General features: G+C 38.0%; 4 protein-coding genes across 11 annotated transcripts; 2 read left to right on the forward strand and 2 right to left on the reverse strand.

Moving 5' to 3' along the window:
* Positions 1-22,527: 22,527 nt before the first annotated feature.
* QRSL1 (glutaminyl-tRNA amidotransferase subunit QRSL1) lies at positions 22,528-51,843 on the reverse strand. Its single transcript, XM_079149043.1, has 11 exons — positions 51,711-51,843; positions 46,037-46,196; positions 45,641-45,739; positions 44,526-44,622; positions 37,786-37,962; positions 34,500-34,675; positions 34,305-34,417; positions 32,183-32,375; positions 31,308-31,425; positions 25,785-25,990; positions 22,528-23,594 (listed from the first exon to the last, which is right to left on the reverse strand). The coding sequence occupies exons 1-11, from the start codon at positions 51,732-51,734 to the stop codon at positions 23,374-23,376; spliced, it is 1,584 nt and encodes a 527-aa protein (XP_079005169.1). The 5' UTR covers positions 51,735-51,843; the 3' UTR covers positions 22,528-23,373.
* Positions 51,844-51,929: 86 nt separating this feature from the next.
* RTN4IP1 (reticulon 4 interacting protein 1) lies at positions 51,930-94,502 on the forward strand. 2 transcript variants are annotated; one of them, XM_079149048.1, is made up of 9 exons: positions 51,931-52,656; positions 58,058-58,209; positions 59,056-59,124; positions 60,021-60,145; positions 70,078-70,126; positions 76,954-77,090; positions 80,367-80,550; positions 84,036-84,128; positions 94,371-94,502. In XM_079149048.1, the coding sequence occupies exons 1-9, from the start codon at positions 52,383-52,385 to the stop codon at positions 94,476-94,478; spliced, it is 1,191 nt and encodes a 396-aa protein (XP_079005174.1). In that variant the 5' UTR covers positions 51,931-52,382; the 3' UTR covers positions 94,479-94,502. The 2 variants fall into 2 exon arrangements, with proteins under 2 accessions (XP_079005175.1, XP_079005174.1); XM_079149049.1 differs by lacking the exon at positions 84,036-84,128 and having other exon boundaries at positions 51,930-52,656.
* Positions 94,503-97,938: 3,436 nt separating this feature from the next.
* Positions 97,939-324,125, reverse strand: CRYBG1 (crystallin beta-gamma domain containing 1). 3 transcript variants are annotated; one of them, XM_079149028.1, is made up of 22 exons: positions 323,655-324,125; positions 245,109-245,217; positions 146,736-148,309; positions 140,076-142,398; positions 137,148-137,195; positions 136,950-137,068; positions 135,156-135,321; positions 132,555-132,694; positions 124,624-124,750; positions 123,198-123,233; positions 122,293-122,441; positions 121,361-121,487; positions 121,121-121,266; positions 116,345-116,471; positions 116,121-116,153; positions 115,003-115,115; positions 113,297-113,426; positions 110,487-110,626; positions 108,408-108,531; positions 107,843-108,001; positions 105,732-105,894; positions 97,939-99,473 (listed from the first exon to the last, which is right to left on the reverse strand). In XM_079149028.1, exons 1-22 carry the CDS (start codon positions 323,894-323,896, stop codon positions 99,385-99,387), a joined length of 6,384 nt encoding a protein of 2,127 aa, XP_079005154.1. In that variant the 5' UTR covers positions 323,897-324,125; the 3' UTR covers positions 97,939-99,384. The 3 variants fall into 3 exon arrangements, with proteins under 3 accessions (XP_079005154.1, XP_079005156.1, XP_079005155.1); XM_079149030.1 differs by lacking the exons at positions 245,109-245,217; positions 323,655-324,125 and adding an exon at positions 210,930-211,122; XM_079149029.1 differs by lacking the exons at positions 245,109-245,217; positions 323,655-324,125 and adding an exon at positions 164,528-164,723.
* Positions 324,126-359,883: 35,758 nt separating this feature from the next.
* Positions 359,884-475,297, forward strand: ATG5 (autophagy related 5). Of its 5 annotated transcripts, none has more exons than XM_079149054.1 (8): positions 359,884-360,145; positions 371,156-371,321; positions 380,323-380,450; positions 393,987-394,065; positions 409,833-409,995; positions 433,477-433,571; positions 458,868-458,985; positions 472,255-475,297. In XM_079149054.1, exons 2-8 carry the CDS (start codon positions 371,214-371,216, stop codon positions 472,389-472,391), a joined length of 828 nt encoding a protein of 275 aa, XP_079005180.1. In that variant the 5' UTR covers positions 359,884-360,145; positions 371,156-371,213; the 3' UTR covers positions 472,392-475,297. The 5 variants fall into 5 exon arrangements, with proteins under 5 accessions (XP_079005180.1, XP_079005182.1, XP_079005183.1 ...); XM_079149056.1 differs by having other exon boundaries at positions 433,481-433,571; XM_079149055.1 differs by lacking the exon at positions 359,884-360,145 and adding an exon at positions 360,280-360,496.
* The last annotated feature ends 59,505 nt before the right edge of the window (positions 475,298-534,802 follow it).

Genomic DNA, 534,802 nt, shown 5'->3' on the forward strand with positions numbered 1-534,802 from the left:
CTTTTATAAAGGGCAGTTTAAATTAAATATTTGAAAACATTATTTACTAAAAGGGAAAAATAGTTTGAATTAAAGTCAGAAAAAAATCTTAAAGAATAAATTTATAAATTGTTCCTTAAAGCTTCATTTTTGGGGGCTGGGGAGATAGCTCAGTTGATAAAGTGCTTGCCTTGCAAGCACAGGGCCCTGGGTTGGATCCCCAGCACCACAAAAAAAAAAAAAAGAGCTTCATTTTAATTTATATTTCATCCTTCTGAATTCATAAAACTCCACCATCCTTATCTTACAAAGGTATGACAAAGTCTTTCTTGAACCAGAGTGATTGATTCTTTCACTTAATTTTAATTTTTTTCCTTCACAGGGAAAGTATTAATTTCCCAAATTCCATAGAAAAAATAGCAATGATAAACCTGTATGTCCTTCCTTCCTTCCTTCCTTCCTTCCTTCCTTCCTTCCTTCCTTCCTTCCTTCCTTCCTTCCTTCCTTCCTTTCTTGTGGCGGGGAGCAGGGGGTGAATTAAACCCAGAAGCACTATACTACTAAATTACATCCCTAGTCCTCTTTTTTTTTTTTTTTAATTTTTTAAAATTTTGAGACATGGTCTCACCGAGTTGCTGAGGGTGTTGCTGATTGCTGAGGCTGACCTTGAACTTGCCATCCTACTGTCTCAGTCTCAGGATGACTGGGATTACAGGTGTGTGCCACTGTGTTTGGCAATCTACACGTTTTTAATGCTATTTTCTACTCTAGGGTAATTTCTTTCTTTGGTGCTAAGCACATGTTCTACCATTGAGCTATACCTTCAGCTAGAATAAATTTTAATTGATTTTCTAAAAATAGTTTTTATTCCATTGAAATAAAGTGGGTTTATTCATGTGTTAAGTACTTCATACAAGTATTATAACTTTTTTTGTATGTGTGTGGTGCTGGGGATCCAACAAAGGTCTACTGAAGCCAGGACCTCACACAAGCTAGGTGAGCACTCTACCTCTGAGCCACACCCCAATCCCAAGTGTTATACTTTTAAGTGAGATGCTGTAACAAAATGCCAAAATACATTATATACCCAGGGTAAACTTTCTGTGGTCACATAGAGCTTTTAGAGAATGATGGGTTCTTATCTCTGGAAGGAACGGAGTCTCTGAGCACAAGCTAAACAGTCTCCATGCTGCATTTTTAGACTCAAGCTGCTTAAAATTCTCTTTATTGGTGACTTACGGGGTTTCTGTCTTAAGATTCAGGGTAAATGCAGCAAGTCCCTAAGTAATCTAGCTTCATTTTAAGCAAACTCCACTGACCAGGACAAGCCAACGAGAAATACCAATAACTCAGAAAAGTGTGGTAAGTTTAAACAATGATGTACGGAAGGGCAGAAAGGGTTACCAAATGTCCTGTACAGAAATTCTGGCCAACTCCTATGAAGACTAAAGAGTATTTTTACATGTCAACTGTAGGTATTGCTGTCTGCAATTTTCGTTTATGGGTTTAAATTTTTTTTTTAAAAATTGCTTTATTTTTTTAAATTGCATAAAATATTACAAAAGATACAAAGTCTATTTCTAGCGAATTCCATGTGCATTGTGTTTAGTTCTTTGGTTAATACATTCTTTCTAACACTAAACATTTGCCTATGCCACTACTGGAGACAGAATTATCATACTTTCAACAAATAGAAATACAAATATCACCACATGAGTTCTGGTTAGATGCATTAGTTAAATGATTGTTTTCTATCACTCCTTCTAGAAATAACTGTTAGATGACAGTAAAGGATTTAAAAAGGCATACAAATCACAAAAACAAAAAGAATGAGAAGAAAAAAATGAGGTAGCATCAAAAAACTGGAAGCTGGAAGTGTTTGCACTAATGATTAGGGCAAGATTTCACAGCCTTGGTGCTACTGACATTTGGGAACATATTTTTTTCTATTCTTTTCTGTATGTGCATTGTAGGATGTTTAGCAGCCTACATTGGCATTTATTGGGCCTGCCCTGTACCCACTAAATGCCAATGGAACCCTCCCCACCCACCAGTTACTGTCAAATGTCTCCTGGGGGCAAAACTGCCCCTGTTGGAGAATCATTAATTCAGGGAATAAGAAAAATCATGAAGTATTCCTAGGGAAAATCCAGAAGCAAACTTATGCTGGTGAAATAACCTCCCATAAGTTCAAGGGCTAGAGAAACTAGGCAGAAATAAGACTGGCTAAACCTCTGTATAAAAGGCAGGCTGAATCCTCTGTATCCCTTCTGCTAGAGAATCCTTCTTTGGAAAGGCTGAGTCTGGGGGGCTCCAGACTTGAAGGTGCAGTTGAGGGTACAGGTTCCATACTGAACGTATTATATGAAATCCAATATGTGAGCGGAATCCCAGGTCCTTGTTCCAGTCAGCTCTAAGAACATTGGTTCCCAGATCCATATTTTCCAGGCAGGAGACTGGAACATTTTTGCAATTAAAAAAAAAAAAAAAAAAAAAAAAAACTGACCAAATCACATAAAAGTAAAAAAGATCTATTGTTATTCAAACTAAGTGAATTGACCAGATCACCCTAAAGCCTTAAGGTTCATGAATCATCTCTCCTTCCCTTCTCCACCCATATCTTCTAATCAAAGATTGCAGGACCTCACATTGTGCAGACAGTCAGCCAAGGAAGGCCAAGCACTCAGAGAAAGCCTCCAGTACGAAAGGGAAAAAAATTTAAAAAACAAGAAGGAAGAATAAACTTAGAGAAATGTTGCAGGGAGCCAATGAAAACTTCCAACAAGTTTTAAGTAAAGCTCTCCTTTCCAGATCTGGTTTCTATACCCTTCTCCCCTGGTTGGGGGCATAGACGCAGCCTCTTGTGCTGCAAAAGAAAGAAATCCTCAATGAATGAGGAGGCCATGAAAAGAACACACTGATAGCTTGAATGGGTGTCCCCTGGCCAAACTGAGGGCAATTTGAGCATAAAATAAAGGGGGAAAGTATGACATTGTAACTCTTGATTAAATTGGAATCCACGAGTCCACAATGATGTAAACAAATAAGGCAAAGGAAAAGAGATCATCAGTGGATACTATGGCCAGTAGGTGGAGGTTTGGTGAGGAACAGGTCACGGCAAAATCTCAAGATGTTCTGCGCAAAATACCAGTCATGTACAGAGGAGAACTGGTGACTTTATGGTGGGCAAAAATAGGTAGACACAAAATAACAAGTGATAAAGGTTAATATTACCAAAATGGGATAGGTTGGCATTATATGCATGATGTGATGCTCTAAGAAAGGGCACAGTATGTTGTAGAATCCATGGTGCTGGGAAGCATTGAAAACGTAGGGTGGATGATCATCCTGTGCAGTGAAAAAGCTTTGCACTCTGAAGATATTAGAGGCAGGGAAAGACTGCAGAACTGTTTTACAATGACCATCAATGCAATGTATGACTCCAAATAGGAACCCTAAACCTTAAAAGAAAAAGAGGTTAGGGTTAGAATGGCATTATCAAGAACACAAACAATGATAGATGTGACATGGATTTGGGGAAAAGGCACACTTTTACATTGCTGGTGAAGTTGCAAATTGGTGCAGCCACTCTGGAAGGCAGTATGGAGAATCCTCAGCAAACTTGGAACGGACCCACCTTTTGATCCAGTTATCACACTCCTCGGTTTACACACAAAGGACTTAAAATTAGCATACTACAGTAATGCAACCACATCAATGTTTATAGCAGCTCAATTCACAATAGCTAGATTGTGGAACCAACCTAGATACCCTTCAACAGAGGAATGGATAAAGAAACTGTGGTATATACACACAATGGAATACTATTCAGCCATAAAGAATAATGATATTATGGCATTTCCAGATAAATGGATGGAATTGGAGAATATCATGCTAAGTGAAATAAGGCAATCCCAAAAAACCAAAGGTCAAATGTTTTCCCTGATAAGTGGATGATGATATATAATGGGGATGGGGGAATGAGAGAAGAATGGAGGAACTTTAGATTATGTAGAGGGAAATGAGAAGAAGGAGGGGTGGGAATATGAAAGATGGTGGAGTGAGACAGACCTCATTACCCTAAGTACATGTATGATTACACTAATGGTATGAATCTACATCGTGCACAACCATAGAAATGAAAAGTTGTATCCCATTGTGTACAATGAATCAAAATGCAGTCTGAAAAAAAAAAAAGAAAGAAAAAGAGGTGTTGTTTGGACAGCAGGTAAGTTTAAATGGGGTCTTGCAAAGATACCACATTTGGCACAGCTGCAAAATCAGAGCTACTTCTTGGATGACTTTTTGTTCTTCTTTTTTAGTTGTTGTTTTTGTTGTTTGTTTTGCTTTTTGTGCTGAGGATCTAACCCAGAGCCTCATGCATGCTAGGCAAGCATTCTACCACTGATCTACACCCCCGCCCATCCTTGATTAAGTTTAAGTAGAAACCTGTTGCTCTTCAAATTCTGTTTTTTGTTTGTCTGTTTGGTGAATTAAGTGGAGATAATATAGAGTCCACTCCTCTCTGAATTCTTGAAGTTTTTAAGGGTGACACTGATTTTTGCCAGACCCTCAATGATACAGTATTGGTTGTGATTTCTCATCTTGATTGTGTGTGAATATGTGTGTGCATTTGATGGGGTGTTAGTTTCAGAGGTATCCCCTTGGCCATTTAATTCCTGTAGCTTTACCCTTCAGGCCAAGGAAACAGTGTGGGATGTGTCAGTTCCAACTACATTCAGAGACCGGAAAATGCTGTGCATGGGTCTGCAGAGTCAAGGGACTCACTGTCACCAAGGCAGAACTCCATTCATTATTGAACTCCATTGCTTTGAGTCCAAGGTGAGGCAGAATATCATGGCAGAAAGGTGTGGTGGAGGACACTCCTTCCATCACGGTGGCCAGGAAGCAGAGAGAGAGGTAGGGACGGGGCTGCAGGGGAGAGAAACCTTTCCAGGGCATGCCCATGGTGACCACCTCCTTCAGCCACACCCCACCTGCTTACAGTTCCCACCCAGTCAGTCCATTCGAACTAGGGTGGACTGATTTAAGTTGCAGCTATCACAATCCAGTCATTTCACCTCTGAACATTCCTGCATCAACACAGGAACCTTCGAGGGACGCTATATATCCAACCGTAATAATAACTCTCTGCAGGTCAAGCCCTTTGCCTGTCGCTCAAACTCTACCACTCATGACAATCACTGTACCCATCTGGCTTCTGATGGTTACATACTAACCTGGACTTTATTGAGTAAGAGAGGCTGGAGATGGGGTGGGGTGATAGGCACTATCCTACGATCTTCATTACTGTCAGGGAGCCCAGTTGTGTAAAGACCAGAACTTCATCCCTGGCCTCCAGAGGGACGTTACCGCTGAACTCTTAGAGATGGTGGTGCTACCCTTTCCAGCACATTCCCTACTGCTCTGGTCAGTGATGTTTATTCTGGTGTCCCCTGACCCTGCATAGAGCAGTCATCTGGGTCTTGCATGGTCTATCCACTCTGGCATGCCTGCTTCTCTGAGCCTTGTGGTCCTGCTTTTGCCACCTGCTAAGACAGTTCTCACTGAGTGGACCACTGCTGTTCCCTGGCTTCTTGGAGCCATCCTAACAGCACATTTCACCATCTCCTGGGGACCCCAGCCACTCACTGAGTTCATGATAGCGCTCCCAGTAAGCATTCTCATGGAAAGTGATGTTTTGCCTGCCTTCATCCCACGCCTGCAGAAATCCCGTGCCATGTGTTCCCTACTGGCTCCTGCCAGTATCTGCTGCAATTCCCTTTGTGTCTTGTCCCTTTCCTCTCCTGATGAGTATGTTGTGACTTAAACCTAGGGACTGGCCTAGGGGCCAGGATAGGAGGTTGGGGCAGATCTGAGGGGTATAGCCTCTGCATCGTCTTTAGAAGTGGAGCGTACTGGCCCAAACTAGAGGAAGGATACACCAGTTGTGCCAGTTCAGTTCTGTAGGTGCCTTAACCCAGATGCCCCCATCCTATCATCAGCCTCCTACTTGTCAACCAGGGCCCTGGCCTTGGCATAGCAAACCTGCCTAATCTGGGGACTAACCATTTTTTGGAGCTACCTTCACAATAAGTTCTGAGTCTGGTTCTCAGCTTTCTCTGTCTCTCTGCTACAGGAGAAAAGATTTATTATATGCAACCCAAGAGGCCCTCTTGTTTTAACATTTAGCTTTTGAAAGTCAATTAATCACTCTTTGTCTTTAATTATCTTTTTCCAAAATATCAGTTTAGCATAGCAATCATCACTTTTATTATTCTTGTAGTTATGTGCCCCACATTGCCCTGCACTTTTTATGACACCCCAATTAGACAGAGCATTTACTGCCACAAAGCAGGTTTTAACATTTGCGCTGTTGCCTTGCGCTCTCCGTCCTCTCCCCTCAGCCTTCATCAGTGACATCTTCATTGCTGACTAGACAGCATAGGATGCAGCTCCAAAATCTCATCTTAGCATTGCATTGTCAGACCATTGCTGGTACCAGATTTTCACCGGCTGGATATTGGCAGGCAGGAGATTGACTAGGGAGAACTCTGAGGATCAATACTTGTGGTAGAGAAGGAAAGGCAAAGAAGCAGGACTGGACAGAGAGAGAATGTGGCTGATTACACAGGGGGCTCAATAACTGAGCTGGCCCTCCAGAATTGTCCCCAGTTGCAGAAAGGGCCTCTCCAGCTCCCTGTGTCCAAGAGTCACTGAATCATGGCCGCTCTGGGAGGGGGTCTTGACCATCTCTGAAGCTAAAGTAATTCCCAAGCAGGCAGATGATGGACAGCTGTCTGCCAGCAGCACTTCAGCAGATGGGGGGACCAATCTCTACTCAGGAGGGACTTGGTGGCTCATCCAAGCATCTACCTCATCATATGTGTAGTAACAGGAACACTCAATTTTGATCTCACCAAAATGCATGCTGTGATTGGGAGAAGAAATGTGTTTGTTTTATGTGCATGTGTATATGGGGTTGAGGAGTATAAAAATGAAAATCCTCTTTTTTCATGATTAGTTCTCAAATATTGTCCCCCAAAATTAAAATAAAAATCTGCTATGAAATAAGTTGCACAGATGGTGTAATTTACTCAGGTGTTCCTGTCTTCTCTTCATGAAGGACACTACTTTTTCTACCCACCAAGAAAATGTTATATTTCTAAAAAAGTTTTTTTTTTTTCCCCAATAAGTTTTTAATAGCAAAGAAAAGCATTTTGCATTGAGTTTTCACCTTTTTGTCTTCCTGGACAGGATGCTAAACCATCAATCCAGAGCTGGTCCTCTCACAACCTTAGTATCGGTGAAGATGGAAAGCATTCACTGGTTGCCTCTTTTTTAATTTTTTATTTAATAAACTTTTCTTTTTTCAAATGTGTAATCAGTTTGACCTGTTCATGAATCTCCACCAGCAGCTGGGCATCTCCACCCTTGCTGTTTTTGGTGTAAATTACTTGAGCTTTGTGCTTCCAAACCAGTTTGATGAGTCCTTTATTAAGAAGCTTCTCAGGGCTGCCCTGGCCAGGGAACCATGACACTTCTGTCTCTCAAAGATCACAGCTGGGATTATAAGCTTATATTTGGGAACTTCCTCATAGCACTGGCCAGAAGTAGCTTTGTGGGTAAGCCACACAGATCCCTCTTGATAAGCCTGTTCTGAACTTGGCCTTTGGCCTTCAGCCTTCTTTTGGTCCTTGGTCCCAGAATTGTTCATTGAGTCTTTTTCTTTTTTTCTTTTTTTTTTTTAAACTTAATTTTTATTTTTACAGACTACATTTTGGTTCAATGTACAAAAATGGGGTTCAACTTTTCATTTCTATGGTTATACATGATGTAGAGTCACACCATTCGTGTAATCATACACATACATAGGGTAATGATGTCTGCCTCATTCCACTGTCTTTACCTCCTCCCTCTCCCCTCATTTCCCTCTACACAATCCAAAGTTCCTCCAATCTTCTCTTACTCCCGACTTATCAGTGAAAACATTCTGCCTTTGGTTTTTGGGGATTGGCTTATCTCACTTAGCATGATATTCTCCAACTGCATCCGTTTACCTGCAAATGCCATAATTTTATTCTTCTTTATGGCTGAATAATATTCCATTGTGTATATATACCACAGTTTCTTTATCCATTCATCGATTCACCTGGTTGGTTCCATAGCTTAGCTATTGTGAATTGAGCTGCTATAAACATTGATCTGACTGAGTTATTTATAGTATGCTGATTTTAAGTCTTTTGAGTATAGGCCAAGGAGTAATATAGCTGGGTCAAAGGTGGATCCATTCCAAGTTTTCTGAGGAATCTCCATACTGCCATGTGCCACCTCAGGACCCTGGCCCTTGATCTTTTTCTTGTTTGACTTTCCTGAATTGCCTCCTGGTCCTCTGTGAGCAGCACTGGGAAGCTTAGAGGGCAGTGGTAACCACTGCAACCTTGCTAAGATGATGGGCAAAAAGCAGTTGCCTCTTTTTAATAAGGAATGATAATGGTCAGTTTAAAACTGTTTGACATATTTCAAATTCCATTCACATCTCCAGTTCTCACAGTAATTCTCCAGTGTCAATAGAGCAGATGTTATCCCCATTCGGTGGATGAGGAAACTGAGGTTCAAGGGGCCTATGCTTTAGAGGTGAGATCTGTGTCTAAATACTGGACAATGAATTCAATTAACGACAGAGTTCCTTTGTGTTTCAGTTGGTTGTATAGAATCTTAAAATAACTGCTGATAAAAAGAAATCATTTAAATGTTAAACTGTGTTAACAGGGAAGATATTTTTTCTACCCAAGGGTTTTCTAAGGTACTTTTTGATAGAAAATAAGCTTATTCTAGAATAATTTCATCAGGCTTGAAGAACTTCATGTTAAATAGTTATTCTGCCTTTTAAAAGAGCTACATTGTCAAACAGTGAATGAGGGAATTAGACAATTCCATCCCTATTGGCAAATAGTATATGATTTTTGCTGGAGATTGTTGGATGCAAGTTTAGAACCTTTAAAGCAAAACAGAAATAGTGAGGAAGGTGGAGGAGGCTCCCGAGGCTGAGCAGGATCTTAGCAGTGGTCGTTGTGGAAAACACCATCTACACGTGTTCCTTGGTATCCACCGAGGATGGGTGTCAGCATCCCCCCAAAATCATGCTGAAGTCCCTCCTACACAATGGCATGGCATGTGCACATAACCTGTGCCATCCTCCTATAAACTTCATCTCTGTGTTATAATACCTAAAATGATGTAAATGCTATGCAGATAGTTTTGCTATATTGTTTAGGGATTAGGGACAGGAAAGAAGTCTGTACATGTTCTCTACAGATCCATTTTTTTTCCTAAATATTTTTGATCTGTGGTTGATCAAAGCCAAGCTTGATTGAATCTGGAACTTGTGGATTCCCAAAGCTGACTGTGTGCTGTGTACAGGGGAAAGCACTGGGGAACATTTGAGTTTCACTCTGCGAAGCACTCCTCTGTGTAGAATTCTCTGAACTGGTTCAGTAATTTGTCATTTCACTCATTTTTACTTTTACACTGCAGACCACTTTGGCCCTTCACTTTTGCTATAAAACAAAGAACCCATTTTTATTTGCTTCCTTTTTTGTCTGTCTTCTTTAAATAATATAAAATTACATCTGAGCAAGCACTAAGTACATTAATGTCAGATCTCCATTACTTGCTGAACGCTTATTAAGTAGATTGCCAAATTCTAACCTTCCAGACAAGTTTATTGCACTGAAGCCTGAAATCACTGCCCATAGACTTTTGACAGCTCTTACATAAAAAATGACAATGAATTTGGAGCAGGGTGGAAATAAGATAGGGAAGATACAACATTTTCTATAAGTTTCAGGGTTTGGTCTTTAAAATAAACTATTTGACTTGTTTTTAAAATAGTTAATTCATATATATTGTGTTAATTCAATGGCACAAAAAGTTATCACTGAAAATCAAGTCTGCTTCTATGAAATTATAATATATATGTTTTTGAACATGGGTCCTGGCTTATGCTCCTTCCTCAAGACAGCTGTGGGAACTAGAATTTCCCTTCATCAAGACAGGTCATAGAAAACCTCCCCCTCCCCCGCCCCATAGTCTCAGAGCTGGTCATAAAGAAATTCTCTCATCTATCCTTGTCCAACGATCAGAAGAGAGAACTCAGGGATCCTGCCCCATACTCTAGAGGAAGGGAAGCTGCTGCCCAGAGAGGCCATGGATAATTGAATAGACAGGCTTGCTGAGTGCCCCCGTCAGGACTCTCAGCAATCATTCCTATGCAATGAAGTCTCCATAAGAACCCCACATCAGAGGGTTCCGGGACCTCTGGACAGCTCAGCACGTGGAGGGTCCAGGAAGGAGGAGTGCTTCCATCCCCCTTCCCCATGCCCCGTCCTGTGCAAATGAGCCCTCAACTTGTGGGATCCAACTTGAGCTCTGTTGTCAGAACTGACTTGAATTGGACACTAGCTGGTGTCCACTACTGCAGAATTAATTGCTTGTTTGGTATGTGGGAAAACTCCAGAAGTCCTTGTGTTGTGGTGTGAGAGTAGATGAAAAATAAGACCCTGGTTCTTACACACACATCTTCTCATCATTTCCCAGAGCTCAGTTTTCCTCTCTAGTGGAAGCAAAGTTTTTGCATTTCCCTTTTCAGAGAAATTCTCTGTATGCATAAGCCTGCACATAGACCACACACAAATGTCAGCTTGCTAAATCTACTTTTCTTCGATCCTTATCAGAATATAATACAGCTAGAAAATTCCTTTCCCAGTGGCTAAGTTGTATTAAGTGGAAGGGATATGCCATAATGCACTTAATTATTAAAGGGCGCCTAGGTTGTTTTCAATCTTTGACTGTTACAAGCAATGCTGTAATATCCAGTTATGTGCCCCAGAATGATACTTAGGGCAATGATGATCAAATATATGACAATAATCCCATAAAGTTATGTTGCCTAGTAATGTCATACCTATCTTAGTTTGTGTAAGAATGCTCTATAATTATGTTTGCAGAACAAAAATACTTCCCTAACAATGCATTTCTCACATCTCTGTTATGGACACATGCATCTCTCTTTGCTACAGTGAAACTTATTTTGGAGTAAGGAGTAAGGTAAGTTAGTAACAGAATAATTCATCTTTTACCATTGATTTAAAAGACCTCCATCACAACTAAAATTTTTATGTGTTGGAATAAACTTCTGAAATTTTTATTGCTTTATTTATTTCTGCCTATGGAAAGGTTTTAATTATTATTGTCTTATAATGTGTTTTAATATCTGTTAGGGTGGTCGCCCCTTATTATGATTATGATTTTTCAGAGTTTTCCTGACTTTTACTATTTTTTTCATATGGCCTGTTAAAATTTCATTTAGATTACCTATTTCCCATCAAATTTCAAGTGTCTATCAAGGATTTGAAATGTGGTTAATGTCGCTAATGAAACAAATATTAAATTTTATTTAATTTTAATTTTTTTAAAGAGTTAGATGTGGTTAGTGGGTACAGTGTTGAGACAAGGGAACTCTAACAGGTTCTTGTTTGCATATAGAAAGGGTATTAATTTCTGATTTCTGAATACGAATTTTGTAACCAGCCATTTATTCAAGTCCTCTATTAATTGTAATCATTTTCAGTCCATTCTCTTGGCGTTTCCAGGCACACATTATATAATCAGAAAGTGACAACCTCTTTCTTTTTTTTTTTTTTTTTTTTTTTTTTGTGCTGGGGATTGAATCCAGGACTTTGCACAAGCCAGGCAAGTGTGCTCTACCACTGAGCTACACCACTGGACCTTTACAAATTTTTATTTTGGGACAGAGTCTTCCTGCATGGCTCAGGCTGGCCTAGGCCTTGTGATCCCCCTGCCTCACTCTCTGGGATTACAGGAATGCACCACAATCCCAGTCCCAATTAAAGTAACTTCTATTTATTTATTTATATCTTTTAGTTTGATTGAAACAGTGGTACATTGACTTCATGAAATTAATTAAATCATTCAACAAACATTAACTGCCTTTTAAATGTTAAAGAACTTGGAAGATACAAAATAACTCAGACATTTTCATTCCCTTGAAAAATTTGTTTAGAGTGTGGTAGATAGGATCATCTTACAGGAAAATGTAATACAAGCCAGGCATGGTGGTACAGGCCAATAATCCCAGCTACTCAGGTGACTGAGGCAGGAGGATCACAAGTTTAAGGCCAGCCTTGGTAATTTAGCAAAACTGTTTCAAAATAAAATAATATAGCTCAGTGGTAGAGCACTTGGCTGGCATGGATTCAATTCCTAGTACTACAAAAAAGAAAATCAAAAACTAGAGAAGAGTAATACAGTACAATAAAACCCACAAGAGAGACATGTAAGGTTACGTGTCTTTGGGGAAGTAATAGCATAAGAGAGGAGTTCTTTAACTGGTGTGTGTGGATTTGTGTGTGTGAGATCAAAGGTGGGAGAGAAGGCATGGATTTTGGACAAAGGAGATGACAACTGATCTATATGAAATATCTTAGTATTATTTTTCTTTTTGATTACTCTTTATATGTGGTATAGACATTTGATAAAATATTCACATAAGATTTATCAAGCCTTTTGAATATTATATATTGTATAATATAAAATATTATGATAGATTATATTTTGAAATAATATATATGTTTGGAAACTCAGTTCTCATTAAAATGGCACATGATAAAAATAAAAGTGATATTTTCAACTAAGGTTTTAAGCTACCTGCATATAAGGGTTGCAGTACAATTTAGCTGGTAGGTTAATTTCAAAGTAAATTTTATAGCATGCTTAACTTTTCACTAGTAATTATTTCACACTGGAAATTCATTATACCTCAAAATGTATGATCTCTTCTTAGGAAAAGTGCCTTCACACCAGGAGGTTTTGTGTTTCATACAGAGTTGAAGAGATGAACTTATATTTCTTTTGAAATACTTAGCTATATTGTTTCTTCAAGAAATGCTGAAATTCTAATTAATCATTCCAGCAAAACAAAAAGCCAGTGTGCATTGGAACTCTTTGATACATGATGTTAATCCTCTCATTCTCTAATATCATCTGGGTCCTGATCATAAAGGCTCTAGTATTATAAAAGCTCTAGGTTAAAATGTCAACTTGTAAAGTGACCAATTTATCAAGTTATATACATACTCATTTTTTTAAATATTAGTTGCTTATAAACTGTGTACCAGTGTGCTGAGGCTTCGATGTTCAGTGTATTTGGAGGATGGATGTATCATGATTGTCAGGAGCTGTAAACGTCTAAATAGAAGGCCATGGACTGAGTTGAAAATGGTATATATCAGTCATATCTGTCAAATTTATCAAGTGAATCCCACACATTCTTTTCTTTATCTATTTTTTATTTTCAGTGCTGGTAATCAAATCCAGGGACTTGCGCATGGTCAGCAGCATTCTACCACTGAGTTACATCCCAAGTTCTCACATTTCTTTATGGGGATTGTTCGAGGCTCAGTTGAAGGTTTTGCCTCCTACTAAAAAATGTTGTTATTGTTTTCCTTCTCTGTAAGTTGAGGATTTTTTTTTCCTTTTCCTTTCTTTCCTTCTTCTTTTTTTTTTTTTTGGTGCTTCGGATGGAACCCTGGATCTTTTATATCCTAGGCAAGCACTTTACTACTTTACTATTGTATTATCCATCCAGTCTCTTCCTCTGTAAATTGTGGATTTTCAACGGACCTAAATAAATATTTCTCTTATTTTTTATAGAAATATTAATTTTCCAGGCATTTCACTAAACACTAGAGCACTTCTGAAACCCTCGGCTTCTACATAGGGCTTACCCTACCATGTAGCTGAAGTTATGTCTCTGAGAAGAGTGAGGATGCCAATGTAGCTCTCTTCCAGGCCCAATTTCTTCATGCTCTATCTGAAACTCTTCCTTTACTTCCCCCTCAAGAAAGCAGACCAGTTGGGCTGGGGATGTAGCTCAGTGGTAGAGCACTTGTCTGGCATGCCCAAGGCCCTGCAAAACAAACAAATAAATAAACAAAAACAAAGGAAGATGAAAGGTCAGCAAACAAAGAGATGTAGGAAGGATGGTAACAGGCTTATTGGTCAGGACAGGCACTATGCTATGCTTCATCAATATTCAATCCCAAATTTCAACAGCTTAAAACAAAAGTTTTAATTGTCTTATTTCTTGGATGCTACTTATCCATTGGATCGACAGAGGAGGTTTGTAAACTTTAGTGACTCAGGAACTTGGGCCAATGAGCAGCTAACATTTTGAACATTGCTGGAGAAAAGAAAATTCTAAGGCATCAACCCACAACACATGACTGGAACTAGGCCCAAGATCCCACCTAACTATGGATGATCTCAAAGTGGAAAGAACTCAAAATATTTGATAAAGGAAACTAATAATTTCTATGATTGTATTGAAAATGCGGAAAGAGAAGTTTGGGCAAGAGCAGAGGTGATCTCAGCACAAATGGAAACAATGTGAATGAGGAGAGATCACAGCGTTGGCTGGTCTGTGTTAGTCACACTTTCCCCTTCGACTCTTTTCCAATTCAATTCAATTCTATCAACATTTACTAAATGCTTTAGAGTGCAAAACACCTGCTTTGGTAAAGATGGCAGAAGCAAAACTGTGGATATCACATTTCTTTTAGATGTTACACTCAGGCTACTTTGAGGTTACCTTAAGAAAAACCAACGAAGATTGAACAGTGCCCCCAAATCAAACTTAAGTATACATAAGCATTTGGACTATAAAAATAGTGTGGATAGGTATTGGGTTAATTAATACTTCAAAAGGAAAGTTAGATTCCTTCTTCATATCATTTACTAGCATACATTACAGACATACCTGGCACATGACATCAAAGGCAAGAGCCACCAAAGGAAAAATAGATCAGCAAACTTCATCCAAAGGAAAAACTTCACCAGCTTCTAAGAGTCATCTCATAGAAAGAGAGATAATAATTGCAAACCATATATCTGATAGGGAATTTGTATTTGAAACACACATACATCCACATTCTTCAGCTTAAGATGGGGTTGTATCCTGATTAAGCTCATTGTAAACTGAAAATATTGTTACATGGAAACCAAACCTACTGAATATCATTGTTAGCAACATAATCCTTCTCTTAAATTACTGGCCTGAAGCACAAGACCCTGGGTTCAATCCCCAGCACTGCAAAAAAAAAATGACTGGCTTGCTTTCTTTTTTTTGGTACTGGGGATTGAACTCAGGGGCACTCAACCACTGAGTCACATCCCCCGCCCTATTTTTTGTATTTTATTTAGAGACAGGGTCTCACTGAGTAGCTTAGCGCCTTTCTTTAGCTGAACTCTTGACACTCCTGCCTCAGCCTCCCGGGTTGCTGGGATTACAGGCGTGCGCCACCATGCCTGGCTTTCTTTTTCATCTTCCTGTTTTTTGTGGTGCTAATGATAGAACCCACGTGCTCTACCACTGAGCTACCCAGTGCTACTGGTTTGCTTTCCTGAGTGGAAGGTAGAGTTTCAGGTAGACATGAAGAAATTGGGCCTGGAAGTGAGTTCATATCGGCCTCTTCATGCACCCTTCTCATAGGCTTCACTTCAACTACATGTTAGGTAGGTCCACCAGTTGTATGCAAGTTGGGTTCCAGACAGAAGCACTCCAGTGTTTGCATGGCTGACATTGGAGGGGGAGTTGCAGCTCGCTGCCACTGCCCAGTGTTGGTGGTGGTGGGGGAGATCATAGTTCATATTACTAGCTCCAGGAAAGATCAAAATTCAAAAAAAGATTCAAAATCAGAACTCAAAATTTGGTATATCTTTTACTGAATGCATATCATCTTCACAGTAAAGTTGAAAATCATTAAAAGGAACCATCCTAAGTTGGGAGCCATCTGTATTTAAAAACCTCTTTAAACTCGATAGTAAAAAGACAAACCAATTTTAAAATGAGCAAAGGATTCTCTGAAGAATATAAATGGCTAGTAAGCATGTGAAAAAATACTCAACTTCATTAGTCATTAGAGAAAAGCAAATCAAAACCACAGTGAGATGCCACTTTATACCCCATAGGATTGGTAGAATCATAAGGTCAGACAACAAAAGTGTTGACAAGGATGTCAAGAAACTGGGATCCTCATACATTATTGGTGGGAATGCATGATGCTGCAGCCAGTTGAAATAGTTTGGCAGTCCTTCAGAAAAGTTAAATACATGGACCAGGTGATGTATCTCAGCAATAGGGTGCCTGCATAAGGTCCTGGGTGCCATCCCCAGCACAGGGGGAAAAAAAGATATAGCATTACCATATGATCCAGCAATCCCATATCTAAGTATGTATCCAAGAAAATGGAAGTGTGTTCACAGAAACACTTGTACACACATGTCCATACTATTATCAGCAGCAAAGTCACAGAAACTGCCTGGTTCCCTGCTGACTGGATTCAGCTGCCCAACTGCATAAGAAACAAGCAAATGACATAAAAGGAAAAATGAATTTAAGGCAGTTTGGACAGAACAGTCTCCATTGGTCTTAAAAAAGTGGTTACAATTTATAAAAACAAATGTTGGAAAATATACACATGTAGACTTTAGGCTGTGCTAACCAGAGATGTCACAATTCCTGCTTTTCAATCCTTGCTGCCACCATCTATACTTCGTGGGCAAGTTTTGTTTTGTTTTTTAAAATCTCCTTTTAAGATGGAGAAAATAACAGCCAGTAAACTGAGGGAACAAACAATGTGAGGTTTTTAATTTTACCAGGATGCTGTTACAACAGCATTATTATTATTATTATTATTATTATTATTATTATTATTATTATTATTACTATTTTGGTACTTGGGGAGTGAATTCAGGGGAACCTATCCACTGATCACATCCCCGGTCCTTTTTTGTATTTTATTTAGAGACAGGATCTCACTGAGTTGCTTACTGCCTTGCTAAGTTGCTGAGGCTGCCTGTGAACTCTCCATCCTCCTGCTTCAGCCTCTGGAGCCACTGGGATAATAGGCATGCAAAGCCACCATGCCCAGCAGCATTATTCTTAATAGTGAAAACATGGAAACAACCTAAACGTCCATCAACTGATGGCGAATAAACACAATGTAATACTTTTCCACATTGGAATATTACTCAGCCATAAGAAATGAGAAATTGATACATACTATAATATGGATGGACCTGGAACACATTGTGCTAATCAAAAGAAGCCAGGCACAGAAATTCACAGGTTGAATGATTCCATTTGAATAAAATGTCAGGAATAGGCAAATCCATTGAGACAGAAAGTAAATCAGTAGTTGCCAGGAGCTGGGAGGAGAGGGGCATGGGGCGTAACTGTTGATGTGTATTGTTTCCTTACAGAATAAGGAAAATGTTCTGGAATCTAGTGGTGATGGTTGCACAACTGCTAAGTCTAACACCAGTTTTATTATTGAAATACATATAACTACATTCATATATACACATTATTAAACAAAGTAGGAGGTCATTGGCATGAGGTTGTTTCTATACGAAGAGCTGTTAGGTAAGCATATAGGAACCTAACTTGGAAACATTTCTTGTAACTAATCCGATTTTTAAAAAGACCTCAAGCCAATTGCAGGCAACCTGTCAGTTGGTTCCATATCTAGGGACCTCCCCTCAGAACTACTCCAATAAGACAGAAGCTTCACCTTACCAAGTCCAAATAAGGCAGAAGCCTCGCTGAAGGTCGTCAGGTGATTTCCAGACTTTGTTTCTGCGGTCAGCCTATGGAAGCCAAATGTTCCGCTGTGAGGTGGAGCCCTCGAAACCTCTTCCGGTTCCAAGTGCTGCTTGATTCATGAACTGTTCTTTTCTTGAATAAATTCTGTCAAATTTATTTTGTCTAAAGTTTTAACAATGTACTGCATGGCAAGATAAAAAGTGATTTTTATCTTTTCTTTCTCTAAACTTGCAACATACCTTTGTAATTAGTAAAAGAAAATTCTGTTAAACAATTTAGATCAAATTCAAAAGCTGAAATCTTGCATTTCTCTAATAATCTTTTAAGTGATCTGAGGCAGATTATATATCTATACAAAGTTCTAGAATAAGCAAAACTAAATTATGCTGGGAAAATTTTCTGGAAGAAGTGGTTTCCTCCAGAGGGACAGGGCAGAGATTAATAGGAGTGGGCATGAGGAAATTTGCTGGGGTGACAGAATTGATAGGGCTTTGGGTTATATAGATGAGTGCATCTGTCAAAATTCAGGGAATGTATGTTTAAGATTTGTGAATTTCATTGCATATAAATTTCAGATAAAAACCATAAACATTGAATTCAAGTTAATGATAGGAATGCCACACCATTTGGGGAAATGTACTTTAAGGTATATATTTAAATAATAAAGTAGGTTAATGAATCAATAGAGGTGACAGTTACATGATAAGGCAAATATTTTTAAATGTTAATAGAATATAAGTGGATGTGTGAGTATTCACTGCCTTATATTTGAAACTTCTGAATAAAACATTGTGGAGAAAGAAACCCAACACTTTATATGATAAGTCTTTACTTCATTATCTGTCCCTTGATTCCCCAAACTCCATCTTACTTAATTGCCTATTTTCCCTGTTGGCATTTCCATTGGTTATAGAATTCATCTTTAGCACCTACAAATTATTCGTGCTTTCTTCCCCTTTTTATTAATGGCAACATCATTCATCAAGTTGTGAACATTTCCCAGGATAAAAATTATTCTTTTCTCCTTTCTCCCATATCCTCCAATCCAATTAAGCTCTAATTTTTTCTGTTTTTTTCATTTTTAGTGTCTCGCTTTTACCATTAGCACTATCTAAAATACCAATTACCAGTATTCTAGTGGCTGTTTAGAAATAAAGTAGCATCCTAAGAATATAATTTGCACATAATTTAAAAAGACATAGATTTTTTACATGCTTGCCTGTAGAATGGTTCTGATACAGTATTAGAATATCCTGGATTCTTGGTAAGTCTTCAAACTCTGAATTCCAGTCTCACTTCCTTTCAGTTTGTATGCTAATGACTTGAAGTCAGTTTTGGATAATTTAGATGTGTGAACCTGCATTACAGAAAGCAGAATGATAAGTATTATGAATGAATGGCCTCTGCAGACAGTTGGTCCTGCTAAGTGAACTATGCTAACATTGTCAGTTATCATTTTGGCGAGTATGTTACCTCAAGGCCCATCTTGGACAGAAATTATCTAGGAAGATTCACCAACGAGTGAAATTGCTTACAATTAGATGTCCCATGGGCACTTCATTAACTTCTTTTTCTTGATGGATACACAAGTGGGCTGTTGGTAACATCTACCTTACAATTTTCCCTTATTAAAGTAATTACAGCTGAGATACAGTATTTGGGAACCTTAATTATCTGACTGTGTGTTGGAATGGAACTTATTTTTATGAGGAAGAACTTGGCTCTGTCAAAAACATTTTCCTCTCAGGCATGGCTGCACATGCCTGTAAACCCAGTGACTCAGGAGGCTGAGGCAGGAGGATCTTAAGTTCGAGTCTAGCCTGAGCAACTTAGTGAGACCATGTCTCAAAATAAAATTAAAGAGCTGGACATGTAGCTCAGTGGTATAGCATCACTAAGTTCAATGCCCATTACAAAAAAAAAAAAAAAAAAAAAGCTTGATTTTTGCAGAAACTTCTTTTCTTCTTGCAGTACTGGGGATTAAACCCTTGCATAGTCAGGCAAACATTCTACCACTGTACTACATCTTCAGCCCAACAGGGCCTACCTTCTTAAAGGAGTAGGTCAGTCAGTCCTGTTCTTCATTTGGTTGTCAGAGTACAAAGGATGTTGAAGACCTCCAGATTTCTGACTCTGTGGTAGCCAATTTTTAAAATCAAAAGTTCATGGAAATTACTTTACAAATATGCAGTCCTTCAGTTCTTCCAGATATTTTAAATTTTATCTTCAGAGGAAGCCACAGCATCAGGGAGACATATCACTGTTCTCCAGAAAAAGCTTTTAGCAAATTACAGTTGTGCCATATGTCATTAGTTTACCATGAGGTCTCTAAAGAAAATGAGCTGGATTTATGATTGCATGCATTGCTGTATAGCTTCAAATTACTGACTGCCTATTCTGTCAGGATCATGCCAGGTGCTTCGAGTGCACCATTTAAGTTCAATCTTACTCCGTGGAAGAGATGTCATGATTATTTTACAGATCAAGGATACTGAAGCTAAGTTATACAGCTCACAAATGGCAGTAAAAGGACTCAAACTCAGGTTTGTTTGAGTTTTAAATTTGGTGAGCTTACCCCACTGGAAATTTCCCACTTTATCACACACTCTACAGCCTTGAGCATCTGCATTGGTACCTTCACAAGCATTTTTGCCTTTCATCTTTTTCCTGGTTTTATCCTTCTTTCTCACCTTCTATCATTTTTGCTTCACTGATTTCCTCAATTGTTTAATACTTTCATAATAATATATTTTTAAGAAAGTGCTTAAAATTCTTGTGGATTTATATCCCATGTAAGTATAAAGAAAAGTAAATTTTAAAAACCCCTCTAAAACCCTGTAATAATTGCTTTTACCTAATGTTGTCTGGGGTTTTCTTGTATTATTTGCTTTTATTAAAATTTCAGCTTTCTGTTCCAGTGTACGTGTTGCTTCAGTTATGAAATAACGGAGGAAGGCCTTCTGTATTAAACTGCTTCTGGTGTTTCTGAACAGTGAATAAACTACCCAAGGCTTACACAACAACACACATTACACTTGGTATAGACAATTACATTTGAGGAAGGAAGGGAGGTTAAAGTAGTTAATGAATGAATGTTCACAATAAAAGCCAATTTTAAGATTGCATTATTTGTCACTGGGTGCCGGGGTGCACACCTGTAATCCCAGGAACAATGAAGCCTGAGGCAGGAGGGTTGAAAGTTTGAGGCCCTCCTTGGCAACTTAGGGAGACCACATCTCAAAATTAAGAAAAAAAAAAAAAAAAAAAGGCTGGGGATATAGTTCAGTGGTGAAAGACTCCTGTGTTTAATCCCCAGTAAAAAGAAAAAAAAAAGTATTTTACAACAAGTATTTTACTCCCTTGTTTCAAATGTGACAGAGCATGACATATAGCTTGCTGAGGTCTACTGATTGGTAAACCGGAACCATTTCTCTTTTCACTGTACTTCAGATTGTTCTAAACTTCTGAGGGTACTTGTTTAAAATAGAAGGTACAGGTTACTTTCTAATAGAAACTACCTTTTTGTTTTTTTTAAAAGAAATTCCTCTTCTGTACTACCCGGCCTTTTTCTAGATGGCCCAAGTTCGTTGTCATAACAAAGGACATGGTGTCAAATAGGCATTCAAAGGGAACATTCCGCCTTCCTGTTTTCAAGTGGTTTTCTTGGTAACAGCTAAGCGTGGGCTGACACGGAACAATGGTTTTCCCATTTGCTCCTCTGGCTCTATGTGGCATCAGGGTGCCAAGTTCTGTGACTGCATCACATTTTTTTATCCTGGCATAACTTTTTCTCTTTTCTGTTTGGTTGGTTTGGTCTTGCTGGGTCTTATAAAAATACTCATTTTACACTTGAAGCCACCTTTGCCTTCCAGAATCTCTCTGCTGCTGACAAGTTCAGGGGTTAATTAGGTGAGGCACAGAAAATGTCACTTGAATTCCCAGTGACTTAGCAAAATGAGGTCTACTAGGTTTAGGGTAAAGATGGAGGAGAGACACAAATTAGGTATCATTTCATGCTAGTCCGATATTATTTCATGTGAATAGTAAATGTTGCACTTCCCTGTTTACAGATTCAAATCATAGTGCAGCTCAGGTTGAGATACAGGAACAGCAGTAAATATTCTTTGGAAGTTTTTCATTTCAAATTACACATACATTAAAAATAGATTGGGACAAAGATTATTTGCTTGCATTTTACATCATTCAACTAGATGACTTCCTACTTCCTTCCTACCTCTGGCGGATTGGCTCCAGGATCCCCACAGATACCAAAACCCACAGATCTCAAGTCCTTTATATAAAATGTCCAAGATTTGCACATAATTGACACACATCATCCTACATACATTAAATCATCTCTAGATTAGATTCATGTCTAATACAGTACCTACCTACCACTTCATTTGCATAGATTCAGTGTCGTACTCAGTGCAAGGCAAAGTTTCCAAGTTCAGCTTTTTGGAACTTTCTAAAATTCTTTTTTTCTGAGCATTTTTGACCCATGGTTAGTTTTACCTGGCAATGTGGAACCCATGGATATGAAGGGCCAACTACAATACAATTTTCTCTGTCATGGATTTCTTCTTTTAGGGATTTGGAGTAAAATTTGTAAGAATATAGAGAACCGAGCTCATAAATGTGTGTGTGTGTGTGTGTGTGTGTGTGTGTGTGTGTGTGTGTATATATAAATCAGATGATTTGATAGTGGGAGGATGTCGGGAAGGGGGAAAACTATTAATAAGTAACAGGCAGATGAAATTCCTTTGATAAAACATTCCAGTGGTTCTCTTATTTTTTTCCTCATATAATATTTTATATATATATATATAAATAATATATATATTTGGGGGGGGGCATGGCATCCTCACCAGATTGTCTGCAAGTGTTTCCTTTCTCACTAAAACCATGCTCCACCATCTACCAACTTTCCAGTCCAATATAGTCTGTTAGGTTATAACAAATGTTTCTAAGACATCAACGAGCTCATGTGTGATCAGTAAATAGAATGAACTCAACAGGAACACAGAGTTGTTCTGGCTCCTAAGCACAGGCTCTGGGACAGCAGAAGTCAAAATTTAACCCTAAGGAGGAAAGGAAAATAATTCTCAGTCATTTCAGTTCTATTCTTAGAGAAATAAAAGGAGCATCTGCACCTGGGGCTCCTCCCTAGAGAGCTGTCCCCTGAAGTTTTGCATGACTCTGGGCCCTGGCAAGTTGCACTTCCTCCTATGCTCAAAGCTTCCCTCCCACTTGCTTTGTGCAGCACTCAAAAGAGAAAATACTGCTTGACTGCTTTCGTGTGGTTTTTAACATTCCCTCAAGCAGCTTCTACTGCTTGATGAGAGGTCATGCAGGTTATCCCTGGAGATACAATTACTGTTTTTGTTAGTGCTTTAGTTATAAAGATATATGTTTTGAGACTTTTTTCCTAAGCCTATTTTTACTGTAAATTCTGTTATTTTTAATGAACATTTTTGCAGAATGTACTGTTTTTCAGGAATATATATATATAGCATTATAGTAGAAAGTCTGTACTTTATACTTATCAGACAGCTTATTATAATTAATTGTATCAGAGGAATTTTAAAAATGATTCCAAGCAATGACTGTGTTGACAATGAACCAAATTGCAAGAATTGAGTAAGATCATTTGACTCTCTTGAGTTCAGAATCTTTAAGTCATTTTAATTTGCAGGATACATTTATTGTTACTGTTTTAGAGAAACAGAAGCTAACTTTTCATTTTCAAGGCTTAGTGAACAATCATCCAAGAGCTGTGGAAGTTGAATAACAGGAAACTGCACTTGTTTTTCAAACCATTTGGCGACTGTAAGAAGCTGCTGGTCACAAAATGCCCGTCCAATAAACTGTAGTCCTACTGGCAACCCTTTGCTTGAGAGGGATACAGGGATACTCACTGCTGGCAATCCTGAAGAAAAGAAGATTCATTAGTTGATTAATTCTCCGTCTTAAGAAACAGAGACCTCTTCTATTTTCTAGTGCTAGGAGGTCAAGGCAGAATAAGGTTTAAAACAATGAATAGTATACTATGTATTTTGCACAATGTTTTGTTTACATAACAATGTATCTTAGAAATCACTATCAGTTCACAGAGACCTTCATTTCTTTTTTATAGCTATATAGTACTCCATATTATGTGGTTTTGCCATAATTCATTCAACCAGGCTTTTATGGTTGGGCATTTAGGTTGTTTTCAACATTTATCTATTTTATATAATTCCCCATTGTACAATACTTGTGTACATGCTTTTTGCTATTCTTGAAAGTTTTTTAGATGAAGAGAGATTGCTTCATCAAAGGATAAATGCATACATAATTAGAAATTCCACTTCAAAGTGGCTGTACCAATTTGAATTTCCACCAGAAAAATGAGTACTTCTTTTCCTACAGTCTTACCAACAGAGTATGTTGTTGAGATTTTGAATTTTTTCCCATCCATTAGATAAATAGGAAGTAGCTCTGAATTTCAGGTTTGAGGCAGGGAAAGCACAAGATCACAGGACATCTTGCTATGCCATTAAAAATAGTTTTCAAAAATTAAAATGGGAACAGGTCTAAAGGACTCATACAATTTGAAGGAACTTCTACTGGCCAAAATTAGGACGATTCAAGTATCAAAAACAATGACAATAATTGTTTATAATAAATTCAGTTTTGTAAAAAGAGGAAAGATTTCATTTAGAGAAATATGCTCATTAATAAATGGATGCTAAAACTGGGTTCAAGATTACTGGGGAAGAATATATTCACATGGTCCCAAGCATCACTTCATAAATTGCTTACAAACCATAAAAGGAAAAATGTACCTTAATAAGGATATTCTGGCAGTTAGCTCCTTAACTAAGTGGGACAAAATGATAGTAACTGTTTCGTGACATGAAAAGTATGTAGTATTTCTGCCAAAAAATGTTTAACTCAACCCAATTAGGAAGAAATTATGAATGGGATATTCTATAGGACAAGTACACAGAACTCTTCAAAAAAAAAAAAAAAAAAAGAAAGAAAAGAAAACAAAAACTCAATGTGATTTAAGAGAAAACATTTTAAAGATGGGTGATTTCTCATTAAAAATTAAGCAGGACGGAAGAAAATGGCATGGCATTTTTTTGTGCCAAAGGTAAGAACTGTTGAACCAGAATCCTAGACCTGCAAAAAGAGTCTGACTCTAAAAGTGAAAGGGAAATCAAGACATTTTTGGAAGGAAATCTGAGAAGATTTGCTGCCAGCAGGAACTACCCTAAAAGAATGGCCCCAACAACTTCTCCAAAAGGAAGGAAGTGATAAAAGCATCTTCATATTTTAGGAAGGAAGACTAAATGCAGAAAACAGAAATATGGGTAAATAAAATAGACTTTCCTTCTCCTGGAGTTTTTTACATTATGTTTGATGATTGAAACAAAAATTCTAACAGCCTGATGTGGTTCTAAAAAAAAACATCAGAGACATGGGGGGTGATATTCTAGATCTTAAAAAGATAATCATAAATGCAATATGACTGGAGAAAAAATAACACATAAAAGACATACAACTAAGAGAATGTGAACATGAAGTATAATCAAATTATTACTGAATTATTATTTTCTTAGTTGGGACAATGAAATTGTGGTTATGTAGAATGCCTTATTCTTAGAAGATTCATGCTAACTTATTTAGGCATGAAGTGTCATGATATCTAAAATTTTCAAATGATCCATCCAGTTAAGAGGTGTGTGTGTGTGTGTGTGTGTGTGTGTGTGTGTGTGTGTGTGTGCATGTACAGAGAGAGAAAGAGAAAGAAAATGAGGTAAAACGTTAACAAGGATGAATCTTAGCAAAGGGCATATCAATGTTTGCTATAGTATTATTTTTAACTTTTCTGTAGGTTTAAGTATTTTCAAAGTAACAGTCAAAAAATACTAAGTGTATTAATTCAGAAGGTGTGTGTATGTTTGTGTGTACACACTTGTGCACATAAGAATACATTCACACACACTCCTAAGTATTCCAGAAGGATAGGCTATTTCTTTGAGGGAACAATCTATCTAGAACCTAAATTCAAGACCAGGGTTCTGCCTAAAAATTTGAAGAAAATCAGAATATACTCTTGAGGGATTCTCACCTGCCATATTTACAGCCTGTGTAAAAATATCATCCTGGGCACTTCGTGTTCTATTGTCTTCTTTGATAAACTCCAAGTATGGTACTGCCTCACACAGGGTGGTGGGGGTTAGCAAGACATCCACGCCAGAGTTAAAAACATTCACAAAATCATTTGCAATGAGGCGCCGCACCTTCTGTGCTTTGATGAAATAATTCTCATAGTTTCTGTGGGAAAAAACATAGACAATATTTGAGGGACTTTATTTTTTTTAATAAATTCTCTTACATTAGGCTTCTTAGAGAACCACTGGATTCTTGGCTTTTATGAGTAGGCACATTAAGACTTTTTGGGCCGGGGCGTACCAGGACACTCAACCACTGAGCCATAAGCCCAGGACTATTTTATATTTTACTTAGAGACAGGGTCTCACTGAGTTGCTTAGCACCTCGTTTTTATGTAGGCTGAGTTGAACTCTCTATCCTCCTGCCTCAGCCTCCCAAGCCACTGGGATTACAGGTGTGTGCCACCATGCCCAGCACATTAAGATTCTTAATACATAAAGATGAATTGTGTTCAACTCTTTTGTTTCTTTGAAAATTCATTCATCTGGGCACTTAATTAATCAGAATTCACTACTAGATGCAATTTTACACATACAATCGCAAAATATTAATTGTTCTAGAGACACTGCTAATCAAGAACATTCATTTGGGAGTGAAGAAGATTGGATGCACAGCCATTAAATAAGATTTCAAAAATCATAAAGCTAGGCAGTGGTGTAAAGCAGGTAAGAACATAGGTTTCTAGAGGCTCATCCAATATTCTTTCTATTATAATGTCTTATTTCATCTATTGTAAAATGATTCATTACAAGGACCCTCAAGTTTTGTAAAATTCTTATGTGCTATCTGAATTTGACACTGGGAAAGACATCTAGGAAGAAGGTTCTACAAACAGAAACTGGGAAAAGCATGCAGTGTTTGTAATTTTGAGTTTCATGGATAGCATAGTTTGAGAGTGGAGATATGAGATACAAGTAAGGATGCTTACTTTACTAAAAGATTAAGAGAAATGCTACACATAAAAGTGATCATGTGTCAATGATGCAAAGAAAGGGAAGAAAACTTCAGATCTTTCTGAAGCTATTAAAGAAGGCTGTCAAAGGAACTAACTGTTCTAATCCTCAATTTCCTCTACTGTAAAAATGGATATAGTATCTCCAGTCTCACCAAGGATCAAATAAAATGAGATAAAAATGTGAAATCTTTCTTATCCTAGAAAGATTTAGAGTACTGTAAAAATCGGATTCCTTACTACCACCATCTGACTACAATGTCTATGGAGATACAAATGAAGGCATCACATGGAATTTACACCATATGTTGGGTATAGTGGCACATGTCTATAATCCCAGTTACTCAGGAGGCTGAGGCAGGAGAATTGCAAGTTCTGGTCAGTTGAGCAACTCAGTGAGACCCTGTCTCAAAATAAAAAAGAAAAGGACTAGAGATATAACTCAGTGGTAAAGTGTCCCTGTGTTCAATCCCCCGTACCAAACCAAACCAAACTACACAGCAACAACTAAAGTTGGTATTTTAAATATTGTATTTGGGTTGGGGGTACAGCTCAGAGATAGACCTGGATTTGAGCCCCAGCACCAACTCCAAATATACAAAATAATAGCATTCCCCAAACCTAAATTTTATAAAACTAATACTTTCTACTAATTTCCTTCCTATTTCATTTCTTTTTTCTTTTTCTTTTTGGTACTGGGGATTGAACCCAGGGTGTTTAATGACTGAGCCACATCCCCAGCCCCCTCTTTTTTTCTAAATTTTAAAATTTTGAGACAAGGTCTCACTAAGTTGCTGAGGCTGGCTTTGAACTTGCCATACTCCTGCCTCAGCCTCCTGAGCCTCTGGGATTACATTACAGGTGTGTGTCGATATGCCCGGTCCCTTCCTATTTTAAATATGGTTGAAAAATAGAACTTCTGCTTCCATACATGATAGAGTATAGGGATGAGACTTATCCTGTCTTCTTAAACAACCCCCAAACTGAACAAAATATGTGAAACAACCATTTTTGGATATTAGGCAAAAGGCATCTGGGAAATAGTATACTTACGAGGAGAGACAATGACGTGAACCCTATCATTTCCCCAGCCTAATGCCTGGAGGTACTTTTTCAGCCCTTCATCCAGAGAGGAAGGATGCATACACAGTTGGGTAGTCTGAAGTTCAGGGAGAAAAAGATGGCAGCAATTTTCAAGGCAGTACTGAAAGGGAGAGTGGCACACACAGAGCGCAAGAGATGTGCAGAGAGATCCCTCAAGTCTCTGGCTCAGTATTGACCTGTGCATGAATAAGAAGACATCCCCAAGGTTGAGGAAAGAATCCCAAAAAGCAGGTCAAACATTTCTAAGCTCACACAGGGCTGGAAATAGTGCAGGTTCCTAAAAGCCAAAGTAGAAAGACCTCAAAATGCACAAAGCATCTGGGAGAGTCTGGAGGATATGGCCTTAGAGTTAAATTGCCCTACTCAAAGGTTTTCTGAATTCACACTAATGGAGCTTAAAAGAGAGGTTTGAAATGATCAAAAAGATTCCAAGCAACCACACCTTAACAAAGTGTAACACTGTTTAAAAGAAACAACAAAAACCCAGCACATGACCATGTGAAATTCGATGTTTGGGTGTACAAATAAGCAGAAATATGATTCATAAGGGGGGGGAAAGCAATTCATATAAAAGGGAATCTGAATAGAAATAACAGAATGTTGGAAATAACAGCTAAGAACATAAAAAGGTATGTTCTATATGTTCAAGATGTTAGAAGAAAACAAAATGATAAAGAAACTGAAGAGATAAGAAGACTTATTTGGAAATTCTAGATCTGAAAAATACAAAATATGATATAAAAATATACTGGATGGAACTGACAGAATATTGATACTGCAGAAGAAAAGATCAGTGGATCTCAAGATAATAATGGAAACTATCCAAAAGGAAGCACACACAGAAAAAAGATTGGGGGAATGAGCCATGAGACAACAGCAGCAGATTAATATACATACAAACGGTATTCCAGAGGAGGGGAGAAGATCGAAAAAAATATATTAAGAAATAATGGTCAAAATTTTCCCAAATTTGATTAAAATTATAAACACACAGATCCAAAAAGTTCCAAAAATACCTAAGCAGAAGAAATATTCAAGAAACCACACCAAGGCACATCCTAAATTCCTAAAAACCAATGATAAAGAGAAAATCTTAAAACTAATCAGAGGGACAAAGTCACATTATACATTTGAAACTAAGATAAGAAAAACAATAGACTTCTAGAAACTAGGCAGGCCATAAGACAGTGGAACAAAACCTTTAAAGTACTGAACGAAAATGCTTAACATCAATTTAGAATTTTAGATCCAAGAAAGTATCTTTTTCCAAATTAAAGGCAAAATAAAACCTTAACATATAAACAAAAGCTGAAAGATTTCACTGATAGCAGGACAACACTATAAGAAATGTTAAAGGAAGTTCTTTAGACAGAAAGAAAACTATAACACAAGGAAATCTGAATACACACAACAGAGTAAAAGGCACCAGAAATAAATACGTAGGAAAATATAATGCCTCTTGGCTGGGCCTGGTGGCACACACCTGTAATCCCAGCGGCTCAGAAGGTTGAGGCAGGAGGATCATGAATTCAAAGCCAGCCTCAGCAACTTAGCAAGGCCCTAAACAACTTAGGGAGACCCTGTCTCTAAATAAAATATAAAAAGGGTCAGGAATGTGGCTCAGTGGTTTAATCTCTGTTACCAAAAAAAAAAAAAAAACAAAAAAACCAAAAAAACCTCCCTTTTTCCTTGTTTTAAATTTCTTTAAGAGCAAATTTTATAGAAAAATGAAAGGCAGGAAAAGAGATTAGGAGAAAGAACTAGAAGACAGGTAACAAGAAGAAGACTTAAATGTGGTTAAAAAGTAAATATTTATGCTAATTTAAAAAAAAAAGATAAGCTGGGTAAAATGGTACATACTTGTAATCTCAGCTACCTCAAAAGCTGAGACAGAAGGATCGTAAGTTTGAGACTAGCCTGGGCAACCTAGGGGAAACCTATCTCAAAATAAAAAGGGATGGGGGTGTAGCTCAGTGGTACAGTGTTTGCCTAACATGCACAAAGCTCTGGGTTTGATTGCCAGTATTGCAAAATAAATAAAGAAATTTGAAATTCCTAACTCAAAGGTAACAGAATGATAAAATTCAAACAGAAGTAAATAAAGAAGTAAAAATGTTAAGACCTTTTCTATTTCTGGACATACAAGTTGACTTTTTAAGATAAAAAACAAGTATCCCAAATCCCATTTTTCTAATCACTCATGTTCACCCCTACCCCATCACAAAACAAAACAAAAAACGAACAAGTTGACCCAAGTTGTAACTGCATCAGAAGCTAGGGAAACTATCAGTAATTCTTCCTTTTCCTAATAACCCCAGTTGGTAATCATGGAAGAAGCTTGCAAACTCCTCTCCTTCAATTTCTTTTTATGCTGTTACAGTGACCTATATAATCCATCAACTTTTGCCCTGACACATTCAATATGATTCTAATCAGTAATACATAGCAAATGTAACATCTTTAGCTTAATAAAGTCTTTGCTTAGAAAACTTCTTTACAATATTTCACTTTTCCTACTCTAAGTCATTACAAGTACCTGGTCAATATGGAAAAGTGTCTTTTAATATGGCATATGATTAAATAATTTGGAAAAAAATGTTCCTAACTTTGGTCCTGAGGGGATGCACAGATGAATAAAATGCTTTCTGCCCTTGAATGCACAGAGTAAAACTTCAAAAAGTTACTCATTACAAAAACCATTCTTGCTTTTTCATATTTTTCATGTCCTCTAGACTCATTTAGTCTAGAGAGAAATGAATCCTATTCACAAGATCTTGAATAAACTTATATTAGAGAAAATTTAAGTAAGGGTCTCAGTAACTTGGAATTCTTTCTTGGAATAAACAAATACGTAAAACAAAGGAAAACAGTTGATTCACTAAATTTTTCAACAGATCACACTATAACTCCATGTTTAAGGCTGTAAAAACAAGCTAACAGGAGCTGGGATTATAGCCCAGTGGTAGAGTGCTTGCCTAGCACGTGTGAGGCACTGGGTTTGATTCTCAGCACCACATATAAATAAATAAAATAAAGTTCCTTTGACAGCTACAAAAAATATTCAAACAAACAAACAAACAAAAAACAAACAAGCTAATAGGCAATAACAGCAAGAGAATAAGTAATGAGGCTAAAATCTTCCAGGGTTTTGTTTAGTTTGTACCAATCATTCAGCTAGAGCATCAATTAAAAAACATTTTTTTAATAACTAGCAACTGAAAGTGCCATAAGTAGGCCTTTTCTAATTCAAATCACAAGGATTTTATTTTAGTAAATATCTTGGCTTATAAGACCTGATAGACACACTAATAACTTATTCTTGACCTTTCAAGAATGGGGAAATGCTTAAACTAATTGTCTTACTCTTTTAATAAGAAAAAGTTTCCCGAGAGAATTCTTCCTCGCACCACATCATTGAACCCTTCTCTTCTGGTTGCAGCATACATGGCTTCAGTAGACACATTAATGTCACATCGGTGACCTGCAAACAAAAAAAGAGATGTATGATACTTGCAAAAAGAAGTAAAATTTTGGCTAAATACTGGCAAAGATTCAGACTTTTATGACCAATATTAAAGTTTAGGGAACATAATTACTAGTTCCTTTTTTCTATCAGTGACAGAACTGATCATGGAGAGAAAAGAAAACAATCAAGAAAGAAATTTCATTTGCTTATTCCCTCATCCATCCATCTACCCACCCATTCATCCATCATCCAAATATTCAAACATTTACTAAGCTCCTACCGTATTTCAGGTACTACATTAGATGGGTTTAACACACAGACAAGATACTATTCATTCAAAATATTCAAAGTCCAGAGAAGTGAAAAGAACATCCTGAGACATTTAAGATGAATAGCATATGTACAATGTTAAAATGATAAGGTAAAACGATTCACTGATTTACTTTTCTGAATCATTAATGCTATCTCAGGCAATAATTCTTTATTATTGTAAGTTAAAATTTCAAATGTCATAAGAACAGCTATGTTAAAAATCCAAAAAATTAGCTGGGCCCTGTGGTACATGTCTGCAATCCCAGCTACTTGGAAGACTGAGGCAAGGAGGATAACAAGTTCAAGGCCAGACCAGGCAACATATTGAGACCCTGTCTCAAAATAAAATTAAAAAGGGCTGAGGATGTAGCTCATTGATGAAGTGGCCCTGGGTTCAATTCCCAGTATCCCCCCCGCAAGGAAAAAAAAAAAAAAAAAAAAACAGAAACAGCCATCTTACCATATTCTAGCCCATCAAATCTTGCCATATTCGATGCCACTTCTGATGTGCACAGTACATGGTAACAGATAATTGAATAACAGGTGTGGGGCAGGGATACTTCTATCACTTTGGCTCCCTCAGACTCAAAGAGATCAGCAGCTTTGGACCAGAGAGATCGTACTTCACTTGATAATTCTGGTACAAGATATTCCTTACAGGAAAAAATCAAGATACAGAAACTGGAACACTGATACAGTTTTATAAAAATTTGTATACCAGGACTTCTGGCAATACCTTTGAAATATGGATTGTATTGCTGGCAGGTTGCTAGAAAGACCAAACTAAGATTGTTTAAGACATGATTAACCTGGTACTAAATATTATGAGCTGGATATAACAATTTAAAAATTGGAGATCTGGTTGGGGAGACTCATATCTGTTAAATGTACATTATGTACCAGAGATGCAGCTAGATGCTTTTTAAACATTCTCTCATCCTTTTATGAATTCATGAAGGAGAAGAACTGAAACTAGAGAAGTTAAGTAACTTTCCTAATGTTATATAGCAGGTTAGTAGAGGATTCTAGGATTCTAAACTAGGTCTGCTTCTAAAGCCTATATGCTCTCATTCTTTTAAAAGAAGGTAACCTCAATGGAAGACTTTAAAGAAAGTAGCATTTCTCAAAAGTACTGGTCACCTGAGGGCAATTTTTGTCTCCTTTTCTCAACCAAGGAATATTTGTAATGTCTACAGACATTTTTGGTTGTGAGGTTGTGGTGGTGGTAAGAAATGATATTTGGTATCCAGGGGTAAAGACCAATGACGCTGTTAAACTTCTTATAGTGCAGTATAGTCTCCCACAACAAAAAATTATTCAGCCCCAAATACCAAATGTACTGAGATTGATGTTTGGGGGTAATTCTAAATGATTTCTGAAAGGTTTTAAGCATTATTATATTACTAGGTTTAATTATTTTTATTTTTAAAAGGTCAGTAATTTAAAATTATATCTACAATATAATGACTTATTTAACTATAATAGGTATAGTAGTAGTAATACTAGTAAAGATAACATTTAATAAGCTTTACTATGCAAGGTATGTTTTTGGGCTACATCTTTTACATTAGGGATTAGCAAACTGTGGCCTGTGGGCCAGATGTGACCAGTTGGCTATTTTTTTTTGGCAGGCAGGGGGGACATTATTGGGAATTGAAGCCAGGGTTGCTTTACCCCTTAGCTATGTCACCAGTGATTTTTATTTTGACACAGGATCTAAGTTGCTAAGGGTCTCACTAAATTGCTGAGGCTGGCCTCTAATTTGTAATCCTCTTGCCTCAGGCCTCCAGAGTCTCTGGATTATAGCTACTACACCTGGCCAGTCAGCTATTTTTGAAAATAAAATTTTATTAGAGCTGGTTATGGTGATACATGCCTATAATCCCAGTGACTCAGGAGGCTGAACCAGGAGGACTCCAAGTTCAAGGCTAGTCTGGTAACTTGGTAGGATGCTGTCTCAAAATAAAATCAAAAGGGGTAAGGGAGGTAGCTCAGTGGTAGAATGCATGTCTAGAACATGCATAGTCCTGGTTTCAATTCCTAGTATCATAAAAAACAAAAGTTTAATTAGAACATAAACATACTCTGTTTACATGTTTTCTGTAGCAGCTTTTTCACTATTTGTTTTTTATTTTTCACATCTGGTTCTGCTTTTGCATTATAATGGCTGAGTTAAAAAGACTGTCTAAAAAAAGATTTGATTTCAAGATTTTATGTTTATGGTAGTTTTATAGCTTTTATAGATAACTATTAAAGGAAAATATGTCATAGTTTTTTTAAAAAAAAGACTGTCTAGTCCACAATTATCTACTTATTATCTAGCTTTTGACAGAAAATGTTTACAGACCCTTGTTTTACATGATAATCTAATTTAATCCTCATGACTCTCTGAGGTCAATATTTTTATTATCCCATTTTGCAAATGGGGAAATTGGGTTTAGAGAGATTAAGTCATGTGTTCAAATCACATGGCTAATAAAAATGGCAGTATAGGGATATGAAACCAACCAATTGCCTCCCAAGACTGTGCTCTGTATTTGACTTCACAGTTTTTCTGTGGAGTAATGAAAGAAACAAGTTACCTTTGGAATTCCTATACATAGCTTGCTCACATCTGTCAAAGTGGGAAGAATAAATGATTTAACAGGTTCCTGTACTGTGGTAGAATCTTTGGGGTCATGTCCAGCCAGTATATCTATAAAGGGAAACACTTATGAGTGACAGATATATTATTCAACAGTAAGAAAATTTCAAGTGATAAAGAATAAGATAAATACCCAACACAATTGCTGTATCATCCACATATCTGGTTAAGATTCCTGGCACATCCATTGAATTTACCAGGGGAATAAGACCATGACGGGACACTAATCCATAGCTTGGTTTGAAACCAACAAGCCCACAATGGGCAGCAGGATTTCTGGTTGATCCTCCAGTATCTGATCCTAAAGCCCTAGAATTTAAATGGAAGAATGACATATCTCTAATTATATTTGGTATGTATGCTTTTAAATGTATATTTTTAACATGTCATTTCCCTTTATTATAAAAAGTAACACATACTCAGAATTCATAATGTATAGAAAACGGTAAAGAAATAATGAAATATTCTGCAAACAATGTTAAAATTTTGGCATATTAAACTCTTTTTTAAAATACATTTTTCTTTCATAGCTGAGATCATTCTATAGTCATAAGTTTCCATCTTTTTTTGCTTATCATGAGCTTTTACTGTCATTAAAATTCCTTCAGATTTAAAGTATATATAATATTCCATCTTATAAATTGATGATTCTCAGTATTTTAAAGCACAACCTCCTATTGATACACATACTAATTTTATATCTTCCTTTGATGCTACTTGATATTTAAGATAAATCAAATTAAGGCAATTTTATAGTATGCTTCTACAACCTAAATTCAGATAAAGCCCTTTTCCTACAGAGATCAAATTTATGTAAACATTTATATGGGTTCCAACTGAAATAATAACTATGTAACGAACGACTGTAATGAACATCTTTAAACATAAATATTTGCCCATATGTCTGATTACTTTTAGGCTGGCTTCCAAGAAGCAGACTTAATGGATGAAAGGATCTGTTTCTTGTTGTGAGAATTTGTGATATATATGATCAAATTAGTTGTCAGGAAAATTCTGCCAATTCATATTCTCAACTGGAATGAATCCAAATGTTTTAATGTTTCAGTACCATCACTAAATACTAGTAATTCAAAATTTTTTTGTTAACTCAATAACCAAAATTTTGTATATGCACATTTCTGAATAATTTTTCACATTTACTTGTATTTGCATACCCAACTATGAAAAAGGACTGTTCATTACTTTTTTTCCCCCCATTTCTTGCAGTACAAGGGATTGAACCCTGTGGTGCTCTACCACTAAGCTACACCCCCAGCCCTTTTTATTTTGAGATAGGGCTTTTATTTTGCTAAGTTGCTGAAGGTCCTCCTGCCTCAGCCTCCCAAGCAGCTGAAATTATAGGTGTGTTCCACTGTGCCTGTTCTTTCCTCTGTCCACTCACCTACAAAGTATGTGCTATTATTTAAAAACAAAAACCAAAAAAACTACCCTTGAGGACATTATGCTAGGTGAAATAGTCCAGTCACAAAAATATAAATGCCCATTTACACGAGGTACCTACAGTAATCAGATTCAGACAGCAAGTAGAGGGGTGTTACTAGGGACAAGGAGGAGGGTTAATGGTTACAGAGTTTCCATTTTGCAAGATGAAAGGGGATTATTTGTCTATTACAGAACTGCACATTTAAAAATAGTTAAGATGGCATATCTTATATGCATTTTACCATAATTAATGTAACATTTTAAACAACTGTTTCAGGAAAAAAAAAGTTTTTTTTTTTTTTTTTCAGTAGAAAAATAGTACTTATCTACTGCAAAAATTAAAATGTAACTATATGATAGAGAATAACATTTCCCTTAACACAGTCCCCATAATGGTCATGTTACTACTTTTAACATACTTTTATCTAGACACTTCCAGGTAATGACTGATATCCATACCTGTGTGATTATTATTTTAATAGAAACAGGGTCACACTGTACATACTGTTCAGTAACTTGGTTTTCACTTAACAATGCATCCTGGATCACTTTCCATGTCACTACATATAGCCCTATCATTCTTTTTAGAGGTTACATAGTATTCCAAGAATCTTTCTGTTATAAAAACTATGATAGAAAGTTGGGGAACAAAACGGAATACTTTACAGTTTGGAATACATTCAATCCAAAGTTATCTTTGGTCAGTGCTTCTACAGATTATATTTAAAGTGAAGTGTTGGGCTAAGTGACATTCCTAAAAATAACATGACACTTGTGCTCTATAGAAAATGGAATTTACATTTCCTCTCTCACCAAGTCCATTTAAGCCACAAAATCAGACTGTTGCTTTAACAATTTAAAAAGATACATTCTCTTATTAGCATTCACTGACGGCTGTGTAAAAGTGAAACCTACATTTCCATAGGAATTATGTGTCAAAATGCCATCTTCTCAAAGCACATTCAGAAAGATGAACACTAAGTGGGCTGATGAGGATAGGGAAAAAAAAGCACCTAATCCTGCAATTCTAACTTGTCAGAACTCTCATTAATATTAATGCAATGCTATAAAATTCCACAGAGATAAAATGAAATGGTTTTACTTGTTAACAAGATTTCAGGAAAACTAAAAAAAAAAAAAAAAAAAAAAAAAAAAATATAAGAAACTAAATCTCTGTAGCTAAAAGAATAGAAATAATTTATTGGATGCAATGTTTGTGAAAGAGCTTAGTTTTGGTGGATAATTAAGGAGAGATAAAATACATATAGTATTACTGAAGAAACACATTCAATTTGGTTAAACTGAGATTGATAAAATAAATAACAGCCATAATTACTTACTTTTATTTAGGTGGTTAAGAAATGCTTTAAAAATGGGACTTAAAATACAATGGATGGATTCTTTACTAAATACAAAATATGACAAACAGAATCAGCAATTAACAGGGTTAAAAAACTTTACCTAATGATAAATATTTTTAGTTGCAGATTTATGAAAATATTTTAAATATCCAATTGATACATATTAGGATTTTTTTCTTTTTTAAAGTCAGATTTAGCTGAAGGATAAACCATTTCTAAAAGCTCAGCAGCCCTGACCTAAAACCATGGAGTACCTAAATATCTGCAGTGAACAGACATTAAATTATTTCAAAAGTAAAATTCAATGTGGTTCATTTATGCTCAACGCTTAATTCTGTAAGATCCATAAAATCTGTTTTTAAGAAAACCGGATATTATAGAGGAAGAGTTTAAATATTATTTTAAGTTAAAGTTAAATGTATAAAGGAGCACATAGTGTGAAGGACAGTTGAGTATATGCAAAAGATATAATTTTGATATATGATTGAGCACAAATAACTGACTGAAAAGAAATTCAAATGCCAGGGTATGAACTGCTCCGTTGTTGGGTTTTGCATATGGTTTGTGACTATTTGTATTTGCATGGGTCTTAAAGTACAGATGAAAGCATCTTACGCAAAGCATGTGAATGTTGATACGGCAGCCGCGCTCCCGCCTGAGCTTCCTCCAGTTATTAGCCAGTTTGAATCCTCACTCTCACCACGGGGATTCTGCTGCTTCTTTTCTCTATATTGTTTTGAGTAACTCCAGGGGTTTTTAACTGGTCCAAATACACCATCTGTACTTCCAGATCTGAGATGAAAAAGTGAAGTGATTTACCTTAGAAGTTCATTTTATGTGAAAATCTCATCTTCTGAGACAATTATTTGTTTCTGACACTCACTGCGCTTTCAGTTATCCAGTGCAGCTTGAACTGGAAAGGTAGGAAGTCTGCTCAGATGTAGCTGTCACTAATTACAGTTGAGTTGGGAGATAGGAAAGGAGAACACTTGTGGTATTGAGAAAACTAGTCTGCTCAGAAAGAATTTTATCCCAGTCAACTAAAAATGATCTTCCTTGTAAATTAAGGTCTTTCAGTTGAAAAGAGACACATTCAAATAGTTAAGAAGTTTTTTGAAGGGATCCCTCCATTAATAAGAAGTTTTAAGGAAAGCATTAGAAGTGGAATATTAACTTATTTTTAAACAAATTTTATTCTTAAATTACAAAAATCAATATGTGAAACACTTTGTACCCTTGAACCAGATGCACCTATTGTTAATATTTGGTCCCATTTGCTTTATCACTTGCACACTCTGTGTACATAAACACTTTTTTTTTTCTGAACCACTTAGAGGTAACGTATAGATGTGACCTTGACCTTTAAATACGCTAGTATGTATTTCCTATGCATTTCCTAAAAATAAGAACATTTTGTTGTACAGTCACAGTACAGTTAACAATCACATTAAAATTCATATCTACAATAATCTACTGTATGTAATCCAACTGCCAGTTGATTCAGTAATGTACTTTATAGCATTTTATTCTTTTCCAAGATCAAGTCTAATGGCAGGTATTATATTTAATTATCACTGTCTCTTTAGCCTCTTTCAATTTTCTTTTAAAAAATCCTTTATCAGTCAATAGACATTGGGTTATTTCCAGTTTGGGACATTATCAATAAAGCTACTATAGATACTATATTGAAAGGTCCTAGCCGGTGCTTTTGTGTACATATATATCTTGGGTAAATTCATAGGACTGAGACCACAGGGTTGTATAGTAAGTGTATGTTCACTTTTATTAGAAACTACTGAACTTTTCCAAAATGGTTATACATTTTGCATTGCCTACCAGCATATGAGAATAATTTTTAGTTGAATGGGATGATCAATTGGGATAAAATCCTTTCTGAGCAGGAAATTGCTCTGCATTCTGGTCAATAATTGATATTGTCATTTTTGTTAAGACAGTCTAATAGGTGTATGTATCTCAATGTGATTTTAATTTGCATTTCTCTAATATCTAGTGACATTAAGAATTTTTTTGGGCTGGGGAGATAGCTCAGTCGGTAGAGTGCTTGCCTTGCAAGCACAAGGCCCTGGGTTTGATTCCCAGCACCGCAAAAAAAAAAAAAAAACAATTTTTTCATGCATTTGTGAACTATATATCAACTTTAATGAAATGTCTATTTAAATCTTTTGCCCATTTTGTAAAAAAATGGATTTTTTTCTTATTGTTGAGTTGGAAAAGGTTTTCTATAGTTTGGATACCATTTCTTTCTCAGACATACTTTTTCTTTTGTATAGCTTTCACTATATCTTTATTTATTTTTATGCGGTGCTGAGGATCGAACCCAAAGACTCACATATGCTAGGCAACCGCTCTACCACTGAGCTACAGCTACAGCCCTCAGACATACATTTTCTCTGTTGCTGATTTTTCATTCTTTGGTACTATATTTTGAAGAACAGAGATTCTTAATTAATTAATTATTATTATCATTATTTTGAGTGCTGGGGGACCAAACCCAGAGCCTTATGCAAGCACTGACCACTAAATAATATTCTAGACCCATAAGTTCTTAATTTTAATAAAGTCCAATTTATCAAATTGTTAAATGAATTTGGTCATTATGTGCCTTTAAAAAATCTTTGTATACCAAATTCATTCTACAAAGCCAGTATCACTCTGATATCAAAACCAGATAAGAATACATCAAGGAAAGAAAACTACAGACTAATATCCCTGATGAACTTAGATGCAAAAATTCTTAACAAAGTATAAGCAAATTGTATTCAACAACATATTAAAAAGTTTGTACATCATGACTAACTTGGTTTTATTCCAGGGTTGCAAGGATATGCAAATCAATAAGTATAATTTGCCACCTAAACAATAATCACAATCATCTTAAGAGATGCAGAGAATATCTTTGACAAAATTCAGCATCCATTCCTGATAAAAACACTGAAGAAATTGGGGATAGAAGAAACTTACCTCCACATCATAGAGGCTATATATGACAAACCCAAAGCCAACATCATAGTGAAAGGGGAATTCTGAAAGCATTCCTTTTAAAATCTAGAAAAAAGACAAGGATGTCCACTCTCACCACTTCTACTCAATATACTACCAGAAATTCTAGTCAGAGCTATTAGGTGAGGGAAAAAATGGGAAGGAAGAAGTCAAATTATCACTATTTGCAGATGATATAGTCCTGTAGTTAGGAGATCTAAAAAGCTCCACCAGATGACTGCTAGAGCTAATAAACAAACTCAACAAAGAAGCACATAACAAAATTAACACAAAAAAAATCAATAGCTTTCCTATACACCAAAAATGAATCTGCTGATAAAGAAATCAGGAAAAAAATTCCATTCGCACTAACCTTAAAACAAACAAACAGACAAATAGTAAAAATAACAACAAAAAAATTAGGAATAAGTCTAACCAAGGAGGTGAAAAATCTCTACAGTGAAAAATATAGAACACAGAAGAAAGGAATTGAAAAAGACACAAGATGGAAAGACCTTCCACATTCATGGACAGAGGCAGAATCAATATTGTTAAAAACGGTCACCCTACCAAAAACAATATATAGATTTGATCCAATTCTCATTGAAATACCAATGCCATTCTTCCCAGAACTAGGGGAAAAAAAAAACCCAAAACAGTACTTAAAAATTCATTTGAAAAAAATAAAAGACCCAAAATAGCTAAAGCAATTCTAAGCCAAAAAAAGCAATGCTGGAGCCAGGTGTGGTTGCCCATGCCTGTAATCCCAAAGGTTCTGGAGGCTGAGACAGGAGAATCTCAAGTTCAAAGCCAGCCTCAGCAACCACAAAGCACTAAGCAACTCAGTGAGACCCTATCTCTAAATAAAATACAAAATGGAGTTGGGGATGTAGTTCAGTAATCAAGTGTTTTTGAGTTCAATCCCTGGTACCAAAAAAAATTTAAATAAATAAAAAGCAATAATGCTGGCAGCATCACAATACTTGACTTCAAATTATATTGCAGGAGTATAGAAACAAAAACTGTAAAACTGCATGGTACTGGCATAAAGAAAGATACATAGACCAATGAAACAGAAACAGACAAACCCAAAAATCTACAGTCAGTCATCTGATCCTTGGAAAAGGTGCCAAAAATACATAAACAATGGTGCTGATAAAACTGGATATCCATATATAGAAGAATGAGACTAGATCCTTATCTCTCATCCTACATAAAAGTCAACCTAAAATGGAACAAACACCTAAGAATTAGATCAGAAACTATTAAAACCCTAGAAAAAAACATAGGGTTCACACTCCAATATTGAGGTACAGGCAACAACTTTCTCAATAGGATCCCTACAGCTCAGGAAATAACACCAATAATCAATAAATGAGATGGCATCAAATTAAAAGATTCTGCACAGCGAAGGAAACAATTAAGAATGTGAAGAGAGAACCTACAGAATCAGAAAAAAATCTTTACTAGCTACTTTTCTAACAGAGGATTAATAGCTCAAAGAACTCAAAAAACTTAACACACACAAACACACAAAACCCTAATTAACCCAATTCGTAAGTGAGCAAATGAACTAAAGAGACATTTCTCAAAAGAATACAAATAGCCAACAAATACATGAAAAATGTTCAACACCTTTAGCAATCAAAACTACACTAAAGCCAGACAGGTGGTATATGCCTGTAATTCCAGCAATTTGGGAGGCTGAGGCAAGAAAATTGCAAGTTCGAGGCCAGCCACAGCAAATTAGCCAGGCCAAGCAACATAGCACCACCCTGTTTCAAAATAAAAACTAAAAAGGGCTAGGGAAGAGGCTTAGTGGTTTAGTGCCCCTGAGTTCAATTCCCAGTACCAAAATCAAAACAAAACAATACTAAGATTTCATTTCATTCCAGTTAGAACAGCAGTCATCAAGAATATAAACAATAATAAATGCTAGAGAAGATGTGGAGAAAAAGGAACACTTTTACACTGTTAGTGGGATTACAAATTAGTACAATCACTCTGGAAATCAGTATAGTGGTTCCTTAAAAGAGTAGGAATGGAACAGCAGTATGACCCAGCTATACCACTCTTTGGTATTTATCCTAAAGAATTAAAGTTGGTATACTATTGCAATATATGCAAATACATGTTTATAGCAGCACAGTTCACAATAGCCAAACTACAGAACCAGCCTAGGGGTCCATCAATGAAGAATGGAAAAGACAATGTGATTATATATTATATTTACTGTATGTGTATAATATATATATAATTATACATATATATACACAATATAACAATATAATTTAGCCAATATCATTCCCCAATATTTTCCCTTTCCTTCACCTCCTCCCACCCTCTGGTCCCTTTCCTCTGCTCTACTGATCTCCCTTCAATTTTTTTGAGATCACACACACACACACACGTTCACACACATACACACATTTCATTTCCTTTTTCCTCTCTAACTTCCACATATGAGAGAAAACAAGACCCTTGATTTTCTGAGTTTGGCTTATTTCGCTTAATTTAGTATTCTTAAGTTCCATCCATTTTTCTACAAATGACATAATTTCATTCTTTATAGCTAAATAAAACTCCATTGTGTGTGTATGTATATGTATGTATAAGTGTGTGTGATTACACATTATATATTATATATTACATGTGTATAATATATATATTAAAAAAAAAAAAAGAAATATTTGCCTAACTCAGGGTCACAAAAATTTTCTCCCAAGTTTTCTTCTCTAAATTTTATAATTTTAGGTTTTACTTTCTTTAACCTGGAACCTTTTCACAACCTTTGTTTTTTATGATATGATGCTTTAATAGACTGCTTTTCATTATGGATTTGTCATATGTTTTCTTGTTATCAGATTCATTTACATATTCTCAGCTGGAATATTACATAGGTGATAGTGTGTCCTCACAGAATCACATCTGGAGGCACATGAAGTCCACTTCACCTTTACTGGTGAGGTTAATTTTGATCAGCTGATGAAAGTAATGGCCTAAAATCCTATGTTTAAGTTTATTCCCAAGGATTAGGTCATTAAACATATATCTACTTAATAGCAAGAGGCAGCACTGTAAACATAATAGTCAAGGGTTCTGTTTCTATGAAACAGAGCACATAGAGCAAGTTAATATTATAAATGTGACAAGTATAATAAAAGGAGAAATGTAAAGTGCTTTTGGTGAAAGATTGAATACTTTTGCCCCAAGATTAGGAATAAAGCAAGGGTATTTTCACCACTTCTATTCAACATTAAACCCAAGGCCCTAACTGGTCCAATAAGGGAAGTAAAAGAAATGAAAAGAAATAAAGCCATCTTTACTTATAGACTACACGATAATCTACATAAAATATTCTGAAGAATCCACAAAGATCAACTAAAACTGAAAAGTGAGCTTTAATAAGGTCATGGGACATGCTCAGTGGAGAAAAATCAATTATATACCTACATACAGAAATAAACATTTAGAAATTGAAAAATACACCATTTTCTATAGTATTAAAAAACATTAAACACTTGAGAAAATTAAATTATATGCAAAATTTATATTAGAGGTTCACAAATACAATTCTGAGAAAAAGTAAACAAAATCTCAATTAATGCAGAGGTATAGTGTGTTCATCGATTAAAAGACAAATATAAAGATGTCAATTCTTCCAAGTTGATCTAGAAAGTCAATACAATTCAAATCTCATCGAACTTCCTTGTAGAAAAGAAGCTGATTCTAAAGCTTATATAGAAACACAAAGCACTGAGAATATGCAAAATGATTTTGAAAAAGAGGAACAAAGCTGGAGAACTCTTCACTACCTAGTTTCAAGACTTACTATAAAGCTTCACTAATCATGATGGTATGATATTGGAGTAAATACAGATAGAACAGTGACCAGAAACAGACTTGGATGTGCTTGATTTCTGACAAAAAAACAAAACAACAACAACAAAAAAACTGTAATTTCAGGAGGAAAGGATTATCTTTTTTAAAAAAATAAATAATGCAGTCACTATTGGACACCCATTTAAAAAAAAAAAAAAAAAGAACTTTATTCACACCATATACAAAAAAAGTAACTCAATGTGAATTACATGTCTAAATATAAGAGCAAAAACTATAAAACTTTTAGGAGAAAAATCTTTGTGGCGATATTAGGTAAAGATTTCTTAGGACACATAAAGCATGAATAATAAGAGAAAAAATTAATGAACAGGACTTCATCAAAATTAAGAACTTCTACTCTCTGAAAAGCATGTTCAGAGAAGGAAAAGCCAGAGACTTGGACAATATACTTGCAGATCACTTATTTGTAATGGATATGAATCCAAAATATATGAATCTTACAGCTTACTTACCCCATAGCAAACTCATCTAAATTTGTTTTTCCCATTAGTAGAGCTCCCTGATCCAATAACTTCTGAACTACTGTAGCATTATAAGGTGGTACATAACCTGAAAAAGTTAAGTGATTTTATCATAGGAGAGAAAACAATGAACATATAAGTCATATGCAGGAAATAAGATTTTAAACCACAATTAAGCAATTAATATTGACATGGGTTAATTATTACTAGTTTAAAGAGTAGTTGTGCTTTCTTCTAAGAGTTATTTTCTTTTCCTGCTAACTTGTACATGTTTTCCAAAGACAGTCTGTATACTATTTTTATAATTTAAAAACATATTTTAATAGTAATACAACATATTGCCTGACAGAGATATACCCAATTCACTGAAAGTAATTTCAAATCATTATTTTGCTTTGTACTTGTTTTCTTCTTAGATGATATTATATCACATAAATTTTTATGTATTTCTTATTAGAAAGAGCCCTTTATTCTCAAATAAAATTTCTTCTACCTTTTGAAAAGCTCTAGTATATATTACAAAACAACTAATAATAGTCTATTAGAAGACCTTGAGGCATATTCCTTATAGAATATTACTTTTAGTGTGTAGTAGTCTGAATAAACTTTTTCCTTTTCTTTTTCTTTCTAGGACTCAAATATCTTGATAAACATGTTTGCTTTTGACCTATTAAATTATAAGAATAAAACTAAGCATCACTATTCTGTGTTACAGGAGATGGAGGAGTCAGGAAACAAAAAAATAACTGGTGAGGAGATGCTAATGAATTTTCACATCATCCATAAAAGGGAATAATGATAGCCAGCTCATACTTACTCCCATATTTTCAATGAGCACAAGTTAGAGGTCACTTAGTGTGTTTGTGGTCAGTTGCTAAGTCTTCCCTAAATGGGATTTCTAAAACTTCTGAAGTAGCATTCATTCATAAACTGGCCTGCCTCTAAAAAATAATTCTGCATTCTGAAAGAGCAAATAGTAAAGAGGTAATAGTTTTCCTAAGTATTTCCTTCAAAGATATAATTATCCTGAGGTTATCTTGGTGCTTAGTATCTGAAAAATACATATTTTAATAAAATTATTAATTCTCTCATCAGTTATTCTTTACCTTTTAACATATTTGATGCACATGTTGTCTCGATGCCAGATGTGCTAAAGTTGTCTTTTACTGCAATAGGAATTCCATCTAGATCCCCAAGTGACTGACCTGCATTAAAAAACCAACAGAGGCTTATGGGAGATGATAATTCAAAATTTAAAGTTATTTATAATAACTACTAATTTTTGGAAATAAAATTGCTTCAGGGATCAAATTTATGTTAGAAATTATTCCAGTTGAATATTACAAAGCTTCACATACCTATTGACTTCACTTTATTATACTTCTCTAAATAAGAGTAGGTTTTACATTTATAGCTTCACTTCCCAAATGGAGACTACTGCATTCAATTTAAACTCCTTCTCTGATAATAAGACAAATTAAGCAAAATTGGAAGTAATTTACCTTTCTTGTATCTTTTCTCTGATTCTTCAGCCTGCTTTAAGGCCACCTCTTCTGATACAGTAATATAAGCATTAAGAAACTTGGTCTTCTGGATAAGGGAGAGACATTTCCGACAGAGCTCTGTTGGTGTAATTTGGCCTTGCTTCAGTGCTGCAGAAACCTATACATACAATTCAAAAACTGTTACTGAGTCTGTGGAAGTTCCACTATTATACTGAGGGGAAAACAAAGTAGCTAAACATAAAATTTTGAAGTCAGTCTTTGGTTGAAAATCAAGAGAACCTATTAACCCTACACTTAAGAGAATGAATAAAGAATAATATGTCGATCAACTTGAGGAGGAGCCTGGTGACATGGGATTCTTCTTAGCTGATTAATTTTTTGTTCCTAAGTTAGGCTTATGCAAATGATGACAGTTTAAGTAAGTTATCCTGGAAAGAGTTGAGGTCCAGCCTAGGTAGAGAAAAACAGTTGAATGTCGTTAAAAAGAAAAGAAATTATATGATTTTAAGTGGTGTTGATCTTCATTAGGATCACTTTTAGGAACTCCAGATTTGAGAAAATCAGAAAGGGAATTGGAAAAAAGAAGTGAGAACAAGGATGCTAATTAGCTAGAATGTACCACGCATGAAGAGCATGAAATGTACAGTGTATAGTTTTCTTGGGTCAAAACTGCAGGTGTTATATCTGAATATAAAATAAAGTCAACTTTAAATTTTTTTGTAAAAAAAAAAATCTTTGCCTGGCACTTCTTTTATCTCTAATGGTAACTGGGGTTTCCCTTGAGGCCACTGCTTCCATTTCCATGTATCATAGAGTCCAGTGTCCAGAGGGCAGAACGCAGGCAGGTGTCCTCCTAGTTCCTCAATTCCTTTCTCTTCCCCTTTCTCTCAAAAATCCTAAGTCATGTGAAATACACATCTTGGAGACTATATCACTCTCCCGCCTCTTCCTCCTCGGAGTTGCTTTCCTTCACGGACAATTTTAGCACCCAGCTCCCTGTCTTCGTTACTATTGTAACTACTGTCATTCTTGTTCAATTCCAACTTGAAGTCCTTTCTGTTCTTTGACCTCACTTTGCACAAGCTTTCCTTTCCCTCACCCCAGTTACCCAGTTTGCTCATTCTATAGCATGATCCATATCTGTAAATCTTCCAAACCTTAATTCTTGTCATTCCACACCTTTTGCCCCCTTAGCTCATTTATTTTACTACCCATGAAGCCAGCAAGTAAACAGTGACCTCAGTCCTACAATCATAAGGACATGGATCTTGCCAATAATCAGTGAGGTCAAAAGAAGACCCACAGACTGCTCCAGATGAAAACTCAAGCCCGACTTAAGTCTTGATTTTAGTCTTAAGAGAGTGAGTGAAGAATTCAGCTACTCCACACCTGGATTCCTGACCCACAAAACTGTTGGATAATAAGATTGTGTGATTTTAAATTGCAAAGTTCATACTCATTTGTTATGTATGCAGCAACAGGAAGCTAATATATCACCTTAGAAAAATTGAGAAATCTTCCTTAGGAACCATTCTTAGAAAGTATAGAAAGTAGGATAAGGGAAATTGTAAACACTTGGCAATATTGTCTATACCAAACATATTTCATAATAGTTATTTAGTATTTAGATATAGGCATCATCCAAGATGCTTTGTATTTCATTTAATCTTTACATTCATACTGAGGGGCTGATATTATTTTCTCCACTTTACAGATAAAGAACTGATTTCCTCCTGAGGTCACATAGCTAGAAAGAGGCAGAGCTAAGATTCAACCAAGGCCTGATCTTGTTTTCAAAGTCTATGCTCTTAAAGCACATAATACTTCTCTACACAAGGCATTAAGGCATATACTTCTCTAACAAAGTGGAGAACATTATTAGTTTTAGAAATAACATCAGAGGTTCACTTAGGAAAAGAACTGTCTTTTAAAAAAGAATTGCTTTGATAAATACAGAAGTAAAGCTTTTCAGGGCTGAGTGTCTTGTGGATGGGCACTCAGTCTCTTTGACACTCTAGTCATGTTCTGTCTTCAGTGTCCCATGCAATTGCATGTCAAGCTCACCAACAATGTGCACATTCCTAAATCCAGTAGTCAACACTCAGTCCCCATTTGATAGCATTTCTTAGCAGTACCAAAACAAATCAGTTTCCTCCTTGGAACACTTCACTTGTGTTCTGGCACTTGCCATACTGGTTTTCCTGCTTTCTCCCTGATCACTCCTTCAAGTTTTGTTTGTTTTTTTCTGTCAGCTGTACTTACTATTAGTGAGCCCTAAACACTGGAAAATATTAAGTCTTCTTTTATTTGTATACTGAACTTCCAAAGTGACATTATCTAGCCACATAGCTTTAATTATCTTCTATATTTATATCCTCAATATTTATACCAATATTTATGTTTCTACCAATTTATGTCCTCATATCCAACCTCTTTCCTAGGACAGCTCTAAATTTATCATCCACTTGCTTAATCAACATCTTACATATCTAGAAGGGATTTCAAAATTAACATCTCCAAAACAGATCTTTTTTCTTTTCTTCTGAGACAGGGGTCTTGCTAATTGTCCAGGCTAGTCTCAAACTTGTGATCCTCCTGCCTTAGCCTCTCAAGTATCTGAGATTACAGGCATGTGCTACCACACCCAGCTCTAAAATAGAACTCTGGAGAACCTCTTCCTTCCAAATATACTCCCTTTAAAAAGTCTTTTCAATCTTGATAAATGCCACCATTTCAAACAATTGCCAGGTTAAAAACCCCAAGTATTTTCCTTGATTCTTCTCTTTCCTCAAATTCCATATCCAATCCATCAGCAAACCCTAAGTTAAAAAAAAAAAAAAATACCCACTCACATTACTTCTACCACTGCCCCCCTATTCATAATGCCATCATTTCTTGCCAATACAAGTTAACAGGTCTTCCTGCTTTTTCACTTGCTTTCCTATAGACAACAGTCTCTGAAATTTTAAAATTTTAAATCAGATCATATCCACAGACTCAAAACTTTCCAGAGACTTCCCATTGAACTTGGAATAAAACCTACATTCCCTACTATGGTCTCAAAGATTCTTCTGATCTGTCCCTTTTTTCTCTCCTTATTCACTTCTCTCCAGGAATGCTGGCCCTGGTGCATTCCTTGAATATGTCAGTCTTGCTCTTGCATTTTGGTATTTGTATCTACTGTTTCTCCTGCCTCAATCATCATTTTCCCAGACTTTCCCAGTGCTCACCCTTCTTATCTTTCAATGTCCCTATTTAAATATAAGCCAATCAGAGAAACCTTTCCTGACTAAACCATTAGCAACCCAACTAATGCCCAACTCCCCCTATAGCCTGCTTAATTTTTCTTCACAGTACTTATACATAAGTACCTGAAATTATGTAATTTACTATTTTAAAAAATTATTTAATGCCTGTCTTCTTACCAAAAAATATGTAAGTTTCACAAAAGCAGGGATTTCTGTCCAATGCTAACTCCAGTGCCTGGAACACAGAGGTACTCAATGAATGTTAGTTGAATGAATGAATAACTTGAGTTTAAAATTCAGATCCTATTCTGGTATCGAGCAACGATTAAATCTTCTAGTTAAAACCCTCAACAAGTCAACTAAATATAACATTAATTAAGCTTTCAGATTAGTATAGCCTGGTATCTGACTCCTAGAAACATTGGGATTATACCACAAAAGAAAGGTAAAATTGAGACTCCTCCACCTTCCTGAATGTATTTGGGTAAAATCTGCAAATAGGAATTTGACCTCCTATTTGGCATTTGACCTCCTTTTGTACATCTTCCCAGTGCTCCTCTGTTGTCCTAAGCTTACATTACCTAAATTGCCTCAGATGTTCAGTTTTTAGCCCCTCATCTTAACTTCTTCCCCAACAAATTTTCTCCTTCTTCAATTGGTTGATTATTTCAACAAGGGTGTTATGAAGGAGGGAAATGTGATTTGGAACAGTGAAAGAACAAATTGTGTAACCTTCCCAGGCATCTGCACATATTTAAGAAAGAATGTATACTGAATTAATTAGTCACCAATTGGTAGGATTTGGGGCATCATTATGACAATGTGGAAAAAAATGAGTGGACAGAACATACTTTTGGGGCTGGGAAAATAACCAAATGTTTTGCATACAGTAGGAATTAATAAATAACCAAATGTTTTGCATACAGTAGGAACTAATAAATATTTGCTAAAGTAGTGATTAAGTGAAAGTGATTATGCCAAGATAACCTTTTGGTCTTCCCTTGTGTTTGTTCCCCTAAATGGTTCTTTTTTTCCCATGAGGCAAAAGTCATTTCTCACAATTACTCAACATCAGAAAGGATCACACAAAAAAGAAGGGTAAAAGATAGAAAAAGGAAATAACATTTTTATAGATTAAATTTTATTTTTTTTAAACAGGTTTTGGGTTTGTTTAAAGAACAAACTTGATTCTTTACTGACAGCACTGTATGCCAGATGCAATTTAAGATGGTAAAATTATAATGTGTTCAGGGGAAGAAATATTTATTATTTAAAACTTGTGGATTTAAGTCTCATAGTTGATAGCTTTCTACAAGGCTGTCAGCTAGCCCTTTCTATGGCAAATCTTTCCACCCTCCTGGGGTCCCCACAAGAAAAGAGACTTCCTAGGTGGAGATACCAAAGGAAGACAGAAGACAGGATAGGTTCTCAACCTCAGAAATTCCCTGGAGACTCCATTAAATTACATACTCTGGGCCTTTCCACACAGAACTGTCTGTGGCAAACAGTCTAGTTCTAACAAGGGCCCTAGGAGACTGACAGCAGTGGTCTTCTGACAGTTCTAAAGGTAAGCTATCTGGGCCAGAAAATAAGCAGACCAGAATAAAAGTCATAAAAGCAGGAATAAGAGAACAAATTCTAGTCATATTTACAAGATGGAGTTAATAAGGCTCGGTGATGTTGGATGTTAAAAATGAAGAAAAATCTCATAAGCAATAGGATAAAGGCTATGCTAATTTAAAAAGACTACATTAAGAATTCAGAAAGAGGAGGATTTTTGTTTGTTTTGAAGATGGGAATTGTAAAGGGGTGGTACTGTTACAACTTCCGTTAAAGTGAGTTTGCTGATATTTGGAAGAGACGTCCAGAAGACATTCACAAATACAGTTTAGTGTTCAAAATGATGTCAAGTATATGGAGACAGGGATAGTGAATCACAGATATCTTGGTGGTAGCTGAAGCCTTGAGAATAACTTTCTAAAAATGAAAATCCAACAATTATTCATCTGAATTTTGCAACCCACAAATTCGCCACATCCTTCAGCAACAACTGACGCAGTTGGGACATGAGAAATTAAAGTGGACCAGCAAAATCATCCTCATCTGGCAAAGTTCATTCTGAGAGATCTTGGGTCTGGGCTTGACCCAAGTCTGAGCAAACGTCTAATATAGAGAAGACAATGGATGTACACTTCCACTCCACAGTTCTGCGGTGTAGACATCTCCCCTGCTGAGGTCCTCCCTCCAGAATGGGCAATGCAGGTACAGCCTAAGGCCCACAAGATCTGAATACCCCACCCAATTCAAGGAAAGAAGGCGTCCAGCAGGAACAAGATCCTCCATCGGGCCCCGGGACTCCTAGTCCACGGAGTTCACGAATCTTTCCACCCTCCCAGGGTCTCCCCTAGGCCAGTTCCACTCACTTCTCGGAGTGTCCGGCCCAGCATAGTCTTTCGGCTCAGCCTGCCACCACAGGGGCCAGATGACAAGGAGAAACAAGAGGTCAACAGCCGCCACCAGTACTACTGGGCGCAGCCATCTTCGCTCGTCACGGAACTCTTCTACACCGCGCGCTTCGATTGGCCGAACTGCAGCGCGGGGGAAATGATCTTCGCGCACGATTGGCTGTCGCTGCACAGCCCCCTCCCCCCCGCGGCGAGGAGAGCCGGCAGGCGAGTGGAGCCCGGGCCAGGGTCGCGGCGGGACTCGGGCAGCGGTGGTTTTACTTGGCATCGGGATCCCCAGCAGTATCTGCTCGTCTCGGCAAGGGTTCCAGAACAGGATAGGAATCTAGGGAGGTTACACACCTGCTTGTTTGCTTTTTTTTTTTTTTTTTTCCCCCTTTCTTTTTGTTGCCTTTTAAAGGACTGTCGGGGCTTGGGGGAGGGAGGAGAATGGACAGAATATTGACTAGAACGTTACTGGAGCATTTCTGATGGGAAGAATACAATAGCAAGTCTATGTATACTCTTCATTGGCTCTGTTAGGTTAATTTCATTTTCAGTTTTGAAATAGGTTAATGCGTTTGATTGAATCCAGGGGTGAAATTTGAACCACTCCAGGTGCGTTTTATTGGAGCACAACCACTGTTCCCGATGGAAGTTTTGAAGACTTGTGTACTGAGAAGAAATGTATGTACTGCTGCCTGCTTCTGGAGAACCAAAACTGTACAAAAGCTTTCAGTTAGAAAGATTAGTACTACCTCTCCAAGGAACACTGTCATGCCCGCTTGGGTGATAGATAAATATGGGAAGAATGAAGTGCTTCGCTTCACTCAGAACATGATGATACCTATCATACACTACCCAAATGAAGTCATTATCAAAGTCCATGCTGCGAGTGTAAATCCTATAGATGTTAATATGAGAAGTAAGTTTTGAAACGACTTTTTCATTACCTTTTTAAAAACCAGAATCTCATCAGGCGTGCAGTTTATAAAGAGATCAGTTGTCATTTGACAACATTTGGGTTAACACAAAGAAGTCATTTAGGTTCTTATTAATACCCCTACAAATAGTTATTCCAAAAATTTTGAAATCTCAATGGTAAGGTTATACTTTAATCTTTTACAAAATACAAGTTTGTTTCCATGCTTCCTTAAAATGTAAATTGGGACTTGAGAATTTTGTCTGCAGCAAACTTGCATGTGTACTCTCCTGGGAACTTTGTAGTAATCTTCGATCTATCACAGGCTTCAGAGGTGTGGTTATGTTTCCACATCAGTTCAAAATTTGCATTTTTGTAATAATTCCTGTCCTCTTTGCTCTTTCATTACAGTTTCCTTTATTGATTCAATAGACAAAGCAAACAGAATATTGTATCCAGGATATGGATAACATTTTCCTCATTTGTACTGTTATATTCTTCCTTCAACAGTTAAAGTATACTTTCCTGTTTTCTCTTTTTAAAATCAAAATATTATCTGATTTTCTGCTGGGGTGGGGTTGACAAAGCTTGAAAAGCACTACATTCTTTTTTTCCTTTTTTTAAAATTGTGGGTCTAGGGATTGAACCCAGGGGCACTACCACTGAGCTATACAGCCAGGAATTCACCTTCCCAACTTTTAAAATTTTTGAGACAGGGTTTTGCTAAATTGCTCAGGCTGAGTTAGATCTTGTGATCATTCTGCTTCAGCCTCCCTGGTGGCTGGGATTATAGGTGTGGGCCACCTGGTACTATATTCCTACATGTATACATACTATATGATGACTATATTTATTGGAGTGCTGAAGGATTGATTAGCATTTGTGAATTACTTTAACTTTGGAAAGTATTGACCAAAATGTCAATCTTGCTTATGAGAACTCATCTGTGTCTTTTGAAGAAATTGAGAAACATCTTTTGGGATGATTAACCTTGGTGTTAATTACAGGGCATTAATTTCAGTGTTTTAAGTTAACAGCCATATGCAGTTTAATTTAACCATGGACAGGTGTTTCGAGGGACTTATGAGTAGACCTATAGTTACATTCAACATATTGCCTCATTAACAACTCTCATATATGACCTATGTGTGGTGAATTGAATTTCTTTGTTTCTATATACATATAATTACAGAATTAAGATTAATGATAGATAATCATTTTGTGGAATTTATAGAGCTGTGGAATTTGTGAAACTGTTGAGACTTTGACTTTACTTCTTTCTTGTACACTGAGAACTAGTATGATAGGTTAGAGGAGCAATTCTCAAAATTTTTTTCAAGACTACTTTGCACTTAAAACTGGACAATGTTATCTGTAGTTATAAATATTTACCTTATTACAAATTAGAACAAAATTTAAAATATTAACTTATTTTAAAGTACAGTAACATTACAAAATTAAGTCAGGAGAAAATATAAAGTGATATTAAAATAATGACTGAGAGACAATTACATATGTAAAGCACTGAAACAGGTAGTAGTTGATAGAGGTTACAATAAAAAGTAACTATTTTCCAAAATAAGGCAAAAAGTTAGTGAGAATAGCTTTGTTGTAAACTTCTGCATACTTCTTTGCTGTCTTGTTTAATAAGATAGCTGGATTTTCATACATACTTTTGTATTCAGCCTGTCACAGTATGTTATTTGAAGTAATGAAGTAAAAACAGCCCACAAAGATAAATTGCTGGAAAAGAAAGAACTTCTTAGAGTCCTTGAAAAGACTGGGACATACCAAACTTGGACAAGTTCTGAATTAGGGAAATAAAGTCCAGATTCACTGGCATTAGGTCATTTTATTCCAATTTTGAATGCTGTTCTTTTTAATTTAGTGACTATTTGGACTAATGCTTTTTTCAATATCGTAACCACTAGCCAAATGTGACTGTCAAACAGTTGAAAGTGGCTAGTCTGAATTGAGAGTGCAATCGGTATAAAAGACTTAGTAAAACAAAAGAGAATGTAAAATATCTTATTAAGAATTTTATATCAGGACTGGAGGTGTAGCTCAGTGATAGAGCAATTGCCTACCATATGTGAGGCCCTGGGTTCAATTCCCAGCACTTGTCCCCAAAACCCCGAAAGAATGGTATATTGATTACATGTTAACCCAATAATATTTCGATATTTTGTGCAAAATATTCCCAACACTAATTTCTGTTGTTCTCTTTACTTTTTGAATAGTCACTAGAAAATTTTAATTATGCACATAGCTTGCATTCTATTTCTATTGGACAGCATCTATCTAGACAATGTGACAGAAGTAACTGTTACACATTTCTTTGGGTAAAGAAATTTGGCAAGTGGCTTTGGAGTCTTAAAAGTATTTGTGGCTAGAAAGCTCTATTAAGAATGCATTGAAATGACTTTGCTGTGATTATCTCATTAAATTTACATTTGTGTTTTTGTTTTGAAGTCATAATTGCTGTGACTATTTGGGCATGTTGTTTTAGTTTATTCTTTATTCTTTTTACATTAGGCTTGAAGGTGATTTCATTTTGCAAGATACGCATGCACACTCTGTGTTGTATACATTTTTATTTCAGTAGAATAGCTGCATCTGGACCTTTCTTGGCTGCTGTTTAATAAAACACTGTAACACATTTTACTTTTATATAGTATTCTTGAGACATCTTAGTGTTTTATGACTTGACTGAGTTATATTATTTGCAAGTTATCCTCCTGCCCATGGATTCTTTTTGAGCAAGTGTTGTTGTTGTTGCTGAAGATATCTGAAATGGTAGCTTGGGGAAATAAAATAATGAGTAGATGATTGCAAACTTTCAGAAGCAGTTATTTCCCTTGATAAGAAAACAAGAGTCATGTCTTGACTCTTTATTTTGAAAGATGAAGACTGGCTCTTTTTCTGAAGATGGTCACTACAGTTAGACATAAAATAGTAACTCATAGCAATGGGTAAGGCAATGAATAGTTTTAAAATAGGAAAATAATACTACCAACAGGATTATATCAACAAAGTTTGGTTTCTTTCCCAACAAAGTTTTAAAATGGCATTAAAGTCTTTGAAATTGGTGACAGATTTAGGACTTTTAAATTGGCCCATTTCTCTGAACAAGTCAAACCTTTGTCAGTGGACTGGAACTCTGAAGGGCCCCATTCATTTGTGTCATCAAGCAGGTTCTCCTACCAGCTAGCTGCATTCTGGATCTGGGGCTACTTTAGATAGTACCAGTGTGCTAGGGCTACTCAGCTGATATGTGGGCATATTAGGGTTACCAAGAAAATTCTACAAACAACCTTGAACTGCTAGCTGTGTACCTCAAAGAGGACTGAAACCTTGCAACGGCTAAACTTTGACATGGCTAATTGCCTGCTTCTGTTGCTCAAACCACATAAGGGTTTCAGTGAGTAGTTGTTTGTGTTTTAGCAGTGGAAAAGAAATGTAAGACAGGAAGAGAGAAGCATGCAATTTTTATGTCACATGTGAAGGGTTTTTTTTTTTCCCTCTGATAACATGCAATTCTATCTAATTCTAATGTTAGTATAATGGCCCGCAGCTTAGATTTTTTTGGAACTATCCCAACTTTCAAACACTTTTCCATGTGTCTTGAGTTTTCATTAGGAAACCAGCTTCTTGCAAGCTATGTACCTGTCTGGGTCTGTCCCTGTATCTGTCTTCCCTCCTGCTGTGACTAATTGTCATTGCTCCCAAGTCTAACTCTCCATTTGTGTTCTTCATACCATTCCCTCACTTGCTCTGGAGTTTCATTCCAGAATTGTCTCCTGCATCATGAGTGTTTCCCTTTCTACTGGATCATTCTCATTTGGCATACAAATTTGCTATTATTTCTCCCCTTTTAAAAAGGAAAGAAAAGAAAAAAAAAAAAAAGACACTGAAAAATCCTCTCTTGCCCTGTCCAGCCGCTGCTCCATTTACCTGTTCCCCTTTGTAACACAACTATTTGAAAGAGTTGATTCTTCTCACAGTTTCTAATTCCTTGCTTGTCGTCTCTCTCATGCATACATTGTCACAGGAACTGCTTTTACTAAGGTCACCAAGGTCTCTATGTTGTTGGACAAAGTCTTGTTAAAGCCTCTAGCAGCTTCTGACCTTATTTGAAAACCTGTCTCTTCCCTGTCGGTAGCATTTGGCATCTTGAAAGGACCTTCTTCCCTTGGCTTTCAGGGCATCTCCTACTTTACTAGCCAAGTCTTCTCCTTTCCTGGATGCTTCCCATCCTTGAGATGTAATATTGCCCCCACCCCTAACACCTGGCAGAGAGTGGGTGAGGGGCACAGGGAGACTTGGAGAAGGTTGGTGATTCTGCAGAATGTTGTGTGGCAGGGAGAGGTATGTGACACTGGGGAGTTAGACAGGGTGCCTGTCTCGAAGAACCGAATATGTAACAGGCATGTTCTCAGAAACATTCAGGCAGAAGGGAGAGTAACAGATAGTTTTGTGTCTTAGAAAAGGCATTTTATAGATTGAAGCTGTGTAATGAACTACTTGGGATTATTGCAGATAGAGTAACCAGTTTATTTGAACCAAAGATTGTGTTTGTTTGCAGCTTTATTTTTCTGATGTTTATGTAAATATTCTTAGAAATAAAGTAACTGACCTGATTAAACATATCAGAATAGATGTAGCTTACAGTCTCTCTTCCATTTTAGGAACCTTTATACTTACTCCAAAATTGTTTTTCTAGAAAGATATTTTAGGAGATAGGGACTATCACTTATAGACCAGTGGCAGAATCAAGTACTTTGTAGCCATGCCTTGTTTGTTTGCTAACAATTTTTGGCTATACTAGTATCTTCTGTTTATTAACTTTTTTTAAACTTTAAAAAAATTATTGTAGATGGACACAATACCTTTATTTTATTTAGTTATGTGGTGCTGAGGATTGTGCTCCACACATGTGAGGCAAGCGCCCTATCCCTGAGCCACATCCCCAACCCTGTTTATTAACTTTTGACAGCATTAACATTCATCTTCTTCACCAGACTTGGCACCAAGCATCTTTATTGTTTATAAAGTTCATGAATGAATAAATTAATAAAGATACTACCTTCAAAGAGCAAAATGTATAAGACAATGCTAAAAATACTGAAGATAGTTTCAAAACTTGAGTTTCAAAGAGATTTCGAGTAATGATGACTTTAGTTTAATAAGTGATCATGACTTTCCAACTGATTTTCTTTGAATGGAACAGCACTCATTGTTTTTATGCTTTTCCATAATGATATAGAATATTATACAGTTTTTGTTTTGAATCTTTATCTTGAGACTAACATTTTACCTGGGCTGTAATCTTATATTAGTATTAAAATCATTCTGTTCTTACTTTTGGAGCTAGATAAACTGTTTTTTTTTTTTTTTTTTGTAGGTGGTTATGGAGCAACAGCGTTAAATATGAAGCGTGATCCTTTACATATTAAAACCAAAGGAGATGAATTTCCTCTGACTCTGGGCCGGGATGTCTCTGGTGTGGTGATGGAGTGTGGGCTTGATGTGAAGTATTTCAAGCCTGGAGATGAGGTGCGTTAATCCTTTAATTCCTTATTTCTTATTCCTTTTCTAAATATGCATATTTCATTTTACCTTTTTTTTTTGTAAGTATATCCTGTTACCATTGACCATTTTTCTTCTCTATGATAAATATTCTGACCTTTGGCTGTAGCCCTCATTTCCCTGGTTCAGTTACATTTTTTTTCAAGTAATTAAAAAATAGCTTGACTATACTTGAGTTTCTAAGTTTAGTGCTTAAGAATCACAAGACTTGAAAACACATAAGATTGGAACTATTTTTCTTGAAAGAACCTTGAAATGACAATTACTACCTCCTAGATTCAGTGGTTTTAAAATAGCTGAAATTTGGTGTGATTTGTCATCTGTCACTTGGAACATTTGTGCCAAGAAATTGTTGTGAGCTTGTATTAATAGCTAGCAATGTTCTGATTACTTTTTTTTTTTTTTTTTTTGGGGGGTGCTGGGGATCGAACCCAGGGCCTTGTGCTTATAAGGCAAGCACTCTACCAACTGAGCTATCTCTTCAGCCCCCTGATTACTTTTTAAATGATAACTAATACCTGTGAGATAGGTACAGGTAGGCTCAGTGTGTAGACAAGGAAGTCAAACTGTTTAAAAGACTGTGGTCTCTCTAGAACTCTTAGTAGTCAGTCAGTACTGCGGGATACACTGGCGTCTGCTTCCAGTGTGGTTTGACTTATTTCATAATCATACTAAGTAATTTATCACATGAAAATAACTCTTTTGCTTAGAGCTATCTAAAAGGGCAAATAGGTATCAGGGAACACCTTCATGCAAAACTTGGATCAGAACACAGGCCTGTTTCCTTTGAAGCTGTTTCTGTGTGTGTTTCAGGTCTGGGCCGCAGTTCCTCCTTGGAAACAAGGCACTTTCTCAGAATTTGTTGTCGTCAGTGGGAATGAGGTAACTCACCATCTCTGCTGAAGGTGCCATTAGGAAGTATAAACAAAGACTGACAAATATCTCTGCAATAATTGGTTGTTTTTCAGATTAGGTTCATGTTTTATGGGCAATTTCGAGAAAGCTAAAATAAACAATAGGAATTTTCGAAAAATTAAAAAGTTCTTGGCCTCATTTAATAGCACTGCTTGCTAGAGCAGTTAGCTTTGCCTCATGGAACAGGGATTTGGTTGAGATCTAGAACCCGGCTGTGTTTCTTGGTTCCTCCCAGTATTAACAGTTGAAACCAAATAGACCCAGAGAGAATATGGATTAATCATAAACAGAGGCATGGGAATGTCAAGCTGTTTTGAATAACTTTAAAAACAAGAGTCTAATCACATATAATCAGGAGACCTGACAATTTGAATAGAGAGAAAGGGTTTAATGTTAAGGAAATTGGCTACAGAAGGGAGTCAGGAAGGGGAAAGGGGGTGTTATTGAGATTGGAAAAAGCCTAGAAAGATTATTTTTCAGAAAATGGGAGTATCAGAAGCAGCTAGTTGTAAACATAAATTAGAATATGTGTATGAGGATTCAAGGTTTATTTGGGATTATATCTGGTATAGACAAGACTACTGGGATTATTGCTTGTGGTCTTTTTACGAACAGTGAAATAGCTATATCTAATAATGTAGCCTATAAAACATTACTGAACCTCTGTGAGGCAGCTAGACAACCATTTGGAGAATATTCTTTAGTAATAATCTTGGGATAAGATGTTTAATAAACACTGAACCTGTAAGACTTTTCCAGCTTTACCTCTGAAAATAGTTGGATTTCTGTGAAGGTCAGTGTGCTTAATTGTGTTCATAGGTATGCAATTTCTGCTTATTTTTTACTATTGTCTTCAAATCTAGGTCTCTCACAAGCCCAAATCACTCAATCATACTCAAGCTGCCTCTTTGCCATATGTGGCTCTCACAGCCTGGTCTGCCATAAACAAGGTTGGCGGCCTGAATAACAAGAACTGTACAGGAAAACGGTAAGTTTCTCAACAGTGGCATCTAAACCTCCCTTCTTTCCTTCTGTTCTTTGTAGTAAATCTGTCAGAAGAATTATTTATATGACCAGAGTGATGCTAACACTGGAAACAATTTCCAAAGAATTCTGTGTTGGTTTGCACTTTTTAAACCTCATTTTGTTGATTCTAATGTTCTTTGTATTTTAGAAAGTTGATAATCATAGAGAAAACCAATGAGTGTTTTTTGGTGAGAAAATGATGTACTAAGAACCATTTAATGATTGTAAGAAAAGAAAGAGCTATAGGTCAAATTATAAATTAAAATAATGTACTTTTTGTTACTAAGGCTTATGCCAATAAGATAACTAAAGTGTGTCATTCTATATTCCTATTGTTATGAAATATTGAACTTTACATTTAATGTGTTGAATGATGGAACATTAAATTTAAAGAAAGTTTAAGCTGTATTCCTGAAAACATTGTGAGGTTATTCATCTAATTAGATGCTACCCATTAATCTTAAAATTCAAGGTAAATACTTATTCTAAAGGTTAACCTTGTTTATTTTTTAAACTTTTGTGACCTTTTTTTGAAATTACTGTTTTTGTCAAACACTTTGTTCAAATTAAATTCATTTCACCAGAAATTTTTCTAATGGTCCTTCTTAGTTAATAACCTTGCAAAAATTTCATTCCAGAGTTTTAGATCTTTATTATTATTGTAGGCTTAGCAAACATTGGTGTTTTTTTCTTTGCTTCCCCTCCTTCCACATAAAACAGTAGATTTTCTATGCCTGCATGATTGTACACATACTGTTAGAGAATGCTTGTTTCTTTTGCTGGTTCAGGGTTGTCTGGGCATACTTTTGGTACACTGTAAAAAACAATTTGAAGACAAAGATCTAGCTGTTTTTCCTTGGATTCATAGGTGTGAACTCCCAATTTATTGCTGGCTTTGTGGGTAATTCTTTAGTATACTATTATTGTCTGTTTAAGCAATAATGGTCTGACACTGAGAAATTGGAACCCTGGGTCCTACTCTTCATTCTGCCATTAGCTAGCCAGGTGACAACATGATGCTCCTATTCTCTTTGCAGTTTCCTTTTAGTTACTGAGTGTAGGATACTAGCTTTGGGCAGTAGATAATTTTATGTCTTACTAGGCCATTTTTTATATACATATTTATATGTTTTATATACATATTTGTATATATATACATATTTATATATATATACATATTTTTATATATATATATATATATGTGTGTGTGTGTGTGTGTGTGTGTGTGTGTGTTCGTTGATTTAGCCACTTGCAAGCCAAACTAGAATGAAATCCATTGTAAAGCACCTCAATAATTCATACCATGGACTTCTGCATTCTCATCTGCATAGTGACCTGCAGGATACCTACGTCATGAGCCATAGTGAGAGCTGGGTGTCATAGTTTCTTTAGGCTGCTACAACAACAACAACAGAACATAAACTGATGGCTTATAAACAACGGGAATTTATTTCTCACAGTAGTTCTGGAGGCTGGAAAGTCAAAGATCAAGACACTTACAGATTCAATCTGGTGAGGTCCAACTTTCTATTTCATAGACAGTACCTTCTTGTCCTCACATGCTAGAAGGGGCCAAAATCTCTTTGGGATTTCTTTTATAAGGGCACTAGCCCCATTCTTGAAGGCGTTTCCTGTATGATGTAATCACCTCCTATATCATCACTTGGAGATTAGGATTTCAGTACCTGAATTTTGCAGGACAGAAACATTACGACCATTTAGACCTTGTACTTGGTGCTCCTAGAAATGTCAGTTTATTGAAGTCACTATCCATCGGTTATAATAATGGCCTGTCTCCAGTTGCTTATGAGAATCTCAAGCAATGTGAGCACCTTAAAATGTTAAAAATACATGTGTGTGGGGGTGGTCACTAGGGATGAATCCCTGGACCTCTTACACGCTAGGCAAGTGTTCTAACTAGCTTTTTTGTGCTGGGTTGAAAAGACTTGACAAGAACAACACAGAGGAGGAAAAGTTTATTTTGGCTCATGGTTTTAGAGGTTCAGTTCATGGTCAGCCAATTCCATAGCTCTGGGCTCAAAATGAGGTAAACTGTCGTGATGGAAGGGCATGGCAGAGGAAAGCAGTTCATGACACGACAGCCAGGAAACAGAGAGAGCTTTGTTACAAGGGACAAACTATAAACCCCAAAGGTACACCCAAGGACCTACTGCTTCTACCACACCCTGTGTGCCTGCAGTTACCACCTTTATTCCACATCAGTGGAGTAATCCACTGATCAGGTTACACCTCTCAAAATCTAATCTTTTCAGCTCTGAAAATTCTTGTATTGTCTTACACATGAGCTTTTGGGGGCACCTCATATCTAAACTATTACAAGCTATATCCCCACTCAAAATAGTTTTAATGAAGAAATTATATAATGGGGTTTTATAATACAAAAAAACTCATAGGTTCTAAAGTCCAAAGTGGATTTTTTTTTAAATTTGATTATTCATTGTGATTGATGGAGCACATTTTGACTTCTCTGTATCGTTCCAGATTTTTAGTATACGTGCTGCTGAAGCAAGCACACATTTTGACTTCTCTAAGCAATAATTATTCTTTTTCTGTTAGCTATTAGTATTAAGACTTGCTTTAGTTTGCACAAAGCAGGTCAGTGTTTGTCATCAAGGACTAATGGTCTAGTTTTTTTTCTAACCACTTAAGGGGGAAAAAAAAAGAAAAATTAACAGTAACAAAAACACCCATCAGTACCTTGAAAGATTTTATAGGATTTCTTTGTTACTAACAACTTTTTTGAAATTAAGCCAAAGCTTTCTAAGGATTCAGTGTTATCCTTCTTTGTTATCTAATTGTATTTCACAACAACTGAGCCTCAGTGAACCAAGGGGATGATTCAGTCTTGATGTTACATGCTGTTATCAACTTTGGCCACACTTGGGCATTACTAGAAATGTCAAGTGAAAGTATTCCCTTTCTATCAATCCATCCACGGTTTCTTTATGATTTATTTATAGAAACACATATACAATTAGGGATCTCAAGATGAACAGAGGCAGGTGATGGACCTCAGTGGCAGAGTGCTTGCCTAGCATATGCAGGGCCCTGAGCAGGGTGAGGAAATTAATAGAAAAAAAAAAGAATTAAGTTGTTATATCTGATATTTTTTAATATGGTACAATCTGATGGTTTCATTTATTGATAATGTCCTGGGACTTGAATATTTCATGCTTTTCCTGAGAAAGTTGTGTACACTTGAAAATATAGTAAATTTAGGCACACTTTTCAGTTTTCTTTCTTTCTTTCCTTTTTTTTTTTTTTTTTGGTACTGAGAATTGAACCCAGGGGCATTTTGCCACTGAGCTACATGAGCTACACCTTCAACCCTTTTTTTATTTTTTATTTTGAGTTAAGTTGCCCAAGCTGATCTTGAACTTGAAAACCTCCTTCCTCAGCCTCCTGAGTCAAGTTGCCAGAATTAAAAGTGTAGGCTACTGTGCCCAGCTTGAATTTCTTTTTTGAGATTAGGGTCTATTACAGTGAAATTTTGTCAGATAAGTATAAATTAGGTGGCTGATTAATTTTGTTTATAGAATTAGACTTTACTCCCCAGCAATAGCTTATATTGAAGTTAAAATGATTACCTGGTAATCCTGACAGCTTCCTTCTTTCAGATGCCTTCTCTTGCCTGTTTTTCACCTCCCAACTCTGCTCCTGCCTCCACTGTGGGCTTTGCGTTTTTTTCATCTCCACCTGACCACATTGTGAAGAGAAGAGCAGGGGTGGAGTCTTTGGCCTGGTAGTGTGATACAAATGAATCTTCCTGAATCCTGCTCTGTGTTCCAGGAAACCTCCTGGAGGAATAGTAGAACCCTCCCCCCTGAACTTTTACTTTTTTTTTTTTTTTTTTTTTTTAAGAGGTTAGAAGCCATTTGCTCTTCAGTTCCTTGTAATCTAGCTTCCAGCCTTGCCATTCAAGGGCAGCAGTCCCCATGGGTTCACTAAGTGGCCAAATCCAGTGATGCTTAGCAGTTTTTATTTCAGTTGATTCCTCTGAAGTATCAGGCACTGTTGGCAACTTCCTTAATACTCACTTTTTCTGTGGTTTTAAGACACTAGACTCCTTTATTTTCCTTCTTGCCTTTTTGACCATTTCTTGTCGTTTTTTTTTTTTTTTTTTTTTAAAGGCCTCCCTTCTTCCAGCCCTTTAAATGTGTTTTCCCTGTGTTCTCCATCATTCCTCTCTGTCTCCCAAGGTTGTCTCCTCTACTCCCAGCTTCTGTTTAAAGTTGGGTAACTTGCAGATCTTTATATCTAACTCTAACCTCTCCACTAAATTCCAGTTAGATGTTCCATTTGAACGTCAAAATCAGCTTGTGGAAAACAGAACCTAAGTACTGCCCCGACTCTTCCTCTATATTCCTAATGTCATTTAAGTGTTATTTACCTTAAACCTGATATTAAGGCAACTGAAACCTGATATTGTTCCTAAACACCACTCCCTCTTCTTCTCTGCACAACTTATTATTGTTCGTCTAATGTAAAATTTAGGTTTGTTGTCAACTTTGGAACAGCGACTTCCAGGTTTCTCTTACATATGAATTGTAAGATTTCAAGCATTTTGAATTTTCTTACATAGCAAATAAGCCAAAAAATACTATCGGATTTTACTTAAGAACCCCTACTAACTAGTTCATTGTTATGTCTTTCGTATGGTGTTTTAGAACTTTTTAAGTGTTCTAATTAGAAACATTTTTTACAGACTGGCTTCTGGTTCTATACATCTCAACCTTGTTTAATTTAATCTTGTTTGTTCTTCTTCACTATCACATAATCCAGTGTTAAATGCAGTAATACTTGGTCTTCTTGTATTGGTGCATTATAATTATACATAGTGGTGGGATTTGTTGTTACATATTTGTACATGCACACAATATAACAATATGATTTGACCAACTTGGTCTTATCTTAATAAAATGTTCAGAGGCTTAGGTAAGTTGATTTTGTGAGAAGTAGGAACTATTCTTAGAAGGCATTCTAAAACCAGGACTGCTAGCAATAACTTAACTCTTTGCAAAAAGTAACTGTGAACCTTACCAATGTTTCCCTCTAAACCCAAAACAAATGTACAATAGTCCCTCTTTATCCATGAGGGGGTACATTCCAGGACCCCCTGTTGATCCTGAAACCACAGACAATATTGAATCCTATGTATACTGTGTCTTTTCCCATACATATATACCTCTGATAAAGTTTAATTTATAGACTAGGCACAGTTCAAGATTAATAGCAATACTAATAATAGAATAACCATAAAATATACCTTTATAAGAGTTACTTAAAACAAATGAATTATTTATTTCTGTAATTTTGTGTTTAATATTTCTGTACCACAGTTGACTGTGGGTGACTGAAACTGCGTGGATAGGAGAGGACTACTGTATCTCTAAATCAGCTTCCCCTTAGTCAAATCTAGTATGACCTGACAAGAGGGCAAGTATGCAGGAGTAGAAAGAGAGCTACCATAATCGATTGTGAGAGGTATATCTTTCTTTTGCAAAGTTTACAAAGAATACAAAGTTTACAAAAGAATATATCCTTGAAAATATATTGCTAGGGTTCCTCCCAGGACCAAGGTTCCTCCCTGTCGCTTCATTGGATTCATGGTCAGTCCTCTGATCAGACTACTTTTCTTTCTGATCTATTGTACTATAATGAATTCCTTCCCTCCAGCTACTTCTGTGTAAGATTGAAGAAACTACAGATTTGGGGATGGTCTTGTTACCTCTTCCTTTGGGAAGATAAATTCCAGTACCTTGAAATTCTAAATACATCTGAGATAATAGAGGTGTTTTTATCTTGGTTCATTATGGGTTAGCTAAACCTTTAGAAACAACTTCCCTGGCTACCTTGCCAAAATGTATGAGTAGCTTTGTTTTCATGGAAAATGTGTTAAATTTCCAAACATCCTATTCACAAATGAACTATCCTGTAAATTGGGGAGTTGTCAACATGAATTACAGAGGCTTAGAAGAAGAGGTCACACAAATCTAAGCTGTCTTGGTCACATTTGGTTGATTTGTTTTATAGCTCTGTAAAACAAATTATGCTAAGACTCTTTTACTCATTTCCCCCCCAGATTTAAAAGCTGAGAAATGAGATGTATTTTCAGCATCATCCTTATTTCTTCAAGATCATTTGTTTCTACTAATGGAAGATTTAGCCGTATTTAAATCATCTTTTTTCTTAAACCATTAGGACAAAATAGATAGCACTCTAATCTTGTGATTTGTCTTTTTTCCCCTCCATAAATATGTGATCTAGGGAAAAGCATGAAGATCATATGATTTCTATGTTAGAAAGATAGAAAAATGAAATATAAGCTTAAACTGGATTGAAAGCACCAGTTTTTTTATTGACTCTCGAAGTCTACCTCTGTGGGCATCATGTCATTGATGAGGAATCTGGGGCCTAGGGGTTCCATTAGTGAAAGAGCTGAGACTAGAACCTGAATCACCAGAGAGCCAGCCCTGGCATTCAGAGATTTCTGAGATCAAACCAGAATATGGAAATTTGAAAGGGGATTCCCTCCTGTTTCTTACGCCAATCTGTGGTTTCATTATTTTTTTGTTTGTTTGTAAGGCAGTTGATGACCTGCCTCAAAAGATTGTAACACTGACAACTGTAATTCAAAGGACTTAGGTCCCCAAATGCTAAATAAAAAGTGTCTCAGTCATGAAAAAGAAGCCAACACTGCTTTAGTACCTTAATGTTTGTTTAGAACATTTCAATGATTAAATAGAAAGTGTCAGAGTAAGATGAAATTTAGGGTTTAAGAATGCATAGCAGTATAGTAATTATTCATATGCCCCCCCATATTTTCTACACATGCCACTAGTGCAATCCCCACTAACTTCAAAGGAAGCTTTCTGCATGGACCAGGAAATAAGAGAGGCATGTGAATAAACATCATGACAATTTTGAATTAGAGTGCTTTTTGCAAGTATAGTATTTCTTGGGTACTTTTTAAAATATAAACCAACAAACAATACAGGACACCTTTCTTCATGTAGCAAATAGCCTTCTACTTCAGTGATGTTAGCGTGTGCAGTGTGACCCTTACAGCAGGCTAGGTAAAAGATACCCCCAGTGTCTCCCAGCAATAGTTCCTAAGTGAAGGGCCGTTGTGAGGTAAGCTCTGAAAGTGCTCTGAAGAGTCCTTGACCACAGCTCTTCAAACCTTAGAGCACCAGTCAGTTTACTGCTGGCTTAAAAATTTATTTTGCCCCCTGTCCTTTTGGGAGCTTTGTTCAAAAAAGTATGAGCCCTGGTTGACCTTGCCTAAAACCGAGTTTGCAGGACCAGAAAATGAAGCTTGTCCTGGGCTGCTGTTTTTTTTGTTTGTTTGTTTGTTTTTAAGATGTAGATAAACTCAATACCTTTATTTTATTTATTTATTTTTATATGGTGCTGAGGTTCAAACCCAGGGCTTCACAAGTGCCAGGCACGTGCTCTACCACTGAACTACAACTCCAGCCCCTCTGGGCTTCTTCATAAGCAAACAGCATTTCCTTGGGCCTGCCCCTTGCCTCTTTTGCTCTGTGGGGTGCCATCAGGTGGCAACATCAGGAACTGAAGTTGCTACTGCAGAACCACTCCCTCTTCTGCCAAGCCCTGCTGAGAAACATTTTGCTTTTTTATTTGAGGAAATGAGGCTACTTTGAATTAAGAGTTATGGGGGAAGAGATAACTAGCAATAATGAGGCTAGAGATGTGTCTAGCAGTTGAGTCCTTAAATAGTCATTAAATTTGGTGTCTTTTTAATCTAGCTTTCTCTGAGAGAACTAGAAATTAATTTCATGCTTTTCTTTACTGGAAAACACTTTGATGCAGACTTTCAAGTAGCCAGGTGACCCCCTCACTGAAGGTGGTAAAAATTTGTTCTTGCCCTGATTGTAGAAGATAGTGCTGACTGGATGATTTTTAAAGTCAGGAAATACTGATGAGGTATTGGCCATAGTAGAGCCAGCAGGGCATCATAGGAGGTCTCTGTCCTTGAGTACTTGCAAGAATACCTTGGGAAGCAGAATGTGTGTATGAGTTTACTGTGTGGCAAATGCCAGTGTTCAGTATAGATATCAGGTTGTGGATTCCATTAGATGTATTGTAGAGGAAAACTGCCTTTAAGGGGAAAGAGACCTTAGCAAGTAGTGAAGGCATTTTGGAGCCTGGAGGAATGTGCCATGACTTGGGGTAAGGAGTGAGGGAACCAGAGTCATCAGGAAAGGAATAGTAGAGAATTCAGATGATTTGATTGTGAAGAACTTGAAGGAGAGTTTGACTAGCTGCATTGCAACAAGAATGGGCAAAATGGAGAGGATAAGATATTTGTTGGGTGAATTAATTTTTGTTGTATCTGTGAGGCAGTTTTAATACTTTCCCCCTACTTAGGAAGTACTAAAGCAATAAAATGTGTGAATTGTAGGGTCTTAGAAGAGAGGATTTTCAATTTCTTCTGTACTTCATAATTGATAATTCTGTGAAATTGGAAGCAACTCTTCTAGAAGGAACATAATTTGCAAGAAGAGTTCTTTTAATTACATTTAATGCTACTGATCTAAAAGGAAATAGCTGGTTTAGAAATTTTAGCAGTAACTTTTAAAATATAAAGGGTAATACTCATCTTTCTGTGACTGGATAAGAAAGAAAAAAAAATGAAGCTAGGGTTGATTGTTGACAGTATGCATATTCCAAGATCCAGTGTACTTGTTAGAGATAGGTGGCAAAATTCTTTGCACTTTGTAATAGCCAAGACAAAAGGGAACTACAGCCAGCAGTTATGCAATTTATAGTGACAGATATATAGTACAGATACTTCCATCAGTCTTCAGAAAAATATTTTTCTGTGGGTACTCAGAATTCTCAACAGTATCCCCTTAGCTAATGTAGTGTCAAATACCATATAATCAATTTTTATAATGTCCCTCAGCCTCCCCTGGTAGCAAAACACCAAAGTGCAGTTCAGTAAATACTATTTTCTGGGCACCTGAAGCCTTACAGTTCAAGTAGGCAATTCTTTGAAGCTCTAGTTTAATTCAAGAGTAAAATATAAGTGTATGCAAAGCAGTGATTTTTAACCACTGATTCTTTTATAGATCACAAACTTCTTTGGAAATAGATGATAGGTGTAGATCCCCCTCCTTGCCAATACATCTGTCCCTAATTATACCAAATTTTCAGTGTCATTTTAGGAAATTCACAGTTTTAAAATGATTAGGATCTCACCCTTCCTCTGTATCCCCCACCCATTTATAAACTTCAGGCTAAGCATCTCTGGTCCCAGGAGGCAGGGAGGCTGCAGTGAGTAGACTTGATAAGAGCCTGGAGCACAGGTTGATTGTACCGATAGGACACGTTCATCTGCTTTAACAGGACAATGAGATTATTTTCGTTTATGACAGTTCATGAGCTTGGCAGAACATGTCTGAACACAAGATGTTTATTCCACTTTGGCAGGAATGTGGTTAGGAATGTGATTTTTTTTTTTTTTTGTAGAGATCTGCTAAGTCTAAACACTGAAAAGGGTCCAAATCTCTCTCTTGTAGAGGAGGCTGTGGTGATTTTGGCCCCCCCCCAAAAAAAAAAAATTGTAAGGCAGATGATAACTTACTTTTTTTTTCTTAACCTAAAGGAATTTTTAATATTTTTGATATTTGGTGTTCTTGGGGAAGCGTTCATAGACTGTTTTATTTTAAGCATATACAATTTCTGGCTAATCTAAAATAAAAATCCTTGTGTAATATAATCTTGGGAAGCTGAATAATTTTATTTGCTTTGAGGATTGTCATTGAGCCAGTTACATTTTGAAATATTGACTTATCCAGTTATATCTGCTGAAGATTCTCAACTGTGGTTTCTTTTGCATTACAGTGTTTTAATCTTGGGCGCTTCAGGTGGAGTTGGTACTTTTGCAATCCAGGTAAAATAATTTTTAAATATTGTGTATAGAAAAATGTTGTTTACATGAATTTATAAATTTATAAATTCATATATTATAAATAAGTTACTTTCCCTGAAAAGGCAAGAGATACAGGTCTGGTGAATATACTGTAATTTCACTTGCTTTTCGAAGAGGAACATGTTCTAATGTAGTAGGCAGTGTTAACTTATTCACTGGTTTAAACTGAGTGAGTGGGTGATATCTCATCAAATAAATAAAGAACTTTTAGCAGGGAAGACCATGCACAGTGCAGGTAGATGGAAATTTACAATTTAGTAGAAAATAGCCAATGCCAAAAACCATTGCTGATTTCCAGTCAAAAATTTTCAGGCTTTTTTGTAGAAATTGATAAGCTGATTCTAAAAATAGATAAAAACATGTAGCCAAAATACTGTTAAGATGTCAACACTCTTTCTAAATGATCTACTTATTCAATGCAATACCAATCAAAATACCATCTGCTTTTTTTTTTTTTTTTGCATAAATGGACAACGTTATCCCAAAATGCATATGGAATTATAAGGGACCTGACATGCCAAACAATATTGAAAAAGAAAGAAGAGCACTTATACTTCCCAATTTCAAATTTTCTACAAAGCCATAGTAGTCAAACAATGTAGTACTAGCATAAGGATAGACAAATAGGTCAATGAAGTAGAATTAAGCATCCAGAAATGATCTGTACGTCTGTAGACAATTGATTTTCTTTCTTTCCTCCTCTCCTCTCCTCTCCTCTCCTCTCCTCTCCTCTCCTCTCCTCTCCCCTCCCCTCCCCTCCCCTCCCCTCCCCTCCCCTCCCCTCCCCTCCCCTCTCCCCTCCCCTCCCCTCTCCTCTCCTCTCCTCTCCTCTCCTCTCCTCTCCTCTCCTCTCCTCTCCGCACTGGGGGTTGAACCTAGGGGACTCTACCACTGAGCTACATCCCCAGCCCTTTATATTTTTTCTTTGAGACAAGGTCTTGCAAATTACCCAGGTTTGCCTTGAATTTGTGATCCTCCTGCCTCAGCCTCCCAAGTCACTGGGATTACAGGCTTGCACCATCACACCCAGCTTGATTTTTGACAAGGTTGGCAAGACCATTAAATAAGGTAAAAACAGTCTTTTCATCAAATGCTGCTGGAGCAAATAGCTATCCACCTACCCTACCTTACATCACCTACAAAAATAAAAGTAAAAACTGAAAGTGGACCAAAGACCTAAATATAGGAGCTAAAATCACAAAACTCTTAAAAGAAAACAGGAGTAAAAATATCCATCACCTTAGATTAGACAACAGATTCTTAGATATGATACCTAAAGCACAGGTATAGAAGAAAAAGAATGGGTAAATTGAACTTTATTAAATTAAAAACTTTGGTACCTCAAAGGGCACTATCAAGAAAGTGAAAAAACAGTCCAGAGAATTGTAGAAAATATTTGCAAATCATTGATCTGATAAAGGTCTACCATCTAGACTATCTAAAAAACTTTTAAAACTCAGTAAGAAGGCAAACAACCCAATTTAAAATATAGAAAAAATTTTTGAAGAATTTTAAAGAATGTATTAAAATGTCCCAGAAACCCATGGAAAGATCCTCAGTATCATTAGTCATTAGGGAAATACAATGTGTTCATCAGCTTTCTGTTAGTTAACATATGTCTGAGACAATAAAGGTAAAAAAAGAAGGTTCATTTTGGCTCAAGTTGTAGAGATTTTAGTCCATGATTGACTTGCCCTGTTGCTTTTGGTCCTGTGGTAAAGCAGTACAACATTGTGGTAGCATGTAGTAAAACTTTTTCTCAAGGCTAGGACATGAAAAAGGAAGAAAGGAAGAGACTAGAGTCCCATGATCCCCTTCAAGACTGCACCATCAGTGACTTGAAACCTTCTGTGAGACCCCACCTCTTAAAGTTTCCACCACCTCCCAATCTGGAAGTAAGCCTTTAACAAAAGATCATTTAGGGGACATTCAAGATAAAACTATAGTCAAGTGCAGTGGTACATGCCTATAATCCCAGCTGCTCGGGAGGCTGAGACTGGAAGATCACTTGAGCATAGGAATTTGAGGCCATCTTGGGCAATGTAGTGAGATCCCATTTCAAAAAACAAACAAAAAGTGTTAAACATGGAATTACTGTATGATCCTTCCAATTCATTCATAGGTATATACCTGAGAGAAATGAAACATACTTCAAGCAAAAACTTATATACTAATGTTCATAGCATTATTCATAATAGTGAAACAGTGGAAATAGCTCTAAAGCTCTAATGTCTATCTACTGATAAATGAATAAACAAAATGTGGCATATACATATAATGTATTGTTCAGCCACAGAAAGGAATGAAATTCTGATGTGTGATACCAACTTGAATGAACCTCAAAACATTATACTAAGTGAAAGAATCCCAATAAAAGGTCACATATTATATGATGTCCTTTATATCATATTTCTAGAATAGGCAAATCCATAGAGATGGAAGGCAGATTAGTTGTCTGGAGGAGGTGGGGGGCAGATAGGGAATTACTGCTTGATGGGGGTGAGGATTATTTGGGGGATGATAAAAATATTCTGGAATTAGTGCTGATGATTGTATAGCATCATGAATGTAGTGGAAGCCACTCTGGATTGTATGCTTTAAAATGGTGAATTTATGCTATATAAGCTTTACATCAAAACAAGACAAAACAAAACTGTGCCCCAAGCATCCAAGAATAGGCTGGAGCCCAATGGCTATTCCTGTTGAGGTCAAATGTTCAACTGGCTGCCTCCGGTGGGAGGGAGCTTGATTAAGCCTCCTTTGGAGTGGGGGAAAGGATCTTTCTCCAACATGGGAGCTGGTGAGCACACTAAAAGTCTCGGCTGCATCCCTTTCCTGGAGGGATTCAAAGGGATGCAGCAGATTCTGTGCACTTCCTGAGAACCCTGATGGTAGTTTATTGCTTCTTAGAGAGTGAGGGGGGTTTTATTGGGAGGCTCAGTCATATGGTGGTTTTCAAATTCACAATCTTGAGTGATTCTTGCAATGATATTTGCTTTGTAGTAATTTGTTAAGCTGTACATTTTTATTCTGTGCACTTTCCCATGTATTTCACAACAAAAATATTCTAATAAAATGAAAAAAATGAGTAATAGAAGCCAGGTGCAGTGGCACACGCCTATAATCCCAGCAACTGGGGAGGCTGAGATAGGAGGATCACAAGTTCAAAGCCAACCTCAGCAAGGCCTTCAGCGATTTAGCAAGATCCTGTGTCAAAAATTTTTTAAAATTTTAAGAAGGGCTGGGGATGTAGCTCAGTGGTTAAGTACCCCTGGGGTTAATCCCTGTGCCAAAAAAAAAAAAAAAAAAAAAAAAAAGGAAAGAAAGAAAGAGTAATGGAAAAGTATCAAGGTTAAATCACATATAAAATTATTATGGGGAAAATGAGAGTAAATAATAGAATAACATATCTGCAGATAATAAAAGCACACAAAAAACATGCTAACAGTTCAAAATGTAACCTACTACTTCAAAACAAGTTAAAGACATTAAGAGTGTGATACAAACATGAAAAAAAGTAAATCAGAATTGGAAAAACTTAGGACAAGGAGATAGGAATTAAAAATCATTTCATAATGAAACTAGAAAGAATTCAGTTACAAGCACAATGCATAATATCCCCATATAGAAATAGAATGCAGAAAATAAATTACAAAAGAAAGGAAAAGATAGATTTTAGAAGAAAGTATCAAATATTTGAGACAGGTAAATAAGATTTATATACGGAAAAGCAAAGCAAGGGAATAAAACAGACACTAAAACCTATAATTAAAGAATATCCTAAAATTAAATGATTTGAAACTATGTATGCATAGCCTCATCACTGCTCTAAGAATATGAACCAAAATGAGCATTACCAGTGAAAGTTGCAAGTAAACTGGCCTCTAAAGAAAAATAAAAATATTCTTTAGATATCTAGAAAACAGAGCACATGACTTATTAAAGAAATAAAATTATATTATTGTCAGACTTTTTTTTTTTTTTCCCCTGTTCTGAGGGTCAAACCCAGGGCCTCTCGTATGATAGGCAAGTTCTATACCACTGAATTATATCTCCAGGCCCTATCACCAGACTTTTTGATAGTAATAATTTAAATGTTTTTTTAAAAATGAAATAACATTTAATATACTCAAAGAAGAGCAGAACAAGCATTTTGTATACAACAATACTGGCTTTCAGGTGCAAGAGCACATATCAACATGCATGGAATTGGAAAATATTGTTCTTCTGATTCCTTTCTGAGGAATCTACTAGATAATGAGCTTCTGATAGCAAATGGTGAGGGAGACACTATTTAATGACTAGTGGCAAATGTTAAATGTAGTCATCTGTGGAACAAAACTAAATGGGGGCTTGGAAGGTAAGAGTATAGTATGTATTATAACTGTATACTTTGAAAAGGCAAATGTAGTATAACTTTTTTAAAAAGGGGAAAATAAAGAGAACATGTGTTAAAATGTAATGCTTTCATCATATTGGTAGTGATATTAGTACTATTATTCAGTACTGTTATTTGTGTAATATACAATTGAGCAAATGGATATTTAGGGTATATTTTAATTCTCTCATCCGCTGTGTCTTTGAGAAGCAGAATTCTCAAAGGAGGTATAGAAGAAAGGAAATATAGATGTAACAGAAAAGGGGTTAAGTAAAAACTTTGTAGTCTCAAATTTGAATTGTAAGTATTAATATGAATTCAGAAGGTAGTTTATATTTCTATGTAAAGCCACCTCTTGAAATATCTTTTCTCACTCAAAGAATGCAAGGCTTCTTGGAGAAATGGCAGAGTTCAGATCTAGGGCACAAAACTTACAAGAATAAACCTGGAATATATTAAATAGCAAGGAAGCTATCAAAGACTAGTCTGATCATCTCAGAAGAATGAGCCATCTTGAAGAAACCCCCAAAGATGTGGCAGTTTGAGCTTTAAATAATAACAGTGATAATTAAATTCATGAGATTTTGATGATACTTCTTTTAAGTGGTCACTTTTGGAAGATGATAAAAAACCAATTTATTATCTTATAAACTGACTAAGGGAAATAAGTAAGCATTTGTTCTACCTTTTCTACATAAATTGTATAGCTGAGTAAACCCAGTAGCTTACAAGGGGAGGTGTTTCTCTGTGAAAGTATTCCAACTACTGAATGAAAAGAAATAGAATTTGAACCTCACTGTTTTGCAATCACTAATAAACAGATGCAGATATTGAGCATTGATAACTGCTGAGATTATAAAAAGAGTAACAATCAGACATAATGTGCCTTGTGTAGTTTTTCCAGATACTCTCCATGGTTTTGCTCAAGGGTTTGAAACTGAATCTGATCCAGTCTCCAGATCCATCTGCCAAGTTGCAGAAAATACAGAGAGCAGAGCAACATGCAGAACTGTCTCTGCGTGTGCAATCAGAAATTCCAGTGGTAAACTCTGCAGGTCAAATAGCCTGGATTTTTCCACACATAAAGTATAAGAAAAGCCTGTAATTTAAGAGAAATTTAAAAGGTATCACATTTTTTAAATGCACAAGACTGAACTATAGCATCTAGAAAATGCATATTTGATTGAGAAAACTTTACTAAAATGCAAGGAGTGATTACTGAAAAAAATCAAGAAAATAACTTTTGAGAGAGGCAGATGAGGTAGTGGTTTAGGACAGATCACATTAAAAGAACTTTTGGAATGCTTGCTGGTATTGCATTACTTTTCTCTTTTTCCCTCTCTTCCTCACCTCCATTCCCTTCTCCCTCCTTCTCACCCACCCTTCTTCCTGCCCTTTTTTTTTTAATAGATGTGTTTTGGTATTTAATAGATATAACCTTGCGGTGCCTTGGAGCGGGAATTCACAGTTGACAAAACATAATTCCCTTGTATTTTAGTGACCTTTTGCAATTTATCTGAAGGAAACATAGGAAATTGATACTCAGGACAGAATTAAGATAACAACTGATCTGTTATAACCTGCAACTATCAGCACACAAATTTCTTGGTGAACTTCAAGTAGCCATTCTCAAATTAGGTTTTTAATTTTATGAAATTGGTATTATAGAAAATAGAGGAGTTTTAGAGTGGATGCTTTCTGGATACTTAATCCTGAATAACCATTAGAATTTAACTTTAATTTTTATTTAAATCTAATTGTTCTTTATTTTAAAATTAAGTCATCTACATTTTTAAAGCCTTTACACATTTATTTAGGTCTTCTTACTTCAGAGGAAATCCCTGATCCATGTTTTAAATGTAAAGTAGCCATACTTTCTTCCCTCTTAATAGCACCTTTTCAGATATTACCAAGCATCTAATAGCTGATTACTTTGATGTACTTAAGACTGCATTAATACTTTTTGGAGATACAAATGAAGAGATGTTGTACATTAATGTTCTGAACACATTTAAAATATTCATTTTCTGAGCATGTGCAATTTTTCATTCCCATTGATTATAGCCATTTAACTTTATTATCATTGAAAGTGCAAATTTGAGGCTTTCATCTCTTGTCTTTTTGATCCTGGTGAGACACTGAGCCCTTCTTCAAGTGGACTGGTTAAAACTTTATGCCATCAAGGTGACTAGCTGTCTTGTTTAAGGAAAATGAGATCTCTTTCTTGGGATTTTTCTTAGTAAACAATAGTTAAATCATTTTCACTATTATTTGACGGAAGACTTCCTACAGTTCTTGTTTAGATGAAGTTCTTAAAGTTCCCTAGAAATTAGTGTGATACATGTACACATGGTGCCAACTTTTTTTTTTTTAATGCAATCAGTTTTTCTACCCTGACCCCTTTTGGCAGGTAATGAAAGCGTGGAATGCTCATGTGACAGCAGTTTGTTCTCAAGATGCAAGTGAACTTGTGAGGAAGCTTGGAGCAGACGATGTAATTGATTACAAATCTGGAAGCGTGGAAGAGCAGTTGAAATCCTTAAAACCGTGTGTATCACAGCATTGTTGTCATTGGGAGGGTGGGCACAAGGCCAGTTGATAATACAGGTCTCAGGTGGTTTGGTGGCCTCACAGTCATATTGGAATCTGCAAGAGGAATCTGAAAACATTCTGTATCAGTAGAAGTCATTCAAATGGGTTCCATTTTAATTTCAGAGGTTAATACAGCACAGTGACATGATGTGATATATACTAAGGAAGTTATTTTGCTTACATAGCCTTTTGCTAATTTTCAAGTTAATGTACTATTATTGCTGGCTAATAAGAGGTTTGAAGGCAAAATTGGAAGTGTGTTCCCTTCTGTGGCATCTATCACAGGAAGACTATAGAGTAGTACTTGAAAACACATGCTTAACACTACACATACTTTCAGCGTTCCATAAGGATGTGGGAGCAATACTGGTAATGGAACATTGTGGGTGCCCTTAGCATGTCTAAATGCCAGGTTTGGTCTGGCCGGAGGGACCAAAGAGGAACAGATTCAGGAATTCCCACAAGCTCTGTTGCTCTGACTGTGGCTCCAATTTAATCTGATCTTCATTAGCCCAGGAAAAGCTGAAGCTGATAGTGCAACTAGGAGTATGTGGAAAGCTAATAGGAGAATTTTACTGCTCCTATTTCAAAGGTTTCTCCATTTTTAAAATTTAGTTTTCAGAAGTCAATTATTCTTGCCCACATTGAATATAAATATATTTTCATAGATTAAAAAAAAAGGGGGGGGGGAACCCTATCTGACACTGCTTAGCCTTTCTCAGCCAGCACCTCCAGCTCCAGCAGTAATATGGCATTGCTCCTGGGAGCCACCAGACCATTGTGACTCCTTCTGCTCTGTGCATCTACACTTGCCAGGTGCTGTTCTAAACACGGGATACAGTGGTGAACAAGACACTACTCTCCTCATGGAGCTTACATACTATTTGAGAAGGTTTTAGGGGTTAGTGCTCTGAGGAGAATTGATGCAGGGAAAGGGGAGGGTCAGTGTTGGAGAGGAGGTTGTTATGGGTGGAGTGGTTGAACAATGCCTCTTTGAGGAAGCAACATTTAGACAGAGGTTTCAGTGAACAAGCCATAGTAATGGGAATTTTTTTTTTTTTTTTTTTGTCCTGCTTGCTGCTGTCTCCCTCTACCTGGTAGTATAGTGCAGTGCACATAATAGGTGCTTCATAATTTTTTTTTTATTAATTATTGAGGGAATATATGAGAACAGTTGTTGCAACTAGAGAACACAGTGAATATTAAGCTCTTCCATCAACAGCAGGTATGGCATGGTTGAGGACTCACAGCTACCCTCTGAGTGTCAGAGTCTAAGCCCATGTGGGCTACTCGGAAGTGAGGAAGTGACAGGTCTCCACAACTGGGCTTCTGGATTGTGGTAGTTTAAGTTATCTCATATTTGCCATTGCTAGGAAGAGCAGCATGACCCTGAGGCCAAGGCCAACTCGTTTCCCTCTATCTACTCTAAGTGTTAGGCGTGTCTAGAGTTTGTTTCCAGAGACTGTAGTTGATGGAAAGCTGGAGGACACTCAGTCTAGCCCCCCAGCCTGGTGCTCCAGTTCCCCCTAAGCATCTCTGGCAAGTGGTGATGTTCCTTTTGCTTGTGCTTTTCTGGTAGGGCACCTCACTGACTTATGAATCCTGGCCATTATTGTGACTACTACTCCTTCTTTTCCTCCTTCTCCTCTCCTTCCTCCTGTCTTTTCTCTTGCCTCTTCCCCTTCCTCCTTCTACTCCAGCTTAAATTAAATTGATCTTTATAACTTCTACCTGAGAATTTCAACTCTGAATTTACCTGTAGTAATTTGTTCTTCCTTTTATATGGCAACTTCTTAGATACCTGAACCTTAAGTTTTAGAGTAAGAAGAGGCTTTAAAATTCTTCAGTTCACCCTATCATGTAGTTGAGAAAATGAGGAACATAGGAACAAATTTTTTGCATGCTCAAGGTCACACTGTGAATCCTAAATAAGAGAGCTGGGTCTTCAACGTGGTCTGCAGACTCCTTTTCAGACAGTGCCTATTCTATAATATTAGGCTGCCTGTAAATATTCTTTAAGTACTCTTATATTTTTTTAATCAAACTTTGGAAACAAAGTAGGAACTCTTCTAATGAGAAGAATAATCATCTGGTAAGGTCATTGTACATTTTATATCTGTTAATTTTTATTCATCTTTATTTAATTTAATCCCTTGAAAGACTCAAAAGTCTCAAAGTTGGCCAACGTTGGTTTTAGAAGCTTTGATGTTTAACTTTATCCAGATGAATTGGAAAGTGAAAAAAGATTTATCCAAGAGGAATTCATCAATTGATTTACTTAATTTATACATATGCATTCTCTAAATAGATCTGTATTTTCAAAAGTATTTAAAAGCTTTAGTGGGATTTTCTCCCTTTTAAGTAGAGTTTAGGAATTATAGCAGTTTTAGGTTAGATTTAAGGATTTGAATATCTGTCAGTTCCTGTGGATTCCATTATGATGATTTTTTTTTGACTTGTTAGAACAGAATTGAAGACAAGAGAGGATGTTGATATTTATGCACTGTCTTGATGCAGTACATGAAACCAAAAGGTAGAGAATTCCAGAAAGTAAACAGGATGCTTCTACAAGTATTTCTGACTATGACAGGAATAAAAGCAAATTGTTCTTGTGGATGAGAACCCTATATGCTCTTCTTTCAAGTTTTTGTATACACTGAAGTATTCTTTGGGCTGAGGATATAGCTCAGTGGTAGAGTGCTTGCCTAGCATTGATAAGGCTCTGGGTTTGATTCCCTGGTACTACCAAAAAGCAAACAAACAAAAAAGAATCCTTTGACTTACACTGAATGGATTGCTTTGTGGTTTTATACAGAGCTTAGATCAGGGTTCCTCAACATTGGCCACTTAGTTCCTCAACTATTGATACTTGGGGCTGGATACTATTTTGGTGTGTGAGGGTCTATTCAGTGCATTGTAGAAACCCCACATCACCCCCAGTTCAGAACCACTTACTCACATCATTCTTAAAGTATTAAAAAATGGTAAGATTTTGATGACAAAAAAAGATTAGTCACATTTGATTTTACCTTGGAGAAAAGCCATCAATGCAGGGAGTGGCTATGTCCTTTCTGTCAAAAGAGCCATGCTGGGCTGAGTGGTGTAGTGCAGCATGGTTTTGTGAGCTATTGCTGAGGAAAACCCTGTAGCCGACTGGTGATGGGAGTGAAGGGGATTAGAGCCTAGCATGAAGACTGACAAGAATATTTTGATTTGATTCTTTCCCTCCAGGTTTGATTTTATCCTTGATAATGTTGGTGGATCTACTGAAACATGGGCTCTCAATTTTCTCAAGAAATGGTCAGGAGCCACCTATGTGACTTTGGTGACTCCTTTCCTCCTGAACATGGACCAGTTGGGCATAGCAGATGGCATGCTGCAGACAGGAGTCACTGTGGGCACCAAGACATTAAAGGTAGGAAGCAAAGTCTCGGTGAGAGCAAGCAGGCACCTCAGGCTACTAGAAATTTCTTTGTCACCTGGCCCTCTCTTCTCTTGGTGACAGCATAGTGCAGCAGCTACCAGCATGGACCTTGGAGTCACATTGACTAGTTTGAAATTCTGACCTCACTTAATGGCTATTTGACCCTGTACAAGTTATTTAATATCTCTCAGTCCAATATCTTTACCTATAAAATGAGGCTAATAATTCTTCTACCTTATTGCCTTGTTGTAATGATAAGATAAGAAAATCCATGTGAGGAATGTGGCACAATGCCTAGTATATAAATAGCTCTTATTAAATGTTAGTCTTATTATTATCTGTTATTACCTTTTTAGATTCTAACTCATACACCGTCTGCTTCCTTTCTGCCTGTGTACCTGATGGTCCTCTCCACTTCACCAGCCTTAGCACATACATCCTCTTATATGTAAAAGTGGAAACTTTATTAAGACAGCATATGGCTGCTGTTGGGATTTACCACTGATTCCCAGATTTCTGACTTTTAGAGGTCTTAGAGGCTTTTTATTGAATTTCAGAAGTCTGAAGGAAATTATGCTCTTATTTCAGTGAGGCTACAAAGGCCAATGGAATGATCATGCTTTTGCCGAGATTATGGTAACTTGTCCTAACACTGCTATTCCTGTGAATATGAAACTCTACCTATTGGTGACATTATGAAAGTTTCTGGTACTCAGTTAGTGAGATTGACCGTTGATAAGCCACTGTTACCAGGGCTGTTTGAAAATACATTACTCACACTGAAGGCACCTGGTGAGTGGTGAGCCTTGCAGGTTGGTACACATCGGCTTTGGTGACAGTACTGATTAACGTCATAGCCTATTGTCATCACAATGGGGACAAAGGCTTATATAATTTCAGATTATAAAATTTTGGTAATTATAGATCATCGAATTAGTGTTGAAATAGAACACATGATAGAAAAAAATAAAGATAAATTCTACTCTTTTAATTAGACAGAATACTTCAGACTCTGGAAAAAGGCAGTCCTCCCACCACTGAAGTCTACACCAGCCCTTTAGCAGCTTCTTTATACTATGGATTCGTTCAGGACTTTTTAGGGGGTGAAATTTAGGACTTTGCTCTCTTGAATTCTGGGCGTGAACTAAGTATTTAGAGGTAGTATTGAAAAGCTAGTTGTGATAGAGCAGATCATAACACAGTTCACATGAAATATGTGTGGGTCACAGAGATGAGCAATGCAAGCTAGGCTTTCTGGTGTCCTCCATTTTGGTTTGATTCAGACAGCAGCCAGAAACAATGCCACAGTATACTTTGTGGCAGAGAAAGGAATCTGCACTGTCCTTTATCTCTTCTTTCTCTTTTCACACAACCTAGACTTTCTAGTGCTTCAAAGTACAAGTTTAAGTTTTCTGTAACATTTCACAGTTTATACTCCAGTGAGACTTCTCTCACAAGGTAACCTTTAGAGTTGTCCTGAAAGTAAAGCAGGCATTGCTTCCTTTATTTTCCATTTCCCCCTAGTTGAAAGACCCTAATGGTCATCTCAAGCAGTTTATTTCCAGCAGTTTCACCATCTTTCTGAGATTGCACAAAGCCTCACTGTCATGCTTCCAGCTCTCCTGCCTGGGTTACTTTCTCCCCTGTAATGGCCTGGGAAAAAACAGACCCCTTTTATCAGAATATAAAAATTCTGCTATTACAGACCAAGTTTCACTTTGCAGAGTAGCATGCTTGTAAAAAATTATAGATGTGGCAGTTGTGACCATTTCTGTTCCTTCTTTAATACCCTAAACAATTTCCAGAATGTTTTAATTGTAGCCCATGAGGCCAGACCTTAGGGCAATGTACTTGAATAGGTCTCTTGAGGTGGTCATTAACTGGGCCCACTGTCAGCTTAGGGCATTTGCTTTGCTTCTGGTATCTAGCCACATAAGTATTCAGACTGGTTTTTTCTTTTCTTTTTAAGTTAGTTGCCTAGACCAGTGTTCCCCAGCCTCTCTCATGCCTTAACACACAGAAAACGATAGTATTTGAACAACATATTGAGGCTACTCTGAGCTAAAAGTCACCTATCTGGAGACTTCTACTAGCCCAGGCTTCTGTCATGTTACGCTGAGGATTAACAGGAGCCAATATCTCATCACACCTATTCTGGAGTAAGCTTGACTATTTCTACCTATTGTCCGGGGGCAGTTGTTGTTAGTGACTCTTAACTCAGAACTTTTCCAGATTGAATGATAAACTATATGGTCACTCAACTGGTTAGCCATTGCCAGCACACTAGGTGGGAAGCTTTGCCTAGGCAACAGCTTAGTTTAGTTGTTTTTTTTTTTTCCCTACATTCTTAAACCCTGATTTGGTATTGTCCCAGTCTTTACTTTTTTTTTACTGGACAAATACTTATTGGATACCTTTTATATGTCAGGCATTTTATGTGCATTCTTGTTTAATCTGTCCCATAACTCTGTCAGCTATGTGGTGGTGGTATTGGTTCTCTGTAGGCCAGGAAACTGACTGAAAGAGGTAGCTTGACTGAAATAACAATGGTGAGTACCTGAGCTAGGGTAGCAAGGAGTTCCATTACATTGCCAGCCTTATATTTTGGTGACTTATGCCATGCTGCAGGATTGTCAGGCTGATAGTGAACCCAGTGGAAAAGAAGTCCCCGCTCACTTAGCAGGTTGGGGTAGATGCAGGGAGGGCAGCAAGCAGCATAGTACTGATTGACCCCCACTCCCTCTGCCATTTGGTTGGACAAGTGGTTGAGATATCATGGAGAACCTCTGTTTGCTTCTGTATTGGCAGTGCACCACCTACTTCTGGCACCTTCCACCTACCTTTGAACCCTCTTGGTGTTAGATTTTTGCCCATCTTGTCTCATAATAGATTGTATGGCTTGGTATTTGCCATAACTGTAGGGAAAAATCCATCTATGATGTATGCAGAACTTTACACTTTGTTTTGCCTTTAAAATTACTGTATTCTTGTCAGAGCCGGGGGTGGGGGGAATGCAATTGGGTTGTCTAAGATCATATTTTAGTACCTTATTGCCCCTAGAGCATTATTGAATTTGGTAAAATCTCTTCTGGTACTTCTGAGCTCTTTTCAAACCTTATTAGAGAAAGCCTAGAAGTCCTATCCCCTAAATCCCCTTTCGGAAGCAATCCACTGTCAAAGACTATTTAAACTGCCATTTAAGGAGTGCTTTCCTGTGCTTACTTGTTAATCAGTCACAGCTTAGAGAAGCCTACGTTGACATGGACGTCTCTGTTCATTTACTTCTTAAACATTTTGGAGCATCTGCTCTCTGTCAGTCACTGCGCTAAGGTGCTGGGCATATAGCTCATGTGTCAGCAAGAAATGGGAAATTGGTTTGTCTTACACATCCAGAAAAATGCCTTTCCCTGAATTTACATTTAGTCCAATTTTATCCTTTTCTATACTTGACTTTTTTTTTTTTTTTTTCTTTTTAGCATTTCTGGCAAGGAGTCCATTACCGTTGGGCCTTTTTCATGCCCAGTGGTCCATATCTAGATGAAATTGCAGAACTTGTGGATGCAGGAAAGGTAGGTGCATCAGGAAAACTTTTATTTGGAAACCTTGGTATTGCTGGAGCACCTCTGATAGACCCGCCCACCAAGTCTCATCAATGGAATTCTCCAGGGGTAGGCTTGACTGGGACATACACTGCCTTACATAGCCAAGTTAAAGTGCTGTATTTTTGTCTCTGTCATCATGGAAATCATAGATGTAGACTGTTTAGTCTGGAAAAGAGTTTACCCATCTCGTTCACCCTCCTTGGCTTGCAGATAAAGAGGCAGACCTGGGGAGGTTATATGATTTTCCCAAAGGCTCTTGGTTAGACAGTGGCAGAGTCGGGATTTACAATGGACTGCTGACATTTTGGTGGTAGTTCTGAAATCATGGCACTTTGTGAAGGCCATCTCTGCACAAAGGTGAGAACACACCTGTGAGTTCAGTTGAACTGCTCATGTAGCTGACTCAGTCTGAGGGCAGGGCTGCCCTGAAGGTAAACCACTTTCCAGACGAGAAGGGGAATCTCAGTCCCAGCCCAGCTGGATGAGACGTAGATCCCCCAGTCTCCTGATTCCCAAGTTAGTGTGATAAAATCCAAGGCAAATAAACAGTATATCTGAGAAGGTCAATGACCAGGTTGTGGGTAAGGATTGACGGGGGTTGTGTAAAAGACAACTGATTCATATTCTCGGCTACTGGTGCCTAACTTTGTGAAAAGGGACTGTTACTTAGAAGCTGGTCATCCCTTGCAGGGATCTTGGTAACTGAGTCTTCTCAGCTGACACCTGCTCATTTAGATTCTTACAGTGTCTTAACTGCTCTAACATTCCATCGCTGGAGGAATAACCCAGAAAATAAACTCATATTCTGGTGCTGATATTTGCGTTTTTATTGAGAGATTGTATGGAATTATAGAATGCAGAACATTTCATACCTTAGAGGATTACATGAGATCATAACCACAATGATTGTCATTTTACAGATAAGAATACTAGCTTAAGGAAAAAAGGAACATGCTCAGCTGGCTAAGCATGGGAATAGATCTCAGATCTCCTGATCCCAGGATTTTTCCCCACCATTCAGCTACCTTCTTAGTGTTTGGGACTGATTTGACTGAGCTTACATTGTCTTGTCTTAGTCATTTTACAGTGGCAGAGAAAGGGGTTGAAGCAGGGCCAACATTGCCATCACACGATTCATACCCTCACACTTGGAAAACCCATCCTGGAGGGATGACACCCCTACTTAGAAATCTTCTGCTTCCCCCTGCCTCTGGTGGCCCATTTCATCATCCGTTTAGATTTCGGAAAAGCAAGGTTTTAAGAAGTACTGACTGTTTTTGTACATTTAAGTTTTTTATCCTAGTATAGCCAAGGAACTATATGATAGGACATGTCCTGTTATTATCTCCCAGATTTTTTGGTTCCAAGTTTGTGAGCCTTTTTGTAGATGTCTAGGTTTCAGTATGTCCTGAGTAGAAACAGGGGCTCAGCATTATTGTGATTGTATAAGTTCCTCTTTGAATACAGGGATCTCTCACATCCCATAGGGATGTTTATTTTATTTCTAAGAAGAAGGAAATTAACTATGGTCAAATAAGTAAGTGCTTCATGTGACTAAGCCCATTATTAGAGATGTCGCTGTCTTCCAGAAGTCCACCATGTGATTGTGCATGTCCTAGTATCTGCTCCAAACTGTCCACATGCTTACCATTGCTCTTTTGTGTTCAAAATATTGTGACTCTCTCTCTTTACCTGGAAATTACTATTTACCCAACAAAGATGAGAGGTGATTTGTGTATATCTACCTTTTAAATTTGGCAGATAACCGGTAGAATGGCTAAAAGAGTACATGATAGAAAAAGATGTCCTTGAAATATCCTTAAAAGGAGAGTGACCAAGGAAATAATCCTCGCCTTCGATTCTCCACTCTCCTGCCCAGGCTGTTGGATTTGAGAGTCATTTCTGATAGTGAAGGACTCTGGGACTGTGCAAGTTGAGAGGTGACACTGGATGCTGTAATGAAGTTGGCCATCTTTTTGCATCCCTGCTTCTCTGTGATTGTGAGAAGTCATTGTCTGTCTACCCTGGGAAACTGGGAAAAATAACAAAGCAGATCTTACATATCATGCAGTTAGTAGATATTTGCTCAACTGGACAAAAGCATTTAAGTTCTTCATGTTTTGGCTGGGTGCTTAATGAGTCTAATTAGCAGGTATCTGATAGAGGAGCAGTATTTGTTTTTTATAGTGTAAAGCTAGGAAATCACAGAGCCAACTATTTTAAAATATGTATACGTTTTTAGATAAAGTATTTTCACAGGATTCAAAATCCAAGAAGTAGGAAGACTTATTTCAAATAATCATCCTTTTACTCCTATCCCTCCGTCACTGAGATTCTGTATGTCACACACAACCAATGTCACATTTCTTGGGTGTTGCAAAGACAGTCTGCCTATCCAACAGGAAAATTCCTCTCTCCAACACAAATAGATAACATGTTGTTCTGCTCCTTGCTTTCTATTTTAACAACCTATCTTGAACTTTATTTCACATTAGGATACAAAAACTTTCTTCATTCTCTATATTATAAACAGCTGTGTAATATTCCTTTGTACAGGTGTATTATCAATATCATTCCAGTCTTTTTGTAGATAATGCTTCAGTAGTTAACCCAGTATTTATTTTAGTTACCTAATTGTGAGTATATCCATTTGTCTTCATTGGAATGGCATTGTTGAGTCAAAAAGTACATGCATTTATAATTTAATAGTTTTGAAAATCTAGTTTGTATATTTAATGTGTGGATTTTTTCATGAGGCCTACCTTCTAGATTCCTTTTCTCTTTATTTACCTGTTATCTTGTTCTCTTTGCCTGTTTTATTTCATTAGAGACTTGGAAATGTGAAGATAGTCTGGCACTGGTCACTTATAACTTAAACTGTCCTGATTGAAAATAGTACCTAGATTAACAAGTATTATTGGTGGATTCTTGTTGCTCTGTGTGGCCCAGTGAAAATGGAGAAGGCACAGAGTTAATACCCACACTAATGAGTACTCTGAGTCACAGCAGTAACATCCTCACGCTGTCTAACCATCAGCTGTGCCTTTGCCTTCTCTCAGGGTAGCACTCAGTAGATGTTTTTGGAGTTGTAGTCTCCTGCCTTTCATGTGTCCACCATTGTCAGTCCCCCAAATGACGAGGATCTAAATGTCAAAAGCACATGGGGATCTCACAATTCATTTTTCCTCTAGCTCTAGACTTAGGCATTGTCATCATGAGATCGTTTTCCCTTTTTAAGGTTGGTTCTTACTCTGTTGACCAGGTTGGCCTTAAACTAGGGATCCTTCCCCTCAGCATCTTGAATAGCTGGGATTACGGGAGCACTGGGTCTAGCTCATCATGAGGTCTTGCTGGACACAGTAGGATTTCACATTCATACCCATTCCAGCCAGGCACAATTGCAGTCTGAATTTTAAGACGTGTGTAGTGTTTTTATTGTAGCTTAACCAGGGGCTGGCCAGCTACATATGGTGGGCCAAATCCAATCTGAGGTCTTTATTTGTACATCCTCTGAGCTAAGAATGGTTTTTGTGCTTTTAATAATTTGTTAAAAAAAAAAAAAAAAAAGAAAGAACATAGACCACGTGTAGCCTGACAAGCCTCAGATTCATGTTTATCTCTTTACCAAAAGTTTACTGTTATTTACCTTAGCCTAGTAGTGAACATTTTTAAATTGAAAAAACCGGTCATACCAAGTCCCAGTTTTTAAAGTAGAAGTAGCTCTGCTGGCAAAGTCATGTCAGGGAGTGTCCTCCCCTGCAAATGTTCCCTCTTTCCTCCACAGGCTCTACACAGCCAAGGAATTCTGGGCTCTCAGAAACCAATTTGAATACCTCTGTTCTGCTGGACAGTCTCAAAAGGAATTATTTATAATTAGCATGTTGAGTATAGGGGGCTGCCACTGAAATTCTGCCTTGGGCCTGCGGTTTATTGGCATTTTCTCCTGAGAACAATAAATATTTCCTATTTTTATACTATTTAGCAAACCTTTTTGGGTGGAAAGTGGGACACTCTTGTCAAAAATCATATTCAGGCCAAGCATGTGTCATTGATTAGCATTGGTTAGAAACAAAAAACCAGTACTTCTCTAGTTTCTGTCCCTACCTCATCCTATATCACACTTGAAGAGACAGTGGCCCTAAGAAATTAAATAGCATGCTCAAAGTGATGCAGCTAGGTCTCTTGACCCCTAATTCCTTCTTCTGCTGCCTTTAAGATTGCAGCAATAATAGTTAAATAATAAATCCCTCATTCAGCCTTCATTGTTTTCTGCTTGTGTACATAATCATCCAAACATTACACAGATGGAGTTTGAATTCTTGGTATTTTATTATATCTTCTTGTATATCCTTCAGGACTTTGAGGAGGTGGCAAGGCAGATTCATCAGACCATAGTCTGCTACTGATAAGAACAACTGTGTTTTGAGGGAAAATATTTATACATATTTGCTTATTGGTTTCCTATTGCTGTAACAAATTACCACAAACATGGTGGTTTAAACAACACAAACTTATTATCTTATAGTTCTGAAGGACAGAAGTCAAAAATGGGTGAGCAGGCTGCGTTCTTCTGCAGGCAGGCTGGAGGGAGAAGCTGTTTCCTTGCCTTCCCCAGCTTCTGGGGGCTGCTCCTGCATTCCTTTACTTGTGGCTACATCAGTCTGCTTCTGCTTCCACTTCTACCATCAAATTTCTTTCTGAACTCTTCTGCCTCCCTCTTAGAAGGACCCGCTGATTCCACTGTGCCCACTTGGATAATCCATGATGATCTCTCCATCTTAGGATCCTTACCCTAATCGCATCTGTGAAGTCCATTTGCCGTATAAGGTAACTTATTCACAAGTTTGGTGATATGAATGTTCTTGGGGACCACTATTCCGCCTCCCATAAATATATCCAAAAGATAGGAAAGGATTTTGGAATATTGGTTGGCCCTGAGAAAGAAAACTAGATGCCCAGGGATAAAGTATGGGATCTTTTTATTTTGAGATGGAGCCTCACTATGTTGCCCAAACTGGTCTTGAACTCCTGGGCTCAAGTGATCCTCCCAGCTTATCCTTCCCTATAGTGGGTACTACAGGTTTAGAACCACCATACCTGGCTCCTTTTTACTTTTTAAGTATACTTATTTGCATATATGTATATATTCTTTATACAATTATTAAAACTTTCTGATTTCATGCACTTAAAGTTTACAGGTCTTTTCAGAATCCTAGGTGACCAATCAAGTTTCTTGGTTGAGCAATGATATAGACTTTATAAAGCTTATTTATTTTAGCCAATATCAGAAAAAATGCTATGTAACGTTTTTGAGTTCAATTCAGAGTATATACTAAGGGCCCCTAGTATTCTGCTTCAGCCAGTAGGGTGTGGAGAGATCAGTTGGCCACATCGAGTTACCTTTTGAACAGTGCTATCCACTGGAACTTTCTGTGGTGATGGAAATGTTCTCTGTCTGGAACTGTCTGGTACAGCAATCACCAGTCACATGTGACTGTTGAGCCCTTGAAATGTGGCTAGTGAAACTGAGAGACTCAATTTTTCATTTCATTTACCACTTTGGGGAGTTTCTGAGGATTGAACTCAGGGGTGCTTTACCACTGAGCTATATCCCTAGCCCTTTTTATTTTTTATGAGACAGGGTCTCACCAAGTTGCCAAGGCTGACCTTGAACCTGCAGTCCTCTCTCCTCCCAGGTCACTGGGATTATAGGCATGTGTTAACCTCCTCACTTTTGATTAAGTAGCCACATGTGTCTAGAGGCTACTGTTTTGGGACTTTCCACCTTAAGCACTCTCTCTCTCTCTCTCTCTCTGTGTCTCTCTGTCTCTCTCTCTGTCTCTCTCTCTCTCTCTGTGTCTCTGTGTCTCTCTCTCTCTTTCTCTCTCTTTCTCTCTCTCTCTCTCTTGGTACAGAGATGGAATCCAAGGTTGCTTAACCACTAAGCCATATCCTCAGCCCTTTTTTTATGTTTTATTTTGAGACAGGGTCTCACTAAATCCTTAGGGTCTCCATAAATTGGTGAGGTTGGCTTTGGGCTTGCAATTCTTCTCAGCCTCCCAAATCTCTGGGAGTGTAGGCACATGCCACCACACCTGGCAACACTGCCACTTTAGAAGAAAATGTAATGAGTTCTGAGGTGGGTGATTTCCCAGACCCCTCTTGAATGACCTAATTTAGCAGAGGACTGTGTTTTAAGCCCTAATTTTCATGTTGCAGCTGGATTTTGCTCCATAGAAAGTGTAATGATTAGAGATTGAATGCCAAGAAACAGTAGAAGATGGCTAGCTTGCCAGATGTGGCAAGTATCTCATGAATCTCTTAACCTTGGTGCTTCTGAAGTTCTTCTGGTACTCCTGAAATTGTTTCTATGAGGAAATGTATATCAAGTTTTTCCTCTTTGTAGCTGTAAGGAGTGCCTTTTCTTAGGGGAGTACCTAGGGACAAATACGTATTCTTTCCAAAACTCCCTTGGCAAGCACCCTCATCTACCATCTCCTCCTATCTTACCACCATTCTTGCAGCTTTGAGTTTTCCATGGGGGGCAGGAAGTGTCTAAGAAATAGCAAATTGGAGCAAAACTCACCTCTTCCTTTGTCCTCTTCTTATCTCGGGAAACTTAACGTTGCCATCTTCCCCTTTACACCAACCAACCCTGGACACTGAGCCTATCACAGAAGTCAGGGCATACCTGTCCGAGAAGTAGTGCTGGGGCTGTGCCTGTGCCCATCCACAGGTATGTAGATTTAGACTTTTACCAGGAGCCCTCAAGTCTTCCTTGGTGTCTGTCACCTGTCAGCCTGTCCTCACACTCCACCCTCAGATCTGCAGCTTCTTTGCCTGGTGGAGGATGAGGCTGAGGGGTGAGGGAAAAAAGTAGGCAGACTGACTTCCCAAACCACGTCCATCCCATTTGGCAATGAAATCAGGGGTCCTGTGTCCTAATTTTGGCTCTGCTTCAGTAGCTCTGACTTTACATGTACTGCTCAGCCACTGGTGCATCAGCTTCCTAATCTGTCAAAACAGGCTTGCTCAGATGTTTAGATTCATTTTGGTTCTGATGTTTTATATTTCTTATTGGGAAAATGGGAATGGAGGAAAACCCTCTTGCCTGCCGCCAGTGCTGTCTGCCATGTCCTCTGGCCATCAACAATCCCTCATTCTTGTGGTGGCAAAAGGTCCTCCTGTACCTTCCCCTCAAGGAGTGGAGAGGGTTTCTGCCCCAGAGAGGAGGCTTGCCCAGCAGCTGGTAAGCTGCAAGACTGGGAGGCCATATTTAGAGAGGGTAAGGTCTCCTTTGTCCCCATGTTGTAGATGTCAGGCAGCGGGTGCTAAATCTTGGGGTCTGGCTTGGCACAGCCTTTAAGGAAGGTAAGGTATACTCAGGAGACCCCACACTTGGACCAAAACTGAACAAGGGCTCCTGCGGTGCACATCTCCCAGCCGACTGTGAGCCCCGGTGTCTGTGGCGGGAAGCCTGGTGTTGAGGCTGCCTGCTTTATAACGGAGCTCCCTGTGCTGGGTGGACTATAGCAGTGTCATCACATAAATGTCCCCACTTCAGTATGAGTAACCTTTCTTTCCCCTCTCTGGATTTTAACTCTGATCCCTTTGTTCTAACAAACAAGCATTGGAGATCTGATGTGAGACTGTGCATAGACACTGTCTCATTATCCAGTTAATCTCCATTTGCTGTCACATATTCAGCCAACAGTGGCATTTGCCTGCCTGTAATTCGAAAGCTTTTTTTCATTGTCACTTATGGGAATCGCTGAATGACTCATTATGCCATGGTCAGCCTCCTGGGTTATTTGCCACAATGGGCCTGACCAGCCAGATCAAAGTGTGCAGTCACTGCAAGCTGCCTGGGTCATCAGTTCAGCCTCTGTGGCTCTGGGCAGAGCTCTGAAGTGAACATGGCTTGATGGCTTGGGCAGCGCATTCTGGAGTGGAGCCTGTTTTGTGTTCCTGCTCTGTGTTAGTCCTAGCACTTAGGAGGCAAGCACTTAGTCGATATTTGGAGAATGGATGCATATGTGTTCGATACAAGTTCAGAACCTGAGAATAATGGCAGAAGGCTGCAGCGACTTCACTGTAGTGTATGCACATTTCCTGGGAAGCTTGTGTAAAATGCACTGTCCTCTTCCCTGCCCCTGGAGATTCTGATTTTGTTTTTCTAGCAGGTGGCCTAGGACAGTGCAGTTTAAGCATGCATTCATGTGATTCCTTTTCCGGATAAACAGTATCCCCAAAACAATGTCCCAGAGGTTCAAAAGGTTTCCTGTGGGTTATACAGAAATCAACCTGAATGCCTTTCATCCTCTGACCAGAGAATGAATAGGTTTCATCTAACATGCTAGTCACATCAGTTCTTAGTGGTTGCGATATTGAAAATTTTTGAGGTCATGCTCAGCACCCTGGGGAATTATCAATTGGTGATGTCCTCCATAGGCAGATGGAAGGGTTGGCACAAGTACTACACATCTGTCATCTTGGTGGCCTAGATACAGGATCGAGAGGCCACATCCTCAGCTGGCACAAGTAAGACAGGCCAAGATGCAGGCTGTGATGTCATTATTATCCTTGGCTTCCTTTCCCTTCCTTCTAGGTGTAGAGGTAGAAAGCTGCAGATGATAAGGAAAAGTTCAGCTTGTAGTGGTGAGAGCAGATTTGATGATGCCAGATTGATCCTGCCTTACCACGTTGGCTGTGACTTTAGCAATTTATTTAACTCAGTGCCTTGATTTCTTCTTTCATAAAATGAGAATAATAGTAATATCTGCCTCAGAAGGTGGTTATGGGTTTTAAATGAGGTAAAAATATAGAGAACCCTTAGAAGAGTCCCTGGCATATATAGTAAGGACAGAACATGCCAGGTGTTGCTTTTATTATGAGCTTATTGTGATTTGTGGCTACAGAAGAACTTTTAGCTCTTTGGAGAAGAAACGTTTGAAGTTTGAGATGCTCTTTGGGTGTCTGGGTTCTGAGAATCACACAAAAACACGTCTTCTCTTATAAAAATAAAATGGTTGTCAATTGTATGAGTTGGCCTCTGACATCTTATCCCTTCCAGTGGAGCTATGGGAGGAAGGCCACAGAGGTATGCAATGGATAATGACTAATTTCTGCTCGAAGTTTTGAAAAGGAAGAGCGCGATTGCATTTTTGCATGGGAAAAGGGTGTTACTGGGGACCTACTTTCAAAAGGAGGTTGCAGGCAATTGTAATGGTATGGTGAAAAGAACCAGCAACACTAAACATCAACGAGCTGGCTGAAATGGCTTTCCTGTAAATTCTAACCAACTGTGCTACTGTTTAGCAGAGGCTCCTAGGGCAGCTATAGCCTGGGACAGTTTCTCCTGAAGGCCAGAGAACTCACATTAGACTTTTGCTTCCCACACTTTGGTTTTCACCTAAGTGACATTTATGAAGCTCCTACTACATTCTTAGGTGTTGTGGAGGGGTACAGAAGAGATGGCCCATATCACAGGTGCTTTATACTCTGGTTGAGTAGATAGCCAAATATTAAACAAATTTAAAAAACAAAAAAATACCACTACTTACTCTGCACTATCTGTAAGGGGACCAGAGAGATATATACAGCAAGGAGCTTGGGGCACCAGGCTCCTTTGGTGTTTTCCTTACAGGGTAGTCTACATGTGTTCTCAACTGTAACAAGTGTAGCTCTGAGGGCTGCCTCGTTCCTGGAGCAATTCAAAGGGAGAACACACTACAGGCTGGGGGATGAGGAAATGAGTGTGAGATCAAAGCCAGGAGGGTCAGAGAAGAGGCATTTCTGGACTTACTGACTTGCACTGGCAAAGGCACCAATCTAGTGTGTTCAGATAATGGTAAGGAAACCATTTTGGTAAAGCATAGGATCTGCCTGGGGCTGAGGTCCAGAGTAGTAGTCTTCGAATGCCTGTCTTGGGAGCTGTTTAGGGTTCTGAGTAGAAGAGCAACGCGACAGCATAGAGCAGAAGTCTGGTGGAACAAAGTGGAGTTGGGCCACTCCAGAGAAAAGAGAGGCCATGAGGCAAGAGTGGAGGCAGCAGGTATGGCTGGGCATGAGCTCCTCACCTAGGCAGGATGGAGAGAGACCTGAAAAAGACCAGCCTTAAGTGATAGTGTGAAGAAACTAATTATCGGTGTCATTTGCCTTGAAAGATGTAGGTATTCTGATCAGTCAGTTTCTTCTTGTATTTTACAGATTCGACCAGTTATTGAACAAACCTTTCCTTTTTCTCAAGTCCCAGAAGCCTTCCTAAAGGTGGAAAGAGGACATGCACGAGGAAAGACTGTAATTAATGTCGTTTAAATAAATACTGTATGTGGCTCACTGTTGGCTTTTTTATTTGGTGAGTGCTGTGGTCTAAACATTTTCTAGCCATCCCCCTCAAACATTTTTCCATATTAGATTATAAGTTTCCATGATAGGCTTAAAAAAATAAACACACCTTTTTTTGCCAATAACTTGCCAGTAGTTTATACAAACACATCAGCACTTGGACTTGTCTGTAGTCAGTGAGAATTGCATATTCTTTGAAAGCTGCTCTTTGACATCAGTTTGCAGATTGCTATGGTACCTTCTCTTCGAGCAACTCAAAACTTGTTTTATTATCATAGTATTTATGAGATCCTAAAACTTTCAGTTTGTGAATGAAAAGTTATTTAAAAAACTTGCTCTGGACTGGGAGTATAGCTCAGTGATAAAGCACTTGCTTGTATGCATGAGTTCCTTGCTTCCATCCCTGGCATCACAAAAGAAATGTTTGTTAATTGAATAGAACAAAAGCTAGTTACTTCTTGAATTCATCAGTGAACACTTTCTAACTGGCTGCCATAGTTTGGATCTGGATGTCCCCCAAAGGCCCATGGTATTATTGGGAGGTTGTGGAACCTTTAAGTGGTAGAACTAGTAGGAGGAAGCTAGGTCGTTGGGGGTGTGCCTTGGAGGAGATACTGGGATCCTGGTTCCTCCCTGCCTCTCTTTGCTTCCTAACTGCCATGAAGTGAGTGTTTTCTTCCACCCTTTGCTTCCACCATGATGTGCTGCTTCACCACAGGCCCCAAAGCAACAGAGCCCAATGACATGAACTGAAACCTCCAAAACTGGGCCAAAATAAACATTTCCTCCTTGTAACTTGATTATCCCAGGTATTTGTTACAGTAATAAAAAGCTAACACAGAATATTGGTACTAAGAAGTAGGAGCATTGCTGTGACTATACTTGATTCAGAAGCCTTTGGAATTGGTTTGCAGGAAAAATTTAGAAAAGTTTGGAGAAGCAGACTATAGAAAACTAGAATGCTGCAAATGGAATTTAATGGGTAAGTCTGGTGATGGCTCAAGGCTAAAATGCTGATAGGAATGCAGACAGTAAGACTTGCTGATCAAGCTGCAGATGTAAGTAAAGACACTATTAGGAATTGGACCAGCAGCCATCTGGGTTAACAGTCTGGCAAAGAACTTTGTTATATTATGTCCATTCCCTGAGAGTTTGTATAAGGCTAATTTAAAGGCGATGGGTTAGTTTATCTGGAGGAGGAAATTTCAAGGCAGCACAGTATTCAGACAGTAGCACAGGTATTGTCGGCTGCTTTTAGTCAGATATACAGTGAGAATCAGAAGCAAAGAAAGTGTGGAAAAATTAGGAAAAACTGCAATTCGGCCAGAAAAGAAGCTCATTTTAGGGGCCGACAAGGAGGGTGCTAAAGAGAGCAGCATAATTAATAAGAAGCCAAGTACTTCGAACTTGGACAATAAGGAAGATGCCTTCAGGGCATCTCAGGAATTGATCGAGTTTTGTTTGAAGAGAGAGCCCTGGGGACACTCTGTGCACAGAGCCACCTAGGGAATTGTTTCCCAGGATTTATTTCCTGTGTTTGGCCAGAACTCGGGCCACTGCAGCAGTGGTTTGAACCAGCATGGACATGGCTGCCACCTATCATTGCCCTCATGATGCTGGTTTGGCAGGCATGCAGAATGCAGGAGGTCTTGGGTCATTGAGTCTTCCTTCTACCAAGATTTCAGGAAAGCCTGGGAGGCTGGGCAGCGGGTGACAGGGTCAGAGTCCCTGCAAACAGCTCCTAGCAGGGAGGAGATTCATGAAGCTTAAGAGTGAAGCTGAAGTCACCGTGAAGACCCCAGGAAGTTATACGTGCCAGGTACGCGGAATACCTGTCAGGAGCTGCTGGCAGGAAAGAGAGCCTGAGAGTGGTCGTGGGGGCTGTGACTAGTAATTCTGTACTAGTAAGTCTTGGGTGGTGCTGTCCAAGCACTTTGGCCCTCACATCATAACATCATGTGCCCTGGTGGATATAGCTGTAGGATTTGATGTTTGCCCTACTGGGTTTCAGTTTAGCTTCATTGTAATCCTCCCTTTCTGTGCCCCTATTCCTCCATATTGGAATGGGAATATTTACCCTGTCCCATTGTATCTTGGAAATTTATGTTCTTCTGATTTTTATAGGGGCTCACAGCTAAGAGTTTGTCTTGAGTCTCAGAGGAGACTTTGGACTTGAATTTTTGATTAGTGGTAGAACTGTTAAGATTTTGAGAACTCTTGGAGATAGATGGAATTCATTTTGCCTTGTGAAATGGAAATGAGTCTTTGGGGCCAGGGTGGGATGCTATAGTTTGGATGTGGAATGTTCCCCAAAGGCCAATCTTGTCCCCAGTCTGTGGCCATCTGGGGAGTGGCAGAACCTTTGGAACCTAGTGGAAGCAAGGTAGGTTGTTGGGAGCATGCCCTTGGAGGGGATATTGGGATCCTAGCCCCCTCCTGCCTCCCTGTTTCCTGGCCTCCATCAGGTAATCAATCATCTTCCTCTACCGTGCTCCCTGTTGAGCTCCTCACCACAGGCACAAAAGCAATGGGGCAAACTGACCATGAACTGAAACCTCCAAAACAGTGAGCCAAAATAAACATTTCCTCCTTATAACTTGGGTATCTCAGGTATTTTGTCATAGTAACAGAAAGCTAACACACTTTCATTTTTATTCCCCTGCTCTAATGTGGTTATCACAGAAGTTTGGAATCCCTTACAGTCATCTATTAAAACCTGGCCTGTGATTTGATTGCTTGTTCTTTTAATATTCAAAGGGTTAAAGCTAAAGTTTCTAACTTCTATAAACCCTAAGTTTTGCATAATGGCTGGGCCTCTTTCAGAAATGGAAACATGCTTCTCTGGGGACTTTTCTGTGGAAATTGCCACCATTCCAATGGAGTCCAGTTGGCTATTATCTGACCTCCTATGACTGCATTTAGGTATTTCACCAATATACCCATCGCAGTACGTACTTCAGAATCTCTAGTGTCTCATTAACATGAGTGTTTTTTATTGACTCTAGTACTCACACCCATTATCAGACCTTTGAGACTTGTTTTGAGAAGATTTCACTTTGTTTTTTCCTGTTAGATGCCCATTTGGTAGCAGGTTTCTCTAGAGTTGTCTTAGTACAAATTTACTTCAAAAGAAAAAGATGTTTTTCCATTTGTAAATACTAACTGCTCTTAACTTCCACTTGGAGCAGTCTCAGTTCTTGTCCCAGAGAGCAGTAGTGAGGTGTCAGGTACTCAAAAGCGCATAGGTGAGCCAGGACCTCACTTGCTATCTTATCCAGTTAGAGGGTGGTCAGCAAAACCTTCCCTGCCATCACACCAGGACCCTTGAGCCAGCCTCATCCTACTCTGTCAGACATTTATTTCTAGTCTGCTGGCTGACCCTTGGAAGTTTAGATGAGGGTTCTGAATGGACTATAGGTGATTTCACCAATATAGTTAACCAGAAACAAGTTTATTCAAGAGGTAAATTCAGCACAGGTTATTATAGAGTATCTTACCCCACCATTCTGTAATGATATACACAAAATGCCTAAAATCAGAGCTATACATCTAAGAACGAGACAGACCTCTTGGCGCGGTTGTACATGTGCAAACATTATTTTAAAACTGAAGGTAAATTATTCTAATGACCACAGTTGCCTATGGACTTCAGGGAGGATCACATTTTAGAATTGGAAACACCTAAACAGAGAAATGGAAACAAGATTTGTTCTACTTGTGACAAGAGCACCAGTATTCAGTGACAAGGACAAAAAAGAGGAAGGAGGTACTCAAGGAAACATTTAGCAGTTTAGTTCAAAACAGAACCAACAGAGCAGCAAGTGAAATAGTTCCTTTGCATTTTTGAATTGCTTACAGTATTCATGGGCTCACAGAGCTCCAACATTTGACCACCACCAGCCTCAAGGGTCTCTTCTCCTTTACTTTCTGGACATGAGTGCTGGCCATCCCCTGGAGCTTTGCACACCTCTCTTTCTGCTACCAGAAGGAAATATCAGGGCTGCAGTACCCTCAGTACCTTCATATCTGAGCCTGTCCCACTCAGTAGTGCCTGGAAATTAGTTAAAAGGTCTGACTTTAGCAAAAAAACTGTAGAACATGGCCTCAGTACTTGCAGATAAGTAAGGAGAGGCTAATAAATTAGGCCATGATAATACTGTTCCAGTAGCAGCTTTGAGAAAGGCATTAAACATTCACTTGTGACGTTCTAGGGCAATCCAAATTCTGCTAATAAATGTTAGCAGACATGGACATGAAATTCCATCAGTTTACTAATTTTTAAATATTAACTGAAAGAAAACAGTATTTGTGTACACTTATAATATTTCTGAATATATATAAGGCTTTCCCACTTTATTATCAATGATAATTAATGGTTCCAGAAAACATTAAGGCCAAGAACCAAAGGTACAGGCCTAATAAAGCATGTTTCTCAGATGTTCAACAGTCTTCTACCTTACAAACTTAGGTTTCTATCCTTTCCCTTAAAGTGTAAGAGATTTTTAAGTCCACAAAGTCAGTAAATTTGGTCCTGTTCTCTCCACTACTATCTTTGGAAATAATTTTAAATGTCCATAGTCTTGAAGTCTTCTTACAACATCTTAAACACCACAAAGCTGCTAATGATGCAACCTGTTTAAGTAGCTACTGAGAGAAAATGAAAGGCAAGAAATGAAAGGAAGACAAATTATTGGTTTAAAATTATTACAGTCTTTTGAAAAGATGAGATGATTCTCCCAGACATGGCAGTGTCATTCAAGATGGAAGAAGGTGTCACTCTACTTGGCTCCTCCATCACCATTGTCCTTTGGTGTTTCTCAAATAAGGCAGCTGGAAAGACCTCCAGAGAGATTCCCCCTGCATTCGTTCTTCAGGTTCATAGGACCATGGCTTCCCATACTTGTGTTAGCTTCTCTCTGCTGATTGTGTTGAGGATAATGTGATTTTGGTCATACTGTGCACCCCCTGAAAGAAAGAAAAGAGGAACTATGACCAGGGTAAAGGAGCAACAGCAGAGACATTTTATACTAACACTCCAGAGCAAAAGCCATAAACAGGGCATAAAACTGTGTGCTCCAAGGAAACAGCAGGAAGGAAGCCCTGAACTCCTGCGGGATGAGAGGCTCAACCCCATACAGGCCAATCTGTTAAGATCTGCATGGGGGCTCCAGCGCCTCCACACAGCACAGCCTACCTCACAGGGTTCCTTTTCTACCTGATTCTTAAAGGCCAGTGTATGGTCACTCCCACCATGTCTGAAACTGGGAGCAACAGGGAAAAGTCTAGAGAGGCAGAACAGAGCAAAGAGACTACAATAGAGTCTGTGGAGAGATCATGGATTTGAGCTCCTAGTGAGGAGTAAGCAGGCAGACCTGACAGTGGCAGAAAGCCTGTGGGCATGGCTATCAGAGGGAACAAGATAATGAAAAAATGGTGGTACTAAGACAAAGGGGAGGGTTTAATGACACCCAGAAGTATGCACAGGGACAGGAAGCACTCCCACCGCTGGGAATTCAGCATATGAAAATACCTAGCAGTTAAAATACTGAGAACCATCGCACTGTAAAAGTAGTACCATGAACCCCCCTAACTCCTTTTCACCAGAATGTCTGTAAGAAGACTTTCCAAGGATACTTATTTGAAACTTCTGATACTTAACTTCTTTCAATGGAGAAGTATCTTTTTTACCCACAAAGGAGAAGTATCTTAACCAAAAACAGGTTATGTGATTTTCTTTCCAGTATGGAATAAACATCCTTTCAGAAACCTTATCTTTTTTTAGCATAAGCCTCTGCACCAAGGTGCATCACCAGGGGCTTCAGTGAAATAAAAATCTGTGTGTCTGGATGCAGGACATGACTGGTATTGAAATCATGCTTCATCATCAGGCCAAGAAGAAATAGACTTCTCCCCTCTTTAAAATCATTTGCAAAGTATCAAAAAGTTCTGAAAATTTACATGATAGACCTAAGCAGATGGGGAAGGAAGTCATCTCTGACACTTCTGTAAGAAACCAGTTTGTCATCACTAGTTGTCAGGAGCCTCCCCAGGTAGGTGCAGCATGGAACAGGTACAGATGAGGCGCCTTGGGCCTCTGTATCTCCAAGTCAGCAGTAGGTACTAGTAAATCGTACACTCTCCACCAAGGCAACGTGCTCCACTGAAGTTCCAGAAAGTACTCAGGGCACAGGGCCTTGTTTTTTTCAGTCTTAAAGATTATAGTAGTTGTTGTTGTTTTGAGGTACGGGGGATCAAATCTAGGGGCTGTGCTGGACTGCTGGAGTCCACGATTAGAGTATTTTAATATACTTTTTGTGTGTATTACACCAAATCTAATTGGACTCATGAAGACTAGAAAGATCTTGAGAAATAATCTGAGTCATTCATTTGCCTTCGGGAAAAATTTAATCATCCCAGACTTTTTTCTCTCTTTCTGGAAAATTAGGTATATTTCAGGGCCAGGGGTGTAGCTCAGTGGTAAAGTGCTGGATTCAACATGCGAGGCGCTGGATTCAATTCCCAGCACCACAAAAAACAAAAACAAGGAAAAACCACATAGATTTCTATTGGACTATCTGATACAGAAGACAGTGTGGGATGGATGGAGAGTATAAGCACAAACACCTTTTTTTTTTTTTTTTTTAAACAAGTATTTGGAGACAGGAGGACACTGTGGGTTTTTTTTGTTTGTTTGTTTGTTTGAACTTACCTTCCCATATAGCAAGTATAATGGTATAAAGGAGGCCACTGTCACCAGTGGTCCTTTCATAGCTACACACCTGTGTACTGAGATCACACACATGCCTGCCAGGATAGCTGGGAAGTGACTAAATCCTAACTTTTCTAACATTTCCAATGTTGTCACATTTCTTTGTCTTCCCTGGGGATTTTGAAGCTATCTTACATAGAGGAGTGCTAGTGCCACAGAGTTGATCAAATAAGAATAAAGGCCCGCATCACTGATTCTCAGCCAGTTACATTTGAGTTCTTGGCAAATGGGACTGAGAAACAGTAATTTGGAACAAATTTTCTATCCTATTTAAAAGAAATCAGTACTATTCCCTCAAAACACAAAATGATACAAATATATTGCCTGGAAGATATCCTTTCCCCTTTGGTTCACTTTTAGTTTTTGTGATGCAACTGTTTCATTCACCTACTTATAGTACAATCCTGCCAGACTTTTGATGATTTTTAAAGTGAGTGTGAATCAGCTTCCACTGTTATCATAAGATACGTGGTCTGGTATAACACAGGACCATCTATCCAAACAACATCCTCCCCAAACACAAGGAGAGAAGAAAGACACTCCATCTAGTAAGTCTGAACAGCAATTTTAACAGGTTTTGGCAATTTTAATTCTCCTGGGGTAGCTCATGAAGACCACAGGCTCCTACTAAGTGCATGGCAAAAGAGAGATGTGCTTACTGTTCTCCTTGCATGAGTGTGGGCTGTGCCCTACTCCTTCCTATCCAGAAGATGGCATCATTCTCCCACATGCTGAGAAATTCAAATTCAGTGTAACAAGAAATTAAGTAATTATTGCAGCTGCCATACTACATATTGCGGGTTCACAAATACACAGGCCTCTGTCCTTACTCACGAGAGATGTGCTTACTGTTCTCCTTGCATGAGTGTGGGCTGTGCCCTACTCCTTCCTATCCAGAAGATGGCATCATTCTCCCACATGGTGAGAAATTCAAATTAAGTGTAACAAGAAATTAAGTAATTATTGCAGTTGCCATACTACATATTGAGGGTTCACAAATACACAGGCCACTGTCCTTACTCATGAGGCATGTGACTAATGAACAACCTATTCTAGGAAGGAGCTTTGGAGCTTCAAAGTGAAGCCCTAGAAAGAACCTCCTAGAGTCCCAAGTGCAGGTCAGGGCCAAGGCAGAGGTCACCAATCACTTTGGTATCCCAGGGTTCAGCACAGAGCCTGCCACCTGGTGGGTACCCAGTGAATACCGACTTGCAGAAACAAAGGAGAAGTGCTCTAAGGATTACAGTGACCTTAACCCTGGACATAGGAAGCTCATTACACCTGTAAGAAACATGTAGGTCTGCTCAGCCTTCTTTTGGGGACTAAATATCTTAAATTTTTTAATATTTTCAATGTTGTCACATTTCTTTGTCTCCTCTGGGGATTCTGAAGCTATCTTACATGGAATGAGGAGTGCCAGTACCACAGTTGATCAAAATAAGAACAAAGGTATTAGCCAGTTTGAATTTTGAGTAATCTTCCATTAAATGGGTATTTTGCCTGTGTATTAAGCGAAATCTGTTGTAGCAGATGTGATATGAGGGTTGTATACTATATAGTTCATTTTCTGAATGTTAGATTTATTTTCTTATGTCCAAGGGAATATGTAAGATATAGGCCATGTATGTGATTATTAGTTCCCATCTGGCCTGCAAGCACGTTGCTTAATTTGTGCTCAGTCTGTGCCTTCATTCAACTTGGTTTGTCTGCCTATCCTAGCACCTTTCCAACTTCTCAAGTTATGATTTTAATTCCACTGTTAAGTGGGTTGTCCACTCTACCTACCTGGACCCAGAATTGACAGGCACTTCCAAACCCAAGCAGCTACCAAAACCCATGATAAAAATGTTCTTGATGAGAAGTAAAATCAAGAATCAATAAATGGTATCAAACTAAAAAGTTTTTTTACAGCAAAGGAAACAATCGGAGTGTGAAGAGAGAGCCTACAGAGTGGAAAAAAAATATTTGTCTCCTGCACCTCAGACAGACAGAGTGTTAATTTTTAGGGTATACAAAGGATTCAAAACACCAAAAAAAAAAAAAAAAAAATCAACAACCTGATAAATAAACAGGCAAATGCTTCACAGAAGAACTACAAATGGCCAACAAATATATGAAAAAATGTTCAACATCTCTATCAATTAAAGAAATGCAAATTAAAACTACACTGAGATTTCATCTCACTCCAGGCAGAATGGCAATTATTAAGAATATAAGTGACAACAAATGTTGGTGAGGATGTTGGCGAAAAGGTGCATTTAAATATTGCTGGTAGAACTGGTGCAACCATTCTGGAAAGTAGTATGGAGATTCTTCAAAAAACTAGGAATGAAACCACCATTTGATCCAGTTATCTCACTCTTAGATATATATCCAAAGGAATTAAATCAGCATATTATAGTAACGCAGGCACATCGAAGTTTATAGCAGCTCAAATCACAATAGCTAAGCTATGGAACCAACCTAGATGCCCTTCAACAGATGAATAGATAAAGAAAATGTGGTATATATACACAATATAATATTATTCAGCCATAAAAAAGAATGACTATGATATTTGCCAGTAAATGGAAGGATCTGGAGACTACCATGCTAAGTGAAATAAGCCAATCCCAGAAAATCAAAGGTTGAATGTTCTTTCTGATATTTGGATGCTAACACACAACCATGGGGAGGGGGGATAGAAGTTCAGTGGCTTCAACAAAGGGGAATGAAGGGAAGGGAATAGAAATAGGAAAGACAGTGGAATGAATCTAACATGACTTTCATATGCCATATATGAATACATCACAGTGAATCCATATTGTGTAAGTCATAAGACTGGTATTCTAATTAATAATAAGATATATTCCAGGTATGTATAATATGTCAAAATATACTCTACTGTCATGTATAACTAAAAAGAATAAGTAAAAAATAGTTCTTGCTGTATTTTCTGTTATCCAGAAGTATCTTAAACACCAGATTGCAATTGTTTCTTTACCTTTACATCTTAGTTTTTAATGACAGCATTGGCCTAGAGCCCTGATTAAAGTGCTGATTTAGAATGGAGTATGCAGTGAAGTATGTTTACATTATCACTGGTTCATGTGTAGCAAAACAATCCTGCCTCTTGACAGGAAATAGAAAAGTGTTCATTAATAATTTAAAACAAAATTGCCCCAGATGACATGAATACACAGTCTTCATCGGCTTATAAATGGCAACAACACTAGTTCTCTGAATTCTATTATGAGTCAGGTCAGTTTTGTTTTCTTATTCTTAAAGTACCATCAATGTTTCCTTTAGTTTGGTCCTTAGATCAGCAGCACCTGGGAACTCATTAGAAAAGCAAATTTTTGTCCCCCACCCTGGAACCTACTGAATCTGGAACTGTAAGGATGAGACCCAGCAGCCTGTGTTTAATAATCCTGCAGGTGATTCTGCAAACAGATATGGTTTGAGGACCACTGACCCAACTCGCTATTCCAAGAAGCACCATCCATTCACCCTGGATAAACTTCATTGAACAACATGTTCCACTGAAATCATCCCGTGTTATTCCCTTTTAGATCTTAGATCTTTTCATCAACTATACTAAGATCACAGCTTTTTAGCTTATTATTTTTAAAATAAAAACAGGGTTTGGGGTGTAGCTCAGTGATAGAACACATATTTAGCATGCTTAGACCCTGGTTTCTATCCCCAGCACCTAAAAAAAAAAAAAAAAAAATGGTTTGGAAATCAGCCTGTATCCAGATCCCAGCTCAGCACTCCCAGGTGTGAGATCATGGCCAAACTGACTAATGCCTCTGAGCCTCAGATTTGGGGTTTATAATGGGAAGAGAGAGAGGAGGGAGGAAGTTCTACACAGACCTCCTAGGGCTGCTATGAAGATCTCATAAGCTAATGTACGTTTTGAACACAGTGGCTGGCACCCAGTAGGATCTCTCCTACTGTTATGGTTTGGATTTAAGATGCTTCCCCAAAACTCCCATGTTAATGCAGGAATGTTTGGAGGGGAAATGATGAGAGCTATGCTCTAATCAGTTCATCCTAGTTTGAATGGACAGACTGGGTGGTAACTGAAGGCAGGTGGGGCATGGCTGGAGGAGGAGGGTCACTGGAGGAGGTGCCATGGAAAGATGCATCTCTTGTGGCCCCTTGCCACCCCTCCACGCCACCCCCACTTCTTGATTCCTCCATAAGATGAGCAGCTTTCCTCTACTGGGCTTTTCCCCCATGATGTGCTGTTCACCTAGGACCCAGATGGAGTCATCCATCTATGGGTTGAGTCCTCTGAAACTAAGCACCCCCCAAAAACTTCCTCCTTTAAGTTGTTCCTGTCAGGCATTATGGTTATAGTGATGAAAAAGCTAACAAAAACACTTACTATTCATAATGTACTTACCAACTGCAGAGATTTTTTTCTTAACTGAAGCAAGGCACATTATAATAAAGGAAATGATCCTTACCTTTGATATCTAAAACTAAATTGGGCTTCAGTTTGCTGTGGATCCTGCCATCTGGCTTCATGCACCAGAACTGACTGTCAACACTCTGGTCCAGCGCCAGGCCCAGCTTTGAGCCAGATGTTACCAGGCTGCCCACAATTGTCAGGCAACAGTCTTCTGCTATCTGTGTAGTGGAAAAAACAAAGCACTAGAGAAAGAGATATATTCAAGTCTCACAGCAATTATTCCTCTGGTTTTTAAATTATCGTAGTTCCTGACTTCATTTATCCCACATGAAGTATTTCAGCTTTTAGCCAGAATAACTAGAACCAAACAACAAGTATTTATGTCCTTTATTTCAGATGATATGAGTAATGGAAAGTTCTCAATTCTTGTCCATCATAAGAGACTTCTGCCCTTGGCAAGACTCTGTATTACTGTTAAGACAAGTCTCAGGACATTAAAACTGCCCATTGGGATAGTTTTCCCTATTAGAAGTGACTGATCTGAGGCTGGGTCTGTCGTTCAATCTCTACCCTTCACCCCCACCCCACACACCTGCCACTGCTTGACGGACCTTCTGGTATATGACTGTACTTCTAATGCTATAGCACTGGAGTGGCTACTGTGTATTTTATCATTTTAAAACTTTTTTTTTTTTTTTTTTTTTTTGCGGTACTGGGGATCGAACTCAGGGCCTTGTGCTTGCGAGGCAAGCACTCTACCAGCTGAGCTATCTCCCCAGCCGCTGAGCTATTTCCCCAGCCCATTTTAAAACTTGAAATCACATTTATTAGCTTCTCTTGTCTTTCCTTCATGAGGAATGTCTAAAATTTCCTAAATAGGCATGCTATCAACTATAAAAAGAGAGAGAAGAAACTACAAGCTCACTAGAGGGTGTTTTAATGCATGTTTAAAAGTCTCCCTGAAATGAATCTACCCTTAATATATAAACATTGTATTATAGTCATATGTTCACATACCACTAACAGTGCAATAAAAGTAAATAAAATATTTTAAAAAGCTCATTAAAAGTGTACTGTTCTGGAATGGGGATGAAGCTCAGTAGTAAAGCACTTGCCTAACATGTGCCAAGCCCTGGGTTCAACCCCCAGCACCTGAATCAATCAAACAATCCATCAGTCACCAAATGTACTACTCTATGTCCAGATGAAAGCATTGTGATTGTGATCATCTGTAACACTTCACTTATCTCACTGACCTAATGAATTAAAAGTTTTTAAACAACATCACCGAAACATTGTTAGAAATAACTGCTGGAAGCAACATTTTCTTGCATTACTTAAGAATTCCAAGGTAGAAGTGGGCTTCTCTTCATGCTTCTATATTATAGCTACTTCTGTTTCTAGTGCTGCTGCTTCTGTGTGCGTCTAAACAGCACTTCTATTTACGAAATGATATTTCTCCCTCATGCATGGCAGACCCAATGAGCAAATGTGCTCCTCCCCATGAGACTGTGTACCTTCTGCTGACTCACAGACACCAAGTTTTTAAAATACCTGGAGCCAACCGTCAAGCCCATAAAGTCAAGGAGTAAAGAAGATACCTAAAATAGAAGCATGGGCTTCTCTCATAAAATCTGTCTACATTCAACTTTTAAATGTCTGTGGGGACAAGAGTGATGCAAGAAGGCGATGGGCCATCCTCCACTTCCCAGCATGTGACTATTAGGAAATGGGGGCTCCCACCCCCAGGGCCATCCTTTCACCCTTCATCTTATGCCGTGAGTTCTCCAAAACAGAAACAAACCAAAAGTGATTTCTATTGATGCACTTGGGCGAGAGTTTACTTTTACAATAAGTAGATTAAGGACAGGGGAAGAACAGCGATCATTTACTTTTTCTATTAAAAGATAGAAACCAAGTATAAATAGAATACTCTTTCTTGGATCAGTACTAGATTTACCTCCCATTTTAAGTTCCTGGGACTGATTCTATCAAAGTCGTGAAAAATTTTCATGAAAAAACAACAAAAAAAACCTTCCCATTTATTTGGAAGGTGTTCAGGAATCATGAGTAGTATCTACTTGAAGAAAGATCAAAAGCATGATAAAGGATGAATCACCTCCTGGCAAAGGTATTCCAGACCCCTGCCTAATCCAAAAGACTCACCCTGCATTTGATGCATCCTTCCTGATAAATCCAAATCTGATCATCAGCACCAACATCTTCCATGACCTGTATTCTAAGAAGCTTCAGATCCTCTAAGTTGCCATTGGTTGACATAAATAACCCTGTTGCTTTGTTTCGAAGTCTGAAATAAATTCGTTTCTAGAAGACAAAACCCCAGCAATAGTCATATACAAGCTGTGCTTTTAAAAGCACTGAATAAGCATTAATATTCAGAAGAAGCCAAAGTGAGGTATGGATAGGGATAATTACTATACTTGAGGTTTCAAGATTTTCTCAATGATAAGAGTTTGACAACATTTCAAAGTGCCAAGGGCAGCGAGCCTGCCTGTGAACTCACCAGAACTTGGGACATACCATTCATTGTCTTAAGTTGGTAGCATTTCTGAAGCAGCCACACCTCATGTTGCCCAAATATTGAGCACAAATACTGAGGGGGTACGGGACAAGCCAATTTCAAACTTTAGAAACTAAAAGTTAACTTGCACTTTCAAAAAAAATTTTTTCAGAGAAGATTCTATTCATGGCATGGAAAAGAAAAACATACCTGAACGAAAGGTCGTAGAGAACCTATTTGGCGACAGCCACTGAATTCATACCAACTAGGTACTTCTGCTGGTGACAATAGGAACTGTCGACCTCTGTAATTGCCATATTCATAAGTAATCCATCTGGTTGTGGGGGAAAAGGAGATAACCATAAGAAATGGAAATTTCCATTTGACAATAGGCCCTACAATTACATCTATTTTTAGAATGCTTTCAAATTCTGGACTGAACTTTATACTTTAAATATACATTGATGGAGGGACAAAACTATTTTCTAGAATACCTAAAGCAGCCATTTTTTGACAAATAGCAGATTTTTGGTATAGTCTTGAAAAAAATAGATAATCTTTTTCCTCCAATGAAACAATGAAATAAAGATAGTCTTTTAGCAGGACTTCCTGAGAGCTGTTCATAAAACAGTCTCAGTTTATGGATCTTTATAAATAAATAGTTAATATTTGCAAAGCTCTTAGTATGCAGCATTAGTAAGTGGTGAGGATTAAATAAAAAATAAATTCTTGTTTAAAACAAGAATAAAATCCACACAAATGTTAAAAAGATACTCAAGTTCCTTCCCTGCAAATGCTAGAGCAGCACACTCCATGGACTGACGGGGGGCAACCCCCTGGCCCTCTTCCATCGCTGACACACCAAGGGAGAAGTCATCTAATCCTGTCCTGGCATACTAAAATGTTATTTTAGCCATCTCATCTTAAAATATTCATTAGAAACTATTGAAAAAAATCACCCATAATTCTCTTTTTTAAAATAACTGTAGTTCCCTCTAACATTTGATGCATACAGATAGATGATACTTATCCTTTTTTTTTTTTTTTTTTTTTTTTGTAGCAGGGATTGAACCCAGTGGTGCTTAACTACTGAGCGACATCCCCAGCCCTTCTAATTTTTTTTTATTTTGAGACAGGGTCTGGCTGAGTTGTTTAGGGCCTCGCTAAGTTGATACGGCTGGCTTTGAACTTGTGATTCCCCTGCTTCAGCCTCCGGAGTCATTGGGATTACAGGTGTGTGCCACCACACCCAGCTACTTATTCATTTTTATGTCCTATTCAATTTCAAAATTAGTCAAAGTTGAAAAAAAAAATTCCCATCTGTCAGTTACTTCTAGTCAAAGGAAAAGCTTAAGCTTTAGCTCCAAAATCAAAGGACTTGGTCTTTCAAAGGAATGAGAAAAATAAGCTCTTCTCTCTCTCATTCTCTCTCTTGCTAAAAAAAAAGGATGCCCCATAAAATTTGCTGAGCACTTGTGTGCTAAGTATTCCCCTAGTGACTTCACGGGGTGTTAGCAATCCTTACCTGAAGCTAAAAATTCAGATAAGGAGATGAAAGATAGTTTATATATGGCTTTTCCAACCAAGAAAAGTGTCATTATTAACACTTACAGAAAAGGAGGAGCTCTATGTTCATTCATTTAAGGTAACAAAGGAAAGAGGAAAATTTGACCAAACAATTTTTGTAAGGCAGGCACAGAGAAACAAATACCACATGATCTCACTTCTGTGTGAAATTTAACACAGTTGAACTCTTAGAAGTAGAGAGTAGAAAGGAAGTTACCACAGGCAGCAGATGGAGGGAGGGGTGAACTGTTGGTCAGTGTATACAAAGCTACAGTTAGGAACAGGTAGGAGGAATAAGTTTTGTTATGCATAACAAGGTAACTTCAGTGAAGAATAATGTGTATTTCAAAACAGCTAACAAAGGATTTTAAATTAAGTTTCTCAAAACAGAGAAATGATAAATATTTGAGGTTATAGATACACTAATCACTCTTCGTTAGTCATCTCACAATGTATGCATGTATCAAAACATCACTTTGTACCCATAAATATATTCAATTATCTCAATTTTTTAAATGTTTTAAATTTAATTTAAAATATTATCTTTTTTTGCCAGGTGTGGAGGCACACGACTATAGTCCCAGCTACTCAGGAAGTTAAGATGGGAGGATCCCTTGAGTCCAGAAGTTCAGGGCCAGCCTGGGCAACACAGTGAGACCTGCCTCTTTAAGGGAAAAAAAAAAAATCTATTTTATTGAATTAACAAGTAGGCAACTCACTTACATGCCACCAATAACCTGAACAGAGCGTATTTGTGTGTTGAATCCCAGGGATTGGAGATTAACTGTCTCTGCATTAAGTTCAATCTTTTTTCCTTTGAAGTTTTCTCTTTCAAAAAGAATAATTGTTGGTTCAGAAAATTCCTGTTTGAAAGCAAAAATAGTATTCTGTTATTCATCTGTTAATAATTGGAAGCTTATGTGAAAATCATCTAGATACAAGGACAAAGCACAAGACTGCCAGATGTGGCTGGCTCATAAACTCCCTTTCCTGGGAAACCTGGATGTCTACATGCTCCAAAGCTGAAGGGAACGCATACAGGGGATGAGTTTCCCCACTGCACAGAAAGGCAGGTCCATGTCAATCACATTAAAAAGAGGGGGAAAGATCCCAGTCAGGGATCTTTTTTTGCCAGGTGTGCAAAAAAAAAAAGAAAGAAAAAAAAAAATGGGTATGTGCATGGAATGCCAACACTTTTGACAGAATTTATTTTCAACTTGGCCTTTTTCCATGGGACAAATGGAGGCTAAAGAGCCATGAACATAAATGGCAAGGAACAGAGGACTATGGCAGTCTGATGTCAGTGGCACAGTAGTGTTCCTGGTTAAGGAGATGTTCCCTTGTAGCCATTTTCAAATGTCTCTCTCTCTCTCTCTTTTTTTTTTTTTTTTCTGTTTTGTTAATAAGATTAGGATTCTGTATGCTCATGCTCCCAAACCTTCCTGTAGGCTTCATTGTCTAGAGGAAAGAAAACAGGATGGAAGCCCCAGTTTCAAACTGTCAATCATTTTAAAGAGCACAACAACATGTAAGTTCACTGATTTCAGAAAAATGAAACGTTGGCAGCTTCTGTTTGTTTTCAAATTACAGACCCTTATGACCCTAGACTAAGCTCTAATGATAATATTCCTAAGATCATAAATGATACATCAAAAAAGTAGGTGGGGATTACAATTATTTCCCCACCTGCCTAAAGTTCTGTGGCAAGGGTGCGGCACTTTACTGCTTCATTTATGTGGATATGCCCCGACATGTAGGAAAGATTTCGTCCATCAGTCAACACAGCAGATTAGTGTGTGGAGGTGGTTTGCATGGTCTAGGAATTAGGTTATATAAAACATACAAGGAGGAAGCAAGACAAAAATTGTAGTCATCTGACTACTTTGCACGTTTACCGCACTTTTCTCTAAAATGGCATGCCCCAAATGTTCCAAACAGTCAAGGTTAATATCAAAATGGATTAAACAATTCTGAAGTATCAAATTACAATTAAAAATGTAATTAAAAATAGGGCTGGGGATGCAAACTCCATAGTAAGATGCTTTTAGCATGCAACAAGGCCCCCAGTTTGATTCCAAGCACTGCCTACACACAAAAATGTATAGTCTTAATATGGATAAAAATGTGTTTCCTCACAATCAAAACTTAAAAGGACATCATCTATAAGTGTTTGAGTGATGTGAATATAGATGCCAAGCTCTGGTTGAGGAATGGCATTTGAAAACCTCAAAATATATAATTGAAGGTAGCTTTTAGAATTCTAAGCAGGTTAACTATCAGAAAGTCTTATTTCATTACCTGAAAGCTAATGAATCTTACCACATCATTCCACATTTCACCGATACTATTTTCATGTCTTTCAATAACATTTTATTATTTAAACAGACAGGCAAGGATAATATAAAGCCAACTCACATATTTTTCCTACCTTTAAAATCATCAGCTACATATGTTTAAAGCTTTTTATGAGATCAGTTACCAAGGAACTAATAAAAATTTCCAAAACTGCAGACACACTTAGACTTAAATATCCAAACATTATCTTGCAGTTGTGTTGTTTTGAGTATTGCTTGGACCACATCAAAATGGAAAATTTCTGTTCTAAAGGGGGCACTATAACCTGGATTAACACACAGAAGTCATTTGATTGAAAATTTCTCAAACAAGAGTAATAGTCTAAAAAACTACCAGGAATTTCTGCAGATCAGTAAAAACAATAAAAGACAGGAAATCAAATAAAGAGCAGGACAAAGGATATAAATGGGCAATTTACCAATCAGAATATGACAAATAAATTATATGATACAACTTCACTAACAGCGATGTACAAATCAACCCAACAATGAGATAAAACTTTCTACCCATTCCATCAAACTGACATGAGAATGAGACTACAGTCTCAGAGACCATGTGGGAAGCAGGAACCACAGTGCAGAGAAGTGGTGGGACCTGGCAGCACTAAGTGACACCCTGCACTTCCACTCCCTGGTCAGCCCCAGAGGCTCCCACAGTCCGCAGGATAAGCATATGAGGATTCTGTAAGTAACACAGGGTGGTGGAACACTTGTACCTATCCAAATGCACATACGGCAACACGGGGTGTTAAATAGTTTCATTTATAGGCATAAGGTTTATATGAATTGAAAGCCTAAGAACAGAACTTTTAAAAACATACATTTTATAAGCATATCCAAGCTATGTTCCAAAATCACACTGTAATGGGTGCCTGTGAATAGAGATATGATAGGAAATGGGGAAAAACAACACAGGAGAGGGTCCTTGAATTAATCCATGATGACGGTGGCCCGTGACTAACCTAACACCCTGCCTCTGAAGACTCAATAAATAGCAAAGGTTCCTACGTTAGATATATAAAGAGACCAAAAGTGACAAAGTGGAAAGCTGGCTGCAACTGTTTTCTTGTCTTCAACTTTAATCCCCAACTACGCTCTAGGTGCTGGTTTCCTCGCTCTAACCATCAGCTGTGCGGGCCATACATTTCTGAAACCCTGTGTTCACACTGACGCACTTACCACATCTATAAAACGAAGAGACTTGAAAGTTGCTCCGGGCAGGCATCCCATTGCAGAGAGACAAGGATAGTGGCCTTCTTCCAACACGTACTGATTGCCAGAGAAATTTTCTCCATCATATGCAACCCAGCTACAGTAGGAAAAACCACATACACAATATGTAATTTGAGCATTTCTACTCTATAAGTCTGATTTTTAGAGGCAGCCTGCTATGACAAACATGAGGCTTCTGGCTAACTGTTCATTCTTCAAAAATATCTGGATATACTTACTGCATTTAATCTCATGACAAATTAATATTCATAAGTCAACTAGTTTTGCATTTTGAAAATAAAACTTCCTTCTCCGTGGAATGACCCCTGATTTTACTTCCCACCTCCCAGCCTTCCTTGCTTCTCTCACAGGTGCCAGCTTTTCCCAGCCAATGGTAGCCTAGGAGTCTCCTATAATAATTTTTCTTCAACCATCATAGCTGTCAGTCACCAAGGTCTATTGACATCCTCCCAAAATTTCTCTCACACTTCCCTTTACTCTTTACCCTCATTTCCAACACCTCTGCACTGGGCCAGGACTCAAAAATATCACAGTGACTTAGACAAGTCACTTGTCCTCTCAAGGTCTCAGGATTATTGATAAAATGGTGATGCATCATGCGTCCCGAGAAGTTGTCCCCACACCCCCTAAATTCGACAAATGCTCATTGAGGACAATTGCATGTCAGGCATTTTCCTTATCTAGAGACACAGGAGAGAACAAAACAAATCCCTGCTCTCCTTAAGTTTATGTTCTAGAGAGTTGAGAAAGGCAATGAAACCATGTGCACGTCTGGAAGGAATACATGAATCAGCGGGGATAAGGAGGAACAGGGATGGGTTGGAGCTAAGCAGCTCTGAAGCTGCTTACATCAGTGTATGTATCTGAATGTGAAGCCAGTGCTCTTTCACTGATGCTAAATGGTATGGTAGTGCTGCTTAGATCATAAAGAATGAAGAATTAAAGGAACCATTACCATGATCATTAGACTTAATTCCTCATCAATTCTTGTACATACTGCTCCAACATTTTCCTGATCAAGTTTCCCAGACCTCAGACTCTCCCTTCTTTAATGAAGCTCTGGTAAAACCATTGTTTTCAGCATGGCCCATTGAGCCTATAGCCTTTCCCATCTTGTGTTTCCTATGGCATTCATAGAACTGAATATTTGCTTAGGGGGAGTCTTCACAGCCTGAGTCCGCCCTCCCAGCCCAGGCTGGCTTCACTTCTTTCCTACAAAAGGCTCCAGCTAGGGAGGATGTTGTGCTCCTGGATCAGCATACACACCAACTCCACTCCAGTCACGTACTTTTCTTCATCTGCCTAGTGTGCAGTGTGCCTATCCTATTCTTATCTGCCTGTAAAACAATCTACCTTTCAAGGTACCTTGAAGAGTATCTAGAGTTCAGCTCTCCTTTTATAGATGAGAGAGCAGGAATTTGGAGTACAGAACTTGAAATGAATTCCTTGTACACTGAGATGATCTTCAACTTCTCAACCACTCTCATGTCCAGATCCTCTGGCACCTAGCACTCAGATGCTGCAAAATGTATTTCCAAACTAAGATGGTGGCTTCATATAGTGCCAGGCACCTGATGATTATTGCAAAATTGACATGTGAATCCTATTTTACCCCAGTGATTCCCACTCTGCAACTCCATTGCTTTGCTCACCTCCCTCCTAAAACTCTGCAGGACTTGGTAGAAAATGAATCATCAATTTGATTTGTTGTCTCTTCAAAACTTTGACTTTGACCTTGAAATTGTGGTTCCGAAAACAAGTGAATCTTCGAAAAAGCAAACAGAACACACAAAATTATTTCCCTAAAATATGTTAACATATTCAGCTTTTGAATTGATGACCCAAACCTGACCTACTAACCTGTTACAGCAAACTGGTATGAATTTTATAAATCCTTTAATTTTCTACTTCTATATGAATGATCAATTAGAAACATGTTGGCTGTGCCATTCATGACTATTTAATTCAGAGACATCAAAGGACAATCCATCAACAGAGGCAACTTTCTATAGAACACCCTGTTGTTAACAAGCCATGAGGCATTTTAAAGCTTTATTGTGGCCAAAAGTAATTGTTCATTAGTTCTAACATTAATAATAAACTGTATTTTGGAAACATATAGTATAGTTTTCCTCCCTCTCAATGGAAGATACTTGCTGACTTATTAGAATCATTCATATGCCAATAAAGGAGACTACAGTGGTGTTTGTACCTCTGTAATTATGGTTGTCTGAACATTTCCATTAAAAAGCCTAAATAACAAATTTAACACTGCAGTTGGTTTAAGAGTCTGCAATCAAAAGGCTTGAGCGAGACCATATAAAATATTTGTCTAATGCAGACACAGCAAATATGAAAATTCATTTTGCCATTTATCATAACTATATGCTATTGTTTGAAATATTTATCTAAGTATATTAATGTAAACTGATTCAATGTAATAATATAAAGTTTAGCTTTACATATTAATTTACATGATAAGAGTATAAGAAAAATTTGATGGGTCAGTGCTACCAATCAAGTCTTAAAGTTAACATGTCTTATTTTTAAAATACAACTGATGTACATAAAGCCTTAATCCCTAGCACAATAAGGAGAAAAGGGAGAAGAAAGAAGAGGAAAAGAAAACAAAAAAATACAACTAGGTTTTCCTACATAAAAATGGGTAAATTAACAAAATGTCCCACATATCTGACATTTAACACGTAAGTTCAGCTTTTCAGTGAAAGGTCCCTTAATTATTTAAAAAATGGAATATTTTTTGAATTACCTGGTTTCGTCTCCTTGGGCCAGTGAAAGAATCCTAAAAATTTTTAAAAGGAAGAGAAAAAGAAATGAATAGATCAGTTTTCTCTTCCAGATCATTAGCAATTACTGCTAAAATAACCTCAGCTATTTGCTATAGTAGTCAACAGTGTGTGAACCAGAAGCACACATTATGGAAATCCAAAATTAATACAATAAATATTCTCATACAAATAAATAAGTCCTTACCAAACATATGGGTTGGACAGAAGAAATCTTACAATTTTTGCCTCCCCAGTCCTCAAAACTGGTGTAAAAGCCTTTGTCCAGAACATACTGTTCTCCAGTGAAGTCAGGATTTTCATAGGCTACCCATCTAAAGAAACAAAAACAGTGATTGTTATCACTCCTATTTTTACATATAAAACTGTCATACAAATATGGGTAAATAAGGATCATGTGGAAAACTTCATTTGTTTTACTAATCCATGACCTTAATGTTTCTGATTCTCCATTAATCTTTAGGAATGGATTTGTTCACATGAGAGATCAAAATGGTAGGCAAAGTCTAAAAAGTCCCAGCTACTCAGGATGCTTAGGTGAGGGTCATTTAAGCCCAGGAGTTCAAGACCAGCCTGGGCAAGACAGTGAGACTTCCATTCCCGAAAGACACAAAAAGCAAAAAAGAAATGATAGGCAAAAAAGTATCTTTATATGAACTCTATGGTGTCCTTACTTATCAAATCCCTATTCCTTGAGGAAGCTCCAATAAGGGTATTTCTCTGTATTTTCCTAATTCTTTTCTAAGGAAACAAACTGAACTTTAAAGAAGAACCTATTTATTTTAATAAGCAAACAAGAATTCTTTTTGTTATCAACATTAAATATTTTTGCAGAAATATTTTAACAAGAAGTTATGTCTCTGCTACACAACAAAACACATTGAAAAAGTCAACTGCTAAAAAAAAAAAAGCGGCTAATTAAGATTTTGTTTCGAATATTATTTCCAGCATGATACAATGGTATAATAAGCAAAACTGAACAAACTCACAGAAATACTCAAAACAAATCTCTTGTGAATGTTTTCATTTGTTATCTTTTCAGTGATCTAAACTTGGAGAGGAAAATCAACAAAACTAACTATTCCTATGTTATTTCCTATCAAAGATAAAGTCCTTGAAGGGAAAACAGTTTTTCAATTCTGTTGTATTCAAGAGCGATTCAGTTAATTCATTGCTCTAATGATCCATGGCTTAGAGGAATAAGCCTCTGGTATTGCATTCAGAACTTTCCAAGTGCTTTCACATCTACTAAAGCACACTTACCAAAGGCAGTGCTGGTGTGCCCAGTTTACAGATGGGGAAAATCTAAAGACACAGGAAAGTTCATTCATCATACATTCAATAAACACTGCCTGACCTTTTGCCATGTGCCAGGAACCAGACTGGCACTAAGAATACAATGAAAAAAGACAAAATCCCTACCCTCAAAAGTTCATAGATGGGTAAGAAGCATGACAAGGAATTATTTGCTGCTGCTTGTTCTGAATGGGAAGTGACCCTCCAAGATGACACAATTAACCAGGGGCCAGAGCATGACCAAACCTGAGATAGCTCCCCAGGCTCTCTTTGCTTTGCCACCCACCTGCCATGTGCTCTGTGAAGTTTCCTTCCATTTACTTTTCTATTAAAGCATACTGAAAGCAGTCTGCAAACTTCATAAATAAAACAGATTCAGATTTTACTTTACTAAAGGCCAATTTAAACAAAAGTGTAAGCCCAGACATCACCAGGAAATGAACAGCCACCAAGGAGAAAAAGAACGCTGCAGAAATCTCCACTGGTAGTTCGTGCCTGCACGCTCACCTCTGGCCACCTGACAGAAACTGCTATAAACGCCAGTCCCGGGCTCTTTCAGAAAATACGGCCACCCCATTTCTGAGCTTCCTTAGCAGTTTTTAAAACCTACTTATTACCATTATGAGGAATTAGGAGACCTTGTTCCAGCTGTGGTCAAGACATTAACTTTCAGGTGACTTTGAAGAGGTCCCTTAAGCTTTGTGAAAGTGTGTATTTTCATTTATAAGTTAGGGAGTTGGCTAAGATCCCAGAACTGACCTGGTGAGGTCACAGGGCACATGGGTACCTGTAGTGCTGCCTCTGCACATGCAGCCTGTGGCTAACCACACGCTGGGCACTGACAGCCACAGAAGCAGGGTGCTGTTAGGTGTGTGTGTTGGGGGGGGGGGTCTGTTTAGCAAGGAAATCTTAAAAAACAAAATAGGACTTTAAAAAAGAAAAGAAGGAAAAATTTAAATGAAAATTAAATTAAAAAGTCATATCTCAAAAATGTTCCCAGTACGGCCTTTATAGCAAATTAGAGAACAAAGAGCTAAAAGGCTTTTTATTCCACCTCAATGTATAGAGGCAAAAAGTCAGTAAAGAGGGAGAGATAGAAGAACGCTCCACAGGAAAGCAGGTAGTCACTGAGCCAGCCTGGGAGAAGTTTCTCAATTCTTTTTTTTTTTTTTTTTTTCTTTTCTTTAAGAAGTATGAGTACTCCAATTCCCTATAAAACTAAAATAAACTACATGTAAGTAAACACACCACACCCAGGTAAGCCCATCTAAATCACCAAAGTTGAAACAGGAAAAAACAATTTATGACGATGCTGCTTGAATTCAGGCTGCTGCTGTTCTCCAAGATGCAGCCCCAGCCAGAATCCATGAACTGTGTGTACGAAGGGGTTCCGGGGAGGGAGAAGAAACCCAAACATGCCTTCTGAGGTGAGCATCTACTAAGACTTGGGACTCAAGAAAATCCCATTCTGGGTCTGGGGATGTGGCTCAGTGGTGGAGTGTTTGCCTTGCATGTATGAAGCCCTGGGTTCAATCCCCAGCACCACCAAAAAGAGAAAGAAAAAAAAAGATATGCCATACTGGCCTTATTCAAATGTATTCTGTACATGTGACTCAGGATGCCTCTGTTTAAAGGCTGGCGGGGGGCAGGAGAGAGGCAGGAGCAAGTGCTAGCAGGTCCTGGCCTAGTGGGCACAATGGCTCAGAATTACCAAACCTACCCTTCTGTAGTAGGCCAAAGGAAAAAGAATTAAAGACAACGGCCTAATTATTTTTATCTAAGCTCCAGAAATACTTCATTTTGCTCTTAGTTTTTAATAAAATTAGCACAGACTCCATTATTTAAGCAAGAGTATAGCACAGAACTAGAAACTGATAAGCAGAATTGTGTAAAGGAGTTTCTTTTGACTTCCCAATAAGAAATGGAATCCAGTTCCTCAAAACCTCAACTCCAGATCTCATGAGCATCCTTCCTGAAGGCTGTCTCTGTTTCAGAGCTAATAATGAGCTTCCTACCCAGGGAATTTGTTACCTGTGAGTTTCCTGGGAGATCCTTTCACAGAGTAAGAATTTCAAAAGTTTTATTTTTTCTATTGTTCTGACTTTGAATCACTGGAACAAACTAAAGAAATAAAGAACCAACTAACATGCTTATTTACCAATAAAAATAAAGCCATTAAAAATAAAACTTCTTTTCTTTGAAACTATAAAAATGAATAGACTAGTCTTCTTCATTTTGGCATATCTTACCCTTCCCATCCTGAAGGCCTAACTCCCTTCCCATCCTGCAAGGCCTAACTCCCGTCCTAATTCCTCCAGGCCCGAAATTAATCTCTTTCTGCTGTGCAGAGCATTTAATCTCCACCTGTTGGTAGCAATGATTATGTTTTATATAAATACTGTAACTTTTGTAAGGACATAATGTAGTGCTTTTGCACATGATAGACCTCAATATATATTTGTCAAATGATAAAAGGGCATGAAATAATAAGGAGGCAGCTGGTCCTGGTAAGTACAGAAGCCCTGCCTCATCCAACGCATTAAAAGGAAGTAGTGTGTGTGTGTGTGTGTGTGTGTGTGTGTGGTGTGCACATGTGTGCCTCCCTTCAGCTTCCCCCAACACCAAAACTCAACTGCTGCAATGAGAAAAAAACCCCAAGCCAGGAAATACAACTAGAAATTACTAATAATAGAAACATATAAAAGCCACATTTTATAAAGGAAACCAATTTCAAGTAAGCAGGGACTGGGTAAAAAGGAAAGGAGACTGGCTCAGGGCATAGTAATTCCACCTGTGCTAACAGCATAATCTTCATAAATGCATAATCTACATAAAAGGGAATGCTACCCAGCATCCTCTGGCCTCCTTTGCTAGGGTGAATGACTGACTTATGACTAATCTACATGACACTGTTGGATCCCCTGCTTCAGTCATTCCTGAAGCAAAATCTTCTCCAGGGCGTTTCAGTTAGCTAAGCCAAAATTTTTATCATTTGAACCAACTGAGCTTGGCTCACAGTTACTGGCCTCTTGACTGGTCATCTTTCAATAAAATCTTGATTTACCATTAATAAAGCATTGAATTGCTGACTCCAGGCAGATTGAAACAATTATTTTTATGTACAAATAATAGTGAAGAAACACTGGAGCAGGTGTAGGAACATGGGAGAACATGAGACTTTGTTCCACCCTTGGGTTTCTAATGTTAGATTACCAATTATTTGATTTCCATCTAAAGAAATTCATGACCTTTCCATGCAGATACCCAAAAGCCTACACAAACATTTTATTACACGTTACATGAGGTTTTTGTTGTTGATATTATTTGTTCTGTAGTACTGGGGACTGAACCCACCGACTCTCTACAACTGAGGTACATCCCCACCCCTTTTCATCACACTAAGTTGACAAGGCCGGCCTTGATCTTGCAATCCTCCTGCCTTAGCCCCCCAAATGGCTGGGATTATAGGGGTACACCATGGAGTTTGGCTATGAGAAATATTTTAAAGCAGCTACAAAAAGGCATGGCAGTAAATATTAAGGGACTGAGTTAAAGGTTAACTGTTGAGATATTTACTCAGTAGCCTCTTCTGGGTCACGGTCTTATTAGTTTAACACAAACTAAGGCAGAACCCAGTTTAAAATCCCAAATTGATTATTTCACTTACACTCCACTCAGCACATTAATAGACTGTGTCTTCACTCCATATCCAGTCTCCTTTAAATTAGCAACAATTCCTAACACATCAATACTGGAACCTTTGGATCCAAAGTTTTTTTCACTGTACATAATCATGTGAGCATTTGAAAAATCCTGTTGAGAAAAAAAAATTCAAAATTCAAGGGTAGTCATTTATTATTTTAAAACAAAAAACAAAAAACTAGTTATTAGCTTTCCTTTAGCTTACCCCTAATACAGGTCGTAAGGACTGAAGCTCTCCATTATAACCTCCCCAGTCTTTCCAGTCCTTGTATTCTCCTTCTTCTAGCAAATACTGATGACCTGCAAATCCAGGCTTCTCATAGGCAACCCAACTGCAATTGAAAGAACAGGCATAGAGCAGTGATTTTTCAGACATCTCTCCCCATGCACACATCAGTTTCACTGACAAATACCTATGTTTATAAAACTAGATACAAAGTTATGTGTTACTACTGGAATTCTCTAAAATTTAGGAAAATATGTTGAAGAAAACAGCCTAAGACTACAGGGGTGTGAGGGTGTGTGTGTGTGTGTGTTTCAGCTGACTCAAATGAACCCCAGCAAGTAAAACTGGATAGACTTTCCTATAGTAATAATTCAAATATTAAGAGTTTTTGGTCAGCTAGGGTTGTAGCTCAGTGGTAGAGAGAGCACTTGCCTAGCATGTGTGAGGCACTGGGTTTGATCCCCAGCACCACATAAAAATAAATAAATAAAATAAAGGCATTGTGTCTATTTACAACTAAAAAATATATATATTTTTAAAAAAGAGTTTTTGACTATTTCTAAGACCAGTTCCAGTGTATACATCTAGAGTAAATGGGTAAGATCTATAAAATACAAAAGATCATAAAAATTAGAAAGCAAACTATAATAGTTCAGTAGTTTGGAGCATAATTCTAATAAACAAGATTGCAGGTTTGATCAGTCTGGATGGGTCAGTGACCAACCTTGCCGTATGACCTCCTGCCTCTTTCTCAAGTGAAGATCATAATGGGTGAGATACAGGTGTGGGTAGAGCTACTGAAATTCATCACAGCATAGAATTGGAAATATAACCTTTAGTAGGGAGATAGGACACATTTATTACTTGTTTAAGGGAAAAAGAAATTGTTCTAGTTATGCCTGTCTACTTACATGCCTCTTAGAACTTTCATAGACCCCACTGACGAAAGGGGCAAGTAACCATCTCCAGTCACTTCTGTCTCCCCAGTGACAACATTACACAGTTCTGTTTCTAGTTCCATACATTTTCCTTCAAAGAAAGGCTTTTCATAAATAACAACCTACAAAAGAAATGAGATAGACCAGTACTTTGTAAGAAATTAAATATCTCAACAGTTAAACATGAAATCAGTCACTTAATATCACTAAGTCCTGGAACACAGATTAAAATTTTCTAATCATATTTTTAAAAATTAGCTAAATAATAACATCTGATAATATAGTTTTTTTTTTTAAAAAAAAAGCACTAGGTTTTTTATTTTTGTTTTTGTTTTTGTTTTCCTGATGTGAAATAGCACAGAGCCAGAGCATAAAAGATAGTTTTTAAATCATGGGTTTTTGTTCAATGTTGAGAACTGATATTTAGAACTTTGCTTAGGACAAACTCAGGAATCAGAATTCTAAAGTTGCTTTAAAATTTTTTAAATCTATACCATCAAACTATGTGGCTAGATGTAGGAAATAGGAATAAGAGCGTTGGGGAGTAGGGAGAATTTATCTTGAAAGTTTCTTCTTGGCTAACTAGCAAGCAGCAATAGGCCCTGCAATTAGTAAATACAACTAAAAATTATACATTGAAGACCACAGTGAATCTTTTGAGTCAGCTACACGTATAGTTAATGATAATTGTGCCATTAGCAGCATTTTCCAGCCTGAAGGATAGCACATGTAAGTTGGGACATCTTCCTTTGGGGACAACCATGTGTGATGGAGCTTTATATGTGAAGTCACACAAGCATCATCTTCATGGAGATGGAGTGGAATCACACACACACACACACACACACACACACACACACACACACACACACATTTACCTTTGGATCTGTCGGGAATTCAACTTTACGTCCACCCTGAAGAGAAAAATAACGTAGAAAACTGGTTTGTGATTGCTTCCTTAGCATTTTATGTTACCCACAGAAGCTGCACCTCATGGTGTGATTATATCCCAGTTTGTTTTAATGTATGTGAGCTAGTGCTAAAATTACCAACAAAGCAATGAGAACAGCCTAGATAGCCTAGAACAGACCCACATAGTGGTCTGCATGCTCAATGTGTACATAAAGTATGTTTTTGTTTATATTTAACTGAGAAAATTTCTCATTAAGAAAAATCTGTATTTCTCACTTCTCTTAAAAAACAATCCTAAAATCTGACATCTCTGGACCTAAACTTACACTAGCAACAACCTTCACGTTCTGCACGAAGCTCAGCCTTCAGCAAAACACAGGTTGGGGTTTGCTGTCCCACCTACCCACTGTGGTTGAACTCTCAGCCAGTCTCACCCATTTGTATTTCCTGCCTGGTCACTGAAAGTATTTGATTTTGCAACCTACAACCTACAAAACTATTGAAATTTATACCAGAAGATCTGGAGGATTCTTGAAATTATAAACTATTAGATAAGACTATTAGAGAAAATTTAAAACATCCCAGTCAGGCATGGTGGCACACATCTATAATCCAGCAACTCAGGTGGAAGGTTCGCAGGTTGGAGTCCCCACAAATGTTTAGGGAGCACCTACAACATAGCACACACTGTGTCCCATGAGGGTACAAGGGAGACACAGCCAAACCTACAGTCTCTCCCAAGCAGAAGAGACAAAAAACAAGGCAAAATACAAGGATAAGGTAGAGGAAATACAAAGCTAAGGCCAATCTTCAGGAGGACAACTCTCACTGGGACATCCAGCCCCAGGCCCTCCCTGCCCAAGTGCCACCCAGCTGAGTCTCCTGTCACAATTGGCTTGTCCTCGGAGTGTCCTGCCCTTTCAGAGCTCTGCACTCTGGCTCACTCAGTCCTTTCTCTGGCACCTCCACCTAAAATAATCCTGCTCATGACTTAAGACTCAACCTGATTTACCATGAAGCTTCCCTAGTTGCCCCCCTTCTCTGTCACATCAACCAGAAGTTGCAATTTTATTTATCTTTCCTCCTGTTTTTCCACGCACATTTAATCCTTCACTTTCTTCACTTTCTACACCAGGCTGATGCTTTGTGCACACATCTGCAGGCTTGCAAAGCTGAGGATGCCTTGGAGGCAAAAGGCAGAGTCTTATCCACTTCTTAATCTGTAGCACCTAGCAAGTTATCATTCCTATTATTTCTATCCAGCAATGGGTCCCATCCACTACAGGTTTGTTTTTTAAAAGCCAGTTTTGTTGCTTCAACATCACATCCTATGAATTATCAACGTCAAGCTGACAGAGAGTCACTGCCTTCAAGAACAGCATGTTTGATTACCATTTTCAGAGGCCTCATGGACCCAATGTATGCTTCCTCTGTATCCCAGAAGGATAAGTCAGGGTATACACCAGGTTCCAAGATGAAAGGGATACCTTGAAATCCAGGCTCTTCATAAATCAGCCATCTAAATAAACACAAGAGGAAGAAAGAAACAGACAACTCATATGAAAGTAGTTTACTTCAGTTTTTCCTCTCTCTGGTACAAAGGGCTCCAGTGGCAAGAGGGAAAAGGAACAGAGGATGTGGCCCCATACAAACGTACGGTTGCAGTTAGCTGTCAGTATCAGGAGGAGCAAGCTGTGCTCTCTCCCCTTCCTGATCTTCTTACTTTTCTAGTTGGCTGGCTCTGCCTACTTACTTTTAATTGATATGATTAATTGCTTCCAACTATAAATATCTCTATTACTTCCAAGTAATAAAAGTAGTTATCTTTTTGCACTGTATTTGGAGAGGCCCTCTTGGGAAATCGCAAGGCCTGTTTTAAAAGGAAACCCCTCATTTGTAATCTGAGACTGGGGTGTGCCACCTAATCATTTTTCATGGTGTCAAAATTAATACTAGCTAACATCCCCCTCGAGCTCCTAAGGAGTGCTGCCCAGAATTTCATCTAATCCTCACAACAATGCTACCAGGAAGAAATACTTTTGTCCCCATTTTACAGATGAAGTTAAGTAAATCACCCCAGGCCACACAGCTGTATATGCCAAAGGCAAGGCTGATCAAAGCTGACTCCAGAACCAAGCTTCTAATCATTTTTTTATGGTATTATTTTTCTCACTGCAGACAGGGCACCAAACATAATTTACTCTCTTCACAGGTACTCAGGATCATCACCGTGAGCATACTTAATGCACAGTGATGTCCCCGGGGGCTCTCAAGGTCTGTAGGGCTGCTTGCTCCCAGCCTGCAAAGGTTTTTGAATTCTTGGTTCTGATTTTAATGACCGTGCAATACCACACCCTTCTATTGGGCTTGTCAGCTGTCACTTCTGCTCCAGTCAGGGAACCAGCAGCCCCACCCTCCTCTCCTGTGCTAAAAGCAGGAAACCATAAAATCATGCCTGTTAGAACTGCCTCTGAAGCCTTCAAGGTCTGCTAAATTTGCTCATTCCAGAAAGGGCTCTGGGAAGGTGAGGCTGCAGGAGAAGTGACTTTTAGATGAAGGTGTGTTAAGGTATCTTTCATGAACCTAGACTTCTTAGAGATCACTTAAGCTCTCCAATCTGTTATGTGTTATACCCCCCAGACACCATCAAGAACAGGATGACCCTAAATGAAATCTTCTACCAGCAAATTGAGCCTCTTAGCTTTTCTCTTCTTTGCAGTTTGGGCTTAAGCCATGATTTTTAGTGATTTTTTTTTCTTAAAGATTCCCCTGGGTAAATCAGTAACTTTAGACTCACTAATTATACAGGGATTTACAACTAGAATCCTACCCAAGACCTTTCAACACACACCAAGGAATGTTGGGAGGCCAGGGGTGGTTTACTAGTGGGGATCAAAGCTAATCTACAGTGTTAGAAGTCAGGGCAATATCAGATGTGGGGGTGAGCAGGGCGGGGAGGGGGCATGAATGAGGGAGCTTCTGAGGTGCTAGAATATTCTATGTTTTGATCTGGTGATGGTTACACTTATGTATTCACTTTCTGAAAATTCACTTAGCTTATGCACTTATGTATATCTTTTTGTACAAATGTTGTGCTTCAAAATAAATTAACTGAAGGAAAAGAGGCTTGTCTTTTCAATACCACTGTAATGCCCCTAAACCACAAGCAAACAGAGGCTGAAAAGGCAATACTTTCAACTTCCTTATGTTTAAAGCATGACCGTTAAGGATGCATTATGTATTTTTTGAAGTTCAAAGCTACACGTGGATTCTGTGCCTTAACTAATGGGAGTTGTACAATAAATTCTGTTATTATGCTAACGAGAAGTTCAACTCCTTCATAAGTGAAGGGGCTTAATTTTTCATAAACAGGATATATGGTCATGAAAAAGTTATTCTAAAATTCTGAAATAATGTTTACCCAAGTATCCTTTTTATTAGGTCTTTCCTTCTACTATTTTTGAGTTCTGAAGGAATTTATTCATCTGAAACTAAAATTTCATCTTCCTGGAAGCATGTGGGTAAGTCATATAACATTTACAGAAGGAAGAAATTTGGGGTAAGAGGGGATAGTGCTTAAAAAAACAAAACAAAACCTGAAGACATAAACTGTTATATTTGAAAAGACTGAATTCTAAGGGTACTTCCTTGGCAAGGAAGCCTGCTGGGTAACTCAGACATTTATGACACAGCATGATTCATTTTGTTCCAATAAGATAAAGTATTCATGAGGCTATCAGGAAAGGGGGAAATTATCTTCAGGCAATGTTATTTCAATTTCTAAAGGTGTTCTTTCTCTTTTCCTGTGCATTTAGGTAATGAGCTTTTGATAATATACAAAAAGAAATACTACTTTATAGTTGTGCTTAAACTGTGCAACTATAAAGCATGAGTTTCTTTTTTAACAAACATAAATGTATGCAAATATATTAATGACAAACACATGGATATTGCTGAATAATAATAGTCATTCATATGCATATGAAAAATATCTGTGCAATTATTCTTTTAGAAATACCCTTTGAGTCATCTAAGAATAAATTCAGTCCTGTCTTATCCGCTTGTTCTTAAATAAGTAACTTGAAAGTACCACCTAGAAAGCAAAGTTGAACATATAGCACTTCCACCTGGATCCTAAGACATGGCTGAACATAATCATTGGCCATTTACAGAAACCAACGAGATACTTAAATACGAATTAAGTATGAATGTGCCAAGCTTGAGATTATTCAAAAGAAATGGGCTATGAATCTCAAAGGAAAAATACATATTCTCTAATACAGCCAACCTAAGTTCTTTTAACAAGTCAGTGGCAAGGAAAATAGAGATGGGGTACTTCAGAGATTAAAAGAGACTTATGAGACAGGACAGTCAAACATATTTATATGACTTTGAATCCTGATTTTTAAAAAAGAATTTAACATTTAATTTTTATTTATTCATTTTTATATGATGCTGAGGATTGAACCCAGCGCCTCACCAGTGCTAGGCAAGCACTCTACCACTGAGCTACAACCCCAGCCCTGAATCCTGGTTTTAAAACATAAAATCAAACAACTCTAAAAGACATTCCTGAGGCATTGGGAAAATGTGGTTATGGCCATAGATTACATATTATCATAGATATGGTACTAATTTTCTTAAGTATGACAAGGATAGCTAGGCAGGAGAATGTTACTGCAAAGAATTTCAGGCTGAAATCAGTACAAGTGAAGGGATGTAATAGCTGCAACTTAGTGTCAAGTGCTCAGAAAAAGATAACATAAACATGGTAAAATATTACCCATCATTGAATCTGGTGGATGACATGTGGGTTTTTTTTTTTATTAAAAATCATAAATTTACATAGGGCAATGTTGCTTGATTCATTCTGTTATTTTTTTCCCTTCCCCCCCACCCCTCCCACCCCTCTTTTCCCTCTATACAGTCTTTCCTTCCTCCATTCTTATCCCTAACCCTAAACCTAACCCTAACCCTAATGCTAACGCCTCCTACCCCCCATTATATGTGACATGTGGGTTTTTATTGAACTATTCTTTCTACTTTTGTATATGTTCGAAACCTTTCTAATAACAATTGGGCTCTGAGGGCTGGGGGTGTAACTCAGTGGTAAAATACTTGCTAAACATGCATGAGGCCTTGGACTCCATCCTCAGTACCACCAAAACAGAAAAACTGAGCTTCAATATGATATACTCCACAATGAAATATACATAAGGAATATTACACAGTAATGAAAAAGAACAAAATAGAGGTATATTAGTCAATATGGGGCATCTTAGGAGAGAGGTTAGGTATGGGAATCGGGCTGGGACCAAGGTAGGTGACAACTTTCTGCCACAGTGCTGGTGACGGCCTAAGTCACGAGCTAGCTGGTGGGCCCATGGGGTCTTATTTCATTATTAGGCTCCATCATTCATGTGTGTGTGTGTGTGTGTGTGTGTGTGTGTGTGTGTGTGTGTATGTGTGTATGTATTCTTCTGTATATATTAACTATTTCATAATAAAAAAGATCAAAGAATGGCCAGTGAAAAACAGCCCCTTCACTTCAGAATATCTGTGTCCTAGAACATGTACTGCTAACAACTAATCCTAGTCTAGAGAAATTGACCAGAGCCTGTCTTCCTTGCTTAAATGACAGTATTAGACCAGATGCCATATTCTCTATGAAGTTCTAAAGTTCTTTGTTTTATTAGCGACATGCCAAAAGTAAGAGTGTGAGGGATGCATACGGGTATGTATATACAGTATGTGCATGTGCGTATGTGTGTGCACATGTGCACGTGTGCATGTATGTATGTATGCATATGGATGCCTTCACCTCTGGAAGGATGGGTGCCAAGATTGGTCAACTGCTTACAAAGGTTTAAAAACAAATTACTCTCAGCAGAATTGAATGGCAAATCTGGTTAGGAATTACTCATTTCCTTAAATAAGGATTTGACAAGACAAGTAATATTCTTGTTTTGTTTACATGCAGAAGAGCTTAATCTAGAGTGGATGGATCCTGAGATACATATCTTAACACAATCCAAAAATGAACCCTCCATTCATCATTATCCTATGTACATATATGATTACACGAATGGTATGAATCTACATTGTCACAACTATAGAAATGAAAAGTTGTACCCCATTTGTGTACAATGAATCAAAATGCAGTCTGTAAAAGTCAAAAACAAATAAATAAAAAAAAGAACCCTCCACAGCAAAGACTTCTTTTGCTCCAGCTCAGCACACTGGTACATGAACAGAGGCAAAATGAGTTTTATTTATCAGTTAAATCCTCTCCACCCACCACACTCTCTTGGAGCTTTGTCAAAGTACTGATGTCTGATGCCTTACAACTAAGTCCAGCAAGCCCAAGCTTTAAGCTGTCATCTGAGGCAGATTTCATGATCCTAACGACACAAAACAGCTAGAAAAAAGATGTCCATCACCACACAAGCCCATTATATACCGTAAGCTAGGACAGGCTTGCAACCAGCACCTAGCAGGCAAAGCTAATCTTATCGCAAAGGTAAAAGAAGTTATTTAAGTGTAGTTTGATATGCTCCAACATAGCCCAAGCCTGAGTCATGAAGCATTCCAGACGTTGAGATTAAAATCTTATGGCAAACATCCTTTTCATTCTTTCCTTAGGAAAATGACATTGCTCAACACCAATGCTTTGGGGGAGGGGGAAACGTATAGATTCCTTTGATGAGAAAAATTAAAGACAGCAAGACATAAAGGCGTTTTCTTTTGCTTAGATTCCTACTTTTCCTCCTAATCCCTAAATACAAAATTGCAGAAGGTTCCCATGGCACCTCATAGTTGAACTACACCCAGTCCCCAGTCCCCCATCCTGTGCCTGGTTTGAACACCTTCTCCATGCTAAGGACTCCAAGTTTTGTCTGTGGCCTCTGCCCTGAACTCCAACCTGATATATTCAATCAACTTCCTGCCCGTCTGTATGAACATGAACTTGACATTTCAGACTTATGGTTGTCCAAAAACAACTCATGAATTGCACTTTCCCTCCCAACCTGCTCCTCCAAATCTTCTCCTTCTCGGTACACGCTGGGGTTCCAAACCCAGGACACTTCTCAGCCCCTTGTACTCCCCCCCATACGATCTGTCAGCAAGTGCTGTCAGTTCTACCTTCAAAATGCACCAAAATCTGCCCATTTCCCACCAATCACATTATTTAAGCCACCATCACCTCTTGCCTGTATGATTGCAATTTCTTCCTAACTGGTTTCTTTCTTTCCACTCTACCCTCTCTACAGTCTGTTTCTACCCAGCAATCAAAGTAATCATTCTAAAATACAAAGTTGATCAAAATTCTCCAAGGATTTCCCATGCCACTTAGAGTAAACGTCAATTCCTTCCCTAAGGCCTAAAAGACTTGGCATGACAAGAGACCTCTTCCCTCACCTTCCTCCTAGCTAGCAGGCTGGCCTCCTAGCTCGCCCTGCAGGGTTTTTGCAAAGGCTGTGTTTTCTGCCTAGGGCATCCCCTGTCCCCTCTCCTCCATGGCAGACTTCCTCACTTCCTTCAGGTCCCTGCTTAAATGTCACCAGAGACCTTTTTTCACTACCTTATCTAAAATGGCACTGTCTCTGCCCTTGTCTATAATATATTTCCTGTAGCCACATTACACACTTATTTGTATTTGTCTGGTCTGGTTAGATGAGTGCAAGGACATCCAATTGGAAGTCACACTTCCTATTAAGTTACCTAGAAGTTTTTAGTTCCTGATTTCTGAGAAACAAAAATCAGACTCTATAATTTACCCAGCTGGTACTTTCTGCAAAATCAAATCATTATTCTAAGATAAAAAAATAGTAAACTAAGACTTTTAGTAATCAACAGAACCAAAACAACATGAAGGAGTGCCTTATCACTCACTGTAGAGATATTCTATATCACTTTACAGGACAGACTACGTATTCTATTAATAAATACTTCTGCACATTCACTGGACATGTAAATATTTCTAAATGATATGCATTCACACTGAGATAATATATTATGCATACTAGGAAACAAACAAAAATAAAATCCTTTTTTCTTTCTCTACATTTTTTTATCGGATCATTATAGTTGTAAATAATGGTGGGATCTGTTGTTACATATTAGTACATGCATATAACAAAAATGAAATCTTAAAAGGAGATTTTAAATAAAATATAAAGCAGTATTGGTGGCTTTTTTTCCATGCATCTCTGTAAATGCCTTTCACATGCCCTGGGCTGTGCACTCCACATTATGTGAATTCTTTTGTTCGCTTTCCAGTACTAGGGATTGAACCCAGAGCCTCATGCATTCTCTACTGCCTGAGCTACACCCAGCCCTATGTCCTCCACTTTATTTTTTTTCTTTTTAAAAATTTGTTATTTTTAGATATACATGACAGTAGAGTGAATTTTGGTGTATTATCCATACATGGAGTATAACATATTCTAATTAGGATCCCATTCTCATGGTTGTACATGATGTGGAGTTTCACTGGTCGTGTATTCACATATGAACACAGGAAAGTGATGTCAGAGTCATTCCACTGTCTTTCCTATTCCCATCCCCTCTCCCTTCTCGTCAGTCCCCTTTGTCTAATCCAATGAACTTCTATTCTTCCCTCCCCACTATTCTCAACTTTAGAGACCACATTCCTAACTGCTGCAGTCTGTACTTTTTATCCTAATTTCTCCCCTATCTGAGATATTCCCATTTCCTTCAAAATATTCTTGCAGTTTCCTGTGATTTGTGACAACATCCTAGAGGCTTTCAACAGCATTGTGTGAAAATGTGAAAGGAAGTACTGTGTGTTGGCTTCCATCCTGCCCGAATTATGGGGGTACATGCTTCAGATCACCTCCTTTGAATTACCATGAAGGTATACTTGCTACTCAGTTTTGAATGTATCAGGGTTCCTCTGATGTGAAGGAAAAAGGCCTACATTAAAAATCCATTTTCCTCCACACTTCCTCTAATAAATTGTTATTGTTTATAAAGGAAATGAATCACAGTAACACGGGTGCAAAACAATCAGGACTTCATGTATCATATTAAAAATACTTTTTAGTCAATAGTTACTTAGCAAGATAACAAATCAGAAACCAAATACTCTAGTGTTCTCTCTAGTAATACATACACAAAAAAGACTGATTAAAACTATATTTGAGGGCTGGGGTCATGGTTCAGTGATAGAGCACTTTCCCAGCATGTGTGAGGCAACTGGGTTCGATTCTCAACACTGCATATAAATAAATAAAAATAAAGGTCCATCAACAACTAAAAAATAAATAGTTAAAAAAAACTATTTGAAATACAATACTTACGTGCCCCAGTGCACCTTAATGGAACATGTCTTCTGCATGACACCAAATCCCTGCATTTCTTCAGTGTCATCAAAGTAGGAATTTAGGAGTCCTAACCCCTCTGGTTCAGTAAATAAATCAATTTGACTAATTCTGTAATCCTGAAAAAATACATATACACATATATAATACACATACAACAATTACACCATGTATTATAGTAAGCTTGTTATTCTTGTTTCTTGCAACCAATTAAAATAGGCTTCAGGGCTGGGGTTGTAGCTCCAGCGGCAGAACACTTGCCTAGCATGTGTGAGGCATTGGTTTTAATTCTCAGTATCACATATAAATAAATAAAATAAAGATCCCATAGACAACTAAACATTTTTTTAAATTAAAAAAATAGGCTTTAAATGTACACTTAAAAAACATACACTTTCATGGGACACCTGCCATTTTATCCCTATCCTATTTTTACCCATGACTTCATAATATGCCTCTTTTTGGAGCAGACACACTACTTTAGTAATGTGTCTTAGCATTACATTCAAAAAGATCAGAAATGCATTTTATGAACATTCTGGAACACCATTTTCACATCCTCTCTTGGCTTTCCTTGGTCACAGGAGTTCTGGCTACTTTGCTCACAGGCCATTCTCTAAGTCCAGAGATCCTAGACTATAGAATGGCTGCCCTTGGAATTTTCCTCAACTATTGTTTTGTGACCACAAAACCTCTGGGGTAACTCTCTGTGACTAGACCTCTATGATGTTGGTCTAGTCTAAAATGTAAAGCCAAAACGCACATTCATGGTGAATGAATCTTTCACACTTAGGTCATTGTTCCATGCCCTGCATATTCAGGTTCATCAAATACTCTTCAAAGGGCCTTTCCTGGCAGAGTGTAGTAATCAAATATTTATCAAACCCCTTCTATGCTGCTGAGTTGTGTGAACTACAATACAGAAGAAACATTACCATTTGGGTCAGTTGAGATGAGGCACTTTCAAACATGACCCAAATGAGGAATTAATGAATTAAAATGGTAACCCTCTTGAATATATGTTATGATATGTGTTTCATGTTTCAAAGAAACCATGCAGATGATCTGTTAAAAAAAAATGTGTTCCTGCCTTTCAACATAATATAATTCAGAACAATTTAATCCAAGGGACTAAATCAGAAAAATAAATTATTAAACAAAAAGTGTTCACACATCATTATTTAAAATAGTAAAAGAGAAAGAAAAGAAAACCTAGAAACAATTTTAAGATCCACTTAAAGAGAAAATAATTAACGATGGCATCTAATTTATGTCTTGAATGATAAATAACATGTCATTTCAATGAGATATAATATTTAGCTAAACCTCAAACCACATAGCAACATTAAAAGCAATTGCTACAATGAGTCTGTTGTTATCAAAACAAACAGAGAATATGCCAATGTGCTTCACTTTCTTTACCCCACCTTCCTGGATGCACCCGAATTCTCACCTCACCAGATTCCAGTGCCACCCCTAGTTGCAAGTCATTGAGCAATGTTACCCATGGGAGTGTGATTGTAGGAAAATGGTAATGGAGACAGAGAGAGGATTGGGAATTATAGCGTTAAGTAGAAAAAGCAGAACATTGCACTTGTATGTGAGGATTACAGCTACAGAAGGAACAGATGAGAATACAGCCAACAAAGGGTAGAGAATCCAAAAGTGTGAAGGGAGAGGACATGTTATGAGGATGGGTTTCAGATATTTTTAAACAATGCTTTATTACCAATATTATATGTGCAATAAATAAAAATGTAGGTAAAATATTCCATTAATGAGGACATTTAGAAATAGGGTTCTTTATATTTAATTTAGAGCTTTTCACCTTATGTACTTAAAACAAAAGACAAATTATTTAGAATACCAATTATCATTTAAGTCACTCAGAAATGGGAGATGCTTTCTTCTGCCAGAAAGTGTTGCTTATTCTAATTTTGGAGCCTTCTATTGCACTTCATGACACCCATCTCTGTGATACAAACTTGGGGTTTTAATTTTTCACTTGGAAGACCAATTAATCTCATTTTTTAAAATTCTATGAGCCACAAAGAAAGATGTTGATTACACCTTGCTCATCCATGAATAAGAAATCAAGAAATTGTATCTAATCCATAAAGAGGCCTCAAATATCTCAAATAACAGTTTTTAAATTCACACAAAATTCCAGAGTTGAACTATCAACTGAAATATTTTTGGATTATGTTTCCAAAATACAGTATCTATAAACTACTCAAGGCAATCAGAAATCATAAAGCAACCAAAAAGACTAAGTAAAGGGAAAAAAAACCTGTTCACATAGAACTTATTACAACCAGGTAGCTACAAAAGGTACATTTGGGAGATGGGAACAGGGGTTCAGGGGTGAAAGATTTTTCTTACAGGTTTATTGTAAAAAAAAAAAAAAAATCTAACCAGCTGAAAAAATGTTCTACTTTGTTTAAAATATACAAATACTTAAATAATAGAACGTATATAAAGTACCAAATATTTTCCCCAATCATTTATTTCATAAAATGAACACTTCCTTAAAGTAAGAATCAATAAACAATCATACAATAAATATTTACCATAACCTACCTGGACCACGTGTCTGATTGAACCAATCACTACAGGTTTATCAGACTCTACCTCCTCATTTCTTTCCAAGATATCTTCTATTCCCCAGAGAGCAGACAGTTCCAATTCACCTTCTTCTAAGGGGATGGAATGTCCTTCAAAATTTGGTTTCTCATACAAAATCCAACTAAGAATAAAACACAACAAAAACATTAGCTAGTCTTGGGAGAGAGGTTTTAATTCTAAACTACTCTGGTGTATATATATTCATTTTAATTTTATTGTTGTTATTATTATTATTATTATATCAGTGACCAATTCTCTAGCAACCAAAATGGCACAAACGCTCCCTAAAACAAACTTTACTGGGTATAATAAATCTCTGATAATTCAAGAACAATATCAGGATCACAGGAAACTTGTGGGTTATCACTACAAACATTATAGGGTTACCAATATTCTATGGAATTGCCAGTTATTGGAGACTTACAAATGGTACATCTGACAAATGGATGTTTACCGTAGTGGGGTTCCCCCCCCACTTAGATGTGTAAAAAACATGTCTCTTAAAGGAATTTTAATATATGTTAGAGTCAAATCAATGAATGTTAATACAAAGGACCATACGCATACTAGTGGAAAAAGCATCTTATAACTACTCTTCCCAATAACAGCCAAACACCATGAAAAGCCTCATATGGATATATGACAGTGCTGCTCTTAAGTGTTTATACTTTCAAGAAAAGAAATAAGCCAACAAAATCTGCAAAAGAAAAAAAGCACTGTTCTATTAAAAACAAAACTTATGCAAATTTGTTTCACTACAATTTTCAGTCTTCAAATTTAAGAATTAAGTAAAATTTTATTTTGCTAATGAATATGTTAAATACATAGAAAACTATATTAAAGTACCTAAAATCCTAATAGGAAAAATGTTACACATTTAATCAAATGGAGACCAAAAGAAAGGCTTACTAATTTTTAAATCCATAAAATATAACACTACCTTCTTTATTTCAAACAAGTTTATAAGCAGATACCAAAGATAAGTATGCCAGATCAGTGATTTTTTTAAGTTGCTTTCTATTCAACTTCTTGTGCATTTGCAAGACACAATTAAAATGGTTAAACAATTTTAGAAACTGTCAAATTGTTATATTCTCACCAGTTTCTTTATTTAATCAAAACTATTTTGTCAAAAAATCATAAATTAAATTTTAGTTAAATTCACTGAACTGTGTCATTTATTTCTTAAAAATTTCATGTGGCCCAGGAACATGACTAGTGTGTGCATTCTGGGTTGTGGGAAGGGCCTGGAGATTGAATTCAGGGAGACGCTTCCACTAAGCCACGCTCCCAGCCCTTTTTATTTTATTTTGAGACAGGGTCTTGATAAGTTGCCCAAACTAGTCTCAAACTTGCAAACTTCCTGTCTCAGCCTCCCAATTCTCTGGGGTTATAGGTGTGCACTACCACACCCAACTGATTAGTGCAATTCTTATCGATATCATTTAAAACTCATCAGCTAAACGTCTATTATGGGCTCTGATGTATGATTAACCAGAAGCAATGTTGTGTGGGATATGTGTACTGCACTTTTCTAATTTTTCTACAATAAACACGTATCACTCTTATAATCAGAAATAAGTTTAACCATATTTCTTAAATACAAATTCCTTATCTTACCATACACAGTATTTTCTGCATTTTACACTGATAAAGACATAATCGTAAATAAGGAGTGAGGACCAAAAAGGTGCTTAAAAAGGTAAAACACACAGGCTGTGAATCAGGAAGCCCAAGGGCCACTCTTACCATCCTCTGACGACTTTCACAAGTACTACTGGAGAGAGGTTCCAAGAAGTGCAATCTTCAATGTCACTGAAAATTTCAATGCACTCCTCCGAGACATCAGGCTCAATGAAAATCACCACCTACAAGAAAAAGGAAGTGGTAGCACTTCGCCTGTTAGACCAAGATGAAATCTAGACTAGAAATAGAAAATAATCTTACCTTTCCAGGTCGGGGATTGAGTTTATTTTGAATACTTCCTCTCAGTGTCTGTAATCAGATGAATAAAAACACGAAAAATAAATACAACTTTACATAGCAGTCCTCTTTTTCCCACCTATAAGTATGATCACATTTACCTCATGGTTTAACAGTTTGAAACATGTCCACCTTTATGCCAAACTTGTATTAAAATTCTTTGAGTTTATACTATTAAAAGCTTCCCCCAGCTGGGCACGGCGGTACATGTCTGTAATCCTAGAGTCTCAGGAGGCTGAGTCCGGAGGATCTCAAGTTCAGCGCCAGCCTCAGCAACTGAGTGAAGCCCTAAGCAACTCAGTGAGACCCTGTCTCTAAATAGCATATAGAATAGAGCTGGGATGGGCTCAGTGGTTTAATCCCCAGTACGAAAAAATAAAAAGCTTCCCTCACCCCCAACTGTATTTGCCATTTCAATTTCTCTTCAATTAAATGTCTGAGATATTTCCACCTATGCTAGAAAATTCAGGGTCCCAAAGCCAGACCTATGTTTTATGTCAATTCACAGAATAAGAACCAACTGAGAAATTCTAATTCAGATAATATCCATGTAATCTCAAATACATAAAAAGAAATTAGAATGTACTAATAACTTATCTGTAAAGAGCTGAGTCAGTTTATATGTTCAGACACCTTCTACCAGAATCTGTAAATACTGTGTTTTCATAGTAATATCTACCATCATTAACAACTACTGAGTCTAAATAAAAATGAATGTGGCATATTTCACAGCATAGACTGCACATGGTATATTTAATCCCCCCTTTCTGATGGACAAAATATATTTTTATATGACTCTGAAACTAATTATTTTCAAGACCATCTGACAAGACCAGTAAAGCCAGAAACACATAAGATAATAAAAATAGTAATTATACATGTAAAAATATTACAAAACATGAACTACTTTCAATGCTGACCAGGATGCCTGCCTTTCTAAAACCTGCCTTTGATCTGACTGCCCTTACATCATACCAAAGTGGGATCTCTCCACAAGATCACAGGAAAGCACCACTGGAGCATTATTGTAAATCAAAATGGCATATACTTATATATATTTACATGCACACATTAGAAGTGGACAGACCAAAGGAAACACCTACAATTTAAAGTAAAATTCAGGTAAAACATTACAATGGTTCTATAGTCAACAAAGGCTATGATCTACAAAAAAAAAAAAAAAAAAAAAAAAACAATTTTGCTTTACAAAGTCATAAAAAGTCCTAGAAAAAAATACAGAACATTTTGTGTATCCTTTTTACTCCAACTAACTGAATTTTCATAGAGAAATTTTGTATATTCTGTCGTCAGATTATAGTTAAATAACAGATGTGATCTAAAATAATTCTAAAAGAACAAAGTCATGATGAATGGGAAGTGAACGAGCAGAAATTTTGTTCTTGAGAGAAACAGTTAAGAATCTTATGATTTCTGACTGCTGTAGGCAAATTTAGTTCTAAAAGTATGTTCCAGATGTCCCTAGTGGGTCCCCAAGATCCTTTCAGAATGTCCATGAGGTCAAAGCTATTTTCATAATAAGAAGAGGCAATTCTCCCTTTCCATCTCTCTCAGAAGTGTGCAGAGGAGTACAAAGCTCTGTGTGATGTATAACAACACACTGCTTTGAAGGCTAAGGGAATGTGCGCTTGTGTTTTCTGGTGCTTCAAATTTTTCTCCGTTGTTAATTTCCAATATAGTAAATTCTGATAGGCATAAACCATATTTTATAAAAGCTCTTTGGGGTTATCAATAATTTTAAAATGTAAATGGATACTAGAACCAAAAAGTCTGAAACCACAAGTCTACAAAATCATATGAAAGAGGGGATCTGTATTGCTGCTGGAAACCCATCTCTACATTTCACAAGAGCTTCCAACTACACTCTATGCTTGGATTATTGCACAAGCCAACACAGCACACTGAAGCACTGCAGTGAATTGACCAGATGAGGACGGGGCAAGGTGTTTTCTGCCTGGCAATCTATGGTAGATCATGGTCCACGGTTGCCAGGTAGCTGGCTCACAGGGTGGGCCACAGGGACTCAGTTCCATTCCTGCTTATTCAGTTCCACTCTTGTTTCCAGGTGGGTAAAGTGGAGCTCAAAACCTGTTATTCTGCCTTCCTCTTTCATTGTCCTCCCTCAACTTGAATATCAAGCTCAGTGGCAAAAAAGGCACAAATTCACCAGAAAAAAACTGAAAAAAAAAAAAAAAATTCTGGCTGGGGTATAATTCAGAGTATATGCTGAGCATGCACAGTCCCTGGGTTTAATCACACACACACATATGGAAAAAAATACTTCAGACAGATGAAGATGGAAAAATCATAAATCATAATTGTCCCTCAAAATCATATGTTGCTATCCTCTCAATAATATTTAAGGAAAGATACAATATAAATCAAAATTTTCTTGCCCCAAAACTTTGCAGGAAAAAAAATGTGTTTTTTTCCTAATGAAAACTAATTCCTAGCAAACAGAAAATGCTTTGGCTGGGTAGGACTTTCCAAATAGAGGAAGCTACTTCACAAATGTTCAGAATTCTAAGAATAGTACTGAGCATTTTTACACTGAAGAGGTAAGAAAAAGTATCTTATCTGCCTCTGAAATCTTAAAGCAACTTTTCTATACCTGTCGTAATACAACATGCAAATTCACATGTGCCTTAAAATATAGTTTACTTGCCCTTCAAGATCATCAATGTCTTTCTCGAAGAGTCTTTGTACCTTTTTTCCTTGGGCCCTGGCAATTCCTTGTACACAGAAGAGCTTCAAACACATGATAAATAAAAACTATTGCACACAAGCACAACAATTTCTAAAGAACAACATGAACTGCTCATCATCCTCTCTCCTCTAGCTTTATAAATACTCCAAATAAATGTTGGTACTTACCGTGGTATCTGATAATGACATTCCAGAAAAAGAAATGCTGGGGTCATACCGGCTTGATTTGAAAAGACCCATGAAGTCAGTGTCACTGTTTCCATGGTTTGGAAAGTTTGATTTAAGAACACTTTCAATATGATTAGCCTTTTCCATACCATCATTGTTTTTTGATTTGGAAAATTCTGAAAATTTTGTTTCTGGCAAGTGTAGGTTGCTTCGTGAATTCAGGTCTTCTTTGTTTTCCTCTTTTTGCAAGTGTTTCTCCATGTGGCTTGGACTTTTCAGATCTGAATGAGATGCATTTGATGAGTTGAAATTGAAGACCTTCAAGGAGTGGTGGGGTGGAAGACTTGGCTGCTCTTTGTCTAAGCCACAGGGTGGGGCACCCTCCGTCACGGGCTGTACCACTGAAGACCGAGACAGAGAACTGTTCTGAGAAGTGCTGAAAGAAGTGGTCATAGTGTTGACTGTCGTCACAGAGGGAGAGAAGACTTTGTCTTGTGGCAAAGAAGATAGCATGCTTGAGAAAAGTGCGCTTTTTTCTAGCCGTGATCTCTTAACTCCACCGCTGGTAACATCCCTGTTCTCTTTGTCATTTTTTTCTAAAGTGGCCTGATGTTCACTTTTTCCATTTGTAGTGTTCGTGTGCAAGGACTTGAAGAGGACACTCTGCTCGGTGGATGCACGTTTGGGTCTCAGTTTGGATTTGGAGTCAAGGTTCTGCATCAAATGTAAAGCAGGTAACATTTCTGTCTGGCTTTCCTTCTTCTTCCCCAAACCAAAGGTGAACACGTTGGGATCAAACACCTTTTCTAAATTGTCCTCGTGAATAGGAGGCATAGCAAAGTGAGGGGCAGGGGAGTTTGGCATCCTGGCCTTCTTTTTCTTCTGGGGCACACAAATTGCACTGTCCATATTTTTGATAATTTCTGTGAATTTTTCCATATCAGAGGAAGAATCAAATACACTATCATCACTACCAGCAGAAACATTCAAAAGACCCGTAGGGGTGTCCTTGCCATTCACCATGTTTTGATCTGGCCTCTGGGAAGTTTCTGAATGATTTCTGCTGGTGGGAGAGTTGGTGGGGCTGCACTCAGCCACCGAGTGTGCTTGGCTGCCCTGACTTTCAGCCTGGATGGGCAGAGCTTTCTCGCATTCTGGTGGTGTGATCTGAGGGACAGATTTTGCCACATGTTCCTCTTTACAATGAGTGTGTTTGGGTGATACACCCAGGACTTCCTCTTGCTGGGGAGCACAACTTGCAACGGAAACCACTTCAAGTTCATTATTGTGACAACTTGGCAACTGCACTTCTTTAACTTCAGAACTTTCTGAAATGATCTGGGAGCTCACATCCTGGGTGCTCTCCATGGGAAGAACGAAGGACCTGACCTGGACAAGGACCTTGGATGGACACTCATTTACCACAGCTTGTGGGCTTTGCTCTGGGGATGAAGGAGGGTTTGCTTCTCCTCCTCCCTGTTTGGACAGGGGCATTTTCTCACCGTGATGAGACACAGGCAAAATACGCCCATTATGGTTTTCTGACACTTTGAGATCAGTGCAGGCAAAATTACTTATGGGAACTTGAGCACATTTGTCTTTGGGAACATCCACAGGAATGGGTACAGGCAGAGGAAGAGAAGGCCCTGCAGATGACTCATCTTGGGGCTGTGAGTCAGTCAGTGTACCCTGGGGCTCTGGAATTGAATCTTTGGCATCAAGAATGGTGGGGATATCTTGTGCTGTATCATTCATATTTTTAAGTTCAAGTCTTTTGCTGTCAGCAGCCTCAGAGTTGTCCTCTCCTAAGAGCTTATGGTCCTTGATAGGAGTCAGAGCAGCAACCACTGGTTCTGAAGGACAGCCAGCATCTATTTGCACATCTGCTTTGTCATCTTGGTTAGACTGGGGACCAAGAGCTTGACCTTCAGTGGGCTCCCCTCCTGTTTCTCTGGCTACTGAGAGAATCTCTTCTTTGGGGACAGTGACTTTGGTTTCTGCAGAGGGCTCCTTCATCACCACACCATTATGGTGACTGTTTGGCATTACTCTTTTTTCTGGTTGCTCCATTTCCTTGGCTTTTTTGGCTAAATTCAGCTTTGCTCTCCCAACAAATGTCTTATTCGAGGCAGGAACGTTCCTTGTGCCTCGAATGTCAGTGTGTCTTGGGCTACTGTTCACTCGTTTATTTTCAAATAAGGAGATTTTGGTAGCAGTGTTTCCCTTATGAACTGGCTGGCTAAATGGATTATGTTCATTTCCCAAACTGTCAGGATTCTTAGGAGTTTTAAGGTTTAATTCCACATGTTTGGGTTTGGCAGGCCTATGAGAAAAAAGAAGTAGGGTACTTATTGGCTCAGTTTTAAAAAGCAAAAACAGAAACCATTTTATTAGAAAAGCTTGAAAAGCCAATATCTTTCTGGTATATAACATGTTTAATGAAACTTTTTAAGCAACCCTAAATATGCCATCGATTATTTTTAATGGATGTTTTGCTTGCATATTAAGGATGAGAAGGTTGTACAGTTAAGAAATCCTAAGGAAAAGGGGCTAAAAAATTTACTAAATACTAACATATATTAATGCTTGGCACTAGAGTCAGAAGACATCACGGGACTTAAAGAATAGTAGAACAAATTTAAGTGCTTAATGCTTTCCTGTACTTAAAATATATAAATGATTTCCCCAAATATCAATGCCTTTTAATCTTAATTATTTTTAAAAAATCTTAAAAGATTAGATTATTTAAAATGTTCATCTATTTTTGAATTTTGTTTAATATTTTGGTTCTGTCATTCTTCCTTCATAAAGAATTTTCTGATTACAATGCATTCACTATGAAAAATTTGAGGGGCTGGGGATATAGCTCAGTTGGTAGACTGCTTAAGACCCTGGGTTCAATCCCCAGCACCGCAAAAAAAAAAAAAAAAAATTTTTTTGAAAAATACTTTTACAATCACTCATAATCCTACCACTCAGAAGATACCCCTGTTAATATTTTAGGTCATTCCCATCTTTTTATATACATAATTAAGTGCTTTTTAATAGAGTTGAAATAATTCTGTTCATAGAGTTTGGTATCTTGTCTTTTTAAAAAAAAGGAAGGAAGCTTAACCCTTAACCTTTCTGCATGAAAGTCCATCACACATTAACCATAATTTACTTATCATTTATTCAATTGTTGGTTTTGTTACAACTTACCAGGTAAAAAGAGCTTCCCTTGTCTGTCAAGTTTGTTGAATATGACTACTCCCTAATGGAAATAATGGCTTTGAATGTACACAGTGCCTTCTTTCACAAAAACAAAATGTGCTCTGTTGGGCATGTGCTGGCTCCAGTCCTGGCTCTCACATTAATTATCTATGTGAACTTGGTCAAGTTACTTTACCTCTCTGGACTCTACCTTCTCTATCTATTAAAAAAAAATCTAGATGGCTTAAACAGAGTTGTTTTTATTTTCCTCCAACATATGGTTGAAAGAATCCTTGAAGTCCTTGAATGGGGACAGTGGGGACTGCAGAACAGTGGTGCCCATCCCCTTTCAACCAGAATCACTCCCACTTACCTGTTTTACATATTGCTTCCATCTAAACTTTTCTAGAAGAAAGGGTTCCAAAGATTTTGTTTTTTAAAGTTGGTCGAGTGGTTTATAAAATGGAAGAAATAAATAATAACCATTAACAGTCACTGATTGCCAAGCACTTGAGAAATGCCTGGTTTACCTAATGTATATCTTTGTACATTCTGTTCTAAGGTGAGGAAGTAGAGGCTTAAAGAAGGTAAGTAACTTGCCTGAGGTCACACAGCTAGTAACTGCTCTCAGACACCACACTCTCACTATACTATGCTACTTCCCTTTCAAAGTCAGATTCGAATGGCCTGAAAGAGCGCCCCTGGTTCTTTCCATCTTTCTCACTTAAGGACTCAATGAGTTATCAGGAGATCTATCAGATAAGGTGATCAGATAATGTGTTCTCATAGAACACAAAAGAGGAAAAGCACAGAAATCCCTTGCAGGTGGAGCCTCCAGAAGGGACAGGCAGAATGACTCTAGGTGAGACACCTTATCCTTCTGGATAAAATGAGAAGCCTGGGCTAGATGCCACTAAGTCCTCCCCAGAAAAGAATTTCAATTTTGTTTTTGAACTTTTATTTAAATACTAAGTTTGATATATACTCATAACTTTCTTCCAGGCATTGCTTTCCCCATTATCTTCTTAAAATACTGAGGATCCCTTATTTTAGGTCCATATCTTAAATTTAAAAGCAAAATTAACTTATAAGCATTTCTTTAAAGATTAAATTATAAAACCAGTGAAATGATACAGTAACTTTACAAATGCTATACTAATCAATAAGGGATAGCCACATAATAGGGAATATACATTTTAAAATTCTCACCAATCAGCTCAAGGAACAGTACTCAAGCCAAACATCAAAGTGTACCTTTCCATATAAATGGAAAACACTACAGGTTAGGCAACAGCTAAGAATAGGAAACATCTGCACATTAAAGATTTACATCAGATCGAAATGCCTTTTTACAACCAGACTTTCTGTGCTATTAAATTCTGCTACCAAGAGTCACTGCAATTAACCTAGTTCAGGCTGATTAAAAGGAAGGCTGCCATAATTCACGTTGTAATGCCTTCATTAAAATGTGAGAAGGGAAAAGAATCTGGTGTCTATAAAGTCAAAGTTATTCTAAGAGGAAAATTCTCCCTCTTTTAAACATATCATTTTAAGAATTCAGTATTTGGTAGAGAACTTGAAGAAGTAATTTTTCTAACAGTATACAAATGCATGCAGCTTTACGGTCATTTTTCAGGGCATATACAATGATTTTCTAACTCTTCAGTCTCAAATTTTTTTAAAATATAATCTGATTAACATGGTTACTTGCAATATAGTCACAGGAAGAATTAAAGGGTCTGAAAACCCCTTTAATTTGACCCATCAAAGTGAAATGGTTCAAAGACCTAAAAAGAATTATTAGTTTTCCATTTTGATAGTTTGCCAATTCACCAAGTACAAGGCACTGTGCAGAACGAAATTAAATAAACTGGGTGGTAAAGTTTCAGGTAGAAAGTAATCAGTACTGAGAAAAAGACAGTAGGTTTAGTTCAATTAGAAAGCAGCAAAGGAAGAAGAGTTCCATTGTAAGATTGGCTTCCTGCTGTTTGTTTACCCTATTCCTTAACAGTGTAACATTTCTGGTTTTGCCACCACTCTCTTCTGATTGGAAGACAGGTGAAGCATCCTTAATCTGGTATACAGCAACTTCTCTAAACTCACACTTAGGAGGTTTCAGTGTTGGGTCACACTAGTCTTCTGCAAATAATGAGCATCATTCACAGTTTAAGTCTCCAACGCTACCGTTACAGAATAAATAGCTGACTATATCAAAGGTCTCTAAGTTGGCAGCCCGGTAAGGTAGCTCATGTTATTCATTAAGCACATCTTCCTCAAGTGTTTACCAAACAGACTTTCTACTCCAAAGCTTACTTCTTCAAGAAATCAAACAGAAAGAAACCATTCAAGAATGCTAATGTGAAAATACCAGCTCCCTTAACAAATGTGTGAATGTAGGAAAAACTTGAGCACTTTAATCATTTTCACCTGGGCTAACTGGAGTGGGGGATGGGACTTGGGGGAAGTTTTACATCATATCCTGATCCTGCCCATCTATACAAATCACGTTTACCCTCAAGGCACCAGCCTCAGTTCCTCCAAAAACCCCACAGTGATTTCTTCCTTCCTGACACTCTCCCAGCGTTTGCAGCAACAACATCCATTTGGCAGTTTAATCAGGTATCACCTCACACTGTTTGATTTGTGTGCTTCTTTTGTGCCAGAGGGGGCCATAAACATTTCAAGGGTGACATGCTGAATCACAGTTATAGTATTTTCCTCCCATGGTACCTAGAACAATACTCTGCACAGAAAGTACTCAATAAATATTTGTTAAATCAATTAACAGCACATAGTTACAGTTTGTTGTTTTGTGCCTTTTCACATAGCAAATTATTTTCCAGTAAGAACACATTTTTTTTCTTCACTTGGGTAACTGAAAACTGATTTTCAACCTACGAGTAAAAATTGCAGGCTCCTAACATCAGAGAGAGGAAGAGGCAACCAAGATTTTTGTAATAAGGATTTTTTTTTTTTTTTTTTTTTTTTTTTTTAAGTTTTAGGGCAATGCACTAAGTTCCACAGTGATATGACACAAGCCAGGGCTACTGGGTCATACTGAATACATTAGTGTTTGTTCCATGAATATTTTAAGAACGTCTTACTGGTATGCCCTGTGTACATTTTGAATAAGGGTTATAATTAGCTCGTGTCAAATCATGAAGTCTTATCTCCATTATTCATATAAACAGTGAGCCTCAAGGAGGTATCCTATTTTTTACATTCATTTAACTTAGATCTTGTATTAATAAGAATTAACTGATGAGGACGCCAAAGATGTCACCTTCTTAAAACTTAACTCACGTTATTCATTAAGGACTGGGTCCTTTACTCTCTAAAGTTCAGCACAGAGAAGAAATTTCAGCATACTGACAATTCCAAAATGCAAAGACCCTGAGCTTCTCAGAGCGCCCCACCCCCAGCACGTCTGCGGACACACAACTCAGGACCAATTCCGCAGCTACTTACAGGGTCACTTTAGTGGTTACGGTCGACCTGCCCGCACCGAAATGGTTCCTGGGCTTCAAGCAGTCGGCGTCCGAAGCTCCGGACGTTCTGCCCAGTTCTTTGCCTCGGCCTCCCTCTGCCCGGCCGTCGAAGTGGTTGGGGAGCGGGCCCCTCTTGTGCTCAGGCTTGAACTCCGGCAGCAACGAGCTGCTCTTGACAGTGAGCTCACGAGGAATGACCCGGGCCGCCTCCTCCCCGCTGTCGGCCGCGCAGCTCTGGGCTACCACGCCGGGGTCGGACGCCGGCGCCCTCTTGGGTGGGGACTCCTTGGCAGGAGCCCGCGGACCGCTGGCAGGCTGGCTGGGCACAGCCTCCGGGGCGCGGCTCCTGCCCTTCCTCTTGGTGGGGGACGAAGCCGGGAGTGGCTGTTTGCTCCGGTCCGACTCCCCTCGGAGCTGCCCTTTGGGGCCGGGGCTGGACTTGGACTCCGAGCCCGCAGCTGAGGCAACGCCCCCGTCGAGGGCCGCGCGCGGAGATTTCACTTTCTTTTCCGCAGAGATATTCTCTGTAGCCGCATTTAGCGCCACCTCGTCGTCGAACACCGCGTCGTCCCTCGCCGCGCTCTCGGGCAGCGTGGCGTCTGAGCCAGAGGAGTCGGTGGCTTTCTGAGATTTCCTCCGCCTGCCCGATCTGCGAGTGCCAGATCTCTTCTCCATGTCGTCGGAATCGCCGCAATCCTCGGTTCCGGAGGTAACCACGACCGGCTCTTCCACCTGCGACACCTCAGTCTTACTCAAATAGATATCCAAAGTCAACACTTTGGAGGGATGGGCGCGATCGCCACGCGCGGCTGTGCCGCTGGCCTGCCCGGTGCTGATCTTATTCTCTGTGCACTCGGCAGGAGAGTCACCTGGCAGAGCAGATGCGCCCTCGGGGGGCTGGCTGCGGGCGTCTAGGGGCAGCAGAGAACTTTCTACAGTACCTACGCTGGGGGCTTCCTCTAGTCCTCCAGCAGACTGCTCCCGGGTGGGCGACCCCGGCACACCCCTCGCATCCCAGGCTGTCTCCTGTTCACCTCCAGCGCCGGGCAAAGGGTCCGCCCCCAGACTGCGGGAAGGCGTCTCTGCGTGCTCTTGCCTAGAGGAATTCCCTGGTGAGGAATGCAGCTGCTTGGCAGCGGTGGTGGCATCTGGGAAAGTCTCTCCCCCTGCCTGCAGAGGTTTTAATTGGGGTGAATCACTTTCATGGCACTGCTGCACGGCCGCTGCACTGCTGCTACAGCAAGGTGACAGATCGGCGTCACGGGGGACTGCCTGGACACAACTCTCTGAGTGCTCGCCGTCTGCTCCCTGAGGGGAGCCCTCCTCGCTCCTGTCTGTCTGCTTAGGTTGGCTGCTCTGAGACTCACTCTTCTCGCCCTCTCTTTCAGGGAGTTTAGAAGAGGTTATATCTTTGGAAGAGACAGATTTGACACTTGAGCTGGTGGGGCTCTCTAACCCATTTCTGGTGCTCCTTTTCCTTCCTGCCGTGAATAGAGTGCCAAGTTTCCCTAAAACAGGCTTCCTTCTGTTGTCTTCTGCTGGTTGTGCTCTGGACTGGAAAATAAAACGGGAGAGAAGATAAAATGTGAGAATCTGTTTTTTTCCCCTTTACGTAGCATATTGCAGAACTACTACAAGCTAAATGGAAGTAGTTTCTAATTGAAAAGGAGAATGCTGTGTCTTTGTTACTTTTCTCAACAAAATCCTCATTTTACTTTTTGAATTTTTCTTAAAACACCGTGTTTTTTCGCCACTACATTACTTAGAATAGCACTTCCTTTCATTATGTTTCTTGCTTTTTTAAAAAAGGAAAATTCGAAAAATCCAAATAATCACATATACAGAAGAAACAATTCCCAGTTTTCGCTAGCTTTTTTTTTTTTTTTTTTTGCCTCCTTCCTCAATAAAGATGCATTTTCAAAACAGCCATGCGGCTTTTTAGTGTATACGACGGCATAAACACTAACGTATCTTAGGAAGTTTTTCATGAACACCATTCTTTTTGTATAGGAGGGAGGAAGGGCTAAGAAAAACCCTTCATAGCCTTCTCCAGAACGTTAAAAAAAAAAAAAAAAAAAAAAAAAAAAAAAAAAAAAAACCTGGATTCAACAGCCTTGCAAAATGAAAACATCAAGCAAACTTGAAGAAATCCAGCACCTGGCCCCGCCCTTGGCAAACCAGCGGCGGGGAGCGGCCAATGGGAGAGGCGCGCGAGCATTCAAACTCCCGCCGCGCTCCCCCACCGCAGGTCCCACCTCTTCCGGGCTCAGCGGGAGGTTTCTCCCTCCTCCCCTTCCACCGACGACTGTAAATAGGAGCGACTTTGTACCAAAAAGGCGCGAAGATGGAGGAGGATCTCCTCCGAACACCTGTCCCCTTGCCAAGGGCAGAAGGCAGTGAATGAGCGGGGCTCTGCCCACGCAGCCTGCGCACCGGGCCGGCCTCTCGCACCCCACGAGGCAGCGGGTGGCGCACTGGCAGCGGCCCTGGGACCCGCCCTCCAAGGGAGAGGTCTGAGCCGCCCGCGAACGATCCTCCTGGGTCCCGGGAAGCGGGAAAAACTGAGCTTCTAACATTTCCTGGAGCAAAACGGCCGGTACCAGGTGCCCCTGCCGGAAGCCAGGAGGAACCTCACAACAAATCAATACAAGCAAATCCGCCAGTGGGAGCGGCGCTCGCCTGGGTTTGCCCGCGCTGGAAAGACTGGGGCGGTAGAGCCAAAGGGCGGGCAAGAAGAGGAGGAGGCGGGCTGGGAAAGGAACTGGCGAGCCCGACCTTGACTCCATAGGAAGGCAGCGCGTGCCGGATAAACGACCCCGGAGACACCGGGCTCTCAGGTGTGGCCACAGTCCCTTAAGAATTAACTCTTACACTCAGAACACAGAAATAGCTGGTGTGGCAGAAAAGATTCCCCCACCTTTTCAGGAAGGTGAAGATTCAGGACAACATTGACTACAGGGAGATTTTAAATCACCCTAAGGCAACTCCATTTCATTTGCGGTACACGCAGCCAGTGGAGTTTGACTATGGTGCGAAATTTTAAAAGACGATAAAATTGAGCATGCATCTGCTGAGACAAAATCAGCAGTGTAACATCCTGTAGCCGAGCTACATACAGCTTGGTGAGGTAATGCTGTTACCTCATAGAGGGATGAGGAAAGAAAGCTAAGTGACTAACACAGTGTGTTTGTAGCAGCAATAAGTCGGAATTCAAAACCTAAGTCCTGCAATTCCAACTCGTGTTCTTTCGAATCGCTCACAGTGGGCCCCTTTCAGAGAACATAGGTGCAGACAGCACTCTGGAACCAGAGTGGGCCCTGAGGAATAGTCCAGACCACCCATCTTGAGTCAGAGCTCTTAAGGAAGCGCTCAGAAACTATATTTGCTTACAAACTCCAGGCGATGCTTCAGGCCTGAGAAGCATCTGGTGGAAGTTATGAAACTCTAGAGAGGTGGTAGACTAAGGTGCATCCACTCAGGAGCTTTTGTGACTGAGGCAATCTACTTCTAAAATCTAACCAGAGTTTTGGGGATCCAATTCTTCAATGGTTTCAGAAATAATGGAGAATTTGATTGAATGAGACATTATTCTCCATATACATATATAACTATATGATCGGTGGGATTCTACATCATGTATAACCAGAAGAATGAAATTATACTCCATTCTATATCATGATATATGTATCAAAGTGCATTCTGTCATGTATTACTAATTAAAACATTTTAAAATTTAAAAAAATTTGGTGTGATATAAGAAAAAAATAATTAAAATATTCTGACTTCTGAAACATTTGGATTCTTTCACAGGTCAAAGGTATTATATGATTTTAAATCACAACACATGCTTAATGAACACTATGCCCCAGACACTTGCTACTTAGCAAGTGATTTACATAGATTTTTATTTTATCCTCCCATCAGCCCTCAAAGTAGGTCTTTTTTATGCCCATTTGCCATGGTTACTTATCCCTGTCCAAGGCTCCATGGCCAGTAAAGTCTTTCTGACTCTGAATATAGAGCTCTTTGTCTTATTACTGGACTGACCATCAAACACACACTGAAGAAGTAGCTGGAGAAAATAGGTTTGAGTCTATTGGTTGAATTCCAGTCCCTGTCAAAATAAAACAGCTAAGTGTATTATTCCATCCTGCCAATGATGTTGAAATCTGTTTTTCCCAGGCTGTGAAGATGCCTGATCAGCATTAGTATTGGCATTTCCTCCCATTTTTGGCTATAGTTGCTTTTACAGAACTAGTTACTTACTCTTCAACTTGCCTGTAATTATTTGACTACTCCTGGTCACCCCAGGAGCAGTCTATTTATCACTTGCCATATTGTTTTGTTGAATTTCCTAAATTTTTAGAGGTTTGTTTATACACACATCTTCAGAGCAACTTCATTCATAATAGCCCCAAACTGGCAACAACTCAAATGCCCATCAACTGATGAACGGATAAACAAATCTTGGTACATCTATACACCAAGAGTACTACTCAGCAATAAAAAGAAACAAACTTTTGAAACATGTAACTGAGAAATAGGTAGACTTTCCTGGAAGAGAAAATGAGATCCTTGGTAGAAGGAGACCTGGATCTATAGCACTGAAGGATATGGAAAACAAATCCCAGGGGGAGAAGGGAAACAACAACCTCCAGAGAGAAAAGGAGGGCAATGGGTCCCAGAGAGAAGAAAAATAATGGGCTTTGAACTTTCACAACTCTTCTGACTACCCAACTGACACATTCTGCTATGATTCAAGTCTAACTGACTTGAATAAAACTCAGACCCCTCTTGTAACCAGTTGCCATTTTCCTCCTGAAAATGTGTCCCTCTGGTGATTAATAAAGCATCACTGGTCCATGGAGGTCTGTCCCCATTTCGGTTATTTTTACTTTCAAGCATGACCAGTCATGCTTATCTCTTTAGTTAGATGACAAAACCTTTAGCATATGCCTGTACCAGATCAACTAAAACAAAAAAACATAATTTAAATGCCACCAGATTCAAAGACAACACAATGTGCCTACACAGATTTATGGGTAGACTACTTAACTGAAAAGAAACATTCTGAACTCCAAATATCAAATGAATGACATGGGATTTTTCAAAGAAGTCTGCCTGAGAACCTGAACATTTCTTCCCAAGAAAATCATATACACAGTCACAGAGTTCAACTCTGGGTGTGTCACTGTCTTCTCCGAGAAACAAGGGGCACCCAGACTCTGGCTTTGGGGTATGTATCCTCTTGCTGTCCTTAAGTAAATCTTTGGTTGGACCTTGCTTTTGACATGTCCTGGAATTCTTTTCAGCAATTTAAATCAAGACCTATGCAGGCCGAGTTGAGGTCCCATCGCCCCCTCCTCTAAAGCCCGGTCTGGTAATGTAAGAACATGGATGAATCTCAAAAGCATTACTACATTAGGTGGAAGCAGCCAGACCCAAATGGCTACATACTGTATTGTTGCATTTATACATGTGTGATAATTCAAATCTAATACACAATGATAGAAAGTAGATCAATGGTTACCTGGGATCAGGGCTAGGGTTAGGGATATTGTGACTGGGAAGAGATACAAAGGAAATGTGGGAAATGTACAACATCTTGATTTTAGTGATGGTAACACATGAGTGCATATCCTGTAAAATTCACCAAACTGTATACTTATATTGGGTATACTGGTTAGGTGCTGTGGGACATGCCTGTAATCCCAACTACTTGGGAGGCTAAGGCAGGATGATTACTGGAGCTCAGGAGTTCAAAACCAGCCTATGTAACATAGCATGACCCCATCTCTTTATTTAAAAAAAAAAGATAGCTGGTTGGATAAACAGAACTCACATAATGGACAACCTTAAATGACAGAATAATAATTTTATAAATAATCTGATAACAGTAGAGACTCATTAAAGTTTCTTGGGGGATTAAGAACAATTTATATTGGATATCACACAGTGCCCTATAACTTTGAGGCCAGCGGATATCCCTGTGCCTCTTATGACTATAATCCTCAGTCACTGCCCCAAATAAAAACCTTTCATTTAAAAAAATAAATAAAAAGTAGTTGGAAGTGGTGGCACATGCCTGTTAATTCCAGCTATTTGGGAACTGAGGCAAAAGAATTGCAAGTTTGAGGCCAGTCTGGACAACTTAGCAAGCCCCTGTCACAAAATACAATTTAAAAGTTTGGAGATGTAGCTCAGTGGTAGAGCACCCCTAGGTTTAGCTGCAAGTACTGTCAAAAAGCAGGTGGTTGCAAGGGGTGGGGATCAATGATGGGGATGAAGCTCAGTGGTAGAGGACTTGCCTAGAAATGTATAAAGCCCTGGTTTCAATCCCCAAAGCCCCCCCCCCACCACACACTTATACAATAATTTGTTATATAAAATTGTATCTATGAAGTTGTTTGAAAGATAAAGCTTTCCCTGAGAAATAGAAGAAATACAGTGTGTGGCACAGTCTGTTTGGCTTGGGTACATATTTCATGGTTCTTAATGTAAGGGAGTGGTCCTCAAGTCATTTCAAAGGATAAAATCATTTACAGGGAATGTAGTCCTCTCCCAAGGGACTCAGTCCCTGTAGCTCTCCAGTAGCATGGTATCTTTGAACAGGATCATCTGAGCAGGGCTCACAGAACCCCATTCCTCCTCAGTCACATCCTTAGTCACATCCTTTGACAATACCACTTCCTGAACAGAATACACATTTCTTTTCAAACAGAGATTGTTTCTTTCCACTATTCATAGATGAAGTATAGCAGTTAGAGAATGAATCAGGTGACCTCATGGTTGTCAGAAAGTGCCAGTAAGTATGAGCTTTTGAATTTGGAGTCCTAAACCTAGAATGGGAGGCCACACACCCAGAACCTTCTCCCTCAACCTCTAATCTATTAGAAAGGGAAGTGTTTTGCAAAGAGACCATCAGGGCCCATCAGGCAGCTTCATGCTCCCCAGACTCCCTCCTGGCACTCTGAGTCTGACCTGGGCAGCACCCTATCTCTTCTCAGGCTGAAAGTTTTCAGAACCTATGCCATGCTGGAACTTCCTCTGTAGTTAACTTTTTACCTTGTGCCTTTTGCCCACTTTACTTAAGGCAGCCTGCACACCTCACTATGCAGAATCTGTACTTGGCATCCTCATATCCATTACCTGTGCCCTACTGGATGGGAATGATCCACTGTAGCACTGTTAAAGAAATGGCCCAGGAGTTGTGTGCCAGGACCTGTTCTAGAGTGTTCTTGTTGGCTAATATTAAATGGGACTCACTAAGGGGTATCATAAGTATTCACATATGATCAAACTCCAGCAGTAGAGGCCCAGGCAGCGCTGACTGCAGTGCCATTCTGTGAATCTCAACCCTTTTGGTATGGCAGCACCTGCTATCAGCAGATGCCACTTAGTAAACATTACCTTATACTGTTATAGATAATTTCAGAAATTTGTGCTACCTCTCCAATTTGTGGGGAACTAAAGGCCGGGACATACACATAAACGGTTAAATTGTCAATATATTGCAGTATATCCACAATGTCTAGAAACACAGGCAAAATCATATTTATTGTACTTTGGGGGTTTGTTTTTTTATTTTTAGATTACAAATTGAAGTCATTGCTTCAAATTTAGAAGTATTAAAAGTCATGTTTGGAGGCTGAAGAAAAATATATTGAGCATATTATTTGAAAATTTAACTAACAATCTGTTTAAAAATAAGTCTTTCGTGTGTTCCCCCGCTTTCCATTCCCTGATAGAATGTAAGCCCCTTAACAATAGGAAAAATGTCCAGTCTGCCTTCTCAAGAGTAAGCACGGAGATTTCCAAGTGGACATCAAGGATTTACTGCTACTAAAGAATTAGGGGCATCCCTCTTTTCTTCCAAGGAGTAATCAACATTCATGGACATAACTAGAAACGCAGGCCTGTCCAAAACAGAATGAAAATCTTTCCTGCCCAAGTTAGTGTGGTCAAGAATGTGCAATCTCCGTCTACCCATGGGAAGATTCTGTACATTGATGTGGCTGCTGGCACACAAACTTTGACTTCTTCAGGTTCACTGCTGGCTCTCAGCCCAACTCTGACTTGAGAAAACAGATCCAGATCTGTATACATGTCCTTACCTGTGCATCCTTTTAGAATGTGGTCACTGATATACAAAAAGAACTCTTTTTAAAACATTAAGAGTTCACTTTGTTGATTTCTGAAAGATACCTTAGTTCTTAACTTCAGTTTAGCTTTGATGAGGAATGAGTTAAATGGATATTATTTTGCATAATCTGGTCATTTGGTTTTAATATGTTAGTTCACAACATATTTGGGTATTTGATTTTTTTTTTTTTCCCTTTGACAAGGGACTTTTTTTCTGAATAAATTTTTAAAAATAATTTTAGTTGTGTGGCTTCAAAAATATAAGATTTTTATTTTTATTTGTTTATTGATGCTGGGGATTGAATCCAGGGCCTTTTTCATGCCTAGGCCAATGAGTTACAAACCCAGCTTTCAAAATATAAGGATTTAAACTGCTTCACTCTTTGTCTTTTAAAAGTAAGAACAGGGCTAGGGGATGTAGCTCAGATGTACAGCACTTGCCTAGCATGTATGAGGCCCTGGGTTAAATCTTCAGCACCACAAAAAATAAAATTAAAATAAAAACAGAGATCATAAAATTTAGAACCATGTGACAGGTAACAAAAGAACAGAGATGGAGAGTGGGGCAAGGGAGAAAGTTCAAAGATGGGGTAGAAAACCTGATGCAGAGTTATGTTGGGAGAAACAGAAACATATAATCATGGGGAGACCTGGCTCTTAACTTCCAAATACTCATTCTGAAAACTTTTAGAATTAAATTCAAAATTACGTTTTTCCCACAATAAGTATACAGTTGAATATAATCTCAGTATCAGGAGCAACAGATAAAGTTAAAGGAGTATCTAAATATGGATCTCTGATCCTGCAGACCTAGATTTAGAATAGGCATCCAAAATCAACTACCCTCCTGCCTCTCTGTTTTGTTGTCCTTATCGCTATTGCTAATATAAAAGACTCAATTCACACACACACACACACAATGCAAAAGAACAAATAAAATATTCACATAAGTCTTGATCTGTTAAGCACTGGAAATTTTCATTTTAATTTTAAAATAAATATTTTTCTACTATATATAATTCAGTTTCCTCTCTCAGAATATACTAAATAAAATTTAGCTAATTGTTTCTTTCTTCTTCTTCTTCTTTTTTTTCCTTTTTTTTTTTTTTTTTTTTTTTTTATAATGGGATCTTACTACGTTGCCCAGGCTGGTCTTGAACACCTGAGTTTTAGTGATCTTCATGCCTCAGCTCCAAGTACCTGGGACTACAGTTAGCCACTTTTTCATGATTCTGGAGACAGAACTAAGAACCTCTGTTGTTACATTTATGCTTTAATAGCAATTTCTTCCAAAGTTATTACTGAGTGAAGTACTAAGGTTTGCACCAATGACCACAGTCTGTAACACTAATAAACAATAACAAGCAGGCCTCTTTTGAAAAAAACACATAAACTTGCTACACTAACTTTTTTTTTTTTTTTTTTTGGTACTCTGAATTGAACTTAGGGGGCACTCAACCACTGAGCCACATCTCCAGCCCTATTTTGTATTTTATTTAGAGACAGGGTCTCATTGAGTTGCTTAGCGCCTCACTTTTGCTGAGGCTAGAGCACTGACCATTTATGATGGCCCAATTTCACGTTGTGCAACAAGTAATAAGGAATGGAGTTTTGTAGAACTCCATTATTATTCCTCCCAGGAGTGGCCCTAAGGTGGAATGCTTGTTTGTCCCTACCCTGTTTCTAACATTTGCTACCTCTTAAAGTGTCCACATCATCTCTGCTGGTATTTTTCCTTTTTAAAAAATCTCTTCTTTGTGTTTTCAATGTTAAATGACACATACTTCTCTACTTACACCTCAGCAAGTTTGTTTTTTCCTAATGCTGCCACTTCAGCCTGAACAACAATGGCACCCCACTGTGTAAAATGAAGGGTGTGTTTTGGATGAAAGAAAGGTGACAGACCTTTTTCTTACAACCTCCAGGTTTAATGGCATCCTAAAAAAGAAAAGCATTATTGAATATGAAAGCCATTGTTTGTGAAAGAGTTCAATTTTCATTGTTCCAAAGAGTTTCTTTTTAAAAAGCAGACTCCTGGTTTCAGAAAAGAATTATCCTCAGGTCATTTATTTTTTAACAGAGTGAAACCTAATTGTTTAAGGTCACTGACACTTGATCAAATAGAAAGAAAGATAAAAGGGCTGGGAATGCAGCTCAGTGGTAGAGCACTTGCCTAGCATGTTCAAGGCCCAAGGTTCAATCTCCAGTACCACACACACACAAGGATGGATGTATGAATTGTGGGATCATTTACTCATTCATTCCACTAACAATTGAGCATCCAGGTAAGGAGCCAGAAGTTTCTCCTTCCTCACTAAGGAGTCTAATTTTCCCATGACACGGTCAGACTTTCTGAAAGTTAGCTCAGTAATTTTCCCCATTTGAAATTATATCATTCAAAAAATAAGACTTCACTCATATAACATGATGTTGGTACCACTCTATAACCGCACTGATTGCATGGAGTGCAGCACACCTCTGTGGCCTGCTCACAGAGACCTGGCAATACAGTGGATGTGACAGGGTAAACAGCAGGGAGCCTGAGCTGTTGGAGGAGCTCTGCTTTAGAGTTCGGTTAACTGTGTAAACAGTGTGTGCTGGGTATTCTGCTGGCTCACCCTTCTTTGCCCTTATCTGTGTGCCAGGTCCCCAACCAGGATGGAATGTAGAAACTGACCCCCTTGCCCTTTGGTTTTTGTAAGATTCATCCAGCCAGGGCACTGACAGGAGCTCAGAGGGGGAGGCCGGAATGAAGTCAGGGCATTTTCCCCACTGTCCCCTCTCCTAGTTAGGCTGAGCTGAGCGTGGCAGGGCTTCCTCCAGGCAGCCCTGTACTGCAGCTAGGCTCTCTTTCTGACTTCCAGTAAGGGCTTCCTTATTGCCCCTTAAGGCCTAGGATGAGAGTCTGAAAAGACACCTGCTAGGAAGTGCTTTATTAGTCTTTGTCTGATACAACCAGATTTCTTAGGGCTGAAGCTTATATAACTTTTAAGAGTTTTCTTCAAGAACAAGTACCTAAAATTCTGGAAAACATATTTAGGCACAGGGCCTCAGAAGACGCCATGTGAGTCAAAAACCCGTGAGCTTAAGTGTAATTATCCACTCTTGGTGGTTTCCTCAAAACCTAGTCCACACTTCTTCATTACTTTTCTCAATTTCCCAAGTTACTATGCTATCTGCTTCCTGAGTGGGACCCCGACCAACACTATGTGCCTAATTATGGGTGATAAATAACCAGAACTTTCTCCACAGATAAATTAAGCAGTCTCCCTTACACTTTCTTTTTCTCACAAAGATAACTGTCAGGCTGAATTGAATTGCTTTACAGTTAAGGTATGTAATTCTAATCTGGTGAATTTGTTTTTCTTATGCATAATATGTAACTATAAGGGGATAGAGGAATTTGAAATTTAGAGCAAACTTTTTCTTATTCTACCTCTTTGGTGCATGTATATACTGATTAACATAATCAAATGACTATCACGTTTCTAATTAAAGTTTATACAAACTGGAAAAAGGAAATGCACTCACTGTGAATTAGTTTTCTTTTTATTGTCAGAGCCAAAAAAGCATGCCATTTAGGCAATTTTAAAATAATGATATTGCACTACACCTCAGGTCAAGGATCAAGAGTAATTACTTTTATATAACTATTAAACCACTGGCGAGTCTCAGAATCTAAGTACTAAAGGACCCAGGACTTATCTTCAATTAAGTGATGCATGTATAAATGACTCGAAGAGAAAGACCAGGAATAAATTGGGGAGAAAAAGAGGGAGTAGCCAGGGATAGGACTAACACAGGCTGCCTGCTTTTCATCAGATATGGATAGCGGTCAAGTACGAGCTCTGGGAACTGATTGAGACCAGGAAGAGAAAAGGAATGAGGAGCGGAAGGCAGCTCTATAAAGAGGAATGGAAACCTCTCCAACATAGTAATATTGACTCCAGGCTGCCTGTGATGGTTAGTGATCTTGAGACCTCCTAACTTAAGGTTAATTTAACCACATTTCAAAGTACAGCAGAAAATAGTGGATTTATTTCTAGAAAATGGAGTATTTTTTATCTTTTCAATCAATATACACTGCCCAGAAATTTCCCTATTTCCTAAAATTTCTAGTAAGAATTGACTTCCTAGCAATGCTTTTAAAATGAAGAAGCAGAAGGCATATTTTCATGAAGCGAACTCAGGAATAGTACTAAGTATGAATCAAATCATTCATCCTCTCAAAAATTCCATAAGTGTCATACAGGGTATCAAGAAATTCACATAAAATGTTACGTGTGAACATACTTTGCAAAATACACAATGCTCCGCGACAGTGATTGTTAACAGTCTGGAATTTCGAGGATGTTTTATAGCCCAAGTTAAAGTTACATATACTAAGTAAATCACTAATAAGATCCTTTTCAGTAGATAAGATGGAGACAAATTTAGCAGCTTCATCTGGTACAGTTTCTACAAGAGTTAATTGTCTGCAGAATGAAGTGTGGTGGTGTTCATGAACACTCAACTTTAATGTGTCATGTCTAGAAAAAAAAAACAAGGCTACTCTCTTGCTAACTTTAAATTTTTTTTCTTTTCTTTTTTAATAGACTATAATGTTAAAAGATATGTGGCTAGGGAGTGAACTCCTCTGGCTCACCCTGTTCACTCTACATAAAATAGGATCCTCACTTTCTATAACCTTATCCTCCTTTATTTTTTCTTCATTTCACTTATCATTACTCAAAATGTACTACATGCTTATTTGTAAACCGTATTTCTCTTTTTTGGGGGGTGGGTACTGGGGATTGAACTCAGGAGTACTTGACCACTGAGCCACATCCCCAGTCCTAGTTCATATTTTATTTAAAGACAGGGTCTCACTGAGTTGCTTAGTGCCTCACTTTTTGCAGAGGCTGGCTTTGAACTTACAGTCCTCCTGCCTCAGCCTCCCAAGCTGCTGGGATTACAGGTATGCACCACCACACCCGTATTTCTTTATTATTGTTTGTCTATCTGTCCTTACAGACAACAATGTAGTCCTGTTCACTTCTGTATCCCCAACCCTCCATCAGTGCTTGGTGCAAATAAACACTCAATAAATATTTATTTACCAAAAAAATATAAGGTCAATGATATTTTCCAGAAATACCTTACTCTCCCACTATCAATAAGCAAGAACCAGACAACAGTATATGGTGGAACACCTAGTAGTTGGGGAATCATTTATGACAAATCCTAAGAGCAATTTTCTGATAGGAACAAAGGTCTGTCTCTAGTCTTAGCTTCTCAACTGATTTCCCCCAAGTCCAGCTTCTGAAATATTTGTCTGGATTGTTTTAAGGATCTAATGAGATGCTTGTAAAACACCTAACACATTCTCTGGAGAAAGAGACAGGGAATAGAAATAGAAACTGCTAACATGTGGATCTGGAATGTCCCAAAGGCCCATGTGTTAAAGGCATGGTTCCCGGTTTGGTGCTATTTCTAGTTGGTAGAAACCTTAAAAGGTGAGTCCTAATGAGAGGTCTTTGGGACACTGAGGGCATGCCTTCAAAGTGGATTGTGAGATTCAGGTGTCTTCTTGTATCTCTCAAATTCTGGCACAAAGTGACTAGCTTTACCTGACCATGCACACCATACCATGAAACAGGCCCAGCTGATCATGGACTGGAGCCTTCAAGACTGTGAGCCATATAAACCTTTCCCTTTCTGATTATCGCAGGTATTTGTCATAGTGACAGAAAGCTGTCTAACATAGAAAGCATAAAAGGAATACATATTCATATTTGAAAGTCAGAATTACAAGTAAGTGCAATAAAGAAAACATAAATTATACTTAATGTTTCTATCCCAAAACATCACTATCACAACTTTTTCTCCCTTTCTTTTCCAGGGCATTATACAACATCATTTTATACATACTAATTGGTATATTCTTCTTTCACTGAATTCATGTCATTAATGCAAGTCTGTATTAACGTTTTTAATGGTTGCAATGAATTCCATCATGTCACGGTACCACAGAGGTTCCTACAGTGGTTCATTTATGTTACTTTCAACGTACTGCAGGTTGCAGAAAACGTATCTGTAGATAGTATCTACGTCTAGCTTTAATTATTTCCCTAGGATATATTCCTCCTTTGTAATCAGGGGAATGAAAAGGAAAACCACAATGAGGTACAGTTATATGACCAGATTTCCCAATCTTATTTCTAGATTTCCCAATTTTAACAGAATAATAATTTCAAATATTAGAGAGACTGTGGAGAACTAGGAACTGTCATTCACTGGTGATCAGAATGAAAATTGGTATCCCTGTTTTGGGAAACAGTTTAGCATAACCTAATAGAAATGATGACATGCATATATCCAATGAGCAGGCAATCCTACCCTACACTATATTCTCTGGAACAGCAGCAGCAGGATCAGTCCCAGTATTTAATTTCATTTATATGAAATTCAAGAATAGAAAAACTAAGTTGTATTATCTTGGGATATAGTCATAGGTGGTACAACCACAAGGAAAAGCACAGGTGTGGTTATCACAGAAGTTAAGATACTTCTTTGTGGTTTGAATCCCGATTTTCTTAATATTTTATTATTTTGCCTGTCATGGATTTTTTTGCATTAACTTTTACTCTTTAAAATATCACATTAAAATATTATACATCTTGATTACTGAGGTTTTTGGTGCCTCCTTAAATTTTACTTCTGACGCAAGTACCTCCCTCCCCTCCTGCTAGTTCTGGCCTTGGTGGTGAGAGAGGAGTGTGATCAGACAGATGCATGGGAGGCTTATAAGGGAGCAGAAATATTCTGTTTCTTGTTCTGTGTCTAGTTATATATTGCAGCTTACTTTATGATTATCCATTACACTCTACATTGATATTTATAGTGTATACACTTCTATGATTCAAGCTATATTTCACAACAACTAGAAAACATGCATTTCTTTTTTTTTTTTTTCCTAAACTCTTTTTTTGTGTGTATGTGGGGGCACCGAATTGAATCCAGGGCCTCATACGTGCTAGGCAAGTGCTCTATCACTAAGCTACATCTCCAGCCCTTTTTAAATTTTATTTTAAGATAGAGTCTCACTAAGTTGCTCAGGTTGGCCTTGAACTTGCAATTTTCTTGCCTCAGACTCCCTAGTAACTGGGATTATAGGCATGTGCCACTGCGCCCAGCCTGGTAACATGCGCTTCTTTGGTTTCTCATGGCATTGAACATATTTTATATACTTATTGGTCTTTCACTTTCCCTCATTTATGATGTATTTTAGCTAATAGATCTTACCAATTTACCATGTGCCAGGTGCCTCATGACAGTCCTGTGAAGGGTAATTGTCATCATTTCACATCTGAGAAAAGGGCAGTGTACAAAGAAATTCACCCAAGGTTCCACCCAGCTGGTTGGACTCAAAGATGCATTGCATTGCAAAGTGTGTGCCACTTCTCTCCTAATTCCTGTTCTGCTCCTTTTGACAACATTGACACAAACTCCCCCCCGCCCTTTCATACACACACACACACACATACACACACACACACACTTAAATGTGAGCAGAGAAAAAGGAGCTAGGTCACATCAGACACAAAGAGCTGAGAAGCAAAGCCTGCTGCAAAGGAAGGTAGGGCAGGAAGGGGAGGCCCCAGGTGGTGAGGGGCAGTTCCAGCAGAGCCCAAAGACCTAGGAGACTCAGACACTTTAACTGATTTAACTCTATGATATTATGCTTGTAAGGATTTTCATTTAACATCTATTATCTTATCCACTCCCTGCCTCACTTCCTTTCTACCTTTAGATGGAATTCCTCCTGTGGAATTGGGTTTTATTCTTTGCTTCCTCTGTGAGACTCTGTCTTGGGGCAGGTGGACTGGGGTGGAGGTAGCAGAGGTCGGGACTAAGCATGGGTTGGGAATGGGGAGACTGTGAGAAATCCGTGCTCTTTCAGTTTTGAAAAGTTAAACATTTCATCACCTCTCACCACTCTGTTCCTGGCGCGAGAGCTGGGATGCCTCCTCCCTGCCTCAGCTTGTGTGTTTGGACTGCGTTTTGCAAACCTCACTCCTGTACAGGCTTGAGGCGAACAAGCCTGCACACCCAGGCTTTCCTGCATTGCCCTCGTCCTCATTATGCCTGGAGACACAGGCAGCAGGCTGTGCCCATTTTCAACATTTTGAATTAAAATTCAAATGTCTTTCTCACTAGCCACTACACTATTAGTACCTGCAGCGTGATTACTAACACCATGTGCCTTCCATGTACCTTTATCTCATATCACAGAGAAACTCCAGGGAGAGACAACCTTCAGAATGATCAGCCTGGCCAGGACACCTCCTCCTGCCCTTCTCCACACCCCACCCCAACCCTCCCTACCACTGTTGCTAGGCTATCATTCAATCAATCTGCTTAGATATTAACAACTAGGCACTAATCAAATGGTTGGCCAAAATATCAAAATTTTACTTACTAAACCTGAAATGCTTTTGGAGGTTCATAGTCATGATGCTCTTGATCCTACGTGTTTAATTTTTTTCAGTTTGGCAAATAATTTCAAAAAGGCATTTAAAAACATGATATGAATTCTGCTAAGACTTCTAGGTGCCAATCAAGAGCTCACACCTTCATGTAAAGACTATTTGTAAGTGTGATTATTAAGCCATAGTGTCTGAAATAGCAAATGATGGGGAAAGTGTTAAGGATTAAAGCTTTAACAGGGAAAATGAAGGCAATAACGCCCAATGCTTACTCGGGGTTTTATATTTATGCCTCTATGATCAAACTAGTGAAGCGAAGTTTAATATGTCTTACATAAACTTCTTTTTCTTAAAAGTTTACAAGATTGCTTTTTTCTCTTCACTTATTTTAATTCCCAGCCAGCACTTCTTCAATGATAGGGTTGTAAGAAGCTGAGTTGTTCCCATAAATTTCTGTGTCCTAATAAATCCCATTTGGGGAAAGTATGTGCAATACATAATAACTCGTTATACAGCAGCCGGTGAGAGCAGCAGGCAGCCAACGCCCGCTGAGAGCATATTTGAAAGATAACCTACTTTTTAAAAGAGTGTACTAGAGTTCTAACTTCTGCTACCATGAAGATAAATGAAAATCAACCCTTCTCAAAACAGTGTTTCCCCACTAGTTCCATCCCCAACCCCACCACTGCCCAAGGGGCTGGATATCAGTTTGCCTTTGAGATTTGAAAAAGGGGTGGAGAGAGAAGCTGTTTTTTATCTCAGAGAGGAAAAAAGGACTAAGTTCTTTATAGCACACTCAACAACAGGTCTATAAAACAGACATTGTAGGGATGGCTGATGGAGCTAAGTCAAAAGCATTTAACGAGAGTAGCTAGCTAATGATCACCTGCAGTATTTTAAAGAACTAAAACTAGCAAACAGTAGGAATGACATGCAAGGCGTTTCATTTCCACTTCAAGTCCAAGTCTCCGAGGGTGCTCAGGCTCCCACTCTATTCCCCCTATTCACAATTGCTTAAGATTTTTAAGCCCAAAGAGTTTGCTGGATGTAGACAATAAATACATTGTGAAGTTAATTGATGTTATTAATAATAATACTACTAAGTAAATTCAAAACAAGGTCTTAAGCATGCAGAGATAACAAAACTTAGGTTTGTTCTTACCATGTTGTTGCTTCTTTTTGCTTTCTATAGATACACCAAGAGGATATAGGGAGTAAACTCGGTTCCCCCGGCATTACCAGTATCGATCTTCTTATTTCTCAAAACAGCCTGGTCTGGTCCTCCGCCTTCCAGTACTTAACTCTCGCCAGCTCACCTGCCAAGGAGTTGCTGTCTCCCAGAGTCAGAGCTGAAGGACAGATGCTGACTGTTCATGTCAAAAGCGCTTTTAATAAGGGTGTGTTTGACTCAAGAGTTGAAAGGGTTAAAGAGGTGCGCCCTTTTGTTGGGTGTGACACTAAACCAAAATTGCTGAAAAGACAACAGAGGAAGTAGTAGTAGGTGGTTGGGGAAAGTTGTCGTGCATATATTAAATTATATGAAAAAAGCCTGGTTACAGGAGGATGGGAAGCAAGTGTTTGGAAGGGTATCTTAACTCTGATTTTCTATCTCTGGTGAACAAAGTCGATCGTCTTTAATGCTGAGTTTTTGTTCTGTTTTGTTTTAATTCCAGTTTTTATTTACTTATGCTGTTTTCCCCTACATAGGAATAAATTATATCCCACAAACCATATCCCATGTAACATTTTTTTGAAAAGTATGTCCATGTAATAGGAGAGGTAAACATGATGTCCATAAGGCTTATTTTTATTTCTAGAAGCTTATAGATTTGTCTATAGAGTAATCACCAGTGTGCAGGCAGGCATATAATTTACTGCGAAAGTGTGAGGTATAGGTATTTGTGATGCTTTCAGAGTTCAAAGGGGAGGAGACCAGTGAGGGTGTGCAACCAGGGCCCACAGGAAGACACGGGACCAACCCTGAAGGGCAGACATCACAAAGCATGGGGGCGAGGAAGCCACTCCAGGCCAGGGCCCAGCCTAAAGACCCATGACCCGTGGCCAGTTATGGGGCATGATGAAGGCTGGCAGAATAAGTAAGGGGAAGGTGGAAGGTGCAGTAAGGAAGATTAATCCCGTCTGGGGAAGGCTGGGGAACTTAGAATCTCCACAGGTTTCTGAGCAGGAACATGATACCATTGGAAGTGATGCTGGTGGAAAACAATCATGGCAGCTTCTGGTGGACCCCACAGATGAGGACCTGGGGTTAGTGAAGTGATCAGAGGCCTCGAGTGACCACAAGTAGTGGAAATGGAAGGAAGAAAATAAAGGTATGTGGGAAAGCAGAGACTGGAAGAGAGGTGAACCCAAAGAAACTCCTGATGCAGAATCTCACAGCCTGGAGAGGGCTGGGAGACTGGCATAGGTCACGTGGACTTAAGGAACACAAAACCATGTCGGTTACACTCTTAAAGCTATACATCTCTACTTAATCTGAACCCTAAATCAGTCACTTATTAAATCACAATTTTATAGGAAAATAGAAGCAACAGTCTGTAAATGGCATTATTGGCTCTATTATAGGACTTATTCCCTGTAAAAGACAAAAGACACAGTTACTGCCATCAGCCTCCTTCAGCATCTGACAGTTGTCATCAGCAGTTTGTCCCTGTGTGTCCTTTACAGAGGTGGCTCACGCTGGATGACCTTCATAATGAGGACTTCACTAATAAGCATAGGTAATGACTACTCTGAATGACTGCACAGCATTTCATCATTTTGTTTAAATAAAGTGTATGAATAAAGGCTATTCTTTGTGATTATCATAATGAGTGAAATAAAAATAGCAAGCTTGTAGTTCTATTTTTCAATAAACCAGTGAAATCCTTTTGCAAAAAGATACTTCCTTAAGTCAACACCACGTGGAGATGAGAGGCAGCCGGGCCAGTCTTATTTATTTCCAGGCTTACTTAAGGTGGTGTACTTTTTCATTAGTACACCTTTTAAAGTACAAACTGAAAATTGATTATATATTCATCACTAGCATCAGGCTTTTCAGAGGGTAGAGAAAGGAAGAAGAATTCAACACGCTTTTTATTTCCTGTCCCCTCAGCAAAATTCCCCAGGGATGGATTCTACCCCGGAGGCCTTCCTCACATGCTCACTCTTACTGTGAACCTATTTCTGCCTCTGACTGAGACTGGGTTTCTGCAAAGCCCAGGAGTATGGCTAGATGCAAAGAAAGATAAAATCACCAACGCCTGACTTTCCATCCACATTTGCTAGCCCTGCCTGTGCATATCACATAGGAAAAAGTCACACAGACATACTTCAGCTAGGAGTTCCCCCATACACACATACACAGAGGGTAGAATTTTGAGAAGAAATGGTAACTGTAAAGCGGGCAAATTTATTAAACTAAGATTCCTTTATAGTTGGGTTTTTTAAAGTCCTGCTGGAGGCTTTAGTCTCTTTATAGAATACAAAATTATCTCTTTTTTTAAAAATGGGACCTCACTATGTTGCACAGACTGGTCTAGAACCCCTGGGCTCAGGTGATCCTCCTGCCTCAGCCTCCTCAGTAGCTGGGACTAAAGGAGAGAATTTTAAAAGCATATATATATTTATGTATTAAAATAGGCTCAGGAAAACAGGAAGTAGAGAGCTTCAGTGGGATTGGGGGTTTAGGGAAAGAATGGAAATTTGATGGATCAAACAGTGATCTCTAGAAATACTGAGAGGTTGGGACTCAAAGTAAAAAGATCAATGAGAAATTCCTAGTCTGGAATGACCAAGTAGTAAACAAGTAAACAAGTAGTAAACAAGGCTGTTTTCAGTTCTCTATTATGCTGTGCTGATCTGGTCAAGGTTCACTGTGTGTACACAACTGCATTAAGATGATGGTGTTTTGGGGAAATCAAGAAGGAGACTGGTTCCATGGACAGGGTGACTGGTGGCACAAGGCGGTATGGGAGAGGGGTGAGGGGAGTGGTCCTCAGAGAAGAACCAGAGTCAGAGGTGATGGGAGGACTTGGACCTTGACTTGCATGTGGAATGGGGGCTTCTATCTTTTTATTTAACTGTTCAAGTACAGGCTGTAAGTCTTGGGGGACACCAGATATCTGTATTACACTTTAATGAACTATATAGCCTTGGGTTAATTATGTCCCATTGCATTTTGCTAAGCACTTTACATTCATAAACTTGTCAAATCTGAAGAAGTACAAATAATTGTCACCATTTTACAAATGAGGAAGCAAGTTCAGGCAAGGAAGGAGAGTAATTTGTCTAAGGGCCCAGAATTAATGAATAGCACCCAGTTCAAACCCAGGACTGTTGGACTCCAAACTACACTTTTTTTTTTTTTTTTTTTTTTTTTTTTTTTGTGCTGGGGATTGAATCCAGGGCCTTGTGCAAGCAAGGCAGGCACTCTACCAGCTGAGCTATATCCCAACCCTGAAACCACACTTTTTTAACCACTTGTCTCTAATGTCAGCTTCCACCACACCCTCTCCACAAACCATTCTGTCCCTCTGTGGCCCCTTGTGCCTTCCCTCATAACCTTATTGCCTCCACCCCCCGCCCCAATCCTTTATCTTTGTTAGCCTCACCTTCATCTCCAATTGAATTTCTGTCTCTGGAGGGCACCCAACCATCTCCAGGGCCTCTCATTTCCCTGCCATAGATACCATGTCACCTTCATTTTCAGATCAGATACTCAGCCTCCTTGAAGTCACAGGACTTACCTAAGGCTACACAGAAAGAGGCAAAAGCTAGGTGCTTGCGAGGGGCACTGATGGTTCTGTCTGAGGTTGGGAGTGACCAAGATGGCTGCCAGAACCCCCTCAACCATATTCTGAAATTCCTGGGCTGTTTCAGCACCAACTACTTCCTGCTTCAACTCTTGTCCCCTTCAGTCTGTTTTACACATGGCAGCTCAGGTGAGCATTTTCAAAGCACAGTCAGATCTTATCACTCTCCTATGCAGAATCTCCAGTGGCTTCCATTAAATTCTGACTGAAATTCAAAGTTCTTACAATGACCCTTAGCTTCTGTGTGACCAGGTCCCTGCCTACCTCTCTGCCTCCAACTTGTCTCCTCTTTGCCTCATCCACGTCCCTCCAGCCTCAAGGTCTTTACCAATTCCTACCATACCAAAGGCTGCTGCTCTTTCTTCTGGATGCTTCTCCAGATATCCACCTGGTCATTCTTCACTCAGTCAGTCTCCTCAAGAGGCCTCCTAAGCCCACACGGCCTCCCTAGACAGCACTGTCCATCCTCATCTCACTCCCTTTCCTTGCCATTCTTCCTCCTAGCCACCTGTCTCTCGCTCACAATACTAATGTGTCCCTCTCGCTCACTGTCTGTTTCTAGCTAGAATGGAAGCTCCTGAGAGCAGGGATGTTATGTCTCACTCACCCTAAATTCTCAGCACTGACAGGTATAACAGCATTCAGTCACACAGTAGGTGCTTCAGAACAGAACGAACAAGTGCAGTTCACAGAGTTGTTTTAAAGTGAAAGCCTTCTACTCTGGCCTCTCAATCCACAAAGGCCTGACTAGGAGAGAACATGTAACAGTCAGGTCCTAGGAGAAGGAAAAAAATGGGAAAGAGTAGAATGATTTGATGAGAGACTAAAAGGGTCAAAGGAGCCGGGCATGGTGGCACATATCTGTAATCTCTGCAACTCAGAAGGCTGAGGCAGGAGGATTCCAAGTTTGAGGCCAGCCTCAGCAACTTAGCAAGACCCTAAGCAACTTAGTGAGACCCTGTCTCAAAATTAAAAATAAAAAGTAAAAAGCTGGGGATGTGGCTTTTTGATTAAGTACCACTGGGGTCAATCCCTGGTATCTAAAAATAAAACTAAAAATAAAAGGGGCAAAGGTGTGCACAGGGCTTAGGGAAACCCCTAAGAATAGTGTCCTAACCTGAGACTAAAACCATACCCAATGGCAAGGAGGGAGCAGCTGCCAGAACAGGCACACAGAGGACAGTGCAGGGGGTGGTGCTGGCAGGGGCTGAGGGACACAGCCAGCTTGTGGTGTCCCTCAGGAAAGGATCCAAGAGAATGAACACCTGACCTTATTTTCCTTCCCTCTCTAATCTCCTGCCAAGACCCTGCTTCAACCCCTATCAGAAAGCCAGATGACCAAGCAGAGAGAGCTGGTTGATGTCCATGCAGGACATGGAATAGGATGGGGGATGAAGTGCCATCTGGAGAGCAAAGGAGGGCACCCAGAAGCAAAGATAGAGGAATTGATTGAGGCAGGAGTAAGCAGGGCCTCTGCCTCTTGCTCTTCCAGTCAGTGAGTAGAGACAGAGGGAAATCAAGGAAAGGAAGAGTGGAACCTGGGTCACCAGAAAGACCAGCATGGAGTATTGCAGAACTATGGAGACCCACACACACACACCACACAGTATTGGGGATTGAACCCAAGGGCACTCTACCCAGCTATCTCCCCAGCCTTTATTTAGTTTGACACAGGGTCTCACTCAGTTGCTGAGGGCTGACCTGGAGCTTGCGATCCTCCTGCTTCAGACTCCCAAGTCTCTGGGATTACAGGTGTGTACCATCACACCCAGCAGCAGACATACACGGACTTTATAAGAGACTGCCAAGTGTGTCAAATCTCACCTCTCATGACTTCATTCTATGTCCAGTATGGTTTTGTAATTGTTCTTTTCATAAATTTAGTATGTCAGAGACATGGTAAGCTAAACTTTCACCTCCATTACTGCAGTCAAATTTCCTTTAGCACAAAATGCTCTACTAACTACAGGCTGCAGTGAGCAATCCTAGTTTGGTCACAGGTCAACCAGGCCCTCCTCTGGCCTGCATGATATTTGTCTGTCATACTGTATCAAATCATAACCACTCAATCTATAGCATATGAACTTTGAACATTCTCTTAAATCTCAGCAATCAGTTCTGCAATTATGTTTCCTTGGCATCGTGCCATTCAGAAACAGACTAGGTTCCTAACAAAAAGGATGATTACCCATCTCACCTTGTATGGACCCTTGAGACAAGCAACCAGTAAATAAATAAACAATTGAAATTGCTTATAGAAATTGAAAATGCTGACCTTGGCCTTCCACCTTCCAGAACTATGAGAAATAAATGTCCCTGTTTTGTAAGTTACCCCATCTCGGGTATTTTGCTATAGCAGCCCAAGCTGACCAAGACACTCAAAAATCCCACTCCTAGGTACATACCCAAAAAGGACAAAAAGCAGCTGCCCACACAAAAATGTATGCATGATATTGGCAGCAGAATTATTCATAAAGAGTCAAATCACAAATGCTCATCGGCTGTTGATTGGATAAACAAAATGTGACATTCTTGTCATCATAGGAAACAAAGCTGTGAGACATGCCACAATGGGGAATAACTATGACAACATCTTGCTTGGTGAAAGCTACTGGACACAAAAGGCCACACAGCGTATACTTCCATTTATGTCCCTAAGTCCAGAATAGGCAAATCCACGAAACAGAGAGTGGATGGGCAGTCACCAAGGGGCTGCGGGAAGGAGGGAATGGAGAATAACTACAGGGTTTCTTTTTGGAGTGATGAAAAGTTTCTGGAATGAGATTATAGAAGTGGTTGCACAACTGTGTCAATATACTAAAACCCACTGAGTTGTACACTTTAATCAGTAAACTTCATGTAATATGAATTAGACCTCAATTTGTAAAATGGATGATGAACGATAATGAGGTGAGACCATTCTAGCCCCCCTTACTTCCCAACCCCAAGGAAACTGATCTTAGCTGTAAGTAAATCTCTGGTATTCTGGGATAATGTAAAGACCAAATCTATTAAAATAGCAGGGAAGACTTCTTTGCTATTATTTTAGTGGAGACTGTAGAAAGGAAACTGGAAAGAAGAATATGGGAAGACTGAGGCCTCTAACAGGGGATGTGAGGCCTCATGTTCTCTTTCTTTTTAAGGCCTTGTGTTCTGAGGGACCTCAGACACAAACTTATATTTCTAAATGACATTAAACACTCAGGGACAGTAGAACAATGACAGGAATTTTTGTCTCATATAAATCACATCTCATGTAACATATACAAACATTTTTAGTAACATACTCACCTACAAATTACATACTATTACATTGCATTTGTGTGTTGAGAATAGTCATTTGTTACAAATGGAGCTTTAGAATATTTCAGTGTTTTCATGACTCTGTTTGTGGTCTTTTTTGTTGTTCTACTGTGTTCTATTCTTCAGTGCTCTCACTTAGAAAAATAGAAATAGGAATTTGCATATACCCCACAATAATTTTTCATACAACTTTGGATTTTCTTTTATTGCTTTCATTGGTTTCCTTGGTGTGGCATAATAAGGAGTGTAGAATGGTCTCGGCTCATCGTTGTTCATCATCCATTTAACAAGGATTAAAGACTAAACAGGTTACTATTTTATCCAGAAAGTGAGTACCTGGCATATACCAAATGTGGTATGTGTAAGCTTTGCGCTAATGTTATCTACAATTTCTCCCAATAAAACATTACAAGATACTGAGGAGGTATTATGATTGAATGTTTCTAAATATGTTTCTAAATGTTTCTAAATGTGTTCTTCTAAATTCCCCTGTTGGAACCGTACCCTGAAATGTGATTTAATAGGATGTGAAGCCTTTGGATATGATTAGGGTCTTGAGGGTGGAGTCCTCATGCGTGAGATTAGGGCCTTCATAAGAGTCACAAAAGAACTTGCTTCCCCTCTCTGGTCTCTGCCAAATGAAGAAACAAGAAGTTAGTCACCCAGCAGAGGCCCTCAACAGAACCCAATCATGTTGGCACCGTAGGACCTGACACATTCAGCCTCAAGAAGTGTGAGAAATAAGTTTCTGTTGTTTAGAGCACTGACTCTGTGGTAATTTTGTTTTGGCTTCCTGAACTATGACAGCAGGGGATGTGAAAATATCTCTCTATACAAATGTAACAGAATGAGTGCTGTGTGGCTTAGATAGAGCACTTACCTAGCATATGTGAGGAGCTGGGTTCAATCCCCAGCACCCAGGTGTTCAATTTCAGCTAAACTCCTAAAGGATTGAGGCAGGTTCTAAATTAGGGGTCCAGCCTGAGGAGGTGACTTGGACCTGAGAAAAGCACAAATGATAAAAGAAGAATTTCTAAACTGTAAGAGAAAGAAGTATGAGGTTGATACAGAACATAGTGAAATCTGTACAACATTTTAGAGCTTTTTCTAGGTTGTCCTCCTTATTTGAAAAAAATGAACATGCAATCATTGAATAGGTGTAAAAGACCTTAGAGATTCATATTTAAATGGTGGAAATGATTTTTTAGTAATGTATATGCTCTTGATATTAAAGCCCATGAGAACTATGTTCATTTATTCATGGAAACATTTATTGAGCATCTTACTATTGTCCAGACAAGGTTTCTCTTGTCACAGGTTTATGTCTACATAGAGGTATCACTGATTAAACTAAGCCTCCCTTCTGTGAGCTTGGAAAAGGCATGGCCTCCTCAGTGACTCAGTCCATTCAGACTGCTGTATCAATGACCCAGATCAAGTGGCTTATAAATAACCAAAATATATTTCTCATGGTTCTGGTGGGTGGGAAGATCAAGGACAAGTGCTGGCAGATCATCTGTTGAAGGCCTGCTTCCTCACCATCTTCTCACTGTGTCCTCACATGGTGGAAGGAACTACCTAGCACTTGGGGTCTTGTTTTATAAGCAATAATCCCATTCATGAAGAATCCATCCTCATGACCCCATAACTTCCCTAAGGCCCATGTCCTAATTCACACATTGTGAGTGAGGTAGACTCTAACATATGAGTTTGGGAGGACACAAACATTCAGTCTGTATCACTATATAGTATTCAAAGGAGAAGGTACAGGGAGCTTACATGTACTATATAGCAATGGTATGTTTGGGGTATAAAATGCATTTGGCTTGGGTACACTTTCCATTGATTTGTGCTCTGCCAAATGTCACACTGTCCTTAGCAGATGCATGAGAAGCACAACCCAAGCCTTCGGGCATTATCCTATATGGCAATTACTTTTAGCACAGGACTTCACAATTCAGCACGCACATCCAGTTCTAGATTGTAGCCATCATCAGTCTCAGCCTAAACCCAGTTTAACTGGCTTTCTTTGGTTCAAACATAATTAGAATTAAGGTTTAGAAGGAGAGATAAGACAGATCTAATCTTAACACAAAAGCAAAACACATACACACTCATTATTTCCTTGTAATTTTTGTGCACCCTCATTATTGAAGAACTTTCATGTGGCACGTAGCACTACCCTAACAAGGCAATATGTGAAGGATTATCCTGCAATCTTCTAAAGCTACAGGAGCAGTCATGAGACTGATGCCCTTCCACAGCCTGTTTTACCCAGGGGATGGCTGCATCCCAGCTTAAGGGCACAGTCTGGCACCCAAGCAGACCTAGGGCTCTGTGCCAGTGAGACCAACAGCTGTGCTCTCCTCCTTTGTACAGGGGCAGGAACTTCTGCTCAGTCATCCTCTGCCTGGGCACACACTTTCTAATGGCCATACACAGTTCCCTGCTCTGGATCAACCCAGGGACAATATAAACCCTTTTTGTGGTTTGAGATCCTTTAGAAAGGAAGAAAACCTATATGCCACTTCTGATGAGCTGCACAAAAATGGTTCCTTCTCAGTCTAATGAACAGAGAGGGACTTTTAGAAAATGGTTCCCAATAGAACAAATCTGAAGGAAGGGTAGGGCCACAGAAGGACCCATTGTCATGTCCCTCCATCTTTTTCAGTTTTTTTGTCCTTTAGTCACCGCTCAGCTCACCAGGGTAACTGAGGAAGATGCTTTGCTAGTTTTCTAAAGCTCAGATAAGTGAAGCTTCATTTGAGATAATCTGAAGTAATTCCTTAACTCTGACCAATCTCAATTTGTTATCTAAAACAAAAGAGCTTGAATTGGACTAGTCTTGGAAACCCTGACTCACTGTTTCAACTGCCCTTGACATTTTAGTTCCTCGAATTACAGCACAACTTTCCCCAGGAAATACCCTTCATGGGAATATTCAGTATCCACTAAAAACACAAAATGAACCCAAGATCCACTTCCTTCATCTGCTTCTGCCTCTAAATGTCCTCCTCCTGCCCTCCAGTATACTGTTGAACATTCCTCCTTAAAAGTGGGTATGTGATCATCATGCTAAGTGAAATAAGCGGGACTCAGAAAATGAAGGGTCGAATGTTTTCTCTTATATGCGGAAGCAACCAAATAAGGGTGTGGGGTGGCTGGATATCACAAGAATAGAAATCAGTGGACTAGAAGGAGATTGAGGAGGAGGGGAGAAGGACATGAAGGGGAGGGAGTGGGGAATCAATTTAACAAAAGTACACTATGCACATGTATAAATGTGCCACACAGAATCCCACCATTCTGTATATATATAAAGCACCAATTGAAAATAAATAAAAGGAAGAGGAAGGGGAATCAGGGAAGGGAGGAGGGAAGGGAAAGAGGAGGCATTGGGAACCAAAATGGAGCAAATTAAATTCCATGCATGTATGATTATGTCAAAATGAACCCAACTATTATGTACAATTACAATACACTAATATAAGCCCCAAAAATGAATGTAACCGAAACAGACAAAAAGAAATAACCACCTTTAGTAAAATGCAAATATAATGGGACAGTGATTGGAACAATGTCATTTTTGTGGCTTTAAATTACCATGGGATCAACACCAAAAAACATCACCACAATAGCTGAGTAGACACTGAAGAAGAAATGGTGGGTCCAAAGAATTATGCCTATGGTTCTTCATGACTTGGCAGAGCTAAAGGCATAATTAAATATCTTTTTATTTGCCTTGTTCAATAATGAAAATATTATACCAAATACTCATGGTGGGTGGTATTCTAAGTGCTTTACATGTAATAAACACATTGAATCCTCACAATGACCTGATGAGGCAGATGAGTATCTGAAGCACAAAAAGGTGTAGAAACTAGCCCAGGTTGCATACCTATCCAATGGCAGAGCTTGAATTTGAAGGTGAGTGGGTGTGACTCCAGAATCCATGCTTTTAACCAATTTTATATGTTCAGACTTTTCAAAGGTATTTGATTCTGCATAAGGAACTAATCTCACTTCATGCCCCTCTCATGGACAGCCCCTAAGAAATTCATAGTAGGACCCAGTACCTTTGAAAACATACAAAGGAGCTGGGTGTGGTGGAGCATACCTGTAATCCCCGCAGCTCAGGAGGCTGAGCAGGAGGATCGTGAGTTCAAAGCCAGCCTCAGCAACTGAGCGAGGCCCTAAGCAACTCAGTGAGACCCTGTCTTCGAAATAAAATGCAAAAAAGGGCTGGGGAGTTGACTCAGTAGTTAAGTGCCCCTGAATCTCCAGTACCAAAAAAAGAAAAAAGAAAAAAAAAGAATGTCATCCATTAAATTAGTTCTACAAGCTAACCTATTTTTAAGGGGGAAGGGAAATAAATTTCACACTGAATGACCTAATAAACTTGATACACAATCAACATTTAAAAAAAAAAAAAAACTTTTCACCTCAAGTTTCCCATGAATTAATCACTCATAAGTCCATTGCTGCATCATTCTTTGGTGTCACAGCTTCTGGGAAATTCAACCTGAGTCTGACTCAAGTGTGTGTAGCAATCCATTGTATTAAATGATCTTTTACTGTTAGATATAACTTACATATAATTATAGAATGGTGGAGATGAGAGGGGCCTGGCAGCTTCTGAACTCACTCTCCTTAAATGATTCTGTCTGAGAGGGATGAATGAGATGCCCCAGGTCCTAGAGCTGCGCAGCAGAGGGACCATCATGAGATGATGACCACAGGCTTTCCAGTGTTGGATGCCTTTCTCACTTTGCATACTGCTCACCCCACCTCTATGGCCTTTTTTTTTCTTCTACTTGTTCCTTTTAGATATACATAGAATGTATTTTGACATATTATACATACATGGAGTATAACTTATTCTAATTAGGATCCTATTCTTGTGGTTGAACGTAATGTGGGATTACACTGGTCATGTATTCATATATAAGTATAGGAAAGTTTGTCTCTATGACTTTTTTTAATACAAAAGTAACATGTTAGGCTGGGGGGTGGATAGCTCAGTGGTAGAGCACTTGCCTAGCATGTGCAAGGCCCTGGATTCCATTCCCAGCACTGCAAATAATAAAGTTGCATATAATTTTACTGTTATTAGTGAGGTCTAATTAGCCCAGCCTAAGTTTAACAAAGAAATTAAAATGTTCTCATGACCTGGGACTAAGGACACTTCTTTATTCTCTGTATAGACAAGGTTAACATAGTTATATTCTACTAGTTGAATTTTGGAAATATATTTGATCTATTTGAAATATGAGTTCAGTGGTGCTTGCCTGTCACTGAGAGAAACAGGTAGCATCAAAAAACACAAAGCACCAGGGGAACAGGAGATAGGAATGTGGAAAGTAGAAAATGGCCATCACTTTTGATCTTGTATGGGAACTCATTTTCTAATATTCTATTACATTTCATCATTAATTACTTGGTCCCTGTGGAAATGGTTGGTTATATCTCTAAAAAACATCAGAAATCCAGGCGCGGTGGCACACCCTGTAATCCCAGCAGCTTGGGAGACTGAGGCAGGAGGATCATGAGTTCAAAGCCAGCCTCAGCAACTTAGCAAAGCCCTAAGCAACTTAGCAAACCCTGCCTCTAAATAAAATTTTTAAAAAGGGTTGGGGATGTGGCTTAGTGGTTAAGTGTCTCTGGGTTCAATTCCCAGTACCAAAACAAACAAACAAACAAAACCCACCAGACAATGTCTTAAGTTCTGGGAACAAGGAAATGTCGATCTTGGCCTCCCTCCTCCAGTCCTTGAGTTCAGCCTCCTCTGCCTGCCTGCCTGCCTCTTGTCTCCCTCACTGTCCCTCAATACAAAGCACACAAAAATCTTTTTACATCACAGATTTAGTTCCATCACCTATTTCTCAAAAAAAAATTCAGTGACTGTCCACTCTGTTGAGGACAAACCCCACACTTTCATAACCCTGAGCAAAATGGCACTGTTCCTCTTTGCAGTCAGCCTCGGTGTGCCTACGCCAACCATCCACTAACCGAAGTAGGATGTTCTCAGTTCCAGAAGCGCACCACATGCTTGCCTGTCTCGTTATCTCTGCCATGGGGTTTTTCCTTCCAGAATGTCACTTCACCCGCTGTGCCAATCCAACTCTGATTCACACAGCAGGGCCCAGCCCAGAGGCCTCCTGCACAACCCATGTACTGACGTTCTCTTAGAGCACTCATTATTGGTAATGTGGATTTCCCATTTGCTGTTCATTTTTCCATGTACATTTCTCCTACATTCCCAGTGTATGAATTTCTTTAAAATAGGAAACATTGCTTAGACTAAAAACATTTCCAGTATGCCTTAAAAACATAAAGAATTAAGTAAAGGACAGGAGATTATTTGACAACTCTCCCCAGATTCTCCTCGAAAGCTGATCCTTAAAACACTTAAGGTGATTTTTTAAAATAATTATTCTAAAAATCTAAAAGCTAAGGAATATCTTTATGAAAGGTCTTTTACCTGTAATTCATGGTGAGATCCAAAGATAGCTTATTATGTGTGTTTATTAATCAGAAGAGAATTAAGAAAATAGGGATAAATGAACTCCCTTTTTTGTTTCTTTTTTTTTTTTTCAAACCTACCCAGGTTTGTCCCAACATTAAAGACAAAAGGGGATGAGAATATAACTGAAGGCTCACACACCACATGTTTAAGTATTTTAAACTTATGAATCAAGCCAACAATAATGTTAAATGTTCTAATCTTCTGCCTTTTAAAAATGCATCTTTGAAGTGACCTGAAGCTCAAGTTTGCCTTTTCTTCCTTCCCTCTCCTGTCTCCATTCTTACTACCAGTGGCCTCCACAACTGCCCAGGACATCTCAGCCTGCACATCTGACTGTGTTCCGGGCATATGGTCTCCCCTTGACCACCTGCTGGGCCCATCTATACCACAGGGTCTGCCCTCAGAGGGACAAAAAAGGGAACTAAGAATTAGACCAGAAACTATGCAACTCCTAGAAGAAAAGGTAGGGTCAACCCTCCAGCACGTAACCATCCCACAGGCAACAACTTTCCCAATAGGACCCCTAAAGCTCAGGAAATAATGCCAAGAGTTTATAAATCACATTAAAAAGTCGCACAGGAAAGGAAACAACAAAACATGAAAAGAGAGCCTACAGAACGAGAGAACATCTTTGCTAACTACTTTCTGACAGAGGATTAACATTCAGAATATGTAAAGAACTCAAAAAACCAAATAATATAATTAATTAATGGGCGAATGAACCAAACAGATGCTTCTCAAAAGAATACAAATTACAAAAGAATTTATGTATATAAAAAATGTTTAACATCTTTAGCAATTAGGAAAGTGCAAATCAAAACATACTGAGATTTCATCTCACTCCAGTTAGAATAGCAGCCACCAAGAATACAAATAACAATAAATGCTGGAAAGGATGTGGAGAAAAAGGAACACTTCTACACTGTCGGGATTGTACATTAATACAATGTACAATGTACAATGGAAAGGAGTGTGGAGATTCTTCCAAAGACTAGGAATGGAAACACTATATGACCCAGCTAGAAATGTCATATGATAATGATATGTGCATACCCATGTTTATAGCAGCATAAGTCACAATAATCAAACTATGGAACCAGCCTAGGTGTCCATCAACAGATGATGGATAAAAAAAATGTTCTATATACAATGGAATTTTATTCAGCCCTAAAGAAAAATGAAACTATGTCATTTACAGGAAAATCAATGGAGCCTGAGAACATTATGTTAAGTGAAATAAGCCAAACTCAGAATATTATGGGTGGTATGTTTTCTCTTAGATGTGGAAGCTACAGAGGAAAAAGGAAAAGAAAGATGTGTGTGTGTGTGTGTGTGTGTGTGTGTGTGTGTGTGTGTGTGATCTCATGAAAATCAAAGAGAGACCCATAGAGTAGATGAAAGGGACAGGGGAGGAAAAGGGTAAACACTGGACAACAATATTGGTCAAATTACATTGTTATATCATGTACATATGTGAATGTGTAGCAATGAATACCAATATTATGTGTAATTATAAAGCACCATTAAAAAACATGGACAAAATCTGACAACTTAAAAAAAAAAAAAAAGGAAGAAAGAAATGCCTGCAGAGAAGACCCACACATTGGTATATACATGTTCTGCTTTCATAAATCTTTGTTCTGCCATCCCTGTGCTGGGATCTTCCCTCAAGAACTTTTCTGTGCTATATGATTTACCTGGGACATTCTGGAAGGCAGGGCCAAAGTTGCATGTTCAACCCTGCTCCCTAAAGACTAACACACCTTTCAGATTTAAGTGACATTTTCAAGAAGCTTAGTTCGGATAGCTTCTCTCCCCAAACCAGAAATCACATGATGTGCTTCCCTCTATCCCTACCATCCTACCCTCTTCCCACCAAATCCCTCTCCGTTCCCAACCATGCCAAGCAGAGAGCAGTCTCCTTTCACATAGAAAACCACAAAGGTTGGGCTGAGGTTCTGCAAGCACAACATGTCTTGGGTTATTTCCATTGGGTTGTTTTCAATGGTGATAAATATTGACTCAATAGTACAGGAAACCCAAGTTCAGACTGAGAGTCAGGAATTCCAGAACTCCTTAATGAGTCCAGCAACACACTGCTTAGAGTCTAGGCAGCAACACCTTTGCTTTTCCTGGTTTGCAAAGCAGGGATAATGATACCCAACTCAGGGGCTGGAGTATGGGCTAATTAATGATTGCACAGTGCTAAACATAAGGAGGCTTCATGGCACAGGCAGGTAACATGGTCCTGTGGGAGTGATACATATTAATTATACTGTATTAGACTCCAGCACAGCTGTGTCAATCACTTTGAGGAAGATGGCCTAAGCAGAACTCCTTTATTTCATTTTTATGATTATATACTTGCTTTTGGGTTCCTGCTCTAAACTTATCTTTATAATAGTGCAGAAATCGTTTATTTATGTTCCTCCATGAGTTCTGTGAAGGAAGGGCAGGCTGTGAGTTATTTTGAATTCTTCTGGGTGTGTCACAGTGTTGCTTTTACCAAGCTGTTTATTGGATAGACTGTAGAGGAGAGGACTGCACCCACGCCTCAAGGCCTAAGGGGAAGAGGGAAGTGAGAAGTTTCCCTGTGCCCCAGGAAATGTCAGGACTTGGCCTGGCAGCCTACACACTCAGCAGAGGTGCCGACTCCCCCGATGCCCACCCCAACACAGGTGACAGCGTACTGTCTCTACATCACCAGACTTTGTGGACCTTCAGGCAGAGTTGCCAAAACTGTTCTTTAAAAACTGGCTTCTAACAAAAAAAAAAAAAATACAGACTTTCTGCTATATCATATAGCTACAAGGCAAGTTTTTTTTTTTTTTTTCTTTCAATTCTATCAACTGGAGCAGTGAATGAGAAAATTATATTACAGCAGAACAAAAAATCTTTAGAACTTGACTTTTAAGAAAACTTGAAGGGTTAGTTAATCCTGACAGTTACAAAACTAGAAAAGAGAAGCAATGCCCTCTACTTACTATGTCAAATTCAAATTAACACATCAGTCCAGTGGTAGCGGCTCACATCTGCGAGCCTCGGCTGGAGGAACACAAGTTCGAGGTGAACATCAACAACTTAGCAAGAACCTGTCTGAAAATAAAACAAAAAGGACAAAAAGGACTGGGGGTGTAACTGGGGTGTAACTTGGTGTAAAGTGCCCCTGGGTTCAATCCCGAGAGAGAGAGAGAGAGAGAGAGAGAGAGAGAGAGAGAGAGAGAGAGAGAGAGAGATCAAATCAAATTTCAAAACGAAACTCAAATGCCTACTCAGTGTTAATTAGTTCTTGAGAAATAAAGTAATCAAAGATATTAAGTTGAAAGCATAAGATACAGAGAAAACACTTATTCATTCACTTCATAAACATTTACCAAGCACCTAGTGCATGCCAGACATTGTACTGGGAAGGGGGATATATAGCAGGGAACAAAAGAGACAGAAATCTCTGCTTTGTGGAGCTTATGTCAAAGGAGAGGAAACTGACAATAAACAAGCAAACAAGCCAGCAGGGAAACAGGATGTAATGATATGTGCTGTGCAGGTAACTCATGTAGGTGGAGGTGATGTAGTGTCTGAGTGACCTTTCTGCAGAGGTGACATTTAGGCTAAGATGTGAAGGACCAGCAGGAATCATTCCTCTGAGGACCTGGGCAAGTGCATTCTAGGTCTCACAAACGGGTCAGGCTACATTCCTGAGGCAGGAAAGAGCTTAAGCGATTGCTTCAGGGTGGGGGTGAGTGGTAGGAGACAGGGCAGTGTGTTAGGCAGGGGCGTGAGGTCAGTTCACAAAGGTCCTCTAAACCCATGTGCAGATTGGAGGTTTTTGTTTGTTAGTTTTTTCGTACCAGGGATTGAACTCAGGGACACTAACAACTAAGTCACATCCCCAGGCCTTTAAAAATATTTTATTTAGAGACAGGGTCTCTCACTGAGTTGCTTAGGGCCTTACTAAGTTTCTGAGGTTGGCTTTGAACTCATGATCCTCCTGCCTCATCCTCCCAAGCTGCTGGGATTACAGGCCTGCACTACTGCACCCAGCTCGGACTGGAGATTTCTAAGAGTTATGGGGAGCTTGCAGAGTTATAAGCAGAAGAGTAGTAGTATCTGGTTCATATGTGAAAAGATGATTCTGGCTTCTCTGTACAGAAAGAACTGCAGGGAGTAAAAGGACAAAAGAAAGGGGGCAGAGAGAATGAATCTGGCCAAACTATAGTTACACTGTGTATGTTTGACAATGTAACAACAAATCCCAACATGATACACAACTATAATGCACCAATAAAAAAAAAAAAAAAAAAAAAATAGGGGGAGCAGAGAAACCAGCTAGGGGACTATCACAGTATAGTAGTTACATCTTTATCCTGGGATCATTATTTGCTTATTCTTGGGAAAACCAATGACAAATGATCAGTTTTTATGTACTGTTTCATACGTTGCTGGGAGAATAAAAAGACATCATATTTTTTGTGGATCAGAAAATTTCAGAACATGTTGAATAAACAGTCATAGGCAAACATTACCTTGCACATCTGGATTACAAATTCATGGCATTTAATTCTGCCTGGTCCTTTGGACATTCAAAGTTTCCTGTTGATTTCCTTCCATACTTGTGTGAGTATTGCTTCAAAAATCACACTCTTCTCAATCACCAAATCTCCCACAGACCCTTTTTTTTTTTTTGTATCAGGATTGAATCCAGGGCTGTTTAACAACTGAGTCACATTCCCAGTCTTTTTATGTTTTATTTTGAGACAGGGTCTTATTAAGTTGCTTAGGGCCTCACCAAGTTGCTGAGGCTGGCTTTGAACTTGGGATCCTCCTACCTCAGCCTCCCAAATTGCTGGGATTATAGGAGTGTGCTACGCACCTGGCTCCAGACCCAATTTGGGGGAGTCACTTTATCTCTTTCTCCATAAGGGAAGTGACTCTGCAGCATGAATTTCTTCACATTCTGAACTTCCTCTTAGTATAGCAAGAAGTGACCTCCTCTCCAAAATGTTTGCCCATCTGTGCTCAAGATCTTCTCGACCAATGCTCACCTTCCAAATTATTCCCCCATTCTGAAGTGCTTTTAGTATAGTACCTTCTTCTTTTTTCTCTTTTCTGTTTTTGTAACTGCCTAGTTTGCCCATCTTAACAAGTCTCCCTTCCCTTAACTGTGTTGCCTCTTTGACAAGCCACTAGCCTTCTCCTCCCAGGCTTTGCCTCTCCTTGGATTTGTAAATAAATCTCAGAATCCCTTTCCAGCAACACTGCCCACCTGCCTATCTTTCAACCTTCAAGAACTGTACAAATTCAGCAATGTTCTTCTTCTTGTCAAATTCAATATCCTTTTCATCTATTTCTTGAATTTCCTCACCTATGATTTATTTTCTACTTATATGAACATTATTTTTTTTAAGTTCCATCATTTGCTATATCTCTCATCACTTATTCAACACTTGATAAACAACCTCCAGTTCTATGTAAGATTCCCTCACTGCCATTCTTTCTCTAAACTTACTACCTGTTCCACGATCCCTTATGAAACGCTCCATGGGGTCAGAGGTACTTTAAAAGAATCTTCAGATTTGGGGCAGATGGTATCTACATATAGCATAGTGCATTGATTTTGTGGTGGCAAAAATATATAACTATTCACTCTAAGTGGGATAATTAAAGATATCAAATTGCCTCTTATCAGTGCAGGTCAGATTTTTTTGCCAAATCTTAGTCCTCCCACCCCTATATTGACAATGGAACTCAGGAGTGGTCTACCATTGAGCTACATCCCCAGTCCCCCAACCCCTGTTTTTTTTTTTTTTTTTTTTTTTGAGACAGGGTTTCACTAAGTTTCCAAGGTTGGCCTTGAACTTGCTGGCTTCAAACTGAACTTGAAATCTTCCTGCCTCTGCCTCCTGAGTTGCTGGGAGTATTAGGCATGTGTCACAGTGCCCAACTGCCAAATAAGTTTTGATGTTAATTTACCCAAAACGAAAACCTTTGGAAATCTTCAACTCCTAATTTGTTCTGCTGCTATTCCAAATCTATATCTATATTGCTTTCTTGTCTCTGTGTTTGTTCCCTGTCATTCTAAAACTTTCTAGCTAGTTTTCAAGTCACTACTTCAAAGTAAACATTTTCTAAAACAAACATACATATAGACAAACAAACAAAAAACTATATTTTCCCCTGGAAGCAGTTTCCTTTCTGAAGAATTTCATTTGTTACCCTTTTTTTTTGGTGGGTGGCAGAGGTACCCAGGGATTGAACCCAGGGGCACTTAACCACTGAGCCACCTTCCTTTATAGTATTTATTTAGAGACAGGTTCTCACTGAGTTGCTTAGGGTCTTGCTAAGTTTCTGGGGTTGGCTATGAACTTGAGATCTTCCTGCCCCAGCCTCCTGAGCTGCCGGGATTACAGGTGTGTACCATAGCACCCAGCCAAAAGTAAAATCTTAATACTTTTAGTTCCATCCATTTTTGCTTGCATGATACACATGATCTATCATCCAATCTCTCGGCTTCATTTCATTCAACAGACTGTCTCAATTCGAGTTTGAACTGCTTGATTAGCCACCTGGGCAGTTTCTGGAATTCTGGCCTTATGGGCTTTCAAACTTGTTTTCCTATATCTGACCCTTCCACCATGCCAGGAAGACCAAAGCCACTGTCTCAGAATTATTTCATTTATTGTGAAATACCCATTTTTTCTCAAGACCTTACAACAATTTCTCTGCCTGAATTTAATGTCTGGACCTTATGCAAGACATCTGAAAAAAAATTCTATTTCCTAAAGTTTCTTCCTGTCCCCTTTGTCTCCAGCCAAACACATTCTACTTTGGTTATTTATCCTTTCATGTGTTCAGGTAACACCTTGATTCTGCCTTTCCTAATAGTAAGATAGAACAATGTAGTATTATATGCTACTGATAGATTATATCTTATTTTGTTGGCAATTTATGTAACTGAATTAGCCAGTGTAGATCCGGCAAGTGCCTTCATTCTCTCCCATTTCTGCTGAAAGAAGAAACTCCCAAGGTACCTCATTAACAAGTAAGAAATGAATAATAAATAGGACATCTACCGAATAAGGAACAAAGAATAAGCCACTGGCAGAATGTTAGCATTAAAATTGCAGAAGCACTAGGGATTTCTGGTGTTCTGAATGAATACTGAGCACATGGATATGTAAATCCCTTCCTTTATTTTACGTACTTTGACATTCTTGCCCTTCTTTCATTTTCTCCTGTACTCCCCCCAGTAATTCCTTCATTGCTACTTAGACTGTGAAAATACAAATGGCTCCATTTAATTCTTCAGGTTTGAGAGTCAATGAATATTTACTCACAGTCTTGAAAACATTTGCTATTTCAAATAGCAAAATCTTTTTAGAAAGATGAAGCTAGACAAGACAACTCATTACAAGATCAGCTAACAACAGGGGAGGGTCAAATTATGAACTTATTCAACAACTCTCTGCCCCAGGAATTCCCACTTGGATGTCACTCCATTCTGACTTTACAAATGGCTAGACAGCAGTTAAATCTAGATATTAAGGTTGTTAATATACAGATAAAAATAAAATACAAAACAATTCATTAAATTTAAGAGTGATTCTATAAACTAAAAGAAAGAAAAATCCAACAGACACAGGTTGCCTATAAAAAGCATGTAAAAAATATAACCGATAAGTTGATAATAAAAAACAGAGCAAAAAGACCTGTATGGGGAGGGTATATAAATAACAAGTTAGTAATAATCAGCAATGTGATAAGATTCACCTCCCTTCCCGGTACTGGGGCATGAACCCAGGGCCTCACACATGCTAAGCAAATGCTCTATCACTGAGCTACATCCTCAGCCCTTAAGATTTCTTTTAAAAGGCAATATAATAATGAGATGAGTTAGTAAAACTGTTGCATAAGAAAATAGAGGTAAAAGAATATTATACATAAACTAGTACAGTTGTTTTCAAGATTTTTTTCAGTACTACAACATTTTATTCAAAAGAAATCTAAAGATTTCATTCACATGTCAAAATTGACATATTTTAATTGACAAAATTTTATATTTCTCATGTACAACATGATGTTTTGAATATGTAATCACTGTAGAAAGGCTCAATAAAAAATTATTTTGTATATTACAAAAAAAAAGCTAGCTGGCTAGGAGAAGAGCTGTAATTTCTAAATAACAATATGGAGAAATTACTTGGGATATTATTAAATTCCATGAGAAAATGAAAGCTATCAGACAATACCAAATGGGAAGGAAAACTTTTGAAATAGGATAATATTTAATCAGAATTTCAAACATAAATAAATGTTAGGACTGCCACAGTTTAAAAATAAAATAGAGGCTGGACGTGGTAGCACTCACACCTGTAATTCAAGCTACTTGGGAGGTTGAAGCAGGAGGATTGTAAGTTTGAGGTCAGCCTGAGCAATTTAGCAAAACCCTGCCTCAAAATAAAAATAAAAAAGGGTTGGGATGTAGCTCAGTGGTAGAGTACCCTGGGTTCAATCTCCAAGACCATACATATGCATTCCAAAAACAGAAAAAAGAAGGAAAATCAGTCAAAGAAGGGTTTTTTTTTTTAAACATTTTTTAATTTTTGTAATGTATGTTATTATTTTGTAAAATATCTGAAAAACAATAAACTTTTGAATTAACATATACATTCTGGTGAAGCATTATCTAACTCCCTAAACTTCTGGAAGTTAACACTTAGAAGTATTCTGATATTTTTTTTAGTTAGTTTAGGCAAAGGTTGGGAGAGAATCCAAGGGTACTCCTTTGAATGGCACCATCATTAATAGGGACATGTTTTAAATTAAAAGTTTTAAAGTTCTAGCATCAAGATCCCTACTTCTCTCACTTTTTCTTTTTGGTGCTGGAGATCAAATCCAGGGACTTGCACATGCTAAGCAAGCACTCTACCACTGAGCTACAGTACCAGCCCTCTCTCACTTTTTAAGTTGGGCAATCTTCGTTTTAAGATTCTAATAAAGCAAAAATCAAAGAGGGAAAACGTTCCTCGTTATTTAGGGTTCCTATTTGGATCATCTTGGTGAGCTGCATGTTAACTTTCAGGTTTCTAAGATCTTTATTCAAAGGCAAGCAGGGCATTAGGTTAGACAGGTCTGATGTGTACCAGATGGCTCAGGTGGCCTTGCAATTACTCCTTTTGGTTTCATTTGTTATAATCAGAGATGTCTCATGATCACAAGTTGTCACAAAAACTCTAAGTTAGAGTTATCTGCATGTCCTCTAGTCACAAATTTCACCTTTCCCCCGTGTTCTTCTGGACATTTTCTATGTTGGTTGAAAATCATTAAAAATATTCCCTGGTGGCTGATAGTTAACAAATAATTAGCAAAGGACATGAATCAATGCATATCGACTTTCAGACCTCTGCATAGATGGTATTTGACTAAAGCTTCCAAAAGAGAGAGTTATCAGGCACATTGGCAGAGAGAAATCAAAGCTCCACCAAGAAGAAATGATGGTAAAATCAATAGACATGGGAATAAACAGAATAGTTAAAATACTAAATCCCTTGAATGCAAGAAACAACTGAAAGGGTCTAAATGATGCAGTCAGCAAACTGTCAACACCAAATGTTTTATTCCATCTTCAACTGTTACTTCCCCATTTACATAGTTTTCGAAAGTATGTGTATGTGTATATGCCTACACACACGCAAGAACATGTAAACATATATACATTTTGAAATCAATTACCTATCTGATTAAATTATGGGTTAGATTCTAATCAGTACCTGAGAGGAAAAAATAAAAAGAATAGATGAGAAGTTTACAGGGATGCTTTTTCCTGAGAGCACATTACAAAACAAGGCTGACACACATTCTACACATTCCATTCAACAGCTTCAAAGCTAGGGTGCATGGGACAAAGCAAATATGTACTATTAGAGGTGGAGAAGAAAGGGAAGAAGATGCATCAAAGGGTTGTTCAGGCTGGTGGTGATGGGTACCTTACATTGTTCAGAGTAGCACAGAAGATTTAACACTAATGCAGCACACTGGTTTTACAAAGATTTGGATAATGAGAAACCATTAGCATGAAGACCTTGGTTCGCCACTTAACCTTGCAACCTGTCAAATCTGGTACACAAAAGGCAATTCTGAGTTGTTGATTTGGAATCTGAAAGTAATCATTCCCCTCTCAAAGCATCTTTATGTAATTATTAGTTCAAATAAGAACTTGGTATACCATAAATGAACCCAGGCCAAAGAAAAGTGGTTTTTGAGAGAAGTTTGGTTCTTTTCCCAGTACTGGAAGTTTTGAGAAGCCTAATCTAGAGAGGGTTAAGTCTCAGAGAACAAGAGCTGCAGGAACTGGCTTATCTGATATTAACTCTGCTGATAAAATGCTAAACAAGGCGGATGTTTAATATGGAGTGGGGAGAGCTAAACGAATATACTAATAGTATACTTTCAAATATATATACTGAAATAGTCAGTAAGGTATCTATAATAGTAATAGACACTAATCCATAATCATATACCTCATATTCAAACATTGTCCCAGAAATTATGGAAAAAATCAATGACTCAGAAGGTTTTCCTCAGCAAGGACTTACCTCAAGATCCCGGTCATAGTACCTGTTCCTGGAATTTTCGTATCTATTCCGGGAGTCAGTGCACCTATGCCGAGAGTCGATGCTCCTGCTGCGATTGTTGGCACACCCATTACACCTGCACAGCCACAGCCACAGCAGTTTCGACCCCCCATTGAGGTGCTGGATTAGATCAGCCTTCAGATTTTCTCCAAGAGAGAATAGCAAGTATTGTAGAAGGCAAGTAGTCTCCCCAGCTACATAAGCAGCCAGAGAGCCTTCCAACAGTCCCAAATGGGCCTAGCCAGGGACCTCTGTTCTTGACAAACGAAGGAATCCCCAACAAGGAATTTCTGATCAAAACAAATATTCTCTGATAATTAGGAAAGACCCTCATCAATTCAAAAGAAGACAAACCCTGACTTTTTCATCTCTCCAGCCAAAACGATGCTAAGATCCTCTCCTTATGGTCTCAGGAAAGCAAATGAGCATCACTGACCAGTGACTCCTCTTTATTATGGGGGTGATGTCACCAGAGCTTTAATTTTCTCCTGTATTGCATGAGCTAGTAGGAATTCAGCTTGAAATTTAAGGATGTTAGAGAACAATAACAGTAATTACCACTTACAGAGCTTTGTATTTGCCCTGTGGTTTAGAATCATTAGTGATTCTTACAACAAATGGGCATGCTGGTCACCACCCAGGTGTTGCTGGAGGGGAGAGACCTGTCTCCACTGGAGCTGGACACAGGATCCTAATTTAAATGCTTTCAGTCCTGATGCTAAGAAAGTGGGTAATTTTAGTTTTATATGCAAGAAATTCATTTGAATAAAGGGAGTGAAACTAGGACAAGTGAGAAGGACACTTTCAGTTCTTCTTCTGAAACCTTCATTTACTCCCTTTGAGTATGAGAGACCATAATATTATGTCAAAAGTTCCATTCCTGCTCCCTCTCTCCTCTCATACCCCCTCTAGAGTAAAGGCAGAGAAGCATTCTCTTTACTCAGCATCTCTTTCCCTCGAATAACCTCTTGACTCCCACAAATGCATAACGAATTTAAAGGTGATTGGATAACAGAGAGTTAAGGTGAATCAGGAGATGGAGAAGAATACAAAGATGAGGAAATAGTCCATATGAAAACAAAACTTTTATCCACTCTAAATACCTTATACAATATTTTCAGCAATACAAACCGAAGTAAAACCCCACAGAACAGAAAGATAATTCCTGCACACCCCACAAAGGCCAATAAGCATAAAAAAGAGCTCAACCTCATTCTTACAAGAAGCACTGCAAATTTAAATAATGGGGTGGCAACAGATTGGCACAATAAAAAGACTGACTATAGGTAGCATTCGTGAAGTGACAGGAAAGTAGTCGCAGTCATTCACCTTTGGGAGCCTTAAGTTGATAAAATCTTTTTATGGGCAATTTGATATGTACAACATTCTAAAATATGCATGCTTTTAATTCAACAATTCCACTTTTAGGGAATTCAGTTCACAGAAATATAATGATCTACAAAAGAATAGAGACAGTGTTGTTTATGAAAGGAAAAAAGTGGAAACAACTTATATGTGTATAATTAAAGACCAAAAAATGAAGGTAGTGTATCACATTATATATAGGGGATACTACCAAGCAATTCAAAAGAGGCATATTTATAGATACTACATAGAACAGATGGTCACAAAGATTTTCTTTTCTTTCATTTTTATTTTATTTTGGGGGGGGGTATTGGGGATTGAACCCAGGGGTTCCTAACCACTGAGCCACATCCCCAGCCCTTTTCATTTTTTTATTTTGAGACAGAGTCCCACTAAGTTGCTTAGGACCTCACTAAGTTGCTGAGGTTGGCCTTGAAATTGTGATCCTCCTGCCTCAGCCTCTCAAATCAATGGGACTACAGGTGTGTGTCACCATGTCCAGATAAAGATTTTCTTAAGTTGGAGAATTGTATGTAGCATATGATCCTTTCCAGTTTAAAATCAAACAAAAACAAAACAAAAAACCCACAAATGGACTGATTCTGCTTATATAGATGCATAGGAATAAAGCACTAAAGGATACATAGAAACTAGTTACCACTCAGGCTGAGAAGTGACTTTTAAGTCTTTATTTTATACATTTCAGTACCATTGAACTTTTTTTTTTTTTGCAGCAAATATAATAATCAGAAGAAAAATAATAACAGACAAAGACTTGTAGTTTGGGTTAGCACAGGAAATGGGCTGGCTGATATATGTTTATATTTTTATTTATACATATGTAAATAAATAGCACCCACAATCACTACTTCAAAGGAAGACAACACGTGAACTTGGGAAGGAAGGAAAACCAAATCACTCACTGAAATCTCTTTCATCCTGGTGACCTCTGAGTGGAAAGTATCACTGGTCAATACAGAAAACCGGGATTTTTTCACATCTTGCTGTACAAAGGCAATCAACCATTTTTTCTTACAAGATCAGATAGTTAGGCTTTGAGAAAAAAAAACTTGTATACCAAATCCCACTGTTATAATGCTATATACTCAGTTTACCAAAACAATATCCTCCAGCATACACAATGCCCAACTATGACACTTCCTATGTATGGAAAGGCAGCTCTTGCCGCAGTGAGATCAGGCTTTTAAGAGACAAAGAAGTGCTCCCTATTTTCACTTGGATCTTGGCAATTCCATAGAAAAGTGCTGAAGAAGGGGGTGGTCATAGTTGCAAACTGCCACATTTTTTCTGGGGCTCACGCCTAGCTTATTTATGACACATGTATTTGTTGAGATTTTTTGCTCTACCTATGAAAACCTAAACAAAAATAACATTCACACTAGAGCTGAAATGGTGCCCATTGTTGTTTTTGTTTGTTTTTATTTGTTTTGGGGGGCACCAGGGATTGAACTCAGGGGCACTTGACCACTGAGCCACATCCCCAGCCCTATTTTGTATTTTATTTAGAGACAGGGTCTCACTGAGTTATTTAGTGCCTCACTTTGCTGAGGCTGGCTTTGAACTCACGATCCTCCTGCCTCAGCCTCCTGAGTCACTGGGATTACAGGCATGTGCCACCATGCCTGGCTGTTTTCTATTTAAGAAACAAAAACAAAACAAACAGCAACAACAACTGAACAGATATATCCCATTCATGCAAAATTTATAAATCATGCTCCTATCATATAAATGCCATCTGATCCTTGGGACCTCCTAATTTAGTAAGAGTCTAGCAAGAATGGAAACCTAAATCAGCATAGTGAGTTCTCAGTTCCAGGCACCCTCAAGGTAACTGGCAAGGCATGGGGTGAAAAAGCAATTTTTCTGGGACAGAGATGACAAAGAAAAAGCTGTCTGAACAAGATCTTAAAGGATGAAAAGTCTGCAAGTATGCAAAAAGTGGAAGGAATTTTTTATTTTTATTTTCGTATTTATTTTTTATTTTGAGACAGGGTCTTGCCAAGTTGCTAAGGCTGGCCTGAAACTTGCAATCCTCCTGCCTCAGCCTCCTGAGTTGCTGGAATTCCAGACATGTACCACCCTGCCTAACGCATGGAAAAATAAAGTAGAAGGACTTTTTAAGGAATGAGAAGGATGTGCGTAAAAGCAATAGAACTGTCTGTTAAGGAAATGGGAACACAAGTAGCCCTTCCAGGCAAGCAATCAGGACTATTACAGTTTATAGCAAATCAGAGAATGGGCAAATCAGAGTATCCTAAAAACTATGCATGCATACCTAAACCATTTTGAGTTTAACTTTAATCACAACATGGCTCAAATTGCTTCTCCATCTTCAAAAATGTTTTGAATAGGCAATACTTTCACAGAGCTCAAAAATGAAAATCTGAAAAAGTCCACAGTGAAAAGTTTGTGTCTCCTGTTCATGTTCTCTACCTCTATCACAGATACTAGTGTTATTAGTTTTTAATGTATACTTCCTTAATGTATCTACAAATATTTGCATGTTTTTCCCTGTCTTTTTATACAAAATATAAAATGCTATACACATTTCTCTTCCTCTCTCTCCTCTCTCTCTCTCTCTGTGTCCCCCTTCTTCCTAACAGTGTATTCAGACTTTTAGATCAGTAGAGAGAGATCCCAGAGACTCCTCCTGCCACACAGACATCTATGGCTGAGAGATCGAAGCTAGGTACTGGACCTATCTGTGTTGACAGGACAGTGCCCAGGGTGAGACGGGGTGAAATGATGGCAAGATCTGACTGAAGGACAGCAGACATTTGGGACAAAGTAGGCCAAAGGGCTCAGCCATCTCTGATCATAACACTCAAAGGTAGAGAGAATCTAAAATGAAGTCCTAAGAGGAAAGTGGAATGTTGTGTTGGCTATCCAGAAGGATTGATGCTCCTAAGTCCTAGAAATAAGCCACTGTGGAAAGGTCAGACCTTATTTAATAAATGGCTCAATCTCAGCACTAGGGTTGGGGTTGGACCTCAGGAGGTCTCACTTCTTGTAGGATGATTTCAGAAGTGTCCTTGGTTAGGTTAGCAGCCTGGGTGGCTTAAGACACAGTGTGGGAACCTCATGATCAACGGAGCAGTACAGAGTCCTAGGGCAGCCCACTGGTGGAAGAGACACACCCTATATGGCCTGTGAGATAAGGCAGGGTTTGGGACAGGGCTAATGAGTCTGAGGCTCCTTAAGTACTTTATATTTGAATTTACTCTGTTCAAAGAAAAGAGATGTGGTTGGGGATTGGGCATTCAGTGAAAAACCAGGGGACCTGTGTGTTGCAGCTATGAAGAGAGAGAAAAAGGAGAAACAATGAGAGTAGGAAGGGAAATGGACAGAGGAACACCTCTCAAAGTAGTCAACTATAGGCTGGGGATGCAGCTCAGTAGTATAGCACATGCTTAGCATGGGTGAGGCCCTGGTTTCAATCCCCAGCACCAAAAAAAAAAAGAAAGAAAGAAAAGAAAAACAAAGAAGAAAGAAAGAAAGATCAATAAAGGAAACATGGAAAGTGAAATTATTAGAAAATGTTTTCCTCTCTGCTACCTTCAAAATGCTTATCAAGTTGAATTGCTAACTTATGGACGAAACTAGAAAAACCAGGAAACTGGAAAACATGCCACTTTGACAATTAGAAGATTAATTGAGTAATGGTAATGCTGTCAAACTCCATGGTGGTAGAACCATCTTGGAGATAGCTGAGAATAAAGCAGAGTTAGGAGCATCCCAACTGAAGAGTTAGACTGGAGATTCGCAGATGTCTCCTGCAGAGATGCACCACTGACCGAGATGTGGATAAGCGACTTCTGTGAAGTGTGCCACTAGGGGCAATGTCTCTCTCCTCCACAGAGTCTAGTTACCTTCATGGTACTGGGAATTGATCCCAGGGCCTAGTACTGCCAGGCAGGTGCTCTAGCACTGAGCCACATCCCAGTCCTTACTTTTGTCTTTGAGCGGAGGAGGTCTTATCTGTCTTTTTAAAATTCACATTACATGTGCCTGCACAAATATGCACTTGTAGAAAATGGGAAATAGAAACTTTTTATCCAGGTCATCAAGAGGGAAAGTCCAAATGGCTAAAACAAAAATAGGGATTTTGCTTGAATTAATCAAATAATTTCCATTTATTCCATTTTACTTGTTTAAATGTGGATCCACAAAGATTGAAAATATGACAATTTTATTTATAATCACTACAGTCACATACAATTTTCTAGATCAAAATAAGTGATTAGAACTGTAGGGGGATTAAAAGATTTTTATGCTGGAAATCACTGAAATTCTCATTAAGGTAATTGCACTCTTTGAAGATGCTATATTTAATTATTAATACAGTGCTCAGTATGCTTGTTTATTTTTTAAAGACATGCTTTAATTAATAGAGCGTATTCCTTCATGTCCTGGAAATACCTCCAGAGTAGAATTAAGACATTTTCATTACCAAAATGGATTAAACAGTAAATAAATAATAAGCACATATATGAAAATAAATACAATGAATTACAAATAATCTACAATATTAATTCTCTCTTACATGCAAAGAGTTATTCAATTCATGTTTGCCACTCATGATATTATTATGTGTTTTCATTTAATGAAACATTTCTTTATGTTTTTCTCTCACATGAAATAATGGCCTGTTTAGAAATATAAATATTTTGCCAGATTAGAGGCACACACCTCTAATCCCAGCTAATCAGTAAGCTGATGCAGAAAGATTTCAAGTTGGAGGTCAACTGCACTTTGTTTCAAAGTAAAATTGAAAGACTGGGGATGTAGCTCTTGCGGAGCATACAAGAGATCCTGGGTTTAATCCCCAACATGGAGAAGGACAAAAAAAAAGGAGAGAGAAAAGAAATATAAAAAATAAACACATCTTTTACTCCAAAATTGTTTAAAGATTTAACACAACCACTTAAAAGGAATAATTGTTTTGCATAAATAAATATACAATCCCTGGCAACTTCTACATATGGCCTAAATTCTAGTAACATTGATTTGTAGTTACACTTTTTTTCCTAGTTGCTGTACTCGAGACAATATTATCTTTGTAATTATAAATCCTTATTTCTGTTTACACAAGCAGGTGTATTAAATGTCTTCTTATTTTAATGGAACGATTCAATATAGTATTATCATCTTTAAAGAATGCTGTTACGGCATGTTAAAATTAGCAACAAATAAATAAGTAACACAGAACAGACACAAAGAGCAGGTAAAGTCTTTTTGGGGAAATGTCAATTATTTAGCTTTAATGCACATAAAAAATTTGCACATTAGTTTGAATGGATAGGTATAACTTAGAGGGCTAGATCAATTCAAGGAACACTCTGAAGACTAATTCATGATTTCTGCCCAGGAAGGTGGCCCTGAAGAACTGCCTCAGAAGATCTGAGCCTTCCAAGAAATGACCAGGCTCACTGGAGACAGTGGAATAAAAGAAGGGTAATTTAGAAGGAATGGAAGGTGTCCTGGCCCCCTGGCACCCTGGCACTCATCACAGATATGAACAAGGATTTAATTAGAATCAATTTTTGTTTCTTAGTAATACTGGCCAGGGTGGTGATTTGGGGGATTTGGCACTGCTGAACGAATTGTCCAGTTGCCCCTGCCAGCCAGGATCTTAAGAGACTTGGAATGGTCAAGATACCAGAGGGGACCTCCTCCCTTCTCCAACGCTAGGATGACAGCAGAGGGAAAAAGGTGAAGAGAGTCAGGGCTTAAGGGCAAGAGTGAGGGAAAGAAAGAGGTGGGGGATGCCCTAGGCGGGTGGGAGTGAGAGCAGGACAAGAGAGGAAGAGAGACAGCAGGCAACCCAGTTCTTCCTGCCGTAGGTATGTGGACCATCCCCAAGGGGAAGGGCGTGAAAGTAGCCTAGAGAGTAGGGGCATGCCTGGCTGACCCTATTCCAAGTGACACTGGGAGACATTACACTTCCTTCTTGGAGCTCCTGCCCTTCTCTACCTTTTCTGGCTCCTTCTTGCACTGAGATCCCAGTTCATCTCTGTGTGGCTTCAAGTCTCTGCCTTTTCCAGTGTTGACTCATGGTTTCAGCCCACGGATGGCCGGTTCCATTGCTATAGTGAGGCAGAACATCATGGCAGAGAGGGCAAGGTGCTCACCTCCCAGTAGCAGAAAGCAGGGAGAAAGGAAGAGGCCTGGAACGAAATAGCGTTCCCCCAAGGACCCACTCCCTCCAACTAGGTTCCACCTTCTGGAGTTTCTACCACCTGCCAATAATCCATTCAGCTCTGAATTCCTCTATAGATTAATCCAATGATGAGGCCAGAGCCCTCATCATCCAATCACTCCCCAAAGTCCCACCTCTGAACAATGCTGTGTTGGGGACCAAGTCTTTAATTCATGAGACTTTGGGGAAAATTCTAGACCCAAACCATAGCACAAGATATATTTACTGGCCACCTCCTCCCTTCCCTGACTCTTTCAGGCTCAGGGTCATTCCTGTGCGCTACAGCAACCAGGGAACTTTGGCTGCAGCCTAGGAGGGTGAACCTGGGCTGAGACCATGTCTAGATGCCACATCAGTGCTGTGAAGAGAATGTGGGTGGACTGAGGCTGAACTGCAAATCAAGGGAGGGGACACCGCAGACCCTTGTTGCCACTGTCCTCAGGGCATTTAATTTTTACCCCAATTCTGAATGCTGCCACAGATTGCTTTGCCCTACAGCAAACATAGGAAATTTAATTGTACTAGACCTTCAGAATTTTTTAATTCTAAATTATAGAAGGAATAGTTATTAAAGGACAATATAAAACTAACTTGAAACCCTAGTGAGGGCCTATGACTGGGTTTATCAGGGATTTTTCCCTCCCAGTTATAAACTACTTCTATAAAGAAAGAAGAACAAAATAAGAAATCAATTGGAAAGTAAGTATAAAGTACAGTAAACCAGGTTATTTAATTTTTTTAAATTTAAATTTGATTTTTATTTCAACATTTTATAAAATTTAATTTTAGGGCTGGGGATATAGCTCAGTTGGTAGAGTACTTGCCTCGAAAGCACAAGATCCTGGGTTCAATCCCCAGCACCGCAAAAGGAAAAAAAAAAAATTTAATTTTATACTTTTAGTGCTCTCATTGATATTATGCAATTTTAGTTAGAAAACATTCTGTATTGAATTTCCCTATCCACTTTCATCATATTCTAATGAAACATAAAATATGAGCTCATAGCCTTATCATGTCTTTTTTCTTACTGCTTCCCATTACTAAATAATTTTCTAAAAACATTTTGGTTTGGTACTGGGGACTGAACCCACCACCTTGCACATGCAAAGCACACACTCTATCACTGAGCTGTACTCCAAGCCTGATTTCATTTTAATTGTGGTAAAAAACAAAATTACCATCTAACTATTTTTAACTATATAGTTGCTTTTACAGAACTAGTTACTTACTCTTCAACTTGCCTGTAATTATTTGACTACTCCTGGTCACCCCAGGAGCAGTCTATTTATCACTTGCCATATTGTTTTGTTGAATTTCCTAAATTTTTAGAGGTTTTTTATACACATCTTCAGAGCAACTTCATTCATAATAGCCCCAAACTGGCAACAACTCAAATGCCCATCAACTGATGAACGGATAAACAAATCTTGGTACATCTATACACCAAGAGTACTACTCAGCAATAAAAAGAAACAAACTTTTGAAACATGTAACTGAGAAATAGGTAGACTTTCCAGAGAAAATGAGATCCTTGGTAGAAGGAGACCTGGATCTATAGCACTGAAGGATATGGAAAACAAATCCCAGGGGAGAAGGGAAACAACAACCTCCAGAGAGAAAAGGAGGGCAATGGGTCCCAGAGAGAAAAAATAATGGGCTTTGAACTTTCACAACTCTTTGACTACCCACGGACACATTCTGCTATGATTCAGTCTAACTGACTTGAATAAAACTCAGACCCCTCTTGTACCAGTTGCCATTTTCCTCCTGAAAATGTGTCCCTCTGGTGATTAATAAAGCATCACTGGTCCATGGAGGTCTGTCCCCATTTCGGTTATTTTACTTTCAAGCATGACCAGTCATGCTTATCTCTTAGTTAGATGACAAAAACCTTTAGCATATGCCTGTACCAGATCAACTAAAACAAAAAACATAATTTAAATGCCACCAGATTCAAAGACAAACACAATGTTGCCTACACAGATTTATGGGTAGACTACTTAACTGAAAAGAAACATTCTGAACTCCAAATATCAAATGAATGACATGGGATTTTTCAAAGAAGTCTGCCTGAGAACCTGAACATTTCTTCCCAAGAAAATCATATACACAGTCCACAGAGTTCAACTCTGGGTGTGTCACTGTCTTCTCCGAGAAACAAGGGGCACCCAGACTCTGGCTTGGGGTATGTATCCCTCTTGCTGTCCTTAAGTAATCTTTGGTTGGACCTTGCTTTGACATGTCCCTGGAATTCTTTTCAGCAATTTAAATCAAGACCTATGCAGGCCGAGTTGAGGTCCCATCGCCCCCTCCTCTAAAGCCCGGTCTGGTAATGTAAGAACATGGATGAATCTCAAAAGCATTACTACATTAGTGGAAGCCAGCCAGACCCAAAATGGCTACATACTGTATTGTTGCATTTATACATGTGTGATAATTCAAATCTATACACATGATAGAAAGTAGATCAATGGTTACCTGGGATCAGGGCTAGGGTTAGGGATATTGTGACTGGGAAGAGATACAAAGGAAATGTGGGAAATGTACAACATCTTGATTTTAGTGATGGTAACACATGAGTGCATATCCTGTAAAATTCACCAAACTGTATACTTATATTGGGTATACTGGTTAGGTGCTGTGGGGACATGCCTGTAATCCCAACTACTTGGGAGGCTAAGGCAGGATGATTACTGGAGCTCAGGAGTTTCAAAACCAGCCTATGTAACATAGCATGACCCCATCTCTGTTATTTAAAAAAAAAAGATAGCTGGTTGGATAAACAGAACTCACATAATGGACAACCTTAAATGACAGAATAATAATTTATAAATAATCTGATAACAGTAGAGACTCATTAAAGTTTCTTGGGGGATTAAGAACAATTTATATTGGATATCACACAGTGCCCTATAACTTTGAGGCCAGCGGATATCCCTGTGCCTCTTATGACTATAATCCTCAGTCACTGCCCCAAATAAAAACCTTTCATTTAAAAAAATAAATAAAAAGTAGTTGGAAGTGGTGGCACATGCCTGTTAATTCCAGCTATTTGGGAACTGAGGCAAAAGAATTGCAAGTTTGAGGCCAGTCTGGACAACTTAGCAAGCCCCTGTCACAAAATACAATTTAAAAGTTTGGAGATGTAGCTCAGTGGTAGAGCACCCCTAGGTTTAGCTGCAAGTACTGTCAAAAAGCAGGTGGTTGCAAGGGGTGGGGATCAATGATGGGGATGAAGCTCAGTGGTAGAGGACTTGCCTAGAAATGTATAAAGCCCTGGTTTCAATCCCCAAAGCCCCCCCCCCCACCACACACTTATACAATAATTTGTTATATAAAATTGTATCTATGAAGTTGTTTGAAAGATAAAGCTTTCCCTGAGAAATAGAAGAAATACAGTGTGTGGCAACAGTCTGTTTGGCTTGGGTACATATTTCATGGTTCTTAATGTAAGGGAGTGGTCCTCAAGTCATTTCAAAGGATAAAATCATTTACAGGGAATGTAGTCCTCTCCCAAGGGACTCAGTCCCTGTAGCTCTCCAGTAGCATGGTATCTTTGAACAGGATCATCTGAGCAGGGCTCACAGAACCCCCATTCCTCCTCAGTCACATCCTTAGTCACATCCTTTGACAATACCACTTCCTGAACAGAATACACATTTCTTTTCAAACAGAGATTGTTTCTTTCCACTATTCATAGATGAAGTATAGCAGTTAGAGAATGAATCAGGTGACCTCATGGTTGTCAGAAAGTGCCAGTAAGTATGAGCTTTTTGAATTTGGAGTCCTAAACCTAGAATGGGAGGCCACACACCCAGAACCTTCTCCCTCAACCTCTAATCTATTAGAAAGGGAAGTGTTTTGCAAAGAGACCATCAGGGCCCATCAGGCAGCTTCATGCTCCCCAGACTCCCTCCTGGCACTCTGAGTCTGACCTGGGCAGCACCCTATCTCTTCTCAGGCTGAAAGTTTTCAGAACCTATGCCATGCTGGAACTTCCTCTGTAGTTAACTTTTTACCTTGTGCCTTTTGCCCACTTTACTTAAGGCAGCCTGCACACCTCACTATGCAGAATCTGTACTTGGCATCCTCATATCCATTACCTGTGCCCTACTGGATGGGAATGATCCACTGTAGCACTGTTAAGAAATGGCCCAGGAGTTGTGTGCCAGGACCTGTTCTAGAGTGTTCTTGTTGGCTAATATTAAATGGGACTCACTAAGGGGTATCATAAGTATTCACATATGATCAAACTCCAGCAGTAGAGGCCCAGGCAGCGCTGACTGCAGTGCCATTCTGTGAATCTCAACCCTTTTGGTATGGCAGCACCTGCTATCAGCAGATGCCACTTAGTAAACATTACCTTATACTGTTATAGATAATTTCAGAAATTTGTGCTACCCTCTCCAATTTGTGGGGAACTAAAGGCCGGGACATACACATAAACGGTTAAATTGTCAATATATTGCAGTATATCCACAATGTCTAGAAACACAGGCAAAATCATATTTATTGTACTTTGGGGGTTTGTTTTTTTATTTTTAGATTACAAATTGAAGTCATTGCTTCAAATTTAGAAGTATTAAAAGTCATGTTTGGAGGCTGAAGAAAAAATATATTGAGCATATTATTTGAAAATTTAACTAACAATCTGTTTAAAAATAAGTCTTTCGTGTGTTCCCCCCGCTTTCCATTCCCTGATAGAATGTAAGCCCCTTAACAATAGGAAAAATGTCCAGTCTGCCTTCTCAAGAGTAAGCACGGAGATTTCCAAGTGGACATCAAGGATTTACTGCTACTAAAGAATTAGGGGCATCCCTCTTTTCTTCCAAGGAGTAATCAACATTCATGGACATAACTAGAAACGCAGGCCTGTCCAAAACAGAATGAAAATCTTTCCTGCCCAAGTTAGTGTGGTCAAGAATGTGCAATCTCCGTCTACCCATGGAAGATTCTGTACATTGATGTGGCTGCTGGCACAACAACTTTGACTTCTTCAGGTTCACTGCTGGCTCTCAGCCCAACTCTGACTTGAGAAAACAGATCCAGATCTGTATACATGTCCTTACCTGTGCATCCTTTTAGAATGTGGTCACTGATATACAAAAAGAACTCTTTTTAAAACATTAAGAGTTCACTTTGTTGATTTCTGAAAGATACCTTAGTTCTTAACTTCAGTTTAGCTTTGATGAGGAATGAGTTAAATGGATATTATTTGCATAATCTGGTCATTTGGTTTTAATATGTTAGTTCACAACATATTTGGGTATTTGATTTTTTTTTTTTTTTTCCCTTTGACAAGGGACTTTTTTTCTGAATAAATTTTTAAAATAATTTTAGTTGTGTGGCTTCAAAAATATAAGATTTTTATTTTTATTTGTTTATTGATGCTGGGGATTGAATCCAGGGCCTTTTTCATGCCTAGGCCAATGAGTTACAAACCCAGCTTTCAAAATATAAGGATTTAAAACTGCTTCACTCTTTGTCTTTTAAAAGTAAGAACAGGGCTAGGGGATGTAGCTCAGATGTACAGCACTTGCCTAGCATGTATGAGGCCCTGGGTTAAATCTTCAGCACCCACAAAAAATAAAATTAAAATAAAAACAGAGATCATAAAATTTAGAACCATGTGACAGGTAACAAAAGAACAGAGATGGAGAGTGGGGCAAGGGAGAAAGTTCAAAGATGGGGTAGAAAACCTGATGCAGAGTTATGTTGGGAGAAACAGAAACATATAATCATGGGGAGACCTGGCTCTTAACTTCCAAATACTCATTCTGAAAACTTTTAGAATTAAATTCAAAATTACGTTTTTCCCACAATAAGTATACAGTTGAATATAATCTCAGTATCAGGAGCAACAGATAAAGTTAAAGGAGTATGCTAAATATGGATCTCTGATCCTGCAGACCTAGATTTAGAATAGGCATCCAAAATCAACTACCCTCCTGCCTCTCTGTTTGTTGTCCTTATACGCTATTGCTAATATAAAAGACTCAATTCACACACACACACACACAATGCAAAAGAACAAATAAAATATTCACATAAGTCTTGATCTGTTAAGCACTGGAAATTTTCATTTTAATTTTAAAATAAATATTTTTCTACTATATATATTCAGTTTCCTCTCTCAGAATATACTAAATAAAATTAGCTAATTGTTTCTTTCTTCTTCTTCTTTCTTTTTTTTCCTTTTTTTTTTTTTTTTTTTTTTTATAATGGGATCTTACTACGTTGCCCAGGCTGGTCTTGAACACCTGAGTTTTAGTGATCTTCATGCCTCAGCTCCAAGTACCTGGGACTACAGTTAGCCACTTTTTCATGATTCTGGAGACAGAACTAAGAACCTCTGTTGTTACATTTATGCTTTAATAGCAATTCTTCCAAAGTTATTACTGAGTGAAGTACTAAGGTTTGCACCAATGACCACAGTCTGTAACACTAATAAACAATAACAAGCAGGCCTCTTTGAAAAAAACACATAAACTTGCTACACTAACTTTTTTTTTTTTTTTTTTTGGTACTCTGAATTGAACTTAGGGGGCACTCAACCACTGAGCCACATCTCCAGCCCTATTTTGTATTTTATTTAGAGACAGGGTCTCATTGAGTTGCTTAGCGCCTCACTTTTGCTGAGGCTAGAGCACTGACCATTTATGATGGCCCAATTCACGTTGTGCAACAAGTAATAAGGAATGGAGTTTTGTAGAACTCCATTATTATTCCTCCCAGGAGTGGCCCTAAGGTGGAATGCTTGTTTGTCCCTACCCTGTTTCTAACATTGCTACCTCTTAAAGTGTCCACATCATCTCTGCTGGTATTTTTTCCTTTTTAAAAAATCTCTTCTTTGTGTTTTCAATGTTAAATGACACATACTTCTCTACTTACACCTCAGCAAGTTTGTTTTTTTCCTAATGCTGCCACTTCAGCCTGAACAACAATGGCACCCCACTGTGTAAAATGAAGGGTGTGTTTTGGATGAAAGAAAGGTGACAGACCTTTTTCTTACAACCTCCAGGTTTAATGGCATCCTAAAAAAGAAAAGCATTATTGAATATGAAAGCCATTGTTTGTGAAAGAGTTCAATTTTCATTGTTCCAAAGAGTTTCTTTTTAAAAAGCAGACTCCTGGTTTCAGAAAAGAATTATCCTCAGGTCATTTATTTTTTAACAGAGTGAAACCTAATTGTTTAAGGTCACTGACACTTGATCAAATAGAAAGAAAGATAAAAGGGCTGGGAATGCAGCTCAGTGGTAGAGCACTTGCCTAGCATGTTCAAGGCCCAAGGTTCAATCTCCAGTACCACACACACACAGGATGGATGTATGAATTGTGGGATCATTTACTCATTCATTCCACTAACAATTGAGCATCCAGGTAAGGAGCCAGAAGTTTCTCCTTCCTCACTAAGGAGTCTAATTTTCCCATGACAACGGTCAGACTTTCTGAAAGTTAGCTCAGTAATTTTCCCCATTTGAAATTATATCATTCAAAAAATAAGACTTCACTCATATAACATGATGTTGGTACCACTCTATAACCGCACTGATTGCATGGAGTGCAGCACACCTCTGTGGCCTGCTCACAGAGACCTGGCAATACAGTGGATGTGACAGGGTAAACAGCAGGGAGCCTGAGCTGTTGGAGGAGCTCTGCTTTAGAGTTCGGTTAACTGTGTAAACAGTGTGTGCTGGGTATTCTGCTGGCTCACCCTTCTTTGCCCTTATCTGTGTGCCAGGTCCCCAACCAGGATGGAATGTAGAAACTGACCCCCTTGCCCTTTGGTTTTTGTAAGATTCATCCAGCCAGGGCACTGACAGGAGCTCAGAGGGGGAGGCCGGAATGAAGTCAGGGCATTTTCCCCACTGTCCCCTCTCCTAGTTAGGCTGAGCTGAGCGTGGCAGGGCTTCCTCCAGGCAGCCCTGTACTGCAGCTAGGCTCTCTTTCTGACTTCCAGTAAAGGCTTCCTTATTGCCCCTTAAGGCCTAGGATGAGAGTCTGAAAAGACACCTGCTAGGAAGTGCTTTATTAGTCTTTGTCTGATACAACCAGATTCTTAGGGCTGAAGCTTATATAACTTTAAGAGTTTTCTTCAAGAACAAGTACCTAAAATTCTGGAAAACATATTTAGGCACAGGGCCTCAGAAGACGCCATGTGAGTCAAAAACCCGTGAGCTTAAGTGTAATTATCCACTCTTGGTGGTTTCCCTCAAAACCTAGTCCACACTTCTTCATTACTTTTCTCAATTTCCCAAGTTACTATGCTATCTGCTTCCTGAGTGGGACCCCGACCAACACTATGGTGCCTAATTATGGGTGATAAATAACCAGAACTTTCTCCACAGATAAATTAAGCAGTCTCCCTTACACTTTCTTTTTCTCACAAAGATTAACTGTCAGGCTGAATTGAATTGCTTTACAGTTAAGGTATGTATTCTAATCTGGTGAATTTGTTTTTCTTATGCATAATATGTAACTATAAGGGGATAGAGGAATTTGAAATTTAGAGCAAACTTTTTCTTATTCTACCTCTTTGGTGCATGTATATACTGATTAACATAATCAATGACTATCACGTTTCTAATTAAAGTTTATACAAACTGGAAAAAGGAATGCAACTCACTGTGAATTAGTTTTCTTTTATTGTCAAGCCAAAAAAAGCATGCCATTTAGGCAATTTTAAAATAAGGATATTGCACTACAACCTCAGGTCAAGGATCAAGAGTAATTACTTTTATATAACTATTAAACCACTGGCGAGTCTCAGAATCTAAGTACTAAAGGGACCCAGGACTTATCTTCAATTAAGTGATGCATGTATAATGACTCGAAGAGAAAGACCAGGAATAATTGGGGAGAAAAAGAGGGAGTAGCCAGGGATAGGACTAACACAGGCTGCCTGCTTTCATCAGATATGGATAGCGGTCAAGTACGAGCTCTGGGAACTGATTGAGACCAGGAAGAGAAAAGGAATGAGGAGCGGAAGGCAGCTCTATAAAGAGGAATGGAAACCTCTCCAACATAGTAATATTGACTCCAGCTGCCTGTGATGTTAGTGATCTTGAGACCTCCTAACTTAAGGTTAATTTAACCACATTTCAAAGTACAGCAGAAAATAGTGGATTTATTCTAGAAAATGGAGTATTTTTATCTTTCAAATCATATACACTGCCCAGAAATTTCCCTATTTCCTAAAATTTCTAGTAAGAATTGACTTCCTAGCAATGCTTTAAAATGAGAAGCAGAAGGCATATTTCATGAGCGAACTCAGGAATAGTACTAAGTATGAATCAAATCATTCCATCCTCTCAAAAATTCCATAAGTGTCATACAGGGTATCAAGAAATTCACATAAAATGGTTACGTGTGAACATACTTTGCAAAATACACAAGGCTCCGCGACAGTGATTGTTAACAGTCTGGAAGTTTCGAGGATGTTTTATAGCCCAAGTTAAAGTTACATATACTAAGTAAATCACTAATAAGATCCTTTTCAGTAGATAAGATGGAGACAAATTTAGCAGCTTCATCTGGTACAGTTTCTACAAGAGTTAATTGTCTGCAGAATGAAGTGTGGTGGTGTTCATGAACACTCAACTTTAATGTGTCATGTCTAGAAAAAAAAAACAGGCTACTCTCTTGCTAACTTTAAATTTTTTTCTTTTCTTTTTTAATAGACTATAATGTTAAAAGATATGTGGCTAGGGAGTGAACCTCCTCTGGCTCACCCTGTTCACTCTACATAAAATAGGATCCTCACTTTCTATAACCTTATCTCCTTTATTTTTTCTTCATTTCACTTATCATTACTCAAAATGTACTACATGCTTATTGTAACCGTATTTCTCTTTTTGGGGGGTGGGTACTGGGGATTGAACTCAGGAGTACTTGACCACTGAGCCACATCCCCAGTCCTAGTTCATATTTTATTTAAGACAGGGTCTCACTGAGTTGCTTAGTGCCTCACTTTTTGCAGAGGCTGGCTTTGAACTTACAGTCCTCCTGCCTCAGCCTCCCAAGCTGCTGGGATTACAGGTATGCACCACCACACCCGTATTTCTTTATTATTGTTTGTCTATCTGTCCTTACAGACAACAAGTAGTCCTGTCACTTCTGTATCCCCCAACCCTCCATCAGTGCTTGGTGCAAATAAACACTCAATAAATATGTATTTACCAAAAAAATATAAGGTCAATGATATTTTCCAGAAATACCTTACTCTCCCACTATCAATAAGCAAGAACCAGACACAGTATATGGTGGAACACCTAGTAGTTGGGGAATCATTTATGACAAATCCTAAGAGCAATTTTCTGATAGGAACAAAGGTCTGTCTCTAGTCTTAGCTTCTCAACTGATTTCCCCCAAGTCCAGCTTCTGAAATATTTGTCTGGATTGTTTTAAGGATCTAATGAGATGCTTGTAAAACACCTAACACATTCTCTGGAGAAAGAGACAGGGAATAGAAATAGAAACTGCTAACATGTGGATCTGGAATGTCCCAAAGGCCCATGTGTTAAAGGCATGGTTCCCGGTTTGGTGCTATTTCTAGTTGGTAGAAACCTTAAAAGGTGAGTCCTAATGAGAGGTCTTTGGGACAACTGAGGGCATGCCTTCAAAGTGGATTGTGAGATTCAGGTGTCTTCTTGTATCTCTCAAATTCTGGCACAAAGTGACTAGCTTTACCTGACCATGCACACCATACCATGAAACAGGCCAGCTGATCATGGACTGGAGCCTTCAAGACTGTGAGCCATATAAACCTTTCCCTTTCTGATTATCGCAGGTATTTGTCATAGTGACAGAAAGCTGTCTAACATAGAAAGCATAAAAGGAATACATATCATATTTGAAAGTCAGAATTACAAGTAAGTGCAATAAAGAAAACATAAATTATACTTAATGTTTCTATCCCAAAAACATCACTATCACAACTTTTTCTCCCTTTCTTTTCCAGGGCATTATACAACATCATTTTATACATACTAATTGGTATATTCTTCTTCACTGAATTCATGTCATTAATGCAAGTCTGTATTAACGTTTTTAATGGTTGCAATGAATTCCATCATGTCACGGTACCACAGAGGTTCCTACAGTGGTTCATTTATGTTACTTTCAACGTACTGCAGGTTGCAGAAAACGTATCTGTAGATAGTATCTACGTCCTAGCTTTAATTATTTCCCTAGGATATATTCCTCCTTTGTAATCAGGGGAATGAAAAGGAAAACCACAATGAGGTACAGTTATATGACCAGATTTCCCAATCTTATTTCTAGATTTCCCAATTTTAACAGAATAATAATTTCAAATATTAGAGAGACTGTGGAGAACTAGGAACTGTCATTCACTGGTGATCAGAATGAAAATGGGTATCCCTGTTTTGGGAAACAGTTTAGCATAACCTAATAGAAATGATGACATGCATATATCCAATGAGCAGGCAATCCTACCCTACACTATATTCTCTGGAACAGCAGCAGCAGGATCAGTCCCCAGTATTTAATTTCATTTATATGAAATTCAAGAATAGAAAAACTAAGTTGTATTATCTTGGGATATAGTCATAGGTGGTACAACCACAAGGAAAGCACAGGTGTGGTTATCACAGAAGTTAAGATACTTCTTTGTGGTTTGAATCCCGATTTCTTAATATTTTATTATTTTGCCTGTCATGGATTTTTTGCATTAACTTTTACTCTTTAAAATAATCACATTAAAATATTATACATCTTGATTACTGAGGTTTTTGGTGCCTCCTTAAATTTTACTTCTGACGCAAGTACCTCCCTCCCCTCCTGCTAGTTCTGGCCTTTGGTGGTGAGAGAGGAGTGTGATCAGACAGATGCATGGGAGGCTTATAAGGGAGCAGAAATATTCTGTTTCTTGTTCTGTGTCTAGTTATATATTGCAGCTTACTTTATGATTATCCATTACACTCTACAGTGATATTTATAGTGTATACACTTCTATGATTCAAGCTATATTTCACAACAACTAGAAAACAGCATTTTCTTTTTTTTTTTTTTTCCTAAACTCTTTTTTTGTGTGTATGTGGGGCACCGAATTGAATCCAGGGCCTCATACGTGCTAGGCAAGTGCTCTATCACTAAGCTACATCTCCACCCGTTTTAAATTTTATTTTAAGATAGAGTCTCACTAAGTTGCTCAGGTTGGGCCTTGAACTTGCAATTTTCTTGCCTCAGACTCCCTAGTAACTGGGATTATAGGCATGTGCCACTGCGCCCAGCCTGGTAACATGCGCTTCTTTGGTTTCTCATGGCATTGAACATATTTTATATACTTATTGGTCTTTCACTTTCCCTCATTTATGATGTATTTAGCTAATAGATCTTAACCAATTTACCATGTGCCAGTGCCTCATGACAGTCCTGTGAAGGGTAATTGTCATCATTTCACATCTGAGAAAAGGGCAGTGGTACAAAGAAATTCACCCAAGGTTCCACCCAGCTGGTTGGACTCAAAGATGCATTGCATTGCAAAGTGTGTGCCACTTCTCTCCTAATTCCTGTTCTGCTCCTTTTGACAACATTGACACAAACTCCCCCCCGCCCTTTCATACACACACACACACACATACACACACACACACACTTAAATGTGAGCAGAGAAAAAGGAGCTAGGGTCACATCAGACACAAAGAGCTGAGAAGCAAAGCCTGCTGCAAAGGAAGGTAGGGCAGGAAGGGGAGGCCCCAGGTGGTGAGGGGCAGTTCCAGCAGAGCCCAAAGACCTAGGAGACTCAGACACTTTAACTGATTTAACTCTATGATATTATGCTTGTAAAGGATTTTCATTTAACATCTATTATCTTATCCACTCCCTGCCTCACTTCCTTTCTACCTTTAGATGGAATTCCTCCTGTGAATTGGGTTTATTCTTTGCTTCCTCTGTGAGACTCTGTCTTGGGGCAGGTGGACTGGGGTGGAGGTAGCAGAGGTCGGGACTAAGCATGGGTTGGGAATGGGGAGACTGTGAGAAATCCGTGCTCTTTCAGTTTTGAAAAGTTAAACATTTCATCACCTCTCACCACTCTGTTCCTGGCGCGAGAGCTGGGATGCCTCCTCCCTGCCTCAGCTTGTGTGTTTGGACTGGCGTTTTGCAAACCTCACTCCTGTACAGGCTTGAGGCGAACAAGCCTGCACACCCAGGCTTTCCTGCATTGCCCTCGTCCTCATTATGCCTGGAGACACAGGCAGCAGGCTGTGCCATTTTCAACATTTTGAATTAAAATTCAAATGGTCTTTCTCACTAGCCACTACACTATTAGTACCTGCAGCGTGATTACTAACACCATGTGCCTTCCATGTACCTTTATCTCATATCACAGAGAAACTCCAGGGAGAGACAACCTTCAGAATGATCAGCCTGGCCAGGACACCTCCTCCTGCCCTTCTCCACACCCCACCCCAACCCTCCCTACCACTGTTGCTAGGCTATCATTCAATCAATCTGCTTAGATATTAACAACTAGGCACTAATCAAATGGTTGGCCAAAATATCAAAATTTTACTTACTAAACCTGAAATGCTTTTGGAGGTTCATAGTCATGATGCTCTTGATCCTACGTGTTTAATTTTTTTCAGTTTGGCAAATAATTTCAAAAAGGCATTTAAAAACATGATATGAATTCTGCTAAGACTTCTAGTGCCAATCAAGAGCTCACACCTTCATGTAAAGACTATTTGTAAGTGTGATTATTAAGCCATAGTGTCTGAAATAGCAAATGATGGGGAAAGTGTTAAGGATTAAAGCTTTAACAGGGAAAATGAAGGCAATAACGCCCAATGCTTACTCGGGGTTTATATTTATGCCTCTATGATCAAACTAGTGAAGCGAAGTTTAATATGTCTTACATAAACTTCTTTTTCTTAAAAGTTTACAAGATTGCTTTTTTCTCTTCACTTATTTTAATTCCCAGCCAGCACTTCTTCAATGATAGGGTTGTAAGAAGCTGAGTTGTTCCCATAAATTTCTGTGTCCTAATAAATCCCATTTGGGAAAGTATGTGCAATACATAATAACTCGTTATACAGCAGCCGGTGAGAGCAGCAGGCAGCCAACGCCCGCTGAGAGCATATTTGAAAGATAACCTACTTTTTAAAAGAGTGTACTAGAGTTCTAACTTCTGCTACCATGAAGATAAATGAAAATCAACCCTTCTCAAAACAGTGTTTCCCCACTAGTTCCATCCCCAACCCCACCACTGCCCAAGGGGCTGGATATCAGTTTGCCTTTGAGATTTGAAAAAGGGGTGGAGAGAGAAGCTGTTTTTTATCTCAGAGAGGAAAAAAGGACTAAGTTCTTTATAGCACACTCAACAACAGGTCTATAAAACAGACATTGTAGGGATGGCTGATGGAGCTAAGTCAAAAGCATTTAACGAGAGTAGCTAGCTAATGATCACCTGCAGTATTTTAAAGAACTAAAACTAGCAAACAGTAGGAATGACATGCAAGGCGTTTTCATTTCCACTTCAAGTCCAAGTCTCCGAGGGTGCTCAGGCTCCCACTCTATTCCCCCTATTCACAATTGCTTAAGATTTTTAAGCCCAAAGAGTTTGCTGGATGTAGACAATAAATACATTGTGAAGTTAATTGATGTTATTAATAATAATACTACTAAGTAAATTCAAAACAAGGTCTTAAGCATGCAGAGATAACAAAACTTAGGTTTGTTCTTACCATGTTGTTGCTTCTTTTTGCTTTCTATAGATACACCAAGAGGATATAGGGAGTAAAACTCGGTTCCCCCGGCATTACCAGTATCGATCTTCTTATTTCTCAAAACAGCCTGGTCTGGTCCTCCGCCTTCCAGTACTTAACTCTCGCCAGCTCACCTGCCAAGGAGTTGCTGTCTCCCAGAGTCAGAGCTGAAGGACAGATGCTGACTGTTCATGTCAAAAGCGCTTTAATAAGGGTGTGTTTGACTCAAGAGTTGAAAGGGTTAAAGAGGTGCGCCCTTTGTTGGGTGTGACACTAAACCAAAATTGCTGAAAAGACAACAGAGGAAGTAGTAGTAGGTGGTTGGGGAAAGTTGTCGTGCATATATTAAATTATATGAAAAAAAGCCTGGTTACAGGAGGATGGGAAGCAAGTGTTTGGAAGGGTATCTTAACTCTGATTTTCTATCTCTGGTGAACAAAGTCGATCGTCTTTAATGCTGAGTTTTTGTTCTGTTTTGTTTTAATTCCAGTTTTTATTTACTTATGCTGTTTTCCCCTACATAGGAATAAATTATATCCCACAAACCATATCCCATGTAACATTTTTTGAAAAGTATGTCCATGTAATAGGAGAGGTAAACATGATGTCCATAAGGCTTATTTTTATTTCTAGAAGCTTATAGATTTGTCTATAGAGTAATCACCAGTGTGCAGGCAGGCATATAATTTACTGCGAAAGTGTGAGGTATAGGTATTTGTGATGCTTTCAGAGTTCAAAGGGGAGGAGACCAGTGAGGGTGTGCAACCAGGGCCCACAGGAAGACACGGGACCAACCCTGAAGGGCAGACATCACAAAGCATGGGGGCGAGGAAGCCACTCCAGGCCAGGGCCCAGCCTAAAGACCCATGACCCGTGGCCAGTTATGGGGCATGATGAAGGCTGGCAGAATAAGTAAGGGGAAGGTGGAAGGTGCAGTAAGGAAGATTAATCCCGTCTGGGGAAGGCTGGGGAACTTAGAATCTCCACAGGTTTCTGAGCAGGAAACATGATACCATTGGAAGTGATGCTGGTGGAAAACAATCATGGCAGCTTCTGGTGGACCCCACAGATGAGGACCTGGGGTTAGTGAAGTGATCAGAGGCCTCGAGTGACCACAAGTAGTGGAAATGGAAGGAAGAAAATAAAGGTATGTGGGAAAGCAGAGACTGGAAGAGAGGTGAACCCAAAGAAACTCCTGATGCAGAATCTCACAGCCTGGAGAGGGCTGGGAGACTGGCATAGGTCACGTGGACTTAAGGAACACAAAACCATGTCGGTTACACTCTTAAAGCTATACATCTCTACTTAATCTGAACCCTAAATCAGTCACTTATTAAATCACAATTTTATAGGAAAAATAGAAGCAACAGTCTGTAAATGGCATTATTGGCTCTATTATAGGACTTATTCCCTGTAAAAGACAAAAGACACAGTTACTGCCATCAGCCTCCTTCAGCATCTGACAGTTGTCATCAGCAGTTTGTCCTGTGTGTCCTTTACAGAGGTGGCTCACGCTGGATGACCTTCATAATGAGGACTTCACTAATAAGCATAGGTAATGACTACTCTGAATGACTGCACAGCATTTCATCATTTGTGTTAAATAAAGTGTATGAATAAAGGCTATTCTTTGTGATTATCATAATGAGTGAAATAAAAATAGCAAGCTTGTAGTTCTATTTTTCAATAAACCAGTGAAATCCTTTTGCAAAAAGATACTTCCTTAAGTCAACACCACGTGGAGATGAGAGGCAGCCGGGCCAGTCTTATTTATTTCCAGGCTTACTTAAGGTGGTGTACTTTTTCATTAGTACACCTTTTTAAAGTACAAACTGAAAATTGATTATATATTCATCACTAGCATCAGGCTTTTCAGAGGGTAGAGAAAGGAAGAAGAATTCAACACGCTTTTTATTTCCTGTCCCCTCAGCAAAATTCCCCAGGGATGGATTCTACCCGGAGGCCTTCCTCACATGCTCACTCTTACTGTGAACCTATTTCTGCCTCTGACTGAGACTGGGTTTCTGCAAAGCCCAGGAGTATGGCTAGATGCAAAGAAAGATAAAATCACCAACGCCTGACTTTCCATCCACATTTGCTAGCCCTGCCTGTGCATATCACATAGGAAAAAGTCACACAGACATACTTCAGCTAGGAGTTCCCCCATACACACATACACAGAGGGTAGAATTTTGAGAAGAAATGGTAACTGTAAAGCGGGCAAATTTATTAAACTAAGATTCCTTTATAGTTGGGTTTTTAAAGTCCTGCTGGAGGCTTTAGTCTCTTTATAGAATACAAAATTATCTCTTTTTTAAAAATGGGACCTCACTATGTTGCACAGACTGGTCTAGAACCCCTGGGCTCAGGTGATCCTCCTGCCTCAGCCTCCTCAGTAGCTGGGACTAAAGGAGAGAATTTTAAAAGCATATATATATTTATGTATTTAAAATAGGCTCAGGAAAACAGGAAGTAGAGAGCTTCAGTGGGATTGGGGGTTAGGGAAAGAATGGAAATTTGATGGATCAAACAGTGATCTCTAGAATACTGAGAGGTTGGGACTCAAAGTAAAAAGATCAATGAGAAATTCCTAGTCTGGAATGACCAAGTAGTAAACAAGTAAACAAGTAGTAAACAAGGCTGTTTTCAGTTCTCTATTATGCTGTGCTGATCTGGTCAAGGTTCACTGTGTGTACACAACTGCATTAAGATGATGGTGTTTTGGGGAAATCAAGAAGGAGACTGGTTCCATGGACAGGGTGACTGGTGGCACAAGGCGGTATGGGAGAGGGGTGAGGGGAGTGGTCCTCAGAGAAGAACCAGAGTCAGAGGTGATGGGAGGACTTGGACCTTGACTTGCATGTGGAATGGGGGCTTCTATCTTTTTTATTTAACTGTTCAAGTACAGGCTGTAAGTCTTGGGGGACACCAGATATCTGTATTACACTTTAATGAACTATATAGCCTTGGGTTAATTATGTCCCATGCATTTTGCTAAGCACTTTACATTCATAAACTTGTCAAATCTGAAGAAGTACAAATAATTGTCACCATTTTACAAATGAGGAAGCAAGTTCAGGCAAGGAAGGAGAGTAATTTGTCTAAGGGCCCAGAATTAATGAATAGCACCCAGTTCAAACCCAGGACTGTTGGACTCCAAACTACACTTTTTTTTTTTTTTTTTTTTTTTTTTTTTTTTGTGCTGGGGATTGAATCCAGGGCCTTGTGCAAGCAAGGCAGGCACTCTACCAGCTGAGCTATATCCCAACCCTGAAACCACACTTTTTAACCACTTGTCTCTAATGTCAGCTTCCACCACACCCTCTCCACAAACCATTCTGTCCCTCTGTGGCCCCTTGTGCCTTCCCTCATAACCTTATTGCCTCCACCCCCCCGCCCCAATCCTTTATCTTTGTTAGCCTCACCTTCATCTCCAATTGAATTTCTGTCTCTGGAGGGCACCCAACCATCTCCAGGGCCTCTCATTTCCCTGCCATAGATACCATGTCACCTTCATTTTCAGATCAGATACTCAGCCTCCTTGAAGTCACAGGACTTACCTAAGGCTACACAGAAAGAGGCAAAGCTAGGTGCTTGCGAGGGGCACTGATGGTTCTGTCTGAGGTTGGGAGTGACCAAGATGGCTGCCAGAACCCCCTCAACCATATTCCTGAAATTCCTGGGCTGTTTCAGCACCAACTACTTCCTGCTTCAACTCTTGTCCCCTTCAGTCTGTTTTACACATGGCAGCTCAGGTGAGCATTTTCAAAGCACAGTCAGATCTTATCACTCTCCTATGCAGAATCTCCAGTGGCTTCCATTAAATTCTGACTGAAATTCAAAGTTCTTACAATGACCCTTAGCTTCTGTGTGACCAGGTCCCTGCCTACCTCTCTGCCTCAACTTGTCCTCCTCTTTGCCTCATCCACGTCCCTCCAGCCTCCAAGGTCTTTACCATTCCTACCATACCAAAGGCTGCTGCTCTTTCTTCTGGATGCTTCTCCCAGATATCCACCTGGTCATTCTTCACCTCAGTCAAGTCTCCTCAAGAGGCCTCTAAGCCCACACGGCCTCCCTAGACCAGCACTGTCCTATCCTCATCTCAACTCCCTTTCCTGTGCCATTCTTCCTCCTAGCACCTGTCTCTCGCTCACAATCTAATGTGTCCCTCTCGCTCACTGTCTGTTTCTAGCTAGAATGGAAGCTCCTGAGAGCAGGGATGTTATGTCTCACTCACCCTAAATTCTCAGCACCTGACAGGTATAACAGCATTTCAGTCACACAGTAGGTGCTTCAGAACAGAACGAACAAGTGCAGTTCACAGAGTTGTTTTAAAGTGAAAGCCTTCTACTCTGGCCTCTTCAATCCACAAAGGCCTGACTAGGAGAGAACATGTAACAGTCAGGTCCTAGGAGAAGGAAAAAATGGGAAGAGTAGAATGATTTGATGAGAGACTAAAAGGGGCAAAGGAGCCGGGCATGGTGGCACATATCTGTAATCTCTGCAACTCAGAAGGCTGAGGCAGGAGGATTCCAAGTTTGAGGCCAGCCTCAGCAACTTAGCAAGACCCTAAGCAACTTAGTGAGACCCTGTCTCAAAATTAAAAATAAAAAGTAAAAAGCTGGGGATGTGGCTTTTTGATTAAGTACCACTGGGGTCAATCCCTGGTATCTAAAAATAAAACTAAAAATAAAAGGGGCAAAGGTGTGCACAGGGCTTAGGGAAACCCCTAAGAATAGTGTCCTAACCTGAGACTAAAACCATACCCAATGGCAAGGAGGGAGCAGCTGCCAGAACAGGCACACAGAGGACAGTGCAGGGGGTGGTGCTGGCAGGGGCTGAGGGACACAGCCAGCTTGTGGTGTCCCTCAGGAAAGGATCCAAGAGAATGAACACCTGACCTTATTTCCTTCCCTCTCTAATCTCCTGCCAAGACCCTGCTTCAACCCTATCAGAAAGCCAGATGACCAAGCAGAGAGAGCTGGTTGATGTCCATGCAGGACATGGAATAGGATGGGGGATGAAGTGCCATCTGGAGGAGCAAAGGAGGGCACCCAGAAGCAAAGATAGAGGAATTGATTGAGGCAGGAGTAAGCAGGGCCTCTGCCTCTTGCTCTTTCCCAGTCAGTGAGTAGAGACAGAGGAAATCAAGGAAAGGAAGAGTGGAACCTGGGTCACCAGAAAGACCAGCATGGAGTATTGCAGAACTATGGAGACCCACACACACACACACACACAGTATTGGGGATTGAACCCAAGGGCACTCTACCCAGCTATCTCCCCAGCCTTTATTTTAGTTTGACACAGGGTCTCACTCAGTTGCTGAGGCTGACCTGGAGCTTGCGATCCTCCTGCTTCAGACTCCCAAGTCTCTGGGATTACAGGTGTGTACCATCACACCCAGCAGCAGACATACACGGACTTTATAAGAGACTGCCAAGTGTGTCAAATCTCACCTCTCATGACTTCATTCTATGTCCAGTATGGTTTTGTAATTGTTCTTTTCATAAATTTAGTATGTCAGAGACATGGTAAGCTAAACTTTCACCTCCATTACTGCAGTCAAATTTCCTTTAGCACAAAATGCTCTTACTAACTCCAGGCTGCAGTGAGCAATCCTAGTTTGGTCACAGGTCAACCAGGCCCTCCTCTGGCCTGCATGATATTTGTCTGTCATACTGTATCAAATCATAACCACTCAATCTATAGCATATGAACTTTGAACTTCTCTTAAATCTCAGCAATCAGTTCTGCAATTATGTTTCCTTGGCATCGTGCCATTCAGAAAACAGACTAGGTTCCTAACAAAAAGGATGATTACCCCATCTCACCTTGTATGGCACCTTGAGACAAGCAACCAGTAAATAAATAAACAATTGAAATTGCTTATAGAAATTGAAAATGCTGACCTTGGCCTTCCACCTTCCAGAACTATGAGAAATAAATGTCCTGTTTTGTAAGTTACCCCATCTCGGGTATTTTGCTATAGCAGCCCAAGCTGACCAAGACACTCAAAAATCCCACTCCTAGGTACATACCCAAAAAGGACAAAAAGCAGCTGCCCACACAAAAATGTATGCATGAATATTGGCAGCAGAATTATTCATAAAGAGTCAAATCACAAATGCTCATCGGCTGTTGATTGGATAAACAAAATGTGACATTCTTGTCATCATAGGAAACAAAGCTGTGAGACATGCCACAATGGGGAATAACTATGACAACATCTTGCTTGGTGAAAGCTACTGGACACAAAAGGCCACACAGCGTATACTTCCATTTATGTCCTAAGTCCAGAATAGGCAAATCCACAGAAACAGAGAGTGGATGGGCAGTCACCAAGGGGCTGCGGGAAGGAGGGAATGGAGAATAACTACAGGGTTTCTTTTTGGAGTGATGAAAAGTTTCTGGAATGAGATTATAGAAGTGGTTGCACAACTGTGTCAATATACTAAAACCCACTGAGTTGTACACTTTAATCAGTAAACTTCATGTAATATGAATTAGACCTCAATTTGTAAAATGGATGATGAACGATAATGAGGTGAGACCATTCTAGCCCCCTTACTTCCCCACCCCAAGGAAACTGATCTTAGCTGTAAGTAAATCTCTGGTATTCTGGGATAATGTAAAGACCAAATCTATTAAAATAGCAGGGAAGACTTCTTTGCTATTATTTTAGTGGAGACTGTAGAAAGGAAACTGGAAAGAAGAATATGGGAAGACTGAGGCCTCTAACAGGGGATGTGAGGCCTCATGTTCTCTTTCTTTTTAAGGCCTTGTGTTCTTGAGGGACCTCAGACACAAACTTATATTTCTAAATGACATTAAACACTCAGGGACAGTAGACAATGACAGGAATTTTTGTCTCATATAAAATCACATCTCATGTAACATATACAAACATTTTTAGTATACATACTCAACCTACAAAATTACATAACTATTACATTGCATTTGTGTGTTGAGAATATTCATTTGTTACAAATGGAGCTTTAGAATATTTCAGTGTTTTCATGACTCTGTTTGTGGTCTTTTTTGTTGTTCTACTGTGTTCTATTCTTCAGTGCTCTCACTTAGAAAAATAGAAATAGGAATTTGCATATACCCCACAATAATTTTTCATACAACTTTGGATTTTCTTTTATTGCTTTCATTGGTTTCCTTGGTGTGGCATAATAAGGAGTGTAGAATGGTCTCGGCTCATCGTTGTTCATCATCCATTTAACAAGGATTAAAAGACTAAACAGGTTACTATTTTATCCAGAAAGTGAGTACCTGGCATATACCAACTGTGGTATGTGTAAGCTTTTGCTGCTAATGTTCTCTACAATTTCTCCAAATAAAACATTACAAGATACTGAGGAGGTATTATGAATTGAATGTTTCTAAATATGTTTCTAAATGTTTCTAAATGTGTTCTTCTAAATTCCCCTGTTGGAACCGTACCCTGAAATGTGATTTAATAGGATGTGAAGCCTTTGGGATATGATTAGGTCTTGAGGGTGGAGTCCTCATGCGTGAGATTAGGGCCTTCATAAGAGTCACAAAAGAACTTGCTTCCCCTCTCTGGTCTCTGCCAAATGAAGAAACAAGAAGTTAGTCACCCAGCAGAGGCCCTCAACAGAACCCAATCATGTTGGCACCTAGACCTGACACATTCAGCCTCAAGAAGTGTGAGAAATAAGTTTCTGTTGTTTAGAAGCAACTGACTCTGTGGTATTTTGTTTTGGCTTCCTGAACTATGACAGCAGGGGATGTGAAAATATCTCTCTATACAAATGTAACAGAATGAGTGCTGTGTGGCTCAGTGATAGAGCACTTACCTAGCATATGTGAGGAGCTGGGTTCAATCCCCAGCACCCAGGTGTTCAATTTCAGCTAAACTCCTAAAGGATTGAGGCAGGTTCTAAATTAGGGGTCCAGCCTGAGGAGGTGACTTGGACCTGAGAAAAGCACAAATGATAAAAGAAGAATTTCTAAACTGTAAGAGAAAGAAGTATGAGGTTGATACAGAACATAGTGAAATCTGTACAACATTTTAGAGCTTTTTCTAGGTTGTCCTCCTTATTTGAAAAAAAATGAACATGCAATCATTGAATAGGTGTAAAAGACCTTAGAGATTCATATTTAAATGGTGGAAATGATTTTTTAGTAATGTATATGCTCTTGATATTAAAGCCCATGAGAACTATGTTCATTTATTCATGGAAACATTTATTGAGCATCTTACTATTGTCCAGACAAGGTTTCTCTTGTCACAGGTTTATGTCTACATAGAGGTATCACTGATTAAACTAAGCCTCCCTTCACTGTGAGCTTGGAAAAGGCATGGCCTCCTCAGTGACTCAGTCCATTCAGACTGCTGTATCAATGACCCAGATCAAGTGGCTTATAAATAACCAAAATATATTTCTCATGGTTCTGGTGGGTGGGAAGATCAAGGACAAGTGCTGGCAGATCATCTGGTGAAGGCCTGCTTCCTCACCATCTTCTCACTGTGTCCTCACATGGTGGAAGGAACTACCTAGCACTTGGGGTCTTGTTTTATAAGCAATAATCCCATTCATGAAGAATCCATCCTCATGACCCCATAACTTCCCTAAGGCCCATGTCCTAATTCACACATTGTGAGTGAGGTAGACTCTAACATATGAGTTTGGGAGGAACACAAACATTCAGTCTGTATCACTATATAGTATTCAAAGGAGAAGGTACAGGGAGCTTACATGTACTATATAGCAATGGTATGTTTGGGGTATAAAATGCATTTGGCTTGGGTACACTTTCCATTGATTTGTGCTCTGCCAAATGTCACACTGTCCTTAGCAGATGCATGAGAAGCACAACCCATGCCTTCGGGCATTATCCTATATGGCAATTACTTTTAGCACAGGACTTCACAATTCAGCACGCACATCCAGTTCTAGATTGTAGCCATCATCAGTCTCAGCCTAAACCACAGTTTAACTGGCTTTCTTTGGTTACAAACATAATTAGAATTAAGGTTTAGAAGGAGAGATAAGACAGATCTAATCTTAACACAAAAGCAAAACACATACACACTCATTATTTCCTTGTAATTTTTGTGCACCCTCATTATTGAAGAACTTTCATGTGGCACGTAGCACTACCCTAACAAGGCAATATGTGAAGGATTATCCTGCAATCTTCTAAAGCTACAGGAGCAGTCATGAGACTGATGCCCTTCCACAGCCTGTTTTACCCAGGGGATGGCTGCATCCCAGCTTAAGGGCACAGTCTGGCACCCAAGCAGACCTAGGGCTCTGTGCCAGTGAGACCAACAGCTGTGCTCTCCTCCTTTGTACAGGGGCAGGAACTTCTGCTCAGTCATCCTCTGCCTGGGCACACACTTTCTAATGGCCATACACAGTTCCCTGCTCTGGATCAACCCAGGGACAATATAAACCCTTTTTGTGGTTTGAGATCCTTTAGAAAGGAAGAAAACCTATATGCCACTTCTGATGAGCTGCACAAAAATGGTTCCTTCTCAGTCTAATGAACAGAGAGGGACTTTTAGAAAATGGTTCCCAATAGAACAAATCTGAAGGAAGGGTAGGGCCACAGAAGGACCCATTGTCATGTCCCTCCATCTTTTTCAGTTTTTTTGTCCTTTAGTCACCGCTCAGCTCACCAGGGGTAACTGAGGAAGATGCTTTGCTAGTTTTCTAAAGCTCAGATAAGTGAAGCTTCATTTGAGATAATCTGAAGTAATTCCTTAACTCTGACCAATCTCAATTTGTTATCTAAAACAAAAGAGCTTGAATTGGACTAGTCTTGAAAACCCTGACTCACTGTTTCAACTGCCCTTGACATTTTAGTTCCTCGAATTACAGCACAACTTTCCCCAGGAAATACCCTTCATGGGAATATTCAGTATCCACTAAAAACACAAAATGAACCCAAGATCCACTTCCTTCATCTGCTTCTGCCTCTAAATGTCCTCCTCCTGCCCTCCAGTATACTGTTGAACATTCCTCCTTAAAAGTGGGTATGTGATCATCATACTAAGTGAAATAAGGGGACTCAGAAAATCAAGGGTCGAATGTTTTCTCTTATATGCGGAAGCAAGAGCCAAATAAGGGTGTGGGGTGGCTGGATATCACAAGAATAGAAATCAGTGGACTAGAAGGAGATTGAGGAGGAGGGGAGAAGGACATGAAGGGGAGGGAGTGGGGAATCAATTTAACAAAAGTACACTATGCACATGTATAAATGTGCCACACAGAATCCCACCATTCTGTATATATATAAAGCACCAATTGAAAATAAATAAAAGGAAGAGGAAGGGGAATCAGGGAAGGGAGGAGGGAAGGGAAAGAGGAGGCATTGGGAACCAAAATGGAGCAAATTAAATTCCATGCATGTATGATTATGTCAAAATGAACCCAACTATTATGTACAATTACAATACACTAATATAAGCCCCCAAAAATGAATGTAACCGAAACAGACAAAAAGAAATAACCACCTTTAGTAAAATGCAAATATAATGGGACAGTGATTGGAACAATGTCATTTTTGTGGCTTTAAATTACCATGGGATCAACACCAAAAAACATCACCACAATAGCTGAGTAGACACTGAAGAAGAAATGGTGGGTCCAAAGAATTATGCCTATGGTTCTTCATGACTTGGCAGAGCTAAAGGCATAATTAAATATCTTTTTATTTGCCTTGTTCAATAATGAAAATATTATACCAAATACTCATGGTGGGTGGTATTCTAAGTGCTTTACATGTAATAAACACATTGAATCCTCACAATGACCTGATGAGGCAGATGAGTATCTGAAGCACAAAAAGGTGTAGAAACTAGCCCCAGGTTGCATACCTATCCAATGGCAGAGCTTGAATTTGAAGGTGAGTGGGTGTGACTCCAGAATCCATGCTTTTAACCAATTTTATATGTTCAGACTTTTCAAAGGTATTTGTGATTCTGCATAAGGAACTAATCTCACTTTATGCCCCTCTCATGGACAGCCCCTAAGAAATTCATAGTAGGACCCAGTACCCTTGAAAACATACAAAGGAGCTGGGTGTGGTGGAGCATACCTGTAATCCCCGCAGCTCAGGAGGCTGAGCAGGAGGATCGTGAGTTCAAAGCCAGCCTCAGCAACTGAGCGAGGCCCTAAGCAACTCAGTGAGACCCTGTCTTCGAAATAAAATGCAAAAAAGGGCTGGGGAGTTGACTCAGTAGTTAAGTGCCCCTGAATCTCCAGTACCAAAAAAAGAAAAAAGAAAAAAAAAGAATGTCATCCATTAAATTAGTTCTACAAGCTAACCTATTTTTAAGGGGGAAGGGAAATACAATTTCACACTGAATGACCTAATAAACTTGATACACAATCAACATTTAAAAAAAAAAAAAAAAACTTTTCACCTCAAGTTTCCCATGAATTAATCACTCATAAGTCCATTGCTGCATCATTCTTTGGTGTCACAGCTTCTGGGAAATTCAACCTGAGTCTGACTCAAGTGTGTGTAGCAATCCATTGTATTAAATGATCTTTTACTGTTAGATATAACTTACATAATTATAGAATGGTGGAGATGAGAGGGGCCTGGCAGCTTCTGAACTCACTCTCCTTAAATGATTCTGTCTGAGAGGGATGAATGAGATGCCCCAGGTCCTAGAGCTGCGCAGCAGAGGGACCATCATGAGATGATGACCACAGGCTTTCCAGTGTTGGATGCCTTTCTCACTTTGCATACTGCTCACCCCACCTCTATGGCCTTTTTTTTTTCTTCTACTTGTTCCTTTTAGATATACATAGAATGTATTTTGACATATTATACATACATGGAGTATAACTTATTCTAATTAGGATCCTATTCTTGTGGTTGTACGTAATGTGGGATTACACTGGTCATGTATTCATATATAAGTATAGGAAAGTTATGTCTCTATGACTTTTTTTTAATACAAAAGTAACATGTTAGGCTGGGGGGTGGATAGCTCAGTGGTAGAGCACTTGCCTAGCATGTGCAAGGCCCTGGATTCCATTCCCAGCACTGCAAATAATAAAGTTGCATATGATTTTACTGTTATTAGTGAGGTCTAATTAGCCCAGCCTAAGTTTAACAAAGAAATTAAAATGTTCTCATGACCTGGGACTAAGGACACTTCTTTATTCTCTGTATAGACAAGGTTAACATAGTTATATTCTACTAGTTGAATTTTGGAAATATATTTGATCTATTTGAAATATGAGTTCAGTGGTGCTTGCCTGTCACTGAGAGAAACAGGTAGCATCAAAAAACACAAAGCACCAGGGGAACAGGAGATAGGAATGTGGAAAGTAGAAAATGGCCATCACTTTTGATCTTGTATGGGAACTCATTTTCTAATATTCTATTACATTTCATCATTAATTACTTGGTCCCTGTGGAAATGGTTGGTTATATCTCTAAAAAACATCAGAAATCCAGGCGCGGTGGCACACACCTGTAATCCCAGCAGCTTGGGAGACTGAGGCAGGAGGATCATGAGTTCAAAGCCAGCCTCAGCAACTTAGCAAAGCCCTAAGCAACTTAGCAAGACCCTGCCTCTAAATAAAATTTTTAAAAAGGGTTGGGGATGTGGCTTAGTGGTTAAGTGTCTCTGGGTTCAATTCCCAGTACCAAAACAAACAAACAAACAAAACCCACCAGACAATGTCTTAAGTTCTGAGAACAAGGAAATGTCAGATCCTGGGCCTCCTCTCCAGTCCTTGAGTTCAGCCTCCTCTGCCTGCCTGCCTGCCTCTTGTCTCCCTCACCTGTCCCTCAATACAAAGTCACAAAAATCTTTTTACATCACAGATTTAGTTCCATCACCTATTTCTCAAAAAAAAAATTCAGTGACTGTCCACTCTGTTGAGGACAAACCCCACACTTTCATAACCCTGAGCAAAATGGCACTGTTCCTCTTTGCAGTCACCCAGCCTCGGTGTGCCTACGCCAACCATCCACTAACCGAAGTAGGATGTTCTCAGTTCCAGAAGCGCACCACATGCTTGCCTGTCTCGTTATCTCTGCACATGGGGTTTTTCCTTCCAGAATGTCACTTCACCCGCTGTGCCAATCCAACTCTGATTCACACAGCAGGGCCCAGCCCAGAGGCCTCCTGCACAACCCATGTACTGACGTTCTCTTAGAGCACTCATTATTGGTAATGTGGATTTCCCATTTGCTGTTCATTTTTCCATGTACATTTCTCCTACATTCCCAGTGTATGAATTTCTTTAAAATAGGAAACATTGCTTAGACTAAAAACATTTCCAGTATGCCTTAAAAACATAAAGAATTAAGTAAAGGACAGGAGATTATTTGACAACTCTCCCCAGATTCTCCTCGAAAGCTGATCCTTAAAACACTTAAGGTGATTTTTTAAAATAATTATTCTAAAAATCTAAAAGCTAAGGAATATCTTTATGAAAGGTCTTTTACCTGTAATTCATGGTGAGATCCAAAGATAGCTTATTATAGTGTGTTTATTAATCAGAAGAGAATTAAGAAAATAGGGATAAATGAACTCCCTTTTTTGTTTCTTTTTTTTTTTTTTTCAAACCTACCCAGGTTTGTCCCAACATTAAAGACAAAAGGGGATGAGAATATAACTGAAGGCTCACACACCACATGTTTAAGTATTTTAAACTTATGAATCAAGCCAACAATAATGTTAAATGTTCTAATCTTCTGCCTTTTAAAAATGCATCTTTGAAGTGACCTGAAGCTCAAGTTTGCCTTTTCTTCCTTCCCTCTCCTGTCTCCATTCTTACTACCAGTGGCCTCCACAACTGCCCAGGACATCTCAGCCTGCACATCTGACTGTGTTCCGGGCATATGGTCTCCCCTTGACCACCTGCTGGGCCCATCTATACCACAGGGTCTGCCCTCAGAGGGACAAAAAAGGGAACTAAGAATTAGACCAGAAACTATGCAACTCCTAGAAGAAAAGGTAGGGTCAACCCTCCAGCACGTAACCATCCCACAGGCAACAACTTTCCCAATAGGACCCCTAAAGCTCAGGAAATAATGCCAAGAGTTTATAAATCACATTAAAAAGTCGCACAGGAAAGGAAACAACAAAACATGAAAAGAGAGCCTACAGAACGAGAGAACATCTTTGCTAACTACTTTTCTGACAGAGGATTAACATTCAGAATATGTAAAGAACTCAAAAAACCAAATAATATAATTAATTAATGGGCGAATGAACCAAACAGATGCTTCTCAAAAGAATACAAATTACAAAAGAATTTATGTATATAAAAAATGTTTAACATCTTTAGCAATTAGGAAAGTGCAAATCAAAACTATACTGAGATTTCATCTCACTCCAGTTAGAATAGCAGCCACCAAGAATACAAATAACAATAAATGCTGGAAAGGATGTGGAGAAAAAGGAACACTTCTACACTGTCGGGATTGTACATTAATACAATGTACAATGTACAATGGAAAGGAGTGTGGAGATTCTTCCAAAGACTAGGAATGGAAACACTATATGACCCAGCTAGAAAATGTCATATGATAATGATATGTGCATACCCATGTTTATAGCAGCATAAGTCACAATAATCAAACTATGGAACCAGCCTAGGTGTCCATCAACAGATGATGGATAAAAAAAATGTTCTATATACAATGGAATTTTATTCAGCCCTAAAGAAAAATGAAACTATGTCATTTACAGGAAAATCAATGGAGCCTGAGAACATTATGTTAAGTGAAATAAGCCAAACTCAGAATATTATGGGTGGTATGTTTTCTCTTAGATGTGGAAGCTACAGAGGAAAAAGGAAAAGAAAGATGTGTGTGTGTGTGTGTGTGTGTGTGTGTGTGTGTGTGTGTGATCTCATGAAAATCAAAGAGAGACCCATAGAGTAGATGAAAGGGACAGGGGAGGAAAAGGGTAAACACTGGACAACAATATTGGTCAAATTACATTGTTATATCATGTACATATGTGAATGTGTAGCAATGAATACCAATATTATGTGTAATTATAAAACACCATTAAAAAACATGGACAAAATCTGACAACTTAAAAAAAAAAAAAAGGAAGAAAGAAATGCCTGCAGAGAAGACCCACACATTGGTATATACATGTTCTGCTTTCATAAATCTTTGTTCTGCCATCCCTGTGCTGGGATCTTCCCTCAAGAACTTTTCTGTGCTTATATGATTTACCTGGGACATTCTGGAAGGCAGGGCCAAAGTTGCATGTTCAACCCTGCTCCCTAAAGACTAACACACCTTTCAGATTTAAGTGACATTTTCAAGAAGCTTAGTTCGGATAGCTTCTCTCCCCAAACCAGAAATCACATGATGTGCTTCCCTCTATCCCTACCATCCTACCCTCTTCCCACCGAGTCCCTCTCCTCCAGTTCCCAACCATGCCAAGCAGAGAGCAGTCTCCTTTCACATAGAAAACCACAAAGGTTGGGCTGAGGTTCTGCAAGCACAACATGTCTTGGGTTATTTCCATTGGGTTGTTTTCAATGGTGATAAATATTGACTCAATAGTACAGGAAACCCAAGTTCAGACTGAGAGTCAGGAATTCCAGAACTCCTTAATGAGTCCAGCAACACACTGCTTAGAGTCTAGGCAGCAACACCTTTGCTTTTCCTGGTTTGCAAAGCAGGGATAATGATACCCAACTCAGGGGCTGGAGTATGGGCTAATTAATGATTGCACAGTGCTAAACATAAGGAGGCTTCATGGCACAGGCAGGTAACATGGTCCTGTGGGAGTGATACATATTAATTATACTGTATTAGACTCCAGCACAGCTGTGTCAATCACTTTGAGGAAGATGGCCTAAGCAGAACTCCTTTATTTCATTTTATGATTATATACTTGCTTTTGGGTTCCTGCTCTAAACTTATCTTTATAATAGTGCAGAAATCGTTTATTTATGTTCCTCCATGAGTTCTGTGAAGGAAGGGCAGGCTGTGAGTTATTTTGAATTCTTCTGGGTGTGTCACAGTGTTGCTTTTACCAAGCTGTTTATTGGATAGACTGTAGAGGAGAGGACTGCACCCACGCCTCAAGGCCTAAGGGGAAGAGGGAAGTGAGAAGTTTCCCTGTGCCCCAGGAAATGTCAGGACTTGGCCTGGCAGCCTACACACTCAGCAGAGGTGCCGACTCCCCCGATGCCCACCCCAACACAGGTGACAGCGTACTGTCTCTACATCACCAGACTTTGTGGACCTTCAGGCAGAGTTGCCAAAACTGTTCTTTACAAAACTGGCTTCTAACAAAAAAAAAAAAAATACAGACTTTCTGCTATATCATATAGCTACAAGGCAAGTTTTTTTTTTTTTTTTTTTCTTTCAATTCTATCAACTGGAGCAGTGAATGAGAAAATTATATTACAGCAGAACAAAAAATCTTTAGAACTTGACTTTTAAGAAAACTTGAAGGGTTAGTTAATCCTGACAGTTACAAAACTAGAAAAGAGAAGCAATGCCCTCTACTTACTATGTCAAATTCAAATTAACACATCAGTCCAGTGGTAGCGGCTCACATCTGCGAGCCTCGGCTGGAGGAACACAAGTTCGAGGTGAACATCAACAACTTAGCAAGAACCTGTCTGAAAATAAAACAAAAAGGACAAAAAGGACTGGGGGTGTAACTGGGGTGTAACTTGGTGTAAAGTGCCCCTGGGTTCAATCCCGAGAGAGAGAGAGAGAGAGAGAGAGAGAGAGAGAGAGAGAGAGAGAGAGAGAGAGAGAGAGAGATCAAATCAAATTTCAAAACGAAACTCAAATGCCTACTCAGTGTTAATTAGTTCTTGAGAAATAAAGTAATCAAAGATATTAAGTTGAAAGCATAAGATACAGAGAAAACACTTATTCATTCACTTCATAAACATTTACCAAGCACCTAGTGCATGCCAGACATTGTACTGGGAAGGGGGATATATAGCAGGGAACAAAAGAGACAGAAATCTCTGCTTTGTGGAGCTTATGTCAAAGGAGAGGAAACTGACAATAAACAAGCAAACAAGCCAGCAGGGAAACAGGATGTAATGATATGTGCTGTGCAGGTAACTCATGTAGGTGGAGGTGATAGTGTCTGAGTGACCTTTCTGCAGAGGTGACATTTAGGCTAAGATGTGAAGGACCAGCAGGAATCATTCCTCTGAGGACCTGGGCAAGTGCATTCTAGGTCTCACAAACGGGTCAGGCTACATTCCTGAGGCAGGAAAGAGCTTAAGCGATTGCTTCAGGGTGGGGGTGAGTGGTAGGAGACAGGGCAGTGTGTTAGGCAGGGGCGTGAGGTCAGTTCACAAAGGTCCTCTAAACCCATGTGCAGATTGGAGGTTTTTGTTTGTTAGTTTTTTCGTACCAGGGATTGAACTCAGGGACACTAACAACTAAGTCACATCCCCAGGCCTTTTAAAAATATTTTATTTAGAGACAGGGTCTCTCACTGAGTTGCTTAGGGCCTTACTAAGTTTCTGAGGTTGGCTTTGAACTCATGATCCTCCTGCCTCATCCTCCCAAGCTGCTGGGATTACAGGCCTGCACTACTGCACCCAGCTCGGACTGGAGATTTCTAAGAGTTATGGGGAGCTTGCAGAGTTATAAGCAGAAGAGTAGTAGTATCTGGTTCATATGTGAAAAGATGATTCTGGCTTCTCTGTACAGAAAGAACTGCAGGGAGTAAAAGGACAAAAGAAAGGGGGCAGAGAGAATGAATCTGGCCAAACTATATAGTTACACTGTGTATGTTTGACAATGTAACAACAAATCCCAACATGATACACAACTATAATGCACCAATAAAAAAAAAAAAAAAAAAAAAAAATAGGGGGAGCAGAGAAACCAGCTAGGGGACTATCACAGTATAGTAGTTACATCTTTATCCTGGGATCATTATTTGCTTATTCTTGGGAAAACCAATGACAAATGATCAGTTTTTATGTACTGTTTCATACGTTGCTGGGAGAATAAAAAGACATCATATTTTTTGTGGATCAGAAAATTTCAGAACACGTTGAATAAACAGTCATAGGCAAACATTACCTTGCACATCTGGATTACAAATTCATGGCATTTAATTCTGCCTGGTCCTTTGGACATTCAAAGTTTCCTGTTGATTTCCTTCCATACTTGTGTGAGTATTGCTTCAAAAATCACACTCTTCTCAATCACCAAATCTCCCACAGACCCTTTTTTTTTTTTTGTATCAGAGATTGAATCCAGGGCTGTTTAACAACTGAGTCACATTCCCAGTCTTTTTATGTTTTATTTTGAGACAGGGTCTTATTAAGTTGCTTAGGGCCTCACCAAGTTGCTGAGGCTGGCTTTGAACTTGGGATCCTCCTACCTCAGCCTCCCAAATTGCTGGGATTATAGGAGTGTGCTACCGCACCTGGCTCCAGACCCAATTTGGGGGAGTCACTTTATCTCTTTCTCCATAAGGGAAGTGACTCTGCAGCATGAATTTCTTCACATTCTGAACTTCCTCTTAGTATAGCAAGAAGTGACCTCCTCTCCAAAATGTTTGCCCATCTGTGCTCAAGATCTTCTCGACCAATGCTCACCTTCCAAATTATTCCCCCATTCTGAAGTGCTTTTAGTATAGTACCTTCTTCTTTTTTCTCTTTTCTGTTTTTGTAACTGCCTAGTTTGCCCATCTTAACAAGTCTCCCTTCCCTTAACTGTGTTGCCTCTTTGACAAGCCACTAGCCTTCTCCTCCCAGGCTTTGCCTCTCCTTGGATTTGTAAATAAATCTCAGAATCCCTTTCCAGCAACACTGCCCACCTGCCTATCTTTCAACCTTCAAGAACTGTACAAATTCAGCAATGTTCTTCTTCTTGTCAAATTCAATATCCTTTTCATCTATTTCTTGAATTTCCTCACCTATGATTTATTTTCTACTTATATGAACATTATTTTTTTTAAGTTCCATCATTTGCTATATCTCTCATCACTTATTCAACACTTGATAAACAACTTCCAGTTCTATGTAAGATTCCCTCACTGCCATTCTTTCTCTAAACTTACTACCTGTTCCACAATCCCTTATGAAACGCTCCATGGGGTCAGAGGTACTTTAAAAGAATCTTCAGATTTGGGGCAGATGGTATCTACATATAGCATAGTGCATTGATTTTGTGGTGGCAAAAATATATAACTATTCACTCTAAGTGGGATAATTAAAGATATCAAATTGCCTCTTATCAGTGCAGGTCAGATTTTTTTGCCAAATCTTAGTCCTCCCACCCCTATATTGACAATGGAACTCAGGAGTGGTCTACCATTGAGCTACATCCCCAGTCCCCCAACCCCTGCTTTTTTTTTTTTTTTTTTTTTTTTTTTTGAGACAGGGTTTCACTAAGTTTCCAAGGTTGGCCTTGAACTTGCCCAAGCTGGCTTCAAACTGAACTTGAAATCTTCCTGCCTCTGCCTCCTGAGTTGCTGGGAGTATTAGGCATGTGTCACAGTGCCCAACTGCCAAATAAGTTTTGATGTTAATTTACCCAAAACGAAAACCTTTGGAAATCTTCAACTCCTAATTTGTTCTGCTGCTATTCCAAATCTATTTATCTATATTGCTTTCTTGTCTCTGTGTTTGTTCCCTGTCATTCTAAAACTTTCTAGCTAGTTTTCAAGTCACTACTTCAAAGTAAACATTTTCTAAAACAAACATACATATAGACAAACAAACAAAAAACTATATTTTCCCCTGGAAGCAGTTTCCTTTCTGAAGAATTTCATTTGTTACCCTTTTTTTTGGTGGGTGGCAGAGGTACCCAGGGATTGAACCCAGGGGCACTTAACCACTGAGCCACCTTCCTTTATAGTATTTATTTAGAGACAGGTTCTCACTGAGTTGCTTAGGGTCTTGCTAAGTTTCTGGGGTTGGCTATGAACTTGAGATCTTCCTGCCCCAGCCTCCTGAGCTGCCGGGATTACAGGTGTGTACCATAGCACCCAGCCAAAAGTAAAATCTTAATACTTTTAGTTCCATCCATTTTTGCTTGCATGATACACATGATCTATCATCCAATCTCTCGGCTTCATTTCATTCAACAGACTGTCTCAATTCGAGTTTGAACTGCTTGATTAGCCACCTGGGCAGTTTCTGGAATTCTGGCCTTATGGGCTTTCAAACTTGTTTTCCTATATCTGACCCTTCCACCATGCCAGGAAGACCAAAGCCACTGTCTCAGAATTATTTCATTTATTGTGAAATACCCATTTTTTCTCAAGACCTTACAACAATTTCTCTGCCTGAATTTAATGTCTGGACCTTATGCAAGACATCTGAAAAAAAAATTCTATTTCCTAAAGTTTCTTCCTGTCCCCTTTGTCTCCAGCCAAACACATTCTACTTTGGTTATTTATCCTTTCATGTGTTCAGGTAACACCTTGATTCTGCCTTTCCTAATAGTAAGATAGAACAATGTAGTATTATATGCTACTGATAGATTATATCTTATTTTGTTGGCAATTTATGTAACTGAATTAGCCAGTGTAGATCCGGCAAGTGCCTTCATTCTCTCCCATTTCTGCTGAAAGAAGAAACTCCCAAGGTACCTCATTAACAAGTAAGAAATGAATAAATAAATAGGACATCTACCGAATAAGGAACAAAGAATAAGCCACTGGCAGAATGTTAGCATTAAAATTGCAGAAGCACTAGGGATTTCTGGTGTTCTGAATGAATACTGAGCACATGGATATGTAAATCCCTTCCTTTATTTTACGTACTTTGACATTCTTGCCCTTCTTTCATTTTCTCCTGTACTCCCCCCAGTAATTCCTTCATTGCTACTTAGACTGTGAAAATACAAATGGCTCCATTTAATTCTTCAGGTTTGAGAGTCAATGAATATTTACTCACAGTCTTGAAAACATTTGCTATTTCAAATAGCAAAATCTTTTTAGAAAGATGAAGCTAGACAAGACAACTCATTACAAGATCAGCTAACAACAGGGGAGGGTCAAATTATGAACTTATTCAACAACTCTCTGCCCCAGGAATTCCCACTTGGATGTCACTCCATTCTGACTTTACAAATGGCTAGACAGCAGTTATAAATCTAGATATTAAGGTTGTTAATATACAGATAAAAATAAAATACAAAACAATTCATTAAATTTAAGAGTGATTCTATAAACTAAAAGAAAGAAAAATCCAACAGACACAGGTTGCCTATAAAAAGCATGTAAAAAATATAACCGATAAGTTGAATAGATAAAAAACAGAGCAAAAAGACCTGTATGGGGAGGGTATATAAATAACAAGTTAGTAATAATCAGCAATGTGATAAGATTCACCTCCCTTCCCGGTACTGGGGCATGAACCCAGGGCCTCACACATGCTAAGCAAATGCTCTATCACTGAGCTACATCCTCAGCCCTTAAGATTTCTTTTAAAAGGCAATATAATAATGAGATGAGTTAGTAAAACTGTTGCATAAGAAAATAGAGGTAAAAGAATATTATACATAAACTAGTACAGTTGTTTTCAAGATTTTTTTTCAGTACTACAACATTTTATTCAAAAGAAATCTAAAGATTTCATTCACATGTCAAAATTGACATATTTTAATTGACAAAATTTTATATATTTCTCATGTACAACATGATGTTTTGAAATATGTAATCACTGTAGAAAGGCTCAATAAAAAATTATTTTGTATATTACAAAAAAAAAGCTAGCTGGCTAGGAGAAGAGCTGTAATTTCTAAATAACAATATGGAGAAATTACTTGGGATATTATTAAATTCCATGAGAAAATGAAAGCTATCAGACAATACCAAATGGGAAGGCAGGAAAACTTTTGAAATAGGATAATATTTAATCAGAATTTCAAACATAAATAAATGTTAGGACTGCCACAGTTTAAAAATAAAATAGAGGCTGGACGTGGTAGCACTCACACCTGTAATTCAAGCTACTTGGGAGGTTGAAGCAGGAGGATTGTAAGTTTGAGGTCAGCCTGAGCAATTTAGCAAAACCCTGCCTCAAAATAAAAAATAAAAAAGGGTTGGGATGTAGCTCAGTGGTAGAGTACCCTGGGTTCAATCTCCAAGACCATACATATGCATTCCAAAAACAGAAAAAAGAAGGAAAATCAGTCAAAGAAGGGTTTTTTTTTTTAAACATTTTTTAATTTTTGTAATGTATGTTATTATTTTGTAAAATATCTGAAAAACAATAAACTTTTGAATTAACATATACATTCTGGTGAAGCATTATCTAACTCCCTAAACTTCTGGAAGTTAACACTTAGAAGTATTCTGATATTTTTTTTAGTTAGTTTAGGCAAAGGTTGGGAGAGAATCCAAGGGTACTCCTTTGAATGGCACCATCATTAATAGGGACATGTTTTAAATTAAAAGTTTTAAAGTTCTAGCATCAAGATCCCTACTTCTCTCACTTTTTTCTTTTTGGTGCTGGAGATCAAATCCAGGGACTTGCACATGCTAAGCAAGCACTCTACCACTGAGCTACAGTACCAGCCCTCTCTCACTTTTTAAGTTGGGCAATCTTCGTTTTAAGATTCTAATAAAGCAAAAATCAAAGAGGGAAAACGTTCCTCGTTATTTAGGGTTCCTATTTGGATCATCTTGGTGAGCTGCATGTTAACTTTCAGGTTTCTAAGATCTTTATTCAAAGGCAAGCAGGGCATTAGGTTAGACAGGTCTGATGTGTACCAGATGGCTCAGGTGGCCTTGCAATTACTCCTTTTGGTTTCATTTGTTATAATCAGAGATGTCTCATGATCACAAGTTGTCACAAAAACTCTAAGTTAGAGTTATCTGCATGTCCTCTAGTCACAAATTTCACCTTTCCCCCGTGTTCTTCTGGACATTTTCTATGTTGGTTGAAAATCATTAAAAATATTCCCTGGTGGCTGATAGTTAACAAATAATTAGCAAAGGACATGAATCAATGCATATCGACTTTCAGACCTCTGCATAGATGGTATTTGACTAAAGCTTCCAAAAGAGAGAGTTATCAGGCACATTGGCAGAGAGAAATCAAAGCTCCACCAAGAAGAAATGATGGTAAAATCAATAGACATGGGAATAAACAGAATAGTTAAAATACTAAATCCCTTGAATGCAAGAAACAACTGAAAGGGTCTAAATGATGCAGTCAGCAAACTGTCAACACCAAATGTTTTATTCCATCTTCAACTGTTACTTCCCCATTTACATAGTTTTCGAAAGTATGTGTATGTGTATATGCCTACACACACGCAAGAACATGTAAACATATATACATTTTGAAATCAATTACCTATCTGATTAAATTATGGGTTAGATTCTAATCAGTACCTGAGAGGAAAAAATAAAAAGAATAGATGAGAAGTTTACAGGGATGCTTTTTCCTGAGAGCACATTACAAAACAAGGCTGACACACATTCTACACATTCCATTCAACAGCTTCAAAGCTAGGGTGCATGGGACAAAGCAAATATGTACTATTAGAGGTGGAGAAGAAAGGGAAGAAGATGCATCAAAGGGTTGTTCAGGCTGGTGGTGATGGGTACCTTACATTGTTCAGAGTAGCACAGAAGATTTAACACTAATGCAGCACACTGGTTTTACAAAGATTTGGATAATGAGAAACCATTAGCATGAAGACCTTGGTTCGCCACTTAACCTTGCAACCTGTCAAATCTGGTACACAAAAGGCAATTCTGAGTTGTTGATTTGGAATCTGAAAGTAATCATTCCCCTCTCAAAGCATCTTTATGTAATTATTAGTTCAAATAAGAACTTGGTATACCATAAATGAACCCAGGCCAAAGAAAAGTGGTTTTTGAGAGAAGTTTGGTTCTTTTCCCAGTACTGGAAGTTTTGAGAAGCCTAATCTAGAGAGGGTTAAGTCTCAGAGAACAAGAGCTGCAGGAACTGGCTTATCTGATATTAACTCTGCTGATAAAATGCTAAACAAGGCGGATGTTTAATATGGAGTGGGGAGAGCTAAACGAATATACTAATAGTATACTTTCAAATATATAATACTGAAATAGTCAGTAAGGTATCTATAATAGTAATAGACACTAATCCATAATCATATACCTCATATTCAAACATTGTCCCAGAAATTATGGAAAAAAATCAATGACTCAGAAGGTTTTCCTCAGCAAGGACTTACCTCAAGATCCCGGTCATAGTACCTGTTCCTGGAATTTTCGTATCTATTCCGGGAGTCAGTGCACCTATGCCGAGAGTCGATGCTCCTGCTGCGATTGTTGGCACACCCATTACACCTGCCACAGCCACAGCCACAGCAGTTTCGACCCCCCATTGAGGTGCTGGATTAGATCAGCCTTCAGATTTTCTCCAAGAGAGAATAGCAAGTATTGTAGAAGGCAAGTAGTCTCCCCAGCTACATAAGCAGCCAGAGAGCCTTCCAACAGTCCCAAATGGGCCTAGCCAGGGACCTCTGTTCTTGACAAACGAAGGAATCCCCAACAAGGAATTTCTGATCAAAACAAATATTCTCTGATAATTAGGAAAGACCCTCATCAATTCAAAAGAAGACAAACCCTGACTTTTTCATCTCTCCAGCCAAAACGATGCTAAGATCCTCTCCTTATGGTCTCAGGAAAGCAAATGAGCATCACTGACCAGTGACTCCTCTTTATTATGGGGGTGATGTCACCAGAGCTTTAATTTTCTCCTGTATTGCATGAGCTAGTAGGAATTCAGCTTGAAATTTAAGGATGTTAGAGAACAATAACAGTAATTACCACTTACACAGAGCTTTGTATTTGCCCTGTGGTTTAGAATCATTAGTGATTCCTTACAACAAATGGGCATGCTGGTCACCACCCAGGTGTTGCTGGAGGGGAGAGACCTGTCTCCACTGGAGCTGGACACAGGATCCTAATTTAAATGCTTTCAGTCCCTGATGCTAAGAAAGTGGGTAATTTTAGTTTTATATGCAAGAAATTCATTTGAATAAAGGGAGTGAAACTAGGACAAGTGAGAAGGACACTTTCAGTTCTTCTTCTGAAACCTTCATTTACTCCCTTTGAGTATGAGAGACCATAATATTATGTCAAAAGTTCCATTCCTGCTCCCTCTCTCCTCTCATACCCCCTCTAGAGTAAAGGCAGAGAAGCATTCTCTTTACTCAGCATCTCTTTCCCTCGAATAACCTCTTGACTCCCACAAATGCATAACGAATTTAAAGGTGATTGGATAACAGAGAGTTAAGGTGAATCAGGAGATGGAGAAGAATACAAAGATGAGGAAATAGTCCATATGAAAACAAAACTTTTATCCACTCTAAATACCTTATACAATATTTTCAGCAATACAAACCGAAGTAAAACCCCACAGAACAGAAAGATAATTCCTGCACACCCCACAAAGGCCAATAAGCATAAAAAAGAGCTCAACCTCATTCTTACAAGAAGCACTGCAAATTTAAATAATGGGGTGGCAACAGATTGGCACAATAAAAAGACTGACTATAGGTAGCATTCGTGAAGTGACAGGAAAGTAGTCGCAGTCATTCACCTTTGGGAGCCTTAAGTTGATAAAATCTTTTTTATGGGCAATTTGATATGTACAACATTCTAAAATATGCATGCTTTTAATTCAACAATTCCACTTTTAGGGAATTCAGTTCACAGAAATATAATGATCTACAAAAGAATAGAGACAGTGTTGTTTATGAAAGGAAAAAAGTGGAAACAACTTATATGTGTATAATTAAAGACCAAAAAATGAAGGTAGTGTATCACATTATATATAGGGGATACTACCAAGCAATTCAAAAGAGGCATATTTATAGATACTACATAGAACAGATGGTCACAAAGATTTTCTTTTCTTTCATTTTTATTTTATTTTGGGGGGGGGTATTGGGGATTGAACCCAGGGGTTCCTAACCACTGAGCCACATCCCCAGCCCTTTTCATTTTTTTATTTTGAGACAGAGTCCCACTAAGTTGCTTAGGACCTCACTAAGTTGCTGAGGTTGGCCTTGAAATTGTGATCCTCCTGCCTCAGCCTCTCAAATCAATGGGACTACAGGTGTGTGTCACCATGTCCAGATAAAGATTTTCTTAAGTTGGAGAATTGTATGTAGCATATGATCCTTTCCAGTTTAAAATCAAACAAAAACAAAACAAAAAAACCCACAAATGGACTGATTCTGCTTATATAGATGCATAGGAATAAAGCACTAAAGGATACATAGAAACTAGTTACCACTCAGGCTGAGAAGTGACTTTTAAGTCTTTATTTTATACATTTCAGTACCATTGAACTTTTTTTTTTTTTTGCAGCAAATATAATAATCAGAAGAAAAATAATAACAGACAAAGACTTGTAGTTTGGGTTAGCACAGGAAATGGGCTGGCTGATATATGTTTATATTTTTATTTATACATATGTAAATAAATAGCACCCACAATCACTACTTCAAAGGAAGACAACACGTGAACTTGGGAAGGAAGGAAAACCAAATCACTCACTGAAATCTCTTTCATCCTGGTGACCTCTGAGTGGAAAGTATCACTGGTCAATACAGAAAACCGGGATTTTTTCACATCTTGCTGTACAAAGGCAATCAACCATTTTTTCTTACAAGATCAGATAGTTAGGCTTTGAGAAAAAAAAACTTGTATACCAAATCCCACTGTTTATAATGCTATATACTCAGTTTACCAAAACAATATCCTCCAGCATACACAATGCCCAACTATGACACTTCCTATGTATGGAAAGGCAGCTCTTGCCGCAGTGAGATCAGGCTTTTAAGAGACAAAGAAGTGCTCCCTATTTTCACTTGGATCTTGGCAATTCCATAGAAAAGTGCTGAAGAAGGGGGTGGTCATAGTTGCAAACTGCCACATTCTTTTTCTGGGGCTCACGCCTAGCTTATTTATGACACATGTATTTGTTGAGATTTTTTGCTCTACCTATGAAAACCTAAACAAAAATAACATTCACACTAGAGCTGAAATGGTGCCCATTGTTGTTTTTGTTTGTTTTGTTTATTTGTTTTGGGGGGCACCAGGGATTGAACTCAGGGGCACTTGACCACTGAGCCACATCCCCAGCCCTATTTTGTATTTTATTTAGAGACAGGGTCTCACTGAGTTATTTAGTGCCTCACTTTGGCTGAGGCTGGCTTTGAACTCACGATCCTCCTGCCTCAGCCTCCTGAGTCACTGGGATTACAGGCATGTGCCACCATGCCTGGCTGTTTTCTATTTAAGAAACAAAAACAAAACAAACAGCAACAACAACTGAACAGATATATCCCATTCATGCAAAATTTATAAATCATGCTCCTATCATATAAATGCCATCTGATCCTTGGGACCTCCTAATTTAGTAAGAGTCTAGCAAGAATGGAAACCTAAATCAGCATAGTGAGTTCTCAGTTCCAGGCACCCTCAAGGTAACTGGCAAGGCATGGGGTGAAAAAGCAATTTTTCTGGGACAGAGATGACAAAGAAAAAGCTGTCTGAACAAGATCTTAAAGGATGAAAAGTCTGCAAGTATGCAAAAAGTGGAAGGAATTTTTTATTTTTATTTTCGTATTTATTTTTTTATTTTGAGACAGGGTCTTGCCAAGTTGCTAAGGCTGGCCTGAAACTTGCAATCCTCCTGCCTCAGCCTCCTGAGTTGCTGGAATTCCAGACATGTACCACCCTGCCTAACGCATGGAAAAATAAAGTAGAAGGACTTTTTAAGGAATGAGAAGGATGTGCGTAAAAGCAATAGAACTGTCTGTTAAGGAAATGGGAACACAAGTAGCCCTTCCAGGCAAGCAATCAGGACTATTACAGTTTATAGCAAATCAGAGAATGGGCAAATCAGAGTATCCTAAAAACTATGCATGCATACCTAAACCATTTTGAGTTTAACTTTAATCACAACATGGCTCAAATTGCTTCTCCATCTTCAAAAATGTTTTGAATAGGCAATACTTTCACAGAGCTCAAAAATGAAAATCTGAAAAAGTCCACAGTGAAAAGTTTGTGTCTCCTGTTCATGTTCTCTACCTCTATCACAGATACTAGTGTTATTAGTTTTTAATGTATACTTCCTTAATGTATCTACAAATATTTGCATGTTTTTCCCTGTCTTTTTATACAAAATATAAAATGCTATACACATTTCTCTTCCTCTCTCTCTCTCTCTCTCTCTCTCTGTGTCCCCCTTCTTCCTAACAGTGTATTCAGACTTTTAGATCAGTAGAGAGAGATCCCAGAGACTCCTCCTGCCACACAGACATCTATGGCTGAGAGATCGAAGCTAGGTACTGGACCTATCTGTGTTGACAGGACAGTGCCCAGGGTGAGACGGGGTGAAATGATGGCAAGATCTGACTGAAGGACAGCAGACATTTGGGACAAAGTAGGCCAAAGGGCTCAGCCATCTCTGATCATAACACTCAAAGGTAGAGAGAATCTAAAATGAAGTCCTAAGAGGAAAGTGGAATGTTGTGTTGGCTATCCAGAAGGATTGATGCTCCTAAGTCCTAGAAATAAGCCACTGTGGGAAAGGTCAGACCTTATTTAATAAATGGCTCAATCTCAGCACTAGGGTTGGGGTTGGACCTCAGGAGGTCTCACTTCTTGTAGGATGATTTCAGAAGTGTCCTTGGTTAGGTTAGCAGCCTGGGTGGCTTAAGACACAGTGTGGGAACCTCATGATCAACGGAGCAGTACAGAGTCCTAGGGCAGCCCACTGGTGGAAGAGACACACCCTATATGGCCTGTGAGATAAGGCAGGGTTTGGGACAGGGCTAATGAGTCTGAGGCTCCTTAAGTACTTTATATTTGAATTTACTCTGTTCAAAGAAAAGAGATGTGGTTGGGGATTGGGCATTCAGTGAAAAACCAGGGGACCTGTGTGTTGCAGCTATGAAGAGAGAGAAAAAGGAGAAACAATGAGAGTAGGAAGGGAAATGGACAGAGGAACACCTCTCAAAGTAGTCAACTATAGGCTGGGGATGCAGCTCAGTAGTATAGCACATGCTTAGCATGGGTGAGGCCCTGGTTTCAATCCCCAGCACCAAAAAAAAAAAAGAAAGAAAAGAAAAGAAAAACAAAGAAGAAAGAAAGAAAGATCAATTATAAAGGAAACATGGAAAGTGAAATTATTAGAAAATGTTTTTCCTCTCTGCTACCTTCAAAATGCTTATCAAGTTGAATTGCTAACTTATGGACGAAACTAGAAAAACCAGGAAACTGGAAAACATGCCACTTTGACAATTAGAAGATTAATTGAGTAATGGTAATGCTGTCAAACTCCATGGTGGTAGAACCATCTTGGAGATAGCTGAGAATAAAGCAGAGTTAGGAGCATCCCAACTGAAGAGTTAGACTGGAGATTCGCAGATGTCTCCTGCAGAGATGCACCACTGACCGAGATGTGGATAAGCGACTTCTGTGAAGTGTGCCACTAGGGGCAATGTCTCTCTCCTCCACAGAGTCTAGTTACCTTCATGGTACTGGGAATTGATCCCAGGGCCTAGTACTGCCAGGCAGGTGCTCTAGCACTGAGCCACATCCCAGTCCTTACTTTTGTCTTTGAGCGGAGGAGGTCTTATCTGTCTTTTTAAAATTCACATTACATGTGCCTGCACAAATATGCACTTGTAGAAAATGGGAAATAGAAACTTTTTATCCAGGTCATCAAGAGGGAAAAGTCCAAATGGCTAAAACAAAAATAGGGATTTTGCTTGAATTAATCAAATAATTTCCATTTATTCCATTTTACTTGTTTAAATGTGGATCCACAAAGATTGAAAATATGACAATTTTATTTATAATCACTACAGTCACATACAATTTTCTAGATCAAAATAAGTGATTAGAACTGTAGGGGGATTAAAAGATTTTTATGCTGGAAATCACTGAAATTCTCATTAAGGTAATTGCACTCTTTGAAGATGCTATATTTTAATTATTAATACAGTGCTCAGTATGCTTGTTTATTTTTTTAAAGACATGCTTTAATTAATAGAGCGTATTCCTTCATGTCCTGGAAATACCTCCAGAGTAGAATTAAGACATTTTCATTACCAAAATGGATTAAACAGTAAATATAACATAATAAGCACATATATGAAAATAAATACAATGAATTACAAAATAATCTACAATATTAATTCTCTCTTACATGCAAAGAGTTATTCAATTCATGTTTGCCACTCATGATATATTATTATGTGTTTTCATTTAATGAAACCATTTCTTTATGTTTTTCTCTCACATGAAATAATGGCCTGTTTAGAAATATAAATATTTTGCCAGATTAGAGGCACACACCTCTAATCCCAGCTAATCAGTAAGCTGATGCAGAAAGATTTCAAGTTGGAGGTCAACTGCACTTTGTTTCAAAGTAAAATTGAAAGACTGGGGATGTAGCTCTTGCGGAGCATACAAGAGATCCTGGGTTTAATCCCCAACATGGAGAAGGACAAAAAAAAAGGAGAGAGAAAAGAAATATAAAAAATAAACACATCTTTTACTCCAAAATTGTTTAAAGATTTAACACAACCACTTAAAAGGAATAATTGTTTTGCATAAATAAATATACAATCCCTGGCAACTTCTACATATGGCCTAAATTCTAGTAACATTGATTTGTAGTTACACTTTTTTTCCTAGTTGCTGTACTCGAGACAATATTATCTTTGTAATTATAAATCCTTATTTCTGTTTACACAAGCAGGTGTATTAAATGTCTTCTTATTTTAATGGAACGATTCAATATAGTATTATCATCTTTAAAGAATGCTGTTACGGCATGTTAAAATTAGCAACAAATAAATAAGTAACACAGAACAGACACAAAGAGCAGGTAAAGTCTTTTTGGGGAAATGTCAATTATTTAGCTTTAATGCACATAAAAAATTTGCACATTAGTTTGAATGGATAGGTATAACTTAGAGGGCTAGATCAATTCAAGGAACACTCTGAAGACTAATTCATGACTTTCTGCCCAGGAAGGTGGCCCTGAAGAACTGCCTCAGAAGATCTGAGCCTTCCAAGAAATGACCAGGCTCACTGGAGACAGTGGAATAAAAGAAGGGTAATTTAGAAGGAATGGAAGGTGTCCTGGCCCCCTGGCACCCTGGCACTCATCACAGATATGAACAAGGATTTAATTAGAATCAATTTTTGTTTCTTAGTAATACTGGCCAGGGTGGTGATTTGGGGGGATTTGGCACTGCTGAACGAATTGTCCAGTTGCCCCTGCCAGCCAGGATCTTAAGAGACTTGGAATGGTCAAGATACCAGAGGGGACCTCCTCCCTTCTCCAACGCTAGGATGACAGCAGAGGGAAAAAGGTGAAGAGAGTCAGGGCTTAAGGGCAAGAGTGAGGGAAAGAAAGAGGTGGAGGGATGCCCTAGGCGGGTGGGAGTGAGAGCAGGACAAGAGAGGAAGAGAGACAGCAGGCAACCCAGTTCTTCCTGCCGTAGGTATGTGGACCATCCCCAAGGGGAAGGGCGTGAAAGTAGCCTAGAGAGTAGGGGCATGCCTGGCTGACCCTATTCCAAGTGACACTGGGAGACATTACACTTCCTTCTTGGAGCTCCTGCCCTTCTCTACCTTTTCTGGCTCCTTCTTGCACTGAGATCCCAGTTCATCTCTGTGTGGCTTCAAGTCTCTGCCTTTTCCAGTGTTTGACTCATGGTTTCAGCCCACGGATGGCCGGTTCCATTGCTATAGTGAGGCAGAACATCATGGCAGAGAGGGCAAGGTGCTCACCTCCCAGTAGCAGAAAGCAGGGAGAAAGGAAGAGGCCTGGAACGAAATAGCGTTCCCCCAAGGACCCACTCCCTCCAACTAGGTTCCACCTTCTGGAGTTTCTACCACCTGCCAATAATCCATTCAGCTCTGAATTCCTCTATAGATTAATCCAATGATGAGGCCAGAGCCCTCATCATCCAATCACTCCCCAAAGTCCCACCTCTGAACAATGCTGTGTTGGGGACCAAGTCTTTAATTCATGAGACTTTGGGGAAAATTCTAGACCCAAACCATAGCACAAGATATATTTACTGGCCACCTCCTCCCTTCCCTGACCTCTTAGCTCAGGCTCAGGGTCATTCCTGTGCGCTGCACAGCAACCAGGGAACTTTGGCTGCAGCCTAGGAGGGTGAACCTGGGCTGAGACCATGTCTAGATGCCACATCAGTGCTGTGAAGAGAATGTGGGTGGACTGAGGCTGAACTGCAAATCAAGGGAGGGGACACCGCAGACCCTTGTTGCCACTGTCCTCAGGGCATTTAATTTTTACCCCAATTCTGAATGCTGCCACAGATTGCTTCCTGCCCTACAGCAAACATAGGAAATTTAATTGTACTAGACCTTCAGAATTATTTTTTAATTCTAAATTATAGAAGGAATAGTTATTAAAGGACAATATAAAACTAACTTGAAACCCTAGTGAGGGCCTATGACTGGGTTTATCAGGGATTTTTCCCTCCCAGTTATAAACTACTTCTTATAAAGAAAGAAGAACAAAATAAGAAATCAATTGGAAAGTAAGTATAAAGTACAGTAAACCAGGTTATTTAATTTTTTTAAATTTAAATTTGATTTTTATTTCAACATTTTATAAAATTTAATTTTAGGGCTGGGGATATAGCTCAGTTGGTAGAGTACTTGCCTCGAAAGCACAAGATCCTGGGTTCAATCCCCAGCACCGCAAAAGGAAAAAAAAAAAAATTTTAATTTTATACTTTTAGTGCTCTCATTGATATTATGCAATTTTAGTTAGAAAACATTCTGTATTGAATTTCCCTATCCACTTTCATCATATTCTAATGAAACATAAAATATGAGCTCATAGCCTTATCATGTCTTTTTTCTTACTGCTTCCCATTACTAAATAATTTTCTAAAAAACATTTTGGTTTTGGTACTGGGGACTGAACCCACCACCTTGCACATGCAAAGCACACACTCTATCACTGAGCTGTACTCCAAGCCTGATTTTCATTTTTAATTGTGGTAAAATAACAAAATTTACCATCTTAACTATTTTTAACTATATAGCAATAGTCTTAAGTACATTCTTATTGTGCAACCAAAATCCACAACTCTTTTATCTTACACTAAGTAATTTTTTTACTCAATAAATAGCATTACTAAAGCAAATGTCTTTTGCATGCATGGGGAATTTATTTCATAACAAAATATTTTCCACTACTAACCCTTGTTGATCTTATAAGCTGTAAGAATAAAGATGTTAACCTTCAAAGCCTGGCAGCTCTCACTCCCTCTGTAACTAGGAAATCCTTCTCTTCTCCTCCCCTGCAGACAGGTAAGTAATGAATGAATGTAGTTCACATGACATGCACTACTCCATCTCCACTTGGGGAAAGCTTTTCTTTTAAGGCAGTAGAGTTCAATCAGAACTTTCTGTGCAAACATTTAGACACTTAGAAGTAAATACCAATAATAGCAACTCTACAGGCCTTATAGTAGGAAGAAGTATAAGTGCTTTTTATGGGGGAAAAAACCACAAATCCCAAATATTGATGTGGTATTACTTTGTGTGCCTTCAAGTTAAAGCACAGCTTGTGTGGAAAGGTATATAGTAGTTACAGGGCACTCAGGACAGTGAGAAAGAAGGTGGAGAGCAGCAAAGAGCAGATTCAACTCATCGGTTGAGACTCACTTATTATCATAGTTCTATGATATATAATGTTTTATCTGATATATAATGTATATTATCTATTTTATATATAAACTCTTTCTCTCTCTCTCTCTCTCTTTTGGTAGCAGGAATTGAACCCAAGGGCACTTAACCACTGAGCCACATTCCCAACCCTTTTTATTTTTTATTTTGAGACAGGATCTCACTAGGTTACTAATAGTCTAGCTAATTTCTAAGGCTGGCTTTGAACTCGCAATCCTCCCGCCTTAACCTCCTGAGCCACTGGGATTATAGGCATGTACTAGCATGCTAGCATGTATAAATAAATTCTATAATAATTATACTATACATTATCACATATACTAAATCATATAATATTACATAATATTTGTTTTATATATGACATATGTACAACATAATGTTCCTTTTAAGTTCATGTTTTTCTCTCAGATGGGTTATCTTACAGTACTTTAATTTTTTAAGTGTTTGTTTCTAGAAGACAAATGTTGGAAATGAAGTCTTACCTTTTTATGTAGCCCAGATTCTGCAGGTGAGGGACCAGCCACCTCGTTGGCAGTGTGCAATGTAAATTCCTGGGACTCTTCTTGACTTTCATTAGGTATATTCAAAACTCTATAAAAAGAATGGAAACAGTTATGTCACAGGGATACAGAGTGCACCACCATGCCTACCTCCTAATAGACTCTTGATGATTGCCTACCCCAAAACCATTTTCTATCAACCTCTCCCCACACACATTTTTCTTTGTGAATAACTCTGATTTTGTTCAGAAACCCATCCTCCATGTGCGTCAGAGGAAATTGTGTCCAGCCCTGGTGGTCAACCATGATTGGTCTAATACTGAGATCTGTTCCCCACACTGGTAACTGATTTAGGCTTATGCCCATGCTTGTCCCTCTTGCTGACATCACCACATTGATGCATGTGTCCCTGACCCTCTAGTGTTCATACTTTGCTCCACTATCTGGTGCAATTCTGACCAATGAGATGTGAGGGACAATTGCTGAAAGAATCTTGGAAAGGTCTCTATCTTAAAAGACAGTTCACAGGAAAAAACAGGTTCTCTTCCCCAAAGGCCTGCGTCATGCTTGCGCATGCTGAGTGTGATGGCCATTTATGGCCACAAGTGGCATTAGCCTAAGGAGAATAGTCTAAGGAGAAAGCCGGGCAGAGATCTGATGGCAGCTCATATCTTTGAATGCATTGCTAAGCGATTGAATTAAGCTGACCTAAACTGCCCTATATCTGAAGTTCTTGCTGTGTTTGATAGTTAATGCGCTATTCTTTAAGGCAGTTGGAGTTGGGTGTATTATCTGCAATTGAGCATCATAACTAATGCAATGGTTGATGGTTTTTTTGTTTGTTTTGTTTTGTTTGTTTGTTTTAGTACTGGGGATTGAACCCAGGGTGCTCTACCATTGAGCTTTATCCCAGGCCCCTTTAAAATTTTTAAATTTTGAGACAGGTACTTTCTATATTGCTGAGGCTGATCTAGAATTTGCCTCTGGAGTTCCTGGGATTACAGGTGTATGCCACTATATCCAGCTTGATAATTTTTTAAAAAACCAATATAATTAAGGCTGAAATAAAGATGCTAGAGCAAAATTGAGGGTTTCACCTTCTTCCTTTTCTTCCTTTGTTTTATTTTCTTTTTCTGTGTCAGTCCTGGGGATCAAACCTGGGCCCTCACGCATGCTAGGTAGGTGTGAGCTACGTTCCCATGCCTAAACTCAAGGCTTCAAACAAAGAATGCCAATGAAGTATAAAGAATTAAAATTTCAAGACCTCAGTGTTTCCTAGGAGAAACAAAAACTTTTGTGGAATATCTACAATGAACCAAGGGAAAAAAGATAATGAGGGAAAAATACTAACATTTCAGAATGCAAGGAGATATAAATCAACATGGTAATGTCACCAAGGGAGTTATGTATGAGCATAATTTGGGGAATACTCTTCTCTACATTTTTATTTTAAAACATGATTCTTGTCAGGCGTAGTGGTACACACTTGTTACCCTAGCAACTTAGGAGGTTGAGACACAAGGATCACAAATTTGAGGCCAGCCTCAGCAATAATTAGTGAGGCCTTAAGCAACTTAGCACAATCGTGTCTCAAAAAACAAACAAGGAAACAAAAAACAAAACCAGAAAAAAAAAAAAAAAAAAAAACAGGCTGGACTTGTAGTTCAGTGGTAGAGTATTTCTGTGTTCAAGTCCCAGTACCAAGAAGCCAAACCAAAACAACAAAACCCAAAACAACATTCTTTGCATTATATAAAATGTGAAGATACATTAGCAGCAATAAGCTACTTTTTGTCTTTCTCCAAATTTTGAACTGTAAGAGCAATACTTACACATAATTAAAATAATTTGGACAGTACAGAGAGAACTGAAATTTAAAAATCCAATTTCATTCTGCATATGTAACCATTCTGAATAGATCACTTCTTGAAACATTTTATACCATAAATAAGCACTCAAGGGAATTTAGATAATAATTGAGAAGTACCTTAAAATTAGAGGGTATTATAGACCTGTGGTGGATATATCCATTTTCTTTCTTTCTCTTCTTTTTTTGTGGTGGAGGGTGAAGGACGAGGAATTGAACCCAGGGATGCTTAACCACTGAACCACATCCCCAGCCCTTTTAATACTTTATTTAGAGACAGGGTCTCACCGAGTTGCTTAGGGCCTTGATAAGTTGCTTAGAGCCTGCTAAGTTGCTGAGGTTGGTTTTGAACACACTATCCTTCTGCCTCAGCCTCCTGAGCTGTGGGGATTACAAGCATGCACCACAGCATTAAGATCTATTTTCATTAATTGTTCACTAACCCTAAACCTCAATGTTCATCTGTCCTGCTCACAGATATGCCAAGAGAAACAGCAAGATATCTACTTATCTATCCATATATATACATATATATACATATATATATATATATATATATAGAGAGAGAGAGAGAGAGAGAGAGAGAGAGACTGCTATACTTTTTGAAAAAAAATGTCACCATTGACTGGCTCAAGAGACTGCAAAGATGAAAGAGATCTAATGTACTTCTGAACCTTAATTTGGAGATGGACACTCAGAAAAGGAGCTCTCTTTCTATTAGACACTTCTGCATTAAATGATTAAATGCTGGCCAGGCTGCTCTTTCTGCACATTTTACTTGTGATTTAATCCCTGTGTGTATTTTAGGATCCTCTTGCCTGCAAGTATGCAAAGTCCAACTCAGAGAAGCCTGATAAAACCAAACTTTATTAATACATATAAAACAAGAGGAGGGATTGAGGTGGTTTAATCAGTTTATTCAGTTGCTGCTGAGTTCAGTGGTGGCTCTGGTTCTAGATGTCACATAAAGATATGATGATTTCAGAAGGTAAAAGGACTTTCTCTGCCCATGTATCTTGTTTAGAAGTGAGGAAATCTTCCCTAGAAGTCACTACTTGTCATGCCTATACCAAACCAGTCCACTGGACCTACTCCTCTGAGGCTGGAGTCCAAAGGACCTTGCTGCCCAGAGTATGTGCACCTGAGAAAAAAACAAGTTTAGAAAAGAAGGAGCAGGGAAGGGTGGAAATGGATGCTGGTGTGTGCTGTGTGTCTGCCTTGAAACATGTTCCCCGCGTTTTCTACACTGTTGGAGGAGGTAGAGTTGATATATAGAAATGACTGAATTTGAGTTGAATCATGTGTACTCCCTGACTCACAGGGTAAACTAACAAGACTCGGCTTCTATCCAAGGGGCATGTCTATATGCTTGGGGTCCTGATCTCTCAGGTGGGTAGGTACAGATTACACTGGTTTACTTCATCAATAGCCAGAGAAGGGGAGAAGTGTCATAGAGAGTTCCAGGGAAGGTCCTTACTTCACCATGATTCTGAGATTGGAAAAACCATGTGCGGTATATTCAGTAACCCATGGCCTGCTTTGAGAGAGATGGAGGCCAAGGCCTTGGCTATCTTCCTTTTCCTTGTGACCCAGATCCAAGCAGTGCTGCCATGCACCTGGCCACAAATGCCATTGTTTCTGTTTGTTCCAGGACTTGGTTGGCGGGTGAGGCAAAGCCAAGAGATGTGTGGGCTGAGAGCACTTCACAAGCAGAACTCAGCTTCAGGAGAGCCAAGAGACTCAGGCCATCCCGTGAGCATTTGCTTTCTTTTCTTTTGACCACTGAGCCACACCTGCAGCCTTTTTAATATTTTTTATTTAGAGACAAGTTCTCACTAAGTTGCTTAGAACTTCACTAGGTTGCTGAGGCTGGCTTTGAACTTGTGATCCTCTTGCCTTGGCCTCCCAAGCCACTGGGATTACAGGCACGTGCCACCATGCCCTGGCCCATGAGCATGTTCTACTTCCTTTTTAGAGTGTCAATTACAGAACTCCTACTCACAGGAAACTTATTGGACAACTTTGGCTCCTGAAACTGACCTTCTTATTGTATGACACAGAAAGTATAGGTTTACAGTCAGGCTGGAGGGTCTCCCGCTATGTTAGACAGGAAAGTACATAAGGAGAACAACTCAACACCTGCCCTCAAGGATATAAGGTCTAGTAGAGGTTCATTAGGTGGGCAGCAATATTTCAGTTCCATTAATAGTTACATATAGAATTAAACAAAGTTAATTTTTCCTAGTCTAAAAGCCAACCTTATTAAATGTTTCCAGTAGTAAAGGCCAATTAGAAAGTTTGTTAATTTTTATTTCCCAAAGAGTAAACTTTAATTTCACTCCCAGTAGGCCACAGTGGTCATGAGAAAAGCTAAGCATGGTTCCCTCTGCAGAAATTTAAGATTTATAAATGTTAACAGTTTCCTTTGAAAATAGTCACTACTGGTCACTTATTAAGGAAAACAACCTCTTGGGTTAATAAAATAAAATCCCTAAATGCTGACATACTGCATTGAAGTCTAACAGAGGACAGAATTTGTTAATTTGCTAATTATAAACTTTTGTAAATCCCTCTTTAAGCACAGATATGTTAGGCTGTTAGTGAGACCCAGAGTTAAATACTTGATTTTGTTCAAAGTTATAAATAAGTAGAACATCTGCCAGTTCATTTAATTATTCTTTATGTTTCCTTTTTATTTGGCTTACTTTAAAAAGCCAGATTGCCCTTCTCCCTGGAGAATTAGTTGGTAGCAAAATAAATGGCAAGATTGTTTTCTCTTTCTTAAAAGAGTCACATGGTTATTCTTGAACAAACCCAAGCATTGTGACGCCTGAGGTTTATATAATGTGGTGGGTCCTCTTTAACACAAAGACAACAAAATATCTTACTTTTTCAAAATTGACAGTGCTGAGGTTTCTCTGAAGGCTTTGGAAAGGCTCTACATTTGAACTTCATTTGCTTCCTATAAACTGGCTTCCAGTTTTCAGAACGTTGGTTGACCTCATCAAGTCGTTCCTTTAGCATTTTAATGTGTGTAGCTCAAGATAAAGCAAGTAAAATGAGTTTCTTTAACCCATAATTCTTGCCTCAGAAATAACGTACAAGTCAAATCATTAAACAAAACAAAACAAAAAAAAAAGATGAGGCTTAACTATCATCGATGATAGTTAATTGGTGCTGTACTGCCACCTATTGTCTAGCCAAAGAATTATTACATGCATTCCTGAGCCTCAGAGTTATGATTTCAAAGTTTTTGAAAGTTGCCTCCAGGTACAAAGGATTATTTCCTATGGAGCTTAAAACACCACTTTTCTGAATCATGGCATTAGTTGCAAGGCTATGTAAGCTTTATGGCTACAAAAGAAGGAGAAAATTTAATTCACTAACAAACAACACTGATAGCAAGCTTAGTGTTTCTTTACTGTCACTGTCAAGTGGTAGAATGACCATTTACTGTACAGTCTTCCTGCTGCTGACCTTAGACTCTGTGTGAGATTATGGACACTTGCCATCAGGTAATCCTAGACCTGAAAAGGGTCCTGATGCCTGCAGTCTTCTTACTGTAGATTTGCAGATACCATCCCTGAGCAACCGTGTGACTGGCAGAGCACTGAACCCACTAGTCACCAATGTTCATGGAACTAGTAGCCAGGCTTCAATGTCAAGGCTCATAAAGAGGCATTTAATGACACCCAGAAGATAGACCATGGAAATCTGACCCATCTCAAAACAAACTATTTCCTCTGGAAAATCAAGGGTTTTGATTAGTAGAATCTGTTCTTCTTTCAGAAGTAAAAGTGCCTTTCAATTTATATTTTTCTCAGCTGATTAAAAGATGAAACGCACAGCCAGGTGTGGTGGCACATGCCTGTAATCCCAGCTTTTGGGAGGCTGAGCCAGGAGGGTCTTGAGTTCAAAGCCAGCCTCAGCAAGTGAGGCACCAAGTCTGTGAGACCCTGTCTCTAAATAAAACACAATACAGGGCTGGGGATGCGACTCAGTGGTCAAGTACCCCTGAGTTCAATCCTGGTATTCACCCTGCCCCCCCCAAAAAAAAGATGAAACGCACAATGTTTACATAGGAATTTCAGAAGTCTGCTAGACTAGCCATTAGTTGTGTTATCTTGAGCTACTTACTAGACTTCTCTAAGGTGAATCTCCTCCTCTGGAATTATAATTTAAGTAATACAAAATGTTCCAATACTGGCACATAGTAGGTGCTCAATAAGTCTCGGCTATTTTTATTATGCACATCTGAATGTCAGTTGACATTTCTAGAATAACTTACAAGGTATCATGTGGATGACACTTTGAGCTAGCATATTTTTCAGGCTCAAATATGAAATGATACAGAAATGAGAATATCTGGAAGATGTCTTAGAAATAATCTAGAGATGAAACTTTATTGTTTTGCAGATGAGTTCACCGAGGCCCAGTGATACTCATTGTCCAAGGCCACATGGCAGATAGAAGTAGAGAACCCACTTGACTTTTAGCTGAGACTAATTTTAAATTCTCAATAGGTGAATGTTATGCTCACAAAATCCCCACTGGATGAGGAAATAAAAACAATTTTCCATGCTCATTTTAGCTTTAAAAATTCAAAACATCCTCAAAGTTTTAGCAATATAAAGAACCCTGCCCTGTTGATACTGTCGAATGTCAAAAAAAAAAAAAAAAAAAAAAAAAAAAAGGTAACAGAATGCCAAAAGTCTGCCATCTAGTGGTCGCACAAGAATATCAATTTACTCATCCTTGTTTTAGTAAAAAACAATGCTCCCTAGTCCAGCCAGCCTCTGCTCTCTGATGGTATCCGTTTTCCTGGGCATGTTGATGCTTTAAATGGTGACGAAAAGACTGGAAGCCATTTCTCAAAACACTGTGTGGGCAGAAATGTCCAAATTCCGCTAATATCTAACCAGTACGATGCAGATCATCTCTCCTACCAAGGCTGGGGACCTTTGCCCTAGTACTCCCATTTGGTGAAATCTCAGCTTTTGGGTGCTTCAGAGTCTGTGAAACTTACCCAATCTATCTCAGGACTGGTAAGATGAAAGTTTTTGGTCTTGTAGGATCACTCTACATGATTAACAAACTAAGAAACCTACCCAGTAGCAGGCAGGGCTCAACAAGGTATTGCTTTCTCAGCATTGGTCCCAGAGGAAGGGTGATCCTATTCTAGGCGAGAGCAGACAGAAGCAGAGACCGAGGATCACACAACCCAGGAACCACTGCCCAAAGCCCCAGGTCGATTAGGAACACAGAGGTCTGTGCCTGGAGGAGGGGTTCGGGTTTATCAAGAGTCTCGGGTTTCCTGCATGATTTCACACGCTCTCATTTAGAAGAGCTGAAGATCATGGGTTTTTTTCTGCTTCCCCTTATAACATTCAAATTGGACAAGTTCAGTTTACAGCTGTCAAAATACAAAAGAATTTCAGTTGTGGGAATTATCCTTTTAAGGTGACTCAAATTCCTATAATATAATGGCAAAGAATAAAAAATGTCACTTTTCTTTTGACAGCATATATACTCCCCCCTCCAAAAGAGTAATGACCCAAGTTCATACATCAAACTAACAATGCAAGGGAGGGTTTTAAATTGCTGTCCTTGCTGGACTGGGCATGTGGCGCATGTCTGTAATCCCCAAAGTTGGGGAGCCTGAGACAGGAAGATTGAATATTTCAGGCCAGCCTCAGCAACTTAGTAATGCCTTATCTCTAAATAAAAACAAACAAACAAACAAAAAAAGGGCTAAGGCTGGGGTTGTAGCTGAGTGGTAGAGCACTTGCCTAGCACATGTGAACAATGGGTTCAATGGGGAAAAGGCACACTTTTACATTGCTGGTGGAGTTGCAAATTGGTGCAGCCACTCTGGAAAGCAGTGTGGAGATTCCTCAGAAAACTTGGAATGGACCCACCTTTTGACTCAGTTATCCCACTCCTTGGTTTATACCCAAAGGACTTAAAATTAGCATACTACAGTAACACAGTCACATCAATGTTTATAGCAGCTCAATTCACAATAGCTAGATTGTGGAACCAACTTAGATGCCCTTCAAAAGATGAATGGATAAAGAAACTGTGGTAAATATATATAATGGAATATTATTCAGCCATAAAGAATAATAATATTATGGCATTTGCAGATAAATGAATGGAATTGGAGAAAATCATGCTAAGTGAAATAAGCCAATTCCAAAAAACCAAAGGCCAAATGTTTTCCCTGATAAATGGATGATGATATATAACGGGGGTGGAGGGAGGGGGGTAAAAGAAGAATGGAGGAACTTTAGATTATGCAGAGGGAAATGAGAGGGAGGGAGGGTATGAAAAATGGTGGAATGAGATAGACATCATTACCCTATGTACATGTATGATTACACAAATGATGTGAATCTACATCATGCACAACCGTAGAAATGAAAAGATGTACCCCGTTTGTGTACAACGAATCAAAATGCAATCTGTAAAAATAAAAAAAATTTAAAAATAAAGATAAATAAATAAAATAAAGGTATTGTGTCCATCTACAACTAAAAAAAATATTTTTAAAAAAGGGGGCTGGTTATGTAGTTCAGTGGTAAAGTGCCCCTGAATTCAGTACGCAGTACTGTATTTTATATATATATATATATAATTTATGTATATAATTTTTATAATACATACAAATTATTTTATATAAAAATTGCTATCCTTTTTAACACAAAACTACCATGGAGCAGGCAAGAAGGAAGAAGCCTAGCAGAAGATGGTTACAGGGAAAAGTGATCACTCTTCAATAACCAGTGGCATTCTGAGGCATAGTCCCTGAGCCCACCTGCTCCAGTCAATCTGCTTCTGATCACTGTCAAGAGACATTTGTCATCACATGTGAGTTTACTTTGAGGGGCACAACAAGATGCAGCTGCACCATAACTCTGCTGGACTCATTATAGGGAGGCTGAGAGGCCATGTTAGCTACTGTCTTCCTTCATGTGCTGTCTTTGGGAGTGAAGGGAGAAATACCTTTCATTCCTAAGTTCTGGGCAAAGCTTTTCTTTTTCTAATCCACTGACTTTTCAGACAACATGACAGTGAATCAATTTTAGTAATTAGAGAGTTTTATGAATGTATCTTCTGCAAAGTAGTTTCTCTGGCCTTTAGTTTTCTGATCTTTACCTGTCTGCATTTTTAACTGGATATAACCTACTGTATATCCTTCAGAGGAGCAAGTGATACAGTGGCAGGTATAAAGACAAGAAACCTGTGACTCACCAAGGTGATGTCTATTTCCTCTTGTCTATTCCAGTCACCACCATCCTGGTTTCTGACTTCAGAACATCCTCAGTTTCATTTCTAGCTATTCTCTGCCATCAGGTATCTCTTGCTGTCTCTAACCCAATCTCACTTTGCAAAGAATTGATCTTCCTGGTGTACTTTCATATGAAAATCATTAGACGACTCAGCCCTGACTAAAGAATAAAGTCCTAACTGCATAGTCTAGTACTCAAGTGCTTCCATCTTTGGGGATCAATTCTGTTTCTTCAAACATAGCTCCCTGATCCACCCTGTGTTCCAGGCAGTTTTGCTCTATATATTTTAGCCTCATTAACAGCTCTTACTCTCACCTCCTGGAGTGAACTTCTTATAGGACTTCCTACCGTAAGAAGGCTCCCTTTGTTTCTGCTGTGACATATAACTTCATCATAGATGTTCAGCAAAGGTTTCCTGGACAAGAACAAAGCTCTTTCTGCAAAGATGGTGTGATTCATGACTTCAGCAGCTGCTTAGAGAGCCTGTTGCTGCTTACTGATTGCTTCAAATAATGTCAATAGAAAGCTCTGGTCCAAAAAAGCACCTCCTCTTAACGACCATGGTTGCATGCTAGATGCTCTGCCTGTTTTTATTTCCCAGAAGTCTATGTGATGTCACCTGCTTTGAAGTTGACTTTATAGTATATTTAATATGCATCATCTGCCTATTTTGTTTACCTTTGCCCCACCCAAGCTCACTAGTCTAAGACAACTCATGTCAATGGCAATCAATTAGTAAGAGTCTCTGAAACTCTGGGGCCTCTAAAAACCTGTGGGGAAATTCATCTGCCTTCCAGGTACTCAAAGAATTATCTTCATCAAACATTGATACTTTGTGGCTTTTCTACAGGCAATAAAGTCTCAAGAGAAATTGTGTTACTGTTCCTTCTATCAAAGTTGTTTAACATCTTTATCTTCTGAACTCACAAATGCTACTTTTCTTACAAATCAATACTCAACATTGTCACAGCTACAATTCAACAATTTAAAGGCTCCCCTCAAAATATTCTCCCATTATGATTGTCTGTAAATCTTAGAAAATTAGAAGTGAGAATTGAGTCTTTTAATGTTACTTATAAGACATCTAAAACATTCTCAACATCATAGGGTGCTTACGGTAAAAAAAAAAAAATAGTTTTTACTATAATGTGAAAATAAATTATTTTAAAATATGAGAGTAGGTTTTTTTTTTTTCCCTTAGTTTTTAAGTACTTCTATGGAGGTTAGTTTTTACGTTAATTTTCTTGATGTCTCAACATGTTTAACTTACTCAGTTTCAAAATACTTTTGAATTGTTCAATGATTAATGTAAAATGATCAATAATTAGCACATAATTCCTAATTGCCTGAATCACATTTGGTTCTCCTACCTGCAACAGGTAGGCAAACTCCACAAGGGACGGAGTTGCTTAAGGGCAACATTTTTTTTTTTTTTTTTGCAGTGATTAGAATTGTTATCATATTACTAATGAGTTAGTCCAATTAGTATTTTTAACTGGTACTAATGTTACAACAGAAAACTCTAATTGAAAATCACTTCTAACATTTCTAATTAGAAATCACTTCTAATTAAAAATCAGTGGGTGTTAGGGGCACACCAAGAAACAAATCTGCTGACAGAAGGTGATGGAAAGGCTAGGAAGATGAATCTGAGACTGATAATTGTTATCTCAGCTCCCATGAATAAAAATTCTCTCCTGTGCAGAGGCAAGATAAGATTATCACAGTGTCTCCAGCTCTCCATCTAGTGCAATAAAGTTGTCCTTATAGGGATGCTGGCAACAAGCTCCAAATGTCAGCCTCAAATTTCCCACGATGGATCCTGCCAAAGGGCTCTAAGCCCATCCTCCTCTCTCTCCAAACTCAAACTTTAATTTGTGGTCAGAGAGACTGACCTGCCCTTCCCTCATATACATCTTGCTTCATTACTCTTTGCTTGGGTTTCCTAATAATTCTTTGCTATCTTCAGCTATCAAATTCCATCAAGTCTAATTTGAAAACTCAATTCTTTCAAGACTTGCCTGATTGTAACAAATTTTGTGTTTCCTTGCCCCTTAGCTATCCCATTTAAAGGAAATCCCAATACACAGAAGGGTTATGTTCCAAAACTTTTTTGAAAGAGACTGATTTATTATATTATAAATATAAGGTTATAAATGATGTTTTGATTCTGAGACAATCCCCTGAAAGTAATTTCATGCAGCTAAAATATTACATCATAATGACACTCATGCATGTATGTATATATATGTATAATGCATATATATAATGCATATGTATTCATACATATCATTATGAATCATAGTCATTTCAATATTGGTTTGAAAGCAATAAAATAGTCTGAGAAGTAGTATATAGGTTTCTTGAGTGCAAATTATTCTTACTTAGATAAGAGATTATTAAGAAAAATTGTTTAATCAGAAAGAGATGATGGATGGAGAATTTTTCAGAGAATATAATGTAACTTTCTAGAACTTTCGTTGCTACCAGATGTTTCTTATTATGATTTCTAATTTCACATCAAGACTCATGGTTTTCCCTGTCCTTCATACAAATGTATCACTAGCTTTCCTCTTAGGTTTTATGGTCATCAACTGAGTGATGGATATTCATAGTGGAATGAATGAAGAAACAAAGACAGAAAGAGGAAGAGGAAGTGAAGGGAAAAAAGAGATTTTCCTTGGGAAAGACAAGAAAGAAGAAGAGAGAAAAGTGTCCCATATAAGGGGAGGATGTGTTCGGGAGGAAGAAAAGTTCCCACATGAGGCAATGATGTAGCTGCGGAAGGATACCTGAGGGCAGAAGAGACAGCACAGCACACCCGCAGCTCTCCAGGAGAACAGCCCCTGCCTTCCACTTGCCCCAGGCTGAGCGCCCAGGTTACCAGGATCAGCACAGGCCTCTGTACATGCATCTCTATTTTTTTTCTCAGTCTTGGAACTTGGGCCTAGGAACTTTCACGAGCTAGGCAAGCACTCTACTGCTGAGCTACATCTCCGTCCCTTTTTTAAAAAAAATTTGAGACAGAGTCTTGCTAAGTTCCCCAGGAAGACCTTGAACTTTGATCCTTCTGCCCAGCCTCCTGAGTTGCTGGGATCACAGATGTGTGACACAGCACCTGGCACACACAGCTGTTGATGTACAAAGAACCGAAGGACGTGCACTGTGCAGGTAAGGGAAAGTACCCTCATGAAGTATCATTTTTGTAGTTAATAAGGCAACTTCCTGTGGCTCAATCTAGTAATATTTGGTAAGTGTTCATATCAGATTTTCTGTGAATATATATCAGTTTCTCAAGTCAATTATAGGCTTTTGGGGAACCAAGACCCATACTATCTTCTATCCCTATTATCTGTACTCAATGGGTATAAAATAAATGCTTTTATTTTTATGGGAGATGATATAAAACAAGTTTTTTCTTGTGCCACTGGCTGATTGAGAATCTGAGCTTTTAGCACTGGGAGAGAGTTGAGTCACTAAACCACAAAGCATTCTGTCCCAAGAAAATATTTATTTTGTTTAACAGGATTTTAAATGAGGGAGTGTTATCTCATCAGATGGAATGAACACCTGTGAGTCAGCGTCTCTATGCACACAGCAGACTTTTATTTCTGCTCAAGATTAAAGAAGAGACTTTCACAATATTTGACTGTGAAAATTGGGCATAGTCTAACAGGAAAAGCTAGCTGGGCTCATCTTCTTCCCTTAAAAATAATATTCATATTGGTTTTATAACAGAAATGTATGAATATTGCCAATAACCCAAAAAGAAAATAAACTTGAAGATATAAACAGGAGAATCATTGTATATATGAAAATGCTTCTAAAAATGAGTAATTTATGAAGTCAAGAAGGAGATATATAAATTTAATTCAAAATTTTCATTTCCCATATTGCTTAAGATGGAAAAAAGAAATGGCATTTCTCCAGTTTTGGCAACTACTTTTCATTGAAAAGAATGAAAATTTTATTAGCAAAAGCATTTCCTAGTCTGTCATCCTTTGTTCCCTTTAAAAGAAGAAAGTCTAAGAGTTCCTCACTTAGGAAATACTCAAAGTATTTGTTTTTTGTTACCAAATCTTATATCACTAAACTTTAAATATGAGAAAATAATAATTTGTTAATTTATCCATATTTTGAAAGCAGAAATGATTTGATGTCAAACTATTTTATGAATAATTCCAATGGATTACTATTTTATTCTTTTAATTCTCTATCAAATAATTTATCTGTTCTACTATTAGAATAGGAAGATATCAACCAACCTAACTAAACAACAGGTAAGAACTTGAATTCCACACTTAAAATGTAAGCAAGATACTGAGAAAGTAAAACACATCTGGATTTATTATTTATCTGATTACAGGACCAGCTGCACACAGATGCAGAGGGAGGAAGACCTTGTGGTAACAGAGGCAGAGATCCAAGTGATGCCTCTGTAGTCCAGGGAGAACATAAGAATTTGCTGGCAACTCCCAGAAACCAGGAATCAAGGAGGCAGCCTTTCCCCAGAGCCTGCAAAAGGGACAAAATCCTGCCCACACCTTGGCACTGTGCTTCTAGCCTCCAGAACTATGAGAGAAATAAATTTATGTTGTTTTACATGTACCAGGTTTGTGGAAAGTTTTTAGGGCAGCTCTAGGAAAGTAGTATACTGTGCTCTTCCACTGAGATGAATGTGCATTTTAAAAGAAGACTTAGGGAGAGGTTAATATTTAATGCAAAGAGAGGAAATACCAGGTACTGCTGGCATCAATAATAACTCAGAGGAGGAGATATTTTTAGAGCAGTGGATCTTCTGACTACCTTTAAATAATGTTTGGCATATGCCAGTCTCCTCTCTGACAGTATATGTGAGGCTCAAGTAAAGCTCACTTACTAACCTTTGGAGGGAAGAAGGAAACAAAAAATGTGTATGTATTGCCATCCAGGGTCCCCCAAAGATACCAAAAGGCCCAGGATAAAAAATGTTGGTTTAGGAAATAAGAAACTGTGGAATAAAGTCAAGAATTGGAGTACTAAGAATCTCTATATTAAACAGTATGTTTCTATACCACTCAGTTCTTTAAATCCTAGCCAGTTACACCTTACATCATAGTTAATTCCTTGTGGCTAAAAGAATCAAGTGTAGAAACATCAAATCACAAAGAAGATTAGAAGTCATATTAAGGCATATTAGAAGATAATGCAGGGTGGGAAAGAACTTCCCAAGCTTAAAAGCAATTAAAATAAAGAGAAGAATATTGGTGATTTCATATGCAAAAATTTAAAAAATCTCCCCTACATTAAAAAAATAAAGGTGATAACAAACCAAGAAAACATTTTCAACAAATGTTCCCAACAATTGGTTAAAAGTCACACCAGACAAAAGAACATACAACAATTTTCAAAGGAAGAAAAAAAGGGTTAATGAAATCTTTCCAACCTTACTAGGAACCAAAATATGCAAATGAAACTAAAAATAGAATGCAATTTTCAAATTGATGGTGTTCAGTGCTTTTACATACTACTAAGGAGTCAATTGTTACTTGTTACTGCCTTTTAGTAAGCAACTTATCAGTACTTATCAAGAGACTTAAAAATGCTAATATACCAAAACTCTGTAATTCAACTTCCTGAAATGATTCTAAGCAAATAATTAAAGGAGGATTTCAAGATTTATTTATAACAATTCTTGCCATCTTATTTCTGGTAGGAAAATCTGCAAACAACTCAACCCTTTCAGGTAATGATTACATTATTGCATAGGTCAAGTTTCTGATATGATTTTTTTTTTTAAAGTAGGATAAGAAATTGTGTACCAACAATATTACATATTCAGGAACATACTGAAAGGATAGACACTAAACCTTTTCAGAGATGAAAGCAGTCATCTCTGGCTAGTTGGGTCATGAGGGATTTATATTCTTTTCTGTATTTCCAAAATTGACATACATTCTGTACTAACAAGAAAAATATCTAATAAAAAAGTTTTAAAACTCCTAATAGGCTCCTTAGGGAAGTTTAAATAAGGATTTTGAGTGGCAGTGATAGAAGGTAAGACCCTGATGATGGAACAGACCTTTTCACATAATCCAATAAAATATTAATGCAAAGATTTTGCCTGCCAGTCTCAATTTCTTTCTCCCAATTCCTTAGGCCAATAATTCCCAACTTCAATCTTGGGCTACTCCGGGTTATCGTCAGTTATCTCAGGAAAACCTACAACTTTTTTTTCTTGAATGGTTTCTAAGCCACCATTTGTTTTTAAGATTTGCAAGGAAAACAAGATTTGTGGGAAATGCCACCCTGTTTAAGGCAATCAAGACCCGTTTTGACATTTGTCAGAGAACTAAAAATCAATCATGGAAAGTAATTTTGTGGTGGTGGGAACTAGATTGAGTTGGGGGCAGGACAGCACAGAAATTGAAAAAATGATTTTGTTTTGTTTCCTAATGGTAATTTCAAAATCATTTATTATACTTAAAAAGGGGACAAGGAACTCATAATGAAAGAGTATCCCAAATTCCATTCATTGTTTCATTTTTCAGTTCTCTGTATCTTTTCATTCTTCCTATACCTCTTTTTTGTTCTCCATTCATATTGTATAGAGCAAATTAATGAATCTATAAGATGAAATTGGGGAGATTTATAAGTAAATCTTTGCTCTTCCACATGATCCTGGATAAAACCTTCTGATCTAGTATTCTACAGGGTTTTTGTTTGTTTGTTCTTGTTTTTTAACCTCAGAAGCTGGTGAATCGTGACCTGCTGGCCAGCTCGCCAGCTCTGGCACATCCACTATTTTTGTAAATAGAGTTTGCCGGGAGGACCACACAGTACTTGTAATGCAGAAGTGATACTTTACTGCTGGAATAGCAGAGTTGAGCAGTTCCAACAGACACTGTATGATTGACAGTGCCTAAAATATTGACTGCCTGGCCCTTTACAGAAAAAAGTTTGCTGACCCCTATTTTAGTTTATAAACTCCTTCAAGCTTGCTTGGCACAGTGTCTTCTTTTTATACGTCTAAAACTTTCACTGCTGAGGAATAAGCACTCCTAAAACTCTAGTAACTATTACCAGATAAATGCAATACAACATCAAACTCAAGTTTCCCAAGTATGGATAAATTTGAAGACAGGCAAAAATTGTCCACAGTCTTAGGTACAGATCAGAAATCTTAATAATTCTTAAATTGACTTAAATTTCTTGACAATAGCTATCCTCCAAGATGTCTCATATAATTCTCACCTCTCAGTATTTTATACTCTCATATAGATCCCTCTCATACAGAAGTGATGATATTCTCATTTCTATAACTGTGTAATAACACTGTGCACTTCTGTCTGTCTCTCTCTCTGCACTTGCTGTGAAGAAGCCAGCTTCCACATCATCTGTGGAGAGGCCACATGACAAGGATCTGAGGCATCCAGTCAGGAGACAGTGAGGAACTGAGGTCTCCTGATAACAGTAGCATGACTGAATTTGGAAGTGAATCGTGCAGTCCTAATCAAACCTTCGGATGACTGTGGCCCTGCTTGACAGCTTCACGGAATTCTAAGTGAGAGTCTGGGTTGCTGCTCCTGAATTCCTGACCTGTTCAAATTGTGAGATGATAAATATTTGTCATTTTAAACCACTGAATGTTGGGATAATTTATTACATGGCAGTAGATAGCTAATGTTCTTACCTATGCCACCATTTACACATCCCAGTTTCCAGCTTTTAAAAGTAACCTGCAAAGGACTGCCAGACACATGTGTTTCCTCTCTATATTAGATCTGGTCCAGGTCACTGTATGAGTCTCATGGACTTCAAACATATAGACATTGTATTATAAAAACTCAAGGTGTATCTCAGCCATGAAAGCAGGTTTTAATCATTTCACTCTATTGCCATAATAACTCTAGTCAAAAGATTTAAATAACTGAAATAAATGTAGGCACTTGGAAGAACACAACATTTACCCTCAGAGGGACATCAGCAACCAACCCCCAGAGTTCTGGGAAACTGGAGCTCAAACTTGTCAGAACACTTTAAGGCTTCAAACAGCTTTTGGTTTCCTTTCACTTTGGCCAAAAAGGATATAGTATTGACAATGTCTTACAATTGCAAAACTCTTTATAATTTGAAAGGTAATTCTTTATGTACATCACCTCTTTATCGTCGTGGCAACCCTGACTTGCCTGTTTAAAGTGAGAGTCATTTTATTTTACATAAAAACAAAGGGGAGGGAGATTATCATAAGAATGGAAAACAGCAGATGGGCACCGCCTGCCTGTAATCCTAGCAACTCAGGAGACTGAAGCAGGAGGATCACAAGTTCAGTGCCAGTCTCAGCAATTTAGTGAGGCCTTGCCTCCAAACTAAATAAAAAGGGATGAGGATGCAGTTCAGTGATAGAGTGTTTGCCTAGCAGGTAGGAGGCCATGAGTTGGTTGAATCCTCCCATACACCACACACACACACACACACACACACACGGAATAGAAAATAGCATCTAATTATTGCTGTTAAATATTAGGATGTTTTTCAGAGAATATGTAGCCCTGGGTACACTCACCAGAATAACTTCTGTTTGGATGACAGTATTGCACCATGAACTCATTTATTGAAGCCCTCCAGTACCCTTTGAATTTCCCCAAGAACACACTAACTCCCTGGAAATTGAGTACTGGGTATCCTTCACCTGCGCACCAATGGCTTTTAGTACAAGAAATTCACATAAGAGACACTTAGTAAATGTCTGAGAAGGGAAAGAGGAAGGGAGAAAAGAAGGGATTTAAGTATAATGTGAATTTTTTTGTTTCCTTCAAGTTATGAAACCTATTGTATTAGAAAGCATTTTCGAGAAGGAGGAAGAGCAGGAAAGGGGAATACTGGGGAATGATATTGGCCAAATTATTTTGCTATGTTGTGGGTATGTACACATCCGCACACAAATCCCACCATTATGTATGTTTATAATGCTCTAATTAAAAATAGGGGAAAAAATCCAAAGTGTTTTTAAAGAAGTTGTGTGGTTTCTCTTAATGGACTTCCTTTCATTTAACGTTTCTAAAATGTGCAAAATCGTGTGGAAATTAGTGAAAGTACAGAAGTAAGGTAAGACAACTCTTTGAATTAATGGTGATTCGTTTCCCAAGGAATCTAGGTTATAAGGTACAATTAAGAGATTCTGGTTATTTGAATGTTTCACTTTCAAAGATACAAGAGATGAGAGGCATTTAGAAGAGAGCAGTGATTTCTGCAATGCTAGAATAAATATCCTGGTCCATTACAACTAATTAAAACAAATAAAAAAATGTTTTAAAAATGAACATACTCAGCATTCACAGCAATGTTTCCTATAAAACAGGGACTGCCCACAAGCATATATAATCTAATTGATGCCTAAGCAAACAGTGTCAAGAACCCCCCATGTCAACACAGTCTGTGGGTGGTGAACTCATTATGTCATTTGCACCTGCTGACAACATCTGGCCCTATGAGACCAGAGTGGACCCAGACCAGCTCTTAGCTTTGATGGAACTCCCAGGAGCCAGCCAACCCACTATACTGTGCGTGCTTTAGGGTACAGAAACATGCCAAATGATCCCTTTCACAAGAAAAGTTCCATCACAAAAAAATTTAAAGTGATCAACAACAAAAATAAAACATGCTGTAAAACAGTGTGACCATTTCTGCATAAATCTTCTCTTTTGTGGTATGAGCTTCTCATCTACAGCTAGAAAGATTAAGACAATAAAACAGAGCCTCATACCATTTTTTTAGGTTTGGGGTATTTGTTCAATTGGAACAAGTGATTTGTTTGTCCACATGGGTCTATAATATTATTTTAGAGTCTACCTCAGACATGATTCCCAAAATAGTCCAGAATCTGAATATTCTGGTTTACTTATTTTTTATTTATTTATTTTTTTTGTGGTGCTGGGGATGGAACCTAGCACATGCATACTAGGCAAGGGCTCTACCACTGAGCTGCATTCCCAGTCCTGAATGGTTTAGTTTAGGAAGACTGTGTGAAAAAAAGTATCTGAATTGAATCAAAGATTAAAGTTTCTACCTATGAGTAAATGCATGTAATTCTTGGGCAGGTTGCTGATTTTCTAGAGAGAGGTTTATTCCAAAATCAGGTTTGGGGCTAGAGGAGTTAAGTGGTATAATGCTTTCCTAGCATACACTGGGTCCTGGGTTCCATCTCCAACACTGAAAATAATAATAATAATAGTAGTAGTAGTAGTAGTAGTAATAATAATAATAATAGCAAAGCAGGATTGAGCCACATGCAGTGGCATGCATCTGTAGTTCCAGCAACTCAAGAGCCCAAGGCAGGAGGATTATTTGAATGCATTAGTACTAGGCCAGCTTGGGTAACATAGCAAGACCCCTATCTCCACAACAAAACAAAAACAAGCAAAAAAATAAAAACCAAGTGGTGCATTAGAAGGCTATTTGAACACCTTGTTAGGAAGACTGTGGTAGCAAGTTTCCAAAGATGGTCCTGACAATTCCCCTGTGCCTACTGCATGCTGCTTCTCAATCAAGCAGGGAATTGGGTTCCTCTATTGAGCTACCTCGTTACAAGTAAAGATACCCTACCGGAAAGGCCACATGGAGACAGAAAGGCCATGGGACTATGTGGAGAGAAGCTTAGAGCCCAGTTAAGTGCAAAAACAAAGGTCCCAGACATTTGACCCCAGGAGGCTTGTTCTGGTCAGCTCCCCGCTAGTCACGCCACCTTCGCTGAGTGGACAGGCATAGGACGAAGGAGCCATCGCAGAGGTTCCTGCCTCAGAAGCTATCATGTGCAGGAGAGTCAAGCTGATCCCACACACCCTGCACGAGCTCAACTTGCACAGAATCATTAGAAGCAATAAAGGATTATTATTTTAAGTCACAAATTTGAGGGTCAATATTGCACAGCAATAGATAACAGAAACAGGCTGAAGTCACATAGCCTTGTACTAAAATCTATTTTTTATTAATATATCACACTTGGTCATTTCTTGAGGAAATAATCTACAGAGAACACACTGTTTTAAAAAATGTATTAGATGGGATCTGAAATCTGAATAGGAATACTTTAGAAAGAATAGGTGATGGGAAGATTTTAAAAATAACATGTAATATATTTCTTAATTGATCTCTTACTATTTGAAATTAATAGGACAGCAGGAAAGGGAAAACAGGCTCAACAGAGTAGTATTAAGGACTTTGAAAATTCTAGTTTAATATTAATAACTACTTTTTTTCTCCTGGTACTGGGATTGAACCCAGGGGTGCTCAACCACTGAGCCACGTCCCCAGCCCTTTTTACATTTTTATTTAGAGGTAGGGTCTTGCTGAGTTGCTTAGAGCCTTGCTAAGTTGCTGAGGCTGGCTTTGAACTTGTGATCCTCCTGCTTCAGCATCCCAAGACTCGGGATTACAGGTGTGTGCCACTGTGCCTGGCTAATAACTACTTTCTATTAAGTAAATGCTGTATCCCATACACTGAACAAGTACTTTACATCTTTGCCCTGTACACTCCTCACAGTGAACCAATGAGATAGAAATTATTACTGGCATTTTACACAGATGAGGAAACTGAGACTCAAGGAGATTACTTTTCTTCACGTCACACAGTAAGTTGTGGAGCTGGGAGCTCCATCTTTAATATAAAATAGTTACTATTTTAATATAAAATAGTTACTATTCAGTAACTTGGATGTTTAGAAAGAGATGTGTCCCATAGTAATAGCAGGTAATATTAAAAGCCACATTTTGGTTCCAAGTAAGTGGCTTCAAGTATTTTGCACCTTCACGCATTTAAACTATTGTATCTGGTCAGTCTTGTGCTGTGTAACTCTAAGAATATACAGGAAATTTTTTTCACATACATTTTGGACATCTGTCCTTTTGTTAGTTAATCTGATGATCCCCAAGAGTATTTGCTATGCAAAAGGAAGAAATGAGGCACCACCATCTTATCACAATGATTTATCCAGATCAGCCTTCCTGTGAACTCCAGCCTTTGAGGTGTCTTCTACCTTTGTTGGCCCTCATGTTTTCCCTTCTTCCTAGAACATACACTCTCTACCTCACAAAGAACCATCAACCTTTCTTTATTCAGAGAAGGTATAACCCTGATTAGCATGGCTGAAAATTGTGATATATTCCAACACAAAGATGGAAAATGGAAGAAACTGAAAGGAATGTAAGTCTGCCAAAGAATAAAGTTCCTAGGTTGCTCACTCTGCCATCCCTACAAATTAGTTTTTCTACTCCAAAGAATCTAAAATACTGTAAAAATCCCCATAAAGAGAAGTCATTCTAATACCAAGTGCCTGGCTAACTGGATTGTTAGGAAGGCACATTAGACATTCCAGTGGAGATGTTGAGAAGGCTGTTAGATTTGATTCTGGGAAGTTGATACCAGAAATATAAACGCAGAACTCATTGGCATGCAGATGATTTAAAGTCATGAAGATAGATAGCTCACTTAGAAAGAAAATGCAGAGAGAGAAGAGACCCCACGGGCTGAACTCTGAGGCCCTCCATCATTTAGAGAAGGAATAACAACGAAAGTGGCAGAAAGATTTCTTAGAAAAAAGTTTAGCATTATGGGAAGCCAATGAGAGGTGGCCTGGAAGCAAAATGACGCTGATGATACAAGGAGGTGAGGTCTAAGAACCAGTCACTGGCTCTGGCAGCATGGGGCAAAGGACAGCCCTGACCCGGATGTTTCCTTGTGTGTGAAAGAGATTCAGTTAGGTGACAGTAGGCCCTCCTCCTCGCCCTACCTCTGTGCAGACAGTGACTTCTTCGGTTGGTGAATTTGGGCAGAGTTAACGAGGCCTGCCAGGTTCAACCTCTTTCTCTTGGGAACCTGTTACTCTGCTGGGTTCACCTCTTCCTTTTGGGAGCCAGTTACTCATAGAGAGCAGACATTCTTCCCTGCTTCTGAGTTAGACTTTGCCCTGATGGAGATGCCTTAGCTTTCCTGATCTGTACAGAACCCAGACAGGAAAATCATCTTATTGAATAGGCACCCCACAGAGGCCTCAAGGGCCTCACAGAAAGTGTTCCAGATGGGCAGGACTCAGGAAGGATTTAAGAAGAAAGCAGGATGAGAGGAAGTGGAGACAGCAAGTATAAACCATTCTTTTGTAGGGTTTTTCTGTAAAGGGAATCTGAGAAGCGATGGGATGTCAGTTCTAGGAAAGCGTGTGGTTTTTTTCTTTTTAGATGATATTACAGCAAATCTGTATACTGATAGGAATGACTGAGCAGAGAGGGAAAGAATAATAAAGTAGAAGAGAAAGGGGTTATTCTAGGGGTAAAAATCCTGGAGCAGTGAGAAAGAATGGGATCAAGAGCACATGGGGAAGGTTTGACTTTAGATCTGAGCACAGACATTTGTGGTAATAGAAGATGAAGATATGGGTGAAACGGAAGAGAAGCTGGTAATAGAAGGTGGTGGGATTTCTAAATGATTGATTCTATTTTCTTGGAATAAGAAGGAAAGTCATGAGCTGAGAGACAGTGGGGTTTAAAGACATAAAAAGAGGTGAAGATATGGGAGAATAAAGGACTTAAGGAAATTCAATAGAATTGCCAGGTCAGAACCTGGGGCTCACTTGGCATAGATGATCATGAATTTAAAATGAAACTAGTAGCTGAATGCTGTGGCATGTACCTGTGGTCCCAGCTACTCAGGAGGCTGAGGTGAGAGCACTTGAGCCCAGGGGTTCAAGGCCAGCCTAGGCAATATAATGAGATTCCAGCACAGTAGTGAATTTCTATTCATATTCAGTTAGAAAACACTTAAGAGAACTGTGTTTGTCAATATTGGGGTTTCCCCTGGTGAATCTAGGATAGGAGGCAAGGAAACTGAGGTTATATACAAAGGAGTGAGAATATATATATATATATATATAATATATGCATACATATATTCTATATATTATATACATATTCTATATATTCTGTATATTATATATATACACACACATATATATGACCAAATTTTATATATATTTACATATAGATAGATATAGATATCAAAAGGTTTACACAGAAGGGAGTTAGCTGAAACAATAAAGCAAAATTCAAGGAGTGGGTTAGATTGAGGTTTTTGGAGATGACGAAACTGGTGATAATGAAAAGATCCAGGGTACAGCAGTGCCTAGAGGTAAAAAGGGTAGCACATTGAGAATCAAGGGTGAAAGGTGGGCCCTCTCCCTGTACATCAAAAGCACCAAGAGCAATTCCTGTGACAGCACTAGAAGGAAGTGCAGGTGTTGAAATCTTCATCCAATGAAGGGAGAGCACTCAGGACACTGCAGAGTACCAAGGGTGGCAGGTGCCCAAAGGGCTGAGGGGGCCAGTGGAACCATGGTCTGGAAAGTACAATGAGGAGCCAGGAAAACACCTCCTCCTTCTCGGAGTACAAGGTAGAACTGTGGGAGAAGAGATAGTGAAGGCTGTTGATGGCTAATAGCAGGCAGGTAACGTCCTCAGGGAAGGTTCAGATAGTGGGTGCCTCAGTGCGGGGGATTTTCCTAATGATGCACTCCAAGTTCCAGAGGACACAGTAGAATAACTTGAGAGTAGGGTAGAATTGGGGAGTGTCCAGAGAGCATGGAGTAAAGACCTCAAGGACAAGGAGTGTCCCCAGAGGCTGGACTTGTGATGCTGAGGCAGGCAGGCTTGTAGGGCCTGACAGCATTAGTCCTGATGGATCTCAAGGGAAGAAGGGAATCAGTTCTCAGTGGAGCCTCCTTTTGCCCTTGGTCATATGGGCCATGTGCAGTGGGAAATGAGGATGAGGAAGAGTGTTAAAAGCCCTAGGTCATTGTTAGAGATTTACTAAAACAAATACTATTAATAACTTTTATAATTTTATTTGGATGCTCAAAAAAAGCCATTGATTGTCTTTCAAAGACAGTACAATATAGAGGAAAAAGACAATTCTGTGGGTATTTTGTACTATGTGCTCTTAGAAAAGTTGTTTAGACATGAAATTTTATGAATACAAATTTTTTTATAGCTTGCTAAAGGAATTTAAATTGCATCAGAGAATTCTTTGCAATGCAACTACTCCTATGCCTTGTGTCTAAAATTTACTTTTTGTATATTGGTTTTTCTTAGACATGTGGTTGTGATGGGCTGACAGATCTGACTCCATGAGAATGTTATAGGCCAGACTCTAAGGGAAATGACTAAACAGACTCCATTTTGCTCTGAGACTCCATGTTATGTAGGAAATAAGCTTCTCCCATGGGAACACCCCGCCTCTGTGCCCACCATCAGTTACTTGGTGTGACATGTTTAATAATATACAATGGCAACTCCTATGTAGTAAAGAATTGCTCTCTTTTGATTCCTATTTCTCCTAAACAATGTACCATGTGAACAGTGATTGTGTGGATGTTAGCAACCATTCTTTAGTTTGTACCTAGGTAAGGGTCATTTTGACCCACTTCCCCCTGTCGATGATCTCATGATGTTAACGTGTAATTTCGAATCATAGCAACAGACACTTATGAATAATGTGATTTTTTGGTGTGAGAACCCCTACAACCCTGTGGTCGGGCTGTTCTCCCAATAGCCATTTTTTGGGGCATTGTGTGAGACAGTCAGCCAACTGGCTTAATAAAGACTCTCAAATTTGGACTTCTCAGTGGTGATCGGTCTATTCTTAAGTTGCGCCCCATAACAGTGGTGTGGTGCAGAAGAGAAGGAGGAAGCAGGACAACTAAGTAAAAATGAATTAAATCCCAGAAAATTTCCCTAGAGCCAAACTGGCATCAGTCTGGAGCTTCAGTGCACCTCTTCATTGACATAAATAGCACGAATGCTACTTATGTCCGTAGTTGTAATACAAGTAAAAATGTTTCTGTTGCAGGAAGTTTTACATGGAAATTGCTGTGTGGATCACACATTTTTCTTAGAAAATTCATCTAAGAAAGATAAAAGAAGAAGTTGAAATGACTGGACTATGACTGGGAGGTAACTTAGCAACATAAATAGGGTTTGAAAAAATCACATTGGTAAAAACAATCGACTCTAGCACTTTGATGAGTCAAGTTTCTCTTAGTCTGCAGGTGATACCAGTTCCTCTGATATGGCTATGATTTTCTAAGGTCAATTCATTATTTGCTGGAGATCAAGGGGTCATTAAAAGGTAAGTGTAGGGCTGGGGTTATAGCTCAAAGGAAGAGTGCTTGTCTAGCATGCATGAAGCCCTAGGTGTGATCCCCTGTACCAGGGGGGAAAAAAGGAAATGCATTGTTTCCACACATTGAGAAGGAATTACATCAAGGCAGCAAATTACCAAATGGTGGCCTGGCAAGACTTTGATGAATTTATCTACAGAAATGATTCACCACCAGGGTGTTTTAATCACCATCCATCTCTGAAGGCTTTAAAAAAGCAAATACTTTTAACAGGATTGTCATTTAGAAGTGACAACATCACATTTAAGAGGAAACTCCTTAAAAAGGGTGATAATGTGAGTCACATTAGGCTTAACCACCGAATCTCCATGCTCCCAAGGCACCTTCTTGACAGCATTATCACATCCTTATCTAGCTGGTAATTAAGTTCCATTACTTGAAAAGAATCCCTTAAGGGCAAGGACCATCTTTCATCATCCCCAAAATAAACACTGTGGAATGGGTGAAGGCATGCAATTATTGTCCCAAGTCACAGTGGCAGAAGAATGAATGAAAAATACACTTTTTTTTTTATTCTTCAATAAACAAAATAAAACTCTGCCCACTAGAACCTTGACAATGCTGTCACCTAAAGAGTTTCATTTGCTAATGTTTCCCAAATAATATTCAAAATAAGCTTTTAATAAGGAACTGGTGCTTCTAAAGAAATTCCAAACCCCTACATTACTGAAAAAGAAAAAGAGTAGAACAGAGAAGAAATAGGTCAGAATATCAAGGGGGGTGGGGAAGTAGTATGATTATTGGAGAAAAGGACAATTATTTTTAAAAGGCTACTTCAATTTTGAAGTCACAAAGATACAGTTTGAAACACTAATGTTAGTCAGGCACTATGGTGAGTGTGTATAATTGCAGCTTTTCAGGAGGCTGAAGTAGGAGGATCCTGAGTTCAAGGCCAGCTCGGGCAACATGAGGAGACCCCATCTTAAAATAACAGTAATGATATTGACAAGACAGCTAATTAGGGACCACACTGTGAAGATACTTGTTATGGTTTGGATGTGAGGTGTTCCCCAAAAGCTCACGTGTGAGACAATGCAAGAAGGTTCAGAGGAGAAATGACTGGGTGTGAGAGTCTTAACCCAATCAGTGATTTAATCCCCTGATAGGGATTAACTGAGTGGTAACTGAAGTGGTAGGTGTGGCTGGAGGAGGTGGGCATTGAGACATGGCTTTCAGATATATATTTGTATCAGGCCGGTGGAGTTTCTTTCTCTGCTTCCTGATGATGTGAGCTGCTTCCCTCTGCCACATTCTCCTGCATGATGTTCAGCCTCATCTTGAGCCCCAAGGAATAAAGCAGGCTTTCTATGGACTAAGACCTCTGAAACTGTGAGCCCTCACATAAATCTTTTCTCCTCTACAATTGTGCTAGTTGGGTCCTTAAGTCGCAGCGGTTAAAAAAACTGACTAAAAAACAATATTTAAACAAAATTTACCAATCATTTTCTTAAAAAATATTAGGATGTCAATTTTCACAAGTCATGCAAACAGTGACATCATATTTGTAAATAGGAGAAGTGAGTATTAAACATGAAATAAAAGTCCTATAGTTTTTTCATTTTGGATTTAGTTATGATATTTGATAATCTAGAAATAGACAATTGACTCAGACAATCAATAATAATATTCAAAATATTTAACAACCAGTTAGACACTAAATATGGTCCTAATATACTGGTCCTATAATGAGATATAGCTATTAACTTTTTTTGAGAAATAATGAAATTGACTATATCAATATATTTTCAAAAGAGGAGGAGTATGATATATACTATATAGATATTACTATATATATAGATATCTATATAATATATAGATTATATATATAGACACACACATTATATACACAGAATACTTACAGTTTTTTAGAAATATAAAACATACACATAAGCAATAAAAAACTAGGGAGGAAAGCCCTGGCAAAATGTTGAAAAGTATATCAAAGTCTATCTCTGAAGAATGGGATTTTCTTTCTGCATTTCTGCACTTAGAAAATCTGCTAACAGAAAAAATTAATTAAAAAGAATAAAAGTTAAAATGTCTCAGTCACTGAAGCTTCCTTCCTTCCCCTACCAAAAAAGAAAAAAAAAAAAAACACAACTCTGGCTGTGACACTGCAGGCTTGCCCTGTGTTCCTCTCATTACCAAACCTGTAAAATCCATCATTTATACTTACTGCATGCATTTCCTCAGCATGTATCCCACAGTTCTGACCCTACTGTGTTGCAGAAACCCAACTCACAAGTGTTTCCAAAAACCTAATAATTATTAAATTCAGTGCCTTAAATTAAATCCAATGCTTGGTCTTCATTCTTCTTTTTTAAATAATTGAATTGTACATTTCACTTATGTATTTTGAGGTACTGCGGGTTATACCCAGGGCCTCTCACATAGTAGGCAAGCCCTCTACCACTGTCTATATCCACAGTCCTTCGTCCTTCTTGAAATCACTGTAGTTTGTTACTCTGTAAATACTTCATTCTCTAAATTCTTTTCTTCCACTGCCTCCAAGAAGCTGAGATGCTGATTTCCCATTCTTTTACCAACATAGTCTGATTTTCAGGCTCTCACCCTACTTCCACTTCCCACCTCAAGGTTCAGTGGCCTTCTCTTCTTCATCCTCCCCTCACTGATGTCAATCTCTGCCTTGTCTTCCCCTCAGGATCCCCTGTGAGCATCCTGGGTTGGCAACGTGAATTGTAAACATTAAAACAGGACATGTACTTAAGTCAGACATCATTCAGCCATCTGTCATTCAACAAACATTTATCGTAATCCTCTGGTGCCAAGAAATACAGTAAATGCCAGAAATTCAAAACCAGAATCTCTGTACACAGGGTGTGGTGACCCAGGTCTGTAATTAGAGAGATTTGGGAGGCTGAGGTAGGAGGTTCACAAGTTTGAGGCCAGCCTGGGTAACTTAGCAAGATCGTGACTCAAAATAAAAAGCAAAAAGAGCTGTGCGTGTAACTCAGTGGTAGTGTCCCCTTGGGTTCAATTTCCAGTACCCAAACAAGACGAAACAGAACATAAAGAAACAGAAGTTACCAGCTGCTTACTCATGTGAAAACTGAGTTCTAACGAGCAATGGGGACACAAAAGAAGTATGTGTGCATGGGCTGTAGCAGAGGACAAGAGGGAGGCACCAATCCTGATGAGAAGAAAAATCACAAGCTGACATGAAGGCCCAGAACACTGAAAGGAAGTTTAATAGCAGGTGGATGCTAAATGTGGACATGGTAAGAGGAAAAACCTGAAACCAAGGAATTAGCCCATGGATTAACAGCACAAGACACTGTCCCACCTGAACCAGGGTTCGACTAATATTCTGTGTGCTGCTTTCCGCATTTCTTCCTAAGAAATCCTACTCTCCTAAGTCAGCTCTAGCTGTCCTAAAAGTACTCTGGACCCAAACTCCTGAGGAACCTATCCACAGGTACGGGCCTCAACCATCTTGAACCTGCATTGCATTAAAAAAAAAATAATAATAATTATGTTTTCCACCACTCCATCTCCTTCACTGCCAAAAGAGATCTTACACCAAGTTTTGTCAAGGACACAGCAAAGGTAATTTATCACCCAGACTTGAAACCTTGAACTTCATTCTACACTTCTGCCCCTGACTTATACCCAGTCGGTGGTTAACTGGTAGTGAGTCTTCCGTCATTATTGTGCTCACATATGACGCATATTTTCCATTGTTATTGTTGCCTCCTAAATCCAGGATCTTCTATCCTGAGGCCTGAATAATGGTCATCATCTCTTCTGCTTACCTTCCCTGGTCTCCAGTGTATGCGTTCCACTCTCCTGGAGGTTGAGGCCTAGTTGCCCTGAGAGGAATGACTTCCTGTTTCTATTCCAGCAAAGACTCACTTGCTCAGAAGCGTCCTCAGATCTCTCCTTCTAGTACACATGCCCATGGTTCTCGCCATCCACACCGTCTTCTATTTGGCATTATTAACAAGTAAGGCTTTACCCATAGTGAATGTACTAGAAAATGAAAACTTAACCAAAACTAGCTTTACAAAAAAAAATTATAATAACCATTTTGACAAAAGTTTTTGCCAAGTGAATGATGTGCCTTTTTGACCAGAGCGTATGGCTAAATGTGATGTGTCTAAAACTACTGCACTGCACAGCTGGGCCCGGCTGGGAAGACTTCTGGAGACGTTCATCCCTTCTTGTAAGTTGATGTTAAAAGTTCTCATCTGCTAGACTGAGGAAGGATTGCAGCATAAACCAGCAAGTGTGTTAGATTGGTGACCTCATGGACACACAATTCTAATTCCATATGGGCTAGCGTAGAGATGGCCTAGCTTCCTGTACTAAAAAGAACAGACTTCATGACAGCTACCTCTGCTGCTCACAAGGTTTTGTTTTTTGTTTTTTGTTTTCCTGCCTTGAGATTTCTGACTATAAATCAGAGCTGAGCTTGCTAGAAGCTCTTTTGATAGTGGTATAACAAGATATCTCTGGGCTTAACTTTTCCAGAGTGACCATATTGTCACTTTAACCCTTAGAAGCATTAGTTAACTCTCAGATTTCTTTCTTTCTTGTGGTACAACACTTACCTGATTCATGTAAAAAATGTGTACTGAATTCACAGTTATGAACACAAGTCTTTTCCAACAGGTTGAAAAATCGTTTTAAATTGATGGTTAGGCAGTTAAGACTGAGAAATGAAAAGCTGGCCCAATTCCAGCCTGGATACCACAGTTTCTCCCCACTCCCCAAATTTTCAGCTGCAGTTTATACTGTTTCTTAACTATGTTTTAAATTTTTTAATGTAAAAAACTCAATTTTTAAGAATATAAACCCCATCATTTCTTTTTCCTCTGTTGAGTAAAATAAGCTCAGTGTAAAATAATCCAAGAAGCAGAAACAAATTAGAAATTAAAATTCCTATCATGCTGTACCTAGACATAACCATTGCATGTTTTTAGTGCACACTTGCACACTCATTCACACGGACACACACAGGTTCTACAACAGAAACAAGATTAGGCTATACACTGTTTTTAAAATTTAGTAACATCGTATCACCAGTTTCTTCTGTGTTAATAAACACATACACGTTTGATGAATACCATAGTAAATCCTTGAAGGGCTTTTAGGATGGTTTGGTTTTTTGCTTTTATAAATCGTTGAAATAAACATTCATTCCTTTATTCAAATATTTATAATTTTCCTCCTCTTTTCAAATGAAAATTTGAAGCCCCACATTTAAGAACAATGAGCAACACATTCTGAAGAAAGGTATCAGAGAGATCTGTGGCTGACATACTAAAATACAGTAAAACCAGTCTGGCAACTATCAACCCCCATCTTTTACCTCAGGCTTATATAAAATAAAACCAGAAGTCTGCAGGAGACAGAAGAGTGCCACCACAGGGAAGCTCATGCTTGGGGGTCCTTCCCCTCCCCACGGGGGAAGACGGTGCTTCTCTTTCCCCAGCAGCAAACCCAGTGAGTGAAAACTCAAGAAAACTCAGAGCAGAACTTAGGAATGCCTGAAGGAAAGAAAAAGAGCATTTGCTCCCCTCATGCATACTTTTTTCTTTCTTTCTTTTTTGCGGTATGCACTTTGGGCCCTGGAGCTGCCATGGGTCCACAGTAGAGAGCATTCTTGGGAGAATTTTCCACATAAGCCCTGGAGTTTGGGGACATCCATGAACAGAGAACAGAATTGGCTTCCTGCCAGGAAAACTCTGAAAGCTGAGGGACCAAGAAAAGGGACAGTAGAAGGAACAGTCTCTAGCGGGAACCGATTAAGCTCTGAGGAGATTTCTAGATGGATAATGCAATGCTGTCAGGCCCCCCCACCCCCCTGAGACTCCTGGTGGCTCAGGCAAGGGGAGCTCAGCACCAGGAAGCCATGGTGGGGACTGCCAGAGACAGAGCTAGGGAAGGAATCCTAGGAAGACAGTCACATCACTGTTCATATCAGGGAATGATGCAGAGTGGTGGCACCTGTGGAGGCACATGTGGGTGCCTCCAAGGAATCCACAAAAGCACCCCAAGAGAGACTGCCAGCACACTTGGGTGCTTATCACACACAGCTCTTTCTGAGAGAACAGTCACATTGCACCAGTTAAATAGAGAGACTTTTGCCCATGCTCCCCCAACCCAGCCTTTCTCTGCTTGACTTTGAGGGTGGAAGTGCAGGAAGAGCCCTGGGGATTACTTTAATTCAAACAGGCTTTTTAAAAACAGGCTTCTTGTTACACAGAATTATTGTCATCCACTATTTTTTTATGTGATGATGATGATGACGACAACCACCACCACCACTTTCTGAAAACTATTAAATACATTTAAAATGTATGAACATATATCTTAATGAAAAACTTGATGTTATTAAACTTTAAGAAGTTGAAATCAGGGCTGGAGGTGTAGCATACAACAACGTGAACTTTCCAGTGGTGGAGGAAACGTTAAGGGGCTCTTATCCCTTTCTCTGCAGACAACAAATACATAGAAACAGTCTAGAACTATTTTGAGAGGTACTTTCCAACCCACGTGACTTTAAAATGGAAAGTGCATTTACAGGTCCCATCAACCTGCTCTGAGAGTGGACTTTTCCTTTGAGAGTGGACTTTTTTCCTCGTCACTCTGTAAAGAGAAAGGGAAACCTTGAAAAAAGTCAAGAAAGTATTTTAAATTTATTCTCTACAACCAGTGGCTTTCTGTGGAGAAGAGAAGGATTTGATATTCTACTCCTAATTCTTGGCAAAAAAATTCTAAGAAAGGAAGTAATTCCAGGCTCTGGAGGAGCAGAGAGCAGCAGATGAGCTTCCCTTTGGCCAGGCCTGTGGGAGAAATCCATGCCAACGCAGAGGGCAGAAAACCTTTCCAGTTCGTGGGGTTTCCTCCTCACCACAAGAGAAAACCAGGCACATTGCTGAGTACACAAAGAAGTTCCAATCGAATATGGGGTGAGAATCATTTCCATTTGAAGTGTTGTCTGGAAAGGTAATATTACACTATCTCAAAGAAATGGAAGTCTTTGATGTATATAAAAGAGGCTCACAAAACATTATTCCTTTCTTTTCACAAATCTTTCATTTCATTGTACTTCTTTATCCTGGTGACTGATACTAAGATTTCCTGGGACTATTAGTGGCACTTGAGGAAGGAGCACCAAACTGTTATTTTTGGCAAAATGTCAGCAAGTCCGAAACAGAAATTCTTAGGTGAAATAGCACACAGAGGATGGAGAGAAACCAGGGGCTTGTTGTACCGAGAGGTGGCAGTGACATGACAGAGACTCCAACACCCTTTTCCTCCTCTACAATCAGCTCCACAACAGTCTGTGAAGTTTAGAATCGTACAGCTACACCATGGTCTCTCCAATAGCGTGTGGCTTCTTTTACCCGCAGGGCTGTAAGAACTTTCAGGATGCTTAAACACAAGGCTTTTGTAATGGATCAAATCCAAATTTTGATGAAGCAAAATTCTTTTAAATTCAGCCACTTGTCTAGGAAAAAAATAATCTGCTCTGTCTGTGGTGGACATCTGTTTACTTTCGCTGTTTATTTTTTGTTTACTTTTTACTATTTACTTTTTCCAGAATTTTCTCTGCCTTTCTTCTAGTTATAACATGTTGGTTTCTGTTGGGGAATCACTCCTACCCAGCTCTGACTGTGTGATTCTGCTAGGACTGAGATAATGCCCAGTTCTAGAGGTGGGCATGACCACTGTGCCCAGGAGGTAGCATGTACTCACCTCACCATCATGGACAGGTAGCCTAAACCACAATGAGACACAATTCCAAATCTTTCTGGAGCAACTGAGAAGAGAAGGTCTCCTTTTGCAGGGGTTGCTGGCTCTTGAGATGATGAAAGTGTAGACATGGGAAGTCATGTCAAGGCAAAGAGTGTTAGCATGCTTACCGGAGAATGCTGTCTTCACAGAGGATGACAGAGCCAAGACATGATGAATGACTTGAACTCCAGGACCCAGCCAGTACTACAGCCAGTACTACCTTTAACTTTTCAGGTTTGTGAAAAGTTAATTTTGTTTCCCTCTTTTAGGATTTGAGTTGGATTTCTGTACTTGGAATTTGGAGAGTCATGAGCAACAAAAAATGTCCAGTTGACTTTGAGATGGACAGAACAAAGGCACCCCTTCAGCTCTGTGGGTTTCATGGTCCTCTGGTAAGAGATGGTTATGGTCCACCATAAGAAGCACTGACATTTGGAATCTCATGTGGTTCAGAACTGAAGGTGAAATAAGGAATAATAATCCTTGTTTTACTTTCTTTACTTCAACATTTACCAACTTACATTAGGCCAATGCAAACAAAGACAGATGTCCCTGATCATAATGGCTTTTGTTTTCTAGTTCCTATCAGTAGCCCAGTGCTCTAGACATCATAACCTGGCAACAATGACACCATACCTTTCAGCAACAATCCAAGCCACCCTACACACTTGTGGGTGAAATAATAATGTAATAACATTCATTCTTTTTCTAACAAAGTCAAATTTTAAAGTAATAGAATTTTAGTGAGATGATAAAATGAGGAAATTTAAGAGACTGCTTTCCTCCCACTCCAAATATAGAGAAAATATGGATAAATTTAAATTTAAATATTTAAAATGAATAATTACACTCAAAAGCAAGGATGAATTTTAAGGGGCCAAAAAAGAAAAGGTAACTCCAATCATCAATATAAACAGTGTGAAGTCACCTGGCATAGGGCAGGGGCCAAATATATCCAGTGGAGATGTTTTTTGTTGTTTCTTCATTGTTTTTGTTTTGTGTGTGTGTGTGTGTGTGTTATTGAACCCATGACCTCATGCACACTAGTCACATGCTCTACCACTGAGCCATGCTACACTTTTATAAGGTAGGCAGTACAGTAGGGTCTGTTCACATGAGTGTCACCACAAACACACCACAAGGTCACGAGGCCAATAGGTTTTCAGCTCCGTTATAATCTTAGGGGACCACCATCCTATATATGGTCCAAAACATGTCTTTGACTAAAACATCCTTATGCACTGTAGACATGTATGTGGATCTGCCTAAAAAACTAAAGGAAACATCAAGATTGTCAGGTCCTGATGAAACAAACCAATAGGCAAATGCTGAGCTGCCTCTTAGGTATGCCTCCACAGATGAAAGCACATATGAGACTCCCATGGAAATCAACCCCTGCTAAAGACAAGCTCATATCAGACAAATTTCCCCAGTCAAAAGTAGGTCAACAGCCTGAAGGTGTAGCTCATGGTAGAGCATTTGCCCAAGGCCTTGGAACTGATCCCCTGATTTCGAAAAAAATGTAGGTCAATATTTGGTGAACATTTTGTTATGGCTCCCAAAAGCCAATTCCCTCTAGAAAGCCAGCAATTTTTGTAGAAAGCATATTTTAAGCAGATTTTATTACCTCCTGTTAACATACCAGATGCTTTCTGATTACATATATTACTTATTAACTACATTTTTTTCTAAAATCATTTTTACCTAGTTCTTAAGATTAAAATCAATCTCCCAGGGTTTCACATTTTTGTACTGAATACACTTTCTAATTTTTGTTCCTCCTCTTTTAGTCAAGATAATAGCAAAGTTATCATGTGCCTGGGGTTTGGATGTTTAGATATAAGTGTTCATTTTGTAAAATACAGTAAACATAATTTACATTTCTGAAGAAGCAATTCATACCCTTCAATTGTAACTTCTAATACCAAGTCAATTAGACAGTATTAGGAGCAGAGCTCTTAAGAGTTCTAGCACAGAAATGGACCCTATGTACATGTATGATTACACAAATGGTATGAATCTACAAACTGTACAACCATAGAAATGAAAAGTCGTACCCCATTTGTGCACAATGAATCAAAGTGTCGTCTGTAAAAATAAAAAATAAAAAAAAGGAATACCTGCTGAAATGCTATGTTATCATCTTATGATCCGAAATCTTTTTTGATGCATATGTATGAAAGAGTGCAGTAGAGTGGGAAGAACACCAGACTAGTGATAGGAGGCCTGGAAACCAGCCTTCGCCTGCCTCTCCCTAGGCCGTTCACCTTGCAGCAAGTTACCTCCTCACTTCGGTTTCTAGATTTGTAGAATGGCGATAACATCACCACAACTCCAAGCCTCATAGTTTGTGAAAAGTGCTGACTGGAGAATCTAAAGGGCAGCATGGACATCTAGGCACGAGTCCTCTGATAGGACTCCCATATGACCTTGAGAAACATTACTTAACTCTGATACTTTTCACCTGGATTCTGTGATGACATCTATTGTGAGTTCCCTTGGTCAAACTCCTAGCATCTCTTCAGATTTCCGTTTACAATCTTTTTTTTTTTTTTTTTTTTTGGTGCCAGAGATTGAACCCAGGGGCAATTAACCACCGAGCCATATCCCCAGCCCTTATTAGGTTTTTAATTTTGAGACAGGGTCTAGCTAGGTTGCTTAGGACCTCACTAAGTTGCTGAAGCTGGCTTTGAACTTCGGATCCTCCTGTTTCAGCCTCCTGAGTTGGGATTATAGATGTGCGCCACTGTGCCTGGCTGCATGTTGTTTTTTTGTTTGCTTTGCAGTGCTGGGGAATTGAACCCAATACCTTGTCCATGCTAAGCAAGAGCTCTACTACTCAGTAATATCCCCAGTCCCTGCACATTGTTGATGTTTGGGACTGGGATTAAACACTGAGTCACATCTTCAGCCCTTTTCATGTCAAGACGGGGTCTGACTAAATTGCTGAGGTTGGCCTTAAACTTGCAATCCTCCTGCCTCAGCCTCCAGAGCTGCTGAGATTATAGGTGTGCGCCACCATGCCCAATTTACACATTGTTTTTGATGTCAACATATTTTGACCCTTCTTACATCACTTAACATTTCTGTTTCCTATAGAATATTCATTCCTCCACAGGAGTGTTTTCAAGCTATTCTTTTCTTTCTTTCTTTTTTTTTTTTTTGCAGTGCTGGGGTTTGAACCCAGGACCTTATGCTTGCGAGGCAAGCACTCTATCAATTGAGCTGTATTCCCAGCCCTCAAGCTATTCTTGGTTACAAGTTTTAATCATACTGGTTTTGACTACAGAACAGAAAATAATGGAGCACATCATACTTAGGTCCTGCATCATTCATGAAAAAGTATTTCAGATATATGCGTGGATATGTGTGTTTTTCTAGATTGCAAAGTGAGTTTCTTGCTAATGGTAAACAACTAGAAAACTGTGCTCTACACTACAGAACCAATCCAATCAAGTCACACCTCGCTTAAAATCCTTTAATGGTTTTCCACTGATGAGGAAAAAGTCTACCATCTTTAATGTGGGCTATGAGGCTTTCAAAGACCTGACTTTCTCTCAGACTCATTTTATGACATGCAACCTCTTACTCTCTGTGTCCCAGACAAAAGGGAAACTTTTACATTTCTCCTTCAATGACCATGTTTTGGTTAAAAATGTGCTGCATATCAGATGATGTTCTAGGTGCATGAGACAGCCCTGTGAATAAGACCAACCAATGACCTGCCTCATAGAGCAGTCCTAGTTCCTGAGTGCAGCATCCTGCTGTCCACTGCTGGGTACACTTGTCACACTGCCGGAGCTCTTCTCCCCACAGTCCCTTCTGTAGCCCGCATACTGGGAGCTCGTGACTACTCCTTCAGGCCATAAATCAAAGGGTCAATTATTTCCCAACATGTTACCATTATTCATTGAATGATCCTGAGTTTCCAAGAATCATTCATAAAATAAGACAATGGTATGACTACTGATAGAAAATATAACTGAAAAATTCTCAGAATCTAATTTTGTATTGGTGGAAGCAAACAGAGGTTAAACTCTCTTTATAGTAGATAACATTTATAAAACACAAGTCTATTCCAAAGCATTTAGCAGTTCTTATTTAAGAGTTGCTTGTTACAAATGAATCCAACATTTCTTCCACTGTGGTGTCCCGAACGTTCTGGACGATAACACGTAATAAGGGTGGGGGAGGGAAGAACAGAAATTCATTGGATTAGACAAAGGGGAAGGAAGGGAAGGGAAGGGGAATGGGAATAGGAATGACAGTAGAATGAATCAGACATAACTGTCCTATGTTCATATATGAATACACAACCAGTGTAACTCCACATCATGTACAACCACAAGAATGGAATCCTAATTATAGTAAGTTATACTCTATTATGTATAATATGTCAAAATATACTCTTCTCTCATATATATCTAAAAAGAACAAATAAAAATGAATCCAATCTATTATTTGCTCTGCGGGCTAAAAAGAGGTAAGTAGGTCTTCACAATTTTAGACTTCATGTCAAGAAAAAAAAATGATCCTCCTCTTTGCAACTCTGTTTATCTGTTGCAACTTATCAAGTAATTATGAACAGAAAGTCATTAGATGAGCTAGGAACTTAGAGGAAGAAAGGGGTTCCCACCAGTCATGGCCTTGTCAAAGGACGGACTGTTATCTCAACTAGCTAATGAGAAGAGGCTCCCCAAAGTCCCCCACACCTCCATACAGATGCTTCTGCTTAAAACTCTCTTCCTCTCACCCTTCTCTACCTGGCCAAATCCTTCCCCTACTCTCTGGCTCAGCTCACATGTCTCCTTTGTGAAATCCTTGACTTTTCCTTAAAGGACTGGACGCCTTCCTCTGTCCTCATAAACACTGCAGGTGGTGTACTTTTTACAAGGCATTAAAGATAGGTCTTTCTATCCCACTAGATCATGAGTCCATGTCATCAGGAATTATATCATATCAATTTTCTATTTCCATTTCTGGTGCTTTGTACAGTACCTGGCACTTGCTAGGGTTTATTTGGTGCTTTATAAACATTTATTGAATATTGACAGAGGCTACTGGTAAAAGGCTCTCCTAATCATTCAGTTTCCTACAACAGCAAGGCAAATCTTTCCATGACTATGGAAAAGATTCTGCCCACTCTCACAGTCAAGCTTCTCCTGTTAGACCTGTTTTTATTGCTATCCTTCTGGAATATTTTTTTGCCCATCCATTGCTAAGATCCAATAAATAAGATAAGGAGAAAACACAAATACAATTACACTAATATAAAATGTAAAATATTTTATATCATAGTTTATATATTTTATAAATATATATATTAAATATGGATTATACATTTTACAAATATATAAAAAGTGCATTACCTCAAGTAAGATTGATAATGGCTATTATTATAAGTTCAGGTGAACATATTTAATAAATATTGCATCTTAAAGGATAGTTCTGGATAATCCAGACAGATGTTATGACAAAGAAAATTTCTTTCCAACTGAAAAAAGAACACTAGAAGTTTACCACCCTGATCTAGATGGCTATTAAATTTCTTACCATGTTTAGCTGGGTGTGGCAGTGCAGGCCTGTCTGCAATCCCAGCAACTTGGGAGGCTGAGATATGAGGTTTGCAAGTTCAAGACCAACCTCAGAACTTAATGACACACTGTCTCAAAAAATAAAAAATAAAAAAAGGACTGGGGGTATTGCTCAGTGATAAAGTGCCCAGTACCACACATACAAAATAATAATAATTTTACATGTCTCTACTGTAAATCCATAAAGTAGGACGCTCTCAGCAAATTCAAAACTATAACAGAGACACAAACTTCACTTTTTAAGTTCTTGGTATTTAATGACTGAGATGCAATAAGGGGACCAAATAAGTTGTAAAGAAATGAAGAATTACTTTTTTGGCCTGAAAAGTTAGATAGGAAAAGTAAAGCATACAACACATACTAATATACCACTGCAAGGTAAAACACTGAAATTCCTTTAAAGCAGATGCAAAAACTGACTGCAATGTTGGACCTATTGACTCATGTCAGGTTTCTCTATATACAAAATAATCAAAGTGCTGACCCAAAGGTTTTCATTTTCCTGAGGTGAAAAGGTTTTGATAGGAAGTGGTAAGGTGATTCATCAGGCTTCTTCAGTTATTTTTTAAATGCCTAGGTCCCAGTTGGAATTAAGTTGGGTATTACCAAGTATTCATATAAGTTCATTGGATCCTTCTATTATGCAAAATAAACTGGCTCTCTCAGCAAAATTCCTCACTGAGAAGTTTTAATGGAAAGGAACTATAGCATACTCAACTATTAAAAAAAAAAAACAAAACACTAAAATCATGTTTTACCAGAATACTAACTCCCAATTAGTTCTTCATTTATTCAGTCAACAAATCTTTATGAGAAACATACCATGTGCCATGTATCATGTTAGGCACTAAGGATGTTGCTTTTAAGCAACTTATGTTCTGCTGGACATAGTGGCCCAAGTCTGTAATACTTGGGAAACTGAAACAGGAGGCTCACAAGTACAAGGCCAGCCTCAGCTACTTATCAAGATCCTGAGCAACTTAGTGAGACTCTATTTCAAAATAAGAAATAAAAAGGAGAGGGGATGTGGCTCAGTGTTAAAAGCACCTCTGGAATCAATTCCCAGTACAAAAAGGAAAAAAAAATAAAAGAGAGAGCGAGAGAGAGAGAGGATCCAGGATGGTGGCACACACCTGTAATCCCAGCAATCTGAGAGGCTGAGACAGGAGGGCTGCAAGTTTGAAACCAGCAAGGCTCTAAGCAACTTAGGGAGCTAATCAATCAATCAATCAATCAATTGATAGGGATAAGTGGTTCCGTGGTTAAATGCCCCTGGGTTCAATCCCTAGTACCAAAAACAGAAAGAAAAGAAACATATTCTGCTAGAGAGAAAGAGATGTATGAAGAGAGAAACACAAGAAAGCGTTACAGGGGATGTGACAGAGGGAATCAGAAGAATTGACAAAAAGAAGGAAAGGGGTCCATTGTGCTTGGAGCAAACCAATATTTCGTAGGAGAACTGATACTGAAATTATAACATTCCAGCAACCGAGAAGTGGGAGAAGAAAATAAATGGAAAAGAATTCAAGATGAGTCAAGTATGGTGGCATACACATGTGATCCCAGCAACTCAGGAGGCTGAGGCAGGAGGAACATAAGTTTGAGGCCAGCCTGGACAACTTAGTGAGACTGTGACTCAAATTTTTAAAATAGAAAAATAAAATAAAAAGGACTAGGGATGTAGCTCATTGGTAGACAGCCCCTTGTTCAATCCCCAGGTACTGGGGACAAAAAAAAAGTTCAAGATGGCTTAGAGCTCAGAAAAAAGATCACCCATCAGAAGTCTTTGAATATCTGAGGATATTTTAGTTCAAAAAAATGTACTTCCTGTATGTTCTATAGGAAACAGATTTTGGCTAGCAATTGCTACAATGGCTTCTGAATTCACCGGTTATTGGTTTGTTGGATTTTAAATATTATCGTCACTGCATTCTCTTAGCTTAGTAAATATACCATGTGCCAAATACCAAGTAAGGCACTAAGGTTAAAAAGATGGTATTGGCCTCATGATCCATAACTGTTAGGCCTGAGAATCTTTAAAACCTGGGAATGTGGGCAAGGGTTTAATCCATATGCTCGCTTCAAAACTTGCTGGAAAACACAATGAAAAACAAAAACTGTCATATTCAATAAAACTCAGCTTTTAGGTACTTATCAACAAACTACAAGACTGAGTACCTCTCATGACAACATTGAGTGCTGGAGAATGTAAGACCATGTATATTGGATATGGAGACGTCAATATGGGAAGCTTCCACTGACACAGAGACACAGCAGCTCAAGACACCCACATTTATACCAGCGAAGGGCAAAAGCTGGGTTTCCTGGAATCATACAGGCAGTGGGTGACTATTACACTTTATCTCTAGTTAATCCTTCGTTACAGACGTTTCAAAGACAGAGATTATCCCTCAGTGTTCGCTGGAGTTAGTGCCGTTCCGCCCCACTGATTTCACAGAGGCAGATTCGAGGTAGCCTTTCGCTGACCCTAACCATCTCAGCCGTGCACAATGCTCTGACTCCTGAACTGGGTACCTGGATCCCGCCCTTTCCTTTAACAGAGATGAGAGGCCTAAAGCTGAGGATTACGAAAAGATTATGCTGAAACACTGAACTGAATCAAGCTCATTTAAGTGCCCAACCCTTATAACTCTTAAATTCTTACTTGAGGTAATTTCTGAAACAATGGTTCTAAATTCTCTTTGAGTGTATAGTTACACTACTAGTAAAAATAAAATGGTTTCAACTGTGCAGGATGAATAAATTCAGGAGTGCTAATGCACAGCTTGGTGATCACAATGAATACTACTACCATACTGTATACTTGAGTTTGCTAAGAGAAATTGACCTTAAATGTTTTCACGAGGGAGAAAAAGGTAAACTTGTGAAGTGATGGTTATGTTAATTAGCTTGATTGTGGCAATTATTTCCCAATGTATACATGTATCAATAAACCATGTTATACTCCTTAAATACATATAATTATTCTATGCTAACTATACCTCAATAAAGGTAAAGGACATAAAAAAGAACCAGGATAAAATCAACTGGGAAAAATATAGCTGTTAAACACTGTGACCTCATATAATACCACAGCAACTTTGGTTTGGATGTTTTTGCATACCATGATATAATCAATCAAAAAGGTCAGTGTTTCAATCATGGGAGTAGCCCTGAGGTCTTGTTTTTCTGGCAGAACAAGGTGTCACTAAGTCCACAGTCTGCTCATTTGGTCAAGAGGCAATACCATTAGACCTGACCTTTCCCATTACACATGCTAAGAGTGGCACACCAGAGATTTTGGGTGTTGGTTTTTCTTTCGCTGGCGCTAAAGATGTCAACAAGGATACATGAAATGCTGAAATGAAATGACATATCCCAGCAAAAGTTGTAGAATTCTCCTTTGCTAGAGGCTGGCCAAGTCATACACATAGATGATGGTTCTAAAATTCTTTGAGGTTTACTGTGGAAGAATTTTGATGTGCTCTTGGCTTCCCACTGAGTTTATGAGTTCATTCAGTGTTCACATTGAAACAGAGGTCAAAATTCTGTTTGGAAAGGATGTGTGGAGGCTAATACGTGATTGAAACCCTTTCACTGTTATCTACAAAAAGAACAATTGAGAAAATCCTCACTTGCAGTAGCAAGTTATCCAAGACCAGGAGCATTTTATTCAGCTGTTAAATAAACCAGTTCAAGGAGCTGCTCAAGGAGAAGAGAGGGGAAGGAGGTAGAAGTGGTCATAGGAACTCAGGAAAAAGAAAATATGGAAAAGTTAAAGGCATTGGGATTTCCTGAAGGAAATGTGATACATGTATAGTTTCCTTGTGAGAAGAATGAAAATTTGACTCCCAAATTTGGCAGAATTGTGATGAAGACTAAAAAGAACGTCCTTGAATCTCATGCTTCACACAAGTTCATTATTAATCTTTTTACATTATTTACATTGTTTTACATTATTACATTGGATTGTCTGAGATGACTTCGGCTCATATCCACAAGACCTGCTATATAGTATTAGATTGTCCGGAATGGGAAGAGAAGGATATAGGATGCGAGCACAGTGTGTCTGCTTCAATTAGGAGATGCTGCAGATCCACACAGTGTGTGGACTATACAACCCCAAATCAGTTTTTCTTAGGTTTCACACTTTATAGTGTTCTGGATCCAGAAATTCAAAGTAATGCCCTACTTTATTTTCCTTCCTCCCTCCCTGCCTCCCTCCCTCCCTTCCTTTCTTCCTCCCTCCCTTCTCTCTCTCTCTCTCTCTCTCTCTCTCTCTCTCTCTCTCTCTCTCTCTCTCTCTCTCTCTCTCTCTCTCTCTCTGTTTTGTGGGACTGGGTATCAAACCCAGGGCCTTGCATGAGCCTGGCAAGCAATCTACTACTGAGCTATATACTCCAGCCTCCCTGCTTTTTATCACTTTGATTAACAATGATTTGAGAAAGTATCTTTGCTATCTAGCATTTAGGGTCTTTTTCATCAACATTGGATAATGGCTTTGTGAAACTGAAAACATTGGGGGAGCAACTATAAACAGAAATGCCACCAAATTATTGCTGCTTATTGTTGCTTCATATAAAAACAAAACTGATGTACAAGGAAGTCCATTCTTTCCTGTTAAATACTTGGTGTGGGGGAGGGGAGAAAGGGAAATTTTTCTGGAAATGAAAATAATTACTGCTATTTTAAAATTTCTTGATCATGTAATATGAGGCCTTTTTAACATGATCTGAAAAGCTGTAAAAGTAGAAGCAGAGTTATTTTCCTATTTGTATTTCTTGTTTGTGTTGGAGAAATGAAATTGGTGGGTGTCTAATTACTGCTTACTTCATTGTTATATTGCAATAAAAGTTTTAAAACAATCATTTTATGTTTGCTTTTGATGTATCCCTTTGTGAAGTTAGCACTTTGGGGCCTGTGGAGAAATACAGCATCCACTCTCCGTCCCTCTCCCCATTTCCTCAGCAGAATGAGCCTATTAAGTTGAACTCCTGCCTTTTTAAGAAACTCACAAAGTTTCGATTTGGTTCAAAATTAACGCGAATGTTTTAAAACTGGGTTCCTGATACTAGTAAGTTCTTTTACTTATTAGATAAAAATGTATTTCTTTTAAAGTCATATCATATTACTTTCAAAAAGAATGGAGGAACTTTAGATTACATAGAGGAAAATGAGAGGGGAGTGCAGGGGTATGAAAGATGGTGGAATGAGGCAGACATCATTACCCTATGTACATGTATGACTACACAAATGGTGTGAATCCACATTGTGCACAATCATAGAGACAAAAAGATGTACTCCATTAGTGTACAATGAATCAAAATGCAGTCTGTAAAAATAAAAATTAAAAAAAGAGTTGGTAAACAGAAATATGATCCAGCATCTTTTAATATGTTGGAAAAACTGGCAAAATCTTTCAGAAAGGTTGGGAGATGTAGCTAGAAAAGTACTTTGGAAAATATACAATTAAGATATCTCATAGCATATTTAAAAAAAAATCTTTAAGGACCGGGGATATAGCTCACTGATAATGTACTTGCCTAGCATGTGTGGGTTCCTGAGTTCCATCCCCAGCACTGCAAAAGAAACAAGAAAAATATTTTTAAAAACTTTTAAGAGGTGAATAGTACCAAATGTGGTAAGGATATAGGAAAATAGAAATTCACATATTTTTATAAATACACATTGGAAAAGGATTTCATACACTCTATTAAGGTTAAAACTGTACATCTATTACCCAGGAAGTCTAATTCCTGGTGTAAACCCTAGAGCAGCTTTTTACACATGGGCCATAAAGAGAAATGGACAAGAATGCTCATTGCTGCTTCATTTGTACATCTGGTGAGGAGGCAATTCCATTAAGCTAGATCTTTCCTCTTATACATGTTAAGAGCAGCATGACAGAGGTTTTAGGTGCTGGTTTTCTGTCTCTGGTGCTAAAGTTGTCAAAGAAGATAAATGGCTCTTTCTTGAACTGCAAAAATTGAAATTAAATATCACCTGAAAAAGCTATAGAATTCTTTGTAAAGGCTAGTAAAATCATACACATAGATGATAATGCTGTTTGATATTTAAATATGAAAGAATTATGATGTTATTTGCTTCCTACTGAATTTATGAGTCAATTTAGTGTTCATACTAAAACAGTGTTTTTTTCATATGTGATATAAATGAGAAAAATTAGAAAAACCTAAATCTTCATAATATGAAACTAGATAAATGATGGAATTGCATAAAATCTAAATCCCTGTTATAATTAAATAAACTACATCTACTTGTATCATTGCTGAATCTCAAAAAACATTGAGTATTTTTAAAAACAGATTGAAAAAGGATAGATAAAAGCAACATGATACTAGTACATAGATTTAAAATATTAAAGACAATAGTGTATATCACTTACAAGCAAATACACAAGCAATGAAAGTATTAAAACATGAGTTGGAAGGATATACACCAGTTTCAGTTCAACTGTAACAGAAAAAGAGGGAGTTTTGTGTTTTGGATATGAAGTTTCTCCCCAAAGCTGTGTTAACACAGAAATATTGAGAAGTAAAATGATTAGACTATAAGACCTGGAACCTAATCAGTCCATCCTAATTTGAATGGACTGATGACGGTAACCATAGGCAGATGGGGTGTGGCTATAGGCGGTGGGTCACTGGGGATGCCTGGAAGAGTTCATCTTCCCTGAAGACCCTTCCCCACTATCTGATTCTCTGCTTTCTGACCCCTCCAAGAGCTGAGCTGCTTTCCTCTTCTGGGTCCTTCCCCCATGATGTGCTGACTCACCTTGGACCCAGAGCAATGAAGTCCATGAACTGTCTCTGAAACCATGAGCCCCAAATAAACTTTTCCTCCACAAAGTTGTTCTCGCTGGATATTTTGGTTACAGTGACACAAAAGCTGACTAAAACAGGGAGGAAAAGGAAATGGATGGAAGCAAACATAATAAGCTATAATCATTTTTTTTCTTTAAAAAGAGTGACATATGGCAAATTCTCCATAGTAATGTCTGTTAAAATCGTGCATAAAATGCATGTTGAATAATATAACAATTTTGTTTTTAATTATGGCATTTGCAGATAAATGAATGGAATTGGAGAATATCATGCTAAGTGAAATAAGCCAATCCCAAAAAACCAAAGGCCAAATGTTTTCCCTGATAAGTGGATGATGATATATAATGGGGGTGGGGAGGTGGGGAGTGAGAGAAGAATGGAGGAACTTTAGATTATGTAAAAGGAAATGAAAGGGAGAGGGGTATAAAAATGGTGAAATGAGACAGACATCATTACCCTATGAACATGTATGATTACACAAATGGTATGAATCTACACTGGGCACAATCATAGAAATGAAAAGATGTACCCCATTAGTGTACAATGAATCAAAATGCAGTCTGTAAAAATAAAAAAAAAAAAGAATTAAAAAAAAAAAAAAAAGAAAAGAAAAGATACATGCCAGGAGCAGTGGTGGAGGCCTGGCATCCCAGCAGCTGTGGAGGCTGAGGCAGGAGAAGCAGGAGTTCAGTCGCCAGTCTCAGCAATTTAGTGAGGCACTAAGCAACTTAGCGAGACCCTGTCTCTAACTAGAAAATAAAAAGGGTTGGGAAGTGGCTCAGTGGGTGAGTGTCCCTGGGTTCAATCCCTGGTGCCAAAAATAAAATAAAATATGAAGAAAAGACATAGATATGTATTAGCACTCTATGGGTGTATTTCCAAAAGTTCAAAGGTGATCCCATATTTAGTATACTCTTAAGATGGTAAAATAAGTAATCATTTTTAACAGTTGTAGCAAAAATAACTCAAGAAAATAAACTCTTTAGGTTCCCCCTTTCAGGTGTTGACCTAGGTAATTCCTTTAGAATTGTCCTTTATCAATCACCAGGTATGTACTGAGCTGTACTTAATGTTCTAGTAAGATCTCAAGTACTTCTGTACTTTCCTGTTGAAGTCTATCTCAAAAGGAACACTTAAGTGTTAAAATCAATTCTTGCTATGTTCATTCAACACACGATTGTTATACACTCCCCAAGGTGGTACACTACCAATTAAGAAATTCTTTTATACTTTTGAAAGAATAAGCCTGCCTATTTTTTAAAATAAATATTTGCTTTTTAACTTATGCATAAGCACAAATTTCATGGTTCACTAACTCTAATGTATTGCACACATCCTATTAAGAAACAAACAACTGCTTTGTTTAAAAATTGCTTTGATTTCATAAGCAAACATATTTAGGAAACAACTTTAAAAATCACTTTATTTCTTCTTTGCTAGATAGGGCACTTTATCAATGCTAGAAATGAAAATCAAGGCATTCTGATATCCAACTTTCCAAGAATTCAGCATTTCTAGAACAATCCCTTAATATGATTTTAAGAAAACCTCACAAGACCATTCCAGATATGAAAGAAAAAAATGTTCTACAATAACTTTCAATTTTCTTGCTAAGTGGACATGACACAGAAAAAAATAGATATTGACCAGGAGGTAGGTCATTGGTAAAGTGCTGGGTTAGATTCCAGCCCTACAAAAAGAGAAAGAGAAAGAGAGAGAGAGAGAGAGAGAGAGAGAAATTATAGACATTAAGTAAACAATGGATCACAGAACATCTATGAGGGTAAGACACTATTGTATATCTAAGAAAGGTAGACAAAACAATGGAAAACATGTTCCTTCAGAATCTTTGGGAAATCTCAGGGTAAAGAGGACCAAGGAGGATAAATGATGTTAATAAGTATTAACAAGTCATATTTAGAGATGTCAAAGGAATATGGATGGATTGGAGAGGAGACTGTTCCAGCATGTCTAAAACCCAGTGCCGGCCATATACCCATCCATTTGATTTCTGATAAAAGTGCTATTGATCAGTAGTCAAATATCCTAATGACAGAAAAAGACTAGAAAAAAAAAAAAAAGACTAGAGGAAAAGAAGAATAAGGAGGTATTACATGGCCTCATGATTCCACAAATGGAATAAGTAGTCAATAAAGAATCGTAATCTTTAGGACTCAGAGCAGTGATAATAGACAAAGTGGTTTGCCTACATGAGGACCATCCATTCCTGCACACAAAGCTCAGATGCTGGAGGTACCACCTGCAGGTGAGTTCAGGGACAAGTCAGTATAGTTGGGGCCTTGGGGCAGGAAGAACACCCAGGGACCTGCAACAGCACCAGTCTGCTCTCTGGTATATCCATGCTGCTGTCTTTAACAATGGTAAGGACACACAGATGTGAGCTTGCTGCTCTCATTATGAGGGCTTGAGAGAGCACGCCCACCATTCTCCCTGGACTGCCGCAGGACACTGGTCCCTAGCAGCAGGTCTTTCCTTCCAAAGGTTCCCTCAACTCCTCAGGGCTCCTCCTCAACACTAACGAGCTGACCCAACATCTGTAATAATTTAGAAATCATCAGCATATTCCAAGGCTACACATCTGTGAATAAACAAGGTTCTAGTACAGACATTTTGTTTTGAAAGCCCCAAACTGGAGGTCCAGTCTAGACAAAAATTCAGTCAGTGGAGTATTAAACGCCACTGCAGAAGTAACAGCAGTAAATTTAATTATTAGGCACTAACAGAAAAGCAGGGAAAAATCTTTACTGTCTGCTGGTGTTCAGCACGCAAAAGAATGACAATTATGCCAGGCGTGGTGGCACACACCTGTAATCCCAGTGGCTTGAGAGACTGAGGCAGGAGGATGGCAAGTTCAAAGCCAGCCTCAGCAACTTGGAGAGACCTGGTCTCTAAATAAAATATAAAAAGAGTTGAGGATGTACTCAGTGGTTAAGTGCCTCTGAGTTCAATGCCCAATAAACAACAACAAAAAAAGAATGACAGTAATAATGCCATTTTTTGGTAGATATTATAAAAGAGTTAGAATTTGGAGGGCTATAATTATTCTGCATAGTGTCTTTAAAAAAAAAACAGGGTCTTTAAAGTTTTTTGGCTCTATAAGTATTAAGTTATTTTATACCATAAACATTTTAAAAGAAAATTTCAAGTGTTATGTATACTTTTTCTTCTCAAAGAGGATAATTTAACCTTTTCTCAATAATTCAGGATAACCAATATAAATGTGAGTCACAATTCTCTCAGTCAAGATAATGAGCAAAAATTAAACTGTGGAAATTAAACCATGATACATATGGGTTTGAATAGTCTCAAGGTCATACATAATAATATCAAGATTCATACATAACTAAAAAGAACATAAAAAATTAAAAAGAATAATATATCCTTTAAAGAAAGATTCATATGTAATAATAATGAGATCTTTTTCTTTCTCTCATAAAAGAATTCCACCTCTGAGGTTTCTGAGAACTCATGTAAGAATCCCAAGAGCAATGAAACTTCTCGAAACACAATTATTCCAATCGCTAAATGCACGATATCAAGGTCTGTGTTACACTCATTTTGCATAGACCAAAAGACATTGATATATCACTCAAATACTACCTTTATACTGAAAGGCAAAGAGACATTCCTGATGAGAGAGAGAAACAAAACAAACTTCACTTAATTTCTTTCTCTCCAAATAACCAAAGAGCCTAACGGGTCTTAGCAGGGCTGTCCTTTTACATAAGAGTGAAGCATATTTGTGGACAATTTTATTGTCATAATGTCTTTACCCTCATCTTCCTATTTTATTTTACAGGAAAAAATTAATCCTCTATAAATATATCATGCTTCACTTAATTTTCAAAATTGCATGATCAAGGGTCTGGGGATGTAGCTCAGTAGTAGAGCGCTTGCCTAGCATGTACAAGGCCCTGGTTTAGATTCCTGGTACTGAAAAGAAAGTCATGGTCATACTCTTTCCATGTGGTCTCCTGTGCGCTTTCTCTCCTGTGTCCTACACTCCACTCTCTACTCCTGTCATGCCCTCCTGCTTCACATTTGCCTCCCCTTGGCTCCCTAAGTCCCACCTGTAATCTCACCTCCTTACTCTGATTATTTGCCCTCTTATGTTTTGGTCCTGACATGAGAAAAATGATGAGGAATTAGACAATTAAAAAATATTAGATCAAGGGAGTACTAGACTCCCATCTCAAAAGGATGAGGTAGCTTTCCTATTTTACTGTTGAGTGAATATGACAAGGGCTGGGGAATAAGCTTGAAGAGTAAAGAGAAGTACTATACACCAGACACAAAGCTGGGGATAAATAGCAAGCTCATTTCAGTTGCTCCACTTCTTCCTTTACCCAACAAAACATCCTGCAGCCAAAGGGACTTGCCTGGGCTAAATCTCACCCCACGCGTGTGCCCTAAGGTGGTAATCAGCTGTTACCATGGAGGAACTTACCTGAATGCCCACAGCTCCTCCGGTTTCCCTGAAAGGTGAGCTCTTTTGTTCTTCTCTTCCAAGGAAACAAATGTGCACGCTCTCTCTCTCTCTCTCTCTTTTACTCTCTCTCTAAAAATAAACGTCTAGCAACAGCCTTTGTGGTTTAGCAGATGGGAGCGCCTGATGCTGGGAATCTGGAGTACCAGTACAAAGCAAGCATGGCGTGCTGGCGGAGCTGAGGGGAGCTTGACCTTTGGCCTTAGTATCCTTTTCATCAGGCACCAAAGCCTTTGTGGATTTATTTCTTCTGGGCCCAGGGCCAGGTAACCTCATTCTCCCCTCACTTCCTGTGACCAAAAATCACTGGACAAATGGCAGTCCGTCATTTTAAGATGATCATGACACATAATTAAAAAATGGGGTATCTGTGAGTGTGTGTGTGTGTGTGTGTGTGTGTGTGTGTGTGTGTTACGTATATATAATAATTAGAAAAAGAAGATAGATGGTCCATTTTCTAAAATGGGCAAAATATTTGAATAGGCACCTCACAAAAGAAGAATTATCAAATGGCCAGTAAGTTTATGAAAAGGTGTCAAAAGTGTCCAACATCACTGGTCATTAGCAAAATATAAATTAAAACCATGTTCAACCATCACTGCACACCAGAATGGCTAAAATAAAAGGGCTGACAAGCAACAGGAACTCTTCATACACTGCTGGTGGGAGTATAAATTGATACAATCACTTTGGAAACAATTTGAAAGGTTCTACTAAATTCAGCATATTTGTCCTATGACCCGGCAGTTCAAATCCTGGGTTTATACTGAATAGAAATGAGTACATACTATGTACCCCAAAAGACATACAAGAATGTTTCACAGAACCTTTATTCATATTAATGAAAAACTGGGAATAACTCAAACATCCAACAATGACAAAATGTATAAAATAAACTAAAACAGTCATACAATAGAATATTATATAGCAATAGCTGTTGCTATTCAAAATACGCTTGACTCTTACAGATATAATATTGAGTGAAAGAAACCAGACACATCCCATATGATTCCAAAGACAAAAATAAAAAGCAAAATTTATCTATGGCAAATAGAGGTCAGAATAGTGCCTATTTTCATGAGTGGCGGGGGAGGTAACCAAAAGGAGCCTTCTGGGGTGAAAATAGTGTTCCATATTTTGAACTGAGTTGTGATTACACAGGTGTATCCATATGTAAAAATTAAGCTGTACACTTAATATTTTTTGAATTTTTCTCTGTGTAAGTTATACTATAATTAGAAAAAGGAAAGAAGGGGAAAGGAATGAAAAAGAAAAGAGGGAGGGACAGGGAGAGGAGATCAGATCTATCATATCATGCCATGACTTTGGGCAATAGGGTTTAATATAGAAGCACTAAGAACCTATAGTAACCCCTTTAATATTTTCTACTTGGCTACCGAGTCCTGAAATCCAGTATTTTCAAACAATACAACATTTGTTCTTTGGTATGTCTGATCAGAACACAGTTTTCTTTATGAGTTTATTTTATAAATGATTCATCTTAATGCTATTTGTGCTTGAACAATAACAGGCTTCATGGATAAAATTAATTAAACTGTTTACCTAGACCAAGGGATTATTTCCAATTAAAATTTGTAACAGGCATAAGAAAATAATAACTGCTCAAAAGGTTTAATCAAATATGTATCCTTTTCCAAAGGAGTGAGCACCTAAATTATTTTCATAGAAATTATGATATAAAGCCGATATTGAATATCAGCTGAAAAAAGCAAAACATCATAAAACTACATAAATTTACCTTTCATTACAAGAGTCAACTAGATTAAAATATATGTAAAAATACAAAATGTGATAAAATGTTTTATATTATATAAATTATTCCAAAAGCCTCAACCATCTCTCTCACATACAAAAATTTCATTCTAATATATGCTTCAAATTCCTAGTTAAGAAAGAAAAACTCACATTTCATGTCTGAGACAGGTAAATAATTACTATTGCAAGGATTAAAAAAAATGAGAGACTGCAGTGTATCTTAGTGGTAGAGCAGCTGCCCAGCGATGCTAGGCCCTGGCTCCATCCTCAGTATTACCAGGATTTTCAGGGCTGAGGTCTAGCTCAGTATAGTGCTTACTTAGCATGAATGAGAGAGAGAGAGAGCTGTTTTTCCAGAATGCCTTGAAATTTGAAGCAACTGCTTGTTTCATAGTATATTTTTGGTGGTTTGTGTGTGTGGGTGCGTGGGTGTGTGTGTGTGTGTGTTTTGGTGTTACTGTTTTGTTTTTATGGTGCTAAGGATGGAACCCAGGGCCTCATGCGTGCTAGGTAAGTGCTCTACCCCTAGCCCTGAGCTACACCTGCAGTCCCTAATTCATAATATATTTTTGAAAGACTAAGCTAATTTTGACAAAATTTGGAACACTACTCTAGTTGATAAAATTTTAAGCCAGGTCTGGCAATGCACACCGGTAGATTACCAATGAATGACTCAGGAGGCTGAGACAGGAGGGTACCAAGTTCTAGGCCAGCTTCAGCAACATAATGAAACCCTGTCTCCAGATTAAAGTAAAAAAGGTTGGGAATATAGCTCCAGTGGTAATGCACCCCTAGGTTCAATCCCAAGTACTGCAAATAACAATTAAATAAAATAAAAATTTTAAATTGAACATACAAAATTGATTTTTGTAAAAAAGTCTCCTTCACCACCTTAAGAAAAAGTATATTAACCAGGCATGGTGGCATACACCTGTAATCCCAGATACACAAGAGGCTGAGATAGAAGCATCACAAACTGAAAAGTAGCCTTGGCAACTGAGTGAGACTCTGATTCGAAATTTTAAAAAATAAAGGACAGTGGTACAGTGCTTGTCTAATATGTGCGAGGTCCTGGATTTAATCCCCAGCACCACATACACACACAAAAAAGTATATTGCAATATTACAATAAATGCCCTCCAACTAAGGCCAAATCATAGGTGCTCAGTTTAGTTTTATACCTGGCCCAGGGCCAGGCAGGCCACTCTCATCCTCCCCTCACTTCCTGTGACCAAAAAGCTCTGGACGAATGGCAGTCATGTTAAGATGACCATGACATGTAATTAAAAAATGGAATATCTGTGTGTGTGTGTGTGTGTGTGTGTGTTGTGTCGTTTATCTATATAATTAGAAAAAGAAGACAGATGGTCCATTTCTCAAAATGTGCAATATATTTGAACATCATTCTTGGATAGGCAGAATAAATATTGTCAAAATGACTGTACTATCCAAGTGCTATACAGATTTAATGTCATTCCTATTAAAATTTCAATGGTGTTTTTCATAGAAATAGAAACATCACTCGTGAACTTCATTTGGAAATATAAGAGGTACAGAATAGCCAAAGCAATCCTCAGTCAGAAAAGTGAAGCAGGAGGCATCACAATACCATATCTTAAGTAATACTACAGAGCTATAGTAACAAAAACAGCATCATGTTAGCACCAAAACAGACAAGAAGGCCAACGGTACAGAATAGAAATTGGTACAACCACTCTTGAAAGTGGTATGTAGATTCTTCAGAAAACTTGGAATGGAACCACAATTTGACCCAGTTATCCCACTCCTTGGCCTATACCCAAAGGACTTAAAATCAGCATACTGTAGTGATGTGGCCACATCAATGTTTATAGCAGCTCAATTCACAACAGCTAAACTATGGAACCAACCTAGGAGCCCTTAAACAGATGAATGGATAAAAAAATGTGGGATATATATATATGTACATCTATCTCTCTCTCTCTCTCTCTCTCTCTCTCTCTCTCTCTCTCTCTCTATATATATATATATATATATATACACACACACACACAATGAAATATTACTCAGCCTTAAAGAAAAATGAAATTATAGCATTTGTGGGTAAATGGATGGAACTGGAGACTATCATGCTAAGTGAAAAAAGCCAATTCCAAAAATTCAAAGGCCCAATGTTCTCTCTGATATGTGGATGCTGATTCACAATGTGGGGTAGGGGAGAACAGAAGTTCACTGGATTAGACAAAGAGGAATGAAGGGAGGGAGGATGGGAATAAGAAAGATAGTAGAATGAATTGGACATAACTTTCCTGTGTTCATGTATGAATACATGACCAGTGTAACTCCACATCATGTACAATCACAAGAATGGGAAGTTATACTTTATGTATGTATAATATGTCAAAATACATTCTACTGTCATGTATAGCTAAAAAGAACAAATAATAAATTTTTAAAGGATATCGAATGGCCAATAAGTTTAAAGTGTCCAACATTATTGGTCATTAGCATAATATAAATTAAAGCGGTAATCAACCATCACTGCACACCAGATGACTAAGTTAAAAGGACTGAAAAAAATACAAGTAAATAGCCATTATATAATATAAGCATATGAAGCAACATCTAAATCCCTAGTAATCAATAAGTACAAATTACATAGCAAAAAGCACTTTTTACCTAAGAAATAGAAAAGATTTTTAAAATTGTAGAAGTTATTGATAAAGTTGTGAAGGAAGATTTGGGAAAGGAGTTTAAAATCCAAGTACAACTTCAGTACTTAGCCAAGGATAAACAGGTGAGAAGAAACACAAACTAGACTACTCTGGAAATTTAAAAAATTGGTGAAAATAGTACTGACTTTATGCTAGTTTTTATTTCTCTGCTTATGTACCATCTTTCTTAAAAGTTTAAAACTTACTAAATATTCCTAGCTATCATAATAAACAATTTTGTTTTTCTTTTAAAATGAATAATACTGTAAAAAATACTGGTATTTCTCTTAGTTTGCCATATAGTATAGTATGAATTTAATGTTTGTACAAGATGGCTATAACCAAAATACTGTTTCTTATATGATAGCATCTTAGTCTAATTGTCAGTAAAGTACATTTTAAAAAGTTCCTTGAGAAATAAACTTGTCAAACTGAACCTATAAAATGAAAAAAAGTGTCACTGACAAGGCAGATGGTAGTGTTTTTTGCACACTGATGGCTGGTGCCAGATATCACTGTTGTACTTTAGAATGAATGCCCCCCATTTTAAAAAGGATTGTGCTTACAATGAAATTTTTTAACATACATAAAATTACATATTTGAAATATATTTAAATCATGAGAGATTGCTCTTAAGTTGCTACTGATAAGGAGGCAATTCAATGAAACATTTGATAAAAATTCACACAGAATACTTAGGTCTGGGCAATGTGGCAGCAGGAACATGAGCTTAAATTTAGTAATCATAGTTACAGCCCCATCATCCAAACAACATCTATTCAGAACAAAAGAGAGTGCTAAGGATGAGACAACAGGTACAAACCAGACACGTGGCCGCCATCTGGTGCCCAGACCAGCGCCTACACTGATGGCTCAATAAACACTTTAAGAGTGTTAGGCAGGCCCCTGAAATAATTAGCCCAGCAGAGAAGATCACTGACGATATTTAGAGCACCTAAGAATTCATGGCTAACATTCGTGGATATTGAGAAGTGCGAAGAAGGCATCTTGTGCTACTTTTAGGGGTCTTTATGGTGATAACCCCATCATTTCCCATGACCACAAGAATCTAAAAAGCTACTCTCTTGCATTATACCAAGTGCAGGGTGCCAGAAACCTGTCCTGGAAAACAAGAGGAACAAAAAACATTTCCTATACTAAATCAATTTGGGTTAAACTAATTGTTAAATCAGTCCACCTGGGATTGAGCAGGATTTTACACAGAATTTTTTTTAAAAAAGCTGTATGCATATCAAATGTCCTATTGGATACCTAAAAACCCTTTGGGGTAGAGGTATGGCAAGAATAAAAGTAACTAACACTTGATGAACAGAGAGAAGAAGAGGAGAAAGAGGAGGAGAAGGACAGAAGGAGGAGGACAGGAGGAGGGAAGGAGCCTGTAGGAGCAGTTGTGAACACAGCAGGATATACAGTTGCTCTAGGCTCAGGTAGATGGAGCCTCTTCCATCTTTCCTGTACATGAAAGGCAGGTGGATCTTCTTTATCCTCTACAGTCAAGATGTCTCTTTCCATCCAAAGTTAAAGCAGTTTGCAATTCCAATAGTTAATCTCACTCTGGAAACTGGGATAATTCAACATGTTCTATAAATCACTATAATTCCATGAAAATATGAAACACCAGTTACTAGATTGCATTGTATCAGCCCCTGCAGAAATGCTATAACTAAATTATATTCCAAGTCAATACTGGAATTCTTGGGAGAAGCATCCCCAAGAATGTGCTATTTAGACTATTTTAAGAACTTATTGGGGCTGGGGTTGTGGCTCAGTGGTAGAGCACATACCTAGCATCTGTGAGGCCCTGGGTTCAATCCTCAGCACCACATAAAAATAAAATAAAGTTATTGTGTCCACCTACAACTAAAACAAAATATTTTTAAAAAAGAACTTATCACTGGGGGAGGTGGTACATGCCTGTAATCCCAGTGACTTGGGAGGCTGAGATAGGAAGATGGCAAGTTTGAAACCAACCTCGACAATTTAGAAAGGTCCTAAGTAATTTAGTGAGAGCCTGTCTTAAAATAAAAAATAAAAAGGGTTGGGATGTGACTCAGTTGTAAAAGTGCCTCTGGTTTTAGTCACCAGTTACCCCCCTCACCCCCCAATAGCATTGTTCCTTCTATCATAAAACTCTCTTAAATTGAGGATACTTCAGAGACAATTCTGGTTGAACTACAAAGAAGTGTTATAATTGCCTTGATGGGTCTGTGTTTATCTTAAGGAGGGAACTGTGTAACAGACAATTTCTCATTTTGCTAAGAGTATGAATAAATGTGGAGCCATATTTGAGACCCAATCCTTCCAGTGGTGGACCTTATGATCTGCTGGTTTAGTTTTATTCCTTATTTAAAGGGTTTCCACCTTTTTCTTTCTTGTTTTACTATGCTTATAAATCATGCATGCTACTTTGTTCTATTTCATGTCCCCTGGTAAGCCCCTTGCAATCCTTACTGGATTCAAAAAAGTTACAAGAATAACAAGGGAAGGGAAAGGAGGAAATAAAAGCAGAGTAATTGTCTCCGAATTTCAATTTTACTTAAATCAATGTCAGAATTAATCAGCCTATCTCACCTTTGTCTCCTTTAAAGAGGGAGGGTTCCATGTGGCTTGTAGGAGGCCCCTACAGGGTCTCAAAGGGGTCTCTGTAGCCTTGTTTTGAGTCCGTTTAAACTCATGCTGTTTCCCATCCTAAACGAAGTGACACTGACCACCCACCATCAGCAGGAGGGGCTCTGCAAGTCACTCCAGGAGTGATGTACCATGCTGAGCTTACACTGGCTCTCACCTCGAGCCCACATTGCAACACTGCACACCTGCAGGTAGACTTGCCTGGTTAGAAGTGCAGGCTATGAACAAGGAAGTATTTTTTTGTGTGTGTAATGCTGACCAGCCACATACAGGAATGAGAACCACAATTATGCGACATCCCTAGTCCTGTGCTTAATCACACAAACTCACCAGCCCGGGTAGTCATCGACGATGCGAAACATAGATCACATGTGAAAAACTGCAGGAGGAAGTTATCTGTGATAAACTTGCCAAACACAAACTGTAGGTGTGGAAATAAAGAAGTGAGCAGAGGAAAAACATGTGTGACAAATCACATGACACCCTCTTTAAAGAGCCTTGTTAGAAATCCACTCATTCCAGAACCTTTTGTCTGGTTTACCTTATGGTCTTTTAGGGAATGAAGCCCCGCCTTACAAAACTATTCTTATTATTCTAGTCTGTGTAAGTTTCGTTTACTTATTTACATGTCAGGATTGAGACTTTGTACGTCTGCAGTATTTGGTTCTGTAAGTAAATGATTAGTTATCATTATTTATACAAAGAATAATTTTGGGGTATGATTCCAAATAGTTATAAAAAGTATAAACAAATACAGGAAAATGAATATTCAACTAGGTTTGGGTCCCAGCTCTGCTACCAAGTAGCCATGTGCCCTTGGGAAGTACCTCTTAGGATTTCAGTTTCCTAATTCTAAGTGGGCTTGATCTGAAGTTCTCCAACTACAGTGGCCACCTAGGAAGTTGATTAAGATGCAGATTCATGAACTTCACTGCATACATGCCCAATGTGAATTTCTCCAGAAATTCTGGAGAATTTGCTTTTTCCCTCAGGTGGATTTTGATTTGGATATTTAAGCAACACATTTTGAGAATCACTAGACTAGATGATCTCTTTACATACCTCTTAAAAATCTATAAAACTGGTTCCATGACCAGGCTAAGGTGAATTCACAACACCCTTTCCAAAAAGAGCTACCTCAAGAGTCCACCTGCCCTCTTAATAGATCTGCCCTCTTAATCTGCCCTTCATGGACACAGAGACATTAAAAAAATAGAGTGGATTGCAGGATTTCCCATTAGCACAAGTGGGTATCAATAATTTTGTTTACTTAATAGCAATGACATTATGATGCTTTAATTATACTTTTCTTTTACAGTGTGGCTCACTTAAGGACAATGATTCATCAGTATTCATAATACTTTTGATAATAGTCACAGTACATTGATTATCAAGGTCTTCTGTTAGCTTTTGCATACAAGTGGTACAGAAACCACCCCCAAACACTTAACTCTTCATTCTGACATAACTGTTAAAAATAAAATCTGAATTATTACAAAAATACAAAATGGGAAGGTATTATAACAGAGATGACATATATATTTCCACTGTATAAAGAGTCACTGATAGACCAATTTTTAAAAGTCAACTTCACCTAGAAAGCAATAGAATATTTTCACAAAACTTTGATGATGTCAAGGAATAAAAATGTAATGCCAAACATTCTATATTAAAGCCCACATGTTTTGAAATCTGCCAGGGTTGCTGCTCATGCCTGGTCTGATTCTCCATTGAACCTAATAAGAAATTCTGTACCTCTGTACATGCATTTAACAACATATCAGAGAATTTGCTTTTTCCATCAAAAGGAGAATTTCTATAAAACAAAGCACATTCCCTATGTAGGCTCACCATTTGCAACAAGAATGCAGAGTCCTAATGGCTGCTACTCCCTTTAAAGTGCTGTGTCCCTGGTGTGGCCAGCAATGAGGCCTTGCAGTTTTGACAACCAATTGCATATGCACTGTCAACATGTCTTTTTTTGCAATGCCCAGGGTCAGCCTCCTAGATCAAAGACTAGTAGTCACTTCCTCTCCCTCCCTGGCTGCTACATGCCATTGTGCTTAGAGGTACACAGAAGCTGAAGAGGACAGCTCCTTGCTTCTTGTGGCCCTCTTCAGCATCTCAGTGGTGTTTCCTTGTAGAAATGAATGCATATCTTCACTTGTTGATATACAAGGCAGTAGTTTGGATGTACTGCTCTGGATATCCTGCTGTGACCAGGAAGGCAGCTGCTATCCGTGCCCCACTGCATTCTCTCGATACATGGTAGATTTGGACACCTGGGCTTCTGACCACCTGGGGGCTTTCTGGCTAGCAGGAGCCCACATCACCCAAGGTAGGAAATGCCAGCAAAATAATGCCCCATAGGAACAGCCAGTGATTGGCAGAACTCCATGTCTTCATACCCCAGGTCCTCTCCCTGAGAGACGGCATATCTTTGAATTCTACAGTGATGCCCAGAAATTCCCAAAGGGATTAGGCTTCATTTACCAACAGAGGAAACTGGCTTGGTAATTCCCCCTTTATGGCTGGCTTCCCTTTCCTGTCTCATGTCCTCACTCCCTATAAGAATTTCTTGGATTACCATGTACTGGCACCCTTGTCACAGAGTTGCTTCTGGGAGAACCCACCTAAGACATCAATCTCTAGTAAGGATCTGTCAGCAAAACTCTTTCTTTGGATATGGCTTTTCATACTTAGAATTGACTGACATGTAAACGTTTTTATTAGTGTCCTTCAATCTCCCCAACAAGAAGTTGAGATCTCTCAAAAAATAGAATATAAAATCTGAAAAGAGATCAACACAAACTTTTCATCTCTCCACTGGCTCATTTTTGATAGTTAAGGGAACTGAGCTCCGAAGAGATGACATGATTTACTTAAGGTAACAACTGGGAAATGGATGAACCAGGAACAGAATTTAGATATTTTGGCTACAAGTTCAGGGTTGAAAACACTGTCTCGAACCTGTAAAGCAGTATATTATTTTATAAAGTAAAAAAACACATTATTACTACATAGAAGACAGACTAGAATTTTTGAGACTGTTTCCTAACATGGTTTTCAACCAACAATCCTCCTGCCTTAGTCTCCCAAGCTGCTGGAATTACAGCCCTGTGCCCAGTTCTAATTTTTTATTTCTGAATTTTTTTTGTCATTAGTAAGATCTTCTAGGCTGCAAATAGGAGTGTCTAGACTACCTCAATTTATATTTTATGATCCTGTGCTGAATTAGTTAAATGTTGATCAAACATAGACTCAAATGTATGCATCTTGAGAGATTGCTTAAAACAGTATTTATATGATCTACTCCATGTTATGTATCCAAATTAAATGTGTAACATTTGTAGTTTTCTTTATTTCCCTTTTGCAATCATCCATGATGTGTAATCAGAAGGAATTACAGACTTTACCCTTGCCAGTTTACCTCCAGACTTTGAAGGCTCTACTTGTCACCAAAGGGCATCCCACTGAAAATGGTGGAACTATTTATCATCAGAACCAACTCAACATCCATAAGCATTAGCTATTGCTATTTATTGTACTTACAACATGACAAACTTTTCCATAAAAATTATAAACTCAAGTATGTAATTCAGAGGACTTTAAGACTAGAACAAACCTTAGAATGAAAACTGAATTCACCCTTCCTATTATAAATGAAGAATCTAATCCCCAGAAAAGTCAAACAAGGTTTGCTGAGCTAATGTGGCGGGCAAAACCCGGGGCCCAGGGTTACGCCACATGCATCTAAAGATGGCGACTGACAGAGAGCAAACGGCATCCTGATTATGCCTGGAGAAAGGCAGGAAGTGTTTACAATTGGCTGCATGATAATCAGTTCAGCCGCCTAGCGCGGACAGATATACTTTACATGTATGCTTGAGGGAGTGATCGCTTGACCTTCAACAGGATTGGATGGACATATCTGATTACAATTGCTTATGCATGAGACTGTTTATATATTGAGGGTGTGTTATCTGAATAAACGGGAAGCTGCTTCATGAACTTCTGAAGAGTATGTGTCTTTTGTCCCGCTGGACGGGCCGAAAGAGCAAGAAGCGGCGCTGATTCACAAGAAGCAACCCGGGCTAGAAGCGGCGGTTTTCCATAAGCCAACAGCTAATAAGTAGAGATTCAAGCCTTTGGATTTCTGACCAAGTTCTTTCCTCAAATCATTTTTATTAATCCTCATTTCTGAATTCATCAACATTATTGGTACACAAATGAAATCCAAAGATTGCAATAGAAACAGCTGACATCACCTGATCACACTCTGGTGCTAATAAACCGTCAGACTCACTGAGGTGGTTAGTTCAATGCCCTTTGATCTACCACCAAGCTCTGATGCCTCAGGGAACTTGGATTTCAGCTACTCTGGGTTTCTGTCCCACACCATAACCTGGCATTTGAGCTCCAGAATCTCTTGGGAATTCAAATAGTGACCCTTTCAAATCAGAAGTTCCCAAAGGAGATGACTCTAGGGATATTTGAAATTGTTCAGTGTTTGAACTTTCTGAATATATTGCTTTCAATGCTACTCAAATTTTCACTTAAGGAAAACAAAAAAGATGCATGTTAGGACTTGAACATAAACAGCTCTAAACAGAAAGGTTTCTGGTGGGGTAACAACTTCTGGGGTTTTCTTTCACTAAAATAGTACAAGTCAGGACAATGTCTTTGGTTATCAAACTCCAAACATGAAAAAGCCCTCAAGACAAATGTCTTTCACAAAAACATAAAGTAGGTAAGAGTTAGACTGAGGATTCAATGGCCAGAATCTCGTAGTGAGGCAAGGTGGTAATCCCAGCTACTGGGGAGGCTGAGGCAGGAGGATCACAAGTTCAAGGCTAGCCTGGGCAACTTAATGAATCCCTTCCTCAAAATAAAACTAATAAAAGAAGGGCTGGGGATGTGGCTCCATGGTAGAGTGCTTCCCTAGTATATATGAGACCCTGGGTTCAACCCTTAGTACTGCAAGGGGAAAATTCATTCTTTTCTACACATACAATTTTCTTAAACATGTTACATTAAAATTTTAATATTTGCAATAGTGTAATCTTTAATTACTACATAAAGATCAATATCTTGCCTTACTAATCAAGTAAATCATTTTCAATTTCATCTTTTGACTCCACTAATTTTACCCATGTTAAGTTAAAAAGGGAAGAGAGAAGTAGAGGAGGAAGAGAGGAGAAAGAAGAGGAGGAAAGACATTGCAATCAACCAGTAAAGATAAAAAAAAAAAAAATTGTTTTTTTCTCCCCACTTCAGTTGGGTATTTGTGAACCTATTGTGGAAAGAGAACTGGCTAAAATTCTAGAGTCCTGGGACACAGTCCTGATCCTCATTAAACAGCTTCAGGCCTCAATTGCTTAATTTGTGAAATGAAAACAACCAACTCTCTCCCTCAGGATTATTTGGGGAGCCCATGAGCTTCCTTCATGAAATATATTGTCTGCAAGATAAAGGCAACCTGGTGGCAATGGCTGAAGAGGAGATATACGCAGGCACATCCAGATGCCATAATCCCAGGCAATGGGAAAGAAGAAGACCAAGAGGAGTGGGGAAGAATGCCAGAGAGACCAACAGCGACAGCATCCCCAGCCCTCACCACTTCGCACAGGGAGATGAATAGGAGTGTACCCAGCAGCTTCAGACCAGAATTCCAGACAGGAACTGGGAAGGAATGACCAGAGAGGAGGGTAAGATGGAGTAAAGGTAGGGGCATGTGAATCCTGCCAAACTATCCACCTTTTTTTTTTTTTATTTTTTTTAATTTTTTTTTATCTTTTGCAGTGCTGGGGATTAAACCCAAGGCCTCCTCCATCCTAGGCAAGTGCTCTGCCACTGAGCTCCATCTTCAGTCCATTATCCACTCACTTTTGAAAAAAGAAAAGAGCAGAGCCCAGGGGGTGGTACACCCTATAGCTATTTAGGAGGCTGAGGCAGAAGGATCACTTGAGCCCAGATATTTGAGACCAGCCTGGACAACAAAAATGAGGCTCTATCTTAAAAAAAAAAAAAAAAAGAAAAGAAAAGAAAAGAAAATTAAAAGTGGGGTTGGGGAGATAGGGAAAAAGAGAGGGAGAGAGACAGAAGAAGAGAACAAACAAGTCTTCCAGAAAATAATCAAGGAGAGCCCAGCTGAGGTGTGAGCCAGAGGTCCTGGGGCTTCCCAGTGCCTAGGGCCTCCGGTTTCTCAGCTACACTTCTCACTATTTCAAGGGAGCCTATCACCAGGCTGGTTAGGGACCAGACAGTTGGTAGCATCAGATTCCACTGAAGAATACCCTGAGGCCCAAAGAGTTGAGGTGATTTCCCCAAAGTGACCTAATTCACAACAGAGAAATCTTAAAACCCAAGTCTTGGAATAAGCCTCAGTATTCTACATGAGTGGGGACCCTGTCTGAAGACATGAACATTTGATTTAAAAGATCTGTAAAGTATTAACAGCCCCAGTGGGTTTAGGGGCTGCTTTGGCATCAGTTCTGGAAAATTATAGACTGAGATTTTAGAGCTGAAGCAAGATGGAATGAAGTTAACTGCTTGCTATATGCATCATGTCCCGTTTCAGGATTAAGAAGGAGGTTGCTGGTATGAGGGAAATACCCACAACCCATGTTCAGCACACAAAATCCTGAGAGCGCTTTCCACAAGGGAGAGGTCGTGTGTAAACATGTGGACAAAGAAGGGATATACAAGTGTATACAGAGGACTTTAGAAGTAGATGCACAAACTGCCCAAGAACAGGCAGAAAAGCATAAGGGATTAGCCACACAAGCCCTGAAGGAAAAGGGAAATAAAACAACGGAGCCAATAACATCCAAATGAAAGGAGAGAACTGAGAGCATTTTGCAGGGCAGGTCTCCCTGTCTTTCAAGTGCAGGTGTTAACAAAGTGGGAGGATTTGCTGCTCCCTTCTCTCAGTTCCATTAGATTTTTGCTCATATCTCTATGAGAGTATTTTCATTCAATTTGTGTCATTTTTTTTAAACACCAGCTTAGACCTGAACTAATTTAACTCCCTTGCCCAATTCTATACTGTCCTTTGTCCTTCTGCATTACAAAGCCTCAGACCTGAAATATAATGAAAAGAGCATTCCACTTAGATTTAGATTATGTCAGTCAGGATCTCAGCAGGGAACAGATGGTACCCACAAAAGAGGGACTGCAAGTGTTTAAAGAACTGACTATATACAAGATGTGAGCAGGTAAGGAAAACTAAAAAGGAACAGAGCATCCCAGGGTATCCCCCGCAGCAGGAAGCCACTTTTACCCCTGGACCCATAGGCAAGAGGAGGGAGCGGTACTGGAATTGGCAAGTTCTGAGCTATCAAAGAGGCCAACCCATCAGGAGCTGTGGCCTTCTATGGATTAACAAACCACAACCAAAGATCCAGCCTGACCTCTCCCCCAAAGCTTTCCATTAGCCAAACCTAACTAGAAGGCAGAGGGACAGACCATGGCCTCCCCAGTCCATAAGTACAGCTCTCTAGGCACAGAGGAGGCTGGAAAATGACTGGAAGGACAAACAGGGAACATCCAGAGACTGGGGTTTAAGGTTTTACATTTTTAGAGATTTTCACTGCAGCATTAATCATGATGAAAAGCTAGAAAGAACCTGAATGTCCAGCAATGAAGGAATAAACAAGAAAACTATTTTATACATTTTACTTAAGTGGGAAGATGCTTATGATACAATGTTAAGTGAAAAATAAAAGATGCAAAAGGTATCTAAATTTCTGCCTTTGTAATTTCTTTTTTTTGGGGGGGGGCTGGGGGGCATCAGAAATTGAACCCAGGGAACTTAACCATGAGCTTCATACCTAGCCCTTTTTATTTTTTATTTTGAGACAAGGTCTCACTAAATTGCTGAGGAGTTTTGCTAAATTGCTAAGGCTGACCTTGAACTTGCAATCCTCCTGCCTCAGCCTCAAGAGTTGCTGGGATTACAGGTGCTTAAGTGCTAAATTATACATAAGTATGCACAGAAAGAAACAATGTTGGTAGTGTTATCCATAGTTAGTAAGGTTAGAGATTTTTATAACTATATGGCAAAGCTGCCAAAAAATGATTACATCAATAAATAAAATTAGAGTCTCAATTATAAAAGAACAGGGGATGTTCACCAATTTAATCACTTGAAAGAACTGGACAGGGCATTTAACAAAATGATGCCAACCAATCAATCCTCCTTGAGAAAGATAAAGTGCTAATTCAGGGTCTGGAATCCAACTCATGAGAAGAACACATGAATAGATGGGCATGTCTCTCTATTACTTTCCATAGTTCACAGCATACTTTTCCCTGACTCCCCTCCACCCAGAAGTCTTTAAATAAGGTATTTGTAGAAGTTCATATTATTATCTTTATAAACTTTAATCACTAAAATGATTATGCCTCCTCTACACCATATATTGTTCAAAATAAAAACAATTCTAAACCCTACAGCAAAGATTATTATCTTAAAATAATACAAAACTTCCAGGCATATTTTGGATTTATTTTTCTCTCATCCCTACTTTACTAATGTGAGCATATCCATAATTTACCAAATATGTAATCTAGCCATGAGTACGTATGTAAGTGAAGTACCAAGTACTAGAAAGTGTGTGTGTGTGGGTGTGCATATATTTATGTTTACACACACATATATACAACTTTATCTTCTGTTTATATTTTGTTTTTGTGTCACTGGGGATTGAACCTAGGGGTGCTTTACCACTGAGCTATACTTTCAGCCCTTATTTAATTTTTATATTGAGAAAGGGTCTCGCTAAGCTGCTCAGGCTCACCTTGAACTTGTGATTCTCCTGTCTTACCCTCCAGAGTCACTAGGATTATAGATATGTGCCACAGCACCTGGTTATCTCTCTTTGGATAAAGACCAAAACAGAGCCATCAATTTAGAGACTATGGAGACATATATCTGATGGTGAATATAAACCCTAACATCAACTGCTTTCTGAGACTCCTTTAGCAGTTAATAATGTTGAGAGTTCTTGAGAATTGTAAATCCTTCATCCCCTGTGATGTTTACACTCCTTTATCTGATCTCAGTCCATCTGGTACATGTTTGAGCATTTTCTCTTCTTCTTTCCTATAATGGTAAGTGTAGTAACTTTCCCTGTTTTAATGGTGACTATCACAGCTTCTCTGGAAGACAGGAGACAGTAAGACTTTTCCAACAATAGAACTTGAACTGGTTGGCCAGCTCACACCCCAGGGCCTCCCACACAGCACTATCAGAGTGTTTATTCAGTAGATGAGTTACACCAGTTTCACCCTCAGGTTTACTAACCTTCCTGAATAGTACAGACACAGTCACTGAAGACCCTCCACCAAGACCGCTTTGAAGAAAGGTACCATCTGCTCAGTTACTCAGGTCACAAATGACAGAAAACCTGACGATTCAAAGACAATTATCACTGGATAATTGCTTTTAAAATTAGAGAAGGTCTATAATAAGAGTGTGTGGTTTAAGATAAAGAAGCAAATTTCCAATTGTTCTCTTGAACTTGAATGGTTACTAATAAATACAATCACTTTTGCTTTAAATAACTACCTTAAATCTAAATACCAGAGCATATAAATTTTCAGTTTAGTATAATATAAAAAGCAATTTACTCTCCTGTGACCTACTGTGAGTTAGTTTTGGTCTATAATGATCATTCATAGAAATGAAAGCACCTTCTTAAATAATACTACGAGTCTCTCAAATACATAAAGGACAAAATAAAATTCAATTTTAAACAGGCACTAAAAACAAATTTACTAGCTCCTATAAAGACAAAGATTATTTAAGGGATCTTCATAATCCTTTACACCATAGAACTCTACATCTTCCAAGCCCATAGTATCTCCTATAAATTTGGAGTTTGGGTCATCGGCAGGTTCTTTCCTCTTTCGGGCTGTGGTTAACCCTTATGCAAAGTGACAAATCCCAATGTTTTCCATCAAGATCCCTCTATACTCTGAATCATCCCTGCATCATGTAGTAAGACTGTGGTTTTTAGGCTAGATTGGAAATCAGGTGCAACAAGTTTAGTTAACACTTCTGTTCTCGAGTCACATTCTTGGTAAAATCATCCTTCAGGTGTTGCCAGGTAAACAAGGGTGCCCCAAGAACTACCCAAGGCACCTGAATTCTTTGTTACTGCCTATTACCCTTTTCTACGATGTGATCAGGGAGGGTTCAGATAGTTAAAAATAGAAATTCACCTTCCTGGTGGTGATAGCCCTGAGAGTGAACCAATTTCTTCTGAATGTTTCTGTTCTTTAGCCAACTAACTCCATGCATGCACACACACCCTCTACCAACTACTCATTCAGTAGGCTTTAGTTTCTCATGATATAGTGAAAATATTATGAGTTTTGTGTCAGGAAGAATTGGGTTCAAATATTACTCTGACCATTATATTAAGTGAAATAAGACAGACTCAAAAAATCAAGGGTCATATATTTTCTCATATATGGAAACTACAGGGAAAAAAGAAGGAAGAGACATGGGGAATTGTAGGGGGACCCATGAAAACAGAAGGGAGACCAGCGAAGTAGAGGGATGGAAACCTGTGGGAGGGAGTAGGGGAGATACTGGAGGATAAATAGACCAAATTATGTTGTGTGCATGAATGAATGTCTCAACAAATCCCACTATTATGTATAATCATAATGCACCAATAAAAATTAAGTCAAAAAATATTGCTCTCATGTACTAGCTGACTCATCTGTTCAGATTCTGTCGTCTCAATTATAAATGTGGGGGTAAGATGAACTACTTTGCAGAACTATTTTGAAGATTAAATGAGATACACTGAATATGAGAGCAACTGTCACATAATAAGTACTCAACAATTGTTCATGCTCCTTGTCCAGTTTATTTTCAGTGAAATTTCCTTATATTTGTTTAATCTGATATATAGATTGGGGATCATCTGACTGAATAGAATTTTCTTCCTCCATTAATCCCATGCCATGTCTCAGTAAACATAACCAAATCTAACTGATCATCACTTTTGGTCTTTGTTGATCAGTCACTGGGTGGCATTAGGATATAAGTTTGTGCTCTTCTTTATCTAACTCATGCAGACTTTGCAAATTAATGGAATTGTAGCCAAAGTATGCTTACATACACAGAAAGGCAACCAGGAAGCCTGTGTAAGCAAAGAAGTGAGGCATAAATTCCTGAGGAGCATCTCTGGAGGGAAAAAAAAAGAAGGGAAAAGAGGCACATCCTGTCTGTATCTTCTTCCTTTCAGATACATCTAGGACTGGCTGTCCCCTTATGGATGGATAAATAAATAAATATAATTGTATATATTTTTATCAAATAATATATAAATATTTATATTTATATAAAATATATGTTTGTATGTATATATATTTATTTAAGAAATCTTTTAATAAAAGTGAAATAAGTGGGAAGGGCACAATTAAGTGCCCACAATGCACTAACTACCAAGACTTGTAGATAAAAGGACTAGGAACTTTTTACAGGGAGATTAGGACAATCAAAAAATGCAAACTGGTAGAAGTAAAAACTTGGAGCAAATGCCAGGCATCCTGTCACACTTTGCTTTTATCTTGGAAAACATATATAAAATATTGTTTTAGATTAGCTTGTTTAAACATGTTTATGGACACACTCACATAGGAATATAATTGCTCTTGTTTCAATCCAAAGTATACTCCAATGAAGGATTCCAGATCGATAATTGAATCTTAAAAAATTGTTTTGAATAGCCAATACTAAGAGAACAGTTTTGTAACCCCACCCTTCCAGTAACTGTATTTTCTTGTTTTACAGATAATAACAACTGCTTAGTTCCTGGGAGCTAAACCATGGGAAATCAAGCCAACATGTGCAAGGCAGTAGAGCCAAGAATGGCTGGCAAGGCCTGGGTGAGCCTTCACTGCACCAGCTTGAAATGTGTCAGCTCCTTGGTTTGTACATGACGCACAGATAAAGGAGACACTGTATTTCAACATAAATGTCAATAGTTGCTTCATCTATCCAATCTTCTAATAGCAAATGCAAAAATAATCAAGCTGTGCCTTCATGGGATATTTATGAATCCACCAGTATTATGAAAACATTTGAATGACAAATCATAAATAAAATATATTACATGTCACAGCACTGTCATCACTTCAAGCCCCATAAAGAGAGCTCTTGCATACAATATGGTACAATATAGACAGACTCCATAATTTTAAGTGGCATTTTATTATTTTAAAATATGACTCATTCAAGGTTTACATTTGTTGTAAAACATGAATTAAGTTATTTTGGTTTATTCATTTAGGCAGTGGGTAAAGTAATAATTATAGCAGAAACTCTGAAAGTATCCAGTACGTCAGTAACCAGAATATAGTGTAGATACCAGCTAGATAATTAGTAATTCAAACTAGGGATCAGTCCCACAGTTGTTGGTTGTGGAAACGGGAAAATTTCCAGGGACATAGTCATCAGAAGGTTAGGTGAGTCAAAGCTGAATATAGGCCAGGAGTGGAGGTAGAGTCTGCAATCCAAGAGAACCCAGGAGAACAGGTGAACAGAAATCAGAAATCTGACTTTTAGCCTGCTTGCTCTATCTGCATTACCTTTTATGAACTCCAGTTTTCTCATCCACAAAATGAGAGTGTGAGTTTATTTATGAATCTCAAGTGGAATAAATATCGACAGCAATTTATAATCTTTGAACTGTAAGGTCAACTGTAGGTGGAACCTGCCTTTGTTGCCAGGGAATCCTCAAGGATAAATTGGGGAGAAAATCCAAAGGGGCTTCTGAAGCAGCTTTCTGCATCAACTGTTAAAGCAACATAGGAAACTTTTTTTTTTTTTTTTTTTTTTTTTTTTTGTTACTGGGGATTGAACCCAGGGACCCTCAACCACTAAGCCACATCCCCAGCCCTTTTTTTATATTTATTTAGAGACAGGGTCTTGCTCAGTTGCTTAGGACCTCACTAAGTTGCTGAGACTGGCTTTGAACTAGTGATCTTCCTGCCTCAGCCTCCCAAGTTTACAGGCAGGCATGTGCCATGAAACTGAGCTCAACCTGAGAAATTCTGACTTTCCTACTTAATCCAAGTAGCAACTGTAAATTGAAAGGGTCACCTTACATTCCAAGGACAAAGATAATACAAACTAGGTCAACCTCTTAATATGCTATATCCTGATATAACTAAGGCAAAAGACCCAGAATCAAGATCTAGACAGGATACTCACATTTATAACATGCACTTTTGAATTTCTCTTCTAGGGTTTCTTTTTCTTCTATGATTTTATTGTACTCATATTTCTTGGAAGTTATATATTATTCTCTCCACTGCTTAACATAGGAATTTTCTAGTACCAAATATTAACTTGATTTCCAATATATATTTGAATTTCTGCTTGGGAGCTCCAGAGCCTAAATCTACTCATTGTGGGAAAATAAAAGAATCAGCACTAACCACAGTAATCAACTTGTGGTGATTAACCACAAGGACCCAAGACCCCTATTTGGCCAAATTACCAAGTCCTTTTGTGCCTCGTTTTAGCTCTAAAATGTGATGATAGAATATCCCAACTTCTCAGGGGTGTAATGAATTTACTGCATACAATATGGTATAATATAGACAGACTCCATAATTTTAAGTGGCATTTTATGGCTTTAAAACAATACTTTATAAAGTGCTTAGAATAATGTCTGATACAGTGTACATTAAACTGCTTCTTTCAATCAAATCTTGATGGAAAGTAATGTTTCCACTGAAGTGATTTGAAGTTGGTTTTATAAGTCAAATGCTTCCTCTATTTTCTTATCTTATACATATGCATATTATTTTGACTTTGTACCTCAGCTGCAAAATAAAGACTTATTCAGTTAAAGAATTTGAAAAGACTACCAGGAGCTTTATGCTACTGTTTATCAACTAATTTGAAAAAATTAAGAGGAGTGTTACATATGGTGTTTTTGTGTAACTATTGGCTAAATCTCTTACTTGATCTATTAATATTGCCTTTGGGATACCATAACCCTGATGTCTGATGACTGAGACTCAGTCAGGGTCACTGGTTTGACATGGCGCATAACCATAATAAGCACCACCAGCTGCCAACTTCCTTTGCTCCAGAATATTTTGCCAAGCTTAATACCACTGACTTTCACTCATCATCTACGGATTAGTAAGAAGCAGAAGGCCCTTGTTAATTCTGTGTTTCATTTTTCTGTCTTAGTTACACGCACAAACTGCATTTGGCTATAACCTGGTAGTGAGAGAAGTCGGGATACTGTGAATGGACTTTGGATTCTCTGCCTGGTTTACATGGCCTTGGGGTCTCCTGGTAACTTGTCAAAATGATCCCCTAGTCTTAAGGGGGTCTCTGTGGTCATTTCATTTCCACTGACCAGGCCAATTCTGGAGATGCACAGTGCTGGAAAGACAGCATTAGGCAGGTGATCACCATTTCGATTGAGGACTTCTCATAAATCTGAATCCATAGAGCATTTGAATGAAAAATTTGGGTTAGCTCAATGCAGCTCTATATTGAGGAAGCTCTAAATACACTGGTAAGACTCATAAACAATTAATTGGCCTTTCTTGCTAAACTCCCAAGTGTGACAGTCACACATACTTTACCTTGAAAATCTACTTTGGGACAAAATATTGAATTCATACTTCAGTGTCCTCTGGGTAAAAGCTCAGAATTTACTTCTCTAAGGTGAGTGTATGAAAAGACATGTGTTGATGTGCCAGGCAATTTCATATGACTATATAGATAGTTCATCAGAACTGAATCCAGGTCTTTGCATATGCTAAGCACTTGCTCTACCACTGAGTTACCCCCCTAATCAAGACAAGTTGCTTTTAAGGAAGAACATCTTCTTTAAAAGCATAGACAGCCGGGTATGGTGGCAAACACCTGTAATACCAGCCGCTCAGGAGGCTGAGACAGGAGGATCTCGAGTTCAAAGCCAGCCTCCTCAAAAATGAAGTTCTAAGCAACTCAGTGAGACCCTGTCTCTAAATAAAATACAAAATAGGACTGGGGATGTGGCTCAGCAGTCAAGTGCCCCTGAGTTCGATCTCGGATGCCACAACTCTGACCTCAACAAAAAGAATAGGCAATGCAGGACTCTCCTTATCAGCAACTCCAGAATCATTTTGACAAAAAAATCAAGGAGACAACAATTTAGACTAAAGAACAATCCTTTCTGGATTCATAGATCCATCTGAAGAATGCCAAGAATCATTTATTTTCAGTCTATAATTCTAGTATCAATATCATGTTTATAATTTCAGCCAACTTTTAAAAAGCAGTTTTCCAAATTTCAAGCCCAATCTTTATTTCTAGTTTCCAAAATGTGAAAGAAGAGCTGAGATAATATAATCTCAGGCTCTAGATGTTTTAAGGAACTAGAGAAAATTATGTATGCATAATCCCAAATACATGATTTTGTTTTAAATGCCACTATGAAAAGAAGTTTCCATAGTTTTTTTTTTTTGGCCTGGAGTTGAATATAATTTAAGATGATTATAACCTCAAAAAGATTTGGAGTCTTTGATGATTTCTATATCAGGGAATAAATTTCTCATTAATTATTCAATATGAATAAAACGTCTCCATGATAAAAATAAATTCTGTTTCTTCAAGATAATCCTCCTTTGACCTCAGTGCATTGAATTAAATCTTCTATTTCCAAATAGAAGGAGCATCATATGCTACTTTATTTATTTTCAACCACATACCCCGCCCTCCATTAAACTACAATTTTAGAAGCCGGGATCACCTCTAATTTCACTGTTCTATTTTACAATGTTTGATACATAATAAGTGGTTAGTGTTTACTAACTATAAAAAAGTACCTAAAATTCAATTCATCCTTTCAATAAGATTCAGGGGCTGGGGTGTTGCTCAGTGGTAAAGCCCCTTCTTAGCATGTATGAGACCATAGGTTCAATCCCCAGCATCAAAAGAAAAAAAAAAAATCTGAACAGGAATTTTTGCCACAGAAAAACCCATCACTAATCCTCGCAAAGCGTTTCTAAAGATAAGATTGTATTGCTTTTCATAAGTAGGATCTCTACATCTCCTATATAATAAATTCAATATGAAATGGAGATTGAGCAATTATTTGATAAAGCTTTTCAAGATAGATAGAAAATCATAAAATTCAAGCTTCAAATGATCATCTCATTTTGACCAGATAAAGTTTTTAGAAAAAAATAAATCAATTTCCCTCTACTTAGACATTTCTGAAATATAAATGACCTGTTAGGTGAACTTAAAGATGGATACATGTCTTTAATACTCATAGAAAGATGGTCATTTTTCTTTTTCTTTTGAGATAGGGTTTTGCTATGTTGCCCAAACTGGGCTCAATTCATGATCCTCTAGCCTCAACCTCACCAAGTAGCTAGGTGGGCACCACCTTGATAAAATAGGTATTTCAAATGAATATTAGAATCTAAAAAACTAACATATTTGTTCCATTGATTTGCTCATGGACAAATAGTAGGCCAGCAATTCATTCTCTCAGCTTACAAATTAGATTTATAATTAAAAGTTAAAAAAGAAGACTGGGGAGATAGCTCAGTTGGTAGAGTGCTTGCCTCACAAGCACAGGCCCTGGGTTCAAATCCCCAGCACCACAAAAAAAAAAAAAAAAAAAAAACAAGTTAAAAAAGGACGGATTGGGTTTGTAGCTCAGTGGTAGAACACATACGTAGGATTTGGGAGGCCCTGGGTTAGATCTCGAGTACAATAAAAACGAACAAACAAAAACTAAAGAAGTAAACCCAAGTCCCAAAGTTTTAAGGGTCTCCAAAAGGGTTTATGTCACTTATCACCACTCATTCATGGACTAAATAGAATGACTCAAATGTAGAAATAGAGAATGAATAAATTGGTATAATGACAGAGATAAGTGGCAAAGAATTATTCCATCCTAAGTTTAGACTCCAAAATCACTTCAGAAGAGGTTCCTTTCAACTTTTCAAGCATAAAGTTTATCTTTGGCTTCCTATACACACATGTCTAAAATATATTTAATACATGTTTAATTATATAAATATATGTATGTAATTTATATATATATTATATATATATATATATAAAAATTCTTTAACATGCCCATATAGTAAGACTTTTAAGTCAATGAGTGCATGAAGGGCCTCCCTCATATAGACTAAAGCAGGCATTCATACACTCAAAGGTACTTCAAAGTTTGACAGAGCTGGTTACAACTTTCAGGCTGCTGAAGTTGTTTGACTTCACCGATAAAGTAGCAATGCACTTATTAAAGCTACTCTCCTTACTAACAAGGCAACAGAAATTACAACCTCACTGCCACTCTCACTCCTGCTGCCAACCACCACCTTTCTTCTATCAGGCACCTGCCAGGTCTGGTGCTGGATGCTTTACATGTATAATATCCACTCCTCACAGATCTCTGTAGAGAAAGTGTGATGACTTCTGTCCTACAGGTGAAGAAGAAAGTCTTACTGTGCTGGGGGGTGGAGATGAGTGGTAAAGCACTTGCCTCCTTTGCCCGTCATGCAAGAACCTGGGTTCAATCCCCAGCACCACCAAAATAGAACAATATTATGAGGTCACAGAGCATGAAACTGAAGGTAGAGCAATAATATAACTTCTCAAGATCATGGTTAGTCATAAAGCTAAATCAAAATTTCTGGTTTGGGGGTTGGGGTTGTGGCTCAGTAGTAGAGCACTAGACTAGCACGTGTGAGGCCCTGGGTTCGATCCTAAGCACCACATTTAAAAAAATAAATAAATAAAGGTATTGTATCCACCTAAAAAATATTTTTAAAAATTTCTGGTTTATCAGTGGTGTAATAAAATAAACCTAAAATAACTGTTGCCCTTGGCATATGAGAAACAACTCAGTATTAATCAGTTTAATATTAGATAAAACAAAAACAGACTTATCTAACTGAGCTCAGAGGCACATGCCTGTAATCCCAGCTGAGGCAGGAGGATTGCAAGTTCAAGGCTAGTCTTAGCAAATTAATGAGACTGTCTCAAAATAAAATGTAAAACAAGGGCTGGGGATATAGCTCAGAGGCAGAATGCAAAAAAGACTTAATTAAATTCTTTTCTTTCTTTTTTTTTTTTTTTTCTTCTTTTTTTTTTTTCAGTGTTTGGAATAGAAATCAGGGCCTTCCTATGTTAGGCAAGTGCTCTACCACTCAGCCACACCTCCAGCCCTGAAAGTCCATTTCTAATCAAAATAATGCAGGGTGCTTTAAATAGAGGAAACAAAAAGAAAACAACGTTTCTATCATATAGCAAAAAAGAAACTCATATGTTAGAGGTTTTGTTTGTTTGTTTGTTTTCCCCTTATACAGCTTTCCCTCTCCATTCATGGATTCTCTACCAATCATGGATAAGAAATATTTGGAAAAAAAAAATCATGAGCTAAATAGACCTCTTTTTCTTCATTTAAAACAACTGTCTGTACTGAAAATGTACAGTTTTTTCCTTGTCATTATTCCCTAAACAATAAAAGATAACAGCAATTCATACCACTTACATTGTATTGGGTATTATAAAGTATCTAAAGATGACTTAAAGTACACCAGAGGATTATGCAGATTATATTGCAATTACTATACACCATTTTATATAAGGGACTCAAGTATCTTTGGATTCTACTATCCACTGGGGTCCTGGAACAAATTCTCCATAGATAGCAAAGGATAACTGTATTGAGTTTTACTTTGTACCCAGAAATGTGATAAAACTTTAACATTGACTAACCTCCATTTCATATTCACAAGAGTCAGTGTGTTGCCTATTGTCTTTATTTTACAATACAGAAAATAAGATTCAGAGAGATAAAGTAACTTGCCTAAGTCACACAGCCAGGACATGAATTCATTTTTGTCTAACTTAAAAACTTGCAATAGAAATTACATATGCTCAGAAAATAAGTCTGGCCACCTGGATGTCCCCTTCTCAAATACAGACAAAGGCCACAGCAAGTGCTGCATGTTCCATCTGTATCTACAAGTCCTGCACAGATGAATGAATATGGTTAGATGGCCTAAGAAGGCCACACTGGTCAAAGACTGACCAGAAACCTAAGTGTACTCTGACTAGTCTCTTTAGATTGCAACCAGGTACACTTTCTCAGAAGTACAAGATATCTGTAGATGACATACCTAGATAAATACCAAAGACAGACCAGTACATTTAATTTTTAGAACTAAACATACAAAGTTCATCATAGTTTTGAAAGAAAGAATGAAGTGATTTAAGACTAAACCTAAATACAAGAAACTCAAGAAGGGAAGCAAAAGTTTCTATTTTCAGTTTTACTCTAAAAATGTTTGCATTGGAATAAATTATTTAGAGCTGTGTATTATTACATTTTGATAGACAGGAATGATAAGATTAGGTCAGATAAGAGAAACCCCTATGAAAGTCTTTAAAATACTCACTGATGTAATAGGAAAAGTACTTCAAGGTTGAATACCTCATTATTAAGTTGCATATTTCATTAGAAATTTCAATCCATAACTAGACACAGTAAGTGTTTCAATAGATAAATGTGTGATTAGTACAAATGATTGCCACTGTGGATGATTTAACATGAGAAAAAATTGTGTCTTCTCTCTTAACACCCCTCCCCCATTCAGACCACCCTGAGCCACTAGTAGTTCTTCCCAAGTATGGACCTCCAGTGAGTATTGGTGATGCATAGTCAGCCTGCTCCTGAGGAAATTCTTATTCCTCCCCTTTTCCAACTAAGCCTCTTCACCCAATCCCCTCCAGGAAACCTCCCTGGAACCCTTCTGCACTGGCATTTGGCATAGCATTTATCCACTATTTAACTTTTGGTCTCCATAAGATAGTAAGAATTCTTTGATGACTAAGAATTCTTATTGCCTTTCATTGTTTGTTTTCTATTTCTACTTTATTTGGTAGTGGGGATTGAACCCAAGGGCACTTTACCACTGAGCTACAACCCCAACCCTTTTTACTTTTTTGTTTTGAGACATGGCCTCACTAAATTGCTGAGGGTCTCATGAAGTCATCCAGGTTGGCCTGGAACTAGTAATCCTTCTGTTTCAGCCTCGAGAGTCACTGGGATTACAGGTGAGCACCACTGTGGCTGGAGGTTTATTTGTTTGTTTTTTAAGAGACAAGGTCTGACTATTTTGCCCAGGCTGGCCTCAAATTCCTGGGCTCAAGTAATCTTTCTGCCTCAGCTTCCCAAATAGCTTGTATTATAGGCCTGTGCCGCTAGGCCCAGGTTCCTAGTTTTTGTTTTTAAATATCCCAACTCTTAGCTAAGATTTTCTCAATAAAAAATTTATTAAATTAATAAAAATAGAATGCACAATTAATACTTTTTAAGGAATAAAAGAAAAATATGTCTAAAATGCCCATTATGTGCAAGCAAATTTATTCTGACTCACTGTTCATAATGTATTTCAAAACACCTAAAGGATTCACTGGACATTGCTAAACATACATCATTAAAAATATGTTATACCTCCTGGGCCGAGGATGTACGTAGCTTAGTGCTAGAGCACTTGCCTGTATGCTTGAGACCCCACTTGGGGTTGATTTTCAGCAGCAAAACAACAACAAAAAAGAATGTACACCACCACCAAGTCACAAAAATAATTAAATATTGTCAACCAAATCATCAAAATTCTGGTACTATTGAACAGTTACACATATAGAATAAAATCCCACAAAATGAATGTAAAACTTGAAAATCACAATAGTAATTACACTTAGAATAATTAGATGCCCCCTAGTTTTGTCACGGACTCCAATGGGGACCATTTACCATTCAGTCTCAGTTTCTCCACCTATAAAAAAGGAGTAATTATCCCTATTACTTCCTCCTCCATTCAGATCTTGTGAGGATAATGAAGGCATATCTCTAGAATGGATATCTTTACAATAAAGATAAATTAAAGATTTATTAAAAATATTACCTAAGCCCCCAGGTAGGATTCCTAGCATCATTCATTTTGGTCATAACCCTTCACTATCCGCCCCCGCCCCCTTTCTCCCTAGCAGGTTGATAATGTACATTATTGCATAAAGTCTTGGTCAGTCTAAAGGCCACTTGGGTGGGCACAAGTTCTCGCTGGTTCTTGATCTGATCTACAAGCTGCTAGGGACCGGATCACTGCCAGGATTGCTCCCGCCCGGGACCAGATTACACTTCTCTAGGGCAAAACAGACTCGGGGGCTTTCTTCTGCTCGGAGTGGGGTCGGTAGAAACTGGAGAGAACCCAACAGAGCAGCGGGACAAGGCAAGGGAAGGAGATGAGACTGGAAGGCTGCGGCGAGGAACTTACCTGGCTTCTCCGACCAGAGCGGGGGGCGGGTGAGGAACGAAAACGCCACAATCCGACCGCGGAGGCTGCTGCTTCTTTTTGGAGCGCCAGATGTGGAAAGTGGCGTGCTTCTTGGGGGCCTTGGACGGGCTGGACTCCCTGGGATCTCCTTGAGGTGGTGGCGACAGTGGCATCTTCTCAGCCTGCTCTCCCGACTGCTCGGACACCGTCCTCTCCCCCGCCCAGCCCTTGTGGAAGAACATACCTGGGCGCCAGCTCGCCTGCCTTTCCCAGCGCGCCGTCGGACCCCGCCCCCTCGTCGCCAGGGACGGTAGAGGGTTAAAGGAAGAGGACAGAGCTGAGCGCGACCAACACAGCAGCGGGAGCTCTCCGAGTGGAGGTGACTGCACCGCGGCGACACAACTTCCCAGAGCGGCGCCGGCTGCAAGGGGCGCGAGCCCAGGTGAGGCGCGCTCCGTGGGAGCCCCAGGTAGGGCCAACACGCCCCCGGTCCCCGAATGTGGGGCAGCGACACCTACTGGGCGTCCTGAGAACTGCGTCTCCTGCCAGGGCTCCGGGCTGGGAGCCAGAACCAGGTTGGGTTCAATGAAGCCTCGGGTGCAGTTCCCATTGATCGCCCGCGGAGTTGTTGTCCGCTCCTGCCTGCGCCCCACTGGCAGAGTGAGTGGCTGCTTAGCCATGAGCCCCACCTGGGGAAGGATGGGAGAGGCACATCCCGTGCCTGACCGCCTGGCAATTAGGGCTCTTCCACTAAGGCCTTTGGGTGGCTTGGGCAATAGTCCCGAATGTTCATGTTTGTAAACAGGAGTACCTGCTCCTTTTCTCTCTCCTCCAGAGTCTGAATAACTAATTTGTACTCTCATCTCAAAAATGGATAAAAAGCAGAAGGACATTATCCACGTTCTCCAGTTCCCAAAGGGCTCAATAGATCCCTCACAGTGAATGAAATGTTAGTTCCACAAGGTGTCTGTCACCTGCTCATTCTTACAATTCTGATTAAATAGCAAAGGCAACTAATACTTAATCAAAGGAAGTACACAGACAATTATTTTGGTCATCATTACAATATAAAGAACTCAAGAACCACCTTCTAAAAATACAATGCAGTACAAGTCCCTCTGTAGAGTATGACCTTCTTTCTTCTTCTCTTTGAATATCCAGCTCTTATTCCTTCAAAGAATTCATTTCTGTTTATTTTTATTTACATTTTCATCAAGATAAAACCTACATATGGTAAAAAGGCACAAATCATAAATACACAATTCAAATTTTCGCATATTTATTTGGTTGAACTGCAAAATGTTTTCAATGAAGGACAGCTGACATTGTCCTACAAAGTCCTGGATATGGCTTTTAAATATGCCATGATAAAAGTATAGATTATCTTCCAAACTTCAGAAATTCTTTTCTGCTCACTTCCAGTGCATTACCCTTCCCTCCTGTACAATTTAACCATTACATTACTCCAACCTCTTAATTTGGCTCTCCTGGAACTTCATTTCAATGGACTCACAATATGTACTCCTCTGTGTCTGGTTTCTTTTGCTCAGTATTAGTCTGTGAAAATCATCCATATTGGTGCTTGTAGCAGCTCTTTATTTAAAAAAAAACTATTGCATAGTATTTCACAATATAAAAATGCCACAATTCATTTATCCATTCTACTGTGGATGGACATTTATTGTTTTCATATTGGAGCTATTGTAAATAAAGTTAACTTGATTCTTAGACATAAGCATTGGTTTCTTTTGAAGGAGGGTGTGTGTGTGTTCTCATCCAGAAGTTCAATCTCTGGTATAATTTGGTTTTGGTGAATTTTTTCATCATGTTTTCCAGAATGACTTTTGTTTGTTTGTTCGTTTGTTTTGGTCCTGGGATTGAACTCAGGGCACTTAACAACTGAGTCACATCCTCAGCCCTATTTATTATTTTTATTTAGAGACCAGGTCTCACTGAGTTGCCTAGTACCTCACTTTTGCTGAGGCTGGATTTGAACTCACAATTCTCCTGTAATCCCAAACCGCTGGGATTATAGTTGAGCGCCACCACACCAGGCCAGAATGACTTTTTGACATTTTATACTCCTTCAACTGAAGTTTCCAGTTTTTTAACATCTTCATCAATATGTGATAGTCTCAATCCTTTTGGACCTTTCTAATGGGAATTTGGTGGTATATCATTGCTTTTTAAGTTCATATTTGCTCAAGAAACATTTACTGAATTCATTGAGTTTAGGCCCTGGCTTGGAGAGGGGGTGGATACATAGGTGATACACATCAAAGAGTAGGAAAGTCACTAGAAGTATGTACAAGGCATTATGGGTACTTTGGGAGGGAGGAAGGGATGTGGTAGGTAATGATGAATTACAAAGATAACTTGAGTTGAACCTTCAAGGGCAAAGAGAATAGAAAGAAGTAAGAGAAAGGAAAAGGGGAAAAAGAAAAAAAGGGAGAGATGAAATAAAAAAACTCATAGACACCCTTGCTCAAATATTTACATATTCAGTAATTCAGTCTTTCATTTTTGAGTCCTCCAAGCAGAACTCCTCACTCCACTTGTTCTTTTTTGCCACCAGTGAATCAGATATGTATGCTATCTCACGGTTCACATTGCATTGAAATATTTGTTTATATAGCTATATGTCCTAATAGCCTAACAGAAATTTAAATCAATGTAAAAAATAGATTCATTCGGACTTCTTTAAGCAGTAACTTAATTTTATTTTATTTTATTTTGGTACTGGGGATTGAACCCAGGATCCTTTTACCATTGAGCAACATCCACAGTCATATATATTATATATATGTGTGTGTGTGTGTGTGTGTGTGTGTGTGTGTGTGTGTATACATATATATATATATATATATATATATATATATATATATACATGTATATTATTTTGAGACAATTGCTTAAGGGTCTTATCAAAGACCCTAAGTTGCATAGGGTCTTGTCAAATTGCTGAGACTGGTCTTGAACTTGCTGTCCTCCTGCTTCAACCTCCCAATTGGCTGGGATCACAGGCTTGCATCACCACACTGAGTTAAGCAGTAACTTAATTTATCAAGGGATTTTAGGTGGTTCATAAACTATCTGAGAGAGCCAGAGTCAGACTCTGTAATTTAAATATTCCCAGCCACCCCAAAAAACTGATCTGGCAAATGCTAATCTCATCATCTCTCAACTTTAGGAGCTACTTACCAGCAGCTCTGCCACTGGCTACTCCCAGAATCAAAGACTTGTCCAAACTGATCTTATTAGAAGGTTAGTTTCCTATCTCAACCCCTGGCACAGATATCACTCACTTCCAGGGAAAAAAATTTAAAAGTTATATGTAGTCATATCTGATTAGTAGAACCTTGGTAATTTAACTGCTTCCTGGCTACAAGGGAAATTTAGGTTTCCTGGGTTCTACCTCAGAGAAATGAAACTCATGGGGCTAAAAATTTGCCAACTTAGCACAGGTATTCAAAAGAGGCTATGTAGCCTGAAGCGTAAAGAATGGCCACTGCTGGAGGAAAGGACAAAGGGGAATAGGAACACAGAAGTGACTAACTCTATCTCAATAGTTCAGGGAAGTCATCACCAGGGAGGTGACAGATTTATGAGCTATAGCTGATGACTAGAAATTTACCAGATGGAGAAGAGAGGGCGGATAGTCTAGGAAGAGTAAACAACATGGGTCAAGGCCCAGAATTGTGAAAGGGCCAGAGCAGTTGGTAGGGAATATTTAGAAGCTCAGTGAAGAGGAAGAAAAGAGGTAAGGGGTAAGGCAGTGTGGCAGGGGATGAGATTGGTAAAATCAGGTGGGGCCAAGTTGCTAACCACTTGGTAGGGCATGCTTCTGAGGAGTTTGGACTTAGCTTTGTAGGCAATCTGAAGTGTCCTCCAAAGGTCCATGTAGTAAAGGCTTGATCCAGAGCGTAGAACTATTGGGAGGTGGTGAAACCTTTAGGAGGCGGGGCCTAATGGGAATTCTTCCGGTCCTTGGGGATGTGCCCTTGAAAGGAAAACTGGGACCCCAGCTCCTCCTCCTCCTCCTCCTCTTCTCTCTGGCTTCCTGGCCATGAGATGAGTAGTTCTGTTCTGCCATGCACCCCCACTATGATGTGATGCCTTGCTAAAGGCCCAAAACCAATGTGGCCAACTACCATGAACCAGAACCTCCAAAACTATGAGCCAAAACAAACCTTTTCCCTTTATAAGCTGGTTATCTCAGGTGTGTTATCATGATGGAAAGTTGACCAACACAGGAACTCAGCTTACCTTTTTAAGAAGAGAAGTGTCATGAACAATGGGTTTTATAGAATATCCTGGATGGAGTGAATTTAGGAGAAACTAGTCAAGTGAAACTATTTGAGGAAAACTAGTTAAGAGGTTGCTGCAACAAGTCGGGTGATAGGTGGTAGAAGCCCGCACCAAGGCAGTGGGGTGAGCGTGGAGAGGAGGAAATGGATACAAAATAAATGTAAGGTTGGAATCACTAAGACTTGTAGTCAGTAAAGGAGAAGCCATCAAGGATGACTGAGGTTAGGTTTCCAGCTTAGATGAATAGATGGAATCATTAACTAAAAACAGGAATATAGGAGAAAGGTCAGAGTCACTGAGAGTCACTGCACACAAAAATAAACTTGGTTTTGAACATAATGAGATGTGGAGGTTGTATAGGTAGAGATATCTAAGAATTCATTGAAAAATATGGTTCTGGAGGTCCTAGGCCACAAGTGCATATGTAGATTTGAACATGATCACTGAACAGATAGGAGTTGATTCCATGAAAGTAGATAAGATCATCCAGGAAAATGTATACAACAAGGATAAAGGAGGAGAAAAGATAAAACCTTGTGGAGAACTAACACACTTAAGTGACTTTTAGGCAAGGGAGAGCCTACATATAGAGCAGGTGAAGAGGGAGGAAGATATCTGAAGCAAAATAATATATTCCTTTGGCCCAGGTCACGACCAAGACTTTACTCAGATGGGGTCTACTATCTCATAATGTCTTTTTTGTTCCATTTCCTCTATCCAGCAATCTGAGGTCCATTTCAAGTCTTCCCTTATCTTCTAAGTGGCCAACCCCCCTTACACTATTTTGTCTTTATCTCACCTTCTATTATGTTTTTATTTTGAATTTAAATTGACATGTGATAGATCGTAAAAATACCCACAACTCTTTACTTTTCTCACAAAGATGCAGAGTGTTATTTTCTCAGTCCTTAAATCTGGGTTGGTCCTAAGACTTACTTCAGCAAATGAAACAGTAGCAAAAGCATTGCCAACAGAACTTGAAAGTTGCTTGCACACTGAGACTTAACTTTGCTTCTCTTGGAATCTTGCTATGTTCCTTGAATATCCTGCTGGATAATGAAAGATGTATGGCCAATTTACCTCATCAACTGCAGTCAACAGACAGACAACTATTTGAAACAAGAGTGAGGCCATTTGAGACACTCCAGCCCCAGTTAAGCCACAAATGAGTCCATGCACATGAAAGGGCCCATTTGAGATCATTTGAGGTCATCTCAGAACAAAACTGCACAGCAGAATCATGAACTAATTAGATTCTGTTATTTAAAGGCACTAATGTTTTCTTCTTTTAAAAATATTTGTTAAAAAGAAAAGCAATCATCAGGTGTAGTCAATAGGCAGCTAACCCAATTTTGAACACCTTTGATTTCCTAACCTCTGAAATATACTATGAATGGAGGCAATAGAAAATCATGAACTACAACATAAAGATTCAGTTATGGGCACACATCTGTAATCTCAACTGCTCAGCAGGCTGAGGCAGAGGATCATGAGTTCAGAGCTAGCCTCAGCAACTTAACAAGACTCTAAGCAACTTAGTGAGACCCTGTCACTAAATAAAATATTAAAAAGGGCTGGGGATGTGGCTCAGTGTTTGAGTGCCACTAGGCTCAATCCCTAGTACCAAGAAAGAGAAAAAAAAAAAAAAAGAAAGAAATTATTTTCAAGCTACTTAATAAAAAATATATCTTAGCCTAAGTATGTATTGCAAAATAAAGTATAAAGCTATTTTAAAATCATGTTAAAAAGTTGGAACATGAAATTCTTGAAATGCTCTGAATGTCATGAACATTTTTATAGAGCTTATACTATTTTAGGAAGATGGCGTTCTAGTAAGCCACTAAATTTCGGGCTTAATCATCTATTTACTCTGTAGCAATAGATGATAGAAAACTGATGTTGGAACTGTAGAATTAAAATGAGTTCTCTTCTGCTATATTATTAAGTAATATCCTTGAAGTCTACAAGATACAAATTTGCTGTCATTGTAAGTTGATTATTTGAAATATAAAATTCCTTGTCTCAAACAGATCTACTAGTAACCACTTCATTGACCAGGCTACAGGAGTAAGTTTAACATATAATGGAGACCATATAACTTATCTTCATAGAACATAATTGTAATTACTAAGGATCTGCCACCACTGTTTGTAAAGCGGTTTCTATGAGACAACATATCATATGGTGAGAAAGGAAAGCAGTAAGGCCAGGAACTCATGCTCCTATTCATTCTCCATTACTTGGAGCCATAGGACAGAGGTGACTGGAAAAATTGGGACCTTAGACAACCGAGGTTCACACTCATTCCCTTTTTCCTGAACCCCAGGTCACTCCTTTTATAAATTAGAATTTTCAGATATGGGGGCCAACTACTCTGTAGATCCCAAGATCATTGGAGTTAGAAGTCCAGCTGTCTGGATTGTCTATCTTCAGTCACACACAAATAATAAAACATTTCTCCCCCAAATGTTTTATTTTGAAAAAATTCACATGTATATAAAAGTTGCAAGAATAGAAAGTGAAAGGAATTCTGCTTCTGGTCATAATGGAGTAACTAAAACAGACTTGATCCTCTGTCATAAAAAACTAGAACAAAATAAATGAAAGGAAAAAAAAAAAACCTTTCCTATGTGTAGGCAGTGGGCAGCACAGGATTATGATCCATGATATAGAGAAAACAAATAAGGCAGGCACTACAATCGCCCTTGCCTCCTGCCTCAGCCTCTGGTTTGTCCCACTGCACCGGCAGGCCACATGCATTGATTTCTCAATTTGAGATTACCAGAAGGAAGTCCAGTGCCATTTGTATTAAGTATTTTTTTCATTTATTTGGTAAAGGATATTGAACCCAGGAACACTTAACAACTGAGCCAAATCCTCAGCCCTTTCTATTTTTTTTATTTTGAGACTGAACTTTCAATCCTCCTGCTTCAGCTTCCAGAGCCACTGAGATTCCAGGTATCTTTCACCTTCTTATCTGCACAACAAACTACAACTCTTGGCTTATTTTGCTTATTCTCATCTCTGCAAAATTTTAGATTGGACATTCTTTGGTGTGAATGTTTCCAGGTCAGGTGTCCGTATCCATTTATTTTTGTTACTCTTAATGTTTATTTGTGTGATTCTCGGATTAAATCCATCTTCCCCATGAGACTGTTTGATAAGGGCAGAAATTGTTTTTCCCTAGCATCAAATGTACTCCTAGAACCTAGCAAGTGCTTGGTGTGTAATAGATATTCAATCAATATTTGCAGAGTGAATGAATAAAGTGTTTAATTTGGTAGAATGGCTATATTCACTCCCTGAATCTCAATGAATTGGACCCTTGGTAGGCGTATAATACATCCTTGTTGAATAAAGCAATATCCAGCACTGGAACTGGAAATAAGTGTTCACTGATCCTTTTGCATTTTCCTTGAACACTTAAAGAGCAGAAGAAGGTAGATGTGCTGGCTCATGCCGATAATCCAGCAATTTGGGAGGCTGTAGCAGGAGGATTACAACTTCAAGGCCAGCCTCTGCAATTTAGTGAGACATTGCCTCAGAAGAAGATTATAGGGAATATTGGATTTGATCTTCAATTCACTGCCTGTAATACTAAAATTTAGTAACTATGGGGAGAATTATCACTGTGACAAGAGAAGAATTAATTTTTCTTAATTCTAATAGTCATATAAAACTATCATTTATTAGGTACTTACTAAGTATATGCTTGTGCTAAATAACTTTCCATGCACTTTAAATTTCACTATTTTATTTTTATTTTATTATTACTTTTGTGTGTGGTACACTCCAGCCCTGTCTTATTTTTCAAAGTTAGGTTTATTAAAGTATATTTGACTTTCAGTAAAATTCATACTTTTTAAATTGTCCTGTTCTGTGCATTTTGACAAATGCATGTAGTTGTGTCATTATCTTCATAATCATGATATCAAATATTTCTGTCACCCCCAAATTCCCTTTATGTCCCTTTATAAGCATTATTTAATCCTCCTAACTACTTTTTTTTTATAGAGAAAAAAATGATGTTAAGAGCAATTGAGTAATTTATTGAGGGTTACATAGTTACTAAATGGCAGAGCTTGGACTCCAAGGTCTGTCTGACTCTAAATCCCATTATTTAAGTACTTCACCATGTCACTATTATTTTGTAATATTCCATTTATTCAACATTGAATTTCCCATTTTGTTACACATTGAAATAGCTGGAGGGCTATGACAACAGAAGAAAATGAAAATGAACCTTCAAAAATATTAAGATAGAATAAATGAATTATAATTCATTATAGGTTATATGTCAATTTAGAGGTGTTTACATCTTATAATATTAAAAACAAGTATAACTTCAGTTAATTAATATGGTAATAAGGGCTGGGGATATAGCTCAGTTGGTAGAGTGCTTGCCTTATAAGCACAAGGTCCTGGGTTCAATCCCCAGCACCGCAAAAAAAAAAAAAAAAATGGTAATCAATATTTCAGTAATTTGTGAGTTTCGCCTGTTCTTCACAACCACAGAACCTATTAGTTATTTGAATATAGAAATATCCTAGGAAAAAACTTGGGCATTGCTGAATCCCTGACATGTCAGACCCAGATGATCTTTATCCTCAAGCATCTTATCATTGAGTTTTACAGACAAAATGATAATTGCATTACGATTGTGTTGGTTAGCTTTGTGTTACTGTCACATAATACCTGAGGTAATCAACTTTAAAAAGGGAAAGTACATTTTGGCTCACAGTTTTGGGGATTTTAGGTTATGGTTGGTTGCCCCATTGTCTTGGGCCTGTGGTGAGAGAACACATCATGGAAGGTATCACATGGGAGAGGAATCTGCTTACTTCATGGCAGCCAGGAAGTAAGGAGCTATAGAAAGGGGCTGGATTTTCACTGTCTTCTTCAAGGTCATGCCCCCAATGACCTCCTACTACATGCCACCTCTTAAGGGTTCTACCATCTCCTATTAGTGCCATGGGCTGGGGACAAAACCTTTAACACATAGACCTTTGGGGGACACTTATCCAAACCATAGCAATGGTTTGATTTAGAGTTATGACATAATAGCAGCTTTAGTTGAACCTGTATCCTTGTTGTGGTCTGGTCTTTCTGGCTTCTAAAAACCTCTCTACCAACTGTTGCGGAACTGAACAAAACAGAATAAGCAGCATAAACCAGAGGGTCAAACTTTATCTTTCACACCGCTTTAACACAGCTAACTTTATCACACCCTTGCATGAAGTCAACCTCTCAGCTGATACCAAGCTGTAGAGAACAACTAATTATTCTAGTTAATGTCTAAAACTTCCCTGTATTAGAAATATATATGTCAAGCATCCTCAAAATATGTATTTCAATAAATAAGTTAATGCCAAAGGTTTAAAAATGTGTGTGGTTTCCATTGCACAAGCTGAAGTCAAATCTTTTTACCTAGATGCTTTTTGTCACATTATTTAGTGGTTCTCCTACTAAACTCAGTCAGAGCTCTGTGGCCCCTGATGATACTATTGTTAGGAACATACTCATCATTAACCAACTTTGAGTTCTAGGAAACACATGCTAAAAATGTTCTCCTTATTGGTGTATCATTAATATTAATATTTTAGCAAATTTGAATGCTTAGGAAGAGTGATTCATGGGTTAATTATAGACAGTCCTTGCCACATAAATAAAGCCTGTGTACATAGTTTAAGATTTCTCAATATGGAGACACTGTGTTAGAATGATCTTGTATCATATACATGTTGTTATATTTTAATGGTTGAAAATTTATCCTTTGAGAGCAATTTTGTTTTAAACACAGCCAAGGGTCATCTAAGGCCAAATATTGTGAGTGAAGTTAGATGATCCAACATACATATTTCTTTCGGGGGAGTGGTTGATAATTATATTTATTTATAAAGTAATGTGAATCATTTCTTGCAGAGACATGTTTGGGTAGCTCTAGGATGGCGGCTGGTGTTGAGCCAAGAGGTGGTGCATAATTAGTGTTAACACGGCATGATCTACTTTTGCCTGATTAGTTAATGTCTCCTCTGCGCTAGTGGTCAACAGATGTTCCTCATTCTTAATTGGTACCGTGGCGCATGCTCCAACCGTGCTAGTTAATCCTAAGCTGATTGGCTGCCTTAGGTATATAAAACATTCTCTTCACCTGGGAGGGGATGGCAGTAAGCAGAACACATCTCCAGATCACAGACTGCAGAACACAGGACTAAGCAGACAACTCTAGGTCGCAGATTGCAGAATGAAGATCGCAGAACGCAGAATGACTAGATTGCAGGTCGCAGGTTACAGGTCGCATGTTACAGATCACAGGAGGGAGGACTAAAGCCACACCTCCAGGTCGCAGGTTGCAGGTCGCAGATCGCAGAACGGAGAACTAAGAACAGACCTCTAGGTTGTAGGTCACGGGATGCACCATTAAGAAGCACCTCTGATAGAAAGCACCTCTGATAGCAGGCACCTCTAGCATGCACCTTTAGGACGCAGGATGCAGGATGCACCTCTAAGAAGAAGCAGCAGACCTCTAAGAAATAGCCTCTCTGATAATAGTAACCTCTCTGAAAGCTTAGCACTTCTAAAATTAAGCAAAGTCTCTCTTCCTCTAAGCAAAGTCTCTCTTCCTCTCAAAGCCTCTCTTCCTCTAAAACTAAAAGTAAGCAAAGCCTCTCTTCCTCTATAAACTAGTGAACAAGCAAACAAGCAAGGAAGTAGCCCAGATAAAGATAATAAAAGTAGTTCACGTCCACCTCCGATAAATTACTGCGGGATTGTTGCTGCGGGCGGCAACAATTTCTCTTGTATGTTTCTTTTTCTTTTTCTTTCTTTTTTTTTTTTCTGGTACTGGAGATTGAACCCAGGAGCATTCTACCACTGTGCTACATCCCTGGCCCTTTTTATTCTCCATTTTGAAACAGGGTCTCACTAGCTTGCTGAGGCTAGACTTGAACTTGACAATCCAAGTGTCTTAGTCTCCCAAGTAGCAAATAGTTGAGACTACAGGCATGCATTAGCTTACCCAGTTTGTTTCTTTAACTGACTTTAAAGGCAATTACAAGAGTTTCTTTGATGCTTGAGTAATTACATTATTGTTCAACAAGTATGCAGTCTTCTAGAGTTCCAGCTCTGAAGAAGTATAACATATTTTATGTTTCATTATGTTTAAAACTAAGTCCAACTGTAAGTGACATCATTCAATTAATGGTGTATCTTGTACATGTTAATATATTAAATGGTTGCAAGTTCATTCACCATTCAGTTAACAGTGTAACTATAGGATGCAGTTGGAGAATATCATGCTAAGTGAGATAAGCCAACTCCAAAAAACCAAAGGCCAACTGTTTTCTTTGATAAGTGGATGATGATACATAACAGGGGGGTGGGTAAGGGAAGAATGGAAGAAGGATGGATTGTGTAAATGGATATGTGGGGTGGGGAGGGGGTTGGGGGAAGGAAAGATAATGAAATGAGACAAAAACATCATTACCTGTATGATTACACAAAAGGTGTGTCTCTACTTTGTGTACGACAAGAGAAATAAAAACTTGTACCCATTTGTGTACAATGAATCAAAAATAAATAAATAAATAAATAAATTTTAAAACCCCAAAAAACAGTGTGACTAAAAAGTTGATCCAAGGCTTTAATTCAAGACATTTATATTAACTATAAAGAAAATTTAGCAAAAGGAGATACAAAACCTATAATATAGGGTACTTTCCCATTCTTCTTTTAGAAGTTTAAAATCTGGCTAGATATATAACACTATGATATAGTAACTATGAAGTGATTCAAGGACAAAATAAAAAAGTTGCTTTAATGGAATTTTATCATTAGTCACTGACTTACTAATATAATATATTTTATTATAAATTTTATGTTTGTCTTGTTTCTGGGCCACATCTTGGCCCACTATTACTTCTCTTTTCTTCCTAGTTTGGCCTAAATAACTAACCAGAATGACACCCACACTTGATTTAACAAGACATTCAAATTGCTCAGATGAGGTCCTGTCCTGAAACTAAGATATGATACATCTACATGCCACACATTCTTTCAGATGAGTGAGGGTTTTGCAAGAGAGGATCTAATTATTAAATGAAGAAATGAAAATGACCTTTCTTCTAATTTGCAATGCTTATTAAATTGTATTAATTATATATTGCCTTATTTATTCATATTTGTTATGTTCTGAAAAAGAATTTGAGTTACATATAGGTAACACATTATAGATAACACATAAGCACCGGCCTATGTAAGTTGACTTCCCTACCCAGAAACATGGGATGTAATTTCATACACTGTCATAATAGCATAATAAAGGTATCTTAAGTGTTTAAGCAGTCAACTTCAAATACTGCTTAACTTCCTAGTTATGGATAACTGGTTATCTCCCTATTAGACTCTATCACCTATTTTCATGTTAATTTTCTAGTTAACTAAAAGCTCCCTGCTTCCCCCACTCCATACTGGAAATTGAACCTATTGAGCTGCATCCTCAGTCCTTTCTATTTTTTATTTATTTTTATTTATTTACTTTAAAAATTCTTTTTAGTCATCAATGGACCTTTACTTTATTTATATGCAATACTGAGGATTGAACCCAGGGCCTCATACATACCAGGGAAGCCCTCTACCACTGAGCCACAACCCGAGGCCCTATTTCTTTTGTTTTTGAGACAGGATCTCTCTAAGTTTCCTGGACTAGCCTCGAACTTGCCATCCTTCTGCCTTAATCCCCCAGATCCCTGGGATTACAGGCATGTGCCACCATGCCCTGCTTACCTAAAACTTTCCTAAAGTGTTTCTCATTTCCCAGATCTCACATACAGTGACTAGTAACAAGTTACTAGTTATAGGTAATTTATCTATGGTATAACCTAATTATCTATGGGACAATCTATGGGATAATCACTATATTTAGAATCCAGAGCAATCCATGTCAATGTGGACTAATTACTCTGACTAAATGGACAGCAATTCAATTCAAAACTAGTATAATTTATGTTCTCCTGCTGATTGACATTGTCTGTAATGTGCCAACCCATTACCTAAATTTTTTTTTGGGGGGGGTGCTGGGGATTGAACCCAGGGCCTTGTGCTTGCAAGGCAAGCACTCTACTCACTGAGCTATCTCCCCAACCCTCATTACCTAAATTTTATTATGAAATTCTAGACTCAAGCCTACAGTACTAGAAGCTGTCATTTATAAAAGTGAAATTAAATAAGTCACATACAAGGCATGGCTAGTTGTCCTCCCAGTATGCATTCTCCCTTTTTCAAAACATTTCCGTGATTATATTTAGGTTAGAAATGTACCTAACTAAAAATACTTGATTTCTCTATCTTTTTTTCAGATAGAACTAAAATTTGGCACAGTTTTCATCAGTGAGTTATGGGTGGATGTCCTTGGGGGAGGGTTTGCCATCTTACACAAAATGGTAAGTCCTTTAGAGGAAACTGCTTGGCCTCCAAGCTTTTCATTCTCTTCTCCTCTTCCCTCCTAAGACGTGGATATTATGTCAAGAAGTTAAACCTGGGCTGGGGTTGTGGCTCAGTGGTAGAGTGTTTGCCTAGCATATGTGAGGCACTAAAGTTCGATCCTCCGAACCACATATATATAAATAAAGGTATAAAAAAAATTTTTAAAGGAAGTTAAACCCATCTTATGGCCTAGAAGATGATGGGGTGGGTAGATAAAAGCATCCCATGACAATGATGCCCTCACGGAGCCGCCACCCACACCCTATACCTCATGAAATGTGAAATAAATACATTTCTATTTTGGTTGTATTTTCTACCATCTGTAGTAATTAAGCAGACTATAATAAAGTGTCAAAAGTGAGTGCCAAAAATGGTAGTAGCCATTATATGTAAGACCTGGTAAGGGGAAATGCTTTGTAAAAACTTTAGTTCATTAATAAATTAACATGAAAACAGCTGATGGAGCCTAATAGGGAGATAAAAATAATGATATAATAATTGTTATAATTAATTTTTGAGTACTTATCAAACTTGGCACTATTATATATATATGATATACATACACGTATATTGTGCATATTACATATAGTACATATACTTTATTATTATAGAAATCCTATGCAGTAGCAACTTTTGTTATCTCTAATTTATAGGTGAGAAGAATAAAGCCTAGAAAGGCTTTATTTGCCCAAGCTTACACAGATCATCAATAGTAGGGCTAGGCTTCTCAACATTACTCTGTTTCTCCTTAATCTTCCAATCCTGCCACCACCACCACCTGATGTCTAGTTGATAAGATCTTGTCCAAATGTAGAAGGACAAGATAGGAATTTGACTTAGTATAGGAATAAATGAGCATGAAGTAGTGGCAAAGTAGTGTTGCCCAAAGAGAACCAGATGGAGAAAGCTCACAAAACAGCATCCTGCTTTCTAAACGAGGTGTCAGATTAAGATATGTAGGCAAAAAAGCAGTGCAGGAGCAATTCATGATGAATAGGTTTATCTGTTAATTCCTAAAGAGGAGAGGAGTGTCAGGAACTACAGAGCAATCTAGAAGGGAAGAAATTATGGCTAGGAGACACTATATAGATGCTACTGTATATATAGATGCCACTTGGAATTTTGATTGCAAAGAGTAGTTTATAATACTGGAGTTTTATTTACAAGGATGCATAAGTATTAAAAGATAATGAATATTTGTTAATTAAGGGGTGGTGTTAGCCAGGAGAATAGGCCTCATAAGCCTGTAACTGCAAGTCAGAGAAATTAGCCAAGGGCTCAGCAGCTCAGCTCTGGCATCCTCATTACCCCTGGGCATCTCCTGGGCAGGGACGAGTGTGGCAGAGACTGTAAGACAATCCTGTTCCTGGGAGGACCCTGGATTCCTCTGACTGACAACCTTGGTTCAACAACACCCCAAAATTTCTTGCTGCACCTTTCTCAGGCTGCACTGGCTTCCATGCACTGGTCCTTCACCTTCTCCTTTACTTTGTTGATTATCGGCTCTCCTTCCTGGACCCATTTTCTTCAAAGTTTTCTCCTAATATTATCTCTGAGAATTCAACCATGTTGGTGTTGCTTCTGGGAAGGACCAGACTAATACAAGCGATAAATGACTCATATGAAAATGCCTCTAGCTGCCTCTACAGGTGTGTAACTTGAAAGACTGAGGCAGGAGGATTGCAAGTTCAAGGCCAGCACCTGCAACTTGGTGAGACCCTGTCTCAAAATAAAAAGAGCTAGGGATGTAGCACATTGTTAAAGTGTCCCTGGGACCAATCCCTAGTGAAGAAAAAAAGAAAGAAAGGAAGAGAGAGGGAGCAGGGAATATGCCTCTAGACTTCTTTCTCAAATTTAGATCTTTTTAGATGTTACTAAAAGATTCCACAAGTATTCTTCACAAATAATCTCCCTTTTTCCACTCCCTTTTATTTGATTTTTATTTTAAAAGCATTTAAAGCAGTTGTAGGTTCACAGCAAAATTGAGTAGAAGGCACAAAGATTTTCTACATACCCCTGACCCAAAACACGCAGAGCCTCCCCCATTATTAATATCCCTCACTTGAGTGGAACATTTGTTACAACTGATGGCCCTGCACTGACAATTACCACCCAGTGTGCATAGTTTGCACTAGAGTTCATTCTTGGTGTTGTACAGATTGTGGATTTGGAAAAATGTGTAATGCCATGTTTTCCCACCATTCTGGTATCATACAGTGTAGTTTCACTGTCCAAAAAATTGTCTTTTCATTCCCCCATTCTCCCAAACCTTGACAACCACTGATCTTATTACTATCTCCATAGTTTTATCTTTTCCATAAGGGAACCACACATTATATAGCCTTTTCAGATTGCCTTTCCACCCAATATTATGCATTAAAATTTCTTCTATGTCTTAGTAATATTCCATTATCTGGATATGCCACCATTTGATTCCCCATTCACTACTGAAGGACATCCTGGTTGCTGCCAAATTTTGGAAATTTTGAAAAAAGCTGCTACAAACAACCATGTGCACATCTTTGTGTGGACACTAGTTTTCAACTCCTTTAAGGAAATATCAAGGAGCATGCTTGCTGGGTCATATGAGAAGGTCACATTTAGTTTTAAAAGAAACTGCCAAACTGTCTTTTAAAGTAGTTGTTCCATTTTTGCATTTGCATCATCAGTGAAAGAGAGTTTATGTGCCACCTTCTCATCAGCATGTGGTGTTGTCAATAGGTGAACTCTTTTTTGCATACCTTGGTCTCAAAACCACATAACACTAAAAGATTTTAGCCTCTCCTCCCAACAGACTTACTTAATCCAATCAATCACCTTAGTTCACTGATTATGCCTCTAAAATATTTTTTCCTTTCACCCCCCTCCTTCCCATCCACTGTTATTGTCTTTCTCCTTTTCCAGTTGCTATAATAGATTTTCAGTTGTTCCCATTGCCTCCAGAGACATTGCTGGTCACATACCCTTCATACTGTGGTCCAAGGAAACTTCCAAAACTACAGAGCTGAGCATATCACATCCTCAAATTGAGATCATTCAATGGCACTTCTGTGGTTAAAGTAGGAGTTTTTGAAACTTTTCAACATGACCCACAGGAAGAAATAAATTATATATCATGATTCAATTCACATATACTCATTCAAGATATTCATGTCTATACATAATATGCATAACTGATATAAACAAACTTGCCTTTACTATTTGTGTTAGTCTATTTTCTATTAAATTTATTCTATAAAATACTATTTTAAACAAGAAATTATTGCCAAGACTAAGCTGGTTTCACAATTCAGTAACAGATGATAACAAACAGCTTGAACAATCTAGAGATCTAGAAGATGAAGTGTAAAGTCCTTACTTTGGTTTTCAATCCTTTTCCTAATATAACCCCAGACAATGATTCTGGCTTCATTCACGTATTCATCTCACCAATAAACAACCACTGAACTCTGTGTCAGGCATTATGTGGGAAATTAAACAGTGAGTGAAGGCTTAGTGCTTACAGGAGAAGAGAAAGAGGTATTTGCTGGAACACAGACAAGCAGAAGTCTATTATTTGATGATGAAAAGAAAATAAATGCAGAACATTAAGGCCATAGAGAGTGTACTTAGACCACTTTTGGGAGAAGTAGAGATGGCTTCCAAGAGGAAGAGACTCATAAATTGACACCTAACAGATAGATAAGAGTTAATTAGGAAAAAGTGGCTGAGGAGGCTGAGGCAGGAGGATTGAGAGTTCAAAGCCAGCCTCAACAAAAGTGAGGCCCTAAGCAACTCAGTGAGACCCTGTCTCTAAATAAAGTACAAAACAGGGCTCAGGGGTAGAGTGCCCCTGAATTCAATCCCTGGTAGCCCTGCCACCACAAAAAAAAAAAAAAAAAAAAGTGACGGTGAGAAGGTAGTGTTAGAGGCAGAGGAAATAGGTTGTTTATTGGTCCAGAGGCAAAGGAGGGAGGGCATAGCCTTCTTTTTTTAATTAAAAATTTTTTTTTCGAGTTGCAAAGATGGCGGCCTAGAGGGTGGCTGCATTTCATGTTGCTCCAGGACTCAGGATTCAAAAGAGGAGATATTGAGACACTTGGGACCAACTCAAAGCAGCCGGGTGACTCTCACCCGTTGGGAAGGCGTCCCGGATGGGATGGTGGTCCCGGAACGCAGGAGACTTTGTGAAGTAGAGCTGCCGGCGAGACACCCCTCCCCCCGCTGGAGCAGTGAACTCGGACAACTGGGAGCGCCCTAAAGGAGGCCGCTCGGCACAGCGCTGGGACTCGGAGCAACCACTGGGGCTCCGGCAGCTGCCCAGGGGAGGAGTGGCGAGGAGAGCTGTGTGGACTCAGGACACCGGGGCCTGCCCTGAGGAGGAGGAGGAGGAACGTGGCCGCTTGGATTCGGAGTGACTGCACTAGAGCTACAGGAGGTTGCCAGAGGAGAAACCGCGCAGCGAGCTGTTTGGACTCTAAGCGACCGCTTCTGAACACCGGGGCCTGCCCTGAGGACAAGGAGGAGGAGGAGGAGCGCGGCCGCTTGGATTCGGAGCGACTACACCAGAGCTACAGGCGGTTGCCAGAGAAGGGGCTGCGTGGCGAGCTGTTTGGACTCAGACCACTTCTGAACACCGGGGCCAGCCCGGAGGAGGAGGAGGAGCGAGGCGGGTCGTTTGGACTCACAGTGACTGCATTAGCGCTCCAGGCGGCTGCTCAGAGGAGAAGGCAAGTGGTGAGTTGTTTGGACTTAAAGTGACAGCTCCTGAACACAGGGGGGCTGCCTGGAGGGGAAGCGTGGTGGGTTGCTTGGTCTTGAGTGGCCGCACCAGAGCTCCAGGCAGTTGCCCAGAGGACCCGTGCAGCGGGTCATGTGGATTCAGAGCCACTCAGAGCGACCGCTCCTGAACACCCGGGGGGTTATCTGGAGAAGGAGGAGGAACGGGGAGGGTCACTTCGACTCGGAGTGATTGATTGCCCAGGGCTACGGGTGGTTGGTGGGAGGAGGCACGCAGTGAGTTTCTTGGACTCCTAGTGACCGCACCGGAATACTGGGCGGCTGTGTGGCGGGTCTCTGGGACTCAGAGCGATTGTACGGGGCCCCAGGTGGCTGCTCAGAGGAGGGGCCGCATAGCCAGGTGATTAGGTGCAGAGCAGGGTCCCAGGATCTAGGAGGCTTCTTGGTGGAAGAGCAGCACAGAGACAGGCTTAGGAACCTCTAGGAGGGAAATGACCAGCGAGACCTCCCCACCGGGTGAGTCTTCCCTGCCAGGTGAGGTTTCCCCACAAGGACGGTAAAACCAGAGACTCAGGCCCAAACAGGCCTTGCATCAGCCCGCAGCCTAGGTCCCCTTTGGATGACCATTGGTCAACAAGTGGAGGCACCTCTGCCCACTAGCAGGGATTATACCCCACCTGAAGGCCACCACTCCTAGAGAGGCAGCTTCCTTGTGGAGCACCGCATTATCAACTTCCTCCAAGACTTCAGCCTACCGAAGGCTAAGGGGGGATATATATAGAAATCTTCAGGGACATTGTAAGTCAATAGAGGAAATCTGCAATATCTCAGCGGTCCACTGATACCTGAACAATATGAGAAAACAAGGAAAGAAAATGCTGCAAACAAATCTAGATGTTACATCAATAAAACCCAATGACAGCATGGCAGAAAAAATGACAGAAAAGGAGTTCAGAATGTACATAATTAAAATGATCAGAGAAGCAAACGATGAGATGAAAGAGCAAATGCACGCACTGAATGATGAGATGAAAGAGCAAATGCAAGCATTGAATGATCGCACCAATCGACAGTTAAAAGAGCAAATACAGGAAGCAAAAGATCATTTCAATAAAGAGTTAGAGATATTGAAAAAAAACCAAACAGAAATCCTTGACATGAAGGAAACAATAAACCAAATTAAGAACTCCATAGAAAGCATATCCAATAGGATAGAACACCTGGAAGACAGAACCTCAGACATTGAAGACAAAATATTTAACCTTGAAAACAAAGTTGAACAAACAGAGAAGATGGTAAGAAATCATGAACAGAATCTACAAGAACTATGGGATATCATGAAAAGGCCAAATTTAAGAATTATTGGGATTGAGGAAGGCCTAGAGAAACAAGCCAAAGGAATGAACAATTTAATCAATGAAATAATATCAGAAAATTTCCCAAATCTGAAGAATGAAATGGAAAATCAAGTTCAAGAGGCTTATAGGACTCCAAATACACAAAATTACAACAGACCCACACCAAGGCACATTATAATGAAAATACCTAACATACAAAATAAAGACAGAATTTTAAAGGCTGTGAGAGAAAAGAACCAAATTACATTCAGGGGGAAACCAATACGGATATCAGCAGATTTTTCAATCCAGACCCTAAAAGCTACAAGGGCCTGGAACAACATTTTTCAAGCCCTGAAAGAAAATGGATGCCAACCAAGAATCTTATACCCAGCAAAACTTACCTTCAAATCTGACGATGAAATAAAATCCTTCCATGATAAACAAAAGCTAAAAGAATTTACAAAAAGAAAGCCAGCATTACAGAACATTCTCAGCAAAATATTCCATGAGGAAGAGATGAAAAACAAAGAAGCAAATCAGCAAAGGGAGGAATTATCCTAAAGGAATTGTCAGATAAAGGAGGAAACAAGTTGTGTCAAACAAATAAATAAATAAAATTTTAAAAATGAACCAAATGACCGGGAAACCAAATCATATCTCTATAATAACCCTGAATGTTAATGGCCTGAATTCATCAATCAAAAGACATAGATTGGCAGATTGGATTAAAAAGAAAGATCCAACAATATGTTGCCTGCAAGAGACTCACCTCATAGAAAAAGATACCCATAGACTAAAGGTGAAAGGATAGGGAAAAACATACCATGCACATGGACTCAGCAAAAAAGCTGGAGTATCCATCCTCATTTCCGATAATGTGGACTTCAAGCCAAAGTTAGTCAGAAGGGATAAAGAAGGTCATTTCATACTGCTGAAGGGAAGCATAAATCAGCAAGATATAACAATCATAAACATCTATGCCCCAAACAGTGGCTCATCCATGTATGTCAAACAAATCCTTCTCAATTTCAGAAACCAAATAGACCATAACACAATAATACTAGGTGATTTTAACACGCCTCTCTCACCACTGGACAGATCTTCCAGACAAAAATTGAACAAAGAAACCATAGATCTCAATAACACAATCAATAATTTAGACTTAACGGACATTTATAGAATATACCATCCAACCAAGAGCGAATACACTTTCTTCTCAGCAGCACATGGATCCTTCTCTAAAATAGACCATATATTATGCCACAAAGCTAATGTTAGCAAATACAAGAAGATAGAGACACTACCATGTATTCTATCAGATCATAATGGATTGAAGTTAGAAATAAATGAAAGAGTAAAACACAGAAACTATTCCAACATCTGGAGATTAAACAATATGCTATATATGATGAATGGATAACAGAAGATATTAGGAAGGAAATTAAAAAATTCTTAGAGGTAAATGAGAACAAAGAAACATCATATCAAAATCTCTGGGACACTATGAAAGCAGTACTTAGAGGGAAATTTATTTCATGGAGCGCATTTAATAAAAGAAGTAAAAATCAACAAATAAACGACCTAACACTACAGCTCAAAACCCTAGAAAAAGAAGAACAGAACAGCACCAAAAGTAGTAGAAGACAGGAAATAGTTAAACTCAGAGCTGAAATCAATGAAATTGAAACAAAAGAAACAATACAAAAAATTGACAAAATAAATAGTTGATTCTTTGAAAAAATAAACAAAATTGATAAACCTTTAGCCACACTAACAAAGAGAAGACGAGAGAAAACCCAAATCACTAAAATTCGGAATGAACAAGGAAATATCACAACAGACAGGATTGAAATACAAAACATAATTAGAAGCTATTTTGAAAATCTATACTCCAACAAAATAGAAAATTTCGAAGACATGAACAGGTTTCTAGAGACATATGAATTGCCTAAACTGAACGAGGAGGACATACACAATTTAAATAGACCAATTTCAAGTACTGAAATAGAAGAAGTCATCAAAAGCCTACCAACAAAGAATAGTCCGGGCCCAGATGGGTTCTCAGCCGAGTTCTACAAAACCTTTAAAGAAGAGCTCATTCCAATACTTCTCAAAGTATTCCATAAAATAGAAGAGGAGGGAACCCTCCCAAACTCATTCTATGAAGCCAATATCACACTGATACCTAAACCAGACAAAGACTCATCAAGGAAAGAAAATTTCAGACCAATATCCTTAATGAACATCGACGCAAAAATTCTCAACAAAATTTTAGCAAATCGCATACAAAAACATATTAAAAAGATAGTGCACCATGATCAAGTGGGCTTCATCCCAGGTATGCAAGGTTGGTTCAACGTCAGGAAATCAATAAACGTAATTCACCATATTAATAGACTTAAAGTCAAGAATCACATGATTATTTCAATAGATGCAGAAAAAGCATTTGATAAAATACAGCACCCCTTCATGCTCAAAACACTAGAAAAAATAGGGATAGTGGGAACATTCCTTAACATTGTAAAGGCCATTTATGCTAAGCCCATGGCTAATATCATTCTAAATGGTGAAAAACTGAAAGCATTCCCCCTAAAAACTGGAACAAGGCAGGGATGCCCTCTTTCACCACTTCTATTCAACATCATTCTTGAGACTCTGGCCAGAGCAATTAGACAAACCAAAGAAATTAAAGGGATACGAATTGGGAAAGAAGAACTCAAACTATCCCTGTTCGCTGATGACATGATTATATATTTAGAGGAACCTGGAAATTCCACCAGAAAACTCTTAGAACTCATAAGTGAATTCAGTAAAGTAGCAGGTTACAAGATCAATGCCCATAAATCCAACACATTTTTATACATAAGTGATGAATCTTCAGAAAGAGAAATTAGGAAAACTACCCCATTCACAATAGCCTCGAAAAAAATAAAATACTTGGGAATCAATCTCACAAAAGAGGTGAAAGACCTCTACAATGAGAACTATACAACACTAAAGAAAGAAATTAAAGAACACCTTAGAAGATGGAAAGATCTTCCATGTTCTAGGATAGGAAGAATTAATATTGTCAAAATGGCCATACTACCTAAAGTGCTATACAAATTCAATGCAATTCCAATTAAAATCCCAATGACGTACCTTACAGAAATAGAGCAAGCAATTATGAAATTCATCTGGAAGAATAAGAAACCCAGAATAGCTAAAGCAATCCTTAGCAGGAAGAGTGAAACAGGGGGTATTGCAATACCAGATCTTCAACTCTACTACAAAGCAATAGTAACAAAAACGGCATGGTATTGGTACCAAAATAGAAAGGTAGATCAATGGTATAGAATAGAGGACACGGACACAAACCCAAATAAATACAATTTTCTCATACTAGACAAAGGTGCCAAAAATATGCAATGGAGAAAAGATAGCCTCTTCAACAAATGGTGCTGGGAGAATTGGAAATCCATATGCAACAGAATGAAACTAAACCCCTATCTCTCACCATGCACGAAACTAAACTCAAAATGGATTAAGGACCTCGGAATCAGACCAGAGACCCTGCAGATTATAGAAGAAAAAGTAGGTCCAAATCTTCACCTTGTTGGTCTAGGATCAGACTTCCTTAACAGGACTCCCATAGCACAAGAAATAAGAGCTAGAATCAACCACTGGGATAGATTCAAACTAAAACACTTTCTCTCAGCAAAGGAAACTATCAGCAATGCGAAGAAAGAGCCTACAGAGTGGGAGAATATCTTTGCCAATCATACTTCAGATAGAGCACTAATCTCCAGAATCTATAAAGAACTCAAAAAACTCTACTCCAAGAATTCAAATAATCCAGTCGACAAATGGGCTAAGGAAATGAATAGACACTTCACAGAAGAAGATCTACAAGCAATCAACAAACATATGGAAAAATGTTCAACATCTCTAGTAATAAGAGAAATTCAAATCAAAACCACCCTAAGATTCCATCTCACCCCAATTAGAATGGCGATTATCAAGAATATGAGCAACAACAGGTGTTGGCGAGGATGTGGGGAGAAAGGTACACTCATACATTGCTGGTGGGGCTGCAAATTAGTGCAGCCACTCTGGAAAGCAGTGTGGAGATTCCTTAGAAAACTTGGAATGGACCCTCCATTTGACCCAGCTATCCCACTCCTTGGCCTATACCCAAAGGATCTAAAATCAGCATACTACAGAGATACAGCCACATCAATGTTCATAGCTGCTCAATTCACAATAGCCAGACTGTGGAACCAACCTAGATGCCCTTCAATTGATGAGTGGATAAAGAAACTGTGGTATATATATACAATGGACTATTACTCAGCCATAAAGAATGATAAAATTATGGCATTTGCAGGCAAATGGATGAAATTGGAGAATATCATGCTAAGTGAGATAAGCCAATCTCAAAAAGCCAAAGGACGAATGATATTGCTAATAAGTGGAGGATGACACATAATGGGGGGGAGGGAAGTGTTAGTGTTAGGGTTAGAGTTAGGGTTAGGGAGGGGGGCAAGTATGGAGGAAGGAAGTACTGTATAGAGGGTAAAGAGGGGTGGGAGGGGTGGGGGGAAGGGAAAAAATAACAGAATGAATCAAACAACATTACTCTATGTAAATTTATGATTACACAAATGGTATGCCTTTACGCCATGTACAGAGAAACAACATGTATCCCATTTGTTTACAATAAAAAAAAATTTTTTTTCATACATGTATATAGGGTAATAATGCTGTCTCATTCTACTGTCCTTCTTATTCCCACCACCCCACCCCTCCCCTTCAATCCCCTCTGCATAATCCAAAGTTCTTTCATTCTTCCTACCCATTCCCCACTATGGATCAGCAACCACTTATCAGAGATAACATTCGGGCTTTAGATTTGTGGGATTGGCTTGTTTCACTTAGCATGATAGTCTCTAGTTCCATCCATTTACCTGCAAATGCCATAATATCATTCTTTTTAAAGGCTGAATAATTTTCCATTGTGTATATGTACCATATTTTCTTTATCCATTCATCTGTTGAAGGGCATCTAGGTTGGTTCCATAGTGAATTGATGTGGCTGCGTCACTATAGTATGCTTTGTGTGTAGAGGAGTGGGATCGCTGGGTCAAATTGTGGTTCCATTCCAAGTTTTCTTAGAAGGAATCTCCATTCTGCTTTCCAAAAAGGTTGCACCAATCTGCAGCCCCACCAACAATGTATGAGTGTAACTTTTTCCCTATACCCTCGCCAACACTTATCATTGCTTGTATTCTTGATAATTGCCATTCTGACTGGAGTGAGATGAAATCTGAGTTTTGATTTGCATTTCTCTAATTGCAAGAGATGATGAACATTTTTTCATATGTTTGTTGATCAATTATATTTCTTCTTCTGTGAAGTGTCTGTTCAGTTCCTTAGCCCATTTATTGATTGGGTTATTTGGTTTTTTTTGGTGTTAAGTTTTCTGAGTTTTTTATATATCCTGGAGATTAGTGCTCTATCTGAAGTGTGTGTGGTAAAGATTTTTTTCACATTCTGTAGGCTCTCTCTTCACGTTATTGTTTCCTTAGCTGAGAAGAAGCTTTTTCATTTGAATCCATCCCATTTATTGATTCTTAATTTTACTTCTTGCACTTTAGGAATCTTGTTAAGGAAGTCAGCAGACAATGAAGATTTGGGCCTACTTTTTCTTCTATTAGGTGCAGGGTCTCTGTGCCTAAGTCTTTGATCCACATTGAGTTGATTTTTGTACAGGGTGAGAGATAGAGGTTTAATTTCATTTTGTTACATATGGATTTCCAGTTTCCCTAGCACCATTTATTGAAGATGCTATCTTTTCTCCCATGTATATTTTTGGCATCTTTGTCTAGTATGAGATAACTGTATTTACGTGTGTTCGTCTCTGTGTCTTCTATTCTGTGCCATTGATCTACATGTCTATTTTGGTGCCAATAGGGCATGGTCTTTTGCAGAATGAAAAGTGGTTGCATGTGGCTGGAGGCCCAGAGCTTAGGGGGGACACGGTACGAGATGAAGATGGAGAGGTAAAGAATGTCCTAGGAGGATACTGAAAGATAACATTTGCTCTTTGAGGCCAGAAATTTTCAGATCACATCTCATGGATCCCAACAGCACTGCAGAGATGCCTCAGGGACTGCAGGGAGAGGAAGATAAAGGCCATGGGGCTCTGGTTTCCTTATTACCTTCAGCTTGAGTAGCAGTGATGCAATCATCTTAGCACTGAACATAGAGCAGTCTGGTGGAAATGTGGAAAATGGATTGCAGGAAGGGCCTGACAGGTATCCTAAAGTAGGAAAGTGACAGTAAGAGAGGACAAGGACAAGTTGGGTGCAGTGGTGCACACCTGTAATCTCAGCAACTTGGGAGGTTAGGGTAGTAGGATCTCAAGTTCAAGGCCAGTCTGGGTAACTTAGTGAAACCCTCAGCAACTTAGCAAAGACCCTGTCTCAAAAAATAAAAAGAATTAGAAATGTATTCAGTGGTAAAGTGCCCCTGGGCTCATCTTCCAGCACCCCACCTCCCATCCCTTGCCAAAAAAAAAAAAAAAAAAAAAGAAGAAGAAGAAGAAAGTACACCATGGCCTATGTGTGGTAGTGATATGTCCAATGGAAAAAGATACCAAAGTAAGGGCTGGCTGTGGGATCAGATCCAGGACGTGTGCATGAGAAAGATAATGATTGGAAAACAGGCTTGTCAAAAATTTAGCATTTATTCTATGGTTACTTTTTTAAAAATGTAATCTGAATACCTTAATTAAAAAGAAAGTTAGGCGTTTTAAACCTTATTGCTTGTTTCTAAACTTCAGAAAGAAACTTTGGAAACATACCATCTCTGCCAATTCTATCAATTAACGTATGTGGGCAAAGCATCCCACAGGAAGCTCCTCCGCATGATAGTTATTGATGAAAGTTTCTATTAAATTTTATTAGATCATTCAAAGTAAAAAATAAATCATCTAAACATTCTGCACTATGTAAACTAAATATGAATTACATTTTTTTTTTTTTTTTGGTACCAGGAATTGAACCCAAGGGTGCCAACCACTGAGCCACATCCCCAGCCCTTTTTTGTATGTTATCTGAGACAGGGTCTTACTGAATTGCTTAAGGCCTCCGCTAAGTTGCTGAGGCTGGCTTTGAACTCTCAATCCTCCTGCCTCAGCCTCCTGAGCCACTGGAATTAGAGGCGTGCACCCACTGTGAGTTACTTCTTAAATATTTTATTTTATTTAGAAAATATACATTGCTGAGTCAGTCGCTACATTGCTGAGTCAGTCGCGGAGTGCTTGCCTAGATATGTGAGTACTGGGTTCAATCCCTAGCACTGCAAAAAAGCAATAACAACGACAATGCAGTGCTGGAGGCAGCACAGTGACATGCACCTCCCAGTTATTCAGGAAGCTAAAGCAGGAGGAGCAGTTGAGCCAAAGTGTTAGAAACCAGCCCCAGCAGTATAGCAAGACCTCATGTCCAAAACAAAAAGCAAAAAAACTACATTGTTGCTGGGGGTAGAATTCAGTGGTAGAGTGCTTTGCTTAGCATGCAAAAATCCCCAGTACTGCAAAAACAAAAACAAAAGCAAAACACACACACTGCTCCCTAAAATGACAGAGGAAGCATAAATGCATATTACTAAGTGAAAGAAATTAGTGTGAAAAGGCTATGCTCTTCATTTTTCACATCAAATATTCTGTATAATACTAGAATGGTAGATACATGCCATTATACATTTTTCTGAACCTATAGAATGTGCAAGACTAGCAGTAAATCATAATGTAAGCAATGGGCAATGGCTGATGATTGTGTTCAGTGCAGGTTCAGTTTAATAAATGTACCACAGTGGTGAAGGGGTATCGTTAGTGGGAGTGGTTGTGGGAAGAAACAGGAGATAGAAACTCAGTACTTTTTGTTAAATTTTGCTGAGAACCTAAAACTACTCTAAAAAAATAAAGCCTATACCAAGTTTAGGATATAATACCGTAAAAGTGTGGATTCTATTTTTCAAAAAGAATCCACGTCCTATGGGTTTTGATACCTAAAACATAAAGTCTAAATATAGTAACCACTAACAAACTCTAAAAAGAAATGCTTTTTTAAAAAGTAGCATTTCAGTCATGACTTGGGCTACTTTTGAAATTTTATTACACTTTTTCCCTTGACTACTCCTGCCCTGTGTTCTTGCTAAATCTCTTATGTAATGTTGTTTCCCAGTCTAGAATGTAAGCACCTCTAGACCATGACTTGGATTCCTGTGTATGTCCTATAGCCCTGGGGAGAGGGGATTTCCACAAGAACAGGGCAGCCCAGAGAGAGACTAGGGAATCAGACAGGTGATGGGAGATGAAGCTAGAAAACTGGACTGGAGTTAAATCAAGAAATGTGAATTTTGTTCTGTAGGAAGCGAGGACTCAGTTTTTGTAAAAACAGATCAGGGACATAATGTGAGCTGTACTGAAGAAGATAGTTCTGGTGGCAAGTTTTAAAAAGGATTAGTATGGGCAAGGAAAGGCAGAAGATCTAAGGAGGGACATAAAAATAAAAGGCTCCCTTTTTTTGAGAGTTCAGTATGGGCAAACCTGGTGATAAATGTTCCATGTGCAACATCCCACTTAACCGTCCCAAGTCCAAGTGTCAGGTGCCATCGTTATCCTTGTTTTTCTTTGAGGAAAATGAAAACGTGGAGACTTGGAGAACTGTTAAATGAAAACTCTTGAGAACAAGGAATTTCTAAAACAAAAATTTATTGAGCCTTGGACAGATACTAGCCAGAAAAAGGACAAGGTCCTAGGTCAAGTTTCTGCAATTACCAGTATCAAAGCTAGATAGCAGTGGACATTGAATCCTATATGGCAGAATATTTCGTAATAATAATCTGGGGAAGGAAGGTTTACATTGAATTTATATGGGTTATAGATAAGAGGAGTATTGCTCTGAGGAAAGCTTTGGGCTAGAAGGGCAGTTCATTAGGAAAAGCTCTTGTTGCGGCTGGACTGGTTGGGGTTTACAGTGTGGAAAATTTGTACAGAAACAGCCCAGGTGGTAGTTGTGATGGGATCTAAATCAGGTTTCCAATATAAATATTCTTTTTGTTGGTTTTGCTGGCAACTGTTAGCTGATTAATTCCCCTCTTTCTCCATCCATCCTCTGGATCTTGTAATTAATTTTAGGTCATCTCAGAATTTTTCTTTTATCACAGAAGCTACATAAAAGTCAGGTTCTTGGACATCCATTCAATTGTCCAGGACCTGGCACTTGATTTAAGGCTCTTCTGTTGCCATCCTGAAATTTTTAATTTTTTAACCAGGGGCCTTTGTTTTTGTTTTGTATTAGGCATGGCAAATTATGTAGCCAGTTCTCTTAAAATAATTTTCCTGGTCACACAGGAAATTGATGTCAGAGCAGGAATTTAAGGGTCCATGTTTTCAGCCACTCTATGTTTCACTAGCCTATGATCTAATAACAAACCATTAAGAGAACACAAAGAAGAGGGGATGGATTTTTTTTTTTTTTTTTTTTTTTAATCAGCATTGGGAATTGAATCCAGGGATGCTCTACTACGGAGCTTCAGCACCAGCCCTTTTTACTTTTAGACAGGGTCTTGATAAGTTGCTTAGGCTGGTTTTGAACTTGTGATTGTGCTGCCTCAGCCTCCAGTCACTGGGGTTACAGGTGTGCCACCATACCTAGCAGAGGGAATGGATATGAAAGAGAATATCAAAGTTTACATTGACCAAGTTTTAGAAAGTTGTTTTTTTCTTTTAAATTAAATAGAGATGTTGTGAGAACACCTCAGAATGCCACAAATCTCTTGAAATAGAGGTTTCCTCCTGGGGAACACCCACCTATTACATCATTGAGCCTTTGACTGGTCTTGCTGACTGGGTAGACTGTGACACCTGGTGACAATAATATGTTATTGCAAGGATTTATTTTGCTGTCTTAGGAACAGGTCTTTTAAATTAGTATATTTAAATTCCATACTTCTCATATTCCCCACCCCCCAAACTTCACTGAAAAGATAGACTGAAAACCTACCTGATGGGTTCTCCTTCTTTTTTTTAGGTGGCCGGGGTGGGGGGGAGTAACTGGGGATTAACACAGGGCCCACACATGCTAGGCAAGTGCTCTACCACTAATCTACATCTCCAGCCCTTTTCTAAGTTTTATTTTGAGACGGTGTCTTGCTAAATTGCCCAGGTTGTCCTTGAACTTGCAATCCTCCTGTCTTAGCATCCCAAGCAGCAGAGATTACAGGTATGCACCATCATACCATCTGTCCTAGTTTTAAATAAAATCTAGGGAACAATGAAATAATCTGAATTGAAGATGATTTTTAAAATATTAATTTACAGAATGCAAAATTAGAACACAATTGTGTAATAGTTATGAACGCAGCATTTTCCCCTCTTATCTGGGGGATACATTCCAAGAACCCCAGTGGATGCCTGAAAATGTTGATTGCGTCAAACACTGTACATACTCTTGGTGTTTCCTTCACATGCTTACCTATAATAAGGTGTGATTAACAATAACCAATCAAATATAAAAATTTTAACTATATTATAATAAAAGTTACATGAATGTGCTCTCTCTGTCTCAAAATATCTTCTTGTACTTCCTCTTTTCACTTAAAGGAAGACCTCTATGGCTCTTTGGCAAACCAATTGCCAGCAACGCTACTCTTGCACTTTGGAACCATTAAGTAAAATAAGGGTTACTTGAACAGAAGCACTATGATAGGACTACAGTTGATCTGATAAATCTAAGCAGGTACTAAGTGCCTAACAGGTGTGTCGTATGTATGTTGTTGTTTTAGCCAGCTTTTCTCTGCTGTGACTTAAAGACCTGATTAGAGCAACTGTAGAAGAGGAAAAGTTTATTCAGGGGCTCATAGTTTTAGAGGTCTTAGTCCATAGAAGGCTAGCTCCATTCCTCAGGGCTCAAAGTGAGGCAGAACATCATAGTGGAAGAATGTGTACTTCTTTCTTCCTCAAGAAAAGGGATCAGCTAACACGATGATCAGAAAGGAGAGAGAGGAGAGAGAGAGGGGGATGGAGGGGGAGGGAGAGGGAGAGATCTCCATTCGCCAGGTACAAATAAATACCCCAACGCCATGCCCCCAATGCCACACCGCCTCCAGTTACACCCCACCTGCCTCCAGTTACCACTAAATTTATCCCATCAGGTGATTAGTTCCCTGATTGGGGGTTAAGGCTCTCCCAACCCAATCATTTCTCTGAAACTTCTTGAATTGTTTCACATGTGAGTTTTTTGGGGCTACCACATACAAACCATAACAATTGTGAATACACTGCACCAAGAGATGATTCATTCATGTCCCATGCATAGACCATGATGGCATAAGCATTCATTATGCTGCCTAGGATGGCATGAAACTTAAAACCCATGAACTGTTTATTTCTGGAATTTTCCAATTTATTTCTTTGGACAGTGGTTTACAAGGGGTACCTGAAACTCAGGAAAGTGAAATCATGGATAAGGCAGGTCCTCTGCATGTATAGTTCAAAGAATATTTGGTATATTCTATTAATTCACTCCCTTATGATATATTTGTGTTAAGAGGTAGGTAAAGTGATCAGAAATTAGAAGCATATAGTTAGAGTATTATAACACAATATTTTCAATAGAAATCTACATATTAATTGTAGTAGTGATAGATTGTATATAGTATTGTGTAGTTCACATAGTAGTCATAGGAAAATGTTTCAAATTGTGATTTACAATAAAAATATGCATACACATATTCATGTGTGATTTTAAATTTGGGAATTCCTTTGCTATTACTTAAGATCTATTTTTACTTTACCAAGCATGTAGTAATGACAACTCAAGAAATGCTTAAATGGGCTGGGTCAGTGGCTTACACCTATAATCCCAGTGACCCAGTAGGTTGAGGCCAGCCTTAGCAATTTAGGAAGACCCTGTCTCAAAAAAAAAAAGTGCAAAGGATGTAGCTCAGTGGTAGAGCATCCCTGGGTTCTATCTGCAGTACCTCAAAAAAGTAAAATCTTTGCACCATACTTTTAATCATAATCACAATCAAATGTGTGTTAAATTCTTCAGTTTGGCACATGCTAGACTAGTTGTTTTGGCTTTTTGCAGCAACATTGATAGCTACAGGCAAAGAACTGAGGTAGGCAGTGTTTTTGAAATACCAAATGCTATATAGGGTCATTAAGTTCTAATGCCTCTAGTGTTCAGGTAGGACCATGCAGGGGGACAGTGACAAGCTGGAGAGGAGCATGCTCGGCCTAAAAGCAGATAGCTGTCACTGTGCTCCTAAAAGCACATAGCTGTCACTGTGCTCCAGCTCACGTTTGCTATGTGGGAATGTGTGTTGCCAGATTCCAGAATAAGACAGAAATCCAGTGTGTGTGTGTGTGTAATGTTACCAGTATTACATTTGTGGGGGGAGGGGTTAAAAACATTTTAAAGACCAAAGAGAATATCTGTACCACTCTTGCTAACTAACCAAAGTTAATTTGATCATGTGCAGCTCTTAGGTTCTTCTCCACAAATAATCATAGCTATTGAAGAAGTCAAGGTCAGTGAAGGTTAATTAGTTCCCATCTCCTGAATATAAGGTGATAATGAAGATCAATTTTACACCAAATTCTGATTCACATGCAGGTACAGTTCATAAGACCTGCTCTATAAGTCTGACAAAACTCCAGCTGTCCGCCCATTTGGTACTCTCATTATTTCCTTGCAGAAAGGTTCACTTTGGCAGATGTGGCATCATTCCTAAGGCTAAATTCCATAACTCAATGAAACTATAATAGAAGACAGAAGAAAACTTAGGGATCAAGATATAGGTTTTAAGGATTTCTAATCTGTTAATGCAAAGGTGGCATGCATTTCTAAAATGTTTAGATCAATTCACATATTTTAAATATTGTTAATTTTATAAGTGAGATACATTTCTAACATTGCAATACTTTTTATTATTGTTATATTTTTTGGTAGTGCTGGGGATTCAACCCAAGGCCTCATATGTACTTGGCAAGAACTCTACCACTGAGCTACACCCCCAGCCCTTTATTATACTTTCAAACAAGCCCAAAATAGAAACCCATCTCTAACATTCACTATTTTAAACAGAAAACTATGAGATGTGGATGAAGATGGTGATAATAGGCATCTTTATGATAGCTGCTTCTGGAGTGTGGTCTTTCAGCAGATGTATTGCTGCCTAACTGCCTTTGAAACGTGAATTTCTCAGTTTGGGTAACTAGAATTGAAGTGTAAAGAACTAGGACAGAAATCATATCATATTGTGTATATTAAATAAGATGAAGTATATTACAGTGATCATAGGAGTGGTTCATTTCCAACCTGTGGAACTCAGTCTTCAGCCTTTGATGTCCCTGGTTTCTAAGGAGTTTCAATTCAAGTAGGGGAGAAGCACCATTTGAATAATAAGGACTTGCAAAAAGATAGAGGAACCAAAGTATGATTGTGTCTGGGAATACACTACAGAGGGTGCTGCCAGATGGAAGAAGCAGTGAGGTCTTCCCACACACAGACCATACAACTGGCACCAACTTATAGTTGTGCTGGAGACCTTCAACTGCTAGGCTGATGCTGGAGTTCCTCTGCTAATGGCAGGGCATCTCAATTCCTTTCAACTTTGCTAGCTGATTTTATCTGTTGGAAAAAAAAAAAAAAAACTCTTTATAGCAGTATCTTCAAGAAAAAAGAATAAAGATGCATTGTCACCAATTGAGAGAAGACATATATTAACAAAGGAAAATGACAGAACAAATAAAAAATTTCTCTTATTTCTAAGTTTTTGCTCAAGAAGCATAATTAGCAGATGGGAAAAAAGCACAACTATTCAATGGGGGACACTAATAACTGGATGACATCCAAAGAAGAGTTATGGAATGTGGGCATGTAAAGAACGGCTGAAAGATCCAACAATGTTTATCCCTGAGTGGGATATAGGCACAAGAGCAAAGATCTCATATCTGAAATGTCTTTAAGAAGCAGGATTTAGATGTTTCAGTTGTAGGGTGTAGATGAGAGAAGGGCAAAGAAAGACCAAGGGAGAAAGGAAGAAAATAGATCAATTAATTAAAGTTATAGGAAGCTGTATTATAGGTCAATGTAACCATTCTTCACTTACTAGGCTTCTCCATATATAGTTCCCCTCCCAACATTCAATTAGGAAACATTTCAACTATACAGCAAAGTTGAAAGAGATTGAATCCAGTGCCTTGTGCACGCTAGGCAAATCGCTCTACCTTGGAGCTACACCCCCAATCTTAAGCACTGAGTCACATTTCCAACTCTTTATTTTTTATTTTGAGACAAGGTCTCACTGAGTTTCTTAGGGCCTCATTAATTTGCTGAGGCTACCCTCGAACCTGCAGTCCTCTTGCCTTAGACTCCTTAGTCACTGGAATGACAGACATGTGCCACTGTATCTGGCTCACCCCCAGTCTTAATAAGTCTGTATTACTTTTTTGTTGTTGTTTTATAATCTCATACTATGGTATGAATCCAGGGGTGTTCTATCACTGAGTTATATCCCCGGCCCTTTTTATTTTTTAACTGAAGGTGGGGTCTCTCTAAATTGCCCAGGTTGGCCTCCAACTTGCAATCCTCCTGCCTCAGTCTCCCAAGTAGCTGGAATTACAGGTGTGCTCCATCATGCAAGGTGTTTTTTTGTTTTTTTTTTTTTTTTTGGTGACAGGGCCTGTTTTGTTATGCAGGTGGAATTTCAACTCCAGGTCCTCCCACCCTAGCCTCCTGAATAGTTGGAATTACAATTATTAAAATTGTGGGCCACTGCACCTGGTCTACCATAACATTTTATTGTACTTAATCACATATTTATTCTACCTCTCTCAATTCCTCTTATTTTTGGATACATTTCAAAGTAAACTCCATATCATTTGTCTGTCACTGGGAAGGTGATATACCTTAATCCCAGGATCTTTGTTACAGAGGCTAATGACTCAGTGGGACACCAGAGGAAATTTCTACTTTGAGTAGGTGAAGTGGAACAGAACAGGCTTTCAAACTTTTCTCACTAGCATCCTAAGAAATATATTTCAGCTGGGGATGGAGGTGCATACCTGTAATTCCAGCTAATCAGGAAACTGAGGCAGGAGAATTGCAAATTCAAAGGCAGCCTGGGCAATCTTGACCCTGTCTCAAACAAAAATACAAAGGGCTGGGGATGTAACTCAGTAGTGGAACTCCACTGGGGTCATTCCTCAGTACCAGGGGTTAAAAAAAAGAGAGGAAATACATTTCATATTCCCACTCAGTGTATGCCACATACCTATTTAGGTAAAAAGTTTGAGGAAACAATATTTACCTTTTACATATGTGTAACATGCTGATATTTTCTATTTTATTTCATTTTAGTCATATTACACTAACTTGATGACCCACTCACCAATGAAGTAATTAACCATTAGAAAATCATTGTACAATTCAGTCTCCAAGATGATTTTTCTTTTTAAAAGAATCCTGTGTCGACGGACTTGGAAGCTCAGAATCTGTAATTCCAACAACTTGGGGGGTTGAGGATTCTGAGACAGGATGATCACAAGTTCCAAGTCAGCCTCAGCAATTTAGGGAGACTTTCCATGGCAACTTAGTAAGAGTTCCAGGTTCAATTCCCAGTAAAAGAAGAAGAAAAAGAAAAAGAAAAAAAGCTACTGCCAAGATTTTCCTTATCTTCTCAAGTATCAGGAGTCTGTTTTGAATCTCAACCACTATTTATTTAACATTCGTGGCATTATGGAGTGTATAATTAACAGAAAAACCTTAAATGCCTGGTAAGACTTCTGGATAGAGTCAGTTCAAATGCTTTTTAGGAATAAACTTACTAATTGTTATTTTCAGAAATAGGAAGATAAAGATATGCACTTGGATAGGTGGGAGGGTTCAGTACTGACGAGTCTTCTGATAAATATAGCTATTAATTCCTGCCGTCATTCTAACAAAATTGAACAAACTAAATTAATTTAATTCAATTAACAAAATTGAAAACAAGAAAATGGATGTAAAAGCACTTTGAAAAGGTACGTTTTAGTAATAGTATTTTGTGATGCCAGGAAGAGAGGAATGTTGTGATCAAGCTTTAGGGAGGCAATATGTCCGTATTTTTAACTTTGCTTTTATGAAACTGTTATATTAACCTCTTCAAACACCGGTAACCACGTTTTGGCGCGAGACTCAGATAAAGGTAGAACCCTGTGAACTCTGAAACATTTCTCAAGTCGGGGCTTCGCTAGGTCGGCGCATGCTCGAGAGCAGCCCCGCCTCCTCGCGGGGTTGGGTCGAATCCAGAGGGCGGGGTGCGGACCACGTGGGTCCCGTGACGTCATCTCCGGGCGCCGAGGGTGACTGGACTTGCGGTGGGCTTGAAGGGCTCTGCCGCGCTGCCGGTAGTATTAGCTGGGTACCGGAGGGCGGAAGTACCGCTGGGCTCGGCTCCGACCTCCGCGACAGTGCTTTCTGCGGCTGCGCGGATTTTCCGGACTCCTTGCTCCAGCGTCTCTGCAGGACAGTGTGTCAGGCAGGGAGAACCTGGTGCTGAGCGTCTTCACCAGTGCGGGAAGCCGGAGGGGAGCCTGCGCTTCGGGTAGGGAATATATATGTGTCCCAGGGTGAGGGAATGCCTGGAGGAGGAGGGTTGGGGCGGGGGCAGGTAATGAGGTAAGAAGGGGTGAGTGTCTGGCGAGAGGAGTGTTCCTGGGCGACGCTGGCGGGTGAAGGTGTTCCTCCCGGCCGAGGTGGGGTTGGCGAGACACCGCTCCCGGCGCCCTTAGGCCGGCCTTTGCGGTCCCTCTTCGGGAGTTTGTCTGTTCCTTACTAACGTAGGAAGCGTAGACTTGAATCGCAGGCTCAAGAGTTTTGTTCAGGACCTGTATTTTTCGTGGAACACTTGAAACCATAATTCCCAGGGCAGTTCGAATGATTCTGTCCGAACTAGGTGAGTATTTCCTGCATACAATTTATCTTTTCAATGGCATTCCTTAACTCTTATTTTAATAATAAGCGATTTTCAGTTGGTAAAGTCCTTTCTCATACTTTAGTTATATTTCACTTGTTTTTAAGTCATACCTAAACTTGAGGAACCTCGGAAACTGGATTGGTTCTAGATTTTTCTGAGGGTTGAGGAAACATAACATGCCTTCAGTAATCAGAACCCAGGGACTTATTAAACAACAGATGAACTTCGAAGACCTTCCAGAACTCACCTGATAAATCCAAGCCCTTGAGACTGAGTGTTTGGATCTGAACTGAATTGTTTAAGAGTTTCTAGCATGGTTGTTGGTTGTATTTTGAATTTTAAAATAAGGGTGTTAGACTGATCATGGTAGTTGAGAGGAATTTTGGAATTTTACAACTGGATTTAGATGTGTACTTTGCTCTCTAAAGATATGCTAGTTAAAACGGAGAAGAGAGCAAAATGGGACTGTATGGATATGGGTTTTTATTTATTTAATTTTTTGCCATGTTGGGGATTGAGCTTTAGCACTAGACTACATCTCCAGCCATTTTCATTTTTTGAAACAAAATCTCTAAGTTGCCCAGGCTGGCCTTGAACTTGGGATCACAGGTGCACTACCATGCCCTGGATGGATGTGGGTTTTTAAAACAGTGTACACACACATCAAGTTGGGGTTTGATTTATTTCACAAATACTGAGTACCTGCTACAGGCCAGGCACTGGATGAAACAGTAAACAAAATAGTAAGAATCCCTGGCTTTGTGTAATTCACTCTGGGAAAGATGTTGATACAAAATTAATGTGTCAGGTAGTGGAAAGTCCTAGAGAAAAGATAATGAAATAAATTGGGTGAGCTAGTGGTGTGGGTAGGTCCCAGTGGTGGCCATAGAAAGGATATTTGTGGGAAGACCTAAAAGTGATAAAGGTGCCATGTGGAAGTCATCAGAGCTACCACAGAGGCCCTGAGGCTGGAGCATACCAAATAATTTGGCTAGAAAAGAATGAGTAAGGGGGAAGGAATAGTAGATACTCAGGTGGGTGAGGCAAGGTTTTATAGGGCCTTGTGGGACTGTGTAAGAACTTCAGTGTTTGAGAACTGGAATTCTTTTTTCTTTCTTTCTTTCTTTCTTTTTTTTTTTTTTTTTTTTTTTTTTTTTTTTTTTGGTACCAGGAATTGAACCCAGCGTTGCTTAAACACTGAGCTACATCCCCAGTTTTTTTGTTTGTTTGTTTGTTTTTTGAGACAGAGTCTAAGTTGTTTAGGGCCTTGCTAAGTTGCTGAGGCCAATTTTGAACTTGGAATCCTCTTGCCTCATCTTTCGCAGTCACTAGAAGCACAGGTGTGTGCCACCACTCCTGGCAAGAACTTCAGTGTCTGAAAGAGATGATTTTTGCTTTCCATGAGTTTGAGTAAGGAGTAAGTTGACCTAACTTGTGTTTTAAAAGGGCCTGATTACTATGTTGCTTGTATGTAGCACAGTCAGAAATAATGATACTGTTCTTAGGTCATTGCTTTTATCCGGGTTAAGGGTCAAGGTGACTTGGATCAGGGTGGTAAGCATAGAGGTGGTTGGGAGTGACCAGATTCTGGACTTCTAAGCTAGAGCTGTCAAGTATGAAAGAATGACTAAGGGTATCTCCAAGATGTGTGGCCTGAGCAACTATAGAATTACCATGTAGTGAAATGGGAGAGACCTCAGAGTAATGGGGGAGAGAAGGGACAAAGGTCTGAAATCATTTTCAGTTTTGAACATGTTAAATTTCCAAGAGGAAATGTCAGTATACAGTAGTGTATTTGTGTGAAACAGGTTCAGAAAAGAAATGAAAACTAAAGATTTATAAATGGTCTTTAAGGTCAGGAGAAAGATTTCCAAGGGAGTGGTTCAAGGACTGAACCCTGGAGCACTTCCAACATATAGAAGAGGCTTACAAAATCCCCAACTCCAGGGTGAGGCCTTTAAATACAGTTACTGAGAATCACTGATCCACAGTAACAGGATAAAAGGAAATAGAAAGCAAAGTCATTAACTGAGAGAGGATGAGGAAGGAGATTTGGAAATTTGAGGGGGGAGGATGTATGGAGTAGTAATATAGGAAAGTCAGGGCCTGTGGTGTCTGCACAGCTGTAATTGTAGTGAACTGGGAGTCTGAGTCAGGAGAAGTGCAAGTTTGAGGCCAGCCAGGGCAACTTAGTGAGACCCTGTCTCAAAATAAATGAAATGAGCTGAGGATATAGCTCAGTGGTAGAGCACCCCTAGGTTCAATCCCTAGTACCCCCCCCCCCCCCAAAAAAAAAAAAAAAAGACCAGGGAAGTGTAGGAAAACTAGGCAGTACTTAGCATCCATGTTTGAGGGTGCTTGTAAATTTATTTTTTGATATTGGAGATCAAATCCAGAGGTGCTCACCCATTGAGCTATACCCTCAACTCCTTTTATTTCATTTTATTTTGAGGCAGGATCTCATAAAGTTACTGAGATTGACCTTGAATTTAGGTTGTCTCGTCCTCCCGAGTTGCTGAATTTACAGGCCTATGCTGCCACACTCTGCTCAGTGTGGAATCCAGCATAGATTATTAATTTTAGTTGTTTAAAAACTTATTATAGTCAGTATTTGATGTTTTAAGTAATTTCTAGGTAATTGGGGACTTTATCAGCAAAAATAGCTCCTGGTAAACTGAGTGTGGTGTCACACACCTATAATTCCAGCCGCTTAGGAGGCTGAGGCAGGAGGATCGAAAATTGAGGCCAGTCTTAGTAGTTTAGTGAGATTTTGCCTCAAAATAAAAAGTAAAAGGAATTGGGCATGTAGTTCAGTGGTAGAGTTCAATCCCTAGTATAAATGAACAAGTAAAATAATAAATAAATAAATAAATGAAAGCTTTAGGTAGTAGGCTAGCCTTTCATGGTAGATAGTGTGAAGAGGACCATTAATGGTGCATTTTCTTATGCTTCCATTTGCTGAATGACCAATTGGTAAACAAATATCTACTGGTACTTACTCAGTCCCAAGCCCTGAACTAGATGTATAGATAGAGCAGTCAACCAGCTCTGTCCCCTCAAGAATTTTACTTCCAGTAGTTTGCATCATTGGTTGGGATTTTTATGCCTTCTGAATTGAATGAATGGTGACAGTGGTAGTGTGTAGTGGGAAAACTTTCTTAAATAATAAAATTGTGGACTTTATTTTTTAAATTTCCAGAATTTAAAGTGTGTCCTGATTCAGAGAAGAGTTTACCTAGATATCTTTTTCACTGTCCTTTAACAAAAATTGCAAAACCGCTTATGGGGTAAGAGACAGATAGAATAAACAAATACTACTGTGTTTGGTAGTACATGTTATTATTGAAGCAATTAGACTGATGACTGCTCAGGAGAAGTCTTTCTTAGTAGCAGATATTAAGCTGACTCTTAAAAGGATTAAGTTGTTCAAGACAGGATTAAAAAGAGTTGACCAAAAGGAAAGGGAAAGAGTGTTCCAGCATAGAGGCCATAGAAACTTGAGGAAACCATGTAACATACTGGTTGGATGCACCATTTGAGTGGGAAACCGTGTGCATTATAAGTACATCATTTATTGAGTGGTTACCATAAACTAACACCTGTGCCGTATGATAATTAGAATTATCTTTATTTTACATATGGATTTTAGGGAAAGTGGGTTTGTTGTTTGAGGACATAAAATTGGTAGGTGGAAGTCAAAGTTTAAACCCATGTCAGTCTGATTTCAAAGACCTTTCATTAATTTATTGTATCAACATTTAAACATTCTCTGTGTTCTTTATCTCTCAATCTTTTTCACCTACAGTTCATTCTTCCTTGGGAAGATATCACCAGTTCACTCACATTCTGGGTTGAAGCACTCATTATGCCTTAGTTGTTGGCTAGCTTCTCTTACTTGAAGCTCTCCTGAGCACTGCTACTAGATAATCATTTTTATTTCATCATTATCAAATCTTACAGACTCTATAGGTCTGGTGGATGAACTTGATATCTTCATAATCTTCCATGTGGTATGATTCATGATCTAGTCTCAAAGAATAATAATAGTTTGCATTTCTTAGTACTTATTATATGACCATTATAACAGACACCTTATAAATTTTTTTCTTAGAACAACCTTGTAGCCTGGGTATTGTTAATTCCATTTCATAGATAAAGGAAATTGAGGCTTAGGGAAGTGACTTGCCTAGAATCATATGTGATACACAAACATTACAGTGTCAACTCTTATTATCTACTATTCTTCCTGACATAAAATTTCTTAAAAGGTTGCCATATATGTTGCTCTTGCCTACTTCCTGCCTTTATTGATGCTATTTTTCCCTGCTTAAAATACAGATAATTCTCTGCTTAATGTGTTTCAGATTAGGACTTTTTGACTTTATGATGGTGAATGTGAAATGCATTTACTAGAAACTGTTCTTAGAAGTTTGGATGTTGTTGATTTTTTCCCCCCTGTGTTACCCAGATATGGTTTAACTGCCTTGTAATACCTGACTGTAAGCTCTAGCTCCAATCAGTTATAGGATCACTAGGGTAAATAACTCATATTTAGCAGTGTACCGTTTTGCTGTACTATGATGTGCAGTATGTTAGGTGTAACAAATGCATCTCCAACTTAAGATAGTTCTAATTTACAGTGTGTTTATGGGGAAGTATGTATCCCCATCATAAATTGAGCAGCATCTGAATTTGTCTTCTTCTCTGTTCATATTCTGTCTTTTAAATTCCATGTACTTAAAAATTCTTTAACCACTATAGGATACATTAGCATTTAACTCCCCCTCTTCATTATGAAAGCTTTCACAAAGTAACATTTAATTATACCATGGACATATGATGTTTTAGGGTTGGAAGGAATGTTGGCAATCAGGGTTTGAAGGAAAATATGAGATTAGGAAATTTGGGTCTTGCTTTCAATTTTGGCTCTCCCATTTATTTATTTCATTATTAAGCAGTGCTTGGAATTGAACCCAAAGCCATGCACATGTTAGGCAAGCACTGTATCACTGAACTATGTTTTATTTATTTTCAAATATTTTTTTAGTTGTGTATGGACACAATACCTTTATTATTTTTTTTAATCTTTTTATGTGGTGCTGAGGATTGAACCCAGGGCCTCACACATGCTAGGCAAGTGCTCTACCACTGAACCACAACCCCAATCATGAGCAATGCTTTATTTTATTCAGGCTGGCTTTGAACTTGGTATCTTCCTGCCTCAGCCTCCTGAGTAGCTGGGATTGCAGGCATGCACTATCATACTTGGTTGACTGCCATTTATTAGCCACAAGGCTTTAGAAAAATAATTTTAACTCTTTCTTTCAAATTCATCATTTGTAAAATGGAATGTTTATGATCTGGTACCTGATTTTTTTATTATCTTATCTGACTTGGCTTACCTCATTTGTGGCGGATAGTTTTGCTTGGTTCTGTAATTTTGTATTCATGTACTTTTTCTAATATTCAAATTCAGTAAACATTTTTGAGCACATACTATAGTAGAGACACCATTCTAAGTATCAGGGGTACATGAGTGAGATATACTCCTTTTCACTAAGGAAGTGCCTTACTGTCTATTGGAGGAGATATATACAAGTAAATACCTTTAACATAAGCTCGTAACTGCTAAAATAGAGGAAAAGTAAAGGTGCAGTGAAGGAAAGGAAGATTCTACCTAAGGCATGCATAGAAGAAAGGTTATTTTGAGCTGGTCCTAAAGGATGTCTAAGTTGGAAGACAAAGTAGGTCTGCTTTAGGGCAAAGGGAATACCAGTATGGAAAAAGGCATGGAAAGGACATGAAAGTCATGGTACGTTTACTAGATTTGGAAATTTATAATACCTTCTGAGCAAACACCTGAAGTTTTAAAAAAACTGTTGTTATTTCATATTCCCCCAACATATGCCATAAAGTAGTACATGTCAATCATTTTTATTGACTTTATATTGAAGGTTATTAGCGGTGTCAATGCATCATTGTTAGCTATAGCTTTTCTTTCCTTTTTTTCTTTTTTGGTACTGGGGATTGAGCCCAGGAGTGTTTACCACTGAGCTGCATTCCCAGTCCTTTTGATTTTTTATTTTGCTAAGTTGCTGAGGGTCTTGATTACTTGCAAAACTGGCCTTGAACTTGAAATGCTCACCTCAGTCTCCCAAGTCCCTGGGATTACACGTGTGTGACACCATGCTAGGCTAGCTTTTCTTTTTCTTATAATTCCTATTTGTTATATAATGCTTTCATTAAAGACTTTTGTGTGTGTGTGTGTGTGTGTGTGTGTGTGTGTGTAATATACGTATATATAAAATATATATATTTTTTATTTTTCCCTGGTTCTGGGATTTGAACCCATGACTTCAAGTATGCTAAGCAGCAGACCCTGTATCAGTGAGCTGTATCCCAGTGCCTCTTAAAGTCTTTAAATATTTTAGACTTTTATGTTTGTGTGTATAATTTAGTTCTCATCTAATTTGAATGCTGTTTTTCCATTTAACAGTTGAAAAAAATAGAAGAGATAAGTGACTTACTTGAAGTCACATAGTAAATTGATAGAATGTTTTAATCACCTTTTGTGTTGCTGTGACCAAAATACCTGAGAAGAACAGTTTAGATGAGGATTTTTGAGGTTCATGGTTTCAGAGCTGACTCCATTGCTCTGGGTCCAGGGGGAGGCATCACATAATGGTGCAAGGACCTAGCAGAGGAAAGCTGCTCAGCTCATGGAAGTGGGGATAGGGGTGGGGGGGTGTCAGGAAACAGAGAAAGAGGAAGAGGAGAGAGAGAGAGAAAACAGCGGGGGGGGGACCACAGGGAAGGTGCACTGTTTCTGAGCATACCCCCAGTAGCTGGCCTCCTCTAGCCTGCTGCCTCTGCCTACAGTTAGCACCTAGTCAGTCTATTCAATTTAGGATTAGAATTGGGTTACAGCTCTCATAATCTCATCAATTTACCTCTTAATATTCCTGCATAAACAAGTAGGAACTTTTACCCCTAAAAGTTCCAACTCATTCTCATTCCAACCCATAACATAGGGCTAGGTTTTGAATTGAGACATTCTGATGTCCCATTTTTCATTTTCAATCCTGAAACTATATTGCTTATTAGGAGGGAAATTTTTGTTTTTTTGCTTCTGGTTACAAAAGGATTATTGAAAACTTATCCTCTAATTTTATTTATCACCAATTATTTTGTATATTTTGAGTTAATTATTATTTCACTGGATACATTTTTCTTATAATTCATTGTAGGTGATCATTTATTAATATTGAAAGATTAAGGTTTTATAAAATTGAGCCTGCATATTTTGAGGCAGTAAGTAGCCTGATTTGCTGAGTTCGTTTTGTATCATGTCTACCTCATTACATCTTAAACTGTCTTGGTTCAGTCACTTTAACCCTTGAGTTCCTATAAGGAATATATATGTAAGAATCAATGGTATATGGGAAATACATTACCAATTTATTTTTCACTTTATTTTTGTATCTAAAACTCAGCTAAAGAACTTTGGTAAACTGCTGGAACATAAGACTAAAACACAAGCCTGTAGTTGGGGTTTTGAGGTTTTCTCCCTTTCTTTTGTATCACTTACTGGGGAGAAACACTCAGAAGAGAATTTTGCCATTTCTTTTTACTGTTCTGATACATGAAAGAGAGTCATGAAAATGACATGGAAAGAAATAATAGATTGGTCAAATGTTCCAGCACCTTAGACTGGAGAGAGGGAAGCCATATCGACATGCATAATATTTTGGTTTATGGCTCAAATGGTGTCCTGGAATCAGATTATTTCTTGAAAAAGCCAGTGCCTGAGCAGAAAGGAAGAACCTGAAGAGATTCCTTTACTTAAGTAATCATTCCCACTAAGTTTGAGTTATCTTAAATTATATTTTTTTCTGAAAAGAAAAATCATCCACATCAAAATATTGATAGTGACTTTTGAACTTTAAAATTGTAATTAAAATGAGTAGGGAATATAGTTCAGTGATATAGTGCTTGCCTATCAAGCACAGGCCCTGGGTTCAATCTCCAGCATTGCAAAACACAAAACAAAAGAAAAAGACAAAAATTAAAATTTAGTATGTTAGTAAAGGAGCGCTTTGCCTTGGATTATTGCTTTCTTCCTGAACAGGAGGGGAATCTCAGTTGTAGTTGGTTTATTGACTGTATCATGGTTGTGGAAACCATTGTTTACTTCCTTTTATTAATTCAATTTTAGATTTACTTATTTGCCATAATTCAGATTTCATTTATTCCTACCAGTAGTAAAGTTTATTTTTTATTTTTTAAAATTATTTTTAGTTGTCAATAGACTTTTATTTTACTTATTTATATGTGGTGTTGAGGATTGAATCCAGTGTCACACGTGTGCTAGGCAAGTGTTCTACTACTGAGCTACAACCCCAGCCCAGTAAATATATTTCAAAAGAGTAAATTATTAATGCAGTAAGGAAGTAGTGAGGTCTTTCCTATATCCAGTAAGTTAGTTTTGTGCAATATGTAAGATTAGAAGGAAATTCAATGTTTGAATTTAAACCTAACACTGTGGAACTACATGAAATTTGCATACATGTATCATTTTTTTAAAATAGGTACTTATGGACATATTTTGGTAACAGTTAATATACTGGTATGCTAAAAAGAACATTGGATTTTTTTTTTTTTTTTTGTACTAGGTGTTGAGCCCGAGGGAGCTTTACTGCTGAGGTACATCCCCAGTTCTTTTATTATTATTATTATTATTATTTTTTTTTTTTTAATTTTGAGATAGGGTCTCACTAAGTTGCTGAGGCTGGCCTCAAACTTGCAATCCTCCTGCCTCCACCTCCCAAGTTACTGGGATTATAGGTGTGCCCAACCATTCCTGGCCAGATTCATTTAAAGTACCAGAGTTCTTACCTGATTTGACTGTTGCACAGTATTTTTATGTTGGACGGATTTTTTTCTGTCTTTTTCAATTATTTACCTGTAGGTGATACTGCATTCAACCGGACTCCAACTTTTCTCTTTGACTAATTAACTTGTGGTGGTCTTAAAGCACTTGGCATTGGTCTGGGGAAAAGAAACAAGCTCCTTGAATAGCACAATATTAATATTAATTGATATTTGTTCATATATAAATTTTTTTGCAATGCTGAGGATTGCATATGACTATTTAGAAGTTTTTCACAGGATACATTATGATAAATTGTGAAATAACTGTGAAAGATGGGAGATTTTATTTGGATGAGTATATTGAATATTGGTATCTAGGTGCCATGTATTGAGTTACTTGAAGTGTTTATTATCAACAGTATTATGTCAGTATTTGTTCATTTAGTGTATTGTGTTGGTTAATGTAGACTATTACCACTGATGGACACTGGTATATTATAGAAATCATAAGCCATGTCCTTCTACCTATACTAAAATATTTCCATTTGCAGGGTTAGCACTGTATTTGTGGTATAGAGAGTATTCTGAGCTCAGAATAGAAGTAATTACTATTTCACTGGGGCAGAGGATTGTGAGCTTGGTGGGGTAGGATTTGAATAGGTGAGCATACTAGGCCAGGGGAATAGTAGGACACAGAGCAAGATGTTTAGGGGACTACTTTTGCCATATAAAAGGAAGTAAGTAAATAAAAATGAAAATAATTTTGTGATCAGATTGTGGGTCAGACAAAATTTAGAATGGGGAATAAGTTTATATACAGATTTTTCCAAGATGAGCAAGTATTTTTTGCAGGAAGAATGATAGAATGACAGTGTCTGGAGTAGGAGAGGTTAAATATATTGCATGGGGCAGGTGTAATTGCGAGAATGAGCCTGGGGAGTTGGCTATCAGGTCAGATGGTGGATTGAAAGGTCCTCTTTAGGTAAACAGTAAGAAATGATGATGTGAGTATAGTTTTCATGTTGACTGTGGTTCATTACTTGAATAAGTAATAAACATTACTTGCACATGAATTTTTCTTTCCTTTTTTTTTGGTACTGAGTATTGAACCCAGGGACACTCAACCACTGAACCATATCCTCTGCCCTTTTTAATTTTTATTTATATATTTTTAATTTTGGGGGGGGTACCAGGGATTGAACTCAGAGGTACTCAACCACTGAGTCACATTCCCCAGCCCTATTTTGCATTTTATTTAGCAACTCTCAGTGAGTTGCTTACCACCTTGTTTTTGCTGAAGCTGGCTTTGAACCTGTGATCCTCCTGCCTCAGCCCCCTGAGCCACTTGGATTACAAGTATGCCACTACCATGCCCAGCTCACATAAATTTTGAATTGGTTACTTCTTTGAATCTTTTAAATAATACCCCATTTAGAATTTTTTGTACTTATTATTTGCATTCATTCTAAAAAAATGCTGATCTTACTTTTTCTTTTAAGAAAAATTTTATTTAACAGAGGTAGGGTCTTGCCATGTTGCTCATGCTGGCCCCAAACTCCTAGAGTCCAGCAATCCTTCTACCTCAACCTCTTGCCCCCGCCTCTTGAGTTGCTGGGATTATAGGCAGGCATACGCCCCTGTGTCCAGCACAATCATGCATATATTATTTTTAACATGAATATTTTTTGTGGCATTCATTTTTTACTATTATTTTGTAGCAGGTTCATTTATCCTTGCAAAGATATGACTAATACTCTTTATTTTCAGTTTGGCTTTGGTTGAATAAAGAATTTAGCCTATATGTACTGCTTCAACCCCTGGAAGAATGACAGATGACAAAGATGTACTCCGAGATGTGTGGTTTGGACGAATTCCAACCTGCTTCACTCTGTATCAAGATGAGATAACTGAAAGGGAAGCAGAACCATACTATGTAAGTATGTTGATGGTGGCAAATGGAATCTTTAACCTTGTCCATTTTTGTAAATAAGGTTTTAAGAACTTGGAAGCTGTTATCTAATGTTTTATATAAAACTAATCTATGTTTTGGAAAAAATTAGAAAATAAAGATAAGCAAAAAAGAAGGAAATAAAAATCACTTTTAATTCTATCACCCAGAGTATAAAACCACGGTTGATACAATATGATGCCACTTTGACTTTCTTTTGTTTGTGACTTATGATAGTGAAATCATATTAAGAGTGTAGCTCAATGGTAGTGTGTTCTTACTATATGTGAGATCATGGGTTCAATCCCTAGCAGCATATACATATAGACACTTTTAAAATTTTTTTTCTCATTTATATATATATATACACACACACACACACACACACACATACATACATACATACATACATATATATATAAAATAAATATCTTAGTGGGATTGTAAACTGCTGTTTTTAGTAGGAAACTATTTTGAAATAATAGGTTCAGATTGGATTCTTTTGTGTTTAGGTGATTCCAGTCTGATATTTTTAAAGCTCAGTGAACTTATGAATGTGTACATATACATACACACTTGTTCTTATGTTCACCAAGCTAATGAGTGTTATGTATGAGCTAACATATGGTATTTGTTTAATAATATAATCAGGCTGATGATGTACCAAAATGGTAGAGTGTGTGTTAGACAAGAAGCCCTGGGTTCATTCTCCATCATCCTCCCCCTAAAAAATATATATGTAAAATCAGTTGTTGCATATAGACTTGTAGATTTGGGTTAATAGATTGCTTGTTTTAAAAATAAATTTCATGTGGGGTATGGTGGTGCATACCTGTAAACTCAGTGACTTGGGAGGCCAAGGCAGAAGGATCCCAAGTTTGATGATAATTTGGAAAACTTAGTAAGACCTTGTCTCAAAATTTTTTTGAAAAATTGTTTTGAAAAGGTTGAGGGTGTATCTCAGTGATGAATGTAGCTTAGTGGGTAGATAGTCTCTAGGTTCAGTCCTCAGTACTTCAAAAGTCAGTGGTGTATGCTGGCAGTCCCAGCTACTTGGGAAACTGAGGTGGGAGGGCCATAAGTTCAAGGGTGGCCTAGGCAATATGGTGATACCGCATCTTAAGAACAACAACAATACAACCAAATTAAAAACCCCATGAATTTCAGGTTATCTTCTGAGTTTTGAGTGAATTTTTTTCTCTCCAGGTGCCTTTATATAGTAACAGACACATTTATGGGTCCGTCAGTTAGAGATAATATCGTGCCTATTTCATAAAGAATCACAAATAGGCAGATTTCAGTTATGCTGGTTTTTTTCTTTTTGGGTCTCAATTACATATACTATTGTTTTTTTACTTGGAGAGGATGTGGAAAAGAGGAAATATATGTGGAATGATCAGCTATTCTTCTGTTCCATTTGAATGAAGCTTGACCTTTGCTTATTTCCTTGCCTGTCTGAGAGACAGTACTACTCCTCAGCCTATTCTAGCTACTCAGATTGCTGGAGGAAACTACTTATGGAGCCTGGTCAGTTACTTTTTGAATGTAGGAACACACCTCTCTGCATCCTCAGCATCTGGCATGGGATGTGTAAATGGCAGATAGTTGGTGCTTAAAACTCTCAAAAGACTCTGGGATTCTGGACGAAATCTTCTCTTTGAATTTTCTTACTAGAAATTATAATTTTAAAAAAGGCAGGTAATCTCGTTGCTGGCACACATACATTTAAGTAATTTTGTTAAAAATTTATTTTTATTGTAAACAAATGAGATACATGTTGTTTCCGTTTGTACATGGAGTAACAGCATACCATTTGCGCAATCATACATTTACATAGGGTAATGATCTTTGATTCATTCTATTATTTTTTCCTTCCCCCCACCCCTCCCACCCCTCTTTTCCCTCTATACAGTCCTTCCTTCCTCCATTCTTGCCCCCCTCAGCCCCCATTATGTGTCATCATCCGCTTATCAGCAAGATCATTTATCCTTTGGTTTTTTGAGATTGGTTTATCTCACTTAGCATGATTCTCCAATTTCATCCATTTGCCTGCAAATGCCATAATTTTATTATTCTTTATAGCTGAGTAATATTCCGTTGTATATATATACCACAGTTTCTTTATCCATTCATCAATTGAAGGACATCTAGGTTGGTTCCACAATCTGGCTATTGTGAATTGAGCAGCTATGAACATTGATGTGGCTGCATCTCTATAGTATGCTGATTTTAAGTCCTTTGGGTGTAGGCCGAGGAGTGGGATAGCTGGATCAAATGGTGACATTTAAGTAATTTTAAATTTGGAAATCTCAACAGTTTTCTGTCTTTAAAAAAAACTTGGATTAACTATGATTATAATTTATTTATAGAAAAATTTCCTTTATTAGATTTTTTCCATTTTTCTTTAATAAGTTAGTCTTTTATGTTTTGTTTCCAAACTAGTTTTTGCCGATTTAATTGAAACTTTAACCTTGACCTGCTTTTTCATAGTGTCTTAAGAGTATTTGTGTAGTTAATCAAAGTGGTAACAACTGAGAAATAAATTATATAAGTCTGTTTACTTTTAAATCAGACCCTGATATTTGATGTATTTCTTGTAGTTAAAAAAATTCCCCTTTACATATAAATCTGCTTAAACATGAATAGATTTTTGAGAACTGGAGTGTAATGTTGTTTTCTAGCTGTTTCTAATCCCGTTGAAAATGGTGACAAGTGTTGGGGTAACTGTAGGAGGGAAGGTATTTTGTGTTATAGGTAATTATTGTATTTTCTTGGATTAGTCCTCATTTTTCACCCAGAGGAATTTTTTTAGCTGTCAGAATTTGTGATTTTGAAGAACATTGGTTGACAGGCATATATGTAATAAATATTTAATGAAAATTGGGGATTTAAACGCATGTAGCATAATCCTGCTTTTTCTCTTCAGATAATTAAATGCGTTAGTAGTGACTGGTCTTAAAAGTTATAGGTGAGTGTTTTAGTGCCATTATAATTATACTCAGATATGTTTTTATTGCAAAATTAAGTTAGAAAATATTTTTTATGTATTTATTTCTCCCCCTAACCTCCTTTTTGAGGCAAGATCTTGCTATGTTGCCCACCAGGCTGACCTTGGATTCCTGGGTTCTAGTGATCCTCTTGCCTCAGTTGGGACTGAATTCATGCACCACCATGTCTAACTCAGAAAATATTTTTAATGTTTAATATATTCCTTTTTATTTTTGCATTTTGATTTGTTGCTTGTGCATAAATCTTTCAGCCTACTTCATATAATATGTTGAGAATTAGGTTTTATTTTGCAGAGAATTTAAGGAAGAAAATGGTAAGAAGCTAATTTCAGTTTTTATTATTTCTGTCACATTCATATAAACTGTTGCATTTCATTTAGATTATCCAATATAAAAATGTACTAATTTGCATTCTTATTTTGTGACTATTCTTATTTTGTGATTTGTTACTAGAGGAAATCATATGGTCAGAACAATAATACCAGTCTTATGGAGCCTAAACATTACCTATCAGTCTTTCTTTTTTTCTAGTACTGGGGAGAGCCCAGTGATACTCTACCACTGAGCTACTACTGAACTTTATCTCCAGCTTTTTTTATTCTTTTTTCAGAGCAAGGACCGAACTCAGGGCCTTGTGTGTGCTAGGCAAACACTCTGCCACTGAGCTAAATCCCCAACCCCGTCCAGCTCTTTTTATTTTTTGAGGCATGGTCTCACTCAATTGTCTAGCCTGGCCTTGAATTTGCAATCCCCCTGCCTCAGGTTCTGGAATTACAGCTATGAACCACTATGCCTGGCCCATTAGTCCTTTTACTTTTCTGTAGTTAACACTGTCAGTTCTTTTCTATTGTGACTGTTTCTCTGAGCCCTGATCTTATTCTTTATACCTCACTTTCTGTGATTGGCACTTTTCAGCCACCAAATGTGCAAAACCTATCTGCATTCACATGTACTTAATATCTCATTTCTTGTGTCTGTTGTGTTGCCTGCCCACCCCACCCCAACCCTCTGGCCTCTGTGCAGGAGATATTGAACCCAGGGCCTCATGTCTGCTACTTAAGTGCTTACTACTGAGCCACATCCCTGGCCTTTCCTTGTAGGCAAAGCCCAACCTTCTGTATGTTCTGGATGCAATTTCCTGCCTTCTCAGGAAACTGGTGGTGTCTCATATTTCTACATTTGCTTTCTATTTTACTTCCAACTCTTTAGCCACTGGCTTCATCACAATATTCATATTGTCATAAATTCTCCCTAAGATAACACTGTCTGTGACCCTGTCTTCCTGTCAACTTCTTGCTATCCTTTTATAGCTAGACTTCTTGAAAAGATTATTTATACTCTCTCTTCTTCCTACCACTTAATTCACTGTAATCCCATTTTGATACTATCCCAACAAAAATGTTTTCGCCAAAGTCACTAATGATGATTTTTTTTTCTGCCCAACATGGAGTCTTTTTGGATTTACATTTGCTTTATCTTTGAGTAGTATTTGATGTTGTTGTTAGCTATTTTCTCTATCTTGTGAAATTGTCTTTCTTGGTCTTCCGTGCCTCATATTCCGGTTTTTCTTTAGCCCTTGTTTTTTCATTTGTTCCTTGATGTTGGCACATATTAGGGGTTTGCCTTCTCTTTTTTCACACTACTTTCATTAAAAGTTCTTGTTCATTTTTATGTCTTTGCCAAGCATTTATATTTTTTATACTCCTCCTGCACTTTGTTTTTGTTTTTGGTGGGGTGGGATACTGGGAATTGAACCCAGGGGAGCTTTACCTCTGAGCTACATCCCCAGTCCTTTTTATTTTTTATTTTGAGATAGGGTCTCACTAAGTTGCTGAGGGTCTTGCTAAATTGCTGAGGCTGGTTTCCTGAATTACTGGGATTATAGGTACACTACCATGCCTGGACAACTCCTCCAGACCTATGTATCTGTCTGTTGGAGGTCCTCACTTAGATATCTCTAAGGAACCCAAAGTGTGTTTGAAAATGAACTTATCATCTTTATCCCTAGAACACCTGGTCATCTGCCATTATTCCCTTTCCATTTTGTCATGTAGTTTTGTCATTCATCTAATTATTCTTATCAGAAACCTGGTAAGATTTAATGAAAGGACTCATCCTTTCATGGTTCTTCTCTGATACCCCTGATGTTTGGTCAGTAACAGTCCATTTGGCTACATATCTTCCAGACTTACATGATTCTCTTCATCCTTACAGCTACAGCTTAGTTCAGACCACCACTTAAAATGCATGGATTTATGTAGCAATGACCAGTTTTCCTGCTTTAGTCTTTCCTTCTTCATTTTCTCGGCCGAAGTTGAAGTGATCTTTTTAAAACATGAGTCTCATCTTGTCAACTGTTCACTTAGAGCCCTTAATGGCTTTTTATAATCTTTGGGATCCTGCATATAGTTTACAAGGTTCTCCATAATCTGGCCTCTTTCTTCCAATGTACTATTCTATTCCAGCTCTCTACATTTCTGTCATATTCAATTCTTAGACACTTGAATGTGTCCATCTTTCTGTTTCTGTGTTCACTCCCTGTCTTTTGTGTTGCATTGTCCTTTATCTGCAAAGGGCAGAAGTATTTTCTACCTCTGTGCACACCCATACATCCATGTCTACCTTTGTTGCATTCCTGTTTGTCTTTTATTCTTGCCTTAAAAATATGCTCCTTGTCAAGGCCCTCCTGAGTCCCTAAGTTAGATTAAATTTCTTTACTACATATTGTTGTGACATTCCTTATTTCTTAATTGCATTCATCTCTGGTAAATTTTTATATTTAAGTATGTTTTCATTTTTTAGCCTGTATACTCCAGAAGGACTGTGTCTCTCTCTCTGCGACCTTATCTGTATTGCCTAGTACGATACCTGTACACATTGAAGTGGAATAGAATTTTAGTATATTTTACTTATGTTATTATCCTAGATAAGTCTCTAGTTTGGTAACTGAAAATTGTTGAATAGAGTAGAACTTAATGTATTGGAATGCCAAAGCAGCAAGGTTACCAGTTAGAAGCTAGCCTTTTTTTGAGACCCTGTCTCAAAAAATTAAAAAGACAAAAACCAAAAACCCCCAAAACAAAACACCAACAACCGGAGATGTAGCTTAATGGTAGTGTGCCCCTGGATTTGATCCCCTCCTCCAAGAAAGGGCATAGCTACCCTTTCCAGAAATATAAGTATTCCTTACAACTGTATACAACTTTTATTCCTTTTAAGTTGTATAGACAAAAATGATGGTAGCTAATAATTTCCCCAGATGTGGTTAACACTTTTCATATTAAAAGAACTTAAAAAGCCATTGAAAACATGCTAAGTGAAATAAGCCAGACTCAAAAGGAGTAATACTGTATGATTCCACTTTCATGATATACGTAGTTACATTCAAAGAGAAAGAAAGTAGAATGGTAGTTACTAGGAGCTGGGGGAAGGGAGAATTGGGAAGTTACTGTTTAATGGTTAGTTTCCCTTTGGAATGATGTAAAACAAAGTTCTAGAGATGGATAGTAATGGTGGTTGTACAACGGTATGAATGTAATTTATGCCACTGAATTCTACACTTAAAAATGATGTTATTGTAAGTGTATTTTGCCACCTTAAGGAACTTGAAGTAAGCCAATGAGACATCACCTAAGAAAAACAATAGTAGTCTGAAGAGTGTTTTTGTTTTTTTTTTAAAAAGCTATTGTTGCTGGGTATCAAACCCAGGACCTTGAGCTAGCCAGGCAAGAGCTCTACCACTGAGCTATACCAGCCCAAATATGAGGAGTAGATCCAAGGCAGGATGATGTCATTCCTTTTATTTTTTCTTTCTTTTTCATAAATATATATATTTTTTTCTAGATAAATTATATCTGTATGTATAATAGTCATTCTTAAATCTTAAGAGTTACTTCTTAGGGTTATTATGGATATTTATGTTAGTTATAGATTACCCTCACAGTTCAGTGTGGATCAGAAGAGTGCAACTTTATTTCAATGTGGGCTCTCCCCTAAGAATGGGTATTGGTTTTAATTATTAGTTTTGGTTCTTTGCTCCACTCAACCTTTGACAACTCTGTTTCCTTTAGAAAATATTTATTGTGTGCCTCCAAAGTAAATACTAGTTAGTGCAGTGGAAATGCAACATTGAACAAAACAAACAAACATCCCTTTCTTAATAGAAGTTCATTCTAATGTTCTTTATTCCTTATGGTTAAGAAGAAATCCTTGTGCAATCTTGAACCTTAGGAATGTAATGTAACACTGCGAAGTCGATCTGATATCCATACTCTTCAGTCATAATATGTCTTCCTTCTTACCATCTCTATAGGTTAATATTATTTTCTGTGAAATACGTTATTACTCTGTAATAATATCTAATAATCATTTTAAATTGTAGTTCTGGGACCTTACTAGACTAATAGAATATACTCCTTATTTTTAAAATACAACTAATTTACTCTGATGTTTTGATTTTGTTTTATTTTGAGAGATTGCCACATCACATTGTATTGATATATCATTTCTGAAAGGCTCCAATGAATCCCGTCTGCTGTTTATTTAATAACACATTCTCTTGGCAAGTTATTTATTGTAAAACAGAGGTGATAATACTTTAAAAAATATAGTTTTTCCTTATGTATAGTATTAGTTTCCATTTTTTTCTTCACTGAATCAGTCCCTGTCCCACCACTCTTACCCCTCCATGCTAGCAACAGAGGAACTCTGTGCCTCACACGTGCTAGGCAGGTACTCTACCACTGAGCTACATCCTCAGCTCATTGGTTATTTCTTTATAAAGGATGAATTTTGATGAATCTATAATGCTCTCCAACATCATGTTCACAGTATTTAATGTCTTCCATTCTATACTAGAGCATCAACTATCTCCTTCCTATATTCCTGCACCCTGTACCTCCTAGGACCACTGTCGCGGTCTCCTATCTAATAGGAGTCTGCTATCTTGGGTTTCAGAGAATAAATGTCAATTACTTCAACAAGAATATTTCTCTGTATATACTAGCCAACCTTGTAGTTCTACTTTATGTACTGATCAAAAGATATCCTCCTGAGTAGCCAACATGAAAGATGGGACAGAGACTCATAAAAGTATCTGAGAATAAACAACACAATTTTAGCAGCAAAAGAAGGCAGATTAATAAAGCAAAAAAAAAAAAAAATGGTTAAGAGTGTCTGTTGCAAAGGAGGAAAAGCCTGATTTTATTTTTTTTGCCACCCTCCTCTTTTTATCTATTTGTGGGTTCTTTATAAAAATCATAACCAGTTTTGCTAAATTTATTTTCTGGTTTTCTTCCTGGATCCTCTTTTGGTGGAAAAACAGACTTCCTTTAAACTATTCTAGTTAAGGCTTTACCCAACATTCTTTCTTAGATTTCTTTATCTTTTTTTTTCCCCCCAGTGCTGGGATTGAACCCAGGGGTTATCTACTACTGTCCTACGCCCTCAACCCATTTTATTTTTTTTGTTTAGACAGAGTGTTGCTAAGTTCCTCAGATTGACCTTGAACTTCCAGTCCTCTTGCCTCAGCTTCCTGAATAGCTGGGATGACAGGCGTGGCTCTTTCCTAGATTTCAAGACATGATGGGAAAGTTGTGAAGTCAATTATCTTTTCAGAACAGTTTAATTAACTAAGGTGAAACATTTTAAGTTAAATTTGACAGAACTATTAAATATCCTAAATAATATATTTAATTGCATTGTATTTTTATGTAAGTGCTACAGGAAGATTACAGATAGATTTGCATCCATAATTATAGGCATGTATGTAATAAGCTATACTTTAAAGTAATGAACCCTGTAAGATAATCAAACATCTTAACCTTTAGCCTTTAATTTTCCATAAAAAGCAGTAGATTTTACATGGAATATTCAAAATAATAAAAAGCAAAGAATCTTTTTTTTCCCTTAATATTAAAAAAGCCTGTTGTTTTTAAATATCTATTAAATAAATATGGTTTTACAAATTTTCATTTCAGTTGCTTTTGCCAAGAGTAAGTTATTTGACGTTGGTAACTGACAAAGTGAAAAAGCATTTTCAGAAGGTTATGAGACAAGAAGACATTAGTGAGATATGGTTTGAATATGAAGGCACACCCCTGAAATGGTGAGTGAATTTTCTGCATTATTAATTTTTAAGCATATGGAAGCTTTAAGAAGGTATAGTGTCCTCAAATAGTTGTAAAAAGTAGTTCTTTAAAGAAATGCTATTCTAGATCTGTAAATGGTTGTAAGTGAAGTTTAAACCACTATTAGACTGTTATATTAAATATTTCTGCCTTCTGTTTGGATGCAAGGGTGACTGGCCAGATTCATTTATGTTTAATATATTTTTATATGTTAATATATTTGGTTATGGGTAGGTTTTTTTTTTTTTTTCCCCAGATATAAAATTTCCCTGTAAATAAATCACCTCTGTGGCACCATTCAATTGTGTTTCTGGTTTCAAAATCTTTTTAACAGTTTTTTATGTACATATGATTACTTAAGTGATGTTTTTCAAACTGATTGCCACATTTAGGAAACTTTGTGCCATAAGCACATCTTGGTGAGGTTTATTTTAGAGTGAAATGTATTTAGGTTCTTCTAATGTAAAAATAATTTTGATATTATGTCATTTTCAAGATGGTACTGAAAATCCTAAAATTGGGCTTACCTGTGTGCTCATCATTTTTTTGTACTTCTATTATTAGGAGTTTTATTCATGTTGCTTTCAAAAATATTTAATGAACTGGGAGGTGATAAACTCCTGTTGTCCCAGTGAGTGGGAAGCTGAGGCAGGATTGCAAGTTCAAGACCAGCCTCTGCAACTTAGTGAGATCTTGTCTCAAAATAAAAAGGACTGGAGATGTAGCTCAGTGGTAAAGTACCTCTGGGTTCAATCCCCAGTATTCCCTCAAAAACAACATCAATAATAACAACAACAAAATAACTAAAATTACAGAAAAAAATGTTTAAAAAATAGTTAAAGGAATGCTGGGATATAGCTGTTGAAATGATGCTGTTTGCATTCAGTTGAATGAAAAAGTTAAGACTAAGACAAGATTTAAATGGAATTTGAAAAGTGCAAATAGGTTAAAAATGGAGTTTTCTCCCAGCCTGGGAATGTTAAAGTGAGTATTTGACAGAGGCTTAGGAAAAATAGAAAGAAAGTAGTTAGGTAGTAGTTTTGTTAAGTACAGCTGATGTGAATCCAAGGACCACTTGTTAGCAGGGTGTGAACTTTTGCAACTCACCTTGTACTGATGAAATCCTGAATTTGAGATTTTCCATAATGGTTTAGAAACATGTAAGGTGACATTTTGTATTGCATTATGGGTCAAGTCTCACCTTTTTAGGTGTTATTTGGAAGGTTGATAAAGTGGTTTTACAGCATTTTGTTTTTAAATAAAAGAACACTGAGTTTCATGATCATATACTAGACTCAAGACTTTTTGAAACCTTGAGAATTTAAAACTTGAGATTAGTGAGAAATCATATATCTGGTAGCATAAATAAAGCAGTGTTTTTGTATTTTTTTTCCTCAGAAGAGTTGGAGATTTTGGAATGGAAAGGTAGATTGAAAGTAGTGTAAAGGAGCAATGATCAGGAGAGTAATAGAGAAAGGCAGGAAGAGGAAAGATTAGTTTAACTAGAAATAGGATATATTTAGTTGCTTGACAGTTCTAACCATGTTATAGTTAGACATTTAAATTGTATTGCTTTATATGTATTATAAGATTGTAAGAATTTGTGTGACTAACATCTTTTCAGTTTTTATCATTATAGATTTTCTCAAGAGGGTCGTTGTTTGCACTTTGAGATGAATAATTTTTTTCTTTTTTTTCCGGTATGATTGAACTCAGCAATGCTTAACCTAAGCCACATCTCCAGCACCTCTCTTCCTCCTTTAAAAAAAAAAAAGATTCATACAGGGTCTTACTAAGTGTTTTAGGATCTTGCTAATTTGCTGAGACTGACTTTGAACTTAAGATCCTTTTGCCTCAGCCTCCCAAGTCTCTGGGATTACAGGTGTGTGCCATCACATCTAGACTGGAATGGATAATTCTTTGTTGTGGTACTACCTTGTACATTATAGGAAGTTTAACTGCAGCCCTGGCCTCTACCTACAAGTGCCTTTACACTTCCTTGTCATGATAAAAATGACAAATGTCCTAGGGCAGGAACAAAACTGCCCCTGATTGAGAAGCTCTGGAAAATTTGGGAAACCTCAATTTATCTAAAGGAAAGTAATTGGTGGTTGTTAAGTCATCATCTTTCAGCTGGTGTTTTATTCTATCCTGTGTGGTTATTTTATATTTAATATGGTTTATATCTTAAAGGCTTGTATTCTAGATAACATATAAATAAATCATGTTTGGACCCATTTCTCCCTTTTTTTTGCAGAACAGTGATTTTGGGTTAAATACCATGTTCCTACTTTTTGCCTTCTGAAAATCTTTTATTGAAGATTGAAATTGTTCCCTTCTAAGAGCTTAAGTGAAAGTAATTGTATTCAAGTATTATTTTAGTTTTTTGGGGTGTTAACTTTTTATTTTTGATTAAAAAGTAGTTATGTCATGCTGTAAATTCATTAAATATAATGACTTTATATATCTTTTCTTGTGGTATTTTTAGGTATTCCATATATATGAGAAGTGAATGACTTTCAGAGGCCTGTAATCCAAAACCTCTGAACCAAGTCTTGATCTTTTCTCTTTGCTTCCAACAGTGGCAGTTTCCTTCTGTTAAAAATCTTCCTGAAAATTGTTTATCAGTATAAGAATGTGGGTGGTATTAAAGCAGTAGGTTTCTTAGGGTAGGTTAATACTGTGTATTACATTCAGTGTAGGAAAGCAGCTACCACGGAAGCTTTGTAAAACATGGACTTTTTGAGACTACATGTATCTTACAAGTAGAATAGAATTTATTTTGAGTAGCTCTTTCCTATACCCATACCCTATTCTTTGGAGTTTTAAATAAACTCAAGTAGAACAGGTAGGAATGGAAATCAAACACCAGTTTAGATAATTCATAAGAGGGAGAAAGTGCATAAACTGATAATCGTTCTCCCTTTATGACTTTGTCCCTGAAAGCGTCCCCTAGTTTAATTATTTAATCCTGTCCTTTCATATAAAGGGGCAGTTCTCAATTATAAGGGGGAGGGAACACCCCAAAACAGAAAACTAAAGTTCTTGAAAAATAATGACTTTATTGTACTCAGATGGTAAGATTTGCATTTTCTCTTCCTATAGGTAGGTCAAAGTCAAGAGTGTTAGCATGATTTTGAAATACTTGGTTTAAAAAAATTGTTTAAATACTATGTAAAGTCAAATTAGCATTGATAGTAGCAAGAACAAAATATTCTTAAAATAGATTTTGTTTTCCTGCATCATTTTGTGACCTTGCAGAGCTCACTTATTCACAGTTGTAATTTTCTTCCTTGACAGTTATGTCATCTGCAAAGAAGTAATTGCACTTTCTTTCTTTCTAACCTGTAAGCTTTTTATTTTTTCTTGCCTTACAGGGTGTCCAGATCTTATGGTAATGTGTTAAATGTGAGAGCAGATGTCTTGGGTTGTTCTTAATTTTAGGGGGAATTATTAGTCTATTTCACCATTGAGTATGCTTAGTTTTATTTTTTTTTATTAATTTTGTGGAGGAAGCTTTTATCAAGTTAAGGTCATTTTCTTCCTAACTTGCTGAGAATTTTTGTCATGAATGTGTGTTGGATTTTTGTTAAACTTTCTGAGCCAGATATACGTTGAGTATTTATCAGAGATACTTGAGATCAGAAGTGTTTCAGATGTTGATTTTTTTTGGATTTTGGAAAATTGCATTTACATTCTGAGATATCGGGGATGAGATCCAAGTCTAAACACAAAAGTTTCTTTTTGAAGTACATAACACATAGCCTGAGGATGGTTTTATGCACTTGTTTTTAGTGCACGTGTATTGTGTGTGTGTGTGTGGTGGGGGAGGGTGTGGTGCTGGGGATCAAACTCAGGGTGTCATGCATGATAAACCTGTGTTCTAGTGAACTACATCCCTGGCCTCAGTGCACCTGCATTTTATTGAGACCTATCACACCAGCTCAGGTGTGGTGTTTTCCCTTAAGGGTGTCATGTTGATGCTCAAAAGTAGCAGGTTTTGGAGCATTTATAATTTCTAGATTAGGAATGTTCAGCTTGTACCTATGAATTTTCTTTAGCTTGTGTCTATTAATAGTTACATTCATGATTTTTCATGTTGGACCAGTACTGAATACCTTTAATAAATCCCATTTGATTGTGTTATGTAATTAATTTTATTTATCATTGAATTTTGTTTGCTAATATTTTATTGAGGATTTCTGTACCTTAAATTTGTGAGATTGTGGTTTTCTAATTTTGTACTGTCTGTGTTATTTAGTATTAAGATAATACTGGACTTAAATGACTCGAGATGTGTTCTGTCCTCTTGCATTTTCTGGAAAAGTGTGTAAAATGGTGTTAATTTCTTTTTAAGTGTTAAATAGAAATGAAATCATCTGGGCTAGAAGTCCAGAACTGTGCCCCTCACCCCCAGCTTTGTTTACAAATTCAGTTTCCTTGATGTATAGTTCTATTCAGCTTGTCTGTTTCATCTTTTTTGAGTATCAGTAGTTTGTGGGTTTTAAGATCGGTTTGTTCTGAGTTAAATTTTATGACTATAAACTTGCCCACAGTAAAATACTTTAATGAATGTAAAATCTGTAGTGATAGTTCATATTTCTTTTTTTTTTTTTTTTTTTTTTGTATTAATGTGGATTGAGAATTGAACCCAGGATGCAGACATAGTGCTAGGCACTCTACCACTGAGTGATATATCCTCAGCCCTTTTTTGTTTTGTTGCTGTTGTTCTTTTTATTTTGAAACAAGAATTTATTGAGTTGCCTCTGCTGGCCTTGAACTTGTGATCTTCCTGCCTCAACCTCCTAAGTAGGTAGGATTACACATATGAACCATTGTGCTATTTCCTGTTTCTTTCTTGATATTGGTAATTTGTGCCTTCTGCTTTTCTTTTTTTATAAGCTTTACTAGTGACTTACTAATTTTGTTTATTTAGTTTTTGGAAAGCCAGCTTTTTATTTTGTTGATTTTTTTTTTTGTCTGTTTTTAATTTCATCGATCTCTGTTATTTATAATTTTCTTCCTTTTGCTTTCTGTGGGTTTATTTGTGCCTTTTTTTTTTTTCCCATCTTACTCTCTAGTTTCTTTTACTTGTTTTTGCTTTGCTGGATAGGAACCTAGAACTTCTTGAATGCTAAGCATGTGTTCTACTACTGAGCTGTATCTCCAGACCTGTAGTTTCTTTCCTTAGGAACTTAAGTAATTGATTTGAGCTCTTTCTTTTAAAAAAAATTTGAATTTTGGTAATAGTCACATGACATAAAAGTTACTGTTTTAAGTGTTTAGGTTAGTAGTGTTAATTGCATTCACAGTGTTGCACAACCCATCTGCAGAATTCTTTTTTCTTATAATAAGCATTTGATGTTACAAATTTAGACTTCAGCAGTGCTTTAGTGCATCTCATATAATTTTTTGGGGGGAGGGGGAGTACCGGGATTGAACCCCTGAGCCTCATCCCCAGCCCTCTTTTGTATTTTATTAGAGACAGGGTCTGACTGAGTTGCTCTGTTCCTTGCTTTTGCTGAGGCTGTCTGAACTTGAGATCCTCCTGCCTCAGCCTCCTGAGCCACAACTGGGATTACAGTTGTATGCCACCATGCCTGGTGCCTCCCATACACTTTGATATGTTGTGTTGTGTTCTAAATTCCTTATTGTCCAGGTTCATGCCCGCTCATTTCACATGGATTATTTTAGTAGCCTCTTAATTTGTCTGTTTCCAGTCCAGTTACTTTCACTTTATGTTGTTTAGTATCATAAGTGATCTTTCTGAAATGTACCTGACATTGTGACTCTTCTGAGAACATTTCCTTTTCATCTAATGTAAAACCCAACACTGTAGCATATATGCATAGAGTTGTCAGTGAGTCCAGTTCTCCTCAAGTAAACTAAATTACTTGTTTTCATGAATATTGAATGATGTTTTATGCTTCTTTTTTGGTGCTCATATTCTTTGCTGAATCATTTTTGCTCTTTCCAAGCATGCTTTTTTGTCCCAATTAATTTACTCATGTCTCTCATCCTCTTTTACTTACAACTTTTAGCTTAAGTATCACCTATTTTGTGATTCCTTTAGCCAAACACCATTTCTGTGTTTGTGACCTCTCTATAGCTTGTGCATTTAACTATATACTTTTCATATTGTCACTGTGTAAGATAATGGTTAAGGATGCTGACTCTGGAGCCAGGAACCAGGGTTCAAATCCCAACTCCATCACTTAATAACTATATAAACTTGGACAAATTGTTTTTTGTATCTGTACAGTGGGGATGATAATAGTAGCTTTATTTCCCAATTCGTTTCAAGAATTCAGTGAGTAAAATTTTGGAATAGCTTTTGGTATACTTGACCACCATTGTCAAAATCAGTCCAGCCCAGACAGAGGCATATACCTATAATCCCAGCTACTTGGGAGACTGAGGTATAATATTGCAAGTTAAAGTTCAACCTGGATAACATAGTGAGACCCTGTGTCAATAAATAAATAAACAAATAAATTGTTGTTCTTCTGTTCTATTTGTTACAACTGTTTAAATATCTGTTGTAGGTTGCTTGAATAGGGCTTTTATAGCTTCAGCAACAGCACATGGGAGGTACTGAGCAGATGTTTGATCAGTAAATGAATGTTAAGTAGCACCTTGCTTTTCTTTGTTTTTCTTTCTGTTTATTTAAATATATTAATTGGCCTTATTTTAAATTCCAGAATTGGACAATACTTCATAAAAGTGTGTTTTCCCCTCTTGCTTTTCTTTCTTTTTTTTTTTTTTTCTCCCTGTTTTTGGGTACCAGGGATTGAACTTAGGGGCTCTTCCCACTAAGCCACATCCTCAGCCCTATTTTGGGATATTTTGTGTTTTGTTTGGAGGCAGGGTCTTACTGAGTTGCTTAGTGCCTCACTGTTGTTGAGGCTGGCTTTGAACTTGGGATCCTCCTGCCTCAATCTCCTGAGATGCTGGGGTTATAGACGTGTACCACCATGTCTGACTTGCTTTTCTTTATAAAACTGGTGCTCTGGTGAGTAAAAGAACTTGCTCAAATAATCAAATTTGACCCATTCTTCAAGAATCTCAGTTCAGGTCTCTTTTTACCTGCTGTTACTCTTACTTAAAAAAAAAATTCCCCCCCCATTCTACCTATTCTAATTGGTAGTGTTAACTTGTCCTAATTATAGTAGAAAAATATTTAAAATGGTGATATACCCATGAATAATTAGGAAATATGTGTTGATTTGTAGAGTGCTTCTAAGATTTTATCTGATTAGAACTTTATCTTCTTTAGGTTTTTTTTTTCCCCTTCCAGCACTGTGTATGGACTCCAGGATCTCATGTGTGCTAGGCAAGCACTCTACTACTGAGTAACATCCCTAGCCCCCAAGTCCTTTAACTTTAAAAAATTTTTTACATGGAGAGTAGAAAGTGTTGATGTAACTCAAGATATTAAAATCTCTTCTTGTAGACTGAATTGGTAAGTCAGCAGAGGGTGCTGTAACATTACATTTTTAAGGGGAGAAGTTTCTTGTTACCACAGCTTAGTTGAAAATTTGTATTTGTTAGTTTCATAAATTATTTTAATAGAATATTTAGTGTACTTTTTGAAAGAATAATTTGTTAGCAAACCCTGTTTAGGACTTACACCTTCAACAAAATTTAGTACAAAATTTAGGAACACTTTCCTTTTTGCTATAAAAGAAATATCTCTAAATGGGAAATTTTATTTTGTGTAAACTAATTTTTAGTATGGGCTGTGAAAATGAGAAGTTGAAACTTTTTTGAATTGTAAAATAAAGCAAATAATTGATGTTGATTTTAAACATACATAGTAGAGTGACAGCATTTGATATTAGAACTGTGATTTCAAGAGCAAAATGTTCTAGTGAAAACATGTAGTTTTTCTTTGGAAAGTGTAGTAACTTCACCATTTTGATTATAAATACTCTAGATTCTTCTGTTATTTCTAATCTTTTTTTCAGTTTTTTATTTTTTGTTTTGCATTTTTTCTTTATCTTTTTCAGTCTTCTCTTTTTGGGGGGGTAAGGTTGTGAATTTCTGGAAATTTATAAATTATTCCATTAATTATATCTTTGAATGTAGTTTCCATGGCCTTTTTGCATGTGGTATGCCCTTGGTTATTTTTATACTTCATAATACATGAGAATAGGCTTAGGGAGTGGTGAAACATTGCTATTCTATATCTGTTTGTATTCATTGACTTCTATAGAGTAAGGCACATTGCTTGTAATCATTAAATTATTTGCGTTTGCAACTGTAGTTTCATCCTTTTTTATTCAATGAAAAATGTAATCATGTTTCCACTGAATCACATGTGGTAATTTTTTAATAGAATTCATTGATTTCAGTGAAATGGACCCAAGTGGTGGTTCTCTATTATAGGGATGATCTATTCAGTGCTAAAGACTGTTTGCTCTCTGATGTCAGTTCCACATGAAAAACAATTGAGTTGTCCTACGTGAGCCATTGGTGACAGAAGTTCTTTTTCTGGTTTGCTATCTGAATGAACTCCTTTCATTATATATAATGAACATATTTGTTATTGCTACATTGTGTGCTAATCGGTGTTTGTGTATATATGTGTCGATTGTGAAGCAAAGAAGCATCAACATATATTCATTTTGAGAATCGAATTTAGGAAAGACTAGAGAAGTATAAAGAGAAAGAGGCCAGAGGTGGTGGTGCATGCCTCCAGCTACTTGGGAGGCTGTGACAAGAGTATCTAAGTGGAGGCCAGCCTGGGCAACTTAGCCCCAGTCTTAAAATAAAATAGAAAAGGGCTGGGGATGTTCCTCAATAGTAGACCATTGTCCATCATGGGTGAAACCCTGAATTCAGCCCCCAGTGTAAGGGGAGAGGGGAAGATACAGTGTGAAAATAGTTAACACTCTATATTCAATGAAGTCATTTTCTATAGGGCAGTAGATTAAGCTGTTAGCTAGTTAGGTTCTCTTTTGGGATATGATCCAGGTTCAAATCCTTCCATTTCCTTTTCTGTTAAATTTAGGTTAGATGTCAAGAGCAACAATATAACAACCAATGGCTACATTATGATTTACTTACAGTTATGACTTATGTGGTTTCTGTGTTGTGGATTAGGAGCCTCTAGACAAATTATATAGAATATCTGTTTAAAGTAGTTGTGCAGATTAGTATTTCTGAAAACCTTGATGCAAGTCAGATTATAGTATTGGAGAAATTCAGTAATTTTGATTTTTGGCAGATGTTTTCTTTTTATAGATTTTCTTGAATATTAATAGATCCTTCAAAAACAAAGCATCTAGAAATCAGTTAATTTCGATAGTATCTTTGGAGATAATATCCTTCCATCAAATCATTCTAACAAACATTGCATTGAACCACTTGTGAATAATAGAATTTGATGATACATAAGTAGATGGTTCTTTTATTCTTAAGTTTTTCTGGTTTGATTTATATATATATATATATATACACACACATATATATATAATATATATTTTAGTTGTCCATGAATCTTTATCTTATTTATTTATATGTGGTGCTGAGAATCAAACCCAGTGCCTCACACACGCTAGGCAAGTGCTCTACCATTGAGCCACATCCCCAGCCCATGGTTTGATTTTATTTTAAGAAATACTACAGGATAATTTACTTCTATTTTTTAGAATGTTTTTATCTTAATAATTTATAAGTATTTCACTATAATACTTAAATTTCTATCATAATCCTGAATGTACTAGGAGCATTATCATCATTTACCTTCTGGGATCAATGAACTTAAAAAATATTTATCTAAGTCATTTTAAAATATGATTTAGAGAAGTTAGAATAAAGGAATAGTATAAAACAATTCTTAGCAATTTTGCAATGCATTTAAATTCAGCAACTTCAGATTTTTTTTTTTTAATTTTCCTGGTTTTGAAAGTAACTGAACTGGGCAGTGTCTACTGAATGAAACTCAGTTGCAACTACTTTGTTCAGTATCTGTCAGACATTAAAATAAGATGCTAAGAAGTTCTAGCTTAGCATTACTTCCTTTTCTTGCACTTAGCAGCAATACTTGAAGATGTTTGTTTCTGTGCTGGGAATGGAACTAAGGGCCTTCTGCATACTAGGCAAGTGTTCTGTCACTGAGCTATATATATCCTCAGCTCTAGACTTTAAAAATCTTTGGCAGCTCATAATTTTGTTTTAAGATATTTTCCTTTTTGTATGGTAAATGCCAATTAGAATGATCAGTCCATTATTTATATATTTTTTGGATCTACATCAGCATATTTCATTCAGTTATCTTTGTATACAAATCTACTGTTAGCAGATACCCCCATCAAGTCAAACAGATTGTGCAAATGGCATAAAAGATGAAAGAATTTATTATACATCCTTTTAGTTAAATGGAATAGTTAGGTTCTTATCTAAAATATTTTTGTGATAAATTACTATGTTGATAAGAATACCATGTGTTCCTTCTGTCCTTAGAAATATGTTATTCACTAGTAGTTCTTGAGGTCTATAAAATTTATCCTAGGATATCATTATCTAACAATTCATTGAGATGTCTATTAAATGACCCATTTCCCCATGTCATTAAAGTCCAGAGTACTGCTGTTTCTTTGCATTCATCTTCTGATTTGTGCAGTAATGTGAAACATCTTTCCTTGGCAGTTTTTTTTGATTTACCGTTGTAAGTGGAAAATGAGAAAGCTTAAATTTTCCTTTTTTTTTTTTTTTTGTCAATGGTAGCTAAAAGCAGACTCCAAAGATGGGGTCTGTATTCTTACTTTACACTTTTTTTTAAAGATGATGTAATATTTTAGGCAATAGAGAGAAAATGGAGGAAGGGTTCATTATTGCATTGTCCTTCCAGGCATCCCATTCTTTCAAATTTTTATTATTTTAGTCTTTTTAAATATAGTTGGAAATAATTGTTGAATGATAGTGAAATAATTCCTAGGATGTGATATAGCAAAATGTTGCAAGAGATCACTAAATTCTGTAATATATCTTGGATTTATAAAAGGACCCAGTGAATGCAGACAGTGTGTACTAGATGAAGTAAGTTTTTATTTTTTTTAAGCAAGGTATTTTTGTGGTACTTAAAGCCCTGTGAATTCAGGGCTTCAACACATGGAGGCAAACTCTCTGTACATCCCCATCTTTAAGTGAGTTTTTCCTGGTCTTTTGAAGTTCATTAAGAAGGAATAGAAGAGGATTAGAAAGGGGTAAAGTATCAATCATTAAAATTTTTAAACTACATAAAAAAGGAAACTCCTAACTTAAAATTGGGTCCATTGGCTCTTAACTGAGTTAAGGACTCTGAGGATCTTTATTGATTTATATATTCATCAGCTTCATGTTGTCCACTTTGTTCAAGATTCTATGCACTTAGTGTTTTTCTTTTAATATCAAGAATAAAAAAATGACAAAAAATTTAGCTTGTATTTTATTATAAATGTTTATAAAAAAGATTTGATTTTTATGACAGATGGCTTTTAAGACTTGATATTTTATTTAATTTTAGAATTTGCTTACAATTATTTTTAGAACTGGCCGGGAACCAGTGAAACATTGGATTTCCTAGTCATTTTATGAGATCCCAGGTGAACTTTATCTAATAGTCCACCTATGTAATTTACAGGTATTTCTGTATTAATTCTATTTGTAGCACTATTGAAAATTGGGTAAGGAGAATACTATCACTTTTGAAATTTTATATCTTCATTATGAATGCCAAGTAATTTATTAAGTAGCCACATTCATTTGGTTGTGCAGATACCTGAGACATTAAAAAGAATAGATTGAATACTTGAAAAAGGGTTTATTTTGTAAACATAACAGTTCATTATTTAAAACTTTTTTTTTCCCCTTTTTAAATTTTTAAGTTTTTGGTAGTGTTGGGGATGAAACCAAGGTCCTCATGTATGCTGGCCAGTTTCCTTACCAGTGAGCTACATCCCCAGCCCTTGTACAATGTTAATAGTTCAGAGAGAATGATCAGAATTGCATAGAATCTTTAACTTGTCTATAGTCCAATATTTTTGGCTTTTTGATTTTATTTTTTGGCAGAGACCAAAATTTTTATGGTTCCAGTTTTCTTTTAGTTTATTTCTGGTTTTCAGCGGTTAATGTTAGATGCTAAAAATAACTTTTGGATAAACAGAGGTTTTAAGGTTTAAAATAAACAACATAAATTAAAACTATTTCATTTTTTCCCAAATATGTCATTCATTCTAAATTCATTCTATATAAATACATGATCTCTAGTAACTGATGATTTTTTTCACAATTATATAGAAGTAAGCAAACATAAATAACATTAACTTTTTTTTTTCCTTTTTTTATGGTACCAGGAATTGAACTCAGGGGCACTCAGCCACTGAGCCACATCCTCAGTCCTGTTTGATATTTTATGTAGAGACAGGGTCTCACTGAATTGCTGTAGCACCTCAGCCTCCCGAGCCACTGGGAATTAAGGTGTGCACCACTGTGCCCAGCAACATTAGCTTTTTTGGGAGGGTTGTGGAGACAGTGCTGGGGAACAGAACCTAGGTCCTTGTCTTAGCTAGGCAAGCACTTGTAACACTGAGATGTATTTTTAGCCTATAATATTTGAATGTTGGTCATTTACTCATTTTGAGGGAGATTAGATATACTTTCAGATTTTTAGCTCATAAATCTAAAAGTAACACACCAGTACTTTATATAGAAATAAAATCAATAATGTATACAGTTATGTTTTTGCCTTTGTTGGGAGTATAATTTAATTCAGATTGACTAAGTAATTACCTTAGTTTATATTCTTTAAGAGGATAACTTAAAAAATGTTTGCCCATTGAAATCTGCCAGGTTTGTAGTATTCACATTTGTCTATTGCAAAGTAATTTGTTTCACTGAATGAGGTTTATGTGTTAGGACATTCTCTTATTTAGGAAGTCCAAACTTTAGTTTTAAGAAAATGTTAAAATTAGACTTAAGAAGAATATTCCTTGCTTTGGGACGATGTTGACATTATCATGTGAGAAAAACAAGGTATAGTGTATTTTGTAAAGAATTCTGAATCTATATTTAGATATTTGTGCATAGGTAAAAGACTGGAAATTTAGTGCACTATACTGTTAAAAGGAATAACCATTGAATAGGTGGTTTGCATGCTTCTTAGGAGCTTGTATTGGTTCTTAGTTTTCTGAAATTTTAAGTTGTTCTAAATTTTTAAAAAATATTTCAATTTGCTCATTATGAACACTGGAATGATGATTTGTTATTACCTTATTATAACACACAAGCACACAGTTGGTAAAGAATGACTTCCTGTAATCCTATTGTGTATATTGAGTTTTTTGGGGAAAACTACCTGATGACTGGAAAGTATATTGGCCCAGGGATGTAACTGTAAATGTTACCTTCTTGTAATTGATCAAAAGCCCATGATATTTGGTCATAAAAACAAGTGCTGGAAATTTGTTTTGGAGTTGTAGTTACCACTTTACATATTTATTCTCTCTTAAAATATACTCTTTCATTTTTAGGCATTATCCAATTGGTTTGCTATTTGATCTTCTTGCATCAAGTTCAGCTCTTCCTTGGAACATCACAGTACATTTTAAGGTATAGTTTAAATAGCATTTCCCATTTGTCCCACTTGCAATACTTAATAAATAGAGTAGTTTTTTTTTTTAAGTGAAATTATTTATTGTTTTCCTATGACACCCGTAGTTGCTAAGCTTCCATTAGTGTTTGTTTGTAAGATATTTTTTAGTTTTTCCCTAACTTTTGGCTGATCCATTTGAAGTTTTAATGTATAAGTACCCTCTTTAAAATTAGAGCTGAATCTACTACTTTGAAAATTTATAATAGTTTTTGAAAATTTGTTTATTTAAAAAATAAAATAGAATAAAATTCCTGAGTGTAGATGTATACAAAAGACTAGGAAAGGGGACAACCTAATATTTTTGAGCAGTTCTAAGACTAACTTCATTGAAGGAGAAGAACAGTTAGATAGGAGTCCAAAGATTTGATGTACCTCTCTTTTGAGAAATATTCATTCCTGTAGTGTTTAAGACTAGGATAAATTTAGTATGATCTACTTTTGTCTCACTATATTACAAATACATTGAAACAGCCATTCTTCTATTCTACCCTCCAATTCATTTGCAAATGCTAGTGAAGAATTGAAAACACTTTTAATTGCTCACTGGCAGTGATTCTCAAATGACAGTGGGTGTTGGAGGGGAGGCATATAGAGTTTGAGAAAGTCACTTAGGTGTCTGATTTGCTTTCTTTAAGGGGGTACCCATTTAAAGTCAGTGCTCAAAGTCTGCTCATCCATTCTTCCTATGATGCTTTTCCTTCCTACTTTACTGTAATTGAGTGAGGGTCATTAGAGCTTATTATTACTCTGTACATATGCACTAATGTGTGTTGCACAGTACTGTGTTATTATAGCTCATGATTGCTACCAAACCTTACAGATTGATCATATGATTCTGATATGTGTGAATTTTAGTTATCATGATATATTCATGTATTCAAAGCAAGAATTTCATATATATCCACACACAGCAATTTATGCTTGAGAGTAGTGTGAAAATAAAACTTATTCAAATATATTAAGGATAGAGGTTATGTATTGTTTAACAAGCCTTTCCTGTTAATGTTGGAAAATAAGAATACAGTATTTAGATTGTTTACTTTGTGTGAGAGAGAGAGAGAGAGAGAGAGAGAGTGTGTGTGTGTGTGTGTGTGTGTGTGTGTGTGTGACAGAGACACACACCCTAAAAGACTTTGAAACCTAGGTTAAAATGTGTCATAGCTCTGTTAATTCTTTTTGTAAATATTGAGATTCCTCTCTGAGCTAGCTAGTCACTGTTCTAGGATCTTGGGATACACAGACTGATGAAGTGACTCTTAAAAACTCAAGCATTTTAGGGTACCTAGTGGCACTCCATAAGTCCTCTGTAGTTATTGGTTGAATGAATCAGTGGATCATAATGATAGGAAAAGAAAAGACTAAGACTTGTTTTCATTGGTATAGTTCAGTGAGTCTCGAAGCAATGTAAGGACCTCGGGTTGGGGGTGAGTTCCCTGAAATCCTTCAGGAGATCCATCATGTAAAGTCTATTTCAATGATAATTTTGAGGTATTATCTGCCCTTTCCACTATGTTAACATTTGTACTGATCTACAAAAACAGGGGTGGTTAAAACTACTGGGGACCTAAGCATAAAGCAAAGCAATGTACCAAGTTACTAGTGGTCATTGTGTTCTTCACAGCTATACGCTTGCAGTAAAAAGAATACTTGTTTACCTAAGACTGTTCTGGATAAACTGTTTTTTTGTTGGTGTGTGTGTGTGTGTGTGTGTGTGTGTGTGTGTGTGTGTGTGTGTGTGTGTTTGGGTTTTTGGTGATGCTGGGAATTGAATCCATGGTATTGCACATCCTAGGCAGGCATTCTACCACTGAGCTATTAGTCGCAATTCAAAATTTTTACTTATTATTAATCTTGACTCTTAGGTACATGTGTTTTTAATATCTTATGTGATGAAATGGATAGTTCACATTAAGATCTTTTGTTGCAAGGCAAATATGGTTGTCCTTCATGATTTGGTTTCCAGCTGAACTAGCCATATTTTTCATGACACACTTTGGGTGTTCACACTTACTTGTTACATATTTTCTTGAAAATGGATAGAACTTTTCATTCCACAAAACACCTGATAATATAGTGTGCCAATAATAAAATTTGAAACTCAAAGTGAAAACTACAATTTTAGAAAACACAATTCTGCCACTATGAGTGTGACAGCCACTTTCTGGAAGAATTTTCTGATGAGACTGATGGTCGTTTTAACATCCAATTTGTAAAAAATTTCATGGAGTGAAATGTGTCGACATTTGGAGATCTATATAACTCAGTGAACAAACGTTTTCCAGATGAGTAGTGTACAGTGTTAGAAAATTATGCCTTGGGTAAATTCAAACTGCAGGTTTAGAATGAAGAATTTTAACATAACTGTATAAAGTAGTCACTGACATACTTTCAAATTCCACATCAGTATTATGATCAATTTTTGAATTAGGTATAGTATTGAAGAATACTCACAGATCTGAAAAGGACACCAAAATATAATTTTACCAATTACATATCTCTGTGAGCCTGGATTTTCTTTATAAAATTTCAACAAAACAGTGTATTGCAAAATATATTGAATATAGAAGCTAATGAGATAGTTCATCTGTCTTCTATTAAAATATTAAAGGTATTTGTAAAAATAATACCAGCCATCTCAGTTTTTTTTTTTTTTTCTTTTGTTCTGGAAGTTATTTTTAATGACGATGAGATTTTTTTCACCTATGTGATTGGATTAGTTTTGATTATTTTAGTGAGTTAATGTTTTTAAATATCTCAATGAATAGAATCATAAATAATATGTAAATATGATAATAATGTAATCTCCATAAAAACAAGCTCTTCTTTGGTCAGTAATACTTCATGTTTTCTTCCAAATAGAAAGGTTTATTAGAGGAATCAAATTGAAGAATCTTTGAAGTAGTAAGAAAATTACATAGGATAGTTTGTTTGCTGAAACTACCAGTGTGTCTTTCAACTACTTAAATCTTTCTGATCCTAGTCTGTGTTGAAGGGAAATTATCACCCCAATCCACCCCCTAACCCCCTCCCACCAAATACTATGTACTGAGTTCTCTTAAGCATTATATCATGACCTAGTTTACTCCAAAGATTGTCTCCAGGTATTTAATTAATAGCTTGCACTAATTTTGTAGGCCTGCTTCTTTTTACTATCTTGTAACTTTTGACTCCTTAATTTGCAGGTAGTACATGCCTTTTTAGTGAGGAAACAGGTTTTTTTCTTTGTCTTTTTTTGTTAAGTTTCTAGAAAATAAGTTTATTCTTTCAACATACTGTATTTATCAACAATTTTATGTTAGTTAGTGGTTAGTGCTCCAGCATGTGTTTAATCTTTTTTGATGCAGTCTTGAATGTACTAAATGATATTTCTGTTTTAATCAGACTTCTTAGAGTTTTATTTAACAGTTGATTTCAAAGTTAATGATTTTGTGTGGTACTAAATCCTACCAGAAACCCCCATGTTGCTACTACAGAGTCTACTACAATCAGATCATAGACTGATTCTTGAAAAACAAACCAAAACCTGCTGAAAACTTTTCAACCATTTGCTTTCTAAATTTTAACTGAATTTGATGCTTGTGATTTGAATAGATTTATAATGCTTATAGTGGATATACTTTATTGTCTATAGTAATGCTTTGCAAACTTTAACATGCTTTCAAATTACCACTGTATCAATGTGCAGATTGTGATTCTGTAGGTTTAGTGTGCATGTAGAGATGCTATATTTCTAAGTTTAAAGGTAATGTGATGCTCTTGGTCTATCTGACTACATGTTAAGTAACGAGTTTAGAGAATAATGTAGATATACAAGTGAATAATAATTGTTTTACAGAACCAAAGGGTTTTAAGGATGAGTCAGAAAATGTTTTTGTAAGAATTTCTGAAATTGAGAAAAATATTATGATTATAAAAGTTAACTTTTAAAATATGCAGATTTGGTTATTTACCTTGATTTCTTTCACTATTTGTCAAAATAGGAGTGAAAATTATACTTCTTCAGACTTTTCTAATTTTAATTGTTTTTTGATTTCTGAACTCAACCTACTAAGAAAAATTGCTCATTTCTGTCTTCACAGTTTTTGTAGAAAAATTCAGACCTGCATTAGGAAAGTTAAGAATAGTTCAATTAACACCCATATACTTTTTAACATTTTGCCATTTTTGCTTTATTTCTCTTATCTTTTTTTTTCTCTTTGATTTTTCCCCCCTTAATACTATAGGCATGTTGCTTGTAAAGCTGCATTATAATGCAAAAGGATGCTTACAATGTGGAATTTTTCAAAAGTGTGTTAGTGTGATTTGAAAATTTAGTGATATCTGGTGAGGACATCCAGCTCTTTGAAATGCCTAGTTCTGTTGTATAACCTAAATTCAGTTTGTTATTCTATTAGAATAAAAAAAAAAAGAAAAAAAATACCTTGGTATTTTTCTTTCTTTTCTGGTAACATGGTGCTAATTTGTTTTTGTAAAGAGCAGACATTCTCTTTTTGAATTTTGGTAGCAGTTATTAAGGGTAAGAGCTCACATTTGTTAAGCAAATGAGGATAGTACTAATATGCCAAACTCCTCTGAATTTTGGGAATACCATGCTAGATATGCCAGACCATCCTCTTGTGCTTAAAATGGCACTATAAGTAACTGTAAAACAAAACAAAATATATGAAGTAGAGCTATTTTTAGGCACTGAACATTAGCATACAGGGCAAGCCCCATGTTTAGTTCATCTCTGTGCTTTGGGCCAGTCTCCTGACTGTGGCATAAGGAGCCAAATTGAAGGACAGAACAAGGGAGTTCTGCTGAATTGAAGATGCAGAGATTGGAGTACTGGGTTTCTGAAGTTGTTAGAACTTGTAAGGAAGGGTATCAGACTAAGAAGAAACTAAAGTATATGTGTGGGGTTCCCAAGGTACTGGGTTGAGGGCTGGGCTTGCACATACATAGGTGATATTCTCCAGGGCCTAGTAGAGAGTGGTTATTATGGGGTTAGAGTGGAAAAAGATACTGGAAGTCCTGTAATGCTAGGAAATATTGGATTCTAGAGTGTCCAGAGTATACATACATCAAGATATCACACAGGACATTTATTTGGAATACCAGAATTTGAAAGTAAGGATCATATGTCAGGAGAGGGGTTGGTAAATCATACTTGTATATCAAATCTGACCTCTGGCCTTCTTTTTTTTTTTTTTTTTATGCTTTTTTTTTTTTTTGTGGGGAACAGGGAGTGGTTACTGCAGATTGAACTCAGGAACACTTTTACCATTGAGACACAGTTGCAGCCTTTTTATTTTTTATTTTGAGACAGGGTCTCACTTGAGTGGGCCAAACTGGGCTTTAACTTGTGATCCATCATCTTGCCTTAGCTTCCTAAGTTGCTGGGGTTGCAGGTACACCACCACAGCCAGTGGGTCTGCTGATAGTTTTTGCATGGCTTATGATATAAAGGTAGTTTTAACATTTAAATATTTGAAAAAAATTGTTTTTAAGAATAAAATTCTTGACCATAAATAAAGTTTTAGTAACCATAAATAAAATTGCATTGAAATTTAGCCATCTGTGGAAATTTATACAATATTATCGGTGGCTTCTTTGGGGCTATAACAGCAGAGTTGAGTATTTGCAGTAGAAAGCATATGGCTTACTCAATTTATAACGTGACTAATTCTCTACAGAAAGTTTAACGATTTTGATCTCTGTTGTATAGTAAAAGTTGTTCTAGACCTGCCCAAATAAAACCTTAAACTAAGCCATTTAAGATTAAGTAATATCAAGAACAAAATTCAGTATCTTAAAAGAAACAGGTAATCTGCAGTCCTTATATCATATTCACAATGCCCAGCATATAATCAATAATTTCTTGAATGGTAAATAAACAGAAATATATCATGCAGAATGAGTGAAGAAAAATTTGTTTTCAATTGAAACTGATCCTAAGATAGCCTACATCGACAGAGCCTCTGGGATAACATCAAGTAGTCTAACATATATGTAATTGGAGTTAATGGAGATGAGAGGGGAGAGAGAATGGACTGAAGAAAAAAAATTTTTTTTAAAAAATTTTAGTGACTTAAGGAAAGGTTTATACTCTTAAATAAAAAAAAGAAAAAAACTCACAAAACCACAGGCAGCACATAAATTTTACATGTTGGGAATGTAGCTTGATTGTGTAGCATTTTCTTAGCATACTTGAGACCCTGATTTTAATCACCACCATGAGGGTGTTGAATATATATGTATATTTATTGTGTGTTTGTATATGTGTGTGTGTGTGTATGCATGCATAAATTATATAAAAACACTAACAACCTCTCAAAAACAAGAAAAGACTGAAAATTTATAAAAATAGGATGGCTGTAATCTTTGGATAATGGAATTAAGAGTGACAATTATTTCAGGGTAATTTTCTGCATTTTCAAAACCACTATAAATATACACATCTCTATAAAACTTCTAGAACAGAAATACCATTTTACATGATATATATTCTTTACTAGAATTTTGGAAAATACAGAAATAAAATATTTTTAAAGAAATAATAGACTCATTTCTCAAAGTTACAGCAATCAAGGCTGTGGGGAACCTACAGAAGGGGAAAAATATTTACAAATTGGACATCTAATGAGTGTATAGAATACAGTATAAAGAACTCTTATAACTCAAGAATAAAAAAATAAACAAATGAAAAATGGTCAAAGGATTTGAATTGGCATTTCTCCAAAGAAGATATAAAATTGGTCAGTAAATATAGGAAGAGATATTTAGCATAATTAGCCATTGGGGAAATACACAAACAAAACAATAACAACAACAAAAAACCTTACAATGATTTATCCCTGCACATTCTAGATGGATTGTAATTTAAAAAGTTGGATAATGATGTGTTGAAGAGTGTTCCTTCATTGCAGTGTTCCTACATTGTTCATGGGAATGTAAAGTGGTACATCCTTCAAGCATATGGCATGTCCTCAGATGTTTAAACAGACTTATCATGTGATGCAGCAGTTCCACTCCTACTATTGCACTCAAGAGACTTGGAAACATACACCAACACCAAAACCTGTACATAACTTCATTATTTATAATAAGCAAAAACTGGAAACAGCTCATGCCCATTCATTGACTGATGGATGGATAAACAAAATGTCATAAAATCTGTAATATAATTATTTCATGAAAAAGAATGTATTACAAATATATTCTACAACCTTGAAAACATGATGTTAAATGAAAGAAGGAAGACAAAAAACTGCATACTGAATAATTCATTTCTATTAAATGTCCAGGATAGTGAAATCCATAGAGATAGTACATGAACTGCTTTTTAGCATTTGGAAGGACAGCATGGAAACAGTGCTAATGGCTATGGGATTACTTTCTTTGTGGGATGATGAAAATGTCATGCCATTACATAAGTGTTTATTGCACAACCTTGTGAATATAATGAAAATCACTCAAATTGTACTTTTTCAAAAAGGTGAATTTTAAGAAATGAATTATATCCTGATTTTTTAAAAAGTTTTTATTAGTACATTATGATTATATATAATTGTGGGATCCATTTTGACACAGTCACACATGCATGGAATATGATTTACTCCATTTCTGTCCCTAGTGTGTCTTCTTTCCCCTCCTTCCTTCCCCCATTCCCCTTCTTCTACTCTACTGGTTTTCCATCTGTTTATTTTTCTTTCAGTTTGGTGCTTTATACATAACCTGTAGTATGTACATAGCATAATTTGTCAGATTCATTCCTCAGTTCCTCCCTTTTCCTGTCCCTCCATTCCTCCTCAATTCTATTCCTCTACACTGATGTCCCCTGTTTTCATGGGATTCACCTCTTTCCCTTTTTTCCTTATACTGCTGTATCTTCCATGTAATGAGAGAAATCATTTTACCCTTGAATTTGCGAGTCTGGCTTATTTCACTTAGCATGGTGTTCTCCATTTACCAGCAAATGGCATAATTTCATTCTTATTTATGGCAAAATGTAGATCCATTGTGTATATATTCCACATTTTCTGTATCCCTTCATCTGTTGATGGGCATCTGGGCTGATACCATAATTTGGCTGTTGTTAATTGCACTGCTATAAATGTCGGTGTGCCTCTATCACTATAGTATGCTGATTTTAGTTCTTTTGGTTAAACACCAAGGAGTGGGATAATTGAGTCGAATGGGGCTTCTATTCCTGGTTTTTTGAGGACTCTCCATAGTGCTTTCCAAAGTAGTTGTACTAATTTGCACTCCCACCAAAACATAAGAGTGTACCTTTTCCCCCACATCCTTACTAGCATTTATTTGTTTTCTTGTCCATTTGTTTTGTTTTTATTTTTGAGAAATGTCTGTTCAGTTCTTTTCCCAATTTTTGATTGGGTTATTTGTGGGGTTTTTTTTTGTTTATTTTTTTTATTTTTTATTGTATTGTTTATGTATTCTGGATATTAATCCCCTGTCAGAAGAGTAGATGGCAAGGATTTTCTTCCATTATGTATGCTTTCTCTTCATGCTCTCATTTCCTTTGCTCTGTGTAGGAACCTTTTAATTTGATGCCATCCCACTTATTGATTTTTGGTTTTATTTCTTAAACTTTCTGGGCATTGTTTAGGAAGTAGGTTCCTGCACCAATATGTTGCAGTGTTGACCCTATGCTTTCTTCTAACATTTGCAGAATTTCTGATATAATTCCTAGGTCTTTGATCCACTTTGATTTACTTTTGTACAGTTTGAGAGATAGGGACCTAGTTTCATTCTTCTACATGTAAATTCAGTTTTCACAGCACCATTTGTTAAAAAGTCTGTCTTTCTCCCACAGTTTTGGCCTTTGTCCAGTATCAGATGAATGTAACTATGTGGGTTTGTCTCTGTGTCTTCTGTTCCATTGGTCTTCATGTCTATTTTGATGCCAATACCATTCTGGTTTTGTTACTATAGGTCTGTAGTATAATTTGAGATTGAGTATTTTTTGTTTTCCTTTGGTACGAGAGATTGAATCCAGGGGTGTTTTACCACTGAGCCACATCCCCAGTGCTTTTATATTTTATTTAGAGATAGAGCTTTGTTAAGTTGCTTAGGGCCTCAGTAAGTTGCTGAACTTGCCATCCTCTTGCCTCAGCTTCCCAAGCTGCTGGGATTACAGGCATGTGCCACCACAACTGAATGAGATCAGATATTGTGATGCCCCCAGCATCACTCTTCTTGTTCAGTATTGCATTGGCTATTCTGGGTCTTCTATTCTTCCAATGAGTTTTAGGACTGTTTTTTTTCTAGTTCTGTGAAAAATGTATTAGTATTTTGATGGCGATTGCATTAAATTTGTATAGTGCTTTTAGTAATATGACCATTTTGACAATATTAATTCAGCCTCTCCAAGAACATGGGAGGTCTTTCCATCTTCTAAGGTATTCTTCAATTTCTTTTTTCAGTGTTCAGTAGTTTTTCATTGTAGAGGTCTTTTACCTCCTTGGTTAGATTTATTCCCAAATATTTTATTATTTTTAGGTTATTTTGGACTTGAGATTTTCCTGATTTCTTTCTCAACAGATTTATTATTGGAGTATAGGAAAGCCATTGGTTTTATGGTTATTGATCTTGTGCCCTGATACTTTGCTCAGTTTATCAGCTTTAGAAATCTTCTGGTGGAATTTTTTGGGTATTCTAGATACAGGATCTTGTCATCAGCAAACAGATAATTTTTCTCTTTTACCTATTTGTATCCCTTGAATTTCTTCCTTTTCCTTGGTTGTTCTGGCTAGAGTTTGAAGAACTATTTTGAATAGCATGGTGAATAATGGTTAATAATTTGGCAAGATAGTTCTCCAGTGATGTGTCCAAGAAAATAAACTCCAAGCAGGATAAATATTTAGAAAAATCACACCTAGGCTCATTGTAATCCAATTACTGAAAACCATTTATAAGTAGGAAATGTTAAAATTAGCCAGAGAAAAATAAAGATGACATAAAAAGGAACAGGGTTGTAAATGATGACTGGTTTCTTATCAAAAACAGTGAAGGTCAAAAGATAATAGAATAACATCCTGAGGTATCATTAAAAAAAAATGTATTGGTAAAAACTAAACTTTGGAAATGGTAAATAGTAAATGTAAAGATTATTTCTTTTAATTTCTTTAAAGGAGAAAAACTGTTTAAAGCAAGACTAGTAGAATTGTTAGGAAGGATTGATGGTATGTGTATAAGTAAAATTTTATGAGCATAGTTATTCAAAGGATAGGGACACTAAACCATTCGTTAGCTTTAACTCAAAATATCACAAGGAAAACGTAACAGTATTTCAAACTAAATGGCAATGAAAATACAACATATTAAAGTTTATGGCATTCACCTAAAGCAATGCTTGAGTGAATGAAAAGCTTTAATTTTCTATACCAAAACACAATTTGATGATAATCAGGAATGTAAGATTGGATGTTACTACAGATGCTATAGCCAGCCATTAAAAGAATAGTAAGAGGTATTATGAGTAACATGTATGCCAATAAATGTGATAAATGGAAACATTCAGTGAAGACAAATTTACCAAAACTAGGACAAGAAATGACAGAAATGAATAACACCTTGATCTATGAAGGAACTGAATTTATAGTTTCCAAAACCTCATAATGTAAAACTCCCTGAATAACAGTGTATTGATGAATTCTCTAGAGCAAGCTTTTTTCAGTAAAGAAAAAGGAACATTTCCCTGCTAGTGTTAGGCGCTGAGTAACTCTGATACTAAAAACTGTTGGAGAAATTACAAAAAAATTATAGACCACTATTCCTCGTGAACATAGATACAGAAGCCTTCAAAAAAAATTACTAGTGAGTTGAATCCATTCATACATAAAAAGCACAACACAAACTACGATTGAAATGAATTTTTCACAAGAATATAAGATTGAGGTAACATTCAAATATCAGTCAGTGTAATTCATTAAATTGACAGGATAAAGAAAAATCACATTACAAAAACAATAGAAATGGAGGTGTGGGGATGAACATTGATAGAATTCAATGCTCATTTGTTACCAAAACCCTTAATCACACTTAGAAATAAAAGAAGTTTTCTTCAGTTTGACAAAGGGTATTTAAGAAAAGCCTATAACTAAAATCATGCTAGACAATGATTTTTCAATGTTTCATCCTAAGATCAAGAAAATGGCAAGGATATCTGGTCTTGTCACTTTCATAAGCATTTCTGCTATAATGCAATATATTTTTCTCAAATCACTCCGCTGTTAAAATTGAGCAATAAAAATCACAGCACCTACAGGGTAAGCGGGTATGGGGATACTGCATCCAACAACTTTTGGTGACCAAAAGACAGAAACCTGATAAGATCCATAGCACAGTCTCATACATATTAAAAGATTAAGCAATATGTAAATACTACAATTAACATGGCATTTTAAATTGAAAAAGATTGGAAGTTTGCTTGGGGAAATGGACATTGGAAGAGTCAAAGCTTGCCAGCTGTTATATTCAGACAAAATTGTAGCATCTGATGTGGATGTCTAGTTCCTAATGTGAAGTAGTGGATCCATTTGTGTGTGTGTGTGTGTGTGTGTGTGTGTGTGTGTGTGTGTGTGTTCTGTATTCCTACGCAGTTGGATTTAACTCGTTGCAATTCGCCTACTATTTCTTATGGACATTATTTTACATAAGTACACCCAATTCACATTGGGTTCAGCTTATTTTCTAATGTATCAGTTGCTCTGGAAAAGTATAAAAGCCTGGAACAGAAACTTTGCAGAACAACTTATGAATTACCAATCAGCACATGAAAAGGCACTCAGCATCTTTAGTCATCAGGGAAATGTAAATTAAAACCACAATGAAATGTTTCTTTATGCTCACTAGAATGACTAAAATGAAAAAGACTGACAGAAAATACTAAGTTTGAGGACATGGAGTAACCAGAACTGTCATAACTTGATGATGCGAGTTTAAAATTGTATTGTCACTTTGCAAAACAGTTGGGCAGTTTTTAAATGATGTTAAAAATACACTTATACTGTATTACCCAGCATTTCTGTTTCTAGCTGTTTACTCAAGAAAGATGAAAAAATAATGTCTACAAAGAGACTGAGTATATTAATGTTCATAGCAACTTTAGTAATAATAGTTCAAACCTGGAAACAATCCTAATATCTTTTAAGAAGTCTTTGAATAAACAGATTGTGGTATATTCATTCAATGGCATGCCACTCAGCAATAAAAAGGACCTAATTACTGATATTCTATAACATGAATGATTCTCAAAAGCATTATGCTACGTGAAAGATGATAGATTATATAATACTCCATGTCTGGTTTTATATTATGAGATTTTATTACAGACTAAATTAATCTCTGGTGTTACAAATCATATCAGTTGTTTGGGTGGGAGGGAGGGAAATGAATGCCAGAGGGCATAAAGTAATTTGGCAGAGTAGGAGGGGAGGGTCAATGGTAACGTTCCATTACTTGGTTTCGGCAGATGATGTTAAAGCTCTACTGTGTTCTTAAAATTTCTATGTTTCATTGTATATGAATTATATCCCAGTGAAGTTTTTTTTTTAAAGTTTTTTGAGACTGGATGCAGTGGTTCATGCCTGTAATCCCAGCAAGGCTGAGGTAGGAGGATGGCAAGTTTGAGGCTAGCCTCAGCAACTTGGTGAGACCCTGTCTCAAAATGAAAAATTAAAAAAGGGCTGGGGATATAGCTCTGTGGCAAAGCACCTCTAGGTTCCGTCCTTGGTAACACACAAACACACTTATTGAGAGAGGTGTGAACATTCATGACCTCTGCTTTGTAAACTTTCAGGGCCCTGTCACCTAAGGATATGCCAATAGTCATTATAATACTAACAAATAAATGTCATCATAGAGTCAAGGATGAGGATATTGTGACCTTAACACTGACTTGGAGAAAGGGCAGGATTTCTGGAGGAAGTGATATGGAAGCTGTATCTGAAGACCAAGGAGGATATTTTTTTTTTTTTTTTGCCAGTTATATAAGTGGTTAGGTGACATGGAGAAAGTGTGTTCTAGGCAGATAATCCTGTGAGAACACAGATATAGGAGTATAGCTGAAAGAACTGAAGGAATGTTGAAAAAAGAGATAAAACCATTGGAGCAGGCATGTGGGGTTAGTGTGTGGAAGGAATAGGGGTGAAATGGTAATGAGAGAGTATGCTGGATAGGTTAACAGAGACCAAAGTAATTTAGAATCTTAAAAGACTTTAGAAACAGTTTGATTTTATCCTAAAACTAGAACCATGTGAAATGAGAAGAATTGAGCCAGGTTCCAAAGATTCAACAAATGTGATCCAAGTAACAGATGAGCAGTATCCCATAGATTTACAGGATGAAAGGAGATTATTGATAATAGGTAGTTGTGTAGATTGTATCATGGTAGAATTACAAAATTTAAGAAAATTGAAAAATGTTAACAGGTTTTAGTACATTGATTTTTAGCATTGTTTCAGTTAACTTAGGTTCTTCTAAAGTAAACTTTTAAAGTATAACCTCATTTTTCTGTCTTAATGTTGAATAAACTTTTAGAGGTGACTCAGTAATAATGTTGCTATGCTTTGGCAACTTCTGCTTGTTTAATCAGATGTTGGATTTTTCATAGGTGACAAGGAAAATACAATTTTGGCTTCGCTTTATTGTTTTAACTGAGTACCTGAGTCTGCAGTATTACTAATAAATTGAATGCCTTTTTCCTTTCTCTTAACGTTATTCACTTCTCTCTAATGTATCTGGACACATTCCAAACAGTCTGGATTAATATTTTAAATAACAATACAGGTAATAATATCTAAGTAAATGGAACTTTTCAAATTATGTTTGTAAAAGTGAAATTAAATTTGATTTATCATGGGTCTGACTTGGAAGATTAATGAAAGAGAGTAAACATGATGTCTGAGTTACCACCTTTATCTAGAAAAATTTGAATTGAAAAAAAATGCACTTATATACAATGGCTAATGCACGTTAGAAAAGATTAGAAATGTAATGAATCAAGCGTCTGTTTGTAGTTTCATTGTGAAACTTTATAAAGGACTTTCCATTCCCACCTCAAGCTAATCATAGAAAGAAGAGCATTTCATGAGTAGAAGCTGTGGGGCTTTGGCTAAGACATCTGTCACTTTCTTCTTTGCCACAATTAATTTAACTGCTTTGGCTGCTTAAGCAGACCTCTCCCTTTTCTGCTATTGCTCTCTTATGTTTCTCTTGACTTTATATAATTTATGACCTCACTGCCTTCCTAGATACAGAGGTAGACATTCTGTTGAAGGGTAGGTAAACACAGATATCTGCACTCTTTTGGTAGACCTTTCTTTTGCTATAAACCATGTTCATTTATACTTGTCAGATACTCCATAAGCTTAGATAGGGTGGTGATGAGTAGCTAGGCTAAGCAAAAGTTACTCACCAATTGGTGTTTTTCTTGAGGCTTCACTGACCACTGTTTCGAGAGGTCTAACTGCTTTTTTTTTTTCTTCCTTCCATAATAAACTTGTACATAAAATTTTAAGAAATGTGAGTAGTACTTAAATAGGTAAAAAAAAAAAAAAAAAATTTCCCCCTTTGGAATAAGACAATATATTCAGCCACTCATTTATAATCAAACTATAATTAGTAGGATAGAGAAATGTATGATATCTGAAAGACTAATCACTTTAGAGTTTACGTTTATTTTTATTTGTATGTTTTGTGGTTCTGGGAATCTATCTCTGGGTCTTCACACATAGTAGGCAAGTGTACTACATTGAGCTATATCCCTAACTCAAGGCTTAGTTTTTAAATTGACAAATAAAAATTGTATGTCTTTGTTTCGAAAGTGAAAAACATTTTAAAATTTATAGATTAATTATACCAAAGTTAACATTTTCTAGAAATTATTAAAAATTGTGTCCCATGTTTATAATACACTGAACTACTTTTCTAATTCTGGGACTTGAGATTTTAGAGGTTGCTTTATAAGCTTAGAATGGAAAGCAGTTGAACTTAAATAGAAATAACCATCATAATGCTGATTCCTTTGAATGTAATGATTGATACATGTGTAATATATAATAAGTGAGGTCACAGGACGTAACTTCAGTTATTTTTATCTTCAAAGCAACTTTTAAAGAGCTTTATTGAAGTATAATTGATGAATAGTAAACTCAACATATTCATAGTATATACTTTAATAAAAGTAAGTATATAATAAAAATCTAATATACACACTTGATATGTTCACTTACCTGTTGATTATTTTGACTATTAAAGCTGTTGTGAACATTCATGTACAAGTATTTGTATGGAAATATACTTTAATTCTCTTAAATACATAGTTGTAGAATGACTAGGTCAGATGGTAGGCATGTGTTCACCCTTTTTAAGGAACTACCAAACTGTTTTCCAAGTAGTGGCACCATTTTACACTCCTATCATTGGTGTGTGTGAGTCCCATTCCACATCCTTTCAAACTCTTGATATGGTCACTTGAAAAGCTATTTTTAAAATTATTGTACTCCTTTTCTGTGTTGTTACAAATATATGTAAGAATTATTTGGCAAAAGTACAAAATGTGGCAAACAGCTAATGATTTTAAAGTACTTGTGGTTATTGTGAAGATAAAATATAGTTTGCTAAAAATATTGGAAAATTCAGGGTTGTAGTTCTCCTTAAAAAGGCAATTTTGTGGTGTGTATACCTGTTTTTATATGTTTTTTTTTCCCCCCTTTGATAGAGTTTTCCAGAGAAAGACCTTCTGCACTGTCCATCTAAGGATGCAATTGAAGCTCATTTTATGTCTTGTATGAAAGAAGCTGATGCTTTAAAGCATAAAAGTCAAGTAATCAATGAAATGCAGAAAAAAGATCATAAGCAGCTTTGGATGGGACTACAAAATGGTAACTACAGCAGTTTTTAATTTCAGAGTACCACTTTATAAAACATGATAGCAAGAAATATATTTTAGAATTGTTGGTTCAAATTAATTCTAGCCTCCATGCCCAAATTTGCCCAGTGGCTACTTTTAGTCATACCTTACATTATACCCTCCCAATGTCCCTCTGTTCATGAATTCTTTAGCACTAGGTGGGTCACTTAGCCCATGATTTAAGATGACATAAACTTTGTTCTAGCCATTACTGGTAGTATTTGGTTTTTATTCCACAGGTATTACCATTTCTGGAATCACAGCTGAAAACTGTTGTTGTGTATACCATGATACCTCTACTTGGGCACAGATCCAACTTTAGTCTGTGCTTTCTTAGAACAGCAGACTTTCTTTATGCTTGGATTACTCTGACTACTATTCTTTGTGATTTAGAAAATCTTCATGGAAGTAGATAAGAGGAACATGAATCTCATCTCTGTGTTCTGCATCTTTTGGAGATCATAGGTCCTTAATATTGCCTGTGTCAATTTCCCTCCAGTGCTTTCACAGAGTTGGTTTAAATATACTCCTTGTTTTACATGGTTCCTGTATGCACAGATTTCAGTTACCGTGATTCAGTGAGGTTATACTCATTCACCAACCTTATAGTTCAAATTTCAGTTACCGTGGTATATTAACTATAAATAGTTACATAAAGTACAAATTTTATTGCTAACTATTTATTCCAGGAATCATTACATAACAATGGATGTGTTCATGAGCAGTAGCAAATCATATTGCTTTTTACATCGTCTGTCAGTGTTTTGTCACTGTGCATTTGTTATTCATGTTGCCAACAGACAGCAAAACATGTAGATGTGTTGTTCACTTGTTTCTAACAATAAGCCCGTGTAACATTTTATAAACAAGAAAGAAAAGGGGAATTGGCCAAGGAACGTGAAAATGCAGTCAAAAAAACAGTGTGTGTTGGAAATGGTATTTGAGTAGAAGGTAACTGGATCATAACTGACTTTGGAGCTGCCTTTCAAGAGACTAGATATGCAGCCAATGAGCTAAGTGAATATTAATTCATTGGCATTAATAAGGAAAGTAGGTGTGAAAAAAAGGATGAAGGTGTTCTAGAGTAAATATGATGTTGATATTCATATTAAAGGAACACTCAGAGATAGCCCATGGTTCTGAAAATACAAATGGTAAAATGGTGAAAGTTGATTAAAATATAGAGATATTTCAGTTCATCCAGGCTTAGGAATCAATAAAACATTCTAATACTCAGTGTTTCTAATATTTTAATTACAATATATTAAATAATAATTTTTTTATTTTTTATTTTCCTATATACATTTAAAACAATTATTTTGTTTTTTAAAATTTTATTTATTTTTTGTTTTTACAGACTGCATTTTGATTCATTGTACACACATGGGGTACAACTTTTTGTTTCTATGATTGTACTTAACGTAAATTCACACCGTTCATGTAATCATACACGTACATAGGGTAATGATGTCTGTCTTAACAAAAAATTTTAAAGATAATGGAGTAATTATAGTTTTTCCATTTATTAAGATTACACAGTTTCAACTTGCATGATCACTTTTTCAGTGCAAACTACCTTGCAGTTAGGATATTCTATATTGTGTCTCTTTGGTAGTTGTTTTTGATCAAGGAATTAGTCTAATATAAGTTTTTTCATGGTAGTAACAACTGTATTATTACAGTGTCAAAGAGGTACTTGTAGTTATTTAGTATTTATTAAAACATATGAAACATTCAGAGCATTATTTTAACCTCACATAAGGCACATCTTTATTATATGTACTGTAAATTACATTTCCTCATTTCTTTGTTTTAAATTGCTTAGCTTTGACCTGGGTGATGTAGAATTACTCCTTAGTTTCATGTGTGTACGTCAGGTATTTTTCAATACTTGGCAGGCACCAGACTTCAGTTACCTCATTTTCATTAGAGTACAAAAATTCTTAATAAATTGATTTACAACATACATTTTTTCTTCCTGGCTAATTGAAGATTAATTGATGTTTTAGGAGAGTTATGAATAAGAAGGTAGCCTAAATGGAAGAAGCTGGGGATCATATAAAGAGAAGAGATTTGAGAATAATTTGACTTCAGAATTGAAGTAAATTAGTGGGCAGAAAATTATTTGTTCTTGAAATATACTCTGGTGAGTCTGCTAAAAAGAACTCAGGGATTCAGGAGAGAATTCTAAAAATGATTGAAATATTTAATAAGTTGGGGGCATTGGAGGACTGAACGTAGAGGAAAATCCTTAATATTCATCAAAAGAAAAAGAGTTATCTTGAGGGGTTGGGAAGGTAGCTCAGTGGTATAATACTTGCCTAGCATGTGCTAGGCCCTGGGTTTTATCCCCAGCACTGCAAAAAAAAAAAAAAAAAAAAAAAATTAGCTCTACTAAGCTCTACTGGTAGTTCTTAAGTTACTCAACTCCTTTGAATTTTTGTTTCTTCATCTGTATAACAAGATAAGATCTGCCTTCTAGGTATCTGTAGATTATATAAAAGACTTTGAAAGGAAGTAAAGCTGTCTCAGTAAAAGAATTGCTATTATTGTTGTTGTTGTTGTTGTTGTTGTTGCTGCTGCTGCTGCTGCTGGAGATTGAACCCAGGGACTTGCCCATGCTAAGCAAGTGCTCTTAACACAGCACTACATCCAAACCTCTCAATAAAAAGAATTATTTAGAAGTTTTTTTGATACCTTAAGACAAGGTTGACAAACTATAGGCATGTGACAAATGTCAATTTTCATAAATAAAGATTTCCTAGAACCCAACTATAAATATTCAGTACCTACATTTATGCTACAATAGCAGAATAATTAATTGTGACAGAGGTTATATGGCCCATAAGTTTAATGTATTTTTATCTGTCCCTTTAAGAAAATGTTTGTGAAGCCCCAGTAGCCTAATCAAACCCACAGCAAATATTTATCATTGACCTTAAACCATATCAAAAGGTCACATGTTCAGAACTTGGGATAACAATAATCAGACAGTCTGACAACTGATTTTGTTGATGTTGTTTAGGCATCAAGTTCCTTTTCTGTATTTCTGCCTTAGATCATATTCTTTCTTGAGTGTGACTATTATAAAGTTAACTTTACTAAGTTAGATTTTATTAAATTAATTTTTAAATGGAGTTTGAGTAGATCTAACTTAATGGTGATTGGTTATAACATACTTTATCCTGTTTGTTTTGGGCTATAGGTTATTTTTGTGACTATTATACTTGGTTTTATTTGTGGTGATTAAGACTGAACTTACACTTCTCAAAGACCATTGAGAGGTATGCTGTGGATACTGGAGTCCTTCATAATTTATTTTCTGTATTTTTAAAATGAAGATATTTTAGCTGGGTAAATGTTTCTTGTAGAAAATATATTGTGGGATAAAATGCTGAAAAGTAAATTGATGTGTGTTTTCATTCTGTCCCATCTGTTTGGAATGCTCTTCCTTTTTGTCTGTTTAAATTCTACCTGTCTTTTAACATTCATGTTTATTATCACTTTCTATCTGAAGCATTCTTTCCATTTTTAAAAAAAATTTTTTTAGTTGTAGAAGGACACAATAATTTTATTTATTTATTTATTTATGGTGCTGAGGATTGAACCCAGTGCCTCACCCATACTAGGCAATGCTTTACCACTGATGCACAACCCGAGCCCATTTTTCCATTTTTTTTCTTTTTTTTTTAACTTAAATATTTATTGACCACTTAACATGTGCCTGACACTATGCTAGGGGCTAGTGATCATCCAGCACTGAGGGAACAAACATGGCCAGAGAGCTTACATATAAGTGGAAACAGAATTTCTTATGCTTTCATGCTGTTCTGGCTCTTCATTTGAATGCATTCCTCCTTTTGTATCTCGTCACATTCTGTTATATGGTTTATGTATTCTGCTAGCATAATACCCCTGGTTGGAGTGTGTCTTATTTTTTATCCCCAGCATGTAGTATGGTCTTAAAGAGAAAGTAAGTAATGACTGAGTGACTCCTTTATTTAGTCCTTTCTGCTACCAGGAAATAATATTAACAGCTTTACATAAATGGTATAATATTTGTATAAAAATGGGGAAGGGCCTTGTTTGTATTTATTTATGGAAATGAAATTTATGTTTAAGAAACAGAAGTTCTTGTTTGTGAAAGATATGTCACCTTTTTGTTAGTATAATTGTAAACTTGTAAAGATTGAGACAACAGATGGAAAATTAATTTCATTCAGAATTGCACCTGTACAGCATAACGACTAAACAGAAATTTAAACGATTTTTCAATACTTTCAAATGCTAATTTTAATTTCGAAGCCCTCTGTGAAGGAGAAATATGAAAAGCTTATGAAACCAAGAAAACTCATTTTAAGGCATACTGTGCTTTTCAGTGTTTTTTTTTTTTTTTTAATGAGTTTTCATTTTAGATTTTAAAGTATTTAACCTCTCTGAAAGTTAATAACCCCCCCAAAAAAAGGAAAGTGGCATTTTTATGCATGAGGCAGGTGTCACTACATATACAGGCTACTTATTTTCTATTAAAGGTCATGTTTTTCTTACTATTGGAGATTTGAGGAAATCACTAAAAAGTATTCCTAATACCTGACTTTGTTTTTAGGCCTACCTTTTTTCTGAGTGTATATTACCACAAAGGAAGAAAAAAAAGACATTAAATTCAATTGACTTACAAATTAAAGGCAAGTTTGGAGTGATAAACATGTGGTTAGTCTTTTCAGCTTTTTTGGGGGGGTGGGGGTGGGAATTAGACATAGGGTCTTGTACTTGCTAGGCAAGCACTTTATCACTGATATACCCGCCCAACCCTTTTTATTTTGTTTTGAGATAGGGTCCCACTAAGTTGCCCAGGCTGATCTTGTACTTGGAATCCTTCTGCCTCAGCCTCCCAAGTAGGGTTACAGGCACAGGCCAGCATACCCAGTTAGTTACTTGGTTTTTTAGAGACATTACTTGATATAGCATGCCATTTTAAATTAAAAACTGTTTTCTAAGAGGAAATAGTGATTATGTATAACAAGTTCTATAATATTTTGAAAATACATCTGATTTGTAAGTAATGTAAAAGTACAATGGTTTCAGCTCTTTGAAGTTTCTATGATGAAGATAGGTATGTTATAATTGCATCTCTTTGTTTTTATTAGTGATCTATATATATTAATGATATATATATTATTTTTATTAGTGATATATATATATTTAGTTGAATGAGTATTGAAATGAGATTTTCTGGGTCTGAAGTAGAACACTGGCTCTCATCTCTTCATTATTTTATCAGTTGTGTGACTATGGCAGATCATTTTTCTTTATAAGCTGGAGTGATCTTATAGATGCAAAGGTAGTAATAGTTTACAGGAGTAAAATTTAAGAATTAATTTAGCAGTATTCATATATACTTACAGTATGAAGCAGTATTCATATATACTTACTCCAGTGATAAATTTTTTTTCTGTTGATTCTAGATGGACTTCCTAGATGAAAGTTATTGTTGGTTTTTCTCTCTCTCTCTTGTTCCTAAGCAGGACATAGGTAGAAGGTAATAGATAACTTTCCAGAAATAACATAGTACCATTGAAAGATGACCAAAACAGAGATATGAGAATTTTTAAACTAATGAAGCCACTACCTGTGTGTATCTTGAAACATCCAGTTCTGCCATTTTGTTAGTGTCAAGTACTCTTCTATAAAGAAGACTGGATTTGTGACCATGAAAAAGAGAAACAATGAATGTCATTCTAATACTTGATTAAACACCATTTAGAAAACATCTGTAAAGAATAAAAATCTAGGGGCTGGGGCTGTAGTGCAGTGGCAGAGTGCTTGCCAAACATATGTGAGGCACTGGGTTCGATCCTTAGCACCACATAAAAATAAACTATAAAGTAAAGGCATACTGTCCATCTACAACTACAAAAAATATTAATAAAATATGAATAAATGTGAGTAATGTAATGGAAAGAAAACTTACTAAAAACTCAAAAGCAGGGGAAGGATGAAAGTAAAAGATTAAATGAAAGTGGCTATATACTGGTAACTGCTAAGGCTCAGTGACTGGTATACAGAGATTTATTACACTATTTTCTATACTTTCACTGAGACAAAAGGTTCAAAAAGAGTGCTTATGCCTCCTATTGGCAGTTCTACCAGGAATCTTCTTCTATGGCACCTATAGCTACATACCCAGACAGTGGCAGTGTGGATTAGATAACCAATAATAGAACCTAGGTTGACCCAGGGATTATTCTAGCACGTGGGATACTAGAGTAAATAAAACAGGCATAGTCCTTTCCCTCAATTTATAGTCTAGTGGAGGGCGAGTTAGATGTTAAACAGATTGCTGTTAAATAATATCAAATTTACAAACGGAGTCGTAGAGGAAAGAGGAAGGGATATAGACAGGATGGTTGTGATGAACGTATTCCAGGTTTGGTGTGATGTGGGCTGGGCCCAGAAGTAAGGAACTGGGAGCTGAATGAAGACTCTTTTGACAAGAGCATGATGATCCGGAGAATGGCAAGGAGATAACACCAAAAGTTAAACCAAGACTCTATCCATTGTGGTGACATTGAAATTGGATGGAATGGTAGAAGGACACAGATTTTAAGCAGGTCTAAAACAGAAATCAAACTTTCCATATTAAAACTTCCCTTTACAAATAATATGGCTAATGGGTTTGGAGGGAGTAAATATGTATTTATATGTATTATCTCCTCTGATAATTGTTTGGCTCATACTTGATAAGCTTGACTAGAAAGTAATACAGGGATATAACAAATAAATTTTAGACATTATTTGTAGTTTGTCTGTTGTGCCAGGCTAGCTCAGGTAAGGATGTGGAGTCAAGACCCCCAGACTCCGGGAATTGGGTGGAAGCAGGCTTATGGCTGCAAACTGAATTATTGCAGGAACAGGTAAACATTTTATAGGCTCCTTGCCCAATCACAATGTGCCACAGGGGATCAGACCATCAGGCTCCTATACAGGTTCCCTTGGTAGCACTAGGTCAACTTGGGGCAGTTTTTTACTTTCCTAGGTAAGAGAAGCAGAATGCTTCTCCCTACAAGTTTACACACTTGAGACATTCACTGCTACCAGCTAAGAACTGGGATTTCTCCCAACAATTATTGAGATTTTCTATTTGGTTCAAAGTGATGAGTAATAGAATGAAAACGGTTGAGGTTGATTCCTAATCATTTTAGAAACTATTGAGTGTACCTAAGTACTTTTATCCAGTTCACGTCAAAAAATAGCCTCTGAACACTATAATAGAAAAGAGGTTACTTTGGACATGGATAGTTTTAATGTTATGATAATTTCTTTTAATTACTATTTTATATTCTAAGTGTTCTTTGCTAGAGATTGAAATTAGACTTATGGGTTAATAAAATTCATTCATATTTTTAAGTTCCAGCGTTTATGTCTCTCCTGACCTCAGGCACCTTTCATTGTTTCATTGTTTTGCAGAACTATTGGCACTAATTTTGTAATCTTATCTTGAAGGTTTTTTTTCCTGTCTTTTTTATCCTGAGACCTGCACTAAATTAAAGCACCATGTCTTTGTGTCTCTCTAAGCCTGTGGGAGCATTATTTTCACATAAACTTGTGTGTTTTCACCTTTTCCTCTGAGAAAATTATTGTTGGAAAAAGTGGAAGAAGGAAAAAAAATGTGGAGTAGTTGTTTCTTCTACACATGGCACTGTTTTCCCCAGTAATATCCTTTACCTGTTCTTTCTCTCATTGCCAGGCATAGTTATTAAGTTCATCTTATTTTCCTTATTTTTTATGATCCTCATCTCATGTTGACCTTCCTACCATTCTTGCCTCATGTATTCCTGCTATAAATTGGTTCATTTTTATGGATGTTATTTTCATGTTAATTAGTTGACAAGTAGTTATCATTTGCTTGCCTACTATATAATTTGTGTTTTAGGTACTGGAGACGCAGCAATCAGAAAAATAAGCAAAAATTCTCATAGTTACCTCGCTTAAATTCTAGTTGAGGAGGCAGACAATAAGCACATATGTAAGTAAAATATATTATTTGTCACATGATGACCAGTGCATTGGGAAGAAGCAGTAGGGAAAGATGAGAGAGCATTGCCATTTTAAATAGGATGGCCAGGGAAGTGTTCACTGATCCGATGTTATTAAGTGAAGACCTGAAGCAGTTTAGGGAATCTCATATTTATTTGGCAGGGGTTAATGGCCTCATAGCCAGAGGAAACAAAGGGTATAGGCAGCAAGGTGAGGATATGCTAGACACTTTCAGAGTAGATAACATAGATTTTTCTTAACCTTTCTCTTCTAGTACACTTGTCATTTTCCTAACCCTAACCCTAACCCTAACCCATGAAGGCCAATGTATAGTGGTGTCCCACCACTTTCCAAACATCTTGTTTTAGAAAAGCTTGTCTATATCTAGTTCTTTTCTTTTTATAAACTTTGTAGGACTTGAAGCATCCTTTTGGGAATTGGTTTTATACTATTTTGAAAGAAGTAAATAAGGTCTTAAGAATAGTGCCGTAGGAATAGGAATGGGATGTATTTACATTAAGGTGGTTAGGGAAGACCTGTTTGAGAAAAATGCTATTTAAGTTGAAATCTGAAAGATAAGAATGATCCAGTTGTATTAAAATACATGTTTTAAGAACATGAGGTAAAAAAGAGTCTGATTTTGGTCTTAGTTCAAGTTTTTGTAATAGTATAGATTTGGTGGCTTAATAAACATAATTTTTACAGATCTGAAGGCTGAGAAGTGTAAAAGATCAGGGCATCTGGAGATTTAGTGTCTGAACCTAATTATTTTTCAAAGATTCTGTCACCGATTACTAAGAGTTATCAAATCATTTACATGATTTGTGAGGAAGGCATGAACAATCAGTATATAATAAGTGGGTTTTTAGAAATTGAAAGAAGACCAGTATGTCTTAAATTAAATGACCAGAAAAGGGAGGAAGGGAATGAACCAAATTAAGTAGTCTTGTAGTCCAAGGGAAAGAATTTGGTTTTTAAAGGATAGTGGGAAGCCATTGTAGGATTGTGAGCAGAGGATTGTTGACATGCAAAATGAGGTAAAAATACCTTCACTGTTGAACGCAGAGTGGAATGGAAACAGACAAAAGGAGAAGTAAAGAGACTTTGATAGCAGTCCAGGTGAAAGAACATGGTATAGCAGGGCATGGCAGCACTTACCTGTAATCTTAGCTACTGGGGAGATTGAGGCAGGAGGATTGCAAGTTTGAGGCAACTTATTATGAGACTCTGTCTCAAAAAATAAAGAAAATAAAGAGGACTAGGTATGTAACTTAGTGGTAGAGCACTTGCCTAGCATGTGCTGGGCTTGGATCCAGTCATGACTACCACAAAAAATCAAAAACAGAAAACATATGGTGGATTATAGAGTTTTTATTTTGGAGGTAGAATTGACAACCTATTTTTAGGTCTAATGTAGAGGGTGGGGTGCAAGAATTATTCCTATGATCTGTTTTGGGTAATTACATAGCTGGTGCTGAATTCAGCAAGACCCTGTCCCAAAATAGAATAAAAGATGGATGGGGTATGGCTTAGTGGTAGAGCACCCCTGGGTTAAATCCCCAGTACTGAAGAAGAAAAAAATTAAAAGGAGTCAGAAGAAAAGGATGTATATACAGAGATGAAAAACTAGAGAATAGGTATGGGGTGGGAAATAAAGCTGATTTGAGAGGTCATCTTTGTGGCTGCAAGTTTGAGATGTTTATGAGATATCTACATGAAAATACTAAGTTAGATATTGGTAGAGGTAAATATCATAAGTGGGTGACAGTAGGTGGAGGAGGCTTAATAGATTGGAATCTAATGCTCCCACTTTAAATTTTATAGTTTATTTTCACAGTGCCATCTTTTTTATTTCAGCTTCAAAAATATGGCAGTCATTATGTTCCAGTGATAAGGCAGTGAAATACGGAATAATCCCGTTTATTCTGGGTGGTTGGCAGTTCTGTTTATACTAACCATTCTGTGTTTTTCTTTTTATATACAGCTGAGCTAATTAGTCATTTTCATTACTTTTTTGCCTGTAGTACTTTTTGTTTGCAAGTCCATGAATAAATTCAGTCTGAGGCTGTGTTGTGTGTGGCATTTAAGAATCTACAACTTTGCAAGAAAGTTGTGTAAAGCATATTTTGTAATCTTGAGCATTCAGTTAAGTTTTACTCTGGAACAAACAAGCTTTTTACTTAATATATCTTATACGTGTTTTATATCAGTCTTTTGGTGTTCTCCTTTCTATAATTAAAAATAATGGTGGGGATGTTAAAAATTTGTTCATTTGTTGTAATACAAAGCCATAAAGATAATTTGCTAGGCTTCCAGAGAAAGATTGCTCTTGAAATCACATGATTTAAACAAATAAATAAATTTTGAGGTATTTTGGATTATAGCCTCCTTCAGTTCTCTTTGTAGTTGGCAGTGAATATCGTGAATGATAGAACTTGATGAAATAGCATGGTGGCCCACAGCTATAATCCCAGCAACTCATGAAGCAAGTCAGGAGGATATCAAGTTTGAGGCCAGCCTCAGCGATTTAGTGAGGCCCTAAGGAACTTAGCAAGAATGTGTCTGAAAAAAAAAAAAATTAAAGGACTGAGTTTGTAGCTCAGTGGTAAAGTGCTCCTGAATTCAGTCTTCAGTACGAAAAAGAAAAAACAGGAAAAAAATTTTTGCTTGGTGAAACATGTCTCTCTCCCCCTTCATCGTTTTTTTATTTTGCAGTACTGGGGATTGAACCCAGAGGCACTCTATCGCTGAGCTACATCTCTAGCACCTTTTATATTTTATTTTGAGATAGCATCTTGCCAGCTTGCTGTAGCTGGCTTCAAATTTTCAATCTTACTTGGCCTCCTGAGTAGCTGGGATTGTAAGCATGCACCATCATGCCTGGCTTGGTTATTTCACAATTCACTTATATAAACATAGGTTTGTTGGAAGTCGTTTATTGATAAAAATGAAAGGACATATATCCCAGAACACATTGTGGATAGAGAATACTTTTCATTGGTACATATGAAATTTAGTTGACTTATGTATAAATCTGTATGTCTAGGTTGATAAATTAGCCTGTGCTGATTAGTAATTAGAAATATTTTTAAGGATCATTTAGTTTTATAGGAATATAAAGGCTTAATTTTGTAGTGTTCTCATTTTCCTTCTTCTTTTGTTTTTCACAGTACTATGGATTGTACCCATGGCCTCACATGCTGGGCAAGAGCTCTAGCACTGAACTATATCCCTAGCTTATTTAAATTTTTTTTTTTTTTTTTTTTTTTTTTTTGAGAAAGGGTGTCACTAAGTGTCCTTGAACTTATGCTCCTCCTGCCGCAGCTTCTCAAGAAACTGGCATTGTAGGCTTATAGGTGTATGTCACTGTGCCTAGCTAGTTTATTTATTTATTTTTTGTACCAAAGTTTGAACCCAGGGATATTTAACCACTGAACCGCATTTCCAACCCTTTTTATTTTTATTTTGAGACAGGGTCTTGCTAAGTTGCTTAGGGTCTCACTAAGTTGCTGTGGCTGACCTCAAACTTGTGATTCTCCTGCCTCAGCCTCCTGAGCCACTGGGATTACAGGTGTGTACCACCATGCCTGGGAAGCTTTTTATTTCTTAAAATGACTTTTTTGTTTTGAAACTTTTAAAGTATTTCATGGTTTTTTGTTTGTTTGTTTGTTTTTGTGATGCTGGGGATTGAATCCAGGGCCTTGTGCATGCTGGGCAAGTGCATACTACCTCTGAGCCACATTTGCCAGCCCTCATGATTCTCCTAAAAATAACAAAACGTCCAGATGTACTTACTTTTCTAATCTTTTTTTCTTCATTAGCTCCTTATCACTTTTCTATAGTGCAGTGTTTCTTTAAAGTGTAAATCATGGACCAGAATCATCCTCTGGAGACTGACTATAATTCTAACCTAGACCAACCAAAACTCCACGGCTCTGGAACAGGTTTTCTCAAACACGGCACTATTGCCATTTTGGACCAGATAATTCTTTGATTTGGCTGTGGAGGTGGAAGGGTTGTCCTATCCAGTGTATCATGGTATGATATTCAGCAGCACTCCTACTCAGTGGATGCCAGTGAGTAGCATTGTGCCCCACTCCTCCATACCCAATCCCCGAATTTGACCAAAAAAAAAAGGTCTCTAGACATTGCCAGATAGCCTCTGAGGAGCAAAATAAGTGCAGTCAAGAACCACTACTCTGCAGAGAGATGTGATGTGGAGTAAATGGATAAAAACCTCTCTTTTGGAATATCATTGAACACTTATTAAATACCTTTAAGTCATTCTAAGTTCCCTCCTGGTTACTCTACTACTATTTATATGCATTATCACTGCCTTCACAACAGCTACACAAAATGTAATTCAAAGTTCAAAGCCTCATTTATGAAGTTCACGTTTACAAAGTTTCTCATCTATTTCAGTAGCTCAGCATTTGGACTTGTGTCCACTTGTTATAATAATTCATTTGGCTGAATTTGGAACCATATTCTTTTTCAACCCAAAGGCATTTGGCATATAAACAAATTAAACAGTCACATAACCATCTCTTATATGTAAACTTAAGCTTGTAAATTTCTTGTAAACTTAACCATGTTTGTTTCTGAGTGGCAATTATTTTTGCTGAGGTGACTGTTAAATGATGAATGAATCAATAGTATGCTGTTATTGTGGTAAGTCAGTGCTGCTTACGTTTTTTAAGTAGAGTATGTATTTTCCATTTTATTTTCATTCGTCCTCCAGGTCACTTGATTTAGTTGTACATATCTTAACAATACTTTCTTTTCTCTCTCCTCCCTCTTGTTTAAATTTATTTATTTATTTTTGTAAGATCTGGATTGTCTGCTATATATTTTATATCAACAATTAGTAGTTAATGCTGGAGTTAATATTGTTAACTATCCCTAGACATCACATGCTTTTTTTTTCAGTGGGTGGGGGAGAAGGCCTAGAAATTACTCTTGCTGAGAATTTCACAGTTTCAGGCTCCTACTTGCAACCCTGAGCCATCTCATTTACTCCATTTTTGCTTTAGTAGAGCAGTCCTGGTTAGAGGCTGTGGAGATACTGTGTGCCTGTCAGATTTCTTTATGTTAATGATGCTTCCTGAACCCCCAAATCAGTGTGAGTTTCTTACTGCCATTGAATGCCTTCTCTCTTATTACTCTAGGAACTGTGGAAGAATCAGAGATCCTTTTGTGTGAAAATTATATTTAGGTATTATAAAACTATCTATGCTGGTATGTTAATTGATACAGAATTGCAAATATTGAAACACTAGAATACTAGAAAAACATCCACTTTTAAAGGAGCACAATAAACAAGTCTGTTAAAACAAGATGCAGCATGATCAGTAAAATCCTGATCATTATCTTCAGAGTGGCTTTCTACTTATGAAGCATTTCTCCCCACAAAGTCCCTTCAGGATCAGATAACCCTTGTGTTCTTGGAGCTCTGTACATTTAGCTTATTTCTGTCTTTCACATTATTAGAAGGATATGAAAGTAGCTCCAACAGTGCTTTTAATCAGAGATAAGAAATATCACTGTGTCATATTTAAAGTGCTAAGATTTTATAAACTTCCTTAATCTATAGTATCTTGTTTTTGTTAATATCTCCTTAGCTTTTGTTCTATAGGTGTATTTATCTACGTTTACTTTTCATATATTTTAAAAACAACTTTAAAAGTCAAAAACACTTATTATTATTTCTTTTACATGATCTTGTTGTTGTTGTTTATTTGTGATAACTGCCAGTTGAATCCAGGGCACTCTACTACTGAGCTACATACACTCTCAACCCTTTTTATTTTTTCTTTTGAGATAGGTTCAGAATTGCTGAGGCTGGCCTAAAACTTACAGTCCCAAGTAACTGGGATTACAGGTGTACACCAAGAGATAAAAATTTTTAATTAATATTTGTCTGCCTAGACTACAAAGAAGCTGAAGAGAGGACACTGAGGGGAAATGCAGGAAAAAAAGAGACAATTTCATAGGCTTTAATTAAAGGGTAAAGGCTTTATTTTATAATGGAGGCCCCCACCAATATTTTTATCAATTATTTTCAGATGTTATGTTCAGAAAAATACAGTAAGAGATTCAGATATTTGATTGCAGGTGAATAATATGGGAAACACTGGTAGAATAATTTTATATTTGAATAAATTCTTATTTTTACTATTAGGATTCTTAGAAATCTTGATTTTTGTGCATTATAGGATATGTTGTACATATCACTTATTACTAAAAGGAACTGAATTCATACTTTTTAAAAAATTATTTTTTTGCAGTTCAGTGGAGCAAACCCAGGGCATCATTCGTTTGGCAAGTGTTCTACCACTGTGCCATTCTCCCGGCTCAGTACATTTGTAAAAAAATATTATTTAATCCAAAATAAGCTCATTATAAGAAATAATAAAATGTTATTTATAAAATTCTGTGTGGGCCCTATTTTGCAATTTATGTAATTTTAAGGACCAACTCTTTTTCACAGTGAAAACAAGTTGGTAAAAAATTCACTACAATTTTCTGTGATGTATTAGCATTTTTTCATGTAACCACCATGGCAGATTTGTTAAGATGTATTCCATGTAGAACAGAATTTATCTGAGGTTACTTCAATTACTAAATTTCTTGTGGTATCCCAGGCCTGGATACTTTTACATACATTATCTAATGATCTTTTATAAGAATGAGATAAATATCATTACTTCTACAAATGAGGAAATATCTCTTCTGATTCTAAGGTGAATGTAATTTTCATTACATCTGGAGGTCATTAACTATGGCTATATGTAATAGTCCTCTCAGGGAGCTTTCAAAAGGTATAGATGCCAGGGAATCAGGTGCCCATTCAGGTGAGGAGGGTCCTGCACTGTGTGTGTGTGTTTGTTTTTGGCATTGGATATCGAACCACTCCTTTTTATTTTTTATTTTGAAACAGGGCCTTGCTGTGTTGCCCAGGCTGGTCTTGAACTTGGAATCCTCCTGTCTCAGTCTCCTGAGTCCCCAGGATTGAGGAGGGAGAGTTGTGCCACCTAATCCAGCTACATATTTATATTTTTAAAATCTCTGCTCATGATCCTAGTGAGCAGCTAAAGTTGAGAAATGTTGCATTAAGTACTGCATCTCCAGTGACCACTGGTGCACCCTTGTTTGAAATGTTTGCTATTTGTCAATGATTAATCATCTGTAGTACTTTGTAATTCACATTTTATCACCAGAAGCATAGGGCATTTGTATTAGAACAAGAGAATATCTTCCGTAATAAACATTGGAAAAATTATAGTGAACATGATATAGGATGTCTTTTTTTCCTTGTAGTTCTTCTAAAAATTAAAATAGATTTTTCTTTATATTTCTTTGGTGTACTTTCTGAGTAAAGTAGAGATGAACTTGATTAGTTGTTCAGTGTGTGGCCCTCTACATATCAGAAGGTGATTTGGCTAAGAGGAAGGGCATTTTCTCAGTTTATAATAGTTTTGAAAGTAATAAAGCAGAATATTGTTACAAGTCTATAAATGATTTAAACAGGAATACAGTTAAATAATTAGTCTTGCCCTACTATTGTCATCTATCTCTGTAAATCCCTTTTTGGCAAATAAATTAGAGTAAATATTGTCTTTTGGATTAACAGACAAATGAGTATAATTGAAGTATAATTTTTCCTTTAAAAAATTTTAACGTTAGCGAATGGAATAATAGAATAAGTTACTTTTTCTTGTATTATGAAATTTTTGAGTTTTCAGTCTTATACAATTTTGAAATAAATTTGAAATAAGCTGTTCGTTGGTTAGAATACAGTAGTACAGTATTTTCAGCTGCCTTAAAATAAAGGCAGTTATTGGGATTGACTTCCAGTTCACATTTAAAGATGTTGTAATCTACAGTTACAGTGTATTGACTGGTGATGTCAGTTAAAATTTATAGTCTGCTTTTATTCAGTCCTTAGTAAGATTAGTTTTGTTCTAGTAATAGTTATTAAACATTTACAGTTTTTGTAGGTAACTAATTTTTATTTTCTCCATTTGTTATGCTGTAATAGAGCACAATACTAATAAGCTTGTCATCTTCCCAGATTAAAAAGAAACCAAACCCCATCCTATGAATCTCTTCTGTGCTCATATGTAAACACACACACACACACACTTTTTTTTTTCCTTTTTTTTTTATTGGCAGAGAGGTCATGCTAGTGATTGAACAGAGCCTTGCCCATGGTACCAAGTGCTCTATCATTGAGATACATCCCCACCTTCCCCTAATGTAAGACACATTTAGGAAATGGAGGGATTGGGATGGAACAATTATCTGTCTTAAGGATAGTAGAGGAGGAAATCAGATTCACTTCCACAACTGGAGGCCTCCCCAGCTGTTGGCTTAGATTTTCTTGGACCACCATTTCTATTTCCACTGCTATTTCCCTCCATCTTTCATGAATTTCAACTGGAAATGAAACAGTTGAAATTGATGAAATGTACATGTAAGTAAATTGTACCCCGAGTGAAAAGATCCAAACTATGGTAGTTGAAAAAGCTAGAGGAAGCAAAACAAGACATAAAAGGCTTATGGTGTTGTAAAATGTTGCTGCCTGCCTAAGCCAGACTGAATACTAGATATCTTAGGGGTGATTGGGTTTGAGCAGGCCCACTTTTCCATACCGTTGTTCATACTTTATGTATATAATCTAGATACAGAGTGGTGTCTTGTTGAATCTGAGGCAGCCTAAAAGATAATGAAAATAGAAAACAGTATGTAGCACTTGGTATTTGTTAACTCTTTTATTTCTTTCAGTAGCATTATAAATATGTGTTATTACTATCTTCGCTTTATAGATAAAGAAATTACATGAAGTTTCAAAAATGCCATGTTCAGTAGCTCACACAAAGAGTAAATGGCAAAACTACGGCATAGGTACTATGGCTCCACAGTATTGTTTTCATTAACTTGGCACTTTTGCAATTCCCTCGTTCTGTTTCCGTCTGCCTAAATTATTTGTTCAATTTGGTATTCTATCGATAAGAAACAATAAGAATGTACTATGTGCCTTAAACTTTCTAGGGCTGAAGCTACAGAAGGCAAAAATCTTTGTCCCCATGGAACTGAGCTACGGTAGAGAGACAGTAAATAATTCAGCATGTAAATAGGACAATTTCACATAGTGATTAAGTGCGTAGGAGAAAATAGTCTAATGGTTTAGGAAATGATTGACAAGTGGGGCTACTTTCACTGGGATTATGAAATAAGTAAATAGGAGGAGACAACACTGGTGTTGAAACTGAAATTAATCAGAAGGAAGGAGATATGTGAGACTTATAAAACTGTGAGATGAAAACACCTTGGCATTTTTCTAGGACACACACACACACAAAATAGTGTGACTTGGAGTTCAGTAAGTAAGCAAAGTAGTATCTTAGTAAGTTGGAAGGTGGATCTTGAGACCTCAGAGAAATACATGAGCAGTAAATAGCCTTCCAAGGGGGTGGGAATTGACTGGTAGGAGTCCGCTCCCTGAGAAAGAGATATTTTATTACTGACAGTGTTTATTGTTTCCTGTATGCAGAATTGGGCAGGCACCTGTCTGTCCCAGTTGTAGGCAATAAGAGGATGCAGTGGTTTTTGTTTCAGTTTGTTTTGTTTTTAATGATTCTTGTACTTAAAATAACTACATTGTTCAAGTCCATCATGACATATTATTCTTTATGACCTATTAGAGAAATGTTTGAAAAATTTATTTATTAGTGATATGATTTGGTTTGTTTAAAAAGAGCACTTCAGATGCTGTGAAGAGGAGACAAATATGGAAGCAGAAAACAATTATGAGGCTGCTGCAGTCATTGAGATGAGGATTGTTAGTGATTTAGATAAAAGCAATAGCAATAAGCACAGTTTATTGGCTGGTGATAGCAATTAATTGCAGTCTAAGTATATATTGATTACTGTTCTTGATGCCCATTTTCCTGGACTATAGGTCTTGTTTTATAGGACAGCAGTAAATGTCTTCTCTAGTTTATCCTCAGACCTCAATAGCCTATGTCAAAATTTTCCTGAGAACTGTGTTTTATTACTCTTTTGATTCCCTCAAGTCACAAATTCCTCTGGGTCCAATCCTACTGCCAAGTTGCATTTATATACAGGATTAAAGATTATCCTCCTCCAAGACTGGCACTCCTCAATCTGCCAACCCAGGGCTCTTGAAATAGGTTGCATTGCATCATGAAATTGCTCTTGGTGGATTTTCAGGGGCCTTGAATATTTTTCAAGGCTACTTTGCTTTAGAAGCTTCCCTCAGATATATCTGTTACTTTATACCCTATGCAGTAATGCCAATGTTTTTTCTGGCTCATATATAAATGTGTGGGTGTAGTTCTTTTGAGCAGCATCTAAGCACTGATGGATGTGCTGAGGAAAGGAGAATGTTCCTTGTCCCTAGTTCACCCCAGATGCCTGCTTAGATGTAATTCTCTTAATTTGACTTGACTCAGAAGACAAATGAGCTTGAAGATACACCTCACTTATTTAACACCTGCTTTTGGCAGCTACCAGTAATTACTATTTATTCCCTTTTTTCCTCTCCTATTTTGCTTTACTAAGATTTTTAACATATTGCATATGAAGAAATGAATTCAAATAGGTCTATATTTGGACATGTTTTCTGATACATATCTTGAAAGTTTCTGGTTAAAGCACAACTACGTTAGGTTAAACAGGGTAAGTTTTGTGTCCCTGATTTGAATAATATGGGTGATAAATGCAAAATCTTACAAAAGAGTGGATTCCCTTCCTCGTGTTTTTTTAACCATTTAGTTTTCTTTTCAAAGAATAGCTTAGTCTGTCTTTTATATCCTGTCTTAGTGACGTTCATTTGGGGAGCTGAAACTGTTGTCTTCGGCATTATAGATGTTAAAGACCAGTAAGTGAATACTGTGTCTATGTAGAGGTCATCTCATCCTTTTCCTATTGTATGAGGGTCCCACCAACTGAACTGAGATTTTGTAACAATTCTTGAAATCTCCCTATGTGTACTCCTTGTCTCCTTTGGGGAATTTTAGGCATATTTTGGCATATGAATGTTGAAAATAATTTTGCCTGAAGCTTTTCTCTGAAAAAGCTTAAGTGGAAAAATATATAAATCCTTTAAAGTTACCTCTTTTTTCCATGAAAGAGAATAAAAATCCAAACAATCTTATGAATTCTGTACCTCAGAGATAATCTGAAATTCTTTTTGTTTGTTTGTTTGCTTTTGTTTTTATGGTGCTAGGGATCAAACCCAGGGTCACATCCATGCTAGGCAAGCACTCTATCACTGAGCCTGTATATTTTTACTGTATTAAAAATTTCTTTTTCAAGATCAGTATAAAAGCTTAATGCAGTAGAAAATGAGGAACAGTTATAGTGGCCATTAGGATTTTTGAGGAATCCCATTTTTAATCCTTTTTAAAAAAATAGATTTTTTTTTCCTTTTTTTTTATTTTGGGAATTTAACACACAGGCACTTAACCATAGAGCCACAGCCCATGTTTTTTATTTTGAGACAGAGTCTCATTAAGTCACTTAGGGTCTCACTGAGTTGCTGAGGCTGGCTCAAACTTTCTGTCTTCTGCTTTAGCCTCTTGAGCCTCTGGGATTACAGGCATGTGAAACCAGGCCCTGCTTAGATGCAGTATTTCTACAGACAGTTCTTCAATTTTATGATCCTTGCTTAGTAGCATTCTTAAATTTTCAAAAAGAAGACTGTTAGTTATATTGCTTGTAAGTCTGGTAGAAAGTGTGTTTGTTCTTTCTTTCTCCTGGTATGTGAATAATCTAAGTGACTACTAGTTTAAATTTTTTCCTACCTAGTTTTTTGTTGTGTTTTGGAAGAGAACAAAATAAATTTGAAAGTTGTTGAAATTGATGTATGTATTTAATAGATACATAGTTGTATATAGTTTAAAAAATGAATAGTTAAACATCATTACGTTGTTACTTTTAACTACTATTTGTTCTTGATGGCTGAAGAAACCACTAATTTTATGACTTTATTATAATAACAAATAGCATAGTTTCATTATTTAAACTGTTGCTTGAAAACAGTTCAATATGTTCTTAATTCATTAATATTTAGGAAAATAGTAAAAATTTTGTTCTTAAGCTTTATTGACTAGAATATAGATACTAATTTTATAAAGTCCAGTGTGAAAGGCAGTTGGTTATGTGCTCAATCTTAGAGCTGATTTTCTTTAACTTCTGTTTGTAGCTTACTTGTTAGTAAACTTTACCTATAAAAGTTATTCTTGTTTAGAGTGCTTTTCATATTGCTTAGAAAATGACTAAAACTATTATATGACTATAGCTTTTTATAAGAAGATTAAAAAATTATAAAAGTACAGATCCTTTATCATGTCTTTCTTCTTTTGAAACATAGTTGTCTGTCTGGGTTCATTCAGGAGGTAAAAACTATACATTAGGTTAAACAGGTTAAGTTTTGTAAAGAATGATTAAACCCTGATAAAAGAATGATTTTAAGACACAGGAAACTACGTATGGTATGTAGGAATGATAGTGAAAGGACAAACTTTAATGGAGTCCCTTCCGTAAGGTGGGATTCAGACCTCAGTGGGGGAAGGTATAATTTATCCTACCATTTTGCCCAGGCCAGAGTTAGTCTGTAGTCTATATGCAGTTGAGTAATATGGCATGTTAGAGAATGAGCACCTCTTGTGAGCCTCCAGTGTGCCTATGCAGGCAGGAAGTCTTTCAAGGGCTGGATCTATATTGACAGGGAATATTATTGCTAGGCAGGGCCTATGCTTCCAGTTCCTTGAGAAGATTACACATCTGAGCATATGTGCAGGGCGGCCTTCTACTTGATGTTCTTATCTCAGTACCACTGATCCACTAATGCAGTAGTTGGAGACTACAGAACTGCCTTTTGCCCTGTAATCTCCTTTGAGCACTCATTGCTGAGAAACCTCCAAATGGTTGTCACTGTAGAGAATCTCAAACGTTTTGTGTCTATATGGAACTGTATATGTTGAAGGGACAATTTGAAACTGAGTATTATTAAATTCATAACTGCCACAGTCAAGTTCCCTTTTTTCCCTTTCCCCCAGTTTTTGTACTTTCTTGCAGTAAATGTTTACAAACCTGTTTTTAATAATTATCTTTCTGCACCTTTTATCGGTTTTCTTCCTTTAGCACTGTTGACATCTGGGTTCAGGATAATTGTATTGGGAAGCTGTCCTGTGTATTATGGTAGGTTTAGCAGCATCTCTAGCCTCTACCCACTAAACACTAATCACACATACATCTCTTCCCTTCTGTACATAATTCACATAGTGTTTTGTTTTGAGAATAGGGTCTTTGTAAGTTGCTTAGAGCCTCACTAAGTTGATGAACCTGGCTTCAAACCTGCAATCCTCCTGCCTTAACCTCCCAAGCTGCTGGGATTACAGGTGTGCACTACCACACTGGGTGCCTCATAGTTTTGACAGCATGAAGGACTCCAGATGTTAAGAAATATCCCCTGGAGATCCAAATTTTCCTTCATTCAGAATTTTCCTACAGCACTATTGCTGTAACCTGTGTTGCTTTCTCTTTTAGAAGTAGTTTAAATATCTGTTTTAATGAGAGTTTGCCAGAGTTTTTTTTAACAGGTTCAATTTTAATAAAGAAGGAATCGTAATTATAAAACTTTTATTTTTAGAACAGGCATTAGAAACTAACACCTTTAAAAAATATATTATGTGAATTTAGGTGGAATTTTAAGCATTTTTTGTTTCTAATAACTTGTTATTTAAATGTTGTAGGGCTAGGATTAGAGAATTCCATTTTTTTAAATGGTAGTGTTTACTGTATTCATTCTTTGATTCAAGAGCATATGTTCTGCCTATACTATGCTAGATACTGGAGATTAAATTAGTGCACTGAGTGAAATTTTCAAGTGTGCATGAAGAATTGTTTTAGTTGTCACATTCTTGCCTTGAGTCTTGATGGTAAAAAGATATTTTTTAAAGCATTAAAAAATAATTCCTTCCTTTATGAAAGGACTGTGTTGAAGGTGCTACTCTTAGCATTAGGATGTAGTTTTACAACAGTTGTGGTATTTGAATCAGGAGATCCACATTCTGGCCTTGTTCTTTATTAAGCATATAACAGCCTGGTTTTCATCATCTGTGAAATTGTACTGTATTAACTAGATTCAAAATTCCCTAAACTATAATTTCTAATATGCTATGAGTAGTTCCCTCAGGTTGGAGTTGAAGATGAGAAGGCCTGAAAACCTGTCAGAGTCTTCTAGGGCAGGGGTATAAGAAGAAACAATTTTATTTTTATATAGTTATGAAAGCTTAAGCAATATCAGTAGATTGCTTTTTAGATTGGTTGGAGACAAGTCTAGCTGTAGAGTAAGGGCTCGAACAGTAAGCTGGCCTGAAATTCTGGACTTCTTTACCTGCTTTACAAAGTTTTGGTTGTGATAAAAAATTCTGACTATGGAAATATTTTAAGGAGTCTGGGCGAGCTAAAAAGATATTGCTTAAGTAATAGTATACAGAAGAGAAAATGTTTGTAATTACATATTGGATGAGGGGTTTAGATTCAGAATATATGAAGATTGCTTAGACCTCAATAGCAAAAAAGAACACAATATAAATGGAGTAAAGGATTTGATAGTTATTTTTCCAAAGAAAATGCATTACTGGCCAATAAACACATGACAAGATGCTTAGCATTGTTTGTTGTTAGGGAAAAACAGTTCAAACCCATAGTGAGGTACTACTTCATACTCACTTGGAGGACTGAGTATGAAATACCAAAAATAAAAGTGTTGGCAGTATTGTGGATAAATTGGAAACCTCATGTATTGCTTGTGGAAATGTACAGTGTTTCAGTCATTATGGAAAACAGGTTGGCAGTTCCTCAAGACAGTGGTTAAACAGAACTGCCATAAGATACAGCAGTATCTCAGGGTCTCAGTTAGTTACCCAACTGGCTTTGAACTCAGAATCATCCTGCCTCAGCCTTCTGAGTAACTGAGATTTATAGGTGTATACCAGTATACCTAGCACCAGTGTTCAGTGTTTGACTTTGTTTCTGTATGCACATTCTGGCTAACATTTAGCTTATGTAAGTCTGCCCTTTTATAGTTGAGCAGTTGGAGTAAGATCAGAAGAGTCAGTAACCCACCTGGTGTTATTTACCATCATAATACAAATACTCACAAGAAAAAGGTTTTTCTTATAAGAAAATATGTCTGCATAAATAAGAAGAGGAAAAATGATTTAGAAAATTTAACTTTTATATGTTTAGTTATGGAAAGATAGGATTAATAAATTAGTCTTTCATGAAACTTCTAGAAGAATGTTTAAGATTTTCATGTCTTTGTATGAGATATTCCATTAGAATGTTCAATTTTGAATAATAATATATATCATTTCAGACAGATTTGACCAGTTTTGGGCCATTAATCGGAAACTTATGGAGTATCCTGCAGAAGAAAATGGATTTCGTTATATCCCTTTTAGAATATATCAGGTAAGAAGTATTATTTTGAAAAATACTAGTTGGTGAAAGCAGTTCCAGTCCAAAACTCTTCCCTAGTAACTAAAAGATTGTTTTTCAGATCTGACTTTTGTGGTAATGAAATCAGAGATTGACTTGTATGTAATTACTATTCATTATTCAAAGTTTTTGTATTTGCAGATTTGCCTACTTGCTACAATTTATCTGTGACCCCCTACATCAGTACATGAAGCATTTTGCAACCTTACACAGATGTGCAGAGCAGTTAAAAATTTGATTTGCCTACTATACATATTCCAAGCTGACATTAAAGAAAGCAACACTCTGCCTTCTTGTTTCACCTCTCATGGTATAAACAAGCATCCTTTTCATAGTCTGTTCAGTCCATTGTTTCTTTTCGTTTTCTTTTTGGGGGTATGGGAGGTTTGCTTTTTTGTTGGTGGTTTTGCGCGTATAAAATGTACTCCAGGCATAGTGTAGCTTTTAAACATAAATACACATAAAGAGATTATATATTTATCAGGTAATGAACGTGTAACAAAGGCTCTCAGAAACATAGCATTATTTCCCATAGGATCAATGGTCTAGTATTTGCTTATATAATGTTTTAAGTGACTTTTTATAGAATATAACTATTAACAAAGAGAATGAACTGAGTTCGTTTTAGATGGTGAGTTCTCAGAGTTGTGCAACAAAATAGTAGCCTTGCAGGTCTTTATTACAGCAAATGTAAAGAACGTAAAGAACTACAAAATTCTGTACAATACTTAAAAAATACAGTGTGCTTGGGATGTAATATAGCAAGTACTAAATACTTATTGAAGGCCTGGTTGTAACTCCGTGATTGAACACTTGCCTAGCATGTAAGAGGTCCTGGGTTTGATCCCCAGCACCACCAAAAAAATAAATTATTGACTTAATTGTATTCTAATAAGCAAATTACCTGCCATCATGAAAAATCATGAAAGTACAGAGTGTCTGCTCTAGTAAATCATCACATAACTGTATTCAAAGAGGAATATCGATTGTCTGATTAAAAATTAGTGAACAAATAAAATCTCAAAATACTGAAGGAATAAAGTACATTTTTTTTTAATGTTTCAGGTATAATTTCCAAGGGGTTGATATTTTTCTTGAAGTCAGGGTTGCTGTGTTCCTGGTTTGGGTCCAGCATCTAATAAAGTGCCCAGCATGTGAATTTTTAACTTGGTAAATTGTTTATCATTGATCTTCTTTTTATTTTCTTGTACCATAATCTCTGTAGTAATTTACCATAAGGCATTTCCACAGCCTAACAAAGTATTTTCTTTATGGAATTTAGTTGAACAAAATATATCATTTTAAATGACTTCAAAGACATTTTCAAAGGAAGAGTTCCAAAACTGTTTTCAAATTTATACTTCCCAGCACTTAGATGGATTGTTCAATTCTAGTATTTACATTTAATAATACAGTACTTTCTTAAATGAAATTACTTTGCGTTCCTATAGGGATAGTGTTATACTAATGCTTAATGTAGGGATTATTGTCAGAATAAAAGTGCATGTATACAGAAGAGGGGTCTTCTTTTTGGTATATCAATATATTCTGATGGAAAATTGTCAGTTCTTACTGCTATTTATTATAATACAGAAAGATGTGATGCATGGGGGTTGAGGGAAAAGAGAATGTGGAACAAATGGTGTTTATATAAATTCTGTAATTAGAAAGTGGAAAGATAAGAGAATTCTCAAATTTTGCTATATAAAACATGGCTGCCAGAAGGGAATCAGTGCTTCTTGTCTGAATCTCTCCTGTGTCAAGACAGTTTTCTCTATTTCCCTATTTTACTTTTTTTTGGTATCAGGGATTAAACCCAGAGGCATTTCACCACTGAGCCGCATATCCAGCCCTTTTTTATTTTTTATTATGAGGCAGGGTCTCACTAAGTTGCTCAGTGCCTTGCTGAATTGCAGAGGCTGGCTTTGAAATTGCAATCCTGCTGCTTCAGCCTCCTGAGCCATTGAGATTACAGGCATGTGCCACCATTCTTGGCCGTATTTTATGTTTTTAAATCTTCATTCATGCCCTGACCAAAGAAAGATGGAACCCTGTTTTCCCTTTTTTTGATTATATGATCTCTAGTTAACATTAGATTTCTGTTGCTAACTTCTGATTAGTTTGTATCTTGTTTTTTAAGGTCTACCTTTTATTTATAGGGCATTTCCACTATTACTTTCATTTAATATTTAATGCTGTAGTCCTTGAGACCTTTGATTAGTGAAGAAGATTGAAAGAAAACCTGAAAGTCCATGTGTATTAGTATACAAATGAAGGGACCAATTTTCACTAAAATACTTATTTTACTCTGCAGAATCCTAATAGAATCCCTGTACAGCAAGGAGAGCAAGGGACCCTGAGCATGCTTGAGAGAGACCCATTTTATCGTGTTAAAGTTTCAAATCTGTCTTAGGAGGTAGGAATCATCTCTTTTCTAAAAATGAGGAAATGGAAGGTCAGCGATTTTTATATCACTTGCTCACTATCACACAGATGAAAGAAATAGAATCTAAACCTAGTTCTGATTTGTCAACTTTTTTTTTTTTTTTTTTTTGCCTGTACTAAGAATTTAACCCAGAGGTGAACTACATCCCCAGCCCTTTTAACTTTTTTTTGAGACAGGTCCTCACTTAATTGCTGAGACTGACCTCAAACTTGCAGTTTTCCTACTTCAGCCCCAAATAACTGGGGTTAGAGGTGTTCTCCACTATGTCCAGCTCATCATTTAATTTTCATTTGTACATTATGACAAAAAATGAAGTCCACCTTACATTAATAGGAACCTAAAACTTTGGAGATACTCTTTAAAGACTGGCTTTTGTAAAGATTATTGTGGAACTATTGCTTTTTCATCTAGAATATGTTTATCATGGGCTCAAAATGATTATAATCAAATGACAGAATTATAGTGGTAAAAATTAAATCCCTCAGAAACTGTCTAGAGATATTACAGACCATGTTTCTGTCATTTACATAACAGTTTGATTTGGTATGTGAGTTTCAGGTTTGTGTTCCTGAAATCCAGGTGCTTCAGTATTAGCCAGTATTCTAGAAATGAGGTTAATGGCAGGAAGTGTTACAAAATTGTAACCAATATGTTATTTATAATAGCACATTTAAACAGATGGTGATTAATGAGAGTATCTGTCAGATGTATTTGTAAAATGACCATGAAGTCCTTAGATATTGGTATTTCTCTTACGGAATGAACTTTAAACATATTGTTTCAGATTTTTAAGAAGCAGTGAATTCATAAATATTATCCTGTCTACATATTTTGAATAAAATTTTTTCTCTCATTTGCCTTATATGAGTTTATTACTCACAAATATTTGCATTTCTATGCCCTGTGCTTTACACAGGGAATTCAAGTGGTGGTTAATATATATATATATATAAAATATTCCTGAGAGAGCTTACAATCAAAAGGTTGAAAGAAACTAATCAACTTAAATATACAGATAGAACACTGCAATTGTGATTTCTGTGAATAGATACACAGTGCGATAAAAGTCTACTGCCCCCTAGCAGGAATTTGAACTAGTTTGGAAGGACAGAGAAGGCTGCTTTGAGGAAGCCTTACATTTCTTAGGGTAGACAGACAGCCTGGAAAACATTGTAGGCAAAGGGGCCTTTGAGTCTGAAGACATTCTGTATGTCTTGAGCACCAAGAGTTGTGGGGGAAAAGTCTGCAAAGGTAAGGGTTAGACCATATTACAGTGTTTTCTCTTTATTCTGGAAGGAATGGAAAAATCTTCAAGAGAAATTTTAATAATTTAAATATCCATTCGTATTTATTCAACAAAGATCATGATGCCATCTCCTTTGTTCTGCATGTTGTTTTTGAAGTTATAAACAAATTTAGAAACTCTTCTTTGGAACCACCTAACAATGTTATTTTCAGTTTTAAACAAAACACAAAACTGATTAACAGTGCTTGTTTCCTATTACAAGTTCAGATGATTCCCACTTATATTTGGAAGAAGTTCTTCAGTTATATAATAGTGCAAAAAAGTGGAATTTGAGTTTAGATTTGTTCTCTTTTGTAATCATCTTTCCCATTTACTGTTTTGTGTTAAATTGTCCATTTGTCATTAAACCCCATTAATATTTTAATTTGATTGGGTTTACTAGCTGTTTTTACTTACTTGCTATTGTGATGTGCTAAAATATATTTAAGAATCTAAATATTTAGGGATTTTGGAGGAGAAAAAGTACATTTTTAAAAAGAGAAACTAGGGTGTCAGGGATTAATTGGTACTTCCTAAACTGAAGAAGGAGCCAAATTTTGGACTTTTTTTTCCCCAGAAATGTTGATATATGAATATTGAAATGTGAAAACAGTAGAAATATGTGGCAAATTATGGCCATGTTGTTAGAATTCCTCCTCCAGTGTTGTAGCAGTGGTGGTGAGAAATTATAATTCTAGTCTTCTGTTGTTTTTCATTTTGGTTGATACCTTGCAATAACATCTAGCAGAAAAGACAGAGACCAATAGGAGATTCTTACTGGTTAGTAAACTGAATTAGTAAACTGAATATTGATACTTGCAGTTAAATTTTGATTATTTTAAAAAGACACATTGTGTAATTTATAATACACTTTTTGCAGAGATATTTAATATCTTTAGGAGAATGTAATACTAATATTCTCTGTTCTACATCTAGTTGTATGTTACTCGATTTAAAAATAATTTTGTACTTTTCCATAAGAAAAAAAAAAATTTGATCTGGTAACAAAATCTATCTACCCCCACCAACCCCGTTACTCAGGATTGGTCCTAGGGTCTAATGTATGCTAGGCAGACATTCTACCACTGAGTTATGTCTTCACCCTTTTTACTTTTTTTTTGAGGCAGTATGTCCCTGAGCTGTCCAGGTTGGCCTTGAATTTGTAATCACCCTGCTTCAGTCTCCCAAGTAGCAGGGATTACAGGTGTGTGCTACCATACCTGGCAAACTTCATACGCTTTAAGCAGCTCCTATTGTCCTGTTCAATTTTTTTCTATGAATATGACCATATAAGTACTTCATCTAAGGGAATTCTTAAATTACCTTTTTTTTTTTTTTTTTGGACTACTTATTTCATTTAGCTTAATGTTTTCTAGGTTCATACAGGCTATATCAATCATTAGAATTTTCTTTCTCCCTCCTTTCCTTCCTTCCTTATTTTCAGTGCTGGGAATTGAACCCAGGGTTTGTGCATGCCAAACACTCTTCCACTTAGCCACACCTTAATCACCAGGATTTTCTTCTTTCTTAAGGCTCAAATCTGTCATATGAATATAACACATTTTGCTTATGCATTCATCTACCTGAGTTTCCTCTACCTTTTGACTCTTGGGAATAATGCTCCTATGAACATGGGCGTTTACCTGTTCTCAAGAGAAACAGAATCAAAAACGGTATGTATTAGCTTTACACATGTATACAAAGAGAGGGCGAGAGAGATTTTTAAGGAATTATCTCACATGATTATGGAGACTTGGTGAGTCTTGCATCTAATCGGAATAGGTAGCAGACTAGGGAGATTCAGTGTGGAGACAGTTGAGTTCCTAGACTGCCTGTTAGTTTCATTCCTTCTTGCTTCCAGGAGATCAGTCTTTGTTTTATTAAAACTTTCAACTGATTAGATACTCACATTCTGGATGATAATCCACTATACTGAAAATCCACACATTTTTAAAATGTAATGCTATTTTTTGGTACTTTGGATGGAATCTAAGACCTTGCACATGCTAGACAAGTATGCTACCACAGGGTAGCCACATCCCCAGCCATGAATGTCTGCCAGTTTAAATACTTGTCTTCTTCTAAAAAAACACACAAAGAAATATTAAAAAAAAAAAAAGTTTGACCAATATCTGGGTACCCAGCCCAGCCAACATATAAATTTAACCATAATAATTGGTGTGCAAATATCTTTTTGAGATACTACTTGCAATTCTTTTGGGTATTTGCCTATAGGCACAGTTTCTGGACCATATGGTGTAGTTTCCAGACCATATGATGTTGGTTTTTTGTTTTTATTTCTGTTGTTTTCTGTGTGTGTGTGTGTGTGTGTGTGTGTGTGTAAGGAATAGCCATGTTAACCTTAGTAGATGTGGCTATAATCCATGCTGAAATTATGAATCTTTTAATGTACTTGTTACTGTATATCTTCTTAGGAAAAATGTCTTCTTAAGACATTTTTGTTGTTGCTGTATTTTGGTAGGAGACAGCATATTGAGTTATACTGCCTATTTTGTTCTTTCAGTGACTAAAACATTGACTATTTGGGTGCACTATAATGTGTTCAGTATTCCTGATTGATGCATTTTCTCTTTATTTCCAGTTTTTACTACTATGAAAGTGCTATCGTAAAGCTTTGTATATTTTCTTTTATGTAGGAAATTAACAGTCAAGAATGGTTTCAGGGTTATAAGATAGATTTATAAAAAATAATTTTGCCAAGTTATTTTCCAAATACATATCAAGTTAAGATTCCACTGAAAATATGAGACTGTGCTTCTCCCTTTTCCTCTCCCACAGTAGAGCTTTATGACTCTGATTCTCTACAGATACAAGATGTATCAATCACTTTTACTTCAATTAGTATTTCTCACACTTAGTGAGTTTATAAATATACTTATCCTTGTCGACTGTTTGGATTTGTTTATCTGTTAAGTTTTAAGATCCTTTTGCTAAATATATTCTTTTTCTTAGTGGTAGGTGGATTTTTTTTCTCTTTTAAGAAGACACCTTCCCAGAACACAATGTGTGAGATAGGGTTCTAGCTTTATTTTCATCCAAATAACAGTTGATTATTACCTAAATGAGAGTTAGCAGACTTTTTCTTTAAAGGAGTAGAGAGTAAACATTTTCAGCTTTGTGGACTAGATGGTCTCTTTTGCAACTGTGTGACCCTGTGGCATGAAAGCATCCATAGTTTGCTAATGATAAGCATGACTGTCCTAGTAAAACTTCAGAAACAACTAACGGGCACATTTTAGCTTGTGGACCATAGTTTGTTCACTCTTAATATGAGCTATCATTTTTACACTGTCTAAGCAGGCCACCTCTGCTTTATATTAAGGTGATTTCACTACTGGAATCTATTTCTGTATGCTCTCTTACATTTTTTTCATTATATTTAAAAATTTTTAAGTTTAATTTTTATTTTACTTTTAGTGTTTTGACTACTGTTGCAGCAATTGATTTCTCTGTTTATACTTTGTTCTCATTCATTCTTCCATATGGCTCTTAAAATTGTTATATTCAAGAGCCCAATGGGTCCTTTTTGATTATAAGCAGAAATTAGTTAACTTTAATTTTCTTTTTGCTATAATTTGCTTTACATTATCTCTCATATAAAATATGTCTATCTTATTAGAATTTTGCTTATTATATTTTTGTTATTTTGGGGGAGGGTACTAGGGGTTGAACTCAGGGGTATTTGACCACTGAGCCACATCTCCAGCCCTATTTTGTATTTTATTTAGAGAAAGGGTCTTACTGAGTTGCCTCAAAAGTTAATTCAATTTCTGTGCATTTATAGCATCAGCTAAACAAACAAGACCTTCACATTTTTTACCAACCATTTCTTTTTCTTGCTTTATATTGCATTGCTAGGATTGCATTAACAAGACCATTGGGTAATGATGGTCTTAGACATTTCTGTTTTGTTTTTGGAATTAATTAATTTAATTTTTAATGTTTCATCATTTGTAATGCTAGTATAGTCTTTATTAATAATTTCATTCTAGGATATTTATTAGGAGTGGAGGCTGAATTATTTGCTAGTTTGAGATTGCTATTTTTCCTTTTTGTCCTTTAAACTTAGTACTCTGTTTTCAGTCCATTGATACATAGTACTCTTGATTTTTCAGTCCGTTGATTATGACAACAGACACCCTACCTTTCCTGAAGGTTATTATCCTGTTGTCCTAGTACCGATTGTACTCACCAAGACACTGTTCTTTTACTGCTTTTCTTCTCCATAAGATGAAAACTTTAGAATACTTCCCTTTCCTGCACTTCTCCAATCTTCCACTTGCAGAGACTTAAACTCGTGTGCTCCCCTTGCCTAGGTTTTACTGTAGTTTAGTATCTTCAATTTTAGGCCAATTTTAGATTTTCCTTTGCAGATTTTATCTTCAACCATACCTACTTAGAATTTATATTTCATATCTGAGATGTCTGTCAATATTCTAGGTGTCAGTTCCTGAAAGAGTCTTGGTAGAAGTTTAGATGTTCCGAGGTTGTCTCTTTCTGTCTCAAAAGTAGAAAGAATTCAGCCTCTTAAATGCCACTTTTCCTCCAGTTTTGGTGATCCATATGCACAACGAGTTCACCCAGAGAGAACACTACAGAAGTTTCCAGCTCTCTCTAGGTTAGGCTCTGCCCTAACCTCAGCAGCTGCTTAGATCAAGAGAAATGATGTAGGAGATGAAATTAGAAAAAAAAATGTTAGAGTGGAATACATTAAGCTTCTATGATCCCCCAAACTCCCAAATATATTGTCAATATTTTTCAGCCTAAGAATTATATAGCATAATTCCTGGGAAAGATATCTTGGGTACTTAATTAACACCCTACCTGTCTCAGTAGCACGTTGAGAATCTGGGTTTAAAATATGATTTGCATTTCATATGTGAAGAATGATAACAAAGTGCAGAATGATTGCATTTCCTTTCAGAGTACTTTACATATTTATTAAACTGCAAGAAGTCTTCTTTAGTATACATAGAGGAGAAGCAAAGCTTCAGTACTGTGCTTATTATTTTCATGCAGTTTACATTGCCCTTCACAGTAAAGGCTGCATAAAAATACAAAGTGTATGTACAAAACTAAGCAAGTCCTAACCACCTGTGAAAGTGGTTATTCTGGGCTCATAGTGTAATATATTTTAATGTTCATACCATATATTCTGTTTGGTAGAAAGCACCAGTGATACCATCTGGTCCTGCAAGTTTATTTCTGGGGAATTATTTGTTATTTTGGGACATTCTGGGGTGGAATCCAGACCTTTCACTGCTAATCACATGCTTTTCCACTGAACTGTATCTCTCAGACCCAAAGTGTTTGTTTTATTTACTATTTCAGTTTCTTTCTTTCTTTTTTTTTTTTTTTTTTTTTTTTGCGGTGCTGGGGATCGAACCCAGGGCCTTGTGCTTGCAAGGCAAGCACTCTACCAACTGAGCTATCTCCCCAGCCCCACTATTTCAGTTTCTTTAGAGGTGTTTGCAGATTTTCTGTGTTCCTTGAATGGGGAGCAGAGTAGAAGGAGATGCCCCTTTTTCATTTCTGATTTTAGTAATTTATTTTTTATATTTTGATACTGGTGGTTGAATCCAGGGATGCTTTATCACCAAGCTAAATCCCTACCTCTTTTTTTTTTTTTTTGGAGACAGGATCTCTAAGTTGCCTGAGTTGGCCATGAATCCATGATCCTCTGCCTCAGCTTCCCATAGTAACTGGAATTATACCAGGTGCCCACCACCAAACCAGGCTTGATTTTAGTAATATGAATGTTCTTTTCTCCATGGTCATTCTAGGTAGTATTTGGTCAATTCAGTTGATTTTTCACATAATTTATTTTGGTTTTGTTGATTCCCCCCCACACACAATTTTTCTGTTCTCTATTCAGATTGTTTCCTCGCTAATATTATTTTTTCATTCTTATTTTGTTCTTTTTGTATTGTGTTAAGTCAGAAAGCTAGTTATTGAATTGAGACTTTTTTGTTTGGTTGGTGTTTTGTTTTTTGGTATAGGGGATTGAGCCCAGAGGTGCTTTGCCATTGAGCCACATCCCCAGTGCTTTTCTTTCTTTCTTTTCTTTTTTTTTTTTTTGATACAGGGTCTCACTTAAGTTGCTTAGGGTCTTGCTAAGTTGTTGAGGATGGCTTTGAACTTTTAATCCTCTAGCCACAGCCTCCCAAGTCCCTGGGATTACAGACATGTGCCACCATGCCTGGCAAGATCTTTTTTTCTTTTTAATGTAGCCATTTTCCCCATCAAGACTGCTTTTTTCCTCCTATACATTTCCCTGTAAACACTGCTTTTGCTTCATCCATTAATTCTTTGTATATTGTTTCATTTTCAGTCTTCTTAAAATATTTCTCAATTTCTCTTGATTTCTGCTTTGATTCCTTTGTTACTTAGGAATGTAATGTTCAATTTCATCATTATTTGTGAGTTTACCAAATTTCCTTCTGTTTTTGATTTCTAATTTCATCCCATTATGCTCAAAGAATGCATTTTACATTATTGAATATAATTAAGTTTTCTGAGACTTGTTTTATGTCCTAACATACACTCTTTCCTGGAACGTGTTCTGGATATACTTTTAGAAGAAGTTATATTGTGTTGTTGCTGAGAACATGTTTCACTGTATCTGTTAGGTCAAGTTGGTTTATAGAATTGTACAATTCTTCGGTTTCCTCGTTGACCTGTGCAGTGTTTTTTTTTTTTTTTGTTGTTGTTGTTTGTTTTGGTATTGGGGATTGAACTCAGAGGCACTTAATCACTGAACAACATCCTCATCCCTTTTTATGTTTTATTTAGAGACAAGGTCTCATTAAGTTGCTTAGGGCCTTGCTAAATTGATGAGGCTGGCCTTGAACTTTCAACCCTCTGTCTATGACCATAACACCCTGATGTGCCTGATTTTGTCTGAACTTGTGATTCTCCTACCTCAGCCTCCCAAGCCACTGGGATTACAGGTGACAGCCTCTGAATTATTTTAACATCAGTGATGATAGTTTGCCATGCTTCCCACATTTCATTTTGTGACTAGTGGAACATATCTCATGTATAGCTCACTCCATTTATCACTGTATTTCTGATCTTAGCAGAGTCTTCTCTATTCCAGGTCACCTCTAAAATATATAATCTTCTGTTTCTTATTTCATCTTTACCACTTTCCTCAGTTATTAGACTCAATATCTTGGTAGAACATTTGTTCACTCTTTTCTAATTGCACATTCTAATATATCAGAACCATTTGCTTTTAACCCCATCTTGCCATTTTCACTTATGTCCTTTACCTTCCTAGCCGAACTATTTTTAGTGGTTCTTTGCAGATTTTTCTACCTTATTTCTCTCCCTCTAATCTATTGATTTTTACATTGATGTTAATTCCATTTTAAGTATAGCTTTAGACATTATGCTGTTCTCCAAGTTCCCAATGTTTTCTTGCTTTGTTAACTCCTCAGAATAGCCATAGCTCCCAGAGTTCTAAACTCATCTAAAATATCACCTGTCAGTAACTTTTTCTTGATCTCTCCACATGTGTCACCAGCCCTTTACACTATGTTATTCATTCTCTGCACTCTGTTTTAAAATACTTACTTCTTTCTGCCTTTGCTGTGATAGATGTAACTACAGAGTATTAAAGCCGTAGTAGCTGGAGGCATCATCTAACTCCTTCATTTTGGAAATAAGACCAGTTGGCACAGAACTGACTAGTCAGCTTGATATTTGATACTTCTGAATTTGGGTCTGGATTCTAGTTCTTTTTCTACCAAGTATCATAAAATAAAGATATTTTCTAGTATTTTATTATGGTTCTCTTGAAGTTTGTCATTTCTTTGTAAGCAGCTAACTGAATTCCCAAGGGCAAGATCTGTTTCATTTCTATCTTTATAGACAGTTTTTAGAGACTTATTTCCTCCTATAATTATTGAATTAAAAATATTTTTCTTTAGTGTTATTAAGTTATTATTTTTTAATGTAAAATTTGAATTATATTATCTACCTGTATCTTATAAAAGAAATGGGTAAGTTGAGGCCTGTAGGGGGCAGCCCAACACAGCAAGTTTTGGATATCCTGACTAAATAAGCTACTAGTCTTAGATTGTTTTAAACTTAAATTGTTTTCTATGAAGAGTTTTTAAAAATAAAATAACTTAATTACACATGTGTTTGGCCAGTATGTTGAACAACTGTCATATATAGGAATGGTAGCAATTTGATGTAGACGATTTGCTGTTTTAAATTTAGAGCACTGAACGATAGCAAATGTTATTACTATTTAAACTTTTAAAGAGCTCTAACATTTTGATTTGTCTAATAATTTTAAAATAATCTGATGCCAAATGGTATCTCTGATTTGTAGCTAGAGAAATGAAGACTTGTAAAGTTTTACTGTTATTTGAAGCTACTACAGTTATCATTAAGTGAAGCTCAACCTTTTCTCATTACAACTAGCTTGTAGCAAACTAGATCATTGTTTCACTCAATATTTCCAAGATTAAAAATGTGTTAATAATTAAAGCAAACTATAGGTGAACAACAGTAACTAACATTTATTTTGTACTTTAATGAGTACCAGATACTGTTTTAAATATTTTGCATGTATTTGTTCATTTGATCCTTACAGTTATATGCTATTACTATCCCCATTGTATAGATGATATGGTCATTGAACATGGTCTAGGCTCATCCACCTAGTAATTAGAAGAGCCAGGATTTTAACCCAGACAACACTGCCTGGTTCTATAGCCTATTCTCTTTCATATATTGCTAAAATTCATTACTTTTGTATCCCTAGCCCCATTCTGTCATGACTTTCCATTTTAGATTATATTCCAGTTTTCACACACACACCTGACTTCTTATTTATTCCTCCCTTTGTTTAGCTTCCTACCTTCTGTTCATTTTCTTCTATTAGAGAAAATACATGAACAGAAAGTAAAAATGTAATATTCTCCCTTTATGTGAAGATATTGAAACTTACTGCTAAAATTGTGGGGTGACTTGTTTGTTTTCTTTTTGCTTGCTTGATTTCACAGAAAGTTCTTTCTGTAATCATCAACTAAGCAATTTTTAGTGATTGCATCCAAACATGAACCTTCAAATTTAGAAATAATTTTAACTTTGATATTCATACATGTAGTATGTGCAAATGGTAATGCTAGAGCCAACATAATTAGTACCTCATTTTATAAGAGATTGTCAATGAGGTGATTTTAGTTACTTCACTAAAAATGAATTTTAGCTCTCTCAAAAACAAGAAGCTTATTTAAAGGCTTATTTATATTTTGTTTTATTTTATGGTTATATTTATATTTTATTTTTTTATTTTATGGTTATATTTACATCTGATGTATGTAAAAATAAACCTTAACTGCCAATTGTAGGTATGTATTTTCTTTCTTTTTCTCATTTCTCACCCCGCTTAGTGTTGTGTATCAAACACAGGGCCTCACACAGGTAGGCCAATAAGTGCTCCACCACTGAGCTACTCCCCAGGCCTCTTTTCACCTCTTATTAATTTCATCTCTCTTAAAACATCTGAAAATATAAGTAAATATAGCAAAAAATAAACTAGACTCCAGTGGTCAGTTTTAAAATTCAGTAAAAGCTTGTAATATAAGATGACTTAAAATGTTACGGCTGTTATAAATAGAGCCATTCCATAGTTAATTGTTTAGTGGTATTTATATCACTAAGAAAGAGTTGAGTGTATAAATCTTATAAGAAAATATTTTAAGTTAAGTTCACTCCCTGATTATTATTAAGCATCTCAGATTACAGTTAATGTTAGAGTTCCTAGGGAAATTGTCAACCTTGGTAATAAATGCCAGAGATAAGCTGTACCCTCATCTTGCTGCTGCTTGATTGACTTCAGTCCTCCCATTTTTCACTGACCAATGTGGTCTTCATTTTCCCAATTTACTGCTGGCTTAATATGATCCTGGCAGAACCTATCCTTAGTCCCTGTCCAAAGACTGTTCATTTCTTCACCCTTACCATTCAAAAGGAAGCCTAAATTGGCTTCTTTGTATCACTATTGCTCCCCCCCCACTTTGGCTACTGAGGTTTTAACACAGAGGTGCCTAACTACTGAGCCACATCCCCAGCCTTTTTTATGTTTTATTTTGAAAAAGGGTCTCTCTAAGTTGCCTAGAGCCTCAGCCTCCCAAGTTGCTGGGATTATAGGTACCATGCCCAGCTCATTTTTTTCTGTTCATTTTCTATCCACAGAGAATGCTAACATTCAGAATGATGCCTTTTAGGGTGATCATTAACCTATTGACAGTTTTGTGATGTCAGAATCTGCTTAATCACATATCTATTCCAATAGTGAAAACTAATTTTTTCCCTGTTCTTCTCATAAATGATTTTCATATAATATGCCAGAACACACAGCACCTGTCGGTTAAGAACAGAATTACTGGGCTTTGATTCTTAGTAGTGGTTCCTTCTTTTGGGTAAATATGAGAATTGCTTTTGGTCTGACTACTTATACTTCAAAAACAACTACTTGCTCTTAATTTTTAGTAGGTTACATATTTGGTTATCATTTAGGAATATTAGAAAAATCTATTTTGAAAGAAAAAGACTAATATCCTATTTTTTCTGACATGAGCGTGGACAATTTTGTTTGACATTTCATGTCAGGGTATGATGCTCTCTTTAAAGTATATGCCAAAGTTGTGGAGCCATACCTGTTTTTTATGTTTTATTTTGCTTTTTAATTTTTGAGGTCTTGAGGGATTTTGTAAGTGCTGAGGAGATGATATAAGTACAGGTATAAATATAGGCATATTTATGTGTACATGATTTACATTGCTATCACATGGATGTAGGTATTGACATGTACATTCTTGAAACATCTTAAGTCATTACCTATGCAGGTTGCTTCTTTTATGATGTGTTAATGTTAAGTCTCAGTTAATAAAGTCTAAAGTAAACATTCATTTATATTATCTAACTTCCATGATTTGGAAACATTTTACAGAATATATTCTGTCTTGAACAGGATGTATTTCTCAATGGTCTGCTTAAACAAAAACCATCAATTTAAATGAAGGTTGATTCTAGTTCAGGGAGCCACTGTTATAGGGATTAGAAAGGTAGGGAAAGATCATTGAAATGACGAGTCTAATTAAGTTCAACAGGATTGGATATGCATTTCAAAAACATTTGTGTAGACTGTATGTCTATCATGGGTGTGATCCTTTCATGAAACTTACCTTTCTGCATACATATGTTGTGACACAATTATGCACACAACATAAATTAATTCAAACTGAACTAGTTGTGAAATTGAGTTATACAAAATGATTGTTGAGTTCCCTCGTGAGTGATCTGTATTAGATATGTGACTGAGTTAATATAATGTGCATAAAATGTTGAGAAGTCAAATTAATGTTATTTATTAAACTCTGTTTAGTCATCCTTTACACCTTATTGAATTTGTCGTCTTTATAACATTGTAAATAGAAATTACGTTTGAAATGTAGAAAATTAATATATATTAAGCAATAGCATGTTTTCAAACCTGAATACCTAGGAATCCAATGTCATGCTTGTTCTTAACATTTTTTCTAAATTTTTCAAAACATAAATAAAAGAAGCATGGTTTATCTCCCTTATACAAATGGAAAGAATTTATTTTGCTGGTTTAAATAATGTCTTTCAATAGGTCTTCCTGTCCTCTGTTTTTCTTCTCTTCTTCTCTTCCTCTTGTTCTTTTTCCACCTTTCTGGCCCATATTTTCATATCATCTTTCTCTTCACTAACCTGAAAAGTGTTTTTATTACATAGTAGAGCATTTCCTTTTTTAATTATTCTTGAAGTTTACTTTTTAAAAGCAGAGCTCTGCTAAAGGAAAAATACCTCTATTAGCTCACATTTAAAATTCTTTTCATCATGATGAGGGTAATTATCTGTTACTTCTAAGATGTAAGCCATAGCTAATTTCTGACTCTGTGTACATGTTTAAAGTAACCTAGAATCAGCTTGGGACAGTTCTGACGTCTGCTTATGTAATGTAGCATCCGTTTTCTTCACTAGGTGTTCACTTTAGCTACAGATGCTTCATATAAAACAGGGTAGAGTAGCTTTCAAAAGGATCTACACATCAAAGTGTAACTTGAACTCTGGTTTTTACATTGTTCAAGGAATGCTTAAGGGAGTTGAACTCACAGATTTGTTTTCCCCCCATTGCATTATCCTTTTAAAGTTTTAATAGTTTTCCTTACATATTTTCTGTATCATATCATGTTTAATTGAATAGCCTTATTACTTTGTAATAGTTTAACAATGTTCACAATTAAATATTAGTGTAATTCATGTTTTGTGAAATAAAGGAGGTTTCTTTAACTGCAGTTAATTCTAGGGAATGATGGTGCCACTTTTGGAACCCTAAATAAAATTCTTTGAATAAAACATCATATTTCATATTATAATACTACACTTTCACTCATTTCTGTAGTTTGGTTGATATTTATTCACGAGGTAAAATTTGCCATCTTTTAATACTTGGTTTCCGAAAGTATTTAAAATAACTGCTGTGATTGTAGTTTTAGCCACAATATATCTTCTTTTGCTAGTGAATTCTTAGATGTAGAATGCCTCTTAGTCAACTTCTTTCCAGTCTCCTCTCCATTTCTCATATGGATAAATTGTCACTGAAATTAAAAAAGAATTAATCTTTGATGTATTTGGTCCTCTCAGAACCCTATTGAAAGGTCACCACTTAAATAACAAAATATTCATCTATTTTAAAATTGCATTATGAAACCTATGATTTGACTTGCTGATCTGCCTCTTTGGGGTTATTATCTTGAATACTGTTGCAATACATCAACTTAGTTCAGATTGTCCGTACAGTCCCCTCTTCATATGATATATTACAAAAATTTGAATTTGGGGGGGAAGATAGGAACTTATATTGTAAATAATAAAGTTCCTAGAATAGGCCATGTAAATAATAATGACATTATAGCCTGATATCCATTCTGTAAACACTAACCTGCATTATAGCATTGTTCTTTTTTAATACCAGACTCTAATGCCAGAATTTGCAAGAAGTGTTCCCCCTCACTGTATAGTTCTTCCTTCTACTGTATAGGTCCCAGCAGTGTGAGTTTGAATCCAGAGATCCCAAGATTCCTAAGCTTGTAATGAAGGAAGAAAGAAGACAGATGAGGAATTTCTTTACCCTCACTGGTCAAGGTAGTACCAGGAAAACTCAAACTATAGGAATAATGAGTCCTTAATCTGGACAGTTTACCAATAAGGACATTTCAAATGATCCAGAGACTGTTTGGTCCCTGTGTTTCATATTACCCCTTAATTGAAATTATATATTTCAGCAAACTTTCCTTTTTTATATACACTTTTTTTTTTTACTTTATTTATTATTATTATGTTTTAATGTGGCGCTGAGGATCAAATCCAATGTCTCACACGTGCTAGGCAAGTGCTCTACCATTGAACTACAACCCCAGGCCCCTCTTTTTTTTTTTTCCCCAACTAGCAGTTTAAAAAAATTTTTTTTTGCTTCATTTTAATTTTTACAATCTGAATATTAAATGAGTTTTGGTAAATAAGGCAGAGTTCCTTAAATTCCCACAGTTAAAATAGCTATGATGCTATACTTTTTAGGGGGGGATAAAACCTATTTTTCTGAATCGATGAGGATAGAAATATTTCTCTGATGTTTTGTGACTGTTGACCTTCCTTATTTGTTTTTATTTATATTTTTCATTTTTGAAATATAATGATTGTTTTTAAAGAACTCACATGTAAAACAGACTTATGGTATGATGTATAGTTATAAATTGAATAGAAAGTTTCAGCCAGCATCCCAGAAGGAATTTATCATTCATATGAGTAATATTTTTAGCAAGAACCAGCAGTTTTATTAAAATCTAATTCCAGTATTATAAAGGTCTCTCCTAAAGAATACCATGCAGTGGTTGGTAGAATATTCACAGAGTTGTACACCCATCAGCACTACAAAATTGCAGAGCATTTTCATCACCTCTAGAAAAAAAAATCCTATACCCATTACCATTCGTTCATCATTTCCCCCTCTCTCCAGCCCCTTACAAGTATAAATTTAATTTCTGTGTCTTCGTTTTTGCCTATTCTGGGCATTTCAGATAATTGGAATCACATAATATATGACCCTTTATGCCTAGATTCTTTCACTTGCATATTTTCATGATTTCTCCATGTTTTGGAATGTATCCATACTTCATTCCTTCTTACAGCCCAGTAATACTTCATTGTATGGTGATTTCACATTTTGTTTTCCCATTCACCAACTAATAACATTTGGATTGTTTCAGCTTTTTGACTATTATGAATATATGTTGCTGTGGACATGTAGAAGTTTTTGTGACTGTATATTTACAGTAGATTTTTATTTCTTGGTTGAATATTTAGGTGTAGAATGCTGGGTTGTTGATAATTTTTTGTTTCATCATTTGAAGTACTGTTAGTCTATTTTCCAAAATAGTCACACCATTTTATGTTTTGTATACAGCAATGAATGAGGGTTTTAACATCCTTCCAACGTTTATTTTCTGTCTTTTTAATTATAGCAATCTTATTGGTTTTGATTTGCATTTCCCTAATGACTGATGAAACTAAGTGTCTTTTCATGTGTTTGACGAGTCCTTTGTGTATCTACTAGTGAGAAATGTCTTCAAATCCTTCACTCATTTTTAAGTTGGGTTACCTCCTTAAGAATTCTTTATATATTTTGGATATTTGTCTCATCAGATACATGGTTTGCAAGTTTTTCTTCTGTGGGTTTTCATTTTCTTCATGATGTCATTTGAAGAAGAAAAATTGCTAATTTCCATCAAGTACAGTTCATCTTTTGTTGTTGCTTGTGCTTTTGGGTTGTCATAGCTAAGAAAGCATTTATTATTTATCCAAGGCCACAAGGTTTCCTCCTGTGTTTTCTTCTAAGTTTTACAGTTATACTACATTACTTTTTTCATATATTATTCATAGTAGTCAATGCTATGTTTTTAAAATTCCTTGATCTGCAGATTGTATCAACCATTAGATCTGTATCACTTGCTTTTATTTGCTACTTTAAAAATTATTTGTGTCAGAAATAAAACAATAGATATATGTCATAAACTTTAGCGTGCACTATATAAATCTCTTAGCGTAGGCTCAGAAGGATGTATTGTTGCAGAGTTTTCATTAGATCCTGGTCTGAGTTTAGACCCACTGAGAAGGAAGATACTTGACGACATCAAAACAGAATTTTGCTTTTGAGGTCAGCACAGCTGGTTTTACTCAGACATTTCCTCCTGCTAGTTTGGTATCTTTATTTGTATAAATTAAAAGTGCTTCTTAATTATTTTACTTAAGTGTACCATAAAGATAAGTTCACATACAAAAGTACCCTTTGACTCTTAAGAAGAAAATAATTAACATTAATCTTGTATTAGTATAACATTTTGGTGTGACTTTCAATGAAGTTAGCAAATAATTTAAAGTTGTTATTTAAAATGAAATTTTAGCAGGTTGGGGTTGTGGCTCAGTGGTAGAGCACTTGCCTAGCATGTGTGAGGCACTGGGTTTGAGTCTCAGCACTGCATATAAGTAAATGAATGAAAGTTCATCAACAACTAAAAATAAATTTAAAAAATGAAATTTTAGCTGTGATTCTCAGTAGGACTTTGAAATCTTTTGGGAAAAAATCTTACAGGAATGAACATAATTATTACTAAAAATCATCAGTCTTGCACCTTTACATGTATCTTCTTCTTTGACCATTCTACTAATAATTTTATATACAAAATTTAAAAGCAGTATAACTTTTTCAATAAATATTCTTATAAACAGTATCAAATTGATCTCAGTCCCAAGGTAGGTAAATAGTACTTTTCTGTAGTACATAACTTAATGAACGGATATGAGGAGGGCACAAAGTGTTGCTTATGTTTGCCCTTAGTATTTATGTGACAAAATGTATTTAGTATTCTCTAGACCAAATTATAATAAATACAATAATTTAAATAAGACAAAATTCAAACTTCAAACTACATGTGTGAATTTAATTCTGATGTGTGCTTTTCATATCACAGTCTCATTTAAGACAGTACTACTTTGGAGATTAAATGTCCTTTACTGTAATAATGACAGCTTTTCAAATGTTAATTGTTAGTTTTTTAGTGTTGTCAGGAATATTAAAAATGAACTTCAGACTCTTCCTAGCATAACTACAGAAAGTGCTTATTTTCCAGTCTCCTTATTTCCCTCCATAAAGTGGCCCAGACTCCTCCAGTTCTCCTCCCGGTTTCCTCACTTCCCGTCATGAGGCTGTTTACTGTAAAGGTCTTAAAACATTAGTTTTTAAATGGTCTGTTCTTTTTATTTAATGAGGTATTGTAATTGTCAATATTCTTCAGCAAATTTTAATGTGAACCTTTTTTGAAAAGCATGTGATGCCAAATTTGACATGCATTATGTCTTAAGCCAAATATGCATGTGACAGTTTGAAGCATATATCAGATGTCACTGGTAATGTCTACCACATATCCTGTGTAAACCTCAGGTTTCTTTGTCTTTGTACCACATATTATTATTCTAATTAGAAAAATATCAATGGAAACTGATGGATGAATACTATTATTTTTCATTCTGTAACTGGCACTGTAACAACCAAATACTGTTAACTTTCTTTGGTTACACATTTGATGATGTTTAAAGAGAGGAATGAAAACTACCTCTTGCATTAGAATTTTATATATATCATATCATTTAATTATCACAACAGTCATTCAAAGATACAAGTTTTCCGCATTCTTCAGATTCAGAAACAAAACTCCCAGAGTTGGGTGTAATTTGTCCCAGGCATACAATAAGTCATATTAGAAGTTGAGCTTCCAACCAAGCTTTTGTTCATTCTACTACATTTGAAATTCTAATCTCCCTATGCTGTGGTCTTTAGCCTACGTTTTCTTATCCACTGATTTCTCTCAAGTATTGTTACATTCCTGCTGCCTTGTGAGTACTGAAATGGACTAACCCTTTCTCCATTAAAAACAAACAAACAAAAACCTGTTTCAAGTTATAGCTTGAAATCTGTCTATATTCCCTCCTTTGTTCTCATCCTGTTTTTAGAATTCCTCACTGTTTTAAAATTTTACATTCTACTGTACTTAGCATGTTTTACTTTATACCTATTGGTATATCTTCCATTCTTAGAAAGTAAAGTTATATAACCAGTTATAATTTGTTTGGAGATTGAACCCAGAGGCGCCACTGAGCCATATCCCCAGCCCTTTTTTATATCGTATTTAGAGACAGGGTCTCGCCGAATTGCTTAGGGCCTCACTGTGTTGCTTTGATCCTCCTGCCTCAGACTCCCAGGCTGCTGGAATTACAGGTGTGTGCCACTGTGCCTGGCTGTTTTTATTCTGAGATAGGGTCTTGCTGAATTGCCCAGGTTGACTATGAACTTAGGATCCTCCTGCCTCATCCTTCCAAGTCGCTGGGATGATAGCTGTGTACCTGTCCACCTTTTACCATTCCTAAGTTTTACTGCCTTCTGTGTCACGCATCTCCTGGACATATATTAAATTTTGTCATTATCTGATTTAAAATTTTTTTTCTCTTTTATAACTTGTTTTCACAGTTTCAGTGAATATAATTTCCTGTTGCTCTCTAATGAGATTCTTCCTTTTTAGTCAGTGAGCATTTATGTGCCTTTCTTGCTGTAAATTCTTTTTTTGTGTGTAAATTGTCATTTTGAACAAACCAACATTTTTAATTCACATTATATCTTGATAAGATACATATGAGCAAAACAGCAGTTATCACTAATGCTCACATAGTAAGAGTTAACTACATGATGAGTATATTTTGTAATCATCATTTTGTTTTATGTTAGTACATAATCCATAATATTGAATAAGCTTCCACTGACTGTTAAGTCACATTTAATAAAGGCAGTAACTGTATTTTGAACATTTAGTATGTGCTAGGCATTGTTTAATGCCTTACCTGAATTAACATGTATAATATTTACTAAGAACCTTTGAGGTATATACTGTTAACATCCACTAATTTTTGTTTTAAATAACTCTGGCAGGTGTGTACTGATAAATCAGATCCATTGTGGTTTTATTTGCATTTTCTTAGCAGGCAGTGGTGTGTTAAACATATTTTCATGTGCTTATTTACCCTCACTATATTCTCTAGTAAAATGTCTGCTTGAGTCTTTTGCCCATATTGTAATTGGATTGTTAGTTGTTGTTTCAACTTTTGAGTTTTTTAGCATGTTTTGTATACTGTGGGTTTAAGACCTGTGTTGGAAATGTGATTTGTAGATTTTTTCCTCTCAGTCTGTGGCTCATCTTTTTCAAAAAACTTTTAAAATTATTTTTTAAAATTTTTGTCAGTGTCTTGCTTAGTTGCCCAGGCTGTCCTCAAACTGGCCATCTTCCTTCCTTCCTTCCTTCCTCAGCCTCCCCAGTAGCTTGGGATTATGGCATGTGCGCTATGCCTGTCTGTGGCTTATCTTTTAATCATTTTCAGGCCCTTTTGCAGAGGAGATGTTTATTTATTTATTTTTTTTAAATAAAGTCCAGTTTATTGGCATTTTCTTTCATGGGTCATGATTTTAGTGTTAAGTTTAAGACTAGTTTTGAATAAGTCCTGAAACAACTTTGCCCTCCTCCATATTAATAAATATTAGAATATAAGTTTCTGAATTTTATCATTCTGGGGTTTTTGGTATCCAGATAAATGAACTTTAAGAGATTGAAGGTAAAAGGAAATAAAAACTTAAATCTACTACATTTGGGTAATAATAAATCAAAATGTGCACTACAGCATTCTAAAATTGTGGCATTGCTGGTGGTTGGTTGTTGGTGTGTGTTTTAAGTTCCAAATTACTATGTGCCATGAACTTGTGCATCTTATTATTTCAAAAACTCTACAATGTAGACATCATCTCCTTTAATACACATCTTGTTTGTGTACCTGTGTGTGTAATTATTCTTATTTTTCAGTTGAGGAAACTGAGATTTAGAAAAATTAAGTCATTGTGTCCGTGTTTTCATAACAAATGACAGAACTCTTTTTAAGAAGTGCCTTTCATTTTTTAAAATGTTGCAGTATGTGCCTTATGTTTCATGTTAGATTTGAACTTGATCTATGTGATTTATAAGTTTATAATATGGTTGGGCCTCTTATATTGTCGATGCATTTTCTAATTTCCAACTTACTAGAATAAATCAGCATATGTTGTTATCAACATTCATCTTGGTTAACCTAGTTGGCTATGTTTGGAATAGGCTTTTCCTTGCATTTTATTCTGTAATAAACGCAAGTAGCACTTTGCTGAAAGTATTCTTGGTACCATCTATAGAGCTTTCTCTGTACCAAATAAAACACTTCATTTTAAAAAGATTGTTGAATACATTTTTATAATAACTGCTCAGGTTTAGGAGAGAGTGAGAAAAGGAAAGGTACAGAGAAAGAGCAGGATAGTTTTCCAACAGTGGGGTTAGAGGGCAATATCTGTTTTCTAATAATGTAACTAAGATTACTTAACCTTTTTGTGGAGCATGTTGTTTTCAGGCAGTTTTATCATAGCTCAGCCATCTCACCATTTTGTAACTAATTAGGATTTGTAAGAGATCTTCAGCTTCTTGAAGAGATTTCTTTGACTTTGCTTTTTTTCGGGTTGGACTAAAGGAGGAACATTTTGAGTTTTTTCTTTAAATTGGCATGCATTTCTGCCACTCACTTTCCCACTGTCTATTGGTCCTGGTTGTCATCACATGGGCTCACTTTATTCAGCTGGCCTCTCACCAGTCATTCTGATTTTACCTCTTAACCAAATCGTCATCCACAGCAGTGCTTTCATGAGCCTTTAGAAAAAGTCTCTTTCATCATGTCACTTCCTTTGCTAAAAAGTCTTTAAAGCCTCTTCATGGCCTAGAAGATAGAAATCCAAAGTGGGTGGTAGATATTTTAAATTATTTCTGTTTTCCCTATTCATTTCTTTTTCTTCTCAACCTCCCTAACCCTTATTATCTTTATGTAGTTAATCAATTGCCTGGACATATTATTCTTGGTTTCGACTTGTATGAAAAACTGTGAACTTTACGGACTCTTTTTTGAACCCAGGGCCTTGTGCATGCAAGGCAATCACTCTGCCAATTGAGTTATATCCCCAGCCCTGGGCTCCTTAAACTGAAGTTATCAATCTTATTTTTTAATTCCTATAGATTTTAGTTAATGTAGTGAATTGAGGTATAATCAATGCATATTATCAAGGTTTTAGATATATTTTAGTTTATATCAGCACTTAAAGCTAGATTTAAAAAAATAAAAAGCTAAATCTATAACAGTTATGCCAGAGATATATTGTGGTGTACCTCTTTGATTAAAAAACAATAACAAGTATGAAAAATGGTGGAATGAGACAGCCATCATTACCCTTTGTACATGTATGATTACACGAATGGTACAAATCTACATTGTGCACAACCATAGAAACGAAATGATGTACCCCATTTGTATACAATGCAGTCTTTAAAAAATTTAAAAATAATTAAAAAACAATAACAAAACAAAACCTCATGTACAAACCTCTGTATTTAATGTTTTGGTATTTTAAATTATATTCTTATATAAGGCATTACTTTGTTCTTACTAGTTTTTGTTTTTTTTTTACTCCAGGAAACTTAAAATTAAAGCTTAACTTCTTAAAATGAAATAAAAGTAAAGAGGAAAGAGTTTTTAAAAAATATTTATTTTGTGCTTGACATGATTCCTCACTTATTCCCACAACCCAACTCAAGAAATATGGAATGTTGTAAATTAACAGTGAAAGGAACATGGTGCAAGATCATAAAGCTCATAAACAACAGTGTTCTTCATAGTTCCTGATTCCAGAGCCTCTTACTCAGCATGATGAGGCCTCCATTGTCATTGAGGTAGTTGAGGAAAATAAAACCATTTTAAACATGGATAAAACTGGAATGATTAGCAATATATGATGACATTATATACTATATATTATCATTATTATACTACAGAATTTTGGTATTTGATATGTTCCCCCAGTTATCCAGAAATTCTTTTATAAGGCATTTTTTAAGAATTTCCTTCTCCAGTGCAGTATTCAGCCAGGTTTTATTTTTGCATTTTGTTACTCTCTGTAATCAGACTCCTTTTTTAAAGTTACTGACACAAAACCACTTTTATCCATATATTCTTGTTTTATATTATTTTGTTTTTTAATACCTTAACTTTTTCAAAGAGTCCTGGCTTATTGTTTTTAGAATGGTCCACCTCCTGGATTTGCCTGATTATTTCTGGTGTATTAGATTTATATGAATTATCTCATTAAACATGTTTCCCAGTGATACCACATCTGTGATTTTGTGTACTTCTGACTATACCATATTAGAAAACACCAAGTAGCAAAATAAAATTTAAGATTTTTTAATCTATAGGTAGCAGAAGCAAAAATTTAATTGCTTGTATCATGTTTTACTTTTTCAAATAGACAACAACTGAACGCCCTTTCATTCAGAAACTGTTTCGTCCTGTGGCTGCAGATGGACAGCTACATACACTGGGTGATCTCCTCAAAGAAGTTTGTCCTTCTGCAATTGCTCCTGAAGGTAATGTAATTAGCAACATTAAAACATTTCATTTTCTGTTTTAAATCCTTTTTAAATTTTTAAATTTTTATTCATTTATTTTACTTTATTTTGATTTCAGAGATTGAACCCAGAGGGGCTTAACCAATCACTGAACCACATCCCCAGCCCATTTTATTTTTTATTTTGAGGCAGGGTTTTACTAAATTGTATAGTGTCTCCCTAATTTGCTGAGACTGGCTTTGAACTTGGAATCCTCCTTTCTCAGACTCCTGAGCTGCTGAGATTACAGGCGTGCCCCACCAGGCCTGCTGAATCCTTTCTTAATGAAGTAAAATAAGCATATTTAACACAGGTTATCTCAGGAAGATATTTTCAGTATCTTGTCGGGGGAAATTGCTTGTAACAGAAACACTTCATTGAAGCCACTGATTCTCTTTGGCAAAATAAAATACATTGTTTTTAAATTATCCTCTTACCACATCTCTGATGTTGTGGGTCTTTAAAAGAGTTTCCGTAAATTTGAGGGGGGGGGAATATGCATACAGACATACAGTTTAGTATTTCTTGTCTGAAATGATTGGAACCAAAAGTGTTTGGATTTTTTTCACCTGGTTTTAGAATATTTGCATAAGTATAGTGAGGTGTCTTTGGGATAGAACCCATGATTAAACATCAAATTCATGTGTGTTTCATATTTATACCTATAAACATAGCCTGAAGGCAGTTTTATACCATATTTTTAGTGTGCATGCATTTTGACTGACTTACATGTGGTCAGGTATGAAATTTTCTACTTTTGCTGTTAATACTGGTTCTCAAAACATTTTGGATTTTGGCATTAGGATTGCTCGTTATATATATGATATTTGTTTTTTTCACCTAATCATTACCATGTTAGCTATTGATTATATTAAGGAGAAATTTTCAATAGCATATTACCATATTGCATAGACTTTTATTTCTTATATATATAAACAAAATTTAACTTGGTACTTTAAATCCTAGTGGAAAGAGGTAAGGTTTTGGTAAATATGAAAGTAATATTGCAGTAATATTACTTTTATTATGAATATATTTTAAGTTAGGAGATTTCAAGGTTATTTACATGTGTATATCTGTATCACAGTTCAAGAATCTAAGTTAAGTAATTTTCTTAAGAAGTAGAATTAGGAACAGTGGGATTGGGGGAGAATGTTGATATTCAGCCTAAATGACTAAATGAAAAGTATGCCATTCAGATTATGCTCATATTCTCTCTGTGAGTATAACATTTTTCCTTCATCAAATATGCTTAACTATACTGGCATTTCTGTCCATATTTAGCACTTCTTAAAAAGACTCAATGGGAAGCGGCATCTGAAAGGCCATCAGAATTCATACCAGAATGGATTAAAGAAATAGACCAATGACCACTCCTAAAAATTATTGAAGTAGGGAATTCATTCACTTTTAAAGTTATGAATATATTAATGTATCATTTATTTTCACTGTGAAGTGTTAATGTATCATTTATTTTCACTGATCTTTAGACTACATAGCCAGTGTTTCTGATGGTCTCTTATACACAGCCTCATATCTCTAACACTAGAATTCTTTCTCTATACATTATCACCTCAAATCATATTATTTATAATTAAATCATGTCATTATTAAATTGCTGAGGGAGATGAGATCCATAGTGGTATTTTAAAGAATATTGGGGGGGGGGGTACTTTTATTAATTAAGAATAATTGAAATTGAAACTTAAGTTTAATATTTAAATGCTACTTTATTGTTTTTTCCTACTTTTTTTTTAACAATCTTTTCAGAAATGGATCATTTTAAATTTCTATTTAAGGTCCTTGTTTATTGAGGCCGTCACAGTGAAAATGAAAACCTTAGAAGAAAAATGTTCAGTAATGATCTATCACCCAACCAGTGCAGTTGTCAGCATACACAGAATGATCTGTAAATCTTAGTGATGGGTATAAGGGATTCTCTCTTGGTATACTAATGTTATATTTAAGATGTACATTTAACAGTTCTTTTTAATCTGGAACAGAACTTTCTTGAAATTTTGTTTTTGTGTTTTGGTTAATTATGAATTCATAATTTCTATTAACTTTTATTTCATGGTTGCCTATTTCTAGACGTATGTATTTGGGTAGAGGAAACTTACTAGAGAAGAGTGGAAAGAAATTAGGAGTTAATTTTGCATTTGACATCTTTGAATAGTCATAGTAGAGCCTTCCATTTTTCAGTCTCTTAATTTTTCATCTCTTAGCTTCTTAGAGAATTAGGTTTTAGAACTCAAGTCTTCACTGTTTGAACTGTTGATTTTTCTACTTTACTGTGGTTGCCCATTTTCAATTTCTCTTCTTTAAAAAAACTTTTAAAAGTTGTTTAAAATATAGTTTTTTAAAATATAGTTTTAAACAACTTTTAGATAGCTTAAAATATTATTCTGAAACGCTGGTATTTTCTTGTCTCTTCATTCTGTGATTTTTTTTTTGTTTTTGTTTTTGTTTTTTTTTTTGTTTTTTTTGTTTAGCACCTAAATCTTATCTCCTGTTCTCCTTTCTGTTATCATTCCCTGGGTGATCTTGGGAACCTGAACTTCTACTGTGTTTGTTTTGTTTTGTTAGTATTTGTTAGTATAATTTTATCCACTCTTCATGTTAAATTTATTAAAATTATAACTGTAAACATCAGTCATAAAAATGAAATCTGTCTGATGCCTCTTATCACAATGTGTTTTTCATGCTCACTTTTGCCATTCTTCCACTCAAACTAAATAATACATAAACATGGCCTTACACAAAAATAGCACAAGAACGTGTAATGCTATTTACTCTTGAAAAGATTATTTATTCTCTCCTACGTTTCTAGCCTGCCCTGTTGTACATCCTTTTCTAAAGAACAGTGTGATTTCCCTTGTAATGTTTGAAGTTGGAGCAGTGAGGTGACTGATTTAATCCACACACCTACCTCTTAAACTACATATTCTTCAGCTGGTACTAGAACAACTAGTACTTGTCTTTGTATAGCAGAATTATGAGCAAACAAAGAAAAACAAAACCGCCTCCTTAAAATTGACTTTATAAATTTTGTATGAGTACAGTTCTTTTCCTTTAAAAAAAATTTACAAAGCTCTAAAAAACAAAAACATAGACCAGTTATAAAACTTGAAAAAAATACAAGACTTTGAAGGCTCATGGTAAAACATTGTTTAATGTTTTAGGTGAGTACCTTATAAACATCTCAACCCTCAATATAAAATGCTCGTATTAATTGAAGGACTCAGAATTCATTGAAATGACAAATAATACCTACAGTTTTAAGGTGCTTTTCATGGCATATTTCATTCCAGAAGGAAAAACATATTTTTCCTGACACCCATAGTTTTTATTTAGAAAAACTTTTGTCTTGGCATCTTCCTTTTCTTACTTCATAGTTATTTTTAGAAAATAATTGTTGTTTAAAAGCCTATGGAGAATATCCAAAAACACTAAGTCACTCTTTTAGTAAGAAGTGTTTACTATATGGTTCAGTGCACCTGTAATATTGTAAAATGTAAAGTATTTTGACACACCTGCACTCTAGTTGAAAGGGAAAGACTTTAACATTGGGTGTGTGGATAAGAACTGACAATCATCAGATGATAAAAAGAGAAAGTACTTGTAAAAGTTATGTGGCGCTATTGTCTACTACTACCTACAAGAAGTGATTCAGCCATGAAGGAATATTTTTTAATTTCATCATATGGAAGTATCATGTACTAATATTTATGAAGACGTGCTTTAGGTCATTGTTCTCATGAAGTAAGTCATTACGAATTGTTTTGTGTGTTTCTTTTTTGATTTGCAAGTGGCTAGGGGAGTTAGCCAAGTTACAGGTAAGAGTAAGTAACCAAAGGTGAGCTCAGGTAAATTGTTTTTGTGGTTTCAGCTGTAGTTAAAATGACTCAGATCTAAGCCTCTGTACCAGACCTGAGGTGCAATATTTCTTTCTTTGTTCATTATGAAAAACATGTTAAAGTATCAGTAGCAAAAATTAAAAATCATAGCAGTTTGCTTTAACTATGGAGATTACAAAAGATATAAACTTTGTCTAATTATATTTCATTTTCCAGACTTCCAATATAATGTATAAACACCTGATAAGCCAAGATTATCAAGTGTTCATTCTAATTTTTATAAATTTATTTCAAGTTTCCATTGATCAGTTCTCCATAAGTGTTGGGCTGCTTTTAATCTTATTTCATATTTGACGTTGGACAAGTGGAGCACATATGTAAGAAAAGACACAAGTTCATGGCAAATTAGTAAATACTAATATCTTTCCCACCAAGAAATACACTCCTGTAACCACTTGGTTTTCCTCTTTCAATTTCTGGCCTTCTTCCTGAGAATATGTTTATTCCTTTCTCAACTACAGTGTAACTTTTTGTTCCCATTTAACGTTACAAGTTTCATTATTTTTCATTCATTTTCTTTACATTGTATATACTTTCTTGTGTACTGTGGATACTACAATGGGTAAATTGTATAACACAGTTCCCTGCAGTTCAAAGTTGTGGTGCAGTTGAAGTGGATAGAAAGATGTGCAGCTGTAATATGTGCAGAACTGGGGATATTCAAAGCATATTAGGAACCACCTAGAAATCGTAAATGAAAGATGAGCAGAAATTAGATGAGAAGGAGAGAGAAGATCAGGTCACATATACCCACTGTAGAATCCCTCATCAGCTACCCAACCGCTGGTTGCTGGCAGGCATATGTGAGCTAAAATGGCTCTACTCTATTTGCTGAGGGAGAAATGTTTTCCTTCTTTCCCTCATTTATGGGCATGAAGTGTTCATCACAATCAGAATTGTTGGAAAGGTATTGAGAAACTAAGTGAAGCTGAGACTGGGAAATTAGAATACTCCATTTAGTCAGTTTAACTTACATTAATTTTAATATGCTTTATGAGAAACCATAGAATTGTAAAAAGTAAGAAAGTGTGGCATATTCATACTTTTTTCTCCTTTGCTCTATATAATTAGATTGTGTGATGAAGTGAGCTAAATGTTGTGATTGATTTTTAGTTACAAAGCAATTAGGGATAAAACATCTAAATATCATGCTGACCTTATGAGGTAGAACCTCCAAGTGTTCAGGTAGTTGATTGATAACTTACAGTTGTCAGTCATCTGCATGGTGAATCTACCCCCCAGAAGATTTGGCATTTCAGTTTGCAAAGTCATGCCACAGAAACATAGGACTGCAGTTCCCTGGACCTCCTCAGATTGAGAGTTTATGATAAGCTAATATTTTTTATAATTTCAGTAATACTTTCTGCACTCATTTAGAATTTGAATTAGAATGAATAGTGTCTTTCTGTATCTTCATCTGGTTTGAGTTGGGAAAATGGTTTTAATGGATCCAGGTTACTTAGTTTATAAAACAAGGATGTTTCCTGTTACTGTCTCATAGTTTGGTTATAGAATTTAAATAAACCAAAGGTATTTTTGCTGTTAGTCTCCAGTCTTGGTTTTGTTTTTATCTTATAGCTTTGTTAATGGTTAAAAAAAAAAAAACAAAACAAAAAACCGAAAACTGTGCTCATGAAATTAGGGAGTCAATTTTAAGAAAGTTTTGTTTTTGTTCATAATTCTATACAAAATATTAGTTGGTGATATGGATTTATGATGAACTCTACATGCGAGCCAATATTGAAGCTACTTATATAGGTAGAATATCTGAAATTATGGTAAGAGTTCAATGCCATTGATTTACTTCTTTAGAAGTTAACTTCTGAACACAATTAGAAATACTAAAACTGTGGTTCTAGTAAAGAAGAAGCTAACTTATTTCACTCGGGTATCTCCAGTCATTGCATCATCTTTGTGCAACTTGATTATCTCATGTAACTTGTTAAAATATATAAAAACTATTTAAGGCAAGAGGCTATGGCATGCTATTGGTACAAATGAAAGTTTTTAATTGAGAAGATTATAAATAACTGATCATTCATTTATTTAGTGCTACTGCTATTCACATGTAACCCTGGAAGGTATATTTATAACTTTACTGAGATAGTGTGACCTCAACACTGAACTGGCTCTCTAGTGAGAGCCTTGCTTTTTTGGACTCATCCTAGCACTTTCTGCCCTAACTGTTCTCATTCCTCATTGATATCAGTCACAGTGGGAATTCTAAAAGTTTTCAAATATACCCCTATACAAGATCTGCTAGAGTTGTGTTTAAATTTTTTAGGTTAGCTTAAATGGGTAATTATTATATATTTCTCTTAAATTTTTCATAAATTCTAAACTTCAGTGAGTCAAGTTCTTTGCCTTAATTACTTCATTCTCTCTCCATCTCTGTGCTTTTTCCCACACATGGGCACCATTGACTAATCTTGGTGATGCAGAATCTCTTAATTTAAGCCCATTGACATATGTCTTTTCTAAAATCAAAGAAAGAACTGATTATTTTCATTTTCCATTAATGAAGATGATGAGATTACTGGACCTAACAAAAGATGCCTCTGATTTCCCCTCAATTATTGTACTCTATCTTAATCTCAAGAAGCTAAGTGAATTAACCTAACTTTCCCAAAAGTGGATAACAGACTTTTGCACAACTAATATTCCATCTTTAGCATAAAAAGCAAAATTCTCTTGCCAAAATAATATATGCAAACAAGAAAAAGCAAGTCATCGCTTCATTAAAACTAGTTCTGTGGGACTTCATCCTGGCCATGTATAAGTACAATTGGCAGGAAGGTGACTAAGGCAGGAAAATAACAAGTTTGAGGCCAGCTAGGGCAACAGAGTGATAAAATTTCTAAAGGACTTGGGATGTATCTCAGAGGTAATTTGTCCAGCATTTGTAAACTCCTATATACGATCCCCTATTTGCAACTCCTTGTACCAGAAAAGCAAAACAAATAGTACAGTTACTATCTATACTTACAGTAAAACAATCAGCTTTGTACTTATTCTGTAATTCATATTTGGCAAATATTAATGGACCCTATCATACAGAACTGGAATTACTGAGTCATCTTATAAAAGCAAACCCAAAGCACTTTGAACCTATGATTTCAAAGTTTTATTAATTTTTTTTAGTAACTGAGCTTACATCTATTACTGTATTTTTATCTTGTCAGGAGGCTTTTCATGAGTTTATTAAAATGGCCTTATCACTTAATATAATCTTTTTTATAATTAATTATATGTGTTTTTAAAAAATCATTTATGTTCTCTTTACTAAGAAATATGATTATAAGCAAAAATCAGTATTAGTGTAGACAAATTTTGATAGTCTTGTTTAAACATAATTCAGGGTTAATAAGTCAAGGCCCTGGAAATATTTTGGGCAGAAATAAGATTTTATACATGAAAAAAGATATGTGGAATATATTTACTGGTATATATGTTCATTAAATCTGTACTGCTAAGTGAATATAGATCCGGAAGAAGTTAATGTAAGTATTTTTAAATAGGTTTGTAGTTCTCTGATAAACAGCACTCTCCTTCTGTTTGTGATCATAGGATAAAAGCTCTGTAAGCTTGTATATGTTCATTTTTACTGCTACATCATGTAGTGTGCTCTTAAGATTGAGATCTCATTCCCCAGGAAGCATTTCTGTCTAAGATTAATTGCCCTTTTAAAATCAGTGTTTGATGTATTCCTTTGGCTATATCCTGGCTTGGTTTAACCCCCTTTGACCTGACCTCACTGACTATTACCTCCATGGCTGAGTCAAAATCCTTCAGCATGATGTATGTACTTCAGATTTCAGCCTGTGGTTTTTCATGTCAATGGATTCAATTAGTTGGCATTTTACTAATGAACATATCAGAGGTTAAAGAATTTGTCAGATAGAACAAAATTGTTCAGACTAGTGGTGATCAAAAAGCTCATCTCTTTGTTTAAAACTTTTTCTGAAGTACTAGTTTTCAGAAGCTTTTAATTTGCTCCTGAAGCTTAAAATATAAATAAATATGAAGCCACAATATTAAACACAGTGGTTATATCATTCAACTGTTTTCCATATTTGTAAGTATGAACTTTAAAAGAATTTTAAGGCTGAAATTCTCCAATTAAAAGCTCCTATCCCTTGAAGATACCCATTTCTTTAGTCTCCTTTAAATTGATACTTCATTAGTCTACTTATTAATTATAAGGAGGAAACCTAGGCATCTCACTAGAAATCAAGTAACTCTTCTTAAAAGAGCTTTAGGTTATATTCCTTGTTGAAATAGGCTTCGAAATAAGGACTAAAATGCAGGGATGAGGAAGCTTATGAGCCATTAGTGGTAGAAATCTCTGACAAGCAAATAATCATGGTGTAAGTTCTCAAATAATAATGTACATAAAATGTGTGTCATAAATATTTTGAAAGTTCTTTTTCCTACTTGAATGTTCTTTTTATATTTTTAAAAAGAATCTTAAGGTCTTTATATTTTTAAAAAGTATCTTAAAGTATAACTATAGTATATTTGGGCTCGTGTGACTTCTGCTTGATGTTTTACTGAATTTATATGTTGAGCACTATTAAATTAATCCAGAGGGTTTACATTACTTTCATATTTTTTCAAGTATAATTTAACTTGTATAATCGACTAATTTTGTTGTCTTTTTCTCAGCAATGAAATTTAATCTATAATTTTTATGTATCTTTTGGTATATCTGATATTAAAAGAATTAACTTACTCACGTAACTGTAAGAAGAGACCTATAAAGACTTCTTGCCTTTTGGTAGCAAATCATAACCTTCTTAAAACTTGTCTTCTGTTCTCATTTCCTTGAAAAGTAATATTTTTAACATCCTGGAAGGGGTGGTAAAGAGAATCACTTTATTAAATATCTACCATGCTCAGGCCCTGTACTTGACTCTACTAGCTTCTTTGCTTGGATATCCCATACAGCCTTAGAAATTAGGACTCAAAATGTTTTGTTGTTTAGGCATAAAAAACATCATTAACTATCAGTCTATGATTAGACCTCTTTCCTTTCTCATTTATATTGTATATCACCGTATTTGTTGCCTTTATACCTACATGTAGGCAACATTTTTTACATATAGGTAAGATGATGCTGTTGTTTTTAAGTTAGTAATTTTCATTAGTGACCAATATATCTTGTGTGATGTACCTACTATGAATTACTTCCTGATTTTTATTTAATGATTTTTGTTTCTATGTGTGATTCCTACCATTGTACTCATAAAACCAAAATCTGTCTGAATGTATTTTTCTTCAAATGAAATAATTCTAAAATTGTTCACTTTAAAGTAGGTACTGGTTTTAAGAAATGCTATGTGAACACTCTACAAAATAATGACATACACTGTTCAAAATTGTCAGAGAATACAAAGAATGGCTAAAAGAAAGAAAGAAAACTGTTGCAGGTTAAAGGAAAGTACAGAGACCTAGAAATTAAATATAGTCTGTGAGTCCTTCTATGGTTGAAGTGTCCCCCAAAATTCATATATTGGAAACTTAATCCCAAATGCAAGAGTGCTGGAGAGGTCAGACTTTTAAAAGGAACAGTTTAATGCTGCTATAAAGGGCTTGAAGGAGTGGGTTCTCTCTCTTGCCTTTCCACCTTCTACAATAGAAGACATAGCACCGAAGCCCACACCAAGTGCCAGCACCTGAATCTTCAGTTCCCCAGCCACCAGAACTGTAAGAAATAAGTTTCTATTTTTTATAAATTACCCAGTCTTATATATTTTGTTAAAGCAACACAATGGAGTAAGACAGTACTAGACTGGATCTGAGAAAAAAAATTATTGAAATGTTTGGTAATATTTGAATATGGACTACCTAATAGTATTATATTATCTGTTAATATTGATAACTGTAGTGTGATTTTGTAAAGTAAAAATCAATTAGAAAAATACACTATAAATTTGAAATTTTATCAAAATCAAAGTTACCCCTAACAAGTGAATATATGAAATATGTAGAACTAGTTCACTTGATTAATATCTGAAATGTTTGTCCAATTTAAAGGATTAAACTGACTTTAAAAATAAAAAAGCCCAAGTGACACTTACCTGTAATCCTAGCAACTTTGGAGGCTAAGGGCAGGAGGATTGCAAGTTCAAGGCCAGCCTCAATAGTTTAGGGAGACCTGGTCTTACAAATTAAAAGGGTGGAGATAAAGCTCAGTGTTAGACTGCCCCTGGGTTTATTCCCCAGTACTGCAAAAAATATAAAATAGCCCAAGTAGGAACTGGAGTTGTAGCTTGGTGATGGTCCTTGACCTGCATGCCCTGTACTACAAAAAGCAAAATCAAAACAAAACAATTAAAAACAAAACAAAACAAAAAAACCTGAGGAGAGGAATGCAGTAACATTTTTCTCGAGTTGTTTACTTTGTCATGGCATGTTTCTTATTCCAAGTACTAAGTTCTAGATTCCCATTTTGATACAAAGACATATTTACCAAAGATTCCCATTTTGATACAAAGACATATTTACCAAAGACATGGTGTACTTTAGCAGTATCAAGGGGTTCCTTTATATTATTTAAAAAATATAAGCATATATTGTTTATTGTTCCCTTTTGTTAGTCCAGATATTGCCAAATTGTCTGGTGATGCTTTGTTGATATTTATGGTTGCATGAATTAAGGTGGTACTAAATATACTGCTTGGTTTACCTGGAAATATCCTTTCCTTTTTGTTGTTTTAATAACCAAAGCAGTCTTTGCAGGTTAAGCTCTTCTACATAGTAAGGGTAGCCATCAGAAACCGTTCTTGGCTGGGCATGGTGGTACATGCCTGTAATCCCATCCACTTGGGAAGCTGAGACAGGAGGATCACAAGTTCTTGGGCAATTTAGTGAGACCCTGTCTCAAAATAAAAAGGGAGTGGGGATATACTTTGGTGGTAGAGCACCTTTGGTATCAATCCCTGGTACCACCAAAAAAATCTAAACTATTTTGAAATCATTAATTTGAGCTGTATGTTCTACAGCAACAAAATTGTCCAAGCTGTGAAAACATTTTTTCCTCAGCCAGGAAGTTTTTTTGGAAACATTCCAAGCAAAAAGAAGAGTTGAAAGAACAGTATAGTGAGCACCCATATATCTAGTACATCTGTATGAAAATGTTTACTGAGTAATTATTATATATAGACACTGTGTTAGCCAGTGAAGATGCAGTGGTGAATAAGAGAGAAACTTCAGTTAATAGTTCCAAGGGAACTACTGTCTCATTCTAAGAATCCCACTGCTTACAATTATGTTGAGGGAAGTCAGAAAACAAACAGAAAAGATGAATACAGGGAAAATATTTGAACATATATAGGCAGTGACAAAATGTATTTCACATCTTAAACTGTTCTGTTGGGGGATATGACAATAAAGCTAGCCTTTTGCCTTTCCACCACACTGTTTCAGTGGATTTTATGCCATATTTTATTTGCTTCCTCTTAAAGTGTTGCTTTGGGTACACTATTTTGTATATTCAGTTGCAGCTTGTGTCTGGTGACTGGCTTAAGAAAAAAACTTTACACATAAGAACTTTTACACCACTACTCTTTCATTTTTGACTCAGTGCTAAGTAGGAGGAAGATTCTGAGAATATTGAAATAGTTCAAAGAAGCATATATTAAGAATATGAAGAGAACTATACCAAAAATGTTTTTATATATTCTAAGAAAAATTTAATACAGTAAAATCTTGGCAATCTAGAACTTTCAAAGAATGAATCATTCCAAATAATCAAGTTCTTATTTGCTTGAATACCAATTTTAAAAAGTCTTGCCAAAGTACTAATAACATCCATTCTACATTATTCTGTATAAAGCTTAATTTTTATTTATAGATGATTCATGCTATTATTACCAGAACCGATCATATTAGAGCTGTGATCATAACTGTAAAAAAATATGTAACAGAGTCTGCTAGAAAAATCAAACAATGAAAGCATTTTTAAGACTAGGGGCATACAAGGTGATATCTTTTCCTAAAATTGTGTTAAACTCTAACACAGTGCCTTGGGGGTTTGTTGTGTTGTTTATTTGGTTATATTTGGGAATTGGTGATTTATTTGTTAGGTTTTTATTTTTGTCATTCTTTTTTGTCAACTTTGTTGTGTTTTTGTGTCCTCTTATTTGACTCTCACCTCCTAGGACTGTGTTGCCTCTCATAGGAAGCCTAAATATTTCTTTAAAAAGATCGGGTGCCAATTAAGCCATTATCATCATACATCATCCACCTCTTTTGCCAGACACTACAGCACTAGGAATTGGAAAGTCATTTTTGGGTAGAACAGAAGGAGAATGTTGGGTATTTCCCCCTCATAGAGTTCCATGAATTCCCGTTGTAAATTTTGTCTTCTATCTCCAGGAAACTGAGAGATTTTCGTTTTGAAGAAACCAAAAGCAGACACAAGAGTAATGCTGAAGGAGTAACAAAAAGCTTCTTAGTTTTTTTGCTTTTGTTAGTTGTTGTTGGATTTTTTTCTTCTTTTCACCAGAGGAGTTTGGGTTTTTCTTTCTTTGTTTTCCTTTTATAACTGAGAGTGTTTCTATTTACTTTAAAGGTTGTCAATAGGTACTACCAAAATTATGAAAACAAAAAGGTAATCTTAAATTTAAGTGGAAATGAAATTTGAATCTGTAAGAAAAGCAATTCCTACATCCTTTAATTAGTGAATGGGTATTAACAAAATCAATCAAGTTTCATGACTCTTAAGATAGTAATCCCTGAGTCAGACTCTTAGTTCTTTCTGATTAAAACTTTAACTGTTGTTCTAACATTATCTCTAACATTTCTAGAGTTATACTTGGACACTTTACTGAAAATTAACCAAAGCTCCTGTCTGTTTTATTAAATGTCTTCTGAAATGCTGATCTGATTTCTTGATGATTTCTAGTCACATTTGTTTTACATTTTTAAAATATATATGGACCTACTCCATGTATTTGTCATTTTTAATCCCCATATATAATTTTTAATGTATAACTACAATAATTTGGTCAGTGAGTATTTTCTGTTTTATCCACTGTAGTTTCACTAACGTCAGTCTTAGGTAAGCACAGTAATTAAGAAAGAATGAATACTTTCACATATAGCAACAGAATTTTTATCAGAATTCATTGTAACCCTCAGGTTTCTGTTTTGGATGATACATATTGCAACATGTCAACTTTCTCCATGTCTGCATTTCCTGTTCAGGGGACAAAACAGGTTTAAAATCCATTTAATTCACTAAGGATTCTGAAAAGGCAACAGATTATTTTTTCTTCATCAGTTCTTAACTCCTATTGATTATTGTTGGATTTCTTTCTTGGAATAGACGGGGAAAGAAGGAATCAAGTGATGATTCATGGAATTGAGCCTATGTTGGAAACACCTCTGCAGTGGCTAAGTGAACATCTGAGCTATCCGGATAATTTTCTTCATATTAGCATCATCCCCAAACAAACAGATTGAAGCACCAATTCCTGGCGTGGATGGAATCGCCCTGAAACAGGATTTACCAGAGCATGTCACTCTTTGATTCAATCAGGTTTGGTGGAGGCAACCTGACCAGAAACACTTTGCTGCTGCAAGCCAAGCAGGAGATTCCATGTCAGATAAGGCAACTGGGCTGGTCTTGCTTTGCATCACCACTGCTTTCCTCCACTGCCGTCATTAAACCTCAGCTTCATCGTGAAAGACTTAACAGGGCCACTGCAGGTCTTCTGTTTTCTTGTAAAATATAATGAAGCTGAAACCTCTGGCCTGAGGAGACAATGGAAATATGTGCCACTCAGTTTGTATTTCTGATTAACAAATAAACAGGGGTATTTCCTAAGGTGACCATGATTGAACTTTAACTGGAGAGAGTGGAAACATTGGTTGAATTTTCAAGAGAATTAGACTTAAGAAAGTAAAAGAGAAATTCTGTTATCAATAACTTGCAGTAATTTTTTGTAAAAGATCAAATTACAGTAAAACCCATCTTTCCTTAATGAAAATTTCCTATGTTTACAGTCTGTCTCTTGGTATGCAAACAATCTTATACTTTGATAATGAACAGTGAGAGATTTTTAAATAAAGCCTCAAAATATGTTTTGTCATTTAATAACATACAGTTTTGTCACTTTTAAAGTACTTTCTGAAACCCGTACAGTAAATCACTTTTTATTCTGTTTCCATTTTTCACTGGCATGGGGTGGATGTAGGGCATAGGATAACTTGTCTCAGGAGCTATCATAGAACTTATTGCTGCCTATTTTAAAACCTGTGTTCTCTACACACTGAAGCTATAAATAATGTTAAATGTTTATCTTTGCTGTTTTATCAGTGTAAACCTGTCAAATCATAATATGCTAAGCATCTGTATAAAATAATTTTGCATATTTGGAAAAATTCATTCCTTTTCAACCTCATGTTTTTCATTAGCTCCAGGACTAATATTTCACTGTGGTCCCCTGGCAGCCAGTCTTTGAAGTCTGAAGATTACCTATCTCTTGACTGCAGTAGCTTTTCCTTAACTTTACCAAAAATATCCAGAGGTTACTGGAGTTCTTACCCACTATAAGGAAAGTTTGCTGCACTTTGTCATAGGCTGCTGGGATTCTACCAACTAAACATATTTGTGTATTACCATTGATTTTTTTTTTGTGAGTTAGCTTGCTGTCCATATTGAATGTCAACCCATCTGAGTATGCTGAAAGACTTATAGTATCATACAAGAATGGTTTTAGATTACCCAATAAAAATGAATGCTTTTCTTATAAAAAAAAAAATTATATGATTGTTCAAGTGAGATCCTGCTAGTTCTGTTTTCTTTTTCCTTTTGTGATTACTACCTAATAGTAAATTTATTCACAGAATGAGATGAAGTTGTCTGGCCAAAGATCAAATATTCTGGAATGGAAATGATAAGACACAATCAAAAAGAATAGCATGAGGTATCAATTGCAGAAAAATAGAAAAAAATGGCAGATGTAAATAAAATGAGAAGTGCCATTTTAGTAGAGGCAGGAAAAAATACCAATCTGAGTTACGTAAGGAAAAAAAAAAATCCACTGACTTGTATTTTTGTAAAAGAGGTTGGTCTGAATATGATTGTTCACATTAAAAGTGTTTATCCGTCTATTCATTTGGGGATTTTCCCCCTTGCTGTTTTGACAGACTGAAGTGAGCTTCACTGAGCAAAAGGATCAGAATGCCAAGGAGTGCTAAGTGGTGGTGAAGTGTGGTAAGAATGGTAAACCATAGTAGCTTTCCACAGATGAGGCCAGTGTGAGGTGTTTGCAGTGGACTCGAGTGAGCTGTTGGTCTTTATTTCCAGATATGAGAATAAATTTTGTCAAGTCATTTCCCATTTTTGCTTACTTGTTCATTATGACGCCAGCGTCATAACATTATTCTATAATCCCAGGTAAGTCAACCCTCCAAGTCTCCAGAGGAAGAATAAAATGAGAAACTAGTGCTGGCTTAAATATCTGGGTTTTTTTTCTCTCTCTTTATTTGAACATATTTTGTTTTATTAAAAAAATTAGTAAATGTTGTGTGTGTGTTTATTTCTAGAAGTTGGAAATGAAATTTATATAAAACACATTAATCATTGGAGAAACTAAAAACTATTGACATTGTCAACTAAAAAGAAAGAAATTCAGACTAAATAAACCATTGCTTATCCTTCATAATGTTAATTTTCATTTAGATGGCCTCAGTTCTGACCATGAACACAGTTAAATTGATTAGCACTATGATTCTATTATGTATATAGATACTTGCAGTGACTTGTTCATAATTCAACAATGATATTTATGACCTAATGATATTTATAAGATGATATATATAGGCCACATTTTGGAATCATCCACTGAATGGACTAGTCTTACATTATTCACTTTCAATGGAAAGTATATTGATCATTTTCTAAGATAACTATATCTGTGTGTGTATATATATATATATATATATATATATATGATTTGACAGTGAATGACAGTAACTTCTAATGGTTATATTTCTGGGTATTTTTTTAAATAGACTATTTTCAGGTAACCCTTTTTTCCTTTCAGTTTTCAAAAGTTTGGTTGGTGGGTGTTATCCCAGAAAGTGACAGTCCCACTTTTTATATACCATACTGTTGATATTTAGGTGTGAAGTGAATTGAGTTTTCTGTTACACGGGACACATAGTTCAAATACAATTGTAAAATCTTGGGATATTATGAGAAAAAATCAAATGTGACAATAGGAAAATTTGGACCCATTCATAGGTAATCACTGAAGATGGCATCAGTTCCCATACCTCTTTGTCTCTTTGAGTTGTTGTCCTCCTAAGTTTTCTAAATATATTCTGGTCTGAAAGTATTAAAAATTATGGGGGTGGAAGGGGGGGGGAGAGGCATGCCTCTTTTCAGATAATTTGAAATTAAATGACACTGTATAATTAGATGTTCATTGAACTTTTTATGATGGTGCTAAAGTGATAAGCACACAATAGGAACTACACTTCACATTTTTGTCTTTTGATCTTTCTCAAACTGGCAATATGTAGTGGGGCATACCCTTAAACTGGGCAGAGGCACAGAGCTGCAGCTCACAGTCGGTTATGCAGTGTATTGGGTTGCAAAGCTACGAAGTTCAGTAGGTTAGTTGTATTGCACACATTTTTAGACTCAAAATATTTTCAACTTATCTAAGTCAAGGAACATTTGTACAAAAATTGATTTACTGCGTAGCCTCAGGACAAAAGGATCCTTCAGATCCTCTCATATATGAAAGTTTATTCTCCAAACATTAGCAAATAGAGCACAACTATGAAATCTAGTAGGCATAATACAGCCACTGTAGAGTGAAAGATTGAATTTGTAGGTCCTTTAGGTAGCTCATTAAGTACTTAGGTTTTTAAATACTGAACCATTTTTGTTAATTTAGAATGTGTGAGAGTGGTAGTGAATTAAAGACAGTATTTAGGGATGTCGCTGTTCTTTGACATAATACTTGATTGCTCTGGAAGTGATTAGTTTCACTTTTGCAGCTTACCTACCCCCAGATCATAAGGATGCAACCAGGCCATTTCCTTTGTTTTCCCCAGTTCTTTGTGGAGAATCAAGCAGATAGTTTGTGCTTAGGAAGTATATGAAAAGAAAAATGAACAATTAATAGCATTTAAAATTTGTTCTTACATTTTAATTGGCCTTATGTTAAAATTACCAGCGATTAAAAATAGCAAGAGCCATGCCATTTAGAAATTAATATACAAAGTTTAGTTAGTTCAGGTTGGCATCACTGATAAAGATATGCTTACTCAAACTGGCTACTTTCAGTAGGAACCACTGTGGACCAAATCCTTGCGTCAGTCCACATTCATTTAAGTTGTAGTGTAGACCGCAGCACATATCTTTTGTTTCGACATCACTCTAATTTTAAGCAGCCCCTCAAGTTGGAGTGATTCTCACCAAGCATCTGGAGGTATTTATTAATTCTGACCTTTTCATAAATGAGTCGTTAGGTCTTGATTTTGCTTCTAAGACTTCTGAAAATGAGTTGTTTAATTCATCATTTCCCAATCTTTCTTGACTATAGAATCTTTTTCTCCCCTGGTCTCACAACATCCTATTGAACTCTAATTGGGAAATTCTACATTAAGTCATAAGATCCTAATGACTTAGGGTTTATAGCATAAATCTTATTCCTCTCTATTTGAAAGAAGCTCTCAAGCTTCTGACTCATCTCCAGTTTGTAGTCTGTTGGTTCCGGCATCCAGATGTGTCCCATTTTGTTAGTGCCACTCTTGTAATTCATTTAGCAATACCTGCCAAGTAATCAGTTGATTGGAGAAAAAACCACTCCCAATCCTTAATATGACTTTTGTATTTGTGTGTGTGGTGGTGGGGATCAAACCCAGGACCTCATCACTGAGCTATATCCCCAGCCTTCAATCCTTAGGTATAAGAGTAAGAATCAAATGTGAATATTTGTTCTTAGGCAGTCACCATAAATCTAGCCAACAGAGCCCTGGAGCCGAAATGTGACATTCTGTGAATATCAACAAAAACCCCAGATGGAGCTCAGCTAAGGTCAAGCAGAAATGATCTGACTTCACAGGTGGATGGCTCTGTGGCAGTGGTACATGCAGCCAAGATTTCTCATCTCTAGCTGGATACTGTACTTGTTTGGAATGTGATGACTATCTTTTTGTATTGTGCATATTTTTTCAAATACGTTGCTGGAAGCTATATGTAAGTTGATTTTGATGTTCATGTTATTCAACTAATGGGTTTTAGCTTTGTAGAGAAAGAAAAACTCATTGGCTTATAAATTATATGATTCGTATGATTTTTGTGCAGGGCTGGGGAAAATTTTCATCCCCTGACTACCAGCCTTTTTCTGGGTATACCTACTTAGCCACATCTCCCTTAAAATTTTGGTCATTCATTCCGAATGCCTGCATTTCTAGACCTCCTTTTATCATTGTTTTGGAATTCATTGTTATGTAATATGAAATATCAACCTATCCTGATGTCTCTGGTGTACTGCAATAATGCTGGTAATCAGGTGTGACATAACATAGTGTTTGATGAATAATCCACCATTCTAGATGGAACAAAACCCATGTTATTCTTAGAGGAGACTGCTTAGAAAATCTTGGTAAAACAAACCCTAATTGCTATTCATATTTTAGGCATATTCTAGATTTTATAGCATTCTGTGTGATTATTTAAACATTTATTAAGCAGATAGGATTACTATCTAGGGTATTCTAGAAGGAAAAAGATGATCTCTAACCTTTAGGAACCTCAGTAAGAGGAGAGAAGTTGTACAAAATCTATACAGCATCAAACTTGGGAATTTCAACAAGATATGAAGAAAGAACTAAGAAAATAGATCTGAAATAATGGTTTACTTTGAGCTACTTGGATGATACCTTGCTTGACTTGAGCATAACTTGAAGTTGGTCACACTATGCTTCATTTCTTCACTGGATGCCATAGCGACCTGGTTTTCCTCTTAGCCCCTGTTGATTTTTAATTCCTAAATGTTGAAATGTCCAGGGCTCAAGCTTTGGTTCTTTTTCTTTAAGTACACTTGGTACTTGAGCTAATCGCACAGTTTTTATCACCCTGCATGTGTTCTCTCCAATATTAACCTCTTCTGAGCTCCAAACTTAATACCAACCTACTTGACGTCTGTGTCAGACACGTGTAGTAATTCAAATTTGAGGGGTCAAAGCAGGATTCTTGTCCTTTACCCCCAAACTTGTACCTCTTCTATTATTTACTGTCTGAATAAATGCTACCCAGTTTCCCCAGTCCTGAAACCTAGCAGTTAAGTTTTTGTTCCTTTCTTTCTCACCCATTCTATGTCCATCAATAATTCCTGATGAGTCTACCTGTTTCTACCTGCTTACCACATTTCCTGTTGCCACAGCTAAGTAACCAGCCATCATCTCATCTGAATTATTAACAGTAGCCTCTTCCTGGTCTCTCTGCCCATTGCTGCTCCCCTTCAGTCTTCAACATATAGTGTATTTCTTAAAACATAAATTATATCAGTGGCATTTCCTTAATCAAAACTTTTGTGTCTCCCTCTCACCCAAAGTAGAACAAAACTCCACCAAGTTCTGCTTCCTCTGGTCTCAAGTGAGATACCTGTTGCTCTCCTTCACCTGTTCTTTTTTTTTTTTTTTTTTTTTTTTTTTTTTTGCTTGTTTTTATTTATTTGTGTTTGTTTTTGATAGCAGGGATTGAGTCTAGGATTGCTTAACCACTGAGCCACATCCCCAACCCTTTTTGTTTTTTATTTTGAGACTGGGTCTTGCTAAGTTGCTGAAGCTGGCTTTGACCCTCCTGCCTCAGCCTCCTGAGTTGCTAAAATTATAGGTGGGAATCACCATACCAGGCTCCTTCCACTATTTTGTTAAACCCACACTGACTTCCTTGCCCAACTTGTCCTTTGAATTTGTCAAGATCATTCTCCTTCGAGGGGCTTCACTCCATTTCATCTCTCGGTCTCTGGAATTTTGTTGGCCTGGCTTGCTTCCTCACTTCATCCACGTATTACATATCACCCATTCGCAGAGGCTTTTCTTGAGCACCTAACCTGAGGTCATACCTGAGTCTGTCCTGTTCCTGGGCCCATCTCATGGTCCCTTTCCCTTTCTTTCATCACACTCTTCATGGTACATCTCACTCTGTGGATTTATATATTTATTAATGGCCACTGTTGAATCTTTACAGTGTCCCAGACACGATTCACAATGCTTTTCAAGTATTATTTAATTTTAGAACTGTATGAGATAGATGCTAATATCATCTGTATAGAAAAACAGGTATGGGGCAGTTCGGTAAATTTCCCAGCACGATGAAGAAAGTGATAGAGTTAGGTCAAAACCAGGCAGAGTGGATCCGGAGTACTCTGCTCACTTCCTGCAGTTGCCTTGGCTTACTTTTGGTCTCACAACAGTCTTTTAGTTCCATGAGGGCAGGGATGCCCTTCTCATGTCCCCATACCTCTCACAATGCTTGGAATGTGACAGGGGCTTACTGAATATTCATTGAGTAAATATCTTTCTACAACTGAGCAGGGTTGGGAAACAATGCTTGAGGAAGTGGTTTGGGGACTGATCTTAAAGGAGAAGAAAATAAAGTGATAGCTAGATAGAACCGCAAGAACAAAAGCTCAGAGGGCAGGTTGTCTATTCGGGCTGACATTTAAGTCACTCATTGGAGAGAGGGGAAATTGATAGAAAAGATTTATTCCAACAAGATTAAAGAAAACCTTGACTAGCAGGTTAAGGAGATAAGATCTTATTCAATGTGCAGTAAAAGCTGCTGAACATTCATAGCAGTTCTATCAGAACAACCATTCAAGATGCTGACTGGTGGGGAGGAGCTTAGTCTAGGAGATGATTGAAAGGAAGGTCCTGTAATTGACTAAGCCAGTGGTTAACAGCAGAATGCTTTAAAAAAAAAAAAAAAAAAAAAAAAAAAAAAAAAAAAAAACAAAAAAAAAAAACTAAAACATCCAGGAAAATGGCCGATGAGCCTCTCTGGAGCAGGATGGCCAGGTCAAAAGTTGGTTTGCCAGACCCTCTTGCCTGCTACCACAGCCACTCAAGCCCATGAGGTCTTTGTCCTCAGACAACTGAACACCTGGCCTGGACCTGTTGGGAATAAAGTCTGATGAATTTCCAACCCAAAACAATATAGTATTAAGAGTAGAAAGGGACATCCAAGAGCAAATAGGAAATAACAATATGGAAGACGAAAATTCTATGGAACTGGGAAATTCATTTCCCAAATAAGAATGTAGCTGGGGAAAACAGTTGTGATGTGCATGGTTTTGGAGCAGGATTAAGTATTCAGATTTGAGATGTTAGACACTGGTTCTCAGTGGTGCCCCCCTGTCCTTATCATCTGTGGGGCTGCTTGCAAAACCAATTCTCCACCTTTTCTTGCCAGTCCATTTAGTTCATTTGAGCTGGACCAGGTATCAAGATTTGTTACTAGTACACAAGTGGTTCTAATTTGCACCCCAGCTTGACGATTCACTACTAAAAGATTCTTAGTATAGAATCCTCCAGTGAGTACTGTGAGCCAGTAAAACAGACTGCAGCCCAAGGAGAGATCAAAACTGGAAATAGGTGTGTGCCCACCTGGAAGTTTGAGTTGGAACCAAGTTTGGTGTGACATTGAATCAATTACACACGCTTTCACACCTGCACATCTGTCCATCCTCAGTACAGAATCCCTTGTTCAAATTTGCTAACATCTCTTGCCTATTACCATAGCCTCAGAACTGAAGTCCCTACATCCACATCTTCCCCTTCCATTCCCTTGTCCCTCTGGCAGCCAGGAAAATCACTTGAAAACTTCAGGTTATGTCCACTTTCTCCTTTGCTTGAAATCTTTAAATGACTTCCTAATGCCTTTTGGGTGACATTCCAAATCCTTATCACAATAAAGGGTTTGCCAGATCTAACTTCTCCCTACTAGACTTTTTCTCTAATTTTCTTTCTCTTCATGATCCTCAAAAGCATGAAGCTCTCAATAAAAACTCTTGCCTCTACTCTTTCTTCTCCCTTAAAGTGTCTCCTCTCCACCATTTCCTTTTTCTTGTTAATTCCTACTCATCCTTTTTCTCAATTCCTCAGAATTCCCTCTCCCAAGTGGCCAACCTTTTTCTGGTAGGTTGCTAGGTATGCTGATATAAATACAAGACACCCAGTTAAAGTTGAAATAATTTTTTAGTGTTAGCATATCCCGTGCAGTATTTGGGTCATATTCATACCAAAAAGAATTTGTCATTTATCTGAAATTAACTTTTTTAACTGGAAGTCCTGTGTTTTGTCTGGAAACCTATCTAAACTAGATTTGGTTATACCTTCCTCTAACTCACTCCAGCTTGTATTACTTGTTCCATACTTAAGTTTTTTAGTGAGCCGTAAGCTCTGTGAGGGCAGGGCCTGGGTTGTCTTTGTTCAGCAATGACTAACAATGCAAAGGCATATATCATAGATGCTCAATTAATGTTTATTAGGTAAAGGAAATCAATATCACACCATCAAGTTCTAGAGAAAGGCCAGTACTGAAGATACTGAGAAGTCTTCTGCATACAGGTGACTTTGTAGTCGGGGATGGGAAGGAGCAACAGATAGAAAAGGTGTAGAATAAAAAATGAAGGGACTGTTGGCTGGTCTGAGGGGATTGCCCTTGCTTGGGTGTCAAAAAAGAGGAAGAAGGGCAGAGCCTGGAGACAATAGAGCCAAAGAAAATTCACAAAGTGCATAGGGATCTAGGGAGGTAACAAGGACCAGGACTTTGAATTTGGCAATTAAATGCTTAGGATATTTAAGAGAGTTGTTTTGGGTCTGAGCTGTCAGGTTGCTGAGGCTCTTGAAAAATTTAGTGATGAAAGAGAGAGAGAGATAAGATTGTAACTGAACCTTAGCATAATGGAGAGAAAATGTGTGCATATTTTACTTGTCAGAGAGACCTATCTCATTGGTGAAAGGGAAGAAACTAGTAGGAAATGAGGGTGATTATCCTTGGGGAGAAGGATAATGGATTAAGAGGAAGAATGTTTTCACAAGTAAAGAGGATGTGAGCCTTGACTGTTGCAGTAATTTCTAAACATGACTCTAAGCCCAGAGCTTCTCTGACTTTCACAGGCATGTTTGAATGCAGCACTTTCAACAAGATCCAGGTGAGGCTCTTGCTCCAGGTGTTAGTTCTTCTCTTCTGGCTTCCATGGAACATTTTTTTTTTTTTTTTTTTTTAGCAGCAGCTGATATAAACATTTTAATTTGACTTAACTTTACAATGAATTCCACATAAGGAAAACTAAACCTCCTTTCTCCTGAATTAACTGAAATATGATCAAAATACATTCTAGTTTTAATAACTCAAAATTCTTATGTGTACCTTGAGCATTATTCCCTCAATACTAAGCAAGGAATTATCTTTGAAATTTGAAACAAGATTGCTTTGGAATGTGAGAAAATAGAAAACTGCTTAAAAATGTAATGTGATCTTGATGAAACATCCATAGTGAATTACTGATCAGTTGAGGAACTATTGTTGGTTGATTCAAAGGAACTTGAGAAGTAGTCTTTTCATACGTTTTGTGGGTGTTAGTATGATTCAGTATTAGTGGTTTAGAGATGCTTTCAAAGTGTTTACATTTAATAAATGCCTTTTACAGAAAACCACATGTAATTCAAGTGTACTATTTACAAAATAATTGGATTTTTTCAATTAATTTCCAATTTAGAATGTATAAACTGCAATGAATGTCTTCCTTTTTCCATCCTATGTGCTACTTCATGTAAAACCTCATCCAAAGATGACATTAAATCAAGGACTCCACAGGCTGAATGCCTACTGTCTCCCCATGTGCTATATCCCACAGAAAGCAAAAGGCTCAAAAAAGAATCCAAGCATAAATTTTTGAAATTTTATTTTAACCTGCAGCCAGAATTCAAAATTTTTCTTCCTGTAGACTCATTTTTTAGTTTCAAGTATGTAGTACATGTACAAAGTTCAAAGCTTTCAAGAGTGAACAATGAATCTGTCTCTCCTAGCCCCTTTTTTGTGCCTCCTTCATAGCACTCCCCTCTGTTAACCAGTTTCTTCTGTATACTTAGGGAACTGCTAGGCATTTGTGACATGTGTGTTCCTGGACACATGCACACACACCCCACACATCCAGTGTTCTATGTGACTTTTCACTATATATGTCTGAAATTATCTCATATAGGACAGACACATAGTTTGTCCTGTCCTTGTTGATAACTGCATGATTGAGTATGGTTTTCCATATTTTATTTCCAAATTTTGTACTTTTTTCATTAATATACAAGTGAATATGTTTAACATTTAGGACCAATTAAGTAGGAATTTCTGTAGATGCCTATGGGGCAATTCTGCATCCCTCTAAACTGTCTCCTTACACTTTCAGAGAACATATGGAAAGCTCTGAAGCCGTTGCCAACTTCATCCAGCTCTGCAGTGCTGTCAGCCCCTGCTGGGTTTCATGGGATCCTAGACAAAAAAGCTAGGAAAACATATCGTTTACTTCCTGGTTGTCACCAAACCAATCCTCAAGAGTTGTTTCAAGGAACTAAGTTTATGTCCTAACACTTCCATGCCTATGGGTGAACATTAGTGCCATTCAAAACCAATATTACCATCAGCATGTTTTCCAGGTCTCTGATGATGCAAACATAGTCTGCATGTAAAAGTATGCAAATCCAGTAGACACCTGGGAGGCCTAACATAAAAATAGTTCTGGTGTTCAAGCAGGCTTCTAGCAGTTATCCCTTGTCTGTATCTAGTCCATTACACACACATTTTTAAACATTTGCTGTGTTTCTGGCTCAGTTCTAGGTACTAAAGAGAGATTAAAAGGTTCCTGCTTTCATGAAGCTCACATTCAGTGGGGAATTCTGACTCCACCTTACCAAAACAAACCAGCTCTTGACTCTCATTATCGTCACTTTCTCTCAGATCTCTTTCCTTCTTCTCACCTGGCCTCCCACACCTCACCTGGATGCCCTTCCTTGTCTATATTCATCTATTCATCTTCCGAGTGTTTTTAAATGTTTGTGACCCACAGAATTTGAAATGCTTGGTAGGTACTCCATAAAACCAACTGAATGAAGCCCTTGTTCTTGCAAAAAGGCTAAGAACCCCCCCCTCTTTTTTTTAAATAAACTTTTATTTTGGAGTAGTTTAATATTCACAGAAAAGTGACAAAGCAGAGTTCCCACATACCTCTCACCCAGATGCTCCTATTGCTTGCACCTTAAATTACTGTGGCACACGTGTCATAATAAGTCCATATTGACACAACACATTTTTTTTATTAACTAAAGCCTACATTTTATTATAGGATGCAAAGAATTAAACTCTACCTTCTCAAGGGTAGTTTCTCTGTAAATAATTTGAAATTCTTCTGTAAGGAAAATTTATCTCTTCTTCCCTAATTATTTGTTTAGAAGACCATTTATATAGAGTTCCAGGGATATGTAATGGTTTGGGTTATACTCTAATAGTAGGTAATTGATTTTCTTGCTCAAATTGTTCTAACTTTGGCCATTGAGGACTTTCAGGTTGGTTCCTGTGGTCCTTTGACTTGCTCCCATCCTTTTTTTTTTTTTTTTTTTTTTTTTGCGGTGCTGGGGATTGAACACTTGTGCTCAAGCACTCTACCAATTGAGCTACATCCCCAGCCCCTCCTTTTGTTTTTTTGAACAGTTTTTATTTTCTGACCCAACATGGATATTTCTTGCATCAGTCATAAAACACATTTCTCCAAGGCATCCTGGCTCTTTTTATCGGGGAGGCTTATTTCTAAATCCAGGCTTCAACAGCACATACCTACCCACCCACTCACTCAGTCAATGAGTATTTATTTATATTCTACTCTGATGCTAATCATTGAATCAGGTGCTGGATATACAATGGGAAACAAAGCAGACAAAGTCCCTGCCTTCAAAAGCTATCCATGTGGTTTGTGAGATAGACAATGAGCAAGTCTCAACAAAGAAATACATAATTACAACTTTGGTAGATTCTCTAAAGGAAAGGGACAACTGACTGAGTATAAATAACATGTTAGGGGCCTGGTTTGAATCAGTCAGGTGGTTGGAGAAAGCACCTGAGTGGCTGACATCTAGGTAGAAAACTGAAAGATGAGAAAGAGTAAGCTATTTAAAGAGCAGAAAGTAGTTTCCAAACTGTGAGTTAGTAGGTCAGGACTAGCTTTTTAAAGAAAGAAGGAGAAAATATCAGAAGTATTATCTTTATAAAACTTGTTCTCTTTATGTATAGGATATGTGTTGATGTATTTACTGGTTTATGATGTAAAATGTATCTCAGTAGGAATTATGATAAAAAAATAAAAACTGAAGCAAAAATAAGAACAGATTGACAGTTGTGAAAAGAGGGGGGAAAATACATGCTGGAGGATCTGAAAGGAAGCCAGTGTGCTTGTGAGGAATGAACACGGGATAAGAAGAGACCCAATAGGGCCTAGGAGGCCTCTTGGTATTTAAATTGAAAAATGATAGGGAGTCATTGGAAGGTTTTAAACAAGGAAATGTTGATATTTTAGGAAGATCTTATAGACTTCTACTTGAGAATGGAAGAAAAGAGAAAAAGCTTGGGGGCAGTCAGCAAGAAAACCTAGTGGTCGAAGGAAGAGGGATCACTAGACTGTATGGCTCACATTCCATTGTCATTGTCATCCTTGTGCTCCCAACCACTGGAACAGAGCAGACCTTCATATATATTTTGTGGAATGAAGAAATTGCACGATTGTAGTAAAGATGGAGAGAAATGAGCTGTCATATTGGAGAACAGCAAGTCTTGCTGACTAATTGGGTGGAGGAACTGAACAGGGAAAGATTAGACCACCTTTACACATCTGCACCCACTGTGCTCATTCATGCTTTCTTTCTCACTGTCGCACTACAGAGGGTTAAAATGAGATCCTTTTAACTGTTTAGACTGTATTTATACTTCTGTGCTTAGTCATATTGGCCAGAAGTGGAAATAACAGAATTTTTCAAGAGAAACTGAGATTGAGTAGAATCACAAAAACCAGTTCTCTTCACAGATTTTCAAACCTTTTTGATTTTATGAAGTTTTGATGCCAAATCTCTGAACCTCTGTGAGAGTCAACCACTGGAAATAAAGATCCTCAGAGCAGTCACCAAACTCCTTGGGGTTCAACAGAGAGCTGGTCAGGTATATAGCTGTGTATATGGCTGTGTTCCAAAGAAACTTTTCTGCCTGGTTGTATGTTATTTTTAAAATATATTGTGGCAAAATCTTTTCTCAAGACCACTTTTCTTGTCACTGCTGATGTCCAACATCTGTAGCTGGCTGCCCACTCCCCAGTGGGTTTCCTCAGCAAAAGGCAACTATCTTTTGTCATTGTGGTGGGACTTGGAAGAGCACTGAAGAAGTCTAGGTAAGAAAACTGTGAGTCCTTTCTGGAAAGTCAGGCAGAGACCAGGTATGGGAGTGCTCCAAAAATATTGATGAATTTTGAAGAATTGATCATTTTGGTCAAATGAGCTTTATGCTATTGACTGAGAAGCCAAAGCAGCGATCAGATGTTACTGAGAGTGGCACCAGCTGTGTTTTCATTGGTTAAGAACTCCTGTGTGATAGAAAATCAAACTTGAACTGACTTAAGCAAATCAAGGGCTTGCTTTGACTCATATCCTGATAACTCCACAGACTGATCTAGAATTTACATGCTCTTCATAATACCAGCACCATGTTGTTTTGTTCATGAAGTACTACCTCTTCTGTGTGCTGGCTCCATCCTCAGGCTGGCATTTTGGGGGCATGAATGGCTGGGGAATTTTGGATTTTATGTTATCCAGTACACCATCTGGAAAAAGAGGGATTGTTGCCTCTGGTGTTACAAGAGAGTATGAAGGAAGCTTTTCCCAGAGGCTCTAGCAAACATTTCCTCAGATCTCATTGGCCTGAATTGAGTCATATGCCCATCCTTGAGCCAATCACCTGGATGATGGGTGTTCTGATTGGCTTAACCACACACAGGCACTATTTATGTCCACTTGTTAGAGAAAGGGCAGGAAGTAGAGAGGAGGTAGTTTCCTCAAAGAAAATTCTGGGTGCTATGACAGGAGAAGGGGGAAATGGGTGCTGGGGAGGCAACATATGACTGTTTCCTACATCAGCATCATTATTTTGGTAGACAAAATTAGAGGCAATGCAGGTATAGAATAGAAACTTCAGAACCTGGCTCTACCTACTTCTTAGTCACCTCTTCAAGTCCCAATTTCTTAAACTGGAAAACATTCAAATAATACCTCAGGGAAGGTCAAACTCATTTGTTATATATATGTGTGTATGTATGTGTATATGTATACATATGTGTGTGTGTATGTGTGTGTATAATCTTATATATTTAGAAAAATAAAAATTAAATATGAGGTACTTCTTGTTGTATTTTCTTAAAGGGCCAAATAGAGTCTGTCCTGTTACTCAAGATGGAGCCCACATTGCTACTTAGGAGGAAACCAAGTGGAAGGAAGACTTCCCTGGCCACCATGCGTCTTAGGCAAGTTAGGGCCTGTCTTGTGTCTTCACTGCAAGAAAGAAGTTTCACTGGTTCTGAACTAACCTTAAGCAGCAGGTGTTCAGGGCTGGGGCGTTAAAGTTTCAGCTTTGATTTTTCTATGAAATTGTTCAGGTTATTAAAATGTCGGCCCTATTCTCTTGTTTAAGAACTGGTTTCATTTCTAATGACACAGCACCATCGTGCCATTCCTTGATTTAGTCACGAGAACCAAAACTAATGTGTGGCTAGTTTCATGTCGTTTTTATAGCAGTTAGTACAGAGAACAACAGGCTCTTGTGAAAACAGATGTACTTGCTATCTATTTCTCTATCTGCTGCCTCCCAGACTCAGAACCCTATTTCTGACATGATTTGGTCCTCTGGTGTGGGCCTTGTGGGAGAGGCTCCATAGAGCACAAGAACCTGGCTGTTCCTCCCAGTGCAGAACCTTTTTAGAAGAAAGAAGAGTGCCATCCCCCAACCTTGTAAGAATCGTAAGAATGTGAGAAAGAGTCCTTTCTTCTCTTGAGAGAAGATTCCTGGGCATTATTGTCTCTCTCTCTCTCTTTCTCTCTTTTTTTATATTTTTTAGTTGTAGGCAAACACAATACCTTTATTTTATTTATTTATGTGGTGCTGAGGATTGAACCCAGTGCCTCACACATGCCAGGCAGGTGCTCTACCACTGAGTCACAACCCCAGTCCCTATTATTGTCTCATATAAACGGGCAGAGGGTTCTTTGATGAACCTCTGAAAACTTAAAGGTCTTGTATTGCATGAGAACTTGAGCATCTATTGGTCTTTCTGAAAGAAGCATGCCTTAATAATAATGCTAATTCTCTTAAAATAACAACACACTCTCTCCACAAATGCCTTATCATTTAAAGTGTTCCTATAAGCATGTTAGATAACAAATGTTTATAGATAAAGAACGGAACATGGAATCTTACATGGCTTCAGAGAGTGTTACAGAATTTAATTAGAGTCTTGGACTAACTTCTGTTTAATTGCTTTATCTCTCTGTGTCTGGGTTTCTTTATGTATAAAATGCAAATAATAATAATGAGAACAATAAATAACTCATGGAGTAATAGTGAAGATTATATGAACTAATATGAAAAGTGCTTTAAAAAGCACCTGGGCCAGGCATGGTGTCACATGCCTATAATCCCAGTGACTCGGGAGGCTGAGGCAAGAGGATGGCAAGTTTGAGACCAGCCTCGGTGACTTAGCAAGACCCTAAGCAACTTAGTGAGACCCTGTCTCAAATAAAAAATAAAAAGGGCTGGGGATGTGACTCAGTGTCTAAGCGCCCCTGGGTTCAATCCCCAGTACCAAAAAAAAAAAAAAAAAAAAAAGCAGCTGGCTCACAATTTGCACTCCATTCATGTAATGTCACCATCAGGTTTTTTAAAAAATTTTTTTTTCAGTTTTCTCAAATCAAATGCTCTCGCCTTTTTGACACACAGGTACTCAACCAACCTCCTTCCCCACACATCTTACGTCAGTTATTCATCTGATCTTTGACCTTAAGCTGTCTTCTAACATCTATCTCTGTCCAAACCAACAGACTAAGACAAGCTTTGCCTCATGCCATCTAGCTGGCCTCCTCCAGAGCCATCTAACTAGTCTGTCCTCACTGCCTTTCAATGCTAAATATGACTCCTGGTGGTACTAATTTAAAAAAAATTTTTAGAGGTATTGAATATCGTTCTAGGTAAATGCCACTCACCTGGAAGACTGGATTTGGCAGTCATGCCTCTTGTTCTTTGCTTTGATTTGCAATGTGTGCAATGCTGTCGTCAAGCCCCTACTGGACCTTCTTAGTCTTGTTTTAAATATTTCAACCTATTCAACTAAATAACGTAACTTAATTTCTGCATTCTTAATAATTCCCATAAATGATATTATCAAGAAAGCCTTTCTACATTTCATTTCTTTGATTCTCTTACTCATTCTTTCAACCAGTTTTCTCTCACTGGTCATCTGAGCAATCCCAATAATGTTGCTGCTATTTATTGCTTTGTGTATGTACTTATTATCCCCTCTCCTAGATTGTGGATTTTTTTTTTTTTTTTTTTTTCTTTTTGGGTCCTGGGGATCAAACCCAGGGCCTTGTGCTTACAAAGCAAGCACTCTACTGACCGAGCTATCTCCCCAGCCCCCGATTGTGGATTTCTTGATGCTGAGCTATCTCCCCAGCCCCCGATTGTGGATTTCTTGATGCCCAAAGCTAGAGCTTCTGTTTCTTTTTATCACTCGCCAGGTTACAGCAGAGCCTATTTGAGGTTTAACTCATGGGAGGCTCTGACTACATATGTGTGCTCTCTGGTCTTTTCCCTCTGTCTAGATCCCCTTTCTTTTCTCTAAATAATCCCACAGGCCCTTTCTTCCTGAATTTAGGTAGGACTTCAGCAAGCAGAAACAAATTTCAAGGTCAGGGACTAACTACTCTGTTCTGTATTGGGGATTCAGAGGCGATGTACCCAGGAGTGCTGTTGAACCTGGCCTCCCATACGCTCTGTTGGTGTATGTGTTGGTAGATTACCTGCCATTTCCTCACACAGATAATCATGTCTTCTCTTCACATCACTGTATTTTCCTTGGTCCCATTTTTTTCTCCTGCCCACCATCTCCTTCACTGGCTTTCCCCGATTCCCTTCCCCTGGCCTCTCTTCATGCGGTGGCTGTTACCCTTGCTTGATCCTTCTGCACGTCTCACTTTGGTTTCTGTTCCCTCTTATTCTTTTTCTTTCACTTTCCCCCACCCACTAGTCATTTTTAACAGTGTCATCATGACTTACAGTGTGGGAACATGGTACTTGCTGTCTCCCACATTACACAGCCACCCCTGGATTCATGTGACCAGCATTCCTTCCCTGAACCACTTGGGCAGGACAGAAGCTTCACTGCTGCCAGAGACCAGCATCCAGCTCTCACAGTGAGTCCTGCCTCCTGCCACTGCAGGAAGTGAGGGTAGAGCAGAAGATGGAGGCCACAGAGAAGCACCCAAGCCTCTTGGCAGATGCTGTTGGGCAGTGTGAGCTGGGCGTGACCCTAGACACCACTCAGAACAGCTTCACTCTGTGAAAGCGTGAAACCGGGAGGGTTCTCTGAAAGGAATGGCATGGGCTGCGGGGAAGAGGTGGGGTAGTACGTATGACTGAGACCAGGGAGGTTTCTAGTGCTGACATGACTGGGCCTCCTAATGCACAAAACTCAGCTGAAACACCCAAGCCCAGTGAATAACAGGGTCCCAGTCATAAGCAGAAAACACTCTTCCCTTTTTCTCCCTCAACTTCACACATGCAGGCTTGTGCAATCTGTTCTTATGTAAAGGTTTGCAAAATGGTCCAAAAGAAGGTCAGGTCTGGGATTTCTTAGACACACCTCCCTTTCCCAGGATCAGCCATCAGCCAAGACAGCTGGAACAACCTGGACGTCAGAGTGCGAGTGGGAGGAGGTTGTCAAGGCTGCTGGGAACAGGGCCTTCCAGGGCTCAGTTGCAGAGAGCAAGCCATGTTCTTATTTCAAACACGCACACCAGATTTGGTCAAAGACTCTCCTTGAGAGGCAGCTGCCCTTTGAAGCTTTGGACAGGGCTGGAAATAAAGTTCTTGTATGAGAAAGGGTAGGTTTGTACCAGACTATTTACTGCAGTGACCCTTGGGCAGCAGCCCTGAGGGTGCCTGCAGCCTCCAGCGTGCAGCTGAAGCAGAGTGAAAGTAGTGCCCTGAGCTCTGCCAGCTCCTAGAGCTCTGCAGGCAAGTCCTGCCCTCGCCTGCTTTCTGGGGCCATCTGTGAGCCAGGCTCAAGAGCCGGGTAAAACAAGTTGGCTGAGGAAAAGACTGAGCCTGGCCTCTTGGCATTTTTTCAAGTCTCAGAAAGGAACTACACCTAAACCCAGCACGCTATTTCTTTTTCTCCAGCTGTAGGTAGTCAAGGCCCACCTACTGTGGTTTGCATATGTCCTCAAAAAGCAGGTGCTAGAAACTTGAACCCCAATGCAACAGTGTTGGGAGGCAGGGCCTAAGGAGAAATGATTAGGCCATGAGGGCAGAGTGAGTGAATTAATGCCATCATCACCGGAATGAGTGCTTTAAAGGGGAAGTTCCAGCCCCCATTACTTTCCCTCTCTTTGCCCTTCTGCCATGGGATGATGCAGTGAGAAGGCCCTTCCATTGACAGCCCCTCAGTCTTGGAATTCTAAGCCTCCAGAACTATGAGCTAATAAATTTCTGTTCATTATAAAGTACCCATTGTGTGGTATTCTACTAAAGCAGTGTAAAACCTATGGGTGCATCCCACCCATAACACAGGCAGGGGAACAAACACAACTAACTCAAGATGGGCATGTGTGGTCAAAGATCTTGCATTTGCCCACATTGCCCAGTGTATAGTGTTGAGAATGCATTTAATAGTTATAGATAATTTTGTCATATAAATAAGCCCTGGCCAAGGTAAAGGAAAAGATAATGGGAATTTTATCAATTAGGATCAAGAATGAAAATTTTTAAAGAACTATTTTTATAAAACCTTAGCTTTAGTTGGCATCAGCCAATGAGCACCAATCTCCTCTCTCTGATAGTCTTATTTTAAAACTTAATGTTTTACAATGTTACCCAGCTAATCAGGTGTGGTAGCACACATCTGTAATCCCAGTGACTTGTGAGGCTGAGGCAGGAGGATCACAAGTTTGAGGCCAGCCTTAGCAACTAAGCAAAAATAAAATAAAATTAAAAATGTCTGGGGATGTGGCTCAGTGGCTAAGTGCCCCTGCATTTAATCTCTAGTACCAAAAAATAAAAATAAGATGTTACCCAGCCAGGCACAATGGTGCACACCTATAATTCCAGCAACTCAGGAAGCTAATGCTACTTACCCATACAAAGTATCTTGAATACATTTTTCACAGAGCTGGACTTCCTGAGTCCTTTGGTACTAGAATTGCAGATACAGAGATGTTACAAGTATACATGTATAGTATATATTATATAAATAGAAATACAGGATGCCAGTTCAAGGACAGCCTGGGAAACTTACAGAGACCCTGTTTCAGAATAAAAGGAGGAGTACTGGGATGTCGTTCTGTGGACAAAATAGACCCCTGAAGCTCTATTTTGTTATTATAAAATAATGATGGTGATAATAATAATGTATAATGTTATCCATACCAAGTATCTTGGATTCATGTTTCAACCACAGAGCTGGACTTCCTGAGTCCTTTGGCCCTTGAATTGCAGATACACAGATGACCCATAGAGATGCAACTAGGAAAAATACCTTAATTTGTGTCTTAATTTAAAAAACAAGAAAGAGAGCTGGTATGGAGCTCAGTGATAGAGTGCTTGGTAGCATGCACGAGGTCCTTGGTTTCATTTCCAGCATCTCAACAAAGGTCTCCACCTACAGTTGTAGATTTGTCTACTGAAAATAGAACTAGAAAGTAAAAATAAAATTTAAAAAAATTAAGCATTAATATTAATAGTCATAGTAATAAATATACCAAATATTTATTATACATAGTCACAAGTATACATATATTATTTATATAGAAATAGAATTATGATGGGGATACAGACTCAGGTTTTTTTTGGATTAGAATTTATGATCAAAAATGTTTGGTGGAAGGCTGGGGCTGTAGCTCAGTGGCAGAGAACATGCCTAGCATGTGTGAGGCACTGGGTTCAATCCTTAGCACTGCAAAAAAATAAAACAATAAATAAATAAAGGCACGCTGTCCGTTTACAACTACTTAAAAAAAATTAAAAAAGAATGTGTGGTGGGAGGGACTTCTACTTCTGGCCAGTATGAAGTAATAGAGACCAAATTTACCTTCCTGCCTTAAAAAAAAAAAAAAAAAAAAACATAAGAAAAACAGACAAAATCTACGAAACAATAGTTTCACAACACTAGACATCAGATAGTGAAGAGAAGTGATCTTTGAGAATCAGGAAACAAATGAAGTGGCCCTACACTGCCCTAGCTTCCTTCACTGAGTTCACATTATTTAATAGTTACATATATTTTTAAAATATTGGTGACTTTGAAGGGTGGGTATTGGAGATTGAGGCAACTTTTATACTAGACTATAAAGTCCTGAGGACAGCGGCCACATCTTGTTCACCAAATGTTCCCAGGACCTAGTACAGAAGTTGTCACATGGTAGTTGCTGAATAAACATTTGTTGAATGAATAGTTGAATGAATAACTGAGGCTGTGCAGGAGAACAGAGATGATAGAATGTTGAAACCAAAAGCACCTCACAATTATCTTGTTCATTTCCTCATAATACAAATGAGGAAATTGTGGTCCAAAGCAGTGCAATAACTTGCCTAAAGTCTCATAGCCCCTTAGTGGTGGAGTTAGTGGGAATATTCTTCCTGTAAACTGAGACTTGTGTTAAGCAAGTCAGTAAACCAAAGCCTCAAGCTGCACAGGTGCCTTTCTTTGAAAGGTAATTGCTACAGAGCAATTGGAATTGTACTGTGTTCAGGAACAAAAATAGGTGCCAAGAATTACTGTAGGCAAAACCACTGCTATAGTTTGGATCTGGAATGTAACTGAAAGGCCCAGAAGTTAAAGGCTTGTTTCCCAGGATGGTGCTATTAGGAAGTGGTGGGGTCTAGTGGGAGCTGAGTGGGGGTGTGCCCTCAAAGGGGATAGAAAAGCCCCATCCCAGCCCCTTCCACTTTCTCTCTCCCTTCCTGGCCATGAGGTGAACAGCTCTACTGTGCCACATGTTCCCTGCTATGATATGCTGCCCAGTATAGGCCCCAAAGTAACAGGGCCAATCAATCATGGGTGAGACCTCCAAAACTCTTAGCCAGAATAAACTTTTTCTCTTCTTGGGTATTTATTACAGTAATGGAAAGCTGACTAACACAGTTGCCCAGGGTTGAAGATATGGCCAAACACTGGTCAGTTCTAGAAAGATGCTGAAAGAACCCCAGACTGAGCAGAGAGGCCAAAGGAACATTGTTCCTAACATGAGCCCTGGTTGTCCAGATATTCCTTGATCCCCTACATAAGAACTTGAGCTCTGTATTAGGGCAAGCCTGTCCACTAAGAAACTCCAGAAGACCTGGGCCCTCCAGAAAGTGATCATAGGCTCAAGGACTTATCCTGCAAGTACTTCCCATGATAGTCCTGCAGGCCCTGTTTCTGTCCTGGAAGCTGAGGAAGGGTGGACCACCAAGAGGTCACTCTTCAGGCATCTTGTCAGTTCATGAAGCACCTTCAGGCAACAAGATGTGTCCTGGCATAGAAGGACCTTCCTGCCCAGGATTGAAGGAGCCCCAACACAGTGTCCCTGTGAGGTTAGAACAGAGTCCCAAGGGGTGGGTGTGACTGCTCTCTAGGTTTGATGCTTCATAAAGCTTTCCTGGTCTATCACTTCTCTGTCAGGGTTTGTGCTGGCTTCAGCTGGAAGTAGAAGTTGTCATCATATCCCTTCCTTTTGAGTTTCTCCTCAGTTCGAATCACTACCTGCTCCTTAAAGTCCTTAAAACAGCAGCTTAGTGCTTCCTAAGCATTTTGTTGGGTCTGGAAAATTCTAGCACATGGTAATGAGAGCCAGATCTTGCTTGAGAGTTTTAAGACTGATCTAGGCCTAGTGTAGAGAATGGACTTATCCCTACTTAGAGATTCCTTCAACTACCATCCAAAGTAAGTCCATGGGACCCACGGATTAGACGCTGATGCATAGCTCTTGTTTCAAAGACCCTATAGCTACCTCACAGTTTTATGTAGTTTTCCCAGTGACATTTGGGCTTCACCTGATAAAATGAATGACAGGGTCTGAAAGTGAATGGTGATTTAAACGTGACCTGTGGAAACTTCTTTACCCTGGAAACTCCAGGAAAGTTCCTCTAAAAGGAATCTAGCAGGAGATTATATAGCTTAAAGGAAGTATTCTAAACACAAACTGCTATTTGATTCACACGCCACTTGGATGTGAATTTTCTCAGGCCCAGGACCCAGGTTGGGAGTGGGTCTCTGAACAAGCCCAACTCAGGGACAGGCCCCTATAGACTACAGTGCACTTGGGCTCTGCTCCTCCTCTTCACTGACTCGTTAGTTCAAGTTACAGGCAGAAGCCACAGTGAAGAGCCTTGGAAGGGAAAAAGGCATAATCCTGGCAGCAAAGTGTTTTCTATGCACTAATTAGAAAAAGCAGCAGCAGCAAAGTTATTGTTAGTCTCCATTTTACAGATCAGGAAACAAAGGCATTGAGAGAATAGTTCCAGGTGCTGACAGTCACAGGGTGAGTCAGCAGTAAACTGGGCCCAAGATGTAAAACTTGGTGCCCCCTGGGCCAGGATTGGCTCTGCCGTGGACTCTATGGTCTCGGGGAAAATGTTCCCTGTTTTATTCTAAGCAAGAGTTCTTTGTGAGACACTCATTTCATGAATCTTACCCTAAATCTATCTGCTCAACAGCCAAAGCCTCTGCCTGCCTCAGTCTCCTCCCATACCATCGTTGGCTTTCCTGAAGTCTGTTTAGCTCCATCTGTCCTCTTTGGACTCATCTGTCCTTTGTGGAGTCACTGGACTCCACCCTTGTCGCAGCACATGAGACAAGGTGGTCCCTTCTACCTTGGCATTGGCCATGCTCTCATCTATCTTTCCCATACACTATGGATCAGAAACACAGTCCTGAGTTGGGGCTCCCAGGCATGTCTCCTTCCTTCCTGCTTCTGCTGCCCACACTAGTCTCTGATTCCTTCAGGTTCAACAGCTTCTTTATCCCCTCCCTCTACCCTTCTCATCATCTCCATTTTCTGCCTGGAAAACCCTCCCCTTCCCTTATCAAAAAGTCTCTAGGAATTCTAGGCTCCTCCCAACGTTTCAAGAACTAAGCTTTCCCCACTCATTGTGGAGAATGTCTTTCTACACTTTTTGGAGAAACATGGTGGTCTCTTCAGTCACAATTACTCCACAAAACTGGATTGTCCTCAACTCTTTCACCAATACCTCAAATTTATATTTAAGGTAATATGGTGGGAAGAGTTTGAAGATGGACCCAATGTTTCCTGAGTTGCCCCATGTATATATGCCCTGTATATGGGATGGATTTTACTCCCATGATTGGGTTGTTTTATGGCACAGCTGACCTTAAGAAGAAGAGATTATTGTGGCAGGACTGAGCTTCTCATAATGGGAAACTTAGTCCTATAGGAACCTCAGTCCTGTGATCACAGGGAATTCTGCTGACAAGCAAGAGCTAAAAATGGACCATTTCCCTAGTGCTTGCTTCCAGATAAGAACTCATCAGGCCAACACCTTGATTTCAGCATGGTAAGACCAGAGGAGAAGACCCAGCCAGCTGTTCTGGACTTCTGACTTTGAGAACTGGGAATTAATAAGGGGGTGTTGTTTTAAGCCACTAAATTGGTGGAAATTTACAATGCACCAGTAAAAAACTAAAACAGGTAAATATTTAATCACACTGGAGTTTTAGATTTTTTTTTTTTTTTTATGTTTATCCTGATACCAGAGCCTTAGATGAGGACCGCAGCCACAGCTGTGTGGATTGTTAGACGGCAGACTCCAGCAGGAGGAGCGAAGGCCACCTGGCTTGCTCTGAATATAATTCAGCAGCAAAAGGGGTTGGGCCTCTGAGGCAAAGGTGAACTTGGCCTCTCTGTACTCAGGGGCATCTAATCAGGTCATCAGACCAGCACATAAAGAGCTCATAGCCAGGGAGGAGAATGCTGGGTAAAGGCCAAGAGAAGGGAAATGGTACCCAAAGTTGAAATCAAACTGTCATGGAAGAGGCGGCATTTGGTGTGAGCCTTGAAGGCCAAGTATGGTTTTACTTCAGAGATGAAGGCAGGAAATTAAGAGTAAATTAGAGAAACAGTGCATTGCTTAATTGCACAGGATGTAGGACATTTGATAACATCAGGGTTAGTATGGGTTAGGATGGAAATATATTCTGGGTCCACAGTGTGAAGGTTTTTGAATCACAGCACTAATTTTAGGTGATTTGGCAATGAATGAGAGACTGCAAAAAGTTTGGAGATTAGGTCAGGATAGAATTAAGGTGTATTGAATATGGAGGATGGATCGAAATGAATGCAGGTAGGAAATGAACATTGTTTGCAGACCATGAGAGCAGAATAAGTAAAAATTACTCAAGTCTGCATGGTGTTTCTGGAAGTAGGTACCAAAACAAAGGGGGGCTAGGGCAGAGAGAGAGAGGAGTCCAGACTTCTCCATTCATCCCAGTAGTTAAGATGAATTGCATGTTGGCTGCCAGAAAGGCTAAAGTCAATAGAGTTGTGGAGCTAAGAATAACTATAATGCCAGGCAATCAATGATAAGTCCTATGGAAAAGTCCTATGAAAGATGTAGGGCTAAAGAACTACGGGGAGAAAAAGCATCCAGCTGCAATCACATGGTCTTCAGGAAAGAATGACACGGAGGCTTATAGGTGGCAAATTTTTTTAAAAAAATGAATAACCAAGTGCCCTGGCACATGCCTGTAGTCTCAGCTACTCTGGAGGCTTAGGTGGGAGGATCTTTGGAGCTCAGGAGTTCCAGACCAGTCTGGGCAACATAGAAAGAGCCCATCTCAATGAAAACATCAAGGGACTAGGTGTGTGGCTCAGTGGTAGAGCATTTGCCTCGTATGACCAAGGCTTTGGGTTCAGTGCCCAACACAGAAAAATAAACAAATAAATTAAAAAGGAGTCTGTACATTTTTGCTGTGAACTACCAGTAAAACTTTACTTTATTCCATGTACACGCACATGCACAGGAACACTTGCATGTGTTCATTTAGCAACAGACTTTGGCTCAAATGACTTTTCCAGGGACAAGCACAGAGAAACAGTTATGCCTGCCAATGCTTAGTTGGGCTGTTCTTGAAGACAGCTTGGTAGCCATAAAATAGTCCTCTGGGCTACTCCTTAGACATTGGCTTCCTTTGCCTCCCTCCCAGACTGTCCAAGCTATGGTTGTTTCTTCCTAATCCTGATTTTATAGGGTAAGAGGCATACAACATCGTCTTTGTTCAACCATCACCAGGCCAGTCAAGGGCAGACTAGGCCAACAGGGCTGTTCTTCCTTCCCGCTCAGTTCTGGGTAAGCACACATCTTCCACTCTTACTTTAAAGGCAGACAATTTGTTTTTATCATTTGCCAACACAGCTGAGGATGATTATTAATTAATCAAAAACACTGACTTTTAACTTCCCACGCTCTCCAGAGATGCTCCAGTGACAGCTTGCATCTGGACTTCAGAGCTGTTTAGATAGAAGTGGGCATCATGCAGCAAAGACTTGTTTTTTCTGGTTTATTCTTCTTAAAACATAACTCTAGTTTAATCCCATTTAGCCAGTAAACTTGATTTTAAGGTGGTCTCATTTTGTGGGGTTTCTGTTGGTCCTTTTATACAGCTTCCTTTGAAATCAGAAATGCTGTGTCAGGATTTCACAAAAAGGAAAATAAGTTCAGAGCACATTTTCTGTTCATCAAAAGCTTGAACCAAAGCACACCACCAGCAGTATGTTTCCATGAATAATGAAACACCGTTGTCTTACTCTGCTTGCCATCTTATGTTCTGGTACTACCCCCCAAATTCAAGGTCTTAGTAATGAATACTGAACAGTTTCTGAAAGCAAGTTTGAAATTCGAAAGATCACGACAAACTGGGTGTTGGGGTGCATGCCTATAATCCCAAAGGCTAGGGAGGCTGAGGCAGGAGGATTGCGAGTTCAAAGCCAGACTCAGCAACTTAGCCTCAGCAACTTAGCGAGGCCTTAAGCAACTCAGGGAGACCCTGTCACTAATCAAATACAAAAAGGGACTGGGGATGTTGTTCAGTGGTTAAGTGCCCCTGGGTTCAATTTCCTGTACGAAAAAACAAAAAAAGAAAGATCATGACAAAGGATTGTCTGATTCAGACGATCTTGCCTGAGGTTTAAACAACCAAATCCTTTTCCTCCCTCTCTAAGATGAAGCTTCTGGGCAGATGCCCTCACTTCTGCACTATATCTTTGTGACCATACAGTGGTTTTCAGTGCAAAAAGACAGGGGAGGCCAAAGACAGTTTGCCTCAAATTACACTTCAAAGCTGAATGTCTACTCTCAAAAGTGAGACGGGGTGGACAGTGCTGGCTTCACTACCTGGAAAAGGCTAGAATAAAACACCCAATGCCTTTAGGGGCTGCTCATCCTGCTAAAGGGTTCGAAGCAAAACCAAACTCAAGAGGAAAGAATGCTGCACTTCCATTTGGTTGAGGACCCTATCTTCAGAATCAGGACTCCTAAAAAGAGTACTTGGTTTTATAAATGCAGAGATCTAAAGTTTGAAGAAGTATGAGCAAGACGTTATCATACTATGGCCACCCATGGTCTCTCTTCCCAGTCTCTTAAACTGCACCTACCCCCACCCCCAACTTCTTTAGGTCAACTCCTGAAGCTACTTAGTTGGTGCTCAAACTGTCCAGGCTTTTGTTTCCTCTCTTCACTCTCTTGCTGCCTACATTTACTCTCTGGCAGTGTGGTTGTTCATTAGCAACTCTACTGGAGATGTGTAAGGGACTGAAAAGGAGAGAAAACTCCACTTGTCATGGTCCTTTTGCTTCTTGTCAATAGCTCTAGTAAAAGGCAGAAAAGGAAGCTATTGGCCCAGATAAGAGTTTAGATAAAATTTGGAGATTAGAATACAATTCATTAATTTACCCTCCCAATTTACAATTTAAATTTAAAATGAATTTACAATTCATTAAGTTACCCTCCCAATCACCTGAGGACAATGGGGGCTTATCTTTTCATGCATTTTTCCAGGAAGTTAAGAGTAAAATTCTTCAGTCATTTCTAAAACAAGTCAAAATAACTTGGTGAAATAAAACTGGCATAGCAGCTCAGAACCTACTCCATTGTTTAGCTCTGTGAAACCAGCTGCATTTGGAAATGGAGACTTACTATCTCTAGTGGTCAGGAAAAGAATTTAGCTCATTCTCAGGTTAATCTCTGCAATACATCTGAATGAATGGGTAGGATAAAGCAAATTAAATGGATAAGTTATGGTCTTTGGTTTCAAGTATAGAAACGAATGTAAGCTAATTTAAGCCCCCAAAGTCAACGTATTGGAGATCTAGCAGGTAGATCTCATTGAACCCAAGGGTGGGACAGACCTGGAAGGCTTTTAGGACTCTTGTCCTTGTCTTTGGTTTTTAAATCTCTTCTTCATGTTTACTCCTCTCATTTGATACACTGTCCTCTTGCCTGACCTCTCCTTTCCCCTCCAGACACAGGGTAAGGGAGCCATGGCTGACCCAGGGTCCTACATTCTCACTTTACAGAGAACCTTTCTTCTGGTGGAGTTTATATTTTTCAAGGGAGCATATAATTGGCCTGCTCAAGAATCTACCTGTGGCCTGATAAAGCTCTGATGCGAGGGTGGGGTCAGGAGCCTTGATACGGCTGCTGGGCAGAGAGATAGTGCTCAAAGTGTATGTGAAATATGGTAGAACCACCCCAACGTTTATCAATCCAACAGAAGCAAAGAGACATGGTACCTGCTCCCCTCTTGCTCAGAATGTGGAGACAAACCTACATGTGTTGGAAGACAGACAATTAAAATCTTTTAGCGCCAACTGCTGTGATGGAAAAAACCCTAATTAGACTGAACTTGGGAAATAACCAAAGTGGTCCAGCTTCAGTAAAATAGTAAAATTGTATTTAGGTTATGCATAAAATGGAACCCACAACACAGCAATGAAAATAAATGAACTTCAGCTACACATTTCAGTCTGGATAAGTCTCAAAAGTATAATGATGTGTGAAACAAAGCAAGTTACAGAAAAATACATACCAGATGTCTTTACTTATACAAAGTTCCCAAACACACTAAAGTGGACAATACCTTATTTAAGCAACAATCTAAAGGACACAACTATAAGGAAGAGTAGAATAAGCTAAATTCAGGAGGTGGGTTATGTGTGAGGTGAGGAAGGAAAACATGATCAGGAAGAAAATAGAGCTTCACACATTGATAAGGTTCTGTGTCTTAAATTGAGTGGTGGACTTGATGGCATTCATTTTGTCATTAATCTATATTTATGCACTCCTTTTGTTTATATATTTGTAACTTTTAAGACACAAGTGAATACCATTAAGCAACAGTTTCATCTAATGAAACCATTTCCCTGGCCTGGGTGATGTCGATGGTATTATGCACACTTGGTGGGGGGCAATAGTAATTTTGTTCATCAAATGATTTTCTGGTTTCTGTCCATGTGGCAACCATCCTGAGAAGGAAAAGTGTCAACAGTTGGATAGAGAGTGCCTGTGATACAGCCCTGCTTTTTATGCATCTTATAACCTAGTGTCAAGCTACAGCAATTATTCATATCTGCTTCCAGCTCAAACATCCCCACCGTCTGAAAGCTAACTGCTCACCATTGCCATCAAACATGGTTACAAACTGTTTGGCAATTTCTTAAAAGGCTAGACATGTAGCTACCACATGACCAGCCATTCTATTTTCAGGTACATATGCAGAAGAACTGAAGGCAGAGCCTCAAATGGATACACTGTATTTGTACACCATTGCTCAGAGCAGCAATATGTACTATAGTCAAAAGATAGATACAACCTACGGTAAAGGGATACACAAAATGCAATACATCCCAGGAGGAAGACCCCATGCCATTTATGTATGATTTATCAAAATGTATAAATACATTCTACTGTCATGTACAACTAATTAGAACAAATAAAAAAAAATCAAAAAGAGGAAGAAGAAAAGGAAAGAAGATTAGGAAGTAGAAAGTTAAATCATTGTAAATCAAATGATGATCGTATTGGTAAAATGAAAAACAATGTGCTCTTCTTTAAAAGGGGAAAGTGGGCAGGAGGGACCTGGCCAAGATCTTATCACTAGATAATTCAGTTAGTCTGATTAACTTTTAAAGAAGCAAAAGATATGACTGGGTGAATATGTAGCCAAAAATTCTTATTCAAAAAGAACAAAATGGAGATATTTTGCTACTCAAATAAAGGATACTCAAAAAAAAGTGATACATTCATGCCACAGAATATTAACTGCCCATAAAATGAAATGACATTTTGATACATGCTATAACATTATGCTAAGTGAAATAAGCCAGATGCAAAAGAACAGATATGGTATGATCTTACATATATGAGGTACAGAGAATAGGCAAATTCATAGAAATATAAAGTAGAATGGTGGTTATCAAGCGATAGAGAGGAGAGGAGAGTTATTGTCCAATAGGTGCAGAGTTTTTGTTGATGATGGAAAATTTTGGGGTATAGTTATATGATGATATGATATTGTGAATATATTTAATACCATTAAATTGTACATCTAAATTGTTAAAATGATAAGTATGAGATATATTTTTACCACAACTAAAAAGATATGATTACAGAGCACTATGAGAACACATATCTGGATGGAGGAAAATGGTATGGGGAAAGGTTTCTTCCTTAGATATCCCTGCTAATTCTGCAGGGATTATTTAAACATAAGTTTATTTCCAGTCCAGTTCTGCAAACTACAAGCATCATTTCCATTTTGATTGAAATGTTCCATGTCAATGCAACAAAATGAGAACATTTGAGCACCTACCTCGTGGAGTTTGACGTTGTAGCCTGCAGTCTGAGTGGAAAGAAGTCCATGGGTGCAGGGCCCCGACTTTGCCCTGGACATGGAGGTGGACCAGGGAGGTGGGTAAGAAGCCAGGAAGGTGTTAGGACCATGCAGCATGCTTCACAGGTGTGGCAGCAACTGCATTCTGCTTTCGGGACTGGTGAATGATGCACCTGGGGGCCTGTTGTCCTTCAGTGTTTCAGAGGAAGTTAAGGAAAAGGGTCTTCTCTTTCTTCTCCTCCTTCTCATTATTGTCATCCTCCTCCTTCTTCCCCCTCTCCTCCCTCTTCCTTTTTCTCCTCTTCTCCTTCTCCTCCTCCTTCTCTCTTTTTTCTTTCTATTTTAAGTTTATAGGTAACCTCCTACCCTGATCTACCCTGGCCATGCTTCAATGAGAGATAGCCAGGAAAACATGGTAGTGAGGAAGGCCAGTGGTCTGTGAAGGGTCATATCTACTTGAAGTTTCTTTTTCTGCTCTGCAATCCCCTTATGTTATGCTGGAGCCCTTAGTGGATGCTCCTAAGCCATTGCCTGTGTCTGCTTTAGGGACCCAAAAGGGCTCTTGGAGATGGCAACATGGAGACAGATCTTGAGGCACTACCCAGGAGGAGCAGGAGTGAGAGACAATACACACATTCAGGATGGATTTGGAGAACTAGGATCTACTCCCAGGGAATCCCTGGAAGGCAAGAGGAAGGGGGGATACCTGGATGTTCTTACATAAGTTACTCAAGGTAGGGTGACCTTTGAGGACTGGAGAACATAGGATGTCTAGGTTGCCCTAGTCATCACTAATAGTGAACAGGCAGTGACAGAAGTGCTCAGCCCCAAAAGGACTTCCTTCAGACCCTGCCAGTCTATCAACTAATGTGTTTTGTGAATGCCTTCATACCTGGTGTATGCAGCCAGCCCAAAATCCCTCTAGCTATGTTGTTATTGTGCTATCACTTGCCTTTATTTTTTATGGATCTTGGAGATTTCTTTTTAGTTACAAAATCATTCTGTGCTTCTTCTGAGACTCTTAATGACACAGAAGTACATTGGAAGGCATTTTGTCAAATGCCATGTTGAAGCTGGGAGGCACCAGGCTTGTAGCAGTTGCCAGAGGTTTTAAACAGTGAGGCTTCCACGGCTGAGCATGCTCTCTGCTTTCCTGTCTGTGTTGGCTTCCTCTCCCAGCTGACAGTGAGCTCCCAAGGACCATTATTATAAGCTTCCTGAATAGCTGGAGATACTCAATCAATGGGAGAGCCACATTTCTCCCCTTTTCTTTTTCTTTGTAGGAGTGCGGATGGAACCCAGGGCCTCACACATGCAAGGCAAGTGCTCTACCACTGAGCCACTTCCTCAGCCCCCACATTTGCTTTTAAGTTCCTAAAAGCAAAGTTGTCACTTAGTATCAAGGGTCAAACTCGAGTTTTATGAGTGGAAATGGAAGTATCATTTAGAATATGCTGTTAGCATATATGGCAAAGTATTGGCTTTTAAAATCCTACACATAAAGGGCTGGGGAGATAGCTCAGCTGGCAGAGTGTTTGCCTCACAAGCACAAGGCTCTGAGTTTGATCCCCAGTACCACAAAAAAAAAAAAAAAATCCTACACATGAGGTGGTAGACATCTATGGTTTTTACCTTGCATCCTTTCCTTCTTCTTTTGCTAACAGCACCCCAATTTGGCAGCGGGGGACCTAGTCTTTTACCGTACTTGAGCCCAGTGGTCTGTGAGGAGCCACCCCTGTGCTCTCCTTCCATGGGCAAGCAAGACAGCAAGAATGACACAGCTTCCTATCACCGTGACCTTAGGGGTATGGAGTCCAGGGGCCAGGCACAATCAACCCTACAACTTCATGCCTGCCTGTGAAGCTAGCAAAGAAGAGCTGTACACCTGCAAGGAGGTAAAGAAGGATTGCTTCATGGAGGAAGTCAGCCTGAACTTACGTGGTCGCCATCACCCCCACATAGAAGTCCTGACTGAGGACAATACCGGCTGAAATGGAGAGAATCAGGTGCTGATGACATTGCTCAGAGATTCGGTGGTACCTAAAGCTACCTTAGAATACTCTTATTGCTTTAAATGGAGTTTCTTCCTCTGACAATCAAAAGAAGCTAGAATATGGTTGTCCTTTTAACAACTGCACTAAAAATTATCTTTCTGGGAAAAAAATGGGCTTGGTAATTGTATTTTGTCTGTGCTGGAATCTATCAGTTATTATCTCTGAGGGTATGAGTGGAATCTTTCAAATGAGGCAATATTTGAAACTTTAAGTTAATGCTAGTTTGATAATACTCAAGCAACAATTGGGCCAAGTAAATCCAAGAAAAGTGGATTCCCATGTAGTGTTTAACTTGTAAAGAAAACATCTGTGCACAGTGGCAACATGCCTGTAATCTTAGCTACTTGGGAGGCTGAGGCTGGAGGATCACGATTTCAAGACCAACCTGGGCAACTTAGTAAGACCCAGTCTCAAAAATAAAACATAAAAAGGGCTGGGGATATAGCTCAATAGCTGAGTGCCTGTGTAGCTTGCCTGGGCTCAATCCCCAGTACTGGAAAGAAAGAAAGAAAGAAAGAAAGAAAGAAAGAAAGAAAGAAAGAAAGAGAGAGAGAGAGAGAGAGAGAGAGAGAGAGAGAGAGAGAGAGAGAGAGAGAGAGAAAGAAAGAGAGAAAGAGAGAAAGAGAGAAAGAAAGAAAGAAAGAAAGAAAGAAAGAAAGAAAGAAAGAAAGAAAGAAAGAAAGAAAGAAAGAAAGAAAGAAATGTGAGAAAAACACCTTCAGTTTTTAGCATAGAAGAATTTGGGGACAATTAAACTAACTCTTCAACCTCTTAGATAAAACTAAAGTAAAGAAAAACTGATACATTTATACTGGAATTGTAGTTAGGAATATTCTTTCCTCACCCAGAGGACATAGCACTGCCAATTCACACTGGGGTTTTAACTGCCCATTGATGGTAGGTAATGGGCTCAGTGTGGACTGAAAGACCAACACCACACTTCACTTATCATCCCCTGAACTCCTAGAGAAATGACTTTCTTTTCCTTTTTCTTTTCTTTTCTTTTTTTTTTTTTTTTTTTTGGTGAATGCGTGTAATTTTGTTGTTCTTAAGTCTTTGATGGCAAGCAGGTATGGTCCAAGCCTCAGGGAGACAAGGAAGCCCATATTTCAACTTTAGGTATGATACTGTCCTTGTGTGGCCTTGAAAAAGCCTCTTAACCTCTTGGCCTCAGTTTCCCTGTCTACAAAATAACACTCACAATCCAAACTTAGATGCCTTATTGGGCTGCTGTGTGCATTAATTATTGTTTATAGTGCAAGTGGAAGTTGAGCTGTGTTAATTATTATTATCATTCCTGGGTCTTCCAGCCAAGTTTAAGCCAAGCCCTCACCTTGCTTTTAGTTCCTGAGATCTGACAAGATACAGCCCAAGGCCACGAGGAGGGCCACAAATCAAAGGCTAATCAGCAGATCATGCATGTCTTACTTGGGTAAGGCAAGAGGGCCCAAAGCCTCTGCTGGTTGCAAGCCTTTGGCTCTAGGGTCTGAGGCAGCCCAGAGACCCATGGGCTTTAGTAGAGCCTCATTCTAACAGAACAAGGGTTCTGAAGCTGCTGCCACACTCCTGTCCCTCGCTTCTTTGTGTACCTGCCATTTAATTTACTAAGCAGTCTGGAGATCAATAAGAGGAGCTCACCCTGTCATTAGACGAAGCCCTAAATTGCAAGTTACAGGTGGAGGAGCTTCAGAAGTGTTGTGATCGCTCATGAAGAAAGATGACTAACGCTTTCTTCTGGTCACTTATGTGGCTTATGATTTTGGTTTCTACTCTCTAAGTACAACAGTTATCAGATTGCCATGTGTCTAGGTCATGACAATAAGTATGTCCAGTGTCCTTTAATACACTTATGGATTCTGCCACTTCACATAGTCCAAGTTTCTTAGTTGAGTTTTTCCCAGCATAACTTAAAGCTCAGGAGACAGGTGAGGGAGGGAAAGCTTACCTCACCTCACTAGTCGCCATCTCCATCAGCATCGGCATCTCTGTTGAATGTCCAGGGACACCATGTGTTTAACCCTTTGTAGCAAGCTTAATCTCTGTGTATCCAGTGCAAGTTGGATAAACAATTTCGGCAGGTTTGGATTTTGGCCATATGTAGAACCCTATAGTTTAGATAAAAGCAAAACCAAAATACACCAGTATCCCCCAAAGCAGGGAAGTTCATCTTCTATTGAAGGTTTAAAGCCAAGCGTCCAGGGCTCAGGTGCAACCTAATCACATTAGCTCACTATGCAGGGCCCAGTGCAGTCAGTGTTCAGGGAAATCTGAAGCCCCTGTGAGACACCAGCCTTACCCTCACAGTAAATTAAAGCCAGCTGCCCAAAGGCATGTCCCACTTTGGCCCCATGTACTGAACATCCTCTTCCAGGACTATACCCACAGGTATCTGCACTAATGGTAACTGTCTCTGTCCAAATGCAGGCCTTGCTGCCAGAACCCGGTCTCCTCTGGCACACTCAGCCCTCATCTTCCCCTGGCTCTGCAGTCCCCTGGCAAACAGGCAAGTCCTGCCTGGCTCTTTTGTGTGCTCAGCACAGCAGGCAGAGTTGGGGAGATGGTGAGTGCTAGTTAACTAATTAATGATTGTAAAGCACTTTGAAAACATAAAGAACTAGATAAATGCCAAGTATTGTTGTTATTAATGATGAGGAGGCTGTTTAGTCATCCTTTGCCCTGAACTCAGCTTATTGCCCCCACTGTGGCCGCGGGCTGATTTGTGAACTAGGATGAGAACTCTCCTCCTCCCTGCAGGCGCTGTTTCACACTGAGTCAGTGACCAAGGTGAAGGGCAGGGGCCAGGAAACCTCCTCTCCTCATCTCCCACCTGCTCTCAAAGCTCTGCCTGCTTTGCGGCTGTCAGGCCAACATTTACCGAAAGCAGGGTCTGAAACTGCCTCTCCATTTCCCATTCACCTGTTTAGTAAGTGCACTCGTGTTTACTTGAGCTTTTGATTATGGTGATTAGGCTGCCATCCCTAGCTGAGGACAGGATGGAGCTCAAGGTGAAGCCCTACTTTCCATTTAGTGAATGGACTCACTCGCACAGATGATAATGATCTCTTTTACATGTTTTTGTAGGGCTTTATTTTTCTTCTAAATGCTTTCATATCCATTTTTTCCTTTGATATAGTAACTGTTGGTTAGGGAACACAGATGTTATTGTCCCCATTTTGCAGATGGAAAACTTGAGATGCAAGGCATTATATGTAAGGCCCCAGGGCATTTATGATCAGCCTACAGGGTCAGGCTTCACCTCGGCCCTCCTGAGCAATGCCCTCTATGTATGAGGTGGCTGCAGCAGACCTCAGGCCCCTGGCATGCTGCACAAGGAAATGTTAAACACCTCCTTAGGCTCCAGCAGAGCAAATACTTCCAGGGCGGCCTTGTCTCTGAACAGTCACTCACTGAAAGCCCTGGCTACTGGCTAGCATTTAGCAGTGCTGCATGTATTGCTTGAGGCTTGTGATCCTAGAATTTGACATCCTATAGAACAGTAGAGCCAGACAAACTTTAGAATCCACTCATGTAACCACTCCCCACCCCCTTTGCCCCCTGCCCCCACCCCTGGCTGCACAGATAATGAAACTGAGATCCAGAGAAGCCAAACTACCCATCAGTGATGACAGAGCCATTTCGGGGTGAGGTCTGATGTGCACTTTCCCCTCTCGCATGGCTTCTTGCTCAACAGCCATCCGTAACTCAGCCTCCAGTTCTCTATTGCCAGATGGTGAGGTTCTCGTGTTCTTTGGACTTTTCTGCATTTTCCAGAATTTCTTCATTGAAGGTTTTCCAAGATTTCTTCTGAAATAAAGTACAGAAGTTATCAGAAAACAAAGCACTGCTGCCTACGTATGTATAAACACGAGTGGGAGTGGAAGTGTGGAACTGCGTTTCTCTCCCCCAAACTTACCGCTCTTCCTTGGGCGATAGTCTTCAAAGGAAGACTGTTGGTTTTCTTCTCGCATTTTGGTTTCCAAAAAGCGGTATCCTAACAGACCTACAGCCCGACTCTAGGTGTAAAACAACAAGGTGGAGCTGTGACGCCTGGGTGTGGGGAAGAGGGTCAGCCTGAATTTACCCTGGGGGTGGGAGGGATAGAAGTGGCTTCCCCCACAAGGAGGACCCCTTGCTGCTATGATGACAGAACACGTTGCCTCAGAAACCATTTTAAGGATTCTTCAATGACTATGAAATTCAACTATTGCTCTGTTAAGATCACACACTACACTCCTTTGACGGAGACCTGTGGCCTCCTGTTGTGGCCTGAGGTGCTATGAGATTTCTTTTTTTAAGTAGTAAGTTTATGATGTGGCTATGTGTTTAAAAATTGCACCTTCAGAACACATCAAAGTTCAAATATGCTTCCAAAATGCCGCCCTGACTGGAGCAGAGCTCTAAGGCACAGCAGTGCTGGCACGGTGCTCTTGCCCCTCCCTCGCCCCTTCTCCATTCACATCAGCCCCTTGAGCTGCCACTGCTGTTGCCCCCTGGTGGGACCATGGCTTTGCTCACAGGGCACAACTAGGAGATTTGATTCTTTTCACTGACTTTTGAGAAGACTTTTTATCCCCAAGAATTCTGGGGCATGTGGAGAAAGCAGAGGTGACCCAACCAGAGGCATCAGACCCACTGGTCAAGTGAAAAGCAAACCAAATGTGATCTGGAAGGAGAAAATCCCCTTCGAGGTTCTCTGGTAAGAGCACAGCAATTCATATGACCTTGTGAAAAAGAGGAAAATTAGCTTCTCAAAGCTGGAATCATTGCCTCTCCCTTTCTCAGCATGCTGAGAACCCAGCACACTAGGCATCATCGCATAGTCCTTCATTAATTGTCATATCAACCCAGGAACTCATTTTACAGAGGAGGAAACTAAGGCATAGGGAGGAGAAACTTGGCCAAGGACAAATAACTAGTAGGTAGTAGAACTGGGATTTGAACTGTGTTCCTGGCTCCAAAGCCTATGCGCCCCTTTGGGTATTTAGAGACTACTGCCTGGTCACGATCTCTAATCTGATCAGCCATCTCAGGTGGAGAACTGATTGAAAGTAGAAATGGTTCTGGGATCCCTTGTCAGCAATTCTGAAGGAATTGCTCAAGAACCATAGGACGTGGGTCTCTGGGGTGCTGTTTCTGAGCATAGAGTTGCCTTATGAGATATCTGGCTAGGGATGGTGCCCTTGGTGCAGAGAACCAAACCTGCCCAGGAGCTTTGCCGCTGGAAGAGCAGGACCTAGCTGGGTGTCTGCATGTAGCCCTAGGGCTCAAGATGAAGAAACCTGGGCATTCTTGGCAGGGACAGAGCCAAGCTTAGAATCGTTTCAGTTGCCCGTGATTTGAACACCTCCACACCCTTTCACTTCCGTCTAAATCCCTCCACACTGTAGGGATGTAGTCAACCTCACTTTACAAGCATGAAGGCATAGATGGCGGGAGAAAGGGATTTCTGGAACACCTCCTCCATGTGTGCTTGAGTCTCCATAGGCTTTGTGCCTTTGCTAGCTTTCCTTGACTTCACCTTTATGCATACTCCTGCATGACATGCCAGAAAATGCAGCTCCACATAGTCTAAATGAGCATGGTGAACTCAGCCCTGAGTGTTGGTCCTGTTCACACCTGCTTCATCAATGTAAGGATATTCCTCTCTCCAGAAGAGTGACTTTGGTGGAGTGTGGCTAGCAGGGGAGCTAAGAGCTGAAAAGAAGCATCAAGCTCGCAGTAATACTGAGCTGTAGAAAGCCTTTCATCTGGCCATCTCAAAGCACCTATGGACAGTAATTACTCCTCACGACACCTCTGGTTGGGAGGTAAGTGTGATTACCTCATTTTTATAGATTGGGACAAGGAGGCATGGAGCTATTAAATGACTTTCTTCAGTTGGCACATCCCTCAAAGAGCTAGGACTAGATCCTGGGGCAATTCTAGAACTGCAGAGAGTGACACTGGGCTCGCTGAGCAGAGGTCAGACTCTTGTGCCTGGTCCCCTTTTCCTCCCCATCACACACCTTCCCCAGTGCGTACTAAAGGTGGTTACTAGCAAGGGGGTTCCAAGAAGAGTCTCAAAGACTCAAGAAGTCAAAGGGAAGGTGAGGAGTAGAAGAGAAAGAGTGAAAACAATAAATAGCCCAGGAGGAGGTTAGAGGTTCTGTCTGACTTCCTGTAAGTATGATCCTACCAGCCACATGTGAGAGAAACCAAATGTCATGCGAAGCAGTGAAATTATCACCCTCAGAAGGTGGGGCCCTGAGGCAAAAGGTCAGAATAATCCTTTTTCTAGAAAAGCTGAAATTCTTATACTATTTTTAGAAACTCCTAGAATTTGCCACATCACCATAGTATGAAAAGAGTCAAAGAATTAAGTTCCTCATCAGTAGGGCAATGTCACCCTTCTCTCCATCTTAGCTGATGGCTTCTGAGAACAGATGTTAGCAAAGTGAATCACTCTTTGAACACACTGGGACTCATAGAAGTTGGAGAACTCGGGTGGAGAATCAAGGCAAATGGCTGTCATTACCCTACCTGTGAAGCTCAAGATTAGACTAGTGGTTAGGAGTGTGGACTTTGAAGTCATGCAGACCTGAGCTCCAAACCCGGCTCCACCCCCACCCCCCACCAAAGCCATGTTACCTGGACAAGTGGCTTGACCTCTTTGAGCTTAGTTTCCTCATCTGCCAATTAGGACTTGTCATGCCTTCTCTCCCAGGGTGGTTGTACGAGTTATGTGTGATAATATTCAACAAACAGCAGCTACAATTATGTTCTTTAGTTTTCTATGTTGGATTTTATTTTTATTATTATTAAAAGGATATCTCTTCTAGATGATAGGGAGGATGATTGGAGCATTCAGTTTCCTTAAGACTCTGAAACATGTCCTCTGAGCCAGCATAGACATCTTCCAAGTCTATGAAACATGACCAACTTTGCTTGACCTAGAAGACCCCTGTTCTTTTGTTCTCCAGTCCCCCTGGAGGAGCACAAATCAAGATCACAGCCAATACAGTCTCAGGCTTCTTCCCACCACTTTTACAGAGGATCAGCATTATTTTCCCTATTATGAACCAATGGCCTGAAGCAATGACCAAATCTTTTTCAGTACCCATTTAAAAATTTGGTAAATACCCTCTCAAAAAGGTTCACACAACCAAGTATATACCAGTGCTGATCATTGTTTACAATAGTTATATTCTGTGAAGTCTCCAGAACACAGGATTAGCAACTACTGAGCTACTGCTCCCGGGGTTGACCCAGGGTTAGGTTCCTATGACCCTGCAGTCACCACATTTTCGTCAACTAATACATACATAACCATATTGAAGGACTTAGTTCCATGTGTGTTTCTGTGCAAAGGCTCATTATTTATATATATTATTGATTCATTAGCCAATAGCACTTTAACTCACACCTGATGGAAGCTTATGGAATGCCTGTATTTTCTCTGTAAGACATATCATACACACTTGGGTTTAGGAACATTCAAGCACTTCAGCACTAGACTTAGGGATCATTGTTATAATGAAATCACTAACAAAAAGCACAGAGGCACAAAACCATGACACTGGACAAGTCGCTTGTTTACAGTATGAGAGCAGAAACAAGAAGGCAGTGTCACCTGTTCGACCTCAGCATATGGGGTGACTCAAATTTTTTGCTGCTCTGCACATATGCATCTCTATAAATGACTGCGCAACTCCACAAGCATTGAATTGGGGGCTATAAATAAATTTTAGTGAGTAGGTAAATTTGCATATATGGAATCTGCAAATAATCAGGACTGACTGCACATATTCTGGGTTTCAAAGTTCATGGAAGACGATGCTTTGGGAATTGAGACAAAATGAGGTGTTTTATCATTTGAAACCCAAGGGAATCTCTCTAAAATAAGAATGAGTAAAATGTCTTTTTGTAAAGGAATGGACTCCTTTGCCAGACATTTCCATTTTTTGATACTTTATGCCTCTGAATTTTGCTCAAGGTCTAGCGATTACAGAGGCATCTGGGAAAAAAATGAACTTTTTTTGGTAGAAAGTAAGAATATTTGGTTCTTTCTTATATTTATTATTATTAGCAGTAAAATATTTATCTTTCCCAAACAAGTCTGATTATAACTATGAGAAAAAATATGCATATGTGTAAAAATTGGAAGGAAACATGAAAAAACAAAAACAAAAATAGTTGTTGTGATAGCAGAATAGGAACTTTTTTTTCTTTATAATGTGCTCTTCAGTGTTGATGCTATGTGATCTCAGACATAAATAAACCTAAGAAAAAGCTTCAATTAAAACAATATGTCTGAGAGCAGAAAAATGGCCAATGAAAATATTTAAACAAAGGAGAATTAATAATCTTTCATCATCTCTTCCTTAGAAATCTGTCCACGCTGGCAAAAAAAAGATTGAGTTCTCCATCTTGCCCATCTTTTCTGTTCCGCAGGATTCCAAGGGCCAGGCTGTTCCTCTGTTGAGTGGATTTTAACATTCTAAGCACTTCAGGTGCCTGCATTCTTTTTTTGCTCATTTTTAATGGCTACGTAGATTTTTATTGCATAGATTTTCTTTTTTATTTAATTTTTAAATTTGTTCTAATTAGTTATATGTGACAGTAGAATGCATTTATTCATTTTGATAAATCATACATAAATGGAGCATGATTTCTCATTTTTCTGGTTGTACATATTGTAGGATCCCATTGGTCATGCAGTCTTGTACTTGCTAAGACTGAAAAGTAGAAAACTGTATCAAGATACAAAAGGCACAGGTAACTACTGTATCACCAGGGAAACTCTGATAGCATGTGATTTTATGCAATAATGTATGATTTAATGAAAATTACCATGGAGAAGGTCCAGAGGAAAATTGCCAGTAGGCATGTAAACAAAGTGGGTTCTAATAAGGTGGATTAGATTCAGGTGCGGCCTATAGCCTTTGGGCACCAAATGTGGTGCAATTCACAGGTTCAAATACCCTAGTAAGATTCCTCATGAAAGCCTCAGCAGTCAGCCAATGCAGGTTTTTTGTTTTGTTTTTGTTTGTTTGGTACCGAGCATTAACCTAAGGGTGCAACATCCCCAGCCCTTTTAAGTTTTTATTTTGACACAGGGTCTCACTAAGTTGATTCAGGCCTTGCCAAGTTGCTGAGGCTGGCCTTGAGCTTGCAATCTTCTGTCTCAGCCTCCCAAATCACTAGGATTACAGGTGTGCACCACCACACCTAAACCAATCCAGATTTTATTGAGCACATTTTATATACCAAGCTGGATCACGTGTGGCAGTTGCTAAGAAAAATCAGACCCAATCCCTGGTTTCAAGTCACAGCCTGCTTGGAAAGACAGGATTCAGTCATCAAAGAAACTTGAGAGAACCATGGAAGCAAGACTTGGAGCTCCTACTGGTGTTTTTCCTCCCAGGTGACTGAGAGATGCCACCTTTCAGTTGGTACCAAGTTTTGACTTGAGGGTTAAAATAATGTATTGACTTTTAGATATGTTGAATGAGACATTGGTGAAAGAACCATGTGGACATGACCCACCATGTTTTAGTTCCAATTAAGGACTTAAGCGTATTCATGGTTGCAAGTACTAAGTCTTCATGTTGAGATGTAGCCAACCCAGGTCATATTGTCATGAGACTGTCCCCCCCATGGGGTAGGAACCTAAAGATAAGAGCTTTACTCATGATAAAATTCCAGCCTCAGCCTGGTCTGCACATAGGACCAGAGATGGACTTGAGCTGAGAGGAGCTGATACCACTCTGGATATATTGTTCTGTTTGCTAATAGATTATTGGTGACAGAATATCAAAAATGGATGGACTCTTCGGTGCCATGTAGTTAGTACTTTTCCAATTCCATGTTTGTGTGGTCTTGGCGTGGTAACTGGGGAAGTAAGGAGAGTACTACTGGCGTCCCAGCCCCTGGAGAGACTTATATGGGTGCTTGACCTCTTGGTGCCCCATGTGGGTATCACTCTATATCTGTTTACCTCAAAGCAATGGGGTTGTGAGCAATGGCTAATAAAAAGAGTTATTTGACAACTAGCAGTTTACATAATCACAACCATAACAAAAACAATAATAGTAATAATATGTCCAGGAAAAACAATAGTTCTCTGAAAATTTGAGAGTAGATTCCTGAGGCGGGAATCAACTGCCCCATAATCATCTTACTCAAGCTGCTTTTTAATAGAAGGTAATAACCAGAAATGAAACCATCATCATAATGTATTCCATGTCATAAAAAATAATCGTTGGCTAGGCCAGGCTCCCCGGAGCAAGCTTCCTCTGCCCTGCATCTTCCTGCCAGCTGCAGACTTCATTTTCACCGTGGTGGAGGAGCACCCGCCTTCCGTGTGCGGGCTTGCAGAGTGGAGCAGAGAGAGCCCATTAAGCCGATACATATTGTCCCCGCTTCCGGGCCCTGGGGACGCTTTGAACTCCAGGAGTGGGCCATTTCCTCTGTAGGAGAGAAATGCGTGGGGAGACCCAGGATGAACACATTTCCCTCCTGTTTGTTTACCATATGTGTGGCTTCCAAGCAATCTGCCCAGGATGTTAAGTGGGTAACAGCCCGGGTGGGCCTCTGTGCAGGCCCCCAGTATTGCTAGACTTGAGAACCTTTGACGGGCTCTCAAGAAGCTGAATGCGTGGTCATTTTCCAACCTGAAAGCCTAGCAATGTGTGATTTCCTTGGAAATCAGCCTGAAAATGGACAGCCACCTAAACCTACCAGCTGTCTGAACGTGCTAATGGCCCCACTGGCACTGGGGGAACCAAATGAGCCCTGCCTTGCCAGGTTTGTGCTGTGTGTCATCTTGACAGTTCATAGCCTGACATTTGACCTGCAGTCTCTCTGTACTCCTGGTCAGTGCCTCATGACCCTGGCACTCGACTTTCATTGAAGAGGGCATAATTCTAAAGCATCATTTCACACTTGTGCCTTTGACAAGGAAATTCCTCCTGAGTGGCAGCAGGCGGATGTTGTGGTCGCGAGGCATGATACAGCACTTTTACCTGTGTCAAGCTCTCTGGCTGACCTGTGAAATCTGGGAAGGATCCCACTTCTCTTTAGGAAACAGCAGTCCATGTGTGGTGGCCCTGCCCTGCGTTACTCAGAGTCTCAGAGTTGATTCATTTCATACAGAGAATGGAGGAACCAGGCAGCCACCCTCTGTTACACACCTCTTCGTCACATTTAATCATTTAGAATCATCTGGCATAATTTGGATTGTTTTACAAGGTGCTATTTCAGATTTTATTTATGAAAGCTGGAGGGAAAACCCGAGGCCTTTCAGAGGCCTCATAGCTGGAGCAGGGCATGGGGAGCCTCAACCACCTGTCCCCTTGCTTCTTGCAGTGTCTTTGTGCTTCCCGGGCCCCAGGCCCGCCCTTCCCCTTGGGCTGCTCAGTGGCATTCCTTTCATCTCTCAGAGGAATCTGGTGCGTCTGTGGCTCCTTCCCTCCTTGGCAGGTTTCATGCTGCTGGTAATCCTTCCCTGCCAGCAAATCCCCTCTCACCTGCCTGTTTCCTCTTCCTCTCTGCATTTGGCCTGGGCTTGTCACTTCTCTTCCTTGACTGCCCACAATTCCGGTGGCGTGGCTTAGATTCAAAAGACCTCACAGAATCTCTGAATCTCAGAAGGAAAAAGGGCTATCACTGTTTTCTCCTTCTCCTCTTCCTCCTCCTCCTCCTTCTTTTCTTCTTCTTCTTCTTCCCTCTTTGCTTTACTTCCAACACTTCCTTTGTTCCTTATAGACCTTCTCTTCAAGAAGAGCATTTACTCCACCAAGTTGGCTCCAGGAGGGGGAGGGACTGGACATTTCCCCTACTTTGCTTCCTGGTACTAAACGCCTGTGGTGATGGCTGGCAGAGGACCTCTCTAGGTGGCTGGCCTGCAGGTGTTCCCACCTAGGCGATGCACCTGTGTCTTCCCAGAGGGACTCAACCTGCCCCGTCCACTGTGGCAGCCAAACTGAGATGCGAAGTATATACTAGATTTCTAAAACCTAGAACAACAACAAAAAATTTTTATGTTGAAGCTACAGTTGAAAAATCTTGGGTTAAATAAAATATATCCTTAAGATCATTTTGCCCATTTCATTATAGTTTTTTTAATGTGATTATTTAACACTTTGACACTGTAACTGTATGTTTAATATTTCTATGGGACAGGCTGGTGTAGGGTAAGACACCAGACTCTACTTTGCAGGGCTCCTCAGACGACATTGTCACCCCTTGACCTTGTTTTTCTTTCCTTTCCTCTTATTCTCTTCTTTTTGAGATGGGGTCTTTCTATGTTACCCAGGCTGGCCTTGAACTTCTGGACTCAAGCAATCCTCCTGTCTCAGCCTCCCTAGATGCTCCACCAGGCCTGGCCCCCCTTACCTTTTCTAAATAACTCCAGAACACGACTGAAAGACTGATCCCTCTAGTGCTGATTTGTACCCAACAATGATGATGGGACCAATGGGGAAATTAAAAAACAAAGCGACTCTTCTGTCAGATTAGCCTATATTACAGACACCTGGGAACTGTGTTCTTTAATCTGTAATTGATATCAATGTGGTGGCTCCAAGAAGTATGTTTAGGACTGTGGTTATTATTAGAACCAAACTTAGTAATAACCATAATAATCATGTATTGACCAAGGTTGGGTAAAATAGTCCATTAATTCATGGTACTATAGTGTGTGCTTGAAAAATTAACTTTTCTAGGAACTAAACGGCACATGAAGTCCTGAGGGATTCAATGGGGAAGGACTGCACAGCCAAGCAGTGTTTAACTCTTAGCCCACCTTAATTCTTTTTTGTTTTAATAGCTTTATTTTTTTAATTTATTTTTATGTGATGCTGAGGACTGAACCCAGGGCCTCACACATGCCAGGCAAATGCTCTACCACTGAGCCCCAACCCCAGTCCCCCACCTTAACTCTTAACCCTTAACTCTGAATGGATGTGCACAGGCGTACACGTGTGTACATAAAAATGGCTCTAGATGTGCCTCTGTATCCCATTTCTTTGTATCAAAAAACAGCTCCAGTGCATTATGCCTTCTAATGCACCAGTGGCTGAAAATCCGCCTGCATGGCTTATGACTCCACGACAGTTTCCTGGGCAGTTCAGGCGGCAGTTTCAGCACTCAGGCCTTCACTGCTGGCGCAGGTCCTTTGGCCCTGTGTCTTCAGATCCTCCATCAGCCTCACCGCACCTTACTCTTCCTGAAATGTGGACACCTCCATGGACTGCTCAGAAACTTTCAATGAGTCTTTGTTGTCTACAAAATTAACCCAAACCCCCTAGGACCTGAGGCCCTCATTTATCTGGCTTTGTTTTCCTTCTTTGACTTGATTTCCACCAGTCTACAAATGGTTCAGTAAAACTGATGGTCAGTCATTCACTCCACAGACATGGATGAAGGATGATGGTTTGTAGGTCCTGGAGATACAACCAGACACCATTCCTGCCTACTGTCTAGTGGGCAATAATTACAAAACCAATTGTTCTCATGGTAACTGCATGGTATAGGGACCTGGAAAAGCACACTCAGCTTGCCTTAAACTTTTCTTCATTTTGTTTTGTTTTGCAATACTGGGGATTAAATCCAGGGAAACTCCACCACTGAGCTACATCCCCAAACTTTTTTATTTTTTGAGACAGAGTCTCACTGAGTTACTCAGGCTGACTTTGAACTTGTGATCCTCCTGCCTCAACCTCCTGTGTTACTGGAATGACAGGCTTGTGCCATTGTGCCAGGTGCCAGGCTCACCTTAAGTCTTTGATCTCCTCCACCTTGAGTGATGCTCCTTGACGGTCAGGTCGTCACTTCCCCAGAAGAACCAACCCACAATCCACAAGTGGTGGGTGGTCAGGGAATTCCTGGCAGAGATTACTGGTGACAAATGTGAAAAGTGGATGGGGGGCTGGGGAGATAGCTCAGTTGGTAGAGTGCTTGCCTCGCAAGCATAAGGCCCTGGGCTCCATCCCCAGCACTGCTGCTCTGATGCTTTCCACAGAAAGCTTTTAAAATCAGAACATGACTTAACTCTGTAGGGTACTTTGAGGAGCAACACCATTTTTCTCCTTTCTGAAATATTTAGATCCTCAGGCAAAATTCTCCCCCCAAAGGAGGGCACTGAAAGAGAATTGATGGTGTCTCCCCTTAGGGTGGTTCTGACATCACCCAGAAGGTGTCTTGACAGTAACGTGTCACCAGGGGGAGCGTGGTGGGTGGCCTTTTGAAGTCACGGTGTCCCGCCCTCCCTCGGGTTGTCAGCCAAGGAGCAGGAGGAGCAGGAACCAAGGCGATTCAGCATTACATTACCACATCCCTGAGGAGTTTCTGTGGAACCAGAGCGGTTGAGCTTCTTGTTAGCTGCTATGAGGTGTTTCAGGAGCTGAAGGGAGCACGTCCCTTAGGAAATTCTAAGTTGTTTTTTCAAGCTGGGCTTGCTGGACAATGCAGCAGTTTTTTTTTTTTTTTTCTTTTTCTCTGTTGTTGTTTGTATTTGTTTTTAAATATTTTTAGTTGTAGATAGACATACCTTTATTTTGTTTATTTAGTTTTTTTTTTTTTTTTCATGTGGTGCTGGAGATCCAACCCAGTGCCTCATGCATACTATCATTGAGCCACACCCTCGTCCCAATGCAGCAGTTTTAAAGAGAGGTCCTCACACTACTACCAGATCACCCATGATTCCTGTGTGTCACCCCAAATCTCCCCAACCAGGTTCTCTGAGGTGAGACCCAGAAGTTAGCACTCTGCCTAAGCTCCCTGAGGGACTCTTGTGCAAACTCGCCCACATGTGAGAGCCCTGTTTGAGTGTGACCAACCTGACCCTTCCCTCCACTCCTGCCTGTCTTTTCTCTCACCGTCAGTCTTGCCTCCTGACCCACCTTCCCTGTTCCCCAAAGTGTATTGCCTGCCACCAAAATTGCCCACCTTGCTGTTACCCCAAACTTTTCAGAAATGTTGAAGGCATTGGTGGGGAGCTAGAGACAGAGAGGAGAATGAGGGCCCCAGGCTGGGGGAGCCTAAGTCAATCACAGCAAGACACTCTAGGCTATAGAGCAAAACTCCTGATGTTCTTGTATTTCATAATTAGGAAACAATACCTCTTTATTGCAGCCAAGGTCAACTTAAAAGTTTCCAAAAAAAGACTAAGGAAGAAAACAAAAAACAACCACAAACTTACAACATAATAATAATTTCCATATAAACGAACTTCCCTAGAATCTTTTTCCTTTTCATACATTTTGTGACCATTATGTTCTGTTTTCTCAATTTGAGCTACTAAATACTCACAGGTCTTTTACAACAAAATTGGTAAGTTTTGAGTCCAGTCCTGCTCAGGAGTCTTGTCTTTGCTTCCCAGGGTTCCTATCTGTTGCTTGATATAGAGCTGTTGGGATATGTTGTCACTGCCTGTGGTCCCCTTGATTCTATCAGGAGGTTTTTACTCCTTTTTAGAACTAGAGCTCACCTGTGCCCCTTTGAGGCCAGAGGCCCCCTTGACACTCCTCCAGGAAATATTATTCCATACCAAAACTGAGTGCTTTTGATGACCAGGGCGCTCAGATCACACACACACACACACACACACACACACACACACACACACACACACAGATAACACAGATACAGACACACACACAGACATACCCACACAGAGACACAAACACACAAATACACCATCACTACGCCTCACCCTCCACTGCCCTGACTCCTACTAGGGTGCGAGGTGAGCTCTGCTGCCAGCTACAGGTTCCTATCCAGGGCAGTTCCCCCGCAAGTGGGGCAGGCCCAAGCATGGGTGCCCAAGCTCAGATTCTTCCTGGTCATGGTAAGTTCTAATGGCCAGAGAAGGGGGGCATGAAGCACCTGCCCTTTAATCAGAAGACATCAGCCAGGTCCACATCATTTCACCAGAGATGTTCTTATATCAAACCTCAACGAGTTGACAGTCAGGGGCTCAATCCCTTTCCTCAGGCGTCTCTGATAATGTGTCCACTCCCTGCTGCAGGGATTTCCCATAACAGGCAGGGGGACCATCTTTGTCAAGTCAGGAAAAAAAGTCCCACCATGTTTTCCTTATAGAATAGAAGTGAAAAGTTCCACCCAAGTGATTCTTCCTAAGGTGCTGGGCCAACTGTCATGGCTGCTCAAAATAGAGGTGGCTGGTAACTTTACAATGCCACCCTATCTCAACCAAAAAGTATGAAATAAAGTAAAATTCTTCCTGACCAGTCACCCTCTTTTTATAGTTAAATAATCAAATTCCAGAATATTTCCTCACTGTTATAAAATGAGATGAATTCAAGCTATTTATTTTAAATGCTGAAAGAGCTTTCTACCTTATCTTTCTACCATTCCCACATTCAATTACTGGTAACAAAAAATGTTTCAAATATAAATTTTTCCTAAGGCAGACTCTTAAAAGAAATACTACCTGGGCAATCCTGGACCACACTATAAATCTGGCTTTCTTACCTCATGGCATTTTGTCCCTTTTCTCTATTCCAGGGTCCTGTCCAACAACCCCAGTGTACAGGGATATTGACCATTCCTCCAAGAATTTTGATCCAGAACAAAATCATTGGATTAAAAGACAGCTTATTCTGGCTGGGTACAGTGGTGCACACCTATAATCTCAGCAACTCGGCAGGCCAAGGCAGGAGGATCACAACTTCAAGGTCGGCCTCAGAAACTTAGTGAAACCCTGTCTCAAATTAAAAAAAAAAAAAAAAAAAAAAAAAAAAAAAATATATATATATATATAAATAAATATATATATAAACTAGGGATATAGGGATATAGCTCAGTGGTAAGAGCTCTTGGGTTCAATTTCCAATACCAAAACAAACAAAAAGACAAAAACCAAAACCAAAACAACAACAGGAACCACCCTGAACCAACCAAAACCCTCAACTTATTCTGATAAAACTAACACTGAACAAAGGATTTCAATAGAAGCATCTGATGTGTGTGTGTGTGTGTGTGTGTGTGTGTGTGTGTGTGTGTGTGTGTGTGTACATCCAAGAAAGAGAGAGAGGAAGAAAGAAGCATGAAGAATGAATCACTAATGATGGCCTTCCTTCCTCTTCTGTGGAGTAAAGAGACTTTGACATCCTTCTCCTCACACCTCATAGTTGGATGTCTGGTTACTCTGCTCTACTGGAGACCCAGCCCCAAATATTTCAATGCTGCTGGGAATTTCAAATAGAAGGAGTTTCATATCGGCAAACTAAGGCATACTGTTTAAGACAGAAAAAATATTGATAACAGTGGAAGCTGAGTGATGAGTACATGAAACTAATCATGCCATTGTCCTTGCCTTTGTGAATGCTTGAGAATTTCCATCAGAGGATGTTTAGAAATGCTCTTTAACCAACAACTGGGATGGTAACAACTTTGCAATTTTTGAATGTATGTAGATTGGAAGAGTGAGGGAAAAGATCCTATTGAATCTGAACTATGTCGCTGTATTTGTTCAGTTCAGAACTAACAAGTTCATGTTGACCACAGGAAATTAATGTAAATCATCACACAAAAATGTGCCACAAGTCCAGTTCTTTTCTCTCTAGTAAAATTACATTTTTATAATTCAGGAAGTATAGTACTATTATGCAAAAAGGGAGAAATCTTTGTACACAGTCCAACACTCCAAAGAGATTATGAGACTTTTTGTGCATGCAAACTCACCACAGTCCCAGGCTGGCTCCAGTTCTTGCCAGAATCAATCATGAAGCCTGCCCTAGCAGAAATGCAGGATCCCCTGAGATAGTCATACATGCTTTACAGACTTATGAAATTAGCATTAATTATTGTTTCATAATCTGAGAAACCATCACTCCATGATATAAAATCATGGTCATCAGAACCAAGTTTAATAGAGGATTGTATGCCTTATCTCTATGATAACGTGCAAGCAATTACACAAAGCAAAACTTGACCATCCAGAAATTTTTGAGAATGAGTCATTTTTACTCTTGGTATTACTGATATCTCACAGGGAAAAAAAAAAAAAAAAAAAAAGAAACTAACAACAAACTTTAGCCATGGTGTATAGGAATTCCTTTAAAAGTTGCAAACCTCTTCATCATGTTACAGTTGGTAACATGTCCTTGTCTTGGGGACAGTGAGCTTGATTCTCTAGGTCTGGAAGCTATGCTGGGGCTGTCATCTCCTACACCTTTGCGCCTTCGTAAAGCTCTTATTCCATCTACTCGGGCATTAGCTGCCTCTGCTACCCACTCTCAGGAGATTGGTTGCCAGCATCTTTTCTCTGGCTCTGCCTTTTGATTTGTTGTTTCCAGTGTCCTAGGGACTGGAAATAGATCCCTTACTCTTTTAGAATTATGTATTAAGCAGTATATAGAGTCCAAACAACTCCAGATGAGGGACTCAACTAGCAAGCCACAGGCTGGGTTTTAGCAGGGATCTTATGAAACCTTGCTGGTGGATCAGAGGTTGTGTTGTGAAAGGATAAGTTCTTATCAAAACAATGAATGATTTGGTAGGTATGACATTTTTGTGTTATATTTTGAACTCCATATTGCTTTTGCATTTATCAGGAGTTTCCCAGGTCAGATTTTACAACAGGAGATAATGGTTGAACTCAAAGATGCCAAATTGCTGAAAGGAGTTAATATCCACAGATCCAAAGCACACAGATGAAATTATTTGTAAATTTAGGGTTATGTGTGTTGGGGTGTGTGTGTTTTAGTTGGTCAAGGGATGATAAGGTGGCATAGAGGCAGGAGAGCAAAATGTAGCATTAAGAGCCAAGTCAGGGCTGGGATGTAGCTCAGAGCTAGAGCACTTGCCTAGCAAGTGAATGAATGAGGTCCTGGGTTTCTGGGATGGATACCTAGCACCATGTGGGGGGTAGGTGGCGTGGGGAGACCACTTCCTTTGGTAAAAGGGGACAAAGATAAGATGGTTAGTGTTCATGAAGCATTAACTCCTATTTGGGGGCAGGAAGAAAAATGACCCAGAACTGAAAATTTGTTCTTCATCAAAACAATTTCCCCTACCCCTTTCTTCTGCTTCAGAGAAAAGAAAAAAAAGAGAAGTAATATAATAAAAAATGGATAATTTTATTATATAATGATTTTTAACTTATTAAAATTTTAAATGTTTTAAAGTCCTTTTTTTTTTTTTTTACTAATTAATCAATTTTCTACTAATAGTTTTACAAAGTAGACTAGAAAAATGGAGGATAGAAGCCACTGAGGTACTTTGTAGCTTTGTGTCTATTTGCAAAAGAACAGAATCTTGTCTAAAATAGAACCTTAATGTATTTACAAATCAGTATGTGCCAACATCTGACACATAAATAAGCAGGAAAAATGAAAGGAAGAGGGACCGGATACTGAAAACATCATGGGAATAGAACCACCCAGAAGGCACTTCAAAGGTGACTTGTGCAGTAGGGAATACTGAGACACTTTCTTAATGTGGATAGAAAAGTCCTACAGGGAAGAAGTAAGAAATGAAAGTAATCGGGGTCAGACCAGGGCCAGGATTCCTTGAGGGAACAGTGAGCTTGGTGGATTTTTTCTTTAGTTTTATGATCTCATGAAAAGCACACTCACCTGCAAGGAAGTGCAGTCTCGAGTTGTTAATTAAACACTTATTTGGTAAATGAAAGGACAAAGCCTGAAGCTGCGACATAATTAATCTAGTGGCGCAGTTCCCCCACATCCCCAACTGTTGGTTGAGTCATTTCCAAAGACAGACAGATGGCAGCACCCCTGGGCTGTGGCTGGAAGTGAAGAATGAAGGTCAGCTTCAGTGCTAGTATCTTTCTGTTCATCAAGACCTAGGGCACTGGACACAGGCAGAACTTCTGAGGCCTAAAGTAAAAACTAAACAACAGTCAAGAAAAGTCAAGAAGCAAGAAAGTCCCTTGCTTCTACCCAGGAATGGAGAGGCCCTCTCCCTGCTGCTGAGCTTCCGGGCTTCCGTGTCAAAACATGAAAAAACAAGATGGTTGGTGGTTTTCATCGTAAACATTCAGCTCCAAACAAACAGCTCCATTCGTTAAGCAGTCCGATGATCCGTTTTGACTCATGCTGCCTAGGTGGTGGAAATCCCACTGAAAACAGCAGGAGGAATTAGATGAGACTAAATTAAGTCAGGTGTCTGTGGAGATGGGTGGGAAGAGGCAGTGACTCATGGCAGGACTAAGATAAGCTGATGCTTGTCCTTATGAGCTCCAAGTGGTCCAGAGTCCATTCTGAAGTCATTGGAAGAGAGGAAGTTCGTTTTGGTAAATAGAAAGTAAACCTCATCACAGCTACACAGATGATACTTCGGGCAAGACGCTAGAGGTCAGCGTCCAGGAACGCATGTGCCAGCCCACCCCGTGGTCTGATGCCTCAGACTTGACTTGCTCACATAGACATGGGGTGTTCACATGAAGAGCAAAATGAGAGGTGGGGTCAAAGGGAGGAGGACTTTGGCCTTTCTTACATTTTTAAACATTGGTGCAGGTGCAATAGAGCACACCTGTAATCCCAGCTACTTGGGAGGCTGAAGCAGGCGAGTTCACTACTTCAAGCCAACCTGAGCAACTTTGTGAGACCCTGTCTCAAAATTAAAAAAAAAAAAAAAAAAAAAAAAATAACTGAGATGTAACTTAGTGGTGGAGCACCCCTGGATTCAATCTCCAGTACTAAAAGTAGTAACAGTAACAAAATAATAGGCCAATGAGTAAGGTTTTGTAGTGATTTTTTTTTTTAGAAAAAAATATTAAAAGTTATCATTTTTTTCTTACTGCCTTACTTTTATTTTAGTTTCCAGATCTAGGACTATAGGAGGTTTTATGTACCCCATTACTGATAAATGATATAAGATACACTTGGGGATGGAGAATTTTGCTGTGGAAACTTCTAGGTTGAACTTGATCCATCCATGGGTTGGGAGGTTTGGGTTCCGTGAAGGGTACCCATCCTGGCTGTTTGCTGGGAGGTGTGTGTGTGTGATAACCACCTTCTCTCCAGCAGGAGAGGAAATTTCCTGATCCTTACCCCAGCCCTCAAACCTGTCTCAGTCATCTGTCCTTCAGGGAGGTCCCAAGCCTGACTTGTTGAGCTTGCCTTCATGGAGTTCTATCAGTTTTAGAGTAACTGTCACATCCTCTATGCCACTCCTACTGAAAAGTCAAGGGGACAGTGACGATGTGGTAGTGTCATAAAGAGCACCAAACTCAGAGTTAGAAGATCTAGTATAGTCCTAGCTTTGCGCCTGAGGGCTGGTGCGCATGAGCAGGCCTATACTCCCCTTGGGCCTGACCATAAGATGAAGGAGTTGGGGAGAATCTCCAGGGTCCCTCCTGCCTTTGAGATTCTCCTAGCCTATGATGTGCTATCATCAAGGGTAGCAAAAAAACTGATAGGCTACCAGACTATCCCAGGATGTGCCAGGAGGTACTTAGAACTGAGAAGCCATGGCCATCTTATGGCGGGAGCCAGGACTATCCAGTCCCTTTCTTAGCCACAGGTGTTCAGGTGACAGGACACTCAGGAGCAGGACCGTCAGCACAGGTTCTCAGGGAAGGAAGCATCTTCCATTGCTTCCCTGTGTTCCTCCAACCCTATCCCTTTTAAATAATCAACTTGAAATGGGACATAAAGCTCCATATCATAAGCATTATGTTACCAAGCCCTTCCATCCTGCTTCTCATCTCAGAAACATCAAATTAGAACTGCCTCCTAGCAGGGAACACCCACCCCACCCCTTCCTCTACCAGGACCACTTCAAAATCTGTCCTAAAGAATATATTCCACTTTTTTTTTTTTTTTGTACTGGGAATGAAACCCAGGGGCACTTTACCACTGAGTTACATCCCTAGTGTTTTTCTGTTTATTTGTTTGTTTGTTTTGTTTTGTTTTGTTGGAGACAGTATCTCACTAAGTTGCTGAGGCTGTCCTTGAATCTTTGATTCCTCTTGCCTCAGTCTTCCAACTTGCTGGGATTACAGGCATGCACTACCATGCCTGGCTAAGAATCAGGACCCATTTCAAATATTATTTGGTACAAAATTCAAAAGATTCAAAAGGATATTCACGGTAAAGTGTAAGTCTTCCTCTTACCCTGTACCCTAACCTCCTATCTCTTCTTTATAGGTATCTTAGTTTTCAAAATTCTTGCCTATTTGTTCAAAGATATTCACTGCTGGAGTTGGTGGTGTAGCTCAGTGGTACAGTGCTTGCATAGCACATACAAGGTCCTGAGTTCAAGCCCCAGTGCCCGCTGCAAAAAGAAGACTCAATGCATGTATATAAAATGCTGGTGTAGTCCTGTTTTTCCTTTCTCAAATGGAAACACGGTTCACACTACTGAATGCTCATTTTTATTCTCTTAAAGTTGTATCTGGACCACTTCCATTTTAGCACATGTAGTTGCCTTGTTCTTGTTCTTTTTTAGTAGTAGCATGGTATTCCATTGTATAGATGATCATGATTTATGTAGCCAGTCTTCTATTAATAGATGTTTAGGCGTTTCCCAAAATGTTTTTACAGCAGAGCTGCAGCGGATGTCCTTGTACACATGATAGTGTCTCGTCGTGCGCTGTCTTGTGCTCTTGGTTTCATTCCTGTGTGCGAATGTTTATCTTTTCAATGAGGTTGGAGGGCCTAGAGAACTGGGGCAGGCATTGTGCTACCCTGTGACTCCAAAATGAAATGCAGCATTACGCATGTAGTTTGGGTCTCATAAGTATTGAGGAATTAGTTAAAACTTCTCAGTTGTGCCGTTGACACTCTAGATGGTATTTAAAGTTGAAATGACCTGCCTAAATCATGGAGAACCTGCCAAAGGAAGCAACATTAAAATAGATAAAAATAAAGCAGATATTCAGAATATGCTACCAAAGTAGGCCATTTTCCCAGTGTTTACACTCAGAAGAGAGAACCCCAATGGCTGGCCAAGTAAAGGGAGTCAACAGCTCCTCTGGAAAAATCAGTCCTCTTGGGAGACAGGCATATGTCCCCATCTTTTGGAATTACATTGAGTAAGTAAGTGTTGATTCCAGTTCACAAAATGATGTCCCGGTGACCTGGAAAAGTTAAAGTTAAGCATGGCCCAAAGTACCTGACGGGTAGGGAGACATTTTCTCAAGTGGGAGTCTCGCTCAGCCCAAAGGAAAATTAAAAAGGAGAAGGAAGAGAAGAAGAAGGAGGGGGAGTCAGGAGGAGGAAAAGCACACTCTGACTATATGGGCAGGCTTGGAAGAAATCAGGAAAAAGAGGGAATGAGTAGATGCTTTTAATTGTCCTGCATCAGCTGTCATCGGTGATATACGAAGAGAATGCTCCTTTGTTAACAAACAAGGAGGGTGTTGTTATCATATTTAATGAACACTCATTATAACCTGGTAGTATGAAATGTGTGGTCTGATTGGCTGATCTCAAAACAATTATGTCGACATCTCATAGCTTCAAGATCATACAGCTCTGCAGTTTCACAACCCATTACCCCTTAAAAACAAAATAGTTTTTCATGAACATAAATATTATATTAATCTTTATGAATCTTTTCCAGGATTTCCAAGATCCTACCTAAAGTGACTCTAGTGTTGAGACCATATATATATATATATATTTTTTTTTTTTTTTTTTTTTTTGAGGTAAGTTTCCTTTGCCCTCAAGGGAAAGGAAGGGGAAGAGTGTTGAATTGCTTGTTTTCTTTGCTTTCTTTCTTTTTCTTTAGTGACCTGAAGGGGCAGACCCATTTAGTCAAGGAAGAATGCCCTCATTCACTCTCATACCCACTCCTCAGCCAACACAGGCCTTGTCATCAGGTTCCTGAGTTGGAAAACTGCAAGCAAACACCACCAGCGGATAGGAAGTATGGATGTCACACAGCACTGACATGCAAGAGTCATTTGAAGAGCATAATTATCCAAGGTGGCACTTTGATGAGGGGATGCAAGTTGACACTCCTAAGCTTGAGTAAAGTGCCCTGGAATCTGAGTGGCTATTGAAATCGTCCACATTTCAAGTTCCTGCCTCATGCCAAAGTTCTGGCAGCTGCCTCACAACAAGGCCCACCTGGGCACCTGTAGCCCAGCCCCGTGAGGCAGGGAGCCATGTGCTGAGTCATCAGTTCCTCCCAGAGCTCTGAGCCAAGATCTACGGGCAATCCTTCCCTGCTTCCTTTGCCACCCTAACCAAAACACCGAGCCGGACAGAGTGGCTAGAAGGGAGTGCCACCAGCTGATGTTTCAATAAGACTTTTTAATGTCAATACATCCTTATTAAAATGAGCAGCAAGCTTTCCACTTATTGATTTGTAGAAATGGACTTAGAAGTCATGTGATTTAACTGCTGCATTTTACAGATGTGGAAACAGATGTAGAGAGGTTACATGTCTTGCTAAAGTCACCCAACTGGCTAAACCAGGAATAAGACCAGTTTTCTTGATCACCTGCCCCCCCAGTACAGAGCTCTTTGCATTTTGTGACACCAACCACCCCCCTCCACCGCCAGCCCTTGCCACTATTGTGGAGTGCATGCTTTTGGAATCAAATAATGATTGGTTGAAATGATTTTACGCGTACCTAAGAGATGCTGGGATGGTTGAAGGTAAAATCTGGGGTATCTCAACAGAGAATGTTTTACATAATATTTAAAAGGCAAAAACAATTTAGAACTTTGTTTCTTTACGGTCCTATCTAGAAACTCAAATTTCTGAGAATATACATAGAAATGATACTGTAGTCCCATTTCAAGAAACTGATCACCTCTTCTTAAAATAAGCCACCACTTTGTTACAACTCAGTTTTTCTTTTTTTTTTTTTAAATTTTTAAACTTTTATTTTATTTTTTTACAACTCAGTTTTTCATGCGGACACAGCCAGACTCAACAATTATTGTTGTTGTTGATATCTGTTCTAACATTGTCCCATGGGGGCTAATACACATATAACAAGTGGAATATTTTCTGTTAGACATCTGGACTCAAATATAGTCAGAATGTATACTGGTCTTACTCAAATAATCTTTTTTGAACCAAAGATGAACATATGTGAAAGATACCAAAAACACCTATAGAAGGTTACAAAATCAAAGCTGGGTGTTAGTGTTTTTAATTAAATTTGATCCCTCTTAGCAGATATTAGTATAAATAATTTATTTAAAAGAGGTCAATAACATTAATCAAATTATACATTGCCTCTCCCTCCTGAGGCAAGTAGTTCTTTGAGGTCAAGGTCTTGGTCTTCCTCATACCTCATGTTCAACCCAGCCTGACCCAGTACCTGAAGAATAATAGGTAGGCAATATATGTTCCTTGAATGAACGAATGAGGGAATGAATGGGTAAAAGTGCTGGATTTATCTTTCATTATTAGAATGACCACAAATGAGACAAGAATAAATACGAGAAACTCAGGATCCACGTGGGTCAACTTATGAAAGAATTGAACAACAAGAGGAGCAGTAGGGAAGATTTTCTCAGTGTTTTTTCTTATGCGAGAAAAGGGTCAGAAGGACACAAGAGTATGTGAGCTACATTTTGTGGATCCTCTCCAGACTCTCAAACTTGATGGTATACAAAAAAGTGTAGGTTTCAGGTTGTGTTTAAAACTATATTTTTCTTTAAAAATCTGTATGTTTTGTGGATTAAGTCTGCTCAGGGGAGGTGGAGAAAGTGGTGGCCACAATATAGGAAATTACTAGGGTACAACCAACTCTGGTCACAGTTCCAAGCTGTGTGATCTGAGGCAAGCTACTACGGGATATTTTCTTTGTGCATTGAACTCAGGTTTTTCCCGGAATTAACTAATTTGTTTGACCTTCCCAGGCTTCTTCTTCCTAATATGTAAAATGGAAAAATAAATTTATCTCAAGGGGTATTTGTGAGGATAAAATGAGATAATGACTGGAACAGACCTAGTAACTTATACAGGATAAATCAAATGCGAGGCATTATTTTCATAATTATTGTATTACAGAAGCACCAGAAGCTGTATTTAAGTTCATTTTTACTTTCTGTTTCTTCTACTGGAACGATGCCATTTAAAATGAATACTACAGAGAAGAAATAGGCATGACTCATGCATCATATGTTCTTTGGAACCTTAATCTCTTGCTCTTTTCATTTATCTCATGAAGGAAATGAACCAAAGAAGGAAAAACCGAGGCAAGAGTGAGAGAAGATAAAAATTACTCTAAGAAGTGCCCAGCTAATTTCTAGAAAGCTTTATCTGCAAATAGTATGGTCAAACAGTTCAGTGTATTTGAAAAGGTCTGTGAGGCTACTGGAGTGTGCTTTAGAATCTTCCTGTATTTTCTTTTCTGAGCATTCTGCTCTCCTCAGAGTCTCAGAGTAAGAAATATACTGTAAACGCCTGGAAGCTTTGTTCTGGTCTGGGCGGGACTATGCCCCACTGAAAAACAAGCCAACTTCATTCTGGGCCTTGAAGCTTGACAGTGTCATTTACAGAGTGTGTCACTCTGTAAATGACCAGAGACATTCCAGAGTTCATGACTGTTGTGTAACAACAACACTTCAAGGGTGGCTGCAGGCACGAGGCACAGCACGCCCGAGTGTGTGGTGAATGTGGAGGAACCACTCCCCTGGAATGTGCCATTGCTCAAAGGCAGCCAGGCCTTCCTCTCCATCCCCACCAACCAAGCGTTGGGGGCGGGAGCAGGACAGACTGGAGAGACGACTCTATTTTCAGGGAATGACAAATTGATCGTGCTGATTGGGTGAGAGTACTTACCTGCCCCTGCTCTGATTCCAGGGACAACCTCCAGGGAGGATTTGTTTGGTAGTGATTTGTAGGAGGAAGTGTCGCAGAGCAACAAGAACCCAAACAACATGCTACCAAAGAGGACTTTGACCAAGGCTCGACTAGAAAAGTCTCCTTCCCATGTCCCTACAGCCACCAAGTTGCTGGAGAGGACATTCCATTCCACTGAGAGAGAGAAGGAGACAAGATGGCAGCTCTAAATTACATGTGCAATAGCCCAGGAGGCTTGTAAACATTTAAGGAGTTGATTGTTATTTTCATTCCTGACTGGTTTGGTGGTGCAAATAACAGCCCCATAAACTGCTGAAGCCTAGCTGGAGTGCTGAGGACATGCATTTGTGACCATGATCTTAAGCAAGGGATGAGTATTCATGACAGTGAGTCCAAACTGCTCCCCAAGCAGGTCAGTCGGTGTGTGATCTCAAAACAGCCCCTGGATGGAAATCAAGTTTATAGACTTAATTGAAGAAAAGGACTTCTGATTAGAAGCATGATCAAGAAATGTCCCTCAGGAACTGAGGGGGAGGGGAGCAGGGAATCATTGTTCTATGGGTATATAGAGTTTCAGTTTTGCAAGATGAAGAAGTTCTAGAGATCCGTTGCACAACAAGGTGCATAGAGCTAACACTACTATACTATATACACTTAAAAATGGTTAAGATGGTACATTTTATACTAATGTGTGTTTACCACAATATAAAGAAGAAAGAAAAAGAAAAGGGCTATCACAACAGTCTGCCCTAAAACAGCTCAAGTTAAATATATAGCTATGCTCCAAACCCCTCCTTATTTTTCCAGTCCCCCATAGGTACAGATATTAAGGAGGCAGGTATGAGTTATTCTCAGGCTTCACAGAGATCATCTGGCCACTCTTTGGGTTTCCCAGAACCACCAACCACTTGAGGTAAGGGTTCTTTTCTTTTCTCTGCTTGATGATCTATCTGCCCTTCACCCAAAGGTGATGAGGGGCATAGTGGACTAAACAAAAGAGATGCTTTGCTTTGCGGCTGAGGACTGAGGAGTGTGTCTAGGCCAGAGAGGCAAGCTTAAGGATCTCTCCTCTCCCCTCTCCCCTCATGCCCCTTCCCGGCCCCCAACACCTTCTACCCCCACATGCACCAGCAAAAGGGACTTTCCCTTTCTAACCACCAGGGTCTCCAGTGGTGAGCAAAGACGATGACAAAGGACATAATGCGGTTTCTGCTCAGTTAGAAGCACAGGAAAAACTTTCAAACAGCCCTTACAAGGGGAAAAAAAAAACCAAGTACGGAAGGAAGTCTGCACCTTCAGCACAGACACTACCCTGCTTTTTTCTTTTTCTTCTAAATTTTTCTCTCCCTGTCTGTTGGAGAAGTCCAGCAAGTGCTCCCTGGTCCTCAGCAGAGCTCCCAGAGAGGTGTGGCCGAGAGTCCCTGCTAGAAAACATTCATTTACCCTCTCCCACTCTCAGACTCATTTCTCTGATGTGAACAAGACTTAGACCTGGATTTAAGAGATGCTTCTCTCACTTCTGAGTGATAGAGCCAGTTTTAGAGGATTCCTTCCTTCCTTCCTTTTCTTTATTTTCAGCCAGTACTTTTAAGAGCACGTCATTCTTCAGGCTATAGATGAGCAATAATATATTACGTTATTACGCTCAAGTTGGAAGAAGGGTTGAAACAGCTGTAACCTATCTAAGATGGGCTGAATGGTTTGCTTTGGATAATGTAATTTTCAGTCTGGAATCCACGTGTAGGTCAAAACCAAAGGAGACAAAAACTAGCAATTTGAAGCAAAACTGCTATAAATCTCCTAGGTTTTCTGTTGGTTGCAAAAGCTGTATAGCAGGTGGGCATACGGCAAGTCTTCAGATAATCCTTAGAGCAGCCGTGACTTTTGGGATTCCATTGCCTGGGAGCAAAAAGGTAGACCAGACTGCTCTTCCTCAACTTTCATCTTTGCTTCCAGGAACATTGGTTAACTGTATATGGGCAATACTTAAAACAGAGAACATACCTCCTTAACTCAGAAGCATCACAGTTTTTTTTTTTTAAATGTGCATTTGAAGCAGAAAATATGTTTCCTCTGCTTTGTAGAGAACACACAAACACAATGCTCTAAAGTAAAAGGAACTTTAAAGCCAGTTTATTCAAAACAGCATCTGAACCTTGCGATCACCATGGGCCTCCTACCTGAGGACCACTCTGCCCTTCAACTGCAGTTGATAGTTCTCTGAGACATGCTTTAAAGGGGGTTGGGATTAGATTGTGCCTCATTTTCCTCTTTGGGACACTGCTAACTTGAGGCTGACAGAGACCTGCTGAAGCTGACACCTATCCTCCTGCTAAAGCACTAGGCAATGCAAACTTCTCTGGCACTTGGTTGGGGAATTGGCCACCCCCAAAGGGATCGAATCCTTTCATTAAAAGGAATCTGGAATGAGTTCAGCTTTAGAGATGTGAGTAGTTGTGAGGAGTTAGAAGTGAGATGGATTCAGAATAATGGCAGGCCGTGGCATGGCCAGGACTCCCCATCTTCTCCTTCCTTACTGACACATCTGTAGAACTAGTTGAGAGTCAAGTTCCTGACAAAGCAAAAGACAGTAATTTAATGCTATAAAATTTTGCAGTTTTGGCAACCCGGCCCTGGGTACAAACAATAGCAGAAACTCCTTTGGGTCCTGCCCAGCTGGGCAATAGGAGGATTGTCTATTCTGCTAATACAGGAAGCAGAGTTTGTTTCCAGTTCCAGCATGAATTTGCTAGGTGTCTTGGACATTTCCTTTGACTTTCCATTCCTTGATTTCCCTACTTCTGGGCTGAAGATACTCAAAGCCCAATGCTATCTATTTCCTGCATGAAAAACCTCAGGGAGGAAA

The sequence above is a fragment of the Sciurus vulgaris genome, assembly GCF_902686455.1.
Source record: "Sciurus vulgaris genome assembly, chromosome: 7".
NCBI classification, from domain to species: domain Eukaryota; kingdom Metazoa; phylum Chordata; class Mammalia; order Rodentia; family Sciuridae; genus Sciurus; species Sciurus vulgaris.

Bases quoted from the DNA above. Each gene is read 5' to 3' on its own strand.
- QRSL1 (XM_079149043.1), bottom strand. From the start codon at position 51,734: ATGCTGGGCCGGACACTCCGAGAA. The intron at 34,418-34,499 runs GTATTTATCTTA...TTCCCTTTATAG, and splicing joins TGATACAGCAATTGTGTTGG to ATATACTGGCTGGACATGAC. The intron at 31,426-32,182 runs GTAAGATGGCTG...TTTTGTTTGCAG, and splicing joins ATTTGATGGGCTAGAATATG to GTCACCGATGTGACATTAAT.
- RTN4IP1 (XM_079149048.1), top strand. From the start codon at position 52,383: ATGGAAGTTTTGAAGACTTGTGTACTGAGAAGAAATGTATGTACTGCT. The intron at 58,210-59,055 runs GTGCGTTAATCC...TGTGTGTTTCAG, and splicing joins ATTTCAAGCCTGGAGATGAG to GTCTGGGCCGCAGTTCCTCC. The intron at 84,129-94,370 runs GTAGGTGCATCA...TGTATTTTACAG, and splicing joins AACTTGTGGATGCAGGAAAG to ATTCGACCAGTTATTGAACA.
- CRYBG1 (XM_079149028.1), bottom strand. From the start codon at position 323,896: ATGTTCTTCCACAAGGGCTGGGCGGGGGAGAGGACGGTGTCCGAGCAG. The intron at 137,069-137,147 runs GTAAGATTATTT...TTTTTCTTGTAG, and splicing joins TCAATCCCCGACCTGGAAAG to GTGGTGATTTTCATTGAGCC. The intron at 108,532-110,486 runs GTAAGTGAGTTG...CCCCACAACCAG, and splicing joins GTTCAGGTTATTGGTGGCAT to ATGGATTACTTATGAATATG.
- ATG5 (XM_079149054.1), top strand. From the start codon at position 371,214: ATGACAGATGACAAAGATGTACTCCGAGATGTGTGGTTTGGACGAATT. The intron at 371,322-380,322 runs GTAAGTATGTTG...TTTTCATTTCAG, and splicing joins GGGAAGCAGAACCATACTAT to TTGCTTTTGCCAAGAGTAAG. The intron at 380,451-393,986 runs GTGAGTGAATTT...TTTCATTTTTAG, and splicing joins GAAGGCACACCCCTGAAATG to GCATTATCCAATTGGTTTGC.